This window comes from Neopelma chrysocephalum, unplaced genomic scaffold, assembly GCF_003984885.1.
Source record: "Neopelma chrysocephalum unplaced genomic scaffold, ASM398488v2 Primary Assembly neopelma1_26, whole genome shotgun sequence".
In the NCBI taxonomy this organism is placed as follows: domain Eukaryota; kingdom Metazoa; phylum Chordata; class Aves; order Passeriformes; family Pipridae; genus Neopelma; species Neopelma chrysocephalum.
In genome coordinates, this window is record NW_020897695.1 from 1,645,872 (window position 1) to 2,222,587 (window position 576,716).

The 576,716-nt window shown below is 38.5% G+C and overlaps 4 protein-coding genes and 1 long non-coding RNA gene across 18 annotated transcripts in view; 2 read left to right on the forward strand and 3 right to left on the reverse strand.

Annotated features, from left to right (window-relative positions):
• Nucleotides 1–33,180: 33,180 nt before the first annotated feature.
• On the reverse strand, nt 33,181–118,908 carry HIBADH (3-hydroxyisobutyrate dehydrogenase). Of its 2 annotated transcripts, none has more exons than XM_027675294.1 (8): nt 118,825–118,908; nt 110,450–110,610; nt 105,469–105,578; nt 102,835–102,956; nt 48,584–48,717; nt 47,921–47,997; nt 40,817–40,973; nt 33,181–34,171 (listed from the first exon to the last, which is right to left on the reverse strand). In XM_027675294.1, exons 1-8 carry the CDS (start codon nt 118,886–118,888, stop codon nt 34,013–34,015), a joined length of 984 nt encoding a protein of 327 aa, XP_027531095.1. In that variant the 5' UTR covers nt 118,889–118,908; the 3' UTR covers nt 33,181–34,012. The 2 variants fall into 2 exon arrangements, with proteins under 2 accessions (XP_027531095.1, XP_027531096.1); XM_027675295.1 differs by lacking the exon at nt 118,825–118,908 and adding an exon at nt 112,228–112,631.
• A 15,520-nt stretch (nt 118,909–134,428) lies between these two features.
• Nucleotides 134,429–186,566, forward strand: TAX1BP1 (Tax1 binding protein 1). Of its 6 annotated transcripts, none has more exons than XM_027675297.1 (18): nt 134,429–134,544; nt 137,754–137,937; nt 149,409–149,511; nt 150,546–150,733; nt 151,986–152,144; nt 163,011–163,159; nt 163,290–163,380; nt 164,655–164,840; nt 167,627–167,854; nt 169,510–169,656; nt 170,847–170,940; nt 172,265–172,383; nt 173,590–173,715; nt 175,533–175,604; nt 178,374–178,548; nt 178,833–178,981; nt 184,669–184,754; nt 185,411–186,566. In XM_027675297.1, the coding sequence occupies exons 2-18, from the start codon at nt 137,761–137,763 to the stop codon at nt 185,610–185,612; spliced, it is 2,451 nt and encodes an 816-aa protein (XP_027531098.1). In that variant the 5' UTR covers nt 134,429–134,544; nt 137,754–137,760; the 3' UTR covers nt 185,613–186,566. The 6 variants fall into 6 exon arrangements, with proteins under 6 accessions (XP_027531098.1, XP_027531097.1, XP_027531099.1 ...); XM_027675296.1 differs by lacking the exon at nt 134,429–134,544 and adding an exon at nt 134,748–134,881; XM_027675298.1 differs by lacking the exons at nt 134,429–134,544; nt 164,655–164,840 and adding an exon at nt 134,748–134,881.
• A 430-nt stretch (nt 186,567–186,996) lies between these two features.
• JAZF1 (JAZF zinc finger 1) lies at nt 186,997–376,557 on the reverse strand. The gene is made up of 5 exons (XM_027675302.1): nt 376,292–376,557; nt 273,556–273,628; nt 217,004–217,200; nt 195,963–196,132; nt 186,997–189,342 (listed from the first exon to the last, which is right to left on the reverse strand). Exons 1-5 carry the CDS (start codon nt 376,404–376,406, stop codon nt 189,166–189,168), a joined length of 732 nt encoding a protein of 243 aa, XP_027531103.1. The 5' UTR covers nt 376,407–376,557; the 3' UTR covers nt 186,997–189,165.
• A 71,559-nt stretch (nt 376,558–448,116) lies between these two features.
• The window catches only part of CREB5 (cAMP responsive element binding protein 5), a 256,578-nt gene continuing 127,978 nt past the window's right edge, over nt 448,117–576,716 (forward strand). Inside the window, exons 1-8 of one of the 8 annotated variants that reach the window (XM_027675303.1) lie at nt 448,132–448,195; nt 449,146–449,250; nt 449,394–449,448; nt 452,255–452,313; nt 490,805–490,876; nt 493,086–493,179; nt 501,603–501,724; nt 529,960–530,132. In XM_027675303.1, the coding sequence (XP_027531104.1) occupies nt 449,248–449,250; nt 449,394–449,448; nt 452,255–452,313; nt 490,805–490,876; nt 493,086–493,179; nt 501,603–501,724; nt 529,960–530,132 (578 nt within the window). In that variant the 5' untranslated portion in view covers nt 448,132–448,195; nt 449,146–449,247. Of the gene's footprint in view, nt 448,196–449,145; nt 449,251–449,393; nt 449,449–452,254; nt 452,314–476,183; nt 476,264–485,945; nt 485,950–490,804; nt 490,877–493,085; nt 493,180–501,602; nt 501,725–529,959; nt 530,133–576,716 lie in introns of those variants that run through there. The other 7 variants (XM_027675304.1, XM_027675305.1, XM_027675311.1 and 4 more) reach the window with 7 other exon arrangements.
• On the reverse strand, nt 535,406–541,680 carry LOC113963850. The gene is made up of 3 exons (XR_003532984.1): nt 541,439–541,680; nt 535,781–535,848; nt 535,406–535,621 (listed from the first exon to the last, which is right to left on the reverse strand). It is a non-coding gene; the product is annotated as an uncharacterized LOC113963850 (long non-coding RNA).

Sequence of the window (576,716 nt, forward strand, 5' to 3'; positions counted from 1 at the left end):
GAATGAAGTACTACAAATAGGTTGCCACCTCTGAAATGCAAAAATACCTGGTGAAGCTGGGGAAAAAATTGCTGCTACTGCAGCAGATTGGTCTGTACATGCAAAGCAACTCCAATGCCAACCAGTAATGTCTATAGTAAAGGCAGCCAAGCTGAATGGCAACCACCCAGAGGCCAATCACCTTCACAACAGGTCTGTGAGCTAGGAAAATATTTGCATACAAATTTTATGGAGGAAATTGAAATTAAGATTAAAGCCTTGATCTTATAAAAAGACTAGACCAAGCAGTGTTCTGCAGTGCCTACAGAGACAGGATCTGTCTGCAGAACACCACATAAGCACAGCGCTGTGCCAACATGGACAACAAGGCCACAAATGGCTTGGTGATCCATACCATGGCTAGAGGTAAACCCAGACCTGAGGCTCATCCCCCAACTAGAAGACCAGAGGTCCTCTCCCTGTAAAGGAACAAAACACCTCATTTCACATTTCCAATGTCCCAGTCCTATTGCATCTTTCTATTACCTTATTTGAGATAAATCCAAAAAAAAATACTAAAGTGATACTTCAAATTTCTGCCTTTGAGCAATATCCTACATTTCTGTAGCACCAAGGAAGCTACTGTTGAGTAGCGGTATCTTTCAGCTGTTTTGACAGGATCCCCTGGCCTTTGCCATGCCCTCAGCAGAGATACTTATGCCTGGTAAGCACTGCTTGCTCTGTCAAGGTCATTCCACAGCTTCAGAGACATGCTCTGCCTGAAATAAATTAATAACAGAGCACACCTATCAATATTTATTACAATTACTCAGGCAGAATATAAAACATAGGCTTCATCCATCAGCACTGAGCAGTCAGATCATTGCCATGACCCCAGGACCAAGCCCACAAAACCTTCACCCCCTTTAAATGGTGTCATGTCCTGTCAGAAGCAAGGGTTGGAGTTGCTCTTCTGCTTCTGCAAGGAAGATGGAGCCAGGTAAAGAGTTCAAGCACGAAGAGATCTGTAGAGAAAGGAGAGAGCTGCTAGGGCTCTAATTAGCCTTCCACTAAAATACTTCCCAATGCCAAAGAGGAAGTGTGTTTGTCTAGGATATTTATTTACCCTGTTAGGCAGAAATCTTCTGAAATTTTTCTATAACCCGCATGCCAGAGGATGTCTTTACGATGGTGCTTGTTCAAAACCATTCATTTCAGTAGCTAAGGGATCATATTATATCCTGTTGCTATTCAGCTTTAAAAAACAAATACAACTATGATTTTGTACCTGTGTGTGCACTCTTTAAAAGCCTTAGGATAAGAAAAACATTATTTTCTTTCTAGTTTATTGAATGATCAACAATTGTCATATTTTGCATCTGTCACTGGAAAAAAAAGTTTTTATGAATGTTTAAAAAGATACTTTAATGACAGGTTTTCTTCATTCCTTTACTAGTGCTGTTGTTTTCTTACTCCTACATTCACTTCAATCAAGCAGTGCAAGAGGAATGCCAGATCAGGCTTCCTGAAAACTAGCCTCAATTAAGCCAGGTGGCCTTTGATTGTTAACTATTGATTAGAAAGCAAAAGACAGATTTACAGCAAATCAGTCAATAACTGAGATTTTTTCTTTTTATTGGTAAAAGAGATCTCCTTTCTGCCTTTTTTTATTTTTGGTATTCCATTAAGATGCCTGTTTTTATGTCACCATGTATCAACAGAAATGCCTTTTTATTCTGTTCACAAATATGTCACTTAAGAAAGAACATAATGCTGCTGCTGATTTTCCTCATTATAGATAGGTTTGACTATATTAAGCACAATATTTATTGTATTTAGGTACATGATGGTGCTTGTTTTTTCCTTCCAGGGAGTTCACACTGTACCACACTATTTGTTTTCATTAGTGTGTTGAGGGTGAAGAGGTACATCGCTGCATAACCCCAGAGCCGGAGCAATCTCCACTCAGGAGCAGTGCTGTGGAAATGTTTTTCTCTCTGATATTTCTAACCTTACAAAGAGCACTATGAATCTTTGACCTGCCTTAAGCAACAGTGTGCCTAAGGAGTGGCGTGCATCCCAAACTCGATCAATATTTGTTTCAGGTATTTTAGTCCAGACAGGCAAGTTATCCGAGGTTGTGAATACCAGCAAACATAGGTTAGAGTTAGATTTAAGAAAGGGCAGTGGCAGCAAAGTGCAGCCCCAGTGGAAGTTTAGGCACCTCAGGAACAGCATCTGAACAGGGCCTTTCTGAATCTTACTTTTGGCCTGAATTCCTGTTTGAGTTGAAGTATGGATGTTGATACATCCACTAGCTGTCCTACTAATTACAGTTTAGCAGCAAAACCCCAGCCACTTCTGGCTTTAGAGGCCTTAAATATTTTAGGAAATCTGGCTCCATAATAACTGCACAAAGAAGCATCTTAGAGTGCATCACCAAAGCACAGGCAGCCGACATGGACAAGATTTTGTATTGTTCTTTCTCCCCATCTCCTTGCCTCTGACATCTTCACCAGGCTGCAGGAAACACAGTGAGCAGCTGAATGGTATTCAAACCTGAGAGATGAGTGCATGAAAGAAGGCTGGTCCTTGCATGGCCTGTAGTCTGAAAGCAGATACCAAATCAGGAAGGAAAACAGTTGGACCCTGTGAGGGTGACAGTTGAGTTTTTTACATGACTCTCCTTCAAGCACCAGTATAACCGAGTGAGCCTTGTCTTGGGCATGTCAAAGCATCAAGTGCAACCAACAGCTATTCCCTTTTGCTGCAGGGCACGTTTTCCTAACTGACAATGCAAAGTCAATGTACAACTGCAGTTTTCTTCAGGGCACATGGAACTGCAAACTCCTCTTTGACTTTCTCCCTTGGCAGTGATTGCATGTACGGATTCTAAAGATGTTGAAGGGCCGCAGGGAAATTAAGACAAAATCACTGCTGTACTACGTAAGAAATGTGGCAATAGAAAGGACGTGGTTAAATTCAAAGGTGTGTTCTGTTGTTCAGATCTGGGAACGTGGAATACAAGCCAGGTCTGGGCAGTGAATGTTAAAGCAGCAGTAAAATGGGCAACATTAAAAGTATAAAAGGACTATTATAAACTCCTGATTTAGACTTCTTAATAAAAACTGAAAGCTGGCATTGCTTCCAGTAAGAGCTACTGAAAGTGTGACTGTGTTAGTACAGGTGGGGCCAGGGAGAGGGAAAGGAAGAGAAAACAAAGCATCAGGAGAAAGTGTGCTTTTGGCATCTGATTTTGGTTTTCATTAACATAAAGTTTGTCATGCAGAAAGGGTAGCTGGATTGCTCTACTTTATATAGTGAAGGACAGCTTGAAGAATCCTCACAGAGAAAAAAGAGAAGGAACTCATCTTTTTAAAGTGCTCCAGTTTCCATCTTTGAATCCAGAGATTTCAGGCCCCAGACAACAACTAAGGCAAAAGTTAAACTAAGGAGAAGACAGAAGAATTTACTTTCTTCTTTTTGTCCTGGCCATAAGTGAGAGGCCATTTGAGGTCTCCTAAAGCTCTTTTACTGTGCATTGAGGCAAGCCAAATGACCTTGGACTGGTTATGGGCTAAAAAAAGCAAACTACTCTTAGTGCACAAGAAATCTGACTGATCCTCTGTAAGGTTCACCATCTATGCCTCTGTTGACTGCACAAGGGCCTTCATCAGCTATTCTTCCTCACTGAAGTCCCTCAGCTACATGCCAGACTCAGGTGCTGTGAACTTGGGGACACTGTGTGACAAAATGCGAACTTGGGATACTGTGAGTGGCTCTTGTCAGTACCACTTCCACCAGAGACAGCAACCTGTTCTCCATGTGTGCTAGATTTCTAGCAGTGTGTCACCAGTCAGAAACTCAGTGCTGAAGGCCTGACCCAACCCTGGACAGTTGCTAGAGACTTTATTATTAGCTTATGATTAAGAGAACTCTGTTCTGTTTGGTTTTTTCTCATACATCATATGTTGAATCAACTGATTAATTGTCCCCTGAAGAATTCTGCCTTCTTCCCATTACTCTTTCTCCTTTAACTCTTTAGCATAGCATCTAAAATAATCATGAACTAGAATTAAAATAGCTAAAAATGAAACAGCTGTTGACCCTGGTCATTCAACTGTTCCTTTCAATTTTAGTTACTCCTGTAAAAACTTCTAATGAGGGACACAGATTTTTATTATCTTAACTAATTCCAATTATTTTCTCAGTTGTGTTACGCAATTGCTACTATTGATTAAGTTAACGCAGCTCTTTTTATTCTTAGGAAAAAATAGTATAGATCTATTTGTGACAGACCAAAGCATCAGTTTTATTCTGGTGATCTCTAATTGACAGAAATCAGAGTAAAATAGACAAATCACTGAAAGACCATTTCCCACCAGTTTCGAGTTGCCAATGGTTTTAGATTGACCTAAGTCTGCAATAATGCAGGTGTGAATAAGGATCATTGTGTATAATTAATTTTTGCTTCCTCAGTGAACAATACAACATATTTGCCTGTATGAATGTCTGTATTTACAGGATAGGGTTTCATGAATGATTTGCCAGATCAGATTCAGAGAAATGCTGTGAAGAATAAGGTAGAGGGTATAGTGAGTACCTGCCCTCCCACACAGAATGTTCAGCATCTTGCAGGATTAATACCTTACTAAGGATTGTTATGATTCACATTTATAACAACCAGCTCACCCTAATAAAAAACAAGCTACATTTCAATCTTTGATCCAAACGTAAATTGGCTGGTGGTCAATTGAACAGAAATTATATCATTGTTCACTAAGCCAAACGCATCAAAAATATGTTGATGTATTTCTCAGTAGTAGTTTCTCAAAATCATTCTGCAGCTGTAATCAGAGAAGGCAACAGAGGCTTGTTTCTCTGGTGCCTTGTAGCTCTGTCCTTTGGGGTCCAAGACAAGGCAGCTGCGGTTGTACTCTGGTTCATGGAAGCTCTGGATCTGATGAAAGGAATCAGGCAACAATTTGCAAACTGTGGTTCCTGATGCTGCACTCCTAACTAGAGCAGGGTCTCCGGCCTCCTGTGCTGGGAGGAAAAGCCTGTTTTAGAGAGCTAGACAAAACCCCATTATTAACTGGAAGGTAGGCATGGACAAGAGTAGGAATTTCTGTAGAGTTAGACCCCTAGAGATTATAAAAGCATATTAAGATGTTATGGGACAAAACGCCCTGATAAATTCTTCAATTTTAATAGAAGAAATTATGGAAAGAGGTGGGGAATTGACATCAAGTGAGATACTAGTGCAGTAAATACAGTTAATTGCACTTCAGGAACACTTTTTAAAAGGCAGGAAAAGCAGCTGTTTGATCCTGTATTCATGAGTAATACATCTCTTACAGATCTGTTATTGTTTACTATGCATCAAGTTCTCAGTATTTATTTCCACTTCTATTTCCATTTTATTCCAGATAATTATAAATGGCTAATATTCCCACAAGTACAAAGCTATAATGATGTACTTTCATCTCCTTCTGAGGACTTCATGACATTTTAAGAATAAGAAAATATCCTCTAACCAAATCAACTATTTACTCCAGACCAAAAATATACTCACAACTGTAAAAGACTACTGAGTGTCTCCCATTCCAAAGGGTGTCTGAAGATCCCTGTCAAAGATCAAAGGATTGTGCAAAGGGCTGTGTGTATGTTGAAATCTGTGAGCACTTTATACACTCTGCTGGATAAGAAATGCTGTGAGCAAGGCTGTGAAAAATTAGAGTTTCTTTTGATTGTGTTAACCTGGTTTGTACCACCACAATCATTATTTTACCTTTGTTTTGAACTGAAATATCAAGGATTATAGATAGAAATATAATACTGGAGGACTGTTAAAATGGACAATTTTCCATAAGAGGCATCCATTTCCAGTGGCCTAGCAAAAGTTTGCGCTTGAGAATATGAGAAGGCATTTTCAGAGCCCTAACTGAAGTCCCCACTCAGAGTTTCACTGTTCCTCTGTCAACAAATAACCATGAAAACTGGTAAATATTTCTAGTACTAATCTTCCAGAATGATGACACCTTAGTAGTATTGTTGGCTAGTCCATTAAGTCACCTAATAGAGATTCAAAGTTCCAACTCTGCTGATGACTCATAGAAGTGTCAGTGTGATGCAGTGTGATGCAGTTTGTTTTCCCATATGCTTTCCTGAAAGCCCTAGGAAATTACTCTCACAACAGCATATTAAAAGGGCTTTATTAATATAGCAGAGTTAATCAGAATATAATCTAGGAAATGCCAGAAGTGCCACAACCAGCCGACTGTTACTCCTCTGAGGTGTTGCAGTCCCCACTAATAAAATATCACAACCAAAATTATAATAAAAAAGCAAACAGATTTTTTTGGGGTCAGTCATGCTGTGCTCACTTTGAAAATGACTGCATGGTAAGGTGAGATTTTAAAAGTTCCAAACAGAAGCAATTAAGTTGGTGAAAGAAAATATAGCTATTTGCAAATATGCCTTCTCCTCCTTCACTCTCCAGCACAAGAGTACTCCTAAGGGACCAGTTAATTCCTGCATGTGTATGTACTGTTCTTTAGGTCACAGTACAGCAGACTGAGACACAGAATTTCAAGCCAAAATTGTTTTGCAATTAAGAAAGTGTTGCAAGGTGAAGTTGTGAGGGGAAATAATAAAAAAGGAGGTCTTTAGTATCATAACTTTTTTTTTTTACTTTAATGGGTCTGAAACATATGTTTTAATCTAAGGTACATGCTTGAGAAATATAGTTTTGAATTAGGTCAGACTTAGATGTTTAAGAGAATTCATGAATGAGGGCAAAGCTATATATGTCGCACATTGTTTAATGTTTTGCTTTAAGAGTCTCTGGTTATCAAAGAATGTCTGATGCAAATCGTTGTTAGTGACATACATTAAGAATAACACCTGAGAAAACACAATGTTTTTTAAGTAGCCCACACTGCAAGCACCTTACAGCTAATGGAATCCCTGCCTTATGGCAAGGAATTACTTTCCAATAGGCCAGTGAGATATCAGCACAAATTAAGCCTTTTCCACTGTCGCAAAGAACACTTTCGATTGAACCAGGGTCTTCTGAGTCTTAGCCTAACCTTCATAGCCCTAAGCAATCGTAGGTAAACCCCTTCATGCTAACTAAAAATAGTCTAAATACATTTTAAATGGCAAGCTTTTGAGAATTGTATTCTCTCAACAACCAGCCATGGAATACAGAACAAAGCAGAGCCCAAGTGTTAATTGCTCCAACCCCATAATTAAATGCAGACATACTGTACTCTGACTGTGATTCTTGAAAGCATGCCCACTTGTGTTTTTTCAGTGCAATAAAAAAGAACACTGTCAATATTTTTTTTGAGTAAATGCAGTTAGCAATAGCTGATGTGACAATAGGTTATCAGCATAATTATGATCAGAAATGCCTTCATACATTAGTTACAAGCTAAAAAAAAAGAAAGCAGTAGTCAAGCCACTGCAAATGATTCTGCTTATTAACATCCAGTATGCTTTAGAAAGCAGTGAACGCGCATGTGTTTATGTTGTGGTTCTGTCTGGGAATGGCCCTGGGATCAGATTTAGTGCATGCCTGTCTGGATGAGCCCATGCACTTAGTTGGACAGATGCAAGCCTGTCTGGCCCAGAAGTCAAATGTTCACATAGGCACAGTACCAAGAGCACCCTCATGTGCGTTGCTTCTTTGCTAATATGTCTTCATAGGTCTGGACAGAAGGCCAACCCACACATATCCAAACCAAAGTGTTTGCAATTAGAGCCGGTGTTCTCTTCCTGCGCTCGTGTCCTGTGATCTGAGCTAGCGTGAACAGTTTTCACCCAACTGACAGCATGTAAGTCCTGTCATCCCTCTCCAAGTCTGACCTTCGCAGTTGGCTTTATTTAGGAACTAAATGAAAGTAGAATATTTATGATGTAGATGTGCCAAGATCAAGACTTTACTTCCCAATTAAATTCAAGTGGTTGGTTTAATAAACAAGAAATCCCTTCCAAAAAAATGAATCAATGCATTACATGCCTTCAGGGCTTGGACCTCCTAGGCTACTTTCTGCTTAATGTTTCATTGGCATCCTGCACGTTTTCTTTGTAAGTGAGCATCTAGGTCTGCAAGAAAAACCAAAGCTGAGATTTTGTATGATTACTTGTGGATGTTTAAGTCAAACACCAAATTTAATAGGCTGCAGATAAATATGGCCAGTAATTTTCATTTCCTTTAGAGAGTGGGCAGCATTAGGGCATTGCTCTCGTCACCACCTGTGCATCGGTGAGGTCCCCTCAAGTGGGTAGGAAGGCACGGGTGTTGTTGCTCTCACTGTGGGGGGTCACTCTGAGGAGGCCCTGGTCCCATGCTTGCACTTTGGAAGCGCACTGAACCAAAATACAGGTTACCTGAACCAAAATGCTCACGGTCCACCTCCTTCCCCCCCCCTCAACATCCCCTATCCTTTGGGCATTTACCATCTGTCTTCAGATTCCCATGCAGAGAGGGGTTAAAAGCATTGCTACACTTACATCCTATGCTCAGTGGACTTTGTACCACAATGGTTTCTTCTGTGCCCCAGCAGTACTGGCTGGTAATTTGAAAGGTGCTTTATGATCCCTGCAGAGTGAAATAAATTTGTAAGTGAGAGGTAAAGCCTTGCATCTGAATAGTGCTATAAAGCTGTTTAACTCCAGCAAGTTATACAGTCCTAAATAATATTCCCTTGGGGGTTGAGTGAATTCTTGTGGGAGAGGAGGAAGAGTACTGCCTTGGTACTCAAATATAATACAGCTAGTGAATTAATCAATGAACTTTTTCCTCCCATATCAGTACTGTACCCTACTGTTTCATTTGCATGCTGCCTTACATATTTCCTTAGAAATAAGACACTAAACTTGAGTAACCTGTGTTTGCTTTATAGAGTCTCTGACACAATCCAAACATCTTCCTGGAAAAAAATATAAATTGTTCCTTTCTAAATATGTCCTGTGGTTTCAAACAGAAAATATTATTCTGCTGAAGCTGTTAAATATGGTGCAATTGTTAAAAGTTAGTGGTATGCTCAACCAAGAGGCAATAGCATCCTTTGAACAGGTAAACCATCCCCGTAAACTGTCTCAGAGATCCTTATTAATAACAGTAAATAATTACTATTAGTTCTATATCCAAACTCTTTTAGGCTCATGGGAATGCAGAGAGAGAGAGCTGACTTCACCAATGAGAACTGCTGCTATTATTTTGGCAGCACTGAACCTAGATTTATGGTATTCCATTAAGAAGGAATGCCTTAACTCTACAACTGTCACCACTGCATTGATGTCAAAGGAAGTGTTCTGCCTGGTTTTGCTGACTTGATTGATGGAAAATAGTATATCAGTCTGGTTGCTCTCTCTCTGATGAGAAAGGCAAGTATCCTGGACCCCTGAAGCTATAGCAGAACCCCATATTTTTTTACTCTTGGCTAATTTTCCTGAATTCTTTGGCCCTGGCCAAAAATAATAGAGTTGACTTTTTTTACATTGCCCAGAGAGGAAGCAACGCAACAGGCAGAGCAATGAAGTTGAACCCTTTTCACCTTCCAGTCCAGTTCAATTTCAAGCTTCAACTTTGAACAAATGCTATCACCAAAAGTAGGCCAAACTTAAACAGTAAACTCAAAAAACAATGTGTTTGGAGATCACCACAGACTGAAACTCAGACAAAATCTATATTGCAGGATAAAGATTTCTTTCTGTGGGTCCACTCTCCCAGCAGACTGCAATAATATTGGCTTCATCTCTGGTGAATACTTAAAATAGCACGTATTCCTGTAGCACATTAAAAAGGCACTGATTTTTGCAGAGTGGGGAAGTTCTGCTCTTGCTCTTGAACAGACGGAGAATTGATACACAGGAAATGTCTAGTGAGTAAAATAACCAGGGACCATGATCTGACCCTGAGGCCAGGTAGCACAGCAGGGCTCAGCTCTACATACCACAGCCTCTTCTTTTCCCTTCCCTAACCCCTCAGACCCAGGGTATTTGAGTCTAAATTGCCTGATGGGAACGGATCCTGGCGCATGTGCTCCCCTGAAGTGTGTCTGTGTGTTGTTTGGAAGAAGGGCAATCAGCACAGCAGCCTGTGCTTGGGAGCGTGCTAGCAATTACAGGGCATGGGCAACTGCCAGCCTCTGCTGCAACCCTGCTCTTCCTGCCAGGGTAGGGACAGCAAAAGGAGTTGTGTGTCCTTTTATGGACTCTTAAAGGACTTGGCAGAAGACCAGCATTCAAGTCCATACATATGATCCCTGAAACTATCTTCTAAACTTATTGGCATTTCAGTTTTTAACAGCAAGCTGAACCAGATGGGTAACATTCTGCATTCTGTCTATGTCCTCAACTGCTACAGTTGTAATGACCCAAGATATCTGCCTTTCTGCTCTGAAAGACTTCAACCAGATCAGGGAGGGCACTACTGTCACTCAAGTCAGGAAAGTAATGTAAGGAGAAGGCAGGATCCACAATCAGGTAGATTAGATTTGCAAATGAGATGCCCACGTGTACACAAATACACACAGACACACACACACAGATATGAGCTATGTGAATGCACACATGTGCATGCACGGTCCAACAGACAGGGCCCAGTAAAAACTTTCAGAACCATCTAACATATATGTAGCAAACAGGTTCTGCAAAAACCAGTGCCAAGTGACATCCCCATAGTCACATTGTGGGGGGACTTCCCATGTCTGACCCTGCTCCCATCTGTAGAAGGCACTGTGTTTATGGTGCTGACCAAGGACTTGAAAAATCTGAATTCCTCAAAAACCAAAAGGACAGAATCACAGCTAAACTACATCCCATACATAAGAGATAGAGAAAAGAGTAAACCATATTTTTCTATTTTCACTTTGGGTCAAGAAGTAAATTCAAATTATGGAAGATAACATTTCATCACCATCTTGCCCATACACATTGACGGTTTTGATCCTATGGATGAAAAAAAAAAGAAATTTAAGATGCTTTCTGTTAGTTTTCTTCCTGTGTTATAATTAGAAATTGTCCCTGAAGACTTAAAACTAATGTTCTCTTTACAGAAATAATCTCTATTATTCATAATATTTTGGCGTGAAATTAGTCCTTCCACAAAGCCTTCCTATCTCATCTGGGAAAGATTAGTCTCCACTGTCTTCTTTCACTGCCCTCTTCTGTTACTCATCTGCTCATACTTCATCTCATCCAAAGCTTTTGCAAAAGCAAGGGGCTTAGACTGAATTCATTAATCAGCGTTTCTGGAGTTAAGATGTGGGGAAGTCTCACTCCTGCACATCCTCTCATCATTGCTGTGCTTATCATCATCTTAAATTGGTTTGTCAGCCAGCCACTCACCTCAGTTGATGTTTCTTGCTATGCCAGCATCACACTCCCTATAAAAAGTCATAAATTATGGCATGTAGCGAGATTCATATACCATTGAGCCAAAATAATCACTCTGAATTTTGTTGCTGACATTTCCCTCACAGCTTCTTGCACAAATGGGTGTTTCTAATTTAAGTTTTTACATTTTCTTTCCACCAATTTTCATTCAAGTCTCATACTTCTACTAAACGTGAGTTATGGAGCTAACTCAGTTCACTGAGTTATTTCACAAATTATTAACCCAGATTATTCCAGAAACCATAATATCTTAATTCTTTCTTCCAAAATGTATTTACATATTAGGTTTCTCTAAATTGGTCCCATGTAAGAATTGAGACTGCAGCAATCTGGTGGTGTTGCTCAAGGACTACTTGTATTCCCTGCATGGGAAATTCAATGTGAGCCATAAAGAAAAGATCGTGAACATAGCTGTGTACAGAACGGTTTGAAAACAGGTCTTCTCCACAATAGGGAGCAGATTTTTCTCTACATTTGCTTGATCATCATCTTGCCCTTTCTAATACACTTAGTCATCACTGTTTTAGAGTACCAGGCAATGTGATTCAGCAATCTTTGGGAAAAACATAGCACAGATGTGTTTGGCCAGTCTGCTGGCTAATTGATAATATATCAGCTGACAGTCTGCAGGGGCACTGGCTGCAGATGCCTCTTGTTGAGAGTTATGATTACTATTATGAGTGCATTAAGCTTCGAATTTTGTATTTTTGTAAAGAACTCTGATCAGCTGATGGATATTTAAATATTCTGAAATAAACATGCTAAACATATTCCTGACTATCAGATTTTATTATCAAAGTCTGCAGTTGGCACGAATTTGTTTTTAATATATTCATAGAAGGTATAGATGGAAAGAAGCAGCATAAGCTTTATTTGAAAATATATATATTTAATTGTTTGCATTAACTCTGCTAGGAAACTAGAAAGTCCTGTGCAGCAACCTAATACACACTCTCATCTTTCTGTTTGAATGCAGACTTTCAAATAACAATTGGCAGGACTAGCAGAACACAAAAAGCATCTGTGTCTCTGCTTCGGTTTCTATTGCCACGACAATTATCTGTATGAAACTGGTTCATTACGGTAATATGTGCTCCACCATAACAGACCTAGTTGGTTTGGTCTAGTCACTCTTCAGAGGATTTAGCTTTTTATTACATTGAATCAAAATGAAAGAAGCAATCTCAATGAATAGCTGACTCTTGAGCTAAAACATGTTTTAGCCATTCATTTTTCAACAAGCTTTCAAAACTGTATTGCATATTTTAGCTATCAAAAAAAAATACTATCAAGATGTGTTACTCATTTTAAACAAATGTTCCTATTGTAGTGTAAGATTTGCATATTTTTCTGGCTCTTACTCAGATGGATTCTTCATGGGGATCAAAGTGATAAAGTTCATTACATCAGAAAACTCGCTCATATCAACTTACAGTACTTCAATGAAAGCGAGTTTCCTTTGCTGGAACAGCTTAAAGTACATGCATATATTTTGATGTTCCTGACTGCAGTCTGGTGATGTTCTCAGCCCAAATACTCTCCTTGACTCCAGAGACACAGAAAAAGTCATGCAAATATTCCAAGGGTATGCCCTTTATATACAGGACACAATGTTGAAAGTTATAGCTTTAACAGAAATTGAAGTTAACACTCCACCAAGAGCTTGAATGTATCTTTCAGAAAGTTTTTTACTGTCTTCAGTAGGTTCATGATTTTGGCAGCAGGCAGACAAAGTTGCATATTGAATGAGCTATATAATTTTAGGTCTATTACTGGCAGCTTTTCCTACAGAATACTGTCCTACTGTTCAAAAAGTAACATTCCTTTACATCTCTTCACCCATTCAAGAAAATGAAAGTAAGATCAGGTAAAGAATATTTTAAACCAATTTTAATGGAAAAATGCAGATCCATCCATTGGAACATTTTATCAGAGGATGTCACATAAATATTACAAAGGTTTGAGGGATCCAGAATGGAATGGCTGGTCAGAGGGGATAGGGTAAGTTGTGAATACACAGAGTGAAATTCCCAAACATTTCGTGGGTTTGCCTCAGCTATTAAAATGCTGGATCTTCTGAGCAGGAATTTTTTTCTTTCCTTTAAAACTGGTTGAGCTTGAGGCCTCATTGCATCAGAAGGCAAAAGCAAATGACAAACACTGGGATTTTTTTCCAGAACAGAACTCTTGTTTTCCAGCAACTCCTACATAAGTGACTAAAACTGATGGCCCCACATCTTTTATTTGCATAAGCTTTCTGATTTCATGCCACATGAAATCACCCTGAGCTGATCCCCATAGCTTATGATTATTAGTCAACTGTGATTTCAAATAAATAAATATTCCTGCCAACATTTGCTTGTCACAAATGTAGACTGTGATACAGCTGTCTGAGTTACCCCCAAGTTAACTTTTTCCACCACTTTAATCTATGGAGGGAAATTTCTTTTGACATGCCTACCTGGACAGAGCCCCTTTTACAATTGCCAGTTAGAAAGTACTTCCATTCTGTCCCCAGACAGATCCCACAGTAAATGGAAGAGATGAGGCACAGACAGACTTGAGGCATGCAGACTGGTTCATGCCATGATTACAGATAATGCTGATCAGCTACTATATTGCCCAGACGAGAAACGCCAGCCTGTGTGACAGAAATGTGCTGACCTGTGCAAAGATAAGTTAAGTATTCAGCAAAATGGATTATTAAAGAGCTAGAAAATGATGGGTTGAAGGCACGTGTTTCCCTGAGTTCTCAAAGTGCTAACTGTGAGTATTTGTAAATGATGTGTGGATAGTTTAGGTTTAAGCCTAAGTGCTGCCCAAGTACCTGCACAGTTTTGCTTAGTAAGTGGGTCTTAAAAATGACCAGAAAGACTTGCAGAGTTATGCTAAACATGGAGCAGTAAACCTACAGGATATTGTATATCATTTTCCTCTCTCTCTCCTTCCAAAACTATTTCTATGTCTGGCGTTAGAAACAATTCCCAGAGAGAATACCAGGCCGTTCCTATCTTAGCACTAAGTCATATTCGAAAACTTAAATCCAATCCCTCTGCTCCCTTTTCTTTCACAAGCTGGGGAGAAGGATACTATTTCAAAATGAGGGAAAATATGATAATCTCAGGAAAACAGGTGATTTCATGAAATTTTCACGATGTTGAGATGAAATCTTGCTGGAGATCCTTATGGAATTTCACTGCCACTAAGCCAGAATCTGAATCTTAGGCAAGGTTCAGCCTCTCACTTGAAACCCAAACCTTGATTTAAAGCTGATCTTGACCCATATCTAGTCAAGAACTTGTGAGTTTACATATTAAAGAAGCCTTGAGCTGTTTTTTCCTTTTTAAAGCCGATGTGCTCCTGTTTGTAAAGTGAAGAAGAGAGTGTTTTCATTTTATGATTATAGTACCTTATATTTATATGGTATTTTTTTATCCCCAAAATTCTTAAGTGCTTTTGAAACCATACAGAAGGATTTCTTAATCCACTTCCAAAATACAACTCTTAATGCACTACCATAGAAGCTTAGTAGAGAATGTAGACCAGAAGTCTTTAGTGACCACAAACAGGACCTTGGTTTTACACAGCAGCTCCATCAGCAGTCTCTTGAACTCCAGACTGAATTGTCAGTTCAATTCCAACTGCAGACTGTCATCTCCTAAATCACAGACGCCACTCGCAGCAGCACCAACACATTCCTCAGAGCCCTTCTATTCAAGCCCTTGTCAGCCACAAATCCACTCCGACCCTTGAGATGCAATATGCCTATGCTGGAAAGCGTAAGAAGGGGTGGTAGAGAGGAGAAAAATATGAGAGAAAAGATACTTGCCACCAATCTACACTTTCTTCTTGCCAAAATACAATCCACCTGTCATGTCTAATTTTAGTTATCATCTTGTTTATAAAAACACCATAAAGGGACTTGCTTTAAACATAATACCACTGAGGCACAGAAGTCAAGCTATGAACACATAAAGTTTAATCAATAAATTACATTAATTCATTTATTGATCACATTATTTTAAAAATAATCATAATAGCCCCTCTGGTAATATAAAACATAAGCAAAAATACATTTCAAATGATACCTGAATTATCCCTCTCCCAAGAAATCATAGACTCATCCAATAACATTGGCAATTCACAAAGGCTGTCTATTTTTTAATGGAGTGCACCAGCAAAAATAAATTTCTGAATCGACCTGAATATTTTGAAGACAAATTATCTAAAAAACATTTTTGCATTGTTTTAAAACTCAGACTTAGGTCCTTAACTTTTTAAGTTACCAACCCTTTAAAATTATGCAGAGATGAAAAGCATTCATTGCAATATTTGTTTGGTTTATATATATGCAAGTCCAATAATGTAAGAGCAAAACATGAAACAAAAAATTGTTATAAGGGTAGATGAGGAGACCAGCAAACTAAATCAAAATACGTTTCAAAGGACAAGGCTTGCAGCTGCAAAAGCTGGAGGCTACCTAGCGAGTTGGGAAGTCTCATTTTTTGTATGTCCAACTAGATACACCTCTAGTTTTCACAAGAAGTCTTGAATTTGGCACTTTAAATTGCAAATGTTATTTGAATATTTTGTCTGGAAAGTGAAATTCAATGAAAGAAAGAATAAATTATTTTTGTGGATTGTATCTATGATAAGAAAGTAGCAGACAAAAGTGAGTATTTGTCGCAAGTTTGAAACTCAGCCATTTTCATTTTCCAAGTAGAAGGCCATAAGAATAGTACAGGATTTGGATCCACTTGCATGAATCTGGAAAGCTATGAGCACTATATCAGGCTAAGGCAGATGCAGAGCAGGAGCCCCAAGTGATAAGCAGCAGTAAGGCTGGAACACAAGAGCTAATAAATTGAGTCTCACTTAATTCCCTTCAACTTTTCCCGTAAAGTAATTTCTTAAGAGTTTAGCTTGGTCCAGAAAAATTAAGAATACAGCACTAAAGTAGGAAAAACAGTATCAAGTCAGCTTTTTCCTTAGTAAAATATGCAAAACCTTACTGTAGTATTAAGGTACGCAATCCAATTACTAAACTACGTAAAATTGAAATAATAAACATGTAGTTTGATTAGATGAGGATATAAAAGCTGCTGTAGTAAAATCAACATTTGAATGAATCAAGTTTATGAAAATTAAACTAGCAGAGCCTGCATATATTACTTAAGCATGCAAGCGTTACTAAAGCATTCAACATTTATAGGGAAAATAGTGGAAGTTTTGTTTTCATCTAGAATGGTATCACACATAGGCATGACCTCTGTCACCTCTTTAGTGCTAAATAAGTGAGCTTATCACGCTTAGTGGTAAATGACTTTTCATTAATTTTCATTGTTTACTATTTCCCATTAAAAAACCCCAAACTTTCAGGACATTATTCTTGGCACTGCAATGTATTAAAATAATCATAATTTTATGCATGCAAACAATGACCAGCATTTTTTTTGCTCACTCAGAAAGTGCAAAAGAAGGCCCACCGTGCCAGACTGCCTAATGCGTGCTGAACACAGAAATGTTGTTTCTGAGCTATGAATGCCTGTTTCTCTGACAGAATGTTTCTGTAAGTGAAGCTATTCAGGTTGCTGCCCTGGAGCTTTCTCAGTTTCCAGACTTCAGCCTCTATTTGTTGCAATAGAAAAAAGAAATGCAAAAATCAAAATTTCAGGTTAGTCTTTGTATTTCATCTGCAAAAATGCATTCAGAAAAATATCCATTTCGAATCCAAATGCACCAAAACAGATGGAGTGTGGATAATTTTCTCCCATGTGTTCACATTTCTATCACAAGATTGTTTCATACACACAAAAGTGAAGGGTCATATATTATGCAAATGGCAATAAGAAGAAATCCAGTATCAAGTCTGAGAACCCATCATGTGTTACAACACCTTGAGGGCCACTGTCAATTGCTAAAAGAAAAAAAGGGGGATGCTGCCTAGGGATGCATATCTGCTCTATTTATGGCCCTTCTGTTTCCTTTATTATCCCAAATTGACACATTTTCCTTGATCTCTTTCTCTTGCTCCAGAGATCCATTCAAAGGGTACTTTCCCAATGAGGAAGCAAAGCTTTAGGCCTTTTCTTTAGGCTTTTAGACTTGTTATCCTGAATTTAGGAACTGTAAGGCTAACTCACTCTACTTGGAGGGGAGATATCTGCTTATCTACTGACCACTTTAGTCTTTTTTTCAACCCTTCCCTGTGGCCCCTGGCAGCAGATTTGAGTCTCTTGTCTTCATATCAGAGAAGTCAGGCTATCTCCTCTCAACCCTGACAAGCATGCCCAATTGCTTGAGGGTTTAAAACAGTTAAAAGGGATGTGGGGTTTTTACTCCAGGTTGGTTTTTGGTGGTTTTTTTTCCTTCTTCTTAGTAGCTGCTATTAGCCTTACCCTCGTGTTTCAGTGAGTTTTTTCCCAGCAGGGAAACTGCCTGCTGCAGGGTGCTTTGTTGCTTTCATAAATCTCTAATTAGGTCCCTATCTGATTTAACAAGAAGTCAATCCTGTCCCCAGTCATCTTGAAAGCCTTACAAATCTCTGCTTTTTGAAGATCCCAGTGAGAAAACAGCCTTCTACCTATCCCACAACTAATCTTTTCTACTTGCTTTGAAGGCATTCCCTAATACCTCCTCCCTAAATAAAAATGGAGCAATTAAATAGGAAAACATTGTAACATGCATTTCCACGCTCAAAGGGCGTCTGTTGGGTTGTTAGGAATGGTTCCTGACTGAGGGCAAGGCCTTTTACTGGCAATACCAGGTATAATTAAAGTAGGTGCAACTCCACAATGCTTTGGCAATATCAATATATTATTTGAATTTCTGAACCTTTGGTTTTTTTGGGGGATTTTTGGTTGGTTTGTTTGTTTTTTAAAGGTTTGATTTACTTTAATATTATCTAACAACCACAATTCTAGGCTTGACAAAAGAGGGTCACCAGTGGAATTTGTTAATATTTTCTCCACCTAGATATTGGTCACTCCTTGTTTAACAGGTATAGGAGAAAAATGGAAGAAGCAGCTTTTTAATTGTTGGAAATCCAGTCTGGAAACAGACCAGTAGAGTACAAGCATTGATTGTGTGCCTGAGTTACACCTCTGGGCTTTTAAAAGGAAATGTAACATTTCCAGAGTCTGAAGAGTTTATTGCTGTACATGTAACACAAGTGGGATTAAGAACAAGCAGTTTCCCTGATAGCTAACACTGAAATAGTCACACTCATGTTACCCTCCTCCACAACTTACATGGCTACTTCTTTTGTGGCTTTTGACTCCAAAGGAAGCCAGTCTTAACCCAGTGGTTGCCTGGGAGACTCATCTTTCCCTGCAGCTTTCAGCTTAAGTGCCAAGGACCTGACAAGATTATGACTATGAAGTCATGCAAAGGACATTGCGAGAGATGCTGGGTGCCCTCCACTCATTGGATCAGGCCAGAAGAAAACTGGAAAAAATGTACAAAACAGTGAGAAAGCAGGAGAGCAGACTGGAGAAATTTCATGGCATGCTTTTCTTGTTGTCATACTCTTCAGTACACATCCATCAGTTATTCCTGTGTGTGACAGAAGGTAGAGCTATATGGTCAAATCTGATCTAATGCTCTTCTATTCTTACACAAGACTACAATTCAAAAAGAACTATTTCATAGGAATTGTTTCACTTCAATTATATGAGCAGACTTTAACACAGGAAATAAATCATGGCATTTATTTCTACGAGGTTTGAACTTCAAACTTGTACACATTTCTTCTCCAAGCAATTATACAAGCACTCTTCAGTCTGAACAGGAAGAAAGGAAGAACTGGAGACACAGTTGAGAATTAATAATTAATGTCACTAAGAACTTTAGTTCTTATTGAGAAGACAGACCCAGAAATAACTTCTACTGCTACGCCATAGTGGTAAGTGCCAAAATCCATCAGGAGTGCACCTGTATCCCACATTTAGCTATCACTGGGCATTAACACCATAAATCATTAGTACAAAAGCTAAAAAAGCCACCCCAAATCCTAAAGGACAAATGTATTGAACAGTAATTACTGCATCTTAGCAGGGCCAGAGCCTCTGTTTAATATTTAACGCAAAGCAGAAGACAAAACTCCAAAGGTGCTGTTACACAGCCTGCAGTGATCCTGACTGTAAAACCCAGTAGCTGGGTGACTGAGCTAGAATGTTAAAAGCATTCTCAAGGAAGAATTTGTCACTTTTCCTTGTGAACTGCTTGATATAAACTACTGTCACTGTCAGTAAACAGTACTTTCCTTTCCCTCACTTGAATTTTTCAGTGTCAAATGCTTGAAGGGAACTAGAGCTTGCATCTCTGCAGTACTAAAGGGCTGGCCAGTCTTGAACATGTTCTCCCATCATAGAACCATAGAATCAACTGGGTTGGAAAAGACCTCCGAGATCATCAAGTCCAACCCTTAACCTTAAATCATAACCAGGTCTGCTCTTCACCTCATCTTTGGAAAGCGAGCAGACTCACACTTCCTCAGCATTGCTCTTCAGGTACGTTTTCCACACACCAAGACTGTGTTTGTGCAGCAGGATGCCACTGGCATGGTTTCACAGGCAGGGTCAGGGAGAGAGGTACCTTTGGCCAATGTAGCAGTACGGGCAGAAGCTCCAGAATAGGTGATGTTCCAGCAGTAAAATTACACATCTGCTGGTGTAATCTGCCTGCAGCTGCTCAAAGCACACCTTTGCCTGTGGCAGTGCATGCATGTGATGAGTGTTTTCCAGGTTGTAGTACTTACCAGTATCACTAACATATGCCCTAGTACATTTGGCCAAAAAGCTCCTGGAACTTTATCTAGGATCACATCCAACTTTCTAATATGCGCATATCTCTAAATATCAAAGCTAGCCACTTTATCCTAAAAGTAACACTGGGACATCACCAGTGCTAAGGAAGAGCACTAGGATATTGATGTGCAAATGAGGAGACAGGCCAAAATCTCAGGTTAACTCTAATTTAAAAGCTACTTGGTAGAGAAATTGTCAGACACAGCAGGTCACTTCTTTGCAGCTTGAATTTGCATGTCAATACACAGCATTCTCTCTCCTTAAAGGTAGGTGGTCACTGAAGGGGGAACATAAGGTAGCGAGGGGCTCTTTGGAGAAGAGTCTTTGTGAGAATAGACTTAATTTTGGCGGGGTATGCAGTCTGGAAAACGCCTACATATTGAACATGTAGACTAACAATGGAATAGAAATGAGATTTGTCACCTGGCACTGTTTTGGAAGAGGATCAAGTCTACTGCAAAGGGCTTTCTCAAGTGCAAGTCATTCTTGTCATCTAAATCAGAAGAAACAAAGTATAAAAACAGCTCATCAACACACTAAAGGGTCAGGAATCCTATGGAAAAAACCTGTAGATGCATTCGAACACTACAGCAATACTGATGTCATGTGTGACAGCCATGAGCTATAAAGCAGGGGGTGGAGGAATACACCCATCTATGATCCCACATACAAAACTCTATGAATGAAGGAAAATAAGCAAATTATATTGGATCTCTTAAAACACTTGCATTTCACATTAAGACAATAAAAGAAAACAGTGACATTGCTGCTGCCTGGCTCTTACCTCCTGTTAGGTACATTGCATTATTTCCAAGCAATGACAAACAAAATTGAACATTTCTCCAAAGGCCACATCTATCACACTTTTTATTTTCTCATTTGAGTCAGTGTATTAGCATCTTGTTACTTTTTCTATTTTACCTGTTCGGTGAAGTAAGTCATTCCTTCTCTGGATAGAAACCAAATGTTATTTATAGAGTTGAGTGAATATTTCACAGCAAATAGCCTATCTAGTCAATTCAAATTTTCCTTCTGTTCATTATTTGTTTATGATCAGCTTGCTATTTGTTATCTCAAATTAGGGACAGTAGTTCAGCCTAGACCAATGGAAGATTTAGGCTGTCACATGCCAAGTCATCATACTTCATCATATTACAGCAAATGAAATTATTGACAGTTGAACGCTAAGTATATTCTTCTGTCCATTAGCAGCAAAGCTTTCAAATAGGACACCGCCACTACATTCAGGGTGGCCTGGCAAAATTTTCCTTTCACCTTGATTAAGACTTTCACAACTCACATGGTCACCCTGCAAAGGGAAACAGATGAAATTGCAGCACCCAGTAGAGTATCAGCCATAGTCTTTCTAAAGTCTTTCCCAGAGTAATAGGCATTAACTTCACAGTTAAAGGTACTGCACGCTAGGAAAAAGTTCTGACTTAGACCTCTATTTCCTGGCTCCTCTTTCAACAGCTAGTTTAGGCACTTGCACAGATCTTTCACCTAGAGCCTGGGTTTTTTTCTGGTTCTGGTTATTATAGCATGAATAGAACAAGAAAGTTCTATTCTAGAAAAGATAGTTTACTCTTTCATGAAGGCCTGGAGATTCATAGTTGCAAAGTGGTCCTTTTGCAGGCAGAATGCTACAGTGAAGCCACAGGTTTCTAACCTCACCACAGCATAGAGAAGCATGAAGACATTTCATTGTACACCAGTGTGCTTGGATGTCTGTAGGAAACACCTTGGTAGAGCATGCACAGAGAATCAGAGCCTCTGGGACAGGATCCCTGTCCCTCCCCAGAGAAGCTCTGCCCTTGGGAATTATGCTAATGTGTACTTCTGTACATGACAAAAAACATACTGAAAAGAATCCAACAAACGGCCATGAAGAAGGGACTGGAACATGTCTTCTGTGAGGAAAGGCTGAGCAAGCTGCGAGTGTTCAGCCTGGAGTGGGGATTGAACAAGGATCTTATGAATGTATATATGTATCTGAAGGGAGGGTGCAAAGAGGATGGAGCTTCTTGGCTCTTTTCGTTGGTGCTCAGTGACAGGACCAGAGGCCAGGGCACAAACTGAAACACAGAACGCTCTGTTTGAACATCAGGAAAACTTGTTTCTGCTGAAAACTGGCACAGGTTTCCCAGGAAGTGGAGCCTCTATCCTTGGAGATATTCAAAAGCCCTCTGGACATGGTCCTGGGCAACTGGCTGTAGATGGCTCTGACTGAGCAGGGGAGTTGGACCAGATGACCTGCAGAGGTCCCTTCCTACCTCAACCATCCTGGAATTCTGTGACGCTTCACATACCTGGAGCCACAGGGATGACAGATGGCTACTCAGCCTAGCACTGGCTGCAACTGTCAACAATGGGTTGTCCTTGTTTTCCACTTCATTTATGAAAACGTTAAATAGTCCATGTTCCTAATTGTGACCCCTTAATTCCTGACTACTAGCTATTTACTATTTGGCTACCTTTCATCAAATTTGTTGATATTAACTTTCAAGTCCAGACAATGTTCCCTGCTGCTCATTTTTGAGAGATTCTCTCATATATATAATATATAATTGTGATATAATATAATAAATGTAATATAAATCAGAAGTCAGCTTCACTCTTTGTATTCACTATTTCTTGCAAAATTATTTTGTTTAATGATACAATCTGATCTTTAAAAATGACCTGTTACTTGTTTTAACTTGAAGAGCCACATTTCAATTTGAATTGTGCCAAAAAAAAGTCCTGTTGTGCTGAAATAACTGGTAAAATCTCCATTGACTTCAGAAGCACTCAGATTTTTTTACTTGCATAAGGTAGAATTACATCCAAGTGGCACAACTCAAGTCAAGATGGAAATAAAGACATCTGCATGCATCAAAAACATGTGCTGCAGTTTTTCAGAAAAGCATAATACTTCTCAGGTCTGCCATACAGCACATCTGATGAACATGCCTAAGGCTATCATAATTTTTCCCACAGAGGTAAGGAAGTCCACGAGAAGCAGAATTACTTTCAATATCATATGCTTTTTTAGTAAATACTTTGGTAATATTTTTTTAGTACAGTACAATTTATTAGGCTTTATGGCAAGCAGTAAATTAATAAGACCTACGCACTGATTTTTTTTACTTTAAGTAGAAAGATCACAGCCCTCTCAATGTAACTCAGCAACTGTAAATTACTGTTAACAACTAGATGAGAGAGAAGGAAGTGGAAAAGTCACCTCCACATTGATGACAGTTTCCTATTCTTCCTTTGTGGCTTTTGGGAAGGAAAGCTTTCAAATAAAATAAATAAATAAAATAAAGAGGAGAATAATGTGTTAGAAACCCTCTATTTCTACCAGGGCTACCGAGGAGTTTGTAGCTCACCATCAAAGGAATTTGTTACCATGAGCAGGATTGTCAGCCACTATGTTGTTAAAATACATTTTTCATGAATGCAAATGTATTTCAAAATCTTTTAAAATCCAGGGTCGTAAAAACAATCCCTCACAGAGAAAAGTTTTAAAATCAAGTTAATATATCTTGTTTCCACAATAATAATCTCGTTGGCTCCATAAGAATACAAACCCTACTGTGTGTTGCCACTCCTATATCAGAAAAACAACTTTCTAGGCCAGTATCAGGATGCTTTCCAGAGTGAGCATTTACAAAATGCAGAATATGGTCACATACATGACACTTGACCAAACAGAAGACCCATATGGATCTCACTTTGGATGACATTAGGAGAATTCCTGCAGAAGTCCATGAATGTGCTTGGGTACAAAATCAATGTCATTAAGAAGAGGATACTGGAAGGCTAAGGGTTGCAATCTCACACTGATCTGGTGTGGCACAGGTAGTCCTCAAATGTTTAAATAAAAAACTTACGTTTACAGCACCAGTGAAAAATCAGATCTGCTGAAAGGACGTACAGAATCTGCTTACACTAGCAGCACAATAGGAGCAAATCTGGAAAACTGCATAGTTGGTTTTGAGGAGCCAGTGCCCGCATTGTACATGTTCTATATCTGGAGCTTTCCCCCGACCGGCTACAGTCTGTTCTCGTGCACAGAAGGCCCGTGAGCAAGTCAAAGTGCCTAAGACAGACCTGGAGCACCATCCTGCTCTTTTGCCTTATCTGAAGGAAAACCCACTCACACGCTCTGGGATCTCTCTGCAATGTGCATAGAAGTATGGCAAATGGGTATGGTCAGAAAATATGCCGTAAAGCAGGTTCCCACTCTGGACTACATCACTGGTTTAGGCACAGCCTTAGAGACTGGTATTGATGCAGCTGTTTTTGAAGGAGAGGTGAGAGGACATGTGATGCTAATTTAGGACATTTGATGCTAATTTAGTCAAAAAGCCAATTCAGGCAGCAGAAGTAAGATATAAGATGTGAAAACAAGAGTGAATGTGGTGACATAAAATGCAACCTCCTTAAAGACTTGAAGAGCGATTTGGGAATCGCTCTTCAAACTGACCGTACAGCCTGTATAACACCTCTGTGAGCATTAGGGGTTGCAAAGCTATAAGAAAAAAAAGTGCAGTTCAAATAGAGCATGAGAGTCATGGGAGACAAACCACACTACTTAACAAGAAAAAAGAAAGGGAAACTGTACCAATGGCTGAGGTAGCTTCATATGCTGCCTGTAGGGATGAGAGTGATGGCCCTAAGTGGATGGTGTTTTGGGACAGAGAAAGACACGCAAATTCAGGTGTGATGGAATAAACGAGGAGAAGACCACATGACAGAGTAGCTATGGAAGTAGCTGGGGGAGAGACACATTTTACAGACAGTGATCTGGAGGCAACAAAAGAGAAGTGTCAGGGAGAACTGAGAACCAGCAGCAAGAGCATCAACAGAAAGGTCAGGTTTATAAAGACTAAACTGAAGGTGCTTCTTTGTCCACCTTTGAGGTGACATGAAGCAGTATGAGCTGATGCAGGCACCCAAGAAGTGGCTGAAGGCACAATATGTTTCCAGAATGTTCAGAAAGATGCAGGTACTGCTGGATTTGCGGGACAGCTGATGTGGGAAGCCATGTGGGTCCCTGAGCCCACTGCTGTCCCTGGTTGGACACAGGTGGTTGACAGGAGTTGAAGGGAAGGAGGAAGCAGCTGTAGATCTCAGGGGTCAGGCACAACAACCAACAATGTCTCACCTTGGATCACAGCTTTGTCCCTTCTGGTTCCACTCTTTGCCTGCAGCCATCAGGGCATCAGAAAAGCAAGCTCTGCAGTGCTTTGCAATGAACGTCACATAGACATGGTCTAAAGTGGCTAGAGACAAAATAATTTTCTGCCAGCTATTTATATCCTTGAGCATAACATTTTATTATGGCTTTTTGGATAGCTACATATTTTACCAAGACCTTTAAAATAATTCCAAGAATTTGACACGCTGTTTTCCAAGAAGAGAGCAAAGAATTCCAAAAGGTGTTTTACATGCTGTGAAATTGCAGGTTCTTTCCTTTGTTCTAAATTTACTAGTAATTAATTTCCTCTAGCAATCCCATATTTGAATCTTGGCACTATAAAACTGAGGGGCTGAACACAAGCCTTCAAAGGCAGACGGCTGATGGGCTAATGCAGAGTACCCTGTAATAATTCAGATTTTAGTTTTTGAGGAAGTCTTTCAGTAATCTTATCATAGCCTACGTGAAAAACTAGCATCTGGCTGATTAAATAAATGATGAAAATCAAACTACAGGGAAGAATTTATAACTATATTTAGCTTTTCTGTGAAAATAATATACATTTTCCTCAGTTCAGCCTTTTACCCTGTGTTTTCAGGCACAAAGGCACTAACCTAAGTTTACTTTCCAAGCAAAAGGGAACACAAAGTGGAAATAGTGCAAGCACTGAAAAAACAGATTCATAACACTTTTCACTGTTAGTAGGGCAAGGCATACCTACACTATTTACTTTCCTATGTCTACCACCAGTATTCTGTTTTAAAACACACATACCTACATTATATCCTTATTTGTAGACCTGTCACCCCAAAGTTTGCAAGGTCATTAATACAGAAAGAATGTAGTCTATCATTTATAAGACATTTCCAGCTGTAGCAGGTTTGCACTGAAACTGCTCACAGTTGGTTTCAGGAGTTTTTCTCCCCTTTTTGACATATTTGTCTCCCCATCAAAAAAAGCAGTTTTGCTGCTTTCTGGATTCAAACTAAAGCAAACTGCTGGCCAGGCTGAAATCAGTTGAGAAGCAATGCACTTTAAAATGCAAAAGGCACTGAAGGTACTGTAGCTTTTCTATACTCTAGGGTGAATCTCACCATCTGCTGTGTTTGTGGCTGAGACTGACCTCACTTTGTATTAGACAAAAGTAATTGTGGGGATCAAAAGTAGTTTACACAGGGAAAAATGTTCGTGACAAATCTGCAGGCGGAACACAACGTCTGCATAAAAACCAGTAAGCATCTAGGAGGCATTTATTTTTATTCGAAGGTGATGAGTATTTTACAGCCCAGTGAAATCCTCTTCAGTGAACACTTCGGCTCTGGGATCCTTCTCCCACAGACTCAAGTGTCTGCTTCCCAACCCTCTCCCTCTTTATTCAGCCAAGGCTGAAAGCCACCAATGAGTGAAGTAACTGTTCTCCAAATTTACAAGTATGAGCTATTTTGCCAATTCCTGCAGTTGTGCACTGAAGAGGCTCAGCAAACACACCAACCTGCCAGTCACCAGCCTATTAACATCTATGCAGAGGAACAGTGCTGTTCCCAAATCGGAATCCTGCTCCTTCTCACGAAGCAATTTTCTACTGAGATTTCTAACTAAAAGGAACCCAGTAGCTTTCCTGCAAGTAAATAGCTCATTAAGGCTGGAAGTAGGGTTTGTGTGCAAAGACTGTCCTATGCAAATCGGAGCTGATGAGCACTTAACTAATCTGTTTACAGACCAGAGCTGCTGGGCAGGCCTCAGCGATTTTCTATCAAAGCGAAGAACCATTCTTTATGGGCATCTGGTTGTCCCTGAATTGGTAGTTTAAGCATATACCCGTGCTTCAAAGAAAGATCAAAGGATTTATTACTTCTAAATGAGTGCATTATTTCCACTTACTACTTTATTGTTTGCAATGTGTTATTAACAGCACCATGGTAGGGTTACCTTAAGACTCGGGTTTCTCATAGATTCCTGAATGTGATTTTAGATGTTATATGTAGCCTGTAGTATGCAGGCTGTTACACTGATGGAGAAGGAAGTAAAATACTAGCAAACAGATTAGAGCATCCATTTGTAGAAAACTGAATTAAAAAAAAAAATGCAACAAAGCAAACCAGCTATATTTTAATACAAATAAATGGCTGTTTTTAATTTTTACTGTAAATTTAAACAATGAGTGTGTTAAAATTACAGACAGGTCAATGGACAGAGCCAGTTTTTGGCTCCTCTTCATATGAAAAGAAACCCACATTGCTCCCTCTCTCAGAAAAAAAGCTGAGATACCACAGTCATGAAGTAGCACAACGATCAGTTCTCCTGTTACCCCATAAATGCCTGCCATCCCCATCCTTTTGGCTTACTGTTTATAGCTCCGTTTACTTATTAAGTCTGGAAGAAACAAGGGAGACACATTAATTATGTGCTTTCTGGCACTATTGGGAGCACATGGAGAGCAACTAAGACCTAACATCTTATTTGCAGGCACACTGAAGGCCTACAGTCAGCTAGGGCACAATACTGGAAAACGAATTTTTGGGAGGAAGTGCAGAAGTGAATTCCAAGCAGCCAGGGCCAAGGCAGACAAAGCTGCCAAAACTAGAGCCACAAGCGGCCCCAGGGAGAGTTTGGAGAGGCTGGTGTGATGTTTATTGCTCAGACAGCAGAGCTGGGTGGTGCGATGCGGGACAGGAACTGCATTCTGCCGGCTGTGACTTCAGTGGTAGTATCTAAAGATGTCTGCAGACTCAGTGTCTCCGTCTTTATCATGGTGCCGGAGGGAGCAGATTGCGGTTCCCTTATCTGTTTTACAAGGAACTACCTTTCCCTGATAGACCCACTAGGTCACACAGCACAAGATGTTGCTTACTTCTCTTTTATTAAACACGGACTCCGTTTGCATCCACATAACCTAACACAGTTATCTACCCAGGGACAAGCAGAGGAAAAAAAGTCACAGCAATGGGAGGTGGGGACAGGATCCAATGGCTTTCCAGTGAGACTAACGTGTTGGCATCAGGTCCTGTGACCTACCAATCTCCATTTGTTTAGTGGTGTTTTTCTCCCCATGTCCTGACAAGGACCAGAAATCGGCTATTTTTAAGCATGAACAACAAATGTAGCTCTAACACAGTCAGATACAGGAAAAAAACCCAAACAACTGACACACTGCAGATTCCTGGTGCCTTGCAATATATAGGTTCAAACAAGGTAGAGCTTGTATGAGAAGCTTTTAAGCAGAAATGGAGAGGAATCTAAGCATATCTTAACTCCCCGTGTCTGAAGCTCCGGCTTCAATCAGCAGAGAGTGACTGAACTCAGTCTTTTTTGTGGACTGCAGCTCGACTGCTGCCTGACACAACTACACAACACCAAGGGGACTTTCTCCTAGGCATCGTACAAACAGAGGAAGAAGCAACAGGTCACAGATTGCCAGGAGGATGCTGGAAAACAGGTTACAACATCAAATGCATTAGCCTACTAAATACTGGTCACTGAAAGCTTCCAGGCTCTTAAGCCACAGAATAACATGACTGGAAAGCAAAAATGACCCACTATTGCTAGCCACAAACCACACAGTTTAGGTACTGGAAACAGCCTGTGTTACACAGCACTGCTGCCCCAGTATTTACTCAGGAAAGCCTCTGGGACTCGATAGCTGCAGATACAAAAATGCACTAGCTTACAGCTGGCTCAGGTATGCCTGCAACCAGTGGCTACAGCTCAGTTAATGCTGTTAAATCAGTTGGAATAAAGGACTCAGAACAAAGTAGGCAGCTCAGAGAATTTAAGGAATATTCTTTAAGTTATTTCCCACATCCCTTTCTTCCCTACAGCTGCTGGTGCCCTAAGTTGCTTGCATAAATACAAGCTAATATTGTCATGCATCTCAAACTGGAAGACAGCAGCAACACTTGATTCTGGCCAAATAAAGCTTATGCATGACCACATTAAAGGCTACTACTTTTGTTCTACTTGTCTGCTTTCTCCTTTGAATTTCAACAAGACAAAAATACAATTAATTTCTTTTCTAAAAATACTATAAGGACTGAAATGTAGTATAACAATATTTGCATTTCTTTGCAGAGTAGCAGCATTTCAGGTACAGACAAATATCTTTTTATCAGTTGGATTTCAGTTGGTTTTGGCCAGTCCTCCAACTCTTTTTGAAATCAGTGAACTTCATAAAACATATGTTAGCACATTTATTATCTCCATTTACACCCTTTACTCTAACAAACCAAAGTCTGTCATCACTAATGGAGGCTCAGTAAAACTAAATGAAGAAACAGACTGAGTTATTTCTTACTTCAAATGAAAATCCAGACCTCATCTCAGGGTCAAGGTCAAAAGGAAGAGTTGGGTGTAAATGCAAAAAGAGCCAGACGGCTTTTAATTATACAGTAGTTGTTACGAGACATTTAGTACTTCAGAAAGGTTTATCCACCTGTTCCAATTTACCTTACAAGCCATGATGAATGCCAAAACCAAAAAAAAAAATTACTGCCATATGGATGCCTAGTTCATACATCTACTGAACGCACCAACCATATAAAAATACTCATTTTCTGTCTCCTTAAGAAAACTTTGTAATGGCTGCTATCATTCTTATTGAAAAAAATTTAATGTGTAATCGTGCTAGAAGACTGGAGAGGTTGTGACAAATCACAAACAGAAAGCAGCAAATCTCGAAACTACCAGCAACCTTTAAAGACCACACATCCATTATGTTGTTGCACAGAACAGCAAAGACATTCTTGCTATTGAAAGCTTGAGCTTTTCAGAAGCACCGTTTATTTTAATTTGTAGATGCTGAAGTAAACTTCTCCTACTCCTGAAATATAATTTTTCAGTTTTGCCAGAGTTGCAGTAAGAGTTCTAAGAACTTGATACTGAAGTCCATGAAGTCTACAAGTCCCTCAAACTTCAAAAGGGTCTTAGTAATCCTTAAGTCTAAAATACTGCAGAGAACCCTAGCTCCACATGTTGTGTCAGTGTACCAAGGAAACAAAGCAGAGGTTTCCAAACTGCTTCAAAGTTTCCACAACTTACCAGCCAGTCTTGTAAAGACAGATAATATTCTCAACTTTTCCTGAGAAAAGCTGGATTACATCTATTTTTATATGAGGGAGGAGAAGACTATGATGATGTAAAGACCAGTCAAAAGCAACAGGTCCAGACTGTGCCTGGATAGATTTTGTCTTATAAATCAAGCTGGTAGACTAAAAGCACAGACAGACATCTATTGCCTAAATACAGGAATCCTTGTACGATGGCAGCCCTTCTCTGCTTGCTTCAGGGGTGGCCCCAGTCTTTCAGTTCCATAAACCATTTGATAAAAGCTCCTTGTGGCAAAGAGCTGTAAGATTTAAACAGCTGAAAAGACAGGTAGTTCTGTTCTCAGGCAGGCAGGGACAGCAGCTATTTTTTACCCCTCAGCATCTCACTCCTCCAGTGTGGGATACGGCTGGGGTGGAGACTAGCAATATGAACCTTCAGCAGCTTGTGCTAGCTCCTTCCTCTCACAGCCACCACAACTTCTCATAATCCTAATGCCAGTAATGTGGTACAACCCCTGCCAGAGCATTGTGCTTGAGCTTCTCCACAGCTGCATCTTGGCCACATCTGCACTGTAATCACGTGGGCATTCAACACACACTGTGAAATCTTGGCAGTATTGTACTGAATGGTCAAATTCTCATTGACTAAAGCAGAGCCAGACTACCACGTATAATACTTTTACTTGGTCAGAATACCTCTCTTCCTCCTGAGGCTTGTAAGAGCCATAAATAAAGTTAAAGCAATATAGTACTCAGTGGTTTTAACAGAAGGCCTCCTCTGTTAAACGGCCACCAAAAATAGTTGCTTAAGACTGGTTATACCGAATCATAAATGACAGAAGGCTGCTGAGGATTTTTTTAAAAACACATCACTACTTTTATTGGTTGTCAATGTTTTCCTGTTAGTCAATAAATGCATTTGATATAGGTGAGTTTCCAAAGTAAGCATGATGGGAGGGCTGGTTTAACATTCAAACTAATTTAAAAAGAAGTCACCTCAAGTTTCCCTTTGGGATATTTACAAAATATGTTGTTAATTTGTTGCACCTAATTTGTGAGTATGCACTGAGAGGTAATTAGTGTGGAAATTCAATCAATTTTACCATCTTTCTGTTCAACTCAAAAAATTACAGTTTTCTGGCAGTGACAACAGTTTTAGTATTTGCTTAATTTCCATAGATCAGGAATATACCCCAAGCACAAGATACATTATAAACATATGCACACGCAGAATAGCCATAGATAGCGTGAATACCATCACCACTATATGTATACAGTCACACAATATTCCCCTGCAGAATTTTTAAAAAAAATATGTATTCTAATATAAATCATATTACTGGCTGCAGGTATTGGACATCATTGAAGTTTTCAAGGCACTTTCTATAGTAAGATTTATTTAAAAAGTTGTTTCTAACTTTGCCAAACTAACTGCCTGTTCTACAACTTTATATGCTGGCTGTCTGCCCTGAAGCTGGGGTTTTGGTTTTTTGCTTGTTTGTTTGTTTAATTTCAGTCAAAATCCTCCTCCAAGAAGGAGACCACAGAACACTTTCTTGGTTTGCCAAAATGGCAGTCTGGCAGCCTCTCCTCCAACTTGAGCACCCTATGCTCTGGAGTGAGAATTTAAAATTTGATGAGAGGTTTTGAGGAAGGAGAAATGAACCCCAGGAAGCCTAAGCTACAAGCCTCTGAGAGAACCATAAAAATAACAACGAGGTTTTCACATACTTAACAGAGACTTTATGATTTCAGAGGCTAAAAGTTTCGAAGACTGGGTCTCACTGAGCATATTCTCTTCCGTCATGACTCCCAACAATTGTATGTGCATATAATGTCTTCAGAAAACAAATGACTATGCTTCCTTTAAGCCCAGGGTTACAGGTAAACCCAGGGTTACCAGCAAACACTTTCACAGCAAATGCTGCTACAGGCTGGGGCGGACAGTAGAAAGAAGCATCTCTCAGCAGTCCAGATGATGCCAGCCAAATCGCAAAATCATATAAAGAGGCTACAAACTTAACCAGACACTCCTACAATTCCTTGGCTATAAACTTAACCAGGACACTCCTACAATTCCTTACCTCATCCACAATAAAACTTCTAAATGAACAAGGATCCCATTGGCAAAAACATCCTTCACTAGTTGACCCCAAATTTGTTACAAGCCTAGATCCATCCTTTGTGAGGCAGGAGTCCCATAGGAAAAAAAAAGTTGTAATGTGATCTTGTTACCAAAGGTAAAACCACACATCTTCAACTATGGTTCCATGTTTCTGTGTTTTCCAGCATCAGAGTGATTATGATGTTACTAAGTTGTTAAAATACAGTATCCAAGTTCTCTGACCATTCATAAAATTGAGCTAATTCATGTCCGCAATTTTGATAACCTAATGTGCCCATATAAAAGGATCCATCATACAATCAAAACAGGACTGTAAATGCATAATTGATCGTTACGCTTAGAGCCTAAATGTGTGTAGTTTTAGCAAAATCAACATGAGTACTTACAAAGCCAAGTGTGTACCTGTACTCTTGCAAAACCAAGGAAACAGTAAATGGTTAAGGTAATACATATGCAAATATATTACCATCTGCATTTCTTCAAGAGCTTTTGAAAAGCTTGGTTTTGCAAGATAAGCTGGCAACTTGTGGAAAACCAAGCAAATTAAAAAATAAGACCACTTAGTACAAATTTTGGTTACTACTGTGTGTACAAGACAGCATCAAAACAAAATGCAAATAATCATACAGTAAGTATTTACCAGTATAGATTTTATTTCTTTTCAAAATAATGGGGTTTGTTTAGATTTAAAATAAATCAGTAATTAACTAAAACAAATGTACACTTTGTTAGAACTTCTGGTAAGTGCCCATCTTGGGTTCTGAAAATGTGTGACAGAATACAAGAAAATATAAAGTTGGGTTAGCAAAATACAATAACGGAACTTTACAAGAGGGACACACATTCTATATTATTTTAACTAAGTCTATCAGTTAAACGTGCTGTAACAGCTTTCCACTTAGAACGAGTGCCTATAAACTTAATCTGCAACCTGAATCCCAGGACAAATTCACTTCTGATCAACCCAAGGCTAGTAGGTCCAAAGAAAAAAAAAATCCATACCAAGCTGTGTTTCTTCATTGAACAAATATTCCCTTTTTCCATAAAGTATTAATTTAAAATTTTAATAGATCACTATATATGATAAAATCACAATAAAACATTCTCTTATTATTCATGATTCAACTACCTTTGTAGCCATAATGTAAGTTATTTTATACGCAAACAGTTAAGTGTTTAATAAAAAAAATTCTTATTTACTGCATCTAGTGAAAAAAAAAAAATTGATGGTTCTTAAAAAAAAAAAGGACTTGCTGTTGGCTATTGCCAAACAATTCCTTCCTGTGACTTGCTTTTTTGAGAATTATGACGAAACTCTGGAGTTTGTTGCGATCTAGACAACCAAAGATGATTAGTCTGTATGGGAGCAGGATGCACAGTACTTGATTAAACCCACAAACTTCTCAAACGAGCTATAAGGATAAAAGAATGTGTTTTGTTATTGTGTCCATTTCCAAAGGACAGCTCACAAGGTTTCCTCCTCACGTAAAAACTGGAACACAGCTGAGAAGTCTTTCAGGGCATAGCCTTTGGCACACATCATCCTGTAGATCTGATGTGCCTGGGATCCCAAAGGAACTGGTGTCATCGAGTTAGTGGCAGAAATCTGGGCCAAGCCAAGATCCTGTGGGGAGGAAGAAGAGAGAGGAAGAATGGAAGGAAAGAAAAAGAGAAAAAGTCACAGGAGAAACAATAAATAGCCATGTACATATTATAGGTTATTTGGTTTCCAGTGTGACAAGAACTCTACTGCCAACAAATACAATACTCCAGCCTTAAAATTTCCATCCTGGAAGAAGTGAGTCTTGTTTAGTTTTTATTCTTTAAAACAGTAATTCAATGTTATTCAACAGAAAAACCTCAAGCTTTGCCAGGCAGACAACCACCTTAAGAACAGGAGGAATTTTAAGATTCTAGATCACTATCTAACCTGGTAGCAAGACTCAGACTCTTCCCCACTGTGTTAGGTCATCTCCAAAAAGAAAATCTCCCTGGCTATTCACTGAATCTTTCAGAACATAGGTTCTAATAGCATCATTTTCTTGTTTGGGCAAGAGGACTTCTTTATTTCTAGAAACTGGTTACGAGTCAAGCAGAAGGAATTTAAAAAACAAGAAAATTGAAGCCACTTAGCATACATACATTTAGCGTAATGTAACCAGTTAATAGAAAAATGAGAAGCATAGGCCCCTTTGTGAATATAAACGGTTTGGAGCCTTAACTGGAAGGGTCTTCATAGGAGAGATGATCCAGCCCTCTGATGATCTTCATCGCCCTCCTCTGCGCTCACTCCAGCAGGTCCCTTTTCCTTTTACGTTGGAGGCCCCAGAGCTGGATGCAGCACTCCAAGTGGGGTATCACAAGAGCAGATAGAGGGGGAGAATCACGTTCCTTGCCCTGCTGGCCATGCTGCTTTTGATGCATCCCAGGATGCGGATGAATTTCTGGGCTGCAAGTGCACATTGCCAGGTCACACTGAGCTTCTTGTCAACCAACACACCCAAGTCCTTCTCCTCAGGGCTGCTCTCAATCCATTCTCTGCCCAGCCTGTATTTATTTGTGCTTTGGGATTTCCCTGACCCGAGTGTAGCACCTTGCACTTGGCCTTGATGAACTTCATGAGGTTTGCACGGGCCCACCTCTCACACTTGTCAAAGTCTTTGAGTACCTCACCCTTCTCCAAATCCCAGACAACCAGGTCTCCTGTTTCCTTCTGGAGAGGACCTCCATTTTCCCTGGTCTTCTTTTTATCACCGATGTACCCACAGAAGCTTTTCTTGTTGCCCTTGAAGTATCTGGACAAATTTAATTCTATCAGGGTTTTAACTTTCCTAACCTCATGGCTGTTTGGACAATTTGTCTGTATTCCTCCCAGCCTACCTGTCCTTGCTTCCAACCTCTGTAGGTTTCCTTTTTGTGTTTGAATTTATCTAGAAGTTCCTTGTTCATATGCACAAGCCTCTTGATGGTTTTGCCTGACTTCCTCCTTGTTGGGATGCATTGCTCCTGAGCTTGGAGGAGGTGATCCTGGAATATCAACCTGCTCTCCTGCGCCCCTTTTCCCTCCAGGGCTTCATCCTGGTACTGTATCTTGCAGATCTTTAAAGAGGCCAAAGTTAACTCTCCTGAAGGTCAGGGTAGTGAGCTTGCTCCTTGCTGTCCTAAGGATCTTGAACTACACTGCTTCATGGTCACTGCAGCCAAGGCTGTGCTTGAGATTCCCATTCCCCACCAGTCCCTCCTTGTTGGTGTGAACAAGGTCCAGCATAACACCTTTATCAACAATGCATTCCAGGAACCTCCTGGAGTGCTTGTGCCCTTCTGTGTTGGCCCTCCAGTAGATATCAGTGTGGTTAAAATCCCTCATGAGGAACAGGGCTTGTGAACGTGAAACTGCTCTGATCTGTCTATATTGGTCTCATCTGCTCAGTCTTCCTGGTGAGGTGGCCTGTGGCAGATCCCCACTATAATGTCACCTGTCCCTGCCTTCCCTTTAATTTGACCCATAAGCTTTCAGAGAACTCCTCATCCATCCCCAGGAGGAGCTCCATGCACTCCAGCTGGTCAATGACATAGAGGGCAACATCCCCTCCTCATCTACCTGCTTGCCCTTCCTAAAGAGCCCATATCCTTCCACTTCAGCACTCCAGTCACAGGAGCCATCCCACCATGTCTCCATGATGCCAACAAGATCACAGCCCTGCAGGCACGCACACAGCATGTGCATAGAGTCATTTAAGTTGGGCCCTGATGAAGCCAATTTACTGGCTGCAATTCCTTTGTGTTGCTGCCTCCTGCTGACCCGCAATCCATCTCCAGGCTCTGGGCAGCTATTGCTGTCACTGGCATCAAACTGGTAGGAGTGGGATGGATGGAGGTTCCCCTCCTCCAGCAAGTTTAGTTTAAAGCCCTCTTCACCAGCTGCACAAGCCTGTAACTGAAGATGCTCTTCTCCTTCTCTGACAGATGTACCCCATCTTTGATACAGAAGAACTGAGAGACTGTAATACTGCTGAGAGCACCTCTGACTTCTCAGGAATGACTTACAAGACAGGTCTTTACTTTCTGTGTGTCTGGATTTGAATTAGCACAAGGAAATTCAAGATCTTACTCTACTCTCTAAATGTCACTTCGATCTGTAAATCGGCTCTATAAAGGTCATTCTGATACAAATCAGAATTATAGTTACTTTTCCTATTACCCTTGAATGACTTCAAGATCTAGGAAAATGGAAAAACATACATTTTAGATGACACAAGATCCAAAACAGTTTTCATCTGCATCAGGGCAGATCATTTCTTCTTGTCTAGCAACTGTTGAAAGACTGATGACCTGACAAATCTAGGAACAGTTACTTTAACTTCACTTAAAATAAGATATTCCATGACATATTCCTAGCTTCTTATAAATGCTCTTTGTGAAACCCGTCCCATATTATTCCTTTTATTCAAGAAAGCTTAAATCACGTAATGGAATATTAGAATGGCAAAATCATCTAACTCCAAACTAGGGAAGGGACATTCACAGAAATAATCCCTGAAAATTCTGAATAGATTTCTAGCATAAATAGAGTTTCATAAATGTCTTGGTTTTGGCCAATGACAGGGTTAATTTTTCACAGTAGCTGGGAGGGGGCAGAGCCTGGAGCCCTATGGGCATTGTCAAGACCCTAACATAACATGTTATTAAATACCATCTTACATCATTGTCAGGGGCAGGGGAAAGGCATTCTCTCTTCCTTCCAGGAAGAAAGGATGTTCCTTTCCGGAGGACAAGGAAAAGCTGGGGATGGAGGGTCTGTTCACCATTGCTTTTCACTGTCCCAGACTTGATGAGCGTTTTGCATGTAAATCACCCTCTCTTTGTACATGTTTTTTATTAGTTTCTTATCTCATTGCTGTTTCCAGTAAATTGTTCTTATCTCAACCTTTTGTGTCTCTCACCAGAGGAGAAGGGCAGTGGCTCGAGGGTTTTCTTTTCAGAGTGAGTACTAAATTGGGGACTACCACTCCTAAACCAATAAAAAGTAGGTCTGTTCACTTTAATAATGAAACTCTGGTTCCAAAATGGCTGAAACATTTAACAACATTTCAGCAGTTAAATGGACAAGGACTCCTGACTCTGAAGTGCTGGAAAGTTGTTTTGCTTTTTTAAACTCCATTCCCTATCTGGAAAAGTAAAAATGAGAGCACAGTTTATGCCTCCTCTCATATTCTTTGGAACTGACAACGTCTTCAGATGTCTCAGTGCACCGAATATTCTAACCACTTTTTCTCAGCTTGGAATAGGGAAACAGATTCTCTTTTGCAATCTGCTTCCAATGCTCACTTTGGAATTACCTGGTTCCTTACATTTGTTTTGCAGTTGATGTAAATGAAACTGCCATTTGGAATAAAGCTCAAAGGCTGTCTTGACATAACCCAAGAAGAATATGATATAAATTCAGCTCTTCAAAGTTGACATTTAATTAGCAACTGTGCTGTCAATGAAAGATGGAGCTTCTGGCCTGCAATGCCTTGGACACAAAGGTGGCGTGGGGAAATAAACTAGATCTTTTCAATGCAAAATCTTTAGAGCAGGTTTCATATCAAGTTGACTAAATTCTATGTTTCAATATCAAATTTTAAGACCAAGCAGCTTTTCAGAGGTCTCTGGAAAACTTTTCTGACCCAAATACTTAAAATAAGGATCCTCTGGGTTTGTTTGAGAGATCCATTGCTGATAAAATATTTTAAGAAAGCCTTTGACTTCTACCATATCTGATACGTGAGCACTAACTTGAGGTTTAGTAACTGTGTTTAGTGACTGTTACTGAGGCACTCCTAGATATTTTCAGGGTTTTCACTACCTCCTTCTCCTTTGAATATGTACTTTTCTACTCTTAAGTGGCAAAATCATGCTCTGCATTTCCCATAAAAAAATGCCCATCTCAAACAATTCACAAACTACATGATATGTCACATACCAGGATGAAATGGATAGCAGCAAAAGTCTTTCCATGAACCTAAGGAGCAGTGTCTTCAAAGAGGTCACCACTGCACCAAATAATAGCCTGAACACGATCAGCTGTCTTGGCTACTTACTCATTCAAGAAATCTTCCATCTATATAGAATAACATAGCATTGTTCAAGAGGCATGAGAGGAATTTAATGTCTTTCCTGCTTACTGAGGATTCAAGCCTAAAGAAGGCACTCACTCTTCAGGACTGTCAGGAGAGGCAGTCAGAAGAGGTGAACAGCAACTACAGACCTCTCCGAGGAACTCTCCTCTTGGTTATCACTGATACTTTATAACCAAAAGCTGGCAGTTTAAACAGGCACAAGCCAGGCTGCTATTCCTCCAACGAAAGTAATATCTTTCAGGGCAGCTTCCAGGAGAGATGCAGGTCCCCCTTAGAAGTAGACCAAAGGAAAAAAAAAACCTTTATAAAGAAACTTAAAATGGAGAGAAGGAAATACGTGCCCCTAACACATTTATGCTGTGAAGTTATTCTGGACAAGATTAAGAGGTATGAATTATGAGACAAGAGATTGCAGTATGAAACAGGGCATAACAGACAGAACAGATTCTGGAACCAGCACAAAAGATGAAAACAAGCTTTGAGGCAGGACCAAGATCAGGTTGCTTATCTCTAATCAATAGCTCTGGCAAACTCCAAACAATAACCTAAAACTTCTATAAATCAGTAATTTAAACACCAGCTTATTGTCCCCTATGTTCAATGGCATGAACATGATGTAAAAACTGCTGTTTTCCAATATTTTAACACATCTCTCAAAGAAATGAAAGTACCTGATCATTGGTCCATAAACGTAACATGTAGTGGGTCAGCCATTGAGGGTTTTGAGCCATGTAGCATTAGCAAAGTTTTTCGATGCTACCACATGCAAAACACTCTGGACCCACCCTGGACAGAATTTGTCTAATTTCATTGAATGTGCAAGTGCACCAATTGTCCTAAATCAACTGTGAAATGACAGGAACAGTATCGGTATGCAGGTATGATATATAGGAGCTCCAGCACTTCGGAGATTTGCATATCAGCATCTGAGTTTGTTCACCACCTTTCAGAATGTTGTTTTAGTTTTAAGAGCTAAATTTCCACTCTTTGTGGAACAGCTGAAAATGGACAGGATGCCTAACCAGCTGGGAGCACTCATAAACTGGTATGCCTAAAACCTAGCCTGTATGAACTAAAATACCTCCCTTAGATCAGTATCTCCACGAAACTGATATTCAGTGTGAAATTATTCTCTGCACTTACAATTCTTAGATGAGAGATCTCTTCCAGGGCTGATTTTATAATTTACCTCAGGCAATCATTGTGCTCAGTGCAGAAGTAGTTCCAGAGTCAGTTCTACAGCTCCTTCCTCCAACTGTGCGTCCTCATCAGTGGGGCGCAGAGCCCTGACTTCCTTGCCTACTTTCCTCTGGCCTCTAAGAGTTTTGCTTTCCTGACCACAGAGTGACTCAGAACAGTGCTTTTCCTGGAACAGCCAAGAGCATGGCAGTAAGTGGATTCTCCTGGGATGGGTAACAGCAGGTTTTCAACTTGTTCATGCTGAGAAGACCCTAACTGCCAGAACTCCCACTTCATGGAGAAGAATTACTTCTAGTAATTTAGATTACTAGGTTATTATTCATGAGAAGCACGGCTTCTGCCACTAAGACAATTCAGGAGGGCTCACGATGTAGATATCTGCAGAAGATCAACCTGTGGGGATGTGGGTTAAAATCTGTTTGCTTTCTGCATTCAAAATGGCCTTAGGCAGAAGGTCTAAGCAATTGGCTTAGCAAGGACAGGGATGCTAGAGAGCTTGCCCAATAGCACAGTTTAGATATCTAGAAGAAAGTGGGCCCAAAATCTGAGATGCTTATGCCACTATTAGCAACTAATTAAATCACCTGGATTCCCCAAATTCTCTCTTGAACTTAGGCTTCTATATTCTAGAGCAGTCACGCAAGAGGCACCTAAATGGCTTGCTGAATGCTCACCTTACACATAAGTCCACAGGGACTCCTTTTTTAAGGCAAAACTCAAAAAGACAGTGTATATAATCCCAATGAGTGGCTCAGCAATAACAGTGGCTAGAAAGAAGCTAGAGGTTAGGGAAAAGCTCCCTAAACAACTCATTAATTCAGAGCTACAGGAAGAGGCTGGGTTCCTCTACATATTATCCTGTAATAATAAATTTTCACTGAGAAGAATGTTTGCAAGAAGCCCAGAGAGAAGCAACTGCACATACTTCACATGCAAGTGTTATGTACCTTAGCCATGAGTGTTGTTCCAAAGCCACCTTGGTAATTATTAGCAGACGGTACTCCTTCCATCACTCCAGGAACAGGGTTGTACGTATCGCTTGACCAACAGCGACCTGAGCTCATATTTAGGATTTTGGCCAGCAGCTTTGGGTCAAGGCCTAATCTGTCAAAGGTCAAGGAAGAGAAGTGTTAATGTCAAAATGCACAAGACATGGGTGACTTGTTTTCAATCTTAGAACCCTACCATCATTCCTCTCCCTTTATTATAAGTCATGAAAAATGACAGAGTATTGATATTGGGGGCAGGGATGTTGTATCTTAAATTAAAGAGCATCAATCCACCATTTAACCAGCAGGTTTTCAGAGCTGTTTTCCTTTTGCACTAAGCAAATCCTCTTCACCTAGCAATTTTGAAAGTGCAGGAAAAATAAAGGTCCTCTGAGAACACTAGTTCCCTGGTATTTCAATTACTAAAAGGCATTCTCTATTCTGCTACCTACTAGGTCATATACTTATTCTTCATGTCAAAATTATACTCTCTAAACAAAACAAAAAATTTACAAGGAAGCGTGGCAACGTGAAAGTACTTGTATGATGCATTTATATGTGAATGCTAGTGCATTTCTGAAGTAAACAAGGTAACGCAAATGATTCTGCTCTAGTAACGTGAATAAAAATGCTACACTTTGCAAAAAATATTACTATTGTGTACATCTGTACATTTGCGGCTTTGCTATTATTAAATCTTCACTATATACTCTTGCTTATGAGGCAAGTCTGCATCTCAGTGTGACACGCTATCTATTTGCAAACATATACTATAGTTCTGGGTCAACTGCTGATAAGGTTACTGATCCTGATAAAACAAAGCTTGTCCAAGTAGAAACGTCATTTGTTCTACCACAGAGATGATGGCATAAACTGCTGCTCAGTGCAGACCCTGAAAATTCTTCAATATTATAGGAAATTAATCCTCTTATGAATTCACATTTATGCTGATAATAAATTGCAGGTGTAATTTTACATCAATTGCATTTATACCAAGGACGAGCAGCAGCAGTTTATCTGGCCCTGTACAAATGTTCAGCTACGCTCAGGACAAAAAAGAAAGCAAGGGCATTACGTCCAGTAACAACCCAAGATGAGAAAAGGTCATTTTAAAAGGCATATATCACAACCTTCTACAAAGGATTTTTTATAGAATTCAATGCTCTTTATATTTGCTCCTACACCACAGACTTCTGCAGATCTCCATAGCCTAACACTGCTTCTGGGCACTATATCACTCAAAGTTTTAATTTATCAATGAAAAAAGCTCATTACGGATGGAACGGTTGCTGAAATGCATGTCTATTTATTTCAGTAGGCATTTTGGATTTGAAAAACTACGTTTAAGACAGACATAGGGTGGCTCCTATTCCTATAATGGCGTGTGCCTCCTGCAATTCTGTCATCCTAATGCAAAGCAAGATCATTTTTTGTACCTCAGATAGCTTTTTAGCACTACTGCTGTGCACTCTTATTTATGATTTGCTGCAGCAACCCTTAGAACTCAATGGAAAGTCTCCTGCTGGCCTGAATGGGATCAAGCTTTATTCTCCTCCTGTTTTTTCAACCCTCTGACTCAACTGAATGCTTTCAGTGGCCATTTATTAAAAAAAAGTATTTTTCAGTACATGTTTTCACAATAAATTGTACTTTTATCTTGCATAATGCATCAAAGTCTTCCTCATCAAAGTCTTCATCAAAAGCCACTCCGAATAAGAGCTTGACTTGTAATAAAAAAACCCCTGCATTGTGGGAGCATTCAAAGCCTAAGCTTTCAAATATACAAAGGTTGCTTTTTTTTCCCCCAAAACAAATCTCTTGGCTTGTTTGTTTCCTTATCATTGTTATATCCAGATCAGTATTTTTAACAATATAGAGCCTATTTGTGCCATATCTAGCTGCAAGCAGAGGCCCCTAATTACAGCTGTGAGTATATTGCAAGACAGAAAGCTTATTATTTCAAAACACATATAACCCTCCCAAAGAATGCTTTTCTTACAGTGTTCCAACTATATCTCTGTGAAAGTATACTTTAAAAAACGTGTGTATTATACAGATATGTAAAATACTGTCTTGGACTAGATCTGGCATGTTTTTGCTCTCTGAAAAGAAAAAGGAAGATAGTTTGTATCCCTGCTTCTTCAAAATTCATTGCTCTTAAACACCATGCAGCTTCTCTTCAGGAGACTTGAACCTATTTTTTTTCTCCTTTTCAGCAAGTGTACCATTAATAAGAGCAAGTTAGAAGTGCTTTGCATTTCATCTTTCTGAAGATTCATCCACTGGTGCATATATAACTGACAGTTAAAATTAGACATATATTAAAATCAGTTACTGAAGAAGTCCTCTGTCTTCCACTGTGCCCAAAGCCTGTAATGGTCTGAAACCAGCTAGAATATACAGTAATTGTCATTCAGTGAGAGTCTATCCTAGAAAGTCATGCTTCAGTGGAGAAGACTGAGTTTCCATTTGAAATCAACAAATTAATCCAAGACAGGTATCTGAAAGGGCAAGTTTAATAGGAAGCAGCTACTGGGCTCTCAACCATGATAAAATGTTATTGCTGTTTCCCTGTAAATTGGCTGGGAACATACGATACTCTCTGCATAAGAGCTCCATTGCTGTTCAAGAGATATACTGCTCAAGCTATCAAAATGATGACAGTCTGCCAGTCCCCATAACAACTTGCCATTGGACATGGGAAGAGCTTGTGCATGTGTGTGTGAATTTACAATTACCAAAATGTTCTCCCTTATAAGCAGAAAAGAAGCCCATGTATTAACTGTACTTATAATAAAGCAAAAACAATTGCTTCCCTCAAATCAATGCTTCTTCAATAACATTCTTAATGAAGTGAACAGCAGAAACTCAGCAATGGACATACACACCAAAAAAAAAAAAAAAGGTTAAAATAGGATCCCCTCAGGCCACTGCTCAAAACTCAAGTTTTGCTGAGCTTTGACAAAACCAGATACTGAATACGTTCCTCCAAAAGTTCAGTCTGGAACAGATACAAAAACTGAAATAGTGTCTCACAAGAAAGACACATCCTGGTCTCATTTTAAGGTGTAGCAACTGAAGTAGTCAAACTGTTGAGAGTTTCCCATCTCAGAGTGCTTTCAATAAGTATTATACAAAGGTAGGACCCTTCTGCCACAGTTAAAAATTACTTGGTCACTGGCGTTTTAAACAAGGTAAGTGCTTTCCAGTGTCATTACTACACCCTCACAAGACTTAGCTGCAGCTCCATGCCAAAGATAGCAGAGCCACAGCTTCTTGGAGGAATTATTTTTCAAGGTACTCTTTCTAAAATTTGCAGTGCAGGTGTGTCCATGGCCAATCATTCCTCAGCCTGTAGAACATGCCCCTCTCTACCGTGCTAACTCTCATTTCTGCTCCTCTCTTGCATCCACAAGGGTGCTCACAGAAACCAGACTTAAAGACTATGTTTAAACTCAGCACAAGAAGAAAAAGTTCTTTTATCATCTTTTCACTTTATGTATCTGAAAAAGCAAGTGGGCACAAATCCATATATAGTAAAATTGCGTAGGAAGGAGTTGTGCAGCTTTTGGTATAAATCTGGGTGCCACTGTAGTCCCTCCTCAGAGAGATGATTTTCTCTACTGTTGGAAGTACAGAGTGATTTTGCAGTGAGGTTATTGCCATAGAGCCCTTACTGCTCTCCTGGTCCCTTATATCCCAACTATATTAGGCAATCTTGTCCTGTCTTGTGTCACCACATAAGCCCTTCTCTGAGACTTTGCAGCCAGTTTCTGAAGGAACCGCAAACTGCCTGTTAGGCAGCAACTTCCAACTGACCTAAAGACAAACCAGGTATCAGCAATATATAATTTCTGAGCTTTATTTTGCTGGTATGAAAAATTGTTTCACTGGAACTCAGGGCTCAGTAAAACAAAGCTACTGTCACTGAGATGATCAGCAAAATGAAAAAGACAAATAGTTTCTAACTGTGGATGGTAGCACTTAATGTTTTATTTCTTATTTGTGAAGCTTACATGTACTCTGTGTGTTGGTTTGACACAGTAAGTCAGTAAGTATTTTGCAATATGCACATTATCCATAAAACTGTATAGCAAAATCTACTCAAGATTTTTCCCCTGAAAAGTTGCACTAACATGCTAGAAAAGAAAATACAAATGACAATGCAAATTCATTTCCAGAATGTCTGCCATACCTTTTAACTGTTACTAGCAACATTCATAAAGCATCAGGAAAGTAATGGAAAAAACTAAACATAAGAAAACAAGCATTTTATTGGTCTTATTCTCTTATTCTAGATATAAGCAGAAGTCATCTTCTCCAGCATCTAAGGATGGGAATTTTTTAAAAAAGTATTTACGCATTCTAATCCAAATAGCTTCCAGTGAAAATGGGCATCTTCATTAGTAAATGAAGATGATGAGTAAATAAAGATGATGTTAGAGTAAAGTAGAAAAGCAAGTGGAATATAAACACAAAAATTACACAGCAATATTGCCCATTTTTCTGGGAGTTTATTGTGGGACTTTTTAACGTCAGGGGTTTTTCCCCCCCACCACATTCTATTTGTTACTTACGTTGAAGTTTGGAAAAATGCTATAATTTCAATTATAAAATAAATAATGTAATTTAAAAATCTGAAATTAATAAACCAGTCACTCTAACTACTTCAGATAATGAAAATTCAGACTGCATGGTTTATGAAAACATTACAGACGAAGTGGTTTATTAATAGAATTAACATCACATTGCTTTGAAGATTTAAGTTCAGAGTTGATGGAGGTGTTGTAATGACTTTCTAGTTATATCTACTTTAGAGAACAATATTTTGAATAATTATCCAAAGTCCCTAAAACTCAGTTTAAATGATGCAGCAGATATACACAATGAATAATATAAAGACATTTTATATTCTATCTAAAAGTTACGAGCATGTCTAAGTTCCACAATTCCTACTCTGAATTTTTAGATATTCAGTATCCTTTATCATTATTAGGTCAGAGCCAGACTTTCTTCACTAGATATGCATCAATTCAATAAATCAAGCTCAGCTTCTCACTCTCTCCAGACCAGGCAGCCACACTATCCTTTGAGCTTTAGACTTGAAAAAAAAAAATCATAAATTTACTACTATAGCAATACTTCTTATAATTAGAATGACAAGTGTTAACTTGTACATTAGAAATTTTGACACACCCAAAGTGGAAAGCTCTTATTCTAGATATAAGCAGAAGTCATCTTCTCCAGCATCCAAATCGCAGTAAATTAAAATCAATGCAAGGGTTCTAAATTACTTCATAAGGTTTTAAATTACTGCCTCTGTCTTAAGCCTCATGCAGTTTTGGACTAAATGAGATTCTGCTCTTTGTATAATTTTGATTACAATCTGCAGGTTTCTTCTACAATAAATACAGTTCCTTCTTGATAACCTTGATTGTAGGGTAGGGAGGTTTATATATTGTCACTGGACTTTTGCTTACAAATGCTGAATACAAATTCAGGCAAAATTTAAACTGGAAAAGGAAAAAATGAAAAATGAAAATCCTAAACACTTTCAAGCTACAGTGACTGCAGACATCAACTTGCTCTGCACAGGTTTACATGCCCAGAATATCTGTCTTCCAAACCTCTTGATTTTATTTTACCTTCAAATTTAACTCTAATCATTGCTACAAATGTAGATAAAACTATAACGAAAAATCAGTTGCATATGCTTTATTAAGTGAATCATGATTTAAAGCAGAACTTGATGAAAGCTTTCTGGATTACAATAGTTGTAAACAATGCTACTGGTTTTATTATGCCTCAATGCAGACATGCTTCAGTATTTTACAGACTCTCAATTTTAAAATGTAAATGGTACAGGATATTGATAAACCAATTAGCACTGATGCAAAGCAAATTCCTCTTTTATCTCAATTACAACATGACAACTTAATAGGTCAAGATAGTCTAACATCTGAGACAAGGGCAATTCAATAAAACAACTGCATCTTGATATGGTAATTAAGAGGAAATGTGAATCCATTACATTGTCTCGTGTACATGCACATATGTAGGTGTTCTTTTTATTTCTTTAAGCATTTGATACCCTGTTACTGTTTTTATAGTGTATCAAATCCACATGAACACAGCTGAGCCCAGTTGATAAGTATCTACAATATCTGTAGTTTTAACGGGCAAATTTTAAGGATGCAACTGCACAGAAAAATAATTCAAGGAAAACCCTTAAAAGATACACAATTGCAAACACAGGACTTCTTTGTCTATAAATTTGCAAATTATTCAGATCTGGCTAAAATAATTTAGGAAAGCTGCAAATACTTTGATACTGAACTGATATTTGCATGGACTCTATTGGAAAATAAAATCAAAAAGCCACAGCACAATAAAAAGGTTACAACTGGAAATTAAAAATAATTTTGCTTAAATATGCTGTGACAACTTAGATGTATCACATGCTAGAAAAGAAATGGTAATCTTAGCATTGACAAGAACGCAGAGGAGCATACTGCAGCTCTTTGACAAGCTAGGAGTTTTGGCAATTAGGACAAACTGCACTCAAAAAGTCGAAGAAAGGTAGATGTTCTGTTTTATGCTTTGATCTTAATTTGATACACATACTGTAGTACAAGTTTTGTTTTACAGTATATTTTGGAACAATTTAACAAAGTAAACAGAGCCAATGAGAGCCATATGGGAGTGTAATACTCTGAATAAACTGTACATTAGCTTAGAATACAAACAAAAACTTACCTCTGTATTATCTCTGCATGTTTATAATGCAAGACAAACATTATTGCACACGGCACTACAGCAGAACAAATAAATTCTTAACTTCAGATGCAGAATGCAACAGCCAATACAAGAAAATATTCCCATTCTGAAAACCCCTACTTTATTAAATAATCCCTCTAGCCTGTTATTAACTTTATAAGACAATTTCCTACAAAAGTTTATCTGTGCCATTTAATCATCATTGTCTCAGCAAAATCAACCATAATACATGAAAACTGTAAACACAGAAAAAATGCTTCAATCCAGTACAAAAATCAAACAAACCTGATTCCAAGATTCATAGCCTCAGCAGTGCCAATCATACTGATGGCCAAGAGCATGTTGTTGCAGATCTTTGCAGCCTGAAATTTTGTGAAACCATCAATTAGTTCATGCATTTTTGTAGACCTAACATGTAGGAATCATCTTTAACTAGGCTCAGGACAGTATGATCAAATATATTTTGGCAGCTCTCTTTTAGAGGTAGCACCAGTAAGCACAGATCTATGATAGTACAGTTAATGAAAACTGCTCTATGGCTCCTTCAGAGATTAAGAAGTACTTTTTTTCTTCGTACAGAAGGTCATAGAACAGTATACATAGTATACATAGAATGTAGGGGCTCTTTGTCCTTCAGAACATCCAGTAAATCTAGATTTAGATGAAACAAAATTAAAATATCCTCCTCTAAGTAGTATAATCTCAACAAGCCAATGTGGATAAACACCAATCAGACTTTGGTACTAAGCTATACAACATACTGGACAAAAGGACCATGAGGTTATTTTATAAACACATGGTTAGAGAGAAGTAAACCAGCAAACAAGTATGAAGTATGAGGATATAGTATAATGCATTTAGTCCTGAAATAAAAGAGTAGGTATCAGTAGAGAAAAAGCCAGAAAAAGGTAAGACTGAGATAACAATTAACCCTTCAGAAAGCATTACCTGCCCGGTTCCAACCTCTCCACAGTAAACCACATTAGAACCCATGCATGTCAGCAACTCTTTGGCAGCATTAAATTCTTGTTCCACTCCACCAACCATGAAAGTAAGGTTTCCAGCTCGAGCAGCTCCAACACCTGAATCAAGACAACATTGGATTTAATACCATTATTAAAAACCTCAAAAACTTAATAGTTTATCTTATCAGTAAGGGTCTGGTGATGCAATACTAACACTGCACTTATGATGAACATCTCAAATTCTGTGTAAAAGTAAGCCTATACTCTCAGTACTCAGAGGATCAGTGATCTTAATTCTCAAACATCTGATGGAGATAAAGCCACAATATCTTCCAGGCTCACTAGCGGATAAAGAAGTCACGAGACTTACATATAACTGGCAATGTCACTTTTTATAGTTTATATGAAGAAACAATCAACTCTTCCTGCAACTTTGCATTCCACAAAATTCATTGTATCTGAATTACTAAATAAAATTTCTTTTTTGTCAAACTATTCTTCACATATGATCATTGACAAACTATTACTCAAAGTAATAGTGCTTTTATCTCTGCTTTTATCACCCTTTCTAAACCTATGCTAATTTCTATCAATGCTTCCTGATTTTCACATAATTGAACAGCTAAAAGACATAGACATATAAAACCAAGTCTTCTGAATCTTTGCAGTTTGTTATGTTTCTATTCTGAAGCAAAATTCGTCTTGAGAAACTTTAAGTTAGTTTCCTATAAACACACATACAATGACATAAAGAACTATGAAAAGACAATGTAAAAATTATTCATACACATATGCACACAAACACACTATTCCCAGTTTTATTCTTGTAGTCTGTCCTGTCTTTACCACAGTTCAGTAAGCACACACCATAGTTCTTTGACTATACAGTTCCGATAAGCACAACTCCAGCAAATTTTTCATGTGATATTTATCAGCTCCATGAAATATTCTATTCCTTAAAAGAAGCCTAATTCTAATATGAATTACTCATACATCCTTAACCTCCTCATCCCTAGCATTTAATGAGTATAACAGCTAGAAAAATTTGGCCTAAACTGATGAACAAATCATCTTCCTCCCTAATTTTCACTTTGGCAAGAAGCATAGCCACTATAAATTTTCTGTGCTATGCATCAAACATGAACCTGTTGGGATGTACAGCTGCAGATAACAACCAACTTTCGAATTAAACATGTTCAGTTAGGTACAGTGCTCTGAAGTGCTGCAACACAGCTAAAGAAGTGGTCAGTTTTGGACTTTGTTTACAACATCAAGGACAGTTACACTGCAGTTCCTCACACTGAATAATCTGATGAATTTTTATTTGCTTTTCAATAAAAATTTCAATTGATTCACTGTCTCTGTACAACTGCTCTCTGTGACTATGTCTAAAAACACCCCTTTCGTTATCTGTCAACTGTTTATTTTCCCCATCCCGCCTTTCAGCATATGCCATCTTTTGAAATCACTGAAGAATTTCAGACAAATTTGGTAGATCAAGGTCTCAAAATGAGCAAATACCTACCAGTTATGCAAAAATAGGCAACAGGAAAGATGCTTCCAGTGATGAAGTACTTGCTCAACCTATATAAGAAGCTAGAATCACAGGACTTCTGGCGTTGGAAGGGACCTCTCAAGATCATGTAGTTCAACTCCCCTGCTCAAGGAGGGCCAGTTGAAGCATGTTGCCCAGGACTATGTCCAGTCTGCTTTTGAGTGTCTCCAAGGATGGAGACTCCACAGCTCCTGTAGGCAACCTTTTCCTGACTACTCTCTCAGCAAAAAAGTGTTTTCGTGTGTTTCAGATGGACTTTCTGTGTTTTAATTAATGACCATTGCCTCCTGTCCTATCAGTGTAGCTCCCTCTTCTTCAGTCTCTCCCATCAGCTTTTTATACACATTGATAAGAACCCCTCTGAGCCTATGCTTCAGGCTTAACAGTCTCAGCTCTCTCAGACTCTCCTCATATGAAAGATAGTCCAGAGTCTTTGTCATCTTCATGGGCCATAGCTGGACTCACTCCAGTAAATCTGTGTCTTTCTGCTGGTAAGTCCAGAACTGGAGCATCCAGAAGAACTCAGTCAGACCTATAGCTTTAAAAAAACAATCAATCTATATATAGAATACTGTCAAGGTACTGAAATATATACGGTGGAGAAGATCTTCCTGCCCAGGTTGAGAGACACCCTATTTGTAGCCAATCCTTAAACTCACGTGAACAAGTCCTTTCCAGGCAACTCACAGGAACTGGGCCAAGAGCAAAGCGCGGATTTAGAGCTAGCACAAACAGTTCATTGTTGTCTTCTTGGCTACCAGTTCACTGGTATGTACATGACCACAAGGATTGCTACATTAATAAACACAATGATTTTCATTCCATTCCTCTAGCTGTTTTTATTCAAACCACATAATGGCCTTTACCACTAATCCTGTGATCTGACCTGCAGCAAATTAAGTAGACAATTTAAGTCAAAGCTTACAAACAAAATCCAGTACTATCCATCATAGGTCAATAGCCTTGTATCTAGATTACAGACTGCTAAATAGCTTCAGAGATTCATTTATTAGAGCAAAATTAATGCTGACAATAGTTTTCAGCTGGTTAATCTTCTGACAGCTGCACTCTCTCACTTGTTCAAATACATTTCAAGAAGAAAAAATAAATCAGTTAGGTAGAAAAAAAAGAGCAATTTGTTGTATAATGCAGAAGGCTTGGAAAATTCTTGTTTTAAAAACAAAAACCTGTTTACTTCACGGTAAATTTTATCATCTACAGTTCTTGCCAACTATCAACTATTTCATCAGAATTAAAGGAGCAATGCAGCAAATTTATAACACTGGCAATTAAAAAAAGATTGGCATGCTGTCTAGGAGTACAAGAACTGTAACTTCATCTAAAAATAGAAATTAAAAAAATCATTATACAACAACGCACAGCTTTATTTCACAATCACAGATTCCATACCAACAACACAAGCCAGTAAAGTATTATCAGCTTTTAACACTAAAGAGAACAATGAAGATGCAGAGCAGCTAGTGCAATTAAAAAAGCTAATGATTATTTTTCCTATTTTGAGTTTTTTAAAGAAGTCTTACCACCTAACATGCTTTCTGCTGTTGAGGTCAAAAGTCCTTCAGAATCTAGCTGTTCCTTCTAAGATACAAAACCTCTCTTCAGATCCTCAGGGAATGATTTTCAGAGAAACTGTACCTGTGATTAGAATGCACTAAGATTTCTTCCTCCACTGCAAAGCAAGACTGATGGAGCCCATGGCTGCAGTCTTATACTTGCTTGGCTTCTCTAGGATGGTATCCCACACCTATGTGCAGAATCCTTTAAGGAGGTCACAGCAGCAGATCAACTGTAAGTCAGCTGGTCATAGAGCATCAGAGTTTGTCCCAAAGATATAAACTGACAGGAACAAGTTTGCCGATAAACATGATAACAGATCTAGCTACTAAGGGGGTATGCAAAAAAATTACTCTGGGAAAAAAAATATGGTGAGAAGTTATAGAGTAGCACTGCAATATGGCATATCCACTAGGAGATTGGTTTTCCACTTGAGTACTAGAAGGTTTTGGATGAAGATCTGAAAAATTAATTTCTTTTATCAGAAGGGGGATATAAAGAACTGCTTTTCAAAGCCTCTTGTCACATCTGTCTGCATTACTTGTGAGGCAAGTTCAATTCAGGTGCTTCTCACTTTGATTGCTAACGGATTGCTCAGTGAACCTGATGCAGACCAGTTCCTAAGTTCACAATTTTTGACAAAAATGGGAACAGAGACTTGGGAGCTCTCACATGACAACAGCAACTGGTCTCCGCTATCCTCAGACAGTCTGAAGATGACGTCAAGTTTTAACATCCAGACCAAGCAGCCTACTTTGGTAACACCCTGTCCTTCCATATTCACATCTCCATGCTTAATGCAACAGTCTTTAACATTGTTGGAAAACGTCTTGCAATTTGCCACTGATGCTTCCAGTTCCAAAAAAACACCCCCAAAAAGTCTTAGCTCTATAGCTATATCATTAACACTGCTTAGTTTCAATCAGTTTGCTTATTATTAAGAGTACAATTTTCTAGAAAAAAGATGTTAATATAAAAGTGTTATATGAAAGTATCTGCTTTTGCTTTCAGTTTTATTACATTTCTGTAAGAAGAGCAGAGGGTGGATGAGTTAAAAAGAAGTGATATTGTCAGGCTACGCACTACAGCACCACCACAGCAGAGATGCCGAAAACAGTTACGCTGCTGAGAACACAACACACCCAAGCAAATCCCTGTGCCAAAATATTTAAACCACTGTTGAGTTGCACCTGCAGATAAAAAAAATTTGTTGCTGACAAGGTTTGACACTGAAACGATGTGAATATAGCTGTTCAGAGACTCGAAGAGGACAAGCAGGAGATGAGGGCTATAACGGCAAGAAGCTTGGGCAAAAAATAATCTATTTTGTTATCTTTCTATTCAACATTTAGTCTACTGAGCAATTTTAACAACTAATTTTGTGATCTAAACTGGATAAAAAATAAACAAGAAAAGAATTGCTAGAGTTTTAATTCTCTCTCCTGTTTTTGCACCCGCAAGCATAAGAATTGAGGCTTTGCCTGTTACGCTTTGGGAAGTGCAAGGGAACACTGGTCTTTTATTCTGAGTTTTTTTGCAAAAATGCCGTTTAAGAGACTGCAGCTGCTTCAAACAAGCAGGTTCTTGTCATGTTTGCTCTCAGATAGGTTGAGCTTGAGAGCCTGCATCTGTGTACCTTGTGTGTGTGTGTATTTTTAAGGACTAAGCAGATTTTTTTAAATACCTGCCAGCTCACACCAAATACTTTGTCTTTTGCAACTCAAGAAAAGTTAAACAAAGATACACAAGGAGAGATTAACTGAAAAGGTGACTATTGTTTTGCTACATATATAAATCTAAAACCAATTAACAGGCATGTATAGGCAAAATCAGCTATAAATCCCCGCTGGAAATAAAAGCAGAATATTTAAAACTATACTATAAATTTAAAATCACTATAAATAATATACTATAAATTTAAAATGAAGAAACTAGTTATTTTATAAAACACAAATAGGGTATCAATTTTTTCTACTTGCTTCGTAGACAATGTCTGCCATCATCAATCTATTTCCAGGAAACAAGTAAATGGAATAGACTCAGAAAAAAACCCCACAGCACACCACCACTCCAACGGTTTGTGTTTTTCCCTATTATAAAAATCAGCATCAAACTAGACCTATGAAGCTATTCTCCTGCCATATAACTAAAACACAGTAAATCACTTAATTTGCTCAAAAGAACTTAAATGTTTTAACCAGCCTGCCATCAGTGGAGATAAAGAAGAGGGCCGATGGGACCGGGCTGCAATGTGAGCCGTCTTTAAAATGCAATTGTTCTAATCATTTTCTACAGATGCAGCCTCACAAGGGGCTGCTGTCACAGGGACCATTTACGACTTGTTATGGTGTCTCTATTGTTTACCGGGGACATTCGCTAAAAAGGCGACAGCTGGGACAGAAAGCTGCTCCTCAACGAACAATATAATCCCGTGAAAGTAATCAGCAAATTTAAGGGTGTTAATTAACTTTACACTTTATCATGTTCAATTAGTTGTCCTTTCTCGAAAAGATTGCCGTGCACAATCGGTTTAGAGCGTGCCATGTTTGATTTGTAAGTGATCACTGTTTCTGTTTCAAAGTCCATGTCAGATGTTCTCTTGGGTTTTGGTGACACAGATGAATGGCTCCGCACATGTTAGGGGGTGATCTGGTTTAACATAAACCAGCATAACATAACCCCTTGTTAATGTATCGCTGGCCTTTCCAAAGCAAGAACAGAAATGCCCACACCCGCGGACACACACATAAATGCACCAAACCCCTGCAGCAGCATGACAGTCAACGAGTCAAAGTTTTGTTTTTGCTGAAACGCAAAGACACAAATAAATGGGCAATTTTTCATCATTATATCTCAAAGCAAGACTTGTCTTTTAGGGGCACGCTTGGGATCATTTCTTCCCAGCAAGATCCCTAGTTCTGCTGCATTATGCACTAATGCACAAGCGCCTCCTTACATTTTACATAACGCACACTGCCTTTTCTAATGGCAGCTGAGCAAGCTGGGTAGATGCACAGAGTCCTTCTGTATATCAGATTCTGTGGTTTGTACTGCATTTATAATGCCAGGGATTCTAGAAGAAAGTTGAATTAATCTATCATTAAAATTTACCATTTTCCCTTTAATATACCGTTCCTATTTGCTAATGGGACAAGGCAAAGCTCATGATGAAGCGACAATATACTTGGAAGAGCCCCTTAACGGAAGTCATTGCTGTTTCTCTCTTCTGATAAATAGAGTTTTGCATCACCGTAGCTCATAAACTAGTGATGTTTGAGCAAAAATGGAAATGGAGGTTCAGGTCAGTGATTTGAAGATTTATACAACAAGCACTCAGTATTAATCCAGACAAAAGCACATTTAAGGAATTAGAAGCATTTCTTCTACAGCATAATCAAATGACACCATTTGTGAGATTATGGCTGTACAAAGAAAAAAGTCTAGTGGACTTTTATTCTGCAGCAACAGGCAAATTAAATACATATTATCATAATTATTTAAGCAATTACATTCTACATAAAAACAAACTGCAAAAAACCCACCGACAAAAAAAAACCAAAACAAAAATGCAAAGAAAGCTCAATGGAAAAGTTGTTAACTCTGAAAGCTAATAATGGATTAGGTTAAATATTTAAGAGGAAATTACAGACTATATCAGAAATAGCTGAAACCACAAAACAAAGCGGTAGAAAACACTAGTTTTCTGCTAGGAAGAAGATCTGCAGGGAGAAGGGAAGCGGTCGATAGATCCTTAAATTGGACGCAATAGCTGTTCTTCTATCCCAAGTTGGCAGCTGCTACATTTGCAGACCTAGTTCATTATTTACCCATAATGACCATCAAGCTCCAGTCAAAGTCAGATCACAACAACTGTCAGCAGCTCTTTTAATTAGCCTTGTTTGAATTCAGATAAATATCACAATGGCCCAGCTTCTGCTGAAAAAGCAACAGAAGATTGCAAGGAATAAGCTGCTCTGACTTCCTAACAAACAGTTTTGTGAAAAAGTCTGGAGAAATGAAGTTTTTTTATTTTTTTAATTGAGGAAGGGACGGTGATATGCATGTTTTCCCTCATATGATATTCATATTATGACCTACAATTCCGGTTTATGGGCAAATTTGTGCATCTCAAATGCCAACTCAAAGCATTACTCCACAATCTAAAAGGTAAACTTTAAGAGATGGTTTACAGGTATTAATTAAACCTCTAACCTCTGTGAAATCGTACATTTTGAAAAACTGAATCAGAATTAAGGAATGGACATATTAACAGGATTATCCTCTCTCCTAATTTATCTCCTTCTGTTTGTTTATCCTCAGGGAACATAATCTTCTGTTGCATCAAGCCACTCTCAATTCTCCTTGTGTCAGCAGCAGCATAATAATTCCCTCCTCCTCCTCCACCCCCTCTCCCACAAGCACTGGCAAGAATGAAGACGAGTGGATCAGACTGTTTGCATCAGCATTAATGCTCCATGCAGCTATTTTCCTATCAGTAGCAGAGATTGTAAGAAAGATGCAAGAGAGGTGCGCAATATGCTACCTGTTCTGGGCAGCCCAGCATGGGAGGGAGTAATTAAACAGATTTTGCCTCCTAGAATAATATGAAGACAGAAGATGCAGCCAGAGACTGCTTTAAGAGCCTTTCTTTAGCACTTCACTTGCTGTCACAGTTGGGTCCCTATTTTGCTAGGTGCTGTCCGAAGACAAAAGCCAGTACCAAACTCTCCAGTCTCCAGCCAATCTGAGAAGTGCTGCTGTACATGCAAGGATCCTCTGGGGCCTCAAAGAGAACATACTTAGGGATTTACATGAATCATAAGGATATGTGTTAGAGCAGCAGAGGATATCCCTTTTGGGAACAGAAAAAATTATGTAAACATCATCAGGAACTGAAGGTAGAAAGTAGTGTAGGGGAAGGATAAACTACTGATTAAACAAAATAGGGAAAATGGTCCCTTGATGTTTTAAAGGAGCTTTATGTTTTTAAAGGAGCCCTGAGTAGAATTGTATATGGATTAGTACTTGAACTTGGCCATGGATGGCAGAAAAAAAATCTTCAATTTCACTCAGATGTATTATATAAGGACACCAAAACATAGAAAAGAATATGCCCTCTCAATAAATCATGCAAAAACTGAGTAGAAGCTGTTGTTGAGGCAGTTTAATATGAGGGGAATGCATGAGGAAAATTTTATGAGATGGTATTAAGTAGCAACTGATGCCTCCACAGGATCAGCCAAAGAAAATAAGTTGCAAAAGGCAAAAACACACATAAGATAGTTTAACTTCTTCAACAGAAGCACAAGCTGAAAGGCCTGATGAAATTGTCCTGTCTGCAGCAGTTTTTTAAAAGCATTACATTTAATTCTAGTCATTATAATGACAAAGAGAAACATCAAAACACCTGAAAACTTAGCAAGTAAAAAGGTTATCAGCACAGCAATAAAAAAGGAAATAAAGTACGATGGATTAATTTATTTGCTTATTTTTATTACCCAAAATATTGTATCAAAACATTTAAAAAGCACCGCTCATGCCAGTCATCTTTCCCATTCTCTACCTTTAATCCACACTCCACCATAAAATCCCTAGATAACAGTAAAAGTCTTTAGGTGTTGCTGGAGTACCAGATTTAGCATATACGTGTGTATATATTTATATATATATATGTGCGTATATATATACACACACAGATATATGGTCTAAATACCTTTTGGGGCTGCAGGCCTATACTAAAATATTAAAACTTAACAACAATTGCAAGTATCTACACTTGTGAACAGCAAAACTACCTGCGCAGAGCTTAGCTCTGTTCAAAACAAGTATTTAATTTTTTTAACTGAACATTAGCAAGAAGGCTGGACAGCCAGTGAAGAAAAGGAGCAATACATTCCATATATGCATGATACCAAAATTTCAAAGCAGACTTCAGACAGTCCAAATGTGGAGCATGACTCTAAGCTGTCTGGTTAAAGAGGCTCTGAGCAAGGACAGCATCAAATACACCCAAAACATCAAATACAAGAGAAACAGAGAAAATGACCCATCATCTTCTTGCCCAGCAATACTGTTTGAACTCTTGTCTTTCAGGGGAAGTCCAAAAATTAAACACGACCATGCATGCACTTGCTCCTCTATGTGGGCCAGTGTTAACTCTCCGCAAAACTAGAATTCAGCAGAAACAATTCTCACCTTGACCAATGAGACTTCAAGTTCTAGAAATAAAACTTCATCCCAATCACATAGTGCAGATTCAAGAATAATTTTTGTCTGGTATTGGAAAGGTGAGAGAGCTGCAAATCTAACGTCATCCCAAACTCACTTTCTTCAAAAGCTTCCACTCTATGCAGAAGATTAGCAACCAGAAAATAGACTAGTACAGGACTATAGAAGAAAAAGCTCAAAGGGATGAACATTTATAATGTTAGAAAAAGAGAAGGTAAAATCCTAGAAGAGCTATTCTTACAGTTATAGTCTTAACATAGTTAGCTGTTCTAACTCAGATTCACAAACAATACCAAAATGAACAACATCAAGCCTCCAGAAGCTTAACGTTTGTGTGGAATACCAAAAGCCACAAACAGATCCAAGAGTCCACCTTGTCATCACAGCTTTTCACCTCATCAGTTTTGACTGAGCAACATACCTGCAAATGCATGACCAACAAAAACAGATGTGTGGCCAGTCTTGATGAGCTCTTAAATTACAAAACGCACTCAGCCATAAGCCACCACGTTTGCCGATTTTGCTAGTTGGACTTGAATGTCTCTATCTGGAGAGTATAAAATACTCGCACATTCTACCTTGACTCCACAGCAAAATGCAATGATCTTCACACAGCATTGTGGAATAGATATGTCAAAGCTGAAACTCTTTTATTATATCAGAAAAACAAGAACCTTTGAAGAAAAAACAAACCAGGGATATTTAATATTATTGTTTACATATTTCCCCAGTATTAGTACAATCGTAACAAGATATCAATCCCCTTTTAGAAAAATAAAATACTTTAAATACTTTAGTACTTTACAGTTTTCTTTACCATGTTATGCTCCTATAGGCCCCCAAAAGCTACAAAACATGGCACTAAGCCATGAATAATGAAGGCACTAAGCACATTACTAAAAAAGAAAATATATCGCAATTATATGTGATATGCATTTAAACTGCATCGCAACTGCATTGCTCAACAGGTATGGGTTCAAGTGTTCCTCTTAATAAAAGGTTTGCTTCTTAAAAAGTCAGCTGCAGAAGCAGGTAAATTCCTATTGATGCATTCATTAGTCCTTTCATGTCATATAAGAAAGTAAAAAGACAGTAAACACAGAAAAATAAAACAAAAAGCATTTAAATGGGGTGTATAACATAGCATACCTATTCCTAAGCTTTTCTGGTTTATCTAACATGTAGCAATGCCACACACCAATCCAATCAGTAGCAGCATATTTACATTCACAACATTTAAAAAATATCTAGTATCTAATAGCATGAATCTAACAAAATTTTCAAACAAAATAGACATTTATAGCCAGAAAGAAGTGTCAGGCAGGCAATTTTAAAAGAAATCAATCTTCAGTAATTTCTCCTAATTTTACCTGGTTTGGGTACAGTCTATGAAAGGACAACTGACAGAGCCTTACTAACTGAAATTGGGAAGAAATGCATAAAGAATAGGACTGCAGACGGCATTGAACATTTCTGAATGAACTTTTGAACCTTGTCTCTTCAAGATGGTGTGAGACCAAGAATTTTCTTGACATTCTGAACCATCATCGGAGTGCATTCCTTCAGATATGTCTGTCCTTTCTGCAAGCACTTCGGCATTGAATGTTGCCTCTGGATACAGTGAACAGCCCACACAGTCTTCTTTTTCAGCTTCTCCTTTAAAATATATGCTTATTTTAAAACATGTCTAACTCTGTATCTACAAAGTAATAAATCACTTTCTGCTGCCTAATTTCAGCATATTCACATTTAATTCTTAATGCTTTCAGGCACTGAAAGGCAAAGCAGTGTAATAATGCAAGATGACAACAACTGCTAGAAAAACAGTCTAAATTGGAAAAATACAGAGCTTCCATTTAAGGAATCCCTTTGTTATAAGGCCTTTCCCAGTTTTATTTCCTGTTTAGGAATACTCCACACATAATTCTATTATTACTTCTCTGTGAAACAGATAGTACATCTCTTTCAGAGAACTAGATTTAGCATTGCCCTCCAGCCTAAAATGCAATGTACTTTTCAGTGTTCTCAAGTGTACTTGATGCCACTTATACAATGCATTCAAACACTTGTAATTTAATTAAAAGTCATATTTCTTTATGTATGAACTAATTCTAAGTTTAATACGGAAATATTTTTAAAAGAGATGCTACTTTTATTATTACTTTTATTGTTTCAAGATAAGCCAATATGCAATCCTATGGTTTGAATTTACAAATCTTTACATGCTCCAAACCAAATTTCATGAAACAAAACACATTTTCATATTTAACTGTACTGAATGACAACTTAAGGAGAACCACTATAAAATTCGTGTACCTCTTTTTTCCCTGTGACCTGTAACTATTCCAACACTGCAACTTGGGCAATTTTCCACAAAATCAATTTAACCGTTTTTCTTTAATGTAAAGGTATCAGAAGTCAGTACTTCCCCTGGCTTTGCATTTAAAAAAACAAGAAAAGAGAAAGACCGCATTTTGCCTACGAACAGAATCAAGAGGGTAACAAAGTTAATTATTTCTCATAATCAGTAATTATGATTAGATAAGAGAGTCTTTGGTAATGAACTGCTCTAATGATGGAGGACCTCCATCCTAAGAAATATAATAGTACATTAACATAACTGTGTATGCAAAGTACATAGAACCACTGCCACAGTTAACTTGTCATTGAATGATTAAATAGGAATTCATAATTAGAAAAATCCACAGTGTAATTTATTGGCCTTCTCGACAGTTCTGGTTCATTAGAAGTTGATTACCAAACAGTGACCTCTAGCGGCCTACAGCTTTTTCATGTTATCCTGGTTCTCCCGGCAGTTTTACCAGCTATTTAGCCTTAAAAAAAAACACAACAGTTTGAGGAATTTAAACTGTTTCCCTTCATAATTCCCTTTTTAAAACTTCTCTTAAAATATAAAGCGTGCTAATTGCTTCAGAAAATGGTTTCCCTTTCTGTGACCATTTATATAAATGTATAAAAATGTACATCTACATGAAACTCCCCCAGCTTCTCAGTTTCAAAGTTAATACTGAGGTTTACACGGTTCTCATGCTAATTAATATTTATATACTGGTTATACATAACATCTTATGGAAAAAACATATAATATATTAAAATAAATAACTTTTCCAGTGTCAATGATGAAGACCTTGAGAAGCTCATACTTCAAGTCACCATTTGTACCCTAAGTTGAAGTGCCTCTAAGCATTGCCTTTAAACAAGTCACTTTTGTACTAAAAGAAATTACGCTGGCTCAAATGGAGGAGGCAGAGGACAGGGAGGGAGAAAACTCCCGGATTCTCTGATCCAGGTAGGAAGAAAAAAGCCCAACATTTCATAGTACTTGCTGGACACATGCCTTGCAATACTTTTGGCTCAAATTTAATTTAAAAGAAAGCAACTTAAAATTAAGTAAGATTTGCATGTAACCGCAAAATCTTTTAAGCATTAGAGAGTGGAATTTCCTGTCATTCGACTTAGTTAATCCACTGTTAGACTATTTAGACAGTGTTCTATTTTAAAACTTTCCATTATGATATACTTTTTCTTGCACTAGGACAGTGTCTAATTTTTTTTTAAAGTATGAATGTTTCTAACAGGAAGTAGCACATCTGAAACTAATATAGAAGCCTCTGAAACACAGCATTAAATAAAATCCATACTCAATGAATACAAGCAATTCAGATTTCAGTTGTTTTCATTTTACATCTTGCTGTTTTTTCAACACTAACATTGTAGAAATGATGCACATGTATTTTTCTTCATTTTTGTCTATCATGAAACTGGCTACAAAAATTACCCCCTCTTTTTTGGACAGAAGCTGGAAAATAAACCACATAGCTTTGTTTCATACATAAACAGATTTTTCAGAGTAAACTATTCCAGTTTCCCAAATGGGGAGACGTCCATCATCCTTGTATGCTGGAAACAGCTTTAACAATTGCTACAAACAGAGAACTGGATAGCTACAGGATAGAGATCTCCACCCTGATTTTCATGTGTGTGTGCAGATGTGTGTATGCACACACAGGATTCTAGCTGTTTGTGGCGATGATTTAATATAGTGACTGGATAATGAGCTGTGCTCCCTGCAGCAAGTGAATCACCATTTAATGCTATTATCAACAGTTCATGACCCACCGGCATGAAATGTCAACCTGATTAATCTGAACACTACTGACCTCAAAGAGGAAAAGCTACCCTATTGTCAGAATTTAATATATAATAAAACCATACACAGAATATAAATACCTGATCAAGCAAGGCTATTAACAGCAAATCTACTTTATTTTGCTCTATTGTTTCTTTTAAATTTGCTCGGGCACAAATTAAAAAGAAAAAAACCCCACTTTTTGTCTAGTCAAGCAGGAAGCAATCCATTAGGACCTATTATTTTGATGTACAGCGAAACATTTCAAAATGGCTGTCCAATACAAACCCCAAGTTGATACAAATAAGAAAAAAAATTAGCATATGCTAATGTAGGACTTGCTACTGTCAATTCATATAAAGAAATGATCAGAAATTTTTCTTGCTTTTCTAAGGTCAATGAGGCAATAAAAATACCAAGCTGTAAATAGGAAACAGCTTATATGAGTGATGCTGCACAGGCCATAGAAGAAAGCTACCTTAGCTTTGTAAGACGAATACACTTCAAGAAGATTAGAAACTTGTGCCAGTTACATTCATGAATATAACGGCAAACCCCTCACATTTTATTACATTTACAGTGAAGATTTTTTCTTTTGCAATTCAGTATCATGACAGATCCCTATTCAACAAATATTTTATAAATTTTTTCTATTCTCCATGGAGAATAAACCATGAAAACATGAAAAAAGACACCCTTTACCAGTCACAAAGAGGTTAGTACAATCTTGTTGTATCATCTCCATATCTTTGTTTCATTTAAAAGCTGGCTAGGAGCTTTATTAAAAGATGCAAAACTTTTCAGTCAGCTTTTCAGGATTCTCTACATCACAATATATAAATAACCCAGACTGAATTTGGTAGGACTACACAGCATTTATCTGTCAAGTTATATTATCTGACACAAGCATAGTAACTCCTATGGCGTATTGTTAAAACATAGTACAATTACTTTTAAAATGAAAACCATAGTGGTTTCACCCCTCACTTTTTATTGTTATCACCTAGTACTGAAAGGGCTAAGGGATTTTCAGGACAAAGGACTGGAAAATAACTGAGTGAAATCCCCAAAACTACCCACAAGTGAATGGAATGACCATGGGTGGGATGAGAATGAACACTCCAAGTATTGACTTATAACCACTTGCAGCCAAGGAAAGAGGAACATGTCAAAGTGCCTTGACTAAAACTTGGATAAAACATGAACCCTGATGTCTGAATTCCCAGTTCTGAGCTCTGCTGGAAATATAAAGAACGAATAAAGAATTCTGGACTGATAGGCAGGAAAGTAATTCATGCTGCCAGCACAGACACAAGTTTAAGCTTTGCTTTTCCATTCAGAAACCAAACAGTTCTTGTATGTCAACTGACTAATAAACATTGGCTTGCTTTGCAAAGGCTGTCCTATGTAGCTGGAAATACTGCTGGCTGCATTGTGCCCAAATGGGTAATGGTATCTGACAGCCGTTTATTTGAAATCTCTTCTGCATCTCTCCTCTGAACTTAGAAGGAAAGAGGGGTTTGCCATACAGTACAGCACAAAGTGTACACCTGTCTGCTAGGATGCCCAAAATGTTTTCTATTATCTGCAGCTAATGACCACCTTCAGAATCCTGGTGCTCTCTTACTCCATTGCAGACTAGCTCACCCAAGAGTCTTGCAGTTAGATTGCATCTTCTGCTCTGAAAAAGCTATGCAGCCCTCATTATTACCCAAGGCTGCTTTGCCTTTGAGATTCCTGACTGTACACTCATTCTGTGAGCCCTTTTAGAGAGCATGTTTGCCATACACATTTTTGGTCTGTTGAAGTAAACCCCATTTCACCACTTTTGTCTCCTGGAGAGGAAGAGGAACAAGGGAGTAGGGACTTGTTCTTCCCCTTTCCAAACAGCTCCTTGACACAACCGAAGTCCACCAATAGAGCAGGCCACTCAGACTAAGATAACAACTCTCCACAGTTCTGACTGTACTGAGTGGGTGCTACAAGTCACATTAACTGGCAGCTTCTGCATAAAACAGGGTGTCAAAGATACAACATGTATTAAATAATAGTTTAACCAGAATTCCCATGTTGGACAGATTCCAAAACCATCTCAGAAATATTTTGATGGTGGTGGTGGCTTATCACAAGAGTGGCAACATGGAAGACAGCACTGATGAACTTAAGAGAAGAAAGGGACCTGCCACTCTTGCCTAAAGGCAGGCAAATGACAACCAAACAAATAAAATTTTCCAAATCCTGCGTAGTTCAGTCCATTCTATTTACCTGCTATGTTGTTTTGTTTGGCTTTCACTCTTCCTCATTATAAGGAGCATGTAAGAGAACAAAACAACCAAAATATAACAGAAAGTTTTTACTTGCAACTCAAGTGCTGTAAATAAACTCAGTAAAATTGCAGGTATTAACTCGAGAGTGGAGGTGCATGTAGTAATCAAGCAAAGATATAACTATGGTTTACAAGGTGAAGAGGCAAGAATGGAGGACAGAACTGCATCCTGTCTAGGAATATCATTGAAAGAAAGGACTAAAAATTAAGCAGAAGCTACATGATTCATACACTGGAAAGAAAGAAGCAGTCATCATTGAGAGCAAACAATTTTCTCACCTTGAATCACATTTATATTGTATTTTCAAAATTTTCGATTTAGAAAAATCAGACTGCATTAGAAATGCACTGAGACATATGCACTGAAGAGATGTAATCATGGTTAATATTGAAGAAAGAAGACAGAGAATAGTCCAAACCCTGCCATTTTCAAGTATTCTCTAGAATATTTTGGCATGCATGTAATTGGTTCAATAGATTCAGACTGTTTTCCTCCTCACTCACAAAAAATAATGAGGAAGTAAGAATCTGGAATAAGGAAAGTAATTTGGCTTTCTACTGTGTTTATAGTTATCTATAAAATGCTCAGGATCATTCTGAAATGTTAGCAAAAGATAAAACAGTGGCTAGAATAATTTTTTAAAGTATGCTTTTAAAAGCTCTTAAGTGAAAAGAAAAAAATACATTTGCCTTCATAGGGAGATAACATTACAGTTTCAAATTAAATTTTTAAGTACCCAGGAATGTAGATGAAGAAAGAACAGCACCTGGTCGATATAAACACAGAAAATAAGGTTTTTAAGAGGTTATTCTGCAATCTTTCTGTGCTTACTCTTGTCTTACAGTATGTAATTAGGAAGCATGCTTTTTTTTTTTTTGCCCCAAAATCTAACCCAATCAGAGATTTGGGCTTTTATTCATAAGGAATTGTAGGAAAAAGGGGAAGAATAAGTGAACTACAGCAATTTATTTCAGAATACAGACTTAATTTCAATAAACACTCTCGAACACCGAAGGTTTCCTAATTTTTGTGTTGTGCCTCTTCTCTTAGATTTAAGGGGGGATCATGTACCTGAAGTATGTCTCTGGCTCTTGCTGTATCTGTTATTAATCAACATACTACAGTTCAGTGGGAACTTTAGTAAGAAAAATAGAGAAAAACAGTCAGCTCAGTACTCAATATAAACTTTTTTGGCTACATATCCAGACTCTCAGCAGGAAGTCAATCTGTGCTCTCTGTACTGAGAAACCTCAAAAAAGCAGCTTTAATGACACCTGCATCTCCCTTTTCCTGGAAAGCAGGTGAAAGAAGGAAGAGAGAAGACAGTTGTTTATTTAATTCTATGTAATTTTAAATAAGTAACTGCTCCAAATTTGAATTTAATATTCAAAATTACCAAGAAATTAAATGCCCAAACCAGCTACTGAGCAACTGGCATAAAAGTAAAGCCTCCACACCAGAAATTACTAAAACTGGCACAGACTATACACAGACAGTAATCAGATCTGCTAAACACAGCCTAACATTATACTCTTATCAGGGAAGGCAATCATACCTGCTACAACATTTGATAGACCAGCTCCTTAATCACTTTTGGCTAAACATATAAGGTGCACTTTGGCATTACAACAATTTATTTTGCTGTGTGTAGAGTACAGTTCTTCCTTGTCTCCGAGCAGCCACTATATATTGTATCAAGTACATCTCCTCACTCTCTTTGTGCAAAATACACACACACATATAAAAAGGAAAGGAAGGTGATCAGAATCACCTATAGGAAGCAAAAATAGATAATTTACTTTTAAAAAGACTGTTTTCCATCCTGTGTCAAGGGTTAGCTAGAATTCAACACAGGAAACAGTAAAATGATTATGTAAGCATCTAGAAATGTTGCCAAATTTCCCTTCTTGAGGTAGCTGTTCAATGTTTTGAATAGAGATTTACACTATTATGTCAGAAGAAACTTGTCTATCAATGGTCAATAATATTATATTTAAATTCATTAAAAAGAACTTTAAATGACAAGTTGATGTCCTAAAAAGGACACTTCTCGAATGAGATAAAAGTGCACTCAAAAGGTTTCTGCTTATTTAGCTTATGTCCTTTAAAGGGATTATTTACACATCAGACTTCAAATATCTGCCCACTCCAAAACAATACATGTAACAAAACCAAACAAAAATCAGGGAGGCAAGGGAAGACAGTTTTGTCGCGTATGTTCTCTACAAGCCGATTTTTTTAATCTGATGGACACAAACCAGTGATTCTCTCATTCATCACTGCTGTTTGAACAGAAATGCTTTGAGGTTCCCATTCTACCAGCCAAATCTTGTGAGTTTTACGTTGCAGCATCACAGGACTGAACAAAATTTATAACTTGTTATTTCAGTCTTCTTTGGTGAATACATATAAAAATTTATTAAAAGGTTTAATAGCATTATTCTACTTCTTTCAAAGTGGAACTTTCTGTACATTACTTATTACACGCTAAGCATTTATTACAGCCAATAAGAAAAAATACAAGTAAAAATGTCTAAAGACTATAAAACAATCAAAGTGGCCTTTATTTTGACAATTTCTCTTACTCATTTTACATTCATACAGAGTACTTTTCAAAGAAAGAACCCTTTCTGGACAGTGCCTGAGGTGGTATTAAAATGCTCTTGGTTAAAAAAACTAAATGTACCCATACCTCCAAACAGTGCAGTTTTTGTTCTTATTTTAACAGTCCATCTCTCCTTGAGACAAAAGGGAACTGACGCATCCTGTCACAGAACAAGATGGATTAAACAGATATATTACAATAGGACATTATACAGCTGATTCCAGACAGTGCCGTAGGGGCACCAGCCTGTTAAGCTGAGGGTGCAGTAGTTAAGGTGCAAATATGGTCTGCTTACAGAGAAATGGAATCGGGACCCAGCATTAAGTTCGTATGCTAGAGAAGACTTAAAGACTGGATGAATCGGATGCTTCATGAGGCTGTTTCACACTGCTTTCACCAATACACTGTGCACAAGAAAGCCCTTCTGGCTACCAAGCTACTCAGCTGGGTAGGACATCCCCTTTCATCAAAAAAAGACTTCAGCCTGACTGAAGCCTGGATGCAAAAGTCCAGGCAGGGAATCCCAGCTCCCCCGCAGAGATATGAACCATTAAATTAGAGGAGTCTGCGAGGACTAAGAGAATCTTCATATTACGAAGTGGGTAGGGAAGAGTCTACAGCCAGGTTCTCCTGACTTGAGAATGGTAACAGAGCATGACTACAGCAGAATTAGGCATGACTATTAAAGGTTTCCAAGCTTTCAGAAATCAAAGGTAGGGACTACATACAGGTTGTGATAAGGGTGATAAGTGACACGACTAATCGAGTGAGGAAGGCAGAAATCCGGAAGTAGAATTTAAAAAGAGAGTAGGTTATATTGGATATTAAGAGGAAATTCTTTACTGTGAGGGTGGTGAGGCACTGGAACAGGTTGCCCAGAGAAGTTGTGGCCTCCCTATCCCTGGAAATGTTCAAGGGTGGGTTGGATGGGGCTTTGAGCAACCTGATGCAGTGGAATATGTCCCCATGTCAGATGGCTTGGAACTAGATGATTTTTAAGGTCCTTTCCAACTCACACCATTCTGTAGTCCTGTAATTATTCTGTAATTGACTGATTGGGTTTACAAAGGCTGAATGCTACTTGCCAGAAAGAAAGGGAATACAGTAAGAAGGATGGGTCTAATGTTCAGTTTTGACATAAAATTTTTCAAAAAAAAAAAGTAAAAGTTAGGGCTCCTGATTTGGAACTAGACTAGTTGGAACTAGCAACTTAAAGGTTGCTCCCAATCCAAACCATTCTATGATTTGACAGAAGTCTATGGATGACTAACTGCAGGAACAACCCAGAAACTGATAATTGAAGAACAGCAGAAAACAGGTCTCTCCTCCAGCCTTCCCAAAATTAATACATTTGGTGAAGCAATAAGATCCTTAAGAAATTAGGATGGCTAGGATGCCATATCCAATAAAAATCTACTTTTAGTTCCTTGAGTTTGGGGGCGGGGTTTGCATATATCAAAAAAGGGGAATGTCCAAATCAGTAGCCTGTGTGTTACGACAGCAGGCACCTACTTGTTTTGACTATGTCACCTTGTAAACAGGGCAAAGTAACATCAATGAGGACAGAAAGAGTAAGTGGATGAGAGTATATAACTCCTGTTAGTGATTTTATTACTGTCTTGGGAGTGGAATAACCTGGATTTTCAACCTCTGGTGAACAGGAACTTTTCCCAGAAGTTCAGAAGGGCATACAGAATTTAAATTCAACAGCTTAATACTTAAGTGGCTGGGACTCAGAGATGTTAGGACCAAGCAACTTGGAACAAGAAGGCAATTGATCTAATGTTTCACATCATTTCTTAGAGGATAACAAAGGATGAGATTTCCAGCATTATATGTATTCTTTTCCTTCCTACACAGAATATTTATGCACGCTAATCAGATAACATAGTTGTTGCCTCCATTGTTACTAATGCTTTCCTTTACAGTGTATTTCCATAAACTGCTCCATGTAACAGAACCTGCTAAATCTAGAATACAGTAATATTAGTACCATTGGAAGGGACACAGGGAAAAAAGCTCTAGTATTTTCTCTTGTGAAAGTAATAAGCGCATAAAAATGTATTTCTGTCACTGACTGGGCATGTTGGTTATATGCAGAAATACTGGTATTGAAATTAAACTTGTAGAAACTAACATCAAGTAATACATTTCCAAACAAAATGCTGGAGAACAGGTTAGTCCTGTCCTTGTTAGAGGATGGCAAAAGCTTTCAGAAGGTTCGCTCTCAGCGGTAAAGCAGCAGCTATTTAAAAGAAGCAGGTTTCTGCCGCATCTTAACAACTCTCACTGGTGACTTGTTACATCTTACCACTGGTCCCTGCAGGTCCTGTACCCTGACAGGCAGAATGAAAAGATTCTCTAACGGGGCCACTGGCTGTCAGAAGCCACCAGCTGGCCTGCCAGGGCTTTGCAATTGCAGAGGCCAGCTGACAGTCTGGGTGTTGCTGACCATGCTGAGAAACGTGCCACCCAGCTGCTGTGTGGTCACGTCCATCTGGAGATCTCCAGCCAGACAAATCTCTGGGCCTGTCAGATCTCTTCAGCAAGCCTTGTTATGCAAATTCAATTACTCAAGTGTGCCCTATTACTGCTGCCTAACTGCTCCTAGAACCAATCTCACACTGACAGTCAGCTCACATTTTTACCCACCGAAAGTACCTCATTTATTCTTGCTCAACTATTCCCTTGTATCATTAAGGCAGAACAGACAGAGTCCATAGTACTGTAACCTCTCTGCAGTGGGTTACTATTCCTTGCAAAGAGCTTAGAGAGAAATTAATTTAAAAACATACAGTATCTAATCAAACATGAGTTAAAGCCACACTATCTACATACTTTACACTAGAAATGGGAATTATAAAACTTTGACAGAATGCTAGCTCATCTGACTAGTATTTTAAAAGGCAAACAAATAACCATGTAACAGAATATTCTAGAAAGCAGCAAATTCCATCTGAGGTATTTGCTTTAACACAGGGGTACAGGTTATGAAAAGCAAGATTTCTTATTTTAACTAGCACACTGGTATTTCAATTTCTTCAACTTGCGTGCCTGCTGCAGAAATAACCATATTTCTCTCATATTTATTTACTGAATTTAATTTAGATGTAGTCTGAGCTTTTAGACTGATGCAGAGATATGAAAGATTTTACTTAGAGAGCTCATCATGTAAGCACAAAATTGTAAAATAGAAAAGTCTTGTGAAGATTTAGGAAGGAAAAGTTAAGTATCATATTGTTGATTTGCTCAGTATATAAAGAAAACTTTCTGCTCAAAATATCATTGTGAAACTGCATGCCTTCATTCTGAAAAGTTATTCAAAGGCTGACATAAGAAATATTAGCAGATAAAACACTGTTAGCTAGAACAAACTAGTGTAAGCATCTGTATCTAGCATTTAAGACAAAATATTTGTGTTTCTCAAACTGAAATATTGTTAGTGAACAAGAATACCAGACAGGTTTTCTAAAACAAAAGAATGCAACTATAGTAACTACAAGGCTACTGCATGGTCCCTTAGCTAGATCAAAATTCAGTATGTTTTACAACCAATTAAGCTCTCAGGACAGATGATAACAAATCAAGCCAAGTTTCTCTAACCTTGTTCTCTTTCCCATCATAGGAATGAAGTTGCCTTTTTAAGTGTTGATTCATCTTTCCAATATCTTTTACGGTGAGTTTTGGTAAAGATAGAAGGACTGGGAGGAGATTTACTTCAAAAACCCCCAAAAGCTTTTCTCTTCCAAAGTAACTGCTAAACAAATTTACAAAAACATCAGTGTTGGAAGGCTGTGAGGAAAAATACTAATACTAATCCTAAGACTGTGAGTTGATTAATGCCTAGGAATCTATGCTTTTGTGAAGGAAGATGTGAGTCAAACTTTGGGAGAAACTGGAAAAATGGCACAGCACACCGTGCTGGCAGAACACTTGGCATAAGCAAGGGAGATGGGAAGAGACATTTGAGAGAGCGGCATTGTTGTGTTAAGTTTTGAAAGGGGAAGATATGTGATGGAGACTGAGATCAGAAACCAGGAAAACGATTCCAGGAACACATTTACAGCAGACTGCAAGAAATGAAGACTTAGGTGAAAGATAATAGCCTGGAGACAAAGGATCATGAGACGCCAAGGAGAAATTAAAATATGCTATTTGCCAAGGCCTGAGATAACTGAGTCACAGACTGTGATTATGTCGACAGTATGGGAAGATTCTCAAACAAATCTAAGGGAAACATCTTCAATATTTAGAACAGACCCAATTTATTGGAAAAAGAGGAACAAAAGTCAAATATGACAGTAAGACTGGAGTGTGAAAGAGAAAAGTACTGGTGATGAGGTAGAACATGGTTGACTAAAACTGTACAACAGCAAAACCACTATAAGATGGTAAAATGGTGGGAGGCAGATGGAAAGATGTTTATGTAAAACAGAGCATATGAAAAAGCAAGTAATATATATGCAAGTACATCAGAAAATGGATGTTGGAATTCTTAACAAAAATGTTACAAACAGAAGAAGTAAATTTGAAAGAGCCTCAAGTTTATTTCTCAATTTTTATAAAGGTACACAAATCCAATTAAGCAGGAAAAACTTAACAGCCTTACTGAAGGATCTTAACAAATGGTGTAAACAACCTCACAGAAGTCAGAAAGATAATCACTCCCAAATAAAATTATTTTTGTTGAATTGGGCAGGGGTAGACGGGAAGAAGAGCAAAAAAAAGTAGAATGAAAATGTACGCTATTGGCACATCTGGTTTTGATTTAGGAGCATGGCTTTTGAAGGAGTTTTAAGAGCCTCATTCCTAATGAAGCCAAAGATACTCTGGGTAAGTTCTGTTTCCTTGAAGCAGTCCTGAATTACACCTTCCAGACAAAATAATATGGGCAGTTCTGATGACACCACGCTTAACCTATTGGTATCTGGCAAACCCAAGTCAAATTTGCTACAAAATTTCTCAAACAATAATGCAAATATTATTGTCAGAGCCAGACTATTCTTCTCTATTTATGTGCCATTAACACTTATTTATTACAAATCAAGATACAACTATAGAAATGGAAGTTAAAGAAGAAATACTGCCCCATGTTCCACTGGCAAAAAAAACATGAACAGATAAATCCAAAGACAAGTATTTCAACAAAATGAAGAAAGTCTAATGACAGCTAACTCGGTGACTTGAGATATACTTTCAAGATGACAGGATTCCACCACTTGGTATTATCCAGTACTGAGCCACCCTAACTATATCGACTATGAATTTCACTTTCTATATTCCTTAGCTGCAGAATTGACAGCAAAGCTCCTAATAGTTCTTTTTCTTGATAAGAAAAAAGATATAACTACTTCCCACCAAGAAAATGAATAGAGACAGACATTGCAGAAATAGTTCCTTTTGTTGATTCAACTATCCCAATCTCTTGATCCCTTTCAGAAGTAAGAAGTGCACTCACTGCATAGGTATTTCTAGACCAAGCTATAAAAGCATTGTAGTTTTCCTTCAAAAATGCCAAAGAATCAGAAAGTCTGTTCATGCAATTCTCACAGCAAGTTTTATGCCTGTGTTATTCAGGATTCTGCACTGATGTTTTGTATGAAATATCAACTTTAAAGCTGACATGGTTCTCATTAAAACTGATTGAACAACTTAGTCTCCCCTACGCATATGCTCAAAAGTTCCAGAGGTAAGAGTTCTTTTTTTTCAATCTGAAATGCTGAAATCCTACATGAGAATAACATGAAAATTATTTATTCTTAACCTCTCTCATTTCTTTGGTGCCCGATGCAGTGATGTATGAAAATGTACGTGCCTCCTAGATTTTTGTTTAATTGTGTCTAATGAAGCTGTGGGTGTTCTTGGTAGATGTATATACTGACTTAATTCTTTAATCCTTCTGTGCTAAATGATAACTTAAATCAGTGCATTAATTTAATACTGCACTGCATTAGAAAAAATTGAGTGCTAGTTTTTAGCTTGTTGCCTTAGAATTTGGTTGAATGTCCCTTTACCATCATATCTCGAGAGAAGCCAAACAGGGTGCCAGTGTATAACTCCACTACTACCTACTTTCAGAGATTAATTTAAAAAAGGAAACTATTATTATTTTAATCCTTTTACTATGTTTCAAATTCCATTTCAAGAGTCTGAAAGTCTCCTCATTTTAGCTGCATCCTTATGAAAGCAGCACAACCAGATTACATTAGCCATAAAGCTGTGTGGCAAATCACTTATTTCTATACTGGATTTACATTTTAGTATATTTTTTCAAACCTGCTTCTCATAAACTCTAACATTTATTTGTTTTGTATGCTGATCCATATTAAACAGAAGCTCTCACTAATTAGCATACAAGGATATATAGTGAGTGGCTTGAAAAAACCCAAAATGTCTTAAGCGCATTCAGCTAATTCAAAATCAGGCAGCAACGAGGAATTAATCAAGTGCTTTTTCCTTAGTGAGCACCACTTTATATTTATCAACACTGAACTGTGTTTGACTCCATGTTATTAGATCACATATCTTAATTTGTTGCCTTACAATTAAATTGAATGTATTTTTGTCATCATATCCCAAAAAAAGCCAATGTATTGTGGTATCTTCTACTGTCAAGTGACCAAAATAATTATTAAGAATCAGTATAAGATACAACTTTTTTGTTCTTTTTTTTCAGATAATAAGTTCCCAATGTAGAGATGAAATTGTCAGGGTGGAAAGGAACCCTTACCACCCCTAATATTTCTAGATTTATAGAGTGGCGAGAGGTAGTGAAAGGTGCAGAACAGAAAGGCAGAAAAAGATAGCTGTAGTTTTCCTGTTCTGAAAGCAGAGACAGATCTCAGAGAGATTAAGAGAAGTAAATCACTCATTAGATCAGAATCGGTTCACTTAGGGCCACTGCCACTGATTAAAGGGCATTTTAAAGGGTTAAAAAGAGTAACCTTTATGTCTAGCAAGAGCTGCCAGAAAACATTTGGTCCTCTCTTTTTGTAGTAATTCACTTTGGCTACCCAGCCTTTTGCACAAGGTCACTTACTGATGGCAGCCAGGGTTTTTCCTGGGCTCACTGGAATACTGTTGAGAGAGGAGAGATCCTTTGCACTGAAGGTAGCTTCTGTGTGGTGTTGGGATCCTTTTAACATCAACTGTTTGGTATCTGCTGTACTCCTCTCACATTCCCAGCATCCACTATAACTCTTCTCAGAGACTGCTTTCATAATAGAATTATGTATACATAAATATAAAGACATCAAGTAAACCCAGAAGAAGATAACATATGTGTGGACCTGAAATCAATTCTTTCAGTATTTAATGTGATGCAAAAACCTAGCTTATCTGCTTTTACAAAATTTTATCCATTTCTACCAAAATACAAAAGAAGAAGATAAGAAAGAAGTAACATGTCTATTCCTTGCCTCAGCTCATTATGAGCAGAGTGCTGAATGTTTTCTGTGGTAACCATTCCTTTATGTATGTGAGATTAACAATGGAGCCTGTAAGGTCATTCTAGAGCAACTTTCAAGTTCTCTGAAAACTGAAGTGGTCAAGTCAGAAATATAATCAAAGCAGAAACAGAAGGATGTCTATGACAAGTGTTCACCTTGTAAAGACACTATGACAAGTAATTTATTCCAAAACAGATGGGAGCTGTTATTTCCATATACCAAGCTTCCATCCAACTTGCACTAAACCCCACAAATATTGTTAATCTGCAAGATTTTATCACATGTGATCCAAGCAAAAGAATAAATAATAAACACTTCTCAACCTTTCACAGACTTTGCCAAAAGATGAACTGTAGACTTGAGACTTTGAAAGGAAAAAAAAATAATTGCAGACATAGCAAGGACATGCCCTAACAGAGGTACCTATAAAGTGCTGGCAATGGACAAAACCAAATTTTACAATGGCTCCCTCCAAAAGACAGACAAATCTCTAATATGCAAAAGAATCAGAAGTTATTCCCTCCGTTATCATTAGGTGAACATCCACAGAAAGATTTTTTTCACATTTTTCTCCATAAAATTTGATATTTATATTTACCTTCCATTCCACCTACATAAAAAGAACATTACAAAAGACTAAAATGTACAAGAACATTTACTATGGGTGTATTTTGGCAAGTTGTTCTAGGGATACAGACTTTATTACAGTAATAAATATTTAATAAAAATGCACTCTACTGATGCAGATCTGCCTGATGAAATTCTGAACTTGACTTGCTTTAGTCCCAAATTTTTATTTGTATAATTTTGACACAACAATAATGCACCACTACTGCCACTTTATTACTTTGTAAAGGGAAGTCTGTGCAAGAAACACAAAAGTACACTCTGCACAAGGATTTTTCATTTATTTCAGCTCTGCCCTTTGATTTTACATTTAAATATTATCAAGACTTGGTAATAGAAACTTCATAATCATACTGAATTATTTTTCAGTTTTTAACCTTGTGCCATTGTCATATTTCTGTGATTTCTGCTTTGAACACATCTACAGCACAATCTGCACTTCACCTCAGACAAACAAGCCAGCTACAAAAGAAGTTAACTCACAAACTCTAACTGTACAGCCAGGGCAACATAAAGTTCCTGCTCCTTTTTACAGCTAACTCACATACTTATGTAGTAAACACAGTCTGACATGTAAGTACAAATTCAGACACTATCAGTAATGCAATCAACCCAAAATGCATTTAGTTCTCTTATGGAAATTGTAATTCTGATCAAGGTAGAAAAACAAAAGAACAGACATACAGGCACATGGGAGCATTATTGGGAGCAACAAGTTTGATTATTACCTTGATGAAAAATTACAAATGATAAGCCACCCAGTTGTGAGGCTGATGCCAATTATAAATATATTTTTCCAATTTAATTCATATTCTCTGGAACACAATTCCTGCAAACAGAGTCTCTGAGGTCTCATATGAAAAAAAATGTTTATGCTAACTAAACCTAAGAAATTTGGATTTAGCATTTACTTTTGTTGCTTGAGCAAAAATTACAAGTCACACTTTTCTCTGCAAGGTTGCTTTGGCCAAATAAGCTGTTACCTGAGATTTGTATTTCAATCCTTTATTGGGCATCATTAAGTAGGAAGATACAAGTGAAGTCACTATCATACTTCCCAGTCCTGATAAGCCATATCTTCCTTATAGCAAAGGAAACATTTAGTTTCTTCACTGATCCCAGCACCTGCTACTGATTTTTGATGAACTGTAGAAAAGAAGTTATAAGCCACAAAACCTGTAAGTTAGGAGACAAGCTTGGAAAAAAATCTGCAATATGAGGAATGAAAGATCTTGGTAAACTAGAGAGATGTCTTGAAGCAGATTTGCAAATAGGAGACTGGAAGTAGGAAAATACAAAGTTACAATGAGACCTAGGAGATCCAAGTTACAAATAGGAGATGCAAGGAGACCAAGGAGAGGGATTTATACAATAGGAAGTGTTTCTTGGATGTGAAACCCCTTTCCTTTGAAACACTTCACTAGAGGAAGGTAAGAGGATGCCATTTGGCCACCTGGTCAAGGCAAGGAAGAGTAGGGTAACAGAGGGCTATCATTAAAGAGGTCAAGAGACACGTACAATTAAACCATCAAAGTGACAGCTATATCACAGATAAGATAACATGGGGGGGGAGAAGGATGGTGGATCACAGAATTTAATCTTGTGGAATGACAGACAGGAACCTTCTAGTCATAATTTTCAGTCATTCTGGATAAAAAAAGCTTCCTTCTGGCCCCTTGCATGGCTTCTTTGCAATTTGCTTTGTCACATGTCACAAGCAGTTTTGCCTCTCTGGCTGCTTCTACTCCACTAGTAGGGTACAGACTACTGCATCAGTTTCCAAGCAAAATGAAATCCTACAGCAGGCTCAGCTTCAAACAGGAAGCACTGTATTAAATTTCTTGCTGCCTAACACACTCCCTTTTAAGGTTCTACTGAACACACAGACTGTGTGTGGGTCACAGGTTTGGGACAGCAGTACCACGCACCAAATCATGTGCCAGTCTCCTGCAATTCTCCCCAAACCTCTACTGCAATAGGCTCAACATAATGGTGGCCTGATGCAGCCCCTGTCACTAGAGCAGCCATATCCCCCTTTTGACCTGTCACTCTGTCGTCTTGTTTGTCTTGATCAACCCCCTGTCCCAGCTGTATTAGCCGAGGGATCTGTTCAGGGGAACAGCTGCTTTGGCCAGCCCCCCAAAGCCACACCAGATACTCCAACAATTGCAGCAAGCACGAGAGGACAATAATCATTAGAATAAACACTCTCCAGCACTCCTAGCAAGGACTGAGATGGAACTGGAAATGAATGTTTTATTAATTACTTATTTCCCTTCATTCCTGAAAGCAACATTCCAAATCTGCCCTCATATTTAATTAATTTCTTTCACGTTTAATGTCTGAAAGTTGATAGTGCTGGTCTTGGTGATAAGGTAGAGACACTGCCAAAAAAGGAACCCTCAGAAGTGTTTCCATAAACATCTTCCCAGCCACCAGAGTAGGGAGTAGATAAACTTTACCAAAGTCACCTTAGCTCTTACAATAAAACTGTATGAATTACATAAAGAAGGGCGCTTGTGCTCTAGGTGTTCTGGAAATACTGCTAAATCTCAGGTACCAGAACTGCAGGTGATGTCAGGTGGAATGAAGTGAAATATTCCTTAAGTCACGACATTCACCCAAGCAGTGCTTCTCCAGCAACAGTTCAAAACCTCTAAAGCAAAAGTTTTCCTTACTGGCAACTCCTTCAATAATCTCCATATCTATGCATAGCACTGACTATATTAAGATGAAGAGGCATATAGGCTCCTTCCTACAGATCTGCTGGAGAGATTATTTCCCACAAGAAGAAGCTGTACCGATGTCATCAAATCAGACATACTCTTTACATCAGAAGGCATGAAAAACTATTTCTACGTTCTGTACTTCAGCTCTGGAGTTGGAGAGGGCCCATAAATTTAATCCTTATCTCCTGCTACTTTTCAGCCTTTTCATTGAATAAGGCAGCATTAGCCATTTATATAAGATGTTAAATATCATTCTTTAAAACTCTCACTTTAACAGTGTTTATGACCTGTAGGAAAGCCAATGAGACAGCACATGCCAAAGCATCAGGAACACGTGAAGGGAATCACAGAACCACATTTTCTTTATATTTATTCTTGACAATAACCCACCTTTCTCAGAGTCAAAACGAGGTAAACAGAATCAGTGCTCAAATTAAACACAGCTGACTGCAAATAAATGCCACTAGCAACAAGTACTTATCTGAAGAACCTGCACTCCATGGCATGAGTGCAATAGAGGACAGTATCAGAGCTACCATGTCCTGCCAAATCTCTAGAAACAGAACGTATACACACAGTGTGTTGCCAGCCAGTCTGATGGGTTTTGGACACACTGTAATAACACAGACACAAATCAGGCCAGAATTCCCATATCACAGAAGTGAGATGGTGACAAAGAAAGAGCAAGGTCCATCAGAGCCACAGAAAAAAATCCCCACCACACAGCACAATGCAGAAACTCCAACCAACACCAAATACACTTGAAAATGATGTAGTAGTGCAAGATACTGTGAGCAACCATGCCTGTTCCTCTCCCTATAGTACCCCATTGCATTAGTTCCTCTTGACCTAAGATTTCACCGTTACAATTTTTTTCTAGAGATATTCCTAATTGAGGATTTTGCTATCCAAGAGACATTCCCTTCCATTGATAAATACACCCTCCAACAAATACCCTCTACCACTGACCAACAGTAGATATATGTATGCCTATTATGGTTACTGTATGGTAGTTATTCCAAGCATATGGATTTTAATCCAGTGAAAAAAAACTAAAGAAAAACAAACAAAGTCACCCACTAATTGCAATGCATTCCAAGCTAAAACAGATTGTGTGGTTCTCCCCACATATAAAAAAAAATAATCTCTTATAAATTAAATGAGCTTCAAATGAAGACCTTTATTGTATTTGCTGCTTTAAAAAGAAAGCAGAAGCAGCTCAATTACAGATGGACAGAGGAATTTTCTAACACTGAAATTTAGGCCTAAGGATTTACAGCTCTTACGCCTCATATATTGTTCATAGTCAGAAAAGGGCCTGACTATCTGATATGTAGCAAAATACATTGGTACTGCTGGTTGGAATGATAACACATTTCTGTGTGTGGCAGATAATGTTTCTGCTACGCACTTTTTAAGTCAGATTCTTAAAATCTTTTATCTCTAGTTCAGTCAGAAATTAACAGAACCTAATTTCTGAGACCCTATTAGGAGTGCTCCCACATAGCATTTTAAAAAAATACTATTTTTGTCCAACTTTCATTGATTACTCATGTGCTAGTTCATGAAAAAAAAAAGTCATTCCTTTGTTCACCCACTCCTAGAATACCATAAGGTCAAATATTCAATATCAATAGCCTATTTGCACTCTGGCAGACCTCCAGGCCACTGGTTTCATTTTATCTGGCCACTTAACATCTTCTAACACTTAAAAGCATCTTCAACACAAGTTATTTTGATTTCCACATGATATTGGCAGGAAGGCAAGAACTCTTCTTTTAAAGATCATGTATAATTATGTGAAAAGCACTACAGAACAACACAATTTGATCTAATTATACTTGCTGCCAGAGATCAAAAAAATATGTAGCAAACTAAATTTCTAGGAAGCGATAACAGAGCATATTTCTTAATATCTTCATGTTAAGGGGGTTACTGAAGTATCCCTCAACATATGTAAAAATGTGGTTACAGTGCCACAAATTCACTATGTGGGAAGTGTTGGTACTAATTACTGGTACAGAACCTTGACATTAGACATTGCAAAAACCAAGCATCAAATAGAGTAGCTCTTTGACAGCAAAGAGTTAATTATTAGGATTCCACTCTTAAGGAATTTCCAGGACTTATTAATGCTAGCACACAAAAATCCCTGATCAAAGAAGAATAGAAGCTTTTTGCCTTGTGATAAAATGACTGATCTCTAAGAAAAAGATTACATATGGTCAGGCAACAAAAGATCCACTTAACAAATGCTTTGTCATGGGTTTGCTATAGATGTTCTAATCATACCATCATTTTTCACTTTCACAGAAGCATCCAAGGATGTGATTGACTAAATACGTCAACAGTTCACTGAAGGCTGCAGAGTTAGAAAAAGAACTATATTGCTCATTTACTTTTCTTTGGCTTTGGCACTGTCTATCCAAATAGACAAGCCACCAAATTTGTGACTGAATCCATGCAGTGAAAACCAGATGCTCAAAGAAATTACAGGATCAGGTATCAATTTGTCCAAATTCTGGATGCCAAAAACAACTTGACATGGAAAGCCTATTTTCAAAACTACTTAGAAAATGAGAATCTTAGGTCCAGTGACATGTATCTTTGGATCACTGGCACTGTTTTAACATTTTAAGACCAATTCTGAGACTCTCAGAACTGTTATGTTTAAAATTCCTACAATGTGTCTAGATCATAGAGTTCATGAAACAAGACACAGAACTTTTAGATCTGTCACACCTCAAAATATCAGGACTGGCCAGAAAAGTATATCTATGAAGAGTTTTCATTCTTCCATGTGCTTCTTTTCCCTAGAATTTTGAGATATAACTCTGGCATCTGTATCTGACCTCTGCGTGCTGGCTTAAAAAACCTCTTTGCTGGGAAGGGAATTTGTCACTGAAGCAGGTTAACCAGACAAGGGTGGTGGAATCTCCATCCTTGAAGGTTTTCAAGACTTGGCATAAGAAAGCCACAGCCTACAGCATCCAATCTTGGCAACAGTCTTGCTTCAAGGGGAAGGCTGGACTAGATGACCTCCAGATGTCCCTATAAACCAGAGATTCTCTGAAAATGAGACACCAGGACAGTATGCTGGTATTTCCTTCCCAATGAGTGACAGAAACATACCTTTTAAATAGACCAGACTTCAGAACAGCCCAGAAGCAGTCTGGGATGTGCTAATGAATACTGCTTCCTAGATTTTCTAGTTTTGGGCAACACTTTCTCAGGTTGTTTGTGCCCATGGTTAAGCCCTAAGGAGACCACATTCTTCACCCAATATGTCTATAGTTTTTCCTGTTAGCCAAAGCAAGTTTAACATTAACAAAGCTATTCCTTTATGGCATAATACACTCATTCAGACAAACTCCTCCCACAAAAACAAGATGTAAAAGCCTCCCTTTCTTCATTTGGAGAGAGACATAAACCTTTGGCAATTTGCGTTCATCAGTACAGAATTCTCCAAGCCAGAGTCCATGTGCATACAGTCGCCTCTCTTCCCTGTGACCACCTTCCTGGTTCCAGTTAATAACTCTGGATCCATCTTACCTACAAAGAAGACACTTAAGCTTTTTCTTGGGCAGTCCACAGTCCAGCAGTGTCACACTCTTCCCCCCCAACACTCACTACAGCATTTTCTACTTAGACATTTTTCTTCAGAGCACACCTTTATAGGAGAGCTGCATGCTTCAGAGACTACATGAAGAAAACCACAGGAAGCAAATCAGCATTTTCAGCATACTGCTCTCATTTTTAGAAAAAACCTCTCCCATAAAAGTTGAGTACCTCCTGCTACTCAAGGAATTTTAGGAAAAAAATTTAGGCTAAGCTAAGAGTTCTAGGACAGTCCTATTTCTGCGTGCTTTTTGACTTCTGGCCTTTAGAGAATGTTACTCCTCCAGAACAATCTCCAACACCTTACTTGCCTGTCCTTTTTTACTGGGAAGCCTGTCCTTTTTTACCTTTCCATCCTCACTTTCTTTCACCATGCACATCCATGCCCCTAGTCATTCAAACTGGACTGTCAGAAGAAAACCACATTGTCATTCAGTATCTACAGCTTTCTCTCAATTGCTATCTTGTAGTTGCTTCCCACGCATAACCCTGGATAAAGTACTTCTCCTCTTTGGTATTCTTCTTGTAGATTACTCTTACTCTATTGATCTTCAAAGGATACAGGTTATTTTCATAATACAGGACACATACGTGTCACTCAAAAGAAAAATAAATTTAACAGATGAACAGACATATTCTACAGTGAGGTGAGAAAGCCCTGAAAAACGTAAGGAAGATTGTCATAGAACTAGATTTTATTAGTGGTTTCATCTAATTTAACAAATGCAAATGCTGGTTAATTTTTTTTCAAAACCTTCAAAATGATAACAAGTTTCCTATAGTCTACAGATAAAAATCTTTTTTTTTTTAAAATAGATTTTTATCTAAAATGTTATAAAACCTGACACGATTAAAGAAGGCAAAGTGTTGATAGTCCATTTAAAACCTAGCCATCTTAATTCAAAACACTGTGTGGAACTGACAAAGAATGTCAGTTTTGCAAAAAAATGGTAACAAATATTTTTCCACTGTCTTATATGATAATCTGAGTTTCCTACAATACTATACATTATAAATATAATAAACACATTATTAATATATAATTTCAAAGTTATCTCAGTCTTCTGAGGGCTTGTAGTGCTGCATTTTAACCATTAAATGATTTTACACAGATACAAAATTTGAGATCACAACATAATGAAGTTACTGAGAAACTGAAAATCTATTAATTCTCCCTTATATAAATTTTTTACAGTAGCAACAAAATTATTTCACTACATAATTACCAATGCAAAAGAAATAATTCAGCAAGAAGGTAAGGTGTATGCTAGCATGATTATTGTCATTTTATGGTTTCAATACATATTTCTGTGGGAGGCTGAATGCAGTAAACACATCAGAGAATATCTTATTACCCAATAATGCACACAGTCAGCTACCTCATTGGCATTATAAAATGGTTATTTTAGGTTCCTGTTGTTGTAAGGAAATTTTACACTTTTTGTTGTTCATTTTATTGGGCCATTTCTGATATGTAAGGTAGGGCACTGTAAGATAAGAGAAAAGAACATGGATATAAATGTGCACACACATGCTATTTAACGTCCTATCTACTAGCACCTAAAAAGTATATAGTCCATAGGTGAGAACTTTAAACAGTTTATGTACACTATTACTTACTTTAAACATTATTTCCGAAGTCACTAATAAAAGTCAAATTAGGAACAAGCAATGATATTCTTAAAATTTCAAGACTGAATGTTTTCAGCCTACTGGCTGTCACCTTATTTAGCAGGTGTTTTATTTTTAAGAAAACAAAAAAAAAGTTCCCGAAGTGTTTGTATCAGCCACATTTTTCACAAAACAGCAGAGGACAAAAACGCATGCTCTTCTAGGATGCATATTATTCCTCCATTAGAGGAAATCCTTTGTCTGTTGCTCTAAGAAGTTTGGGAGTTTTTTGTTTTTGGGGTTTTTTGGGCGTTTTTAAGGGGTTTTTAGGTTTTTTTTCTACAGAATAATAATCTGAAACAGACAACCAAACACACACATGAAAGTTGATGTCTGACACCTTCTTTTCCTTCATTCCTCGTCCAATGAAATGGGCCACAAGAAGACCATGAAAGAATTATGATTTTATATACCAGTTGTTCTTGGATAGTTTTTACTCCAATAGCAACGTTTCCGTCACTGTTCAACATTGCAACCACTTGTTTCACAAATGTTCTAGCCTACACTCCACTTCCTAACAGAACATCTTTTCTCATTAGTTACTTGGTATCCTGGCAGGGAGAAGTTCTGCAATCTCGTCACACTTTATCCAGTCAGGCACAGCCCTGAGCAAAGGTGCAAGTATAAGGACAGGAGAAAGACTTTTGAAATGAGTAACAGGACTGACCTTTGAAAAGTTCCTACACTTCTTGAAGACCCTGTTCCTAAGTGGTCTCAGTCCTGCTTCTTTATACTTTACAATCTCTTTACTTCTCTATTTTACACTCACTTTATGAAATTATAATTCTCTAACCCCAGAAAATGCTGAAACAATGGTCCAAGGCATCTACTTTAAAAACTTGTGGGTGTTTTCTACAGAAGCAGCTTAAATTTCTTCCTCTACATTTACTTCCAAGCAGGTATGATCTGGAGTATAAACCAGAGGTTAGAAGTTGTGCCATTAACTAGTGGTTTAAAAAAAAAAAGAAATAAAATAAAAACTTATTATTTCAGTAGTACATCTACTACAAATCTGACACTTTTTGGGAATACACAGACATTTTTTCCCCTTAAGAAATGGTCTTTCTGTACTTTTTGAAACTTCATGTAGGGTTAAAACAAAATATTACTAGGAACATCAACTTCAAAAAATCATAAGTGTAGCCACATCCTTTCTACACATGTAGACATATCTTAAAAAAAGCCAACTTTTGACAATAAAGTAGCTAAACATTTTTTAAATTTTCTATAGATCACTTGATGCATGTTTAAGCATTTCCATTTTTACTGACTGAAGCTAAAACCACTCACAAGCACAATGATGAAGATGAAAAAAATAAATGTCTATGTACGAAATAACTCTCGTAAAGTTTAAAGCAGTAAGTACACAAATACTATAAAATCCGGCCACTCTAAAATGACTGTAGCTGTAACCGATTACAGTAATTGAACACTCCCATTATACACTTCTATTGAATTTTCTATTTAAAAAGCTAAGTTTCTCAAAATGCTTTAAAAATGGGTAAAGCAATACACATTGCCATGGTTTTGACACAGTATGTACACACACACACACACATATGCATGCATTACTCTAGTCAAATGAAAAGTCAAAGAGAATTTTGTTTTCTGAATCATTCAAAGACATTTTATTACTTTTTTCTTATCCTTTCTTCCCTCACTCCCCAATTTTTATCTAGCTATCTCAAGCAATGCAGTGGATCTTAAACGGATACTCATTATTCTACTTTTTTTTCCTTTATCCAGACATTCTTGTTTTCCACTTCTGTGCTGCGAATCCCATAGCAGCTCTCAGCAGCAGTAGACAAAAAATCATAACTGTGTTATGGTGAAACAGGTCTAAAAGCAAACTGCTTCAACTTAGAGAGATTCCTTCCTCAGCAACCATTATTTTTAATGAGGCCAGTTCACTTTAGGAATCTTGGCAAAAACCAGTCATTTACTCTAGTCCTAGAGCAATGACTGCAAACTGGGCAAACATTAAGATTACATGCGATGTAAAATCTGCACGTGCATATCATTACACAAAAAAACCCCATGATGTGCTGGGAAAGAGGCCTGTCAAGCTATCATGTTTGTTAATGAAAAGAACAGTTTTATTCCAAACCAGTCTACTGTATCAGATTTGATACAACAAGTGTTAACTAAACATCATGCATAAAAGCTTTGATGAGAAAATCTAACACATTAAACTAAGAAACAGTTCAAGGACAGCAGGAGGCAATTCCAGAACACAGGCACAATCTATAAAGGCAAACTACCACAGCTTTTTGATGTTAAGTAAGTAGCAATATCAGTATACAACAAAGCTTAGAGGCAGACTTGTATCAAGTTTAAAAGTTTAATATCCAGGGTCAAAAGCCTCAATTACCTATTCTACTACTACTTTTCTTAGTGAAGAAATCAATGTTAAAGTACGATTTACTGAAAGCATTATCTAAATTATCACATGAGGGTTCTTATTTAGTACCTGAATTTTTAGTATCTCAGTAATGCTGCATCTGGGATACTCAAGACCACAGCAAAACATGTATGTTTGAACTTTGACGAGGTGGGAGGTCAGAGACACTTACTTTGAAAACATATACATTTCTTAAAATGGGTTATGCCCATTAAATGGCCTAAGAAAAAGGGCACCAGCTCAAGAGGAGCGGCACTTAGTAAAACTGGGGATAAATTACTGCAGTGGCACTTTAAATTCACGCCTTTCAGGAGAAAGCATAAAAGTACACATGTAAAAAATACAAAACTGGAGGCAAAAAATCCCCCTTTACTTCAACTAGATATTTATATATGTTTTTGACAATGTTGTATTATATTTGTAAAACAGGTTACATGATACATGTTAATAGCTATTTAATAATTTATTTAACTAGTGAGATACAATTTTCTAATTATTTTTCATGGGTATGTGCTTTCTATTGTCCATTTATAAAAGAGTATGGAGGGTAAGATTAAACTGGTAATTGTAAATGGAGGAAAGATATCTTTTTAAGGCAAAAGAGGGAAAAAAAATCAACTTCAGAATTGTACTTTTCCATCTTTATTTAGAATATAGCAACTTTGCACCGGATACAGAAAACCACATGGACTCCTCTATATATTCTTCTATGCCTGTCCACTCCACAGCTTTTAAGAAATTATTGTGACCTTAACTGTGGATGAATCTCAGCTACTTCATTAAATTGGAACCTAATTCTGTTGCTATCACCTTACCAAAGCAAAATCTGTTTTTCCAATACCCTGACATGACAACTTTTACACTTTTACCTTTGTTAAAAAATTATAGAATGAAATCACTCTAGTTTTTAGGAATATTAATCATCATTATAAGATATTCTAAGCCCTAATAGTTAGGGAAAACTAATGGGATGAGCGGAGGAAATGCTTTCTGTACAAATTTTTCTGAATTATAAATTGCCTATTTTGAGCAGGCTGGGCTGCAATGCCACCTGGTGGTTTAGAAAAAATAACAGGATACTACTTGAACAGTGCTTAATGGCTTGGAAAATATGCAATATTCTTTAAAAATGCCAAATATGGCAACAATGTTTAAGTTAATCATTTGCATTTCTTAGCTAACGAGTCGTTTTTCATTCTGTTCCTCCCAGTGCACAGTATTTTAAGTTTTAAAGTTGACATGTCAAGACCTAACTTCAACTGGAATTTTACAATTGTTTTCAATTGTAAGTTGAACTTGCCAATGAGTATATTACACTGTAAAGGGTCACACGCATACACACAGGGTCTAATTTGCACAATAAATACCTAACGTTGAATTTTTCCCCATTTGAGGAAAAATTAAATACAGCAGAAGCCTAAAAGAAGGGTTACTGAAATGCTTTGTAAAATTACACTGTATAATTAATTCCATAGTAAGAATGTTTTTATGGTGTGTGTTGGTGACCTTTTATTACCATCAAGTTCACAATGCTGGTGGGCTGCCTTTTAATCCCTCCGCAGACAAAGGCCCTAAATAAACACAGATCCCTTCCTGGGAAAAAGTCCTCTCTGGTTAAATGGTAAGGAAATGAGTAAATCATTAGTAATCTTTAAAGCCAAAGCTATAAACTCAAGTTACCTTAAGTTAAAATGAAAGTGTCCTGCAAGAGTTTCAAAGTTCTGTCACAGATAGAAATCTCCAGCTCTTGACTCCAGACTAGGCGCCAGCTGATAAACAAACAATTTAAGTCAAGAGCTGGAGAATTCCCAGCTTTTTCATTTAATGGCTTTGGCCAAGAGTATTTATTGCCTCCAGTTTTATTCTCACTTAGCTCTAAGAGGAAATTTAAACTCATCATTATCTTAAAGCCCCATATGGGCCACAGTCAGCTCACCTGATAGAGCTCCTTTTACTCTGCCTAAGTTCTACTCCCCACTAGAAGTGATGTAATAGTGTAAACTAATTAAATGTAGTTTTAGGCTGACTTTTTAATAGGCTAAATAAATTTTGTTCAATATGGTTTATATTCCCACTTGGGGCAGTAACAATTCCAAAAAGTTTAACTTTACAGTTTCCAATCTAAACTACTAGTAGTTTACTTCATAAAGGACAACTGAAACGAACAAACAAACCATCTTCAGAACAAGGGCAGCCAACTGTTAAAAGCAATTGCATTGAAAATTCTTTGCTACAAACTGATCCATTGGCACCAAAATGTACACAGAATTGTGAAAAAGTAGACTGTGTGGCAATTCCAATACTTCAAATGAAATGTTTCAGGAATGCAAGGACATACATGCAATTAAAATTTGATGTTTAGTACTTGTTCTGATTTTGGAATAAAAATAGGTAAAGCTATGGAGCTGGAAATTAAATATTAACTAAGCATCTGTGGAAAAGTCAAGGTGTTGAATGCTGTGAGCAAGTCCAGCATTGAAATATTTCATCCTAACTCAACAGGAAGATATCATCATCAGGTGGCCTCAGATGTCACCTTTCTCCTTCTTCTTTTCTAAATGTATATAGTAGGAGGAGGTTAGAGTTCTTTAAAACATATTCTAGTGCTCATTTCACCTCAGAGATTTTTAAATCCATCATGATTTAGATTTAGCATTTGTCACCTCATCTCAGGTATCTCCTTCTAATACAGCATATTTGTCCTGTATATTAATAGTTTAGAAACTTCTCACTTAAGAAATAAATTTCACAACTGTCAGAGATGGAGAACTATGCTTAGCAAGAAGTCTGACTACCATTCCTAAAGGGTTAATAGAACTCAAACTTGAAACCAGGACATTGCATTCCCCTCCTACCCAACCCCCTCCCCACAAAATACTTTCCTAACCTGACTTGGCTGAAAAAGCCAATTAATTGTTCCAGTGTCTGCCAAGACTTCTTATTCCTTTAAAAATGCAGATAGTGTTTGAGACAGCTGGCTACTCCAAACCCAGGTAACACCCCTAAATGTGGAAAGAATGAGGGAACATGAATTATGATTAGTATTTTAAATGGATTCATAATGAAACAGACAGACAGACACCTTAAACCTACTGTATTTCCAGCATTTATTATTTAAGAAGAGAAAACCTGTGTCTTAGATGTCTCTGCTGCTCCACTGAGTATATGGAAGCAGATTAATGTAAATAGCATTAAAATATGTGGAACTAGTTTTTCTGTCTTTGTTAGGAACTGACTGTACAGACACTACGATGTCATGCAAAACACACACACATGAAGCAGCCACCAAGTGACAGACAAGAACCTTTCTGAACCAGAGTCATTGCAATCCCTACAGAAACTAGTCATTTTAGGTCAAGTTAAGGTCATTGCAAAGCAGAGAAAAGACAACCTTATGACAGTTATATACCAAATATCAGGCTTAGCACCAAGCAAAAAATGGTATTTAAATCCTTATTTACATTTCTACATGAATAAGAGATTTAAAATATACTATAGTACTAGGGGAAGTAAGAAAAGAGTTCACAAAACTAATTCTGAAACATTTCCTCTCATTAAGAAGCTTATACTAAGAAATTGTTGCTGACTGAGCAGCAACGGAGCCAATTTAAAGAGGAAGAAGAAATTAAACATTTAAATATTAACTGTTAATAACTAAAGCACCGATCCATACAAAATTATGTTATTACAATAGAGTAAAATTATATAAGTTAGTCTCTTTTAATCTCATGCTTTAGGAGGGGCAGCAGTTACTCATATTTGTTGATAGCATTTTCATTATCATCAACTAAATACACCATATTTATTGTATGCCTTTCCTGTAACTTCAGATTTAAGCCACAGGTTACACTTTTTAAAATAATCTCCTATTTGAGTTAACAGGAACACCTGCTTGTAATATACTTTGTGTGCTTTTGAAAATCCTTCAATAGTGAACATGTACACTAGAACACATAAGTTGTGAGCCAACATTCACAATTTCAAAATACTGGGAAAATTTCAGAAGTTTTCACAAATACATGAAAATGAACACATAAAAAAGAAAAGCGAGAACTGGTTTTTTGGGAGCATGTTTACAACCTTCTGGCCATTTTTTAGTTTGTTTTCTTTTTAAGGAAAAGAAAAGAAAAATGTTGGAAGCCCATGTGCAACACTTACAAATAGGGCTTTCGTGCCTGACCTGTGACTTTTCTAGCTTATTTTTTCCCCTCCCAAAGCTTAATTTCCATGCAGTTTATACTTAAATACTTAAAAAGTATGGAGTTCTATCTCATCATAGTGAGTACTTATTCATAGTGACAATGACATTCGTTGGCTTTCATAAGAACTACCTGATTGGGGAGGCAAAGTAATGATGGGCTGCACAAATTAGCTCCGAAGTCATAAAGTATCTAAGTCATATTGCCCTCTGAAAACACATCCTCAGATTTGGAAGTTCAGATGCAATTGAAGCAAGACATGGAGGTGACCAAGCTCTTAAGTGTTGTCAGTACAGATGCATATTTTAATAACACTCGGCAAAGTTGCAGACAGTTCAGTGGTTTCAGTAACCTTCATGAGCATTAGAACAGTTAAAACTCTATGCTAAAGCCATGCACCAATAAAAGAAACACTCCTTTGCAACTGCAATCCACGCCAGGTACTTACAGACAAGTACCTTCCAGCTAATAAATTTTCTCCTGTTCTTTTTTCCCTCCAAAATCTTGTACGTTTTGTCAATGTGGTTAAATCTTGGTGCTAATAATGCCAAGGTCACAGGTTCATCGCCTGTATGGGCCATTCACTTAAGAGCTGGACTCGATGATCCTTGTGGGTCCCTTCCAACTCAGAATATTCTGTGATTGGAAATCCAGAGCAACAACTTGAATTTAGAAAATGTGTCTCATTTTATCAGCCAGCGTAGAAAATAAAGTGATAAAGATTCAAGAATGTTTACTCCCAGCTGTGACCTCCTGAGAACAGCAATATACCTTCTAGAGTGAATGAAGGGAGAAGAAAAATGGACATTACTTTTGGAAGGACTAAGAAGTGAGAGACAGAATTTAAAGTGAGTCAGCCATTGTTATGCTGAAGATACAGAAATTAAGCAGTAATGAAACATAACAATTTGCTAAGCCTAAATACTTAGTTATGCTTCAAGGTCATATTCACAGATGTGCTTTGAAAATAATCATAAAATATTTTAACTCAATATGATCCCATTTCTAAGAAAGGCAGAAAAAAGTATAAGTCATTGTGTTAAGTTATATTTCAACAGGGTTTAAATAATATATCAACAAAGTTAGCTGCTGAAAACAGCAAACAATAAAACCTTGAACTTAGGTGATACCAAATTAAAAAATCCTCTATGTTTAGCTGGAGATGAAGGATATTGCCAAATAAATAAAAGAATTAGCTTATAGTTGCATGAAAGGTCCAGCCAAATCATGCCCAGCTCTACACAATGCTTTGAAACTTTGGAGTTTGAAAGATAGTAGCTCAGTAGTATAAGACAGAGTGATTACCCCACAGACACTTAACAGACACCAAGGACAAACCTCTTCAACTTGCACTAAATTCCCATTGAATTAGATGAACTTAAGAAGATGCCTAAGTGTTATATGCTAAATTGGAGCTTTACAGATGTGCTGTATTAATGCACTTCTAATTATTTTCTTTGCCATGACTTGCATATAGCTGATATTTCTCGATCCTTAGCAAGAAAAGGATACCAGTGAAAATGCTATTAAAATGTTTTGATAGTGATGAACTAATCACTTCTTGTGACATTGTCTGTCTCTGTAAGCTTCTGTTTCCAGGGTCCAAAGCTGAAAATAGCAGATTTTAACAGATACTAAACTTCTAGTCTTCAGTGGTTTTAAATGTTAATGCCCACAAATTAAAAATAAACTAATAAAATTTAAAATGGGTTGTCCCTAAAACATTCAAGATTTGAAATGTCTGACCTATGAATTCATTAACACCTGGAATTAGGGGAGGAAAAAGCAAGATGGAGAAGACTTTCAAATACTTCAATGGGATCTAATGTCCTATAGTGGAAAAAGTTGTTGGTATATACTGCCATAACTAATTACACTCATGCTTCCCTTCTCCCTTTTACTAATAAAACAGAAGACAACATAGAACCAAACATTTTCATTATTTGTCTGTCCAATCAGTAATCGGCATGAACTACCTGAAAAAAAAAAAGATCCCAAAAGGATGAGTACACAAGAAGCTGCCAGACCACATACTCTCTCCCCACTTTGTTTTCCATTGAGTAGCTTTCTCTTGTAATTCAATAGCAGAGGAAAAAACTAACAAAAACTACTGTCCTTTACTGCTTCTTGCATAATGTGGTGAAAGGACTGACTCAGAAACTTGTTTTCTATTTTCAGCTGTATTATTTGGTCTAATAAAAGCTTCTAGCTCTCTGTACACCATTTCCCTTCTTTGTATTCTTAAGCCATGATGTAAAAGAACATTGGTACTGTGCTACTATGATTGGCACTGAAACATTATAGATTCCTATTATTTATGTTGCAAGACTTTAATTAGCATAATAATAGAGTACTAAGGCAAGAATTTATGACTAAAAAAAGCATTGAAAGTCCTCTGTGGGTCAGGAGCAAGGGAAAATGGCAACTCACACCACTTTTAGACTTGGAGAACTACTGCACCCAAGTAGTAATTTACACAAATCCCACAAGAAATGGTAGAACCATAGGAAATGCCACTTTTAACCACACAGGGTTACATTTGACTGATGAGTGCACTTGGCCTGTCTTTTTCCAATTAAGCTCCATCTGCTTCCTCAGTTGGACTGGTTGGCTTGAGGCCTCTCAACAGAACATCCATTGTACGTTACTTCATCCACTTCCCCCAAAAACCTTTCTCTGGCAGAAGCCAGGGGATGCTTCCTCAAAGCATGTCATTGGGCAGGGGCAGGCCAGATGGGTGGTGTGGGTGAGTGGGAGTGGATGTGGTAGTGGGAGTGGCATGTGAGCAGTGACAGCAACCTGAAAAAGCATGGGTTTACCAACTCCCAACATATCCAAGGAAGGGTTAAGTCCCTAAAAAATAAAATAAAAAGCACCATTTTTCTTGCATTATATAGTCTGACCAAAAACCTTCTGAAACCAAAATTAAATAGTGTGTTCCCTTCCACTCCCCAACACACACGCTCTAAAATAAATAATGGCCAAACTGATTTAAATGAAATTCTGTAGAAGAATTTGTGCTTGGATGAAAATGGCACATTTGAGCCTGAAGCAAAAGTAAAACCGCCAAGTTATAAACCTCTCAAAGGGAAGGTTTATAATGGAAATGCCAACAGACCCTTAACTATAGTGGAGCTGTTAGGTGCCAACATATAAATAATTCTAGTTTTTGCGGTCACTTACGATAAATTAGATACAGTGCAACTGGAAACAGTAGGGTTCTGATTCAGTAAACAGCAACAGCCAAGAGTACATGTTTGGATTTTCAGACAAGTATAGCATAGATTTGATGCTGGCTCTGAAATGGAGTCTATAAGGGACATTTGGACTTTTTAAAGTAGTAAGCAAGTCATATTCTGAATTCTTGAGGGCTTGTAAAATAAAAACCTCCTTAACAAGCTTAGCTGCCTACTGTTTCAATTTTCTAAGATTCCTTTACCCCAGTTACCAAAAAACCACTCAATTCAAGACTGGTGTAATTGTCTACTAAGGAAAACAAAATACTAAGTAAGTGCACATAGTCACATTTACTGTTAAGAATTGCTAAGCATATTAATACAGAGGGGAAAAAAGTGCCATTGACCAAACAGTAACAGATTAACCACCTTCTTCTTTAATAGGCGTGCCAGTTGTTGCACTGCTAATGCAAATACTTTCCTATAGTCCACTTGTTCTAGAACAGGAACGATGCATTTAGGTGATCAAATATGTTCATGTTGGCCCTGAGGAAAATTTGGAAGGAATTTACTGCATTGTTTCACAGCAGTTAGGCCCCATGCCTTAACACAATTTGTTGAGGCAGAGAGGGATGCTATTAGTGCTCTCTGCAGGAACTTCCATCTTGGACTGGGTGGGAGCCCTCAGAGGCAGCCAACATTCAGACTGAGGCTGCTAAGAGGATGCTCCATCTCAGGAAACTCTCCTGCTTGCCAAATTCACATCAGCTTCTTATTTAGTGCTTCTGCTACAAAACCTTACCACTGCCCCAGCATCACCCCACTAATGTAAATCCTAAGATGAGTATCTGCAGAAACAGGAAAGCTAGACACACTCCTAGTTTAGCTCTATTACGACAATGTTTCACATGTTGATAATCTACTGAAAATTCCTTTCTCAAACTGTCCTCCAACTTTTGAAAGAGAAAGGAAATCTCTATTCTCCCTGCATGTGCAACATAAAATGCCTTATTCAAGACAAAAAGCATCTAGCTGCCACCAAATACTGCTTTCAGACTACCAACAGTTGCAGCAATTCTAGCAAATAGTTTAATCAGAAAAATGTTGGACATCAAAAATTGACTAAGTTTGAAGAGCTAACTATGTATAGTCATATATCTCTACAGATTATCTGTTAGTTCCATAATGAAAATCCCCACTATTAAGCAAACTCAAGAAATCTGACACAAATGAAACACAAGTAGTATGATCCTCAGCCAAGGCTAAAAGTTAATGTGATTTTCTCTGTACTCCCCATGGCAAATATACTAAGAGCCATGAGCCACACATTCCCACCACACATTCTCAGAAAGCAATGGAAACACAGATTGAAAACAAAATGACAGCAAAAATGTGTCACTTCTGACTGTGTATGGTTAAACTATATAGTTACTGAGTAAGTAGGATCTTACACAGTTTGCAGCAATTCATATTAAATAAAGCAAATGGATAATAATTATGTGCCAGATTAGTATTTTTGTCAACTTGACTAAACTTCACATCAAAAAACCCCGTTAATTTACCAACAGTCAAACAACACACAGGATACCATCAAATCATTATGTGGATTTACTTAAAATATGTAAAGATTTTAATAAAGTGTTACACAGTGCTTCACAGTGCCCCCCACCCCTTCATTTTACTGCAAACAAATCTAACATTCTTCCACTACACAGAATAATTAAACCACAACTGCTCACAGAACAAGGAATACAAACTAAAGGTACGGCATTAGGGTGACATTTCCATGCATTACTCTGTTCCTGTCAAGTCACACTTTAATTCTTCTTATGAATAGATACAGGTTAAAGCTGTCGGAGGTCTAGGAAATTCCACACACTGTGTCCCAGCAAAACTACATCAACAAAAATGATAACCAAGTTTTAAGGGTTAAAACTGTAGGTCAAATACAGTGCAGTAAGTAAATTTTTTTTCCACTTCAGGTCCTATGTTGTGCTTGGCATCAAGAGAACTGTAGTTAAAAAGTGTTTCTTCAGCTCTGGAACTGCATGACTGTCCTCTGCATTTCCGTAGATGGAAGCGGTGAGCCAACAGAATTAAATACTGTTGAACAAACTGAAAGGTGAACATTTACAGTTTGTATGCTGACAGCTGAATTCTAAATGATTATCAAAAGGCAATACTGTTTCCTTTACCCTTTTATTTAATCATACAAACCATGTTTTTTTAAAAATGTGGTTGAAGGAGGAAGAATTAGGAAATCCTGGTATTTTTATGTGCTCCCTGTGGATTAACTAGGAGCCATTTTGCTAAGGACAAAAGCTCAAGCTACTGAAATGTCTCACCACGGGCAATACAACACTAAAAATATGGAGTAATTTTCAGGTATTTGTTTAAAGTGCAGAGGGAGTACTTCTGCTAGAAGTACTGCTAGAACATCCTCCCCATTTTCATTAGCACAACTTGAGACACTTGCCAAAACATAAGGATGTTCTCGACTACAAGATGCCATTCTACAATCCAGTGATCCAATCCAGTGACTTAGAATGGCTCCAGATCATAGGATAATATTGTCATAAACAAATCCCACTCTTGCCCAACTCATCATCATGACTTTAAAATGAAACAGAAGGAACTCAGAATATTAGCATGATCCAGATGGGAATCAATAGAAAATCAGCTTTCATTCCTACTGATCCTGGATTCAGCCATTTAAGGGATCCACAAGGTTAGCTGTCCCTGTCTGCAAAGTATACCCCATCTGAGCTTGGGGGTTTTTTTCTGTTTAGTCCTTTAGTTTAAGCATTTAAAGGACCTTCAAAGGAGTCTTCTTCAACACAGAGCAGTTTGCACAAGTGTGCACTTGAGATATGCCCTGAGGTTCAGATACATAGGATATTGTTTCTTCCCGTGGGTCTAAGTGTAAGACCTGCAGATCTCCCTTGCTGAATAAGAGACAAAATAAAAATCTAATTCTATGTTGGGCCACGTCTTCAGTGGCCCAGTCCATTTAAATATGCGTTGTGATTTAATCCCAGCCAGCAAGTAAGTACCATACAGCCACTCGCTCACTTACCCCTCACCTGCCCCCAGTGGGGTGCAGAGGAGAACCACAAAAAAAGGTAGAATCCATGCATTGATATAAGAATAGCAATGCAATAATATCACTAATAATAAATGGTGAAGAATAGGGAGACTATGAAAAGAGAGAGAGAAATAAAACCCAAAAAAGACAAGATTGCTCACCACCCACTGACCAATGTTCCTGAGCAGCAATCAGCCCCTCCCAAGCAATTCCTCCCAGTTTATATTCTGCACATGACATTATCTGCATTGGAATATCCCTTTGGCCAGTTCAGATCAGCTGTCCTGGCTATGCTTCCTCCCAGCTTGTTTTGCACCTCCTCGCTGGCAGAGCATGGGAAACTCAAAAGTCCTTGACTTGGAGTAAGCACGAGTTAGCAACAAATAAGCATATTATCATATGTTATCAACATTATTCTCATTCTAAATCAAAAAATCCCAGCACTGTACCAGCTACTAGGAACAAAATTAATGCCATCCCAGCTGAAACCAGGTAAGTCAGGTTTCTATGGCCTTCTTGGTTTCTTCTGAACAAGAGGAGTTCCACACACTGACTGAAAAAATCTTTTTGAGGCAACATTGAATTGCAAGTACAACTGCTTTGTATTACAATTCAGAGTAAGCTGCATTTTCTCCAGTGGCATCTCCACTGCTGGTGGGACTGTCCCCACACTGATAGTTGCTGTGCAAGCACAGTGTACTCCCAGTCCTACTCTGTGCAGAACCTTCCAGTTTGTAGTTCCTGCTGTGGTGTGTGTGGTGCTGGGCTCAACACTGACATGTGCACCATCCACATTTAGCATAGGATGGAATTAGGACTCAGAGTCAGGGGATTATTAAGGTCTGGTGCTCATCATCCCCACTGTCTCAAGCACAGGAGTCAAGCTAGGTTTTTTTGACTACGTGGAAAATACACACTTTGAACAAGAGACTCCGTTGAAAGAGCAAAAAAGAAAGAGAAAAAGAAGCCCATGAATGTTTAAAACCAAAATAAACTTTGTAGAAAGCTTTGAAGTCATCCCTTCATTCCAGAAACATTCCAAAACACCACCTGCAACTCCTTAACTTTAAACATCCTCTAGAAAAAGCAATCAAAATTTAAAAAATTAAATTAAATTAACTTTTATTCCCTAGCACTTACGACAGGCTGACATTTGAAGATCTTTCTTGCTCTGGATATCTCAGAACACTTGACAGGATGAGCTAGATACTAGCATTAAAGTAACCACAAGCAAACAGAGCAGTTATTAGGAATGTGGTAACAGCTCACGTACAGCTGTGGATATTAGAACTATTTTTACTGAGAGAAGGAATGTTGGCTTTAATTCTGCAGTTACTCTTTACTCTTTTTCAAAGAGTGCCACAGGGATTTCTAACTTCCATCTGGACAGTTTTCCTTTAACTGTTTTTGAACACCATGTGTGAGAACACAACAGAACTATAGACATTAGAAATGGAAAAGACCGATTAGATCATGTAGCCATCCTCCTGCCAGTTGTAGATTTTCCCCTACAGAATAGTTCCTAGCACTTTGCCCAGTACAGTTTAAAGCATGTCAAGATACTTGGCTTCAACCATCTCCTTTGGAAATTATTCCACAGTGTATGAAGAATGCCGTTAGGACATTTTTCCTGGTAGACGCAGCACACGTTTTTCTTTCCTTAATGATTTCCAGCCTATTATTCCTGGTTATATCCCATTGGGCCAGCCTGAATAACTCATCTTTACACCTTCGAATAAATGGAGACAGATATGTTTCTTTGCACATCGGTCATTATTTGGCCAGACTACACACAATTTTATTGCCAAAATATACAATATCCTTTAATAAAATCAGTTATTCCACCCTTTTAGTCATTGTAGGATAATTGTCTCCACTCTAGTGAACGTTTTTAGATAATACTCTCAACAAATCTGTTTATTCTTCCTTACCTTCTGCTACCTTTTGCATCTCTATAAAATAAAATAAAAGGCATAATAAACTTACAGAAGAAAAATAGCCTTGCAAAGTCAGCACATCAGTAAATGTACTGTCTAACTCTTCTGTAACAGCAGCTGCTGCCAACATTGTGATTTCTTTACAGGGTTTATACTTCCTCCTGCCCCAGTGTCAAAATACTCATTTTGCCTATGTGTAAGCTTTTCAAGATTTTCATTCCTTTCCATCTTCTCTCCAACAAAAGAGGTCTACTAAACCAGCCTTATTTTGACAAACGTAAGTATTGTTAAATAATTTAAATTGTAAGTTATTAGAAATCAGAAACTTTTTAAGTATCTCAGGTTTCAAAATATTTCTTCATCCTCATTTCAGCTTCCTTAAATCAGTTCACTCAATTTTTCCCTTCGTCATCATTACTTCTTGCATTACTTTTCCCTAATTTCAATTTCAGAACAACTCAGTAACATTTTTCATACTACCTTTAATATTAAGGTTGTACATTGTAATTTCTACCACCATGCCTACATCACAGACTTTGCAAAAAATTAATATGATCAGATGCACTCAGCAAAAAAATGTAAACAGAAAAATTAAGAAACATGTCAGGAAAGAAAAGATTATTCAAGACATGTAGTAACTGAGGAAGGGCAGAGAAAAAGTGCAGTGAAAGTGCTATACTCAGTACCAGAAGCATAGAGAACATTGTGGCCATTCTGAGTACACACATTCAGGATTTAAAAATAAAGCATAAAAGCGTAAAACCAGAAATAACAATGGAGCAAATATGGCTATGCCTTTAGCTCTTTTCCTCTCCAGCAAGAACACCTGCCACTGATAGAGGGATAGGTCAGAATTATTAGTTCTAAATTCATGAACCGGTTTCATCTTGATAGTGCATCAAACATTTTAACAGATCCAATCTCTGCATTACCAGGCCAAGAAGCCAAAACCAAACAAAACCTCTATACCACTGAATTCAGGAGATTCCTGATTTTATGCCTTCTGTTTATTAAAAAAGTACATAATGTCTCAAATTAGAGACATTGAGTCAACCCACCGACTCTTCTGCTCCCATGAAGTCATAAGATAACATTTCTCTAAAAGTGCACAAAGCTAAAGAAACAAAGCAGACACAATCTAGTGAAGCCAGTTAAAAAGTAGCTGTGCAAAGGCTCTCCAACAAAGACAGGTCTATTAAACCAGCTTATTCTGGCAAATATATTGATTATGCATCTTTATTACAACAGAATTTACAAGCTAAAAGATGCAACATTTGAACCACTCATTACTAATTTTTATTATTTAGTCTAGTCTTAAAACATCTTTCAAATCATCTTTGCAAGCATTAGTGTGCACAGACAGTGTCTTAACTCCTGTTTCCCTGGGAGAAGACACTACAGCAAGCCACCAATGTTTAAGTAAGAGAAACACATTCACAAATTATTCTGTTTGGTCTATTTAATCTCTGCTATCAGCCTGATCCTGCCATTAAAATAATGAAATATATGGCTCACTGAGAGAAAATCAAATTAAAGATCTCACAGTATTCTAATAATTCTTTTCCAATACAGGGAATAAGTCTTCATTTCACCCTTCAAGAATTCACATTATACTTTACATTACCAGTGAGCTGAAGTCTCAACTTGTTAGTGGTACTACTAATATTTTTTCCATCACTTAATCACTAACTGGATCTTACGGATGCAGCACTATAAGACGAAACAATTTGAAATGACAGCTGGAAGAGAAACTCCAACCTTTCCTAGCCACCTCCAATCCACAGTTCCTAAAAAAAAAAAATATTTTCTATTCTACTGTTTGTTACTGTGACTACAGTTCTCTGCATGGCAGCTGTTATTAACAATTAGTAGTCTGGTTTTTTTACTGATGACTATCTTGGCTAAGATATACAGTGAAGGGGAAGATCTCCCTAAGTTTCATTATCGGATCTTAAAGAGCCATCCTTACAAAAGAATTGAAAACATTTTCTTTGTACCTCCAAAAACAGAAAAGCAAATCAAGCTGTCATGTCTTTTTGTGACGTTAAAGCAGAATGCAGTACCATGTATTTTGAGCAGATATGGATCTGATATAATTGAGTCACTGGAAGGGGAAAGAAGTTGAAAAGGTAGTATCTGAGAACTAACAATGCTTACACTGAAGAAAGCATCACATCAGAAATAAAAAAAAAATGCACCCACTGTACTTCAGACAATGCATATTTTGTATACTGAGTTAAAGAAAGAGAACTACTATGGCAGCATTAGTAAAGCCATTAGTAAAGTTTGCTCTGGATTGCAAAGTGAGAATCTGTATCATACTTTTACTGAAATCAGTGGGAGAACAAACTTGACACAATTCTTGAAGGGTAAATTTAGATCCTGTACTTAGCCAGTAGTGTCTTGTGCCAACAGAAGTCAGTTTTAAATACATTTCTGTGATAATGTGTACTTTAAAAGCCTCTTATATATATAAAAATGCAGAATCCAATCTTCACCAAGAGATAAATTTACTCCTCTAGATCAAAAAAAAAGTATTAAACAAACGCAGATTTTGAAGGTGTTTCCTCATTAGTCACATGCTCACTAAGATGTCACAAATCAGGGCAGCACTGGGAACCAAGACACAACTTTCTCATGCGGACCTGCAAGAGATCCTAATCCCAGGGTAAAGCGATTGCTATCTCTAGACAGCATTAGCAGCATAATCTGCATGCAACTACTGGGATGAGAAGTATTTTCTAAAGTCAGTTAATACGAAATAATACTATAGTAACTTGGTGCATCAACTTCCACTTAATGGGTCCTGACTGTAAGCTGCAAGTAAATGCTGTAGGCCACGCAAGAAGAAAGTACAACTAGGCTGGCATGCAGGCCCATCTGAAAAAGATCAAGGGAAAGAATCTTTTAAGGGTTAAAGCTGCAAACAGGCAACTAAAATCTGGCCCTAATGCTATGCACAAAGATTCTTCGTTTGCAATGACAGGACAGGATTAAAATCACTGCTAGTTCTCACTAAGGTTTCTAGACCAAGAAATTTCCAAAATATTATTCAGTTTGTGAAATAACTTGTTCACAGCGCAGATGAATATTAAAATCCATCAGGCAACACCCAAATACCTAAAAACACAAGTGAAGTTGTGTGCCAATAACAGCTAGTAAACAGACAGATCTAAAGGGGACAGTTCAAACATGCTGCTTTCTCTTCCTCCTCACTGCCACAGAATAATGCCTGCCAATTTCTAGAGAGCCGAGCATACTTCTCCATTTAGTGTTTTGTCTGAAGGCCAACAATGCAGTCACAACATACGAAAATACCCCAAAGACTTGATGTGTTAGGTCTTGAAAGATGGAAATAACAAAGCATAACATTAAAGGTTTTTTCCAACCTTTAACTTCTCCACATTTCTTTGTACTCCTTGGCATTCACAAACATATTAAGTACTAGAAAGCTAAGTCTCGATTCTTTCCCTCTCCTTCAGAATATCACTCAATCTGTAACTGACACTAAACACCAAGTTATTTGTATTCAGATAACTAAAACCAAAAAAGTCATCTGTATTCATACTAGTCGGCTATATGTTATCATATTAACTCTGTCTTGGCCTTAACACTTTCTCAAGGAACAAACTCCCCCAAACAGCCAGAGTTGTTTAGGAATCAAACTTTTTTTCTTTGTAGTTATAGCATAGTCAGCCTTATAGCAAAAACTTACAGGTAAAAACAAATTACAGACATTTCTAAAAGATAAATAATTCCCTCAGGTAAACAACATATCTGGCAGAAAGGGACTGAGGAGAACCACACAGATAATGTCAGAATTGCCCAACTGAAAAGCAGAAGGGCATGCAGTTGTTTAAAAAAGGATCAGATAGATACATAATCCACCCACAACACACTTTTTCTGCTGTTTTTATTCCCAGGCTGACAAGTCATTTAACTTTATAAAACAGGACTAATATTTTGGCTGGGAAGCAAGAATCTTGTCTTCTCCATTATATTCTTTAGTATCGCCTACCTGGATCTTCCTACTTTCTGTTCACAATAGAATTTAGATGAAAATTTTGGCTTCTAGTACATAGTCAAATCCTGCCTTAGTTTTCAGTTGAAAATTAAAAAGGTGGCTAGTTATTGCTCCTCACCCACACTCATCAGAAAAATAAAGAATTCTCGCAATGCCAATTAGATTAATTTCTAGAGAGGATTGTAAAAACCCCAAGATTTTCCCCACGTAAATGGGGATGCGCTCACATTCTAATTCTAGGTCTTTTAGAGAAGAATTCAACAATAGTAACTATCACCTATGGTTTTGTTTTCAAAACATTGATTTTATGTTTCTGCTCTCCTCAGTCCATAAAATGAAAGACTTCCTGCTCTATATTATTTCTTATGAGAAATTAATTACTCAACAGCTAGCAACTTTCAAGAATAGACAAATACTACCCACATTCTTCAACTGTTATAAAACCAGATGAAAGCTGTTTTCTCTTGATCAAGAAATCCTATATTCCCCCCTTCATTCCCTCCTTTTTAATTAATGAAAAAGCAGGAAAACTGATTAATGACGACCAAACAGTTTTTCCATAACAGAAACAGATGGAGGCTGAAGAGATATGAATACCTGCAACTTTAAGAAAGAAGTTAAATTAAAAGGACCCCTGTACCATATCCTAAGAAAGCTCAGTTTCTCCAGGTCTAACACAAAAGCATACTCCTAAACCAAAAATATTCATAAAATAACATACATTTCTGTAATGTAACCAAACAACAACAAAAACCCCCGAATACTGTACATATAGCAAAGAAAAGCAACTTGTAGCAACAAAGGTACAAACTGGTGACCGAGATTGCAAACAAAGAGACAACATGTCCAATATGAGGTAAACCGTTAATGAAGACTTACCTCCAGAAACCGGGGCATCCATGAAAACAGCTCCCATTTTTTCAACAGCTTTGGCTAATTCTTTTGAAACTGCTGGGTCAATAGTACTGGAATCTATTAGCAATGAGCCTTTCTTCACTTTCCTAAAATAAAAATGATTTGTTGTTGCTGCTGTTGTTGTTATTATTAAATATTTGTTTTGCAGGACACCTGTAATTATTACCATGGCACTGGCTTTCCTCAGCATGATAAATTTATAGACACTTTGTGGTACCCAGAGAAACACAAAGTTTTAAACCCTATTGAGCGAGATCTGCTCAGTATTTATACTGCTGATTATGCATAGCACACAGTTTTGAATCACTCAAAGCCTAATAATATCGGAACAAAGAAGGATGTTCCTCCTAAACACTATTATAAAAAATTACACAAAAAGGGTGCACAAGGAAAACTTGCCATCATAAAAGTTTGAACAGTATATCATATACAGACCATCTAAGATGCATTCTAAGCAACTGACCTAAATGTTGATTCAGCCTAAAATTTAATATATAACAATACAATGTTCTTTTTATATATACAGTATCTTAAGTTCTTAGCAGAACAGTCTGATTTCATTCTTTTAATCATTGTTACTATTTATTCCACATAAAGATCATAACTAAGACCACAAAAACCTACAGAAGATTTGAAGTGAAGCATGGAGAAAAATCTTGTTTTCCCAATGATAGCTAGTAAATTTAGGCAGAAGAACTGTAGAACACAGGAAGTTGCATATGTGATTAAAAAAACCCCAAATTTTTAAATTAAAAAAAAAAAAAGAAATTTTTTAATGCCCTCCATAATAAAAAAGTTGAGGGTAGCTGTTTTATCCCTCTTTCCATTGAACTACACCATGATTTCAAGTCCACTTGACGAGCATTCACCATGAAATCAAACAACACAGTTTTTCAGTCATAAAAAGGTGGCCCATTTAAAGCTACACGACAGATGAAGAGCTTCACTGCACCTTGCGTAGTGCTGGCAGTACAGTGATTTTCACTTCATTGAACTACCTAGATTGCTGGAAATAGTCTCTCTATATACACATATAGTTGTGGACCCCACTGAAGCTCCAGACTCAAACAGTGCTCCATACATAAAACTTCTCCTTTTTCACGGTAGGTGTGACCTGCTGCACATAGTTTGAACACATGCAATGAAAACCAGAGTGCAGATAGAGTACTCCATTGCCTCCCCTTGTGCTCAGAAGAAGGAGCAGTGGAAGCTCCTTGGTAACACAGTGGGATGACTAAGTTAACCCTTAAACACCTCATGGTATCAATGTTTTCTTCAGTAAAGTTTAAAAAGCTTTAGAAAATTAAGAAAGTCAATTCAGTCAGCAAGGACCAGGTCTTGAGTGTCACTCAGAGAGACAACCACTACTGCCAAATTACACTTCCTTCTCTTAATACAGAGGCTGAGAAACTGCAGCAGCAGAGGACTGCTTTCCACAGCCTCTGTTCCCTGCAGGATTTTCCACATCTATGTACTTAAAAGATTAACTGGCTGTACTATGTCAGTAAATACTGCCAATTGTTCCGTCAAACCACTGTCATCCTGGATAGTTCTCCCACAGCTGTTTGCCTGGCTTTGTGGGACTGATCCAATCACCCATCTTCCCTGAAGGGTCTAAGGTATGGATACTTAGTTCTGCTCAGTCCTACTTTGTGAGAAATTAAACTACAGACCAGTCAGGGAAGGAAGCAACTATTATTCCTATATAGCAACAACAACAGAAATCCCTTTCCTCCACGTCATTTTCTTATCAATGCATCTTAATGTTGTACAATCAGTACCTAAAAAGACATCATCATTTTTTGGCAATCTACTGTACTTTTGTCTTCTGTATGTTTCTTCCTTTACATTATTAACCTTGATAGCTGTAAGATGCTACATGATCCTCAGAGGTATCCAGTAGCCTTAGTCAGCCTGCCAGGAGTAATGCACACATGGCCAGAACAGACTTTTAAATACTACTTATTTTTTGATTTGGCAAGTACAAAAACTCTGAGCGATAGATTTCTGCAAACTATGCATTTAAAGTTTAGTGGTAATCCCTTCACAAAAGTTAAAACCCACTGTTTCACATTAAACAAACTTGTTAGCTATTTTCTTGCGTAATAAACAGACAAGTAAGAGTAAAAATCAATATAAAGTCTTGTCAGCTTTCTACGTTAATATACCTTAATGCCATAAGACACAATGACATCTCTTCAGAACATTTAATTTATAGGATTTCAAGTAAAAGGAAAAATGAGCAAATAATTGTTGCCAGAAAATACTGTAGTTATACCTGTGTGTAGTACATTACATTAGGGCAAAAGAAACATGCAAGTGGAAAGGCAGATAACAGTCAGTTAAATTATGTCAAATGCACATAAATTATTATTCTACTGAAAATAAAATTAAGACTTCAGCCAAAAGCCAATCAGAACCAAGCACTGCATAAGAGAACTCATATAATTAGAAATATCAATATTGACAGAACTGAGAACATTGAATTAAGTGCCCTGAAGGCACAGCAAGAGTTACAGCAACAGGGATCATCTGACAAACAACATGATACAGCCTTAAGTAGGAGTGGGAATTCTCTAAACTACAAAAAATTCTTACTTTAGAATTCCATTTGCTCCTGTGTAAACTTCTCTCACATTGGGACTAGAAGGCAGCATGGTAATAATTCTGTCTGCTCGTTCTGCTACATCTGCTGGGGATTCTGTTACCTTTTAAAGGAAAAAAAAATATATAAGCTTACACTTCCTGAAACAGAGATGTCAGACATGTTTCTTGAATTTGTTTTTTAGTATTCACCGGTCACAACTTAGCTAGGTAAAAAATTAAAACACTAGAAAAATTGCTCTCCTAATGAAAATGTTAGTTAATTGTATCCAGTAATAGAAAAATAAAAAAAATAAAAATGAAAAGGATTTGCTATCATGAAAGTTCCTCCACATCTGCCAAGGGGGATGCTTGCATCCCATCAACCTATTCACAAATCTTCAATTCCTTAAAAACCACGCATCTATAGAAAATATTGCTCTACAATGTTTCTAAGGAGGAAAATATGAAGGATCACAAAAATCTCACTTTTTTCCTATCTTATATATGATATTGGAAGAGAGGAAGACTGAGGAAAAAAGAAAAAAATTATTTAATGTTGCTCTGAGGCTCACCTTAAAAAATAGATCAGATAAGCTAACCGCTGTTTCTCACAATATAACAGCTGGCATTTTTTTAAAAAGGAAAATTATCAGCTCAAGCATTCTTCACAAAAAAAGATCTGAACAATTTTCAAAATACAGTATTAGGTATTGGTTGTCAAATAAACATACCAAACTTTATATTACTTTTCCCAGATCACTTTCAGAGAAATATTGACAGCTAAAGCTGAGTTGCACTCAGAAAGCATTTACCACTATGACTTTTGTCCAGTACTGGTTTGAAGTAATTCTTTAAAAAATGCACTGTTAATACATTCATAGATAAGGGAAAACAACAACAAAAAATACAGCTAATTCTTTTATCTTTAGCCCACAAGGATCGAGTCTGATTTCAGTCATTCAGGTAGTTTTACAGAAAGGATTTAAGTTCTAGGCAGGAAGCAAGATGAGCAGAAAGTAGATTTTGTTTGTGAATAGGACTTCTAGTATTTATCTTCCAGCTATTGTTGCTGAATGATGAGAAGCAACTTTAGTATCTCAGTGATCTGTTCTGCTACATATGTTATATGCCTTGAGTTTTTAACTTTAAGAAATGTCTTAAAATTTTACATGAACTTCTTAGTATGAATAAATTAGAATTTCCATATCACATGACTCTAGCGATAAAGAAATTGCAGCTTGAACAGCTACCTGAAATTACAGAGACTTTCCATAGTGCGGACAAATCAACAAATCGTTGAGCCCATTTCACCATTCCCTATCTATTTATAACTACAGGTATTTGTTATAATTTTTGTTAGTTCTGACAGTAAAGATCCTAATGTAAATATATTCTCTTTTTATATACACTACATTCATAAGGTCTCAGAATCAAAGAAAGCACGTTATACACACATTTGTATGGAATGTTGAATAAGGACTTCTGGGATACAGCATGAGAAACTTCTTGATTTGTATTTATAAGTAAAAGAAGGGAAGACTGTATATAGTCACTGAACAAAGCTCCTGGGAAAAAAAAAGTACAGAAACTGGCATAGATGGGACTTAGGAACACCCAGATTTTGTTTTGAAAGACTAAGTTAATACTGTACAAAATATCTGGTATACCACATAGTTAAAAAAGGAAACGTGCTTTAGTCTAAAGAACAAAGGTTAGGAGGAATAAATGAGGCAATTATAAGAGCAAAGCTTTTCTATTTGATTAGTTAATTTTATGACTTGCCTCCCTGGAGACTGGAGTGCCTATCTCTTTATATAGGAGCATGACACCTTTGTGTTTAGTTTTGAGTATCTCTGGTTCAGTTCAGTCCCAATGTGTATTATTAGAGGAGGAGAGAGGCAGTGTGCAATTGGAACCCGAATTTATATATGTCTTCTTAGTTGAAACTATTATGTGTAGTATTCTTAGGGGTTTGCAAGTTATCAGCTGAAGACTCAGAGGCCCATTTGCATCTTTCAACCAGAAGTTGAAAAACATATCATATTGGGCACACAACTGAAAAACTACATCAGCTTCAAATTTCTACTTGGCTACACAGATAGAATATAGCTGGGTTTTGATTACAGTTTTAAACAGTTCTTAAGGAACACAGATACATAGACATGGTCAGTAGTCACCTACACAGAAATTAATTTATTCCATCCATGTCTTTCAAAATACTAACATGCCTTTTATATGAAGCAAATGAGATTAAAAACGCATACAGATTAGGACAGTACTTCCACAACCATACAAAGAAAAATCTTTCTGCTACCTTGAAGTAAGTAGCAAAACAAAGTGGGAATTAAAAGTGGGAATTGCCATTCTTAGCTTTTTGATACTGTTAACCAATATGAATTATATTTTCTGAGGAAATCTACCTACCTTGTTCAGTAAGCAGCATACAAAACTTTTATTTTATTTGGGACTTCCTGTCTCAGAAATAAATCTGAATGATTTGAAAGCTATCGCAAAGCATTAAGCATTCAAAATCATTAAGAATGTGCATAACTTTAAAAAATATACCAAATACTAATTGTTCATTACCAACACAGACCATACTGGCTCAGAGTAGCAGCCCACCGAGTTTCGTACATGTTCTGATACTTGTTTGCTTAGTTCAATCAAACTTTTTCAGTATGCAACTGGATAGGGGAAACTTTTCTTCATACTGGTCATTGGTTTTGCCCTTCAATATGTGCATCTGCTTATATTTGTTCCAAGCTGCTTCCCTATTTTTTATTTATTTTTGCAGTAAGTCAGGTAATAATTCTGTTTGCCTAAAATGCCATTATTACTGTACACTGAAGAAAGCTCTATTTTTATGATGCTTTATGCATCAGATGACTTCAGTAATCTTCTAAATCTGAGGTAAGATTCAAAGACATGTAAACTGAAGTAAAGTAACTGTGTGACACAGTTACTCCACTGTGTGAGAAAAAAATTGATAAGTATGATAAATATGACAAAGGGGAAAGACAGTAGGTAGAGTGTAGAGGCAGCCTACTTGCTCACAGTCTTGTTCAGTATTTTCCCTTGTTTGTAGCCTTCCAACTTTCTCCCAAGTTTCACCCCAAGTGGTTCCATATGCTCCAGCTCAGCCAGTTATCCTCTTACTATTCACCATTACTAGGAGGGTGGCTGGTTCCTGATATATACTACCTCCCAGTTCTTTAATTCAGAGGCTAAAGAAAGGGGAGTGACAGATTATGCAGATTAATGGTCCAACATCCCTCATCCTCCATATACCTTGGTAGCAGCACTGGCCTTAAACAATGGACATTTGACTAGATTTACTGTCTCTTGGGGTCATTTCACCTCTGTAACGCTCCTGATGATTTTACCCTACCAGCCAGACCAAAGAGAAAGCAGCCCTTAGAGCCTAATGTTCCTTCTACAGCAGTTTCTACAAGGCCCCACGGACCCACAAGTTTTCAACTCCTGAAAAAGTGTTGGGGTAGGATTTACACCTATAGATCAAGAAGAGAAAGCTACGTTCACGTATTTTCCTGAAGTGTGTTTTATTTGTATTTAAGCCTACCCATGTATTCTCTTAGTGATTTACAATCTTAAAACATACTTTTGACTTTATTTTTAAAAGCATTACAGTTCACCTTTATTATCACAGGTTAAGTCTTGCAGTGAATGCCAAGGATTCCATTACAAGGGCAAAAAGCTAGCAAAATGGGCAGCCATAGCAAAGAGATCCTACTGCAGAACACGAATTAAAAATACAATCAATTGTTCAAAACAGACTCCCATTTGCCCAGTCTCTTACTCAAAGACAGGTCTGTTTCATGCCTGAGGGTTTCAGCCGCTTTAACAAAATAAAAACAGGAGCTAGGAAAAAAAGCTGAAAAGCTTACTTTCCCACTTAAGGCCAAGATTCTGTAATTATTCAAGGGGAGCTGATATTAATTACTAACGGGTGCGCTTTATCATTTTATCTTTCATGAATCTTGATGTTACCTCATTATTTAAAACAGCTGCAATTAGCTCCAGCAGTTTAGACTTTCAAGGCACACAATTCCTCTATCTAGATATACCCACAATTTCCTTGCCACTGCTGGAAAATTCCCTCCTATCCTTTATACTGTTACATCAGAGTATTATTTTTGCATTGCACTCCTTACTTGAGTATGTTCTTTTGTTCCAGTGTTTTATGCACCTACCCATCTGCCCAAAACTGTCTAAATTGTTACAGCTTTGAAGTATGTCAAAACAATTCAAATGTGTTTCAGACACTTAGAAATGACCCAGCCACCTCAGAGACTGAATGGGGTTCTGGGAGTATTAACAGATCAACAAAAGAAATAGGACTAGCTGGAAAAGGGCCAAGATTTTTCAGGGTATATGGCAGGAAGGTAAACCTCCTTAATGTAATCAATTTCCTTCCCTCCTTTTTCCTTTCATTCCTTCCTCTTCTCTCACCGTATCCTTCCTCATCTCCAAGAGAATAAGCACTTAAATAATTAGATTTTTCCCCTGACCCTGAGGACTGCACCTTGAAGCAGCAGGAAAGCTCATATGTCCCTATAACCCTTACAGCTATGCCAGCAGGAACTTTTAACTAGGGTCATTTAACCTGAAAAGGTCAAAGTGGGAACCAGATGAAAAGCAGCCCACTGGCCATCTAGACCTGGGGGAGAAGAAAGCAGGAGAAAGGAGGAGGTGAAAGAACAGGCCATCAACTTACTCATAAAAGCGGGAGGGAAAAAAGAGCTAGAGAAGTTTGACAAAGTAGCAATTCTGGCTAACAACAGGAAAATTACTTGGGTTAGAATCATATCTTTGCTCCAACTGAAACCTTACAGATTCACATTGTATTCATTGTGCTGTTTTAGTTCTGACTGTGATCTTAATCAAGAAAACAAACGCAGATGATTTAGTTGCGTTGCATGCAATAACCATTCAACACAGTTATTGTTGGAATAAAGGAAGTTTATTACTATACCTGAGCGCCCAAGTCTTGAAATTCTTTGCAAGCTTCTGGGAACACATCATATGCAATAACTGGATATCCATGTTTTACCAGGTTTTTTGCCATTGGATTTCCCATGTTACCCAGCCCAACGAATCCAACTGGGGTTTTGGAAGCCATAGTCCTAGAACACACTGATTTCAAAAAAATAAAGATCATTGTATTTGTATTTTAGACTAATGTGTAACAATAATGTAATAAAAGCTACCACGAAATCTGTTTCCAATGATTTAAACAGCTTTATGCTTAAAAAAAAGTGGAAATGTGAAACCTATTCTACACAGTTTAAACCGTAAATTATAGTTCACATTGGCCCACAAATATCATCCCAGAATGATTTTTCTACATATCAAAGAAAATGATTGTAATTAGGAAAACGCGGGTGTTTCAAAAGACATAGTAATAAAGCTGAGCTCTGAGAAGAGCTCAAACACAGACTTAAAATACGCAGGATTCTCTGTATTTTATTAGGTGTCTAAATCCTAAACTAGACATGGAAAATCCAACTTTATATATATTTTACGGACTCTGTATTTGCAGCTTCACTTGCAGCCTTGGAATATAGCACCTGTTCTCTAGAAATGGATCGAGGCTGCCACTTTATTTCATGCAGTTCCTCACAGACAACTGGATTCTTCTGATCCTACCATCAGATACAAGCCACTAACCTAAAGACGAAAACCTCCATACTAAATCATAGCAAATCCTTTGAGCCATGTAATCACAATTTAAATACTGAAAATTAGAACAAAATATAGTATAAAAACAAAATCATGAAGTCTTTGCAGGAATAATCTCTATATTCTACTTATCATTCTACTTATCATCTACTTATCATAGTTCAGACAGAACTATGAAGCATAACCTACAATTTGTGGAAAGCACCACAGTTCCAGTGAGCCATCTTTTACAAGTAGTTAGTGAGTATCAAATGCTGGACAGTAGCAGCACTGGAGGCATTTGTCTACTGCAATCACTATCTCATTACTCTAAATCCAAAGGCAGCACAATTTGACAGTGACTAGATTTCTTTGCCAATTACATAAAATACTTTCTCCTTTATGACAAAGGAAAAAGCTATGCAGAATAAACACTGAAGTGTGGCAACTAAGCAGCTAGAAACAAGGCTAACTAACTACAGAATTACCGTAACTCTGAAGACCACATACAGAAAATGTGCCTAAGCTGGATTGAGACTCTAAGAGGTCTCAATGCTTAGCAAAGAATCCTCTCTAGGCCAATAACACTTGATTAATCATTTTAAAGTCTTTCTGACTTTAAGCTCCTTCTTAGCCAGCAATGGTCATGCTCTTTCATCTGCAGCACTATTCTAAAAGTGCCACATTTAATAAATCAGGTTCGTTGAGAGAATTTTGGTCTGAGGCAGTTTCCACAGATGCCTGCAGCAATTACGTAGCTAGAGAAGTAGCACTATTTAAAATAAATCTGCACTGGGAAAATGCTTAGTGAAAACTGAGATAAGTCAGGAAAAGAGCACATCACTTTTTGAAGAAGTGCTACATGTCAAATCTAGGGAACAAAGGCAAAAAGAGCCTAAAACAGCATCATCAGCCATAGTAACCATCTTGGAGTCTTCTCATTGTTTCTGAGACAGTCTTACCCAGTCTCTCACACTAATCTAAAACTGCACCTCTTGTTAGCCCACAGCATCCCACTTCCCAAGGAGGTTCAAGCTCTGGTTTTAAGCATCTTTCTTTCTCTAGCCCTTAATACCAGTGGATCTTATTTACCTTGACTTCAGCAAAGCTCTCAGAACAGCATCCTCTCGTATCCCAGCAGCCAAATGAGGAAAGTACGGATTTGACTGCAAGACTGCCTGAAGGAAGAAATACTGTCTGGACTGTTGGGCTTAAACAACAGTGATCAGCGGTTCAATGACTATCAACAACCAGCTACACATGATGTACCTCATGGGTCAATACTGGGGCTGTTTAAAAATGTCATCCATGATTGACAATAGGACATTAGCACCCTCAGCAACATCATGTGTGACACCAAACTGAGGGGGATGGCTGAAAAACTGCAGGGCAAGGCTACCATTCAGAAAGACTGGAGAAATGGGCCTCAAGCAGTTCAACAGAGACAAATACATGTCCTCTGCTTGGGGCAGGAGATGTCATTGCAGACTGAGGACTGGCTTAGACAGCTGGCAGCTCTGCAGAACCTGTGGAAATTGAGCATGAGTCAGTAGTGCATCCTCACAGGAAAAGGTTAATGACATTCTGCCCTCCATTAGCAAGAGCATACCCAAGAAGTCAAAGAAACTAGTGATTCCTCTCTAACAGCACAATACATAAGAGATGTGGTCAAATTGCAGACAATCCAGCAAACATCAAGTAACATGACTGACGAGCTGGAGAATACGGCCTATGAGCAGGAGCTGAGGGAACTGTCTTGGCTGAGCTTGGAGAAGCAAAGGCTAACTGCAGTTTTCTACCATCATGGAGTGGGAGGGAAGAAGAGTCACAGAGTAAATGAAGCCAGATTCTTCACAGATATGCACAACAACAGGACATGGGGCAATGGCCAAAAGTTGTAAGAAAGGAAATTCTGTTTAGAAATCAGAAAACCATCCCTCATGTGGAAAAAGGTTCTGTTCTGGAAGAAGGTAGTGTAGAGAAGCTGTGGAACTTCCATTCTTGAAGCAACCTCAGAATACCCTGAGCAATCTGATCTAGCTTTAAAGACAGCCTTGCTCTCAAACTTCGGTTTTCTTCATTTCTGTAAATTCCAAGTGACCTCACCAGAGGAATAAATCTGGCTACCAAATATAGTCTCATTGTTGTAGACTCTTCACTTTTATCCTGATCTCTTCTTTTCTCACACCACCTCATGGACATCTAACCATCACCTCAAACCAAACATCTTCAGATAATTTTTTTTTTTTTGTTACCAGTGCTGACACCAGCAGTGATGTCTGTCACTCACAGCCTAGAAGAGCCATCCACAATCTGCTTAAATCTCATTGATTCATTCCTTATCATACCTGAGATCTCAGCTACTTTACAACCTGGTCACCTGGTTCAACAGTCATAATCTTGCCTTGATCTTCATGGAAATGTTGGGAATTGAGAAAGACATTTTGCCCATGCCACTTTCTGTCACTCCTTCTCTGCATCCTGCCTGCCTTTTGTCTACCATGTCACATAAGACTGCTTTGCTTTGATGACTTTTCATGGCTATCATCACATCTAAATATTAAGACATCAACTGGTAATTGGACTGTAGTGACAGGCTTATTGCCAACATGCATTTCTATTATGTCTCTAAGGTAAATATCCATGAAATTAACGCATTCTTCTACTATAAGGCCTCCTTTAAAAATCATCATTTTGCAATATCCCCAGGCATGGCAACATCCCAGTTAGCCTGGGATATGAGGCAACATATCCTGACCGGTACTAATAGTTTTGTGTCATTGTATTCTATTATCTCCCCTTTTGTCTGTCTCTGTTGATTTTCTCGTCTTAGTTTCTGTTATAGGTTAACTACAATATATTAAAATCCACAGGAATTGGGAGAGAAGTAAATGTTAGAGAAGTAGTCCAATTTCCCAGTCAGTTTCTGACTTAGTTTCGTTTAACTCTTCACAGCCCAGTGTTAAATTAGCCACTTTAAAATGATACAATTTGATTAACAGCTTTGAAAAATCTCCAGATCGCCGGACACTCAACCACAGGAAAACTGCTTTAAAGCACTGATGAAATTAGCTCACAGACCTAACAGAGCTGATTTCAAGTACATTTGAATCAACTACCTTTAGAATCGTGGCATATTTTTTAATGACTACTTAAGACAGTGGGGCTCTGCCAAACACAGGATGTTTTAGAAGACAAGATTTTTCACATTTTCATATTAGATGAGCCTCCACAGGTGCTTACACAGAAAGTGATGTCCAGCTTGAATACCTAGATACTTTTCAGCATTTAATACATGGCACAAGCCCAGTTTTGAAATAATTGTATAATTCAAACATGTAAGGATTGATATTCTGCAAACCCGCATACACGTATCCTTAACTAATCCCATCAACTGCATAAGCATTTGCAGAAACTGTCCCTGTGGTATTGAGTCTATTTTACTTCAACCATAAAATCTACAATAACCTGCTGCAATCATATGGCTGGAAAAACGCCCAGTCCACATTTAAATTCTAACAGAGGGCAGAACATCAGAAGTAGGAGCAATAGAATCTACTTTTAAAACAATCACTGATACCATGTGCAACTAATTCTCCTTCACTGGGAACAGAATCAGCAATACAGGTTACTCTAAAGATCAAGTTAATTATGAGCAAAACCAGCTACAGCTACACTGAATACAAAGAATTTGGGCTTTTCCCAGGAGATTCTTCATTATTCTCTTGAGAGAATACGTGTTTGCAGAGCTCCATGCCTATGAAGACTTCATTGATGAGGAAGACCAATTATGACCCTCTCACCACAACTGGGGCATACAGACAATACAGATAAAAATGTTTTGCTTTGAAAAGTCAGCCTGTAATAAAAACACCTGATCTAATCTGCAATTTCAGAACTTTATTTTACCTTTATTTTTTAAATTAAAAATTATTTTAAATTATTATAAAATTATTTTTAAAAATCAGCAAGAGTTTATGAGTCTACAAACGTCTTTTCTTGAACAAAATAGAAGAGTTTAACTTCAGAAATGCACAGATTGCAATCCTCTCCTTAGAATACCTGGCCTGTCAATGACCTAAAACTTGTCTTTTCAAGATTCTACATAAAGATATTGAAAGCAATTTTATTTTTAACCTGAACTATGACAGTTACAAGTTTAGATAATTTCAGATGTTTACATTTCATTTTACACTATCTCCAAAGTAATGACTCTTACAGTTTCAAGAAAGAATTCCAGATCCAGTGGTACCCTGATTTCACTGCAAATACTAGACTGCACAAACACTATAATATGCAGTACTGAGGACATCTCTTTGTATTCAAACAAAAAGGAACTAATAGCCGGGTAGGACCACAGACAGCAGAGCTGGAAAAGGTCCAATATACTTGTACTCTCAGGGAAAGAAGAGTCTAACTGGCCAAGAATAGGACTGAGAAACAAGTAACTTTCAAAATGTAATTTCAACTACATTACTTAATTCTTGGCCTTATAAAATCTACTTTGAATCAGGTTCACTAAATGGCACAAGAGGTAACAGCCCACACTGTCCTGTCCCATAAGAATTACCTAATTAGAGCAGTTGCAGTTCATATTAATATTCCTGATCTCTCTGGATCAGTGAAACTTGACCTCTTTTCCAACCTAGTAGGTGAGATTTAACAGGATCAGGGGAAGATGCCCAGAGGAAGCTGAACTATAAAGTTGCTGGGGCTTTATGAGAAAGTACATATGAAGTCACTTGACAAGGAGAAGGAAACATGATGACAATATGAGCCACTAAATGAAAGATTTTCCCACTGATTCAGCATCTGAAGTTCTGGTACAAGCACAACAGAAAACACCACTGCTTTTCTGCTTCCTGCTTTGAAATAAAGGGTCAGAGAGAGCTTCTGTGTCTTGTGCAGACTTCTCTTGGAAACTCATAAAACCTCTACAGAACCAGATCCTGGAGGAAACTAGATAAAGAAATGTAGAAGTTAGAGAGGCCAGCTGCACATAGGTAGAATCTTTCTGCTCCTGGAAGCTTTGCCAATGGAATTTAAATTGCTCCGGGATCACTAGCTTTTAAAGGTTATGCAATGATTTTGAGAATTGCACTCTGCCAAAATAATAATTTAAGAAGATTACAATACTCTAAATTTGGCCAGATTTACATTGAAACATCCCACTTGCTTTTTCTTGTCTCTGTAAAGGTCTACTGATCAAAACCAGACATGATATCTTGTAACAGTCAGAGTCTTCTTACCTCATTTTTCTTATCTGTAGCTATACTTCACTAAATGTTTGCTAATACATTAAACAGAAAATGTTATAGTAAGTACTTTTCACCCAAAAAGAATATCGAGTGTACACTTGATCCCTTAATTAAGTAATGTGCTGGACTTTGGAGCAGCAGGTCTTTCTGTCATAATCCTTGCTTAGTAATGCATGTTCCTTTGCACCAGAGCATGAAGTCATTCAACAGTTCAAACACAGCTCCTGCATCAGCAAAAGTACTATTTGACTACTAACTGAATGGGTACCTACCACTCATCCAAAACTACTTGTCAGGACGTTTTTGTTCTCTAGCAGGGTACTGTCTTCTTTGATGAGCAGCTCCCTCAGCTGATGAATCTTCATTCACCAGAAAATCTTCCTTTCTCAGACACCATAATTTATTAACACCCTCTTCATCCCCCCTAGCAGTCCTCAGGAAGGGGATTCCACATCCGTCAAAAACATATTTTAAAGTAGGATCACAGAAACCCCCTCCATGAAGCACCTTCGTCAGAGTCTGCCAGGGGCAGATCACAAGACTGCATAGTCTCTATCCAACTTGCTAATACAAATACATATCCAAGATGCTCCTCTAAAATCTGCCCTCAGCTTTTTATTTTCCTCCTAGATAATTTGACAGTCTCTAGAACAAACATACAGAAGAAACAATCCATCATAGTCTACACCAGCTGCAAAGAGCCACTGACCAAGTAACCAAGGAACGTTCAACAAGAGAATGAAGACAGCCCACTCACTAACCAAGTTGCGGAGTGACAGCTCTCAGAGCTGGCAGAGTTCCTTCACTAGGAGGCATTTTCACTCAGAAGGACAGTTGATGAAATCACTACTCAAAAGACAACATTCAGACTAATTAAAATGAAAGAAAAGGATGGTAAACCTAATAAACGCATTAGAGATGGGAAAACCTTGACATATAACTAAGCAGTAGAGCTTAGCAGTAAAGAAGGCTTAATGCTTAGACCTTCATCCCATAAACACTTCTCAGAGTCAGGAGTACTTTCAGCATAGTCACTACTAAGTAAGTCAGATCTTAAACTCTGTGGGTGAAATTCTGTTCTATGGAAGTTTCTTGGGAGAGTCACAATTTCTCCTTAGACTTAGTCACAGTTTCTTTCTCAGGTCTTATGGCAAAGACAAACTGTATTTTTCAACTTTAAGGGCCAGTCTAGGGTTGCTTTTCACACCTGTGCTCACCATCAAGAAACAAGATCCCCACCATCTGCTCTACATTAAACATGACCATCGAAATATTGGCCAAGACAGTGTATTTCAAAGCTCTTACAGAAATATCTTACAGCTACCATGCACAGAAAGTTCAAAATACCTTGAAAGCTACTGCTTTCAATCGTGGTATCACAAAAGGCACTAAACGGGTGTCCTGTATTTAACTTTACCTGCACGTGACCAATATGCCTGTTGCACCTGAGCTATTACACCACAGCTGCAACCACAAAAAAAAATGCATTATTGTAAAAGAGACAGTGAAACAAAAATAGCACTGAAAGCTAATGCCAAAATTAAGCATGAAATGCTTTCCATTCATCACTTTAAATTGTTTAAAGTTATTTACTTAAAAGTAATTGAGTAATTCCTGAAACACTTTGTTAAGTGTCAATATTTCAGAACCATATACCATTTAAAAAAATCTATTTCTTCCACTTTGCTACTTGAAGCACCTTTATCCATGTGAGCCTGACATACAACAGCAACAGATAGCTATCAAAATGACACTGAAAAGACTACTGAAGGTTTATTTTTAATCATTTACTTTAGCAATTAAATTGCTTGGAAATAGTTGCATGATTTTCAGGATTCGGAAAAGGTCTAGGTTCAGTTCTGCAAATACAGTCTTCCTTCACTTGCACCAACAGGACATCTACAGTGTTTGCTCCTTCCACTGCCCATGAACCAACCACAGGTGAGGATCAGTGCCTGCGGAGCTGACACGGGAGGAAGTGCCGCTGGATTTACCTTCAGTTTAAGGAAACTACGCTTCGGATGCGATGACCGAGAGGGCTGAACAGCCCAAACCTAGGTAACAACAAACATGTCACTGGTGCCACAGGAAGCATTTGTGGGCTCTGATGATTTCCAGGCACGCTATTTTAAGCAAATGACTGAAAACATCTATTAAGTCAAGTCACTCCGAAGCTCCGGGGCGGCCCCAAGTAAGGCGGCAGCGGGAGCGTCCCGCGCCAGCCGTGACCCCCGGGGGGTCCCTCACCGAGGACGCCACACGGCTAGGCGGCTTGGGAGCTGCACCGGGCCCGCCGCGCTCGGAGGGCCCACGGCCGCCAAGGGCAGCGCAGCAGCTGCGCTCCCCGGCCGAGCACCGGGAGAGGCCCGGCCTTTCCCCGCCCGGCCGGCAGAGGAGACCGCTGGAGCCGAGAGTTGGGGCAGGTCCTTACCCATCACCCGGCGGTGCCAGCGCCACCAGCCCGCAGGTCGCCCGCGGACCACCGCCGCGGCCATGCTGCGCCCCTGCCCGAGCGACCTCCGGCCGCCACCGCCTGCCCCGCCGCCTCCACCGCCCGCGCGCCGCGAGCGGCAGCCGCCGCAGCCAACCACAGCCGCCCCTCTCCGGGGCCCAGCCAATGGAAACGCGAGGCGTCCTCCCCGCGGGCGGCCGGCCCCGCCCAGCGGCCCGTGACGGACGGGCCCAGAGCGCGGAGGGGGCGGGGCGGGGGCCGGGCCGGCGCGGGGTCAGCTCATTGGGGTGTTGGGACATCGGATCCTGCTGCCGGCGGCTCCCGCCGGGAAGGTGTTTTTTTTCTTACAGCTCTGCTTCTTGTCCGCGCCTGCCCGCTGTGCCTTCCTTTTCCTGCTTCACCGCCGGGAGGCACGTTTGGCTGACGGGGGAGAGGAACGGAGCGCCGGGTTTTTGGCAGAGACGGCTTCTGGTGCGAGACGGCGCCCTCGGGGCGAGGGAAAAAGCCGCCTTGCGCTGTTTTGCCGATTCAGGTGGCAAATAAGTTTTGGCACTTATTGGGCGTTGGAACTAGATGATCTTCAAGGTCCCCTTCCAACTCAGACCATTCTATGAGTCTATGACTGGCTTCGTCGTCGTGGTGGGTTTGCTCTGGCTGGGCGCTAGGCGCCCACTAAAGCTGCTCTGTCGCTGCCCCTCTCAGCTGGACAAGGGGGAGAAAATAGAAAGGTCGAGATAAGGACAGGGAGAGATCACTCAGCAATTGCCGTTTTGGGCAAAAGAGGCTCAACTTGGGGAAATTAATTTAATTTATTACTAATCACTTTAAAGTAGGGTAATGAGAAATAAAGTCTTAAAAACCTCCTCCCCACCGCTCCCTTCTTCCTGGGCTCAACTTCACTTCCGATTTCTCTACCTCCTCCTCCCTCAAAGCACAGGGGGCTGGGAAATGGGGGTTGTGTTCATCACACACTGTCTCTGTCGCTTCTTCCTCCTCCGGTGGAGGACTCCTCATGCTCTTCATCTGTTCCGCCATGGGGCCCCTGCCACGGGAGACAGTCCTGTATGAACTTCTCCAGTATGAGTCCTTCCCACGGGTTGCATATCTTCACAAACTACTGCAGTGTGGGTCCCATCCACAGGATACCATCCTTCAGGAACAGACTGTTCCAGTGCAGGTCCCTTGCAGGATCACAAGTCCTACCAGCAAACCTGCTCCAGCACAGGCTTCCCACGGCATCAGACTCCTTTGGGCACATCCACCTGCACCAGCATGAGGTCCTCCACGGGCCTGCAGGTGGATCTCTGCACCACTGTGGCCCTCCATGGGCTGCAGGGGAACAGCCTATCTCACCAGGGCCTTCACCACGGGCTGCAATGGGAATCTACTCAAAGATGCCACCCCTGTAGACCCCCACTACGAAAACTTTGCCATGCAAACCCAATACAATCGTGCCCACAGTGCAATTCCCAAAGGCCTAACACAGGGTTATCAACATCAATACGTGTTTGAACAAGGTAGCTAGAGATGTGCTGCTCACCCACAGTCTGACAGGGCTTGGAGACCTTGCTGGCAGTTCTGGGAGAGCTTCAGGTGCTTCAGGGGTGTGAGGGAGCAGATTAAGTCTGAGGGAGGGCAGGCTGGAGACAGGTGAATGCTACCTTCTCAAAGCAAGGCTTCACCTCCAGTCCTGAAATAGCCATGTTCATCTCTTTGGTACAAAATAGTTAATTTCTTTTCCTGACAGAAAAACTTGCCTTAGTTTGTTGTGCCAGGATGCTGGGTAGTCCCTCAGTCATTAGTTTACTCTTGTCAGGTCAGAGATTTTTTTGTAGCTGTTAAGTAGTATCATTTACAGACTTCTGGGAGAATGTAGTCATGAGGGACAGATCTCAGGTCTCAACAAAACATCTCTTCACTCAGTTATATGTTAGCACAGAAAGAATAGGCTCAATATATGAGCTTGGCTTTCCTATCAATACCATAATATATTTACCCATATAAAGTAATAGGTTATACAGTTAAATTAACTCAGCTCAACATAAAGGAATTTTGTGGGCAGTGAAGGCAGCTGTGATGATATAGTAGCTTTACTGTATCATATGCATGCTACTGCTCATACCTTCACCCAGTTGCTTCTTTTTCTCATTGCCTCTCAGATGATCACTGAGACAGAGTATGACTTGAGAAGAAAAAACAAGATCCCTGCAGTTAAAGAAATGGAAAGAGACACACAAAACCAGAAACCCTTTTATGTGCTAGCACTCTGCAAAACATCTGAAGCCTCAGAGGCTCATATATACCAATATTTTTGTAAGCTCACTCATCTCTTCCTCTGTACCATTGAAAAGTGCCAAGTGAATGAAGCTACTGAGCTATGTTTACCTTTCTCCTCAGTGGTGACAAGGTTGACAACCATCCTGAACCCGAATATTTTTTGTGATGGGAAGAGGTGTGACTCCTCATTGAGGCAGCTATGCTGGCAGAAATTTGTACTGAGGTATAGTCCAAATAAGGTCTTTGGAAGTCATTAAAACCTGAATTTTCCATGTAATCAGACAGAACTTTGAAAACATGGGGAGTTTTGCCTTCCAGCCTGATTCTTCACTGCCTTACATTTTCAGAGTTATTGACCCTTTACCAGTTTGTTCTAGATTCCTATCAAGTCTAAACTGAGTTAGAAAAGTGATTAATTTTATTTTTTGGTAGGGAGGGCATTAAGAGTAGCTAAGTGGATCAAGTGAAGAGTCTAATGCTATACTCAGTGTGGTTCTTGCATTCAGATTTTTAACTCTCAATAAGATTCACCTTTACCTTTATAGCTGCATGTAGACCTTTCTCATGTCTAAGGGTTTTATTTGTGTAGGTATTAATAAAGCATTCTTTGTTTAAAAGGTATATGAGGAGAATTTCACTTTGTACCAGCATAATAAAAATATGCTATAATCACTTCCAAACAAATTATGAGAAACTGTTAAAAAACTAGTAGACTTAACCTTATATTACTTTGCCAACGCACCTCTCAATAAACTCTATTGTTACAGACATGACCACTGTTTCCTTACTATAGTTTTTACATTGCTTTTGTACAGAACATGCTTTTGCAGACAAATAAAATTCCTGAGATTAGGAAGGAATCTCTGCTCACATCATTAACATTGATAGAACTGACATTAGTAGTTTAGTACCTCTAAGGTAGTGAGTATCAGAAGGAAGTTTTTGTGGGACTAGATGGTGCAGGACTACCATACTGCAGAGCATTTGCAGAAGGGAGGAAATTATATCAATAGTGTTTCCGTGTTTTTTATTTTCTCCAAAATGCCTTCTAAGCCTTAGTAGGCTTATAGTAAAGTTAGTGCCTTTTATTGAAAATAACTTTGCATTCATAGAAGTTTATCTCACTATAAATTAGGCCTTCCTAGTCAATTTTGGCTTGTGTGTTTATTTCTTTGCCAACCTAATCACATTCTTCCCACACAAAATGAAGAAAAAAAACTTTGTCAACTTCAAAATACATTTAAGTAAAAAGCCATGAAAGCTTTTACTTATATTAAAATCCAGGACAAAAATGTTGGTTATTTTTCCAACAAAGCAGCATGATCTCCTAACTCACACCTAATAGTGTGTTTCATAAAGATTTGTATTTGATGACTTCTGAAATTGTTAACTAGTTAAAATGCAAATAAACTATTATTTGTATAACTTGGTTCTACAAATCATTATTTTTTTCCTTGTGTTAAGAAGGATACATACATCATTTGAGTGCATAGAACCTGTACTTTTTAAACTAAAATGCTTTTAGGTAATGTGAATAAAGTCTAAAATTGTCTATAAACATAAATTTGTTAGATATTTTTATCTTGATGTGCCAAAAAAGCTTTCCAGAAATCAGTGATTACACTGCAAACATACCACAAAGGAGAACTGTTAACAAGTATGCCTTTGCCAGTGCTAGGAAGATTGCCAACATTTAATTGGCTTTAAAGTTTTGTTCTATCAATGGTGTATTGTATCTTAAAACCAATAATGCCAACCTTATGATTAAGGCATTAAATGGGATCTCAAAATATTGGACTGATTATGGCAGGGAGGAACTATTTTCTGAAGAAAAACTTGCTAGCCTACTTGTTCTAGTGTAGATAAAATTTGGTTTGTACAACACACCAAAAAGACAAGTATAAAAATTGTATATGATAATGACAAGTAGTAAACATATAACTGGTACATGTCTGTTTTCACTGGTAGATCTTACAGTACTTTGAAAAAATCCCAGTATAGATATCATTGTAAGAACTGGTCTTTTAGCTGCCAAACCCACTTAAGTCATTGTTGCTACCCAAACCTAGTTATACCTGGAGATCCCCCCACTCAGTCCAGTCAGTTGCCTTTTGACAGCTTCCTGTACTGGACCTGTGAAATGAGCAGGATTTTAAAAAAATCCCCACTGCATTTGTCCCAGCTGTTCATCCCCATCCTTGCATTACAATTTACGTCTCTCTTAGGTATGCTGATAGATAGGACTGTTGTTAACCCACATCCTTTAGCTCATCTGTTTTAGTGCTCCAACAAATGCTTGCACTGGCATACTGGTCCTCATGAAGGAGGGACTGACTGGGCCATGCTGGAATGAATGAGTGGGACAGAAAGTTCTTAAATCGGCTCCTAAAATACTGAGTATTAGTAATCTAAAACCATATTCTTGGTCATGGGAAAACTAATGAGGTTCCCAGTGTCACACAACATGCCAGTGACAGAAAAGGAAAATGCAACTTTCTTGACTCTCATTATCATATTACAATGTCATACTGATTACCTTTATTACCATGTTCATTGAGCCATTGCCCTGCTATTATTAACATATTGTTACCATGTCATCTTGCTTTGTAGACTGCTGCTGGCATATTTTTGCAGGATCTGAGAAATGTAGGGAAAAAGTACTTCTGCACTGCATAGTCCTGTATCCCTGTACCCCAGCTTGTTAGATCTTCAAAAACTTGTATATATTTACTTATATATTGTGCCAATGAATGCATAGTGATGTCATAAATCTAATCCTTTGTGTTTAAGTGACTGAGATTTATTTTCTTACCCTGTAAGAAGTATGTGTAAACCTTAGGTGTGCTCCATAATATTTGTGATGTAACATGGATATTAAAACACAAGAACTTGTCAGAGCATTTGTAATACATAAAGAATCTCCTATTAATGTACCACATCAATAGGTAGGTAGTTTTCTAATTGTTGGTATATTGTGCCCACTCAGTTCCAGGACATGTAAAGAAACATAAACAAACATTTAAATAAACAGAAAATAATGTAAAGAAGGCTATACTTTTCCTTCTTAGTGTTGAAAATATGGCCATCTTATTTTCATTTAAAGGTCTCACCTAAAAAGACAAAGCAAATAATTAAAAAAAAAAAACCACAACCCTACAAACACAGAACATTTACAGTATTTTTTGTCAATTTGCATTTGAGATTTAAGATATTTTTTCCCTTTATAAGGAACCTCTGAAAGCAAGGGAAACATATGGACTCTGCCAAATTATGCTAAGGGTATCTAGATTCACCTCAGAGCCTGCCTCTGACTTTAACTCCATTGACATAAGATAATTACATTTGATAAGAAGTTTTGTATTTTTAAAAAATTTTCTGTTACTTTAAAGAGATTTCCTTGTCAGGACATGGAGTTTTATAGTCTGGGTTAATAACTAACACAATTTCCACTGAATTTAGCAAGTGTTACAGGCATAGTACGCCTGTAAAATGGGACCCTCATTGCAGAGTGATATTTAAATTCAGCATTAACACTACTTAATGTAGCCAAAAGAAACTACAGTGGATGCAAGAGCACATTTGAGACTTGCATCAAAATGCATTGGCAGCCAAACCTACCATGTTCCATTCCTCCTTCTAACCTTTCATCTCGCATTTCTTGTGTTTACTTCTCTGCATTGGAGAGTTGTCATAATGTTTGTAAAATGCAATAAAAGCACAGTGGAGCTCCTCAGGAATCCCTGAGCTGCAAATACTTGGAGCTGGGAAAGCATTCCAGAGAAATATCCCTACATATTTCCTCTCTGACTGGTCACTGTCTGGAGACAGACTACTGGGCTAGAGGGACTTTTGAGTCCAACATAATGTAACATTCTTCATGCTTGTAAATATTGGAGTTGGTATTCTCAGGGCAGCGTTCATTTCTTAGCTGTGTGCATTTTGCTGGATAACTAACTGGAACACATAAGCAGCAATGCAAGTGGTTATTTTTGCCTACAGAAAAAACCCTTGTGTAACTGGACCTGCTTTATTTCTTGCTGTATCATATTATATATTCTGCAGCAGTATGTAATTTAGTAATCAACCTTGAGCTAAATATGTGCAATATTTGGAATATTGCATATGCCTAACGGGAAGCAAATTCCAGGCTTCTGTGGGAATGTAGTGCCCTGGGGGAATATAGAAGCTTTGTTTTGGTATGAAGACTTACTGTTTGTTTTGTCAGAATCATTTGTATACTGTAGTTTGGAAAGCAGTTGCATCTCACTGGGACATCAGATGAATGTTAGAATGGGCAGGTTATTGCAGGGTATCAGTGCATACTTATTTGTACTAATCGATACCAATTCAGTTCAGTACTAGAGTTTTTGCCCTCTTTTTAGCTCTGATAAATCCCATTAGGAAGTTTAGGCTAGACTGTGCTGTCTGGGTTTCTCAGAGGAGCTGGAAAGATTCAAGTACCCATCTTCTAAAAGAATTCAACAGTCCTCATCAGAATCCCATGCAAGTAGAATGAAATTGAGATATGTTATCTAGCTGAATTTCTGGAAAATACTATGGATTTTCCAAAGCCCCTGAAGAGATTTAACTCCAAGAACTTGTCCTTTTAAGCATTTTGCTAAATGGAATGTGTTGCAGTTCTGGTTATGAGCAACTTCAACCACTGCTATCTTTTATAAATAAGTAGGATATTTTATGTGGGTCACTGCATATAGGTTGTACCATGAACGATATAGAATTGTTTCATTTGGAGAGCTGACAAAAAAAATTAAAGTGTAAGTTACCTGTAGAGCATCCCGTAGCAATTTGGGCTTGGTTTCATTTTTGTGTTTTAGCTGCAAAAGATTCTTTTAATGAATTTAGAATCTAGCAATGTTTATTAAATAGCTTATTTTTATAAGCTTATTTCACATGACATAGAAATGTGATCAGGAGGATGATTTTGGTTCAGATTTAGATGAACAGCTTCTGTAAAAGCAGCGAAAGAAGGAAACAAATTCCAAAAGAAGTATTGCTACATATGATAGATATTTGGTATTAGTCATGTAATTTTATTTTTACTTCTACCTGCAATGCACTACATATAGAACATACTGGTTTATGTGGTAATTGCACAAAACGGTCACTCAACGCCCTTCTGCCAGTTATGGGGTACTGACATAGGAAAAAAAAGTGAATATGGTAGGGCAACAGGGAAAAACAATGTGGAAAAGCTACATGATATGTTGATCTTAAAACTAAGAAGTCCAAATAAGGATTAGGTAATTGTTTCCCAGGAAAAAAATGCATGCATATAAAACAGAAAAAAAGGGGTTTTTTCAACCAACATGTGTTTATCAGTCTAAAATCAATAACTTCACATTACTCTGATAAAATCCCAAACTAACCTCCTTATGACATAGAAAGAGGAAACCTGGAACTAACTCAGTCCTTGGTTTTCCCTGCATCAAAGTGTAAACCACATTGCTTCAGAAACATTTTCTTTGTGTGGCATGCTCCTGAGCAAAGTCTTGACTTTGCCAAATGAAAGGTGATCCCACTCCTATTGGCATTCTTAAGAGTTTGTTCCTGATTTTAGAGAAACCGACATAAGGTCCCCAGAGGAGCAAGGTGCATTCCTCATCACTGGCTTGCTGGAAGAATTAGTACCAGGAACCTACTGCAGATCAAGAGAGCAATTAACTAACTTTTGACAAAGTGACACTGTTACTAGAGTAATATAAATCAACAGAAAAGAACGAGCTTTTATTTTCTACACTTCTGCCCTACGGAAAATTTTAAATAAATACACTTCGTGTAACATTTAAGAGTTCTAAATACAAATCGCACATTTGGTTTAAGTCCAGCACTGTAATTTCACCATAGAGAATGCATGCCTATGGAATAACTTGTTTATTATTAACATTGTTTTAAATCTCTGTTGTATATTAATGCATTTCCCTACGGAATTTAAAAAGTAATGTGATTTTTGTTGTCTGAGCTCGGAGATAAATTAAGAGCTACCAGTATTAATCATTAGTACCACTGGTAATAATAAAAATAACAATACCAACACTAATAAGAAATGAATTTACTCTGGATATCTTGAATATAACAAAATATAACTGAAATGCAAATCTGGTCTGTTGTGCCTGCCTTTTGATATCTGATAAATTCCAGGAAAAGATGCACAAGAAAAAACATCACGACAAACTTTCAAAATCCAGAGTTGATTTAGCAAACCCAGTTTTCTGAGTCAGATTTCCTCATTGTTATTATTTCTGTAAAACTGACATAGCATGCCTGCTCATTTACACAAACTGATGCTTTTATTTACAAATAAGATGGAATAAAAAAAATTTCCATGACTGGTTTGTTTGAAAGAAAAGTACTTTTTGAATGTTTTGGGTTTTTTCCCCAGTAGTACATTATCTTCACTAAATATTAAATCGAACTTTGGTTTGTTACAATTAAAAATTAACATAAATGTATCATTATCACTAGACTAATATAATCCTATTATCATTTTATTAGATAAACAGTGACAATGTTGTGTTTGTAATAGCCTTTAGAGATACAATAAATCTAGTAGGGGAATGTCAGCCTGGTCCAAGACAGATTAAATGTAGAGAACTGGAATATGTTCCCAGTAAACAAACACTTTGAGGTCAGGAGGTCATACTTGCTCAGCTGTTCTTCATAAGCCCTATTGGAAATAACTTTCATACCATCACTGAATATGTTCCATGCTACCTAATAATACCAAAGTCTGAGTACAGTTGTGATATAAATGATTTCTAAGTGAAATATGGAGTGTAAAACGATCAAAACCCAACAGGAAAACCAATATGTAAATGGAAAATCAGGATGATGTTAGACATTCAATGAGTGCAATTCATAAGATTTTTTTCTCTTTTGTGGGAGAAAACTCATCCCACTTGAAAGCTTGTTCCCATTGACAAATGAGCTGATTTGGCCTCAGCAACCTTGTGATTAATGTGACAAAAATTAAGACTAACTGTATTTGAATTTGGAAAATGACTAGGAAGAATATTCAGTCAATGAACTCTGCCTTGCCAGTTGAGTAATTGCAGCAGAATGAGGACCACAAGTCAACAAAGGTCTGGGAAGGAGAGAGAACTACAGATTGAATTTGCTTTTGGCATCTCTCCTATCAGGCAGAAAAATGCCTGGATTCTGGGAATGCTAAAATAAAGATATCAATGTGTGGTTTATGATGGGTGAAGTTCTCAAAAACTATTAAGATAACTTGGTGTTTTTCAGACATACATCTATCAACCAGTTTTATGGAAAAGCTGCACTACTTCAAGGCTGTGTAAGTAACAGATACTGTTGACAAGCTCAGTCAGGCCTCAGTGGTAGCATCTAAGCAGACAGTTTCATAAAGCCTTACAAAGTCTTCTTCAGCACAGACACAGTATATTCAAAATATGCAGATATGCAGACCAAATGCTGCCTACTGACATATCCCAGCAAAGATAACAGAAATAAACACTGTAAAAACAGATTTTAACCATGGAGTTTGTGTACCAAACACTTATTACAGGCCTAACAGATCCTTTACCACATAGTGAACTAAAGCCATATGTCATGGATGTGACATTACTGTGTTTTCAAAAGACTAAGAATTGTTACCAATATTAATAATTTAAATTTTCTTTTGATTGAAAGATTCCAGTTCCAAAACACAACAACATGCAACCACACTTTGGACAACATTGCTAACTTGGCTACATTATAATATAAAATATTTATTAGCAAAAGGGAGAGCCACTTATTGAATATGTTTCTTTTTGTAGAAAGTTGTAGAAATGTAAGCACTGCAGTGTTCTGCCTTTACAAAAAAATTCCTTATACCAGGAAATTATTTTGGGAAATAAGAAAAGGTTTGAAAGCTGTGTGATAAAAATATATTTGCATTTCTAGATGGTGCTGAACAAATAAAACCAGAAAGACTACATTATTTTCTGTATGTAAATTTGCATAACAAATCCAACATATTTTTCTCTGTACAGTGTTAATAGACACAAAAGAATAACAAATCATCAGGGGGATGAATTAAAGATGAATTTTCATTTTAGCACTCTGCTTCCCAGTAATTGATTTGTATGTAATGTATGTAACAATATGGTCATTATTTTTTTCATAGAATTTAGAACTCATAATGTAGGAGGCAGTAGGAGAAGGTGAGAACCTAGACTCAAGATCTGTTGACCAAGAAGTTTCCTGTACAAAAAACACAAGAACTTTAGCATTAGTATGAGGACTCAGACATCTTTAAATTCTTTCAGAAAAATATATACCATTATGAGAAAATAGGAAAGCTGCCAAGCTTCTTGTAGATACAGTATACAGACACTTCTGTACTCTGTCAGTGGTGGCAGCCAGTGCTGGAGGGGGACCCAGAAGGGAATACAAGAAGCATGCTGTAGGCTGCTGTGGAAAGTGCCTTTCTACTTTCAGTCCCTCAAGGTTAACCGCTGTGCCCTGAGGTACAAGAATTTTCAAATCTCATTGCTTGTTTGTTTCCTGCCACATGCAGCTTTCCTGCCCCTGAAAACAAAATGTTGGCCATTTGGGAGCTTCCAATTGCTTTCAGATATCAAAGATAAAAGGCTGAGAAAAACAGTAAATCTCCTAAAGCATACCAAATGAAGATATTTACCTGTTCTATATCTGCTAAGATTTAAGTGACACCTACTCAGGGGTCATTTACATGCCGTTCTGTGTATACCAGTAAGAGGTACGCTAGAGGGAAAAAACCTTCTTGCAAACATCATAAATAAGAAATGAAACACTCCCCCAGACCTGGGTCTCCAGTGCACATATATTAATTACACACCAGAGGGTAAAGCCTTAGTATGTGCAAGCATTTAATTCATTATTTGCATTTATTAAAAACATTCCTTTTCACTTTAACAATACAGTAACCCAACAGTGAAATAACAGCAATTCAAATGTGGTCATTTACAGACATGCGGTTTCTTGTGCCCATTGTACAGTGCAGTGCTGCCAAGTCTCACACCTTAGGAGTAAGCTCCTGCTCTCTCCTCTGTCACACACGTGCATGCACACACATACAAAATTTACATGTCTGCTCTCACCTATACTCTTTTGGGAAAACCCACAAATTTCATCAATCTCACTCTACAGATTTAAAAATCCTGGCAGCTTTTGAATAGCTTTTCTTCATCAGCTGCAATTAACTGTTGGAAAAGAAATCCAAAATACACAGAGAGAAACTTTCTCCTTAATAGGAAATGTTAGCAATGGTATGGGATTTCTAATATGTTCCAAAGTTTTGCCACACCATCTTACTGGAAGGCCAAGTCTGCATGCCCTCTGATTAGATTTCCTTAAACGCTGGGCAATTCAGCGTTGTCAGCCATAACATAAAACATTATTTATAACTATTTAACTGTTTTAAGAGTATAGTTAATAGCTTTCTGTAACATGATCTTAAAGAAGTTGATTAAGTGTGCTTTACAACATGACCAGAAAGAGCTTCCGATTAGTGACATCAATATATATATTTTACATCTCACATGGCCCATACTTTCAAAGTTGGAAGTGTTGAAATAGGAGTCAAACCAAAATGAAATCAAATCATTAGAACTGAAGTGTTTCCTTACTACACTTCATCAATATCATCATGTCAGGCCAATAGGTTGAATATTCACAACATAAAGTACCTTTCTCTGGTAATAAACTCTAGAAATATATAATTTTTCTGTCAGTCATACAAAGCAAAGATAGGCCTCAGGAGGGGAATTCAGGGCTGGCTCCAAAACTCATCATAGGTTTGGTTCAGACTCTAACACAGAACATAAAAGGAAAAATTGTTAGGCTCTGGATCTGAGTAAAAGTTTGCATATATCCAATGTTAAACAGACAGGACAGGAACCCATTTATAATTTCAAGGCTCTAAATTACTAAAGGAGCTCACAGGTTTAGAACGATAGTGTAGTAATGAAAATAGTTAATGTTTTCCAAGCACCCAAGACTCTGTTCCCTGGGAGTCTGTAGTTGCCCTGCACTTCCTTAGGCAATTGTAGTTAATTGCTTACAGTTTTTATTCCTCATTCATCTCATGCCTGAAGAGGGACTAGTCTCATCCTGACAAAGTCTCAGTATAATTACAAAGCAGGGGAATTTTTATATCCCGGACTAAATGTCAAACTTCTTTGGGATCTAGTAATGTTCAAATGCAGTTACTGCATTCTCATACATTTTTACTTTATTTAATATTTCTATCAAAGCCACAATCATAATTTGCCATTGTATTTTTTTCCTCATATTTATGCACTTCAGAAATTAACATCCTATGAAGAGAGTTCTGCCAACTTTTTATTTCAAAATAAATACCCTGGTGAAATATATTTGACATGTATTCTTTGGGAATTGTACATATAGACACAAAAAAAGAGAGAACTGGGTTTTATTTTTCATCCTAAAGAAGAGAAGGCCTCAGGAAGACCCAACTGCTATCTACAACCAGCTAAGCAGAGGGTCTAAAAAAGATAGAACCGAACACTCTTCAGAGGTGCACAGTAAAAGAATAAGAGGCAAGAGAAAACTGGAACATGGGAAATTCCGATTTGATATAAAGAAACTTTTTTACAATTAGAGTTTGCAACCACTGAAAGAGGTCCTTTAGGTGACAGTGGAATGCCTCCATCCTTGGAGACGTTTAAAATGTGGCTGGGCAAGGCCCTGAGCAATGTGCTCCTTTGAGCTGCTCTGGACATCCCTTCCAACTGACATGGTTTTGATTATATGAAAAAATAAAGTATCATTAAAAAGATACTTGACATTCACCATTTTTCTTCTTTTTAAAATGCCCAAATATTTGCTAAACTTTGATACTACATGCTTAGAGTACAATTCTGGTACACATGAAAAGTGTACCATTTGTGGTAAAATACCAGTTTGAACAAAACCATTTTCCTGTTACTGAAATCAGTGGGGTTGGAAAGCTGAAAATCGAGCCAGAAGGAGATGGGATTATTGCCATCATACCCATAATAAGCTTTTCTAATGGAGTTTGTGTTAGCATTAGAGAATCTCACAAGGGTAAGGATTTGTTAGAAATGCTGATATCAAACTTTTTTTTTTTTGCTTTTAAATATTTTGAGGAGAATGTAGGGAAGGATAGAAAAATAATGTTTTGGGTTTTTTTTCCTACAAGTTTTCCAAAAGATTTATATCACATGGATGAATTTCATGAAATAGTAGCTGCTTAGAAAATCCAGACTTATTAAGGCACTCAACCATTAATTCTCAGAGCAACTGCAAGTTTCACCAGTTCCAGTCACATTTTTCCTGATTCAAATCTTTGTTTGCACAAGTACAAGCATATCGATTGTTATCCTGGGGTCACAGTGCACAACTTGTCCATTTGGGTCAAGTCCTTCATTTCTCAAAGAGGTGATAACAAAATGAGAAAAGGCGCTGCACTGTCTTTCTGTAAAATATCTATAAATTGTAGAGGGATAACATAGCATACAAACACATACATGAGAACACTTATTAAACAATTTATTTTAGTAAGAAATAATAATTTGAATAATTGAAGAAATATTTTTGTATTTTGTATATATTATAACTACTACATATATGTGGTTGAGATATAGAGTTTAAAAATACATTTTCATGAAAATTATGGATATAAGTACTAGAAAAGGTAAGATTATTCTTGATTTATTTGTTCTAATATTTACACTGTACGTGACAACCAGCATATGTAGTTTGTTTTTTCCATATGCATTAAGCAACAGAAATAATAACTCAATACTGAATTATAAGTGACCCATAACTACCTTTTTTGACCGAATGAACATTTTTTAAGTGAACATGGAAATACCTCAAGTTTCTTAAAAAATCTGGTATGGGGGAGAAGTCTTAAAAATCAGGAAACAGAGTTAGTTTGTTTGGGTTTTTTTATACCAGGCACTCACTGTAGAAACTTTGTTAGCTGCCAAAGAAAATATTTATTTCAAATTTCTCATCATATTCCCATAAACTTGCATTATAATGGCTTTAAATGAAAGCAAAACTACTTAGTCTCACCAACATTGATATTGCCCAGCTAGTGACTGTAAACCGTGAGTTCTTCCTAAGTCCCAGCCCACATGAGAACAGTGCCTTGTGATTCTTAGACAGCCCTTTATCATGTCATACAGAGCAAAGAGCAGTGAAGAGAAGAAATGGGGGGATGAGATAAGAAGAAATAGCTCTTCCTACCTCCTTAGAAATATTTATTGCTTTTCTGAACAACATATTGGTTTCATTTTCCACTACAAAAATTCATCTAGTCTTACAGGAGAGATTGCTATACATCCACTTCTTGTGTCTTCTAAAATGGTCAGTTAGTACTACACAGGAAAGTAATTGTTTTCCAGGGGAAAATTAATTATATGGATGATATAAGAGATTACTAATTGTGGCTACAAATCAAAGGATTACTTAGTAACCTGTGATATACCAGAAGACATAAGACTGTTTTCAGAAACAAGAAGTACAAGTACAATTAATAACCTCAATTACTTAAAAGAACAGTTTTGATGCTCCAGCTTAATTTCATTTCTGTTAGGACTGACCATGAAAAAACTGGTGAACCTGTCAAAAACCTTACTCAATAATTCTAATAATTAATCCTATAATAGAATATTAATTCTAGTAATAACACTGTTTCTCTCTACGTAACCCATTTGTTGAAAATACACACGAAAACATGTAAGAAAAGATAGCAACAAAAAGGTAAAGATGATCTTGGAGACGGTTTGTAGTGGCAACCAACACTGGGTGCACTGGGACAAGTCCCACATACCAGTGATGTTGGTTTTTATTCAGAACCGTGACTCTGGTAAGTGGTCTATGCGCTACTTTTGGACGAAAACTGAGTGAAGTCAGTGAAATAGTTGTGAGTGTAGTTGGAGGAGCCTTATTGCCCAAACCTTTTAAATCTAGACTGTTTTAAAACTATCAGATGTAATAAAAGGTAAAATTAATCCTGTCTAAACTTGTAGTAACTAAAGTGATTAAGGTGGTGGAGTCACTGTCCCTGGAGGCATTCAAGAAACAACTGGACGGGGCACTTAGTGCCACGGTCTAATTGACAAGGTAAGTAATCGGTCAAAGGCTGGACTCAATGATCTCAAGAGGTCTTGTCCAACTTAAACGATTCTGTGGTTCTGTGTTCTCTGAGTCGGTGTTATGAGTGATGTAATGTACTTTCATGGAGGTCCGCCAACGTACCCACGTAGAACCCTGCGTAAGCGTTTACGGTGGCTCTTATCTCACCCCTCCGTTGCCCTGGGAAGACCTGCAAAGGCTGGGAGATTAACAGAGGCTACTCACGAGGTGCGAGCACGCCCGTGTTTTAGAAGTGTGACGGAGGAGGAGATGACTTAATCGGGGCATGTGAGTGCGACAGAGGTGATGTTGTAATCATGGACATGCCGGGAGGGGACCTTGGGAGTGCTGTACGGAGGGAACAGCAGCACGACCCCGCACACCTGGGAACGCCGCCTTGCTCGGGCTCTCTCGCCCCCCGAGTGCGTGTGCCTTAGGGACAGGGGGAACAGTCAGAACAGGAGACAGCCGGAGGACCCTCCCGTCTCCAGCCGGATCTCCGCCGGATCCCGCCCCGCGCAGGCAGGGCCGGGCTGGAAGTGACGCGGGCGGGCGGGCGGGGCTGCGCGGTACTGATGGCGGAGGCCCCATGTTGATGTCCCCGGCGCTCTCCGCGTCTCTCTAGGTAAGGGCGCTCCGGGGCCAGGCTGGGGGGGAACGGGCAGGGCTGACACGCTCTTTCGTCCCTGTCTCCGGCAGCCCCCGGAGCGGGTGGGGCCGTGAGGCCGCGGTTCTGCGCCACCGGCCCCCGCCAGCTCTGCGGGCCGGCCGCGGTCGGGAGGGGAGCGGCGGGGCCGGGCTGCGGGAGGCGGCGGGGCTCCCCTTCCTGCGGGGAAGGCGAAGGCCCGGAGCAAAGGTGATCGAGGCGGGCAAGTGAGGCCGCGCCCGCCGCTGACGGAGCAATGGCGGGGAAGGGGCGGAAGGTGGCCGGGGCAGGTCGGGGCCGGGGGTCAGGTGCCCGGGACCGCGGCCGGAGGACTCCCGGGGAGGCTGACTGGGGCGGTGCGGCTCGTCCTGCTGCTGCTCCTCTTGCCCGACGAGCTTTTCCTCTTTTTGGCCGTTCTTTTCGCTGCGTAAAACCAAACGCGTCGCTCAGCCTCCCCGTAGGAAGCGCTTGTCATGTCGGTAATGAAGCCAGTGCGTAGCTCTCCCTCCTTCTCCTCCTCCTCTCCTGTTTCCTAACCGGTAGCAGTGAGTTAAGCAGGCAAGCAAGCACGCAGCATCGCCCTAAACTATTCTTGAACTGTAAGTAGATCTCAGCATCACCTAAGCTCTGGGGATTTTCCTGCTAGGCAACAGTAATCCCAGATGACTGTGCTGGTCTGCACAAGTTCAGATTTGTGAACAGTTCTGCTTTGGGCTTGGAAGCCAGCCTCCCTTTACTGGTTCCACTAAAGAACTTCCAGAGGTTCCAGTGCTACTCAGCAGTGGCAGCTGGCAACTGGTGTGCAGAAATGAGTATATTTTTTTCTTTTTTTTCCCCCCGGTAGTGTGTGCTTAGGCTAAACTATACAATCTTAAAAATAGATTTATTAAAAAAAATCAATTGTTTTTGTTATTAATGCTTTGCTAACCATTTTTGTGCTTATTCTGGCTGGTGAAAACTGAAGCACTATTTCATGTTAGTGTTATTTGGCTAATTTACTGAATTACTAAAAATGAATTAATTTGTTGCACTTGGAAATAAGTAAGGTTATTCTGCTTCTTTTAGAACGGTAGAAACTGCTGCTGCATACTGTTTATAGTTCGGAGTGGATTTGAGAGCTGTCTTGAATATAATACTCTGTTTTGAGATGTGTGGGAGCTTTCACAGTTTTCCTATGCTGTAAAATTTGCTACTCTCTTCTGGACTCTGAAGCTACCAACTGATAGGAATTACGTGTATCCTATTTTCTCTAGAAAACTGTCTTTTGATCTCTACTCAGTTTCTGACTTGTGTAAGTTCTTGTTTTTCCTTTGTATCTGTTCATCTTCACAAGCTTGGCATTTTATCTTATAACCTGTGTTGTGGAGTGTACAAAATTGTTTTTTATTTAACATCTGATACATTGAAATAATGTCATGGGTGCCTGTATGTACTTAATGTGTTCCACTAAATTGGGCAGTATTAAGCTTAAATATTGAGGGCTTACAACTGAAAACCCCCTCTATTTACTTTACTTTTTCCTTGTTTTGAATGATGAATATCTATTTACTTCAGAGCGCATTTTATTTCAGAAAACACAGGGTCTTTGCAACTTATTTTTTAATTGGTGAAATTGTAAAAGGCTCTAGGAAATACACACACAGCTTTTAATCTTTGAACTGCTTGAGACTTGCAGTGCCCTATCCCCTTTTGGTTTTGTTTTCCACATGTATCTTCAATGAAAGTAATATGTTGTGTCTCACACCTGGCAGTTACTTCTTTCAAAATGTGAATTTGCTTGGTCAGTATAAAATTACTTTTAACATCAATTGCAAGAATAGGATGGCTCGTCTTTCTAGAAATGTTAGATACATAAGGCCCAAATCCTCCTAATAGGAAATGTTTTGACAGAATTGTGATTGTACTTGGAAATCAGATGCTTGAAACTTCTCAGTTGCCCGTATTCTATTTGTGGCAGATATTGCCGAATCTGAGGAAAGGATGTTCTTGTTCTGCTGGTGAAGCATCTTGTGTTGCTGTAATTTGTAGCACTGTGTATCCTGAATGAGGTGGTGAATGGAAAGCATGATTAAAAGCTTTTGCAGTCCCAACTGGTTAGTGTTAATCCGTCAAACTGCATGCATACCTCAGTGTTCCTGCTATCAATGCAGTCCATTGTTTATGGAAATGAAGCCGAACGCGTGGAGCTGAGAGCGTATGTGTTACAGTGAGAATAGTAAAAGATGCTCATGGACTGCTGAACGGTGGCAGGAGAAGTCTTTTGAAGAAGAAGTAGGGAAAAAAGCCAACCCAAACAAACCCCTCCTGTTTAGATAAACTTTCTTGTCTTTAAAAAACATCTTAAAATGGAACTTTGATACTTCTACTGAGAGGGGAAGAAAAACTTCATATATAAAAATCCTGTGAAAAGCACCGAGCACTATGGATTCAGAGAAAAATTTAAAGCAGGGAAACTACAGAAGTTTTGTTTCTCCTTCTCTACCATGTGTAGAACCATTAAGAATCTCTCATTGAGTTAGAACTCTGCTTTGTTTTCCCACCACTGCTTTTATTTTCCACTTTTTGCCACTGTATCTGAGATAGAATACTGGGGGCATTCAGCTAAGCAGCGGTTTCTCTCCATCTTGATGTCATTGCTGAAATGACTACTCTTTTATTCTGAGAGGTGATTGTTTTGGAATGATGCTGAGTCAGTGCACTTTGGTGAATTTAGTCTATAGCTATCTGTTTTTGGAACAGGGGAACCAATTGTTAGGTCTTTCTGTCTTGTGTATTTCAACTAGATTAATTTTTGTAATTTAACTGATTTTTCCACTATGTTGAAGTAGCAACTTCTACAATTTCATTACAGATCAATCATGTCATCCTTTCAAGAAGTTCCGTCTTCAACTAACACTTTGCAGACTTCCAATTTTGCACATGTGATTTTTCAAAATGTGGCGAAAAGTTATCTTCCAAACACACATCTTGAATGTCACTACACTCTAACCCAGTTTATCCATCCTCATCAAAAAGATTGGGTTGGCATTTTCAAGGTAAGTGAAGCTTGTTCTATTGCTATTTTTCAAATGTTTGCCCACTCTGTTACTGGTTAAAAAAAATAAATCCCAACTACATAAAAGCTCTCTCATAAACTTTTAAGTTGAACATCACTTAAGTGGTGCGTTGATTAAGTGGTGTGTTAGAGAGTAAGTTTTGTAACAAAGATTAAACTGGAGCTCAAAACTGGAACTCAAAATGAGTATGCTTAAGATCAGCTGGAATAAAGGGAAGGTGTGATGTGGTGATGGTGTGCAGAATTAAATGGAGATGATTTGAGAAGAGGTGTGTGCTCACCGAGTGATATTGTGAAGAATATGAGACAGAGTTAGTGTGAAATGTGTGTGGAAAGAATGAAAACTAAGCTGGAGATATCCTGGTACACATCCCTGACTAATTGTTGTTGCTAGAGCAGGCTGAACGTTATAGATCACTAAACTTGTTCAAAACAGACTCTTGAAAAAGGCGGAGGGGTGAGGCCACCCCTCCAAAGGTATTTGGAGATATTTTTAAAGGTTAGTAAAGCTTCTCATTAGAAGAATGGGATTAAAAATTCATTAATTCTTATATCTACTTCTATTTAGGACCTTGATCTGTGTTTCTTTGTCAGTCTAGCTCCTAATAGATGATGTTTAAATTCTTTATTGTGTGGTTAATAGAAGTTTTGATTCAGCCTTTAAAGAAGTGATGCTTTGGCAGTGGAGAGGGCATAAAGGTGACAGACTAGTTTGATACTGGAGGACCTTTCCTGTAGAACTTTGTCCACTATTTAAGAATGTAAATGCTTGACTTCATTATAATCTACAGATTATCAATGCATTGTTGGTCTTTATTCAAGATAAATTACTCTTCTGCAATATAAAAGTACTGCACTCTATAGCAAAGCAGAAGCATTTTTAATGCTTTGTGCAGTGACTATAGTCACGAAGTTGTGCGAGGGAGGCATCAAGTTACAAGCAGGCACGTTTCTCTAGTGGGAAGGTTTTAAAAATATGTGTATATATATCTTGATTATTTGCAAATTTTTGCAGTTATTGTAACTGAGCACACCTGAGTATTTAGCTAATGGCACTAATGAAACTTCAAAAACAAGCTCTATCAAAACTTTAGAAGAGTGCTGTTCATATTACACATAAGCATCTTGAAATTATTTAAATGTAACTTTAGAAGTGAATGTAATGACTTCGTCTTTTGTTTTAAGTGAGGGGGTGTCATGGTTTGAGCAGGCCCAAAATCCAATTCTGATTCCTAGCCCCCCACCCACATCTCAACCCCATGTGAGATGGGTTTTCCAGACAAAAACACAAGACTCAATATGGGGGAAGGAATATATTACAAAGACTATACAAATAAATAAATACTATAATACACTGCATACAATCTTAACTCTATATCTATCTCTACCATGACAGTAATATTTACAATGGGCCAAATCTCTTCTCCCTCCAAATAAAAGTCCAGGAGAGAAGAAGAAGAAAAGACCCCTTCCAGTCTGTCAGCAGCAGGCTCTCTCTAGGCAGCAGGCTCTCTTTTTCTCTTCTAGGTAGCAGAAGCAGTTGCTGGCTCTCTGCCAGCACACACGAGGGGGTCTCCAAGCCCCTCGGCCCTCCGTCTTCAAACGGGGGTCTTTCCGTGGACTACGTAACCCCAGACAAGGTCGTTCCACCACGGTCATATCACGAAGCACGGGGGTCTTCGTGACAGTCTGGTATCTTCAGGGGAAATCAAGCCCCTGTGCAGAGCTCCCATGCTCTGCCTCAAAGATGGCTGCCAGCTTCTCTGAAGCTGGAGCAGGGGGGGCCAAGGTCACCCCCCACACACACACATTCCTTCGGCCGTCCTGGCTTATCTCTCAGGAGGCCATGAGCTTCCTAGCTCCTCTCAGCAGTGCATACTGCACTCCAAGACTCCTCTCAGTCCACCACCCCCTCCTCTTTCTCGGAGGGGTCTCTAGCGAGTTTGGGGGTTTTGGTTTATCCAGTTCTTACCCCGCGAAACTCTGTTCTTGCTGCTGGCTTGGTTCTCTTGTCCTGTTGCTGCTTTTCCTTCTCCTCAGACACCTCTGTGTCTGCCTTAGTTGCATACCGGCTTGTGTTGTTCCTTTTGGTCCTTATCAGTTGGCTCTTTGCCACTGCTCTTCGGACGCTGCTGTCTCCGCTGCTGCTCCGTCGCTGCTCCCAGCGTCTCCCACTTCTACTTACAGGGGAGAAAACTCCCCCAGTTCCTACCCGCAGGCACTCAGCCCAGCTTCAACACCATTCCGAGTCCCTGCAGCCCCCCAACCGGGGGCTGGGGGGGGCAAAGCCCCCTAAGGGGCCGGAGCCCCTTCTCCTCGTGGCCTCTACAACATGGCCACCTCTTCTTCTCACCACAAGAACCACTGCTTCTTTTCCGGTCTCCAGAGATATGTTTATATTTTGCAGGAGCACTGATTGGTCAAGCCCCAAGGGTCACCACCCCCTGGGGGTTACCACTTTCTTAGTTTCAGGGGGAAAACCTGGTTCAAACCACTACAGGGGGGCAATCAGACAGGACCCTGAAATTACTAAGTAGGAAAAATTAAAAAGAAGCATGAAACAGTTTTTTGGTGACTACATGTTTACAATGTACAGCTATCTGATTTCATCTTGACTGTGATGATAGCTTTCATAAACTGTTGAGGTATGAGTTTTTATTCTACTTTAACAGTGGCAGGTAATACAGCTTTGGCAGTCATTTGAGGAACATTTTGAACTGGCATAAGGTATTATCACTGCTGTCAGAAACATCTTTTACGCAGGGTGTCTTATTTCTTGTACTTCCTCTCCTTTACATGAAACAAGATCTTGTGTAATGAATCAAATCAGGGAATTGATTGAGGTTAAGACCAACGTTTTGTGACTGGATTTTTCAAGTGGAATTCCCCAACTGAATTTCCAGTTCACCTAGTTCTCATCAGCACAAGGGAAGGAAGCATTGTAAGATGGGAAAAGAATAAAAATGGCTTTCTTTTTGTGACTATGTCAGCTTATACAATGTATTATGGATATACTGACTTAGTATAGTTACAATACAGGGAGTTAAATGGAGCCAGCTGTCTGACTGTATCTGTTTCTAGAAATATGTATGTGTAATGTTTACAGTAAAATAAACTGTGAAAGTGTAGTTGTCTTGGGACAGATAATAGTCAGAAGTTGTACTATACTGTGATCTGAGTGTAAAAATGAGTGACTTCTAGAGAACTGATTGTTCATGGACAAATAACAAACCACCTGGAGGTGGCTTGAAAACTGATGAAAACGGGCAGGGGTTTTATAATTTACCTCTCTAAAACACGTATGAAGGATGAGAGGCATGTTTAGTGAAGTGATTCTGTGATTGAAAAAAGAAGGCAAAAGCAAATCTTGACTAATTATGAGAACAATAATTAATGACCCCACAAGGAAAGTGGGGCTTCTGTGAGAGAGCTCAAGATGTAGATTCACAGACTCTTCATGTAGAGGGAATAAAGTTCACCTTGTCTTTTTGAAGTGCATAAATTGCTTAGAAAACAAACCTATTTAAGCTTGTGTCACCTAACCTCTGCCTGAAATTGCACTGAAAGTAACTAGTGTCCTGATAGTGAATACTAGACAGAGGGAAAAGGCACCTAGTTTAAAATAAACAATAAAATCTCCCCCCCCCAAACAGTGGTGATTTCCGATTTGTACAGAAAATAAGTAAGGAATAAGGTTCTCCCTGCCCCCTGTGAACCTTGTGTTGTTTTTGGTTCTGATGTTGATTTTTGTTGAAGGGGACAGCTTCAATTGTATTCTGTCTTGATAGATAGATAAGAATTTTTTTGTTGAACTGAAAAAAATCTATAGGTACCTTTTTAGTGAATGGTTTTCATTTGCAAGTGCAAGTATGTTTCTTCAGCAATGATCACTTGATTGGTTATTTATATCCTTATATTATTGTTCCTGTTTTGCTAGTCCAGCTGTTAGCGCAGCTGCATCATGAAATGGATCAGCAGAGTGCTCTGTCAGGAAAATACAGCCCTTCCTCCATCAGCTTTTACCATCTTATTTCAAAACTGGTTTGGTTCTTTAGTTTGATTGCTGTGTGATGCAATGGGCAACTGTGCTGGCATCACTCTGATGGAAACATGAGGACTGGGAAGGTGTGTTGTAGATGGGTTATGGCTACTTTATTGGCATGGCTGCATCATGTAGAATGACAATTTAAGCTGCTTTTTCAAACTTTTCTTTGAATTATCTTCTGAAGAGCAGCCATGTTTTGCATGGCATCCATGTTTGCAACTTTTAAGTTGCAAAACTTAACAGATTCTACTAACTCCCCTGCATATGCTGTATATAAAATGTGATTTTTTTTCTTTTTGTTCCCGGTGTAAGTTGCTAAATGTTGAATTTCAGTAATGCTGAGCATAAGGCATTTTGTGGTGGTGGTCATGGGTTTAAAACTGTTCCCAAGAAAGTGTTCATAAACTGGAAGACTAATGTTGCATATTGGAGAATTATTTCAGATATACCCGTTTCCTTACAAACTAGATGTATCTAAATGAATACGCTAATTTTGGGATTGGACATCTGGCAAAAACTTGGAGATGTGGGAAGTTCTGAATATGCAGCTTTTATTATTTCTGTATATATTCATCCTTCTTTTTCTTACTTGTCCCCTATAGGAGGGGAATCAAAACTAGGTTTTGACTCAGTCTTCAAATCTGTTGTCTTTCATTGCACCTCTGATTTTTTTGCTTTTATGATGTTCTGGAGAGTTATCTGTAATCAAATGCGAGAAGATCTTGATCAGTTATGTCCTTACTTTTTACTGAGGGGGAAAAAGAAAAATGCTTTTTTTCAGAGGTCTAATTCAGAGGTTTAATAATTGGCATGCACATCCTGAGCCTGAGTCCCTGTTCATGTAGGGAAAACTAGAATTTGAGATCAACTTTCCTTCTACTGAGGGTTTCTATGCAGAAGAATCTGATGGTTCTGAGTGTGGAGTCAAAGGCAAGAAGACTTGCCATTCTCAATTGATTTAATAGGAGATCTGTACTCCCAGAGTGATCCAAGACCAGTATCCTCTCTTTGTCTCTGCTCATCTCTGATTAATTAAAATCTGGAGAGGTCTTGAGAGTCATCCAAATCTAAAAGAAAAAAATTAACTAATGTGTGCACTACATCTGGCAGCAAAAGTGGTCTGTCTGTAGGTAGTCCTAATTTCCGGCTAGGGAAGTCTACATATTGTGATATATTTCACAATAAAGGGAATAATCATATGGCTGAATGATATTTTTTGCATTATTAATGCATAATGTCCAGATTTGCAGAAGTGTTTGAAAAACCTGCTTGGTTGTTAGGAAGCAGTGCTTACCTCTGTCTAGAGCATATGTCTGCAAATAGAGCTGTCTGATGTTCGGTATATAAGAGAGGCAGGTTTTCTATCCATCTCAAAGGCACAAGGAAAGAATTCTGTGGGGACTATAAAGATATTGCATCAAAGGTGTAAGTGTTTGTGGGGTTGTATCATAATACTTTCTGCGTCTCTGAAGATGTAATTTTGCTGAGGCCAGCATGCTGGAATGACCTGTGGTATCAGCAGCAGGTAATCAGTCTTACATATCTTAAGCTAATGGTCTTTGGTCTTGCTGTGTCATTAATTAAGTATTCTATCAAAACTTTTGTATTCCTCAGTTCTAGCTGATACATTTTTCTAAGTAATCTACATTACCATTCCTCTAGGATGTTGACAAGTTGTAGACATGCTTTGGTGTTGACTGTCTCAGTGCACGCCTAGAGAAGAAAGGGAAATGTTTTATTTCTTACTGTCTATGTTTTTAATATCCATACCTTAAAAATTGTGATCTGATGTTCTGGTAACTTAACATATGGAAAAATTGAATAACCGGAATTGGGAAGATTTTAGTAACCTATTTGAACACAACGAGTGCCTGCTTGCTCTGAGAGAGGACTCAGTATTTAGTACATCGTACCTGAGCTACTGTTTGTGCATCAGCACAGTACCTGTGTCTACATACAACTTGGTTTCTCTCTTTTCAATGTCCTGATCTATAGCAGACCTCAGAATTCAATTGTCTGTGGTCAAAAACATTTGTAACAGTATTTGACTTTATATTTGATGTACACCTAAGGAATAGCTTGGTGTTTGTGTTTTATAAAGGCAATATGGATATGTCTTTGTATAGTACTCTGGGTTCTTTAGTCTCTTTTGGACTGCAAATAACGGTACAGCTTGTGTGAATCATTTCAATATCCTGATTCTGTTGTAGATTGATAACTAAAAAACCACAGCAATTACTTCCATATATTGAGATCACGTTATGAAGTGTAATACAACATCTGGATGTGTTACTGACCATATGCATATAGAAATACTATTTTTCTGGCACGGAATCGTCACTGAACAGCTGGCCATGATAGATACAAGAGTGTGCAGTGGACAGTATGTCCTGTTGTTAAAATAGTTGGGAATAGAATTATTGGAATTCAGAATGTTTTGAGAATTGCCATATTTGTGAACTAGAGTGATTCTGTTGGTTTCTGATTTACCTTCTTTGGAAGGACATGCAAATAATACTTAGCTTAAAAAAAAAAGATGTCAGTGGCAGCATATTTGCAGTTTCTATACTAGATGAAGAGAAAGATAATCTGGGTTTGTGTGATGTTACCTTTGACAAGAAATTCTGCCATTTTATTCCAAATGTCCTTAATTTTCTAAATATATTTGGTACAGTAGGTTTGTGTGCTCAGTCAGAAGGGGCATGACAAAGTAGGCAGTAGCTAGTAACAATTTTGAAGTAACAGACTGTGCTAATTTATTGTTCTCATGAGATGTGATAGTAAGGGAATAGTTCACTTAAACCCCACCCACCCTTTTTTAATACATTTTCATGCTTATCTCCTGAAGTAAACTGTAGCTTTTTTCTCTTTGATCTGCCATATCATTTCCTTGGACAGTCATTTACATATGTAGCAGGTTTTCTTTTAGAGAATTCATATTATTTCTATATTTATTTTGATTTATACCTAATAGAGAAAGTTGATCCTATGGTCTAGGCACGCGGTCAGTGTCATTTTGACACATTCCTCTGAACTAGGAGGTAGAAATACAACCAACAAGAGATGATCATAACTTAGGATCCTGATAGTACCTTGATATTGCAACAACTACCATATGTTTTCAACAGCCCAAGTTGAAAGATTGCCTGTATGTGTTTGTAACATTTAGCAGAGATGCCTTCTTGAGGTCTGGGAATAAGAGAACATCATAAGATTACAGGCTTTCACAAAGAGTCTAGAGTACTTTGCAGCCATCTTCTGCCCACGAATGTCTCAGCTTTAGGGCTCCTGTTGTATAATAAATTTTAATCTCAGTGTGAGTAGCGAGGTGATGTTTGAAGTGAGATCTTAAGTGTCTTGGTCTGAGGTAAGGGAAAGTTGCATGCATTATAAGGGGATCACAGACATACTAAAGACCTCTAGGGTTTAATTTTATTGTTTACTTATTTTGAAATGCCTGTGCCTGAATGTTGCTAAAATGTACTTAATACTTTAATAAGTATTTTTCCTCATGTCCAGGTTCTGAAATTTTTTTGTACAGTTTGATCCTTTCAGAACTGGCATCTAGATACCATTGTTTGCTGGTGATGCTTGTGTTCAAAAGTATATTGCATCAGTGAGGTGTCAGTGTTAACAGTTAACTCTCAGTAATTTTGCCTGGTATGAGCTTCACTGCCCCCAGATGTTTTAGCTTTCTCATCTGTTAGCTCAGAAGAGCTTGATTTTTGTACCTGCCTGTAGTGGATTGTTATATGCTACAGTAGCACAAGCACTACTGTGACTTTCAAGTAGTGTTACTTTAACTCAGGGTTATGGCCCAAAAGAGCCTGCTTGGAGAAATCACTTCCTTTGATAATGGGCCCAATGGCATTTTGCTTAGACACTTGTGTTATCTGTGGTTTGAGTCAAAATAACTGTTTCTTACTATGTGAAACATGTCAAGGCTTTTCACTTACTGTTGTCAGTAGCAATTATACTGTATAATGTACATCTAGAGCCTTATCTGTTGTCTGAAATTTTGCTTCTTTTGGAGTTAGCATATTGTCTTTTTGCAGTACTTTGGGTACTTTGCTAAATTACTTTCTCAGATATGTAATTTGCCTTCTGAATTACAAAAAAGGCATAATTTTTACTCTGATAAGCTTTGTGGTTGGGGTTGTGTGACCTTCCCCCCCACCCTTTTGCTTAATTGGGTTGTATTAGGTATTTAGAGTAAAGGCCCACTGATTATGCTGAAGTTGGTTCAGCTAAACAAGTGTTTCCTGGGTTTGGTGCTTTGTCCTGCTGATGTTGTATGGGTAGGTCAGGCACTGTTAATGCAGCAGAATGAACGCTGCTGTTCTTCCAACTGCATAGCAGCTTTCTGAGGTCAGGAAACAAAATGCCAAGTGAGCTTCCCTTGCAGTGGTCTTTTTTTAAAGCACTCTGTCTCGAGACTAAGTTAACTGACTTTACCAAGGCATTATAAAAGGAAAGAAATTTAACAAAATGCAAGAACAGAAAAGTGTTTATTTTCCATGTTAATCTGAAACTTAAGAAATTACAACAAAGTTTGAAATAACTTTTACACTGCAAACACTTCAGTTGCAAGGCAGAGCTTTCTTCTTAGAAAAGCTTACATTCTTTTTAAGAGGAATCAGAGGAGAGTTGGAGATAGAGTGAAATAAAATGGTTATTATTTTTCCTCAGTAATATATTTGGTAACTCATTGTTGCCATACAGACAGGCACTCTCTCCCCTGTCCCCACATTTATTTTCCTATGCAGCAAATTTTCTTCAAGCTATTTTGTTGAAAGTTACTGTGGGTGAAATGTAAATAGCGGAAAACTAATCCCACTGTGTGGCATTGCAGTAAGAAAGGGGCTTACATCTGTGGGGCAACATAGAAGAAGAAAAAACTTTCATGATGATTATATGGCTATTTGTTAGCATAAGGAAAACCTGTCTAGTGTGAGTATTATGGACAGTTGAGTTGTCCCTACTTGCCCAGCCAAATTGCAAAGTACTTGGTCCTGGACTCTTAACCTTTACCAGACTTCAGCTTTTCCACTGTGGCTGCAGTGTTGGTTTATATGACTGAAAAGTGTTTATTATTTCCTAAACTGAAATAAGCCTTTTTCCTAAAAAGTAGGAAATGGGAATATCATGAGTGGATTACTCTGTAATGGCCTGTTAAAGCTTTCCATTTTATGGAGGGAAAATTAAATAAAGTGAGGTTTCAGTTATACATTGTTTGTACATAATAGCCTAATCTGGATATGAAGCTTTTGTCGGATACATGATGTGTAGTCATGTTTTTGGTTTAAAAACATGGGTTTGAGAAGGTGAAAGTAGGATTTGGTTTCTGGATTATTAATCTGTTGGTTAACATCTGGAAGGAAAGCAAGAGTGTTGGCATTTATGCACAAGTTTCTAATTTAAAAATGTGTTTCAGAGTGGAGTTTGTGAGAACTAAATGTAGAGGAATGGAGAATATAAAAGAATGTGGTGAATGCTAGATCAGCAGATGCCTTATTTCCAATTCCAGTTATAAAATGGATTTTCTTCTTTCCGTTGGTTTAGGGAACTTATGTCATCTAAATCTTATGTCCTCTTTTGACTAAGAAATAAGAATGTTTGTGTTTTTTGAGTTTCTATCTCCGAGCAGAATGTTTTCAGAGTTTTCAATGAATTCCTTAAAAAGTAATGGTACCAGCACAGTCAATGGGATGACTGCTGTGCTGATCAGGTGAACACCATGATGAACTTGAGTTTATACTTCATAAGTCTTGCATGTAGTTTGACTGGTTATTCTCCTTTTTCTTCCTCTGAAATTCAGAAGGTTTTGTGTTGGAGTTCTTCTTTAATTTGCAATGTTTGTGTGCTTGAATGTGGATATTGTAATGTTTGCCATTGCCCATGCCAGGTTTTTAAGGACTAATGGACTTCTTGTACTCCACCTGGCTCAGAGAAAGTTTCCCAGTGTGTCCCATAGAAATTTCTTGTTTATTTAAGATTTCTGATGTTAAGAAAGTACTACTGTGCATTTGTTCCAGCTTTAGCACTTTGACTGGAACTTGGTTTCATTTTTGTAGTTGACTTTTTGTTGGCTGTATTGTGTTGGGGTTTTTTTTTTCCAGCTGGTGTGTGAAGTTAAGGTTTTAAAATTCTGTTTCACATTTTAATACATAACAATGGATTCTTCATTGCAAAATGGAACTGTTAACTTCACATGAGGCCTAAACAGGAATTAATTGTGGGTTTCCACATCTTAGCTCCTCCATGACAGTATATCCAGTTACTAATAAACTGTACCACACCTAGCTTTTGACAAGGGTTTTTGTTTTGGGGTTGGTTTTTTTTTTATTTTTTGGCAGTAGAATAAATCAGATATTCTTCTCCTTTACCATTATGCTGTTCTTAATATCCATTGCTTTACAGTAGTAGCTTTGGCTTTCCGTTTTACTTGCATGTATTTCAACCCTGTTGAAATATGCATCTTCAGAGGATAGAATCATAGAATAGCCTGGGTTGGAAGAGATGTTAAATATCTTGTAGTTCCAACCCCTTTGCCGAGGGCAGGAACACTGTCCACTACACCTGATTGCTCAGAGCTCCATCCAACTTGGCCTTGAATACTTCTTTACATGGACCATCCACAGGTTTTCTGGGCAACCTGTGCCAATGCCTCAACACTATACAGAATTGGACTCTTTTCATAAAAGTCTGAAAGCAGAGGTTTATTGAAGTTAGTGGGAAGACTGCACGGGCTTAGCTGAGTTAGGTTTTCATGCAAATTTGGTTTTTTCTTTGCAAACATGGCGTGTGTGTATGAGAGAATTAGCATCCCAGTGAGTTGCTGGTCTTTAGTATTGCAGAAGTTGTCCAAAAAAATGCTAGTGTGGCCCTGTCAATTTTGATCTTTCCAGTAGAAGAGAAAGCTGTTTTTTCTTTCCTCCTTTTTGTTTTCTGATGAGCTAGTTGGACTGTGGACACAAAATAGTCAGCATTGACAGAACTTACACTAAGAAATTCTCACTATAAAATTAAGAATTCATATTTTTGTATTTTTCATAAAGTAATGTGTATCTTTATAGAAAAAAATTAATATACCAAATAGTAATTTAATGTGTAGTGAAAACTGTCTGTTTTACTTTATATAGACCCTTTTATTGCCTTAGACCCATTTATTGCTTTAGGTAATAAGCTTAATAAAATTAATGCTAAATCTTTGACATGCTTGTTAAATATTCCTGATTTGTAAACATTGTTAAGTATCTTTTTATTGCACTTTGAAGCAGAAATATACATAATACAGTATGTTGTAAAGGCCAGACTGTGATACCTTAACTGTGCATAACTAATTCTTTTGCTTAATGTTTTATCCCTCTTTCTTTTTGTTGTTGTTGTGGTTTATTTTATTTTAGGTTGGTTGGAGTACTGCAAGAGATTATTACACATTTCTTTGGTCACCTATGCCAGATAATTATGTGGAAGGATCAACAGTTAACTGTGTGCTGACTTTTCAAGGTAAGTGTAAATCAGTATCTATCTGTATTTTCCAGCCTACGCAGCTTTTTAAATACTGATCTGTTCCTTTCAGTGCTGAGGGTTGTATAGCAGTTCTAATCTTTTACAAAGATAAATTGGAGGAGAATTTTCCACGTTTCACTGTGTGAAGTACAGTCTTATTTTAGATGTCAAGGAAATTGTAAGGAAAAGTAAGTGGCTTAGTATATTTTTTACATAGTAATGGCCAATATTCATGACTGATAGAGAAGCTCTGTTGGAAACTATTAAAATACAGATAGTGACTTTGTTTAATCATCAGCAGGTGTTTTTAATCTTGGCATTTTTTAATGCCTTGTGTCTTTACATTGTCTTTAGTCTCTGGACTTTAGACATCATTATCAATATTAAGTGATTCTTGGCAAAGAATAAATAATGGTTTGGTGAAGGGTCAGAGAAGTCAAAGAGTTGCAGAGGACATTTTACAGTGAGGAATTGATGGAAATACCTAAAACTTTTACGAAAAGAATAAAGAAAAAACAAATCTATAGTATAACTCAATTTTCAACACTGTGTGCAGATCGTATCCTCTCCCTCCCCTTTGCAATCTCAAAAAAGTAGAACAAATAAACAAGGAAGATCAAAATTAGGAAATAGCTTCTGTATAAAGGTGTGGAGTTACAAAGGTGAGAGCCACACTCTTCTCATTAAATGAAAAAAAGAGACAATAGCTGTGGATTGTGACCTGGGAGGTTTATGCCTGATGTTGGGAAGATCCCTTTTACCAAGAGCGAGTAGTGCAGCACTTGAACAGGAATCCCTGGTTTGGAAGGATGAGAATTCCACACTGTTGTTTAGACACAGCCATGGTAGTCTCAAACAGAGTGACTAAATAGGATGACTTTTCCTTTCTACTGTTTTGATGATTTATCTGTGCCTTACTGAGGTAATGAGCATGAAATCTGTAAGTCAAACATGATGTGGTAATCTGTTTACAGACAGAGACTTGTAAGTTTGTGTAGAATGTTTCTTCAAATATGAATTTATTTTGATAGGATATTATTTACCAAATGATGATGGAGAATTTTATCAGTTCTGTTACGTGACTTATAAAGGAGAAATCCGTGGAGCAAGCACACCTTTCCAGTTTCGTACCTCTTCTCCTGTTGAAGAATTGCTCACTATGGAAGATGAAGGAAATTCTGATATGTTAGTGGTGACCACAAAAGCTGGACTTCTTGAGGTTTGACTCAACAGTTCTTAAAATGTTATTTATTTTTTTAATATATACATACTAAGATATTAAAGAACAAACCAGAAGGAAAAGGCCTACATATGTACGGGTAGTGTATGTGTTTCTGGCTGGTTCTACAGTTTTGACTGGAGTTCAGAACATTTGCATGTTAAGTGAATCAAGATTTTAAACTGTATAGCACTAAGCAGGGACTGGGAAACCCTAAGAGTAGATACCGCCCGTCTCCAACATGTATACTCACCAACTAAGTGGAAGGGAGGGAAGATACCCTTTGTGTAAAATGGTACTTCTTGTAAGGAAAAAGAGTTACCAAACCAATACTTTTATTTGCACACAAGTTAAGAGCCCTGGAGACTAAGCTGAATAATTGCAGGTGCCTAAGTATATTAGAGTAGCTCTTGTTTTATTTAAAGCAGTTTTTGATGTGTCATGGTTTTTGCTAGAGGGATGTGGTTAGAGTTGTGTGCTTACATCTGGAGTCAAGGCGTTTCCATTTGCTTCTTGATGTTTGTAGGCTGAACTCCACTTAAACCCAAAAAATTAAACAAAATAAGAAACCCAAACCAACTTTTGTGTGACTTGCTTCTTGGAAAATTGCTCAGTACAGTTCCTTTACCTTGCCATGCATCTGAGCATGTACATGCATGTATTTGATTTACAGTTTTCAAAATTTAGGGATAAGAGAGTAGAGAGATACATCTAGCGTATTTTTGCTTTTCAGATATGTAGTCATAGTACTAAAATTAAAAATAATTTTTCAAATGTGTCTTATTATCTTGGCTTATAGAATTGTAGAATGGTTTGGGTTGGAAGGGACCTTTAAAGTTTGTGTAGTCCAACCCTGCTGCAGTGAGCAGGGACATCTTCAAGTAGATCAGATTGCTCAGATCCCCATCCAGTCTGACCTTGAACATTTCCAAGGATTAGCTCATCCAGGGGTAATTAGCTCGTCCACAGTTACTGTCTCTTGGGAACAGTAAAGGCATTTCATTTAAGGAGAGGAAACTTGAATATAAATCAAGACACTGCAAAGTGTGCTATCTAATGGTACTGTAGTACTCTTCAGTTAAAACAGTGAAACTTCAGAAATTGGAGAATAAGGGGAAAATTGTAAAACAACCTAGCCAGAGAACACACAATCTGTGCTTCTGCTCAGACACTGGAGTAATTCGTTATCCACTTATTTGATAAGAATGAAGGGGAAAAAAATTACCAAACCCCATTTTTTTTTTTTTTACAGTTTAAAATTGAAAAAATAATAAAAGAAAAAGAAGAGCTTTTAAAGGTAACTTCTGTTCTGGAAAAGGAAACAACACAACTCAGAGATCAAGTTGAACGACTGGAGAAAGAACTTAACCATGAAAAGCAGAGATGTGACCAACTGCAAACAGAGCAAAAGGTTAGTTGTTTAACTGATTGAAGCTGACTCATAATGTCTGTAATACTGCTCTTTCAAGAACCATTTAAACTGTGTGAAAATCAGCTATCAAGACCCCTCAGCAGTTAGATAGACATTTACACTAGAATAGGTCAGTTCCTATTAACCTCCTGCCACTATTCCTTTTATGTCGTAAAATGGTTAAAATATTTAAGGCTTATGGTACCAGGCTTGGTAAGATAATCGATGACAACTGTTACCAGATGTTTGACATTTAACTGTGGAATTCATAGTGGAAAGTAGTTGATAGTTTGAAGTTTGCTTACATTAATTTAAAATGGGGGAAGGCTTTTCAAGAAAACTTCACGTTAGGGAATAACTACATAGAACACAGAGTATTGAAAATGGTAAAAAATTTTGTTATGAAAAGCAAAGATTAGGACTTAACAGAGAATGCTACTGCCAGGGTATACAAAGAGTGAAAAGTAACTAGTGACTGACTTCTCTTAAAAGGTTTCACAAAGGTCTCAATATTTTCAAAGGGAAAAGAAGTACACACCTAAAAGTAATTTACAATGTTAATTAATAGTTAAAATGTAAATGTAGCCTAAAACAAAGCAAGCTTAATTTGGAATTCTGCATATGGTCAAGAAGAAATCTAATTCTGTAAAAACGCACCAAAACATTGGACCTAATCTATTTTTAGGTTGCTGCTTTTAAAAAAAACCAACTTTTAGAAGAAGATTAAAAACATGTGGAAGGGAGGTGGTGACATGGACAAATTTGAAGTAATGAAGCCTATATAATTTAGCTGTGGACAGCAGTTAATAGGCTATTTCTGAGTACTAGTGTGTACATGTCAACAGTCCTTTGTGATACACCTTTAATAGGAATCTATTGAGGGAAGTTAAAAATGTTGATGCTTTGTAGAATACTTTTAAATAGTAAGTGAAGTGGACTAGAATGTTGGGTAAGGAGGAAAAGAAAGGATAAGATCTTGTTTAAAAAAAAGTTTTTCCTATTAAAGAATCATTTGAATTTCAAATGCATGGGAGAACTAGCTTAAATCAATGAAACAAGAATTTAATGCTTATAAATATGCTTTTCATGGATTTGTAGATCATAAGTTTGGTGAATAAGTCTGAATGAGTTACACAGATACCTTTCATTGTCACTTGAGGCTCTCATTTAAAAAAACATTTGAAAGCAAACTGTCAGTTCTAACCCATGTTAGCTTTAAAATTCCATTTTGGAAAAATTTGTGAAATGGGATTTTGATAGCTGTCGAATAAAGATACAGTTAGACTGTATAGGAACAAAAATGTCTTTGTACTTTCTCACATTTTACTATGCATTTCTATAATCCAAAATAACTTTGCCTCTAAGACACCAGACCTTAGCAATTAAAATTTAATTTCAGGAATGTTTGGTTTTATTTTGTAGGGTTTTATTATTTATTTTTTGTTCTTTTTTTTGCCTTGTATTTTGATGGAGAGATGATGCATTGTGAAGAACTTCTCACTTGTATTTAGCTGAGCTATAAGTAGATGTCTGATCTAAGGCTGATGCTGCTCTTCGCCTGTCTAGAATACTATGGAAGCTTTCTAACTCATGCAATTTTTTGTCTCTAAGATTTGACATGGTCTTATTTTACATCTTTTAAGTTCTGTTCTCTGTTTTTCACTTGTTTAAAAAAGAATCATATCTGCTGGGTTGAAAAAGTTTTCATTTGTTTATATATATAAGCAGAATATAAATTGAGTGTTATTCCTGAAAATTAAACAAGAATCTACCAAATCAGGTACAGGAAGTCAGCATTTTATTTATCAGAAATTTTAATAAACAATGTGGCTTTTCAGTCTTAAAGATGACTTCTCTTCTTGCTTTCCTTGCTTCCCCACCCCAACACATGAAATATGACAGTGGGTTACAGGATTGTATAATCTATCTTTTCTGGGAACATGTACAGTGCATTAATGGATTCATTTAAAGACTCCTGAACAGCAGTTATGCAGCACTCAGTTGGATTACAGTACTTAGGTTTTATTTTCCTCGTGGGTTGTTTAAAAAATAAAACAACACCCAAACTCAAAACCCCAAACAAAAAAACTGTACAAAACACCTCCTCCACAACCAACCACCAAAACAAACCCTACACCACCACTCCCCCAACTCTCCCCTCTCCCCCAGCTAATCTAGTCAACTTCGTGTGATGTGAATAATTGTTATTGGCAATAAACCTAAACAATGCATTAACTTGGATATTTTTATATGACTACCTTTGAAGTGCTGACTAATCAGAATATTTTTGTATTTTGTGTAGTAGCAGAGTCTTCACAGGTGCTTAGTGTGAGCCAGGTTGTTATGGCTTGGCTTGTGGAGTTTTTTGCCTTTAAGTCTGAGAATGGTTGTTTTAACTAAGTAATTATTTTCTTCTTTTATTCCTGGTTCTCTTTTTTCACATAGATGTGGATTTTTATCTGTGTGCTAAACTTTTAATACATAAATAGATAAAAAGTGGAATTGATGAATTTAAAACTTGTATTTTTTAAAATGTTTAACTTAGGTAAAGGTTTTAACTATTTTGAATTCTGTTGAAAAAATCTTCCAATATCTTTTAGAGCCTATTAAACTAAAGAACAACAATTAATAAAACAAAATAACCCATATGAGAAAATGCCATTATTGTAAACGCTGAATGCAATTACCTTTGTAGTTTAAGGCAGATATAAGTAATAGAAATCTATTTCTGTTGAAAGTAAAGCTAAGCTACATTTAACACATGTAAAAACTCTTAACAACATACAATGTTTTTTTCTTTTTTGCAAGTACTTCCATCAGGAAGTTCACAGATATATTTCTGCTTGTGCAAAGAGCCCTCAAAAAACCCCCATGGTAGTACAAAGTACTGTATTTAAAAAGCAGTAATTTCATGTGTCAAGGAAGTGGATATGTCTGTACAGACATGCATTTGATTCTAATTGAGTGCAGAGCTCTTTATGCTGCTAATATATTGGCAACTACTATTTGCTTATTACCATTTGTATTGTGATACGGGGGCCCTGGAGTTATGAACCCCTTTATACATAACACTAGTTAATCTGCCTAATTTCTAAAACTCATGCTTAGTTTCCTCATAGCAAATAATTTGGTTAACTGAGCTCATGTCTTTTGATCAAGTACAGTGTTAAGCTACCTTATTTCTGTAATTGAATTGAACAGAATGTGAATGGTGTGGTTAACCTTACTGTGGTACAGTGTAATAAATAAAAGATAGATTAATGATGGAAAAGCTCAGAGTTCCTAATATGAAAATGTTTTGTTAAAACAGAGTTCTCCTAAAATCCCCTTTTCATTTTTATTCATATGCATTTAGACTACTTTCATCATTTTGGTATTAATTTTTATCAGTTCTTTGGTTTTAGAAATAGCTCAGTAGTAGTTTGGTTCATTGAGCCATGTCTGTAGAAGCATTGATTTCGTGATATAGGCAAGGATAGTTGTTGACAGAACAATGCCACAGCAATATCCCAATTAGTGCTTCCCTCCTACTCTTGATTAAGTGATCTTTCTTCCCCACCTAGTTACTCTCAGAATTTTGTGGAGTGGAACTGTTGTCTTCTTAATCTGCTTTTTACCTAGTTGGGATGTTTTGTAAGTCCTTCTGGAAAATATTAGGAAGAAACAAGCTGAAAGTAGATCAATCTTTTAAGAACATGGCATAATAAGCAATCTATTCAGGTGTGATACAACCAGTGCTCCATGAAGCTTGAATATTGGGCTCTATGCATGTTTTTAAGTAGTGAAAAGATTCCTCTGTTTTGAATTTTAAAGACAGTTCCTGTGTTTTGGCACTTCAGACTGCAATGGCCACAGTAAACTACAGATTTTGATTTGCTAAAGTACCCTTGTTGTTCAGGACGTAAATAATTGTTACCTTCTTAGTAGCCATATCACTTTCTACCAAAGGTAGGAGGAATAAGTGCATTCAAGACATAAAGAGATAATGTACTATTAGAGTTGTCGAAGCGTAGTTTTTAGTACATGTTATGGCACTGTGAGTCACTGCTTGTCCCTAAAGGCTTTTGGGTTTTTTTGATTTGGTTTATTTTTTTTTTGGTGTTTCATTGCATTGGAGTAAAAAAACCACCTGTATTTTTAATTTGTATTCAGCACATGAATGATTCTGCAGACATTGTTTTCTCATGTTGTCATTGCCAACATCACAGAAAAAAGTATACTTGCAGGACAGACAGCTCTGCATTAGTCAGTGTTTGTGCTCAGAGGGAATGTGCTCTCAGTCCCACTTCTTTAGTGTACCCTTATGGTTACTACCATTATGTTCTGGTAACCACCCCACCCTGCCGATACTTGAGATATTGTAGAACTTAGTACGAATTCAGTCTTTTTTTTTTTTTTTTTAGAATAATCTTTTTCTCTTATCCAATGACTGCTTAATGCAAAACAATCAGTTTAGAGAGGGGGTAAGTGGCCTTTTTTTCTCTTGCCCCCCAGTATGCACACTCTTTTTAGTCTTCTGAAAAGGGCTGCTGTATTTTCAGTTAGACAAAAACATAGTAGTCCTTTGCAGCAGTTTCCGTGCCAGTTTAACCCTTCCTGGACTTTTTACCCCCCAGATGACATTAAATTTGCTCTTACTGAGTGTGAAGATTTAACTTAATCTCTTACTACTCTGTGTGGGAATTCAAAGTAAATGTGAAATTATGGGAAATGTTTCAGGAATGTCACATCTTTTTCTTACAACCTTCTGTTAGTTTTTCAGAATTAAATCTTTTTTTACTATGATAGTGTTCCTTGATAGTATACTTTTATTTAAAAGCATGCTGTATATACAGCTTGCAGTATAACACTGTTAAAATAATTAGGTAACTGCTCCCTAGGATCATTTTGCTTAAGAAGATGACACATGATACGTGGTACCAGAACTGTTTCAGGTCGCTTTCAGTATTTCAACTTTTCCTTTGGTTTTCTTTTGTAAACTGGTACATATTCTATGTGTTAAATCACATTGGTATGCTGCTTTCACCTGACTATATTTTACTTTTTCAAAAATATAAGAAAACGAACTTAAAAATTTGAACAGAAACTTAGTGTGTTTTAATTTAGAAAACAATAACACAAATATTTCTAATCTGCATCTTAGACATTATGAATATAAAATTTACATACCTTTGTAAATAATCAGAATGCATGCATTTTTGGTCTTTGTGTTCCCATTCTTGTGTATATTTAAACTATGTGTAAGCTCTCCAGCAGCACTGCACTTGCCTACTGTCTTAAGATTTAATGTTACTGTGCTGAATGCGAGAAACGTGCAGTGCTCATTGTGTTGATCTTTCGCTGGTCACTCCTCTGATACTCTGCAGCCCTTCAATTTTGTGGACACAGGTTTTGTGCTTTTGTAGAGAGCAGAGCTTGCAAATGATGCTTTTAAAGTCATTGGTCTCCCTCTAGTGGGAAGAGAGTGCATCTGAACGAATTTCGTTAATGTGACAGTGGCGACAGTTTGTGTTCCTGTGGCAGTAGTTTGCATGTATGTTTAGCTTGAGTCAGAAGGAACAGATTTGCAGATTGCTTGCTCATTCTTTGGTCTTGAGAACATTTGAATAGACTTTCTGTTATGACACTGCCATAAATTGAGGCAGAAGTGAATTTACTGACTTGATAAACTTGTTCTTTCATGCTTTTTGTAGGTTTAGTTTACCATTTAACTTTTTAAAAGTGGGCTTATTCATCTGTCTGATGGAGAGTTTTAATAGGATGTGTCTAAATTCACATTCTGCTGGCAGGTTCTACCTGCACAGTAGCTTTATTCTTTCAAAAATTTTATTCAAGTATCAGGGATTCATTTAAATTGGCTTCTGATGCCATTTTATAAGGAGAGTTTCTCTGTTTAGACAGTGAAAAAATGCTGTTGTGCAGTGTGATATATCAGCAGTACAAGTGCCCAGTTCAGCCTGTGTGCATACAAATGAATCAAGGGTCTTTTTAGTGTCTCTTTAAACCAGGCTCTGTTCATACTGTTCATGTTTGCTGCATGTGAGAAAATGTGATGGTCAGGAAGATGTATTGTTTTAGCAAAAAACAAAAAATAAAAAACCAAAAAATCAAATAACAACAAACCACCCAAAAAGCAAACCTCCAAATAACAACCAAGAAACTGCCCTCCCCGCCCCCAAAAAACAAACCTCCCCCCAATTTCATGTAAATTAAGACACAAATTAAACACTCAGAATTGCTCAGGTTGGCACAGCAATTATAGCACCCCGGGGTACTATAAACATCGTATGAAGAGAAAACCCTGTTTTATGGTTGCAGTGGCTGTTCTATGTATGAATATTTCTTAAACTGGGCAATTGAAAATTATTTCACTGGATAATTAAGCAGATTCATTTGAGATATTCTACACTTCAGATTATATATTCATGAAAATGACTTTGCAAAATCAATAGCTTATAGTGAAATTATAACATTTTTAGAAATCAACATTCTGACATGTAAGTACATGCTGCAAAATCATAGTGTGTTTAAATGCTTCAGCTCTTTGTACATTTTCATGATGGTAATTGAATGACTGATGTGACTTAGATGAACTTTTACAGAGTTAGGCCTTTTGTAGTTTTGATCTGTTCAGCAACGTTAGTTGAAGAGTTAATGCAGTTGAAGTACCACCACTGTGATAACTTACGTTTTCAGAATAGAGTGACTTCAGTGCTTTTTAGAGCACTATTGCTATTGCAAATTGTAGTCACATGGGTAAAAGCTTAGTGTAATTGAGTTTGTTTGGAATTGGTTTGCTGTTTTACTTTACTGAAGGCTTAAATTTTGTTTTAGAAACAACTTTAGAACTTTGAGGCCCTGTGTTATGAGCACACTTGGATTTTGCAGTGGCTTCTGCAGATGATTCATCCTGCCTAAACTGCCTGTAGAATGTGAAGTATAATGATTCCTCTGACATTAAATTATATCCAGATAAATCAATCTAGCTGAAAGGTGCTGGTTTGTTGTTGTTTGTTTGTTTTGTTAGTTTTGTTTCTAAATAGATTGTATTGTATTAGTGATATGACCTCTTGAGTTTCAGAGCAGCATAGCTCATTTTTAACCTTTCATTCTTCATTATGGTGTATGCATTCTCTAAAAAGTGAAATAAAACGGCAGATACTAGCCAATAATGAAAGGGGAATGCTTTAGGTTTGGAATGACTTTGAAAAGGTGGGAAGGTGGGTAGGGAGTTTTACATGTTACGAAAAGGGAAGATGAAGCATAAAACCCCACGCTGCCTATTGCCATACTGCAAGATGTCGTGTCTGGAAATAGTCTTGCGTTGTATTTTTCAAGTATTTTATTCTGTTTGTTGGATCTCTCTCTGCCTTAAGTATGTTTGAAAAGTGCATTGTATGTGCTGATTTACAGGAAGGGTTCTCTGTACCATTTTGCTTCCACTAACCAGACTGTACTCTGAAATGCTTTACTGGTGTTGCAAAAATCCATTAGAAGTAAGAAATAAGTAAGGAAAGCATGTTGTTCTTCATTGTTGAACATATGGGTTTTTACTGTGGTTTTCTCTTGTAAAAATGAGAATCTAAAACTTCCTGGCTATTCCGTTCTCAAATAGAAGATTATTAGTCCTTTTGCAGCAGGAGTGTATTTATTAAATGGATTTTAAACATGTTTCAAGGAAGAGCCCAGGCATGATCTTTGCCTATCCTTTAGATAGAGCTTATAATAGCTTTATGAGGTTTTCTTTCTGTGTATTTATGATTAGGTAAGACAAAACTAAAGCAACTGATCTGTAATTTAGAGCTTTTTGATGTAAAAACTCTGTTCTTTCGGCAGCTGTTCGCAGTGCACTGTAAACAAATCAAGTTATTTATAATGGCAGCTCTTCCAGGGGAGGACAGTGTTTCATGGAATGATAATAAAATTATTTTTTAAAATAATGAGTCTTAAATCTTTTGCAATTTTAGAATAGCAGTAAAGATTTTGGAGCCCACATATTTCTTCTTGTTCCATATCTGAAGGTACATCAAGATTTTCAAAGTGGGATTTTGATTCTGGGGAAATTCACTTGAAAATTAAATTGAATTTTCTTTGTCTTGTTTTACTAGTGAGACTGCTAGTAGTTACAGGAATTTTTGTTTTGGTAGCTTTTTGTTTGGCAGCTGTAAAGCTGTCTTAAGTAATTTCTGGCTGCTTACTCTGACCCTTGTGGTGCAGTTTGCTTCTCCCCTCCACCCTTATGGCTGTTGCGACTCTAGGGAGGGGGGACAGGGGAAGCTGCATTTGTAACTGGGTTAAAAATAATTCAGAGTTAAAATAACCCTAAAATTGTGGGGTGTTTTTAAACCACTTCAGTAAAATGATTCATGCTCTTACTGTGCTTTTTTTCTTTTTTCCCTCTGTTAAGAAAGTGGAAGAAAATTTATAGTATTTGTAGATGTACCAGATAAATTGAGATAAATTAATTAAAACAATGATTACAGAAAGTAATTATATTTTTTGTAATAGAGGGTGCATGTTTAGTTGATGTGTTTATTATATTCTTTCCCTTTAGACAACTTCTAAACACAGTTGACTTTTACCTGTAAAATAGTCTAAGAGCACTCATTTTAAATTTTACAGGCTCTGAAACTGCTGTAACCGTGTATGGGACTAGGATCGCTGCATCTAAATTGAATTGCTAAGAATTCTGTAAAATAACAAGTCGTCTCTAAAAATTAATCCTTTTTTTTCTTTCAAAACTGTAGGCTTTACTTGTATCTAAACAAGTTTATTAGGTGAGAATCTGTTAAGTATGGAACTTTTACATTTTAGTACCATGTCCCTTTAGAATAACTAGCAAAACAGCATCAATTGTAATGTTGTTTGTGGAGTGAATTTTTTTCAGGCTATTAATTCCTTTTAATATATGTTACCTTTGGCAGCCTGTTTGAACTGTTTGTACAGTTTGTATATATAATGTATCAGATTAAATTCTTTTGAAGGCACTTGAGTTACAACAGTTACAGTTATACCAAAGTGATGTTTAGAGAAAACACAGATATGCATTGAAATAGACTTTTTACTATACTAGGCTTTCAAAACAGGGCAAGTAATTAGTCTCCACTGCACTAGGGGAGGACAAGCAGTTATAAAATGTGTTGTTGCTGCTGGTTATATAGCAAGTTTTACTTGGAATACTGACTTGAATTAAAATATCCTGCCCTCGTTACACCAAGTACGTGTATTTTTGGTTGCAGGAAACTGATAGCTCTTCAAAAATAAAGACCTTATGAAAATTGTGGGTCATCTTCTCTAATGCTGTTTCTTAGAAAAAAGAGGGTAAAACACGATCTCTTGAAATTCTTTATTATATTAAGGCCTAATAAAGCCATTTAGAATTTAAATAGTTGCAATATATTAATCCTTTTATATAACATATGTAACAAAAATAAAAGTCTACTTTACCTACGGGTTTAGTGTATAGGAAGTGATTGAGTCATCAGTTAAATTTTCCATTCCTCTCAATTCAACGCTCCATACCCTCCAAAAAAAATCATAATGCCCAAACTTCTGTTTGGTTCCTTGTAAAAGTGGGGCTTAATTGTACTTGTGAACAGCGTATTTTGACAATTAATGAGTAAAACCAGTCCTCATTATATTTTATTGTACTTAAAGCATTGTTAGTTAGCTTGGAATTTGGCCAGTAGGGGTTCTTCGTAAACTCTGGCTGATGTGTTTCTCTTGATTTAACAGTACAGTCTTGTTGTTTCATGGCATTGAGCTTTGTTTAAAAATGAATAGATGAAGTAGTGCTTTAATCTTACAAATGTACAGCAGAAAGACAACTTGTACCTTAGTATCTACACAAACACTTTAAGTTGTACTGTAGTCAGATATGTTGGTCAGTCTGTCTTGAACTCGCTTACAGTTTGATTTGTATCACTGTCATGGTTGATACTAAGCTGAGCTTTATTGAACTTTGGTATCAGGAATAGTGGCATATTATCTCAGTATGTGTGTTCTGCTTTAGTGTTATTAATTTATTTTCTCATGAAAATAGTATTATTTTGAAAATAATTATTTTCTGAGTTATTTAAGATGGCCTGGCTTTAAATGGCCATTCTGCTATGGTGGAGATGACAATTTAGCTGCCACTGCCATAGAACATTATGGACATGACCGTAATCAGATAATGAATGTGATACTAGAAGTGGCTTCCCATCTTGCATTTGTCAGTTTTCTGACAAAGGAATCTGTTTTGGGTGTTGTCATCATCCTCTGTCTCAGCTTCCAATATCCAAGGCATAAATCCCACAATGGTTGCATAAGGTTCCATGAGCTTTGTGAGACCTTCCACATGTTCCAGCTAGGAGAATGTAGTGTAGTGACCAGCTCTAAATAATTAATTCTTTTTCTCCCCCCCCTTTTTATATCTCCTTTTGCTTGCAATTGTTTTTACTGTGGCTTGCTTGAGTGGTGTAATTAGACAAATGCAAGCTCTCCTTCTTTTCAAGTAAAAGTGAGTACAAAGAGAAATAGAAGTTCTTTATACTTTCTAAGCTAGACTGTTTGTTTGTTTGTTTGCCAAAATGAGAGGCAAAAGATATGAAACGATTTTCTTTGTCCTGTACTCAGAAGTCTTTGGTAGTCTCTGTGTAACCAAACGCACCAAAACAAACTCCTTATTGACCCCTTATTAATATATATAAACTGTGCATAGCAATATTCAATATATATATTTATGTATACTTGAAATGGGCTTATCATACATTTTAAGGAAGAGAAGAAATCTAATGACCATATTTTGGCATTAATTCAAATAGCATGTTGTACTTCTGAAGAATCACATTCTCAAATGACATCTATTTGCAATTTTCTTAAAAGAATAATATTCAAGCATCAGAAGCTCTTAAAAGGGAAAACGATGATTTGAAGAAGAAGCATGATGAAGCTGCTTCAAAAGTTCTCCAGCTTGAAGAAGATATCATGACTGTTACTCAAAAAGCCATTGCAAAAGAAACTGAGTTAGACAGGTACTTAGTCTTTTTGTTCCTTATCTTCCTTATTTTACTTTTTTTTTTCAAAGGTGAACTAACAATTTTTAATACATGCATGGATTTTCTGTATTAATAGTTCTGTACCATTAATTTGTCAATGTTTTAGTCTGAAGGATAAACTGAAGAAAATGATGCTTGAAAAGGAGCAACTTGAATGTGTGTTAAAGACAGAAAAGGATGAAAAAGAACTTTATAAGGTAACGTTATTGCTTGTACCTGTATACATTGGAATGAAGTGGTTTGAAATAAAGGTAATAATGTTTTATGGAGAAAAAACCCTGAATTTGTTAAGGAAAAAAGGAAATGGGTAACTCCTGTGAACAGATCTTTTGATAATTACAGATGTTCTCATATAAAAATGAATGAGGAAACAGCATTTGAATTCATCCCATGACATAAAAAGGTCTCTTAAGAACGAGAATGGATCAGCAATTTGTTAAAGCACAGATATAGTAAAAAAAATTAATAATAGATCCTAGTGAGAAAATTATATACTAGTTATATTGTGCATCAGCCAGTAACTGGTCATCTTAACACACTTTTTTGTAAGTAAAATACTTCTTACTCATTTAAATTCTCTCTTCAGACTTTGTTTTCTAGATCTCTATTCTTGAATCTTGTGCATAATGCTGAGAAGCTTTAGTAGGTTCTGTATTGCATTTTTTTTACTAGCATAGCTGATTTCTTTTGCTGGTACTGAGAGAAACCCATATATAAAATACAATTTCTCCCTCCCCCCCAAAAAAATAATTATATGCTAAAATAATGAAATCTTTAGGTTTTATGAAACAAATCAAGTGTATTTAAAAGATTATTTCTGTTCATAGGAAAATGTCATTATGTGACAGGCAGTATTAGATACACAACAGAAGTCATAAAATCTCAAAACATGTTTTACAAGCTTGAAATCCCTTGGTAAATAAGCAACACAAATCTTCTAGTCTGAGTGGAAAACACTTGAGTGCAGCAGCTATCCATCTATCCTTTATTAGGCATAATAGGATATATTTGATGACATTTTTAAAACAGCTGTAAGAGTTGCTGAAAGTAGTTTGCTGTTTTTGGAAGTAAATACTGCTGATGTAGTCCTGTTTGCTTAGATAACTGTGGGCAGATACTACTAGAAGTTTAATTTCTCTTTAGTTTTCTTCAAGTCATTTCTCTTTTGCTTGTCCTTAGTCATTCAGCGTTTGTGAAGAAAGGAGTGAATTCTGAATAGCTTAATTTGATGTGGAGAGAAATTAGGGCTTTAACTTCTAGCTGTGGAGTAGAGCTGTTGTTAGATGATCATGCTGAAAGAATTCCTTCCAGAAAGCTTGGGCTGGAGGGCAGTGATATTACCAGATTTTTCTCTCTACCTGTTCTAATCCGCCTCAGAGATAAATTAGAATTTAGTGAGCACTTAAATGGACAGGTGAACAGTAGTTCTCATAACGTGGAAGAAGTTTGACATGTTTTAGCATCATTACAGATACACTTGAAGAATACAGAAATAGAAAACACCAAACTAGTAAAAGAAATCCAGACGTTTAAGAATTTGGATGCAAACAAAGAAAACATGATATCGTATTATAAAGAGGAGGTTGGCAGATTACAGCTATTGATAGCTGAAAAAGAAAATATGAAGAAAGCTTTTTTGCTCTCCTCATCAAACAAGGTAAGCATTACTAATATAATTGGCCTGATTTAAATAAACATATCTAAGGTTATATGTGCTTAACAAGAGAAAGGAAGAAGTTGAAGATATCACCAGGGTTTAGGCTAAAAGGTAGGAGGATTATGGTGTTCTCAGTAGATGCAAAAAATGAGCAAAAGACTGAATTCTGTTTCAGTTTTGCACCTTCTGAGCTTGTTGAGGTCTCTTACATGATGAACTTTGAGATTAACTATGTGTGAAAAAGTAATTTGTGAGCTCAGTAAAAGTGCATCAGTAAAAGTGGTGTGCTCCTGAGTTGCTTTTAGCTTCATGAAAAAGGAAGGGAGATTGAGGAAAAAAGTTCATAATGTAGCTGTCTTGTGACTGCAGAGAGTGATGGAGAAGAAAATAGGAGACATGGAAAGATGTGCTGAAGGACTTGTTAAGTGACTGTACTGTCAAACTACAATGATGTAAAGCCTAGAAGGATAGGATACCATATGAACAGACTAAATTGACTGAGAACTCAGCAGTGAGAGTGACAGTAGGATTTTGAAGGAAGGGGTCACCTACTACACTGTGTGGTAGCATTGTGGTAGCAAGCAGTGTGGTGTAACAGGAGAGTGAAATTCCTGACAGAGCCAATGCCAGCGGGCTTCAAGATGGACCCACCACTGGCCAAGGCTGAGCCTGTCCATGATGGTGGTAGCACCTCTGGGATAACAGGTTTAAGAAGGATGGGTGGTGGAGGGGGAAACTGTGTGAGAGCAATTGCAGCTGAAGAGAGGAGTGAGAACATGTGAGAGAAAAAACTCTGCAGATATCAGGGTTAGTGAAGGAGGGGAAATGGTTGTTCCAGATGTTGGAGCAAAGGTTCCCCTGCAGCCCATGGTGAAGACCCTGGTGAGTCAGGCTGTTCCCCTGAAGCCCAGGGAGGTTAATGGTGCAGCAGAGATCCACCTGCAGCCTATAGAGGACCCCATGCCAGAGAAGGTGGATGTGCCTGAAGGAGGCTGTGACCCTGTGGGAAGCCCACAATGGAGGAGGTTTGCTGTTGGGACCTATGACCCCGCAGGGAACCCATACTGGAGCAGTCTGTTCCTGAAGGACTTCACCCCGTGCATGGGACCCCACACTGGAATAGTTCGTGAAGAACTGCAGCCTGTGGGAAGGACTTGCATTGCAGAAGTTTTAGAGGAGTGTCTCCCTTGGAAAGGACCCTACACTGGAGCAGAGGAAGAGTGTGAGGAGTACCCTTCTGATGAGGAAGGAGTGGCAGAGGCAGTGTGGGATGAACTGACCGCAGCCTCCATCCCTCCTATGACGCTGAGGAGGGAGATAGAGAATTCAGGAGTGAAGTTGAGCCTGGGAAGAAGGAAAGGGTTGAGGGGAAGATGAGTTAAAATTTGGTTTCATTTCTCATTATTCTACTCTGATTTGCTTGGTAATACATTAAATTAATTTTTCCCCCAAGCTGAGTCTGTTTTGTCCATGACAGTAATTGCTTAGTGATCTTTCCCTGTCCTCGACTCCCAAGCCTTTTATTATATTCTCCCTCAGTCCAGCTGAGGAGGGGAAGGATATATCATCTTTGGTGAACGTCTGTCATCCACCCAGGGTAAACCCACAACAGAATAACCATTAGGTATTTTTTCCTGATGTACATCATCCTTTTCCACTTAATCCAAAAGGAATGCAGTTTCTGTGCCCTGAGATTGTTCTGTCCTCTGATCTACAGTGTGATAGGCAATAATGGAATTGACTGGGAGTTTTGCTTCACAAATGTGCTCTTGATCCAAACTAGAGAGTCAATTTAGACACAGCCTTCGAGGCCGGCATGGGAATATTAGATTATGCAAGCAGCTTTATCTTGTGTATCATGCCAATCAGTCTTCTCATAGAAAAGCAATTTGGATCTTGAAAGAATACAAATTGTGTTAAAGTAATATGAGTTATGAAGGTAAAATTTAAGTGGGAAAGTAGTGCTTTTGAGAATGGAAATAGCAAGACAATAAAAAGGACATGCTATCTTAAAAAATTAATAAATAGTGGACTAGAGATACCTGGATTTATGTCTAGACTGAAGAATGAGATGATTATGGCATCAGGAAGCCCAGAGGCTGAGAGTACCTTATATAGTAGCTTTTTTTTAATTATTTTTTTGTAATCCTGGCCTTCTCTGAGCAATGAGAGGCTGGTAGTTCAGCTTGGTCACATGGCTCTTGGGCTGCCCTGTGGAGCTGCAGCAGTGCTTAGTGCTGCATGCTGCAGCTTGCTCTTCATTACTTTTTGTTTTCTGTTCCTTCTGATAAGCTTGTTGTGCAAGATCTTGGGAAATGGAGTGGTGAGAAGAACATCCCAAAGCTGCTTTACAGTGTTGTGTGTCAACCAGTTGTAGGCATTTTAAAATCTCTTACTCTGTTGATACCTGCAGTGTGTTACTGTGGATGAACTTTGGTTTTGAACTGGAGTTCTACAGGGATAAGAAAAGATGTTCTGGAAAACAGAAGGACTATTTTTGGCATATATTTAAAGCTGAAAATCCAACAAAATTCCAGTATAGAGAAAATAACCACATTTTAAATTTGCCTTTATGTCGTAGTAAAATATGTTTGCACGTCATTGTTGGCAAAGAAGGCAAATGGGGAAAATGGTACTTGTGTACCGACTTCTTGATTTAGTGGTTTTACTAAAGCCACCAGGAAAACTTGTTTTTTCTTTCAAATGTTTCTAATCCCTATACCAACCTCTATTTAAGCTTTGAATTAAAAGATGATGAGTTCTCTTCCATCTCTTCTCTTTTCTAGGAGGATGCAAGTATTTTAAAAGAGCAGCTTCGGAAAGCTGAAGATCAGATTCAGGCTAGCAAACAAGAAGCTGTTCTACTGTCAAAAGAGCTGAGCGATGCAGTAAATGTGCGAGATAAGACGATGGCAGATCTTCACAGTGCACGTCTGGAAAATGAAAAATTTAGAAAGCAACTTGCAGAAGCTTTAGCTGAACTTAAAAAAATCACAACTTTGAAAAATGAACAGGTAAATTGTCAATATTAAGTACAGATGTTTATGTCTATTTATAAAACCTGTCAGACCTGGCTTTACTGATGTTGGGGAATAAAATAGGTTTCTGGGTGATAAGTACAAATAATCATCAAATTCTCTTTTGACATTCAAGATACTACCTTAAATCAAGTGCATGTTAGCTGATTTGAAATGTTGGTAAGAAAGGAGGTTTCTGATACTACTCACATTGACTTCTCCCCGCATTATTTTCACAGAATAATGCAGTATTTATCTGTGTTATTTTGAATCTTCTCTCTTTTTTAGTTCTGTTATGTGATCTGCAGTCCCATTAAAAATTAATTCAAGTAGAAAAATGGATTGGTAGAGAGGTTTGGGTTGTTTCATAATGTTTTTTCCTCATTGATGGATTCTCTTTAATTCTTATGAGTCCTTTCGATATTTGTGGTCAAAGTTAATTTGCTTTAGTATTTGTAAATAAAATAATGGCCAGTCTTCGCGAACGAAGATTTTGGGAAAGGTCTTTCACCTTTCCAGCCTGCGCAATGGATTTTTTAGGTGAGACACAGCATGCGCTGAACTGAGCCCACCCTTTAATCCTAAGGTTCATCTGCCGGGGCCAAGCAAGCTTGGACAATGGCAGTGAGGTCCTCAGGACGTAGGTTTGTTTAGAGTGACCTTCTCATAGATGGATGGCCTCACAGGGCTAACGAGCTCCATCTGCCCCGGGGACCAGGAATCGAACCTGGGTCGCAGCTGTGAGAGTGCCGCATCCTAACCACTAGTATGAAAATATTAAGGGAATGGAAACTGCCTTGACTTTCCTAGTCTTGGATAAAAACCTAGTGAGCTAATGTTTCATAATTTTGACCTAAGTGAACTTTCATACTGGATCTTCCATGACTGCAACTGTATTGGATTAATTTGCTACTAGGATTACTGTAATGATGTAACTGTTTGAAAAAATATATTGAGCTGAACAGTAATTAAAACAGTGCTGTAAGTATGAATTGAATAGTACAGCCCTCAAAAGAACTGTTATATTTGAAATATCAAAGAATTACATGGGTTTTTTTCCTAAGAATTTCAGATGTGTGCAATGTCTTTGAAATGCATCCTGAAGGAAGTAGCAGATCATCTGAATGACTCAAGTTAACAGAAAGTGTCTGAATATGGCATGTATCTAGTTGGCAAATGTGGTTTGCTTAGCTTGTCTTATCAGTGTTGTGGCTGAACGGAACCACTTCCAGCAGAAGTGTAGTGAGTGTGAGGGAATACAGTTGTGGTCTGTCCATTTGACAGCCATGTGACTGTACTTGTCTATAAGATAGCTAGAGCACTTTCTGGAAGATATCCAGACTTTTCCTATGCATTCAGATTTTTCACACACATTAATCAGCCCATAGAATAAGAATCTTCTTTACCTGCCTCTGGTATTATAGAAGTGCCTGTTTACTCCCTCAGTGTGTCCTGGTTGGAATGAAATTCAGCACAGATGCTGCCTCTCTGTGCTCTACTACTCTATTCCGTTCCTTCTCACAAGAAAGGAGGTATTTCTTCAGTACTTACATGGAGCAATATGCTTTCTTTAATTGAGAAAAGGCTTTTTGGGAAGTAGTGATACTTGAACAAAAGGGAGAACAGTTTCTGAATTTTTTTTTTTTTTTAAGGAAACTTCAAATGCAGTGGAGCAGGAACTGCGCAGAGAAGTTGAAGATCTGAAGCTTCGTCTGCAAATGGCTGCTGACCATTACAAGGAAAAATTCAAAGAATGTCAAAAACTTCAAAAACAAGTAAACAAGTTTACAGAACAGGCAGTAAGTACAACAAGAGAAATTGCACTTGCTTTTTTGGTAACATTTGAGCAACAGTTTCCTTCTGCAAAAACTAATCCTTTTAAAAGGGGGTTAAATATGTGGTAAGCAATGGCTCTTTAATTTAGCATATTCTTCCATAAACCTAAATTACTTCTGTGATTCTTTTTAGATAGTTGTCAAAACGAAGCATAGAATTTATAGTAGCTGGTGTGTGAAGAAACCTAATAGAGTTTGGATGAACCTATAAGCAGTACATTGTTCAGGGAAGAATTTTGAAATTGAAGCATAATTACTACCTCTCTCCAGTACCACCACAAAAAAAAACAACAAAAAAAACCAAACCCAAAAGTGAGGGAAAAGGGGAACTTGAAGGAGGATTTAAAAGTGAAGTAGGGTGAAAGTTTCCACAACATTGTTGTATTCCATATGTATTTTGTATTCTTATCTTTCTTCTAAGATTTGTTTCATAAGTAAATGAGCCTTTTGCAATGACGATGTGAGTCTTAGGCCACCTTAGTAACTGAATTTGTCAGCCAATTTCAAACTGATTTGAGAGCACATATCTTCAGTTGGAGAGGAGCTCAAGGGAAAAGGCCTGTGAGCAATGGCAAGATGTACAAATGTGAATTCTTAAGAATACCAAACTTAAGTATTTCTCTTATCCACAGAAAAAATGGCTAAGTTTTGATCCACAGATTGTTTAAAAAAGTCATCTTCTCATCCAGAAGGTCAATGGTGAATGAGAACATCTGTGGCTTTACCTTAAAAATCTTCCACATCTTTGGCAATGTTGTACTTCTTGTAGCAAACACCAGATTTCACTGCTTTCACACCAGAAGTCCAGCACTCACTCCTAATACAGACTCCATTTTTCTAATGGAATATTAGATATAAGTTGATGGATTTAAGTGTAACTGATTCTCTAGAAAATGAGATTTTTCTAGTAATTTGCTTAGAAATTACTGTTTCTAGGGAAGGAGTACTTTATCAAGTACTATGATAAAAATCATAGTCTGAGGCAATTTCAGTGTTAGTAGAATTAAATGTTTTTGCATTTTTATTACCTCTTGTTTTAGTGAGCAGTTCCATCTAGTCCAATTTTGGAGCAAATGGTACTGCAAGATATAACATTACTTTATGCATGGGCTTTCATTTAATTAAATACCAAACCAAAATTTCTTTTCACAAAGAAAATTGCAGGGCATCAACAGAAATCGACAGATACATCTAACATTGAGACAGTGACTGCCGTCGTTACAAACAAAAAATTGTCTGCATCTCCAGGTATCAACAGCTTAAATTTTGTCTGTTTTTATGAGCCTGAAAGTGTTGTCTATATGAACTAATCACTGATAGTATTTATAGTATAAAGTAGATGCACTTTTTCTGTTTGAGTTAAAGCAATAATTAGAAATGTGAAGATTGATCTAAAAATCTTATCTTTTATCAACTGGTAATGTTCATAAATAAGTTCATGTATCTTTTAAAAACAGGTCAGTTCTCTTTATTAATCTCAGTAGGACTGAACTCTTACATTTCTGCTCAATAGTTAACACAGATGGTTTTGCCAAGCTAATAATTCATTAAAAAAAATCCAAGGTTTCAGTTTGTGTACAATAGCACAATAATCTTGCAGTCATATTATCATAACTATCTACTGTAGCATTCTACTGTAAAATCTAATCCACTTGAAAGTTCTGATTATGTGATGGCAAGATCAAGTCTACCACCTGTTTTCATGTTTTATAGGCAGTAGTGGTTTATTAGAAAATGTTTAAGTTTATAATTTTTATGAACTATTAACTTACTACAAAAATAATCTTCTAATAGTTAGACATGTAATAGATTAAAACTAAAGAAGAAATCCTTCACTATGAGGGTGGTGAGGCATTGGAACAGGCTTCCCAGTGGAATTGCGGATGCCTCATTTCTGGGGTGTTAAAGGCCAGGTTGGATGGGGTTCTGAGCAACCTGGTCTAGTGGAAGATGTTCCTGCCCATGGTGGGATGTGGCTGGAACTAGATGATCTTTAAGGTCCTTTCCAACTGAAACTGTTCAAAGTTTTTATTATTCAGTTTGAATTGATAAATGCTAGTAAATGCTGAATAATTTTTTTTACATTACTTTATAATTCATAGATTCTTGCTGTTTGTAGAGGCTATAGGTTGTAATTTCTGTAATTTCCTGCTGTCTAAAGTAAATGCAGTAAAAGTGTTTCTTAAAACATACAATCCCAGCAAGCTCAGTTATAATATGGGATGAAGTGGTTTGCTGAGGCAGTTCATATTTTTATGTAAGAATAAAATATTAAGAATGATATCATAACATATTCTGCTGTTTATTATCTTTTTTGGGAAAGTAGATATATGTGTGTATTTATGTTCATCTCCAGTGTGTAGAACTGAACACAGACATGCCAGTAGGATTGCTGATCTTATGTAGCACTGGCCACGTTATGCGGATTGTCTCTGGTTAACCATTTGCTTGGATAACATGGGGCACTCTGTTCTTGATGCACTGTCAAATTTGGTCTGTCATCTCTCTTATACAAACTTTATTTATGGAACCAAAAATATCAGTATTCTTGTTTTTTCTTCAATGTTCACAGTTAGCCCCATTTCATCCGACATAGTTTCAGAATTCGCAGTAAAGGAACAAGTACGTGAAATGAATAAAGAAATTGCTGAGAGAGCAGAGAAGTATAAGAAATGCAAGCAAATGTTGGCAGTAAGTAAGCGGCTTCTTCAGAAAGCTGAACAAAATGTAGCTATAGGTGCTAAGTCTTAAAATCATAAAGCCTACCCAGCTGAGTTGCCTTCTTTGTTTGTGTGATACACTGTGATTATGGTAAAAATCTTAACAATAGAAAACACATTTTTATTAAGTCAGCTCTTGAATACCTGTGGTGTTAGAGAGTCGAGACAAGGACCCCTCAGGAAAACCCAGGTGCAGTAAAACAAATGAGCAAAACAAGCATGCTTAAGGTTGTGAATGGTTTATCTTCTTACATAAAGTGTAGTAAATAAACCAAATACAACATGTTGTTGTAAGCCAGCTGATGTTTGGAATAAGTATAGCAGGGTTGATCTGATATGCTGTCCAAGTGTAGTAATTCTCCATATCTGTCATGGCTTTTACAGTGATTTGACATCTGAGTGGGCTCAGTCATACATAAAGGGGTTTATGTACCGGACCAAAGTTGGCAACGGTAGTGCTGTAGCCACAATAGTAATACTCTTCAAAAGAATAATACTCTTCAAATATCAGTACCCATCAGTCTTAACTTGATTTTCATTTAACCAGTTTGGGTGTGTGTATGATGGAGTATTGCATCAGTGATGCTGGTGAAAAGTTGACAACAGTTTAAGAAATGCTTTCTGGGTGTTGTCTTGTCTCTTTTCATAGTTTCTTTTATTTATCACAATGATATGCTTCTATTGTAATAAGTTCTCCAAGAGGTCATAACTGTCCTGTAATTCTGCTCATAACCCTGTCTGTGGAGAGCCTGCATTGGCTTCTGCTGGCTATTTCTTCCATATTGATGTTTGAGGAAAGCTTTGCCTTTGACCTTCTGGATGAAAGATATTTAGGTTGTAGAAGTTGCTTGGGGAAAGGTTTTGTATTGAAGTGAGATACTTGAAAGAGTAATCATGAGTAGTAGTATTAGGGTTCAAAGAAACTTAAAACGATGAAGCTAAAGAGGAATATCAGCTTGTTGAAAAGTCAAGAAAAAAAAGCATATTTAACATCATTTATACAATATTCAGTGGTCCTGACCCCTTCCAAGTCTTGAGTCAGGCTTGATTTCTTGGAGAAGCCATTTTTAAATGGTCTCGTTCTAAAAGCGTAGTTAACATGGTGACCTTGTTGGGGGCGGGAGGGGAAATCTTTTAAAATTATAAATATTTAATGCCATGGTTTAAACTACTTTAGGAAGAGAAGATGAAATGCAGTGTTTATGCTGATGAACTGGCTAAACTGGAGCTGAAGTGGAAAGAACAAGTGAAAATCAATGAGGGTATAAAATTGCAGCTAGCAGCAATGGAGGATCAGTATAAAGTAAGTTACATATTTTGTTTATGGCAATGAATGGTTACCTATTCTTAACATGGTTGCTTATTTCTGATAGTTCAAGTAATGAAGAATTTTAATGGAGAAAGCACACTAATTATATTTTTGCTGTTAATAGAAACTCTGGTTTGCACTTATAGAAACAACACAGTCTTGTAATGCTTTTTTAAAAGTAAGAGAGATCTGCTAAGTATATTCCCAGATGGCTATCAGTTTTTTAATACTGTGGATTTAGACAAACCTCTAAATGACTTTAATCTTGTATTAAGAGAAAAAAGGGCAAGAGAGTTCTATTTTCCTGCTGCTTACTGTAATACTAACAGGAACGTTGATTGGTGTTTGTCTGAAATCTTCATATTGCATGTAGCACTGCCAGTGTAGTAATGTCTAATGCATTTTATATGAATTAACTAGAGAGACAGAAGATGAATGATACATTGTTTTTAAAAGCATCATGTGATTATTTAATTTGGAGGATCTCAGCTATAGTCTTGGTAGAGTAACACGTTCACCAGGAAGTCAAGCATAATGGGCAGCTTTAGCTTACAAGAGGCCTTAATCTTTGAGGTTATGTGATAGTAATGCTTATGTTGAATTAGCTTTTTTATGCTCATTCTCAGTGTAATGGTGATAGTGCTGTTGACAGGATAGTTGCACATTTTTGCCCATTGTGATGAGCAATGAACTGAACTGGGACTGCATTGGTTCTACTACGAACCCCTTTTTGTTAGAAATTACAGCACTTTCTGTTTATAAAATGCTGAATTACTCTACAGTTTGTTTCAGCACTTTGTAGGCCATCCTTTTCTGACACTGAAGCTCTAATTTCAATTTTATAAAATGCACAACTCTTTCCAATTTATTTTCTCTTTACTAATTAGCAATGATCAGTTGCAATGCATAATTCAGTGTGAAATAAGTTTAACTTCACAACAGCAGGCATAATAAATAATTAGTTCCAGAATTCTAAACGTTTTGACTGCAGTTAAAAACTTCTTATCATTCAGGGGAGTGCAGGTGGTGGAGTAAAAGTGAGTTTTTCTTCCCCAGGCAGAAGATTTTGCTCCCTTGACCTGAGCTAGGAGCGGGAATTTCAGAATTAAAAAAAATTTATATGTAATTATGCCAAGCATTGTGCACAGATGTTAGAAAAACGAGGGGAGGGGCAGTCTCCAAAGTAACTAGAAGACAAATAAAACAGCATTTTGTAGAGAAAGATTATTTAAATCATCATTTTGAAGCAAGGAAGAATTGTGTAATGTGTCAGTTTTACCTCCTCCCAGAGCACCCAATAGAGACACAAGGTAGATGTTTGTCAAAGAAATTTTGTTTCTTTGAGGTAGGAGGAGGTTTTGGTTCTCTCAGTTCTGTGGTGGGACGTAAGAGCTGGAGAGATGTGAATGAAATAAAACACTGAAATGCCAACAGATTTCTTGAGAAATAATGAGATGAGGCTTGCAAACCTTCAGCTGTTTCTGGGCAGTGGTATCCCTCCTGCCATTAGTGTCACTGATACTGATCCTCATTTTTAACATAGAATTTTATCATTCCACAACTGTTCTCTGAAATTGGCGAGAAAAGGCTGCTAATGTGCAGCTGTTTTCCAGCAGATAAACTTTGTGAGAATTGTTGGGTTTGATTTGCAGTAGAGGTGGATGTTGCATATAACTGTAGTAGACGAAACTATTTCCATCTAAAGATGAACTTAATCAGGGAACTTTGTTTTCACATTACAACATGGATTTACTAATAGTGAAAGAGTTTCTATCCACTAATACAGGAATTTTAAACTTCTTTTCATGTAGATTCAACTGGCAGAAAAAGAGAGACGAATAAAGGAACTGGCATCACAGTTGGAACTCTTTACCAGTGAGAAGGTATTGTCAGACATTCTGAAATATTAATGCTAATGTTGAAGTACCTCTAGGGTATTATGTAGCAATTAATGAAAGCTAAGTTTTACTGAAAAGTGAAATTATAAAATGTCTTTATTACAGTCAGATAGTATTGCGTGATACTGTGCAAAAATTAGAATTGTTCCTTAAAACTTTATTTTTATACGACTACTTTAAAATTCCAGTATGAACAGGTACTTAGTAAAACCAGGGATTTTCATACCAATAAACTGAAACTAAACTAATCTTTCAGATTAAGCTAGTTAAGTGTTTTGTAAAATTCTAGATTGTCAAGTAGTTGATATTTACTTTATCTTTTTTTTAACCAAGGGTGTAATTTTTAATAGATCTCTCATATTTTTCTAGTTCAAAAGAAAGCAAATTAAAATTTGAGTTTTGTTGAGTCTAGTTTAGCTGGAGGGAGTGATTTTAAACACCGCACATAAGAACAACAATGGTAATAATAATAATAATGTATGGAGCTTATAGAAGCTTGGAACTTTGTTTACCAAATTTATAGATATTTACATTACAAAGAAGAATCAAAGTGCCTTGCTAGGCTGGAACCACGATTTAAAAGGTTAAACACGTGATAGTAAACAGCTTTTCAATTTATGCTCCATTATCAGTGTTTGTTTATAAATGTCACCAAACATAGCTTGATCAAAATGTTCATTTGCTGTCTCTTCAAACCTGTAAAATTACTTTGTTTCTATTTTATTTACATACTTTGATAGACTTTGATTTTTTTTTTGATTTTTTTTTATTTTTTTTTAAATCAGTCTCTACCCTAGCTATCCAACTTCTGGCTAAGGCTATTTTGCAGCACCTATTTACAGTCACTTTGATCTACATTCTGTTTTAATTTTAATCTTAAAGTATTAGTGCCACCGCCTCTCATTTTAAACTGCTTCCATATTGCATAAGAAATTGGTTTTAAAAAGGAAAATCCTAATTTCATTGATAATTGTTTCTGCTTCGTATTGAGTAAAGATGAATTATTTAGATTTTGCATACTCACCAAAACTTTGAGACATAATCCTCGCTTTTCAACCCTCATGATTTTAATCATCTATGCATTTCAGTTTATAAATCTCAAGTACTGTTAGCATAACTTTATATAATATCTAAAGGAGGATGTTAGGCAGAAATTGCATTGTCCTATATTAGAAGGTTTTTTTAGAAAGAAAACAAATTCTGTGTTTATGGCAAGTGCTCCACAAAGAGCACTTCCTGTAAGCTGGCTTATCATTTGTAGATACCGTTTTTTTGCTGTTTGAAAATGGAGTTGAAGTTTTTTATGTCTGTTGCTGTTGGAGTTGAAGTTTTTTATGTCTGAAACCTGATAGTACTTATATAACAATAGGTGTATAATTTCCATCTTCATAGAATCATAGAATGGTTTGGGTTGGAAGAGTCCTTAAAGATCATTCAGTTCCAACCCCCTGCCATGAGCAGGGATGCCATCCGCTGCATGAAGTCTTCTTGCATTTGAGTAATGTTTTGTTTTCAGAGTGGTTATTGCAGAGTTGTTACTGATTTTTGCATTTTTCTGTTCAAGAGGTCGGTCTGAAGTTTACCTGTTTGCAAGAAGAAAACTATTGAGTTGTTCCTTTTAGTAACAGACTTTTTAGTTCTCGTGTAGTTGAATCAGTAATTGAAGCCTTGGTTTTAAGTTTCAATTTAAAGTCTTTTGTGGAAAAGATGCTCTTCAATCTGTGAGGGTTTTATTAACATTACATCAGTAAATATTAAACATGAACCAAGAAGAAAATGCTAGCCAGAAAGAACAAAATTACCGGAAATCATATCTCCCTTAACAGTCCCAATTTTTTAATTATTATTTCCATATTTAGATCTCGGAATTTTTTGCTTGGTTCTGAATTTCAATGGCATATTCCTTTTGATGTTCTTGGCATACTGCTCTCTATCCCTTAACCCATTTTGATGAATGGAAGGATGAGAAAGACTTTTGGATAAATTACAGCTGATCCACTGACCACACTTAAGTCACTTTAATTAGTGTCTTTTAATGTGGAGTTTTACTGGTTTATAAGTTATAAAATCCCTTTTATAGTTTGTAATTATTATCATATTTATGGTTAATATGCAAGAGTCTAGAATTTTAAGTGTATTAAGTTTTTGAAGAGTTCTGTTTGAGCATTTCTGAAAGAATATTGTCTTTCTGATACCATTGGTGTTGAATATCAGAAGGGATCCAGTGCAATGTACTTAGTAGTTCTATAAATGTCTGTCGCTCATGAATTCATATGGAATTATGTTAAGTATGTACATATATGTGCTCCACGTAGTAAAATGCTGCATTCTTGAGTGGTATGGTATGATATGAAGAAAAAGAATTATTTTATTTTTAATTGTAACTTTTAAAAACTTTTCCCACAGCACATTATCTCTAGTTGTTATTGTTAATCTACCCATTGTTTACTGATTTAGCTGAAATTTCTTCATTGTTAAAAGAATGCAGATACTTCTTGAAACTTGTGGCAGTTCTGTTTATGTAATTTGAATTAACTGATGACAAACTAAGAAAAAATAATATTTCTTCTAAAATATCTTCTTTGTATTTTCTTCATTGACCATTTTTGGTATGTATGGTATACTTGGCATTAGATCAAGATGAAAAGACAATAGGGAGGCTAGATTTAAAAAAAAAAAAACATATTTCATAACAATTTCAAATTTTGCTAGGACTCCATAGGTTAATTACATTTTAAACTTTGCATTATTTAGGAACTTGGCAGGACACTAGGAGATCAAGCTGGAAGGATGATGGAAGGACAGATTTCACAGCAGGCATTACATTTTCGCAACCCGTATTCAGAGGAAAATGGACCAGTTCCTGCCCTGCCAAGTCGACTACCAGTACTGCAGTATGGAAACCCTTATGCAATTCAGGAAAGAAGAGGTAAGTAAATTTCACACACCTCACCCCCAGTATAATTTCTCCCTCACTGTTTCTAAAGCAATGCCTCATTTAATGCAGGTTTAAGTACCAACAGTCTTTAGACTGTTTTACAGAGCCTTTAAGTGCCTTTATTTTACTGATGAGAATCAATAAGTTAAAGTTTTAAACACCTTTGGAAAAAGGTGATTTCTCTCCTGTTGTTTTATATTACCTAAACAAAAAATGTGTTTAACCCTTTTTAAAGGTAAGGTTGAACAAAGATGGCCTAATTAATTTTTCTTCAGATGGAGCAGATGGTGCTTTTAATCCTGATGAGATCCAAAGACCACCTGTTAGAACTGCCTTTTGGGAGCTAGAAGATGATGTAGTGTGTAGCCAGCCTTCACGCAATCTCAGTCGGCCTGATGGTTTAGAAGATCCTGAGGACAGCAATGCAAGTTACCTTTTTTTTATTTTATTTTCCTTGAGAAGTTTACTAATGAGTTGTCAAGAGTTTTGCATAGGTTTTCAGCATCTGATAAGCCTGATTTACTGTTATGTAAATCAAGAACCGATTTTTCTTTTACCTGAAAAATGTTTTAGGTGAATTTTGCTTGCTTTGAAGGAGAAAACTCTGCACATCTATTTATCATATTTATCATACTTGTTCCCGTAATCTCTTGAGTTACTGACAGCTTGTTTTGTTATTAGGACAGTAGCTTCTTAATCTTTTTAAGTACTGAAGTGGAAAAATACAAGTAATCTCAACTCATGATTTTTCTTGTGTGTGGTAGAATGAGAGCTCAAAACCTAGCCACATCTTACTCATTTTATGATATGAATGTAGGAACTAAATTGTAACAAAAATGTAAAGGATTCAGATACCAGTATTTTCAGTTAAATGCTGAGTGTAAATTGCTATCCTATTAGATACTGTATTCTAATGTATTAATCTTTTGTCTTCTGCAAATCTGCATTTATTAATTTCCATTTTGAATGCTTTTTGCTGTTGGACATGTATTTGGAAGAGCTAATTGACTGTTATCTAAAGCTGATGAAACTGAAAGTGATACATTTTCACAGGGTTTTTTTTAAGGCTTTGTATGTTTTAAGTGGAAACTGGTTAGCTTTTTTTAGTACAGTTAACTGTTATATATATTCTGGTATAAAAAATTGGCTTTTGTAATAAACTAGACTGTATGTCTTCATTTGAACAGGAACAGACCTATTACTCTTTCTTATTCCAAGTACTCTTGCACCTTCAAAAATATTAAACAAGAAATACTTTTCTGCAAAGTATTGTGCTCTTTGCAAGTACAGTGGTATCATGACCTGTTTCTCATTTAGTCTAGTTTGCCACATTTAATTGCTATTAACCTTTGCAGAAACCGATCAGTGTTCAGACAGGCATGATTTTAGCCCTGGTGCTCAGCACCTATAATGGAGAAAAATGTATTTCTCCCTCCTACCTTTTGCTCCCAATGTCCATTACTGTGAATAATTAGAGAAACTGTCAGAACTTTTGCAGCCTGTTCAAGATCTAGAATGTGAGCTTAATGCTGTTCCCCACCTTCACCTCACATTTTGCATATTTAATCTGATCATTCTTGACGTAGCTATTACATCTGACAAGCTCTTCTCTTCTTTAGTCATCTGCTGCAGTTTAATTAGCAGGGTGTTCTCTCTGATCTATGTGCTTTGCCCTCTTGCAAACCCAAGAGAAACAGTGCTAGAGTCTTGTGCTCATTTGCAGACACATCTTGGATTTTTGTAATGAGGTGGAATATAACAGGCTTAAATAAAGTTCAGCTTGAGAAAAGGTGCCTTTAAATCAAATAATTTGTGTCTTTTTTACTTGCAGTTGAGAATCAGTTGCTTTCTCCTTACCCAGATAGACTGTATGTGTAGTGTACAAATTTACCTGGAAATGAGAAGCTGCAGGAATCTTTCTAGGAAGACTTAGTAATATGCCAAAGATAAAACAGTTCTAAGACAGGATGTAAAGAAATAACCATGGAAAACTTCCACATATATAAGTGATTCATTATAAAGAAGAGTCTGTCATTTGTGCAGAAGAAACAGCAAATATAAAATAATAAATATGAAGAGGTTATAATTTATTGGAGTGTTTTTTAAAATAAGCTATTAAAGATGTAGTTCTCTGTATTTTCAACCAGCAGGATATAGAGCCTTTTGCTGGAGGAGGATTCCTTCCCATAAGAAAAGGATTAATAGGCTTGCTGCTTTGTTTAAAATACCACCATTGTATGGACTTCTGGTCCATCCTGATCTCCACATTCCTATTACTATGTGTAATATTAGCTTAAGAAATTAAGAGTGTCATAGTCACTTCCACCACCATGGCTGTTTTGGTAGTGGTTTACCTGTGATAATGAACATGTCTACTTTATTTATCTAAGATGACAGATCTTTTGAGCCACGAAGAGGTGGAAGTGACTACAATGCCCTTAATTTCATAAACTAATATAAGACAAGATGTGCAAATGCATCAGAATTTTTATGCTGTTGTGTTCCAATTTTGTTTCTCCCTAAACTTTGTTCCTTAGGAATGGGCACTTCCAAGTATTTGGTTGACATAAAAAACTCATCAGTTCTGTATGACTTGAAGACGTTCTGGAATCTGCATAGCTTTGGGTTTTGGAACTTCTAGGCCAATTAAACTGTGATTTCTGAGAGGGATAAGTTGGTCTGTGTTAATCATGCCAGATGAGCACGCACACAGCAGTGATTTTGTGTGGGATAGCTGACTTGCCGCACGTTCCTGCCGCATCTACTCGACACTAACTTTCCATTTGCTCATGCTCCCATAATTGACCAAAGTGTAATCATTTGGAGCAAAGAATTTCTAGCAGTACAGGAGAGATCCATAAACAAAACACACACACACATACATATATTTAATACTGAAGTGTGAGTTTTAGAAATGTAGTCCTGATTACAGTTGGCAGCAAGCCCAGAATAACTATCTTGAGACTATTAAACAATGTTGTTAGTCGGAGAGAATTTGTGGGGGATGGAGAGCGTAACCCCTGGCAACTGAGAACCAGGTCAGGATATTTTTTGAGATGACTCCAAAATGGCCTTTCTTCTAGCAAAAAAACCCCACTATGCATTATTAGCAATTGGCTGACGGTCAGATCAGGGGGGACATAAAAGGAGCAGCTGGTATCCAGGTACCTCTTGGGAGACCAGACTTCTTGCAGAGAGGTCAAGGGCCCTAAAGGAGTGAATTCGATTTTATTCCCACAGCAGAGCTGAATCCCAGAAAGAAAATGTTTGTGTCTTCTTCCCAGTGAACCTGCACTACATGTCAGTGGTGTGTCTGTTCATTTGTTGTTTAAGGTCTAAGATGGGCATCACATCTTTAGTGCTGCTTGTTAAAATGATCTGTAGAACTTGGGGATGGGGATTGTTCAAGTCTGTGGTTTTGAACTGTGTCACACAGCTTTTTAATTTCTGTTTGACAATCCTGAAACTGCTTACAATAGTAATTATGAAAGCAGTACTTGAGACAAAATCGGTTGGTTTCGGTAAAACTGGGCGAGTTGCATGTATTTCTGACAGCTAACGTCTGGCTTTCCCTTCTTCCTCTTTTAGTGGCAAACCCCCTCTTTTTTTACCATGCTTTAGTGTGTAATACCGTATTTATCTGTATGATTCATTTAATCAGTGGAATTCACTGTGGCAGTTTTTTAAAGAGTCAGAGGTACAGTCCAGTGATAATAGTGAAGTCGTGATGTTAAAGGCATCCTTTACAATTCATTAACTTAAATATCCAGACTTCTGAGTTCAGAAGGCCTGGCATTTATTATGCTACATAACTACAGTTCCAGCCTGCATGTATGTGGTATCAGTTGCTTTTCCTAAGGAGCTGAGGCGACATATCGACTGTGTTATATCACTGCAGGGCACTCTAGAGGTTTCAGACTAAGAATGTGCAGCCATGTCCCTGGTCATCAGTCTGGACTGCAAGAAAGATGGCCCTGGGTCTACACGAAGGACATATTGAACTGTTTCTTTCTCAAAATCTGTAGTATGGGCCTCCATCCATGTAACTTGGATGCCTGAACCATGGGGTCTCGAGTAAGCTGATGACTGTGCTTAAAATATACAGCAGAGGCAAAGCCATTGAGGCTTGGTATCCCAGCAATTGTTGTCAAACTTCTGTAAAGCAGCTTCAACTAACATTCTTATTTTGGCTTTTGAGCCTTCAGGGGATGATGGTTTGTTTTACCAGGGTAAACAGAGTGACCAGTGTTTAAGCGTCAGGTTGAAAAGCATATGTGACATCATTTATAAGAATATATTTATAAGAATAAATAATGGGTGGTTGGTTATCCTAGCTGGAGAAACTGGGCACTAAGTGACTGTGAACCAAGATGAGTAGGATCTGCCCTCCCTTTATATAGTTCTCCCTTTTACACAGAACACTTAAGTGTTTTGTCCATCTGAAATGACAGAAATAGACAGCTGTTGGAGTCCGATACAATGGGACCTTCTCTGTGTTTTCCAGAGGTTCCAATTTACCCCAGGGCAGTGTATGAAATTTTTTAGTTCTTGGTGACTGTATAGTGTTTACTGTTACTTGTAATTAGAATAGCTGGGAAATACTCTCAGACTAAGATAAAGTTCTCATTGTTCCTGTTTGACCATTCCTTGGTTACACAGTAATCTCTGTAACATGCACCGTGAGGTCAGCTAAATACAGAGACATTTACATTCTTCTGGTTTGGGTTAGGCATCACAGAAGGTTAAGAACTGATCTTTACAACTTGGCCAAGAGAAAAAGTACACTGAAGAGACAGACTTTCCATATCTTAACAGAGTAATATTGTCATTCTTATATGGTGCCCAGGTCAGAAGCTGCTATAAGGAACACACAGTATGATTTTTACAGTTAATTGAACTGGGTCATGAGAAAGCTGTAGCCTTAGGATATTCCAAACTTAAATGTTACTTTGATGTGCACTTGCCTTTTGTTGAAGCAAGTGCCTGCAGGGCAGCTGTGTAGGAGAGTGCAGGTGTGCTTGTGTAGAGGAAAACATCGTACTCTTTTTCAAATCAATTTCTTACAATGGAACAAGGAGTAATGTTATATTTGTATGTGGTAGGGTATCACACTTGCCAGAAGCTGAAAGAAATGACAAAAGATGTAAACAATTTTATCTTGGCAATTGACTAGCAGTAGGGAAAATGCCTTTAAAAAAGGGGGGAGGGTGTTTGTACTGGACAAGTAGATTAACTAGGACTTAATGTTAATTTGACCAGTGTTTGTAGTGTGGAACTCTGTTTTTGATGGAAGATGCACATTAATTTTCTTAGTTAAGTTGTGGTTTGCTTCAGTCTGGTATTCAGCAAATTTGTCATGTTTTTGCCACTATGTAAGCTGTAGCAAATTGTGGCACAACAGTACTTTAAATAGTTTTTCTTCCTTAATACATCCACCTGTCCATCCTATCCCTTTCATGACAAAAGGAACAATTAATATTTTAAAACTCATATGCTCTTTTCACTGCAGGTGCAAAGCAAGCAAGTTAGACTGTCTGTTGCTAGCAACTGTCAGAGCAGGCCCCACTGCCTGATTAATGGAAATGTTAAATGGTTGAAACTAAACAGGTGTTGTCAGGAGAAGAAAATTATTGAGGGAATTTTTCCATACTGCCCTGTTTACATTAACTCTTCATAAGGACAAAGTACGTTAGCTTAAAAATGAAATATGTTTGCATATGCATACTAGTTATCTGTATAAAACATACAGCACGTGTGCTGTTACATGTGGTCCTTTGCACATCCATTTTTGTGGGTCAGCTAAATAATTACTAACTCTTGCATTTAAGGTGTCTTCGAGATGAAAAGGAAAATTATCTAGGAGTTGGAGTTCCAAAAATCTTGGTTGAATGTACCTGTATTTCCACCTTGAAACGAGTTGTTTTTGTGCTGCTTTATCTAATTGCAGAATAGAGCCAAGATGCACAAAAGTAAAACTTGTGCTGCAGAGATTACAAAGTGAGGGTAAATGTCATCTGTATTTATGGTTGATAACAAAAATGCGCATGGAGGAGGAGAAAAAAAAGCTGGTTGTAGGGGTTGTTCTTTAAGATACTTTTCTTTTTTCAATAGGATGATGACAACACTGTACCTTCTGCTCCTGATCCTCCAAGTCTTCTCTTGCGTGAGCGTGGCACAGGTTTCTGCTTTGATTCCAGGTAGATGTTATCTTTTATTGGTCTTTAAGGGCATGGAGAGGTTTCTACAGAGCTGGATTTTTTTTTTTTTACTCAAGGGTAGGGGATGGAGGTGAAAAATTACGAAGTGTTTTCAGTGAATGTTTGGTTTACAATTAACTGGCAGAGAATATGCTGTGAGACTGGGCAGGCTGTTCGTGCTATACCTTACTTTGATGGAATTTGGACAATTTTTTCAGTAAATGAATGAGTAACTTTTGTTTTTTCTCCTCTCTTGCCAACCTAATTGTGAACCTAAGTTTAGAGCTTTTATAAAGTGTTATGTTTGCTAAGAGCAAGCATTTATGAGAGTGGCTTCCCATGAAACTGTTTGGCCATTAAGGCACTCAATAGATTTGTATTCAGTGGTAGCTGGAATTATGTCAAAATTATGTTGCTTTTAAAATGCCAGGTTATTTTGGAATTCCTGTGTAAAACCACTCTTAACTGTATTGAGTGCTTTCAGCAAAAACATTTAAATTAACTGTATGATACTTAGATACAAAGTTAGCTCAAATTTAAGTTGGTAGTAAAGCTCTTAATGTCCATGGCAACAGGATCCTAATTTTAGTTTTCAATAACAGATTAAATAACAGTTTCCTTTTTTCTTTTTTCTTTCTCTCCACCTCCTCCTGAAGTTTTGACGTGCACAAGAAATGCCCTCTCTGTGATGTGATGTTTCCACCGAACTACGATCAGAGCAAGTTTGAGGAGCACGTTGAGAGCCACTGGAAGGTGTGCCCCATGTGCAGTGAGCAGTTCCCACCCGACTATGACCAGCAAGGGTTTGAGAGGCACGTTCAGACACACTTTGATCAGAACGTATTAAATTTTGATTAAATACTTTGTTTTGCAGTGTAGCTTAAAAAACCACCACTTCTGAGTAGTCCACCTATGGAACAAAAACAGTGCAGCTTTCTGTTAACAGTGCAAACTTCTGATTAAAAGCTCATGTACTCTAATGGGAGTGGCAAGTCGTGGCTGTAAGCTGCTATAGGGTTATCTTCTCTCTCTGCCTAACATTGTACTAAAGAAACTCACAAACCTCCACCTTATTGTGTATGTAGCTATTTCTTCCTCTACTTAGTGGAATTTCTTCCCCTACTTAGTGGAATTTCTAAGGACACAGGAATGACAGCCTCAGAAAAAATGAGACCAGCTTCATGGTGCTCTTCAGCTACATGTAAAAAAGGTCACCAAAACACCTGTGGTTTCTCTTAACCTTGATAACTGAGGTACCATTAAAAATGTAATAAACAGGTGTTTCTCCTAGCAAATCCATGTAGTTTTTCTGAGTAACACTTAAATTGGAAAGTTACATTACTTACCCTATGAAAATAGAGTTTTCTAGTACACTTCCGAGATCTAGATGCATGTACTGTGAGATTCCAGGCTTGCAACAAAAGGAATGGCAAATACTTCAGTTTTACATATAGAATGTTTGCCTTAAGGGATAACACTAAATGAGGTATGTTATATTTTAAGGCAGTGTTTTTGAGTTGAACGAAACTGCTGTGCTTAAATGCCTAAAAGTAATTGTTTAAAAAAAATAATTGCCATTATGTTTCATTCAGTAGGCAATATTGTTCTGTTTTCACAACAGTGGATTGTGTTCCTTTTGGCTTAGGGCTTTTAAAAACCTTCTGTGTTTTAACTTTATGTATTTCTTTCCAATAAGTAAAAACATGTGTGTATATCTAAACATTTTATATTTACTTTAACTGTATTAAGTAAATTTGCTTTCCACTTGTTGTACAGTAGTCTTGTTACATTAAAAGCAGAATTATTCATGGAGTTAGTGGTCTTTTTTTTCCTGCTGCTCATTTTGAAATAAAACAGAGCGTAAACTTTACGTAGAGTAAATGGTGATTCAGCTTGTTATGCTCCTCACATCTATTTATGTTCTTTTTTTTGAGAGGGAGACTCAGGGATTAAGGCTGCAGGTCCCTCATGAACGTGGCAGCAGCTACTCATCAGTGCTCATGTGCCATTTGCAGTCTAAAGACTTTTGTAACTCTGAACTTCATGTTGATGATGGCCCAGGGTAAAGCAAGGAAGTACTGAAAGAGCATTTTGTCATTTTTTTTCTTACTGTAACTCAACAGCACATGAAAACAGAACAAGCTCTAAGAGTTTGATGATACCTAAGTAAAATAAACAAATGAAAGACTATACACAGCCCAAGAACTTAACTCTTTAGGATAGGAATGAGGAACGAACAGTCTTCTTAGGTCAGAGGCAGTTTATTTTAAATGTGATTTGATTTACATTTATAAGCAGCTTTCCTGACAGGAATTCTTTAAGTTGCCTTCAGTTCTAAAACAAACCTCTGTCACTTTCAAACTTAAAGTACTTTGTCCCCAACAAAACATATGAAAATATAATTTAAAGCACACTTTTCACAGACACAGTACAATACATTCACTATACACAGTATAACAAAATAGTCCCATCTTTACCTGTTTAATAATACTGTCACAATGAATAGGTAAATAGAAACTGGAATTTAATTTTTATAGTTGAAAGGAATTTACATGCAACAATGACGTTTTACAACTGTTTAGCTGTTGAACGAACTCGCCCAGCCTGTAGTTCTTGCACTAGGAGCAGAGCCAAAACATATTCGTTGGCCAGATCTGTTGCCAAAGCTGCAGAAGGTGGGAAGTGGCCTCCTGGGGCCTTGTGTGTACTAGTAACTCTCATGTCTGGATCATCCTTTAAAACCAGCTGACAGCACTGCTGTCACAGTCACCTCTCTGAGAGCTGAGAGGGATGTTTCACTTCATTTGGGCTGTTCTAAACGCTTATTCATTAGGATGATTCCTAAGGGTTTTAATGAGACTTTTACTCTGCTGGAGAATAGGTAATTGTCATCCTTACAAAGTTTTCCTTTAAAGCTCTGGAGAAAAAAATAGGGAAAGCTCATTCCTCCTTTATGTGAGCTTTCTTTTGCACTTAAAAGAACAGGAACTAAGCCAAGGCGATGACTGTGTTAACACGGAGAGTTCCTCCCTAACCCTTGCTGGGCAAAGAAGTGGTTCAGGCCAGGGCAGGTGGAAGGTGCCCACCTCTGCTCCTGGCCAGCTGAACTCCAGGAATAGCACTTGTGAGAGAAGAATGCTCAAGGCAGGATGGCAAGCAACAAATGTTCAGGTATGGTCCAGACATGAAGTGCTCTCATGTTGGCTTTTAAGTCAGTCTCTGACCACCTGCTGCAAGAAGCACTTAATCTTCAGTAAGGCTCATATGTCATATTTCAGCAAAATTAATTGTAAAGCTAAACAGACACATCCAAATGGAATGCGGTGACCTACAATGAGAAGCAAAAAATGCACAAAGAAAATCTCAAAAACACAATAAACGTGAGGGAGAGGCATTGGAACTCCCTTAGCACAACTAACGGACCTCCTTAAACCATGCGCAGAATTTTTCATTTTTATTTGCAACCACAGGCACATGCTCGTACAGTAGTTGCAAGAATTGGCAACACATAAAACATTAAATCTGTTGGCAATAGAGAACTACAAAGTGCTTCAAAACTTCATCTGAGATGAAGATAATTGTTTCTCACACACACATAAATTTGCACTTAAGTATTTCCAAGTGTCTTTTTAACAGATAGTTCAGGGGTAAATATTTAGTTGGACTGGGATATTGGTCCTCAAAAGTTTGATGGGCATGAACATAATGTGACGTCTTGTACAGAGGAAAAAAAAAATTGCTAACGCTAAAGTGATTGTTTACTATTTTGAATGGCAAGGTTTTCAGCATTTCAAGAGGGAGGAAAAAAAAAGATTTGCAAGATAATATAAAATACAGCAAGCACACCTTTTTATGTATGTTATTTAAGTATGAAAATATTTTTTAGCATATTATGTTAAACATTCTTTTTTATTTATATTTCCATTACCTAAAAGACTTGCTACTCCACTGATAACTCCATTATGTAAGGCATGTTAACTATAGTTTGACGAGGGCGGTACTGTTTTGGTTTTGCACACACATTGACAGATGCATCGAAAGTCTTCATCACGTTACAATCTTGAAAGGATGTCAGTGCCAAGCTCTCCTCCTCGCACTCCTGTTCAACACGTCAACTAAATACGCAATGTCCCCCTAGTTCTTTTTTTTTGTTTGTTTTGGAGAAAAATGTTCTGAAGAACCTACAGCTTTTTTAGCACCTTAAAGTAATGAAAATGGGTATGATGATAACATGTGCAAATGTACAAAATCATTAACTCTACAAAGATACATCATTCCAAAATTACAGAAAATTTTAAAGCATGCATTTAATTTTTTAAAGGGTTGCTGAATGCTTCCCCTGAAAAAGGTGGCTGTTCTCAAAATCAGCAACTGCTGGTGAGGATTTCTTGGCACATTTGTGACCAGCATGTTATTGCTGCATCTTCCTGATAATCTCAGCAGACACGGGGGGATGGAAATTGATTGTGTGGTGCCGCAGGCCCTGAGCTGTCTTGTAACTCTTTCCACAGCGACATTTGAATGGTTTGCGTACACGGATTTGTGTCCTGTGGCCATTCTTGGCGTGGTACTTTATACCATTCACATTCTGTGAGTGAGAAAGTAAAACATTAGTGGACAAGGTCTGAAAACGGCTTGGCTTCCAGTTAAAAACCAAAAATGGATCAGAGCTCTGGGCAAAAATACAGATTGCTAGAAGCTCCTCCTGGGTGTTACACATGCACTGTTCCCTCAAGGTACCAGGTGGGACAAGGAGGAGAATGATCTGTGTGGTTCTAATGTACAAAACTTACCTACCTGGATTACCCTTAGGTTAGCTGAGTTGGTTAGAGCATGGTGCTAATAACACCAAGGTTATGGCTTTGATTCTTGTATGGGCTATTCACTTAAGAATTAGATTGATGATCATTGTGAGTCCCTTCCAACTCAGAGTATTCTGTGAAATCCTGATTTTTATCTCCCAACGCACAGCACTTTTTGAAGAATACCATTTAGTGGGCTCACACATGGATGTTCTTTGCTTCCTGACATCTTTTTCATATAGCATTGACAAATCCTATTCAGAGGTTTGTTTACAAGCAAACAAAGAATTGGCATGAAGACTGAAGTCACACTTCTTCAAAAAGCTGAGGCTCCCCCCATGGTGGGTCTGTTCTATTTTGTGTCATTGTTTCTAGATATGTCTTTAGGCAGCAGCAAATTCTGATAGTTTACACATTGCCTCCAAAGAATTAACTGCAGGGAACGCTTAACTCCAAGAGTTACACAGGACACTTAGAAAATAATCCAGAGAAGCCGTCTTCAAAATAGCTATTGTTTGGGAATATTCCACAGCTAAAACTAGAGAACTGATCCCCACTTGAGCAAAACACAGCACCACAACATACACCCCATCACACAGAAAAGGGCAGGAAACAGGTCACACTTTTGCCAGATCAACCTAAAACCTTACTAAATATATATTGAAGTAATTCCCCTGTCTTCCTTTTCCCATATTTCTGGCAAAAATGGAAGAAGCTATTGTGATATCAACAGCTGTTGTGATACAGCTTTATATAGTATACTGGAGTCTCCCATCTGCTCCCACTAAGAGAGCTTGGATTTTTTGATTAAGGAAAGGAAAACTGTCTTTCATTGGAGTTTCTCTGAGGATGAAATCAAGATACCAAGACAACTTGTGACAAAAAGAGACAACTCCAAGGCTACACTGTGTCCTCGCTGAAGTTTTCAGATACATATCTCATAATTTTTTTAAAAAGTTATTAAAAAGAAAAAGCAAAACCAATTAACAGCTGGATATTAATTAATGCACTAAATTACATTTTAGGGATTTTTTCTTTGCTGAACTGTTGCCTGATGTTACACACAACAGAAAGTCCCCTTGGCTCTTTAAGCAACAAGTTCAGTTTTATTGATGCACAGCTTACAGTAAGTGGAAACCCCAGCTTGGAACTCACAGAAAAACAGTCTCAAATATCCAAGTTGGAAAAGGGGAATTATGATGCAAGACTGCAAGCAACTGCTCTGCCCAAAAATTTGTGCTCCTCTCCTCTCGAGCATCCAGGCACTGAATCCTCACTTAAAGTTGCAAATCCAGCCCCTGAATTGTCCTTTACACTCTTAAAACTTCTGAACAACTCCTGCCAGCTGTCTCCTGAGATGTGGGACCTGAGAACCTTCCATCTCCAACACAAACAAGACATAGGAATATGAGCCATCAGTGCAGGTTACATCTGGGTGCACAGCACTCAGAAGAGGCAGATAACTGTACCACCACAACTGCAAGAGCACATCAAAGCTAGACATCAGCCTTGAGAGCAGCAAAGTGAATTCTCGGCAAGTAATCTGAGATCCAGAGGCAGCTTTTAGATGGTTTTGTACACAGTTGCAACTTCCAGCACCCACTCAGCAATAGGACTGTTAGGGCGGGGGAGGGCAAGAAACGTCACTGGCTGACAAGAGGACTCTTAAAAGGCATCTGTCAACATCTGAGTACCCTTAAGGACCTGCACCTTCAAAAGAGGAGAAAATCTGGGGGTGACCTGCTAAACTTTTGCTACTGCAGTGAAGTTTTAAAAACAAAGCTGTCCTTAAGCCCTTTTACCCTATAATAACGCTATTTTCCTAACAAAAAGCTGTTTAGACTTTTAATTTTTCTGTGAAACCACTTTTAGATTCTTTTGAGTTACTATCAATTGCTACAGATGCCATAAATCTGCAATCACGAATATCCTTGCTGTTCCATCCCAATGGTGCTCTTCTGATACAGATTTTTTAATGATCCACTCAGCTCCTGTACACCACATGCTTTGATGAAGGGGGAAAAGTACTTTCAGGCAGAAAAATTTAAGGAAATGCTAAACCAGAAACCTACGTGGGATGAATTGGGCCATGGAAGGTTTGATAAACAGTCAACCATGCAGAGCATGAGGAGCTTGTACAACATGAAATTTGACCTGTACTCCTGTCTAAAAGGAAACTGTTGTTAGAGTTACAGTGGACTCTTCAGCACTTTTTCCACTGCTGCAATGTAAACACTTCGTTGTATGTCTGGGCTGAGTTTGTTGAGGTACAGCAAAGCCCACAGCCAAAGTCGTACATCACTTTTATTGCTCTGGTTACTCAGGTTGCTCACTATTTACTCTCACAAATGATTGAGGAAGAAGATGGCAGTAGAGAATGGCAATCTAAAATCCTAAACAGAAGGAAACAATTATTAACCTGGAACAAGATCAGGAGGCGATAGAGAATTTTAGAATGGCACTGCCTGGTTTGCACGAACACAGGGGCTCTTGCTGGGCAGGGCCCCTTGCATAGCAGGACTCACAAAGACACTGCACTGCAAAGAGCCTGCCACCCTCCTCAAGCAGGAAAAGAGACGGCAAAGGGATGGTTTTTTTTTGGAGATTTCTTGTTTCAGCCTTGGACATTCATATAATGTTTTTGTACTCCTGGCTCTTCGTCTTGAAGTTTTCTTTGTGGGTCCAGTTCCTCTGTTCAACGTGCAAACTCTGGTTTGCTCCTTTCTTTCAAGCAAATTCCCTTTTCCCCCCCCTCTTACTTCAATATTCTCCTTCCCTAAGCTCTGCTGAGTCTCACCACTCTTAGATGAGCCTTCCTGCGGATTTTCCCCACCTGACAGGCCTAGGACCCTCATCCCACTACCTCCAGACCGAGAAGCCCAATGCCTTGGCAGTCTTGAAAGGTACTACTTCTCCTCTCTCCCAAGGCCAAAAAGAAGTCATGCATATAAGCTACATTTTGTATGCACAGAAATCTATTATTTTTTTATTACTGTATTTGCACAAATTAGAAAAATTAGGACAAATACTCTGGGGTTTTCTCTATAGTAGTATATATGCATTATTTGTGGGGTTTGTTGTATCTATCTATTTTGTATCAAACTTCATTTGCTCTTTGGATGTTGCCTGAATAAGCTTATCTAAATCATATACACATTTTGAATATCCTTCTCTCGAGCTGGAGACCACTCAGGTGATATTGAATTAAAGGAAAACTAATTGCCACATTCATAAATCTCCATTTTAGTTCCTACAGGTGGTATTTTGCAAAGCACGATAACTACTCGATACCCGCACATTTCTGGAAAGAGCATCTAAATGTGGATGTAAATCCAAAATCTGGTGAGGGTGAACTCCACAGAAACAAGGATAACACCTTTGGGTTCCTTTGAATCATGCAGATGGTTTTCTAAAAATCAAATTTCAGGCAGCAAACACAAGTCACAGTAAGAAGAAAAAAAATCCATAAATACAAAACTATAAAATAATTATAATTTCTTCTCTAAGTCATAATTAAAGAAGAAAGCAAGCTTCAGAAATTAGTTCAGAGGCTTGTGTTTTAAGCATCTAGAAGTCAGTGTGCTCCAGGTTAATTTAGCTGTTTCTGACTATCCCACAAACAAATTTACGTATCGCTAAAAAAAAATCCTGTGTTTTTTTGTCTCCCCTCAGAATCTGTGGCTCCTCAAGAAAATCTGTGCCATAGTCTATAGAGAACCAACATGTATTATAAGTAAACAATTTTTAAAATAAAAATGAAGTTCCTGAAGAACAACTAAATGTTTGTGACTCTATTTGCACTGCCTATGGGAAAGTGCCAGGAGATAACTGCTGGGCAGGAGGCCAGCAGGGTCTTCTGATACACATCTGGGCTTGTGTATAAACATGTTCTTATTACAGTTTCCATTGTCCGCCCCAGCCCATTCCTTAGGAGTATTTGTTGTACTCATTCTTGTCTTATTTACCTTTCCATAATGACTTTTCAGGGCAGAGGCCATCTTTTATCCTCGTACATTGTTTGCAAAAAGGTGTCCCATCCCTACTGGGTCCTGTAAGAAGTACTCTAATACAAATAACATCTCTAAAAATACCACTTCTGCTCCTCAAACGTACGTCACCTAAGGCCAGACAAAAGAAAACTGTGTATTTCCTTTCCTCCTTGCTCCCTAAAGGAATGCATCCTTTCTCAGCCGTAAAGTGAGTCTGGCAATTACTGTATGTACATGTCCGTGTTCCTGTTTGGAGCACTATAATTGTTTTACTGTCTTGACTGTGATTATCCAGTACCCACCAGAAAATCCCAGTGCTTTGATCACAGGACTCCCTACCCAGGCTCTGCAAATAATTCATCTGAGGAGGGGGTTAAACAGAAGGAAGATAAAGAGGAAACAAGAAACACAGCTGACACGAATCAAAAAGGAAGGAAACAAAGATAAAAATGTAAAAAGAAAAAAAAATAAGCTGCAAAGAAAAAAGGGAGGAAACAGAGCCCACAGAAAAGAGAAATGAGGTGAGGCAGAGTTTAAGGAAATGTATTTTCCTATCAGGACTAAACAGAGGTGAGTCTCTCAGGAAAATACGGTACTTTTTATTTGCTGCTGCTCTCTGCCAGCCTCTGTAGGGGTCGTTAATTTGTTGCCTGTCCCACTGCTCTAACATTAATGGTGTACAAGACATCCCTTATAGACAGTCCTCACACATTTGAGATGAAGGTAGTGAGATAGCAGAAGCAGGCACAAACAGCTTGCTTATTTGGGCAATAAAAAGACAGAGGGCTGGCAGTCAAACAGAGAACAGACAGGATATAGCAAATTACAGGGTTCTCCTTCTAGTCTTTGCCATTAAGTGAATGTTTTCTGCAATGCATAGATGCCCTCTGGGCACAGCAACTTCTAACAATCACCATGGCTTGTTTGCTTCCTGAGCTAGGGATTTAAGCTTTTATACCATATGCTTCGTCTGGCACAGTTTCTACCGCACATAAGAACAGAACTGATCTTGAATAACGTGGATATATCTACTAAGCAATACTTGCAAATAATCTGAAAATATCTTTGCCTCTGCCCTGGCCCCGGAGATGGTGTTCAGTTTTTCCTATAACTGGAGAATAAACACTACATAGTTCAGGATAATCTCAACAAAAAGACTTCTATGTCACTAAGAAATGAGTACACTGCCTGTGTAAGTATTGTTAATATTAAGTGATCTGTACAGGAATCTGAGTCTTGTGATTTGCTGCTGTGGGAGCTGCCACCAGCCCAGAGCAGCTGCAGCATCACTGAAACACGTTTTCATCCACAACATGGTTTCATGCACAGTTTATTCATTCCTGTCATAACAGTTTAAGCTGAAATGCTATTGGTCCTCCTATGTTTCTATTTTATATTTCTCTTCTCTTTTAAGTCCCTACTTGTCAGTTATTTAAAGGAGAAGCCATAAAATAGAAATCGTATGAAACCGACCCGACCACTGCAGCTTTTTCTAGGGTATAAGTCAATTTTCCAGTAGTTCATGCAAAAACTTCAGAAAATTACTTAAAGAAAGTATGCTAATATGCTATTTCTGTTCCCAAATGTGAATGACTAGAGAATACCATACTGAAGTCCAAGCTGTTCAATACAATTTCATCTGCCTCTGCACTGATTAATGTGAAGCAACATTCCTGTCCCTCACAACATCACAACATGTTCTACATCAGCCAGCTCAATGTTCAAATTTAGAAATGTTTCACTTTCATAAAAAGATAAAATTTCTCTTGATGAAGAGTAATTAAAGAAGGGGTGGGGGGGTTTGGGGAATTGTTTCCCAGCATGTCACACAGAGCGATGCAAGCCCTGTACATGGGGTCATTAATGGCTGTACAGACAGGTCACAGGACAGAATGATGCCTGAATTTCTCCAAGACTCTGCCTTCCTGAGATGCATTCTGACTTGCAAGATGTTAACCACCACATCCTGCACATCATCTTTACCAGAAAATGTACCCTGGGCACATTCTCACTAAAGAAGAGAGTATCTCTAGCAGTTAAGCAGAAGGAATTCATTCGGCACAGATGAGCAAAAGCTTTTTATTTCGTGTCTCTGAAAGGGACCCAAGATTATTTTGCTTGTAGTACCTCCTGCATTCTGCAGTAAATTTGTCTAAATAATAGAAAGCTCATTAAAAGGTGTAAAGCAAAAGAGTCACTATATGTAATCTATCTTGACAGACAGGGATGCAAAAGGCACCGCTTGTAAAACTGACAACTTGGTTGTGCTTGAGAGGAAACCAGTGAATAAAATATTCTGCTAAAATACCACAAACATAATTGTGAAAAGTATTAAATGAGAAAGGTGCAAACTAATTTTAAAAGCCTCGTCCTGACTACACTATCAAGGAAGAAGGTAGGTCTGCACTACTACTTACCTTATATCTTTTTTTACATCCAGGAACAGGACAGGCAAAGGGTTTCTCATCCCCTCCATTCATGCACATTGAGCTAAGGATAGCTTCAGAGCTGATAGCACTTTCTGTAGTCCAGGACTCATCACTGTCTGATTCTTCATAGTCTACTTCCTCCTCATCATATTCACTACCTAGAAAAGCAGGATAGTCAGATAAAAAGAGAATAAATAAGAGCAGAGCAAGATAAGCCATTCTGCATTTATTACATCAGTTACAATGACTTGTAATTTCCCCACTTTTGTGTTTTCTGGAAGACAGTTATTTTAAATTTTATAACCCTATCTTTCTTGTAGTTATTTATTCCTTCATAAAGACATCAGTGGTTCTTTTTCTAATAACCAGGAGAGGCATTATTAATATATCTTCATAAACTGTTAACTGCATGGCACAGAAAGTTCAAAGGACTGATTTGAAAACGCAGTTTCATTGCTTCTCAAACACCAGGATCCTTCCAGCTTTCCCAGTGCCCGAACAGAAAATGTGCTCCCTCTTGCCCCCCCCAATTAAGGCTAATTTTAAGGCATTTCTTTATGCAATACAATACTGAAGAGTGTAATTCTACAGATCATAAACAGTGTAAAATAATATGTTGACAAGTCTTAATGCATTTACTAGCCCTTTGGAATTAATAAGAATTATAGCACGACATTAATAAGAATTATATTGTAGCAATTATAGTTGTGAAATTCATTCCCTCAGGTGTGGGGATAAATTGCATTGTGTGGCTGCCCTGAACAGACCGCATTATGTTCCAGATATGCTACCACAGCCATCTGAGCAGCTGGTGCTGAGTTTATTTATTATTTTTAATTGCAATAACTATTAATGAAATCCTCTGAAGAAGTTAAATGTGAAACAAGAGAAATTAGAAAAGCAGAATTCCAACTATAAAAATACAGTAAAAAAAAAAAGCAGGGGAGGGAAGAGCCAGCTGATTAAAAAGAAAATATATGCATAGAGAGAGAGAGAAAGGGAAAGCTGAGGGAAACTTCTGTGGTGTCAGCAGGAGGTGGTGCTGTGTTTCCCCTCCCCTTTCTTTTTTCCCTTTCCCAGCTCTGCTAAATTTTATCCTTTCTGCTGAAAGACAATTTGGCTCCGAGTGCTGGAACAGCTCCCGTTATTAAAGACAGTTATGTGACACTTCCATGGCTCTATTTGCTTCCCTCATATGCCCTTTCAGTGCACGCCTCTAAGCAGCTCTATGCACCGAGAAGAAGATGCAGACAGATGCCTCATGGCACTTTAAAAAAGAAACGTCCGGAATTCACAGGGAAAACCCGTGCTGCAACGCACTATGGGTTCTTCGGGGTTTTTTTGCTTCTGGTGAAACTAAATTCACACCCATTGTCTCAAACTTTTCCCTTCGGACTCCCCCTCCCCCAGTATTCCCAGTCAGACTCAGCACTGAGTAACAACACGTGTCAACTGGTAGCTGCAAGCACTCAGGGCTCCTGAGCTTTAGTCAGATACTGTAAGTTCGCTTACAGATGTCAGGCTGTCCACGTTTCTTTCCTGTGGTTCTCATCCATACAGGGTGGTGCGCAGATGAGGAAAGATGGATGGTTTCCCACCAGCAACAACTGTCGACATGAGCGCACGCATACACGCTCTGCAGCACATCTGGAAAACTCTGCCCTGCTGACTGCGACTCCTTATCCCACACCGAACGAGTGAAAGCCAAAGAAAGCATTATTGACCTCTTAAAATATTTCTGAACTCTAGGAACAGTTAACCTAAAATGAAGTTAAGAGTTGTTAGAGTTTAATTAACTAATAAAAAAATGGAGGCAAACCCACAACTCTGCTTCTACGATTTCCTGCCCTTGATTGTATCTTGATGGAAAAAATTCCTCAAGCTGTTCCTTTCAAACTTTTTAGCTCAGTGGGTTTTTTTAAGCAAATGCAACAGAAAACCCTATTGTAAATACACATATGCACTCCTAGAAGACAAAGTATACAATTCTAAACACTGATACCAAAAATTCCTGCCATTATAATCACCCCCCTTGTGAGCTCCCTCATGAAGGAGTGATCTCCTCCCAAATAGGATTCTGTCCTCCCAAAGAAAACATCATTTGAGACTGTTAGACATATTTTAAGGATACCATTCCTTTTAGCGATAATGAGGAGGCCACTTTTATAAAGCAACAATCTCTACAAAACTCAATATGCAATATGGTAAATAAGGGAAGAGATACACAGAACAGTAGGAAGAAGCAGCAATCAGTGCTGTTATGCATTTCCCTAGCTTTTCATGAAGGAATTAAAGGGCACCCTTTTAATTTTTCTAATAACTTTGTACAGTAAGACCCAATTCTGCAAGAACTTTTGCCTGTACTTCACTTGTAGGTAGACTCAGTGAAGGAGAGAGACAGAAAAGACCAAAATGTGTGTGTAAGCATCCATGAGATTAGACCACCCTTATGGTATTTTTTAAATAACTTACCTGAACAAAAATACAAGACTTGGTTGAGTATAGTCAAACCAGTTGTTTAAACAATATAAGCAAATGCTCCAGTCTTAAATTTTTAAATCCAGACATCATTATAGATTTTACATATATGATGAGCTTTTTCATAAAAATGACCATAAAAATATGTATTTCTTCTTGAACAAAACAGTAATACTAATAGTGCCATATTACTTCATGCAAAGCTGGAGCTGCAGTCTATCACTGCTTTTACCTAACAGTGGCCTATTGAACTCTATTGTTTCTACTCTCTTAAAAAAAAAAAAAAAAATCCCAAAATGTATTTAAAAGGGTCTTGGTATAAGGGAAATGCAAAAAAATTACTGCCTTGAAAAGAATTCATTACCAATAAAAATTTAACCTTAAAATAATTATGTTTTTTCAGTTGTCAAAGAAAAACAACACTGATTTATTCATGCTTTTAACTGATTCTGCCTCAGAATTTAATTTCCTTAGTTGTCAGTGTCTAAGAGCAGCAACTCATGTGGTGCCTTGCTGACTGCGCACAACACATCAGAGAGGGGAGAAATAAAACAAGAGGAAAAACAAAAAGCACAACACATAGATTGGTGCTGCCATTATAAACAGCCCCTAGATGAGGTATTTTAATTAAGTGGCGTAATGCTGAGGACGGTGGGTTTGCGAAGCCATTCCCACGCCGAGCAGGAGTCCCTGGCCCTGAGCTACACGTCAGGTGTACAAACTGCAACCCGAGCTGCCGGCTGCCCTGGCTCCTTTGGGCAGCTTTCCAGAGGACCAGCAGCGCGCCGACGGGGAAGTGCACAACAGCGCACTTTGATCAAGACAGAGCTTGCTTGCTTGCTTTTTTTTTCAAACTTGGTTGGTATTTCATAATTATATCTGTAAATATTTATTTTTAAAAGGAAAAAAAATAATTGCACACCTTTGCATCTTAACCTATTGCCTGTCCAGGGTGCAACAACTGCGTGACTTGAGCAAGTATTTGCAATAACTCTTAAGAGAGCTCCAAGAGAGTTGGCTCACTGATCTCCCTATGGATGCTGCCATGCACATGGAAAACAGGACGTTCTGCTGGGGCATGCTGCCCTTCTGGGGGACTGAGCAGGGCTGTTCCTGTAGCATGTGTGCTAATGACTTTACCATTCCTCATTGTGCTTGGAAGGCAGACTGATCATTCCCCCATCGGTACTCAAAGGAAAAATATCAGAATCAGGCTTCAGAAGTGTGAATGGCAAAAGAACCCTCCTCAGAACTCAACAACACACAGTTCTCTAAGGCAAAGCATCGAAATATCTGGCTGATAGAGAAGCATGTGCTTTCAGCAAGGCAATGTACAAATATACAATATTATTACTATAACTAAATACTAGTTCTACAATAGCAAGAAAACTGTCTTCTCAACCTCTCTTCTCTGGCAATGCTTTTTCTGAGGTTCCTTGCTAGCTCGTTCCTCTTCACCATAATATCCAGTTTAATCATCTGGCTTTCATTCAGAGACCCTACATAGTTCTACCTCAGCCTAACCTAAACCCACTGCTTCATTATCCAAATGACTATGTTAAATCTTAATACTGAGCCCACCCTCGCATGCAATATTCTCTCCGTCCTGGCCCACAAAGCCATTTCCCCACTCCTCACTCCAATGGCCTTGCCAAAAGACTCACTTCATCTGTGGTGCCCCCAGCAGACCAAAAAAATTAAACAAAACAAAGGCAAGGAAAGAATGCTAGTTTAGTTTGTTGGGGTTTTTCTTCTGGAATTTTCCATGCTGAGACAATGTCACAACCCTTTAAAGGGAGGTGGACTCCACTGGTGGAGATGGACTTGAGCTGCACACCACTAAGGCACAGCTTGCATAGAATGCCATACCGGAGCCAGGCAAGTTATTTCTCTTGTAATTTTCACGCTGCATTTAAACAACCCATCACAAATGAAAAAGCTGTCTGCATCACAGCAGTTTACTTGCCAAAAGTAAAGACATGCGTGAAAAGGGATTATGATTACTGCCTGCAGGATAAGAAGCCTTTGTAGTGTGATAAAAAGCAAAGTTGTGCTATAAAGACTTGGTCTACCTCTTCTTCCAGTCAGTTTTTGCTGTTGAAATCAGTGAGAACATCACTTAATCCTACAGCAAAAATCTCACCACTTGATGCCCACCTACTACTTTTTCTTTTTTCCAGTATATGAAGTCAGTAATTTAAATAGCTAAGAAATATTTTGCAGAGAGGTAATAATTTGACAGTCTGGAATAGACACCGTCCCAGCTACACTACTGAAAATCTGGGGCCTTATCTTTTATATTTCTGGGGTTTATTTGGAATTCACACGACTGTAGCCAAGATAACTTCTGCCTTTTGTGTTAGTGTATTCATTCCACCATGAGATTTACAGAGGATTTTTCCCTGAACTTTCAAAGAATCTTGGTTCTAGTAGGTGCACATCATTTGTAGTTATGTTGCTTTTCAAATCTGAAGACTTCTATACTGTGCCTTTAAATATAAAAAAGACAAAGCTGATTAAAACCAGCACAAGCTGTGTGTGCCGTTACAATGAGTAGGATCTATCTTGACCTCTGATCAAGAACATTATGAGTTCTTCCTTTCTCCTCCCATGAAGAAAAACAAACCCAAAACATTCTTGCCAATTATTTTGTGACGAGAATGCATACATTTAAGTATACAATGAATAACTATGAGCAAATAGCTTACTGCAGTGGGAACCAACATTGCTGGTGTCACTGAAAGTTCATGGTAATTCCAAGGATTTCTCATAAAAATTCAGCTTCACACTTTGTCCCGTTTGGGACTTGCAGTTTGCATTTCACAGAAACAGTTTTATGAGAGCAATTCTAATGTTAAGAACTTTGCATTCCCATATGCTGCGATAGTTTCCTTCATTAAAAAAGTGAATTATTAATATTATGTGAATTTTGGTCTAACACTAAAGCACATTTACGGATTTGTCGAACTTCTTCCCTCTGTGCGCACGGATGCACGCAGCCTCCTCCATACTCATAACCAGGGAGAGTGTTCCCACAGCTGATACTCATGCTGATCTTAAGATGTATCAAGTCATTCAAAATGAAATATTCTTCCTTTCTATAAAGCACAGGAAATAAATGCTAGGGGCAATGAAATACAAAATAGTTAAAAAATACGTGTCAAAGCCTCTATGCAAGTCTCTATCTAGAAGCTGCAGCAGGACTCTCCCAGCTGTGACCTGGTATGGGTGGCACAATGCACTGGCTCTGCAAACTCCAGCAGATTTCAGACACTGGATCCTCCAGACTAACCCAGGGTCTTTCTTTTGCTTGCTTGCTTGTTTTGGGGGCAGAAGAAGACTCAGAGGACAGAAAGTGGTTTTCAGCCTTTGTGAAAGGTCAATTCAGATTAATTTCCTGCATTTTCAAAAATACTTTTACCATTCATGTCCACAAAGATGATGCAGACATAGATGAAAACCCAGTGTAGTTTAAACAGAGCACTGTGCAGTGCTACAGACACTGGTATTTTAGACTGCAAGCACAGTTCCAGTGTTTGGATTAAGCACCTACATACACAGTGAGCACTAGGTTTATCATGGTGAACGCTGGAGCCTTTCTTCAGCCAGTGGGTGCATAAGCAGTTATGAGTTTTCTCTCTCATCCCAGTAAATATTTCCAAGCCTTGTTTCTGGGAGAGGAGAGGCAAATCTGTTCTCAAAGCCAATTGCATGCTTGGCAGCTTTGCCGTCACTCGAGGGAGCTGCTTGAGATGGTTATGGTTTGTCAAATGGGCACTTGCCAAGGCTGGCAGTGGCCTCCATCCCTCTGCATGATCACAAAAGAGCCATCAAAATAGCAATTACAACTTATTATTGTGTTGGCCCCATGCCAAGGGGGGGGCTGGCGCAGGGCATGTCCTGTTAGCCCCTGCCAGCCCCGTGCAGCGGGTCCCGCGGGTGTGTGGTCTGCGGCAGTCGCTGCTGGGCTGCTCTCACACACGCGCATGCCAGGAGCAGTCCCTCATCTTGCCTTCAGCTGTCACTGCTGCCAGCATCCTACTCTTCCTCATGACACTAGTCAGAGCAGGATTTGGCCAGAACAGTGTCTTCTGGAGAAACCACCCTTCCTTTCAGTCCTCTCCTAGCTCAGATCAAGTATCAAGTGCTAAATAACAAACTGTTTAGGACACATTGCTACTCAGAAGAACTCATTTTCAATTGTCTCTGGCTGAAGCAAGGCTCAGTTAGTGAACAAGCAATGAGAGAATTTAAAAAAATGTAACTTTAAAAAATGTGCATTATTTTTAGGCGCAAGATACTTAAAAGCACTAGAGAAAACAAGTTAGACAAAAAAATATTTTGTCTTGTTTGTTTGCATCATTTGAAGAGTAGCTTTCAGACCCTAGAGTTGGGTATACTGAAGGAGGGAACACTTAAGCAACTAAGAATATGGGTGGATATTTGTGATATGGGTGGATATTCTGGGTATTCCCCTTCTCTCATGGTCACCACAGAAATGACAACTGTAACTCACACAGTCATGATGACAGTCTGCAAAGATACTTCCCCCAGCTACTTTGGAGGGTGGTACCTCAAACAGGATGAAACCACACGTGGTTACACATCCAGACCATGGAGCACCTTAGTGTTTTAAATGAAATGGTAGACAGGTCAATTCCAACATTTCACATCACCTGCAGTTTTCATTTCAATGCTTAGTGTAAGCTCATGCTGAATTTTAAGTGACTGAAAATGTATTCCATTGCAAGGTTTGGATCCACTTTGGAAAGCATGCGAACACTTCTATAGGTAAAACGCAAACCTGAATATACTGTATTTTGGTATAGAATGACTTTGTCTGAGCTAGCCTATATGGGAAATCACCCTAAAATCCTGGAAGTAAAGCTAAAATGACAAAGGTACAAAATAAACATAAAGATTTCCATTTAAAGTACTGTTAGTATGATATTAGTGTCATATATTCCTATTCACTGTCAGGAAAATTGGGAACTATTTACACATGAGATCTGCTCTCCATTTTGGGCTACGAGAGAAACAGATCTAACAACACTCAGGTTGAAAAAAAATAGTCCTCCAGAGCCAATATTGGGGTTCGTGGAGCAGCTGGATTCTATCTGGCCTTAGGAGCTAATTGTGTGCCATTTTCTTGATATATCTGTATCTTGATACTGGTATATCAAAAAACAGTCTTTAAAACAGTAAATAACTTTAATACTGTCTTTAATACAGTCTTTAATACTGTAAATCCCAATCCAGAGATTATAAATCCACTAAAAGGAGCTTGCACACCTATATAAGCAGATATGTTACAACTTATTGAATATATAAATGTATGCGAATAAAACATACATGTAATAAGCTAAATAAGGAAAAAAAAACCCCACGTCCAATTATTTGTGGAACGGCAACTAATCACAAAAACATGCATGTAAAGAACCAATTCTGGAAAAAAACAGTCAACTGATACCACGGCATGTGTTTTGTAGAACAGGACTTTCTGAGAACGCTGCAGAGGTGCTAAAGCAAATTGTTATAATGTCACTGCACAATGTGCTGTTGAGGTTTTATGGTCACACTGCGCCAATAGTCTCGGGAAGTTATTTTGCATTCTTATATAAACTTTTTTTCCCAATCCTGTTTTCCACAAAAAAGGGCTTTCAATAATGTACAATCTTCTGTTTATACATAGTACAGAAAAAACATGATAAACCCATGAACACAATCTCTACTTTAAACATATTTTAAAACTAGATTTCTACAACTTCATGTAAACAAGAATAAGCTGTTAAACGCTCACCAAAAAGGACTGTAACCTTCCTGTAATTAAATAGCAGTGTTTTACATGGCACTTTTTAAAAATCATGAAAATAAAAAAAGTAAATAAATAAATCAATCCAGCAGACCCCTCCCAACTTGAGGCTTAACCTGCAAATTAATGTAACAGTAATAAAACCTATGCCAGCTGGAATCCTTTCTTTCTCTGGCTTTGGCACGAGCAGCAAGAGCAGGTATATATTTGAAGAAAAACAAAGTAGGACATTTTCCACCTTCAGTCACAGGATGTTAATTGAACTCTGGCAAATGTTTAAAGATACTCTCAAAATGTTGAAGAAAGAATTAAAACCAGTTGGGGCTGAGAAAAAGAAACAATCCATCCTTCCTTCCCCCCTCCACTCCCCCCAAACATCTGTTCCAAACTTATACTCCAAAAACCACAGCGAAGAACAGTCATAATTAATGTTATTTTGGCTTTTTAGTTGCTAAGCCTGCATTCTGAGGTTAGAAATATAAAAATACAAGTTCAGGGCACTATTACTGTACTTAAGGACTCTCCTGATGCATATAACAAACCAGCAGTTTTTCTTTTCTCTTCTTTATCCCTTTTTTCATTAAAAAAAATGGTATCAGGAAACAGTTTCATGTTGAAGATAAAGGATTACAATAAAAAGTACCAACAAAATGAACTACAGTTTATGAAGCTACGAAAATACATTTGAGACATGTTTTATAACATTGGGTTAAGCATGCTTTACAGCTGTACAAAAGCTATTCAGCCACTTACAATACAGATCATAAAACTGCTAATGCACACAGTCCTTACCCACCCCGACTGCCGTGTGTTTTGCCTTCACAAGCATGCAAATCCAGCAAGGATGCACTGAGCTGCGACCAGGCTCCAATCCAAGGAATTGCTATTACTGTGCAAGTAGCTGTGCTGATTTCAGCATCATCCAGCTATGTGGGGACTTCCAAGATGCTCCTGGGCTGGACCTTTGACCCTCATATGTGAAAGGGCTGCATCATGGCAAAGGGACAAGTTCAATGCAGGCTATCCATGGAGGACCAGGGTGTGGAAGAGCTGCAGAGACGCAAGGCACCTCAGCGTCTTTTCAGCAGCTTTGGGCTGAGGGAATTTCACGTTTATGAGGCACAAGAGAGTTACAAACCTCTGACCAGCAATGAGAGAGGCAATGGCAGATTCTCCACTCCAATGTACTGAAGGGAAGGAGGATTTAATCTGCATGAAAATATACTGGCTGCTTCTCTCTCCTTGCTTTTAAATGCTATGACCATCTAGATTTAAGAAACATCATCAGCATAATTTGAGAGCTAGCCCTAATACTCAGAATTACCAGTAAGGGCTAAAAAGCCTATTCATTACTGAGTGAAAATCAAGGCTTTTGTCATTCTAACTATGCACAAAATCTACAGGAAAGATCTGTTATGTTTTTTAATTAATCCTATTTTGTGTTTTTGAGCAAGAAATGCATTTTTAAACACCCGAAACTTAAAAAACACATTCAGCAGGGAGTCATGTCTCCTCTCTCATTTTTAAAGACAAAAATTCTGATAAAATAAAATGTGCACTGTGCCTGGTATGCTGTGACAAACTTTTCTTTGAGGCTATCACTGTTTCAATCAGGTCTACAAAATGTATGCTAGCAGGTGTGAGTTGTTTCAGATGATGTATCACTGGGCTGCAGTTGAAATCAAAGTACTTTTCAATCTGTTATTTTCCATTGCCCCTTGGCTTCTTGTATCCTTTGGCATAAGAGGCAGAAGTGCTCGGAAAATGCTGTGAATGGTGCTGCCTGACTATATATGGAAAAACCTTACAAGAGGGAGCCTCTGCCTGCATGGACAAAGCACCAATCTTCATCTTCAGCAAGAATTAGGGTGGTGTCTTCCACCTGCCAGGCCACAAATGCTAAAAAGACAAGAGGATCTGTGGTTTTAGGGGTCAGCAAATGTTTCATAGTCTTTAGCTCACACAAAAACTACAAACAACTTGGTTTTTCCTAGAATTTTACATAATTTTGATGATCATCTACTGGCTAACATCAACTCATAATAACACCATTTCTCCTGTGAAATAAACCTCTCTGGGTTTTAAGTCAATGAGTGTTAAATGGTATGTTAGTCCTTGCTTTTTATTACGTCTGATTTGCTTTGGCTACAATGCAAGGAAAACTCAAACATTTGCTTAAGTTTCATCATCTTCAGCACACTGAAGTGCTGCCTAAATGAGTGTGGTTTTTTTCCTGCTAGGCACTGAAAACATAACCACTTTCAGTGTGCAGACATACAGCACTGGTAGACATTCAGCAATTTTTTCAGTCATTGAGGCACTATGATGGTACAGATAAATTCTGTTTAATATTGCAGTGTAATATTATATATGTGGATATATATGTATATACATAGAAATATTTGTGTGCATATATTAAATACGCAATTATAAATAAATATATATTATAAATGAACAATTTAAATAAGCACCTGAAAGCTCCCTGTGGCCAACTACTGTTTCTATCTTTCAAAAAAACACTTGTGTTTTCAGTTAGCAATTTTCAAAATAATTAGAAGATTAACTACAAAGCTAAATAGTAAAAAAAAAAAAATCCACCAATTGGCTTTTGCAGTATAAACACACAAAAATGAATGCTGTCATTGTTACCAAGAACCACTGAAGTATACCTTTTTCAGTGTCACACTACTCCTGTGTTAAACCAGCTTTGCCATAAGCACAATGTGCTTTCTACAAAATATATATTTTTTACACATTTGGAGGAAGAAACATCTATGTATAATGGGGGCACTTCTACACCAAAAAAACCTCCTACCCTATCACAAATTAACACAGAGATAATCTTTACTTTTAAGCGTATTGTACATTTTTTGTTCTCGACCCTGTTAAAAACAGTTTGCCAGGTTAGACTACTACGATGGGGATTATAAAACATTTCCTGTGCTTGGAAGTACTTTAAATCTACAAGCCATGTTTCTATTGCTGCTTTGTAGCTCAAAACCCAAAACTAGTGATGATTTTATGAGTTGCTATAGTCTAGACAACTCAGCTACTTTTCAATTAAATTGTTCCTTAGGGAGAGTACTGTGAAAATTCCCATACAATTAATTACAGGTATGTGCAATTAAAATACAATTCTACAGCGCAGTAGCTTTACAATTGCTGGTGCAATTTATGTCTGTATCAAACAAGAATGCTCTGAAGGGGCTGGGAAGACGATGACCAACAAGCAGGAGATTACATATAAAACTACCTGTAGTGAGCAAGATGAGAGAAATAAAATATAATGTTAAATTTTTGATATGTCTTTTCCTCTGGCAAGATTAAGAATTCTACTAGAAAGCACAAAATCTGACAACTGAGTCAATCTTCCCAGAATATATTTTTATAGCAAACTGGGCTCAACATATTTTTACTGAATTTACAACAGAATTATAAGGCAAATGCACTCATAAAGCAGAAAAAGGAAGAAAACCAGAAAATGTGGAGAAAAACTATGAGAAGAATTGTGATTAAAAAAAAAGGTCTTCATATATTTCCCCTCACAGTACAGCCCTATTTTTCCCACCAGCTATTTTATATCAATCTTATTTTCCTCTATATACTTACAAACAGCCTTTTAACTTTGAAACCAATTTAAATTGCAAGAAGCACCACTTTCAAGTAATTTAATTTTGTGAATGTAGTATAGGCCTTTTTGTACTTATGTTGTAAGGTAGTTTGGGATGCAGTTAAAAAAAAAGACTAAGCAGGAGAGGTTATCATGGTATGTGTCTTTGTGAAAACCATAGAAAAGGTTAGTTCCAGGAGAATCTCCATAATTTTGCTTCATATTCACAAGTTACAGCCCTTGATCAGTGGGAATACCAAACCTGTGAAAAATTTGTTATGTTGGCTTGTCTAGCACAGCCCTGCAGAAGTACTCCAGGACCTGTACCCCAAAGCAACAGGTCTGAAAGAACTGTAGTCATGGACTTGGGGCCCTGTACTCCTTGCAAAGACTTAACCGGCAATACTCATTCATAGAGTCCATCCACACTGAAAGAGGTGGCATTTTGAGGGTCCTAAACCCACTGTAAAACAAACCAGGATCACTTCTGTAAGGCAAAGTGGCCTGGGGTTTGCAGAGTCCTTAAAGACTGCAGTTCTGCCTAGGAGACAAAAACCCCCCACGATGGCCTCCCTTGTAAGAGAAACAGCCATCATGCCTGGGACAACTCTCATCTATCTTTTAGCGTCCAGCCAAACTGCAGAGCAGGTACCCAGGTAATCACACAGCCAGATTTCAATAAATGTGCAGGTTTGACCAAGTTAACATTCTTGGTCTTCATGATAATTTCAAACTGTTTGATTTGGAGCTATAAGTTAGTAATTATTATTTGCCATGCAGTCACTTCCAAGATATAACACTGTTGCTGTGCCTGCAATATGGGATTATCTTTGCTCCACAGATCCTCCAAGCATAAATTTCAGTATGTTCTAGGATTGTAATTCTTTTTGTTTGGTTTACTCCCTGAGTAACCAGTATAATAAATACTTTTGCCTCTCTAAGGAACCCAGACAGTCACCTGACAGCAGATGACTGCTAGGAAAAAAAAAATAAGAGATCAATTTCTGAAGCACTTAGCCAAGCACAGCGTGGAGCACTTGAGCATTTTTCACTTTGGATTAAGAAAAAGATGAATATGTACAATGTTAAAGCCTGGCTCCCTAGAAGGGGAATGCGGCATCTAGCTCTGAAAAAACTCCATCTTTTAGCTGTTGCTGGGAACAAATCCCACCTGTTCTAAGAAAACCTCTATAGGAAATAATTGCATTTTTACTTATTATTTTTCATTGTTATTAGACACCTCTTACTATAGCTTTATTCCTTAAGGCAGAAACTAGAAACTACCACAGATTTCACTTATTATTCATGCTTAGTCACGACCTCAGCCAAAAGCTCATGTTAAAATCTCATACCATGTCTAAGCACACACATTTATTATAGTTAAGTCATATGTTTTGCACAATGTCATTCATTATTTTTTGAATTATTTTTTACAAGAACACCCATAAGGCTCTGTTAGAATAGTGCCTCAGACTGCTAAATGTTGGGCAAACATGTATTTATTAGTTAGTGCGCAGGATTAATATAGAGCCCCAGACCTGCAATTAGATGGAACCATTTTGGCTCCAATAAAGAAAGTTCTCTTCCATCGTCTGCACAGCAATGTGAAATCCTGGCACCAGTGAAGCCCCTCAGAGGGAACTTTTGTCACAGACCCCAATACAGTTTGCTCAAGATATTTTAACATAGATTTTATCGTACCTTGCAGGCCTGAAATATCCCATGCATTCAGACAAACTTTTATTATGCTGGAGAACACAATTTGGTCTTCATTTTGTGAGGTATGGTTTACTTATTTGCCCATACTGTTTATACAAGAGTGAGTCTATACATCTTATTTTTAATAAAAACATAGCATAAAAGTTCTTCAGTCTCTGAACAGGCAATTAAACAAATAGAAAGTTCTGAAAAAGTAATGAGATGGTTCCTCAGACATCTAAAAGTATATTTTTTCAAACTGCAGTAGAGCTTGGTTGATTCGTGCTTTTATTATGCCGGACATCCCGTAAGTCAAACATACAAAAATGTAGCACTCTTAGCCCACTTCTCAGCAACAATTCAACACAAGAGCCCTGGGATCTGATTTCATATTTCTACTTTTCATTATTTTTTCAATTACATCTGCATGATACCACACTAACATAAAGTGTAATAATTAAATTTAAGCATTGACAGCATGCTAACACAGGTGAAGAATTCTTGGAATGAATGGCTAAAGTTGGGCTTTTGTGACTAAATAAATTCTTGAGTTTGCAACTCTGCAAGTGCTGAATACTTCATTCCAGTCTGACAAAAGACTTGTTATGTGCCCAAAGTCGGGCAGCATTTATCTCCTCAGTATTAGGTGCTTAACATTAATCATATCCTTAAGTGCAGGTCACCTGAATTTGCAGCATGAGTTTCAAAATGCCATCAACGTGTATTTGTTTCCACTGCCTTGTCCTGCCAAGTCTAATTTCAAGCTCCTTTAAGATGTTAATCAAGGAATATTTTTCAGTGCTCTGTCCTTAAAAAGAGAAGCCCATCACAAAAGAGCAAGATCTCTCTAGCTGTAGCAATATTGACTAAATCTGCATTGCCCAAAGAAAAAGCTGTTGCAGATTATCAACTGAATAGTGGATTTAATGGTTCATAGTGTACTCTAATTCAACCTAACAGGCAGTTCAGAAATGCCACCTGCTGACAGAAGCCAAAGAGACTGATATAAATAGCAGTTCTGCTACAAATTCAATTATTTTGGCTACGTATGAATAGCATATCCAACAATAAAAAAAGTCTTGAGCACCTAACTTCTCCTCCTCTAAGTCCTCGATTAATTTGAGGGAGGAACACCCCTGTTCTTTTACATTTCTGCTGGCTACTTTAAACTCACAAAGTAGTTCAGCTTAGCAGATCTCTTTTTCTTACTGGATTCTGTTTAATGTGCTGCTATAGCACTCTGCACAACAGCTGTCTGTGCCATACGATTACTTCATTGTTGAAAGCCTAACATATGGAAACTGTACTGAAATGTTAGCTGCTTTGATACCTATGAAGAGGAATGAGCTTTTACATTACAACAACGCATTTTTTAAACAACTTGAAGTAAAAAAAATTAAACACACATTTAAATGTAAACCATATTAGTTTCCAGCATGCCTGTTACTCTATTCCAAGGCCCAGTTCCAAAGGCTGGTTACTATTGTGGTTTTGATTGCTATTACCAGCAAACAATGAGTGGTTTTCTTTCAGCTTTTGCATTCTTGGAAAAGAAAAGCGAGTAGATTCAAGAAGAGGCCCCTGGGATTCCTTCATGAGTTATCCATGAAAGCAAATGCTACACAGCAGAATTATAGGAATGATGTCTCATGTCATTGAGATAACAGTATATGAGATAACAAGGTTTATTGGGAAAACTCATTAACTGCCACACAGTGTGTTGCTTCTCAAAATCAAAGTTTCCATGACAGACAAGTCCTTAATGGACCAGAAGCAAGGTGGATCCTTACAGATTAATTTCTGAGTCCCAACTGCCTTTGGTAGGAGGAGAAAAGAGATCTTTTGTTGTAATATGGAGACTTTCTTCCCCTGTAAATTAGTCACCCATAGAGGGAACAACGAAGCTTTAAATTATTTCATCAGCAACAAGAACATTTGTTAACACAGAAGGAAGCTGTAATTTTTTGGTCACTGTTTTGCCAGTAGTTGCATTTGAATCCTGAACAAAATCCAGTTGAATCAGAGAAAAGATTAATAGTCTGAGTTGTAAAGATCTATTAATTTTATTGAGTAAAAGTTTATATATACGTCTTAGAAGATATTTAATCTTAGGAGATATTCCCTAATGATGTAAATGGGACATGATTCTCTTTAATTTAGTTACCTAAACCTAATCCAAACAAAAATATATTTAAAATTATTGCAAGTATTTAAGAACGCAGTCACACTAGGTACAAAATGTACTCTTAATTACACCAGGTTCTGAAAATAAGATGCTAGGGGAAGACTGATTTTGTTTTCTTTAGCTGAAAAATTATATTGAATTTTGCTTTCTGTCATGGAATCGCATATTATATAAAGTCATGTTTCACCACTAGTATGATTTAGTAGACAAAAATTGGCCCATTTCACATGGTATGTTCTAACTGACTGAAACAGTGCAACTTTATGATTACTGATGCAGCTACAAAATTATTCTGATTTCAGTTTAAGAATACACTGTATATCTAAAAAACTACTCAGTTACTATAAGTCTAAAAAAATCAGCGTTCAGACAGTATCCTCGGTAAATGTAAGGATTTCTGCATCAATAGTACTAACTTGAAAGCCTCAGTCATAGTTTTTTAAAGTTTTAAAACACTGTTGTACTGAATTTTTAAGCATATTTGATTAAAATATCACCATTTAGATCTTAGGTTTCTTAAAGGTTAGGGCCAATCCCACAAAGTATTATTTTACTCCAGATTAAAATTAATTATTACTTTCAAGTTTCACTAGAAAGAAAAAAAAAAAGACTGAAAAGTTAGGTATTTTTTGTGGTTAGAAAATGGGGTCACTTTTATAAATACTGAGATTGGACTAGTGGAAATTTCAAGGAAGTTCGCCATATTGATGAAAGGTAGAATCTTTCAAATGCAGTGAATCAAAATGACTGGACAAATATGACTCCCTAGAAAGGCATTTATCCTAATTAATAAGACAAACCAAGAGTTTTTCACCTACTTAAATGACAGCTGCAAATCAAAATGGGACTTGCCAATTCTTTCATGGGTTCAGCTATGACCACGCATGAAAACTTCACTCTTTCATCTCCTTCATAAGGGGAAGGAGACTGAGAGAACGGCCACAGCTGTTCCAGCCTAGCACAGCATCCTCAATGCTTCGTGCCAGGACTGGCTGCCATCCACTGCCCAACATGATCAGGCAGTAAGTAGTCTATAAACCTATTAAACCAGCATAAATGTTATAACTTGTAATCTATTTAAATCAAAAGTAAACAGGAAAGGATGTCTGAGATCCAGCTTCTTCAGAGTAAAATGTAATGCTATCTATGAGGTTTTCAAGTATTCTAGCTTTTTTTTGGGAGGTGGGCAAGACTTAGGGTTGAACCATTAAAAAGCCAGTTGGTGGTATTAAACTCTTACTTCAGGATTTATGGGAAGGCCAAAAATTCACTCCAGGCTGAAATTTACTATTCCAGGCCTGAAACAGTTAAAAACAAACAAACAAACAAACAAACAGAAAGAAAAGAGTAATAAATATAGAAGAAAAAAATCTCAAAACGGTTTCAGATGATTTTTGGCATTCCTTCAATGCAGAAGTGGCTTTATCTTTTAACTTATTTTTTTGTCTGAGTTTCATTACTATGAATTTTTCCAACTAAAATTGGGAACAGGTTATTTTAATAATAAATTACAAATAAGTTACTATCACTGTATCTTTTTTAAAGCTCTTCAATACAAAGAGATATCATGGTTTTCAAATGAATGTAAATGCTCTGACTTACACTCAAAAGCCAGGAAGTTAGGGGTGGAAATTTCATCTGTGAGCCACACAGATGTATGAAAACATTTTAAAAATTAACAGCATATGTTAAAGATGCAATGCCAGCCCCATTTTTATCCATAACTAGACTTCATTAGTTTTGTGGGTTTAAAATTGACATTTAAAAATAAAGGCAACATAAGTTTTTGTGACTTAATTGAGTGCTCCTTAAATAAAGAGATATTTCAATGTTTGCAGACTGTTAATGTCTTTCCAAAATAAGCTGTGTGCTGGTGCTACTTTGCTCTATTTCCCTATCACCCTAAGGAGCCTGTACTGCTGATGGAAGCCATTTCTTTTGCTAAATCCTGCCTGCGAACTCTAACAAGAGCATTTAAGCCCTACTAAACAAAGTCTCCTGGGAGACACTACTGTTAAAATAAAAACTGGAACAAACTTTTAAAGCGAACTTTCTGCAATCATTAGAGGATGCAGTTCTTAAGAAGAAGAGAAAACTTGTTATAGGAGAGGGAGCAAAAAACCAAATGTAAGCAGAGAGCATATGCCAGCCACCCTGAGGGAAGAAAGGGGAGGTATAGAAAATTAACTACTGCATTTCTACTTCCCACCAAAACCACAAACGGGCCATTTCGGGGGACTAACACATACAGAGTCTGAAGATAAATACACGTCTACCTTATTACCTGAGAAGAGCCTCATAGAGTACACTTCTTTGCTGAATACTTCCGCTTCTCCATGAATAAACTCATTTACAAAGAAGGAGGTACTATACGTGCACATGCGACATTTGCAGTATCAATGTGTGTCAGCTTGGAGGCTGCTCAGCTCTGTCTGAGAACGTGGCCCCTTAGTCTTTTGGCACAGATTTTTAGTGCAAAACTTAATAAACATTCTCTGCAGCCAAACCAACTTGAATTGTTTCTTATCAAATTTCACAAGCTAAGTGGGTTTGAGTCTGGTCAATACATACATGAGAGATCGTTATATGAAATTACGCTTTCCTGAAAAATTACAACAGTAGCTTAAAAGCACCAGGAAATGGCGAGATGTAGATGTAAGGACACGCACAAACGTGACTGGGATTCAGGCAGCTGCTGGCTTCACCCAAGGCAAGACTAACACACCTGGGAAAGCCAAGATGAGCAGCATACTGAAAGGGAGGACAGTACATGGAAAATGGGACTCGAAAGATGAGTGAAGTTTCCGCTTTTTACCTTGAACAAGAATGGCAAAAAGCCATATAGGACAGATACTCTCTGCTGATGAACATGCGTATTTTTATGCCACCTCGCTAGCCTGGAGGGCATGCTTCCTCTCTGGCATCTCAAGTGGCACCTTCTTGGCGTCACACCTTGTGCAGTAACAGTACTGACAGGCACACTGCTGAAGTTTGGTACCCTCACAAAGTATCGAACAACTGAGATGGGAGATAATAAAAATGAAATGGCCATTCTGAAAATTTCATGAACGAGTTGGGTCAAAGCAATCCCATTTTATTTTTGAAAAAGTATAGCTCTGAAGAAGGATGAGGACGACGACTATATTTGGACTAAAACAAATACAGAACATAACCCAGATGATGCATTTTCAGGCAACCTACGGAGAAACAGCCTCTTTGTTTTCTCAAGTTACCACAGCATACATGTTTACCTGCATTCAAAGACGAATTAACAAGTTTGCTCGGAGTACAAATCAAACAGGATTGCACGGAAGGAATACAGCAGTATTCTTCATTCTCACTGGATGCAGTGGAGGGTATGCCTGTAGGGCTTGAAAGTTGTGTAGGCACTGTGAGGCTGAAACGTAGGATGATTTACACACTCTAAATTGTTTCTCTGAAACAGATCTTGCCTAACTACTTTTGGTTGTATCACCTTGCTAGTCAACTGCCATATATACTTGCACTTGAGGGAAAAAGATTCCCATCAGGCAATAACAGACATGTGAGCTGCATATCTAAAATTAGTCTGCTGGCCCTCATGGGCTGTCTCTGCAGGCACTGCACCCACAGAAAGAGAAACTCAGTCCTGGCATGACTCTGAGCACCTCACCTACATAAGTTAGAACAAAATCCTATGACAAGTAAACAGTAGGAAAAATCCTGTAGTTATCAGAAAAATCTCAATGCTTACTTTAGGTCCAGAAAACTTTTAAGATGACAAAAATGGAAATTCTGGGCTGAGGTTGCCGAAATGCAACTCAGTTAATAGTTAATTAAAAAAAAAAAGTCTTAAAGAATATATGTGTTTTGCTACTAGGCTATTACAAACCCTAGCTTTGGAAAAGGGCTCCAACAGGGAACTTGGAACTGAGGGTGCAGAAAGTGGAAGCTCATTATTTATAACCTGGCAGGCAGGACTTTCAGAAACGCAGCCATAACAAGCTGATTCTCTTAACTACAGGTAAAACAACATTCAGAGTAACTTGAAAAGTTTTAAAAATATTTAATAATAAAAATATTTAAGTAGACAGATGCTGGCATTTTCTTTAGCATTTGATGGAACATGTTTCAAAGAGTACATCACTAGCCAATGTACCTGACAGAAGTTCAAAGTTATACTACCTGACCACATCATGAATCAGCCTTCTCAGAAGGAGCTGTACAAAAAGTAAACAAAAGAAAAAGAAACTCCTTGCCATCTGTAGTATGTCAAAAAAATTAATCAGTTTGTTGCAAATGGGAAATAATTAAGAAAATCTAAAATTTTCTGAATTACATTAGGACTTTATCATTTAACTTTTCTCAGTGTGCTTCCCTTTTTTGTAACCAGGGACATACTGAACAATCAGTTCATTTTGCAACGTCCAGACAGTACATCGCAAGGACTGCTACAACTTTTCCATTTAATCACTAATACTAAGACATGAAATAGCCTATACAAAAAACATGAGGCATAATAGTTTTCAAGGCAGTGATGCTCATGTGATTTCCTATTAAGGAGAATATATTGAGCCTACTTATTACAGAATAGAATAACCCTATCATATGCATTTAGCTTTTTAGAAGGAAATACTGGTATTTAATCTGAAGTGTACCTGAATTATCTGACAAGATCTCTACTTAATGTAAATCAGACTGACTCAGGCCAAGAGATCTGGTTGGGCAGAGTAAACAATTTTCAGTTTCAGGAATTTTATACCTGGGAAAATCAATGGAATATTTGTTTTTGAAAAAAACACAGATAATTTTTTTCATATATTTCTTTTCATGAACATAGTTTCCTAATGTAAGTCATGTCTATGTGATGACAGAAGCACTCACTTATCTATAAATTCAAATTTCTTCCAAAAAAAAAAGATACTACTTTTTTTTTAATCTTTAACTGGCACTTTACCATATGCAAAGCTCTCGTACTGATACATAAGAGGTCTTTTGTGCATTTGGTATTTCTGGTAAGGTTAGTTTTTTCATGTAATAATTTCAGTTGTGATTTTTAAAGTTCATGTCCTTCTCTGCTTTAGCAAAGAGCTTGGAAACAAATGCCCAAACACATTTTAGAGACTGCAAACCAAATGTAAATAAAATAGCCCACGGCTATCTTTAGCTGTTTTTGTTTCCAATCCTTCCCAATGTCTATTGTTCTCTAAATGCCATGTAGTAAACCTGCTAGTTTATCTGGGAGAAACCAAACAGTAGGTGCTCACCTGTAGGAGTACTACTGCGAAACGAAGAGGAAGGAGTGATTGGAGGGGTGACTGGAGGAGTAAGGCTTCCACTGCTGTGGCGAGGTGGAGTAGATACATTCCCACGGGACACTGTGCTTGACAAAGTCAAAGAGAGTTTCGGCTGAATCTTTTTCTTCAAAGATTCCTGCTCACGTCGGGCTGCATCAGTCATAAATCTAGAACAAGGACAATCATGAGGATGAGAGGTTTGAAACACTGCCCTCAAACAAGCTTTAAGTAAAGTATTTTTTGCCCTCAGTGACCCAATGGAGCTTCAAACTCAGCCATGACAAGTTCCTCTGCAACACACAAACCTGAAAAATATAAACTTCATCAATAGCTTTATTTCAGTGTTAAAGATCTGGGCAATCTCCTTCTGATTTCAATAGAACTTACATTAGATATTTGCTTCATGTGCGAACATACAAGTTTTTTCCAACCAGAGCTCAACATTACAAATAATAATATAATAACTGTACTCAATCGTTCACAATGACTACATTCAGTCATTCTGTGAAAAAGCAGCTAAGGAGCTATAACAGAGAAAAATGTTAGCAGCAAATGTATTGAATCTCAAAGTTAAAGAGACAGTAGGAACTACTTTGTGTAGATACATAATTTCCAACTTAAGGTAATCACAGTCTTTTGCTAAAGGTTTTAGACAATGTTGTCTGGCATAAAAGATGTCTAATTAACTTGCAATTTCTCAAACTGGGAGTTCCCAACTCTTGAAAACCAAGTGGGGTCTCTCTGTAGAGCTTTGGTACATGCTGCTGAAGGCCTAATGCAACTCAGAGTTCACCTCTGTGGGATGCTGAGAGGGAATCCCACCAGCATGATGAAGAGTGTGCACCAGTAGTGCAGTAATTCCAGCAGTGCAAATTTTTTTGCATGGGATATCTTATCTATAATAAAAAGAGCTTTTTTCACTTTTATTCTGGTTCCTGCCAAGCTGGTGGCACCTCAGGGAAAACATAGTTAATGAGGGTTAGAAAATGCTGGAGGGAGAGAGGAGGAAGCAACAGAGGAAATAAGAGAATAACAAGATCAGGGGAGTAGTCGGTGTTGCACGGTGAAGAGCAGGTACACCCTTGCAGGCACTGCAACCCATGGGCAACCAACATCAGAGCACAGGAAAAGTGACAAACAAGGGCGCAGCAGAGAGAAAGCCCTCCAACCTGACTCCAACCCCTGGACCTCCTGCCACCTCACTGAAGGGACTGAATGTGGCCTGCAGCCATAGCAGGGGAGGAGACGTGTCTAGAGTGAAGGTGAGCCTGGAAAGGGGAGAGAAGGTGGCTTTTTTCCCCCCTAAGTGTTTTAGTTCTTTTCTTTTGTTTCCCAGTAACCAATATCTGAATCAGTAATTAAATATTTATGCTAATTGGCAATAAATGAAGTTAATTTCCCCAGGTTAAGTCTGCTTTAACCATGGTACTGCATGGTAAGTGATTTCCTTTATTTCAGCCCATGAGTTTTCTTGCACCTGCTCCTTCTGTTTTCTTCCCCATCCTACTGCGGTTGGAGGTGTGGTGAGAAGCAGCTATGTGGGTGCTTGGCAGGGGCCAATGCATCAATCTACCAAATTTCTCTTTATGTGACAATTGTATTTGCTATGTGACCAAACTATCTGTTGTGTGACTTCACATTCCTTATCATATCACAAGCAACCACTGATGCACATCCAGAATCCAACAGAGGACCACCTTTAGCTCCCAAGGAAGAGCAGCAGACCCTGAGGAGAGTAAAGCAGAGGAAATGCTGCCATGCCAGTCATCTGGTTCACAGGTTATATCCTGACATTATATGAAGGCTCGGGCCACAGGCTGGCTGGACAAACTGATTCTGCAGACCACAGTACCACAACAACTGCACTGAACATGACCATCAGGTCACGCTGGGTCTCACAGCAATACATAATAACTGCCATAGCATCTGCAACATGGTGCTGTAGGACAGTCCAGTTTCTTCTCTGGGCCTAAACTAACAGTTTATATTAATATAATCACTATATTCATTCAGACTCCACAGAAACCCAACATTTTGTGACTGGCTTGCAACACAGGGGCTGACTGGGTGGGAGCTGGGTAGATTCTACTGGCTGAGTCCAATCCTGACTGCATTTAGGAAGAGATCTCTGAGAAAAAACAGCTCTGGTGAAACAGTAAGAAGTGCATAGGGAAGGGTAAGGGAGAAAGAAAAAAACGGGTGTTTAGGCATTTGTGCCAAATATGAAAGAAAATTTTGGCCTAGATATTGAAAAACCCAGCTGTTTTCCAAAAGAGATTTGTGTACTTTAACATAGCCTCAAAACACTGCGGCATAAACTTTTAGGCACCATTAGAGCAATAAAGATGTATCCTGTCCATCCATACCACGAAGGCATTAATAAGTGGATTTTTGCCATGATATGTTACATCAACACACAATCCACAGACATTAATAAACAGGTATGTGACATGACAGTTTATCTTCTTTGAACTGAGACAATAATACATCATGTCAAACCCGGATATGGCATTTTTATGAAGTTAATATTTTAAATGCAGATATCCATAGTAACAGTTGAGTGCTAAATTTCTCTTCTTCAAACAAGGCTGCAGATGATATTGTTGAAGCCGTCCTCAAATATAAGTCTAATCTCATCCAAGAAAAAAAACTAAGAGGATCTTAATAAAATGGGCATTCAGTACACATTTGCTTTCCTCTAACTAGGAAAAGTCTAATTCACTATTTTTGCAATTCGTAGCATGATGTATGCTTGCTTCTGGATGGGAAGCCTTATTCCTTAAGAAAATGTTATGGTAACATTATAAATTCTTGAAAACTTGGAAGATAACCTCAACTCTGAGATATTAAAAGCAGCAGCATGAAAGCTGCTCTTTAACAAACTCAGCCACAAATAACAATGTTAAAATAATATTGAGGTATAACCAGTCTGGTTGAAGTCCATAAAAATCAGGAAAATCTGAAATTATAGCTGAAACTTTTCCCTGTCCTCTTAACTCACTCACATTTGGACTAAGCATGTAAAGTATATTCCAAAATGTCATTTGTTGTCTACACTGTGAACCTGACAGAAATGGAAGGCAGTCTGTGGAAAGTTTAGTTTCTGATAACTCAAGTACAGAATTAACCTTTTCAGATCCAAATAGTCTCATACATGTTTGCTGAAGCACTGGCAGTGTTATGTTTTTGAAAAGAAAACTTGTCTAAATGGATTAATAGAAAACATTTTTCAGTATTTTAATTGAAATGCTGTATTATACATGTGTCTAACTATGGTGGTGTTCTTCAAAGTTTACAATATAAGCATTTTAATGATGGGTATAAAATAACATTTCCAACTAAGGCTTTAATTTTCATGTTGAAAAGTACATTATGGTTGCAACATCAAGTGCTCAGGAATGAAACATGCTGGAATTAAGGTTGAATACTGGTCTCTAAATTACATGACTGAATGCAATTTTCCCTGCCTCATTTAAATGCACAAGATGTCTGGGAAACAGAAAATGAACTGGAACTAACAAAGATTGCCGTAACAGCACTTAGGTTAAATCCCATCTCCTTGATAGTCTCTCTCACCATCCTCAGATTCATCTTCTTACTGAGCAAATTTACCTCTGCTATTTTCAAGTTATTCTTATCCACATAAACCTGCCCCTCCAGTTCTACCATTATGAAGATTTCAGTCACCTTCTCTGTTGCATAGGATCTTGTTTACACCTCAGAAGCCTCTCTCCCCAAAATCAATACACCACATAGATGCAGTGAAACAAGGAGAGTTATTCAGCTCCCAGACATTCACTGACCCTGTTTGGAAAAGCGTGGTGTTCGTGTGCTGTCTTGCCAATGGTTCATAACATCAGGGAGGAGTGAACTCTTTAGAAAGAGATCTCTTCTACAGCCTTTTTTATTTTCCTCACCTTTTCGCCTTCCTAATAATTCAACTCCCTGCTCCAAAATATGTATGTCCAGTGATTTTTGAATCAAATACTTGCAGCAAAATACAGTTTTCCCCCCCTCTTCTCATTCCCTGGAATGGTTCAAGTATTTTTATTGAAACTTTCCCAAGAAATTCAGCCTGAAGGAGACACCCAGCATGGAAAATTTCAGCCCAAACAGATGAATGTTGGCAACACAATAAGCAACTGAAACAGTCTTATAATGGAAAGTGTTGCACAACCTTTCATATAGGTGGCAATATAACACGAACAGCATTAGCTGTTGTTACCAATATAAAAAGTCACAAAAAAGCAGAGGCTATGTTCAAATTCAAAAAAGCCTTTTCAAATCAAACCTTTGCAATATTTCTGTCTTGTCACTCCCAAAAGCTTTGGAATCAAGAATGAACAGAAGCGGAACACACTCTCAGAAATTTCCTTGTGCTATTAGCAGGCACTGCTTCATGATCATGCCCCAATGTGACTTATATGATGATGTCAGAGTTAGTTTATGATGAAACATATGCTACACACAATTCTAAGAAAGTTTAAGAGCTCTGGACTCATACATCCAGACTGAAGGTAAGGGTTATAAAAATGAGTTGCAAATAAATTAAAAGGGAAAAAATACCCAGGTTGTGCTTCAGAATGTATATTCTTGATAATGCTCATCAGGGTGTGAGGTACCCTTTCCTCCTCTTTCTCACTGCTAAAGGTAGTTGATGCAGGAATTTAGCCCTTCTTGGAGCAGCTCTGCTTCTATGTCCATAGACATTTACGCTGACAGTGAAGAAGGTGCATCACAGCTACCTGGTTAGATTTGAATATTAATTTGCTACATATGATTTCTTCATGATCTAGTCTCTAAAACACATACCAATAGAGGATATGTCACAATCACAAGTCTACTGTTCTCCAGTTACTGCATACACAGAAAAGAGATGAGAGGGGGATTCTTTTCAACTTTCAAAACAAGCAGATTACACTACACAGAGTCTCAAGCCCAGGGTTGCTCCGCAACACTGGTCAGCTGCCAACAAGCTTAAAAAAATTTACAGCACCACCTAACAGTAACAAATATACCCTGCCTGTGCCTCACCACTGACAACTAGTACTAGCCCACAACAGGGTAAGATACCATAAGAGAATTAGTTCTGAACTTTTCTCATTATCACACAGATAATTACGAAAAAACACTGATAGTAAAATTTAGCTTATATTCATGTGTGCCTAAATTTGGCCAAGATATACTGGGAAAGCCCGTCACCTTTACCAGAACATGAGAACATGCTGAGCTTCCACCACTTGCATTTCAGCAGTTGACCAACACTTGGTCAACTTCAAGACTGATTGGAAAGAAGAGAAAAAAATATCCATGGTGCTTTATAACAGATTTATGCTGTCTTCTGGTAGTATTATAGTTAGATAAAAGGTAGTCAGACTTACTTGACAGACAGGGCACACGCTGGCTCAACTACATACTACATACTCAACTACATACATACATGAAAGCCACACATTAATTCTCCTGCTACTCTTTATACACGTCAGAGCAAGGTGCTTGTTGTATCCGCTTTACCCCTCAATCTTTTCCTACTTTTGCCTCAAGATGTTTATGCAACTCTTTGTCAGTGCTGTACCAAGAGAAATAAGGAGGTGGAGATGGTAATTTTAGCTCCCAGTCTTCCTCATCATATTGTTTAGGTTAAAAAAAAAGAAAGGCTAGGATAGAAAGCACTTCTAGTTGTACAGTCTTTTAAAACTTCAGGAAAACTACTTTGAAGAGGGATTAGGAGTATCCACTTCTCAAGGCATGACCCGATTTCATAGGACAGGACTCTGTGGACCTGTCAGTCTTGGACTGTCCTCCACACCTTTTGCTGCCTTTACAAGAAAAGAGAAATGAAAGCAGTTTGATTTAGCCAGTGCTAAAAGGAAAAGACAATTGTTAAATTGAACTGCTGTTGGGTTAAGGAAAAATCTGGTGAAATCTAAATGGTGGGAGTTCAGCGGTAGGCTGTCTTGTTTCCTGGAAAGGAGACTTTTGAACTTGAACAAAACTGGGCCAAACAAAACCAATCGATATCCCCAGTAATGCCTTGCCACACTATTTATGTGATAATGAGGAAAGAAATATATGAGCAAGTTTCGTACCATACATCAACTCAAATAATTTGATGAACACCCTTGAGCACTTTCACATACCATTCTTTGTAGTGTGGAGGAAACAGAAGTATTCTGCAGCTCTGTACAGTATTCTGCTAGCTTCACAGAAGCTAGCAAGAATTTTTTTTTTCCTTAGAGATCTTTTATTACAGTTTCAGCAAAACCCTAAAAAGAAACATCAGTGTGAAAAAGCCCCATTAAAACCATGCATAATCACACACATGCCTCCACACTATTTAGATTACTGAGTATTTGCATAGTGCTAATGCATACTCTCTTTTGATTGTCTTGCTTTTTTCCTGATTTCACAAAAACATAAAAAGTCAAGAAGAAACAGCACAAAATAATAATCCCCTCTCAATTATCCTCTCAAACCTGCATAGCGTTTCATGAGATGCACTAACCAGATCAAACAGATCATTAACGGGCATTTCCAAGTTTCTGAAAAGAACCCTTCCAGCCCAGTATTTATGGCAGAAACACACGCATTTAAGTAGGACTTCAACGTGCACATTCACTGAGATCAGGTCTTACAAAGGAATTCAGTGTTCATTCTCAGTTGTATTCAGACTCCTCTATTGAAAGCTTTCCGTATATTCTAAATAAGGAATATTTATGACAAACTGATGAGTATCTTAGAGAGACAGGACAGAATCAGATTTCTTTTTATTATTAGCCTTAGGGATAATTCGTTGCTGGTACAATTCTTTCATTTCCATTATTTAAACAGTTCTCTCAAGATGTAGAAATATTACTGCCACAAAATCAGCTATTGTGTAATACATATCTTCCTGAACATGTGCATCTTTAACAAATGTAGTAGAGATTATTAGGATGCACGTGTGCCTTAAAAAAAGTTAAATTACACTTCTGCCTCATCACTGAAAGAGTCTAACAACATGCAGTCACACTCATTGCTGTCAGTATACTCAAGGCTGCAACCTTAGGAAATCTGCTCAATACGACCAAGAGTTCAGTTGCCTGCTCTTCACACATTCTTAAAAGATACAACAAGACACAATAAAATATTCACTAAGAAGATATTCTGTGCTTCTAGCATGGAAAATTGATTCAGAAGATTGAGTAATTTCATATCTAAATGTAAGTGGAGCTAATGGACGGTGATATGGCAAGTAATCTATTACCACTCAAACAATAAAAATAAAGCAGCAATTACCTACCCATCCCAAAGCATATACTTGCCTACAGTAAAACTTTTTTAGTGTTTAGTTTCTGTTAATCAATACAAGTCTCTGCTAAAAGTAATGGAAAGAAATTTAGTATCTCTCTTGATTTCGGGACTATACAAAAAAGGTTAGTGTGAATTACATTTCATACTTATGTTAATATAAATACCAAACACTGGACATGAGCCCTAGCTTTCCATTTTATAATTATTTAATCTATTATATGTAATGTATTAAATGTTTTTTATACTTAATATATTAATGTTAATATTTTCTGTTTGGAAGGAGTTCTTTTTCTTCTGTGGGGTTTTTTTTTCTCCTTTACTCTGCGTTTTTTCCCTTCTCCTTTATTCTGCTTATACTTATTTTCCTGTACCTACTTTTCAAGTAATATTTAATTTAAAATTAAAAAATGCCAAACAAATAAGTGTTGTATGTTCACCCCACCATAAAAAATAGCTGTTTACTTAAAAATTAATATTCTGTTCTAAATCGTCCAAAGAAGGATTTTTTTTCGGTTTTTGTTTGTTTTTTAAGCAACATGGTACTTTTGCCTTTTCTTTCTTGAATTTGCGTAAGTAATGCAGCAAATGCAAAAGGGCTGCATTTTAGTTTATATTCTTTTTAAATTGACAGAAAAAATGCACACTGGATAGATAACATTAGAACAGCAACGTAATCAGGACAGATGCAGTCTTATTTTAGATATTTCATTCATAATGAAAATTCATTACTTATCCCCTTGACTGCTGACAGGGACTTAGGGAGAAGCCCACATCATCATTCTGACATTAAAACAAACAAATGACATTTCTGTGTTAAAAAGGAACAAAATTAGAGTTCACCAAAATCAACTTAGGAGAGCAACAGTAATTTCCAAAACATTAGAAACATATTGCTAGTTCTCTTCCTTTCCCCTCCCACTCCTTCCCCATTTTTTTCCACCCTATTTTGAAGTAATCAGTGGTTGCAGAAAGGAGCTATAACTTAGTTGCAGCTTCAAGATTCCATAATTTCCATACAGTGAGAGGCAACAGTTAAGCAAAAGAGATTACCTGAAGGAGGTAATTAGCAGGAAGGCAACCGCTGTTTGTCATGATACCGTCACCTCTGCTACAGATGCAGAAGAGTTTAAAAAGTCATGATAACCCTTGCAGGCACATCCGATGAAAATGCTTACTATGCTGCGTTCTGCCTTGACATCAACTTATTCCTTATCAAACTCATTCCAGAGTTTTGCCAGGAGCATTTGGATGATGTAAAATACTTGTAGACTTTCTTGCATTTGGGACAGATTTTTAAGATGCTGCAGCAAACTTGCCTTTAGCGTAACATATCAATTCTCACTTCAAAAATCCTCCTCCCTGCATTCACAAACAGGCTTATTAGGACATACATCAGCCTTGGCTTTGCTTATGGCCATTAATGAACGAACCAGTCATCGCCTGCTGTTAACAACAAATACTTCATGGATTATTACTTAATTAATCGTTGAATATAATGTCGTGAATCCTTACATTTCAGTTCATATCCTTGTTAATATACAGGAAAAATGTAATGTCACACAGCAGTAAAACATTACAGAGACCAAAATGAGAATCTTAGCAGACAAAAATAACATGAAATGGAGTATTTCAACATTTAAATATTTTTTAAATCACATAATTTAAAAATGTACACTGACAGTTTTTAAATCTGCATCACATATACAAAGCCCTAAAATTATTTTTCTTAGTATGAACAAACACTATCTCAGATGAAAGAGTACTGATGGCATCTTTTCAGTGATACTCTAAATTAACCTATCAGTTATTAAGTTTAAATATTTTAAATACTGTAATTTCACATTTTATGACTTACTAGACTACTCTAGACTTTCACAACAGTGAAGTGCAAAATTCTTGAAGGGAGAATAAAAATTTAACTTTTATTTTAGTGAGAGGAAAGTACAGGGGAGTTAAATTGTGTTTGCCTTCTTATTTGTAGAATAATTATAAATAATAATAATAAATTACCAATCTCTTCAGAGATGACGGAATTAATCTGCTCATGGACTAAAAATAAAGGGTCTGTATCTCCCAAATTTGACTCTAATCTCAAAATAGTTCCTATGTGAGACTAAGTACTGTACCAGCCCCACTCTGGCTCTCTGTACAGGCTCCAGTATTGTCAAATTGCCTAGTTCCAGTAGGATGTTTTACATTCATATGTGCTTAACCTAAAATACTGTATTTTTTTCCATTACTGGTCCACCCTCTTTCCTTGTTGAAGAGCTTATTGTAACTATTTATGTAAAAACAATTTCTTTCAGTCAGCCCGACATAGAAATAGATCTGTGCACACATGACACACACTTTTACTGTTGGACTTGGTTTCATTTTATTGATGCCTCGAGGACTTCTAACTTTAAGAACACAGAGCTAAAATGTCAGATATTTTATTCCGGTAATGTTCCGTTTACGTCCGGTATTCTTGTGTCATTTTGTGTCGAGTTCTTCTGAGAATTCAAGTCAACACCCAAAGACGGATTCATCACGCAAGCATTTAAAAATAGATATTATCAAAAAGCATTGCTTATTAACTCTGAGGATTTATAATATCAATCTGCATAAATAAGCCAATCTTCAGTTTTTTACACTGTATTAGTCAAATGCATTAACCGATACATTTTTCAGTCTTTCAGAAATGTATCACATACTGTCTGCACTGGCTCCTCCAGCAGCATCAATACAGTAAGCAATCCAGAATATCCATTCAACAAAAATATGACAAAAAGAAACTGTGGTAATAAGTTTCATAATAAATTAATTCTTAAAATCTTTCAAATACAAAGACACCAAAGTCATTTACAATGCATTCACTGTTTGATTTTATCTTTAAAGAAACATTAAATCTGTTTTGGAAAACACTAATGCAGAACATGATCCTCCAGATGAGAAAGAGCATTCAACTCAAAAGATGCTCTCCAAAGCTTAAAACCTAAGTGAAGATTTAGATGGAGAAGCATTTTTTAAAACCGATTTATAAATCTGCATTCAGAGGACTGGGTGGGGTGTAAAGCTTATAATGGAAAATTGCAGCAATCTTAACATTAGGAATGTGAAATGTCTGGTCTTAATAAACCAAGTTTTCAGGCATCATGAGTTGTTTGAGAGGACGATAGCAACTCACAAACAACTCTGCCCCACTAAATTGGCAAATTGAACATTCCCAGTCCTTCAGACTCTGCTGCAATGAGTCACACGTCCATAAAACATCTGATTCGAAAGATTCCCCCTAAAAGGCAAGAAAGTTCAGGTAAAGGTAGACAAGGAAAAGTAGAGAAGGAAGTAGATAACCATCGCATGTATGTTTGCTCTTTCATACAAATGGAATAATGAACTCTAGTTTCTGTAATTATGCGCTATTTTAAAAAAATGTACCTTTCTACGCTTTAAGCTGATTTGACTCACAAAGTTAACCATTCATTATGTAATCACTGTATGAGCAGTTTGGGGAGGGGGAAATACCTAAGAATCAAGAATAACTCCTGGGGTCCCATTATTCAGCTGTGAAGTATAAAAGCAGAACGTTGATTTGCATTTTGAAATTTTGAAATTTCGTTCCCGTTAGTCTCAGGGTGTGCTATTGCACCGACCCAGGCACGTATGGGGGACTGCAGTAAATCCCCCCGTTTTGCTCAGTCTAACAGGAAACCATTCCCTTGCATCCCTTGCTGGCAGCCACCCTCCCACCTCCAGCTCGGAGTGATCTGATGAAACCACTGAAACCCTGCTAGGATGCGGAAGAAAAGGACTGACATCTGAATAACTAACAATGCGCTGCCTCTCAGGCAGACAGCAGGGAAGTTCCTTCAGCCCTGTTTGATCTGCTTCACTGTCGTTATTGCAGAAAGCCGGTTTTTCATTAGGTAAGGGAAAATCCCCCAAAGTCATGATACAGCTTGCTAAGTGAGGTTACAAATGCACCCTAACACAATGACTGAAGAGAAAATAGATGGTGTAATACAGAAAGGCCTAAGAATTCCAAGTGGAAAAAGTATAAATGACTATTTTAATTAATTTCCTAATGTAAAACACAGCTGTAGTAATGTTGGCAAATATCACCTGCCTGTTTTAAGTTTGTTAAATGAAATCATGCTCTTTAATTGGCTCTTAATGTACAAAAAGTATGTTTTATTTACTTTTTATTACAATATCAGTATTTTAACTTTCAGTTTGCTTGTGCAAAAGCTTTATAAATTACTTGAATCACTTAAATCTGAATACTATAATCTGCAGTTACAATGTACCAGTTTGAGTTTCAACAATTAAATGCCTTTTTTGTGGACTCCCGCTGCTATGTGAACTAGCTGTAGGCTATTAAAATAATGAGTCCGGACTGAGTCATCTGATCTCAGCCTTGGTGCAAAGCCTGAGGAAAAGGACTTAGCCCACAATTCCTAGTCTGTTTACCAGACTAAGACCAGACTGTTGGAAGCGTTACCCCAGCGCTCCCTTCCCCCCGCACTTGGCCGGGGGAAACGCGGTGTCACAGAGCCCTCTGCAGGCTGCTGCTGCTGCCGCCTCGCTGCCCGCACCACCTCACAACCATCGTCCCGCCCCACTGCCCAACATCACCGCCCATCCGCACCACCTCACATCCATCGACCCATCCCACCGCCCCGCATCACCGCACATCCATTCTCCATCCCACTGCCCCGCATCACCTCACAGCCACCTGTTCTGCCGCACTGCCCCAAAACAAGCCGCCTACTTGCTTGCCCCTCCATTAAGCATGGCCTCTTCCAGAAGGGTCTGAAAACGTCTGTAGACCAAGGCAAGGCGGGAAAGTACGCATCATGGGGTGGTGGAAAGTCCGCACCAACAGCATCTGAGAATTCTGGATGCCCTGAAGATCTCGCTTTTTTGAAGTGTGGGTTTATGACGCCATATGATGAGAGGGAAGGGGCCTCAGTGGAGTAGACAGGTGTCCTCAGCTTGCATTCCACAAAAATACCACAGATTTGGTCACCTCAAGGATGCTTTAGATAATTCGGCCTCATGCAACTCCATAAATGTGAAACTCTCTGTCAGTGACAATAATGAGGAACAAAATCGAAAGTCTTTCCCTGCTTCACAGAATCAGAATCACAGAATGGGTGGGGTTGGAAGGGACTAGCAGGTCATCTGGTCCAACCTCCCTGCTCTAGCAGGGTCATCCTAGAGCACATAACACAGGATTGCCTCCAGACGGTTACTGAATATCTCCCATGAGGGAGACTCCAGAGCCTCTCTGGGCAATCTGTTCCAGTGCATGGTCACTGGCACAGTAAAGAAGTTCTTCCTCACGTTCAGGTGGAACTTCCTGTGCATTACTTTCTGCCTGTTGCCTCTTGTCCTAAAACCTTCACCTTCAGATACACCACCAGCAGCACCCGGCACAAAGGGAACAGCACAACTGTCTGACCTCTCACACCCTCCAGAGAAATTCAAAAGCACCATCATTCACTTTGTATTTTCATCAACACGAAATATGTCTTCCTACAATATCAGCATGTAAAATACAGAAACACACATGGCATGTGCACATGGTGCTGCCTAAAGCAATACCTATCTTAGCCTAAACTCCAGCTGGTATGCAGGGACTGCTATAATCTGTATTACTTTTAAGCTGGTTTGTGTGCCAAGACATATAATTTATATTCTTCTTTGATCTTTCTGCAGGTTTTGATGCTATATGAATAAATAAAAGTAAAATAATTAAATGGAGACCTTTCTCTAATGAATCTCTGCAGCTTTTTTGGTAATTTACTGAATTTATCATCATTTCCACTTACCACTCTCTGGAAAAGATTAGACCTTTTACACTTTCGTTCTTTACACTCCAATCACATTTATGTATATTATCAATGCATACTTGCATTTCTGCCTTGTTCTCCAACAACTTAGCTATGCTCAAGTGACATGCATATTCTCTGCATTACCAATGTCATTCCACCATTCCTTTTGATTTTGGGTCCTTCTGATCTCAGCCTTCTCTGTTTCACACCCCTGCTCCAGTTTAGATCTTCTGCCCTGATTAGTAATCCATGTCCTGAATTTAAGTAGCACTGTATTGTTGCTTGTAATTTGTTCATAAATATATATATACACATATATACATGGATACACATATACACTCTATTACATGCATACATATGAATTAAATATATGTCTGCATATTAAACATATATGTATATGTTTTTTCATTTTAACAGCCAAGTGAAATCACTGCTTTTGAGGGCCAAAAAAATTAAATAATGAAGTTTAAAAAATTTGTGGTCAAGATAATACGACTTTCGGAGAGCTCTTACTCATGCAGCACATCCCTAACAGGATTCAGCACACACACAATAGAATTATCAGTTTGTGTGATTCTGGATGGTTCTCTAAGCTGAGCCCTGCTGAAAGAATCTGTTTCGAGAAGTGGACTACGGCACTTACATAAAGACAGAAAATGTTCTAAACCCTATCCTGTAGTTTTAGACTTTTTAAATGTTGATCAAACTCTAGTGAAGTTTCCAAATACACCTTGAGAAATCTTAAAAGCTCAAAACCCAGAAAGAAAAGAGAAACTTAAATATTAATCAAGTTTTCATATAACCATAATAAAGTCTGATAATCTCTGACATGATTTTTGAATTTCTGAGGTTGTCATTATTAGTGAGGTACAATATCATGCATGCAAGACATTCACCTGCATCCCTTTCGGCTTCTGAAAAGGCTGCCAAACAGAGGGAATGTGGCAGAGAAATTTTGGAAACAGCCTCAAAACACCACTACCACTATTTCCATTCTTCAGTCAGTGCCTAAGCCGCCATGCCACAGTATCTTGCAACGCATATTTAAATTCCAGTTTTATTTCAACCACCTGTAAAAACCTAGTTTAAGAAAATGCTTTAAATGCAAATTCCTGCATCATCCTAAATCACACCAACAACCTCAGTGCAAAATTAGCCATGTTTAATAGCTGACCCCACCGACTACAGGGCCTTGAAACCTCTGGCTCTCTCAGCTCGCACAGTGGTTCCCATAAGCGTATGCTTAGTGGTTCCTTGATGGTCTACAAAATTATATTAAACAGCAGTTCATTAGAACCCTGAGGGTAAAATTTGGTGCATTATGGCCTAAGAATATAGTCAACAGAGTGTTGACTCTGGTCTGCAAAACTGCCACACTAGAGAACCACTGTCTGGGTTGAAAGGCACAGGGCCAAGGTTTGTTCCCACTTTTGCCGCGAGCATCAGATAGGAACCTATATGAGGGCATTTCTCAGCTGTTCATCTCACCCAAAGCCCTGACCTGGGTCAAGTGGCCCCTTGGCAAGAGGCAGTCCTCTCATGTCACCAATGCCACGTAGAAATAGAGCTAAAAGGCAGACAGTGAAATAACTTCTTATTGCTTCCTTGTCACAAAAATTTCACAAACCTTGCTTTACATATTAACATTTCTCTTTGGAAATGAGAACTTAAAAAAATATCTTTGGCATATTGATTTTCAGATTTAATTTCATTCACAGGGGCTAAAAATCTATTAAACCTTCCCACTCTCCTTCCCTCTCTGTCCACCTTCCAAGTCTGCTTTGGCATACTCCTACCACATAAACTACCTACCAAATACTGAGGGACTGAAGAGGTACGTGTCCCTTTCTAATTTCCCCAAAACCTATGTCAAGCACCAGAGGAGTCATTTTACAACCTACAGGCCTGGAAAACAACCTATGGACTGCTGTCAATATAAGGCAATGATAGCAACCCCTAATACTTTTTATCCATCAATCAACATCTGTGGTAAAAAGCTCAACACTTTCAGTATAGCACACTGACACAAAACATTTTGCTTCTTGCAAAACTTTAACCAAATAATTTAATTCTCAAAAATGTTTTAGCTGTTTCTAAGGCCAGCTCCCCAAAATGGATTTTTTTTCATTTCTGTTTATCAATCAAAAAAATTTTAAAGGTTGTGCTATTAATATGGTCAAAGTAGAGCTCAGATCATGGTTCAGAATGGATTTTCAAAAACTATTTTATATAGAAATTATGAAATACAGTGATATTAAATATTTCATAATTTTTCTTGGAGATTACTTCCTAGAAACTCTGAAAGATAGTTCTAATCAGTCTTTCACAGTGGAGGGGGACAAAGCAACATTTCAAGGGAAGAAGGATTTTTTTTTAATACCTGCAAATGCAAAAGCTGTGTGATGAACTGTCGTCTTCTTTTTATCCAAACTAACTTTATAAAACCCTTCTTCATTCATGGAAGCCAATTTTCACTTGAACTGCCACTTCTTTATAATAAACTCTCAGCAAGATTAAACAATATAGCAACAGTGCTTTGCACACAAATTTTACTCAAAAACTTTTAAAGCTACCGGGATTTTCTGGATCACTCAGATAGGCTTGCCCCTAGACACAGATTACTTTCTCTGAAGGGAAGAATTCTGAAATTGCCTTTATAGTATTTTCCTATGGGAGTTGCACGTAAACACTTACATACAATCAATTAAAATACTTAAACTCCTTTCCACTCCCGTAGTAACTCATGTCTATTGTGCTGCATAATTGAGAGGAAAGGGCAACAAAATCCTATATGCAGGATCCATACTTTTTTAAAAAGGGAAAGCTCATAAAGGTCTGAATTCTAAAAGGCAAAATATAAATTTAATAAAAAATATTAATTTTAATGACAACTATGAAAATAAGAGCAATAAAAGGTATTAATTTAAATGCAAATAAAGTCTTACAGTGATTTCCGTATTTGTCCAAAAGCCCTGTTTGTCCCTTAAAAACAAACAGATCCAGTCACTTTTCAATAGCTGTGGAGTAATTACTGCAAAGCTGTCAAACATTTGACTCTATTTTGATAACCCTAAATAAGACTTTCAGATTAAATGTTTCAGAATTAGTCTGGATATTGCTAAACATACTCCTGAGCTGGAGCATTTTTTACCCTAGTGGCATCAAAAGTCTAAAAACATGTAATATTTTCATTTGCTTTTGCTGCAAGTTATTGTAAAGCACTGATAAATAAATAAATAAATAAAATTGAGAAATGGATATTTGCAGGAAAAACTGTGACATTTAGCACCAAAAGTTCTCTCTCCCCAAGTTAACTCCTTTACCCTTAGGTAATAAACTTTACAGAGATACATCCTGGTCTGTTTGCAGGGGTGACATAGCAGCAAGTTGCTGGAGCTCCTCAGCACCATTTTTATCCTCATCTCCCACTGACACTAAGAGTAATTGAAAACACTTGCACGAGGTGCTCAGCAACTTGCAAAATCAAAACCAAACACCAGCAAGCTTCAGCACTGCTCAAATCCTGCAACACAGCAGTATGAAACAATCAGGGGCACCACAGCACTTGAGTGGGAGCCAAGGTAAGTGGAATAAGATGGGAGTGCTGCCACAGAAGGACTTGCTCCTGAGGGTATTCACAATTCTTGTCAGCAGCAACTCAAAACAGCGTAGGGCAACCTGATGGGACAAGAAGCTACAAAGATTAATCAAAATGTGCAGACTGGGAAGATTAGAGAAATTAGGAGGAGTTAAGGTCCTAAGTACAATAGTCCCATGATAACAGAAAAGGAGGGTTGGTTAAAACTCAACTACTACAATGGAAACTCAGTGTTAAGAAATAAATAATGACATCCTCATTCCAAACATCTAGCCCCTTATAACTGTTCCTAAATCATCAGGATTAGTAAGGCATTGCCCAAATCTCTAGCTAAAAACTACAGCATGTCCATGTATGCCTATGAACTCAGTCAGAAAACTCTCTAGACTGTGATCATTTGACTCTCCCAGTAACTTCCCAGTTGGAGGGGAGCATCACCCTGCCTCAGTCTGATCTGACACTGCACAACTGAAGAAACACTTTAGTATGCAACATGCCTCAGTGCACTGATTGCTAAGAGATTGGGAATCGCATAAAAGCTAGCACAGTTTATGGAGTTAAAGTCCCAGCAACATCTACAGACTGCTCCCTCATCCTTCACAGGGGTACTGCTGCTAACTCTTATGCACCAGGGCATAATTTCTACGACACCAGTTCTTTCCTCATTTAGAATATGGGAGAGGACAGGTGATCAGGATTAAGAGAAAATAAAATTCAAAAATTGTCAGCATAGCAGAGGAAAGCCACACCACAGTGTCACAATTTAATGGCAGAAACATGAACACAAAAAGCATAACATTTAAAGCAAACTTTGAGAGAAAATAATCAAAAGCTTTGAACACTAACTCTCCTGCCCCCCAAACCACAAAACTGATGTAGGAGTGGAGGAGGGAAGCCACTCACAGTAATAATGGCAGTAATGAGCAGACAAGAGCTAATGGAAGAAACAGAACAGTTCAATCAGCCATGACATCAGGCTATCAAAAACAATCTGGCTGTTATCACATTAAAAATCCATTCAAGTAAACAAAACAAAAATAGAGATCACAACAGAAAGCTCAAGACTCACTTTACCAATGGATTAATGACTATCATTAGCTGGGAATACTCTAAAAAAACAATCTAAGCAAGCTAAAACATTATTATCCATAATAATTGGTTCACTACTGAGAATGTCGTGTCTCTGCCAAAATCTAGTGCTAAACCAGATAGACATGTTCTGTTGATTTTCTTTCCAAGAGCTGATGCAGTGGTTGACTTGTCTTCTTAAGCCTTTGGCTATCACAGCAAATTAGAAATTGGAAATAACTCTTCATAATTTTTACCCATTAGAAAAAGGAGTCTTCCCCAGAGCTCACAGACACCACAACAGCCACAAAAGCTCTTAACTTTTCAAAGAATAAATGAATGATTGTTCAATGTGGATTATAAACATACATAAAGGCCCTTACTTTTAAATAAACAGAGGGATAACATTATCTAATGGATGGCAATTGGAAACATTCTGACTTCAAATTTAAAAAAAAATGATACCTAGTTAACAGTAAGGAAGATTTACCAAGTGAAATGAAGTTTTTCATTTGGCTTCAAACCAATATTGGATGTTTTTCTAGAATACATTCTCTACTTCAAAGTCACAGAGTTCAGGCTGTAACTCACTTCTGCCTACAACTCCTTTGCAGACGTGGTAAGAGCACTTCCTCGCCTGTGTTACATGTGAAATAAGTCAAGGTGGAACCATAAGGATCCATCCTGTCCTATCAAAAACTTCATAAACCTTGATACAGATGATTGATCAGGGACCTGTTCACAGAGCTGCTACTCCACGAGCAGGAAACCACGGCTGTGTGTTTGGGAAGAACTGCTTTCAATTAGCTACCGAGATCAAGTTAATCTTTCCAAGCCCCCACCAACTCATATCTATGCAATACACATTAACCTCCTAATCTACCTCTCCAGCCCACCGTACTTCACTCACCTAATCTGGCTGGTTTACTCCACTGCACCGATATTGTCTTTGATGCAGACAGAAGGGATTAATTTGGCTAGTCTGAACTATCTCCTTGAGAAGCACCTCTCCCCATTGATTAGAGGGAGGCAGTTCAGCCTTCCCCAGACAGTCTAATCCCTATTTTCTGTGAACAGCTTCTCAATATCAACTACCAGATAGTGATCAACAAGATACCACCAACAAAATTAGGAATCTTTCACATCATGGTTCATTTTACCCTCTGTGTTAGCGGTCCCTCCTCTACCCCGTTTTTATTACAAAATTCTGAGTCAATCTGCCAGGGAAATTACACAGCAAAGGCAAAGTAGGAAAAGGAAGCCTGAATTTCCCAAATAATTTTTCACGTAAAGTATACAGAAGACAAGCAGTGAGTGTCACAAGTCTACAGAATTAGCCTTTAAATTATGTGTTGCTGGAACACAGCTTATCCCATGAGGCCACAAGTAAAAACTACCTCCCTGCTATCAGGTACTTACACAACCGTACAAGACAAGGCCACATGTTTGCACTTCAGGCAAAATTCAGAGAGTTTCTTTTAGGACAGAAGATATACAGTAAGAATTTTGGTTCCAATATGCTAAATTGCAGACTATAAAAGGGGTATAACATCAATAATACTGTTGTCTTCACATGGGGGTTCTCTGTTGTCATCATAAGACTGCTGCCACTGTAAGAACTTAGTTTAACAATTAGGCAAAAGAGAAGTTTTTATGTATAAAACCTCGTCTTTTAAGAAACAAGAAGAATAGCTGCTTCTGTGGTGTTTTTTTTTTTTTTTAAATAGAAAACCTGGGGATAATAAAGACAATCAGCTCAAAGAACCATAAAGTTTTAGCTCCCTACATGTCCTATTCATTTCTACTTTGGGATACAGTGCTTTCAAATATTCTGCCTATTTCACTGCTGTTGTTCTCGGTTTTGCAATTTTTAGTCAAGGAAACAAACATCACTAAGAAACTAGTAACTACATGTGGGAATAAACAGCTGAATCAGAACATGCTTTTCTCATTCCTCTATCATCATTGTCCAGGAACTGACGAAAGCACCCACAATTGGTTTCTCTGTTGGGATAATCATGACTTCTGGGTCCATAAGATACTATCTCACTGTCTTCTATTAAAAATAAAAAAAATACATTAAATAATTAAAACCAGGACACGCAGGACTCTGATGAGAGAAGGGGTGTGGGGGAGGATTAAATTGAAATTTGGTATAAAGGTTAAGCTGAATCTGGGAAATTCTGAGTTTCTTCTCACATACACTAGTGAAACAGGGGCACACCTCTTACAGTGTGAAAGATGTAGGTGCAGAGAAACAAGCAACTAATCTCATCTTTGCTGGAGGAAACCTCTGTTGATATTTCAAACAAAACTAGTTTCTATTTTATTTACTTATAGATGACACTGCAATACAAGAATGCATCTAAATCTCTCTTCCTTACTCATTGAACTCAAGTAGGGAATGCTCTCCAACTGTGCTGTAGAAACACAGCGGAGGAAAGCAACAACACATTAAAATAAGCAACCCAATCAACCTCTGACATGATGTGCCCACTGTTTTGTTAGGTTTTTTTCAGTAATAACCCACTCATTTGGGTGTAGCTGCTAGTCCGACATACACATCTGTGTCCTTTTGTATTGCCTTCACCTGATGCATTTTCCTCATTTGTTTATACAGTTCTAGGTTTCCTCCGGCTCCTCAGCAGAGCACTTCTAACGCAGAAAACCACTGCTATTCACTTCTAAAAGCCAGGAAGACAAAGTCTACATAAAAAAACTCACTAACTTCAATGGCAACAAACTTACTGCCCAAATAACAAGCTCTTTTGGGAAAAATTCCCTGTCCTTCATGTCATGACTTGCATTGTACAAATAGTTTCTGCAGTGCTTAACATCGTGCATTTTATTGCAAGGTCATAACAGAATCTGAAAAGAATAACTTGATTTCTCTTTCCAATGCTAATGGGATTATTTATGTGTTTAACAGTTAAATAACTTTTCTTCAGGTCTTTCTGAAGTTTAAGGCTCTCTGTTTTCACTTAAGGAACAGTCTTCTGCCAATATTTTTTTGGTACATTTGCAACTGCTGGACAATGATGTGAAAATATAATTGCTAACGTGTCTAAAGTCTAGAATAAACACATGATTAATAATATTTTATTTAGGTTTAGTCATATTTTTCTTAACCTTTACAGAAATCTTGAATCATGGCATATTAATGAATTTTATTAGATTTCACAAGTTACAGAAGATGTCTTTTATCAAAGTAAGTTCAAATTTATTGCTGACAATCCTTTGCAATTTACACACTAATGAAAAATAAAACATAATTCTAACAGAGGCTGCTCTTAGTACATTTTAGCCTAATCCACTACAACAGATTTTATTTGGCTCTTAAGTATTAAGCTTTCCATCTAGACCTCTTGTTCTACTTTTACACTTTCAGGACTTGATTATTCTCATATGTTACAAATTGCATCTGGAGCTAGGCAACAGCATATCCATTTTCAGATCCCAAGTTCCTTCTCCACTTGTTCACATGGTCCTCCACTTACCAAAACTCAGGCCTAGGTAATTGGGTTCTCTAAACCAAAACTGATTTAAAAAAAAACCCAAACCCAAACCCATTTATCTTTAAAGATTTCCAGACTACTTCTAAGGAAAATAAGAAGAAACAGCTTTACATAAGAAATGTATAACCTGTCTTCTAAAATCTCTCACTTAGTGCATACAAGAAAGAAAGCACATAGGAAAGGTAAGATCACAGTGTCAGACTGTCTCTGTTCTCCCCATTTTCATCTCTCAAGAGCATCCTATAATCACATAACAGCCCCTCAGCTCTCAGGTAGTTTCTAAACAGCCTCTCTGCAATTTCAAAGGTAAATCGGAAAAAAGCCCCCATATTAAATCAAGCTACTTTTACACACTATAATAGTTTTCATGTTTTTCTGTTCTTTACCATCTTTATTATCGTCCAAGGCCCTGTGACAACTGTCATACTGCTTCGCAAATGAGACATGGTAAATGCTTGCAAAAAGTCACTAAAGAAGAGTTGGAAATAGGGTATAGGGTTCTGCATCCATTCTTACATTTTTTCACTTTTCCTTTCCAAAAGAGTATTGCAAAATTACATGCCCCTGTAAGCTATTCTTGCACTGTAACTCTATCTTTCCATAAGGCTAAATTGTGGAAATTTAAGATTTTACTAATGCCTCGCATCTGACAGACCTGCTATTTTTTCATAATGAAGCAGACAAAATAAATGACATTTTCAATGTCAGGTCACAAACTCAGTCCCTGCAGATGCAGGGCCATTGTAACTTGGGGCTGTTCTCTTGGAAAGCAACAGGCTACAAGAAATCTCCCTCAGGTAAGGATAGCATCCAGTATCTAGTGGTTGTCCCATCAGTAAATTTTGTGTTATCAGGAGTAGAAGACGAATGTCTGTACCATGACCAGGCATCTTGTATGGGTGTGGAAATACAGAATGAGTAACAGTAACCACAGTATGTGTATCTGCTTGTATAGTTTTAACACAATTCAGCTGTTATATTTAGGTTAGTGACACTAAAAACCACAGAGCACTTTTCCATTATGCGTTTGGGATTCTAAATATGATGAAGCTAAGTCTGCTTGCCTACATTTCAAAACTAATGCTGAATTAAATATGTTTATTGTTTCCAAAACGTCAGGCCCATTCTCAAGTATGCCCTGGATCCAGGTAAGAGATAGTGCCTGCAGACATTACTTACTTTTCCTGGACATTACCTATTTCAAACTAGTTCCATCTCAGTAAAAACTAATAGAAGCCTGTGTCCAACACCTCCTGGTAAGCCTATATGGATGTTCCAAGTGTCTCTTATCCAGCTCCCACATGCCCCTTGGCACTGTGGTTTACACAAGGTGCTCAGCTTCCTGGGCAGGGAATGTCTTTTAATATAGGCTTGTACTCCCAAGTCCAAATCTTAAAGGAGTGCACTAAAGGGACCCACTAAAAGAAAAGAGGAAGGGAAGGGGGAGGGAGGGAAGAAATAAGGGGGGGGAAAGACCCAGCATTATGTTATCAATATTAAGTGTCAGAAGTCAATGACACTACACTTACTGAATAATTATTGAAAAATAAATAATTTCAGTGACACAACATGTTATTTTAAGGGTTCTGAGAAGTCCTTAAAAATGTTATTGCTGATTATCCTTCTTTACCAGACCTCCCTGGACCCAGCCTCTGACTCTGCTGCTGTCCCTATGGGAGTGATGGTTTTGCAATCCCCCTGCCTGGCATAACTCCTCACTGCTGTCAGGCAAGGCGGATGGTTCCACCTTTCTTTCCATACCAACCTGCTTGTTCTCACCACTCTCTTCCCAGCAGAAGTGTTTGTGCACTTGTGGGCAAGCTGGAACATGGACCTGGTCCAAGTGAAAGCTAACCCAACCAAAACCACGTCAGATCCACAAAGACAGCACACAAAGGGAATAGGAAGCCTGAACAGGGAGAGGCAATCATCTCTTTCTCCAGCAGCACCGACCTATGCCAAACGAAAGTGATGACAACTTTAGAATGACTTGCCTCATCACAGACACTTTCCACATATTCCTCAAATAAATTTTTTTGCATGACAAATCTTTCCATTGCCTGTTCCCATATACTGATCCAGACATTGGGTTGGATGTACACCATGGGAGCAATTTCTGAGATACATTTGAGAAAAGGAAAGGACTTGAACTGTGCAAAAACCTAAAAGCTATTTGTCACCATGCCATTTCCCAATTGTGAGTCCACTACCAACCCAGGCTAAATTAAAAAGTTCTGTAAAGAACAGAACTAATGAAGCTGAATTTCCCAAGGACATGCAAACCACTTTCTTCAACTCCCTACTGCAATAAACACCAGCTTCTTCTGTGTCTTCTGCAATTCCCTCCTCTCGTCTTCATTGTCCTCTATGACCCACTTCCCTTGACATTTGGGCCCAGGTCCTCTTTCACAGTGTTTATAGTTGTTTCAGCCACAACTGTAACCTACACAATTGTAGACAAATGTCTAAATATTCATTGTAACCCATGGACTTTCAATAGCTACAGTGTTCTCTGAAAATGAGGCCCATGCAAAGGCATATAGATTGGGTCCTTCAAATTGCTAGTGTAAACTCCTAACTCCTGTTATTGAACCCCAAACTCCCACCCATCTCAGCCAGTAGCCCTGGGAAACCTTTTCAAGGATAGGCTGGGGTTTGCACTCAAGCCAGACCTTGGCTCTCATCCTGGCTGCATGTTGCAAATGGCACATATACAGCAGCAGGCAACGTCCAACCCAAAGCAGGGAGGGAAAAGTTTAAACCTGTGCAACTTCAGATGTAGAACTAGAGTGTGACCCACCTATAAGGCATGGGAGAGGTGATCCAGACATACCATGCCTTAATCCCCCACCATGTACTGCCTCTGTGATGGAGAAAATCAAATGGTCTACGCAGGATAGAGAAGTCCAAATGGAATCTCTCCTTGAAGAAGCTGACCTTGCGTAGCCTTGAGGCCAAGCAGACGTGTAGGATGACCGAGCGTCCACTGTCCCTCTTAGCAGGGCACACGTGCTCCTCCTCAAAAGTGTGGAGTTTACAGTTTGAGAATTTGGAGGCACCAGGGGACATAGAGAAGACTGTGGCTCAGCCACACCATACCTCACGCCACATCTACACATCATCATGGAGGACACTGTCCTTTTCTCTGCCTTGTTATGCCTTTCAGGTGCTTCTGAAGTGATATTAAATAACCAAACCCAGTAACTAACTTTAATGATGTATTCTTATTCACATGTAGGTATAGAATTCTTACACTCTGAGATAACAAAGTAATAGCCCCCCTCCAACTTTTATACCAAGTTGTTATTTAAAAAGATGTTTCCAGGGTAAAAAAAATTACTACATTACTGCTATATTTTAATGCTTACTATCTAACATGCAATTTCAAGGGCAAATTTTTTAATGGAGCACTTAGGATGCTTTTTTAGGAAGTCTGCGTCTTTGATGTTAAATTTATGACCAGTCATTGCTTGACAATTGTAATTAATATGCTGGGTGATTTTCTGACTTGCTCTTCCAAGAGACATTATTATTTGTAGTCTGTCAGTGTAACACATAAATTATGAGCCATGTTCACCTGTAATAGACTGAAATGGAACTTCAAAATTGACATTTATGAAGAAAAATGAAAAAGTCCTTTCCGCCATGAGAATGGGCATAGCACACAGTCTGCAGTAGACTCAGAACAGAAGAAAGTTCAAGTTATGTATATTGAAATACCTGCCTGCCAAAAATAATTACATGCTTAAAAATAGATTACTCTTTAGTTGCAAGATCTCATAAACTGGGCAATGTCATGCACGATCCAGGAGGAGTTTTACACACATCGTAATTTTTTTTGCCTACTGAACACTAGTCTGCAGTCATTTTTCAAGATAGTGATGCATATTAGTGCCTCAAGAAAGACCTCTTAAAGGAATGAAAAAAATTACCTTCCTGAAACACAACATGAACTATATAGAAAAGGTTTCCTCTTTTTCTAAAAAAAAAAATAAAAATTGTACAATTTGAAATTTCAAATCAGAATGAATCAAGACAAAATCAGAAGCTATTTAAACCACACACTCACCAACCATGTACCTCGATGATCTAGATTCAAAAAGCATTGTGTGGAAGAACATGCCCAAACATTTACTTGGTATTAATTTGCAAACCTGAAAGAGCCAAGTATTCTTTTAAAGCTGTTGACCATTATGTTTACAAAAAAAGGTATGTGCACATGCTAGAGAAATACATTTAGAAATCCTAAACATTCAAGGGTTTTTACTCAATAATGCAAGTAAATGGAGATTACACAATATGTACTTTGCCAGGTAATAAACAAAGAACTTTTAATAAAAGAAAAAAGGCATCAAAACAAACAAAAAAATTGAAATGCCTGAAGTGCCTGAGTAAGTGCCATGAATCTGTATTACTGGGAATGTCCAGGTATGCTAAGTATCCCCATATTCCACTAAGTATCCCCATATTCCACTAATTTCAAGTGAGAATCTACAGGAAGCAACTGCAGCTCTGAGCTTCCTCTGCAGAGCACCCCCCTAGTGAGGGAAATGTTCTGGACTCTGGGTGTCCCAAGCTCCAAAACACTTCACTGCAAGGGCAGATGAGAGAAACAGAAGCAACTAAGCTAAGCATATAGCATCAGGTCATAGGGAAAGGCATCCTTTGAAGCAAAGAGTGAATCCTGGTTTTCCACCCCAGTGAGCTCAGCATATGAGCTGTGAGGATCAGCAGGAGTTTTGCTCTTGAGCTGAAGTATAGATGTACTCAATCACTATATGCACCCTTAGGTGTAATGTAATAGTGTGGTGTATTAAATTTCTGAGAAAAAAAATCCTTAACATGGATTGGAGAAAACCTGCAGTTTTAGGCAGACCTGGGCAATTCAGAACATCTTGAACTTATACAAGTACTCAAATTGTGACACCTTAAGAAAGCTTAAACCAAAAACCTAAACTGAGAAGATCAAAGAGAAAACAAAACCAAATTTTGTCTTTTTCATACTTCAGCCTGAAATAAGTGAAAATACCAAAGTTTAGCTTAAGTTTTCCGCCAATTTTTTTGTTTGATCCCATAAGAAAACCTAACTTTAATACTTCCAAGTTCTGAACTAATCAGAACATTTGGACAATTTTAGTTTGGAAAATATGAAGCATACACAGTTCCAGGGATAACTGTACAGAGCTATTTTTGCTTTTGTTTTTCTTATGTGACCAACTTTGTCTCAGGCATTTATGTCCGAGTTTGGAGTAAGGGAGTCTGCATCTGTCACTGCTGTCCTGTCCTGTCTATACATTACTCTTACCCTCATTCCTCACATGCAACCCACAGAGCATAAGTACAAAGCAAAAATATCCACCCCGAAGCAAGTTCTGGGCTAACTGCAGACTGAACCCACAGCATCCCTCCTCTTAATTCCTGTATTGTGCTTTGCTAGCCCACAGTCTTGGGGTTACATTAGTTGTCCAGGTTTTAGAGTCTAAAATAGGAGCGACAAACCCCCTGAAGTTACAGATGCCAAAAGAATTACTCTAAATACAGGGGCAGTAAAAGTCTAACCAAACAGTCTCAGATTAACAAACATGTCTGTAGATTTACTACTACTGATAGCATTATTGGTACTGTAACTATGTAATTATTTTTCCCTGGTTTTAAAAGGTTTGGACTTTGAATTAGTATAGCCAATGCATTCAGCCTACAAAAACATGTCTGTCCAGACTGAGGATATTTTTTGCACACTTGTGGACAAGATGTTGGCTTCATTTTACAACCAACATCTTGTCCACATCAGGGGAGCGTTCTCACACAGACATGCATACCATGTGGGCTACCTGCTGAGTTTTGGCAAGCTTGGCAGGCTGCAGAACATAAAGGGTAGGCAGTTGTAGTGGAAAAAGCCTTCATGGGAATTTTTTTTTTTATGTTGTGAAAAAAAAAAAAAAGGAAAAAAAAGCAAACTGTTTCCCAATGAACCACACTGTGAGCTGGCATAAGGAAGATAAGGGCAGGAAATTGGATGTAAAACTAGTGCATAGGTCTCTTAACAGAGGAGGCACTCTGCAAGTTGCCAATGTGACATACACATTTCTTTTCTAAAATTCAGCCACTTTTTTCTTTTTAATTAGCCATATGGAAAGTTGAAAGACTTGTGAACTTACAGCATCAATCCCACATGTTGAGCTTAATTTCTGAGAGGTTTTACTCAATCTTGTGTCTTTAATTTACTTTTATACTCACATTTATACACCGTTAGACAAAATAACACACGTAGAGCAAGATATGCCTTTTGGTATGAGCATAGTTCAGTATTACTTAGTGCTAAAGTGTTTCAAATTAGGAAATGAAGTGCACCCTACAAGTGGTTATGTTTTAGTGTTCCACCCTGGTAAATTTTACAAATACTGGTGTAGCCAACTATTCTTAGTTTTCTAGTATGGTCTAGAAAGGAAAGCAGAATAAAAATTATTGAAGCGCTAAAAACAGCCACAGCTGAACGCAAAAAATGCAACAGCACCACCTAAGGTCCATCTAAGACAGTGCAAAAAGTCACAGAGGTGTTACAGATCCTTTATTCATATTTATACAGCTGTAACATGCATTATAAAATTGTAGCATGGCATTTCTTCATGCCTTGAGTGTTGGCTAACCAGTTCCTGATACCTATTTATTCACATTTGGATTTCCATGTAGTTCACAGTGTTGTATGAATCAAAGGTTCAACTGTAAAATACATTTATACCCCCCATTTTTCCACTCTAAAACTAAGTGATATTGTATTTCAAACACAACACAGGCAAGGGAATTTTTAAAGCATTTTAAACTATTGTGACAAATCATCCAGCCTAGTTGCCGCAGCAAAGTTTTGGAGTACACAAGTGCCCCCAGGTGCAGAATTTCTATTTTCTACAGTAACTGAAGTATCAAGGTCACTACAACTCCAAGTGAAGAACTTATTTCCAGTTTCCAGCCTCAGAATATTCATGAACAAATTTATAAACATTTGTTCTGCTAGCTATGTGATTCTTTACTTCGGATAGCTCCCTTCTCTGCTTGTTTACTCTTCATATAACATTTGTAAAAGCTAAGTTGTTCTCTCCTAGGCTTGGTTAGCCTCTAAAGATCTAACCTTCTCTGACATGTGACTTTATTCTCTTTGCTATACCTTGCTGCCCTACACCCCACCCCAAACAAGCCACAAAGCTCACTGCAACAGCACTGGTCTCACATTACCTCCACTGGAAGTAACTCTTCCAACACATCACATTTGGTCTTTTATGACTTGCACATTTACATCAGTCGCTATACTGTGGGACAACTGAACAGTGCTCAGTAATATGATTAAAGTTTGTTCCTAGTGAGGAAAAGGAGCATGCTTTTTATTTATTCTCCTATTATTTTACAAGAAATTAATTTGTCATAACATATGGTACTATATAAGTTTAAGACTTTGCCAATTAATCAGTGAGACTACTACAGAAGACAGACAAATGTTATCTCTTCCTCTGACCTTGTGTAAATTAATACAACATTACCAACCTTTCCAACAAACACCCATGAACATGATGTAACCACTTTCAGAGAGTTCTGCTAATGTAAGAGCTGTATTATTAATAGGGAATCACAGTGAAAAGGGAGGTTGATACTGCATCTTCTGCCAATATGAGTACAGGCAAAGTTATGCGTGTCACTCAGCTTGTCAGCTGTGGAACCTTATGTTGTCAGAAACAGCTCTTGCAGAGAAGACAGCTGTATGCAGAAAGCAAAGTCACTGAGGGCATTTCTCCACACCACTGCTGAGGAAGGCGCACTTAATGTACTGCCACCAGAGTGCCAGGCCACTGGTCACAGGCAACAGTTCTAGGAGCTGTTGGAGAGTGGGGTCCTTAAATGATGCCCAAGAGACAGGAGTTTGAATCAAGCAAGTCTGATCTATCATGCTTTCTTCATTGCCCAGGCACTCGGCGACCCTCTCTGCCTGCCCTCCTTTATCCCTACCTGACATATCCGCACCTAGGAAATAGCAGCCCAGAGGTTTTGCAGGGTGCAGAGCTGCCTGGCTTCTAGGGAGTGGCCTCCCTTCTTTTTCCGATTTTATTCCAGGCACAACTCCAGCCACTGTCCCTTGTAGTTAGACTGTGAAAGGAGCTATTTGAAACCAAATTCCTCAATAATGCCCTCTGAGCAGATGCGATTCCCAACCTGCCTGCAAACACAACTCTTTAACTGTGCAGAATTTAAGCTCACACCTTCCCAGGATTTATGTTATTAACACAAAATTAAAAATACATTAACAACGTTAATTGGAAAACTCTACCCCAGGCTTGGTCAGGGTACACTGCTGGGTCCATAAAAGCTGCATCTTATGTCAGTGGTCCTCAACACTTATTGTACGATGGCAAGAGCAACAAACTGTTTACATGCTGCGGTCATCACAGTGCTCTGCTCTCCCTGTTGGCCTCAATTCGAGCTTTAATATCCTGCACCTGAACATTAGTCTCATACATGGTGTGTTGTTCCCCCCAGCAAAAGGCTGAGTGTTACAGTAACACACACTTCTGCTCCAGGCTACTCAAGTGAAGTAGTAGGACAATTCATTACCCAGAAAATTAATGGTGTTGATAATAACAATAGGAATGTCTTCCTGGCAGTCATGCAAATAACACAAAAGGGTTAAATTGTTCATTCGTTATAATCAGGTATTTCAAAAGATTAAAGACTAAAGCTTTTATTAGGTATAGTGTAAGAGTCAGTGGCATAGAAGTTTGATTTCAAGTGCCTGCCATGAGAGAGACCTCCATGATAAAAGAGAGATTCGAGTGCTTAGTTCTTCACAAACAAGATACTTAATTATTGATGCACCTACCAAAATTAATAATTTACATGATTTCAAGGGGAAATGTTTTCTAACTCTGCCTTAGAGTTATTGATATCGAGGAATTTTTGCAATTCCTGATCCAAAAGCTGTGTTCTCACATAATATCTCCCTTGCTCTCTCCTATCACAAAAGCAGAGAATCTCTTGAAAAAACACAGTCACACATATCCATTTAGAATATAAACTATGCTCAAAGGTTACTAAAGACCTTTAATTAACTATTAAATTTAATTTATTTAATTAAAAATTATCTACTTACTTTCTGGAACTGAATATATTCCTAAGGTTTTATAACTTATTACTTTCAAAGTATCTTTTATCCACACTGCATTCTCTCAATTTTACTTGAGCAAATCTCTCAGTTATTAGTGCTCTCCTTAAGCAGATGATTACTAGAGTCCTGTCATTATAAAAAAAGTACCACAAGCTCTGTTTCCAGAACAAAAATAATGAGTTAACCACAAATGCTGCCAACAGAAAAGTGGAAACATCACCCGCTCTACTGAAATAGTCAATGCCACAAAGCAAATTAGAAAGGACTCTAAAATGCAAGGCTGCTAATCTCAAAACCCATTTTTTACAGCTGAGCAGAGCTGACAGTATTCAGTTGTAGATATTTCAGTAATAACTAACTACTTATTTAAAGTTCTTACAGAGACAAATAGTAAGTTAAGGTCTTATAGAAGAAAAGGACAGCAATATAATGAATAGCACATACAATCTGAACAGGGCTGGTCAAGGTCCTTTGTATTGCTAATGAGGTATGAGATGCCTTACTGAGAAACCTTATTCTGTAGGTAGTTACTGCATTTCAGTGTCTCTTGAAGTTTCTTTTTGAATACAACATACATCTATTAATTACTCATCTTTGCAGTAGCTTTTTTCCATATATATGTTCATAAATCCTACATTCTCATGATTCCTTAAGAAAATATAGATGAATATGAGAGTGTTGGATCCTAACATAGTGGTTTGTAAATGACTTTCAAAAACATTTTTTAAAGCTGCATATTTTTAAAAAATGAGTTTCTTTAATTAAATGAAAGTGCCATAAACTGTCCATGTGTGAATCAAAAACAAGAGCTGTGTTAAATTAAAAGTGCAGTATCTTACTAATGCTAACAAATTAGGTCTGCCTTCAGGATAGAGTATTGCTCTCTTTAACCTGTCAGATTAATATGGTGATGATAGGAATGGAACAGTCATGCTAAATCAGCTTTTCAAAATTAATATTTCTTTGCAATCAATTAGGAATAAAATTTAAAATTTAAACAGGTCCTGAGTAGAGACACTCCTGCACATTATTTTCTTTCATAAATAAACTCCTTTTACAGACACAATCTTTTTGCCAATATTACATGAAGTTATAATGGGAAGTATTGAAAAGAAACATTTAAGAAAATGTTTCTTAAGCACTATTTTGCCTACATTTTTTTGTTTTGCAAGGCCGCACTTAATCTTTATTCTTCCATAATCAGTATTTATTGTGTGACCCTGACAGCTTGCTACTGCTGTGATAAATTATCTGACTCAAGTCAGATTAAAAATGCAACCCTGAATCCTAATTATCTTGGCAGATCCTCTTAGTAATAGCATTTCTTGTCAATTCTGGAATCACAGCATGGGTGTCAATTGCAACAAACGGCCAGGCCCCTCTCTGAAGCAGGCTCCCCAGAACGCTTCCTTATCTGCCATATGTAAATCTCAGATGCTCTGTACCCTTGGTGACCTTTTATTAGCAAACTGACAAAATGATAAAGCTAGTCATGGCAAAACTCCCACTACTACACAATTATCCGCTGTGGTTCCAGTCCGTGGGCGATCAACAAGACATTGTTAATTGTGATGCATTTCATTGACTTCCCCTGCTAACAGACCCTACAGGTCAGCCAAACCGATAGGGTTAGGTGTTTATTTCACATTGGAAAGGGATAGCAATGATATTTTGACCCACAGGAGAGTTTCCATCCTTGGTTTTTCCTCTTCAGTATGAAGCCTGTCATTTGTTTTTAAAAAGACTCATGAAATAATTTATATATATTTTTAATACATATATATATATTTAATTTATCTTTAAAAAAAGTGTTGGGAAAGAATGGTCTGCTTCAAGAACTTACATAACTGAGGTATTCTTAAAGAATAGCATCAGACTGAAACCACAGAGAACTCCCTCTCACTGCCTCATCATACTGCAAACCTTAATCAGAACGGAAACCTTCAGGTAAGAACTGGATTCACACTCCAGGACACCCATCCTTGTCAACTTATTGAGGCAGACAAATAGAACACAGGTAAATACTAAAAGCATGAAAACCAAATAACCCTATCACCCCCAAAGACTATCTGATAAAATTAAGATTCTGCAAACTCCTGTCTGTGTATGCAGGTATTTTGTAAATAAATACAGTTCAATCTCAAGAACCATCCTGTAAATTCATGACATCTTGCAGTGCCTCCATTAAAATGTTATACACAAGTAAGTTTAACAAGTAAGGTAGAGAGAGAATCAAGCTGAAAATTGTTCAGCACAGCTCAATCCTCCTGCTCCCTCAGAGCTTTCCAGGGACCCCTACACCAGAATATCATCCAAGAAATTTACAACACACCCTGCTATGTTGCACTAGAGTTTTAAAATTGGGAAAATCTGCTCTGGTTCTGGTGCTAGTCACTCCATTCCAGCTACCTTCTGGTTGGCTTGAGTTGATAAAAGCATCAGGCTCTGCAGGACATAGTATGAGTCAAAACCCTGTCATTTAAGAAGCTGATGCATATTTGCTTTGTAATGCAGTTTTTTTCTGAAAGCACATCTTGGCTGCTAAAATTACTTAGGATTTTCTCAATTGCACGCAATGAGATATTTGGAGAGTGCACACAGAGCTAAAACTCCTGCAGTCTTGTTACCAACGATATGGCTGTTTAAACAGTATGAGAAAGAACTAAAGTATGACAATATGTTGCATTCTGAGAGATATTCTTATCTGCCTCTAACAACTGGCACTCCCATGTCATCAGATCCTGCAAAAGAGGTGTTGTGCACCACGGAGAAGAGAAAAATAAGAAGAGTAAAAAAAACTATTCAGTCCAATCAATTCACAGTATGTATTTGCTACTCTGAACTGAATAAAATTTGTATCTTCTTGAAGAAAATGAAAGATTGATGAATTATCTAAACTGATTTCAAAGTGAATGATAAAGGGGAAACTGTGATTTTTTTTTTACCCTAAACAGAAGTGAGAGAAAGAGAAAGCTTACAGGGCAGACAGGAAACTTATGAAACACATGAGAAAAAAAGATCCAAAAGGTGGCTACTGAGTACTTCAACCAAGATGTGGACTTCACAAAACCTTGGACACAAATAAAGCCTTTTGCTACATTTTTGTGCACAGCCATATTTGTAATGGTGATTGTGTCTCATCTCTGCAACTGTACTCAGTCTGGATTTTTCTTTCCTTGTTTAATTTTGAGCCTACAAACCACTTACAGTACCAGCAACTCCAGGATTAAAGACCATAATGGACTGACAACCAACATTCATATTCATGAAGCAAAACTAAAATACCGCCCAGCCTTGCCCATTATTTTATATTTAAGTTCCTCGTTCAGTTAAATGATTCCAAATGCTGTGAAACAAGTCTATATTACTATATATGAAAAACTTGTGAAGATTCTGTCAGTTTATAAATCAAGAAGATGGAACAGATTCAAATGTCTATATCAAGTTGCATAACATTCTTTAAATAATATATCCTCTGAAACAGTCCCATAGCAGAGAGAAATTTTTGGTTCAGACACAATGGTTGCAAGGAGTTTGCAATTCCAGCTGCAAATGAAATGAAATAACTCAAAAAATGTTTAAAAAAACCCCAAAACTTTTGAAAGAAGGTATTTCAGCATGGCATTGTTTCTTCTTTCATAAGTGGAACGAATCTAATTTTTGTGCCAATAGTATGTCAAATTAGTACAGCAAATATTGAAATCAAGTTTTTCACAAGTTGCACACGGCCTTATTTTCTTTCAGGCTGCACTTAACCTTTAGAGATCATCCTTTAAAAGTACTCCTGGTTTCCCCGTAAAGAAAATGTTCCTGATTGCTCTTTAATGGTTGTCTAATTGCTTCCTTTCCCGAACTACTAGTTGTTTGCTATAGCTTTCAGAGGCATGCAAGCACAACCACTTGAAACAGGTGAAGCTGAATACCAGCTGGGGGATTCACACCATTTTGCCTTCTGACTTAAACACAGAATTTCTCTTTGTTCTTTGGAAGCTGATCTAGTTACTGTAGTAATACTACTAAAATTCCATACTCTCCAGTATAGCTGACCTAAGAATATTAGATACTATAAAACCATCCAGTATGAAAGAAATATCAAAGTCACGTAACTATTAATTGATGTTACATCACTCTGGAGGCACAGCACCACAGTTCAGACTAAACATACTATGCTGTTCCCACTTGTGCTTACACACATTTCAAAGAAATAATGAAAATGCTTTTGATTCACATCCATACACAGCAAAGAGAAAAATTTGTGCAGCAAACTGTAGTTGCATCAATTAGAATACTTCTACCGTCAGGCTACACTCAAATAAGGTTTCAATTTGTACTCCCTTAAATATGAGATTACTGTAACCATGTTTGGCATCCAGAAGTGCAGATCTGTTCCGAAAATACCATGCTGTTCCCCTCGCTGCTTGATTTATTTTTCACATACAATATACTGCATACATCCAACATGGTTTGTATTCCACAAAATGCATCTCAGGCAACAAAATCTACAGTGTCGGCTCTGGAGGATGGGTTCTTCATTTAGACTTCAACCCTGTTAGCACAGCTCCACTGGCTCTCTAATACAGCATCTGTGCTTTTTCACGAGAAGCAGAGAAGGGAGGGGGATAAGGGAGGGGGATTCCTCAGCTGCAGAAGGGAAAACCAAAAGAGCCAGTACTGAAGGAAGGCAGTCCTTTCTGGTTTACTATTTCCTTTCCCCTCGGTAGCACAGCACATATATAAAAGTTTGCCTTTGACCCAACTCCTCCCATGCTGCTGTAAGACCACACACCCTTGCCTGTAGCCTGTGGATCTGTTGTATAGAATCACACTTCTGCCAAGGGATGGAGTGGCTACATACCAAAGGGGAAAAAAGAAGTTTTATAGCAAAATGCTGCATTTGTTAAGCTCACATGCCTGGGAGAACATATGGCTCTTAATCCTTTGTGTTTTTTTAAACTATTAGTGATATACTTATTAAAATACTTAGTGGTTGTATCTGTAATTGAGACAAATTTCACTGAAGACATAAGCTGATTAGGTTACTTGAGCTGCTCTTACAGCAAACTCTCAGAGGCACACTACCCAAAGAACATTCCTCATGTGAACCTGGGTTAGTCAGCAACCGAATATTTGGTGGCTAATACTTCTGGTGTTTAACAGCCATCCATCCATGACAGACAACTAGTCATCTACACCTGTCTGAGCTTCCTATTTTTTTGTTGTTTTGTTATTAAGTAAGTATAGCACTGATACTAGAGATCAGCAGCAAGTAGTGTCTTAGGAAACCTTACCTCCTGGTGACGGAAAGGAAGAATCTTAGCTCTGTGCAACAGGCAACATTTTTCTCCTTTCAAAGAAAACAACCAGAGCCCTACAGCAGCTATCTCCAGCTCTCACAATCTTTATGGCTGCTAAGTACAGGACATCATCTTGAGAATAACAGGAAGGCACTGAAATTCTCTCACTGACCACTTATAAAGCCACAGCTTTCCTTTCACCGTGTTCTGCTGTCGGCAGCATTTCCCTGGAGATCTGGAAAAAGCCACAGGTGGTGGAGTCCCTCTGCAACAGTGCCAGAACTTGGGTATTTTTAATAAATCTCTATCAAGCACTCTCACACAGTCCTAACCTTGGCTTTCACTAAAGGGTCACTGCAAATTCTTGTACCTGTGACAGAATAATCCTATCCTGAGATACAAGCTGTGGAACTGGATGAACAGCAGCTCTTCAGAAAAGTACCTGGTGATTCTGGTGGTTAAGGAGCAGGAAACGAGCGAGCAGTACATCACAGTAGCAATGAAGGTTAGTCACGGCCTGTGTCACATTTAGTACAATGACAGGCAGCAGGTTGAGCGAAGCCACTACACCCATCTACACAGCACTCATGAAGAGAGATCTGGAAAAGTATGTCCACTTCTGCAACCCCAAAAAAGAGGGAAAGCAATAGATGGGAGCCAGGTCAGCAGGGAAGCACTAAGATGGTCAAGGTTGGACCATGTTGAGCAAGTTGGTAGAAAAGCTGAGCAAGCTGCCTGATTTTCTCTCTCCTCAGAGGCATGTGCACATCAAAAGGGCAGAAGTCAATGGATAAAATTTCAATTCTATACAAAGAAAAAGGTTTCACAAGTGCACCTTGGCACTGCAAAAGGATGCCCAAGAAGACAAGATCCTTATCAACCTCATCCAACTTTGAGGTTAACCCTACTTGGGGCCAGAGGCTGAATGACAAAACCTCTTGGGATCCTTTCCAACCTAAATTATTCAGTATCTACAAGAGGGCAGATATGCAAACTTCCCTAGAGGAAAAATATTGTCTCAGCATCTCCCTTCCAATAACAACATTTATTTAGATTATTTCGATATTCAGTGATGGATCTTATCTTAAAACCAAGGTATTAAAACTCAAGGGCCTAAAATACAAATCTATGATTAAAGAATAGTCCTAGAAAAACTACTTTACAACCTCCACTCCACTGTATTCTTCATTTTATGTCAAGAGCCCCAGCTTCCTGCAAAGGTTTGTGCAATAGGATTACCCAGGTTCTATCAATTACTCTATCAAAACAGAGCTCCTCTTTGATGTTAAGTGATTTAAGATCCCCATATGGAAGGCAAAAAAAGTTTAGCCCCCTCTGCTACATGCAAAATGTTACCTAGTGAGAGACTAGTGTACATTATTTTTGCAGCACTGTACTCCTCCTCTGTGGTTTCACTATGAGACATTTTCATTCATTCCAATATAAAGCTAGTTTCAGAGTACTCGGAGTTGTAACACACAGACACATTAATCACCAGTCTAATACATGTCCTGTGTAGTAGCTTTATTATCTTTTCAAAGCAGAGCTGTAAAAACAGAGAAACTGTGATCTTTTATGCTATTCTTTAATAAAATTACTTTAAAATGCTATAAAAATGGTTTCAGGGTTTTTTTCCAGGCTACAGCTTAATGCAACTAACTCTTGTACATCCAAAACAGTAAAATCTGAATAAGTAGTTTTAAAAGTCCCCGTGGACTTGTAATCTAGCAAGAGTGAAGAACTCCAACCACTAGAGACATAAATGGGAAGGAATCCTGAGTTTCAAGTTACGTAACACGCCTGTTCTTTTGTCATTCTGACGGGGTACCGCCTTGCAAAGTATTCTCACTTCTGTGATAAATTTTAAATGTCTATTCCTGTATGCCAATATTTACATATTTAGGGGAAGGGTGGGCTGCGTTTTTTCCCCTTCTTCTTCAGGCTCAGTATCAGTCTATCTCCTCATCCACTTAAATCAGTGAATATTTTACACTTATCAAGACTGCATGTAATATAGCCTTAGTAGACCTGTGTCCTCTGTCAGGCAAGGTATGAAATGGACCAGCCACTGAGGGCAAGTCTCCTGTCCTCTATGAAGGCAAATAGTGGGAACTTGAACAGCAGAACACCTTGCACTTCACAGAGGGAATGTGCTTCCAGCAATACAGGTGCCTTCCCTCCCTCCTCCTTCTTCTGCAGCTGAATGAGGATACATCCACACATTTCCGGCTTTCAGAAATATAATTTTTCAAAGATAGGCCTAATGCTTCAACTCAGATTGGAACAAAGTGTTATAAAAATCTGTGTCAGTAATAAGAACAGAAACTGACATCAGGCTTCAAATATGGTCTGGTCATTACATGACACTGTTTGTCTTGGTCTCCTCCAGTGGTGACAATGCACACTGATTGAAGAGAAAATAGTATATTTGAGCTATGTGCAACTTTTACACCTACGCCTTGGGCAAGCTAGCACTTCTGGACAGAAATCTGCAACAACCGTACAATTCCCCTGGTGAGAGACAGTTGCAATCACTGCACGAACTGAAGTCAGGCTTGAAGAGAAAAGTTTTTCTAAATGAATAGAGATGATTCACTGGCTTAAACCCAGTACTATTGCAACAGACTTTTACCAATCCAGCAGGAAAACCACTCCTCAGCTCTGTATGAAACAACCACCCACTCACTCCATGTGTTGCAGGGTAGGGCTCTGGCCAGCACACTGGTGGGCTTTGTGTGGCCACTAACACAAAGCAGGAGATGCTTCTGCCGTTTTCTGAAGACTCTCAAGATCTCTCAGCTTTTTACCCCAGCGAAAACTAAAATTAGAACAGTGAATCACAGAATAAAACTTGCACCTCATCAAGTATAATTTCAAATCAATGGGTCTCTCTCAATATTCAGAAATTTCACTCTAAGCTCAAGAAGTTTCCTTCAGAAGGCTCAATAAGAAACGACAGGCATTTGTAGTACGTTTTGGTTTGGACTAAACCAGGGTCTGCATAAAAAACTGATGTAGGTGAAAAATATTTATAATCTTTCTCAGGGAAGACAAGGACACACATTACTCTAAAGCAGCTGTACCTCTGACAAGGCCCTTGGGCCTGAATTAACCACTTGGAAGTATTTTGAGACAGATGTAATCAGCACCCTACCATTGCCTGTGACTAAACACACCTAAATAGTGGCCAAATAGAGAGGCGACTGTTTTCTTAGGGTACCCCACTACACAAAACGAATGTTCCTCTGAAATCACCAATGAGCTAAGGCTGTTAGGCATTCTCTGGAAGGCAGCAGTTTTCATGTTATTACCAGTCATGAGGCAGATCCCCCTATCCCACTCCCTCTCTATTTCCCCTCTTCATTTTTTTCCCCTTTCCTTTTTATTTATTTATTTTTTTTTAGATCAGAGCTGTTCTGAACTTTCATAAATGAAAACCATTTATCAAAACAGGGACAAATTTTACCTCATACTTTATTGAACCTTTTAATTGGCAGGAAAAAGATGAATTTGTTCACTTTTATTTTTACATCTGGTAAAAAGTATGGAATTCAGGTATTCTGTGCCAAGTTTTGACAAGAAGTGATTTTTTCACATCCAAGTAATAGATGACTAGGGAAATGGAGTGGCTTAAAATGCAAATGTGGGGATATTATTGCTGTTATTGGGATATTTACAGGAATAGTGTGGCACTATTTTAGAACCAGTAATGTCTAATCTTTTAAAACTACTGTAACAAAAATAGAACTAGAATAAAACCAAGCATTAAAAAGTAAATTCCCATAATGTTTTAGTTTGTTTTGTCTGAAAATTTATTTGAAGTCTGGAAATGCCTGGTGCACATATTCAGTATTTTATAACTTAATTTGTTGAACAAGAATGGTAGTATTTTAACATGGTAAAACAATTTCACAATTAAAGCACTGCCTGCTTCATCAGTAGTAAAGAGCTCATGGAAAAATATCTAATCTTTATAGGGCAGAGATTCAAAATTTAACTGCTGAGAACAAATGAAAAGTCTAATTCTTTTTTTGCTGCTTTAGTGGTAGCATGTGGTGATAGCAAAGTATTAGCATAAGCCAGAACTTGCTCCCACTTTTCTTTCCAGGCATGTAACAAATATCTGATGGCTATGCAAATTTCACCCAAAGCAAAGTTGTCCCAGCTGGCAAGCCATACATTAAAAGGTAAATTACACAAAGTTGAGGCCATCTGGACTGAAATATTCTCCTGTCAATAGGATTTCAAGCTCTTATTCCACAGAATGAAGGGTAATATATTACGTATGGATAACGGTATTTGAGGTGTGGGCTTTTTACCAAGCACTATTTTAAAAATCCAGAAATTAAAGATAAGAATGTAATACAAACTATTTTGATATTTTCTTGGAATATAACTTTTGAAGCTTGCATAGCCTAATTTTATTTGTATTGTATACATACCATGCATTCAAGTTCATAAATGCCTAATTTCTGACAAATGGCAAGTTCAGAAAGCCAACAGATCCAACCTATTACATGAATGCCAAGCACAAAGAATTTGAAATTTGAAAAAGTCTCCCAGCATCTACGTATTCACAAAGCTGCCAGCACTGCATGTTTCTGTACAGGCTTTTACTGGAAAGCAGCCCTTGACAGAACACCTTGATAGTTTTGTTTCTTGTTTGGTTAAACCAGGCTACCAAAGCAGAAGACACATGTAGCAAAATGAACAGTTGATGGCAGATAAACTAACCAAACCTTTCTAAACCACAGCCGAATGGAGAAAATTTCTGCATTTAGTTCACATTAAATTGCCCATCTTGTCCAGTTGTGAAAAACTAATCTCTATGTTATGTATTATGGAATTTAAAGTAACATCTGTGTCATTGAAATTAAATTAACATACTTCTATTTGATTAGCTTATTAACTGTAATTCTCAATATGCTGTAGGAACAGACACCAACTAGAGAGATGCAGCTGACACCACCACCTGTCTGATATGAAGTACTTTTTATCATAGACATGGAGGGATCTGTCAGCAGTCAGCCAAAGCATCAGACAGATTACGAAGTGACACAGGGGCAGAAAAATGACTTGCCTCAGACCTCAAAGCAGATAATTGATGGGATGGGGAACAGAACCCGTGCATTTTGGCTCACAGCTTCATACCTTCACTAATGGCTTCCCAAAAAATCAAATGATGCAAGGAAAGCGCAGTTTGTAACTTGTGCTACATTTAACAGAGACAGTATTAGAGGAAAAATATGTTTCAGTATTTTACATGCTAGTGGGAATATTTATTATACTCATCCTCTAATTTCCATAGAAAACATTTCCCACTTCATGCCCACAAAGATCTGAAAATGTACATTCATCTTCATCTGGCTATTGTCAGTAATTTTCTCTTTAGTAACGCTGATTGAAACAGTCTTCAATAAAAGAGGTACAACAAAAGGGATTTCAAGCAATATACCTCCCTTTCTCCCCAGCTTACCTGGCAGTGTTTGAAAAATACCTGTTCTAGGTCTCAAAGATATAATGCATGATCAGGGTTAAAGAATGAATGTGGCCTTGTAGACTCCACTCTCCTTTCACTCTTTCCTACCTGGTGAGATGCTATGCTCCTCTTCACAGCAGTGAGTCTTTGATATCCTGTAACCACCTTTTAACCTACATCACATCTCTTAAATCACATAGCATCACACCAAATCAAATCTAAGTAATCAGCTCTGTCACTATTGTTTCAATGCACCGAGAACTAGAAATGTTCTGAAAAAAAACACCACAGAGGCACAGTCTGAGCTGCATCACTCACATTTTCACAGGAAACCAGGAGGGGAAAACGCCCCAGTACAAATACGCGGCAGGAGTTACAAGGCTAACGGCAGCCAGCTCTTACAACGTCGAACTGCTTTGGCTGAATTGCTCCTCAGGGACTACCTGGTTTTGTTCTCCTCAAAGCTGCATCACAGACATAGTAATGAAAACGCTGCTTTCTGTGAATGGTTGCTGGTTTTAGGCAAGTAAATGCTAATGTAATTATCAAGCCAAGTCTTCAGGATCTGTCACTTGAAAACTGGGGCTATACTTCAGATACCGTGGATTAGTTGTTGAAAGTCAGCAGAAAACTTTTGGCTACAAATGGAATCAGCACACAGACCCGTCTGAAGACCTACTGTTCAAGATCTCAGATAGTCATCCCTTTAGATACTGTTCTCTGTCATGGCTCCCATGGGATCCACAGTCCCAATTTCAGCTCCACAGACTTTGCTTGCCTTGTCTGCAACACACAGTATCACCAGTAAGACAGGTGCCCAAGAGACATAACTAGAAGATTTAATTTGTGAGGTTTCTTGGATATCTGGCTGATTGTTCTTATTATAAGTTCCTCCTAGAATTTTTTCTACCTTATGCTGTTCTTTATAACTCCCAGCCAGCACTATAGCAAGGCACTTAATTTCTCACAGATATTTAGTGAATTCTCCAAGGACAAACCAGTAGTTCTGGGAAGTACTGTGAGAAATGTTAGAGTGCCAAACACAAGGCTGTAGAGAGTTTTCCATTAGGTGATATGGACAGAAAACAAATTGCCTATGACCAGCAAAAATAATGGAAACCTGCTTTCTCCAAGCTCTTATGTGCCAAGGCTACTCCAGAGCTGCACTGCCAGATAGCATTTAGCACCTGAGTCCTTTCCCTCAGTGCCCAGAGCATTCACTTGGGTTTCTTCACCCAGCCAATGACTTATTAGATGAAGATTAGATTAATTTATCTAACTTTTCAGACCTCTACCCTACTGCTAAGCTTAGTAAAAAAATGGCCAGCAGGTTCCACAACTCTGAATGGCAGGAATGGTGGAATTTCAGAAACCAGGCTTCCTACATATCGTTTGGGAGATTGCTTTTTATTTATTATTGAATTTTCTTTTGCCAAATATATTTCCATATACTTTGGAACTAAATTCAAAGTTCAGCAGCTTCAAGTGCTAGCCAATTTGATTTCAACACTGATGTCAGAGAAATAAGAAAGGAACTGTTAGTTTGTGGCATTACAGCAGAAGAATGATACCAAGTCCTAGATAACTAAACATGCATCCATCAAAGTTCTCCTGTGACACAGTGCTCACAAGGGAGAGCTGCAAGCAACCATATCAGCAAGTATCTTCTGAGGATGAGGAAACAAAGCTTTCAAGTGACCCCCAGCAGCAAGATGATTTTATTTACCAGAGACAATTCAAAATAGAAAGCTTTCCTTTTATATCTACTCATCAGGATCCAGAAATAACCCTTCAATGAGAAATTACGTCAAAATGAGATACTGGTCCAAACTCATCACACTGAAGAACCCTTCCTGGACTCAGTTTTTGTATCCTATCTCTTGAATTCTCCTTTCTCGATATGTTTTAGTCATCTTATAACTCAGCTGATCCAGTTCTTCATTCCCCACAAATACTCATATCCCACAATTAAAATTTTCCCCTCATTTTTCCTAGACTAAAAGAAATTCTCCACAAAAACTCCCACATTTGTACCCACAAGGGGAAGCCATCCTCACTCTTGCTCATTGGCTGTTCCGTGTCCTCTCTTCTGTCAACAAAAAACCCGCCTTGTATGCACAGACCAATCCTGACACTTGTACTGTAGCCCAATAATGACCAAGTGGGAGTTTCTCAAGTGTGATGGGAGATCCTGCCTACATCTGCCTTTCCTCTTCGTGCTTTTGGGAACACAGAAGTCTCTTGCATTCTGTCTCATTCCTACTGGATGATACTGTCAAACCACTTAATACACTTGACTTTTTAAATCACTTGACATGGGTGTCAGTTTACTTTCATCGAAGTCTGAGCAAGCAATGACCAGCTTTTACTGAAGTCATCAGTAGTGTGAAGTGACTGAGGGCTGAAACCATATGAAACCAATACATTTCTTGTGGTTCTTTCAATGCACAGTAAGTGAGTGCAGATTGGTTGCAAATTCAACCCAGACTTACAAACCTCAGCAAATGTTCCTGTGAACTTGATCCAGCCTTCAGGTTTGTTTCATCCAGTTTCAGGTTTCATCATGAAAGTTTCACTGTGCCCTACATGCTGCCCCAATAAATGATGCCTCAAACAAAATGAGGACATCAGCAAAAATGAAGAACTCTTCAGATAGCAATGTTTTATTTTTATACCATATGTGAGAACATGCACTGACAAGCAGTATGCATACAATTACTGCTCTTGCAAATCAAAAATTGTTCATGGTAATGGACTTCTACTTTATTACAGTTTCTGCCAAGAAACTATTTTCAAGAAATGTGGATGGAATATCTCTGTGCCATAGTTCTTCTCTTTCCCCATTTATGTTCATAAAATTTACGAAGAAACTAAGCCGTTTCATCACAACACGTGCACAAATCCCCAGCATGCTTTTTAGACACTCAGGTTGTGAAATAATTAAGCCCAAACTTTACTGAAACAGTATTTTCTATCTGCATATAACATTGCTGAGGTAGCAATGGGAAAGGAAAAATAATGAGGAAACTGAACATCTTTTATGGATCACATGAATACAAAGCCAAAACGGACTTAATTGCTTAGCTCGTTGAACATATGACATCTTTTCCTCTATAGCTTTTACTACTGGCAATGTTTCCTCACTTCTCAATCATATTAAACCAATAATTAAAATAAAAAATTGCCTAGACTTACTATACCTTTGGGAAGGCATGTAGGTTGTTATTTTATATTGCATATCTTGTAAGCAAAATCTTTTTAAATTTTGTAGGCTGAAATAAAACCCAAAATCTGTGTTACATTCAGTTTTGGGAATGATTTAATCCCTGCACAAAAATATTGTTAAAGAAAAAATAAGCTTCATAATATTAATGGTCCATTCCGATGGCAAGATAGTCAACTCTGATATCTCACAAGCAACATGCTGCTGAGATGACTGAAATCAATCTCCATTTATGCACATGTGATTTGTAAAAGAAGTCAATTACAAACCATGACAGGTAGTTTCCTTGAGCAGATTCCAAGTCAGTGTACTATTCCAGTCAAGGGCCCTTACTGGACTGACTCTAAGTCTAAAGGAAAATCCACACTAACTGAAAGAGATGCCAGCTGGTTTCCAGTAGAGCAGCGGTGCTGTCTACAATCTCCAGCCTTGCTGGGCTGAGCTATACTATTCTAACTGAACCAGATGGGCAAAATCAAAACTACCAGTAACATTTCACAGGCCCTTAAAGCATATGATGCAAATGATCAATTATGTGTACAGGACCTTAGGTGCCAATAAGAATAAATGAGATTGCACTATATGGAGCATTAAAGAAAAATTAGCATTCTTTACCTATTGATTGTATGTTTCTTCTACCAGTACAAAGAAGAATATGTTAATTTCATAAACTGCACTACAGATTTCTGCAACCCCTTCTTCCAGCTTTCTACATCAAACTGTGAACAACAAGAAGACAGGGCAATCTCTGGGAGCATAATGACTAAGAACTGTACAAGAGAAACTATTAGAAAAAATTATAAAAAAAATTAAGGGAATATGTTTTACATGGAAAACTTAATGGGAACAGGAAAACTAAGTATTCCCCTGTGTGTTCTTGAAAGTCCCAACAAAATGTAATTTTTACTGTATATTTAGCAGATTATGAGAATTATATTAAGCAAGAGGTATTTTTCCATTATTAAAAATAGTAACACTCTTGGTTTTCTTTTTATTAAAGAGCTGCTATATAGCACTTGCAGGCACTTTGCTATGTAGCAAATTCAGGGCATTTCTACAATCTCAACGTAGGTAACAAATAGTATTTCTGTAGTTGGTCAGATCCCAAAGATCGCATTAAAAGTGTAAGCTCAAAGTTTTAGTACTGGAAATATTCAGAACAGGCTCATACATTCAACCTCTGTATTTAAAAAGTCAGCATCAGCCCTGATAATCCTTTGTATGGAGGACAGGAACTGTTCAGCTACCTCTTGCAAAAAGCATTGCCTGACTGACCTGGTTTAAACTGCTTAACAACTTTTGGTAAATACTGACATTTTAGAAATGGCATGTGAGCAAATGAAATAAGAAACAGCAGAAAAGGAAGTCACACATAAATGCATTGACTCACCTTGAACAGAGGGATGTTTGGGGTTGATTTTTTAACCCTTTACTAAGCATGTTTCACACTGGAAGTTACTGAAGTAAAGAAACTGCTTTCAACAAATACTCTAGTTTTGTTGAAATTACTTTACATTGTGTGTAGCAGCAGGGGAACTTACTACCACAAATTGTTGAGGAATGCACCACCACCACCGGAGGTATGGGTGAACTGGATGTTAAGAGGAATGGTCCTGCTATCCACATTACAAAAGCAAGTAATAAATTCAACCTACTTCCAGCTAAAGTGTTTTTGTGAAAAGTTACTGATTGAAGGCACATGGTCAATCCCAAACACTGATGGCAGCAAATGTGAAGTGTTACTTTGCAACTTTGGAACAACTCACCTTTTCTGCACCCCCATCTGGAGTCCCCCTTCATCAGCCTGTAAGGAGGTTTTAAGATTATACACCCTCCTCAAGGCCAATAAATTGCTAGCACAGCCCAGCCAGCGACAGAGACCGGCAGAAGAGCCCGTGGCCCTAAGAGGCTGGGGGCAGCAGGAAGAGCAGAGAAGGCAGCTACAAAATGTTAGTGATCCTTGAGCTTTCACTGTTACAAACAGTGCAGACCTTATTATGAGAGTTTCACTAGAAATATAGATTAACACACCTGACACATTAAGAAAGGCCAGGAAAACATTATATGGAGGAGAGGCTGGAAGGAAACAAAAAAAAAACCAGCAAAAGCCCCAGATTCAATAATCTCAGTCTAACACCATAAAAAAAAGTCATTCCCTGTAGCCTACTACAGCAGCAGATACCAAAGAAACAATGGTATGTTGAAAAAGAAAGGTCACACTATTAGAAGAGAGTTTAACATGAGCTGTCATGCAAATTTAAGATGATGAGATTAGGCTCACCGAAGTACCTCTTCATGTCGGTATAGATGGTACTGCCAAGGCTGCAGAGCATGTACCACAACCCACAACTACTTCCCTCTCTGTTGCAGCATCTTTCTCATACATTTCAAAAACTACTCTAATTAGAAATTACTATATATTAAACAGTCATGCAAGGCAAATCTACAACAATTCCTCTATAAATCAAGGACAAATCAGCACTGTCTACCCCTGTGGACCATATACACATATAGATAGAATTACTGCTGTAATTATTTCCATCTCTGCCTGGATCCTCATATACCACTTGGGGAAAAATCTGTGCCTGATTTAAAAAAATCAAACCCCCACAAACAAAACCTCTACAATAACAAGGAAAGAAAACCCTTACCAGTTCTCTGGAAAATTTGAACAAATAATCCAGTTTCTGCGAAAGTGTATTGCTTTAGGGAAACCAAGACTCAGAAAGTACTAAATCAGCTGGACTAATTGTACTATAACTGAGCCAAATTAATTAAAGCCTACCTTCAATAGCACTTGTTTGCTGAACCAAACAAGCTTTTTCACTGTTTCAGGCCACCTTAATGCAACATAGGTTGCTACACAATGTGTAATACGTAACATACACAACAACTATTGTTAAAGTGCATTGAATTAGACTTTAGACTTTCAGAGGCTAAAGGTAAGCAAGTGTCCACTGCTATTCACAAACCCATTCAACAGCTGTATATCAGAATTAGCCCATGTACGTGCACCAGTTACAGGGTTTTGCTTCTACTTCATCATGAAAATTCTCACTTCTACAGCCTTGTAAATTGTCTTCACTTTCTGAGGTGTGGACAAGAAGTTACAAAAAAATCCAAGGATGAGATCAGAGCAATCTATTCTCTGTTTTTACATTCACAAGAACATAAAAAAAGGAAGGTCCTTCCTTTTTTTGCCTTCACTGATGAAAAATTACTTTCTGATTACATGATGGCATACTATCTTGGCAAAATTAAGTAGATAAAAAAAAATTCACAGGTGGTGTGCCAGGGCTTCATCCTCTCAGCACTATTAGCACTTTGCAAGTTTATGAGAGCAGCTCCACAGGAAAATCAAAAGCCAAAGGCACCTTTTCTTCTTACTTCTGTTTTGATCGTATTGAAAGTTCCATTACTATATAATACCTGTGCACAATCAGGGCAGTCAAGCTTCACTAATTCCTTATGATAACATATATCCCCACTGCTCTCTTTCATGCTTAGGTTTCATGTCCACTAGTTGCTTTCAGCTGATGTCAGTTTTAACCTTCATTTTGTTCTGCATTTCCACAGCATGAAGACTAGTTGGGATTCCAGTGCACAACACAGGATCCTTTCAGCTCTGTATTAAAAGTGTTTAGAAACTCTTATAACCTGTCCTATTTCAGTCATAAACCTAGGAGAACCATTTCTGTGAGCATTTTGTTGATGGTCTGCAAAACTCCCTTGCTGGTCTGCTAAATGCACCCTTGGCCTCAACAGGAATATAAGGGAGAGCCAACTCCATCAAGCTCTCCACCTGGTCTCTATTTCTTGGGACACTGGAGTATTGCAGAGGAAGTGGTGGGACAAGGAATGCATCTTTGCAGGATATCAAACTTTCTCTCTGGCTCAAAATCAAATTGAGAGGTCAACCCAACCGCAAAAGTATTTAATGAAAATTAAGGCTGAGGCTAACACTTTGGAGTAGATTTTATGTAGCGGAAGATGACATCAATGTTCTTTCCTCATGAGCCAAGTTCTCCAGCACTAAGAACATTGTCTCATCTGCAGTTAATCTCTAGACTAGGTTACAGGCTGTCCTAAAGCATGACTTGGACAGCCTTGGGATTAACCTCCAAAATGCAGCCCTACTTCTAAATGTCTACAACAACAGACAAAGACAAACTTTGTTCTGCAACTCTATTTTGCTACGTGGCCTTTATGTTTATAGTTCCCATCCCTCATTAAATATTACTAGCAAGACTTTGCAAATGATATGTGAGAGCCCTTACCTGGAATTGTTATACGCAAAAATGAGAATGAAGGAGAAGGGAGGGAAACATCAAGTGCCCACAGACACTTCAGGAATTATTCCAGGATGTACTTTTTTACATTCTATTAAACAAGTGGAGTATTCATTACTGGAAGGAATCCAAGAATATGCAACATGCTAACATATCTAAAAGGTAATATAGGGAAAAAAAAGTAATACAATAATTTGTATTTTGAATTACTAAATTTATTTGAAAATTTCATTTGCAGTCTTTCTGTAGATCAATACTACGCATGCTGTTTTGCAGCAAATCTAAGTCGGCAACTTTACAATGAAATAGTCTTACTTTTTAAAAATCAGTAAAGTTAGAAAAAATAAGCAGAACTACATTTGTACACAAGATCAGTGATAAGTAAACTTTAGATTCATAAAAAGTTAGGCCACAGTCAATGAAAATTACCAGCACCTTGTCTGGACTGCCTTGGGATTCCAGGGATGGCAAGTCTGCCGACCTGCAAGTCATCACATGTAGCTGAGATCGTCACTACAAGCTTTTAGCAAAACAGTGGACAGCGAGAACCTTTCCTAAAAAGTTATCTACTCAGCCTGTAATTTTCTTCCATGTATGTTAATGTTTTGTTGCTGTTGTTGATTTAAAGCAAAAAAACCTTATCAGGTGAGGAGGTAACTAGCTGTACATGTTATCCATTTTTCTAAATGGTAAAGACAGGAAAAATAGCCCCCTCTTTCAGCCATTTTAACTCAGAAAAATAATGTACTTGAAAACTAATCACAAATGTAAGATTTTTCCTCATACTTCACTCAGAAATCTAAACATAATAGTTTCTACAAATTCTTATTTCTGCAGGGCATCTGAAACTGGCACATCAATGTGTTTTCCAAATAGCTCTGCAAATATGTTAATACCAGAGTCTAATAAGAATTAGGACTTTATTGTGCTATCATACACAGAAATACATACTGAGAGCCCTGTTAGACCACAGACTTGACAGCGAAATACCTGAAAACATTTTTTGTATAGCAAATACACAGTCCTTCTAAGAACAGTACTACTGCTTATGATCAAATTTAACCACAGAAATGAAATGCCTCCTTTACAAAGCAAGAGAAACTGAAGAATTTTTCCTTACCATTCCCAAAATGAAGTGACCTGTGCAAGAGACCTATGCTGGTCTCCAGAAAGCTGGGAATCAAAACAAGACTGGTCAAGACAAAAAATAGTGCCAGAAAGACAAGATGATTTTTTCATCAATTTTGGTATGCCACATGGACAAAAGATGAAGAAATACCAATAGAGACATGAATCCTGAAAATCTTAAGGATTTATACTGACAGCTCTAGTGTTTGCTAACTAAACTACACACACACAGATGTGCAAGGAACGATGCTGACTTGGCAATGCTTCTTTCCTTTGAAATTCATGAAATGGAAATTGTTCTGTCCCTGAGTCTTCCATATGAGCTTTACCAGAAGAAAGCTAATTCCCTCTCAATTAAAAACAAAACATCAACCCCACAACTAAAACACATTCTTTCAGTGTCCTACATGTTTTAATTCACCATGTAATTTTTATTTCAAGGCATGGCATTAAGGCTTTTCCCTAAAATGCCAATCTACTTTTTGATCTTTACTGCTGACATGAAATAAAAGAGCTGTACATTATATAAATCTTCAGCTTCACTTAGCTTGAAACTGATAAAAGGAGAAAGAGAAGACAAAGCTATCTGCATAAATCTTTCTCAACCAAAAGGCATTCCCCTTACCCTAACTATCATTCATTTCTGCACATCTTGTTTGAATTATCATCTGAAGTTTGTCTTGTTCCATCTCCAGAACAAGTCAAGTAGCAGAGCATAAAGATATGGCTACATGAATAAAAACACATGATCTACTTGGTCACCGCAAACTCAAGAATAAGTTTAGACAGAAAAATATTATCTGGTAACTGACATGTTACTTTGACCCCTTTCTTTCTGTATCCTGTCACATGCATTCAATCCAACAGCTACTGGAAGCATCGGCATGCAGCTTCAATGTCATGAGAACCAACAATCGGAGGGAATCACTACACTTTCACAAAGCTGTGATATTCAATTCATATAAGACAGTATCATGTTACAGGAAGGAAAAGTTAAATTTTAAGACAAAGGGCAAGAGCTGTGTTACTAGGCACTATAAAATGTAGCAAGTCTGAACAGGTGGCACAACAACAGTTTATCTAATTCACTGGCTCAGATGTTCCTATGCAGAAAAACTGATCTATAGTAGAATTCCTGAAATGGAAAAATCTTCCTTTTCTTTATCCTTCTGTTTCTGAATCATGATGTATTTTGAGATTAAAAATCAATCTTAAGGGGTTTTATATATTTATTTGCAGCATGTCTCAATCTATTATGTACCACTAATGATATAATTTAAAGTTGAAATCTCAGGCCTGAATTAATTACAAAGACTTGAAGTCTGATTTACTGCTTATCAGGTGAATGACGCACTGAACACTTGTTTTAGAAGAAGTTGCTCACTGTGTCAGAATTGTTTCATTTTGCATATGCCTTCTGCAAAAGTATTTATTATGAAAGCAAGCAAGGCAAAATAAACATAATTCTCTCCAGCCATATGACTTTGATTCCAAACTGTGCCCCAACAGCCTAACGATGACAGTATGAAGACATCAAGAGGCAAGGAGGAGAAATGTCAAGACAAGAAACTATGTCCTACTCCAAGTCAATCAACAGTCTTATGATTAAAACACTCCCAAAGAATCAGAGAGGAGAAAACTGAATCCTGGTCTTCCACTTATTCAAGCGACTTAACGTACATGCTCTTAGAAAAAAGGAAGCAACACAATTTGCACTGCTGCTGAGAAAATGTTCTACAGAGCATTTGGTGGCACATTCAGTTATTGGGTATGACCTCTGAGAGGCTAAGTCTTTCATTAGCTTCTTGTTTAACTGCTGATAGCTAACCCCAGGAAAATCTGTCAGAGCAGAACCACAGGAAAAGTACAATTTGTTGCAAAAGCTGTGAATGCTGCTAGGACAAGACACAGGGACAGTTTGCAGTGGTTAGAACTTTACATGCAATTAATTTCTTTCACAAATGCATATTGTCACAAAAATTATTGATTTTACTTCTAGTGGTATTGAAAAAGGAAGCAGAGTATGAAAATCTGCTTCTGAGAAGTCAATGACTTTGAAATGAAAGGGAAGTGAGGGCAGAAGCCTGAAGCCTAGAGGATTTATAATGGTAACAGTGAGGCAAAATCTTGCCAGTTAAAAATAAAATCTGGAGGGAGAAGCAAAAATGTTAGGACTGGTTCAGAGATGTGCAAGGATAGTCTTGGGCTATTTACCCAGGAATGTCATCCAGTTTTGATCACAGGCTTAATTTGTGCTCCTAGTTGTGCAGGAGAATAAACTTTATAGACATTCAACAGCCTTATTCAACAAATTCCCCACAGGCAACACCGAAAACGCTCATACCAGTGTGCTGCAACTGCTTGCAGGATCGATGCTTAAAACATATTTTATTATATAACCTTTCTTCTATGACCTCAATTATGAATAGAAAAACACTATTTAAAAGAACCTGGGATTAATTAGAAGTAATTAAAAAGTAAATAAAAGTAATTAAAAGTATTTTGGTAGATTTAAAAAAGTTTTAAGATCACAACAGCCTTTGTTTTCAACATTTCTCTAATATAGCCATTATGTGATTTGCAGTAGAAACAGTATATAATTAAGACTGCTTAGTTTCAGTTGTAGGTACATTCTACTTTCCTTTTTTTCCCCAACAGGATGAAAATTTTTTAAGCAAAGCAATTACTGTATCTAAGAAAAATGTATTTCATAGAAACTGTATTAAATACACAATTAATTGCTCTTTTTATGGTACACGCTTCCAATAATAGAAATTACTATGGCACTTCCCACCTTCCTTTTCCAAGGTGAAAGGAATTTACTCCAATAAATTATGTTTTCTTTCTATTTCTAGTAGTTACAATTTCAAAGTTGAAATATCTCTATTAAAACTTAATTGTAAAGAATTTTTCATTCGCTAAGTTTTGGAATAAAATCTTCTATATCTTGAACATTTTTTTAACATTACCTTTTCAGACAAAGGAATTATTTGTATGCCTCTGTTGCCTTCTCACTTGTGCTAACAATGTTTTGCCTTTTTTAAGAAAAACCAAACACTCCCACAACAGCTGGGAGTAACAGGTAACCAGCAGTATGCATATTAAACAAACTTGCAAATATGAGAATACTGACAAGTCTCTCTCCATTAGACTGCACAAGTCTAAAAGCCTTGACAGTATATGCTGCAACAGCAGGTAATACAGCAACCTTGAGAGCCATCGCCTCCAAAGACCAACTAACACACTTAGAGGCACAAACAACACTATGCAGGTTCCAATAAACACCAAGCAAAATTCATAGTCATGTTCATTAACTTAAAGCTATATATACTGCATCTAAGCAGCAGTATAAGCAATATTAATCATTGCAGCTAACCACTGTATTTCAATGCAAGACAAAATATAAAGGCATTTTGACCCATCTACAAAGGAAATACCTCTAGAGACTACTGGAGGATATTGGCAACTACTCCTGACAGATCACAGCCAGTGTCCCATTCTTGTAGTAGCACCATTGAACTCCTTGCAGACAAACCTCTCCTATATTTATGGGACGGAAACAGATTAACTGCATCTGCTTCAGCTGTAGTGTGTCTTTTATTGATTCCAATTCTAACTTCTAAGAAACCAAACCAAAAGTAAGCAGGGAACAGTCATCAATACTGGGGACTGCATTAAGACTACACTAAACTTTGTCTGAGAAAGGGATTTGTGGCAATTCAGTCAGTGTCTGATCCAAGTGTTTGATGTAGTGGTAACAAACCATTATGACCTATAATTTATATTTCGTCCACCAATTTTAAAAGGAACGTTATCTGTCTACATGAGGATCACACACTATGGAAGCTGCATCTGTGTGTAGTTACTGAAAGCTGTAATGGCAGTAAATCTCCAGTAGAGAAAGAGATGGAGCCTTATAGATTCAGACATTCACAATCCAAAGGGCATTTCAGAACTTCAGAGCACATACAGTATTGGCACAATAATATGCCTGAGAAAATAAACAAGGTAAAAGGGAAATAGAAACAAGAATATGTTCCAAGTTGTAAACAGAGACTCCTGTACCCTTCCTTCCCTACTATCTGTTTTACTGAGACTTTATCCTCCCAGCTATCAGCCAGGCAACCCAGATATATGTTAGCTTACAATAGCCACCATACAACAGGGCAACGGGCAGAGCATAAAGCACACTTAATCTTTCTATCACAATATATATTTAGTGTACATCTTATCATACAATTTTGAAAGTCCCTGAGAATCAGAAGTCCCTATTTTCCCAGGCTACATGAGACCGTATGGCCCACAGAGAACATACTGAATATACAAACCTGCAGAGGAAGATCGTTTTAAGGTCTGTAACTCACAGCAGGAACTGAGCTAAGTTCAGTTCCACTTGGAAGCCATAAAAGCTTGGGTTTAAAAAAAGTGCAGCAGTATCTGGTGTTTGATATCTAACAGTATGTAACATGTTTATGACATGTACTAAGCTACAAAATCTGAGTTCATAGCCTGGGACAACAAAGCAGAACTCAGCTCTGGCATATGTAGAGGGAAATAGAAAGGCATGTCTTGTAGTGTAATGGATATTGCTGCTCCCTCAAGAGCTTGAGTTGCATAGAGCAGGTGGTTCGATGAAAGATATCAGCACTTTGGAAAAAATTAAAATACAATTAAAAGAGCAATTAAATAGCAGCTGGTTTAAGAGTCAATTCAGATTGGGTTTTACTATACAAACAACACAACTCAGTTCTTCAGCATTATTTTTCAGAATTGACAGAGTAAGAAAGTTTGGACAAAATATGTAGTAACTAAAACTAAGTCACACAGAACTCAGTTTAAAGGGTAGTAAAATAATGAAATCTAGATGAGGTATCACTTTCAAACTACTTTAAAAGTATTCTGATTTCAAACTGGGCAGTCAAGTCCTATTGTCTTAAAACAAGTCAAGTCCCATGGTCAAGTCAGTGGTCTTAAAACAGCTTTCCTCTAATTTAAAAAACCCCAAACTTTCCCCTCCCTCACATAAAGTAAAATAACCACAGAAGCAAAAAGAGAACATGCCCTAGTATATGATGGAAAGAGGGAAACATACCAACGTGCACGACAGCATACCAAGCCTACATATTGGAAAAAAAAAGTTTAGTAGGTTAAATGAGATCAACAGAACTAAGTGCTAAAAATGGTCACGGTTAATTTCATAATATGCTTTAAAGGGTCGGACTGTCTCCAGGAAGAACAAGTAGGAAATAATGTCAACACTGGCTATTCTTAATCATCATAGTCTCATGTAGTGGAGAAAATTTTGTCATTTCACCAAGTGAACACCACTTCTTACTTTCATACCTTGAAGTGTGATTCCCTCACACAACCACCAATATTCTTTCTCTACAGTAAATGTTATACAAAGTCAAACTGTGGATTTGGTGTTTTAAAAAGTATGTCAGTTTTTGGTTTTGGTTTTTTTCCCCATTTTTAACACAAAGAACTAGAAAGAAAAATTTTGCATTTTGTATGACCCATGAGAGTTTGAATCAACTCAGTGCATCCTGAACTAAATTTTGGGTTAATATTCCAGGGTTATGAGTTTGTATCTCATCCTCTAGAGAGCAAAGATAAAAGCAAACTGCTGTTCCATGTATAAAACCCAATAATCCCATACAGAGTATTTTCCTAGAAGTGCATTTCCAAAATACAACTTTCAACCAATACTGGAACTTTCAATCACAGTACACCTGATAAAAAAACCCAGTATGATGTAAAAGAAGGCAAAATAATCCCAGAATAGCAGCATGTTGATTTACCTAGAACAGGAAAAAGGGTTTTAAATGAGGGATTATACTTCTTGTACAGTGTTCATTTAGGATTGAAGACAGCTTGGCAAACATACGGAAAAAGGGCACTGCAACTGCACAAAACCTTGGCATCTTTCCCTTCCAAGCAGCATGCTCCATGGGTCCCTCTCCTCCCAGAGAAAAAGTAATCTGAGCTACCTCCATAAATTCTTTGAAGCACTTAGGTGAGTAGGAAAATAAGGAGCAGCTTCTCAGCCTGCTCTTTGCCATAATACAGCCTGAGACCCAAGAAGCCCTTCCGATCCTCCGTGCTGGAGTACTCAGGAGGTTTCAGTACTGCCATCAGTCAATAACTGAAAAACCGAGGCTCTGTTACTTAGATAAATGCTTTAAAAAATGATTGAATTTCTTAATTGCTTTCAAGTTTTAGGTTATACAGGGCTGGTAAACAAGATTTTTAAAGATATATATACTATGGTTGAAAAATTCCTGAAGTACTGTGAAAAATAGGTAGATTTCACTTTTGTTTGAAAAAAAATTCTTTCTCCACTCACATGTGTGAAGTACAATAAAACAGAAAACTAAGCCAAGACCAATTTTCTTGTTTTGCACGAGATTTAGCTAAAACATAACAAGCTAAAACCTCATCCCCTAAGTATTTGAGCTATTCAGCTGAAGGGCTGCTTGTGCCCTATGCAAAATTGATTAAAAATTTAGTTAAATTTTAATTCAACTGTTTTTCCAAAACAGGTGTTATAATAGTGTCATATCACATGAAACAAAACAGAGTGCATCCATAAGCATGCCATTTTGGCATAACATATATACACATATTGTGCAAGCTGAGCTCAGTTATACCTGAAAAATAACCACACTTACCTGTTAATGTAACTTAGAGCAACATAGGTTGGCTGCTGAAGCTCTTGTTTCTCTAATACACGTGGGTCTGTATCTGGAATAAAAAAAATACATAGACTGAACTGAGCTTTTTGTATTTACATTGAAGTATATGGGACTGTATCCTGCAAAGTAACATAAGCAAAGACAAGAGATATAAAATAGGTCAGTCCAGTTTATCCATATAGACTACCCTTAGCACAGCTCAATCATTTGCTCATTCATTCATAAACACAGCATTGCATTACTTTATACAAGAATTTGAAACATCAACAGTGATGTAATTTCCAACTGTCACACAAGCTTTCACAACCCCCCTCACAAATATTAGTTTTCACTGCTTTCCATGATTTATAGTGTTAAAAGGATCAAGCTTGCTTCTTTTTTAATGTAGCTGTTTCTAAATATGGTTGACACATTTTGAGATGTTTCAAAAGCAATTAGATCTCTTCTGCTGGGTCTTGATACTTTTCTCTGAGTTTTGCTTTCTCCCTTCTCTACAGCTTATTTTCTGAAGCTCTCAATCAGAAAAGTCATACAAAAAATGCACTTGAAGCAAAATGCCTGCCAAGCAGAACACTGCCCACCAAAAGCCCCGAAGCAAATACATCCAAATTCCCTCGAGTGCTAACTTTCTCACTCAAATGAAAAAATATGGTTTCAATCACTGTTTTCATTGTTCTTTGCAGTTAAGCTGGGCTTTTCTCTAATAAAGAAGGAGTCTTGGTTTAAATTTCTGAAACCAAAGCCAAGGGAGCATGCCCATAGTTTAGGCAGTTTTTTTATACCAAAACCCAGGATTATATTGAGGTTTCAAATACAGCCTTGCCCTATATAGTAGATAGGCACCTTTAGGAGCTGAGCATAAACAGTCTTCAAAAGTTCCCAATGGAAAGTGTGCATCATGCCTGTGCAGATTACTGCATAGTCATTAACAAAATGTTTTATGCGTTACTTTAAAAGCAATTCTGGGTGTAACTTCTGCATTTTAACTATCAAGCATAAAAACTGCCTGTACTAAATGGTTCCCCACAGCAGCACTTCTGCTATCCATCTTTTATTTCTGAGAAGTATCCACTTTGTGTTTTTTGAGGGGGGGCGGGGAGTGGGAAGCAGGGTGGGGAGAGGAACTCCAAGCAAAACCTTTATTCTGGATTGTTCTTGCTTCCTCCTACAATTTCAAGCACTGCTAATGTTCAAAAACTCATTATCTTGATAGCCACATTAGTTTGACCTGATCAGTTGCTTTTAGTGGGTTTTGTGGGTTTTAAAATAAGATACAGTTATTTTGAAATCTGCCTCTGCTGCCCTGCCTTAAAGGAAGATTTTTAACTGAACTGAATGTGGACCGCGCTTGAGGGCTGGTGCATTTGTCATACCACTACTGAAGCAGATAATGCCTTAATTCAGGGAGAAGGGAATTCCCTGTCCACCTCTCAAAGCTCAGACTGATCCTAGTCATTTTTCATACATTTGCTCCCGCACAGCTCAGGCTGCAGGATTTGCTAACATGCCTTTATCAATATGTCCCTAAGGAGATAAATAACTCTAAGAAAGTTCAGAGAAGAGGAATAAAAGCACAAGTGCCAATCCAACCAGCAACCCCAAGTCTGTTATCCTTAAGAGGAGCAGATCTTGCTGCTGCCTGGTAAAATTCTTCAGTAATTGCCAACACATCATGCTCCATATTAAGCTAACCAAAGACAGCAAAGCATCAGCTGTCTTCCATGCTATCTTTATAATTCACTTCTCTGAGGAAGTTAGGTTCACACAACACACAAAGATCTTTTATTTGCTTTAAAACTCACCATCAGATAGCAGGTCAAGAACACAACTGCTGTCACGGTGAGCTCTCTTAGATTTACACCTTGGTGGTGCATGGCCTGCCATGAAACTGTCTTGATCCAGAATGTCTGCAGAGTGTTAATCCCAGCCAGGACTATCTGAGAACTGCCTCAACCTAAGTTTAGGCATCTGTGGCTAAATGACTACGTCTTTGCTAATCCAGTTCTTAAATGGGATTAACCTCCACCTATAAACAACAGTTTCTGTGACTGAAGGAGACAAAGTTGGAGCTGGTTTACATCAGAGTGCTGCACATTATCTGTGGGAGAGGACCAGGAAAAGCTCTAATGGAGAGCCGACCACCCTTCCGCTGCTCACCATAACACCATCTGAGCACGAAAATACAAAGACAAAAACCAAAAGCCCCATAACTTTTGTAGGAGTATGTTATCAAAGCACAGAGAAATTTGCCTGCTGGCACCTGGAGAAAGCAGACTCCTGTCTCATAGTAGGTGCTGCCTGACACATGAGAAATACACTGCACAGTTTCCATTCAATCTCTCTATCCCTCCTCCTGACACGTATCAGACTTCACATGTAATTCAAGTCAATTTTGTTGTATATCCCAATTCCACAAAATAATCCAGGATGTGGTAAAAAAATCTTGTATGAATTCAGCACTCAAAATGCTTGACATGTTTTTATTTCTCTTGTAACCAACTGCTGGGTTGTCAGTCATGAGAAGGCTACATTCACTTCTGTACTGTAGCAGGAACTACACATAACATTGTTGGATATTATTTATCTTCCTCAGCTATAATATATAAAAAAAAACATAGTAACTTGTGCCAGGGCCACCACATGGCCCTTAGAGAAGAGCAGAAAAGAGCAGAAACCAGGCCAGCTGTGTCACAGCTGACAGCAGCCATGGGACCCTGGCACAGCCCTTGCCCAGGTGGAGAGGCCACACCGGCAGCTCCACTGCATCCACCTAAAACCTGCACAGCCTTGCTATCCAGGGCACATGCACACTTGGCTCATTGCTGCCAGTTTTTTTCTCACTGTCTAAAAATGCCACCAGTCCATTCCTTCCTGCCTCCATTCCCTCTTCCTCTGCCTAGCCTCAGTCCATGCCTATCCTCTCTCCTGCCCCTTCCTAACCGCAATTTTTTCTACACATCCTGCCCTCCGTCGGTCTCTTCTGCTCTCATTATCCCAATATAAGAACAAGTTAAAAATCACATGGAGATGTCTATAACCACATGTTCACTTTCGTACCACAGGACTGAACATTGATGCAATTCATTCCCTGAACTGCCCTCTTCTCTTCAGACTCTGACTCCACCTGCCTCCCTACCCCCTTTATTGTATCTTACTTCCAATTTAGGCAGTCTTTGCTTACATTCCTGATGTCAGTTAGCACACTATTGAGCACAGAGTGAACAGACATTGTTAACAACTACAAAAAGTCCACAGCCATGCCAGGCTTGATTAAAAAAAAAGAAAAAAAAGACAGTAATTAGCATTTTATTAGCATTGTTTTCTTTCTTTTTTTTTTTTAAAGATAGCAAGTGAGGTTAAGTAGCAGTATTCCCTAATGCTGAACCTTCAAGCCTGGACTTCCAGCACTCTGCTTCTCTCATGCCTAAGCACATTTATATAGACACTAGCAATGTTTTCTAACACCATCCATGCTGCCCATAGCATGTCTTCGAACATGTGTTACCCCACTGACAGGATGTTATGCATCAGCCAACACTCTCAACTATCTGACTCCAGAACAAGGAGACAAAAATCTGTTGTCAATCTCACAAAATGGTCCTGTAAAATGTTAAATGTTTAGTCAATGTTTCTTCAAACTCACATAGACTGGTCAAAGTCAGCCCAAAATAGCCTAAATAGTTTCCAAACAGACACCTATAATGGATTAAACACTTGCAGATGACAAATCTTTTCTTGAAAGTATTTAAGCAGTAGAACCTAGGGCTGATCTGAGTTTCCTTTCTTATAAGAAAATTATCTACCACACATAAAATAACTACTACAGATCTTTAAGGGACTCGTTGATTAACACTACTTTAACTAGTTACCCTCGCTTCTTGAATTAACATGGGATATCAAAGACTTGGTACTTCACTGGTTTTGCAGTAACACTTTATATCTGGTAAAACAAAGTGCCACCCATTGTACATTACCTGCCTTCATTATTAATCTCTTTTTGTAAGCATTATGTTCCACTGATTTCATTCCACAGTGGGAAGAATTACTTCTGTAATGCTGTGGGGGCTTTTTTAGCTACATCCTCTTAATTTACTATGGTGTTAGATTTTGTAAACCCTCCTTTTTTTCTCTTTATCTTTAATGAAATATTATGAAAATAAAATTTTGATTTCATATGAACTACCACAGGGTTTTGTTCTGGGTCCCACCACCTCACTATTAAAAGACTAAAGTGCTGGTGCTAACATTCGTGAGAGAGACAGAGAGTTACTCAACTAATCATCTATAGGATTAGACCCCTCCAATTTCTCACATCCACAACCTGTTTCATACTGGACAACCAGACAAGTAGTATGAGTGTATAATTAAGGCTGAGAGACCATAACTTGCACTGTACCACCTTTGAACTGTTCACACAAAGCAAGGCATTTTCTGTGGAGCATGTTCTACGATTACTAAATCACCTCATTACACAGAAATAACTTGTAGCTTCAAAGCACTGCAAAATCCTAACCTGGTGAAGTATTTTAAAGAGGGTAAATAATAAAAAAGGCATACACATCCTGTGTAGGTACAATCTTCAATTATATAACTCTGTTCTACATAAATATTTCTGCACAAAAATACATGCCACATCTTCATTGTGTATAATGGAGCAACAAGTTTTTACCCTACCAGATACAACAAAGTTATCATAAGCAACTTCACTTTCATAAAAGCCCTGGTTTTAAATCACTTAGCAAAATCGCTTTTCACCTTACAAAGTGCCAGCAAATTTCAGTGGCATTATTTTACAACCTCGAGCTTTCTTCTTACAGAGATTAGGAAAGGTCACTACCACTAGAAAAGTAGTAAAGACAGTCTCAGAAGAAAAAATAATGACCTGAAGGAGGTAAAAATTATACTGTTCTTCAACATCTTGAAGTGGCTAGTGCCGCTTTTACCCCACTGTATCACCCCTTAACAGGCAGAGGTTGAAGTCAAGATTGACAAGAGTCAACGTGCCTAAAGAAGAACATATGAATCCCTGTTCAGTCACAAATGCAGTGACTGGATTGTCAAAATTTTTTGGTAGCTGTAATTCTCCAACAGATTTCACTAATGTTGTAGATACTACTTTTTGGGAGGAAGGGTTTAGAGGTGTCCATATCTTAAAAAGACTTAGGTTTGAAAAACACCTCTTCTATCAGCCATGCCAAACCTAAGCCAATAGTTATAACAAAAGCAAAAAGGCAAAACTCCCCTTGCCAACCCAAGGGTGTTACTTCCATTTCTGTTTATTCTCAAAAAGAGTAACGAAATGCCTCAAATATTATGGAAATAACAGCCCTGCAAAGACTTTTAAAAGTGCTAAAACTCATATTTGCAAGGACCAAGGACATTTAATATGACCTGTCTCACAAGTCACTTGGAGATGTTTATGATAATCTCACCTTTTTGTGCAAGATCACACTGGGGTAAACTGCCAACACAGAGGTCCCACAGTCTCACAACTGACTTTGCCAGAACATCCATACACACATTCTGCTTGCCCACCAGCAGGTTCACAGAGTGCCTGTCTTATATTTCACTTGGCCTTGAAACTGGCTGATATAAGTCAGCTCAGCTAGTTAATTAAAACCCACACTTCCCTTGAAACTAGCTTGCTTCACTAATGATGCCAAGGCAAATATTTCTGTTGGCTTCCTCAAAAGTCCACAATTGTTCTTATGTGGATGTAGCTTAAAAAGCCAGAAACAGATAAATTCAATGTTACTGGAAACCACTCCCCATCTGAAACCTCCATTACAAGGAAGCCATTATGAATTCCACAGTCTCAATTCCAAATGCAGCATTATTCAGGTTTTCTTATGAATAAAAAAAAAAATAATCACAGACAACTGTGATTTTATAGATATTAACACAGTACCCTATTTAGATCTTTAATAGAAAAAAAATTTCCTTCATCTCTAAAAAAGAGATGATGCTCTATACTTCAAAGACAGAACGCTGGAGAATAAATATCATGATTCTGCATGAGTTTTTAACCTATCTGACTTCAAGAACACCTTTAACATTTAAGCACAAGTTTAAGTTCTTTCCAAGATCAAGGTGTTAAATGCCACAGAGATGGACTTATCAAAATTGTGTGGAACAAATCAGACATCAAACTCTTTCACATTTCCAGATTAAGCTCCCACTAAATAGATAACTAAGAAAGCTACATTCAGGCAAGTACAAACAAGAAAACACTACATTTCAACTTTCACAATTTCAGTGACCACTAGAGGCTTCAGAGTATTTTTTAGTACAGAATTCTGCCTGTTTGGTCTATCCCAGAGTTGCAAAAATTTGTTAGTTAGCTGCAAACAGTTTATTTCCCCCATCAAATTGTGTGTAAGTACATGAAGCCATGAAGAAAGAAACCCTTAAAGACAGAGGTCATGTAAGTATTACAAGGAGGTCATGAAACTGCAAAAGTTTGGCCCGCTGGGAGACTCAGGTTGACAGTGCTGTACTGGCACCACTGCTGCTCAAACCGGGCCTGCGGACTTCCCATGCAGCAACTGACTGATTGCAATTGCTGCATTACAGCAAAAAAAATGTAGTCCTAAAACAAGGTAAAGCATCAGAGGTTGAAGTCCAAAAGCTGTGGACTTTTCCTAAAGCCTGCAAGAACAAAAAAGTTATCATTAATCTTAGTAACTGCCAATTACATATTACACATGTAGACAAGTGGTTAGCAAAAGGAAATGTCAAACAGAAGGTTTATTTAAATAAATGGAGGCTGCCTCAATAAGAAAAGCCAACAACTGTTCACTGGGAATGCACACACAGGCAGCTGGAAGGCAAAGAAAGTAGCTGCTGACTTAACACCCTGGTTTAGCACACACTAGTCTCTTCATGTAGGTGCACCTCCCAAGGAAGTGAGGCAGTCCTTATGGAAGTTCCCACAGAAAATGGTAATTTGTAAAAACTGCCTCTTCATCAGAAACACACCATGATCCCAGGGACACCATTCCAGCATTTTAGCTTCAGTGAGTGTTATGACTGCAGAACCTCTAAGATGCCATGAGAGGACATCACTGCAAAGGAACTGTATAAAAAAGGGGGTCACAGAAGTTCAAAAGCAGACCACTGAAAACTAAAGCAAAAAAACCTCCAAGAACACCACAACCAACAGCGGGCATTCACTGTCTTAGAGTAGCACATGTGAAACTCCATTTTATAACACAAACTCTGTGAGACAAGAACTCAGAGCTTTCTCGTACGAGAAAATAGTATCTTGCTGGGTGAGAAAATAATATATGGTATTTCAGATAACCTACACAGAACCAAATCTATGCTTTGGTCTTACAGTAATACGAAGAGTAGAACACTATTTTGGAGCAATTCTATTTCATCCTCGCTAGCTGCCACTATTTAATTCAGGCTGTGAACTTCTAGAAGTAATGGCCATGCCTCATTTTCCATTGTCCAGCCAAACAGGGTTCTGATTACAGCTTCACATGCACTAATTTAATGCACAGATATTAAAAGGATTTTTGGAACACAAGTGAGATGATACTTTGATATTTTCAATTTTTAATTTAAAAAACAGATAACCAAGTAAACATAAACACAAGGATTTTGAAACCTTCTGAAGAAGGTTTTTCTGAAGAGTGTTTTTCATTAAAAAAATATTGTGATATAATCATATGTAGGAAAAATGTATTTCAGATATGGACAACAGAAAAGAGAAAGAATGCATAGAGTGCAATCACAGATCCTCAATTTTTAAAATGTTCTAATTTCTGCAATTAAGTTAATTATTGCACACTAGTAAGTGATCACAGTGCTCCTCGGTTGCTGAAAGCAACCTTTGGATCTGTCATGCTGTCTTCAAATAGGCAATTAAAGTGAAAAATGAGAGTGTGCATAGCTTCCCAGTGCCATATATTATATATAAATAACAGATAAATAAGAACAGGACAGAAATTCTCAAACCAAACATTTGATCAACTTAGTCATGCCTTTATCTGTTTATTTGCTACTCTTGAAATCCTTATTACAGATAACCCACTGCCTTAAGAAGAATTTTCTCTTGCTAGAAATTAGGAGAATTTTCCAGTCCTTCATCCCCAAAATAATTTGCATTATTATTATTTGAAGTTGGGTAGTATCAAACACAAGGTAGTGGACAGATCCAAGCAATTGATCTGTTCCTCTATGAGGCAATCTAGCTGACCAGAACTTGCCCAAGGTTGCTTACTTGCTTTACATCAAGTACAGAATTTATTAAATTCTTTATTTAAAAGGTAATAAAAAAGGGGAGTAAAATACAGTCTTGAAGGTCATATGCAGCCTGTAAGGAACAACATCACAGCTCCCTTCCCATCCTTACAAGGTGTGTGAGCTCTCTGTGTACCATCCTGCATTCTCTTAGCTTTCCCGAAACCTGGGAAGCAGGTTTCCCTCTGGCAGGCAAGCACAACTAGCATCCTCTCTCAACAGAGAAATTCAAGCTGTGGCCTTTCCTCATCCCATTACAAGCAGTGCAGATTGGAGATACAGCCCAGTCCATGAGGGTTCCCTCAGACCTCTGACACACCTGAACAACAGGCTACCATCCACAGTCTGCAGTTGCCTCTGGCAGAAGGAATGGCACCTGATCAACCGATTTTTAAGTCATCTCCGATGCACCCTCTCCTCTGAAAACCCAAACAAAACTCCAGCAGCAACTACAAGGCAAAGAGCTGGGTAGGAGGGTATAACCGTAACTCTTTCAGGAAATAGTACTGTGCACTGTGATTGAAGACACCCAAGTAATCTCCTTGGTAGCTTATGTCTCAGCATAGACAAAGTAATGCTGTAAATCAGCTCCTTAATTTCTATTCAAACAGAACATAATTGCTGGTAACCGGCTGAAGAGCTACAAATGTCAAAAAGGTGTCTTCGTGATCTTTCAGATGTAATAAACTGCAGGCACACTTCATGTGCCAGGGTGCTTTTCCACTTATTATGCTAATTAGTTTTATTTGAAACATACAATTATTGCTGCAACTAAATGTAATCATTAATGCATCCATTCAATAGGTAAAATATTCATGAATCAAATCAACAGGAAATCAGCACAGTGCTGGAAAGGTCGCTTAGGGAAGAAAAAAAAAAGAAAGACTGCTGCTGCTTTATTTTATTTTAATTTTTAAATTGTGAGATGTATTAAATTTTTAAGTGCTTGAAATGTTAAGAACTTGCTTGCAATTTCTAAATGCAAATATAACATAATGAAGCTTGACATAGAGAAAAATTAGACTGCCATTTTCACAGAATTTCCCAACATTTAATTCAAGTGAAATAACTTCATGACATGCCACTGGAGAGTAAATAAAAGGTCCATTTGCACTTAACAGTCAAGCACACAGGGCATAAGATATATTATTAGTAATCTCTAAAACGATCCCATTTCAGTAATTGAGCAACCATTTTTATTCCTCACCACACTATGATGTCTCTTTTGTCTGAGAGGTTTGAAAATTCATGCACTGTGGAAAGGCAATAATTTTTAAGTTACCCAGATTGGGGAAGGTCCTTAGAATTATTAAAAAAAAATAATCATGATTTAAGGATATTATTCTATACTGAAACAAGAATAAAACCACCTTCATGACATGCAGTATTGGCCTCCGAAATGCACACACCTGCATGATGGTCTCTTTAATCACTTTTGTAGGCCCTGACTCTGCTCAGTACTCTCGGCACCGGCAGTAACACCACGGCTATGCTCGAAGAGCCCTCTAACTGGGACACAGCAGGAGCACATGGAAAGAACTTCTCTGCCTGACAGAGTTGTATTGCCTCCCCAGATGATTCCCGAGGCGAACAAAACCCCTCTGCCTGGCTGGCTGTGCCCCTCCGTTCCCAGAGGCAACCTAGTACAGGGTTGCCTATCCAAAGGGAAAGCGTTTGTCATTCCTTGCGCTGACAGACTGGAGAGCATGGAGGAAAAGGGCTGGAGGGTGCTTTCCAAAGCAGACCCAGTCCTGTATGCAGATTTTCTAGGTGTTCGGTCAAAAAGCTGTTTCCAAAGTTCACACATTTCTCCCCTCTCTAAGGTCATACCCATCGCACACATCCAGAAGCTGACAAAAAAAGAAAAATGAAGAGCATTCACCTTGCATTCAGCATTTTGCCAAAATTATGAGAAAATAAATTTTTAGAGTTGGTAATGGATTGATTAAGGGTTTAATTCTGTGGGTTTCTAGAAGAACCCAGATCTGGCCCAGGCAAGTCCATTGGGAGGTTTGGCCTTTTTTGGGCAAAACTTGGTGATTAGTAGTGGAAGAGCAATTTTTACATAAACCACAAGGCTCTGCTTTTTCATATCAAGCATGTGAGGTGAGTATATGCTTAAAGCCATATTCTAGGATAAACAGTTTTGCATAAAGCAATCAGTTATTTCAAAACAGCTAGTTTCCCTATTAAAAAAATTGAAAATTTATAGGTTTGTGTTTTGCCTTTTTATTAATATTACTCAAATACGCAAACCCTTGTTTTCATTTAGTTTTAATAATGAAAACCTGGCTAAACATTCCAAAATAAATAAAACCTAGTATTACTTTAAATAAAACTTCAAAATATATATCTTGACAGTTCCGATACTTGAGGGTTTTATTTCCTTAAGTAGTAATGATCTCCAGGAGTTAAAATAATATGATTATATCCCAACTCCATGACCAGCTAAACCACAACTGAACTGCAGTGGTACATATTTCATTTACAATGTCAGAAGATCTCCATTTCAGACTATCAACACAGCACTAAATTTTCAAGTGTCACTGGAAACAGGCCACTTTTAGTTTTGGTTGGAAACACTAAAACGAACAGCTACAGGCAGTGCAGCTAGTATTTCACCAGTTCAACCTCTTCATCTTTACCAGGAATGAAAAAGGAAAGCTTTTTACTCTCAGTTATTTATTGTGTCTTCACTCCTCTGCAAACAGTGGTTGAGGGATTTTTTGGTTTATTTTGAGGGAGGGTTGTATGAGAAGGAAACGACAATATTTTCCCGTGAGTCGCTAAAATTACTATAAGAAGCTCACCTTCTGGGCTACTACTTCGCACAGTCTTCTAAGAGACAGATGGGATTCCTAATCTTTACTTCCTGCTGACAGGAATAGGGAGTGCAGAAAACTAAGCAATTTCTTGTAAGGAAGAAGGAAATCGCATCATTGCCCTGCATTACTCAAGAGATGCTTCCTCCAGAAGATGGCAACCATGCCAGGTGGAGCAAGGATGGGAACCAGACGAATAAGAATGCCAGGTGCTCAGATAACCTTTATTTCCTGAAATGTCTTTTCCCAAAATTCATTTGGACATACTGTGCCTTACACAATTTTATTATTTTTTTATTATTAATTTGTCATTTCTGTCAGGTGCATAGCCCCTTGGGTGCTCTACGCCAGTGGTGATGAGAAAGTTGACAGGGAGATACAACATTAACAACAACTGTAACAAAAATAACAACAACCTATTCCTGTCATGGGATGCCAGAGCAGTCAGACCCAAGAGTCTCTGACGAAACTGGAGCATGACACCTGCCATGAAACATGGGGCACACAAACCTTTGGCTTCCCTGAAGAATGTGGCAGGTTTGATGGGTCACCCTCACAGAAGAGCTGTGCAGCAGCCTCAGACTTTATTGCCACTCAGTACCACTAAAACATCCCTGTTAGAACCTACAATATTATCCACTGCTTAAATACTGCGCCACTCCCCTGTAGCTATTTATTTCCAGTAATTTCTACAGAAAGGTACTGAGATGCTTTTTCTACTTCCTGTAGCTCTGATGTAGAGAAAACCCAAATCAGATTGTATTGAGTTAAGCCTCAATGCCTCTGAAAAACAAAATTTAAAGCAAGGGAAAAAAACCCCTAAAAGGTAAATGCTCAGTTTAAAATAGAAAATAAAAGCCTAAAAATACTGACATTAAGCAGAGATTTAAGGAAATAAATGAGTTTAATAATCAAAGATGTTTTAAGACTATGGTACGTTCTTACACATTCTGTTTTTATTATCCCAATCAAAAACATGCATCATTCAACAAAAAATAATGATTTCCCAGTGTGAACACATAGGCTATACAATAAGTCACTAATTCGTTTAAAATTCTAACACTATCTTTGCCCTCACATAGAAATTTAAAATAGAATTCTTAATCAACTAGACACACCAATTAATACAAAGTTAGCTTGCCATAATTAATAAAAAAGAAGTATTTACAATTAACAGGAAGGCTATTCACTAGAAAAGCTCCCAAAATATTACATGCCATTCTTTGGCTTCCACAGTTTTCCTGACATTCATGTAAGCTGAAGTGTCTGTACTTCCTTAAAGTCTCATGTAAAAGAAAGCAACAGAAAGGCACTGCACTTTTGGCAGGTGAAAGTGGTGCTCCAGGTTCACGCAAGTCAAGCTCAGGAAGGCTTCTGAGCAGAGAAAGCTCATTTTCTGCTCAGTAACACCTAAGAGGATCAAGCAATCTAATAAATGCATTGATATGTCAAAAATCAGTTTTAATTAAGTAAAGGGAAGGTAAGGTAAGATAAAAAACATGAAACAGAAAATTTCCTACAAGCAGGAAAATTTCTCCTTGCATTGAAATATGTACAGAAAAAAATTCTGTTCTTATTTTTGTACATGACCTTGAAATGTGTATTTCTGATGCAAGAGTGCAGACAAGCGAGGTCTCACTGCTAACTCAGTAGAACTTCAAAAGGTAGCACAGCCGTGGTACAAAACAGTGTTAAGTTTACTGCATTTACAAGTCTGTGGTCATTTGAAAAATGGATTATTCAGAATCTCCAGAACACCAACTATTTTGCTATTCTTATGTATTATAAATAATTAGAATCAAGAACTTAGACACAAGTAGGGAAGAGGACATTGTAAATTCAAGCAAGACTTTTCAGATAATGATACATAAACATCTACTGTATATACACACTTTTCCTGGTATCTCAAACAAAAGACGCACATTCCTCTAGGCAATCCAGCTGCTAATTTTACATTTAATTGCTGACAAAGAAAATTACATTCTAAAGTGATGGTATAGTACCTTTTAAATTCTACTATTGTTGCTACTAAACAGCAATTAACCATTAGAAGTTGATAGCATTATCCATTATTGCAGCAATAAATCTTAATATTATTTTTATTCTGTACTGTTCCTCCTCTGATCAACTCTCAATTATGAAACAAAAAGCACAGCAGACATTTATCAAAATTACTTGAGGAATATGATACAATGGAGACAGTAGATAAAGGTTGTGATGCTGAATTTGAGGGCAATTTAAACTGATGAATTTGTCTCAGTGTTTATTCAGCTATGTTGTTACTTACTCTGTTGGAGTTATTTTTAAAAACAATTTCATAAAATTCTTCAAAGAGCATTAAATAATTTGGTCCCAAAAGACTACCAGTCTATAGAGAAAGGCACTTTCACTTTAGAAACAATAGTTCTTTCACAAAACATATTTCAATAATCATCTTACAGATATAATTTAATATAAAATCAGAAAACTAATATCACCTTCCCAAGTATGTTACTATGCACAACAGCAGGTACCTTCCTATTTGTAGTCTGTTCCTCTTTTATCAAGAAATAGCATTAAAAGTTTAAGAAAACTCTTTAAAACATTTCCATCAAATGATTATTTAAAAAGGTATGGCCTAATAAAAACCTGTTCAGAGGAAGAGCTTGTTTGGTTAGCTGTTTCTAAACAAATTAATAAAAGAATCCAACTGGCAACAAAATCTTTCTCCAGGTTCAACAAACACCTGCAAATCAGCATCAGGACAATATAATGCATTCCTGCCAGGATATTTAAGTAAAGTTGCTTTGAACTCTTTTTATATTCAGGACTAACATGGTGTGTAAGTATTACAAGAGATTACAAGAGAAATTAAGATCACTAGTAAGAATGCTCCCCTCCTCCAAAGCATTTTCCCTGTCCCTTCAATAAGTCTTTTCTACTTGCTACTCCTGTCTCTAACTAATTACATCCACTAAAGCTAAGTGAAATATCTCCCTCTCCATACCGTTTGGATTTTAGCAGCGTCTAATATTCATTCCTTAGTGCACTGGCAGTGTGCTCACCTCTTGCTTTATACAGTAGTGTTGATTTGCAGTGAGAAGTAGAGAAATGCATAGTAACTCCTTCATAATTTATTCTAGCTCTAAAGCTTTCCACTGCAGTCAGTAGACTACCCAATAGCCTAGTCAAAAAGAAGACAAACATCATCTACGACAGAAAACTGTGGGGAAGGTGGCATGAATTAAAGAGTATGGAAATAAACACCTTAAACAAACCACCTCAGTGGGAGACTGAGATTGTCTGGCAATGAACTGCAGACAAGATGCCTAGAAAATCCCCATAACAAAGAAAAAGCTGCATATTGTCCAAGGGTTCCCACGTCAGCACCACCCCTGAAGCCAGAAACATTAATAACTTTTCTTTTGCTTTTCTTCTTTCTGGGAAGAAGAAGGGAGTTGAAATCAAAACAAACAAAGTACCTAAACAAGATTTCTTTCAGTGCTAGCTGAAATTTGTCTATGCCAAGCACTAACTGTCCGTTGCATCATCTCAGCAGCTAGGCTTGCCATTTGGATAAGGTAATTAGCCTTGCTTACATCTCTTCCTAATTAGATTTACCTTTCTCTTCTTTACATACTTGGAGAACACTTTACTAAATTTATTGTCAGTGAAATGTACCAGACTGACAGCTGTCAAAAATGCCCTCTATATTGCCCTGATAAGCAGAATTTCCCTATGAGCAGTCAAAATACAAGTTCTTCTATTGTTATATCACTGGGGTAAACACCAGCTTCCAAGCCTGAAAGTGCTGACATATAATTCCAATACAGGATGAGACCCAAGTACTCTGACAACCCATTGCAACCTGACTTCAATGGAAAGAAATCTGGTGGACTGTGGAAAGAAGGCACAGGAAGGGAACATGGTCTAACATCAATTAGTGTTAAATCATCAGTTGACTGGACAGGAGTGGATGACAGGAGGAGACTGCACTACAGTCATGTTGCAGCCTGAGGTAGTGTCTGCTGGAAATACAATAGTCCATTCTTCATGTCTATGCAATAAATGGCCTTCTCTCTGCAGCTACCAGTTAATATTATAAATCAGTATGTTTTGCAATATTAAAAGGCACTCCAGCTGCAAAGGAACCAAGATCATAAATTCTTTTCAGTGCATTTTTTAACAGCTTCAGACAGTAGCAAGGCTTTCCTGAGAACACTAGACAGCTGTAAAATAGCTGCTTCAAATTTAGGTTTTGATACAGGAGATGGAAAAGACCTATATGAACTATTTAATTAACAGATCAAACCACCAAGACCCATGAGGGAAAAAATCAGCTCTTAACAAAAGGTTTTAACTCTGTTTCTTGAACCTCTATGTGATGTTTTTGAATTAAGACAAAAATCCAAGTTGAAGAACATCTCCAGATCTCATCTCCCTCTTGCTATTAACATACGGCAAGTTAACAGTGGAGGTAGAGTTTGAGGTATTTGTCAAAAGGATGAGCACGCTAACTAGAGGTCTGGGGAACCCACACACTAGCTCTTCCTCTGACAGGCATGAGAAAAGTTATTGCTAATCAGTTTCTTTTCCCATATGAAATCAACGGCTCTTAATCTCCAGTTGAACACTTAATTTACCAAAAAGGAAATGAGACTATTTTTTCTACAACTCAACAGCAGCTGTAGTTCCTCCCATGTGTTGTGTTGCCTATGTAAATTACCCCTCTCTGTACAACAAGCAGACAGCAGGTTTGGAGTGGGAGAGGAAAGGAACGCTGTAGTATCTGCCATGTCTATTAAAGGAACTTCAGGGTTCTCTGGCTAACTATTCTCAATAGCTGCAATTATTGCTCAGCGGTTTCACTGAGACTTGGGCTCTGAATGTGAGATGAAGAGCATGTTATGAAATTTGAATGGATGCCATCAGCAAAAAATCCACAGCTAGTGTTAAACCCAGTTATGCGTGATGAACAAAAAAGGGAGCCTACTAGCTAGCACATTGTCTGGAATGGTGGACATGGAGACAGTAATACATTATGCCATGTCTCTGTAAGACAGGACCCCTAAGAAGTGAAGCAGATGTGAGAGTTTCATGGACTTTGTTGAACAGATTAGATGACAACATAGAATACTGAACACTGGAACAGGCTCCCTGGGGAAGTGGTCACAGCACCAAACCTGTTTGAGTTCAAGAAGCATTTGGACAATGCTCTCAGGCACCTGGTGTGATTCTCGAGGTGTCCTGGACAGGGCCAGGAGTTAGACTCAATGGTCCTGATGGGTACCTTCCAACTCAGCATATTCTTTGATTCTATCCTTTTCTACTTCTTACAGTAAGTCTGGACACAGTCCTGGTCTTCAGCACAACCAATACATTCCAGGTGTTGTTTTCTGTCCAGGTATAAAAGGATCAGCTTCTTTCCTCCAGTTTTAAAGCCAATATGAAGAAGAACTGTCATGAGGAAACTTGAAAAACATTGCACATTAGCCCACCAACGCTAATGGTAAAGCTTACCTTAAAGAAATTCATTAAGTACCAAAGTTAATTTTCATCCAAATTTTAAATAAGAGAGTGAATGTTCTGTACTGGCTAGGATCAAAGACCTCAAGGTCAATTTCCAGCTCAGTCACATACTGCTTAACAGTCCTGACAAACTAATTTCTTTGCTCTATTCACATTTATTTTTACTTTTTTGCTTCAACCCTTCTTCTTCTTGCTATGCATAAAATTATAGATGTAGCCTAAGATTCCTTAGCCTAAATTATATTTCCTGGCCCAACTAAGTATTTACAGACTGTGAGATGTGAGCATAACTGTACTTCAAAACCTTCCCATAAACACACTTTTTTCAGAGTTCCAATAAAAACAAGGTGTCATTTGCCTACATTATTACCAGCAGTATTAAGACAGTCATACTTTACAGTCATAGAATCATAGAATGGCTTGGGTTAGAAGGACATCCAGGTCCAATCCCCTCACCATGGGCTGGGATGCCACCCACTAGACCAGGTTGCTCAGGGCCCCATTCATCTGGCCTGGAACACTTCCAGGGATGGTGCAACCACAACTTCTCTAGGCAACCTGTTCTAGTGCCTCACTACCCTCTGAATAAAGAATTTCTTCCTAACATCTAATCTAAATCTCTCCTCTTTTTGTTTAAAACCGTTCCCCCTTGTCCTATCACTATCTGCCCATGTAAAAAGTCCCTCTTTTTTATAAGCCCCCTTTAAACACTGGAAGGCTGCAATAAGATCTCTCTGGAGCATTCTCTTCTCCAGGCTGAACTGTACCATTCAATTTTGCGTCAACTGCAAACTTGCTGAGGGTGTGCTTGATCCCACTGCCTATGCCACTGATATATTAAAGAGCACTGGTCCCAAGACAGAGCTCTGAGAGACAACACTTGTCACCAGCCTCCACCCTGACACAGAACCATTGATCACAACTCCCCATCAGTGCACCACTGTAAGTAAATGAACAAAGAACTCAGGCTGTAAGGTACAACACTGAGGAGAAAACACTACAGATTCTATCCTGTCAGTGTACATAACATTAGTCACTGCATGCATCCAAATATTCAATTATCCACAAGTGCCTGGAGCCTCTAAAGCAGAGTGATCAGTGTGGGTGGGGAGGATGACACCCAAAACCACCACTGCCACCCTGAAAATCAAAAAGAAGCACTCAGTTTGAGTTCACTGGCATGTTCCTGGCAAAACGTCTGCTAAAGGACTGCAGAGAATTTTATAGGCCTGGAGGAGACACTGAAGAAATACAAACAAATCAATGAATACCAGCAGTGAGAGATAAACAGTTTCAAATGCTTCACACAACTAGAATCACTTTGCAGCCAGATTCCTTGCCAAAATGAAAACTTGGAATGCTTCTGCCAGACTATTTCCAATTACAGTGTTTTATGGCAACGCAGGGGATACAGCACGCCTTGATGAGAAAAACCAGTGTATATATAGGCTCATCATCCTCGAGCAGAAAGCACTGAGGTAAGTACTAGTTGTTAGGGATACGTCTGCATAAGTAATGGGTGTTATTGCATCTAACCTTGAGGTTTCATTTATTTTGTATTGGAGGGTGTGTGTGTGTGTGTGTGTGTGTAGAGATTTATGGTTTATGTTATAAACTTTCATCTGCCACAAAATCCTGAAGTGTTCTTACACTGAATGAAAAAACACCTCCAAGCAATGACTTTAATGTAAATCTAGAGGAATCAAATATCTTCAGAGGTCTTTGAAAAATGCACTGCTGATTGTTCTTTTATTCAATTTGTGTATTGCTCAGCAGTTCTTTGATAAGCAATGAATATAAGCTGTTTCTCACTGAGTACACACAATTAAATGTGAATAGATTTCATGACAGAACAGATGCACAACTTGTTTGTGTGTTCCTTGCATCAACTGACCTCTTATGCTAACAGCTGTTTTCCTGATGACAATTGCTATAGTGGGGGAAAAAAACCCACCCAGCCATCTTTGATGACTTCACAGTTACCACATTAGACACACACAGGTTAGAAATACCATCATAGTCTATATGCTTTCCTTCGTATGCATAAAGATAGGAGGAAAGATTCTGAGGACCGGAAAAATCAACCATCAGATGAAGTGCTAAATCAGTTTTCGTATTATACCTAGTAATGTGAGATACACATCTGAAACCAGGCATGCAGCTTGGGGATTTTTTGTTTGGGTTGGGTTGTTTTTAAATCAGTTTTAATTTCAGTTAGAAAACACATAGTTACTAAGTGGAATTAGTTCCGTTGGTTAGAGCACGGTGCTAATAACACCAATGTTGTGGGTTTGATCCCCCTATGGGCCATCAACTTAAGACTTGGACTCAGTGATCTTTGTGGGTCCCTTTCAACTCAGAATATTCTGTCATTCTGTGTTCTAAGCCTTTCTGTTATGTAAATAGGAGAACTCCAGAAAAAGTTAGCTTACGCGTTTTGTATTTTTAAATGAAAAACACAGCTTTCTTTGTCCTATATAGGTAATAATGATGAAAATAATTTAGAGAGAGAGAGAGACTCCAGTTTGCCAGATCTGAAACTCAGTCAAGTGAAAAATCAGATTCCTAAATTTTTACCCCAGTGAAGCCAACTTCACAAGTTTGAGCTTTGTAGGCTCATGGCTTCCAGACTCTAAAGAGTCTTGCTAGATCAAAGACCATGACTTGAAAAGCACTGTATTAAATTAAAACTTTGGCCTGCTTCCTCGGACCTCTGCTCTCCTTTAAACCCAATCTTGAAACACTTTGCCTCCTCTCATTCTCTCCTCACCTGTCAGTAGTCCATAAAGGTAGTTTGTGCCTATATGCACGTTTTGGTCAGGGAAACAAGACAGAAAATCTTCAGGTCTCTCTTCCAAGAGACTCCAGCAGCCTATAAAAAGAGTGTCAAGGAAGTCATCTTCCAAACTCTTCAACAAACAGTCTTTGACACACTTAAAGAATTTTTAGAAACTTTTGCTTCTTTACAATCTCTTAACAAACATCTACTAGGTTAAAATAATGAACAATTTTCAGATATTGTAACCTTGCCAAATTTGAAGTTTTCATTTAAAAAGTCCTCTTTTAGAATTTTTAAATTTTAAAACTTGCTCCAAAACAGAGATATGGATCATCTGAATGAAATAGGTATCCTTTCTTTAACACTAGGAAAACACAGTTTTTCCTAATTTTCTCTGAAAATCACACGAAACTTTTATTAAAAATCACAAACTAAGAACATGTCCAAAAGCTGACATTGAACCCAGAAATGCCAGTCCAAATGGTTTAGACGTGGAAAGGATATAATTAAAAACATTTCTGAAATAGAAAATGGAGGTTCATTCAAAGGTCTTACCACTATTTCTTTACAGATATCAGGTAGATCAGTATTTTAAAACTTATCTGTTGAACAGGTATAGAAGAAGGAACTCATAAACAAACAGCCTTACTGAAAGAACAAGAGCATCTTGACAACAGGGACACAGAAAGAGATACTATCTAGCACAACCTTTCTTTCTTCTGCTCTTCCAAGTATTATTCCCTTTACTTTGAAACAACAGTGGGGAGAATAACCTTGCCAGGTAACTTTGTACCTTATCTATTTAATTGAAGTTGATCTCTGAATGGGAAAACTAAACACTTCCCAGTTCAAAATTTCCCAGCTTAGTTTGTATCAGCCTCTGGCACCATCAGCATTTATTTCTTGTTCTGTTTTTCCAAATTGCCTTTAACTTTTTGACTGCTCCCTGAGTTTGTTTTCTGTAAGACTCATTATTTCAGCTGCCTCCATACACACCCTCTGGCATATTCTTTGAAGCACAGAGCTGACAAATGGCATCAGTTCAGAGCAAAAGGACATCAAGTTCTTAAATGCACATATTTTCTGATCTCATCTGATGTTTACTTTGTCATCACAATCAGCTGCACTACATTTTCTGCAATACCAGAATTGGCTGGACTCTTTTTAAGATAAATCCTGCTGCTTTTAAAGCTTTACTGAGTTCCCAAATAATTTGCCACAGAATAGAATTTACCACTATCTATCTATATATAGGAAGATGACTGAAATGAAATCAATGAAAGAAAACATGGGGAAAAAAATAAAAATCAAACTTATATGGAAGTTATTTGAATAAGATATTTTGCTACATGAAGAGATTTAGCTAGGAACTATATCTGTAATCCCAAAATTATGGCACATTCTCCAGAAAAGCACTCAACTTCGATGTACCACTTACGTCAGCCAGTCAGCAATCAGCAGCAAAAAAGATTTTTGTTTTTGCAAAAATAATTGCTTCAGTTAATACAGAAAGCTTTTAACAGTTAGTTTAGTTGCATCTTTTAATAATTTATTTGTATATTTTGACCACTCAGACACACCCCCACAAAACCTTTAAAAACATATTTAAAATGTGTACATTCCGAAAACTAGCTCAAGAGCATCAAGAAATTTTAAGCTAGGGATGTCAGCCTACAGAAACAAACAGAACTCCTGGAAATACCAGTCCCAGAAGGCTGTTGCATTTTCCTGGTAGCAGTAAATTCTTTAACTCTCATCATGGTGAGTAACACAGAGTCCTCTCCCATGTTCTCAGCCATATCAGGCCAGGCCATAAGGAAATTTCCACTTCATCGGATAAGCAACAGCATTTCTTCCTCCCTGCCCCCAGCCACATCTCACAACTGCTTCTGGGAGAACTCCCAGTTTCAGGAATGCGTACATTCAGTGTGACTGCTGCAGTCTTGCTATGCCTGGAACTTCATGGACCCAATGAGCTACCGGCATTTGGCTCCAAGCTCAACCAGAAAATACTGCTGTACGTGAGAACTGCTATAACTCTTGTTTATTTTACCCTTTCTAATGTGTTCTCGGTCTCTCTCATTCTAGCCCCACCAACCTGCTTAAAACAGCTATGCAGCAATTTAACTTCAGAAGAAATCTGAAGACCACAAAAAATTATGTCCAATAACAAAATTCAGGTCTGTATTTAACCTGCCAAACAAACAGGTATTTTCACCACAACACAAGCCAGACATTTGAACTCTCAAGTACTGCCAGGACAGAGAGCAGCTCGCCTGTTCAGATGAGCAACCAGTCTTTTGAGAACTTAGAGATAAAACAGACAAAATGCTGGACAGGAACAAAAGGTACAGTAACAGTATACAATAGCTGGAGTCTAGGATAAGAACACAAACAGGAGGGGAGAATAATTTTGCAAAGCCAAGTTTAACTCATAAAAGTAAATAATTAGAAGCATAAGATTTTATCCTTCATTCCCTGTGACTTCTGAAAATCACAGAGTGCATCATACAAACTCAAAACTACAGAATTAATTATGGAAAAAACTGTTTGTACTTTCTCTTTCACCAGCTTAGAAAGAATGTAACGATGCAAATTTAATTCACAGTATGCTACAAACAGGAATAAATTTCTGTTTGTCACATGGAAAACTGTCTCCATCTTTGTTGCTGTTTCCTGCCTAGGATGTGAGAGAGTAAGTAATATTATTAAAATCAAAAATACTATTTACAAAACCATTTTCCAGGTAATTTAGACAGTTATTAAGATCGATTTGGTTTATATGGCGTAGCCTCTGGCATAAGCTTAGAAGAACAAATAGCTTGATCCTGCAACCTTTCTTCACACAGTTTAATCTTACTGCCTTTGAGGAATAACGTACATGATAAGAAGGCAAACAATGAAGGTCCTGAAATCAAATAACTAAGATTAACAGATACCAAAGTGAAAATAATGTTAAGAGAATGAGTCTCTCTGGTTAAGAACTAGGTGCAAATAGGACTCAAAATATTTGTTTTTAAAATTCTTGTAATGCATTACATTCCTCTTTTGGGCTGCTAGGCCACAACGACAGCACTGGCAGCAGAACACAGAAGATGAAGTTAGAGAATGCTCTTATCAGATGCTCCCACTCTCTGCAATAATCACAGCAGCAGTGGCAGACAGGCTACACTGTGAAATCAGGCACTGCCTTCCACTGCCTGTGAGCCAGGCAGCATGATAGCATGTTGCTAACACTGTAGTAAAAGTTCAACTCTTGAAATAGCTGCCACAGTAGAAAATAGGTAGACTGCACTGGGCCACAGCTACAGAAACAGAGCAGAGATTTTACTTTTCAAAATACTACTGCTGTCATGCAGAATGACTCTGGGGTCAGAACTCTCCAGCAAAGCAGTAAAAAATGAAAGCAATTAATTTGTCATTACTGAGTTTATCAGCCAGAATAAAATGAAGTGTGCAAAAACTGCACCCTATGAAGCCTCAGATAAATGGTAATTTGCTCTGTGAAAAGTTCATGAGGCAAAACCAAGACCTCTGATCCATAATACATCGTGGCTAAGAGAGGACAAGGGTGGCGGTGCCTCTGAAAACAAGCTTCCTTCTGAGTCAGAATTCAAAGTGTCAACTAAGATAAAAGTTAAACTTTTTATGTCTGCTTATGTTTGTGCTAAGTGAAAGGTGATGCAGATGAAAACTTGCAAGAAAATGGCAGCATGCCATTATTAAGGAACAGGAAACCAGCAGCCCAAAAATGAGTATATGCCCATCTTGTGAGCTCATCAGCTATCATGACCCTGATTTTTGCACGAAGTGTTAAGTTTTGTCCCACTTTCATACTTTCCACTAATTTTCCACTTCCTGTGTATTCAACAGAACCACTTCTTTGGAAGTGAGAAAGTCCATATATTCAACCCCTCCATGTTGTTCATGACCGCATGCCACAGCTGCCTAGCTGGCCTTACACCTTTCAGTACAGGATTATGACATCTTTCAGCAAAGCATTTTTGAGTTGAAATGGTTTGTCCCCAGGCTTTCAGTAGGGAACTGCAGGGTTTCATGAATCATTGCAAAGATGGAAATACCTGCTGTCAACAAACAATCAGATCGCAACTGTTTCACATAAAACCAGAGGACAGATGTATCCGGAATGGTCCCACTTTGCATTGCTTTACCAGTGGCTCAGAAAACAAACAGCTGTGGAAGTCACAAGACCACACACCCTAGATGAATAAAGTATTTTCACTATGATTGCTTACATGTTCTTTTTATAAAGTTCATTGCTGGAATTTTCACTATTATGGGCATTGATCTGATTTCCATTAGACATCTTGCCATGTATGCCCTGCTCCAGTCCATGTGACACAGGCCTGACATCCACATAGGCAAAATATGCCATATAAACAATAGCTCATTCCAGCTTGTTTCTATTCTTTAGGAAAATACTGCAAATAGGTCTGTTCCAGCAATCTCTGCTTGCACCAGACATTGTTTGAGAGGCTGGAGAGCACCAAAGCAGAGGCACTCCTCAGAGACTACTAGCAAGGATATCTCCATGGTGACAGTATGTTTTAGATGTGTTAAACACGATAACTGCATAGTATTTTAGAAGAAGGATGAAGATAAAGACGTCATCAAGATAGGGAGACAGCAATGAGGTATTTAAATTATTTTTATTACCTTTAAAAATACATACTAATTTGACACTGCTAAGAATCAATAGAATGCAACTGATGGAGCACCAGAAAAAAGGCACTTTCAGCTTTCATGGGACTAGAAAATGGAAAATAGTGATGATGTTTTGACAAGATAAGCACTTAGATACTTTGTTAATCAGCTTTTGAAACATGGATTTTAACATTTTGGAGCAAAAAAAATTGTTTTAATGAACACACCAATGAGAGATTAAGACTGTTCAAGCAAAGATTCATTTCTCTTTGTTACATTTCATAAAGTATATATGTGATAGAGACCTAGAGATGCTAGAGTATGTCCCAGAGGCAACTTCTTCAGTAAAACGTGTTTCAGGGAATAAGTGACAATATTCTGAGTTGTGTCAACAGAGAATGTCAGATCCTACTCTATGCAGATGGTAATTTCTTAGTGGATTTTGTTTCACACTTTTCCTCCTCCTTTCTTCACTTATATTCCTAGTATTTATTTTCTTTTACAATTCATAAGCTAAGGTCCCATGTAAGTTTCAAAACTGTATCCAAAACTCTGAATTCCAGTGTAATGGAAAAGATTATTAAGAAAAAAAGTTTCTCTGTAGTTCTTCCATAATTTGCAACCTTATATATATATATGTGTGGTAAGTTTTACACATGAAAAATTAACCCTTCTACAAAGTCATGTAGAGGTAATAGCACATGAAATAGTTTTCCTCTTTTATATGGGGTTTCTTTAAAGATACCTTAAATGCCTGACTTGGAGACTTTTGCAATGAACAAACACAACCAGTTTTACAAACACCATCTGCTCTCCTTCTTAGGAATGAGAAAACCTTTTAGGATGCTCAACAGACTTAATTTTTAAGAATCATGATGTAGAGATAACCCACCATCTGTACAAGATATTCTTAGGAGGAGACAATCTCTTCTAGACAGATTACAGAGAAATGCACATTATAAACCACACAGTTGTAATTTAATGGAAGTAGGAGCCACATCACAAACACAACACGATGCTTCTCCCTATGTGTATAAATGAATGGGTTTAATCTCTAAGAAAAGAATAAATAAATAAATACATTATATGGTGCCCAAGATTAAAATAATCTCCATTTGCAAAGTAGTACATTCTCAAACAAAGAGTTGTCATTTTCTTGCCAGCATTTCTTTCAAAAACCCTTCTCTACATCAGAGCTCAAGACTCCAGATGGAATCAGAGCAGACAATTGTTAAAAGGACACAAGGTAAGACAGGAGAAAGAGAAATCGAATTAGACATTAGCTGTACAAGCCACAGAAAGAGAACAACAAAACTACTGTCTCCAATCACAGATCCCTTTGTTCACTCCCCTATCCTCATCCACTAGGTTTACAACACTTCACATTTTCAGGTTGAGTTGTAACAGAATCAAGAGAAGTATTATGTTACTAAAGTAAATGTATACCTTTTATTCTGATGAATTACATGACACAGGGCAAAATACTACAAACATTTATTTCCCAGTGAAGATGTTACAGAAGTGAAGTTACGGCAAGGTCTTTGTTTCCAGTCTAAGTAATCCTGTACCTGTTACCACAACACACAAAAATTCTAGCAAAGCTATGCCTTAAAAAATGAACTCTCCCACAGCAATCTGTTTTGAAACACAAAAGTCAGCAAGTGCTTTATTATCAGCTTGGGATCATGCCTCAGGAGACTCATATAGTTATTAAGTCTCTCTTCAGGTGCCCAAGGAAGTTAGAAATTCAAATAGAGTTTCAAGAAGAACAAACACATACTCCAAACCTATTAAAACAATTTAGTGAGCACTAAATACAGTAATTCCCTGTTGCAATTATATTAATGATGGTGCAAGAAAACTTCACATCAAGAAGTCTCAGAAAAGTCTAATAGTAGTTAAATACATTGGAAGGCTACTAAAGGAGATCTGTATTTACTTTATTTAAACCAGCTGCATGAAAGTTCTGAAGGAATAAGATACAGTTATTACCATAAGTAAAGCTTCAAGTTGCTCAGATTCAATTTGTAGCCATTTTAAACTGAAACACTTGCACTCAAGATTCAAACAGACGATGTAATTATCACAGCTTAGTTTTGTTTATTTATTTAAAGTCATCCAACATTCCTGTGAAAGTTAACATTTTTGAAGGGAATATTTTCAAGTAAAACATGAATGTATTTTTCCTCAAGAGTAAAACAATCAGCACAGCAGGTTTTAATCAAGTGGTTTACATTCCCCTACCTGGAACTCTCCAACTATAAGTGTCAGAAATAATATCTCTTTTCAGATAGCAACAGGCTAAGAAATGCCAGTTGTAATTACAAACTTCATGAAGTTGACAAATGCATTCATAGCAACAACCACTCCTTACCCCATGAACTCTCATAAAACTGGGCTAAACCTAATGGATTCAGCTCTTCTGTAATCATACTCCTGCAGCTCTCAAGAGGTTATTTTGCAAATTCTTTTTTACAAAACTAATTAAACAGCATCAATCTAGCAAGTTATTGTAATCTACAGATTCTACAATAATTTGAATGAGGGAAGTGTAAATCAAAAAGTGGTAGCTCTAATATTGAATTAAGAAAGACTATAACCAGTAATCTCACTTCGCAGGCCTCCAGAAATTATATAGGAAGACCACCATGATTTGTTTCCAAGTTTTGTGTCAAATATGAGGAGCATAGTTGTATCCCTCAACAAAAGAATTTCATAGCACTTTATAATCACTAAGCACCCCCCCTCCCTCAGTGCTTCAGCGACCCCATTGCATATTCATTCATCATTACCTCTCAAAAAGCACATCCATAGCTACTTCTAGAGTGGTCGTTCTAGAATAAAATTTCTCTGACCTGAACTTGATCTTCTAAGCTGAGTTTTGGGTTAGACTGTTTTACATACACGAGGAAGAGCCAAACCAGTTTCCACTGGATTTGCTGTCTGTAACTTATACCTTCTGTCTGTCTCCACTCTTCCACAGTACCACCTCTACTGTCCTCACTCTTCCCTGACAGTGCAAATGACTGTACTCTAAATCCCACACATGCTAGCCTCGGCTTCCACACATATCCCAGGACATCACACTGCTTTAAATATGTGACCCCTATGCCTGTTACTGGCCAGGCATGGAGCCCTGCTTGAGGTCCATACACATCAACCAACTGCTAAATAGTAAGGAAATAAAAGGAAACTCCACAGGTCTCCCTGTCACTTACTCTGCCTAATCTACTCCAGCCCCAAAAGCTGCATAAAGTTTCTGGAAACTTATTATCATTGAGATTTTAACTCCAATGTGGAATCGTAGCATACACCTGCCAACACATTCAAAAGCTACTAGGAGATACAGTGGTATTTAAATTTTGCTCTTAGCAAACCTAAGAAAATAACTAGCTGCTGTAATCTTCCAGAAAGGACTGGGTAAGATTTACTGTAATCAAATGCATGCCTACATTTTATTAAAAGGAAAATAAAAATTGTTAAGCATGTTACTATCTCCACGGTGTATTAATTCCTCTAGCAATAAGCTTTGTAGAGAATGTAGAAGCAATGCTGACTTGATCCTGCCGTGGCTTCCCCTCTTCCATGACCTACTGCACCATAATTGTAAAGATAAAAGGAGCAACAAGCAAAACCTTAAAACCAGCAATAGCCTGCTCTGTCGGCCTCTACTTTCCTAAGCATCTTCGCAGCAGCATGACTGCCATCCTGGGAAGGGCTTTCCATATGTTTGCTGTACTGTGGAGGCCTCCATGGCTAGCAGTGTGCACATAGTACCGTTCCATTCCTTAGCATGGTGCAGATGCAGCAAGACCACTCTTCCTGTTTTAAAGGCAAACAGAACAGAATCTTCAGCTACACTAAAATTTAGAATTTGTTCCAACTACTATGTGTTTTCAGTCACTTTCTCTCGCTGTTGTCATACACCTGACTCACTTCCTTTAATTACAGAACAAATATCTAATGACAAAAATACTACTTGTTTCAAATCACTTCTAATAATTTTACCTTTTGGTGCCGGGATGTTAAACTGCTGATGAGGGACAAACACTCATGACATACATGCCAAAGTTACAAAGCTGCATATGATTCCTAACAGCCCTGGCATGCTTCCAGCTGTGTTAGGTTACAGAATAACATGGGAAACCACCAGACTGTTACTGAGACATCAAACACAGAGCAATTTTGAAATGGAACTAGGAAAAAGGTGGAAGATGAACACCTAGACTATGCCAAAGGTTACAAGGTATTTATGCTACAAGACATAGCAAGATTTCTCCATTTCACCTCTCTTCCTTCAGCTTTAGAAGTAATATACTAAGAAAATAAATAATCTCTTTTTCATAATCTTAAATAAATCACGAAAGCAGTGGGACAAGTGGGATCATGATTCAAGTTTTAAAATTCAGGTCTTGCCTATTCTATCAGACCACAGTGACCAAAAACTACTGAAACAATGAAATTGCAATATAAGGAAGCAGCAGAGTGAATTATAATTAAGTGCTGTTTCACAGCTTTCTTCTTCTTTCCAAATCTAACACCTAATCAACATTTTGGGAAAGCAATCTGTGTTAATGGTTCAAAAATTCAGATCCTGAGGTCAAGAACAAGATCTCGCAGTCAAGATTTGAGTCCCATAAAAGGCTTTCCATTAAGATTCCACCTAATATCATACCACCAGTACTATATGAGGCAGCAAAAGTAATTACATTTAAAATAAAATACCTGGAAGACTAACTATTCCACCTGCCTCTCAAGGCAAATTCCTTTATGTTCTTAATTAAGAACTTGAGGCAGAAGGCACTTAAAACTCTGTTCAATGATTCAAGATCTATGACATGTACTATAATTTTAAAACTGAAATTGAACCAAAGAGTTCATAAAATGAAGCATTCAGAACAAATCAGAGTTTCTTGCATCTTATGGTGGTTTGCTATATACTGATTTTGGCAATGTTGTCAATAACAAAGTGCTTATAAGAAGACTGTTGTAGAGAACCACTCTACTGCACAATACACACGAATGAACCCTTTATTATTTTACTTTGAAATTTGATTAAAACATTTAATTTTTATTATTTATTATATTTGTTCACAGGATTTTTCTAGTCAGAACTATTGATGAGTACTTTTTTGCCAGCACTGAAGTTTTAAGTTAGTTCATCAGAGATGTCTCAGCTCTTTCTAAAAAACTCATTCTCATAGTGTAAACCTTTATGGTTTTGGCTGCTGTCAAACAAAATCCAGCCTTACTGTCTAGATAAGTTTGTTTAGAACAAAGACTAATCGTTATTTCCATGTCTAGTCGATTAAATCTTTCTCCCGAGTCTGGAAACAACAATACGTAGAGAGTAAGGTCTCTTAGCTGAGGTGAAATGATCTTTTATAAATCATATCATGTAATCCTCATCACTACGTTCTCTCAGCAGAATGCAAAACAAAGACGTCAACATGAAAGAAAGTACAACAGTACAAGGAAGATAAGAAAAAGACCATCCAGTGAGACATGACTCGTGGAAATTAGAAGACTGTGGTTTGATCCTAATCTGCTCATTCTAAGCTGCTAGGACAAACTTCTTGCATTTGCCCTGCTTCAAAACAGTCATAAATATTAGCTATCCCGTTCAAAACGCTCTGAATTTATGACAATATGGACGGAGCAAGACCATATTATAGAAGAAACTGCTGTTACGAGCTAAATAGGTTGGTTCCACTTTGCTCAACTGTTGTCACTACTGGCTGTATCTTCAGAGCACAGTTTTTTCATATATAACATGCTCACATTTTCTCTCAGAAAAAGGGAGAACAACAGGACACAGCGGAGCTACTGAATAAAGAAAATGTGGGGAGCTGAGAGATCAAATAGAATTTCCTCATAATGCCGTCTAACCTGCTCTATGACAGATAGCAGGTTTGCTTTTTTCCTTTTAAACACAGATAAACCTGGAAATCATTCAACAGGAAATGCAATGCCAGTTTAAGCATTGGCAGCACTGGATCCTTATTTTCCCCTTTAGCCAAAGCTTTGGTTATTAATGCAATAAAAATACATTAACTCTGCATGTCACACTGCAGCAATTGGCACTGAAACGGTATTTTGCTACTGAAAAAAAAGCATTCTCTCTCAGCACTACTGAAGCTTTTTTACCAGTTTGCTCACACATCTCCAGCAATTTGGATACATTATTCTAAATAACTGTCAGAAGTTACTCTGTATAATGCATAAGAAAGTGGCTACCCCTTTAAGTAGTGGGATACAAACATTTGTAATGTGCAGCCTACTTCATCTATTTCTGCCTTTTTGTATTGGACTTTGCTACCAATGGTACTTACACTGAATAACCTGCATCAAAATGACCATCTTTACAGTCTGGTTTGTTCTCAGGCAGTACATAGAACTTCTTCAAAGAGAAGGTGGTGAGGATTTCATTTGTAGCGGCCACCCAAAAGACATTGCTCATTCTAGAGCTGTAAGAGCAGCCATGAGGAATATACAAACACAAAGCTCCAGGTCTTTTGGGAATGCCATAAGTAAAAGAATCCCCAATTCCTTTTTATCACAGGGGCTTTTCTTCCCCTTGGACATTCTGGAATACAATTAAGCTTATGACACTATCTTGTCCTTTCTCCTACAGTCTCTTCATCCAGAAAAACAGCATCACTCTCATTTATCTCCCCTCCATTCCCCCTTTTTTTTTTAATTTAAGATTAAAAATGCAACCTAAGAGAATGATATAACTGGTATTTCTACTCTAAATCGGGGTTGGTTGAAACCAGCCAAAGGTTGGAAGTGGAAGGAGAAAAAGAAAAGGAATGAGAAAGCATGTGATTTGCCTTTGTTCCTAAAAAACAGAAAACAAGAAAAACAAGATAACAGTCAGTTAATGTCATCCTGGCCGAAAGAGGGAGAGGAAAGGTTGGAACAGGCTTCTCAGAAGTACAGCAAGGAAGAACTAAGAGATGAGAAAGTTCTGTTCTTGTACAGTCATAAATTAGCTAAATCCAAATTAGTTCATGTTTTTCTAACTTCAAACTGTTGAGCTGCATCTTTCCAAGAGGGGAAGAGGGTCATCTTGTTCCCAGAGATGAGTTGCTGATGTTATCAACCTTCCGCGAGGAGGGCAAATCTGCACTAGTTACAACACCCCAGTTCAAGTGCTGAAACTTTCACATGATTTGCCTTACATGCCAGAAAGTCTGGGATTGAAAAATCGCATGAAGCAGATAGGGACAAAAAACCCAAAGGAATGTCATGCTTACCTATGTCACATCCTTTCAAAAAGGGCAGATCAACTTTAACTAAGGCAAATAAGCAAGAACATATAAAAAAGGACTTTTTTGACCACTGTTAGTGAAAATAACTAGACCAAACCGCTAGTTCTGGACTTCTACACCCAATTTCATCCTAGGGTCAACGTCAAGGTGGTTGTGACTACTCTGGGGGTTAAACCTAATTTACTCCGCTTTGTCTCCATTTCTGAGCATAGCTAAAGCTACCTTAACTTTATTACACACTACTATCACTGCACTGTAGCAAACTCCATTCCCCTTTCTCCATCACCTCTGCTGCCTTGTTTGTTCAGCAACAGCTTCATGGCAGAGTCAGGATATCTTGGGCTAAAAGTCATTTATCATCACAGGGTGAGCCTCTAACAGGGAACATGGGGTTTCTTTGCGCCTCAGTTTGTAGAGGGTACAGCTCCTACCACCAAGCACAGCACTAAGAAGATTCTAGGGTTAGAAGTACTGCAACTGGTGTTACATAAAGTGTTAGTCTAGGGCAAAATTCACAGTTGTTTGCTTTTGTCCAGGGAAAAATCACGAAATTTCCTTCACTGGGGACATTACATTTGGAAATCTGTGTTAGCCCAGTTTCAGTGTAGGTTTGCAAAACATTTTGAAATGTTTCTATCTATAGTGTAACCAGATTTTTATAACATTATTTTAATCAGAAAGCCATACTTCTGCATACTAATTTTTATTGCTAGTTTCACTTACATGCATAAAACAAAAATGCCACCAAAGCCCAATGAAAACATGTATGAAATTTCCCTACGAAGGTCATTGTGCAATGAAAAAGGTTATAAATGACACAGTCCATCAACATTTAAAGCCTGCAAATAAGAACAATTAAGATCAACTACAAAAGGGAAGTTAAACAAAAATCACAGGGAAAGGAATCACACCTTCAATTGATTTAAAAGGGCATTAGAAGCCCTGGCATATGATTTACTGGCAAAAACTAAACACTCTAGTGTGGGCTAGTTGTAAAGAAAAAATATTGTCATTTTTTCCCCAGTTTGAAGTCTAGTGTGCCGAATCTTAAGAAAGTACAGGTTCACCCAAAGTGCAAGCTTCTTTTGATGTTAAAGGAAAAAAAATAACCTCCTCCATATCTTCTATATTAAAAGTTCATTAATGAAAGGCTAAACATTTAATTCACTGGGATGGTTCTGGTTTTTGTCATTTTTGCATAGTTAACAAGATCATAATTCAAATAGGTCACACATTGTAAATATCCTCACGATATTGTTTTCCTTTCCTCTATAATTAGACCACCTTTTGTTACCAAGAATCCTATAAACTGTTTAACTGTGAATGGTTGTAAACTGCTCGTATTAAAAATTAGGCATCTCCTCCTCCCAACTTTGTACAATGAGAACTGCATCCAAAAAAACCCTCCAACTATGGCACATAAAATCAACATTACATCTCTGACACCTCTTTCTGTAGGGGTTTGACCCACATTACATCATCTGCACACTTTATACAGCTTCTGTCTTTTTCTCCATCCACACAAATTACTCTTGCCTAGACATCTACCAATAAAGGGAGACACAAGCTTACTGACAGCAGAACAGATTCAAGCAGCCCAGTTGAAAATCAAATTACTGAATCTTCACCAGAGCTGCAGAACAGACAGTGCAGCAGCTATTCTGGTGGTTTCTTGGAAGCAAACATAAAAGGTGCCTAAGTCCTGCTTGCTCGGGCCAGCACATAGCAGTAGCTGGGGAACCCAAGAGGAAAGACAAGGTTTCCCAAGAGCCAGAACATCTGAGTGTTGCTCTCCTCTTCATTCTGCTATTTTTTATTTTTTTTTTAATTAAGGTGCTTTCTGTAAACTCTAGCTAGACACAAAGGTAGCCCTTTAGGGAATTGTGGCCCCATTCCTGAACATACTGAGTCACTGCTGCCCCCTACAGGTATTTCCAAGCTTTTATTCAGTGTGTTTGCTTCCCTCATCTTGCCATCCTCTACCCCTTGAAATCAAACAGCAGTTAACAATATAAACTTGTTCTTTTGTATTACAAGTTAAATTGCATATTTATTGGAATAAGTAGAGTCACGAGATCTAGGCAGAATTATTTTAGCTTATGGATATTAAACCCCCATGAACTGCCAAGGTTCACTGTAGTCATTAGTAGGATTAATAGATCCTACTAATGAATTTTTGAACAGCTCCTTATGAAGTGTACAGTCCTCTTAAATACACAGATTTTATGTAAAGGATAGTTCGACCTGCTTAAAGCTGTCATAATCTGAATGGTTTTCTACAGTGTTAGTGGTTTGATCAATAGGATACAGCAACATGCTTGCAAAAATTCTCAGAAACCTGCCCTGCTTATTCTCAGCTAAATGGACCAGAATAGGGAATACACATACATAGTTTTAGGAAACATGGCACTGCCACATTATTGTTTTCCTACCTCATCTGAAATGAAAAGAGAAACAGGAAAAAAAAATTGTGGAAGAAATCTGTGTGGATGATCCCATCATTCACACACCTATTGAAGACTAAATTCTTTTCCTGCAGTTAAACATAGGTTTGGTGTTTTCTGTTTTAATTGTGATTTTGACAACAGCTGCTGTTTGACATACTCTGATGCTGTGAGTAACTGTTTTTCAACAGCACACAGTGAACTCCCACGCACTATTTACTGGTAATCTTAAAACCTCTCCATTTTTGCCCAAAAAAGGTGGATTTTGAATTGACAAAGTATAGCCAATATATTCCACAGAAAAATACACTATAAGAAGGAACTTCAGCTCTCTCAGATTTCAGGTCATTTGGTCAGACAAATGGATTTCCATAGCTCCCAGGAAAAGCTGCAGGTTGCAGTCTGCTTTTCTTTCTTCCTGGTGGCACTGTTAGTGCTACAGCTGAGGGAGCTATAAAGGAAGGTGAAGTCAGACAGAAGGGAGACAGATCTGAATTTCCATAATTAGGTGGGGAGGGGGGAAATCAACCAAAAACCACCGAAACCTGAAGGATTTAACTCAGATGAAACAGTAATAGTATTCAGAAGTAGAATGCAACAGAACAGAAAATAGTATTAATAGATCAAAAAGATGCTAAATCCTTGAAGGGATTAAAGTCTCAATTAAGTACTATAGAAACAGCATAAATTTTCAGTAAGTACATCTATGCTCTATTAATTTGCTCAGGACTTCACCGTAACAGAACACAGAGGAAAACGCCACAGAGATTTGCATTGCAGTTCACTGGCTGGTTCCCAGTACACTTCACTGAAGGAGTCAAGCAGCTCCCATGACCATTGGGGGTGCAAATACCAGACAACACATCCCCAGTGCTAACAAAGATATTTTAAGAAGGTGCCAGATGGTTGCCTTTCATAGGATCCCAAAACAACTGTGGAGCTCAGTCCAACATTCATTTGTAAACTTCAAAGAATATTTTTAAAGCATTTCTTTATCTAGCTAACAAAGTCTGAGAGGTTTCCCTTTTCCCTGTTCTTTACCATATTTCAGAGTTAACGGAAAAAAAAGAGGAAAAAAAAGCTCCTATAAAAATAAAATGGTATGTGATGCACTACCATCATTACAACAACTGAAAGAAGACTAAATCTCTCTATCACAAACTACTTTCCTCATAATAAAAACCTTGGTTTTCTCCTTTTAACCCCCATTAAAAGATCAGAGGGAATGCTGACACAAAAGATTTGGCAGGCACTCAAGAAAAAGTGGGTACCCCATCAGACATCTCTTGTTCTTAAACACTAGACATCAAGTAAAAAATGAATCTTGGCCTGATATCAGACCTAAATAGTAATCTATGGTAATTTAGCTGTTGATAAATGAAACATCCAACCTTTTTGCATTTCACCTTCAGTAGAAGTGAAAGGGAAGAGTAATTTAATATTGAAAAACAGCTTGCTAAACAGGTAATTTCTTTATTAGACTCCTTTAATCTTGTTCAGAGCACCAATTTCGTTTATGGATAAGGAACCTGTATTTCGATATAGTGATTTACATCAATGTCTAAATTAACATTATTTCCTTTCAATCTTGGTTCATATCTCATTTTCCAGTTACATAGTTTTGCCAGGGTTTTTTTCTTGGTACTATCGGTCTCCTCTTTCTTATAAAAGAGAAGTATATACTAATGATAAATATGATTCACCCTAGTCTGTCACAGACTATGAAACATTTTTTGTATAATCAGAAGAATCATCCTAACTAGAAGCTGGTAAATCACTTTTACCTTTGCTATAGTGCAAAGCTTAATACCAATTCTGTAAATCATGTCAACACCGAGAGAAGGCCAGCCTGCTAACATGATTAACAATGCTCACATATTACAAGCCCTGGAAATTTAAATTATTCCAAATTCACATTCAAGTTAGTTCCATCAAGCCTAGTGCTGTGCTCTTCATTTCTTCTGATATATACATAAAAAACCCACCCAAATCCCCAATCAAATAAAAAAAAGAAACCCCAATAAAACCAGGAACCATGAAGTTAAATAAAATCACCCACAGCTAAATAAAATCACTTCGGCCGTAGACAACAGTCCTATGAATGATTCCTTTGGTAGAATACCAACAATGCATTTCCTTAATGGTTTGGAAATCTAAGGTCTTAATTGATTCAAGAAGAGAATCTGTGACCATTCCCACAAAAGTAAAACATGCAGTCTTGAGCCTTTCCAAGCCATCACCACCATATAATCTGTGAACTTATAGTATCTGTGTATCTTACACCACTCCCTTCTCTCACTTGGAGATGTCTGCCTTCCATGCTCAGGTAGGTGTATGGGTAGCCATGCAGGAAATCTGACAAAAAAAGAATAATTTTTTTCCCAGCAGTAACTCCAAAGACAAATTGAACATATTATTTATATACAGAATTTAGCTGGTCAGACTTAATGCTGGAAGTCACTGCTGAACAAATATGATTGTATCCCATCCACAGGGAAGTCTCTAACTTACTAAAAACGTATGCAAATACAGATACCTTGAATTTACTACAATCCTGTAATAACCTTAAAAGGTTTGTTTGGCAGGTAATCCTAGAAAGACTTGTTTGTAATTTCCAGAAACATTATACTTTAATATAAAGTGGATTTTCCTCTTTCAGTACTGTAAAAAGTGTGGCCCATTTGACAATTATTACAACTCTAGTATTAACAATGGCAAAATACTAATCTGAACAAGGTTGCTGAATTTAAAAAGAAATCACTACATTGGTATAAACGTACCCCATTCTCACATGTGGGATTACCATACTGTGTGTAAGTGCTACCTTTGCAAGGCATGCACAGAATGGGAGTGTTTATTATGGACATTTTCAAGAGCACAACAGTAATTAAAATCCAAAGACTCAATAAAATCAACAGGAATTGACATCTAGCTACCATGTGTATCTCAAAAAACAGACAGCCATCACAATGTAAATTTGGGAATATAGTAACTTGAATTACCATCAATTTAATGGTAATTAAATTGATGGTAATTAATCATTAATTATAGTAACTTGAATTACCATCAATTTAATATAGCTTTAATTAGTTACCAATGTTGGCTGCCATAACTGAAATTTTTATTTCATGATGAAAGACAATTTTTTATATTTTGCACAGTCTTCATAAAAGATTGCTGGTACTGCAAATCAAAATGTACTAGAGATACTTTTAAAAAAATCTAAAAGATTAATCTATTTGAGATTCAAACACAGCTTTTTAGCAAGAATTTTTAACAAGCTTGGTTAAACAGAAATTTAGAAAAAAATAATCTTACAATAAATATTGGATGGAAATGCCTTAACAACTTAAATATATGGATCACAGAAAGGTATTTTTCTACCATAGCAGTTTAAAATCTTAGCATTTCTCTTAAGAATTTCACTTTCCATATACTAAAAAAACACAAGCAAACAAGAACTTAGAGAAATTTGTAGTGTAATTGCGTACTCTTGTTAATATATAATATACAGAAGGTCAAACAAAGGAGAAACTGAGGAGATAAGGACATAAGGATTGCAACAGAAGTTAAATGTATGTGTCTATAAACACACATTCCACATGAGGAAATAATAAGAACATTCCTTGAAACCAAAAGGCAACATATTTCATTATAGATTTTATTTAAGAAGTTAATAAAAAAACCCCAACAAAACAAACCAAAAAAACAACCAACCAGCATCTGAAGTTGGAGCAGCTGTAATAATATGGAAATGGCCAAACAGTTGTTGATGTAAAACATTGACTACTCAGTGTTGGACAATTACATATAGTGTAGGAATTTTACAGTTTCAATGGGGAAAATGGAGAGTTCACTAGTTTGAAGCATACTTTTCAGAATAAAATATTGTATAGAATCAGACATTCACTTTTCTTTAAATACAGAAAATAGCATGAGCAAAATATATAATATAAAGAGACTTAAGAGATCTAGTAAATGCCAGTACTCTGTTAAAAAATTGTTGATAATTTCAAAGAACAAAATCTTAAAAATTAAATAATTAGCATTTATTTAACATGGGATAACACATGGCATACCAGAAATACAAATTAAAAAAAATGTAATTTAAGTACTACATCTGAAAACATTGTCCTAGTATAGTCATGCTGACTTTAGCAGAAGAAGAAATTCACCCTTTGCATGTTAACTCTATTGAGTCAAAACAGACGGGCTATTCTAGTGGGGACTCTCCTATTGATGTCACAGCTCAGATTTTAAATTGTCTCTCTTCACTCTGACCAGTGTATCAATGCCTCAAAAGAGGCCCTTCAACTGTAGTGGAACAGAAGAAATAAATTACTTCTCAGTATATAAAAATCAGAATATTAGAAAAATATCAGAACATTATTTCTATTAAAATCCTTGGGTCATCTACCATACATGGAATAAAACCCAAACATGCGGAGTATCACTCTTATTATGTTCACAGTATGTTATTAACATATACTATGACTTCAAGGTAAATAAATTGACTCAATCTCTAATTCCATTTTTTCATTTTCAAATGCAGTGGAGACTTTATTTTGAAAGACTGCAAGAACAACTCTTAATTGGGAAATTCTAAGCAATATGGACATTGAGCAAACAGTCATGATGGGGTTATTGAAATAATAAAAAAACCTGGAAATAATTAGATTTTGCAATCCCTGCCCAAATTCAGAATATACAGATAGAATCAGTAAGTGTTATTAAGTTATACTATGAAAAGTAAGAAACTATGTTCTGTTTGCTAAATACCCAGAAGCACAACAGTGAAACATGTACTATGAAGGTATTTTCTTCGATTCCAGGCTTAATTTCCCCTCAAAGCATTACTAAGGGAGATTCCAACCAGCCAGCCCACAGGGTTTAGTTGAAAAATGACTAAAAGAGGTGCTCTACAAGGAGGGAATATGCTGCTTCTTGTGAGTGGTAGAATTATCACAAGACATGCACGCTTTATTTATTTTCGGCAAAACTTGCCTTAAATCACAAGTGTAGACATGTTTAATGCCTCCCTTCCTCCCGCTGTACTGCTGCATACTAGAAAGCTACAAAGGGTACCTAAGAAACTTTTAATGAGGTACTACTGTAATATGGGCATCCTCACCCTGCCCTACTGCAGATGTATTACTATACGCAGACTTCTAATGCTGTTAATTAACTAGAGTTGGAAGGTGGATGTTCTCAGGATTCATGTAAGCCCCATTCAGTGAACCCTAGTGCTTTTACCTCTTAAAACACACATCAGCTATTAAAGAGCGGCGTAAGATGTCTTAAAAGAACATCACAGCTCTCCTCACTCCAGCCCGTAACAGGGGATGGATTTGCTTGGTATTTCAAATATTACAGTTATCCATGCAATGACAGCATCCAGGAGAGAGCAGGAAAGGAGGGAATTTCCTTCTAGGACTAAGCACAGAAAGCTAGGAGCAGTTGCAAGGTATTCACAGACACAGTAAAAAAGAGGAGGAATTTGAACTACTTGGCAGTCTTTACCCATGAGAGAGCCAAAACAAGAGAATAAAAGCATTATTTCGCAAGGCTCAGGTACAAAAGAAGAAACCTGCAAGAACTCATTTTGTACCTACATTGTTAAACTCAAAAGTAAAATTTCAAGTAAATAAGTTACAGAGAAAAATCAGAAGTACTTAGGATAATAACAAACTACAGGTTTGAACATCAAGTATCTAATACAGAAAGAAATTATAATTGGTTTAGACCTATTACACAAGAAATTGTTACAATATTTCAAAAACGTGAAATCGAAATAGAAAAATCAGCCTAAAAATTACCGAGGTCTTAATATATCATTGTAGTTGTAAAGAGTATTAAAATAATGTGGTTAAATTACTAAGGTACTTGAATATGACCTCCTGACCATTCACCTGTGCTAATGGGAATGAAAAAAAACATGGGGGATAACTTAGAAACATTAATGCAAAAAAAGATTGCAAACGCTGCTAGATTTTTGGCTTTCAGGCGAACAGAATAATAAAAAATTCCCTCTTCTCAGGATAGCACAAGCAGAATTACACTACAAGTGGAAAGACAGTCATACTTAAAATAGTAATAGGATTAAGTTTGGGTGGTGTACCAAGTACCAGGCAGAGAATAAGCACATGTAGAGAATTAAAAATACAAAAATATCTTCACTAAATAATGCCAAGAAAAACAATTATTTGTGTGTCTTTTAGCTACTTAAAGTACATTTGTTTCTGGCTGGCTATAAAAAAAATATCCCTTTTGCTCTTCTATAAGCTAGCAGGAAAACAAAGAACACCTCCCCCACACACACACATACACAATTTATAAGTATAATTTTATACTATCTATCTAAAAATAATTATTTTTTTAAATCAAGGAAAATGCATCTGGAATTTCATCTATCCAAACAGTTTCTAAATACTCAGAAAAAAACCCTAAGCAACAGATTGCTGCCATTGCTTGTGTGTGAACAACCAAAACCAGATTTTACAGCTGCCTAACTAAGCTCCCTACAAATTCGGACAACAACTTTCTCTTAGTGGCACTTGTTAAATCTACATTTGATTTATTTTCAGTAAACAAGCACCTTCTTTTACATGGTTGTTATGTTACCCCAGCATTTACACTACCAAGCATTGTTGAGATACAAAATACCAAATATAAGGATGTTCGTAACAGAAGGATGGCCTTGAAATTCCATTAGCATGTTTTTGAAAACATTACCGGTCTCTGTGACAATTCATAAATATTACTATCACTATTAGTAGTAGTACTATCACTATTAGTGAACTACTATTAGTTCATAATTATCACTATCAACTCATGCACTCAGTGACTAAAATTTAGTCTTTAACATGGTGACTTTGTTGGGGGAAAAAAATCATAAACAGACTTATTTCTCAGCACTAATTAACAGTATTTTAAATTAAAATGGAACACAGTGAAATACCAAGATCTCCCATTCATCTTCTTCAGCTTTTTATGATCTTTTTGAGGCTTTTATGCAGAAAAACACTCTCCTCCCTTTCCCTTTAGACATAAACTAGACTGTCAAGCATAGCTACCTTGACCTATCTTTCTTCATGAAATTGTTTTTTGGGTTTTTTTGTTGTGGTTTGGTTTTTTTTCTGGTTAAGAGCAATTAATTTCTTCTGCACAAAGTAACTGGCACATTGATGCTTGTCAGATTAATTTTGGATCCATATTTTGGTTAAATAGGGCATCAATAATCACAGTGCTCATTTTGTCAGAGCTGAGTTAAGCCACAAGTTACCCATTTTCTCCATGCAAAACTTGACAAAAAAGAAAAAGGATCATATGTTTATTTCTCCCATTAGTCATCTTTCTCCAGTGGGTTCAAATGAACCTCCATTGTCTCCTCTTTCTCACAGCCCACTCAGCTTTTTTTTAAATCTTTGTAGTCAGTATACAGTTTAGAATAAAATGTTAAAATTTTTTGCTAACTACTTGTTCATGTGCATATATGAAGCCCACCCACATGTTAATATGATTGAATGACACCAGACTTAAAACTCAAGCAAAGTTTTAAATTTCTTTTTGGAGGGGTGAGTGTAAGTCAAGTTCTATTTTGGTTAGAGTGATTCTTAGAGGGAAATTCAATGGGAACTTCAGGTGTTTATCAGTGCAAGGAAAAAAAAATTTAAAAAAATCAGTCCAAGTGTAACACATTGTAAGATTCCCCCACCCGCATTATATCTAGTCAATCTAACCTCACCTTTGCCATCCTAAATCCCCCCACAATAGGATAGATGTTTCTAATTGTTTAGGGGGTGTAGTGCACATGTACTTTGTAGTGCTTTGCATGTTATTGAGATAAATCCAGCAATTTAAAGCTGCAGAATAGACTTTCCCTTCAAGGAATGGATTTCTGTTAAGTCCTTATCTGCATATAGATGTTTATTTATGATCTTATTACCTGTGAAATTGTGACCAGAGCTTTTCAAATATTCCTTAGGGTTTCAATTGTGAGAGTTAACAGGCAAGAACAAAAGCAGCATTTTAAATAGCCTGTGTCAAAATATTATGCCTACTATGAAATGCTCTCCAAGTGCCCCAATAGTAATCAGGAAAAGAATCTTCATTGGAGGTGCAAGACTGCATCCAGAGAAAAAGCAGCCCCTCGACCCCAAGTCTTTCACCCCACAGTCCCTGTCAAACAGCATGGCAGCTTACCCTGTGATAATATATGAACACGAAACTTCAAAGTAATGTCACAGCTTTGAAACTGTAGTTTAAGGGTAAAAGATGATTCCTTAGAAAGACTAATAGTTTTCAGTAGTATTACCAGGCAGAACAACAGGTTCAGGTACTGTAATACAAAGCTGGCAATGCTTTAAGCGCTAATCAGCCACAAAGTACTAAAACCAACTAACACCACACACAATTTAATATAAAATTCTAAGCAGTCTTACAATTTCACCTGAATAAATACACCTTCTTTAAAGAAGCAGAAACCACCATTGTATCTTTCTTCCTATTCTAAAGAGATCAAAATGGATGGATGAAACCACAGAAGAAGATGGTTATTCCAAAGCAGACAGAGTTAGCTGTACACATATTATCACTATTTAAATAGCAAAACAAAAAAAAAGCTACCACAGCTTATTTTTGCCTAAAAGAGACGTGATGCAGTGAAATAACAATAAAGCAGTTCAACAGGAGGTTGCTGTTTTAGCATGATACTGTATTCACCGAACAGAAGAAAACCCAAGCACCTAACGACCTATTTATCTTCCCAGGAGTATTGTTCAAATTAATATGTAAATAAATGTTTTTAAAATACAGATGTTGTGACAGCAAGTGTCCATCTTTTTAGTGAAGGTTTCACTATTTAAAATCATCAGAGAACTCTCTCCCACAGTAAAAGCTACCACTAAATACTGCACAAGTTATGACAGTACTTACTTCCTTTTCCTCTTTTAATTTCTTTTTCTGCTACCATGTATACCAGAAGTTCTCACAAAGGGCAAATCATATTTCACACCAATATGTGTGAAATCCCATACCAATGCTCTCCCACAAAAGCACATGTTCACACAGGTTTGTGAAAGATTTATACATATTTATCTCCATACAATCTATTTTTGGAGTTACACCAATGTGCATGCTTTCTATTGCCTTGAAGGTTATCTTTCCTTTAGAACTTCTTTGAAGTGTCATTATCACTTTAATGTATCTTGGCAAGCCTGCTACTTCTTGATATTTTGAAGTACCTTTGGAGTTTGAAGACCCTAAAGTTGAGAGACTTTTATAACATCTAACAAAGGAGCACATCTTTAATTAATGTCTATCTATCTTTTGGTAACTGGAGCAAACTTTGTTATGAATAATGTACTTTTCCACACTCTAATTTTTAAATTGGTTTCACAACAGTTTTCACAAAATGAATGTGTTAAACCTCTTGAGTGACATCTTTCAACACCACAGATCTCCCTAACATAAATATATTGACAATATCTCAATATATCTTTTTTGAACCCACGTACTGTATATATTTCTTCTAATATTATCACTGCTTATTCTAGCTTGACGTTTACTTTGAAACGCTCTGGTCTTCCAAACAGGAGACTGCTAGGCACTGACTGATGACATTTCAGTACCTTCCTGCAGAAACACTATTATTTGATATCATTACTTGATTTCCTCTTAAAATGCTAAAAAGAGCTGCCAAGAGAAAGAAACATTTTCCAGCAAGTCTTTGACCCATCTCAGCTATCAAACATTTTTTTCCACTGAGGCATCCGCTAAAATTATTCTAATTCCATCTGATTCTGCCCAATTAATGATAGTCCTGATCTTCCTCCAACATGGAATATGACAGGAAAGCAAAGAAAAAATATATTATCTCATGTTCTTGCTAACAGCTTCCCTACCGACTGAAGATGCTGGGTAAAAAGGAAAACATTATACACCTAAGCTTATCCAAATTTATGCTTTATTATTTTAATTGGTTGATTAACTGATCCTGGTCAGTGTTCCCTTGTTTTTGATCCCTGGCATTTTACACACAAAATAACCATCATGCCTTTGACATGAATATGGGTCTTTACTTGCAAGTATCAGCATGTCTTTCCCATTCAGATATCTACTACTACCTTCCCTGCTTCCTATCTCCTGTAACTCACAAGCTTCTCTGCCTGTCCCATAGTCAGGTTGCTTCTCTTTCAGTTCAAAGGAGCATTTTCCAGCTAAAAACGTCAGCTCTCACCGACTGGAGCACAATTCCACATGCTAATGCAAGATATGTGGTAAATGTACACTATATAAGACTTCTCTTATTTTGTTCAGAGAGGGAAGAAGATAAACATTTAAACTCTCTAATTGATAAGCCACACTGAACCACCTTTATGTTGCAATAGAAACTCTTCCTACCATAAAATTAGTACTTCCAGTCAGCTACGTGCACAAAAACATAGACACTTCCCTATGTTTTGAAGTCCACATTGGCCTTCAAGAGTCAGCATGACTGTGTCTTCATAAATACACGTGCATACACTTCACTTGAGGCTGGTGACCACACAAATGTTGCATGCAAGAATGTTACCATCAACCCAGAATTTAAAAGATTTCTTTAATATCTTTCTGAAAGTTAAACTGAAGCTACTCACCATAGAGTAGATCATGTAAAAGAAAAAAAACAACCAAAAAAACCCCCAAACCTTCAACCTGTAGATTATGAAGCATAATGACCACACATCTTTTTTTTTTTCTTAAGAGTAGCACCAAGGCAGCATTTTCTCATGGGAATGCGTGTACTATTTTAATTAACAGAGTAAGAACCACAACTTTCTCTTTTAAGTCTGCTACAAGTTATTGCTGCTGGATTTAGGATTTTGTTTTGTTTCTTAGCCTTGTACTGATCTTAGTTTTACTATGTATTAATTATTACTCACCTAATTTAATTCTCTTATTGGTTTACTACTAGTGAGAATATGTGCCTGGTCTTCTGAGCTATAGAACTTTATTTTGATAGCTGATAAATTACTCTTGCTGTATCCAACCAGCAAGCAGAAAGGCTTCTAGTGTGACCTCACATGATCATATTCTTATATCCTACTCTGCCTGTATTCTCTATCTCAGTGCTCCATATATACAGGCATACATAAAACAAAGAATATCATACTATCTCTTGACTAGGTAACAAATTCTCTGTGTGTAGAGAGAGAGATATATATGCACACTTATAGTACATTTGTGTGTTTTATATATATACATGTACACATGAACAGAAAAGGTACATAGATGTATTTGCACACATCTACACACGCATGAACATCTATTTAAAGGCAAATGACCTTCCTAAGATCCATGCTCTCAGGATACCATAAGAGAATTACAGGATTTCAGAGGGCATTTTAGGCATGAGGACATAAGCATTCCTGTGGCACAGGGAGCTGAACAAAGGGCATAATGAAAATTTGGAACCTTAGAAAATACAGTCTGAATATTTTATCTTTAGTGTTTCAATAACTTCCAGCTCTTGTAGAGGTATCATAAAACTGAACTTACAGTTCAAACATTTTGTAGGTATGCGTATAGAGGAAGGTCAATACATTAGATATTAGTTTCAGAGATACAGTAGGATTAAGGAGAAGGGCTTTGCCCTGCAAAATGTAAATCACTAGTGCTTGTACTTCTGCAGATGTTTAATTCAAGCTATCCAACATCAGGAGCACAGAATTACCAACCACTGTTGATGCACAAAGCATAAGGCACAATCAGATTTTCTGCTACTATAGATAAGGCAATGTTAAATGTAACATAAAGCTGTTCTCCATGTCCTCCATAAAATATAGCTCCTGCTTAGTCTGCATTAACTGCTGTCAAGTTCAGCTTGGGGATAAGAGAGGACAGCCAACAATTTCACATGCGTGCATGCACGTCAGATAGGAGCCACCCCTAATACTAGAGTAAAGCCCTGTACCAGCACTCATCATCTCCTGAATGATATTAGGCAAACAACTACCCTAAGCCATATATCACATTCAGCAAGGAAGGGACTTTCTGTTTTCCTATTTTAACTTGCTAAAAGGCACAGAGAGCTGCCATATCTGACACCCTCCTATGTTCTGTCACTCAGGAAAACATCCCACCTCTCCATCAGACAAGCAACAGTTTGGCAGCCACCTCTCTGCTACACAGCTCCTGCCGAGAGTGAGTTATGACAGCAAAATCTGAATATATTTCTCTGCAGAGCTTCAACACTGTATTTGCTTTGGAGTGCGGAAGAATTGATAATTTGACATGTCAAAGCCTCTTCTACCACTCTCCTACTTCCAAATATTTTTCCCTGCAATTCTTCTCCATTTTTTGTGCTTTTCTGCAATGCCAAATATTCTAATCCACAGTAACAGTACTTAGGGTTGATTAAAGTGTTTGCAAGTGATGACAAAAATACGCTCAAATGGCACACAGCTTCTAAGGACAGATCTGCAACAGAGAAGAAAAATAATTTATGAGCATAACCTGCTTTAAATTTGCAGTTGAATCATTACCTTCACCATCCCCAATGCATCAGGAAAACCAATAACTGTAATTTCAGATGGGACACAGCTCTTGCATATTAAAATACTCAGTAATTAATGGAGTGAAAGAAGCCAAGTCAAAGGCAGCAAGTAATTTTTTTCTTCCACAGAAATGGAAGAGATTTAATATTACCCTTGTCTATAATTCATCCAAGTCCTTACTTTAATATTTGTTTAAATTATACTAGTCTTAAAAAACCCCTGATTCCTACACCTTAAAAAAATAGTTGCTTTAAAGAGATTTAATGAACTTTTACTACATACTTTTTTTCCCCATTTTTTTAATGTGAGATTGATAGCACTTTTTCGATCTAGGCACTGTGCCTGTGGGCAGTGTGCTGGTTTCAACAATTTTCTAGCTACTAGAGCCCCCTCTTAGGCACTGTGCCAGAGAACATCTTATCTAGAAGAATTAAAAATGGGCTATTAACTTCACTTGTAGTCTTGCCCAAGCTAGGCCACAGTACTGGTTTTAAGACAGCCTGACACACAGTTCTTGCAAAGGACAGGCTCTCTGCAATGAAAAGAAAACAAGACATGCTTCATGAGCTCCAGTGAGGCTCAAAAGCTTCCCACAAACTGATCTCTCTTGGCAGAAGAAATTTTGACTGAGATGAAAATATGAATGAACACCAGAGGATCAGCATGGAGAGGAACACTGCTTGGGAAGCCCATTCTTTGATATTTAATACACCATTAATTCCTCTGGAATACCTCCCTGTGCTTAGAGCACTTCTCACCTCTCCATCACAACGGATGACAAAATAAGGCAACTGGTCACAGTATGTAATTCAGCCTTTTCAGAGTTAGGCAGTAAGTTCAGCTGTTTTATATATATATATATATATAATATATAATGTGTGTATTTTTATATATATATTTATAGATACGTATATATGTAAAAATTCCTGAAATGGGTGACAGTTGCTTAGAAATCACAATATACTTCCCTTTCCAGCTCATCATAACAAAGAATCAAGCCTTGGAAATGTCTTTATGCACTAAGTTCTGAACACAACCAAAGAATTTTTATACTAAGCAATCATAACTCATAATAAGACAATCATATATTTTTAAGTCACTAATTCTATGGATTTAACCAAAGATAGCAAAACACAATTTGGTCTATCAAATTCCACACAAACTACTTTGTAGTTCACTTTCTACTCCCTTTCCCATTTTCATCTGAAAACTGGGGAGGCATCAGAGAAAATAACTTACTTTTTTTGTTCTTTTAGGTAGACCTTGAAAGTCAGACCATGCAAAAGACCATCCTATCCGCCCCCAAACCCAATTGATGGGAAAAAAAATTTCCTAATATATAGGGTTTACCAAAAACTTTTCACTATCTACTTTTGTTATCTACTTTGCAACCTAGTGAGGCTCAAAACAAGTGAATCACAGCTTTACCAAGAAAGGAGAAGCAGGGAAATAAATGAAACATCCAGCTGAGGAGTATCCCTCAGGAAAGCATTAATTCCAGTGAAGTCAACCCTAACACTAAGCAATGGAGAAAGCAACAAGCAAACTTGAAAATCCTAATTAAACAAAGTGGAAAAAAAAATGATAAGCCTGCAAGTTTTCCAGCCCTTTACTTTTGGTATCAATGAATAACACACAGTATTGAATTAAGTAGAGCTAAGACTTCAGTAAAAATGGTACCTTATTGCATCACTGCCTGTTTTCTAGGATTTTTTCTACATAATTCATGTGTCCTGATCTGTACCGATGTTCTTCTTTCTCTCATCAGCCAAATCTGGAAAACCTAGTGATGAACCACTTACGAATTTACCTAATCTAGGGTTTATGTAAAGGCATGGGCACTTTTGACATTTAAAAATGCATTTTAAGCCTTAATTTGACAATAAATGCTTTGAAACACTGGTATTAACAATGCCATAAAGACAAGGCTAACAGATAAAATAACAGTGAGCTGGTAGGAGTATCTCTCCTAGTACAAAAGTACCCCAACAGCCCAACAAAAAAAATCCACCCTCACATAATGTGTGGGAATGACAGATCTGCTCTGACTAAAAAGACAAAGTTGACATGCCTAAAGTACATGTTTAGGATCCTAGACTTGGCTTAACTCAAACAGCTTTGATTGGATGGGGTCCCTCAACAGTATTAAAACTGCTCTAATTGCATTCTTCAAGCCAGCTGAAGGCTGACAGCTTCCGCTCTCCCATCGCTATCAGGGCACATCAAGGACTTCTGTTATGAGAGGAGCACCTGGTCCATATTTATTTCAATGGCCCAGAGCAAAAAGGGAAGGTGCTTAATGTTCAGCCACAATGGTGACATTTTTACGATACGTCCAAAGTTCAGAAACAAACAAATGAAGGATTTGAAAGGTGCATGAACAGAAATGGTGACAATAAAAATTCAACACTAATATATCAATTTTAAAATATATACCACCCATATACTTGAGGGCAAGACCAAAAGTTTGAAGCAGACTAAAGAAGAAATCTGTGTAGGTACCTTGGAAGGAAAAAAAAATAAATTCTCTCTAACTGTTTGAAAGAAATCCTGACCTTATACTGAAAATGACATATGTCATTCCATCCTATTTTAGATAACTACAAGTAGCACCACTCATTCCAGCCAAAAGCGGTGGCACATTTCACCTTTAGCAGACTAAAAAGTGATATGGACAGAACATTTTTCTAATTTTTATGTTAAATCATCTGGTTTATGCCTTTCCCCCTGCCTCACAGTTAAAAATCAAATTAATTGGAGGGATGGGGGGAGATGCACACAGGCTAATATTATAAAAATGTTCAGATAGTAGAGATGAATGAATAATTATTGAGAAATTTATCACAGTGTTAAAGAGGCTTTAATAATGTTTCTCAATTTCTTTGAAAAATGCCATTGCTATTTTTAATCAAACCTTTATGAACATGACACTCTTGTTCTACTCAAAATTAGGCCAACTATATTTCTGCAGCTACAACTAAACTAAAATTACAGTCATTATGTAAATTTATAGAAGATTTCTCATGTACAGAATGACTGAAGATTAGACAATTTTAGAAATTGAAATGCTGAAATTGCTTCACAAAAATCAAATGCATATCCACACAGTAAAGCAAAGATAACAGAAAACCTCACAACTATGCAATGACATCAATTAACTCTTTATAAATAGCAACATTTAGGAACAATTTTAAATGTGTGTTACAAAAACAGGAAACAGATTATTCCACATTAAGCAGTTCTGTGGTATATAAGATAAAGATCCAAATTCTATGCCTTGAAAATGTCTATTTAGGTATAAGAATATACCAAATAAGAGAAAGTAAATTCTTAAATCAGTATACTGGATTTTGTGCTGCAGTAGAAAGCATATATTCCCTCTTACTTGGCAATTACTTGGCTTACTTTCCAGTCAGTATGCATGGCTAGAATTGCTGCCAGAATTGCTGCCACAGATGAAGTTACTAACATGCCCACAAGTGGTATTTTTCTTTATTAAATAGACAAAAATGTAATTTAGTAACTGAGAGAATCTGCAGCACAATCTAAAGTACTAGAAAAAAGACCTCTTTCAAGACGGACTGAAATACCTAACTACACAGGCAAAACCCCACAATCTTTAAAAATTAATTCCAAGTAACTTATGGAATGGTTAATACTGAAATTTCTTGCAATCTTATGCAGCAACTCTGCCTTCTCATGCAATTTCTTCTCTATTCTGGACAGCAAATTAGAGAACAATGCCCAAGTACAGACTTTTCTGGATGGCGTCTGCTGATACTAATCATTAGTATTGTGCTTGATCAGCAGCATACTTCTCAGAAATACTTTCTTTCTGCTTGCTTCCTATTAACTGGGACAAGCTTCCTTAAGGTCTTTCTCAAGAACAGCCTGATTTTAAGAAATATCACATTTCCTTATTTTACTTACATAACATTTTTCAGATAGAAATTTTTAGTGCACTAACAAACGTTTTCTTCTCACTAAGCAAGCAATGTTTGTTATTAAAAAGCTGTCTGTAACAGCATTTAATAATCCTTAAAAATCAAAATTCCATCCACAATTTTCCCCAAATTCTCTAATGAAATAAATAGTTTTTAAAAGAAAAAAAAAATCTCATGAGGAAAGAGGTAAGACCTGTCAGAAGAAATACATGCATAGTGGAAGAAAGAGTTAACAAAATCTGCAGTACACCTCAAAATGAGCTATAAAAGTTCCATAATGAACCTTCTAGTTCTGAACTATCTCTCAGGCACATTCACTTATACTTCTTTATGTTGCCATCTCTCACTGCAAGTATAACAAGAGAGTTAAAATGTAATTTTACATGTAGGTATATCACCTCAAATTAGCAACATAAAATGACTGACATTTATTCTAAAGAAAGCCCTACTGGCTAGAGGTAAAACGCTGAACTAGCATCTGTCACTACTGCTAATTGAGGTAAGGTTGGGAACTATAAAGTACTATTAAAGGAGTAAAATAATACCAAATGGAAAAACTGAAAAGGTACACTACCCTTCTGACACTCTAAATTATTATCCTGACTAAAGTAGCTAGTATGTTTGACTCCTAAAAGTGCCACGGACAGTAATGTGCTTCAGAATTGCGAGGAACATTCTTACGGATGACAGAACCTGCTAAAACACATTAACAAATTCTTGCAATATAGTATCTGTATGTTCAATGTGTTTTTAATGAAGTATTCCATCTTCTGGATTTTTAAAAAGCATCAGTCTTTTTTAGAAAGTGCCACATTTTCACCTACAGCCTCAGCAGTTCCACCTGGTTCTCTTCAGCCTAAGCTTTGAGCAGATCTTTAGACCAAAAGCTACTTGCAAGGTTCTTGTCATCATCTTGTGAATGATGACAACAGGATAAATTCCAACACCGGACTGAAAAGTAAAACAATTCGATATAGAGGAATATTAATAAAATTTATCCAACTTTATCTTTTTTCCTTGTTTGGCATATCTACTCCTTTAATATCTACTCTACACAGTGTAGAGCTCTGCGTATTCATTTGAGAACACACAGCAAATTTTACTACGGCATCTAGAAGTCTTTAAATAAATTCAATTTATCAAACAGACTTTCCTTCTTCCTTTTTGAGGAAGAATAACAGGGGAAGAGAATCAAATTTGTTGATAGTCAGTGCTTTTAGAAAATTCAGAGATTTATGAAACACCAGTAGCCATGGTACAAAATAAAGGCAATATAGAAAATATTCAAAGATGAGAAGGACTATTTTTCATTTACTTCTGTGTGAATAAGTGTGATAGGTAAATTCATCAGCAGCTACCTGCACTTTCAGAAAAATGCTGCAATCTGAGGGTAACACAGTCACAATAGTATGTCTACTCTGCTTGAAAAACATTAGGCTGCATCAGGTTAAAAGCAAACATTTATGACCAGATCCTATGGGATTTATTTTTGTACAGCATGAGGAACAAAACAGAGAATACATTTCTGACTTGCTAAAAACTTTCATAATAGCACTGGTTACCAAAGAAAAAGTTCGTGCCTTCCCCTTCACCCCTGCACATAAACTGAAAAATTTCAACTAGTTTAACATTTGGACATACTAAAATGAAGCCAAATACAGCATACTTGAAGCTGAAAATAATTTCCAGGCTCAGCTATATGAAAACTATGTAGGTCATTCACGGAATCCTTAACCTCACAAAGTTCAATAAGAAATGCGAAGTCCTACACTTGGGGAAGAACAACTCTGTGGACCAATATGTGCTGGGGGTCACTCAGTTGGAATGTACCTTGGCAGGTAAAGACCTCCAGGTCCTGGTGGAGAAGTTCAACATGAGCCAGCAGTGTGCCCTTATGGCAAAGCAGGTCAGTGGTACCCTGGGCTGCAGCAGAATTGCCTGAACATCAGGAAACACTTTTTCATTGTGAGGGTGGACTGAGCACTGGCACAGATTGCCATGAGAGGTTGTGGAGTCTCCATCTTTGCAAATATTCAGAAGCCATCTGGACAAGGTTCTGGGCAGCCTGCTCCAGGTGACTATGCTTAAGAGCGAGGGAGCTGGACTAGATGACCTGCAGAGGTCCCTTCCAACCTTAACCATTCTGTGATTCTGTAAAAGAAGCTTCAAAATTTTTATGTGCGTTTTACAGTCACCAAAGAATTTTCCATATTCTAAATGATCTGAAAGTAAGTTTTTTTATGGGAGACTGCATGTATGTACATGTGCATATACATAAATACACAAACATCCCTACTCCTTTTAAAGAATGGACAATCAGTATTTAATTCTTTCACCACCTCAAGAACTCCACATCCTAAGACCTTGCAAAAAATATCTAGCTTGAAAAGTCATGGTGAGTCTACTACATATGAACAGTTTTTGAGAGGGGAAAAGGACACAGTTCTTCTTGAATTAAGAATGTCAGAATAGTCCATCAAGCTAATTAAGGTGTTACCTGCTGTAAAAACATCCCTGACTTCACAAAAAGAATAAAGAAAAGCTTTAAAAGCCACCAAAGTTCTTCTCTGTATTTTGTCAGCATTCAAGAGATATCCATACTTTGGAATTAACTGAAATGCACCAGTTAACTGGGGCATTAAAGCAACCTCTGCAGAGCTGGACAGTTTGTAAAGTTCATTAGCACCCAGATTACTTTCCTACAGAGTCTTTGAGCCCCTCACAATCATCTGAAAGATCATTAGATTCTGACATGCTGTTCTTATATATCTAAATGACCTTTCAGATACGATTTTCAGGTTCTCACTGTTAACATTGCATGCCAAATGTCATCAAAATTTTTTTGAAGTTAAGTGTCACCAGAAGACATTTTGATAGGCCATTTTGTTGCTAGATACAGCAACAGAATTATGCTATGCGGGGGGTGAGAGAGTGAAAGGGAGAAAAAGTGTCTGATCCCTAGTCAGGTACACCACTACTTCACAGCTGTTTGCATACACAGAGAAGCCTTATGGAGGAAGGAGAGGCCACTACTCCAAGTAGCTCAAGGCTCCTGGAATCCTTAATTACATGGGGCATTTTAAAGAGATCAAGGTAGCTGAAGAAAATAGGCAGCTGAAGAAAATAGCAGGTAGTTCCCCGGTCTTAAGTAACATCTAGGTTCCCAGGCAGGGTCAGCTTTTTTTAGTCCAAGCAGGGCCAGCTTTTCTCAGTCACCAGTTTCAACGAACGTGGACTGTTACACCATTTTCCCAGACCTCATGCACACTTTGGCATAAGATGATTGCATAATCTCATCTCTTCTGAGAAGGAGGTTCAGCTTACATCTCATTGAATGAGCAAAAAATTGGGGCATCCACCACACTGTGCACCAAGACAGCTCACAATGCCAGAACGAATATACTACTCCTTTCTGAAAGCCTGCTGTACCTCTAGGTGCAAAGAAAGCATACACACTGATGCTTTAAGAGGATTAGGGAAGAATGGAGGGAGGCTCAGGGGACCCATTTTTGTAGGAGAAGGGGAAAGATGCAACGTTTCATCTGTGGTAGTCTGAGTGTTCTTCTTTTGATTTGCTAGTCTTTCCCTTCCAAAGAACTTCATGCCAATAAATTGATTCAGTTCAAACAAACATCAGAAAAAGTCTGCCACATTTTCTGTGTCAATCTGTACAAGTGAAAACCATGAGAAACTGCATATGAATGAGTAAACAAGCATCAAAAGACAGGATCTCATGCAGCTTCAACTTCATGGGGACAGCCAAGAACAACTTTCAGTAAAAGGAGTTCCTAGTAACTTCCAGAAAACTGAACAATTTCTATTAATTACTCAGCAACTGAAAGAGTAGGAGACCTTGGGTCAGAACTGCTTTCTAATGCATGTCCCCTTTCCCTTTGAAACTGCCTTTTTTCCAGTATTATCTGATGTACCATGAGCACTTGGGACCATGGACTTACACGACAGGAGAAGAAAGTTTCCCCATCCTTAGGAGCACGGCTGTACATTCTTCAGCGACATCTGAGAACAGTTCATCTGACTATCACTAACATTACAGGAAGCTCACTGCACTGGAACAGTGTTAGAAAAACATGAAATTCCAGAGAAGTCAGACTTCTCAGACCCATACAATTCACATTGTTAATTTGTTATTAGACAAAGAGCTTACCAATGGAATTTTAACAACAGGTAAAGAACAATCATGACCAACCTGTGGGGAAAAACCACATAAAACAATCTGTTTTTTGTAAACAAACAAAACATAACATCATAGGCCTTGCGTGAAATTTCACATCACACACACCAAACACATGAACTAGACAGCAGGAGGGTGTGTGTGTGTCTGCTCTGCGTGCTACCTGTCAAAGCAGACCGCCTACAGCTTAGTCAGGAGGAGACTTTAAAAATATAGATGATAAAAGGAACTGAGAGGGTGGTACAAAGTAACTAGCTTCTCCAAATAAATACTCTCCACAGCTGTAAACTAGACTTTGAGTTCCTGGGGAAGCAGTAACAAATCCTCAGATTAAAAAAACCCACACCTACTTAATGAATGGATATGTGGGAGCAAAGAAAGGCTGACATTTCTATAGCAACAGAGTTAATGGTGTGTGGAAGTATTTAATTCCACGTTTTCAATTAAATTCTCTGGCTTTCACAGTTCATTTTTTTTCCCTTTTGTTACAATGCAAACTACTTAGGATATTTGTCAGGGTTTGGGAGTACACAGATTTGAGAACTCAAGCAATAATGTAAGTCAGCAAAACTAGCTTGACTTTATTCAATCTACAAGCTTTCCCCACCCAGAAAAGTTTACAGAAACATGAGCTGAACCTTGAAGTTTGTTCGATGCTCTTTCCCAGGCCTTTATAAAGCAAAAGTAATAAAACATTGTAGGCAAAGCATTCTAATCTTAGACACCATGTACAGTACTTATAACAACCACCCTATGGAAGTCTTGTTATTGCTGCCTATTAAAAAAAGAAATCTGAAAACCAGAAAGTTAAAGCCTTGCTGCTGTGGAGTAAAAGAATGGCCTTTTTATGGTGTGCTACTGCTGCCTTTAGGGGTAAATCCTGTTTAGAGCAAACCCTAGAAACAAAAAAAGCCCAGCATCACTGTTGTATTAAACAGATCCCTCTTTTTGTTGATTTTACGGCACACATAGAGCCAAAAACCTCCTTATCAGAACAAATGTTAAACTACTTACTTTGGAGCCAATTAAAAAGAATTGTTAGATGACTTTTAAATTAAGGCTTTCAAGATATCCAACCAGCCAAGTAAACTGTGAGAGCCGGATGCCCACCCTCAAAAGGTTTAGTGCTAGTGTCCCACCATCCACTCCCTCTTCTTTCATAAATAAAGTTATTTAAGATCCAGGTTCCTTCTTTGATATACACAAGATGCTTTTTGGGAGGATTGGTCTTTTTATTTGCAGATAGGGTGGGGGTAAAGGGAAGAGGAAGGGAGAGAGAGGAGAGAATTAAAGCTACACAGCTTCAATTCATATTGCAAAGAGAAAAACTGTAGACTCCTAAAAATCCTGCTTGTGCTAGAAATTATATGCCAAAGATCTAGTAGCAAACAAATTAGACAGGTAGTATCAGTAAATCAAATGAAGGTATCCATCTGAGATTAACTTGTACCTTTAAAACAAAAAGAAGCTTAGCTCAATTCTTTATCAAAAGTTGTGATGTTTCAAAGCAGCTGGACTTTTAGTAATGGAAAGAACCATTGTCTCAGGTTCATCTAGATTTTTTTTGTAAGGTACTTACAGAAATAAATTAATTCCTCCTCAGCTATATCTATTCTAAGATTCATAAAAATAATAGCTAGCCTGACATCTTACTTTTGTTTTAACCAGCAATGGGAAAGAACTGGGAAAAGAAGTAATGAAGTTTTCCTTCTCTTTTTCATTATTCTTTGAAAAGCAGTTACATCACAGTTAGAAAAGATTAATAAAACCTAAGACACATTAACTAATTAAATGGTAGTGAGCCAGTTTTACACTAGTTGTAAACACATCCCTATTGGGAAGATGTGTCACATATTAAGGTCCAATCATTATCTACTGTATCATCAGGCTGGAACACAGAAACATACGTTACACAGTGTTTTCAGTTTTCTTTGATATCCAAACACTAGCTTTGCCATGTGTAAAAGTAAGGAAAAAACCAAACAAAACCAAACCACAATGTGTATTAATGACTAAGAAAAACCATTTAAGAGCATTCAAAACTCTACTGTAATGTAAGAAAATTCACATCTTATACTGCTGTTTACCACCAACAGCGCAGAAACCACTCTAGGACTGTTCTACTGCATTAGACAAAAGAAACACAAAACACTGCTGAAGTAAAACCTCTAGCAGGTAATCAGAAAGTATTAGGAAAATATTGTGTTTTTACGATGACACATCAGAACATGTTTAAAATAAGCTTTAAACAATTAATCCTTAAAAAAAAAGATCACACGCAGGTCAGTGATATTTTGCTCAAATATTGGAGTTAACTTAGCCCAGGTGAAGATCACACCCAAATCCCTGTATTTAACTGAATATGTTTTTAATGCTTTTCCCCTTGACCTTCATGCTCCACTGCAGCAATTGAATTTTATCTATAAATTGGTGTTTAGTGTTGGTTTATGTTGTGGATAAAAACTTCAAGGTAATAATACTACAACTTTTTTTTTAAAAGTTACTGCACACATAACGTGTTTTACAAATATTTATGACAAAGTATATACATGTATGTATGTGCCTACATACAGACATTCACACAGAGCTTAACTTCCACTAGGGAGCAAAAGGTAGCACAACCCTTCATCTCAAAAGTGAAGCCATTTCTCAGCTACAGAAATAACATATACAGATGAAAAAATTAGCAAGTCTGGAGTTTTTGCCTTTGTTCAACTGATTTTTTTTAGTATATCTGCATTTTGAATGACCTGCTTACAGTCTAGAAGCCTATAGTATAAATTTCATCCCAGAGTGAATTTTTATGATGGAGTTATAAACCCCTAAAGAAACAGGGTTTACAATGGAAGTGCTGACATAACTAACTATAGCAGCACTGGCAGTGCCTCTGTAATCAAGGCACATTATATTTATGAGGTAGGTAAAAGTCTGTAACCATCAATCACTGGAATCATATTGACAGATTCTAAGTTTGAGGTCCCACAGAATTAACGTATTCAGTTTCTCACACCATCGATATGAAGGGGAAAATTTGCAGGCACTTTTATGGGCTCAGGCTTTGACATCTTTACAGAAATCAGTGAGGGGCTGTCTTGCTGAAACATTTCATTAAACTGCGGCTTCAGCATTTCTAGGTTTTGCATCAACCTTTCACAAAATGCTAGAGAAGTAGATTGTCCAGAAACCAAATGTGACCTTATTCACATAAGTACGCTTCATGAGCTGGTCATTACAAACATTAATTCTACGTATATCCACCAGGCATTTAAAATCAGGCCTAAGAATGATTAATCACCCAAAGAATATCCAACTCCTAAATTATAACTCAACATCCCTATATAAAGCAATCTAAAATGTCAGCACCTCTGTCTTTATGATATCACACCGTTCCAATAATTCTGTTTTACAAGTAAATTCCTATTACACATTAATAAGTGCTGTTGGTGGCTAAACTTCATGCCTTTGAGTAATGACCAGGTTGAAGGCAATTAGGCTGGCCAGGTGCAGCTGGGTTAGGCACTAATAAAAAGTTTTTAAATTTTACTATTTCCGTTTGGATTTTGGGGATGCATTCCAATCTGCCCAAATTAGGGAGGAAATTGTTTCCATGTTTTCAGCTGTTCCATGGTCTGACTATTACTGACCGATAACCTGCATAGATTTGATTTTTTACTTATAACACACACACTCATAGGACTCAATGTCTTTATTTTTCAACTTGTCAGAGCAGTACAATAGGAAAACTAAGAAACTATTATTATTAAAAGTTTGCAGAAAGAATTTTCAATTCAGTCACAAGGTTACCTGGGCTTGAGTGAAAGACTTGCCTGAAAACAAAAAATCTGAGTTGGTTTTCAAAGTCTTTATTTATATATAAATGCAGGAATAAGAACTGAAATTCAGCCATGTCATCCTCCATTCACCCAAATGGAGTCTGGAAAGTCCAGATTGTTGTGAATATGTTTTTCATAACATATTAAATTTTTTTTTTAATTACCAGAAAACATTTTTGTTTTTTTGTTTTGCCTTTTTTTTTTTTAAATCAGGTTGACTTAACACCATTTGTACTGATTTTAAAAGCTGTGTTTTTATTGAAATGTATGTAGAATGTGCAAAGTGCTGCTAGTGCTTGTGGTTTAGGTCACAGGAGGAAGGACTTCTGAAGTAACATCTCAGAAATCAGCGTGCAAGAGTCTTCTGCGTGTGTACACATGCACGCTTACATGCACTGTCCTGCCCTCTCGCTCTCACACATTTTCATGCATGAATTGTGCTCCAACTCAGCCTGAAGTTGAGCACAGAGAGCATCACACAGTCTGTCACCAGAGGCATCAGGAAACCTGCACACCTTCTTTTCACCAGATTTTTCTCAGAAGGCAATGCTATCACCAGGGACCTGAAAAACTTGGGGACAAAAGAGCTATCCTATTTTCCACAGAAAAGTCCTGAGGCCTTGTATAGCTCTGAGCTTCTCTACCACATTATAAAGTCATCTTCTCTCATGAGGCTTTACTTCTGGAAAATGGAAGCCAGGGACATAGATTTCTTTTACATTCTCATAGCAGCATTTGTTAATTTTCATTTTCTACTTGTAAACCATACAGAGATGCCACTTGATTCAAGGAAATCCCTGAGACACAATTTGCAGGTGACTGTGAGAATATTCTCCAGCAGGATCAACACTCCATTCCTATTGCCCAGAAAGGCATCCTCAGTGAAGCCTGTGCCAAAATGCTGTTTAACAGGGACCTTGGGTCTGACTGACTACAGCTACATCTGCATGAAAACTCACAGAAAAGCAGCCGTGCTGAGAACACATCACACCAGTGGGTGGGTGACTGTAGAGACAGATTTTTCTCCTTCCCAATGCCCCCAGTTCAGTGTAACAGACTCTATGATCAACAGATTTGTATTCTGAACTCTTTTTGAGTCCCAGTCAGAAATTCACCCTCAGCAACCTATGAAGGTCTGATGGCATTAACAGGAAGGCATCATTGGACAGAACTGAGATGCAACTAAGCTAAGCAATCTCTGCTTGTTCTCAAGCTTTTGCACAGATTGAGCCTAAGGGGGGAAAAAAATAATGGATTTTTGAAACCAGAACAAAAGCATAATTTTATGTGCCAATTAAAAAAAACCCATAACTCATTCTTAGGACTCTATAATCTGAAATGAAATATGGCATAAATGTACTTTTTTGATGGCATTGCTTTGCAGGCAAAATGGAGTAGCAGTGCAGCATGCAGATGGGACATAAAGGGAGCTCAAAGAAAATTACCTGCTTTGCTTCCCAGAAGTGAGTAGTGCCCTGAGGAGGGCAACATGAAGGCAACATATTTAAATATGCAGAAAACTGTTCTGAATCACATGCTTTGCTACAACTGCCTCGCCTTTCAAGGGATTAGCAAAGTACCACACGCACAGTCAAACTTCATCATAAAATGTAGTACAGCAGGATATTAAACCAAAGCCCACTAAAAAATGCCAAAGCCCTTGCTTCGTGAGTATCAACAGGAACAGGTTCTTAGTATCTCTAATATCTCAGAATTTTTCACTTTAAAGCATTGCCATCTAATTTAAAATGTTCTTAAATTAATCACGATGTTCAAGAAATGGATCATCTAATACTGATTACACAAGTAAAATGGGAACAATTATCACAATCTGAAAGAAACGAATCTATTTTTAAATAGGATCCTATTTTGAAATGATTATATTTGGTTTTCCAGTAAGTCAGTTTGACAACACAAGTGATAACACCTGTGACTCCCAAAACCCTCCCCCGTAACTCTGCACATTTTAAAACTCAGTTGCTTAGTCAGATTTGGTCAGTAAATTTCATGAAAATAAATCATGCTTAAAGTAATTTTTAAAAACCTATCAGCTTGAAGATAGTTTTCTCAATTACTTAAGTAAAACTCAAAATCAGTCACGTCATCTTAACATTACGGGAAGGAATATGGTCTCCAGTTATAAAGAGTCTCAAAGATGGTTAGAGAAAGCAAGATTACAGACAAACAAGCCGCACGTTTGCTCTGTTCATGAAAAAACTGGAGGCATTTTAAGGCTTTTCATATGGCATCACCCTAAGTGCCCAGCCTGCCTCTTCCTACCAGTCCTGTTTTTGTCAGGGACCTCAAGATGATATTTTTGAGGTGAAAAATAAAATTGATCTAAATAGAGTTGTTGGGTTTTTTTAAAAATTATTAAGTACAAATTATTGTTAGAAGCTCCACAATAATTGAAATTTGAGTAGCATCAGCATGTAAACCAAACTGCAATTTCCGAGAGAGTGTTAACATGTTTAAGGACCAGGGTAGCTAGCAGCATTTTAAAAGCTAATATATAATACCATAGTGTATAATAATATATAATTATTATAAAACGTATATAAAAATTTTAAAATACGTAATACACAGTAACAATAAAGGCTACCGAGACAGACCCGCAAGGAGCGGGAGGAGCCGCCAGTGCCCCGCCGGGAGCAGCGCGGCAGAGCCCGGCCATCCCCTGCCCTGCAGCGCCCTCTGCTGCTGCGCCTGCGGAAGTGGAGCCGCCCGGGGCTCCCGGCGGGAAAACCAAACACGGGTGTCAGGAACCCCTCGTACACAATCCGGCACCCCCTGTGCAATCACACGCGTACATATTCGAAGCAAACAGCGTGAACTGTGGGAAAAGCGCTAAATCGCACAAGGCGTGGCTGGAACGAAATCCCACAAGGACATATGAACCTGCAAAACAACTGGTTCCCTGAAAAAGGAGCGTCCAGCAAATTATTCCAGAATATAAAAATACGCAACCAGGGAAAGTCAGAATTATATTCCCACCTGTTCACAAAACTCCAGGTCCCATATTTCTTTCAGTTTTTGGAAGCTGCAAAGAATGCTAACACCCATAACCTTAACCACAGAAATTTAGGAATGCGTTATTTTAATGCCAGTCATGTTGTAATCACTCTCTCCCCCAACAAAAAAAATAAATAAGCAATAGAGACAGATGGATGCTTTCAACAGGATACTCTCACAAGGACAAGAGATGCTTTTGAAACAACACAAAATGACAATAAGAAACTGTGCTTGGCTACAAATTAAAATCATCAAAGCTCCTTCTCCTGAAGGCCCCTCAGAGTAGTTTGCAAAGATTTGATTAAGCAGTCCACATGCAGGGCGCTTCCCTCACCCGCACACCAGGGGTATTTCAGTTTGGTTTGTTTTGCCTTTTTACTCCACAGGCACATGCCACATCTCAAGGTAAAAATCCAGATGTGGCTCTGCAGCCTCAGGTGCCCATTTCACCACTTGAGCACTGCTGTGGACGAGGCTGCTTACACTCAACCAAACACCTCTATGCTGAAACTCAGAAGCAGCCAGCACTGGTGCTTCAGCTCCTAATTAGAGGGCAACGTGTTGGCTAGCAGGAGGATGCAGAGCTGTACAATTCCCAGATTGTACAGGCAATCTGCAGGCAAGATGAAGTCAGCCCCATCGCTCATGACAACACATCCAGACAGACAAAGTTTTGTCTCAGGACTGCTATTTGAAACCTCCTTCACCATCCTCAACAAAGAGGGAATGTCAGGAATATTTTGGGCCCCTCACTACAGGAAAGACCTTGAGATGCTGGTGTGTATCCAGAGAAGGGCAATGAAGCTGGTGAAGGGTCTGGAGCACAAGTCCTATGAGAAGTAACTGAGGGAAGTGGGGTTGTTTAGCCTGGAGAAGAGGAAGCTCAGGGGGGACCTGAGAAGAGGTTGCAGCGAGATTGGGGTCAGCCTCTTCTACCAAGTAACAAGTGACAGGACAAGAGGAAATGGCCTCAAGTTACTAGAGGAAGTTCAGACCAGATGGTAGTTTCTTCACCAAAAGCATTGTCAAGAATTGAAATAGACTGCCCAGGGAAGTGGTGGAGTCACCATCCCTAAAAGTATCTAGAAGACGTGCACATGTGGTTCTGAGAGACATGGTTTAGTGGTGGACTTGGTAGTGCTGGGTTAAGAGCTGGACTTTTCCAATCTAAATTATTCTATCAACATTCAAACCAAACATTTAAAAACCCAAATGGTCTAACACAGTCTTCTTCCTGTGTCTAACGTTTTCTGTAGCTATGTGGGAAGGTCATGTATTTTTTCAACATTACGCCAAGTTTGGCTACCAATGCTGGAGCAGAGATGTTAGATATTAATCATTAGATGGTTACAAATTACTTCAGAAGGCTAAGCTTGTTGCCATGAACAAGCATTTAAAGAATAGTATTTCTAGATATAGTTACACTAGAAGATTCTCAAACCACAAATTATATGCACTTGAAGCTGCAAGCAGTGGCAGGTGCAGGTATTCAAGGTTTTGGGAGTAATCAAACCGCTCAACCTGAATCAAAATCATTAAGTTAACTTTTAATATTAGTTCTCTTCCTATACTGGAAAAAACATACTTCCTTACCTTCCCTAAGCCATATGCATTTAGTGAAACATGAAACATATCTTTCAATTAATGCCACAAGTACTTCAATTCAATGCCTCATCCACTACAATGAACGATGTTCCAGTATTTTCAAGTAATGTTTCTTGCTCTTACACTAATTCTTTTCAGTTGTATTATTTCTTCAAAATTCCAGACAGCAAATACATGACAGAATCTTTGTAAAGCAAACAAAAAAACCGGTCGTGATGTCAGATGAATTGTAGTCACTGTATTTGTATTTTATAACTGTGAACGTCCAGGCAGTTCAGTAATAGTAGAAAAGTAACAGAAGAAAAAATTTAAAAATTTAAAAATAAGGAAAAGAGAAAAAAATGATGCCTTTCTCAAATGATAATTAAAGAACTGTAAAGAACACTGTTAGCTTTGGTGGGTTGCTGAAAAGAAGCATAAATAGGTAAAATATAAGAATACATCATATATATGACAAAGTGCACACATTTTAATCCATCAGGCACGAAAATGTGTTTTCAAGATGACACTTAGCAGAACTGAGAAAGAGTTCCCCTTCTGAGCAACGAGGCGCAACATCCAGCTCATTTGTAGGGGCCACCAACCCAGGCTAAGCAGAGCAATAGCCTGGAGAGGAAGGCCATGATCGAAGACACATGGTCATACTTCACTGAAACACATTATCCTGAAAGGCACAGGAAGAGATTTTTCTGTGTTTTCCTCAGAGAATAATAAATGTGGGAAAGAAGCCCTGCATAGTAATTCCTTTTCTTCTCTCCTGCAAAGCTGAGGCTATAAGCTACACATGAAGACAGTCCAACATTGCACATGAAGAAGAATATCTCAAAAGTAGGAGTTGCAAGCAGTGTTCCTAAACTTTTAACTAAATGAAACTAATGCTGTGATAATCACAACCATTAGAGAATGAATTGAATTAGAATAAATCTCAGTGAAAAATTGCAACTTAAAATATTGCAGCTGAGAACTGACACACAATTCTCCCTTGTTCAAGATGACTATCAGAAACACCAGCAAACACTTGGACTCCCAGCACAATCTATTCTTTCGCATCAGCATTTTCACATCCCACCTTTTATTCTAATCAAAGACATCACTGTTAAGGTATTTGGGGAAGAGTTTCACTTTTTTCCACAAAAAAACCCTGCAGGTAAGATGTTTCTCACTCTTAATTTTAAGTACATCACCTTACAATTCTTGGAAGAAGTCAGAGATAGCCAGATGGTTGTGCTGTAAATGTTTACCACCAGAGGTCTTTCCCTCTCTGTCCTCCAAGTTGCTGTAACTTTGCTAAGAGAATTAAGTGCAATGGAATGAGAGCAAAAATAAAACCAGCATTAGGTTTAATTTAAAATAATTTATTAGGGATAATGGCCAGTCTTCGCGAACGAAGATTTGGGGAAAGGTCTTTTACCTTTCCAGCCTGCGCAATGGATTTTTTAGGTGAGACACAGCCTGCGCTGAACTGAGCCCACCCTTTAATCCTAAGGTTCATGTGCCGGGGCCAAGCAAGCTTGGACAATGGCAGTGAGGTCCTCAGGACGTAGGTTTGTTTAGAGTGACCTTCTCATAGATGGATGGCCTTACAGGGCTAACGGGCTCCATCTGCCCGGGGGAACTGGCTGGATTCGAACCTGGGTTGCAGAGGTGAGAGTCCTGCATGCTAACCACTAGGCCACCAGGAGTCCCCAAAATAAAAATCAAAGAAAAAGCATGGCATGTGTCACTGACCCCAAGCACCTCATGGCTGCCACGTGAATGTGAGAGCTAGCCAGGTGTCACTACAGTTATGTGAGATGCAGGTGGACACGGCCAAGCAAAAACTGACCTTGCTAGTTGTGGTAGCGAGTCATGCAAAGGCAGAGGTGCCATCCTCAGCCATGCCTGAGAAGGTTCCAAGAGCACCCAGAGAACTTGCTGGATAGAAATCCTTTCCTCCATGGCACTGGTGGTTTTGATACCAAACAAGGATGGATTAAAATTGTGCTTGGCTACATTATCACACAATACTATTTACTTTCTGATTCCATTAGGTTTTGAAAAGGTACTAATTCACATCTAATGGTCCAAAATTCAGATGCACACTATTTCAACCCCAAAAACTCTAAAAGCTGCAGGGTAGTTCTTCCCGTCCCTGCAGAAAGGCAAAGTTTTGCTTTTGGAAATGAAGTTCTTCATAGACTAACTGGAAGCATACAGTGAGCACTTTAAAGTATGAACATGGTACAATTTTATCTAAGACAGTTTTTTTACACTGCTTAGGAGGAAAATTGAAATCTTTATTTCCACACACTGCCCTAAAGAGAAAACACATAAGTTGAAGAGACAGAGCACTGATTCTTCACCTGCTTTTAAACACGTTAACTACCTGCAGAGCTTCTCCTCCCTGAACAGGGAACTTCTTCTAAAATGACCTACCTGACCTTCCTGTTCTAAGCTATAAGAACAGGACTCCTTGTGCTATATGGCTTAAAAATTACATATTTCATTGAAATAAACTTGGAATTCACTGTGATCATACTGCAAAATATGTTGCTGAAAAAGGAAAAAGGAAAGGCTTTTCATTACATTAAACACTCCAACTGAAAACCAGTATTTCTTTTCTAGATGCAACTGTAAATTCGAGAGCTGGATCTACTGTTATTATAATAGGCCCATTAGCAGTTTATATGTATCTGCCAGACCCACTGCAGCTGAGCATCTACTTTGACAGCACTTAGAGCAAAATGATAGACAAAACTATCCCAATGAAGTCATAGAAAAATGGGAGGGGGTAATGGGGGAAGGGGATAAAGAGGTATTGTGGCAATTCAAATAAGCTTATTTCGTTTAAAATATCATGAGCCTTTCACAACACTTCATCATTATCAAAACAGTAGCAACTAATCATGTTTTGAATCTAGGAGGAGCAAAACTAAAAAAAAAAGATAAAAAGAAAAAAGAGAAACCCCACCACCTTTTAACTCTCCTAATCTTTCTTTTATTTTGCTACAAAGAACATGCCTGATAGCTGTTCACAGGATATTTTTTTTCTAATGAAGTTTAAAAGAAATCAGTAAAATTAAAAAAAAAATAAATCTTCAAATGGTAATAAGGCAAAACCTGAAACAGAAACAAATCTTCATACAAATCTCTTAACAAAATATCTGCTGGTCTTCTGGGACAAAGTTATTTGATATTTGTTTTCATTTTCTTTTTTAAAGAATGCATGTGAGTTCTTAAGGATTAACAATATTTAACAGTGACACAGAAACCAGTTTTACTAATTCCATTGGGGATGGGATTTTGAAGTTTCTTTTTTAAACAATGTGAGGACTAGCCAAGCCATTTCACATGACATCCATTAGTAGAAATAATTTAAAAAGACATTTATCCTAATTTAGCTGAAAAATAAATAGTCTTCAAGTATTTTCAAAAAGTTATGGGTACATGTCTGTCAGAAGCTATGGAAGAGAGCTGTGCCAGTGTAAAGAACATTTATTCCCCTGGCAGATCAAGGAGAAAGTTTATCACTTCCTTAATTTTCACAGCTACAATAAGATTTTGCCAAACAGACACATGGTTGCTCTTAACTAGGGATTTATAAACATGCACAAATTTTTAGACCATGTCTTCTTAAAGCTGACAAATACAGTAACAGTTCTGTTCAGTCTCTAATGCTGCACATGAAACACTCCAAAGCATTCATGATTTTGACACTGATATGAAGTGAGGAAGTAGGATTTCATTTGTATTAAGAGAGAAAACGTTCAGCACAGACAGGAGCACACAGGCCATAGAATGTCTGCCAATTCCTGTTCAAACCAGAACAGGAATGCCGCCACACTGTATCAGGGATTAAGCCTGAAGATAGGGAGCAGTGTGACCATCCCATGTGACCATACACAACTGAGAGCCTTCTGTATCAACATGCACAGGTATTGCCAAGACATGGTGTGGTAGAAACTCTGCTGAAAGCTATTTCATTTCAGAAATACTCTTCTCCAAAGTAGTATTCAGGAAATTTCTTTTGGAAACTCTCCAAACTGCTATAGATACAGTAGCTCAATTCATTGGAGTCATGGAAAGAATCAGTCTGCAGCAGCATCTCAGGCCTTTTTTCAATATTGGTTGATGAAACTTCTTTTCAATAAGTTAAAGAACACAGAAGTTTCAAAAAATCTCAAAGAAAACATTTAAAGAAGGGTAATTATGTAATTAACATATTAACCTGACACTGACAGTGACTAAAGCAGCATTCTATATGTAAAGATATAAAGAAAGAGAATACAATTAATACCAGTTACTATGGACTTATGAAAGAAGATCTAGTCTCTAACTACTGAATAGCTTTCTCATTGCTTTGACAAAGTTAAATTTCCTGTAAATGTCAGTAATGTTTAAGTCACAAATGAAACTCCACAGTAGGTTCTTCGGCTGACATCCAGGAATGTACAACAGGGAGGACAAAAGGAAAGTCAGTAACCCCTAAAAAGTATCCTCCAACAGCAAGCAGCCTTGGACTAAAGGTTGTAGACTGAAAGGAGCACATCTATTTGCTCTGGCAAGATAGAAGTGAAGATCTGATGGCACAGAGATTGTCCTAAGCTAGACATACCGAGCACTGCAGCAGCCAAAGTAAAGTCTTCCACAAGCAGTGCCAGAACGGCCTGCACAAGTCTGGCACAACCATCCAGCAGTTGCCTGTTGGATAAGTGTCTGAACACCAAATACAATCTTTTCCACACCCACAATTTGCATGCCCCATCCTCTTCACAAAGGGATGGGGATGGACTGCAGTTCTTTTTGGACAAGGAACCCTGAGACTGGACTAATTCCCTTCTACAAGCAATCAGAAAAGAGACAGAAAACCTGTGCCAAGGGGCTGACTACTCTGCCTGCTTCCTTGATTTGTCATAGTCATGCCCAGTACAGACATCCTATATAGCCAGGAGCTCCCATCCATCCCCAGGGCAGGACACAGCCACTGAGGGGCCTGTTCCACGCACCAGCACCGATGGAAAGGGAACAAAGCTCTTCCTGGGTAAGAAACGGAAACCATGTTATTTCTCTATCAAACAGAAGTAAGGTGCCAAACCCCACTTGCTTCACCCATGCTGCTATGAGCCTGCAATTCTTCATTCTCTCTCACATACACCTCCCTTTCCCCTCCAAAAAACTGCTTGTCATGAAATCTTAAATGTTCTCTTCTTCCCTAACATTTGGCAATGCTAGTTACTCATTTTACCACAGTATATATAAATTTTTTATTAGTTTAAAATTCAAATATTCACTTCACTAACTGAACAAACAGAAGAAGGGTTGCAAGTCTGAAATGGTTCTTGTAAGTGAGGAGTCATCACAAGCAGATGGGCTGCTGGCACTATCATTGCTACACTGGACCTTAGACATGAATTATGCAACTTTTAATAGTTTATGTTATGACGCAAGTTATTACTGACGTGTTTGCCGATGATACAAATCCTGAGATACAGAGAGAAACTGCAGAACATTGCCAATGTGAATCAGCATGAAAGAAACCAAAACTGGTCCGCGTGTCAGAAGTCACCTTTCAAACGCCTGCAACATTAACAACATGGTGGAGAGGGGAACATTTGTTTTAGAAAGACTAAGAAATCAAGGTGGATAGCTACTGGGTGGTGGGGTGGGAAGGTTGTAATATAAAAAAATCAACTTTTAATTCACAAGAGTTCAAATTCCTAATAAAGCATGATTTTAATATCAACAATAAACCAAGTATTAAGATGACTGTATATTAAAAACAATAAGCTCAAGATCAGAAGATCCATGCTTTCAGAAAAGTATTAGGGCAAAGAAATCATGCTATGCAAGATGCTCAGAGAGATCAATACAATTCTCCAGTCTGCAACAATGATTCTCTGGTCTGCAAACCAAATTTTTATGTCAATGTTCTGGTAGGTTTTTCAGAAATAAAAATTTAAAACTTGACACAGTCATTATATTAAGAGAAGAACAGACTGTTGGCTATAACTAGCCTCAGAATCCAAACATCAGTCACAGCTGTACACAGTTGCTTTTATCTGTGCCTCTGACCTGGGATTATCTACAGAAGCACACCAAACAGAGCTGAAGCTCCTCCTCCTCAAACACGCTATCAAGCCCAGGAAATTCTTACCCCACAACTGATTTCTCTGGATCATGGGGTCTGGCCTGGAAGAGCTGAGACTTCCCTGACGCAATAGGAATCCAAAACCAATAAATAAATGAATAAATAAAAAAGACTTTGCCATTTTAAAGCATGCCTGACAGACTAGGGAATCACACTGCATAGCACGATATTCCTTGTCAACCAGTTGCAATATGCAATGTTTTCTCTCAGTGTGAGATATCACCACAACAAAAAGTTAGAAGAACCCACATCACATAGGCATGAACCTCTTCCTCTCTCTAACCAGGCAAAACCCACCCAACCACACACACTTCTGAACTCTTCCCATGCCATCGATGACACATGAATGTCTGTACATGAGAAAGTAAGTACTTGATTCGGACTAAAATCCATTTCAAAGGTTTATCTTTCTGCTTATGCATTCCCAGACATACCCAGGCTCTCTGCACACTGTTTACACCTCTCTTTCTCTTCCCCAGAAGTCATCTCGCTCCCATGAATTTGGGAGAGAGTGAATTTAAAGCTTTAGACAGATTGTATGGCTTTTGCTTCTTGACACTCACATAAAGACATTCCAGTCTATCATTTGCTCAAAATAAGGCAGGGTTGTTTTTTTGGTTTCTTGTTTTTTTGGGTGGTTTTGTTTGTTTGTTTTTTTTTTTTTTTTTTTGTAATATGCTGAAAGCTTTGCTGATCTTCATTACAGACATGGTTTAGTGGTAGACTTGGCAGTGCCAACTTAACAGTTAGACTCAATGACCTTAAAGGTCTTTTTCAACCTGAATGATTCTATGTGGGGAAGAAAGATTGCTACATTGCTAGCAGCTCAGTCTTGCCACAGTAAAAAAACATAACCATTAAAAAGGAGAAATTCACCAGAGATGCACCTTTGCTTGTTCATTTTGACAGCTGTCATTTTTTACAGTATTCAACAGTGTAGACACTGAAGTTGGCAAGCTTTCTGATTTCCGTGCCAGGTTACACACAGGAAGAAAGGCCCAAAGCAGCATCTAACCCCTAGCAAAGTGTGAGGTCTAGCCAATATTTGTACTGAAGACTACTTCAAGCCAGAACTTAGCAAATCTGGAGTCTTTACACACACTACAACCACATCCAAAGGTCTTCTAGACGCTAACTCTTGCTGCAATGCTGTGTGAAGCATTTATCACCCACTTCTCTTGCCAACCCAGTAACAAACTTATCAAATATCTTCTGTAATCGTGCCTATACAAGAAACTCAGGAGGAGCAAGCTGTTCTCAAATCTTTAGCCAAAGACAAATTAAAAGAAAACAAGACATTAACTTGGCCTCTGAAACAAGGCTCCAAGTTAAGAACACTATTATTCTTGCCTGGACATACTGGATAAACTAATACCACCAAGGTCTGCTTTAAGAATCTCATTGTGGGATTAAAGCCAGGACACAGACTCCCACCAATACCCCTTTAAAGTTACATTACTGCCAGCTAAATTTATCATATCAACCATCAGTTCAGATAATCCAAATGAGCATCAATACCTAGATCAGAGCTTTCTTCAAAACTGTATGTGAATGTGTTTTTTATCAGTTGAATGACTATGGAATTCTAAGGGAATATATTTAAAATATCATGACTGACATAAAATAATCATTCAAATACAAGAGTAACATGCAAAGTGCAACACCAAGAACAATGTTGCTCTTTGTGCCAAATGAAGACTGATCTTGGAGAAGAGAAAGTGCTTTTTTGTCTGCATGAACTGAAAACGTTCCTGGTACCCACAGTCACGACACTTCTCACCCTGGGCTTCCAAGGAAATGCTCATTGGCAGCATTCCATCTGATGTACAAGATGTGGATGCCAAGTAAACATCCTCAGAGTAACTAAACTGAAACCTTTGACAGCTACACTTCAGCAGGAGCCTGGCACATGCCCGAATGCACAAGAAAATGCAGTCTGTGGGTGTACCTGGGTATTTTCGGTTAGCCCAAATGCAAAGCAAGGAGGTAAATAAGAAATGAGACACACCACTTCACTAAGAGAGAACAGAAATACTTAAAAAGACTATATGGTTCACAAAGTACGGACCTGAGAAAGGTTTGCTGCTTCAACACCAATGGTCATCAACAGTCACGTGAATATACCAATTTAGCTCTTTGGTAGTGGTGTTGATAAGGAACAGAGCTAAGCATGGAAAAGCTGAAACACAGGCAAGCATATTCCAGCTCCTTCAGTATGAAAAAATCTTCGCCTTAATCAGCAACTGTTTATGGTGATAAGGCTACTGAAAAACAAAGAAACTGTTTTCTACATAGGAAAAAACCTCAGAAGACACAGTTCAAAGAGGTGGAACACTGTAAAGGGCACAAAAGGAAGCAGAAATAAAGGAAAGCGAAGTCAGGTGTAATTCATGCTTACACACACAGCAGATTGCTCCCTCATTGCAATAGAGGCAGCTTTGCAATTTGTACCAAAATCCCAGATAGCTCCTTCCTTTGTAACCAGGCAAGAACAAGGAACAGCAGCTGGTAAGAAGGAGGGGGGAAAGGAAAAAAAAACAAAGGGAGAAACTTCTAACCCACACCTGGGGGAATCGAGCCTAAGAATCTTAATTGACTCAATTAAATCTGCAGAGAACAGAGTTACTGTAAATATTAGAACTACCTTAGAAAAAGGAAGGAAAAAACCCTCCAAGGCAAAACATTCTTTCATTCTATGATCTCCATTGTGCCATGCAATTCAGAAGACAGAGGTTTGCCCCAGGGCTATATTAAGGGTTATGCTTTGTGGTTTACAATTTTGATATGCCATTTCTGAGGTTTCTCAGGATATCTCACGAGAGACCAGGATTACGGAGTACGACGGAAACACTTGTTCTATTAGAGAAGTTCAAATCTGAAGAAGAATCCATTATAAAATATTGAACTGTCAATCCATCTGCCTATTTTTTCTGTAAAGTGGACATAGGAAAGCAGAGCCATTGCTTCTTTTTTAAAGCTATTAAACAGATTCACAACATATAGACCACATGATATTTTTTTCCTTAGGATGTTATCAGTTTATGTAACTAAAGAACTGGGGAGTGGTGGTGTCAGTTTTTATGGTGATACCATAGCTACATAAAACCTACAACAATGCTGGTACATGGCCTTCTGACCAAGTGTCCAAGAGAGAAAACCATAAAACCATGTCACAGCCACAGGAGACAGAAAGCAGCAAGGGACCCAGCAATCTCATTCTGCAGTGCATCCTCACACCATGTATAAGATAGGGAATTTTAACATTTCAGCTCCAAAAACATACACTAAAGCCATGACAGAGGATATGAATGCTCAAATATATATTGCAAATGTCAGCCCACTCAGCAACACAAGGAAAGACCTGAGTTTAAAGAAAGGTATTTAAGAGCCGTGTGTAGTTTATGAACTGTGCAGTGAAAGTTTAGCCTCAAAAAAAAAGTTATCTAAACCAGATGTTGCCTTTGCAACGTTCAATTTATGATAAATTGTTTTAATATTTATACCTCGCAGGCACTGCAATAAATCAGACAAAGGCAAAATATAACGAGCATTCCATAGTAAAGAAATTACACACCCCCACTCTGTGAGAGCCGTTTGTTTGGAAAGTAACGGGAATAAATCTCACATTCCCTTAACCGTGTTTCCCTTTACCTGCCGCCTCACGGACTACGAAAACAAAACTCGAAAAACAAATTATTACTAGCCACGGCTAAACGCTGGCTTACTTGCCTCCCGCCGGGCAGGCAGGATACGAAGTCCCGGCCTGGGGAGCAGAGCGGGAGCGGGAGCCTGCACCGGGCCGTCCGTCCGCTGCCCTCGGCTGCCACGCGGGGGCGCGCTCCGCCCGCGCCGCGCCTCCGCCCCGGGAAAGGGATGGGAAAGGGGAATAGAGGGAGGGTAAGCGACAGAGGTGGGCACGATAATCGCGACATGCGGTTTGAAAGGCGCGTTACTTCGCGATACGGCAAATTACTGAAGGGCCACGCGTGGATTTCTCTGCTGAGGATACTCAGTTGGGAGGAGCTTTTGCCCCCATTGAAGGCAGAGAGCCCTTGGCAATGAGAGGGCTGGGCAGTCACCCACTGTGTCAAGTTTAATAAGGGCAACTGTGTTTTGCTGTCAAGAGGCTTCGCCTCCATCCCCTTTCCTACCTCCCAAAAAAAGTTCAGATGCTGCCAACGAAGTGTCAAGTGGCAGCTTTGGCACCACGTGCTGTGGGGAGAGAATATAGCTATGGATCAGTACAGATTAAATAATTTAAACTGCAAAGATTTGCTGTAATGTATGTAAAAGATGTAAAATACTGGTTTCTCCCTGAAATATCTTGCTGATAGAGGGCAGGTATCCGAGCAGGAAGGCAGAGCCTTCACCTCCCCAGATTAAAGGGGACCTGCACTATTTCACATCTAGGAACAAAGGGTGCCACAACCGCACTGAAATATTGTTTCCAGCACAGCTGGACTCTGGGTAAGCAAGTTGGTAGCTTTTCATGCTATCCACTGGGTACAGAAGGTCAGAAAAAAAACAATAGTAAGTAACAAGAATGGAGAAAATAGCCTGAGAGAGCTTCAGATCCCACCAGTAATTTAAGAAGTTCCTCCCTTCTCAGTAGTGTCATCACAGCCTGGAGAGGGCCAAGCCAGCTCTGCTTTTCATTCACAGTGGACACCTCACACTTAGTTTACTGGGCATTTGCAAGAGGACCTACAGCCCAGGCAGTCAGGGAGTCACAGCAAGTAGTAGTGGGATCTCCTAGCTTTTAAATGTAGAGATTCTTTTGGTGTTGTTTTAACAGTTCTTTTTCTTTTAACATATTTCTACTGACAATATTCTACGATCATCTTAAAAAATAATTAAGGAATCCAGCCACAAACAGAACAACATCCCCATCACCTCCCCAAAAAAAGGGCTTACATGCTGTTGAAAGCCACACTGAAAAGCAGGGATTTGATGTTCTAGGTGCGATTTGCAGGGGCCTTTCTCAGTGACAACCCAAATGAGTGCAGAAAGATCAGAATAAAAGCAGCAATGAAGTCAGAGCACTGATGAATCCCCTGCAGTTCACTTCGCTCCAGTTCACTTGCACAGTTTTGCAACTCCTCTCATCATTCCTACTCTACACTAGTGGCAGCAACACTGATCCACCAGTTGGTTTTGTGTGTTACTGGATATTTGAATGAACCACAGCACTCATTTTGGCTCTATTCATATAAAAAAAATCCAAAATTGAAGTCTACATTCCATTTCTTTTCTGTGACATTAAGTCACTAAAGATTCCCCACCACGGGACAGTGTTATACTGACAAGCCTGTGCTACAGGCAACATTTGCTGCAGAGCAAGTCAGTTTAATACGTGAGCAACCCGACTGAGGAAGCAGAGGTACCACAGATGACATGTCCCCTTGATAATCTGCCAGTGCAATGGGGACTGGAGAGGGCACTGTGCTTCTGGCTGCTTTTTGGACTGCCACAAGTACAACCAACACCAACAAATCTGAGGTCCACTTGCAAAAATGGAAACATACAAGGCATGACAGCACTGCTAGAATGAGGTCAGAAAAAAATACCTCAGTCTAAATGTAAAATGTGTTCAAGTAAGTAATCCTTATGAAACCAAAGGTGTTTCTATACTACATTATTTGCTAGAGCAAGCAGGTAGTGTATTTTGTGCCAGGCCACCACCAGTTTGAAGAACACTGCAGTTTAGGAAATAAGAGATGACAAAGCTAGTTTCAAAGCCTGGCAACTCCTTGAGACTGGTATTTTGCTTTTGCATTTGGAACAAGCAGCAAAAGGCAGCCCCAGGTGCAGACACTGAGAGGTCTGAGGGATACATTTTAAGGCAAGAGGTGGAATACACTAAAATATTATCTCAGCCAATTTAGACAGCTACTCGTATTTGGATACCATCATAATGTCACATGAACTCAGTGTCCCTTTTTAGGAGGCTGGACCCACATGAGTTCCCAAGATCCCTTCCAATCTAAAGGACTGAGTGATCTTAATAACCTACGATGAACCAATGGGGACAGCTTAAAGGAGAGGCAGCAGACATACTTCCCCAACATCAAACAATAGGGCATACAGCCAATCCTTCAGGTTCCCAACCTCCTAAGTGCCTTAGGGTTTGCTGTCTCTTTTCAGGCATGGCATAGGTCAGGAAGCCATACCAGCTTAACAGATATTTTTCTTGCCTTCACAAGATTCTGAAGTTAGTTGCCAGAGGCAGCAAACAACCTAGGGAGCAAGATGTCATCCTGACTCTGAAACCTTGGACACAATCAGCCTTGAAAGGGCTAGAAGTGGTATCTGTGCCAAAGACTTGGAGGTTACAGAGGTCTGGCCCAGAGAAGGTGTAAAAACTTCAGTCACGAGAGAGGATGCAGAATAGCAAGCTCCACAATCAGCTTCCGGGGAGTACTCTTCTGGTAGACAACAAGCTTTAACGAGTGCTCTGGGGTGGATTTATTTCTCAGCTGAAGCAGAATTAATCCAGAAGTAAACACCATAAGTACACGTGGAGATACTTTGACAGGACTGTTATTCTCTTTAAGGCTTGAGGCCCAAGCTAGCTCTGCTTCACAGGGAGTTCATACACGTGGCACAGCTGGCAGTTTAGCAGATACTCTCTTTAAACATCTGAAAACCAGCCCAAGGAGAGAAGAGTTTATGCGGCTAGTTGAGGGCCAGAAAGTGATGGTGCCAACTCAGAAGATTCCTACATGTCTGAGATTAGGGTCTCCTACATATTCTCATACATAAGAACCATACATAAGACTCTAAAGTAAGGACTGTTTGCATTTTTCTGTTGGGCTGGAGATAGAAGGAGTCTGGACAACTGAGTAGTTGAAATTTCATTGACATTAGAGTTGTGCCAGCTCTAATGCAAACTATTTCAGTTTTCCTCTTTTTTCCAGTTCCTGCAGGAGGCACACAACACAAGTAGTTGGTTGTAGAGGGAAAAAAAACAACTTAATCATCATCACACTAACCAAGCATTAGAAAAGCGAGGCAGTATAGTCATGAGAAGATGTCAGACACAGTGCTGTGGTCCAGTTCATTTGCACAGCCAAGACCACAGGAGAAACATTAAACAGCCTTTGTTTCATAGCACAGTGGTATGCATCAAAATACAGAGAGCAGCTAGTCCAGAATCCAGAAGGATATATAGGAGACAAGCTGCTGGACTATGCCTACTCCTGCTTCTGCTCCTCAAGTGATCATCATTTACTGGACACCATATCAGGGCCTCCAGCCACAGAGTCATATAGCACAAGTCCCTCCCCTCAAACCCTGGACAGTAACTATTACATTTGTAGGGACACATTCTGTGAATTAGTTGTGGTTTGCCATTCATTCTCACACTTCATGTTTCTGCCATCCTTTTGCACATCAGGACGAACTGTAACCCAAGCGCATCAGCGAGGTAGGAGGGACAGAGAACTGTCCCTCTCCACCAATGCAGAGGTAGAGGAGGCAGCAGTCCTCTGCAAGCAAGAGCAGCCAGAGCTCCCAAAACAGCAGGTAATTGAAAAGGCTGCCTTTTCTGTTACATGGGTATGAAAGTACAATTCTGTCTCCCTTACACACACGCTATGGAGTGTTTCACCATTACAGTATGCCTTCCGACAGTCTCATACTGTCGGAATTGGTTATAAAAATCTGTTAAATAATCATTTTCATAGCGGGGTGCCCAAAATCACTCTCTTGGCAATACAGCAAGAGAATGACATAAATAATGATTTAGCAAGATCAAGTTCAGCAACCAGCTCAACCTCTTCATTCCTCTTATAAAAGAAGTTCAGATTATAATTAGAGCTCTTACAAGGGAACAAATATTATGATGTTGACTTAACAACATTATGTCATAACACACACACGTCTATGCATTAAAACATAAGTTGGCAGAATATACTTTTGAATGAAGCTGGAAAAACTAAGTTTTGAATAATTTCTTAGGGATCCAAAATCAAATACACATCAGTGTTTGAACACAGCAAACACACTGTGAACAGTCTTGCAACATTATGAAAAGAGGAAAGACTAAACAAAAACTCCTCTTTCTGTCCCCTCCTCTTCTCTCTCCCTTTTCAAGCCTGTTCTCAGTACTTACTAACAGATCATCAACCATTTTCAAAAACTTGTGCTGCCTTCTGAGGAAGAAGCTTCAGTGTCACAAGACAATCTCCACAGTAAAGTCCTCAATACTCTGTTCAGGTTTGCTCAGTTAGTTTTTTTCCTGGAGTCAGAGGCTCCAGAAAGCTGCTGAAGAACTGCATGTTCAAAGCAACAAACATGTGAAAATTAGGAGGCTGCAACTTAGCTGCCTGAGCTCCCTTTCCAAACACATTGCATCCCCAGAGGCAAATATTTATTTTTATTTTTTTTTAAGACATATAAAATGAGTTGTGAGAAAAAACTATTTTTTTAATCAGCATTTTCCAGTAAGGAATGCAACAGGTGACAAGAACTGAAGGAAACCTACATCTGCTCCACTGCGAGCGTAGGCCCTGCCTGATCAGATTTTATAATACATATTTTGCACATGCATGGATTACTCAGAATCTGAGGAATGCAGCCCATACCACTGGGAGACCATAAAAATATAAGGAATCTGTGGTCTTTCCTGCAGCATGGATCTGGAATGCCTGTACTGTTTCAGCAGCATTACAATAATAGTAGCCCCCAAACTGCTGTCAATATAACTAAAGCCAGTAGTCCTCCTACCCCAGCGAGAAAGCTGCGAGGTTTACACATCACGCTGAGACTTTAGGGTAGAAGCCCACCTGCCCGCTTCACTTGACCAAGAAGGTGGAAAGATAAGAATAACCACTGCTTTTGGAAGGGATTAAAAAGGGATAATATCAGGCTAGCCCTCTTCCTGGGTTTGCAGAAGTTTAGGTGCCCAGTGATGCTCTGAACTATTAATGTATGGGTAATAGCTGCTACCTCCCCTTGTCTAGAGAGTTCACCAGCCTATGACTGACTGCCTTGTGAAAACCTTTCGGGTACATGAAGTGAGAAAGACAGTGTATCTACAGCAAAATTGTATTCTAGCTGGTTCAGCAGGGTGGGAAGGCAATAGAGTCCCTATTTGGCCTTAAAAGGAGCTACGTTCCTTCAACTGCTTTGTAGCAAGTTTCAGGGGATAGCCACATTTATATGCACCACACAGATAATGCACTTGAAATGCTTTGGGACTGATATGAATAGGAACTATTCTTCCCTTTAATTAGCATTTTTGCCAGATGAACACTGCTGCGTAAATGCCAAGCTGTGGAGTCCTCCTACAAGTTCCAAGAGATACACAACTGACAGCCAGAGCTTATCCAAAATCGGAAGATTTCCTTTCGCAGCTACAATTACTTTTGCCCACTTTAATGAATATAGCACAATTATCAAAATGATCACCCAAGATAAGGGCAAAACCAGTGTACTACACAAACCCTGAGAAGCCACATATAGAACTCTGCTGAATTCTTGGGCAGCTGCATGATGTTCTTTGATAGGTGACTAACATTATAAACATCAACCACAAAAAAGGAAATGCATTAGTGTACTTCCAAAGAGATAGCTTATCACTAAAAGATCCAGAATTTATGAGGGTTTAAAAAGTCAAACAGCTGATCCTGCCTCTGATCACACACACCAAAAATTAGTCATGGATGACTGTCAGACTATTTACAAGCATATTTCTCCAAAACTTCACCTTAAGTTCTGATGAGTAGAAAGACTATAAATCTAGAAATATAGTAAAGATGTAAGTTATACTGTTTGAGTTTTGGTGTTCTTGTATTACCAGATGAATTGCCAATTAAATGGAAAGACAGTATGGATTAAGTAAAAAAAAAAATACAAAAACATTGGCTTGTTTCCTAGCAACAGCTCAGCTAAAATTACTTAACATTTCTACTCAATCAAATGTAAATTTGACTATGTTATCCCTTAAATGTTGATTATAACAGGCCTTTTCAAATGCAAATTCAGTGTGTAAAGTGAATGTAAACGTTGACAAAGCTGACACCAAAATCTCCTGATTAACATCATTTGCATGTACACAGCAACATTATTACAAACCTTCTAAAGACAGAAAGAAATGAAAATTGGATAGAGAATCACCTTCTGCATCATCTCGTTCTTTCCTGCTTTGTTTAAGAGCAAAACAGACAAAAATATAAAACCTTTTGGACTGCATGCAAAATTCCAACAGTTTAAAAGTGCAACACAATAAGCTGTACCTGAATGCTATTCCTTGTGTTGTTAGCAACTACAGTGGACTGAAAAACTCTATTTTATTTCTTAGTTGCAGAACTTGAGAATTATAGGGAATACATATAGCAAGGCAGACTGTAAAGATCATAACACATGTAGCCATTGGCAGCTTGTAAGTTTTCTTGCCTCTTTTAGGTGCAATTGTTGCACTGGAAAAACAACAGGAGGTAGTGGGGAAAATTAATAGACGTTACTCCCAAAGTCTAGAAGTTTGTTCTTTGTACAGTTTATCAACTCTGGGATCCAAACATCTTAGTCAGGTGTGTATTCATGCAGGGCCAGATTATTTTTGCCTAAAACATAGAAGAGCTTCAGAGGGGATGTTAACGCCTTTCTTCTCATTGCAGCATTTCACAATAAAGGCATTAAAGCACATTTTTTTACAATAACTCGTTGCTTTACTGCTAGTTACATCAGGCTGATTTACTGCTAGTTAACCAAAAGTCAATGGGAAGGTGAGAATAGATGCAATGTACCTTCAGCACAAAGCAAGGAGCCAGAGTTAACCTCTTAAAATGGAAGGATTTTCTAGTAGAAAACACCACTCTTCCTTCTTAATCATCTTAAGAAGGATGCTGGGCTCAAACACAAGATTTACATCTACAGACTTTAGACTTGTCTTTGGCAATAGGGTGAGATTTTATTTTCCATACTGATGCAGGCAGTTGCCTTGATAGCTCTCTGTCATAGGCATGTGCTAGTCCACCATATTTACATGATGAGAATTTATATGGAATCAGCTACATCAGTGCAAAATGGGCAATTTAGCATTCACTAGCCACCTTCCAATCTTTTATTGTGGTATGTTTTTAAAGAAAAGCAAAAGCACTTTCTTCCTCCACTGCACAGCTTCTAATAGAGTTATTACAGGCCTGTTGAGGATTATCTTTTCTACCCCAGATTAGAGTTGCTACTTGAAGTATTTTAGATAGGACATAATCCCCTCCCCTCTACAGCTCCAGGCTGCAAATTTTAGCCATGTCAGATCCTAAAAGCTGAAGAAGCTGAAGACTTTCTAAGAAATCAATGAGCACAAGAGATAAGTATTGGGAAAGCACAATCAGTACAATGTTTACATCTGTACTAAGCCCAAATCATACCTTTCTCAAAAAGCCAGTCCCATCTCAAATTTATGGTTCTGGGACAGAGCTGAAAGTGAGGTGGGAAGGGAGAGAAACCCAGGATGACACATGCAAGAATACTTCATCCTCCCATGCCAACTCCTGCCAGCTACCCCACTGCTTACAAACTTCTTTGTGACAGACAATAGCCAGAGTCCAGTTTCAAAGACAGAGCTCATGTCTGGAGACGCATCCTGATGACATACAAGCTGGTCTTCTCCAGCAAAGCCTAAAGAAGAAGTTCTAGACCTTACCTCACTGATCCTTCACTCTTACGGTGCACCACATTTGCTGCTCCATTCAAATCCAGCTTCTGGCAGGAGAAACAAGGACAGTAATGCAGACCTTTGTGAAAACCTTGAGAAACTCTATTTCGTTTTTTGTTTGGAAATTTTCCAGAGGCACTTTTAGTATAGTATATAGACACATAAATTAATATTGTTCTTTCCTTAATAATACATTTTTTTCAAGTGACTTTTACAGTCTGGTAGCAAAGGCCAGTTACACTGAGTTCCAAGAATCCACTGCACTAAAAAAGTAACTTTATATGACCATATGGAACTATAATTAAGCATACAGGAAAATACTCTAACAATCCCATTCTTACAAGCTATGATTTTAGTTGGAACCCTGAAAAAAAATAAATCTGAAATACCTACATCATTGACTGCATGATTTACCAGTAAATATACCACCAGTGTATGTGATATGGCAGCTGTGTGCTGAAAGATCATTATCCAACTGGACTCTCAGCTCAAGACCACGACATTTGAGGTTGGGAGCTTGTACCCATGACAGTGACTGAAAGAGCCGAAGCAGTAGTTGTTGAACCAGCAGGACATTTGCAGTTGGGCACTAAATTAGATGACTCTCATGCAGCATACAAGTTCCTGGAGAAAAGGCTCTTTTACATGAGAAACATTTGCTACAGAGCAAAACTATGTAAGCAAAACAAAGGCAAGACCCCAGTTATCCTATGCCATATGGACTATCACTGCCAGTAAAGTTCCAGAGACAAAGATTTTAAACAACTGAAACTTAAAAATCAGCTAAAATTGGTTGAATGCAGACAAAGAACCAACAACCAAGCTTTACTTCTGTACAGAGACCCTAATAGAAAGGAATAATCTCACAGAAATAGTGTCAAAGGAATTGTTTGGCCTTAGGTGAAGTGCTGTGGGGACTTCTAAAAATTGAGAGTACACCTATTCAAACTGCATGATGCACTAGGGTCCCCAGACTTGAGAAAAATTAAAATGTTTTAAAATAAACAGAGGCACAGTTTTTATAGAAAAAACCAAAACATTTATTCTGAATAAAACACACCTGAAGTCCATAGCTGTACATGTAACTACCTTTCATGTGTGCTTAGTGGCAGCATTCAATTCAGTATACTTCCAACAACAACAGATGTCAAAGTACAATAAAAAAGGGTTTCCTACCACTCATCACACCCTTAAAGATCACAGCAGGTGAAGTTAAATGTTCCTCCTTGAGTTTCGTATGCAGCAGAGAAGTGCAAAAAACATGGCAAGCTTGATGCTGAAATAGGAAAGAGGAAAACTATAAAAAGAAAGATGAGAAGAAGAACTAGTCCAGATTTAGACAGGATATTTGAATAACATTTGGAAACATTACAGAAAATTAGTTTTTAAACATTTGTATTCTTAACGGGAGGCCATATCAGCTCTTTCATCTTGTAGGCAAACCTCTCGAAATTTAAGAGAAGAAAAAAAGAAATAAATAAACCCCACACACCTCTGACTGCATGTGCTGCTCAAGAATGGTGACACAGAAGCATTGCCCTGCCTCATGATGGAGACGACCTCAGACAGTCACCATTCACGTTCTCAACAGAAGGTGGGAGTGTGTGGGGTTGGGAGGGGCAGAACTGCAAATAAATACAAGCAGTCCTCATGACAGTTTCAGACTCTACAAGGTGGCCTTAGGCCAGACCACAATATGGGTTTGATTCATGTAAAGAGAAACTACAGTATGACCATAGCCTGTGATTTCTGTCATAGCTTCTTTTATGAGCAGAAGATAAACTATCTGATTTAAGACTAAGTAGCTTCAGTAAACATCTTTCAATTAACCAACTACCACAGATACACTCCTTTCCAGCTACCCCATGTAAGAAAAGCAAATGCTTATCCTGCATTTATCTTACTGTGCATAAACATAAGCACACTACAAGAGTACAAGGATGAGGAAAATGACAGTCATTAATGGGCAAGCTGCTCAGCAGCACCCACTTTGATGCTTGGTGACTCGACAACTGAACTTAACACTACTTTCTGGGTGAAAAAGCAATCATTCAGGAATCACAGAATAGTTTGGGTTAGGAGGAACCTTAAAGATCATTTAGGTATCCCATCATAAGCAGGGAGACCTTCCACTAGGCCGGGTTGCTCAAAGCCCCATCCAAGCTTGCCTTGAACACTTCAGGGACGGGCCATCTTCAACTTCTCTGGGAAACCTGTTCCAGTGCCTCACCACCCACAGAGTAAAGAATTTCTCCCTAATATCTAATCTAAACTTATCATCTTTCAGTACGAAGCCATTATCCCTTGTCCAATCACTACATGCCCTGGTCAAAAGTCCCTCTCCAGCTTTCTTTTAGGACCCCTTTAGGTACTGGAAGTTGCTATAAGGTCCCCCTGGAGCCTTCTCTTCAGGTTGAACAATCCCAGCTTCTCTGAGCGTGTCTTCATGGTGCTCCAGTCCTCTCGTCATCTTTGTGGCCCTCCTCTGGACCCACTCCAGCAGGTCCACGACCTTCTTGTGTTGGGGACCTAAGAGCTGGATGGAGCACTCCAGGTGGAGTCTCACTAGAACAGTGTAGAGGGGCAGAATCACTTCCCTTGACCTGCTGGCCATGCTGCTTTTAATGCAGTCCAGGATGCAGTTGGCATTCCAGGCTGCAAGCACATTGTTGGGTCACGTTAAGCTTCTTGTCCACCCACAGTCCCCAAGTCCTCTGCAGGTTTGCTCTTAATCCATTCTCTGCCCAGACTGTCTATGTGCTTGGGATTGCCCTGACTCACCTGCAGGACTTTGCACTTGGCCTTGTTGAACTTCATGAGGTTTGCACAGGCCCACTTCTGAAACCTGTCAAGGTCGCTCTGGATGGCATCCCTTCCCTCCACATCCCTTCCCTGTGGTGCGTGTCGAGTGCACCACACAGCTTAGCGTGTTAAACAGCACCAGTCCCAACAGTCACTGGCCTTCATTTGGAAATTGAGCCATTGACCACAACTCTTTGAGTGTGACCCTCCAGCCAAATCCTTAGCCACTGAGTGGTCCATCCATCAAATCCATATCTCTCCAGTTTAGAGAAAAGGATGTCACAGTGTCAAATGCTTTGCACAAATCCAGGTAGACAATATCAGTTGCTCTTCCCTTATCCACCAGCGCTGTAACCCCATCATAGTAGGCCACCCTATTTGTCAGGCACAATTTGCCCTTAGTGAAGCCATGCTGGCTGTCACCAATCACCTCCTTATTTCCCGTGTGCCTTAGCACAGTTTCTAGGAGAATCTGTTCCATGATCTTGCCAGGCACTGAGATGAAACTGACTGGCCCTTAGTTCCTCGAGTTTTCCCTTTCTCCCTTTTTAAGGCAGTGAGAATTTTTTCCCTTTTCCAGTCTGTGAGAACTTCACTGGACTGCCATGCTTTCTCAAATACAGTGGCATTTTCTCAAGTCTTCCTTTTATCACTGATGTACCTACAGAAACTCTTCTTTTTGCCCTTGATGTATCTGGACAAATTTAATTCTACTGGGGCTTTAGCTTTCCTAACCTGGTCCCTGGCTGCTTAGGCAATTTCTCTGTATTCCTCCCAGCCTACCTGTCCTTGCTTCCACCCTCTGTAGACTTCCTTTTTGTGTTTGAGTTTGTCCAGGAGTTCCTTGTTCATCTATACAGACTTCCTGGTGTTTTTGCCTAACTTCCTCTTTGTTGGGATGCATCACAAACTTGGAGGAGGTGATACTTGAATACCAAACCAGCTCTCCTGGGCCCCTCATCCCCCCAGGGCTCTATCCCACAGCACTCTGCCAAGCAGATCCCTGAAGAGGCCAAAGTCTTCTTTCCTGAAGTCCAGCATAGTGAGCTTGCTGTGTGCTCTCCTCCCTGCCCTAAGGATCTCTAACTCTACCTTTCCATGATTGCTGCAGCCCAGGCTGCCCTTGAGCTTTACAATCCCCACCAGACCCTCCTTGTTGGCAAGAACAAGATCCAGCACTGGCTCCTGTATCAATTGGAGAAGGAAGTTATCATCAATGCATTCCAGGAACCTCCTGGAGTGCTTGTGCCCTTCTGTGGTGCCCCTCCAGCAGATATCAGTGTGGTTAAAGTCCTTTATGAGAAACAGGGCTTGTGAACGTGAAGCTGCTCTGATCTGTCCATATTGGTCTCATCTGCTCAGTCTTCCTGGTGAGATGGCCTGTGGCAGATCCCAACTATGATGTCACAGGTCCCTGCCCTCCTTTTAATCCTGACCCATAAGCTCTCAGTCAGCTCCTCATCCATCCCCAGGAGGAGCTCCACGCACTCCAGCTGGTCATTGACACAGAGGGCAACACCCCCTTCTCATCTTTCCTGCCTGTCCTTCCTAAAGAGCCTGCATTCTTCCACTCCAACATCCCAGTCATCTCCACAATGTCAGTAAGATCACAGCCCTGCGGGTTTTATTTCCCATGCTGTGTGCATTTGCATAGAGGCATTTAAGTTGGGCCCTGATGAAGCCAACTTACTGGCTGGAGTGGCTGCAATTCCTTTGTGCTGCTCTTCAGGAGCTCTCTTGCTGACCTGCAATCCATCTCTAGACCCTGGGCATCTCTTGCTGGCACTGGCATCCAACTGGTAGGAGTGGGACGGATGGAGGTTCCCCTCCCCCAGCAACTTTAAAGCCCTCTTCACATCTTTTAAGACAGCTCTGTTTTAAAGGAACTAGCTAATCTGTTCTTACTAGCAAATGTAATCCTTTACCCCAGCATCAAAGACTCCATTTAACACAGTTCTTGAAGTTTATAAAGAACAGAGAGGATACATGAGGCATGGAAATTAAAAACAAAATAGAAGAGAGGAAGCAGGTTTGCTAACTGCAGGAAATAGCACTTTTTCTACAATCTCAGTCTCACCATTACTAATGTTTTATTCATCAATTCCTTGTTGCAGTTTTTCTTCTTAGGCAAAGACAACCTGGCAGCACCACATTTTTGGTACTCCAAGTCAAATATAATCCCAGATCATTAGAAAAAAGAGATAATGTACTCCTCAGACTCTAGTAAGAGTCAGAAACAGCACCTTATTACCCATCGAGGGTGTCCATCTCTCTCACCCTCCTAGGTTTATCTTTGGCACTGCGTCCTGGACCAAGCACACACAATGGAAGCACAATCCCATCACTTCACAGAAGAAAAGACAGAGAGAGAGGGGGTTTACCTTTGCTGACCTCTAACTCACAGCCATTTTTGCACTCCTCTGAGAACCCATCATCTCTCTTGAAATCGTGCATCTCTGCCTTCAGCACTTTCTTGCCTACTTTGCCAGTCTCAGGAGTTTTACTCACTACATACAATTCTCTGCTGGTCCTCACAGTGCTGATGTGCTGTAAGTTCTCTGTCATACTCTTCATGTCCTTCAGGGTACAACTTTTTAATTTTTTTTTTCAAGCCAGGTTGAAGTACTCCTAATGCACATCTTACAGCAGCTTCCCGTTATCAATGTAAAAAAGTCAATGATTTATTGCCAAATTCATGGACCTACAAGTATGAACATATAAAAGAGTCATCAAGTCCTACTATAGTCAGATGATGCATAGTAAGGTTGTTCAATGTTTGCCAAATCAAAAGCTCTACCCACATAAACTTTAGAATAGGAAAATTAAAAAAGAAAGGAAAACATTAAAAAGAAAGAAATACAAAAATACAAAATTGAAAAGACAGCAAGAAATAAATAGAGCAACTAATAAAAATAATAAATCTTTAAAGCACTTAATAAACCTTGGATTCAGAAATGATCTCACAGACACTGCTCTGAAATTAAAGCTCACAGACACAACACAAAGCTTAGAAGTTAAAATAGGTGGCTGCTGGGATAAATATCTATGGCTCAGCTCACTTGCCCACATATTTGGCCCATTTAAGATTTTATTCTTCACAACCAAGGAGATAGTTATCAACCTGAGATAGCTATCAAAGCCTCAGCAGCATGATTTTTGTGATAGAGAAAAATAATGTCAAGAGTATAGTTATTGTAAGCATCTGTTAAAAAAAATAATAAAAAGGCCATCAGAAATAAAAGGTATTTAGCTACTCTCTCTAGAGTAAAACCCATTGTGAATTCTGTGATCTTGCCTCCTTGAAAGGGAAATTGCACTTTCAGTTTCCTACCCAAAACAAAACCAAAACATCTATTTATATGTAGACAAAGGAACTATATTTATGTATAGACTTATTTATGAGCCTAGGTCTTCTGATAGGCTCATGGGATCTTTGCAGCAGAGAAATTATTCATGTTTCATCCAAAAGTGTGAGGGATCATCCAGAAGTTTTGCTTTTGAGAGGGGCAAATTACCTTTTTATGTCCTCAGTGCACAAATCCTTCCTGCCCACACACCCACCTAGCATCTCGCAACAATTCCTTTAAGGAGGAGAAGATCCAGACCTTCCACCAGCCCAGGACTGGTTTTACCTCTCTGATTTGGTTCTCCTCCATGGTTTGCTAAGCCATCAAATCCTTGAACTTCTAAATGGAAATAACACATTGCCAAATACTAATCTTTATTATTGCAATCAACCAATTAAACTATAATTCTACCATTGTTATCCACCAACACTTTTCCTGCTTAAGTGCAAGGCATGTTTACATTATTACTGAGGAGCTCAAACATTTTCTTTCACAATAATGTATTCTCTTCCTTCACCCACCTAAACCAAGGTAAACGGTCATGAATCAGACCAATATCTAGAACAACATTTTCGCTTCTACAGTGATATGGACAGATGCAGAAAAGTCAAGAATTACTATCTTCACCAGTTTTAAGGTCGGTTGAAAGATTTTGCAAAAAAGGGAAAGGTGGCAGAGGAAAAAAACCAACTAAGCAAAAAAACCTTCCACATACCCAAATGTAACACCACCATGCAAAGCTGGCATTTTATTTCCTTTTCTTTTACAATATCACTGCTGAAGCTAAAAGTTTGAGATCTGTTACACCAAGTGAAATAGCCATGAAGGAGGAAATCAGATGGCAAAACAAGTAACACAAATCTTATAAAACCCCAGACCTATTAGCACTGTGTAGATAAAAGTAGTTTTGATTTTATTCCAATCTGCTTTGTAAAGGGCCTTTCCCTTACCCCACTAAACAGAATCTGCACCAGTAATGCTGGTTCACAGTTACACAGAGACAAAAACATGCAAATTCCACTTCTACACTGTATTTAATTAACAGATTCATCTCTTTTGTAGTCCATATATACATAAAAAAGCGTTGGTTACTGCTCAGAGACAATGCTTTATCTGTTCACCTGTAGTCAGCTAAAGCAGTGGGAAACAGCAAATAAAAATACAGGACTCCAAATCCAGGATCAACTAACTTTAAAGCTGGGTGCAGAAAAGAAATTATGGAAGTTGGACACAATACAGAAATCTCTATCTAGTGGTAAGGCATTGTTGTTTTTATAACTCATTTTTGGCACCTACCTTCTCTTCTTTGGGAACACTGTGTACGTGCTGAAAAGGAAAAGTTAATCCCGACACCTTGTATTCACAGATATCTATGGAGTGCAGTGCTGGTAACCCACACTCAGGAAACACAGAACACTGCTTCTATTTTCCTATAACCAGCTCAAAATAGTAGCACCGTTAAGCTGACACCAAAAGTATACATCACCAGGAAAAGATTGTATTTGAAAACCTTACTTCTCATCAGAAGACCTCTGGATATGCTGCTCCCTCAAAACTGGAACTGATAAAAATCAGCCAACCACATGCACACACTCACTCAGCATGAGAGTTGTAGATCACAAAACGTGTAAAAACTTGCTCCTTCTCAGGAAATGCCCACAATTGATCCTCAAATTCAAGCCCAAATGTTAAAATACCACAAAGTACCACTGTGCCATTTATCTAATTCTTTAAACTGCAAACATCAGTGCGATTATCTGAGCACTTGAACATGATTGACAAACATGCACTTAGCAGCATATCTCATTACTACCACATTTTTGTGGTAGGCAGACATACAGATGTTTCTCTGTTCTCCTCCAACCAAAATACCTGCTAAGTCTGCATCTTCCCAAGCCAGCCAGTGTGTTATTCAAGCCATTCTCATAAGGTCATATCATCATTACAATACATCCTAAGCAACAGAAATAAAATTCCATCCAAACAAGTTCCTACTGTATTAACAAGTCCATCAAATCACCAGAAATGCAATGTTCTTAAATATGTGCTCCAGCACAGAAACAGGTCTGTGCTCTCCTCTGTGCCATCTTGAGAAACAGCAGCCAAGAAGGGAGGATGAAGCTGCCTCTACTCAGATCTACCTCTTGCAACCATGTCTTCTCTTCCTCGGGTCATCAGGTGTGGAGAACAGCCAAGATCAGTTTAGTCTGTAAAAGTACTACAGATTAGTACCATCGATCAGTTTTGTTTAACTAAACCATATACTTCAACTTTAAAAAGCACCCAGAACCAAAATGAGACACCATGAATGACCATTCAGTTTCAGCACTTCCTAAATATCAACCGCCTGACAAAAGGATTTAATGCTAATTATGTGAAAACTAGGATATGTTGTCATCTCCCAAATCACTACTACTCCCCTCTCAAAGTAAAAAAACCTGTGTATCCACAGACAGTCAAAGTGTTACAAACAGAGCAATGTAACTGTTGCACTTTGCTGTGGGATGGACAGCTTCACAACCGGAGGCACCGAACAGGGCCTGTGTCACAGCATCAGCTGGTATCTCTTGCCCATATAATGGCTCTCCCTGAGATATCATACAGGCAAGCTTTGTTTCATGGAACTCACATGGATATATGCTCAATCAGAAGTATGTTCTGCCCAGGTGAACTCCTACTGCTTAAGGACATGATTACTCACTAGCTCTTTTGTTTGTAGGAATCCTCTTCCACATCCCACTGCACAGCCATGACACCACATCAACTAGTAGAGAGCAAGGAGATGGGAGGACTGTGAGACTTCAGCTTTATCTACCTAATAATCAACAACATTTGATACTCCACTGCAAGGACACCAGCAGAGAAAGCAGACCTCTTTTGCTGTGGTCTAAGATGCTTTGGGGTTCAAAATATATAACATATAACATGGAGTAGTGCAACTTGGTGCATTCTTTTCAAATGGGGGACAGGCAATTTGCTGTCTCAGATACTTGTGAAATAGAAGTCTGTCTTGGAAAGGAATCCAAATCAGGTTTGTATCTACCCAAATACAAGTGTGAAACCTTCTGGTAATGGTCTTCATGCTTACGTTCTGCTCTTCATAAAATGACAGGGGAAAAAAAACCACAAACCAAATCCAAACCAATAATCTTGCTTTCTTGAGTGCTTGTTATCAACCCTGCCTACTGGATTCTACAAATTGCCATCATGCAAGATGTTCAGTTGCTTAACTACAGAGGTTCAAAAGTAGAAATGGGCATCAATGGGCTCACAGTGAGGAAATGAGCAACAAGTCAGGAATGGAGATCCACAAAAACAGACTGCCTCCCAGATAAGCTATTATTAAGTCTATTCTACCAAGCCACCTACCCATGACAACAAGGTAGAAAGCAACCAAAGGTCACCCGGAAGGAAAGGTTTTTATTATCTTGAAAAGAGATCTGTTTTACTGTGGAACCACTAGAAAGAGAAAGGGGAAAAAAATAAAAATAAAGTAAAAAATCAGTTCTGTCACAATAGCAACAAACCAATGTTTGTTTAGGACGGATGGCCACTAGCCCAGCATTTAATGAATCCAAGGACTCCAAACAGGATGGCTTTAGAACTGACTTTAAGAGAAAGTCTACTGCATTCTTGGAAGAACAAGAAGAGGATATGTCATATATGAGAAGGAGATTGCTTACTTCTTCTCCAGGAGTGCTTCAGCTCACATAGTAACAATTGAGTGTTTTGAACTCAGCCCTTTGGATTGAACATTCAATTCTCAGTATCCTCACCAGCAAAGCTAAGCAGAAAAATTCAAATCTCAGATATGTAAAATTCGGCTTCAAAATGAAAATATGGAGGGGGGTTATCCACATCCAGATCATTAATGATACTCTTAAGGAGCACAATCTACATAAAATGAGTTAAAAATTAGTACCATGACAGGTCACCAGCAGAGGAGAGAAATTCAGAAGAGGTACTGAGGCAACTTGAAAAGGTAGCTACAATAACCAAGAGAAATGATCTGTTATGAGGAGGTGTTTGATTGTATGAACAAGAGAGGTTTTCAGGATAAATTAGATAAGGACTTCGCGGACAGTGAACTAAACATACTTATGACATCCATTAAGAGCTCTGAATCTCATCAAGTACATGCCTCAAGCAGACTGCCTGAATGAACCCAAGCATCCAACCCCTAAGTGAGTCAGGAGAGAGTGGCCTGTATACTTGCTCCAGAATTAGAGATGTGTTTGACTAGCAAGAAAAAACACTGTTTCTATTCTGTCCAGCTTATGAGACTCAAAAACCCCAACCAAGACCTCATTAAGAAAGCAGACTTCTTTGTTTTTCACAACCTCCTTTTCTTCCTTGCTTCAATTTCACATTTCTTGTTTCAATTTCACCTTTCTTCATCTTTACTCCTTGCTATACTCTGCTTCTTTGTTTTGTCAGAAAGGCACCTTCTCTACTGATATGGTTAATGTACTGACACAGAGGCCTGAACAACACAAGTACAGTATATCCTACTATTATGTCTGTGTTCAGTGTCCTGTTCCTAAGCCACACCTGCTCTACAGAGCACCAAAAATAAATTAGAACAACCAGCATTGACAAGAAAAGAAGACTTCCAGACTTTACAGGATGAAGCGGTTCAGTGGTTCCAGGACAGAAAAGCAGCAGCAGCAGCTGTGATAGAAAGCCTCCAATCAACCACTCATCTGTGGAGCAACAGGAGAAGAGAACAGAATGAACAGTCAGAAGGGTCAGCAGCAGGTGAGCACAGACACCGGATGGAGATTTCTAATTTTTTTTTTTTAGGCAGTAACAGAACAGAAGGCAATTTCTGATTTCCCTAAAAAGCCTAAACCAGGTACCCACCAACTCTATACGGAATGCATGTGTAACATCTTTCTTACTATGCAAAGGATAAACCACTTTGGGGCATCAAGAACCACAGTCTGTGGTCTGCATGCATGTGTAGCAGAATGCTTTGCTGAGCATAACTTCTTGTCAAAAGCTAAACACTACTGGAACAGAGTTTCCTCTATGGACAGTAACACGTAGTTATAGAATTTATATTCCCTTTCCTTCAACCACCAGTCAGGGCTTGGCAGATTAAACAAAAAGGTGGCAGGTGATGAGAGGGGTTGAATTTTCCTCATTTAGTAAGCAAAGCTAGGACAGAACAGAAGAAAGATGTAAAGGTCCAACTTTATTCCACAGGTCAACACAGATAAGAAAAAATTTTAATTTCACCCCCTGGTTTGTATGACGTTTTTTCATTCATGAAAGGATTACTAATCCCACACAAGTGTCTTCCCAAACTACAGATACTGGAAGGTTTGGGTGTTTATTTCATACCTCTGCAGTTTACTATCTAGGGTCAATTTGCCAAAACTGAACTAGTATGTGGGCTGTTCCTAACCTCCTCTCTTCAGTTCTCCCTTCTTATCCTAATGACCTGCAGCTCTGCAGGCTTCTGAAAGAAACCTTTACTTTGTCTTCAATTACAAATAATATTTTAAAATTACACAAGCAGAAAAATTAGCATGAATTATTGTTCCTAATTATTGATATAACAAGTAGAATGGCATACATTAACTGCAAAAAAAAAAAATTAAATTATTACATCACACAAGTTAACAAGACTTTCCAGAAAACCATATACTCAATTCCATGCCATGGTACTAGCCACACAACACCACTACAGATTATAAGCAAATACTAGCATGCTTTCAATGTTTATGCACACCTGCTACTACAGAACAAGCATTCCTTCATTTCCAGAATGCTTGGTGGTAGTAAGCAATCCTGTGGCTGGAACACTGTGCCATTAGCAAGAACAGAAAGGTTCATTAACTGTACACCCACCAGATTTCTGAGGTCAGTGGTATAACATAGAATTAGGGTGACAGTGCTACAGGAACTACACTTTCTATTTAAAAAAAGGAAGAAAGGAAAAAGTAAGGTTGCCATTGAGAAAAAAATGAAGGTATCAATTAACCCAGTGTATCTCCAGAACATTCATTCAGCTTATAAATCAATATTCATTTTCATTATATTTGTTTCAATATTTGAAATGCATTTGAGGCCATACTTACAGCTCAGGTATAGGAGGAACAGATATAGAATTTCTTGCCCATCTCTTTCAGATGACTTCTAACTCAGAGATATGAAAATTGTTGCAGAAGTAAAATTCATCAGGTAAAATCTACCCAAAGGCTTTTTTTTTCGTAATTTGATTAAAATCCAACTACTTAATATTAAAATACAAGAATGCAACCAAAAATATCCACAGAAAGTAACAGCAACAAATACCTTTTCCCCATCCTGTGCATCCCATTATTGTTGCATACCTGAACAAGCTCTTCGTATTTACCCTGGCTGTGGAAGCAGGTTGAGCAAGCCACTAAAACTCCCTGGCATATAACCATGTTCCAGCTCACAGTGTCCAACGCAGACTATCTCATCGCTCAGTCTGGTCTAAAGAGAGCCCAAGGTAACTGTCAGCAAAGACTGGGTATTTGCTTTGTTCTGATGGTAGGCTCCTCACAATTGTACAAGAAAATCTGTCAGCAAGAAAGGGGTTATTCTGGATAGATGAAACGAGAACAATACATAAGGTACAGGCAGCTAACTCTCTAGGTATCTCTCGTAGGGACAGGGACCAAAATCTGGAATCCCTGCCAAATACGGCTGCTGAAGATAAAGCGTGAGGACTGATATGGCTACAGTGTCAGCATTCCCATCTATATGACAGTATTTAGTCAATTTATGAGATTTTCTGAGGTAGAAGGAAAATACAGTTACTACCAATGGTAGGACTGTGTGGAAAGAGTCCTATAGCACAGCTAGAAAGTCCCTCTAAAGTACACCAAGCACTTACAATAAGCCTGGGAAAACGAAGACTCCCTAGCATAGTCTCTATATGAGTGGTTAACCGTTATTTTATGCATCTTACTTGAGATCTTAACAACTCTCACATCACCCAGTTAACACAGTACAACCATCAATGATATCTGTAAGGTAGCAGACACTCAACAGCAAGTCATAGAAGCTGCAATACTCTTCCAACAGATTGCTACAAAAACATGTAAACTTCCAGGGTTTCCCTAAAATTTTGTCACCAGATTTACTTGTATCAATGTCAATTTTTTGATTTGAAGACAAAGGAAGTAAGGGCAGACCTCAGTAAATTGGTATGCAGCTTTTACCTGCCAGCAGGTAAGCATCTGAAGTATTCATGAAGCCTTTAAATTAATTTTCAAGTCCCATCCACAGCACCAATACACACACACACACTGATGAAGATACACAGCAGAATTACACCAAAATAAATTACTGAAATAATTAAATAGTGTTGTTTTCTTCACTGAATATCCATAAGGGGTTGAGTTCACATTCATGTATCCATGGCAGTCTCATATAGCAGTGAAACTGGATCTCATGCATCTTAAATGCCTCTTTCTGGGTTATGGCTTCTATTGGGATAATTCTGAGAAAGTAAGACAGTGGCTACATTACACAGGGCTGAAGAAAGAGGTGATACTTTCCATCCATTTCTCCTTTCCACAGCACACTTGGGTATTTAGCAGTTCAAATTTTATTGACAGAATATTTACTATTGGTCAAAATATGTTGGGGAAAAAATTTTATTTCCATAAGAAACACAAACATTTGCAGCTTACTCAAGTTTGACAAAGTAGTCAGGGCAGGTATTTCAGAAGTGTCCAAATATTTTCTAAAACTAAAAAACTATTTTGTTGGAGCAGTTTCGGCAATGCCAATATTTCAAAATTAAACTACTTAGCTTTTCATAAAAAACTCTTAACAAATGAGATGGCCTTTATTAGCACACAGTGAAATCTTCCTCAAAATCAGAAGAAATGTTTCAAAATTCATCCAAAATTAAATTCTAATCTTTTTGGCCATAGGGAACCGAGTACCTCGGCTTCAAAATTCCATCCAATTCTTTCCCTTAAAATGATAAATTTCTTCTTCTGTGTCTACTACATCCTTTGTAAAACAAAGTCAATGCAGTCTTTAATGAATTATAGTATCTGAAGTGAAATTGCACAGTAGTAACGTACTCATCCTGTGCACTCATCAGAGACACAAAGAACACTACGGTGTCATTAGCATCTCTGGTGAAGAAATCCTTTTCTCTTGTTTATCAGGGCACAGTATAAAGAAGGAGCCTCGTAAGAATTCAGGGAACGCAAATATTAGTAGCAAAGAAAAACCATGAAACTACAAACTGGAATATTTCTTCTATTCTACAGCTCTAAATATTGGTCCAGCACCTCATAACTAAAGTATAATAAACCGCATGTACTTCCTCAAAGCATTTCCAAGTCTCAAGATAGAACTAGACATCGAAAAACAGGAATTGGTTGTTTAATTTTTATTGTGAAGTTATTCACTGAGACAGTCCTTTAAAAGCAAGGACTCTTTTTTGTTAAACACAGTTGATTATCAAATCAATTCTCTAATTGATGCCACTTCAAATTAACATGAAAAATATTTGTCTCTGCCTTTCTCAAAGTGTACACAGCAGCTATCTTCTTAGATGGTTATCATCCAAATTCTGAATTACTGGTGCTTGTTAGAGATAAATAAAATTAATTCACAGTGGAAAACAGCTTCTTTCGAGAAAAAGAATTAAAAATAAAGAAAAATAGCACTTTAAGGAGCAATGAAGTATACACTGGAAGCAGCAGGCCTCTACTGCTTGTTTCTTTTGCATTAAAGTATTCTGCAGCTTGACACAAAATATTTCTGATTACTTGCTTGTATTTGCATTATATTCTGTAAGAGGAAGGAATGTTGGGTAAGATTTTCTCACGTTGAACAGACGTTTCTTCATCTTCTAGCATCACCTCTTTCTCAAATTATTTTTTACTATACAATTATTATTTTTTATTATACAACATTACATTCCCCAAGTAATTATGAAGTGAAAAAATATAATTTGACTGGCAGCCACCTGATTGTTTTACAATTCTCATATGGACTACAGGTTGGCTATGAAAACATGCTCTGAAGGCCTGAAGAGGAGACATGATAACCACTATAAATTTGACCGTAAAGGTAAGTATGTGCTATGCAAGTGAAGTGTAATGCTACTGCTACAAGTTATCTAATGTTTCTTCAGGTTTTCATTTTCCGACTCTTGTGTAGATCTGCTGGCACACAAGAAGAGCAATACCTGCCACAGGTAGGGATATAGCCCTGCAACAAGCCTCATCCAAAGCCAATCCAGTGGGCAGAAAAAAAAAAGGAAAGATCCCTATTGGCTTTATGTGAGAACTTCAATCTTAAAAAAGAAAAATCAGTTTGCAGCATATTCACAGATGTTTGTTTTCAGCCCTTTCTTCGTAGAAAACATAGCACTCAAGCTTTACACAATTAAAACACCATGTCTTAGCCTCCATGTACTTGGTAACCTCAAAACAAGAACAAATTTCATGTCACAGGAGTATCAAAAATTATGGTTTAGTCAAAGCTTAATAGCAATTCCATTTTCCTCCATACAATTAATATATTCTAGAATTTGTTGCAAGTGTTGCATTTACATTTTATCACAATTTAAATTCAAACCCAAAGAGCAAAAGAAACCAGACTTGTAAGTACAAAATAATCAAAGACCCTGCTCTGCTCAAGATTATATGTGGGGAGGAAAAAGTTCTGATTAGAACTTTTAGTCAAAAAAGACTCTATTTGATAGAAAAGCCTTCCTGAAATAGAAGGGCCATCCTCCCCACACCAACCTTCAAAGCGAATAACCAACATCCTTGGAAAAGAGATCCTTCCACCTGACTGTGAAATGCATTTTCAATAAGTTACAAAAATTACAGCTGTAGAAGTACTGGGCTGAGGATGAACTTCAGATAAATGTATCCATAAATGTAGAAAGTTGTTTCTCAAGAACAATAATTAGCACTCTTGCTGAGGTAAATACACATAATTTTTCACTTATTTTGCGAGGACACACATTCATGCACATTACTGGCAACTGTGCACAGGTCTGTCCTCTGATATCCAGATGCTGATCAGAGCATTCCATGTACCTAGTTGCCACATCACTCCCAGTGTAAAAAGCCTCAGGTTAAGATCTACCACCTTTCAAAACAGCCAGTCTCCACTCCAAATGTTAAATTATGTATTGAGCAAATGCTAAGAGAGAGTTACACGACGGTAACCACTCAAATGACGTTCACACTCTTCCGAAGAGCTCGGCTTTAGCAAACAAAATCTGTCACACAGATTTAAGTTTTCCAGGCCTTCCATAACTGCTGGTGTGTAGCCTCTCATCCTCATCTTTAGCAACATACAATGATTGCATCTTCTTATGCTTGTTTTATAAAACATGCTGCGGGCTCCCATATAGAAGCTGTCATCTCTGTCATACTGCACTTTATTCAAGATACTGGTGGAAGTCTGGGTAACACAGGAGAGGGGAGAAAAGCACACATTTTAGAAATAGCAAATGCCATTTTTGCATGTGCTCACAGCCTGCTCGTAATTCAACACCTTTTACTATCCAAGTGAGGACACTGCACAACTGTTATTAGCATTTCTGAGAAAATATTGAAAGGGACAACTTTAAGCAATCTGCATGTATTCAGTCAATGGATTATTCAACTACTCAAGCTCTTTGCTGTGGAATCTGACCCCATGACTGCATAATATTAAATAAGAATTGAAGTCACTAAAGGCAGCAGATGTCAAAGCTACCATCAGACATGGAATTTCATAGCCTCTTTCCCCCTCCATATGACCTGAACTTTCCAGATGGGTAGTATTTTATATGCAAGATCTTAGTCTGTCTTCTGCAATTATTTTTTTTACGGAGGAAGTTTTATTTTTCCTGCTAATCCTACCACTTAGGAAAGTAGCTGCCTCTGCTCTCACAGCAAGTACTGTTATGTTGCAGGAACCATTCTAGTATTTGGGAATCACTTGAATTTGATTAAAAGCATCATAACTCCCAGTTCTGATGGCAATACTACACAAATACCCCCCTGAAAGCTATCCAACACCAGAACTTCTTATAAAGCTATGATGAAATGTTCAGTGACAGTCGATCATCTTAGTTCGTGCAATTGCTGTATAAGCAGAAGGTCTTTTTCTTCCCTTCAATTTGTTCTAGCATTTTCAGTGCAGTACAACTAACAAACTCTACTTACACTGAAGTAAGAGTGTCTTCAAATTTATCATTTATCTTTTGTATCTCTTCATATTCACTCTTCCACCTCTTCTAGCCCACCACCACCTGCTTGGACGCTCATTTCATCCACATCCATTTCCTCAATGCTTGATGAGTCTCAGGAAAAGCAAGACTGCTCACATCAGCCACAGAGCTACACAGGTGTGTATGGCACATCAGTGTCATACTCACGATGAACTAAGTGAACACATAGTGGTTCATACAAGCAACAACCTCATCTGACTTAAAAATATTTTACTATAAATACAAAGCAAAAATTAAAATAAATAAATAGATGTTGTCAAAAGTTGATGAAGAAATTCAGTTTAAATATTGGCTCTTCAACATCAGAGTAAACTTTGTATTAGCAACTAAGGAGCTACCTGACCTGCCACTCTAAAGGGTGCGGTTCAACTACAGACAGATGGAGGGAGAAACAAATTGGGGGGGGGGGGGAGGAGAAAGATTTGCCCCATTCCCCTCCACCCCCGAGAAAAAAAAAAAAACAACAAAAAACAACCCACACCAAAGTGTGTGACCCTCTGGACTTCCTGGACTTTTATGATGAGCTGAAAGTGCCCCAGAAGACTTAAATGTATTTTCAGAAACACTCTGTGGAACCAGAGGTGTTGGTCTTAACATTATAGCTGAAGACACCACAGGACAGCAGAAATACAATAAAATTTGCCATGTTGCCACAACTAATTAAGTATTCGGCAGTTTGGAATTGGTGGGTTTGGGGGTTTTTTTGCTCTTCTCTTGACAGTACTCAAGGGAATTGACTGGATTTGGTCTATTCCATTTGACAGTGTTGAATTTGCAAATTATAGTAAATTTGGCCTTTTGCTCACAGACTAGAGATATCAAAAAAGTCAACGAAACTACCTGCAAGGGATCAGAGCAGACAAAACCAATAGGCAGGGAGATGGCCATGCAAGGCAGACTAAAAGCCCCCCTTCTCAGCACACTTGCAGAGAAGGTAACACCACTTCAGGTTGCTTGAACAATGTGCTGGTAGAAAAAGTTGACAGAGAAGCATTTACATATCAGCAGTTTTATATCAATGTCCACTTCCAGCTGTGAGCCACAGAAAATGTGAATACACCACTTGGTAGTATTGCTACAGACTACAGAACATGGTCTCATTGCAGAGGATACCAGTAGGGCCTGCCATATGAAAGACCCCAGAGCAGTGCTCCTGAGCTAGTCCAGTTCTTCACAAGTCTTTAATCTATAAATGCAAAACCCAGAAAGCAGCTGATATGCTGATGGGCACGTAGCACCACCTCAGAGTTGATATATTTCATCCAGAAGCCACAACTCTCCCAGGATATATGCATTGATGCTTTTTCAAGTAACTGGTAATTTATCAGTTGGGCATAAGATGTAGGTGAAAAAACTCCACACCACTGTCAACATTCATTAGTATGAACTAAGAAAGCAACTGCAGAATCACTCAGAAACCAATCATATTCTGTCTCCAGAATGTCACAGCAGTGTTTCACAGAATGGATAAGGCTGGAAGAAACCACATTGGTCATCTGGTCCAACCTCCCTGCTCAAGCAGGGTCATCCTAGAGCACATGGTACAGGATTGCATACAGATGGTTCTTGAACACCTCCAGTGAGGGAGACTCCACAACCTCTCTGGACAATCTGCACAGTAAAGAAGTTCTTCCTCATGTTCAGGTGGAACTTCTTGTGCATAAGTTTCTGCCCATTGCCTCTTGTCCTATTTCCTTATACTAAGCTGAGCTTTATTTGCAAGGTTGATCAAAAAAAAAAATCCCTTGAAAAGGGTTCACTCTGACTTTTTCAGAAACACAGTACAGCTCTGAAAAACAACCACACTCCTACCAGTGCTCCACTGCTGATGTGAACGATTAACCCATCCCATGAAATGTAGCAAAGCAGCAGCACTGCAGCAGCCAGGCCAGCTAGAGCTCGTGCCATACACGCCTCCCCACACACAGCTGTTTGCAGCATCAAGTTTGTTATCTGCACTGTAACACCATCTGCCCAGCAATCACACACTTCAGTTTAAACTAATAATGGAATATAACTCAATCAAGTTTTCTTCATTCCTGCAGCACACACAGAATGCCCAAAGCAATCTATTTTTATGTGGCACGTTACTCTTTGCTCTATACGCCAAAAAATACAGTCAATTTTTAAAGCAACAAATTTCAGCGCCCATTTCTAGGCCTGTATGACAATAAAAACTGGATGCTGTTTGCATCATCTCACTGAGAAAGTAATTCCAACATAAGCTCCTATTCAGACATTTACTTCTTCATTTCCCAGTTGCCTTCAGAAAGGTTAGTCACCTTTTGGCTGAGCGCTTAGCTGGTGAGTTTTCATAGATTATCATCCTTCAGGCTGTGCCAGGAGTTCCTCACACACACCAAACCATAGACTTGAGCCATCATATACCAACTGGGATCCATACTCGGTGTCACTGTTTCAACTCCCTACTGATTTTTGTCACTGTTTGATACACGTAACATAACATTGTTGCATCTTGTATTCATTCTCAAGCAGGTCAAGTTCAACCGGTTGTCACGTGGAGGTGAAACATTAGAAATCAAGCAAAGCAACCTTTTGTCTTTCCTCACCAGTTTGTACTCAAATCAGCTGGATATGTGTAACAACGTATGTGCAAAGTCTCAGTTGTGTGTCCTGCAAGTCTTGGCAAATGATACACTCTATTAAATGTGCATGTGTGCAATCCGTAATACTTTAACTTTGAGATAAAGGAAAAAGTCATTAATACTGGCTATAGAATTAAATATAAAATTATAAAAAATTTACAGTATTTCAGCATAAAGCTCTCTTCTCTGCGGAGAAGTCTCAGATCGCTCACCGGGGATCAAGCAGCAATGCACAGACCGCATGGGCAGGACTGTATCTTTTCTAACACTCTGTGGGCTGTGGCACCAAAGGGCTGATAATCCCCTCGAGGGATGCACAAGAGGACTTATGAACTTTCATTTTGGCAAACTGTTTCCCCTAAGCTTTTCTGGTATAATGTGATGCATGGTATAGGAAAAGCTAAGAATCTGAGATTAAAAAAACCCCAACAATATTACAATGGTATGCCTGCACCATGTCAAGTCATAAATTACACAGTTTTACAGTATGTGGTTTTGCTACCTCATATAAGGCATCATGATAATTACGAGAACCACACCTTTCATCTCATTGACCTATAATCCTACATTAATGTAACGTTACACTCACAATTTCAGCTTGAGTGATTTTTTTCAGGTTTTCAGGCAGGCTCATTAAAACTTAATAAACTGAAGTGCATGCTAGCTTCATCGTTCTGTAGCAGCAATTTGTTTCCTCATACTTCTAGTGAAACACGTGAGTCTCTGGCCCTGGATACTTAAAACTTCTGTATTTTTCCCCCGGTTTTAAAACTTTGTCTGCTTCAAAGAACTAGTTCGGGTTTGTTTGACAGTTTAAGCCTTGTATTTTACTAGCAAAAAAAGAAAGTCGGGAAGATCCAGAGAGGAAGCAAGCAGCCCAGCAGCCAAGGCAGCACACCTGCCGAGGCCGGGGAGGGAAGGTGCGGAGCGGCGGCAGCGCCGTGTCCGGCTGGGGACGAGATGCTGTGCCGGCAGACCCTGCGCTCCAGCACGCCTGAGGCCCGGCCGGGTGCAGGCAGGCCGGTCCCGCCGAAGGGGGGAGAGGGAAAGTTGGCGCCCGCGGCCGGCCGGGAGCCGCGCCGCCCCCTCCTCCCCCGGGCACCGCCCGCGCTGCCGAGGGGCGGCCCCGCCGGCCCTGCGCACGCTCCCGCCCGCCGCCCATGAGGCGCCCGCGCCGGGAAGGCACTGACGAGTCATCGCCCCGCCGCGTCCCCGCCCCCGCGGCCCTGGCGGGACGGGAGGCCGAGGGGAGCGGGGGGCGGCGGCGGGAGTAGCCCGCAGGTGATGCTCCGGCGCGGCGCTGCCCGGCCCGCCCTCCGCGGCCTGGACTCTGCGGCTCAGGGCAGCGGGTCCCGCCCGGCGCAGCCACCTTCGCCTCCCGCCCGCCCGGCGCCGGGGGCTGCGCCGGCCCCGCCGCCGGGCGCTCCCTCCACGCCCACCGCGCCGCCGGCCCCGCGCTCCCGCACGCCGGTGCCTCCGCCGGGAGGCGCCTCCCGCGCTGCGGCGGCCGGAGCGCGACCCGTGCTCCCCGCCACACCTAGCAACAGCGCTGACAGGACGCAGTGGCGGCGGCGGGAGGAGGAGGAGGAGGAGGAGGAGGAGGAGGAAGCAGAATGGCTGCCGCGGCGGCGGCTCCCTCCCTCCCCGGAGCCCTGACAGCCAGCGCCGGGGCGGAAGCAGCAGGCGGCGTGCTGTGCCCGTCCTCCTCCCTCCTCCTCCACCGCCGCCTCCTCCTCCGGGCTCCTGCGCTCCCTCCTGCCAATGCAAACTAACTCCCCCTCGCCAGGGCCGGCGGGCTGCACGCCTCCCCCGCACCCACCCATGCCGCCGCGCCGCACGCCGCCGCCTCCCCAAGGAGCGCTCCACGTCGCCTGCAGGACCCGCTCCTGCCACTCCTCACCCACCGCCCGCCGACCTCCCTCCCCCGGCGGCCGCTGCCGCCGCGCCCCGGCTGCCGCTGCACCTTGTGCCCCCCACCCTGCCCCGCACCACCGCCGCACACGCGGCCCCCGCGCCCCCCGCCCGCCTTGCCCTGCCCTGCCCCGGCCGCGGCCCCGCGGGGACTTACCGATGTGGTTGTCCTCGATGTGCTCGATGAGCTCTGCCAGGGTTGGGAAGTGGAGCCCGCAGCCCCCGAACCTGCAGGCGTTGGAGAAGAAGGAGGCGGCGGCGATGCCTGTCATGGTGTTACATCGAGATCCCCCTGCGGTGCCTGCTCTGCCAGGGCCGGCGGCGGCAGGGCGGGGAGAGGCGGGGGCAAGGGGGGAACGGGACGGAGAGAGAGAGATGGGGAGCGAGAGAGAGAGGGAGGGTGGGGGTGGGGAGGAGGAGGTGGCGGCGGCAGCGGCAGCAGCAGCGTCGGGAGCGGCGGAGGGGAGGGACGGGCTGGGTGGGGGGAGATGAGGCAGCCGCAGCTGGGAGGAGGGACCAGCGCGGCTCTGTAACAGCTGTGCTGCCCCGGCGGCCGCCGCCGCCGCTGGCGGGAGGAGCAGGGCATCCGCGCCGCCCTCCGCCGCCGGGGGATACCCGCGCCGCCGCGTCCGGCACCGCGCGGGGCCGGGGGGGAGCAGAGATAACTTTCCCCTTCAGCCTCTCGCAGGCGGCGGCTGGACCGGGGGCTGCTCCTGCGAGGGGAGGGGAGGGGAGGGGAGGGGAGATGCTCCGGGGTAGGTGCTACGGCCGGGAAGGTGGCGCCCGCCCCAAGAGGCTCTCCCGGCCGCCGGGAGTTGGCTCCTAACGCCGTCGTCACCTCCACCGTCCCGGGGGGAAACAACCAGCCCTCGCCGAGGTCGCCAAACTGAAGGGCGGTCGCTCCTTCTCCGAGGTGGGCCGAGGCCGCCAGACCCAACCTTCACCTGCCCGGCGACGAGCCGGAGGCCCCGGGCACCTGCTCGGGGTACTGGGGTCTCCCCGCCGCCGGGTGGGCTGCGGCCCCCCTTCCTCTTGAGCTGCCGGTCACGGATCCCTGGGCCGGATCGTTCCCGCCTTCGCCGCCCGATGAGGCGGGTCAGGGATGTGAGGCTGCGGCCCTGGGTGGGGGGGGAAAGTTAAGCAAGAGTTGCATACACCTCGCTCCTACATCCTATTTTGTCTTTTTGTCTCCAGAAAGCTATTCAGCAGAGGCTGACTGATTAATTGATTTTAATGAAGGTCTCCCTAGGCTCAAATTCGCAGACAGCTTTATTTAAAATTAAAGGGAAAAAAAATTGCTCATCAGGAAGGCTCTCTCTTTTTCTCCCCCAATTCTGTTTTATAATAATCTTTTTTTCCCCATATTTATACAATTCTACACTGTTATTAATATTTTTGAGCAAAAGTATGGCAAAAAACCCCACCTCAGTATCTGCATGAGACTCTGAATTGGTCAGATAGAAGTGGTTCCACTGATCCCATTGACGGATAGGAGTCCCAGGCTGTTCTCATCCGTGGGAAATCAACTGTGTGCACAAGAACAAGCCTAGCTCTTGCCTGTCTTGTTACCTGTATTGCAGGTGGGGATGTTCCTAGCATTGCTGAGGGAGCCAAAGAACAACAAATCCTAAAAATGTAGTAGAATGGTTAGTGAATAGAAAGATGAGTATTTGCCCATTTGCTTAAAGCATGAAAAGTCTTGAAGCTAGTTCCTGGTGTCCTGTATATGAGAGAACCCGTTGTTTATGTTGAGAAAACAAGCTTTATCTTGCAGTTTATTTTAGTCGTTTTCTTACATGTTCACTTTAATATTTTTCTGATGTTTTGCCCTCATCCAATTGTATTTTTCTTGATGTATGAATCCACTCCTTCTGGTTTACATCAAAGAAAACAAAGCGAGCACAAAACCTACTTTCCAGAAAAATACCATGCGAAGAAGACTTCTCTTACTTCAACACCCAGAGCTGGAGTTTGTAAATGGCGTTTGCGTAGCCATGAGATGCTGAAACACAGAACTATAACAATATTGTAGATTTTACACTTCAAAAAGGAATGGTAATATGGACACATGATAGTCCGCAATATGTTTTCAAGGTTCACCACGACCTCCAGTTTAGAGGGTTGGGGAACTGCTGCTGTTAGGCATTTTGTGAAAATGTCTAATTCTTTTGAGTAATATAGAGGTGCATCTGTCATTCTGTTTCAAGCATAACTGCTTTGCAGGTTACTATTCCTCTAGTTTCTCCACGGCATTTCTGATGTTATCAAAGGAACTCGCTCACTGTGAGTTGACTCAGCAAAGGAGGAGTTGTTCCTACTTAAGACCGGAATTCTGGAAACTCATGCCACACAAGCTGCTGTCGTGAATAGTACCACAAAATCAGGTATGTGCAAGTGCCCATGTAATCAAGCCATAAAGCAACAAATAGTAAGTGTGGAAGAGGAGTAAAATGGTAAGATAGGCATCTTCCCTAATAAATTGCAATTTTAAGACTAATTTGTGGAGTCAAACATGTAGGCCTTCTTAAACCTATAGAGGTTTTATTAGTAAGCATGAATCTTCAACACCATTAGCAAAATAGGGACTGTAGATTTTACTTTTTTGTTTGATTACGAGTAGGAATCGTCATAATTCAAACAGAAAAGTTCTAAGGCAGGAAATCAAGCTTAATCAGAATGAATAATAAAGATAAGAATTTCATGTGGCTAATTTATGACGGTCAATAGATTTGTCAAGATCTTTGTCAAGATCTCTGTTATGAAACAAAACTGACATTGGGTTGTTATCAATAACTTTTAATAGCTATTAACAAAGAGCACTGCTCACCTACAAAGAAATGAAAGTAGGTTTGTAGCTGACAAGTAATAAACATTCATCGTTAACCACCTGCTAGTAATAGACAATGTAATGATTGCTTTTTGATGTGTGAACTTGTCCAGTTAGCTCAGGTCTCTTTTCATTAATTGTTTGCTAAATTCTCGGGATTTTTGAGAGCCTTTGAGCTAGGGAGAGAACTTAACTCTTGCAGCAGTCAAGAAGAGCTGAAAAGCCAGGAGTTATTGGTATCACATAGAGTAAGGATTCAGGTCAGTATCTTTTGATGAAGTTACACCTCCTACTCTATAGGGCCTGTTTTTGTACGTATTCAACTTTGATGGCTTTAGTTAGGATAGTTTTAGCACTTCTACTTTTTTTCCTATGATTTAAGAACTTGGAACACTCTCCCTGTTCTTCCATAGAATCAGGAGGGTTTTCTTCCCAGCATAGTTAAGAGATTTCTGCCCCTGGTTTTGGTGTCCAGGCTCATGACAGATGGGCAGATCCAGTAAAGAATGCCCCCAAATTAACTCTTCCCATGCCTGATTCATTGTTGTTGTCATGTTACTGTCTGTGTTACAGACAAAATACATTATGTTCTGATAATAAGTGGTGTTTGTAGAAAGATCACACACTCTTCCTCATGTACTTGTTCTTTTCTCTAGCATCTGGGAAATGGAGTAATTTTATCAAACTTCTTATCAGTATTTTAACCAATCCAATATATTTTGAAGTTCTTTATTATGAATAATCACAATGTGGCAAGTGTTGTTCCTCGGGGGTTGGTGTTGGGACCACCACTGTTTAACATCTTTGTTGGTAACATGGACAGTGGGATTGGGGCCCCTTCAGCAAGTTTGTCAATGACACGCTGGGGGAAAGGGATACCATCCAGAGGGACCCTGACAGGCTTGAGAGGTGACCCTGTGCAAACTCCATGAAGCTCAACAAGGCTAAGTGCAAGGTTCTTCATGTGGGTCAGTGAAATCCCAAGCACAAGTACAGGCCAGGGAGAGATTGGATTGTGAACAGCCCTGCAGAGGAGGACCTGAGGGTGTTGGTGGATGAGAAACCTGACATGACTTGGCAACGTGTGCTTGTGCCCCAGAAGGCCACCTGTATTTTGCGCTGCATCCTGGGTGGCCAGGAGGTCAAAGGAGGTGATTCTGCCCCTCTACTCTGCTCTTCTGAGACCTCACCAGAATACTGCGTCCACCTCTGGAGTCCCCAACATAAGAAGGATGTTGACCTGTTGGAGCAAGTGCAGAAGAGGTCCACAAAGTTGATCAGAGGACCGGAACTCCTCCCCTATAAATAAAGACGGTCTAAGAAGTGGAGCTGTTCAGCCTGGGCAAGAGAAGGCTCTGGGAACACCCTATAGCACCTTCCAGTGGCTAAAGTGGGGCCTATAAAAAGGCTGGAGAGGGAATTTTGGCCAGGGCATGTAGTGATAGGAGAAAGGGTGATGGCTTTAAACTGAAGAGGGTAGGTTTAGATTAGACATTGGAAGAAATTCTTTACTCTGTGGGTGGTGAGACACTGGCACAGGTCTCACAGAAAAGCTGTGGATGCCCCATCGCTGGAAGTGTTGAAGGCCAGGTTGGATGGGGCTTTGAGCAACCTGGTCTCAGGGAAGGTGTCCCAGCCTGTGACAGGAGGGTTGGAATTAGATGATCTTTAAGGTCCCTTCCAACCCAAACCATTCCATGATTCTATGAGCATTTTGTTATTCAAGCTTTACTAGGACAGAGAACTAGAGTATCCATGTGACAAACTACTGAAGTGCTCAGAAGTTGCCCTGTCATTTTGTTCTGTGGGAGAAATAAATGGGAATTAGGCCCAAGTGATTTGTCAAGCCACGGCTAATTGCTGAGTAGATCTATTTCAGAGGTGATAATAGCTCTGAAAGGATATCTGTAAAGGATACTTCATATAAATAGAACTGAGAAAGGGTTCAAATGGCTGATGGGCCCTGTTTTATTTGTTTTTGAAGAAGTTATTTTGAAGGCCCCTAACACTCTTAGTTTAACAATCATTTCATCTTAGGCAGACTGTCAGGCACAACTGAGGGCAGGACTGTAGGTGAGAAGGATGTGCTGCTGACAGCTGGTTACCTGTGTAGATTTCTAATTCATCTGATTACCTGCTTAAAAGTGCATATGTTAGGACTGAATCTTTTCTTCTTAACTTAATATATTTCTGCCTCATTTTAAGTCCATTTTGATAAAGTAAGAAACATGTTTAGAGTAATTTTATTCAGTTCTTCCTTAAACTGATGTTTTATGGTCTAGGATCCCTTATCTTCTTGGATAGTCTGGTTCTTAGACCCTTTTCAATGCCTTTTGACTGCTGGTCTTCCTAATAACTAATTTTTACTAATAACTCAGTAGTTAAACTGTGGTCATTAACTGCTATAACTGCAGGGCCTTATCTGTGGATAGGTTGCTACCAGCCACTCATACTGTTCTGGATTCCCAAAAGCCAATTTTTCTCTCTGGAAGGCTAGAGGTCTGAATTTGAAAAATTTGGTAGTTGCTACCCTTGGTAGCTTTGAGGGTGATAAGACTTTTATTGAAGACAACACCCCTCTGTCAAATACTGAGGAAAGGCCAATGCTTTCTTCAGTCTTATTTAAAACCCAGTTTAAATACTTGTTTTCAGCTGCATTTATAATAGTGGAGTATAATGGGAAGACTGTTATGACTCTTGCACAAGGACAACACAAATCTGTGAAACTTGTAAAAATGATAGTCTTTTAAAATTATATGTTCTGGTTTTTACACTAATGAAGTCATACTTGAAAATATCTACCTAAAGAAAAATAAATCAAGGGTAATCAGATATTACAAAGCAATGTTTGGCCTTATGTTCCCCTAAAAATGTTACTGATTCATTCTTCAATAACAATTTTAATAATTTAATTTCTGCTTGCCTCTGCATACTGGCCGTATCAGAAATGTCCCACAATTTGGGAAGATTTTATAACAGAGACATATCACTGCCACAGAGTAATTGTACAAGTAAAACATATTTATGCAATTTGTGTCACGAGAATCCAATTTTTAATTTATACTGCTGAATTAGTTTTCTCTTGGCAGTGCACTGTATAGCTTCAGGGTGCAATGGAAAAACAAAATGTTAAGCTGGGAAAATACTGTATTCCCCACTAGTTCCAGATGCCCCAAAACAATAGATAGAAATTCGGTTTAGTTGAACTTTCTGAAAGACTTCAAATTTTCAGGGGACAAAGCTTCAGATAAACAGGAGTTCAAAGCTACCTCTGTATTTCCAGTTACCTGTAGCCCAGAAAAAAGAAAATTTTCTTGTTTTGTTTTGACTACTTTAGGAAATTTGGAGCTAATGTGATGTAGCATACACCATTGTTATGGTGTTAGTCTGCCTCGGAATTATAAAATGCAAACTATTTCAGTGGTCTCTTGTAAGAACCCACAATTACATAGGTATTGAATACCTACTCTATTCTTACTATGGATTATAATGGAAGACTTTGCTAAAACCTTTTATGTCGTTTCACTCAGACAATCGGGGATAATTATCATGTACATTTTAAAATAACTGGCTGGAAAAATAACATAATTTTGTACGTTTGTCTCAGTGAAAGGCAAACTTGTTCTTTAATGAAGGTTAATGGTATAGAGTGAAATTTTCATTTTAACAGGTTTTGCAGCACCTTAAAAATACAGAAATCTGTAATTCTGAAATTTTTGCCTTTTCCACTTTTATTTCCTAAATTGAGTTCCCAGCTTGTAACCAGATTTCATGGCATCTGCTGACATAACAATTTGTGAAGTCAATTAAAAAAGGCAAATTCATTCCAAAGTATATTGAAATTATAGTATCATATTTACAAAAAAAAAAAAAAAGAAAAAGGTCCTAAAATTAGAATGAACACTTCCTAGTGTTCTTTGTTTGGAGTAGAAGTGCCATGACAAAATACAGATGTCAAACTGTCTTATCCCCTCACCCTGAAGATCATTTGGGATTCTGTAGTTACAGGGTGATTTAAAGTGAATATAAGGCAACTCTAACTTACATCAGTGATCAGGAATGCATAGACATGGGACCCAAGTCCCACATGGTTTCATATTGTCTCATGTCTTCCTTCCTATTCACCTATTCCTCTGCCCCAAATCAAAATTTACTTAGGAAAATCCGGGTCCTTCATTTCTGGATGTCCCAGTCATAGGGAGCTGTGTATCTTAGAGCCTGCAAATTCAGAACAGACTCTCTTCTGTTTAGCCTGAGAATTTCTCATTTAAAAAATTCTTCACTGAGCCAAGAATACCGGTGACAGGGAGAATTCTGCATTGAGGCATAGATGCCAGCAAAAATCCACTTGCTAAATCATATGTAGGGTCGGAGAATCCCCGGTGTCAAACAGGCAGTTACTCGGGGAATGTTCCCTGTTCTTAAAAGAAGTGCTTTTTTTCTCATTCTTAAGTTAGGTGAGGGAAAAGAAGGCTTTCAGATAAAGTTAACTTGCACCTCTGGGGATGGATTGCAGTCTCAAAGAAAACAAAATCAGGTAACTTTAACAGGAAGCTTAGCAATCATTGACTGTGGAGCATCTTATAATTGGAAAGTAGATCCAGACTTCAGAATAACCCTCATTTGCAAATGAAAGAAACCTCCACCTTAGTAAACTTCTCAAATGATCTTCTGTTGGGAATAAACTGTCAGAAGCTGAGATGCAAGAATATTGCAAATCAGTTGCTATCACCACTGAGGGTGGTATGTCTTATAAACATATGCTTATTGTGACAGCTTAAATCAGAGAGACAAATAACGTGCCTGTCATCATCACATGGATCATGAGGAGTGAATATGGCCACTGCAGTTCTGAAAAAAAACCAGGAGGACATCAACTACTGAAAATTTAGGTAGTTCTCTAGTAAGAGCTGAGGACCTCTGAGTGTTCTTTGCCCTTCGCTGAGCAGATTGCTACATGTAATTTACATGGAATCACCTGTTCAAATCCACAAATACGTTCTACCATTGGAAGCAGCTATTAAACAGGAATAAAAGAAGCAAAATCTCTGGAATATTAAAATTGAATATTAAAATTGTGCTGTTCAAAAAATCTGAAATGAAGAAACTTGCTAGTGAATAGTACGGTAACTAGAAAAAAAAAAGGAAGTGGTAGAAAATATGTGAACAGTTCTCTGTAAAAAACATGGGAAAGATGGTCAAGGATGAGGGTCTAACACTTTCACAAAGACAGTATGTGCTGTCTGCTGTCCATGCAAGGGATGCAATTCCATATCATACAAAATATGAATGTTCACTGAAGAAAAGTGCCAAGCAGACCCAAAGCCTCCATTGTTTCCTGCAGAAGAAAGCATAACTGGAAAGGCTTCAAGGACTCTTCTGATACCTTTCAATGTATATTACATCATAAATCTTACATTAAAAAAAAAAAGAAAGGAAAAAACATCAACATGATTTTACATTTATCCTTTCCCTCATCTGGATAACAATGCATAAGTGTTGGAATCTGTGAGATACATAATTACTTGAAACACACACTCATTTTGTGTATATTCTGACTTGCGTTCGCACACTGACTTCAGTGTGATTGTAGGTATTTAGCTCTTTGGAGAATTTTGTCTGTAAACAGCTGCAAAAGCTCCTGCTTTACATAAACAAAAAACTAGTCATCATATGCAGAAAGTCACAGGTCTCTTTCTAAATAAACAAACAAAAGCGCCTGTGCATAATGCAGTATTTGGAAACAAACTTGGACATTACTGACTCTTCAGAACATTTTCTGATTTAGATATTTCATATGAAACAAAAGAAGCTAACATGCTTCTACGTTAGATGCCAGGAACATCTTGTGAGGAAAGATGTGAAATAAAAGAGGATAGATTTGCGGTATTTTGATAAGGTATTATAAAGCACTGGTAGAATGCTGAAGTGTCTTACTTCTTATTTCCAGCTTTTATATCTGCATCCTGCAAATATTTCAACCTAAACAAATTATTGACTGTCCAGAACCAATTTTTTCAAACTACACTTTATAAAAGTAAAAAACCATGTTCCATGGAGATAGAGGTACTTTATCTTGCAGAAGAAGGAAGAAAATAAACAAAACCATATCCTAAGCCCTACTCATTTTCAGGTTCTTTACTACAAACTTTTAATGGAAATTCATCTTTGTAATAGTGTCCAGGTACCTACAGATAACAATCCTGATGTTTTCAGTTATTTTCCCACTTCTATGTTTGTACTGTAACTAGACCATGGCCAGTCCTCCCAAAAGTATCAAAGTATCATAGTGAAACAAGAATCCTTATCCCTGCTTTTCTCCTGACCGTGAACAAAACAGAACAGATTATTTCTAACAGCTCACTCACTTCTTTGTGCTCTTGTTTGGAGTTCGGATTACTTGTGCTTAATTCATTGTCTCTATGAATCCATCTTCCACTATATAATTTGAACACCCAAAATTGTACCAGAAAGAAAAATTTGGGGAGTTTAATAAGCAGAAAACTTGCTTAGCTTTTTTCTGAAAGAAGATCAGACATGCATGCATGTGATGATTTTTTCTGTTCTACATCTATTTTTAATACTTCATTTTATATAGTTTTGGGGTATACAGATGTACTAAAGAGTAGAATTAGAGGCTTCCTATGTGTTTAACAGATGTGCCTCCTTGTGATGACAGTAAAAATATATTCAAGCACTGGCAGATTCACACTTTGTCTTCAGTTGGTTTGAGTAGCACATTTCCAGCTTAGCCATAGCTTGAGAAGTTGCATTTTCACATTATGTTGTCTTGGAAGTACACAGAAATATAATCTCTTAAATTGTAAACCTGAAATGATTCTTTGATATACAAACGTAGAAAAAATATGATTTAATTTAGAACTCTTAGTAGGTAACAATAGTTTCTTTCCATCTCCTCATTGGATTAGTAGTCAGATGTTCCTGGTTAGTCTTTGTTTTGGTAATTCCTTTGAGCTTCATAACAATAATTTTTATATGCATAAATGAAAAGCTAGATTTTTAAACTTGGTGTATTAGGTGGATTAGAAGGTCTCTTTCTGCTGAAGTAAACTCTTACAGAGCCATAAAAGTTGTTGGAGCTTTCATTTGGGTTAGTATTTCAGAGAAAAGACTATATCAGACTATGGATTGTGGAACTCTGGCCATACCCCAACCTCCACACCACAGGTTTTCCACTGTGATTTAGGCCCTGATCATAGAAAGACGATGAATTCCTTTCCTTTGTCCCTTTACAAACCCCAGCTGAAGTCAAAGGTGTTCCCCACCTATGTGCATTTACATGAAGTTCACAGCTGGTTTACAGTGCCAGCATTTTCTGAGTACAGTTTCTCTGTCAGATCTGCAGTGTCAAACTTAACAAGATTGGCAGTGGGGAATTTATGATTCACTTTGTTTTGGTTTTGTTCTGATTTTCTTTTGTTTCTGCTGTCTGGGAAAGCAGGAGCCAAATCCTTTTTCCTCCCTCCTCTGGGATGTTGGTTTGTTTGATAAACATATTCGAAGGACTATTAGTACTCAGGCAATACCCTCGATTCTTCAGTGTGTGTCTTGTGCACCTTTGATGCTGCACAACAGCAATGATGATGGGTTGACTTGACTCTTGAGAGCATGATTTCCTTGGTGAAAAGCCCTGAGAAGGGTCTGCATGCTATATTCCCCCACCTCCCAGCAACATACTTAGGAGAGAAAAGAATGATCTCTGGTGGACCTCAGGAGGCTAGTGTAGGTGACAGTATTTCTCTAGCTGCTGTAAATGAGTTGTCTTAATAGGCCAGTACAAGTCGAACCCAGAAAGTAGCGCAGGTCTGCAAGAAATGCAGACAGTTTGGTCAAGTGGAAGAAATTGGCTTTTATTTTATTCACCATTGTTAAAGTTCCAGGGGAGAGGATTTGACATGGTACTGAGTTTTAAGGACCTTAGTGAACCTACAAACTATTTATCCCTGAAAATGACTGCTATAATTGATTTAAGCATGTTTCCAGACCCCCTCTTTGTTTTGAAAAGTAGACTTGTGCTTGTGCAGGCTATTTTCAGGTGAGAGGTCTATTTCATAGAAAGTTCCAGGCTAAGTCTATTTCTGGAGTCATCAGGCCAGACTTCTCATGCTTAAATTTATGCTCTCACCACAGTATCTGCATAATCATAGTCATCAGATTTAACTTCACTGGACAGGTTAAGTAAGTCCAGACCATCATTGCTCATCCAAATTGTTTGAATATCCTTCACTGCAAGGAAGCTGCCTCTTACTCTGTGGGTGATGCTGCTCAGTTCTGTCACAACTGTTCACTTGTTGGGGAGGAGTAGACTTACAAAGAGGTCACATCCTCATTACCAGCATTTTTCACTGGAATATTAGAAGTTTTGAAGAATTCCCTCTTATGTTTGAATCTTGTCTCCTTTTTACTTCTGGCAGTGTTTGGGAAGTGTTGGGTCCCACAGTGATGGTAGTTGTCAGTGCTTCTTTTAAGGACCATAAACTGTCAGCTTGATTTGAAGAAACATGCAATTTTCTTGTTGCCTAGTGATAATCTATTGTTAATTAATACTCAGTACTCTTCTTATTACCAGATGCTACCTAGTGTTTTTTCATTTCAGTTTTGAGTCTGTATGGGAAAAGGTAACATACTGTCTTTTGGCCACAGTGCTGCCTGACCCATGCAATTTTGTTTGTTGAGTGGTGGACAGAAGAGAAACACTGGCATCTCCTCCTGGAGGTGGATTAAGATCTCTGCTAATGGTATTAAGCCTTTCACTGCCTTTGATCACAAAATGATTTTGTCTCATTTGCTACTAAAAATGGGGGAGGTACCCTTGGGATGATAGCATTCTCACCTGGTTGAGCACTTCCACTGGCTAAAGATTGTCGCTTCATTGAGTTCCGTACAGTACCTGCTTGTTTTACCTCATTTAATACATATAAGTGGTCATTTGAGAGTTCATTAGTAGTGTCGTTTTTACCTCTTTTCCACACTGGGTGACCAAGCTGGCTCTATTAGTAGCAGGAGAAAGTGGTTGTGATGGATAAGGACCAGCAGTTGTGACTTAGTCAAGGCAAGAGCAAGCTGGTACAACAACTGGAAGAGATAATGATGGTTTCTGTCTTACTGATTTCAGGAGATTTGGACTACCCTGTTAGGCACCTAGCTGCTCATTCTTTCCTCTCTTGTCAGCAGGGATAGAAGTTGCCTGTTCAAGGATGGCAAGGCTGTACTTTTCTTTGGGTGATTAATCTCATTCCATCATAAGACATGAGCCCACATGACAGAGAATGCAGTACAAAGGGGAGAAGACAACTAGTACAAAGAAGATTGTGAAGATGCCGTAAACCAGAAGGACAGTGCAATTCTACAATCTGTTATACAAGCTGGTAATTTTATGTAGACTACTCTGCTGGAAAACTTAATCTCTAACAAATTTGAGCCACTGCAGAAAAAATCAGTTGTTCTCCTTATTAAGCAGCATCTCTTTCCCAGATACACTGTCAGTCTTCCTTATGGTTGGCATTGTCTGCCTCCTGGTTTCTGAAGTAATTTTAACTGTTGGTTGTGATCTGTATAACCACCAATGACCAGAGTTCTACTTAGCTGAGATATTTACTCCAGCTCCATGATCTACTAGTGCACCTGAGTCCACCTGAGGTGCCTGGCTTGAAAGCCATCATTTTTTTAGTGTTTGCAAATCTGTTAAAGCTTTTTTAACACAGGCACAGACAAAGGCCTTGTTTTTCCTTTGAACTCATTGGAAGTAGCACAAGGATTCACTGGCATGCCTAAATTTAAAGTAGGTTGAGACTGAATGGTCTAAGGAATGTGTTGTGACAAGCCAGTCTTCTGAGGGCCCTGGGCCATTGAATCTTCTTTCTTTGGCATGTAGAATGTATTATAGTCGCTTATTATATTTCAGGACTGCTTTTTTCCCTTGCTTGTAGAAACTGAGTGTTATTTGAGCAGGGATTTGAGGTTTGGCATTCTGGAAATTGTTCATTTAGTCAGGTTTCCTGTATTGCTTTTATACACACACATTCATATATATACAAATACATATATGAGTATACATATATATGTAAAAAAACATGCACATATACACATGCACACACATACATGTTTACATTATTTATGATAGGGTTCTGATAGTTCTGCTTATTTGTTAAGTGGAATGCCTGGGTTTTCTGGCAACGTGGTGTTCTAAGAATGAACCTGCCATTTAACCTAACAGGGAGAGGGGATCATAGTTCATCATTCTGGACTGCAGAACAGTGCCTTTTTCCATTTCACAGTGCTAACTGGAGAGTCAAGAAATAATCCTACTAGAAGGCTTCAATAATACCAGAGGCTAGGAGAACCTGAAAAAAAAAAGATGCAGTGTTTCTGTACAGCAAAAAGTTGAGGGGTAGGGTAGAACTTATAAAATGCCTAATTATTAACAAATGTGTAAAAATATTACAAGTGTATTTTGTTGTGTTATGTTTAACTGTTGCCTAATACAGATGAAACATTTTAGTCACTGTCTCTCTGAGAACCTATTATTTTCTTTTTTAATTAAAAAATTCCTTCAGCAAGACCTCAAACCCTTAAACAAGGAGCAAAAATAACTAAATCTCTGTAAACAGGAATTTAGTTCACCTACAGCTGAAGCTGTTCCTTTTCAATGCCATCTCAAACAAAAGAAAAACAATCAGGTTGCATGCTCATGAAGCAATTTGTTACAGCTCCACGACTTTAGTAGTGGGAAGAAGTGCTTCCTTGCAGATACTATTCTTCCTTCTCTGAAAATAAAATTGGGGGATAAGGGGGAATTTACCAGGCCTGATTTACTCAGAAATGCAACTGAGTTTCTTAAAATGAACTTTCTTGGGTTTAGCACCAGTTTTTTTGTTGATACTACTTTTTTTTCAGTAAACTACTTAAAGTTTATATAGTTAAAGATTTAAGATTATCTAAAAGTTTCCAACCAGGAATTTGTACTGACCTAAATACATTGTGGGTTGTTTTTTTTTTAAACCCATTTAACTCAGGCCAGTGCAACTTCTTTGTATAAACAATCTTTGTATAATCACTGAACAAGAACAGGCATTAATAAGTACCCAGGCAAGGTGGAATATCCCTTAGAAGTCTTTTCCTTCTAAAATGAATGGAGGCTAGATTACTAGTGTAATCAGAGAGAGAAAAAGGCATTAGAGAAGTAAAATAATGAACACATGTAGAAGCCAGAATTCTACCTGTAGCAAATATTTATAGTACTATCTAAATCACCTCTGCAAATACCTGCAATATTATTCTGGCACCATTTAAATTGCTGGGAGTGATGCATAGATGATAATCATAAGAACAAAGAGGTCTCTTCAAATAAAATCTTGAAACTGCATCAGGGGAGGTTTAGGTTGGATATTAGAAAAATGTTCTTCACCCAGAGAGTGATTGGACACTGGAACAGGCTACCTGGGGAAGTAATCACTCCACCAGGCCTGTCTGAGTTCAAGAAGCATGTGGACAATGCTCAGGCATCTGGTGTGATTCTTGGGGCTGTCCTGTGCAAGGCCAGGAGTTAGACTCAATGATCCTTGTGGGTCTCTTCCATCTCAGTATATTCTGTGATTCTATGAAAATCTGCTGAATCTTCTAGACTTTTTCAAAAAGGCAGTATTAAGAGGGTCCTGATACATTGCCAAGCTGAAGGATAATAAATAAATAAATAAATAAAAATAAAATAGTGACTTCCCCCCAAAATGCAACACCACTACCACCAACAAAAACCATTTCTAGTTTTATTCCACTATGAAAAATTTTTCAAAAATGTGGCCTGCTGTATTATATCCACCCCAAAGTGTTCTGCAGTTACAAAACTTTACAAAGACACTTCATTAGGTTTAGAAATTATTTGGTCTTTCTTTGATTAAAGCAGTTGACATAACACAAACTGAAATAAGCCCAGCCTGGAACAGAATAAGACTGTCCTCACCACCTTTTGCAAAAGGTAATTTCTATCACTTAAGGAAAGTGTTCCACCTCACAGTTTGGATAATAATTCTTGAAAGTATGTTAACCACAAAGTTGAAAGCAAGCTCTCTGGACAGACCTTGTCTGTAGAGACAAGGAGTCATCCTATCTTAGAAGAAAGCAAACTTCAGAAAGGGCCTCCTCTCTACAGGGGAATGCTCTGCTTTGTCACTGCCAGCCCACATTACTGAACATTGGTGGTTTTCTTGGTTTCGTTTGTTATGTGTGGTGACTGTATGAACATTCACTCTGTGTGTTCTGGAGTAATGGTGTGGTTAATGCTAATTTCTCGAGCACTTCATGGTTTTTTAAATAATTTGAGTGTTTTCAAAGTTTGGCACCTAGTTTCTGCCTTCGACAGGGAAAAGCCACTACAGTGTGTATGATTTTTTCCCCCAGAATTAAATGTGCCAGCAGTTTAAGAGCCACAAATATATACTTCTCTTTTTTCCCCCCTTATATACAATCAATTATTTAAATGAATATTAAATGTAATTAAATGCAATTTTGCAGTGAAAATAATTGAAGTAAAGAGGGTCTAAAAATGAAAGTCTAATCAAGACAATACTACTTTAGAATGCAAAGTATTTTTGTCTTTCCCCCCTCTCTCTCTCTTTGCTTATATACGTATGCATATGTAGTACGTGTATGGTATAGAATATGTAATAGCTTTTACTTTTTACTTGTGAGTTTTGGTCTCTCTGGTATAAGGATGCTGACATGCTGTAGTGGGTCCAGTGGAGGGCAACAAAGATGATCAGTGACTGCTGCCCATGATGAATAGGGAGAGACTTTAATCTGAAGAAGAAAAAGTTACGAGAGTATCTTACTCTCCCAACCCACTTAATGTGAGGGTGCAGAGAAGACAGAGCCAGACCCTTCTCAATGGTATACAGTGACAGGAAAAGTGAAACAGACTCAGATCAGATCACAGGAAATGTCAATTAGATATTAGGAAAATCTTTTTCACCACAAGGGTGTTCAAAATTTGGAATGGGTGCCCAGAGAGAGTGAACAATCTCCTTTCTTCTGAGAGGGCCTGCACTTGGCTGGACAAGGCTCCAAGAAACCTGCTCTTGGGTGGGTAGTGGGTAAGCAGAGACCCCTTCCAATGTCAATTATTCTGTGATTTTGTGGTTCTAATGACATGACATATTGCATGACATATGCATGACATATTGCTGTAAGCAAATTCTCAACCTGAATAATTAGACAGTTCTAACCACCTCTCTTCCTGAAAAGTTTTTTTAAAATCCCCAAAACTGAAAAAAAGATTGTGATTCTTCACTATACAGTAAAGCTGACACAGCAAAAATTGTGAGCAATAGTTGACAACGTACAGCATGGGGTTATTATTTTTAGAAGTCGGTTATTATTTTTAAAACTCCTGTTATGAGTCATATCTATTAAAATAACTTTTATCAGTCTGTTAGTGAGACAAGTGATGGCATCATTTAAGTTATCTGGGCAAGAGTACTTTCATGAAGGACCATGTTCCTTCAGAAAAATCTTTTTTTTCTTTCCAAAGGAAAAGCTGGCCTATGGAATTTTGAGATGTCTGTCAAAATAGTACGTTTAGTATACTTCACATTCCTTAAGTGTTGTTCATACTTGTAGTCCCTGGAAACCATGGAAGTTTGGGTTGCACTATGGCCTAAGAATATCAGTCTGGACATTTTGTAACCATAGATTCTTGCTTTTTATATTTTCATTGCAAGTACCAGTTTAAACTAGAATGCTGTTAGGTTTTGTATAGAAGATAAGACCATTTCTTGTGGCGTATGTATATTTGAATGGTCTTCTGTAATATGGAAACTGAACTACAAACGTATTGAGTAAGACCTTATTGATCTTCGATATTTGCCAAATGGCTGGGTTTCGTAGACCAGTACCTTTTACCTCCCTCATGTCTTCATCTAAGAATGACAATATAATTGAAGCAAAATTTGTAAGTTACTACATGTAAGTTATATAATTTTTTCAGAGTATTCAAGGCCCATGAGAGCTTTCAGCCTCTATTCTAGAATACATTCTAAATTCTTAGGGTCTTAATTTTTTACTTCACTTTGTTTTTTTGCTGGGGCTTAAATGTGGTTCCATGTCTGTGCCTGAGGTTTTGCAAATAACTGGTGATCCAGAATTTTTTCTGCAAACCGTTTTGTTGTTTTGTGGATTTGCAAGTAAACTGTATACAGCAAATTTAACCTTCACTTAAAAAGGTTGCACCTTTACTCTTGAAGAATATATTCCATTTTTGCTGCAAGATGGGTAAAAAGAGTAGATCAGAAAAATGGACTGGTGATATCTGTGCATGTGAGACAACTTCAACATATTCAATGTTGGAGGAGCAACAGCAGCTAATACAGGAACAGCCATTATTCAGTGGGTTTTTCAAGGACAGCAGGGGGTACTGCAAACTCAGGTTTGTCTGGGTGAATAAAAGTATATGACTCAGAGCAAAAAAACCCCTTCACTGTTACAGAGGACTGCTTTTCTGTGAGTTTAAGTACATCTTGAGAAGTGTAGGTAAAGCTATCAAATCCCTGGAAAATATTGGCCTCTATTTATTTACAGGACAGCAGTTGCACTAAACTCCCTATATTGGCTGCCTCGACAGCATGCCTGAACCTTCTATGGGAATAGTTTAATCTCTGCAGAACTTTGGCCTCTCTGCTGAATATGTCAGAGAGTTCAAAACTTTGTGTGTTAAGTCTCTTTTTTGGCTCCTTCAACTTTCATATCTCCTAGATAGAACAGAAAGCACCAAGTGAACAAAGTAGGCTTGTTGTTCTGGCTTGACTCAGATTAGTAAATTATACCTCACTTGCTGTACTTAACACATAACACCCACATGTAAATGCTAACTTTATTCCTTATGCATTGCTTTCTTGAAATATGAGTTTATTAGCTTGAACTTTTTATTTATGTTTACAAATCTACCTCCTGGATACATAACCAAGAACTTGTAAAATGCATCTGTTTTCTGTAAATGATTTGTACAATCAGGTGTCCCATTTTATTCTGAAAGGGATAGATTGCAAGTAAGTGTCATGAAATTACTTATAAAATAATAAAATTATATGTTCAACTAGATACTATATCCAGTATTCACTATATATACTGCTTTTTTTTTCAATATATGCCTCACTGTAACTTCAAAACAGAATGTTACATAAAAATAGAAATCTAAACAGAAAGTCTCCTTGGAAAACTTGCTAACCTAAGTACATTCAAACAGTATAATTACAGAATTAAATTTAATTTGTTTCTGTCTCTAACTCTGCTGGAATCTCCTTTATAATCATAGGAAAGCATAGCATCATCTTATTTTCCCCTTCATTCATGCCTCAAGAATATAAGCTGTCTGACATGAGAGATCATGCACTTCAATTCTAATTTTCTCTGTAATTCAAAACTTAATGTAAGTAATAATTCACAAACTTTTAAAAAAACATGCTGTGTTTTGTAGTTTGTTTTTTTTAAAATTACTGAAGATATTCTTTCGTAAATTATGTGATAGAAAAAGATAATTTTTAACATTCGGTAAGGTCGTTATAAATTGTTAGAAGTTATACTTTCAACCTGAGATAACTTAGTCTTCTGATAGTCACACAGTAATTTGCCATAGCTTTGCATGTTAAATATAAGATTAGATTCCTACAGGCAAAATACTTGACTTAACTCACAAGGGAATGAGAATTAAAATTCATGGATAATGAGGCAGAAGGTGGTGTGATCCATGACCACTACCTGAGGGCTTCTGTGTGTACATGGTAAGTTGCATGGAGCTCAAGAGATGTAGGTGGATAAGTGGTTGCACTGTAAATTGCCTAACAATGATTTTCTCAGCAGAATCTTGAATGGAGGCTTCCTCTGTACTAAGAAAACTCTCTGAGGTGGAAGGATTTTCTATGATCAGTGGGTTAAGGGATGCAATCAACACCCTAGAGCAAGATTTCTTCACCTCATGAATGAGTGACATCAAGAAGTCTTGAAGTCAGAGGTAATGCAGAATCACAGTGATTCGTTCTTATCTCACCTGTCCTTGGGAAAAAAGAAATCTCTAGATGTATCAGATATGAAAAAAGAAAGCAAATTATAGGAATAAAAGAAGTGATAGGAAATCAGCAATACTTCTTTTTTTCTTTTTCTTTGAAGATACTCTATGAATAGCTACCAGACTGCACAAAGTTAGACTAATTCTATCTATACCTGGAAGTATATTTTATATATATTTTTATGTAAGTATATCTAATTCTATTATCATCCCTAAAAGTGTTCAAGAAACAACTTGATGTGGCACTTAGTGCTGTGGTTTACTTGATATGGTGGTGTTTGGTCAAAGGTTGGACTCAATGATCTTAAACTTTTCCAACCCTAATGATTGTATACATAAGAATTTGGAGGAAATAGCTGCCCTGATTGCTTCAGAAGTGAGACAGTATCATGGGGTTAAGCCCAACCATCTACAGACTTTGTAGGCAAACCCCCTGACAACATACAAAGGAACTTTAAAGTGTTAAGCTTTCAAAACGAAGCTTGCCTCATTCACTGAATGTCAAAATTAAGGCTACAAGCATAAGTCAACCCTGAAGTACCACCCTTTTTAACCTGTGGTCTGTAAACTACTGATGGACTACAATGCTTATTCCTATACATACTGCAAAGCAACCAAAATCATCAAAACCAAACTTTGTGTTTAGTTATTTACCTAGATAAAGCAATCATGGAAGCAAAAGTTGGTCCCAGGATTTTTTCAAGAAGCCTAGGTAGATCTTTGACTGAAACATAGAAAAGCACCTTTATGATAATATTTCATGCAATATCTTTGTGGCGCAATTAGGGAAAGAAATAGATCTCCTGAAACCAATCCAATGCCTTAGAAAGAGTAGCTAACTGTTTGACCAATGCAATAATTGCATTACAGAAAAAATATTGTGTGATATCCTGTTTTCTGCTATATATTGAGGGTCAAAGTTAATTCTGACATTTTTAGTATTTATTACATAGGCAACTAAACTTAATTAACATTGTTTTGACTGCAGGAAAATTATGAACAACTTAGAGCAGAAATTTGAAACAGAGTATTAGAGTTGTGTATAAACTTGTTTGTCAGAGCTCTGTGGGAAAGAAAACAAAAGGTACCTGATGTAGCTGTTCAGTTAGTAAGCTACATTTATGACCCAACTGATATCTCATAACTTGGAATGAACCTAAATCTTAATTCATTTCTTGAACTAGATCATATACGATTGTGGTGGTTTAACCTTGGCTAGATGCCAGTTGCTCACTAAAGCCACTCAATCACTTCCCTCCTCAACTGGACAGGGGAGAGAAAATAAAATGAAAGGCTCATGGGTTGAGATAATGTCAGGGAGAGATCACCACCGATTAACATCACGGGCAAAACAAACTTGACTTGGGGAAATTAATTAAATTTATTACCAATCAGAATCAGAGTAGGATAATACAAGGAAAACATCTTAAAAACACCTTTCCTTCACCTCTTCCTCCTTCCCAGGCTTAACTTAACTTCTGATTCTCTACCTCTTCCCCAGCAGCGCAGGGAGACAGGGAATGGTGGTTACAGTCAGTTCATCACATATTTTTTCTGCTGCTGCTTCCTCATCCTAAGGGTGACGAGTCCTTCCCCCTGCTCCACTGTGGGGTCCCTCCCATGGGAGACAGTTCTTCATGAACTTCTCCGACGTGAGTCCTTCCCACACGCTACCTGCCTCTGTGTGGGCCTCTTCCATGGTGTGCTGTCCTTCAGGAATAGACTGCTCCAGCATGGGGTCCCTCCCAGGGGATGCAGTCCTTCAGGAACAGACTGCTGCAGTGTTGGCCCTGGTGAGGTTACAAGTTCAGCCCAGAAAATCTGCTGCAGTGTGGGGTTGTCTCTCCACAGGGCCACAGGTCCTGCCAAGAGCTTGCTCCAGCACAGAATTCCCATGGGGCCTTCTTTTGGGCATCCATTTGCTCCAGCATGGGTGTCCTATATGGGCTGCAGGTGGATCTTTGCTCCACCGTGGACTTCTGTGGGTGGCAGGGGGACAGCCTGACTCACCATGGTCTTCACTATGGGCTGAGGGGAATTTCCGCTGTGGTGCCCTGAGCACCTCTTTCCCCTCCTTCTTCATTGACCTTGGTGTCTGTGGAGTGTTTCTCTCACATATTCTCATTCCTCTCTTCTTTGGCTGCAACTACTTCTGCATAATATCTCTTTCCCCCTTCTTAAATATGTGTCAGCAAGGTATAAGGAAAAACATCCCCAGGAACTTTTGCTTTTGTTCTGCTAGCATCTAGACAAGCTCACTATCTCAGATTTCTTAGCACCTCCATTACCATAGAATATATACAATTATTTATCCTACCTTTTTTCATCAGTTCCATCGGATATACCACTGTGAAAGTCCCTTAAATTTCAGATCCTCTAGCATGGATCGTATTAGTGTGGAAATCAGCAGTCTTTGCTTTTCTATGTTGCCCCATGCACGTATTTCATATATTATCTGAGGAAGCTATCTCTGACATTATCCATTTAGTACTCTTGTCAGATATCCACTAGTAGCTAGGCTAACAAGCAGCTCTTTTAACAGAGATCATAAGATAGTTGTGGGCTAGTGAGTGGTGTGATCGTACTTACCCGGGCCAGATTGGAACAAACAGCTGAGAGCGGAAGTGTCTTCAGTCCCATCACCCATAACGTACAGACTTCATTCCATCAGTTGCTGTGTTTTTCCATGTGACACTAGGAATATATTGCATAAGCATCTTTTTATAAAGGACTAAGCTGCATATCATTTTGAAATTTTATGCGTCAAAGTCAACTCTTGATTAAGCCAGTATATATCTAATGAACTGAAAGCTCTTGATTTAAAACCTTACAAACAATGCAAGAATCCAGCCTTCTTCTACAGTGTTTGCAATCTCATTGCTAGATCTATACCTGTAACGGACACCACACATTTCTGATGAGGATACTTCCCGGTTTTATACTTGTTACAACACTTCCAAATAATTCATCTGCAGATCTTGATATTAACACAGTTGCTTCTATAAACAGTGCCATGATGAGGATATTTGTATATTTCAGAGCACGCGGTATTCACATTATCTCTGTAATATTGTGAACTGATGTCAAAGAAATGTGGGCTTTAATCTGACTAAACAAGTTTTTTTCCTAAATTGTTTTGTCTTTTGGAATCAGATGACTCTTAAGTCATCTGAAAACTCTTGTGAATTAAAGCAGAACTTGGACTGAAGCTGTAGAATAGGCATGCATTTCTTTTTTATTATATGCCTTTTAGATTAAAAAGGGAATAAATGTAAAAGTAAAAAACACAGTAGAGTGAATATTTAAAATAGGAACCTTTGAAGTTAGGTGTTTTACGGATTACTCAAATGCACTTACAATAACCTATATAGCAGATAGGAAATGGGGTTGGGACGTTTTTGTAATGTGCAGAGAACATAGCCATGTTTAATGACAGATGAACAGTCTGCATTTGCTAGAAGTGGCAGCTGATGGTTTTAGACTTTTCTATTCAAGGAAGCTGGAAATAGCTAAGCAGGCATCTAACCTGCATCTCAGGTTATAAACTGAGTCTATACTTTATTCTCCACATCATAGTACCACCCTGTTTGGCAACGTTGTTTGTATCCTCTTTAAGAAAGCTTCAGAATTGCCAGATTGCCTTAGCAGGAAAGTTGCAGGTACAGACCATTTCCACAAGTAATGCACTGGTGGGAACTGGCGAGATCCCAGCTGCTGCGCCCTAAAACTGAGTGTCCCCTAAAAAATTCAAGATCTGAAAAGGACGAATTCAGAGCTCAAGCACATTAAAGAAAGAGAAAAGATGCTACAAATCTCCTGTGTAGCAGTTGAATAGCTCTCCAGGAGTAAAGTAAATACAGGTGAACACCTCCCCACCAAAGTAAGGGAGCACTTTAACATGGACTTCAAGAAGACCATGGTGTTGTCCGTAAGTGAACAAAGTCTCTCTAAGCACGTGGGCCCAGCCGTGTATATCTTATTCCTGCATGTAATCCCTTTCCTAACTAGTCTCCTTCCAAATGGTTAAGTTCTTGTGATTTTCTCTGTGAATGAAGACTTGACTTCTGATTTCGTTGCTAGTGAGTATTTAAAAGTCTCTGTCACAATACCAAAGATTTGTCACTTTGCTTGCCAGTCCCTCCAGAGAGGCTAAAGCATGCGGGAGCAAAGGTGTATATGTCAGTCATTCCCATGGATAACTAGAGAAACTCCAAATCTTCATATCCATTGATATAACACTGCTCAGCTACTAAAAATGGCACAGCCTTTAAGTGGAAAAAGTAGAATTCCCTTCATGCTCCTAACTTGTCATCTTCTGCAAAAAAACTTGCTTCCCCAGATGAGGTTTCTCTTAAGAGACAGGACTTCTTCCCTTTTTTTCCTTCTGTGTTTAATCATCTCATCATCCATTATGTAGTCCATCTGCCCTCTTGTGGTTTCCTTTTTGATCTTTCCACTTTTACTTTGCATTTTTCAGAGACTTCTCGACTATTTTATATTTCCTGTTCTCTAAATGTGGGATGAGCTCACGAGTCAAGTTTCACCTCTCATTGTATTTTTCTAGTCTGAGTAATGCTGAAATCCATTTTTAGTCTTAGATAAGGCTGGGAATTAGTTGCAGCCCTGGGAAGACATCCAGTGTCATGAACAATATCGTCAGTTCTTTTAGGACTTTTCTCAGTTGCTCTGACACTCTGAGGGGAAAGTTCTTTCACATAATTCTCTGTTTTAAGTGTATTTTTAAGGTGCTTCTCAGATGACTCATCTCTTTTGGGGGGTGGCAAATGAATTTTGAAAGTGCAGTTCTGACAGCGGTGAAAATGTGAAATTAGAGAAAGATGCACAACAGATGCACAGCTGTGCTAACACTTTTTCTTGGAAATAGATCCTTTAACTAAGAAGTAGCCTGCACTGCCCTTGGCTTGATAAGCACTCTGCCCTATGGATTAACATTAATGATGTCTATAGGACTATTTGTTAAAAAATGGTTTTTCAGAGTGGCTTTGCATTCACCTTGGCAGATGAAGCTCTGTAGGGCAATAGGAGGAGGACTTCGTGGTGTGTGGTTGTATCATGTGATGCAAGGATGCTCATTGGTGATGAGAGGGAAGAAAACGCCTTCTTCCTCATTATCCTTTATTCTTCAAATGGAGTAATTACTAAATCTCGAATCCTGCCATCATTACAAAAGAATGTATTTAAGGAGAAAAGTGCTTCCCAGTGTATCACTACCTGGTGCTGAGCACCCCAGGTAGAAGAAAAAGAAATCAAGGATTTGATTCTTGGTTGTTTGCAGTTTTAAAATGCTTTTCAGATCTGTCCCCCCATATAGGCAGCTGAGATGTGTGTGGGAGGTGGCTGGCAGGACAGAGCCAGGGGTTATTCTGCAACTCTTCAGAAGTGACAAGGTCTCTCACTGGTTCTCTTCCAAATCCTGCATTGTACAAGCTTTTTGACAGACCTTCTACAGCTGGCTGATGTGTGTGCTAGAATTTGCTGAATGACGTACTAAGACTTACCTAATTTGACATTTATTTTCTTCTTATTTTGGTTTCCAGGAATTTTTTAGTTATCTACTTCTGAACCCCCTGTTTGACAAAAAAATCATGCACAATGCTATGAACCCCTCCCATTCTTTATGGCTCCTTTGAGACTCACAAAATGACCTTGTACCTCACTTAATGAGACCTGAGAAGTGTATGTGTGTGGGAAGTTCAGTACTGAAAATGCTAAGTGTTTGTCAAAAATTCCCAGGACAGAGTGTGGAAAGTGAGAGAAATAAGAATGGATGACTGTTATATTTTTATATTCCTTAGCTTGGAAAGAACAACTTAATATTATTGCTAAAAGTACCTTATACGCATTTCTAAGTCTATATGAGCCTTGAAAATTAAGGAAGCTGGAAGCTGCTTCCAGGAAGCCTAAGGGTATATCTGTATAGAGAGTTGCAGGCAGACGGAGGGTGCTCATCCCACACTAAGTTTACTGGCTGCAAGCCAGCTGTGAACAAGGACCAGGTACACCTATTTTAGCACAGTCCTCAGCTTCAGCTAACGTGTCATCTGCCTCTGGGACAACAGCCTCTTGCTCTTGTGTGGAGAAAGAATTTTTTCCTTTCAGAAGCTCCTCTTTTTGAGTTGCTTAAACTTAGTTTAACTTTAGTAAATCATAGGTGTCTGCTATCTGTGATTGTTTATTGTTCAGGATGAGGACTTGTACATTGAAATTCAGGAGAGGACATAGTTATTACACTTGTTTTTCCACAAAGCGAAAATAAACTTATGGCATCAGGGTGACGCACCCTTCTAAATCGAGCTCCTCTACTGTGAGCTATAAAGTGCAGCCAGTTGTATCTACAGACAGATGCTTGAATTGTGCAGGTGTAGGGAAAGAAATGTGCTGTCTGTGGAACAAGCTGTCTGTGGAATAAGCAAACCAAACCAAAGCAAAACCTTATCCTGCAGACTCTCAGAAGTTAATTGTTACCTTAAAGCTTAGTTGTTTCCATCAGAAGTTAGGGGTTGGAGGGGACCAAAATAAAGTAAGTTGGTTTTTTCAGTTTGTTCTGAAAGCCTGTGTGACTTCACTTTTTGAAGAAGTAGAAGATTTTTCTGTTCATTTTAAGTTAAAACTCCAGTTTCATGTCACAGATCTTGCCTCCAAAATATGACTTCTGTTGTTACTCTAATCTTTTTCTAATCTATACTTGACCAGAATATTAGAAGCCTGCAGAGGTTTCAGTATTCATAAGAATAAATTTGGTCAGCAAGAGTTACTTAATGCTACCCAAAAGTTACTGTAATAATTAGAAATCTGGGCTAAATTCTGTGACAAAGTAACTGGCACAGTTCAGTAACTTCTGTGAAAACTCACGAAGGGTTACTGCCATGAAAACCTATCCTGATTTTTTTTAAAAAAACAACAATCTTCATATGGCTTCTGTGAAATATAACACTTTTTTTTTCTAAATAAAAGTGAATTGTAGTAAAATTTAATTTGTCCTATGATTTAACAGTTAAATTTAGTGACTAAAATGTTAGCTTTCCTAAGTCATTGCAAAGGAGTAGCCTGGGATTCCAGGTGTAGGCTGTCTTTTTTCAAGAAATGCCTGAGGAAAAAAAAGAAGTAGGATAAGGCAGGGCAATTTATTGTTCTGTATTGTTCTTGGGACTGTGTATGAAAAATTAAAGGCTTTTGAACTGCTTATACTCTGCTTTGTTTTTCAACTGCAGTATTTCTGAGTTTATGTAGAAGTAATATTTACTCAGAAAATGCAAGCAGCAAATGGTTCTGTTGCGTTGCTTATTATATTCATATGATGCCACAAATATTATGGCATCATAATATCATAGTTCAAGACAGATTGAGTTATACTTCTGCTGCTTCTCTGAGTGCTGATAAAAAGAGTTGATGATGGTGATGTTCAGAAATAGCCATGTTCAGTTAATAAACACCAGTATCATTACTCTAGTGTCTAGTAATGAACTCTGTAAAAACTGACAGAGCACAGTCATAACATTATTACAGAATTAATATGATCTGTTAATGGCAAAAGTCTTGCTCTCGTAAGGCATATGTATAGTATCAAGAAGTCCTCTTTCTGAAGTCAGGCTACACCATTATACCTGGAATTCAGTTGATCTTGAGCTAAGAAAACCACAAACGGCCTAACAGCAGCAGTATCAATTCATTGGTACCACAACAAATGACAGACATGTCAGGACCCATCTCATTCTTATTATGCGTATCAAAGTGAAGTTAGAGTGATTTTAGAACAGCAATATTAAAACCAGGTAACTGTAGGCCAGTTTTCATGGACTTGCACAATTACGAGTATCAAAGGCTCTATCATCTGATAGTCTAAACTGGTATCTATGACTTTGGCAGGACTGCAACAGTATGCTTCAGAAGACCTTTAAATTTAGCTGGAATCTAATCTATGTCAAGTACTCTTCTTTAAACCTGATCATGTGAAGTTGTAAGCTAACCAAATATTGAAAACTCCTGTTGTTTTTAGGAGGAACTGGACTGTATCTGTGCTCATTTTCAGTAATGAGTACATATTTTTGTCATAAGAGACAGAGATTAAAAAATGGCTGATAGTAACAGGAGAGAGTATGAGCTATGTTCTGTGGGCTTTTTTTCTTATTGAGATTCAAAAGCACCTTGAAGAAAATTATCAAAAGACTTTTTGAGAGTTTTTTGTCATTTCTAATAGTATAAAAAATAGCTCTGATAGCTTAGAGGAGCCAAATTGTATATCTAGTGTAACAACCAGTTGAACCTTCTGCTTTGAATTCTGATTTGAATTCATCTTGTGCTGAGACTGATACAAATGTTACCATATATACCTGTTGTAAAAACAAAAGCATTCCCATATATCAACCTTTTCCCCTTCATTTCTTTGAGACATTTCCTAACTCTCAGCACTTCATGGAAGTTCATTCTTTCATCCCACCTCCTTGTAACGTTTTGGTTCTCCTAAATGACTCATTCCTTCCTCACTCCAAGAGTGAGGACAAAGCAAGACCTTCTAAACCCATGCTGGATGGGCCAATCAAGTTATTAGGATATTTAATATTTTCGGCTCAGCTCTGTGTACCTATTCAGAGGATCCTGGAACAATTCCAAAAGATCGGCAATGGAATGGTTAAATTATACTTAATCTGTTTTCAATAAGCTTTAGAACAAGTGGTATATAGAAACCAATTGTTTTCATCAAGGTAATTTTTAAATTTCACTATTTGAAGATGCCCAGGTATGTAACAGCAAACTTAGTGGAACTGCATTTCTGCAACCGCTTTCTTCACTACTGCTGTAGCGTTCTGGTTTCCCCCTTCTGTTCAGAGTTTTAAAAGGTTGGCAACAGGGCTTCTTGTGAATACATTAAAAATGTAGGTAACCATTCAAATGTTTTTATCAAATGTTCTAGTCCAGTAAGAGAGATATAACATCATCAGTGCTCAGTAAGTCATAGCTGTTATGGTGTTGCTTTTTTGTTCTCTTCAAGTGGTCAAAATATGAAAGAGAAGTATAAAAAAACATCCCCTTACACCCTAACTCATAGGTTAGGCTGCGTGCAGCCCCTTTGACTGTAACACTTATCATCCTAGTGACTTAACCCAGCAAAGCAGATCTTGTCTCTATAACGTTATCGAAATACATGGCCGGTGCTGTTGAAAGATCTGTGTCTCATCTACATAGGCAATATAACCTCTCGCACATTCCTTTTGCTTTTGAGGTCACCTGTGTTACAGGTTAATACAGCATTTGGTACATCAGGTTAACCTGACTAAGTTGATAGGACACAGATAATTCTAAAACCACCAAAGGTGGTTTAAGAGCAAACTAAAGGACAGCAGAGAGCACTAGCCTTGTAAATCCTAGAGCGTAGAGGTGTCCTTGAAAAAGCCGTCCTTGAGGGGAGCCTAGTTGCTAGCAGCTTCAACAGAGAAATTATACATGCAATGAGACTCATAAAACCACAGTTCTTTCATCAGTTTGAGGTCAGGTTGTGGCTAAAGTAAATTGAAAAAGAAGTGAGAGTTTCCCCTGTGTCATCCCAAGAGGAACAACTGGAAAGAAAGCCTTGCCTGCAGACGGAAGAGGAGGAGCACACATCTGTCTCATGCAAAGGAGTGAGAATGGCATTTTTTTTCTCTAAATAGTTTTAATTCTTGTAGTAAAACATAGTTGTATTGGCAGTGCAGCAAAACAAGTCTCTTTATGTGACTTATGCTTTTCTCTTCTGGCAACTGTAGTCTCAAGAACACCAGTCGAGGACTTTCTCCAGCTGCTACATTCACACAAAGAAGCAGTATAAATGAAAGTCTTATTGCTGCCAATCATCAGACCCTCTGAAGGAGCTTCTGTCCTCTCTGACTACTATGGTGCACAAACATTGATCACTATTGAGTATTGTATTTTTAATGTTCACCACTTTAAATGCCACAACTTTGAGTAGATGAAGACAAGTAGCATAATAACAACTGGACTAGCTACATCAAAAATTACCTTATTTTTATAAACATGCACACCTTCTGTATTTCACATTGTGCCACCGTCTCCAGTGGGGAAGGATGATACAGCTCTTTCACTTAGGCTGACTCCAAATTATTTTTCACATTCCTTAAGAAGATCTGACAGAGTTCCCACTCCTATGGATCTCCCTTGACTAGTCTTTGCCCAGTAGTAAAGTCAGTCAGCAAAAGGCCATCTCAGGACCAAAAACAGTGCTAAACAAGAAGAAAGGGCAACCTGAATGAAGGAGCCCAAGCTTACACAGCTGTTCACACCATGTATGTCTGTCTTACAGCCATTAGCTTCCTCCCTTGTCTTCTCCCAGGAATCCTGTGATATCTGAGAAGCCTAATCACTTCAGACAGGTTGCGCTGGGGAACATGTCAGAAATTCAGTGCTATTTAACTAAATCCCCACACTGATTTCTGAAACTTGCTCATATACGCTTTGGTGTGGCCAAACAGTAAACATGCCAGAATGGTGTTGCATACCTCTTTGAACAGCTTTTCCTCCACTGCGAGAGGTATGGCTGAACTTCCAAGATCACTCACAGATGCTGCATCAACACACAGCATTGTTTCATTATAAAAAGGGTCAGATTTTGAGGAATCCGCAAAACAGTGTAGAGGCTACAGAGGATCACATTTGAATGAAGATCTTGCTTCAGTGTGAGTCATTCAAATAGGAGGAGAGGAGACACTGTACTGACTCTCAGGTGAAGCAGCATAAGCTTCAAATCACTGCAACTGCATATCTAAACATTGAAATGCAGGTTGATATTCCAGACACAAGAGCATCATTGACCACCATTTGGAAACCACTGAAGGAAACTCTACCTGAAAAATCTTTGAGTTTATTATATTTATCTTTTGTCCTACATCACAGGCAGTTGATGTATCTACTCTCCCCTTTGACATGGGAATTTACAAGAAGTTAAAAAGGTGTGTGTGGTTCCTGGATGAATGCAAGTGTGATCTAAGACACTCAGCAGCACAATTATTTAAAGTTACTGCTTACTAAATCACTTTACCTTAACAATGTGTTTCTAGAAAAAGCAGACTGTAATGCTTTTTCACAGCTTTGCAAAATCAATACAGAGGTTTTAATTGTATGTATTTACTACCACTCATTTGAGTCGGACTATGCAATATGCCCAAAAGGTAATAACCTTCAAAACTAATCATGCAAATCTTCAGCGGCCTGTTCACAGTTTGTCATGCATCCAGCTGGAATTGGTGCTGCTTCAATAAAGTCAATCCATGGACTGGTCTTGAATATCAAATATAGCTGTAATTTTAAATGACCTAAGACCGCAACCTGAATTAATCTCAGTCCAACTATACCCTGTAAAAATGTCTGAAAGAAGATTTCTACAACAATTGGCAAAGTCCTTTATAATACAAATAATTGCTATGATTTATGTGCCTGTGGATGAAGAGAAGGCACAATACAACCTCTCTGCCTTCAGGTCCACTTGCTGCTCTCCCTGCTGTTCATGTGCACTTCCATCCAGAAACATGGACAGTAGTTTTCCTGGCCTTCACAGGTGTGCCCTAAATTGAATATGCCCCAGTGTCCCTGAAAGGACAAGTAAATACTCATCCTTAGTGAATTTTGCCATTCCTGCTGAACAGGAGAGCCTGTGTGAGGTGTATGGCCAGACCTGCTGGATCTGCTTGTTCTCTATGGTGGAAAAGCATCCCATCACTTTGGCATTGTGATAAGCAATGAGAGCAAAGAGGTGGAAGGTGTGAGGCATGCTTAGAGAATAATATTCACGAGGCACCATTTGCAGGCAAACAGCAGATTGTATGCAGCTCATTTAGATGGTAGATCAGAAGTAGCTCTAGAGAGAAGTTCAGATGCAGGGGCTTAATGCCCATCCTTGGAAAGTGATTTTGTAAAGGTGGTTGTAGACCTCTCTGCCAGAGTTCCCCAGACAAGAAGAGAAAGAATGAGATGGTTCTTGTCTCTGAGAGATTTTTTTATATATGTAACTGAAGATATCCATGTTGAATTCATTGAACTATGTGTTGAGTAGATGGTGTGTCTCCTGGTGAGTTAATGTAGAACTTTGACTAAAGTGCGACTGAAAAAGTAAAGCTTTGTTAGCAACTTACCTCAGTAGGATGGATATTATGAAGAAATTTTGATATCATAAAGAAAGTAACTGAAATTAAAGAACAGCAGATATCTTTAAAGAACTCATCTTAAATGTTTTAAGAAATCAAATGATTTAAGAAGAAATCTTATAGATGTGATTTAAAAATGAATTTTTTACTTTAGTAAAAATAAAGAAAGAAAAACAAAGAAAGAATTTGAATGTGCTAAAAACCAAAGATGGAAAGACTTGAAAGAAGTATTTTCATTCTTTATCAAAATTTAATCTATCTTTTAATCCTTTGGCCACCAGTGTGAAGCGCTGTGTGGTCTTCTGAATGTAAAATGCAAAATTCCTTCCCTTCACGTAGTTCTGCAGAATTGTAATGTGTTGTCCAACTATATTCATGTCTTACAAGCTGTCAGAATACTGATGGGATATACTGGCCCCCCACCCCGACTGGGAATAAAAGTGTTGCAACTAAATGGCTGTGCTTTAAATAGTTAAAGTTGGTAATATTTCTTCAAGACATCTCTTGCTGGCTATTGCTGAACTACCGTAGAACAACACTTCAGATAATGTATGTTTCCTGATCCAGCCCTGGTAGGGAATAAGCAGAGGGTGCACGAAAAGAGGATTGTCACTGAGTGGCACACCTCGTGATGTGCAGAAAAACACCTTTCTTGCCATCCTGGAGAGACATGATTTATCACCTGTTGTAGTTCAGCAGCTCTTCTGAAGAAAGTTGGCTATATTGGTGTCAGAAACTTGCAGCTGTTGTTTACTCAGGTGTTTCACAAAGCTAAAGGGTTAATCAGCAAGCTGACATGACATTTAATTTCTTTTAAAGGAATCTTATTTCTAAAAGCCATGCCTTTTTATGGAGTGTATTAGCTTAAAAAAATATATCTAGAAGCAACAATAAAGAGAACAAGTGCCCAAGCCCAGAACAATCACTGACAACTTGAGTTAATTTGCGTTGTTCTTCTCCTCCTCCCATTTCAATGCCACATAAATCCAGAGCCGGGTCTAATGTAGGACAAGGCACAAAAACTATATAGGCAATCAGATCTGTATTATATGCCTTTCTTGGCAGTAAAGCTGTTTCTGTCTTGAGCATTGAGGTGTTGAGGGAAGGGAAAGAGTTTGTCCTGCTGTTGAGTTCACGCACTTTCTACATCCCATAAACCACAGTCAGAGATAGTAGTGCAGTCTGAATATTACAGATATATGAATATTACAGATATATGAATGAACTTTTGTACCTGCAAAGGTTCTAGAGAGTAAGAGTAGACCTGCAAGCACTGAATTGGGACTCAAACATCTTTTGCTCAATGACCTTAGCTTTGCTGCAATCTTTTTATTTCCTATACTGGGCAAGCCACTGAGAATAGGTACATTTCTGTCTGGAGAGGTAACTGCAGCTTGGGTTTACTTATGTGGGCTAACTTTAAGCTAGCTCTGTCAGTTGTAACTGTTTGAGAATGGCATGTTGAACTTCAGTGCATGGCCATAATCCCTTTGGGTCTGTGAGTAGACATTCAGTAGGTAACATTTGTGATTTAAGTGTAGTACACCACAATAATTCAACCCAAGCATAAAACCCAGCAAGTGACTTTAAAGGTTTGACCTGGTGTAGGTTGCAATGTGAATAGTAGTTTAGGACTATGATGGATTTGATCAGTTTGTGCTGCAGTACCCAACTGTGTTAGGGAAACATAAATATTATTCTTGCCCAGGCTTTTGTCAGTCTTGTCTACTTCAATGGTGACTTCTTTGAGTAGGAAATGTTTTTTATGTCTATACAGCAAATATGGCTCGGATCTTCATTGTGATTTGGAATAGTTATTGATGTTATGGAGCCATCTTTTGTCTACGTCTGATAGTATGTTATTTCGTGAGTCTCTTGTATGAAGCTTTCCATGGGATGTGTTGCTGAACTTCCTTCTGCATGGAGGGAATCCAACCAAACAAAAACCATCCTCAGCTTTCTCAGGTTGTGTGCTTTTCTTCATTCTCCTCTCTTTTGTGAAGTTCTGAAGCAATGCTCTGGACTGTAGGGAGAAGCACTCAAATATCTATTTAATATGGCAAAGAATATTGCTCTATTTATATTTGTTTTTTCAGGAAAAATTAATAATTTGCGTTGCCTTGAAACCACATTCTGTGAGTAATGATCACTCTCTTCACTTCTTCACCTTTTGTAACAAAGCCCTTGTTTAATTATCAAGAGGTATCTGTATATAATCAAACAAGACCTACTGTTAACTGTCTGCTTTCTGTTTTGATCAGAAATCTGAACCAAAAATGTATGCTGTTCCAATAGGTCCTACTTATTTATCAGTTCAAATATTCTTTGTGTATATTAGTGTTGTCAACGGTGGTAGAAAAGAAAAACAATGTAGAAAATTTCCATTTCCAGTATTTATGAGATGAGGGATTCAAAAGTATTAGTGTCATAAATCACCTGAGACAAGTGAAATGTGTTATTCAGTATATTATGATGTTGTAACTTTGCCATTGGAAACAGTAGCCTAGCTAGGAACAGAAATCTGGGTGGGACACAGGTTATGGTAAATGGGCAATGACAAAAGGTCTGACTTTGTGACAGATCATTTGTGTTGCAAATGATTTAGTACAGACTCAAAGTTGGACGGGCTTGGGTCAAATTGAATGAGCTGCTGTCCACCCCTGGCTGCACCTTTTGTTGGAAGGATGGGTGAGCACAGACATTTAATAAAATGTTTCAGATGGAACTACTGTCCAAAGCAGCGGCAGTGGCAAATTCTCCAGGTATTCTACATTTTCAGCTTCATGAAACAGCTCACATCTAGGAATAGATTTAGGATGTGTGCAAGGATGCGGATATCCAAAGTCAGCATAGCTCTTTGTATCAGTGTCAGCCTACACTTGCTCATGGTAGTTTCTCCATGCATGTAATATGCTGGACATTCATTTTGCACAGAGATAGTCTTTGGTACTTACAGGATTTCCTTTTCCCAAGGATTTGTAAGGGATCTGTGAACCACCAATGCTTGGGCTGCAGAATAGTACAGGATAATGTATTGCAGGAAAGACAAAACAACATATTTTTTTTTGTTTCTGAGGATTTAGAAGAGCAAAATTAAGTTCAAGACTGGCCATCTATAGAGTTGTATAATTTTTTTTTGTTTGTTTTGTGCTATTACTTTCAACTATTATTAGCTCTGTAATATGATGTGCACTGACAAATTCAGTAACACCATCCTTGTAGTAATCCTTGGGCATAATGAAATAATGAACGTTTGTTACTGATCTCTACCCTGTTGTGCACCTACCTTGCTATTTATTCTCCATTTGAGAAATTCTCCAATTTATGAAATGTATGATCAAGGTATCCTGTTGCCAAGCCCCAGTTGAGTTCGTTTGACTGTCCTCATATGTACTACAAGACTACAGCAGGTGCAAGGTAACGCCTATTGAGAACTAAGCTAAATTACATTATGCTACACTGGCTGTGGAATAGGAGTGAGCATGAATTATTTCTTTTCTCATGCATTCAGGAAGATAAATGCTGCACTTCTCAACTACCTATGCCTAACTGTATAACATATCAATGTTAATCTATCTTTGAAGAATAAATCTATAGTCCACATACAGAAAGGTGGCATCAGGGTCACCTACTGATTCTGTAATATTTTTTCTGTGATGCATTGTGCAAGCTTAATGTTATTTTTTTAGTACAGAATATAGGTTTCTAATACCTAAACAGCACTGGTCAGCCATCTGCTGGAAAGAGGATGCAGCAAAAATCCAAACCTTCTACTCTTAACCCATCCTGAGCCTTTCACAGAAAGCAATGCTGGGACAGACTTTGAAAGGCGCTCATGTCCCATGCAGAGACAATATTGCTTCTCTGCATAGTTGGTCTGCTAAGGCATCTAACTAAGCAGCCCACCAAAAAATGCTCTATACTTTTAGGATGGAGTTTAGCCAAAGTCTGCATCCTTTTTAGTCATTAACTCGGTCACCTTTCGATATATGTCTGAAGTATTTAGTTTTTGCATGGCCAAACATTTTCAGGCTAAGCAAAACCCATACTCCTCTGTAGTATCTATGGATTGTCCAGGTATAACATTTCAAAGGTTTTCAAGATCCTCTCCTTATGTCTGAGAGGATATAAATAGTATTCTGTTTGATTAATACCACCAAAGGCATGTTGCAAATAGATTTACTCTGTTACTGGCTTTCTCCATTTCTTAATTTCAAGATGTTAGGCTTTCCAAAATAAATGTATCCTTTTTTTTTTTTAAGGAGGAGAAACTTCTTCCTGCTTCTTGATAGAGAGAAATTGTTTTAATTCAAATATTCATTTTAGTGGTGAGAAAGTAGTGAGTAAGTGAAGCTGTAGCTATGATGGACTAAGGATATAAGGCAGGTGAGACCATGTAGAGCAGCTCGTATAATACAAATACCACATTTCCCTGTTTTTTTTCCTTCTGTAGCATAATTAAAACCATTTTGGAAGCTGTTTCCAATTATGGCAGCTGCCATTGGACCATGTTCTTCTCTCTACCCACACCCCTCCCTGATCGCAGAGGAGACGAGTTGTCACTGAAGCAGCTCCACACACACCCACAAAACACTTCTGCTGCAGCCACCTTCACACAGCATGGGAGGAAACTTTCTCCAGCAGGTGAAGAATGGAACCTCTAGTTGTTACTGGGACTTGGAACCGAAAGGTTACTTAGGAGACAAGTGCTCTGGTTTCCCAAATGCAGGCTTAAAAGCCTGTAGGGTATATTTTCAAAGCAAGATTTTAGCCATGTGAATCATTAATGTCAATGGGAATCATGTTGTTAAAACTTTGTGCAGTGCTTTGAAAATGTATCCCTATATGTTAGTTTTCTTTTCTAGGCAAAATTATCAAAAACAGACCTTGTGGGCCTTTATTTTAAAGCTTTTTGGTATTATATACTAATAAATCAATGGTTTAGCAGGCTTGATCTGCTCTCATTCTGTCCTCCTCCATCTCTACTTTCCATTTAATCATTGACTTTGATTTTATGCAGAGTTATAGTAACATATAGTTTTTGCAGACATCGCCTGGAGGAAGACAACTGCAACATTTCAGGCACTGGATTGCAAATCGTGTGGAAAGCAATAATTGTGGTATAGAGGGATAATAATATTTGTTGCATAATTTCAAATATAAAGCAGAATCGGTAAGGAACAAAACATGTATTTAGATTTTTTTAAATTACTGTTTTAATTAGCAAATTGCAACACATTAACTCTTACTTATTAAAAAAAAGATTAATTTGTAGTATTCAGAATTACCTTTTCAGAATAACTCTGGGATCTGCTCATGACAAAACATCAGATGACAGGACTATGTGCTTAGCAAAAAACCAAACTAATATAATCAGATCTCTGGTTTCCCAGAAAGAATTACACTTCCTTTGACTCCGTTGAATACAGATAGAATTACCCTGAAATGCTTGTAAATTCTGAACTACAACAGAGGGATGATTTGTGCAGTAGTATTAGCTGTGGTTTGTATTTGGTCGCTGCTATGCTTTTGATCCTTCCTCCAGAAATCAGAGACATCTCCAATGTACAGTTTATTACTTGTGCAGCAAAAAGGTGCATCATTTCTATAAGCTCCAGAACTTTTCACCTGTAGATCAGCAGTCCATGTCTGTCTTGGGAACCACATCTAAATTTGAATTAATCTCTGGAATAACATGATTGCTGTCTGTACGGTGTATCATATGCTTCTGTAGTTTCGTTTCTCAGTTGACAGCTGTTCCATTCAGTAATTGGTCTTTTACAAGTCTCAGCAAAGACGGAAGACTAGAATTACACTCTTTTTCTCTTGAAAGTCAGTGCTATGGAACAGGTTTGGGTTAGTGTTAAGAAACCTTGCATGCTGCTGCTTTGTGATGGTACATGGTGACTGGTAGTCAGTCAGCAGGAATGTCTCTTAGATAATGTGAGTTGAAAATAACAGAGATCTGGCTTCATGATTGCAAAATAAGAGAATAAGAAACTGCCAGAATTCTCTAGCTACCTAGACAAAGGTAGATGAAGGAATTCCTAGAGAGCATAAAGTTCACCCATCCTCTTACCTGCTTAGTTTTATCTTCATTTTTCCTTTCTGTAAAGAAATCACATTTTTGTCCAGTCTGCTATGTCCTTTAGCTTTCTGACAATATTGATTGTTAGCTTATGTTATATCTTAACTTAAAAGAGTGGGATTATTTTATTCAATGATAATCCTCTGTAATGATGGTCTCCTATGTTCCAAGAGCTTAAACATGTTCCTTCTTATGACTTCACAGAACGTGGCATAGTGCCAGTGAAAAGTGCACATCTGGATTATAACACCAAATGTAAGATTGCCACAAGGGTTAGTTTGAGAGAGACAAGTTCCAGCACATTTTCCAGTAGTCACATTTCCTCCTTTTTTTGTTTATAACACTTTTTTTTCTCCCTTGGCCTGCAAAAGCTTTTTAATATGCTTCCCTCAAAGTGTTTGGGAAAGTCTACCTTCTGGACTCTCTTGCGTTGTCATATTGGTTTGGGGGAAGATAGAACTCTGTTCTAGACCCAATAGTCTGTAATCACCTGAAGTATAATACTTAGGAAAAAACCTGAGATAGAAAAGGTGGTTTGATTTGTTGTTTTGTCTGATGGCCAGCAGCAGTTATTTCAATGTAAACAGTAAAAATGAGAAATTGAGATCAAATACCTTGAGATTCAGTGTAGACAGCAATAGGAAAACTTGAAACTCAACTTCAGTTCAACAAAGAAGGGCTCTTATGCCTTTCTCCTGTCACTGTCTTGTTATTGGTAGGGAAATAATTTCTCCGTTTCCACAATAATTCTTCTCTAAAGAAGCTCAAAGCACTCTAGTAACATCTTTATGCTCTATAAATTCTTTATGCAGGTGGAAAAACTGGCACACAGAGAGGTATATGTTCTCTAATGCTTCCCTGAAATCCCACCTTGTCCTGGTGCCCTTGTTAGCATGGTGGTTATTGCCCTTTCTCTACTTGCAAGCTGTCCATTTTTTTCTCTGTAGAACACTGAAAGCTCCTACAGAGAGATTTTAAGTGTATTTTGGTTTGGATACCATGGTGATAAACATAATACAAAACTTCAGTGAGAGAAAGAGGGCTAAGTTTCTAAAAGTTAGGATGTGGGGTTTTTTTGTACAGTACCAACAAAAGAAATTTTAATAGATTTCTATACACAAGGGTGTAAAGTCTTTTCTAGACTAAGTTGATGTACTGTGAATCTCATTACAATCATTACTGATATAATTAAGTAATACTAATAAAACTCTTTCCACATCGAGAATGGGATAATTGTATTTCTATGATGATAAGGCTAGGTAGTTTCAATATATGCTTTTTGTAGAAACACGAAGAGGAAGCTCTACAAATGATAACAAGGTGTTTATTTTGTGACCGCAGATGTCATTTTAAATCATGAACCTTGTTTTCCAGTAGATTTTCATTCTTTCACCAGGTGGACATGTTGCCTCATTGCATCCTTTTCCAAAGATGTGTCAGTTTAGCCTCTAACACTCAAGGTAATGAAAAATCTGTGAATCTGTAGTGAAATCCTAGACAAGCCATGTTTTGTCTAATTAAGCCTAGTTAATAAAATCAACAAAATCCGTAGTTTCCCTCATCTTTCCATGGGTAATGGCCTGCTGCTTCTCATATACTCTTCCTGTGATATAACAGAGAAGTACGTAACTTCTGATGTATTTATTACTTATGTAACTTCAGATTATATTTAAGTTTGTCCTCCACTTTTCTATCTGTTGGGGGTAGGAAAACATCTTTTTTGTTTATCCTCTGAGTTTAAAGACTTCTTTCTTACTAATGTCTGAAAGCATGCTGACAACTCATTCTCTGATAATTGTATTGTTTTCCCTTAAATCTGAGTATGTTATAAACAAATTACTCCAAATAACGTATGACTGCGCTGATACAGAAATTGAATAAAAGTGCTGAGGACCACCACAGCTTGGTAAACCAAGTACTTACTGTATCATGCCTGCACAGGTACTTAACCTGCCCCAGGCTCCTCTTTTCAGCAAGTAGTTGGAGAGTGAGCACTGGGCCTGTGATCACTGTGTTGAACAGGAGATCTGTGCACTGGATCCATTACGTGGATTGCTTTGGAGGTTTCAGGATTATCTTAGAAGACCTGAATTGCTCATGTAGCTGCAGCAGTTTGAACTGGAGATGCCTGCTAGACTACAAGTTTGATCAAAAGCATGATTGAACCGGAGCAGCAGGTGGAAAGACTGACACAAAACTTTTCAGTGATAATCCATTAATTCTGTATTCTAACCTGTTACTGAAAGAATTGTAATAGGTGCTGAGTTAAGTCAACTTGTTTATAGAGAAAATAACCAAAAGGGAAAAGCAGCTCAAGATCAGTCACTCCCTTGGCAAATTCAGTTTAACCTCAATTAGTGGAAAACGTGGAAAAGCATGATGTGCTCCCACACCTTGAGGCTTTGCACCCCACAGACCCATGGGTCTGCCAAGGTCTGGCACTTTGCCTGGACTAATAAACTCTCTGACAAACGTGAGCACTGGGGATCTGTGTGCCGAGATACCCTTGTGGCTCATGTCTGGCAGAGTTTAATGAGTCAGGTTCAGCATCGTGTGAGAGCAGCTGCACTGCTGCTGGACGTGGTCCCAGAGCTGGCTTGAAGTTTCTCAGCAGCATAATGACTCAGTCTTGCAGTGGTGGGTGAGAAATTTTGGAGCAGGTAAAGGCGAATGGGGGAGGGAAGGGGCATTGGGAACAGTTATTAGGGCTTTCATAGTTCTGTTCATGGAGGTGCTACAAAATTTTGCATTATGATTTTGCTGAGGGAATGGACTGAGTGGAGTTAGCCATGTTTTGAGTGGATGAGTCCATTAGAAATGGATATGGGGGTTTACAAGAAGGTTTTTCTTTCCATCTCTACTTCTGGAACCCCCTTTTAGTTTTGTCTTATGAGCGTGGAGCCTCCTCCTCTTAGGTCCATCTTCTGCGAGGATCATGGACCTTCTCTTCTCCCTTCAGTGCAGTCACCTGCTCTGAACTATACAAAAGCAACCATTTCTCCTCTGATGTTGGAGGAAATCCAGGAAAGACACCAAGATGAAGTAAGTTTCGATTCTGAAGCCATTGTTGGGGGCTTGGAGAAGCCCTGGGAGGCCTGCTGGGCCACGGACTGCTGATCTTGGGTGGACATCCTGATCCAGCCTCAGCCCGTCACTATGTCCTGGGAGATGTCCCATGCTGGGGCTGGGGCTGCCCTCACTGTCTCACAGCTGCCCTGCTCCTGGCTGGGGTGGTGAGATGGGAGTCAACAAGCTGCAGTAACTTACCACTTCTGCTGCTTATTCTTATCCCTCTGTATCCACAAGGTAAATCAAGATTGTACGTCTTGCATTGGTTGAAAATATTTTTTAAATGACAACAAATCCATTTTAAAGCATTCCTAAATCAAGGTAGAAAATTTATGGAGCCAAATTCAGGATTATCTCAGATTTTGGTAGCTACAAAATTTACAATATTTCTAGACACTCATGAAATCAGCCGTGATTGTCTTATATTTTTTATTGAGTCATATTTTGTTTTTCTTTTACATTGCATAGAACTTTGTGTCTTTCCTCCCATATTTTGGTTCCTATGCAAGACTTCTTTCCTTCCCATAATCTTAATTTATTTCTGTTCACCTAGATTTCATGTGTATGTGTATACATTCTTCTGCAAATATTTTTGATTTGTATTTTTTAACAGCTTAGTCTGGTTATATCTTATTTTTTTTCTCTAAATAGTAAGTTAGGAAAATAAGTAAAGGTGGGGAACAACCATCCTAGCAAAAATGGTTTCAGTACTTGCTGAAAAAAGTTGCAAAGTAATCAGCGTTGTTGCAACAATTTGTTGAACAGGCTTCAGAGTCCTTGTAGCTGCAGAGAGCATGGTAAATGAAACTGAGCCCTTTGGGAAAGGTGAGCACAAGGTCAATGGGCTACGGAAATCCCAGTGTGACTTCACAAAGAATGGAGTTTAAGATGAAATGTCACTTCACCTGTAGATATTATATTAGTTTATGTTTTAAAATGTTTTTTACTTTTGTTGCTGTCTCCTTTGTTTCTTCTCACTTTCCTCTATTTCCTATTTCTTGTATTGTTTGCTCCTTTGCTCCATCCACTGTCTTTCTCCACCTTGGTCTCCTGGCTGATCAGTGCTAGAGATAATGGCCCACATGATGCTTGCTACAAATACGAAGGAGCATTGATTTTGTTATTAGTCACTAAGGTACAAATAGATTCCAGTTCTCATGAAGACAGTTTTCACACATCTGACTCACTGGGGCACAATGCTGGAAGTATTCGAAATAATGAAGGTTTTGGTCCAGTTGCTGTGTGAATTGAGCTCTATAATTGCATTTATTTTATTTTCAACTCCAGTTTTGATTTGTGTGCATGTGTGTGTGTGTTAATTTTACCAATCTGTTTTTGTTTCAGGTGCCTCTGAGTACTATTTTCACTAATGGCGTTATTGCATTTAAGTTCTTTCCCCATATTTCATGAAAACTACCAGCCAAAAGATCAAAAGCTTTTCTGTGCAAAACAGATTGTTTAAACAGCTGAAATACTTCTTACATGTGTCTGCTTCTACTGTAGATTTCTGTGAAGTACTAATATCACACATTTAGGCATCTGCCATCTTTGAAGTGATTTCTGAGTAATGAATGTGAACAAGTCAGCTCTTCAGATGGCAACTTTCCATAACTGTATTCAATTTTGGGAGTGCTGTTATTAGATACTGCTTCTTTTTCTGGTAAATTTTATTTCCAAATTTCATTTTCATTATGTTTCTTTTTATACCATCTCCATTATTTATCCCAGGGGAGAAACCAAGACAAGTACTTTTGAAATAAGAATAACACAGAAACTATATTTGTATTCTTTTAAAGCTGGAATTTATATCCTCTCTCACAAATCGTGGAAATTCATAACAATAGGCTTGTCTGAGTTCAAGATGAATGGAAAAACATTCCATCGACTTCAGAAAGTTTTGAATCGGGGCTTGTACTGTGTTCTTTGGAGTATCAGTGAAGCATTTGTGCTTTAAAATATTTCTCTACATTTTCTCTTCTTGCACTTTTCTTTCTATTTCCTTTCTAAATTTTTGGCTTCAGAAGGTTTCTGCAGGTGAATTGTATATGGAGAAAGTCCATTTATGCAGTTTTACATTTACTACCTTCTGTTTTTTTCACTGATTCTTGGAATATGTATGAAGTGAATTAATGTCTATATTATTTTTTTCCTAGATGTCTGTTATTTTCTTATGACAACTTTTAGTTAGTTTTTGCTTTGAAGCAGAGAACTCCAACATTTTCAATTTCTCTTTCTATATGATTTTTCCATGTCCTTTTTTGCTTCCTGTTCTGAATTCCATCTAATTTTGCAATACCTTTATTGAGATACCATTCATAGTACTGACTCATTTGCAAAAGAGCATGAACTCCATGAACTCCTGATATAAATAATGGCATCATTCATACAGCAACATTTCTCTCACCCTTTTTTTATGCCCTCTCACCTTTTGTTTCCTTTCTTGACCTTATCTGGGCATTGAAATGACTTAGCTGTCCAGGGCAATGTCTGGGTCCCTCTCTTTAAATAAAGCTGTCAATTTAGAACTCAGTAGTCTTTAGGGAATTATTTTTAAATCTATCTACCCACGGGTGGGGGCTGTTTTCCAAAATTCCTTGATTGTTCTTTTATTTACTGCTTAAGAGGCTTCATAAGAGTTTTAAAGTTTCTCACAATAATTAGTCAATAAACCTCCCGAACTGGTGGGAAGAACTGACTCCTGAGCAAGGAAGAATGTTTTATTCTCTGCAGGTTAAGAAGTTTTCTAATGATGTTATGTATGAGGCTGGTAGTGCTGTACTTAGCTCTAATTCAGTGTACTCCTCTCTCAGATGTTAAAATAAAGGTTGTGTTAGGTCAGCAAGAGCTCATTTTTTAAAGTTTGGTTGCAGTGGGGGAGAGGAAAAAGAAAAGACACCTGGATTTGCAGGTCTTCATATGTGTGCACATATCTCTAATTAAAATAGAACAAAAAAAAGTATTTTTAAATTTTTCTTTTCCAAGAGTATTGGGGAAACAAGTTCTGTCCTACTGAAATCACATTCCTGGAAGGAATTTCTATTCCCAATGCCTAATATAGGAGTACACACTAATTCCCTCTCATAAGGCAGGAATTTTGTCGTTAACACTTTTTTGGGGGGAAAAGAACAAGTTTCTTTGTCATGTATGTATTTGCTTACTCAGGTCCTCTAAGGATTAACAACCTTCCTCAGTACTAATGGCAAGACTTTGCTTGATACCACTAGCATTTGGTGATTCCCTTCAAATTTTTCAACATCATTATACACTTCTTGAAGGCAAAGCAATAGCAAATTGCCCAACCTTTTCAACAGCATAGGATCAAACTGGGCTGACAAAAAGTTCCTCCTATTTTAGGGACTAAATTCTCAGTGAAATCAGTTTAAATTTTCCCTGAAAGCACGTCAGTTATTTCAGAATTACACCAATATAACAGAGCAGGTTTTTGCTGCAGGTCTGAATTGTTGAACTGCAGGCTGATGTGTTATAATGCAATTATAATTGCATTATAATTGAAATTCCAAAAAATAATAACAAATGATTTACCACTTCTTTAACCAATAGATTTTGAGACACAGGGTTTTTTAAGAACAAAATAATTTCAAACTTCTTAGAAACTCACTTGTCTTATCTGGCAGAACAAAAATCTGTAGCATTTTATCTTGGATCTGCTATTAATGACTGATGTGTCAGCTTCATTTAAAGAGTAGGCTTGCCTGGCTTCTTATAACTTGGCCATATGTTTTGGAGGACATCTGCAAATCATTGAATGAATCAGAAAACACAAATCCACAACAATTCTACTCTCTTGAGTTGTGTTTGATACTTCCTGTTTTTACGGTTTCCTTGGTATCTAACACATAGACTACTAAACACCAGCTGCTCCCAGTGACTCAGATCAGCAGACTTAGATCAATTTATCTTGTCATGATTAACCAATTTCTATACTAGAAGGAGAATGTTACCATTTTTTGTAAGTAAAAACATTGAGCAAACATCCTCTATGTTTCCGTGCAGTACAAACCGCAGCCTTTGGTGTGTCCTGTATTGCAACTGCAAGTCCCTTTCTCCCCATTAACTCAAATCCTATGAAGGACGTGAGTTTTATTTGGAACCTAAGATATTGTCAATAATGGCTTGCAGTTGGAACACTGTGACTAAACTGGGCTACTTTTTTATTCTTTTTTGGAGTACTCATTTTCTTTCAATTAATTTTATATAAATATTTTATTTTATCGTCTGGAAAGAACAACAAAGGGGAAAAGATACAAATGAAACAGTTTCACCATGGTGAAACCTGTTTCTGTTTACAAAGTAAGACAACTTTCTTCTTCCTTAGTCTCTAAGTGGAGGGATTTCAACTTTGTAGACCTGCAAATGTATAATGAACATGGAGGCCCCTGTACAATTCCATTACTGATTTCCTTCAGAAGCTTTTGAAACTTCAGGGCTCTGTAGGTTATAAACAAGGAACACTTTTATGAAGCATCATATGTATGGGAGGAGGACTGATCGCTACATATGGATATATTAAGTATAATTCCAGATATATATATGCACATTTAGTTTATGTTAATAATTTTCTGCTGTAGCAGGTAAATTCCGAGTGCATCTTAAAATTTGAAAAAATTAGAAGTAGCAGCATGCATGCATGCTAAACCTGATCCTTCTTGATGCTTACACACACATTCATTGTTGAAATCCTTGATTTAGTTGGAATCACTCCATTTCTATGGCATAGTTCTAGTTAGCCTCATTCACACTTGTCTGAGAGAAAGGTGGCCAATTTACCCTGTTATATTTTAAAGTCCCCTAATAGCAATACAGACCAGTGCATGCTTTCCTATCTGTGTGTATTTGTCCAATGTCTCTTTCTTTCTAGGTGTTCCTATGGACTCTTTTATTTTATTATTTTTGTTGAGTATGCTTGGTATGTAATAATTCAATAATCAGATTAGATGAAAAAAAATCTAATCTTTCCTCAAACCAGCAATGTATTAGTGCCCACATCACTTCAAATACTAAATTTAAAACATGACCTTTCTATACAGCTCTATGATGAAACTTTTTTCTCATGTTGAAAGTTTTCATAGCCATTCTGCCTTTTTAAAATTATTATTATTATTTTAAAATTACTACTACCCAGAATGGGCATTTGCCCAAAATGCAAAGGTTTCAAAAAGTTGCAAAAAACACTAGATTATTCTGGAAATCCAGTCTGTAGAAGATCCTACTGAATTACGGTAATGTGTTAGCAGCACCAAAGCTTTCAAAGCCCACAGGTCATATCTGGGACACTTGCTTAATCCAAAATGCATGCCACAATTATAAACTAGGCCTTTATTCCACTGGGTGTTCATCTCCCAGGTAACAGGCTTGGCTTCCAGTGTGATGGAGGAACCTAGGTTCCTTTCTCTTCTCTATCCAAGGATAGAGATAGGTAGAGACTGGGTCACTGAGCAGCGATTTTCCTGCTTCCCAGTCATTATGACCATCCCACATGGGTATGACACAAGAAATCCTCTTTGCTTAGAAGCCTGTGATCTAGACTATTAATGTGTTATCTGATCAAAAGAAACTACTATTTAACCATCTATAGATGTCTTCAGAAAAAGTAGCCAAAATCAGCTGATTCTTAGTACATCTTATTTTTCATTGTAAAGACTGAGGAAGTTTTCTTAGCTCATATGTGGTCCCTGCTGTATAGCAAACATTATCTCAGTAGTTGTTAGCTTTTCCTCCACATCCTTCTTTTTCTTCTTTAGCCTTTTTTGTTTATTTAATTTTTTATTTTATTATAGTATTGTGTTAGGACTAAAACATACAGATGGTATAAGGAGAGAGTGTTTTCCAAAAATATTTTTTCTTTCTGTTCTTAGGTATCATTGCATTTCTTCCTGAACAGACGATCTCTCAGCCATCCATGGCTTTGTCTCCTGTTTTCTTCTCAGAGTGACACTTTCTGATACCACTCTCTGTAGGCAAACAGGTGAGTAATAAGTGATCGTTAAAATATTCATAATAAAGTAGTTGAGAGATTTCCTTTATTCCTCAGTTCTCCCCTTTTTCTTCTTTCCTTTATCTTCACGTAGAGGAAAGAAGAAAGCAGGGTTGGTTTTTAGGGAATTCCTGGTTCTTCATCCCTAGTTATGGTATCTGGTGCTGTCTTCAGATGACTTTTTAATGGAAAAATGTTTCCACAGGTTTAACAGGAGCTTTTTCAGGGTTTCTGTCAGGTCTTACAAAAGCTTTACCACTTAGTGAGGTCCCCTGACTACATTTAAGTTTATTTTTCTTGCATGTTTTGTGACAGGGCACATGCAGTCAGAGAGAGAACATATTAGTACAATTTTTTTGATAATACCCAGACATAATGAAAGGACTTCTAAAAATTTTTATTTCTAGTATACTGTTCCATTATTGGAATAATATACTTCTGTTGTTTTATTGTTCTTTATCCATTAAATCAGCACTACATTTGGACACTTCTTCAGTATTAGGGTTTTTGTTTTCCTATGACTGGTTAAAATGATCAATTGTATGAACATATGCCAACACAAATCTCCCTACACCTTTCAAAAGGCTGACAGTACAGATGTTGAAAAGTAGCTGAAGCAACCTTGTGTTCAAAGTATAAAATCAGGAAACCAGGAAGACATGTTCTGAATGCTGATAGCAGACCGGCTAGAGTGCCCAACAACCTTTTGGACTGTCCTTTCTAGTCCCTGCCCAACAGCAGCATGAGTTGCACATCAGCACTCCGTTCATGCTAATCCACTCAGAGGCTGATAATCCCAGCCACATGGGCATCCACAGTTTTGGTGATGTGCAGTAACTCTTTTATTGTGAATTGATCTGCAAATCCACCATCGCTCTAATTCTCGTCTAATCTGCAGTAATCTGTCAATTCTTGTTTGGCACATGGGGTCCTGTTTCTAGCCCATGAGAACTGACTCAGCAGGGCTGCTGTGCAGCTCTGATGATTTTGTCTGCTTTTCCCTCCTTTTTTTTTTTTAAATTATTTTTTTAGTCGCTTGCATCCCTATATTCTGAGAAAGGATATGCTCGGTCAACTACATGAGTCTGAAGAGATGTCAAACAGCTTCACCTGATTCCTTCTGCTTGAAAAAATATTTTTTCAAAAGATGCTCATGTTTTGTGAAGTCCTCTTCCCCCTTCAGGAAATTTCCCTGACTTCTCATAGTGAAAGATCTGTTAGTTGTTTCTTCTGTTTAATGAGGAAAGGACCAGAGCCAGCTCTTTCAGTTATTACAAAATATATATGTCCTTCCACAATAAAACAATTTCCAATGAAACACTGTCTGCTTACTTTGGAAGCAATATAGAGGTAGTATTGGACTTAATTATGTTATTTGTTTTGTAATATCTGTACCAAAATTAGGAAATTTAAAAGAAAGGAAGGGGAATATCTGAAAATTGCTTATGATTGTCTTGCTTTTTTTCTGTCAATTGTCTTCTGATATTTTCAAATCATCATCCTTCTGTATTTATAATCATGTTGTTAGATCTGAATCAGATAACTTCCAGTAAAAATTCCCAATGAAACAATACTTTTGATGGTTTACTCTCGTGAGTGCTACACTAAATTGCATCCTTCATGGGGAAAAAAAAGCAGCACAACACAAATGTGTTATGGTTGGTAGTTATTGAACATATTACTTTGTATGATATCAAACATACTACTTGGTTTACATCTGTGGTTTCTTAAGGGCCTTGCCACTAAAAATATTAATCAGTCTTGCCCTGGTACTATGATTTTTCAATAGCCAGAGACCAAAAGGCCGTAAAACAGACTCTCATGAGAGCAGCACTTTCACAGAAACATAAAGCAGTCATGTGTATGAGTACTTCATCCATATATATTAGGCATCTATTTACTTTTTTCACACATTATCTTATTGAAAAAAACAAGCCATCAACTTCTACTTTATGGTTATTTTTCTTGCTCTCATTTTTAAAGCACTTCAAAAGCTCATGGGGAAGCAAGACCTCTAAGAACTGAATATCAAGGCTTTTGAATATCAATACAGTCTTTTTGTACTTCGCTTTGCTGGATCATATTAATTCACTTCAGTTTTTGTTACATTATGATAGTCTTCAGGAATTTTTCTAAAATTAGTCCTGCAAGAAATATTTGATGTGAAATTGCTTAGATTTGAACAAGAAAAGTGGCTGCAAATCAGCACGTTTTGGACAATATTCTGCAAAGTCTGTGAAAAAAAGCTGTCAAAGCTGGGTATGAGTATCATTTTGCATTGTCTGGAAGTCTGGAAGCATTTATAAGTAGATTATATGGATGCATTTGACTTTGAGTGTTTGGGCAGGGAGTGGACATGTGAAAAAAATTGCAAGCCTCAAACTATATGTGATCCATTTCAGATCTAGCCTGCTCTCAGAAATGGTGGCTGAAGATTATTTGGTTTCTTTTCTCCATGGAAATACTGTCTTGGGTTTTTGTGATCTAATTGACAAACATAAGCAAAGAAGTGCTTTTTTTCTAGGTGGGGAATAGGGAATTCAATATTTCTAAGAGTCAGTCAAATAAGTGTGTAGGATCTATCTATCATGTAGCTGTAAGTCATTCTGCACTGGAAAATTCAAGACAGTGTTTTTTTGCTTTCTACTGTAATGTATCTACCATTGAAGCTCAAAAACAGGGAGGGAGGGAGGGAGGGAAGGAAAGAGAGAATTGACCTGGTCTTGACACAAATGAGTTAGAACAGATAAACTTCCCTCATTCGTGGACCTTCAGCATGAGGCATCTCTGTTGGGGATGGGTGAGAACAAGGAAACCTTGGGATAAGGCACAATATTGCAGTCTGAGACTTTGGAGATACCTATAAATTTTAGATTTTTTTTTCTAAAATAATCTTTCAGCCCTTTGGACTTGTATCTTATTCATACACATAGATAAGCATAAGTGAAGCTGTTCTGCAAAAAACTCATTGTGTCTTTAAGGCCAAATACTTCTTGCACTGTGAAGAAGTGGGACACGGAAGCAACATATCTTGGGATTCAGGGCAGAGGAAACTGTAGACAGCATTTAAAAAAAAATGACTTACGTAAAATCTGCCTTCCCTCCTGCTTCTGCTCCCTGGGTCTTCTCAAAGGAGCATATGACTTCTGTGAATGGACAGGTCACGCACTGAGTAATGTTTTGGCTCAGTATTTACAATAGAGGTAATGGATGCTGGTGAGGGAGCACACTGGGCGATCTGTGCCATCTGTTAAGATCTGCTATGGACTCGGTTGGAGATAGCTTGGTGTATTATCTTTCTATGAATCATCATTGCTCCTCTAACAGTGTGCAGAATTCAGTTCAGCATAGCTGATAATGCTTTGGGTACATGTTAGGTAAGAAACCTATTTTCTACAGCTCCTGCTCTGTGCTTCTACCTTATGAGTCTTATTTTTTAAATTAACTTCTACATTATTCTTCTCATCTGAGAGCTGCTGCTATGTTAACCTTCTAGAAGAGGCTCACAGCAGCACAGCACATTTGTAGCAGTTGAAGGAAAGGATCTGCAATGTAATGTTTTCTTGCTTTTTGTTCTAGTTTTACTTGTTTCTGAGCAAATAGAATAATTTTGAGTGACTTTTTCCCAAGTTTGAACATACCAGGGGTGAATTTGCCCTGAAGACAGAATGTAATATAACGGACAGAATGTGAATTATTAACTTGGAGGTTAATGAAATCTGAATGACCAGTGGAGTTTCTCCAAACACACTTTTTAAATATAAAAAGTGAGTTCTTGCTCTCTTTAATCAGATTATTGGCTAAGATTCAGGAATCATTTGGCAAAATTATGTAGCTTATTCAAGCGAGGTTTACATAATAGTTCATAATGGAGGAAAGCCTTGTATCATGCTCAACGTCAAAAATCACCACCAGCCTTCAGAATTCCAAACTAAAGATCCACAGAAACAGATATAGCAATGCCCAGAGAAATACCTTTATTCCCAAATAGCTCAGCTGTAATAAGCAGAGTTCACTGCTTTAAATAATATATTTTAACCCTCAGAAGACTAGGATTTTCATAAACAACATTCACCCGGTTTTGTCTTTATATGATTTAATTATTTTTCTAAGAAAGTTAGGGTTTAGATAGGTAAATAGTAATATATATTGATTTACAATTAAAGTTTATTTTTACGCGTCATCTATTATTTTTTTTTACTAACCAGCAAAGTGCTTGTTTTCACATATCAGTGGAAAGAGGACTTGCCTTTTAAAACTCATGGAAAATTCCTAAATGTTATTATGTTGTAAAATAGTAAATATCTCTTATTTATTGGAATACTTCTTATTATTCACTTTTGGGTAGAAATACCTTTGGATAGAGAGAGAAAATCAAATAACAGTGCAGAAAACCAGCTTTCTGGAAAAAAAATTCTAATCTGCCAAAGAAAGAACAAGTACATAGGATGTGCTGGATGCACAGAAAAAAATATGATACATTTAAAACCAATTTCTTTTAAAGACATTTTACCAGCGAATAATTGACTTAATATTTCTGGTCATTCAGGCTTTCAGAATTTTAGAACTAACATTTCCAAGCCCCTCAGACTTTTTATTCATAGCTTGGAAAAGAAAAACAAATTTCCCTACTACTCAAATCCAAATAAATTTCTCAATTTGAATGAACTGATTACTGACCTGTCAAAATTGAATAAATAGAAATGAGGAAGATGATCTCTCTGGAACTGTAAAAGAGCCTATATTGGTCATGAGTTTATCCCTTAACATATTGTGTGTCCATATTGTGTGTCCATATTGTGTGGGTAAGAAAAAGACTTCTCCAACTCAGTACTGTCAAAAAAACTCCTTCAGCAGTGAAAATGTATTTCTTTATTATGATTATTTTAAAAATTATTTTAAGAGTCTGAATTTAAAGGAGATAAGTACGTGACATTTACATATTAAGCAGTTACATTTTTAAAATAGGAGTACTAAATAAAAATATGGTTTGTATGACAGAAGTGCCTTTGCTTTTTTCTTCCAAAAATTTTGTTGACTTTGATAGTAAGCAAGTGTTCAGAAATTGTGACGGTGGACACAATTCCTACTAAAATTTTCAAACTGTGCATGAGGGTACACCCTGATTCTAGCAATGGGCAGGCAGAGCAGCCTTCAGTACTTTTGTATTAAAAGGAATTACCAGCTTGTGCATTAGGTGTCACTGCTGCCTAATCACTTGGGATGAAACCTTCTACATAATAAGCTAAGGCAATGCGTGGTGAGATATTCAGAGAGATGCTGTGGGTGAGCTGTGAATAGACCTTGTCCCTTCCCTCCTTTTCTCAAAGCTCCTCTGTGCAGGTCTCCCTCAGCTGGGATTTATTTATGTTAAACTAGTAATTTCCTTCAATTAACAGATCTGGACTAAGAGTATCTAAAGTGTGATGTTTGATAAAGCTTTGGAGAGACAGAGAGCCTCATCACCATGGCCTGTGAGGTCTGGGCAGAGCTGCACAACTCATCTGCAGTTTTATGCGAGAGGAAAAACCTCCTGACAAGTCAATGTAGAGGAGGCTTACATTTTGCAAGCAAATAAAACACAAATAAGTGATTAGAAGAACATTTGGTTTCAAAAGAAAAAGGACGTTTAAGGCCATTGAGTCAGACTGCAGAAAGAAACAGTTACATATAGGATAATATAGTACTAGAGGGGAAATATTTGCGTGTGGAACAGAGCAAGAAGGCTTTCTAGGTTTATCCATGATGTACTAAAGTGTTCTTAGGTGTTTTCTTTGCCTGTGGTAGTCTCATAACCCATGGTTTTGAAGCTGTTTGAGGTCATACTTTCTTACTTGTTTGAGAGTAAAAGTCAGAATCCAGGTTGCAGTTGGGGCTATAATTCCATTGCCTGATAATACAAATAAAAGCTACCTTAGTGCCAAAAGCATGTAATTACCTCCCCACAGTTCCTCCACAAATGTAGTTTCCCGACCTTATTCTGTTTCATTTATTACATGTATATCCATCAGGTGATCAAGTCTGCAATATTTTGCATTTCTACACAGCTCTTTAGCAGAGAAGGCTTTGGGAAATCTTCTTCCCAGCATCTGCTAATTAAGCAGTGGCTCTGACCTGGGTTCAGGTTGACAAATATAGAACACCAGCCTAAAATGTCTGCTTGGATATCTTTACAAAGTTAGTGGTGGAAGTGGCTTCTATAGGTATAAGTTCAGTGCACAGAAAATAAAAAACAACCTGTGGAATGTGTGTGTGTGTGTGTGTTTAAAAACAAAAGATTTTTAAAAATTTATTTCTTCATTCTGGCTAAGTCAAAAGATACGAAACTTTTTTTTTTTTTTGCGTGAAAGTATGGTTAAACCACACAAAATGACAAGAATAATACTTTCATTACTCTTTCAGTGCTAAAAATACAAAATACTAAAGGAAAAAGAGATTTGCCCAGGTTTTAGATAAGATCTGAACGCCATCCCACAAAATGAGTTGGGCGAATATCTCTCAGAAAGGTTAAAGTCACCAATTAGCTGTGAAAGTTTTATCCCATGGCTGAAGTGTGTTTTAAATCTGTGTAAACATGGCCCATGGATGTGGGGTCCTAGAGTAATGGTGCAGCTTGATTTCAGTTGGACAAGTCGATATGACAGCAATAGCAGCAATGTGCTATTTCGACACTTTGGAAGAGTTGTTGTCTGGCTGTGCTTGGGTTATGGATCCAGATGTCTGTGTCCAAAAACAACCAACCTGAGGGTAGCCCAGAAACATCTGAGAGGAGCACTCTGAGGAGGACAACAAAGCTGGTGACAGGGCTGGAAGGTATGTCCTGTGAGGGGTGACCACATTGCTCTCTACGGCTTCCTGAGGAGGGCGAGTGGGGAGCAAGATGCTGATCCCTTTTCCCTGGGATCCAGTGATAGAACACATGGGAATGGTTCAAAGCTGCACAGGGGAAGTTCAGACTGGACATTAGGAAACATTTCTTCATCAAGAGGGTGGTCAAACACTGGAACAGGCTTCCCAGAAAGGTGGTCTATGCCTCAAGCCTGGCAGTGTTTAACAGGCCTTTGGACAATGCCCTTAATAACCAGCTTTATCTTTTGGTCAGCCCTGAAGTGGTCAGGCAGGCGGATGATCACTGTAGGTCCCTTCTAACTGAACTGCTCTATTCTGTATCTAATGCTTCATGTTTCATGTAATTTAAGATGTCTACTTTCAGATGAGAGGAATTGTGCCCTAAAAGCACCTCTTTATTCCCAGTGAAAGTTAATGCCCTTTAAACGCAGATGTAGATATATATCAGAGTTGATGAGAGGAATCCCATACTTGGTAGTTTGAATCACTAGTTTTACCAATTATATAAACAGTAAGCTTCTATTTTAAAAATAATGATACTTAAACTTGTCCTGCTTTTTATTTTTTGTTTCTGTTTTTCCTATAAGGTCTCATTTTCACTGGTTAGAAAAGCAGTTTAAGTGAGTAAACACTTCAAGCTCAATTTGATGCTTGGTTGTAGGTTTGGGGTTTTTTTTCCAAAAAGAACATAATACATCAAGATATATTTATTTAAACAATTAAATGGTTTAATCTTTATCCAGATTCTCAATATTTATTTATATTTCCTCATATTAAGAAATGGCAAATTAAGCATTCTTTATTTACTGAATTTTAATTTTTACTGGGTATTTTATCAAGCTGCATTTAGATGGAAACTGTTAATGGTCAAAAGCCAACATTGTTAATTTTAGTAATTTGCTTTTCAGAAAGCATGGAGTAAAGAAGAAAGCTTATGAAATTACTGTTTTGAATGTAAAATTAATAAAGCTAATGACTATGTGAAAGAAATCATAATGATATCACAGACTAAGTCTGTGCACCACAGGCATGGTATCTAAGAGTTCTATAAAGTAAACTTTGTCCTCAGAAGAGTTTCTCAAAGTGCTCAGCCAGCTCAATACTCAGCTGCTTCTGTAGTAATCAATGAGGGATGAAGTCAATGCGAATTGCACCCTCTGAAACCTTCCTGTGTTCTCATGCCTTTGAAAAGTGGGTGCCTTTTCTCCAAGGTCCTGATTCTCTGATCCTGGTGAAGGACAAACTCTGTTTAATGATTTAAACGGGGAAATAAATTTTCTTGTTTTATTTTCCAATTGTCTAACACATTTCTAAGCAGTGCAAATGAAGAAAAGATTCTTCCTTCTCCTATGAGCTAACTAAATGCTCAGGGCAAATCCAGGCAAACATTTTTTTAATGTACAACAGTGTCTGAAAGTGCTTTCAGTCAGGAGAAATGTAAATATCAGAACTTGCTTAATTGCAAAGACTGAAAATAATGTAAATATTTAATGTAGTGCATGACTTTGCAACATATTTATAAGGTGAGCTGACCTCAAGAGTTTCCTTAACTACATATAAGAATAGCACCTTTTATCTCATTGGAGTTAAAGGAGAGCTCATTGATTCAGAATATTTCTAAAGTGTACATAAACAGTTTTCAGGTATTAAATCTTGGCCTTAATGTAGGGTGTTATAAAATCAAATGTAACTTTAAGCAGGCCTATTTTTTATAATAAAATTATGTTTAAATAAGAAAAAATATTAGCTGCTATAAAGTAGCAAATTTTATCCATCCTGTTAGAATTGTTTAAAAATGCATCAGTTTTTTGGCTTAAGTAAATTAAAATTTATCAGACTGGATGAGGCAGGTGCTGCCAATGGCCTGTGTCTTTCCATCTGAGGGACTAAAGGTGTTAGACAGTGAGTTTGGAGTGGGCTTTTCAAGCTTGGATTCTGACAGGCCTTAGACAGAGAGACCATTTATTACCCTGGCCAGGAAAACAAGTAAGCATTGTGGAAGCTGACAGACTGTCCATGAAAAGCAGAGACTATTTTCTTGACTCCAGGGTGGGCTCAGAAACCCATCTTCTCAGGAAGGAAGAGTTGACCAGGTTGGAAACAAAGCCACATCTTCATCTGAAGAATGAAGAAATGCCCTGTGAGAGTCCTGGTGGCTTGTGGAAGCAGATGGGTGCAGAGCCTACATGTGTGTGTTATTACTGTGACTGTGGCTTATCTCTTTTGCCTGTTCCCTCTGCCATCCAAACTCATCTTCATCACCTTCTCCTTCATCTGAAAGGAGCATTTTGGGCAGTGGGTGATGTAGCAGCAGCAGCAACAGCCAACATGCCAAGGTCCATGTGAAGTAGGGAGAAGAGGCATGTAGAGTGGAGAAGAGGATGTGTGGGTCATGGAGAAATCCACCATCAGCTCATATGTCCCTTACATAGCAAAACTAGCATTGGTAACACCCACCACAGCTTAGTCACACTTGTCCTTGTGAAGCTTTATTCACCTTTTACACTGCTAATGCAACAGCAGGTGAGTAAATGACCAAAAGGAAGCAACTCAAAATGAATAGTTCAACAACATCCCTGATCTCATCTGAGCTGCAGTATCAGTTGGGCCTTTTCTCTGGGGGACATATTCCCTTGGGAAAAAGCCAAGAAGATTGTTATGTTTGGAGAAAATACCATTTTTCTTTGCTGACATTCCTCTTTAAGAAAAAGGTGTTTCGAAGAAAAGTTAAACTCAGCATATTAAGCCTTCCTCAAATGGATGTGTCACTTTTATTGGAATTCTAATTAAACATGGACTCATAAAAGAGTATACCTTCCCAATTTAAATATAGCTAGCTCTCATGTCTGTATGATTCCAAAACTTATGACGACAGATTAATGACTAGACTGAAAGTCTGTCATAACCTGGTAGGATAAAGCTAATCCAAATTGACTATATGCCATGATTTTGTGACACAAATTTATTGAAAAGTACAAGAATAATTAAGTGGAAATATAATGGAGGGAGCGTTTTTCTGAGGTCTGGCACTGTGGGCAGAGCCTGCCACCTGATATGGTTGGTTAGAATAGCAGGTCTAGAGTAGTAACACATTTTTATGCTACTTTTTAAAGAAACCATGGCTCAAGTAGTCCATCACTAAAATTCCTTCTGAAAAAAATCATGACAGCTTTGGCAGTTTTAAAACAGAGGTGCTTTGTTTAACTGGGTGACACTAATTGCAGGTAAGAGCTCTATAAACACAGTTCTTTGTTCTCTGGAAGCTGGACAACATACAATAAAACTCTGGCATAACAAAAATGTCATCTATAAATAAACAGAAAATAACTGCACTTTAATTGAACATGGATAAGAAAATAAGTTAGGAGCACTTAAGCTTAACTTTGAGGCTTTGTTTTTTCTTTCAGCAATGCTATTGAAAAGGTCTTTGGAGTACCTCCATCTGGGTCTTTCGGTGGTGTTACTTATATACAGGCTGAGCTGCGCACTGAGCAAAGCTAGTCAACTTCCTAAACTCAAGGTCAGTGTTCTGGTGCAAATCACTGTGTCTGCTTAAGACTGGCTACAGGTACAGTGCAGGTGTTTGATCTAATGATGACCAATATTAGAGACAGCGGGGTCATGTCAGCATTATGTTCTGTCTGAGTCAATCCATCCTAGTAAGAGACTGAAGTCAGCTTACAATTGGTTTCAAGACAGAACTAGGATCCTCGCACAGGTCCTGTACCCCTTCATGCAGACATACCAGCTTAGTTAATTATACCTGGATTTGCCTGCCTTATGCCTTTCCATTGCACAGAGGTGATGTATGCTAAGAGATGTTGCTTTCTTAGGTTGAAGAAAGAGTGGTATCTATATTTGGTATCTCTATACCAATAGGTATCTATTGGTATAGAGAGATCAGACTATTAGGAACAGATTAGTTAATTGCAAGTATTATATAAACTACAGGTGAGATGCAGCTCCACCATCTCAGCTCATCATTTATCTCTGAAACCTACATGAAGCTCATCTATGCTGTGTATACAGACTTCTCATAGTTGGTGGAGGGAGTGGTGCTATTCCAGAGGATGAATTACCACAAGTAGTAGATGCCTATGCTGTGTTATATTGCTATTACAGAATAGTTTTTTAGTTACTTGAAAATGCCTCAAGTATCGTAGGTACAATATGCTTTGTCATTACTTTACACACTGTTTATGATATCTGGCCTTGATATATTTCAGATACTTTAGTACAAACAATATTTTAAGTATTGCCATATTGAGTATGAATGTAGAACCAAAGAAACAATCTAAAATGTAGAAGTGTTCTGGTTTGTGATTAGAAATACATGTTCTGTACAGGTGAAGTATGTTTGGAATGAGTGAAAGAAATGCATGCAGTAGTAGTCAGCATGGTAGATGCAGCTGTCCTGGCAAGTGCTGAGGTACTACAGCATGAGCACTTGTAGAGCAGGCTGCACTTTGCCTTCGAGGCCAATGTTTCATCACCCAAATGCAGAGTGAGGGAACAGGTATGCTGTTCCTGTTCATCCTTGAAAGCCTGAACTTAAACCATTTCTTACCACTTCTGCATAAGGGCTAACTCCAAGTCACTGTGAAACAACTCCCTCCCTCAGATCCACCTCTCATTTCACTGTGTTTTGGAAATCCATCTGCTGATAGCCATGATGGTGGTGAAGAAGCAGGCAGTGGTCTCCTTGGATGTGATGGGTTTTAGGAGTGTGAAGAATGGTGGCTGTGTTTATGGCTATGTTTATGGGATATTTGCAGTCTACCTCAGGGGCCAGTTTATTGAGGTTGGTTTTCGTGTGCCCTTTTATTCTAAACCCCATCCTATAGGCCAAACTATATTTTAATAACTTGGGACAACTTATTATAACTGTTCTTTTGTAAACAGCATGAACTCCAATGATCTGGATGTTTTCACAAATTGTATTGGCCACCAGTCACAAGTTCAGTAACAGCATCGTTGTGTGGCTGACACCTCTGTGAACAACTGTAGGAATTTGCTTTCCTTCAGCTTCTCCTTTCTGCTTGCACATCAAACCTGCTACCCCTTCTTGCCCTCCGCGTTGCCCCAAGCCCGGCGGAAGAGGGTCAGGGCAGCTGTCGGGCTTTAGATCTGCGGCGAGCGGCAGTGCGGGAGCGGCTGTCGGCCGGCAGCAGAGGGAGCTCTCCGATGGGGAATGGCCCGGGAGACAGGGCAGAGCCGAATGTGCTTTAGCTCAGCTTTTCTCCCGGCCTTTTAGAAACTAAACGAGCCCGAGCCCTGTGGCCAGCCCACCCCTACCGAGCTGACATATACAGCGCTAGGATCCTTTCTTTACCGAGAAGCAATATGGCCAATGATCCTAACAGTCCCCAAACTGGGATTATCAACATGACTTTAGCTCTTTGCCGGAGGTTGACACTGAAGCGCGTGCCACAAAAAGGCTGCCCAGAGATGGCATTTGTGTGGAAATATTGACTGTGGGATTTCAGTGTAAGAGCAGATGGGCCATAGGTAGTGTTAGCAACGGGGTGCGCATTGCAGCTTGTACATCTCGCACATTCTGAGCATGAGACGTAAGGTGAAAGGCCAAGAGGCTGTAATTACAGTTGCAGGAACACAATTGGAAGCCTGAATGCTTTCCTGGGGCCAGAAAATATGCTTGTATTATTGGGGATGAGGGAAGAATATAAAAAAAGGTATTAAATAAATTAATTTAAAAACCCAAGTGTATTCTGAGCGGATTTTCACGCTTTTGTAATTGCAGTACTTACTTACATCTCTCTTTTCAGCAAACAATTTACTAAGTTTTCAAATAATATTTGACTAATATTTAGTTTCTTCTAAACTACATACTACAGAGCAATAACAAAATTTTAGGATAACTTCTTAATAAAACAGAATCAAACAAGGTAGCTTAGTCTTAGAAAAGCTGAAGTAGCTGAAATACTGGGAGCTAAGTAGCTTGCAAAAAGAGTGGTAGTAAGAGTTTTGCAACATGGACATAAACATGAAGTTTTATGTGCCTTTCTTATATTACTGAGTAGTATATTTTAAAACTCTAGTTTTCCCTGGAGTCGTGAAGAACATTAAATATGTTGCCAAATGGAAATATGACTGTTTACTTTAAGTGTCACCTGTAAATTAAAAATGAAATAAAAAATCAAACTTAAAAGAGAAATTCATTAAATTGATATAAGCCCAAGTGCATAAGTGCAATATCTCACTCAAATGAAAAAGCATAGGGCAAGAGCTTTTCTGCTGGAGACTTTTTGGCCTCCCTATATAGTTTTTGTTCAGCATTTCTAAATGGTATAATATAAATACTTACAAGTTCTGGGCATTTTCAATTACTATTGTTAGACAGAAAACCAGCTCCAGTTTCTTCAAACCTTATTTCATTGAATGTGTCTGAGTCATAGGAAAAGTCATTCCATCATGTCTAGAAACTGTTTTTACTCAGAGCACTTGTCAGGAAAGAAAATAAACAAGTATTAGTTCCTGCCACCATTCATTTCAGAACAGTTACAACCAATATAATTAGGGCTAAGACTTTTTTTTTTTAAATAGGTCTGAATGAAAAGATATAAGATTATATATGTCAGTTGCTGAACATTTGGCATGAACAGCTTTTCCAACACTTGCTCTGGTTATTATAAGGTTTGAGTTCTAAATGACTGCATTCAGCAGCAAACCTGTCAGGTTGGAGAGCATTTCATTAAATGTTTGATCTAGAAATTTTTAATCAGTTCACAAATAAAACAAATTATTAAAGCACTACATCAGCTGTAGTATGTGTAATTGGGATGAACGGGTGATGTAACTGGTGGGGAACAGCACAAGCATTCTTGACAGAAGGCCTGGAGCTACAGAACTTGTTACCACTGGAGATGAAACAGAGCCTGAGCCTTAACCTGTATCTTGAAAATGGTAAGATGCACCTATTAAAGGCATTCCCAAATAACCTGGTGATAAATCACATACCTTGCAGAGAAGCATACGCCTTGGAGAAGCTGGGGAGGGATCACCTTTTAAAATACCCTGTGTTCGTAAAACAACACTGGGATGGAGCGTGTGCTGAAAGCACAGCAGATTTTATTTATAAAAGGAAAAATAAGAATTTTATATTCTTAAGCTTTTTGCCACAGTTCTCTGTCCTAGGTGAAGGCAAGTCTGTAAGATCTGCTTTAGGAAGTTATCTACTGAAAACTATTTTGTGATTTCAATACATTAATCAGGGGTAGTAATTGTAACTGTGCTGAAATCAATGGACCTATTATTACTTCTGTAGGAGGCTCTGATACAAGTAATATTAACATTTCAGTTTGAAAGCAGCAGTTCTTTTAGCTACTCTGGTTAGTGAAATTTCTGAAAGTGGGAGCAATAAGGTGTTGCAACTAGGCTAACAATTAAAAGGGGTGCTAATTTATACATAGAGATTAAAACCCAAGACCACGTAACAATCAGATACAGTGTTATTCTGCACCTCGAAGCAGAATGTTCAGGGTGGTTTTGTTTAACATTTATATCTAGACTAGAGATACAAAACTTGTAATTCTTAAGTTTTCTTTCCTTTCTTTGAAGAGTTTAATTCAGGAAAGATAATACAGAAGTGGAGAGTTACATTTTCTTTGGAACTCTGCAATAAAGCTAATGTTTCATGGCTGACAAGTCTGCCCTTTGTCACTCTGTCAGCAGAGACTGTTGCTGCAGGTTTGTGTGAAGTGAAGTCAGTGACTGAGGTGGGTCAGTGAGTATTCCCATCATCAAACTCAGGGGTGAAATCTTACCCCCATCCAAATCCTCAGAAATTTTACTACACTTTTCAGGGGAGATAGAACTTTGCTTTAAAACATTAGGTTTGGCAGCAACAAGGGATCCCAGCAATCTGCATGTCATAGGGGTTACATGCCAACCAAACACATGTTGGCTTTGTGTTGGGATGTCCATACAAACTTTTGAGTGTTTTCAACTTCAATCACAGATAGAGAAACTCGAGGTAGAGAAACTCGAGGTAAAGAAACTCGAGCCCTGTTTCTGATCCAGAACCTCACAAGTCTGAAACAGCAGGAAGAGAACTATGTCTTAAAATCGCAGGATCTGTCAAGGTTAAACACAATCCTTGTGACAAAAACTCAATGCAACAACCAGCCCTGGCTCTTGGTCTCTAGACACACATGCTAATGCTCATCACATGGGAAGGCACCAAAGAGAAATGAATGCAATTTTTGGTCAAAAATCTTTCAACTCCCAAATTTTGATTCTGTTACAGGTACTAGGCTTTGGTGGTGCCTCCCTGCAGGGTGAGGGACCTGGAGATGTTGGAGCACCAGTCTCCAAGGCAGGAATGGTGCTGAGGGGTTATTTTTAGGTGTCTTTGGCAAATATGTCTTTAGCACTCTGTAGGATAAGGGGATTAAGAGGTTTTATTAATTGATTTAAGATGAAAGCTGGTTTGGCCATGGTTCCCTAGGCCACAAGCAGCTCCACCTCTGTGGCTCCCAGCCCTGACAGAGGTGCTGTGTCTCCCTCCCACTGTGTCCTTCTGGACCACTGTGGGGACAGAAAATGGGACTAATATAATTTACCCTCACCTTCAGTCTTTATTCCTGCTGTACCTTTAAAACACAGTGTGTCTTTCTTTTTTTTTTATTGTAATTTTATTTTTTTTTAAATTTTATCCCTTACCTTTTGAACAGCAATTTATATCCTGTGTGCCTTATCTCAGGTAAGATAAAAATAGTGGCTTCACTCCATCAGTGTAATCAGTTGTATTCATATCTCTGATTGTAGACTTGGCTCAGAGTTTGCATTACCCCATACGGGCTGTGTCTGTGCAGGCACACTCTACAGATACTTTTAAAAACTACCAAATGTTTGAAAAAAAAAACCAACTACATGATGAGAGAGTAGTTTTTAAGAGATGTTTTAAAACAAAAAATTTAAATATATTTTCCTTAAGGTTACAAGTCTTTAAAACTTATCTCAAATTGAATGACTTAGACTACTTCGTCTCATTGCCACATTACTTTCTAAACACGCTCTGGCAAAGTACAAACCAGTGCTTATATACACTGGAAAAAGTTCCCATTAACAGAGTGAAAAATTGTTGTGTGTCTCTATATATGGTAAAAAAAATATAGAATTTGCTGCCTTTGAAGAAGGATGAATTCTGTACGGCCAGGTGTCTAATAATATCCCCATTAGCTCTGATCAGTTCATTTCTTCCCTGATACCCTGAAGACCTCCCCACATGGTTTGCCCGGCTATTTTCTGCTCCACTTGCAATGCCAATACGTCCAAAAGAAATTAAGCTCCTCAGGAAATGCTCAGCTCCCTGTTCCAAAATTACTCTTTCTCTTCTAGAGACACTTAACAGCAGCAGCTTTCTAGACAAACTTTCTTTCTGTGATTTCATTCCTGAGGCATTGAGAGCTTCGGCATTTATTTGTGCATATATTTTAGTAACTCACAACACTTCTTCACTATCTCTGATCATCTTACCTTGTGTGTCCTATATGTCCTCCCCAGTTGGCCAAAACTGGGATGCAAACACTGACTCAGCAATTCATAATAAAACTTGTATGAGAATCACTGAGTCTAGGATTTCAGAATGTCACTCTTTTTTTTTTCCCCTTGCATTTCCAGCAGGCTTTTTGCCATCTCTTAGGCTTTCCACAAACAAATTGATGCCTCAATCAGTCACAATTACATTCTTTTGTTCTACATTCCTGCACACAAATAAGCTGTTACATTTCTGTATTTTCCTAGGTATTTTTGCTAAAGAAAACCAGCTCCATTTCTGTCTGACCACTTAATTTCCATTCTAACCCTGTGATCTTTATAGTGTTGTTTATTTCATGCTACCTTGTGCTGAGTGTCATCGGATCTTCTGGAGAGAGTTGTGTCGTTTTTCTTTCCTGACATCAGCTATTTATCTTCGCTACTAAAACAATACTTGAAACCATTTACAAGTACACCTTCAGAAAAACAAGTTCTCCCTCCTTCCACGATGCACCTTTATTTCCTAAAGGCGTTTCTAGTCAACCTTGCTGTAGTTGAATGATTTTTAGTAGTGCCATTTGCTTAAAGGAGCTAAGTAATCCATCCTGTATATTTAAGAACATTCATCTTTTCTAGCAGCAGAGACTATGAAAAGCTGTTTTATTCTCCATTCTGATTATTCTTTAAGCTCGGATATGTCCACTCCAGCTATACAAGTGGGGACAATGGGTACTCTGTGCCTGGTTCATATGGCGGTTATTAAGGAAAAATTCCCTTGAATTTAAGTTGGGATTTCATTGAGCCAGAAGGATGAGATTTAATTTCTATACTTCTCTGTTATTTGCTCATATAGACCCCCCCCACACACCCATGCTTCCTTGTAATTTATTGATAGGTCTTTGTGAGACTTTTATGCTGACAAATATTCTGGAAATTTACTTTTATTGTTGCTCTTATAAATGAAACACATAATTTTCAAAAGAAGTAGTAAATTTATTGTTCCATTCTGCATCAGGAAAGTGTGAATTGCAACTTGTTTATTTACATAATATGTTATTCTGGTAGCTAGTGCTGCTATTAGTGAAGTTCAGCTATGTCTGAATAAGTGTCTTAGTTGTGACTTCGTGCACATGTAAGAAAAACCTCTCCTTGGAGATTTCACTGCATTTTACGTACCTTGTATTTTAGAAACCTTTTTTAATTTGCTTGTCTTGAATATTACATTGCAAATCTAACTGTTGCATAGAGTGTGTTGCTTGATACGTGAGGGGAGGGGAAGGAGAAGAGGAAATCAGGTTCATATGTGCTGTGTCTTTTGTCTTACTTCTCAATTTTCTGTCACTTTCATATGTCATTTCTTCTTTTTCATACTACTATGGTGAAGTTTGGAGACAAACTTAATGCACTGTAAAATAAATTAAATGCACTGTAAAATAAATTACTTGCAAATATTTATCTTGCATTATCATCTAAGATTAATGAATGTCTCCATTTTTAAAGTGAAGATATTTGCATGTTTCTCCTTTTCAACCAAAGAACAAAATGTGCAAAAAAACCTTGCATAATTAACAAGTGAATCATTGAGAAAGAGATAAAGTTAAAACTGATGTATTTTTTAATACCAAGTATTGAATATGCTTCAAAAATACAATCTGGAATTCACCTACATACATGTACAAGTTTTGTAAATGTTTTTCTAGGAGTAACTAGGAGAGACATTAATGCCTGAGTCTCCAAAATATTTGCAAGCTACTCCAAGTATTTTGCTGTAATTTTTTTCCAATGTAGTCACTTGTTGGACCCTGCTACATTTTAATAATTGATTACAGACGCGGGATGAAATGTTGGCCCCACTGAATCCATGGGAGTTTTCCTATTGACTTCAGTGAAGCCAGGATTTTACCCATGGGTTTACAGCAGCAGAACACAACCAACCTGGTTCTGTACTTCAGCTAAAATAAAACCCAGGACATATTCTCTGTTACAAGAATGACAGCAAAGCTGTAGCCTTTCTAGAAATGGTTTTGTGCGTCTATATGCTTTTGATTAAACAAATGTTTTTGCACCTGTTGGGGTAAAAGCAATAAAAAGTCAAACCGCTGTTGTTGTTTTGGTATGTGTATCTAATTTTATAATACATACTGCAGTAGTTCATCCTAAATTAAAAAATTGGAAGTTTACTTTTTTTTCCATACGCTAGTAATATAATCTCTAAGTCACATGTGAAAGTACCGTGTAATTTATATAGTCATGATGTCAGCAGTATATTATGTAAGTTCTTGGTGGCACATGAAGTTTAGTAGTGCCGACTGATTTTTGTTTTACTGAATGTGATTTTTAGTAATTTTCTTCTTGAAAAAAATATTTTTTAGCCCTTGAGTTGCTATGGTTTTATTTTTTCCTGATAGGGCTGCTCTTTACATGTGTCTAAACTAAATCACACTAAAAAGGCATTATTAACTTTCTTTACTGATATCTGTGTGAAATGCTGGCAGTGCTGCATGGCAGCAAACACTTTACTTCTCCTGCTGTAATATCACAATTACAAACTTCAGGAACTGCTGAAGTTATTCCTCGTCATCTCCTTCTCAGCTTTTCGGCTGGAAAATAAGGCAGAAATTTGACTCTCCCTGCACAAAGCCTATCTAAGCAGACTCTGCAGAGAACTCAAAGAGGGGTTATGAATCCACAAACAGTGGGGAGGCTCCATTACAACCCCTCTGCAGCCCTCACCTGTGAGATAAAAAATGAGACCCTGGCAGTTCACACTACAAAGTACCTGCAGATTCTCATGCAAAATACTTTCTCGCCTCTGTTTTGAGCAGCAAAACCCATGAAGTGAGTCAAAAGAAGGTGAGAATGAGCTATCTTTATAGCACAGAAGAATAACCTTTGTATCTCTGACGCTCATGACATCCCCAAGAAGAGAACCAGTAAGAGAGTGTTAAAAAAATTAAAATTAATTGCATCTAAAATATCTGTAAGATCTTTTTGCCACATGACCCCATGAATTTTATCCATAAATACAGATGTAATGTTGTTCCAGTCAATTCGTAATCAGAGATGTGACCAAATGAGACAAATTAGAATTTATAGAAGAATTTGTATTTTTTTTCTGCTTAAATATGGTTTCTAAATTAGATTCTCAGAAACATAAAAAGATGTCATATCTTTCACCTCTTTCTTCTTACTTCATTCTGTTCCTAAGAGTAAAAAAAACAACAACCCATCAACTAAAACCAGACCACAAAGGACAGTCAGAGACCAAAAATCTATATAAACCTCCATATGTGTCTAACTGGAGTTATACTACTCAATTATTGTTTATCAAGTCAGTTTTCCATCTTATGCACTAAACAATGATATTATAACTAGGAGAATTCCAAAAAACATAACACTGAAAATGGTAAAATGAATACAAAAGAAGACTTACAGGATCTCTATGGAGGAAAAATAATATGAATAATTTTGTTACCTCATCCCAAAACCTCATGAAATAATGGTGTCTGCCTGTGAAGGACTCAAACCATTCTTTGAATTGTTGTGAATGTAGAAGGAAATATAAAATCTCTCTTTGTGGTCTCCTGGAATAGAACACATGGCACTCAGATATGAGGAAGAGATCATTTAGGTATCAGGGATCAGAACCTGCTTGGAAAACCATTGGGTACCTGCTTGTTCACAAGAGTGGAGAGTTAAATGGCGTTGTGTAGCAGAGCTGAGAGAACATGTGTGCTTCACACAGGCGTCAAGAACAAACTTACACTGAGATTGGAAGGAGAGGAAGTTGGTCAAACACAGCGTGCTGCCTAAGCAGGGATCACTCATGAATAGAGCAAGAGAAATGATGAAAAAAAGAGGAGAGACAACCTCTGTCTTGTAGTTCTGGGCCTTGGGTGCATTCTGGCTGTTCTCACTAGGTTAAGGAGGCCAGCACACATGTTTCTGCATGAATTAGCTTCCATCTGGGTCTTATCTGTGGGAGGGGCTGTGCTTCTCCATTTTCCTGACTATTTTTTTCATATGGCTCAAGCACAACCCATGGCCTCTCTTAAGTTTACTAGGAGTAAGGGGAAATATGGAATAAAACTGATTTTGGGTAACTTAAGAGTGAAAAGTCATCATTTTAAGTATTACTTAAAGCTCAGTTAGATGTACCAAATCAACACATCTCAAATATTGGTTAAAAGCCTGCAGGTCTAGAGTGAGCCTCCTTCCACCAGCTAGCTCTGTTGCTTCTCAGTAGTACACATTGGTTTTGTCCTACAGACATTCAGCAATTTAGTTCAGACAGGGGAGTTTGGTGTTAAGTGACTTGATACTTCACAGGCGGCCTTCCAGGAAATGGAAAAAAATGGCAACGTTTCTGGGCTGTGGCTTCTGCAGCACAGATGAGGCAAAACACAGAGAGCTCCTGCTCATCCAACTTCAAGTCACTTTGCCTTTGCAGATAAATTCAGTCAAAGTGAACATAAATCCCCTATTAGATCCATTTTCAGTGCGCACATACTCTGTAGGAGTGCCAGAGTTTAGGACATCATTCAGAAATTGGAGAGAACTAAGATTTCAGTTTGCTGTTGTAAAAACTAGGAGGTAATGCTAGACATCTTTATTTCCAGAAAGCATAGAACTGTGGCAATTAGTACTGTTGTTGGACTAAGCATGCTCCCATGTAAATCCATGATGGACGGATACTATAGATGGATGTAGAAGCCTTCTCTTGCAAAACATTGTTTTACTTTGCAAAAAAGCTCTTACTGAGACCTGTGTCCCTTTATTTTATATCACCTGCTTAAGACACAAATGTCATTAAGAAAAGGTGAGACCGTCAGATGACTGGGTGAGGAGACGTACATAGAGCAAAGAAATGCAGATATGATTTGCTTGGTATCCCACAGGACTATTTCATATCCCTGTGATGGATCACACTTCCTTTCCTCTCCAGCCCATTTGAGAAATGATACAGTTGAACAGGAACATGACTTACCATTTATATTTCAGCTAATAGATGTGGTTTTTAAATGTTTAATACTATTTAGCTTCTGGTTAACTCTACTTATTCTCCAGTTTCTGTCTCAGCTTCAAGACTAATCTGGTACTTCCTAGTGAGCTCCTGAAACCGTGGAGAATACTTGGTTCTCTTTGCTCATATCTCGTTCAGTCTGTTACTAAAATAAGGAGAGATCTGAACAAAGATGTAATAATTAAGAAATTGAGTGTTTCATAAAAACACTAGAATTACATTGGTTCAGGATATCGCTGGGATTATTATACATTAAATAGCAAAATTTGTACCCCCTTTTAAAATGCATTTTACTACCACCACGGATTAAAGCGTATGTTAAGATCTAGAAATCAATTTTTCCCCTTACCATTTAATTTCTAAGGCTTCACTTCTGTGTGACTAGTATAGATCTTTGCTGAAGAGTAAAGAGTCCTGAATTACTTTTTTTAAAACTTTTTTTGTGGGTAGTTTCACATGATAAATGGGGAGATCTGAAGTTTTAGTAGCATGTAAGAAGGTGAATAAATTACTGTTCGATTAGACTAAGAGATATTGCTGAAAAGTACTTGTAACGAGATAATTGCAAGTGCCAAAGCTGAGAGTAACACTCAACATTGGCAGCAGCTTAGTTAAACATGTGGTAATGATGTTAGAGGAAGAATGGGTACGTAACATATTCAACTGTACCAGCAGTAATTATTAATTTTATGTGACAGCAATAGTGGCTTGCTGAGACTGATATTTGACATACAAAACTCCTATAATTATTTTAATATCTTTACTTCCCAATGATTTTAATGATATGACAAAGATTTTAGGTGTTTGCTGAAACAGCACTACTGTCGTTTGCTATCAGTCAAACAAAATGTCATTCTAACTCATTTCACTTCAAATGTCTGAGTAGTTTTCATACCGATTAAACTACTGCTGTCAAGAGTATGTTCTTTTTTTGGGGTTTTATACTTACAGAATAAAACTGACAAAGAAATATCTGAAAAACATTTTTTAGAATATGTAATACAGGAAAGTATTTAAGTAGGGATTTTGCCATCAGAAGAAAGCAGCTGTATAAAAGTTTAGGTATAAAAATAGAAAAGCAACATATGACTTTCTACCTTTCAATTAGTTTATGAAAAAACAGGTAGTGCCTCGTAGTTGATTGCTCAGTACTTTTCATTATAACTTTCTTCAATTGCCTAAAAACATTGCCAAGATTTGAACCATTCAGGATGGAGTTTTCCATGCCAGGTGCCTGCCCTAGGCAGGATTATTTTGAAAAGCTGCTTCCAAAATTCAATCATTCCAGAAGCAATATTCCAGAAAAAGGAAGTTTCCTTGCCTGACATTAACCCATAACTCACAAGTCAGTATTTGTTTGGTTTTTCTGTTAGGAACATATAGCGCTTTTGCAGCAGGAACCTGAAGTTCTGCAGAATGATCATTTTGCTGTTCGAGGAGGTGCCTTTTATTAGCCTCTAAGATTTGTTCGAATTTGTCCCCCAGATAGAGCATGTTCTCAAGTTACGGCTTGTCAGCTGAGCTGTGGTAACTGACTCTGCATACATTCCTCATTTGCCAAGTAGAATATGCTAATTCAAACCACCTTTATAGGAGTTCATATTAAAGAGTTGTTCTTCACAGTGACAGCACACAAGCAAACATCAGCTTAACCTGAAAGCAGCGACTTTGCAGGCAGAGGAGCTTCTCTTGTCCTATCATCATCCCACAGTTTAAATAAAGAAAAAACTTGGAAGTTATGTTTTCTCAATGTCTCTTCTCTGCTCAGTGTCCTCAGGCTGGAGGCATGGACACATTTTCTTCTCTGTGAACTGCTCAACCATCAGGCACTGAAATGAGCATAGAACAGAACAAAGCTGCATCTCATTGCTCCTTTTTACATCCCCATTCAGAGATCAGAGTGGTTGCCTTAGGACAGAAAGAAGGTTGGTAAAAGGCAAGAGAAAAATGGAAATAGAGAAGTAAAGAGCTGGAAGAGGGAGGAAAGCAACAGGATCTGAGGGTAGCAAGTGAAGCAGAAGTTGGGCATGGGGGAAAGCAATGATATGCGACACATATTGCAGCAGATTTCAACCTCAGAGGAACCACTGACACTATTCTATACTCATTTTACCCCCAGGACTACAGCTCATTTCAAGAGTCAAGAGTCTCCCCTTGGGACCTGAGACTCATTTCAGGAATCCAGAATCTCTTTGCTCTTCTGTCAATGAAAACCAAGGTAACCACCTATTGAAGCATTTGTCACCACCCTCCCAGGGGCAGGCACACACAAACTGCTGCCTCAAGCAGTCTCTTTAAGTAGTAGAGACTTGTCCAGACATGTACGTGGCAAGTAAAGTTACTGATCTGAATAAAGTGGCAGTTCTTTTCATCTTGATTTTAGGATTCTTCTTTTTTTTGTGCACAACACCCTGGACAGGGCAGAAGGATGTGCAGAATGTTCAATTCACGAGCTGTAAACAAAATGTATTAACCTACAGTGAACACCCAAAGGGGGGCCACTTGTTTTCTCACTATAGTCTGTGTACAAGTCACACAGGGTCTACAATATCATTCATATGAAAGCATCACCACTAAGCAGAAAAACTATAGCAAATACTTCACTTAGCATTTTATTTCCTTCTGTCGACTTTGACATAACTGAGTCTTACTACACAGGTAGCTGGGGGATTTGGGCCCTGTTATCCTTGACCAGCATCTGAATTCTCCATTGCCACTTATAGTTTGGTCTCATTGGGAAACCTGGAGAAAAAACCCTGCTGTGATCCTAGAAAACCCATCAATCAGCCACAGTCCCAGCTGCATCTCTGTGAGAAGTGTGAGAATATAAATTGTATGAGAAAATCTCAATGAGAGATGCAGAGCTGCTTCCCGCATTTAAATCTTTTTTTCATGGCCTTAAAAACTGCTGTGTTTGTGTACGCTAAAACCTTTCCTATGAGACAGAAGTAACTGCAATTATTAATTTAGTCATCTGTGTAGTTTATAATTTCAGGACATTTAGAGGTAAGGCACTTTGCACTCAGGATGCAGTTTCCAAGGATAATACCTGACAAAATGAAGGTTTACAGTGACAGCAGCATTGAGCTTTATCCTAAGTAGTTAAATGAGTTCAAAACCTATCATCAGTCACTGATAGGATCCGCTTCTCTATGCTTAAATCCTGCATAAAGTGCCAGTGAATTGTTAAAAGCTGAGGATGATTATTAGACAGCCTAATATAAGCCTGCAAAAGAATGGTATTATTGAGAGTAAAGTGCTGTATTATTGCCATTTGTAAAGTAGTTCCTGATTTTGGCAGTACATGTTCAATTACTCTCTCCTCTGTTAATGGAGGATATCAGATAAAAACCAAACCAAGCAACATGTTGCGGATTCTAAGACCCTTGGAACACTGAGGTTTCCTCATGAGATATCCCAGGCTTAGGTGCTAAAACACTGCATCAGAATTAAGTCATACCTCCTGGCATGAATCAGCTGCTAAATACAGTTAGTTATCACGTGTATCTTTGATACGAACACCTCCTGCATAATTGCAGTGTGGACAGCCAGGTACCAAAGGAGCCTCCAGACCCAGGTGCTAGAGGCACTGCTGAGGACCATTAGGCTGAGAGTAAGGGAGTATTCTTAAAACAAGAAAATCCAGAAAAGGAGGCACTGAAGAAGTTACAGAGTGGAATAATAACTTTGTCACCGGTAATCGTCCCAGACAACGACATAGGCACGCTGCCAAATAGATGCAGAATGTTTAAGCGCTGAAGAAGCAGTGAGACAAAGGTTCTATAATTTAAGATTCTTTATGACTGCGCTGCCCCAGCGCCCCTGGGTCCGCCCCGGCACCGAGCTCCGCCAGGCGGACACGCGTGGACCGAGCACACCTGAGCAGGTGGACAGCGGCGCACACCCGCAGGGCTGAAGCTTTGGAAAGAGCTTTCCCTCCTTCTCGGACACTGCGCTACTTATTAGAGATTTCCTAGATAAAAAAACAACCAAACAAAAAAGCCGAAAGAGTTCGGGGCAGCACGAGTCGAGTCCCGGCTGACCGCGGGCCTCTCCCGCGGCTGCCGCTCGGCGGAGGCTCAGCGCCTGTGGGAGCTCGGCACGGCCGGGGATCGGGATCCGGCTCCCCCTGGCTGCCCGCTGCCCCGCCCGGCTGCGCCCCTTCCTCCCCGGGTGTCGGTGCCAGACCCCGCGGCCGCGGCTGCCCGGGGGGCGGGACGCGGTTTCCAGGCTGACTCACGCCCGCCCCGCCCCGCGCCCGGCGGGGCGGGACCGCCCGAGGCCGCGCCCCCGCCCCGCGCTCCTGGTCGCCCCTCTCCCCCCCCCGCCCGGCACGGACCGCAATGATTTAGAAGTTCAGGAATCCCACGTGACGTCACGGAGGGTGATGTAATGCTTCTCTAAATAGAACGTATTGTAACCGTCCCTCAGTCCAACGTGGTTCCTCCGGCCGCGCTGCCGGTCCCGTCCCCGCCGCGCCGGGCGGTAAGTTCCTAAAAATACAGGGCTACCCCGGGAAGGCGCCCGGCGCGGCGCGCGGCGCACCCCGCAGTGCACTCCGCATGGAGCGGAGCGGAGCAGCAGTGCCGGGGTGCGCGGCTGGGGAAGGGGCAGCCTGCGGCTGCAGGGGATCTTCCCTCCGCCACCGCATCTGCTTCGGAGGCAGCAGCGCCAGTCCCCGCCGCGCCACTGCCGGCAGCGGGGATCCCGCCGCCCCCCCGTCCCCGCCGTGCTCGGGGAGAGGGGACGTGAGCGACCCCCGAGTCCCGCGGAGGGTCGGGCAGAGCAAGGCAGGGCGGCAGGGGACGGGAGCGCAGGGTCACCGAGCCGCGGGTTAGCCGGACTCCCCTCCCACACTTCGGGGAGTTTGGGAAGTCTGCGTGTTGCTTCCCGGGATGGGCTGGGGTGGGATGCGGCGGCTGCCGCGGGGCGCAGGCAACACCCCGCTGCGTGCTGCCCCGAGCGGAGCGGGCGGGTGGCAGCTCCCGTTGGAGGGGCCGCGGAGCCCCCGCGCCCGCGGCGGGATGGACGGCTGCGGGCGGCTCCAGCCCCCGCGTGTCCCGGCGGCACCCGGCGGTGACAGCTCGCGCGCTGCCCCGCCGTCCCCTTTCCCCGCAGCCCCCAAACTTCTAGACAAGTTTCGCGGTGGCGCCCGGGATCCCCAGAGGGCCGGGACCCGCCGTCGGTGGCCGCGGAGCGGTGCGCGGCCGCCTTCCCCGTGAGACATCCCGGGTGCCGGGCTGCTGCCGGCCCTTACGTCATGCTGCGGGCCGGTGCGGGGCTGATACTCCTTTTCTGATGCCGTCGGGTGCGGGGCAGGGGAGGAGTGCTAACAAGGTCCCCTCTCTGCAGTCTCGCTCACCCTTCTCAGCCCCTCTGCTCCACTCATCCCCCTCCCCAGCTTCGCGTCCCCTCGCCACTGTCCTCTCTTACAGGGGTCTCTCTTCCCCCAGCGAAGTTTTCAGGACGATAAGAGCTGCAGGAGTGTAAAGGGAATACTTGCTAAACTCTGCCTCCTCTATTATTTATGTCCAAGCATGGTGAGTGATCCCTCATCTCCAGGGCTCAATATTAGCTCTACAATCGGAAAGAAAGAGGTTGTTTCAGAGATGGGGGTAGGAATAAAGGAAAATGAAATGTCCATATGTTGTTTGGTTTTTGTTCTTTTTTTTTTTTAATCCAGAACGATGTGGGAAGTGACTTAAGCAGGAAGATTAGAAGATTTCCATATATTATCAGTAAGAAACAGTGCTTAGCTAGATGAAATTGAAGCTAGAAGAGAAGCGTAATAGTTACTGTGAAGCATCTTTTTTGGACTTTCCTTGAGAGTGTGCAGTTTTTGGAGGGATACTCACCCACTGGCGTGCACTAGGCTTTCCCTGTCTGGTCATTTGGACAAGCAGCAGTGTGTCAAGTAACAGTGGTGTCGGAAAACTTTCTTGTAAGACACTGTCATGCAGAGATAATCTAGAAACTGGACTAAAAGAAAATTGAGAGGTGGAAGGTGAGAGCCGAATGCAAAAACATAGCATAATTTGTGGGGATTTTGCTGAAGGAGTTATGCTTCCATAAATGTATGGTTTATTTTCAGTATAAAATTGTACAGTGGTGAAAATCCTTGCTCAGTAGTGTGTAACTTTCATGTAGTGAATGAGATTGTTGCTATCAAAAGCTCAAAATTCTTTATAAAAATGGCTAAAATCCTTATTTGTGACTCCTTAATCCTAAAGGGAGCTGTACAGGTCGCAAAGCACTAGGGAAAACTGTGATTAATGATCAGTGATTAGTGATAAGTGATTAGTGGTTTTATTCAAACTGTTACCTCTGACCAGAAGCACACATCAGAGGATTAACAGGCTCTTTAGATAAATGCTCATTAGTGGAAGGGGGAAAGCAAAGATAATAGGCATGCACACAGGGACAACTTTCTAGGAAAATCATTCCTGTCTCTGGCATAATAAGCTCTATTAGCAGAAAGGCTCTTTAATTTAAAAGTTGCTTTTATCTTGTAAATCAAAGATGGATGTAGAAGTTTGCTGCGCTATTATAGCCTAAATTTTCCCATATCCACTAGATGTGGATTATCTCGGTAGCGATATTTTATTAAAAAAACCCCTGCCACAATTGAATCTGTAAGAAACTGAACATTCCCAAGTGCTAAAGCCCTGCATCCCTGAGGCATCTGCTCCCAACAGGCAGAGCAGCTAACTAGATGGCGCAGTCCTGATCTCTGTGAGTATATACTCCTGGGTTATGAACTTAGCAAGTAGCAGCTTGCTAGGTGTCCTTCAACACTTACAACAAAGTTGATTCTGTGCTGGGTTGGAGGCTAGAAAGTGCTATGAGTTTGTAGTCACATTTTCCATGTCAGTTAATCTAGGGAGTTTAAGGCTATTGGAAAAATTAGTCTCATTTACTGAAAGAAATGGTGAGAGAAAGAAGAAGAGAATGAGAGAAGGGCAAATAGCTACAGCTTGGGACATAACTCTTGATTGAACTGTTTTTTACTGCTTAGATGAAGTACAGCTCTGATAGCCTTAATTAATGAAGTCTAAAAGCTCTCGGGAGTTTTTCCCCCATCTATCTCTGGCAAAGTGAGAGTTGTTTTTTTTTAAAAGTCACTTAAAAGAAAAAACAGTTGGTGTGGTGGTTGAATGAAACAACTTGGACTTGACTGTACCCTACAGATTTTGGTAAGAAGCCTGTTTTTATGATAACTAACCAGGGATTTCTCATTACGCTTTATCATGCATGTATTATGAAGAACTGGTATCTACTGCTGTCGATAGACTTGGGGATGTTTCCTCTGTCACGTTAGTTTACAGGGGATTTATTTTTGGTTTCATCTGCGGAGATCATCAAAGTTTCAAAACTTTAAATGAAACACTTGAGTGTAACAGGAAATAGAAATAATGAACTTATGGCATAAAAAGAAACTGCTGTAATCTCCTATTGTTACATCTTTAATTGGAGACTCTTAGGAATAGTCAGACTAGTGCTTAAAATCAAAAAGTTTTGTAATAGCATATAAAAAAGGCAATAAGCGTTGTTGCCAGTCTAGAATATTGGATGGCACTTTTCCAGGATTAAAATTGCAATAGTTTAAAACGTTTACACATTTAGAACAAGCAGAAACCTTTTCCCCTCACCAAAACACCCATTTATAGTTCAGCTTCAATTTATCAAACTCTAACTCTGCTAATTTAACCCGGTGAATGTCTTATTTAAAGAAAAGGTAGAAGTGAGATTGTATATGCCATTTCATTTATATCACCATTTACCAAAATGACTTACACAGATAAAGAGTAATAGGTGCTTTTTTAATTTGATGTTCACATCTTCACTTTGAGAATCTAAAATGTGCTGCAATCATTTACACATATCCTGTGCACTGCCTAGGAATCTCCTGTAAAAGACTGTTACAGTGAGAGCTAGAGTTCACTCTGGAGTTGATAAGAGAGAGGCAATCTCCCAATGCCTTCAGAAGGTAGCTTTTACGTACTAAATCTTTCAGCTCTGTGTGGGCAGAATCTCTGAGCTCAGTAAGTCTTGCAGGATGATTTGAAACTGGGTTATTAAGTTGTCTGCTCGTGGCTCCCTTTAAAAACCTGTCTCTGTGCCCTTAATCAAGGCACGAGGATCTTAAATATTGGAGGAGCTCTTGCAAGGTTGTTGTTGCTTTTAAAACAATTTATTTAATCAAGGACTTTACTCTTTTGTTATCCTGTGTCTCTAATTTCTGCTGTTAATTAACTTTCTGGATTTCCTATAAACCTGTTGCTTTGAGGACTTATACCTATGTTAATGTATTATTAGCTGTCTTTTGAGCTTAATTATAATTTCAGTGACTGTCTTTCTTATAAACTCTTTATTATGAGAAAACTATTTCTGAACAAGATTTTGCAATAGAAGAAGAGCAAAACTGTTTCTGCTTAAAACATTTTTTTAAATTATTCTTAAGGACCGTATGATTTATTATTGGAACAAACTGGTATTTTTTTCTCAAGGCCCACAAACACTGATTTTTCTTGTAACTCATTACAGGAATACTCTACTCATCAGACGCAGTCGCTGGAAACACAGATAGATGTATAAACCAACAGGTATTTCAATTCTTCTTCATAGGTCCAGATGATTCTTTTGCTTTGATGTGGTTTTGGTGATCACATACTAACCAAGTTAATGGTAGGCATATATAATTAAGCTAGCCTATTTGGCCTAATCTTAATTCATGTATTACTTCTCATTGATATGAATACATAGGAGTCCTGGTGGAAATATTTAAAATGCTTTGAGATTCTGTCAGTCATAAATACTGACTCCAGGACTGATCAGACAGCTTGGCAGGTCACTCTGCAGTATTTCAAAACGATTTTTGTTGATTTGCCCTCTCTCTGTGCTGCATGCTATTTAACCTCTGAAAAAAACCCCCTTATTTCTAAGTATATGATATATTCTGCTCTGCAATATATAATGCTCCAGATCTTTTAGGCCTCTAGCCCTAAAAAGGATTTTTAAGGCTTCTGCGTTTCTCCGCCTTGAGAAATGATCAAAGTTGATCATAAATTTAAAGCAACAGTTTGGAATAAGAACTATGAAAACATTTTTTCCTCTTACCAAAACTCATATTACTATGCTAATTTAAAATTCTTAAGGTGTAGTATTCTCTGACACAGACAAAACAGTTATCTCAGACAACATCTTATCATGCTCTATTTTAACAGTAGCGACATTATAGCAGTAAGTACAGAAAATAGCTTAACACGTAAAACCAAAATCCTGTTATGGAAATAAATTTTTTTTTTTTGGTTACACATACAATCAAATAAATCATTTAAATTGTCCCAGGTGTACATAACAAGCACAATATGACATACATAAAATAATTGTTTTGCTGATGCGATAAAAGGACTTGTTGAAGCAGATAAGCTGTTGTGTCTTTTTACATCCAAGGAACTGTTGTATTGGTTTGTGTATTGATTGTTTTGCTCTTATTACGGCTCATGGTGAAGGGACAATCCTGAAACTTTAAAATAATAGTTCCTCTACTATTTTTCACTAAGATGTTATTTTACTCTGTAATTAAAATTACCAAGAGTCAGCTTTTTTTTTTTCATTAGCCATTGCATGGGAAATGCAACTGTTATTTGCCCTTAGAGAGTTTGGAAAGGGTTGGTTGCACTGGTTTGTAAGTTTCTAGATTGTGATATCAAATGCTATTTCATAAACAAAAAGAGATTTTCTAAGGATTTCGCTGAAGGCTGTAGGATTTTTGAAGTAAAACATTGAAAGCTTACAACAATTTCCTTAGCTTAAAAGATGTTTTGCTTTTGGTTCTTGTTTCCATCTTATATTTTTTTGAGAGCTTGTTCAAGAAGTCAGTCTCACACACAACTTGAAACGCTGTCATCAGCAGTGTTTGTCTAGGTGTGCCATTTTAATAATCTCATCCTTTGAGCCAGCTCATGTCGCTGTCATGCCACCCTGCCACGTAAGGTGATTTGAAGGTGTGGGGTGCAGATCCACTTAACGGGTGATAAAAACGGCAATGTCTTTAGAAGAAGACAGAAGGAATGAGATTTGAAATTAATTGGGAAAAAGTACTACAAAGCCTCTATTACCTTTGCTAGCTGATTCTGCTTTTCTTTGGCTCTGAATGTTTTCATTGCTCTTACTAGGGTACTGAGACCTCTGTTAGCTCAGGAGCTAACGGACGTGGTTTGATCTCACCTGCATCTTTCTACCCCACATAAACTCTACAAATAACTTCTATTGCCTTTTTAACGTCTGCAGTGTTTTCTCAAACAGCTTGCTTTAGTCTCATCTCAATTTCTTTCCTTGTCTTTGGGTGCCACCACTCAATGAACATTTCAATGCAGTTGAAGTGCCAATCTCAGTATGTTTGTGTGTTTTAAAGTTTTTTGTCCAGGGATGTATTGAGTTTAAACTAGTCATCCTTAAATACACTGCCTAACTTTAATACAGAGAAATGTATTTAATTAGGCTGATTTTTCTCATTTAGAGGAAGCTGCCTTTTTGCCTATTTACTTCGTGGGCTTGTGCTTTCAGTTACTCTTTTATTGCATATAAAAGAGTGTTGTTCATCACCACCCTTTTCTTATCTGTTTGCAAGTACTGAGAAGTTAATTTGACTTCTCTGGGAAATTAACCTGGACCGGTGGCTTGTAGATTTAATATCTGATTTTTTTTCCTCCCAGCCAAATGGAAGGAATGCTAAATAATATGTGATGCTCAACTCAGGGGGCTCTGTAGCACAGTAAATGTAATCTGAGATTGGGTTTAGGATGCATTCTATGAAGTGGCTACAACAGTAAGCACTAAATTAAGATTTTACCGTATTGTACTCTCTCTCTTTTTTATTTTAATTGTCCTTTAAATCTTTCAGTTCTGGAGTGCTGAAAATACTACCTGCAGAGTAGTATTCTGCCTAAGTAAACACTCAAAGATATGGATGATGATATTAGTAGGTCACTTGGTCATGTATTGATGCTGCAAACCAACTGCCAGTAATTCTGTCATGGGTGAACTAGTTTACCATCGTTCACAGTCCAAATATACCTCTCACTTAACTTTTTAAAAAACTTTTATTCAACAGCAATAGTCCGTTGCTAGGTAAGGAGCTACAAATTACAAATGGCTTCAAGTTGTGCCAGGAGGGGTTTAGATTGGATATTAGGAAAAATTTCTTCATCAAAAGGGTTGTCAAGCATTGGAACAGGCTGCCCAGGAAAATGGTTGAGTCACCATCCCTGGAGGTAATTACAAGATGTGTAGATGTGGCAGTTGGGGACATGGTTTTGTAGTGGATTTGGCAGTGCTGGGTTAACGGCTGAACTTGATGATCTTAAGGGACTTTTCTAACCTAAACGATTCTATGATTCTGTAGTAGTAAATCATACCTCCACGGGTGCTACTCTGAATTAATTTTAGCCAGTTGGTTAAATCTGAGCTTGCTTTTGTTTCTGGTTAGGTCAGTGAATGAGTTTGTCACTAAATATTTTCAGGCACCCAGCAGGAACTCTAAAGGTGACCTGATCGCAAAAAGCCTGGAATTGTGCCTGTCCAGGAATGGCACTGTCTGTATTAGAAATTTGGGCTTGCCAGGACCTCACGTATAGGAAACTTCTCTTGGGATGATTGTAAAATACAACCTGAAGAAACTAAAAGTAGAGCAATGGAGTAGAAAAAAGATCACCAATTGCTCTCGTCAGAAATGTCTTTTATTACCTGTTGTTTAACTTAATTATTGAATGAATGATTTAGGTAGAAGAAATCTTTATTAAGGGTTTGTCGCAATTTCAGCCACCACATCAACTTCCTTTTTGTAACATAAAAAAAAAGCTCCTTTTGCTGGCCATGGTTGGAGGGAGAGTTGGCATTTGCATATTTTTTCCGAAGGTTGAAGAGATCGAGATCAACATCTGTAGAGACTTTGATTATTTTCTAGAGAGTGCACAAAATGATGGAAAAGAAGGGATTCTGTAGTTAAAAACAAGTTGAGGAATTTTTCTTCTTTTCTTACTTCTACATCTGTAAGGGTATCTGTGTAGCATTTAAAGGTTGTTTCATACCCATTATTAAATAGAGTCAGTGTAAGTTTCTTTTACTGGATGTGCAACGGAAAAGTATTTAAAAAAGATAGTGGGAGAAAAAAATGAATGATGTAAAACTTAAATCACTTTCTACAGTTCCCATACTGTTCTTTCATTCTTCAGTGCTAATAAAGCAGCTCATGGACTCAAGCTTGAAAATAGGTTAAATTGAAGTAATTGATGGTTTATCACAAAAAGTGAGAGAAAGCAGTAATTTAACTATTTTGATGAGAATCTTTTAAAGAGAAGTTTCTCTAAATAATTTTCTATGAAAGTAGAAAGCATCAAAAGAGCCATGGGTTTTATGACTGGGTAAGGAGAATTACATTCTTGTGGATTTAAAAAATATCGCAGTAGAGCCTAGTTCTCCACTCACCCCAATACAAATCTGGAGCAACTCTATTGAAATGTGGAGTTACCAACTGCAGTAACACTCATTGAGAAGAAAATTAGATTCACGGGGTCTATTCTGAATGTAGCCTATCAGTTGTGCGCTGTGCAAATCCCATTATTAAAGTAATAGCCTTACATGTCACATTAAGGACGGCTGTTTCCCCAAGATGAACACGTTTGTAGCTTTCCTCATCTTGTGGCTACTTTTTAAGGGGGCAGGGGGATATTGGGAATACTTATTTTCAGCTCAATTAATATTCCTTCCGTGCACTCTCCTTCCTCTCACGCGCTTTATGTGTGGGTGCGCAGTCTGCACTCTCCATCATCTATCTGTCTGTGTCTCTTTGGCTGTGACAGTCTCTACTCAGGCCTCAGGCTTGCATAACATAGATGAAAAGCCCACCAAGATTTTCAGTTAAACATGGCAGGATATAATTCTGCTCCTAAATATGATGTACATTTTCACTCTTAATGATGCAGCTGTGAATTGGAAGTAACACCTTAGACTTCAGTTATGATTTATTATTATGGAGTTTTTGGGTTTTCTTTTCAGTTTTGGAAAAAAAAAATAGATAGAGGGGGAAAGAAGTAGGGAGGCAGTGTAGCTCGGAAGTTTTAATAAATTGGAGTATTTGTTTGCAGCACTGGAAAGCAAGATCCAGGCCATTCCAGCATCTTGCACAGTTCCCAAGCTGACCTGAGAACGAGAACAAAGTCTTTGCGAAATGGGAAAGAATAGCATCAGTGCCTGAGCTACTCTGATTTTTTTTTTTAAATAGCAATCAACAGGGAATTTTGGGTGAAGAAAAACACTGTAAAGAGTGATAAATAGATAGTGTCCAGTGTACAACCCCCACTTTCCTCAGCCCTAATCATGTATGCTTGCTTCCAGTTTTCTTCATTTGGCCCAGGATATGTGAGGTCAGCTCTGTTACTTTTGAAATTGATATAAATCCATTGACTTCTCTGAAACTGTGTGGAGTGAGGGTATGGCCCACTGTTGTTTACTAATGGCACACAATGGGCAACTTCTGTGTATAATCTTTTATGAGAGGATAGAACAAATATTTTTAGGCCTTTATAACAACTCTGGTGTGCAAAGGTTCTCTGGACCCTTAACAATCCAGAGGTTAATTTAAAAAAAAAATGAAACAAACCCACAACTATTATTTCATTGCCAAACATTTTTAAAAAGCACTATTTATGTAGGCCCTATATAAGCACACATTGTTTTATGTTCCTTCTGCTGGCTTTGCGTTTGACTAAACCATTATTCTCAGAGTGCTGCTGTGCTGAGATCATCAGTGATGATGGTGTGAAAACAAACAAGTTTTAGCATGAGAAGTCACTATATAATTTGACAAGGAGGTTGTCAGCACCAAAACATCCACATTAATTTCATCTCTGGTCAAAGCAAAATAAAAATCAGATGGCTAGTGGGAAACAATACATTCTTAGGAGGAAGGGAAGGGGACTGGATCTAATTCTGCAAGGTGCTGTGTCAACCAAAAGGAGGACCCATCTCAATTCCCATTGAAGTCAATGGGCATTGAGGGCACTCAGGACTACTGGCATTGTGTCCTTTTTCTCCAAAGTTTAGTAAAACTGCTGACATGAAACTAAATTCCTTATTAATTCAAACTGCTAGCAAGTTCTTGGGAGAAAAGCTCTTTTTGTTAAAGGTTGAGATATGCTCCATCTCTTCAACAGAGAGCTAAAAAAGTATATATTCCAATTCTGTAGCCTTCAATGAGTCCTTCAACATGAAGAGTTCTGCATATACCTTAACGGTACAAAAATCCTGCTTCAGAGAAAAACATTTCTGGCCTCTGTTACGTTACACAAAATAGGGAGACAGCTTCCTATTTTGTTCTATTGAAAATGATCTTTAATATTACCAAGAATGATTTTGTATTCCCTAGTGTTAAATTAAAAAGCTTTGGTACTAATGAATGCAGCTACGTGTAGTCAAATAGGTGCTGTGAAAAATAAGTTGTCAGATATGTGAATGCTCCCCAACTTTTTTTTTTTGTTCCTCAATGAAAAATTATGGTGAGCTGTTTTTAACAGAAACAGTTAAAGTCAATGAATCCCAGATGAGTCAACCAACTTAATAATACCCTAAAATTTAGAGGTTCCAGATAGTTTATTTTACTGCTATACTGTGGCCTTACCTTTGAACCTCTTACTGCATTATCTAAGTTGACTGCAGCTTGCAGGATACACAAGGAAACACTCTGGAAAACATTGCTCCCTCTGTAGCGGTCAGAATGTTACATGTTTTATTTTCTCTCTCATGCTGTCTGATTCTATACAATTTTTCTTGCCAAAAAGTTCTTATTCCAAAATATTAAGACAGCCTATTTCTAGGCTGTCAGTCTTCCAGTTTTCATTTCAGAGTTTTGAGTCAGTGCAGTGTCAGCCAAAAGCTTTTCAACCGACTGAAAATTTTTAGGGACAGAATGAGCTTAGAAGAAATATTTTCAGCATTGTAATTAATTCTAAATTAATTTATAATGAGGACAGTAAGAGATAGGATGATGACTGTTTCATCAAGCTAGTCGTGAAAATAGATCGGATTTTCTTTTTAAATTTATATTTGCTATGTTGATTTCAAAGGTACTGAGGATGCCTTGCAAGGTAAGGGTCAGTTTGACATACTGTGTATGCAGAGCTCCTTGTTATATCTCTTCTTTTGAGGAAACAGCCTTCTTTGAACAGGGGAAGATGTGGCATTGGGAGTGTTGCTGAGCCCTGTGGCCACGTTGCATGGTGTGGCAGCCTGCAGTGCACGGCGGGTGTGACTGTGGCAGTGAGATCCATCTCACGCCTCTCCCCACTAGCAAAATTGCAGCCATCAGGGTTCAGGTGCTTTCAGAAATCCCAAGCAAGATTTAAAACAAGTGTCTCACTTGGCTCCACTGCTAGAAAATACTGGACAGTGAATTGCCCTTGTTTACATTTACAGAGATGTTAGTGCAGTGTAGCACCTGAAATGGGCAGGTATTGCATGGAGAACACATTTTGTAAAATATCAATTGTTTGTAGCCTCACATCACAGAATTTTAAGAGCAAAACCAAGTCTGCAATCTGGCAACCAGTCCTACATACTCTAGGACTTTTTTTTAGCCTTTTGTAATTCTGTGAATAGCACTTTCTGCACATACCCAGTACCTTCCTACTAATCATCCTCAAAATATATGCTAAAAAAGCATCATCTTTTTGGTGCCCACATTAAAATGCCAGTTATTTCTCCATTTAATGACCAAATCTGCTTGGAGCCACCTGTGCTCTCAAGTATGGTGTATGAGATGGCCTCAAAACTGGCAAGGTCCTGACAGAGCCTCCTGTCTCTTTCTAAGTCCCATAATTAGCACAGAGGGGATTTCCTTACCGTTGCATAGAGAAGACAGTTGGGCCACAGGCTTCTTCTCTTCACCTTTTCAATCCTGAGTTAAATCAATTAGCAGTTGCCAGGGGTAAGGTAGGTGCCCTGTGAGCAGCAGTTTTGGAGAGGAGTACACCTGGCCTGTGCAGCCACGCTAGTGACATTTTCTGAGGCAAAAATTGTTCACCAAAGACTTTGACACGAAGTACTTCACTGCAAAGCACGGAGGCCTGAAAGTGTTCACATTTTGTGAGTAGCTTCAGCCAAAATAAAAGGAGAGGAAAATATGTGAAAAAGTCAAAATACTCTCTTTCAACATTTTTTCAAAATGAGATACATCTCCTTTGAAGATTGATTTATATTAAGGAAGATATAGGGCACTACATCTTTCGGAGATTTTTATTTTTTTTTGTATTGAATAGTCTTTCAGGTTGATGCAAACACTTTTATGTTATCTGTTTTTATTTGTCTGCTCTTGGTTTGGGGGGCTTGGGTCTCTTTATCTTTCTTGTCTGAACAATATAATTTTGTTCATGTAAGACGGGGACAAGCTCCTGGAAAGAAAACCGTGTTGGTTGAAAACTTCAAATGGCTGGGTAGAGGCCTTTTGTTGGCCATACATCCCAAATATTTCCTAAGACTTGGTCTGATCTGTTTTGATCTGACTGGAACAGAGAAGATGATTGCCTTCCCCGGAGGGCAGTGCAAAATTGACTCAATCAACTGATGGGATCAGAAAAAAATTGGCTGAAAGAAACCATCTTTGTACAGGAACTTTGCTGAGAGTAAATTTAGTAGAGGCTGTCTTCTACTAAGAATGCTGTCAGAAATACCTTGGACTTTTTTTCCATGAAATAATTGCATAATTGTTAAATTCATAATTTAGAGAAAATGAAGAAATAGTCTCTTTTAGTTATGCTACTGGCTTAGGTTTTTAGGTTTTTTTAAAATTTATTTCTTCTTTACAGGAAATGTGGATATCTTAAATGGAAACATCTTATTGGGAATTATCTGATGGAAGTTCTGATAAAGGGCTAGATTAATTTAAATATTCAAGGATGGATTAGAAACAAGCTGAAGGAACAATTAATGTTTCCTAGGTACAGCTTTTTTTTTTTTTTTGGCTTTGAGCATATTAGTTTCTCATTTTTTATCATGAGACATAGTGGGTTTTGATGAGGAAGAAATTCTTGCTTATTCTAGTTTTGTGGAATTGCTTTTCTTAAATCATGTGTAGTATTTAATCTCCATGTGATGGCTCTTTAACTTGTCTTTTTAAGTGTGTGTTTTGGTGGCTTGATGGTATGTAGAACATTTCCTTCCTGTACTTCAGCATTTCTAACCAAAAATCTGAGTATGTTTGAAACCTTAGCTTATTCACACTTCCTAATCATAATCCCCTTGGTTTCCTTGTCAGCACCTTTGTGGTATTTCTCTGGACACCTCTATCTAATATCTCCAGAGGTTATTCTACAGAGTAACCTTTGACAAGATCTATTACTTACTACTTACCGCTTTTAACAAGGTGAAAAGAGGTCAGTCTCTGTAAAAAGCAGGCATTATTAGAAGACTGCTGTAGAGTCTCTTGGTGGCTTGTACATCTCTTCTGGCAACACTGAAAATCAGTTCAGCCACCTCCTCTACAGCACAAAGTAAATTACGTTTATGACTGGATATGACTCTATGTAGGTAACATACATCCTTGGGAAAGTGGTTACTACGTGCATAACAAAGCTCCAGGTTCTTTGTCAAGGTTGTAGCATACTGATGCACCCATTGGAATCTGTGAGTTTTTGCTGTCAGCTTCAAGGGTAACGGGATTTCAGGCTGTTAGTTTCTGTATGATCCATTTAACTGAATTTCATGGCCAATGCTAATGATGTTTGCTGCTGCAAGAGTTGAATTGGTAATTTGGTTACACCTCCTGTCAGAGTTCAGGATCTTCTAAATGAGAGCTGGTGTTGTCTGTTTCTTTAAACAAATTAAGATGCAAAATCTACCTCTTTCTGATTTGAAAGAACAGATTGCAAAATCTCACTTAGTCAAAAGAGTAACTACATGATCCTTTTGGCTGATGTACAAAATCTTAGAAATGAGACAAAACATATTTTCTCCCAGATTAATTAAAAAGATGAGAAATTGTTCAGGAGAGTTTAGACAGATCCCAGAAGTATTGAGAATACAATTTCAAATGAATGTCTAGTCAATTATCTGCATGCATCCTCTAAAACATGAATGAAAAATCTTTCCAGGGAGCTTTGAAATATCTTAGTCTGGGATTTTGCCAATGAAGGATGATGATATTTTTAGTCTGGTTCTATCAGTTACTTACCACAGTGTGTTCCTTCAAGGTTTCTGTACATGTAACTCTTACAAAAACTACTGGTATACCTTTCATATGCAAATAGCTGTAGTACAGGGAAAAACCCCCACTATCTGAGCTTAACAATAAACAATAAAGATTTTTCCTCTCAACCCCAGACACTGAAAACCAGGCTAACTTGTTGATAACATGGCTTTCACTTTCTGTCCAGAGTCTATCAATTAAGCACATGCAGCCAGTGCCTGAAATGCTTTGTCTTAGAGTAGAGTTTAAATTTGATTTACCTACTGGGAGCCCATTGCCACCATGACTACTGTACATGTATGGCCTGGGCAGCTGGGGTAGAGCTCTTTGCAAAAATTAGGCATAACAACTGTCTTGAGAATATTAAAAGGTATATAGGAAGAGCAGGTTATAAATGTGAAATGTATATTATTTTTGCTTCAAATAAGAAAATGAAAAATGAAGAGAAATAATGCTTTTTTCTTTGGTATGATCATATAGAGGTTAAAATATAAACTGCTAAGACAAAACAACTTTCTGCAAGATGAAAAAGAGATTTCCTTGGAGTGTTGTGGTTCCTGATGTTCTGCTTATTTCCTGTGTCAGCAACCTTCCAAAAATTAATTCACTAAGAATTTACCTGTAGGAGCGTTTGGCATATTTCTTTTTTCCAAACGCATTCTTTATTTTTCAGCACACAGACAAATCCTTTTTTTCTTTTTTTTTTTTTTGGTGGGGTGGTGGTAGTGGTGGTGTAATTTTGATTTTATTTTTAACTGCATCTTCCCCTTTGGTTCAAACTCTTTGTAGTTGGAGATTTAGTAATTTACCAAGCAAATTGGCCTTCACTTTAGGTGTTAACTTTAACCATGGGATACAGCTTTTAATTTTAAGGGCTCTGGTCTTGCTGAGATGAGCAAGTGTTTGCAAAATGTTTCTTTGAGACTGAACTCTAGAGAATGAGACCAAGAGGTTGTGAGGCAGCTGGATGCATCAACATGGCAGACCAGGAGAGGGATATACAAATCCTTACTAACAGAGAGATGGAAGAGCTGCCAGACAGTTTTCTGGTCTGTTTTTGGAGTGAGAAATGTAAAGATTACCTAGTGGAGACTTTGGAGGCAGGAGGTGGTGTAGGACCAGGATCAGACTAGCGAACAGTGGGTGAAATCTGCTTCTTTCCCAAAGCCTTCTGGTTTTGTGGAGGCTCTGAAAAAAGGCATAAAGTCATCATCCACAGGTGGAATCCATCCCTGCTAGAAACTGTTGAACTTTTGCAGTAAACCTAAGTCTTAACACAAATTTAGTGCTTTGTGCATTTTAAGTTCCAACCACCAAAGTAAGGTGCTGCCAGAATAGAAAGAAATTACTATCCTATTTTGTCTATGATATGTTAACTCACAGTTGATGAATGACATCTGATTTATATTCTGTCTGAAAAGCTTGTATATGTCCTTCTTTGTTTGTTTATTTTACTTTTCCCCCAGACCAGCCACAAAGGTGGAATTCCATGTACAATTGCCAAAAGAAAAAAAAAAGCAGAGCCTGTAGTGAGGGAGAAAAGAAAAAAAGGTGATGTCTCTTTCTCTTTATTCCCTTTTATGCTTTTATGCTTCCTTTTACTCATGATTTTCAAATATTATCAATGTTAGAAATGGTATGTGTCCCATTTTTGTTACATTAATGCTGTAAGGTGGATTTATATGGATTTTAGTTTTCTTCAGGCAAGACAACAGCCTCTGTGTGATGGGCAAGCTATCACTTAAAACCAAACTCCTGCTTATCAGTTCCCTGAACCAAGTGGTAGGTGGCACACAGCTTTGCTCCAGTCTCCAAATTTGGTGGCTGGGCAGTCTCTCTGCTGAACTACCAAACCCCTTATTAAGTGTAAAAGACTGTGAAGCTGTAAGTACAGAAACAGTAAGTAGTTGCAATGGAAGGTAAAGGCCAAAGAAGTTTAGAGGAGTTCAAAGAAAAGAAGGAAAAGACTCAATAAATCCTTGTGAGTGTGATGATTGAGAAGATGAACTCCCTTGACTGTTAGCTTTTGTTTGTGCATAACTTGGTTGGGAAGATTTAGACCAATTTAAGTGCATCTTAGATTTTCTGTAAGGTACCTGTGTGACAGTTAACTTTAAGCAGATCAAATCACAGCTACAGATTTGTTAACAGTGGAGAAACTCACAGCTCGCTCTCTCTCCTCCACATGTACCTATGACGAGTCCAAAAAACAGGCTTTCTTTCCAAAACGTTCGCTTTAATTTTAAGTTTTGCAAACTTGGAAATGGGAAGTCTGCTTGGCCTAGCTGGGTGCTTGCTTGTCTCCATGGGTACGGCTTTTTAAAGCAATTTTTGACGATGTGCTTGGTTTGAATTAGCTGGAGCAGAAACCTGGAACCTGAGGCTGAGGCTCTTCATCAAGAGTTTGGGGCTGTGTTAGCTTTTGCTACTCATGCGTCTCCTGATAAGGAGGATGTATCTCTCCTCCCTTCACTGGTACCTGCTGGATAAGGGGAAGGCACATCCCTTGCCCTGCCTTTTCCTGTAACTTTCTTGGTAAGCGGTCTTCCCTGGGCTCCCTACATGAGCACAAGCTGTGGCACATGTATCAGGGAATGCCCCCAACTCTAAGATCATCAAAATTGTGTCTAAACATGGTATGCTACAGTGTTTCTAACAGGAAAGATCAGCTTATGGTGCAGAAGAGGTGTTTGCAGATTTCTGGAGGTATTCAGTGGTGGTAGGACTTGTGGTGGGTGGGTGAATATTCCTTCTTCATAAGCTGGAGGATAGGATTTTCCTTTCTGGTAGACCATGCTCAAGTGATGAGCAGCTCTGTGCTCCTAGAGCAGCATATTCTGGTGGCCTCCTGTGCTCTGTTTCTTAAGGCTGCTGAAAAAAATTTGGAGGAAACAGCCCCAGGTGAATTGGAAGAAGGGTAGAAGTGTGGAAATGTGATATTTCCCAATCATGATGTTCTTAGCCCCTCCCGCATCTCCAGGATAAAGTTCATTTGCCATAAGATGAGGTAGGTTTTCTTATCATGAAAGAATACTCCAGAACAACTTTGGCTTTAATTTCAAAGCAAAGGGAAAATGAGAGTTCAGATCAATCAGGAAGTTGGTGAAGTTTTTTGTGTCAAAAGACAAGTTCTTTTTTGGCTGTAAACATTGTTACACAATTTACAATATAGTACTGTTGTTTATATTTCTAACTTTTTGCCCATTAGAACAAATTTACTTTCAAGATGATTAAATGCTTTTAATTTTTTAACATCCTCTTTACCTGGTTGTGTAGTGATTGTGATTTCTTATGGAATAAGTTATTCAGGTTAGGTGATTCTGCTGTGCCAGCTGGATGAAAGACCTTGCAGTAAATCGGTATGGTATTAAACAAGATTGCTGCTGTTTCTACTGTTGAGCTGGGACTCTGCTCTAAGACACTTGTAATTTCTGCATTTCCAAAGGCTTGGAAAAATACTCTCATGAAAAACTAAACATAGTGGGTAATGAAGGCTGAAATTGTTTATACTTATCACATCAATTGGAAAATGATCTTCACTCAGCAACTCTTCTACCAGCAAATTAAGACACCAAGTGAGTATGTTGGTGTTAGGGATTGGCTTCACTTTCTAGCAACTTCTAGCAGGCTCTTGTCCTGTATTGTGCCTCAAAACAATGAGTGCATCTTGTCTTCCTCTGTGTGAGGGCTTTTCTTCTCAGTTATATGGTTTGTGTAAAAAACCATTACTATGTATATGCTGTAATTTGTTGCAGTCTATCCAGCAGAAGTCCGAGTTTGTGGTCTGTGTTATCTGGACTTTTGACTGCAGGCTATGCACATCTGCCTGCACTTCAGTGGTGCCTCTTCACATCACTAAACATAGCTTTTGGTTACCTTTTACAGGCTTCTTTAGATAAAAGTTTGAAAACCTGGAGGAACTTTTTGCATAGTTTTCTAAATAGTCGGAGGGAAGAAAAATCAGAGCACTTCCAAGGAAAATACTAGAGGGCTTTGCCAAAATTGCGAGCGGGCGTTTTCCAGTGCTTAATGGTGTTGTAAGCCTCCCTCTCAGACGAATTGATGCTCAGCTGCGGTTGGCGTAGCGCGGCTCGGCATTAAACGCGAGTCGGATTCCCGGCGCCGGATTCCCAGGCCCTCTCCCTGCTCCCGCTCGCCAGCAGAGGCTGCTGCCAGCCCGCGCCTGGCGGCGGGAAGGGGCGGGGATCCACCGGCCCCGCCACGACTCCGCCCGGGCAGCGGCTCTGGCGGCGCCGTGCCCGCTCCCGGGCACCGGCAGTTCGTGGGGATGCATGGATAGATGGATGGATGGATGGGCTCACCCAGGGTGCCACGGGGTACACACGCAGTAACACGCGCAAAAGCTGACCCACGTCGCTTCAGAGGCAAATGTTTCCTGCTCACTGAACAAAACCCTGATGAAAAGGGGGTTTATAAAGAGAGCTGTTGAGTTCACGTTAAGAACTCGGGGCATTTTTCTGCTGTGTACATTTTCAATCCATTCTGTCTATTCTTTCTGCAGAGATGTTTGGTCTAAAGCAAGCTCTCATCTATCAGTTTGTTTCATGTGTTCGAGCATGCAGTAACCCAGGGGACTCGACATCAGACGGACATAAATCTCTCTGAAGAGCAGGGGAGCTACTCAGAGCACCGACTGTTTGCAAGATCGAGATTAAAAGCCAATGAATTGATGTGTTTCTACTATGGGGCAATAAAAACACTGTTTGCATTAACAGGGATCCCAGTATTTTTGTGCTAATATGCTACTCTTTAAAAAACTGAACATTGTAGGTGTCAGTGACTGTTCTGTATAGAGCTGGTTTTTTTTCCCCAGGAGTGCATGGAGTTTAATCAGCAAGATTTAGATCTTGGGCTTGTTCTCTCAGCATAGTTGTAAATCATTCCTAAATCTTAAGGAGAGGTTCCACAAATTCCACTGACTTTCAGTGTAAGACTTCCCATCCAACAACATTGATTTATTTAAGTATAGGTCTCATGCCTTTTGAGAACATATCATCTGCTTAAATTGCGTTTACTGTATGGAAGAAGCCAGCATTTTCCTGGTGAATTATAGAAAAATGATAGCCTGACTTACACTGTAAGTGACACCTGTTAGGAATAATTTGTTAATTGCAACTTTGAGGTTGATTCTTGTGTTCTTCAACTGAATAGGTTTAGTTAACATCACATACTAATTTACTGAATAGCTACTCAGTCTAATGCAAATCTAATAACATGTAATTACCTGCTGCAGTTACTCCACTCTGTTAGCAGGGTTCAGCTCTGGAGAAGAGGGAGGGAGAAATACATGGGATAGAGAGGAGGTCATATTCTCCACTGGTGTAAAGTTAGGTTATTCATTCATGTCAAGAGATTGCAGCTTGTAAATCTGCCACCCACTTGCTCAGTGTTGGAAGCCTTTCTCCGAAGTAGCTCTGGTGAGGTACAGTCTAGGCTTCCTGCAAAGAGGACTTGCTGGAATCAGCCTATAACTGGCGTTTGCATAACTGCTCTTCTGAAGCATGTAACATCTTCGTTTAAGTCTAATTACATTCCTAACAGCTGGCCCAGATTGAAAATTTTTCCTAGTGAGACAAAGGGAATTTAATATTTTTTGTGAAGTAATTCTTCATATCTTCTTTCTATGTCCTGTTTGAACATGGAATATGTATCTGACATTATAGCAGGCTATGTATATGCATGAATGTACTTTTGGTAATGTTATTTACTTAGCATACATGTAAAATTGTTAACTGTGAATGTGAGACTTCAAAGTGAAGCCGGGCACATGAATGAAAATTGAAGATACTGTGTTGTGTGCACAGTGCTCTCACTATTGTCAGCTGGAGCTGTAGGCGCTCAGTCAGTGAGAAGACATTTTAAGACCTATGTACTGCTGCAGGCCAGATTTCAGTCTATGAAAAGCTTTATGCAATTGTAGTGAGCCCTTTTATTGGTAATATTTATTTTCTTTGCACAGTATTTTTTCACGACATGTACTGCCATACACACCAGTAACACAGGCGCTGCACAGTGATACCTGCGGTTTAGTGCAAGACCTTTAAGTTATATTCTAGCAATGCACAAGAAAAGGTATAATTGGTCACTTTATTATAGGAAATAGATTTATTTACATACAGAAGTGTGTAAGTAAATGTATACCAATGAGTACGGCATGTACAGTACATACAGGGGAGTAATGATTCCAGTGTTTGTAATAGATTTCCCAGTTGCTAGAAGGTCTATGATGGTAATGCATTTGGCTACAACAAGGACAACTGTGAGAGAAAACCTTTTGTTTTATAACTCTCCCCTTTGGTACAAAACATACTACTGGGAAACTGGAGAGGGACTCCTGCTGAGAAGGGGCAGTGGCCACTACTGAGTATGTGGGTATTTCATGTATGATATTCTGCGTATTACATGAGTGGACAGCGTGTTGCTAAGAGAAACTACTTTTAGTGAGACGACTAATTAAAGGGGTACTGCAGCTTTGACTGTCACTAAGTCCAGGTGCATATAAAGCATATCCATGAGCTGTAGACCCTTGGGCTATCTCACAAGTGAGTTTGGGTTATTTTGTTTATCTGGGGGAGGCAGGGTTGTTGCTCACTTATGACTGGTGAGTGGGCTTGGGAGTGAAGTGCTGAGATTTCTCTAGTCTGTCTTAGCCACTAGATCCTTCTCAATTTGCCATCCTCTTTTATTTTTATTTTATTTTTGTTTTTAGTCTTCCTTTGCCTGTTTTTACTATCTGGACTTTGACTTCCAGGCTTCCCACCGCTTCCACTCCCTGTGCAAGGCTGGATTTTAACTGAGTACAAGCATTACATTACTGATGCATATCAAATCTGGAACGATGGTCAAACACTCTACCCACTTGTGTCTGGCTGTTTCTTGGGGGTCTTGGATTTCTTAGGATTTAGCACTGAGTCCCCATGTCCAAAGCAGGAAGTTGTATTGCTTTTCCATTTCAGCTTACCAGTTTTCAGTTACTTACTCTGCTGTGTTTAGGAATAGCTGAACTAGGTTCTTAAAGTCCTGAAATGGCGCTTCTTTAACATTTTCTACAGTGGCAGCAACACTAATACATGAGTCTCTCCTCATGTCTGGTCCAGTTTACAGCAGGCAAGGCTGGCGCCCTTTGTGCTTGTATTTGGTAGCCAATAGATGCGGTCGTGTGCCAGACCTACTTTTATCACCATAAACTAAGATGCCTCAGCTGGTGCTAATGGGTTTTGACCTCTTTGCTGTGCCTTTTTTCTCAGCAGTTTTGAATTGGTGTACATGCCCTGATTTATTTTTTTTTCTATTTTTTGCTAAGGTGGCTGATCTAGTCTTTGCTAGTTTCTACTGATACAGTGATTTTTTGCAGCATTACTGGATTCAGTAGCTCTCTGCATTTTAGCATGGGTTGTTTTGCTTGGCTGTACCTTGTTTTCTAGGTGTTCTTGTCTTTGCAACTTAACCTATGTGTTCAGCCAGAGCAGTGCATGACCCACAGTGACTATTCATTCTCAACATATTAGATGAAGGAGTTGTGGTGTTGTATTGCATTCAAATCAGTGTCTTGCTCTGCCCCGTTGCCCAGCGGGGGGTGGTATTCCTATGAGTCATCTACTATAAATGCCAAATGATAGCATCTTTTGCTTCATGATGTTCTTATTGGCAGGGTTGTGCATCACCAGCACTCGGTCACATTTCTCATGTCTAATATTGCTGCTCATCACAATTGCAGTGATCATGTTGCAGCTGGCTCCACAACCCAGCTGCAATCTAGCTAGTTGTTTGATCCAAGTGGCACAGTTGCAGATACAGCTGATAGTTTTGTATAGTGTTTGTGCACAGAAGTCTTTGCTAAAGTTACATGTCATATATTCTCCTCTTATAGCAAGTTTTTCTGTCCTCAGTCAATGCACCTACAACTATATGAACTACTCACTCCCTTCCCCAGGATTACTGTGGCATTATTATATAAAGCAGTTCTGTTTCCCACAGTTGTCCACAGTCTGTGTATTTTTTTTTCTTTCAGCCTTTCCTGATGCTTTCCAGATCCTATGCACAGGAGCAGGGTGCCAGCAATCTCAGTCTTTGTTCTGCCCTCTAAATTCTTCAAACGTGTCTCTATGTACTTAATCTTCGCTAGAACTTATCATTGTTTTGATCCTTTCCCTGTGTAATTCAGCTGCCTGTGTTGTTTGCAAATACTTACCCAGGGTTAAATTTGTTTTCTTCTATTGATAGTTCTACAAATGCTCTTGGCCTGAATAATGATTTTTGTCTGTCTGAACTTGAAGTGGATGGCTGCATTGTTAGTTCTCTAATGCAAGCATCTCTTTCTTCTTAATGTCTCATGGCATCAGGTTGAATTCTAAGTATCATTTTATTTGAGGTCGCAGAACTCACTGTACCTGATTTATTTTTTCCCCCAATATTTCCAGCATTTTAAACATAATCTTCTTATTCACTTTTTGTCTATTTTTTCCCTATACTCTTCACTGTTAGACTGGGGGAATGATGGAATTATGGGGTAAAGCTTTTAAATATTGGTACGAATTCAGATCCTTCTCCTAAGACTGTGCAATAGGTTTTGTTTGAAAATTAACTTTTTTGGTTAGTCTGAACTTCTTTGGAGGTCTGAATCCCTACATCTCTTGCAGCTATCCCACTAAGCTGATTGCTGCTGTGTTTTTGGGTACTGATTATTGATGCTAGAGGATTCTGTTCCTGAGGTGAAACTTTTAAAAACTAAAAGTTAGCCTGCTACTTTTGTAAATGCAAAATGCTACAATATGCCTCTTTAACTTTCTGAACTTTTGGGCAATTTTAGTAAAGTCAGTGGGAATTAACTGTTCTTCATCCCCTGGCATACAGGCACGTGGGGGTACCTGACATACTGGTACACGCTGGATGGCGTGGTGCAGGGATGTGGCAGTGATTTATCACAGGACAGTCTGGGTCTGCATGACCCATGGTGAACCATGGTGATGCAGACCTGTGTGTGACAGAGCTACTCAAGTGTCATTGGACTGTATTTCCTGGTGCTCTGAGTCCTATGGGGGTAAATTTGATATAGCACAAACTAGCCTGCATTGGTTTCATGATAACAGCTCAAGGAGGACAGCGGTGTTTGAACTACCAACCTGACCTCAGAGCCATGCCAGAGCCTCACAGGCTCCATGTAACACCAGGTACTGTGTTTCTCTGTCGGGAGCATAGTTAATCCACTGAATCTGGTTAAGCCACCCATAGATAATTGAGAGCTGAGAGTGCTGGTGTGTGCTGAAACTTAAGCACGCAATCGAGTGCTTTGATGAATCAGGGCACTAATGATTACCCAAGGGGCAAAGCAGTGGGGAACTGGAACCAGGATTCCTGGCACTTTGGTGGGAACATGGAGAAAACAAAGCAAGTAACCAGCTTAAGATCTGATTTGCAGAAGCAAGTATGCTAATCCTGCAAGTGCATAACTCAAGTAGTTAGCTTGGGAACACCAAAAAAACTAATACTACTCCTGAAAACTCCTCTTTTCTGCAAACTTGTGCTTCCTTAAATTTTTAACTTTGAAACCTGTCTCATTTTTAATATGTTCTTAACACAAATACTTCATGGTCCATCATCTCTTGTTTTAATTTGTTCTGATACTGATGTTTTCTCTCCTCTGAAGTCCCTTTGCTTGTGTACCCTGTGAATAGAATAGAGAAAATACCACATCTGTACCTTCTAATGTTAAAAGTTGCTGTGGTTTAACCCCAGCTGGCAACTGGCCCCACGTAACCCCTTGCAGCCCATCGATGGGAAAGGTAAAAGTAAGAAAGCTTGTGAATTGAGATAATGACAGTTTATGCACACACAAACAAAGCAAACCAAGTAATTAATTCACCACATCCCATGGGCAGGCAGGTGTTCAGCCATCCCCAGGAAAGAAGGGCTTCATCACGTGTAATGACTTGGGAAGACAAGCGCCATCACTCTGAATGTCCCCCTCCCCACTTCCATCTCCTTCCCCCAGTTTTATATGCTGAGCAGGATGCCATATGGAATGGAATATTCCTTGGGTCAGTTGGGGTCAGCTGTCCTGGCTGTGTCCCCTCTCAACCCCTTGTGTACCCCCAGCCCACTGACTGGTGGGGTGGTGTGAGAAGCAGAAAAGGCCTCGACTCTGTGTCAGCACTGCTCAGCAGTAACGAAGATATCCCTGTATTATCAGCAGTTTTTCAGAGCAAATCCAAAGCATAGCCCCATACCAGCTACTATGAAGAAAATTAACTCTAACCCAGCCAAAGCCAGCACAAAGTTTATTTATGCTAAACTCTTTGCAACTGAAAAGTGATTATTATTATTACAGCAGTATTTTACTGTGGATCTCCTCATTTTTGTTTAACTTTTCCAGATTATTTAAAAACTTTCATTTCTTCTACATTTGCCAAATCTTGAGACTTGTTCCAGATTCAGAGCCAATAACATTATCACTGTTAGTCAGAACTTGCTTGGAAAGGGGATTTCTTACATGTTGGCCTACACTTCATCATGGCATTGAACTTGGAAGGTCTTTGCTGCTTTTCTGAGCATAGTTTCAAACACATTCATGCCAAAGGAGAAAAAGTAATTGGCTAAAAACAAGTGATCGTAGTATCTTTTAAAAAAGTTATTATGTTGATTTTCCTTGAGGGACTTCCCTTTGGATTGTTCTGTAACTTAATTAAAAAAAAAAAGTCATCTTGGTTCAAAAGCCCTCTCACTGGTTATGGAGGAGTTGGTATTGCACTTATAATGAATTTAGGTTTGGGTGTTTTGGGGTTTTTTTGTGCACCAGAAGACAGTCAGTATTTTTTTTAATTAAAGACAAATGAGGAAAATGCAAATATTCCCTTGTACTGGAGAGATATATTTCCTGGGAGAAACCAGGCCAGGAATGGCTTTCAAACTTCTAAAACCTTTTTATGTGGTGTATAAGAGATTGCTGTCATCACCCAGATTCAGGAAATACCAGTGCTGGGCTTAAGGGGGACAAAGTAAACTTGACAATGGACTGAAAAAAAAATAAACAATTGACCAACCGTTTTTATAGCTTGTTTTTTCTCTTGCTTTAACAGTAACATTCACCTTCATTTACCAGAGTTCTGTGAAACATCTGTATCAAGCCTTAAACTTGCTTGACCTTAGTTTAGGTTCAAGGTTCAATATATTCCATGTGCATGGATGATTGTACAAATCCACAAGAGCTCTGCCTCTATGCAAACCTTTTTCCCTGTCCCAGATTTGGCCTCTTTCTCGCTAAATAAATCCGAGGACAACTTTCTCTCCCTGTCTTTCTTTCTCCAAAGATTGCTGCAGGGGTGCCCTTGAGGCTTGCAGGGTGTTACGGAGCTTAGGAATAGAGAGGAAAAGTTGCCTTAGAGGATGAGGTCAACCTGCTGTAACAACTGCCCTGGATGGAGTATTTTATAACTTGAAGAGTTGAATTTAAAGGCTTAATTTTGCTAAATCTTCTAAAACAAATGATTCAGCATTTGTATAGTTTTTAAATCTGTATTCTTCTCTCATTTGTAAAATAAGAAAAGGTCTCTACATGGCTCCGAGCAAGTCTCTGAGCTGAACAATTTCTCTCCTCCAGCTGCCTGGCTATATTTCTTCCCAAGGCTTCTGTGGGTTACTTTAAAATGGCATAACAAATAGCTGTCTGAATAGGATATAAAGTTTGCATCTTATAGAGGAACCTGGTGGCAGCCAAACCATGAGGCTTGAAACAGAAATTAAGTTTTGAATTTTTTGCAGCTTCCAGCATAAGTTATATTCATAAAGTTATCATTTAAATCTATTTAAAAGTAAGTTCTGTGAGCAATAGCATACAAGCTCAATCAATATCTAAAGGTGATATCTTTTACACCTATTATCTGAACACAGATGTAGTTTGGGGAAAGAAGTTTGAGAAAACATGACTTGTTTTCAGTGGCTTAGACACTCTTTATGCTGGATTGGTCCCGTAGCATGAGGTGCCGCACCTTGGTTGGGGTCCTGCATCATAGTGGTTTTCTACCTGAGGAAGGTCTGCACATACTCAGCTGGAGGGTTGTTCTGGTGTGATCAGGCAGGTCTCCATGCACAGGGTGTGCAGGGTGAAACACCCCTGGGATGGTGTGGGATATTTTCTCTTGCTAATTCCAGTCAGACCTGTGGCCAGGCAATGCTACTTGAATGGAAGTGAGGAGAATGGAGCCAGCCTTCTGCTTTGCTGGCAGCAAAACTCAATCTGGTTTCAAAAAAAGTGACCTATCTTGAACAGTTTCTGAACCTATCACTTTCTCTAATCAGTGCTTTAAGAACATGAATAGCATCCTTTAGACAGGCAGCCAGCATTATCCTAGCTCAGACAGCTGTGGCAACTTTCGTTGTGGAGGAATCGGTTTTTCTGACTACATGCAGGCATCTACATGGTCTCGAGCTAATCATCCAACCTTCCTTCACAGACAAAAATTGGCAGTTCTAGCTCATCATTCCTCTCTTCCCAGTAGAGGTGTCTATGTCAAGTTAACAGTGTTCATGTGCCTATTTCTCTCCATTGATTATGGAGGAAGTCTGGAATGATTGACTGAGATGGAGATGCTGGGGATGCTTAAAGTCAAATTGATTATGTGTGTGTCATAGAATATAAAAATCTCTCAGATGAGTGTAGATGGGCAGATTTCTGTCTGGAAGAGGTCTTTCCCCATCAGCAGAGTTTTGTGTGTTTTGTGTGTGGTTTAGTTAGCTCCACTGAAAGACATGGCTGATTAGCTCAAGGGCAACGTTGTGCTGGTATTACCTCCATGATTTGAGCTAGTTATCTCTGCCCAGCTCTGCATTGTGCTGTGTGAACAGACACATTCCCTCAGAATGAACTTGGGTATTTTGTGTGGCACAGCATTAGCCCAGAGAGCTAATGAGACCACAGTTAGAAGTTAGTTTGTGATTTTACATACCTGTAGGCATGTTGTTAAATTGAAGGCTTTGCTCTCCAGAGGGCAGGAGTTTTGTTGAAGCAGCACATAAGGCACCGGTATTTGTTTTTATCCCCAAGTGGAAAATGCCTCATTGCAGGCTGGCAGGAGACAGTTCTTCTCCTCTGATGACTTTGATGTCATGAGATGCAGACCTTATTTATCAACACACCTCTGGGAAACTATAGATCCCTCCTGCCCTTTCATCCCCACACAATCAGTTCAACTTTTGCCTTGAAGTAAATGAACTTTTAAAACAACTAGAGTTTATGGAAGAGGGTTCACGGAGCTGTGATAAAGCACTTCAGGCTGTAACTTACACTTGTTTCTGAGGCTTCAATTTTATTGCTTTAAAAAATTCTCATATGATCTCATTTTAGAATTGGGTACTTCAAAGGTTGTTCAATCCATGTTCCTTCGAGGCTGCCTATGCAGCCCTATAATTTTTTCCCATGTTCTGTTCTCTTTTTTTTTCCTTTCTCCTTTCATCCTTATTAACTGGAAAACACCAAAGGGATTTTCACACACCAAAATGAGTAGTCTTGCAATATTCTAGCCATGCTGCTTTAAAAGTTACTGTAAAATCACAGTCCATGGTGGATATGCATTTTCACGTTCGTGCTCTATCAGCGAGTGCCTGAACTAGTCTTTGCTACGCAGACTCACTTATGGTAGATCTGCAGGCAGAACTGGTCCAGTAAAGCCTTCCAAAAGGGATTTGATTTAAATCGGAAATAATTGTTTTACCAAATACTATTTATCACACAATTAAAGCCTTCCATCAAAAAGCACAAGCTATACAGACTTTGTGAAAAGGGATGAAGGCAAGAAAGTGTCTTTCCCAGCACGTGTGTAGTCTGATTTTCTTTGCTTCCTTCTCCCTACTTCCCAAATACAGAATCATATTCACTTGTGAAAAGGACTTGACCTCTCTTGAAATAGGAATCTTCACCACTATGAAGTTTGACTGTTTGAGTCCTGTGTTTTCTAACTGGAAGTTGTGATGGCCTCACTAATGTTGCTGCATCAACTCCTGTGAAATGGATTTTGTCATCAGTTATGACATGTGCATGAACAGAAGAGCTGATCTGGAACTGTAAAATTACCTAAAAACTGCATTGAGCACAAAACATAAAAAGTTCCATAATTCTTTTCCCCCCAAAATTCCCTGAATTCTGTGACACAAACACCCTCCCTGAAATATTTTTTCACTGTGGTTTCAGTTTCTTTTCCCTTTTCTTTTTTCATTAGGAAAATATGAGAATGGGAATGAGATTGCCAGAGAAAGCCATTAAGAAAAGAAGATAGCAAGAACTTTCTTGAAAAAATGAAGTACATTCCTTTAATTTCTTTTTAGTGTGAAGGACCAAAATGACTGGATTTTTTTTCTTTTCTTTTGCTCTGATACTTACTTGCTAAAGTGATTAATTTGCTTAATTGTACCTAAGACTGGACTCTATAAAGAAAAATGTAGAGTCTTCTTAAAGAGCTGAACACTGCTGCTGAAAACAAGACAGTCTGTGAATAGTTCTAACAAGTTATTGAAATAAAATAAGCTTTCAGTGTATTGATCTTTGCTCTTTTATGTTTGTTACAGCCTAGGTAACAATCAGTGAATTTTTTTCAGGTTAACTTCAAGTAGAAGGTGCAGTCTGTGTCTCCACATATGGTTTTTGTGGCACATATGTGATGTGACACCAGAAGAGATCCTTGTATTTTAGATTGGTTAGTTAGCCCAGATGTTCTTACATGAGTAGGGATATTTGGCTGCTTCTTTTCTCAACATTGCTTACATAAAGGAGATAACATCTTAGGCCTACAGCCCAGACAAGACAACACCAAAGGTGTTGGTGTAGTATCAGAGTGCCTCAGAGAAGGATCTAATTTTTTTAAAACACCATAACAACAAAAACTTCATAACACATTGTGTACGACAGGCAAATGCATCCTATGAAGTAACAGAAAAATGCATAAAATAAACTGTTATGTCGGTAAATGCAAAATGAATGGTCCAAGATCGGACCAAGGCAATACTTGAGACAGGAGAACACTAGGAAGAAGGAGGGAAGTGTAGCATAGGAGTTTGCTAAAGGAGCTAAATTGTAGTCCTTAGAAGGAGATTCATGACAGTCACATTTGTTCTTGATGCTCTCCAAACATTTTTTGTTCTTCAGAATTATGCAAAGAATCATATTATTTTGATGAACCAACCAAAATTCATGTTAAACATTTTCTTTGCCTGTTTTGATATGAGAAGATAATAGAACCTGTTTATAATTGCCTCTGACTTTCTTGAAAGAAAATCTAGCAGTATTAATATTCAAAAAACTATTTGTGGCATTGACAAATGCAAAAGCATTAGTCAGTATCTGTAGCTGTCCAGAAAAATAGCTCCCTCTGTGAAGAAAACTAAGCCTTACCTATAAAAATATTGGACACTATGTCACATGAAATTATGACAGCTAGAGTATACAGACGTAATGGCCTTCATAGTTAGCATATACTTGGAAGGGAGTATCCTGCAGTAATACAGCTTTCTGAGAATAACCCCTGACCCTCCTCAGGAGCATGATTGGAGGCAGACTGTACACTGGGAGGATCCATCATGTGCTTAGGATCAAAGTGTCTTTTGAAAAGTGCACTGCCGTTCCAGACACTGAGGCCTGGATTTGTAATCCCTTTATTGGAGGCAGTCACTGATACTACTAACCTGTGAAATCTGCCTTGCTGGAATTCTGCCACCTTAATTATGCCTTTATTTCCTGATTATATTACCTCTATAGCATAGGTACTGTGAAGTATAGATGGATCTGGCCAGTTGACAGAAGCCATTCGTAACATGTGCTGTACAGACACACAGATTAAGAATAGTGATTCTGAATGCTCTTTGGGTTTTTTGTGTAATGGATTATAGTACCTATATTATCAGGGAATGTGAGTGCTTACATCCAGATTACTTTCATAATAAGGCTATTTTGTTTGCTGTTCTGGTACAAATCTGAGTGGTCTTCTGTTCCTGCAAGGGAAGGAAAAGGAATTATGTATTCATATGCTTGCTAGACCTTCCAAGTAGCTTATATATTAAATTCTCTTTTTAGAAACTGAGGCAATTATATGTTAAGATAGTTTTTTAATTTTTGTTAATTCTATTTTAAGTTCTCATACAAAGTATTCATTAGTAATAACTCTGCACCCTAGTTCAAAATGAGATAAATTATATTAATTAAAAATGCAAAAAGCCAGATCAGTCTATGCAGTCCATTCCCAAAATAATTATCTTGTAGTTAATCAGTATATTGTAACTATAAATATATATGTATTTATTTCCTGGATTTACCACCAACTTTGCATGACTTGGGATAGATCATGTAAGCTAGAATTTTTTAGATGAAACTACAGATAAAATATACTTAAAGCTCATTTCAGTTAATTATGATTGTGAGCATCTTTCAGCTCCATCAGAAAGAACTAAAATCAGTTTTTAAATGTGTGTTCTTTAGCCTCTTGTCTATGTTTTGGCATAGAATTACATCTTCATGATACAGAGACTACTGAGAGAAGAATGAACAGAATAATGTGTATGTGTCTGACTTTTCCATAATTGCTTACTTTTTAAGATAAATATTCCCTAAAGGGATATGATTGGAAGAGGGTGTGTGCAGCAGGAGTTGAAAATGAAACCTTTTAAAGTATTTCTGATTGGACACATAAAAACTGGAGGTACTCAGTATCACCACTTGCTCTTGAAAATCTTAGCCAAGATTTTTTCATTTTTCCCAGAAGAGCTATGGCCAGGATGGCTGAGGCTTGAAAGCTGTGTATTTACATAAGCGCAAGTTACAAATCTGTGGTTTTTAGAGATGTTTGAATTTCACTGCTTTACACTCGCGTATGTTATAAGTTGCTGTGAGTTGTTCGCAGATTGTGAACGCACAGTCTACGGAGAATTACCCCTCACTTTGCCTCCTTCTTTTCAGGACAAGTAATTTTTTTTCATACATGTCAGTTTTTAATATTCTTGTTTGTAGTTATGGATTGATCACTGCCAGAAATTTGTGGCTATTCACTGGCTAGGAATTGCTTCATTTCGATGTACTGCCTCCTTAACGGAGGCAATAACCCATGAGCCAGAAAGGCTGATTTTTTTTAATGCGATTTAGAAGTCTTCTGATAAGAATTCTAGAGACGTTTATTGCTGAGGGGTACTTGCATCCGTTTAGGAGGGAAAAAAATGTCCCTTTGCACACTCCCACCTACCCCACATTCCTGTGCACACAGACATGTGCAGTCACTCCTGGAGTGCAGAACTCTCTCTCTGCTCCTGGAAGAGTTTTCCATAGTTTGCAGTGGCATTTGCCTAATGATAGATGCTGTTTCAATTGATTCTGGAAAGCAGACTCATCCCCCTGCCCAACCACTGGTAACTGTTTGCTTTGTGGTTGCTGTATTAGTCAAGAGCAGAGTGGCAGCCCATGTCAGATGTCCCCTGCTTGTCAAGTGGCAGTTGAGCGATGGCTGCATTTATGTCCCTTCTGCATCTCAAATCACTCATTCCTTGAGGTAGAGATTGAGGTCTGACTAGGCAGAAGTATACAGGCTGGACCTGTCTAGGTTTGTTAGCGAGCCCTGAATCCAACCATGGTCTGTGTTGGTTTGGGAGTGCTCCCAAGGCAGTAGCAGCTGAGCAACCTTGGGTGTGTGCCTTGGGCTGTACCTCCACTCACACAGCTCTCTCCAATGGAGACCACCAGAAAAGCTGCATGTCAGGCACCGTGGAGTCTGGGGGGCTCTGTGGGGGTTAGAACTAGAGGGGGCTCATGGGGTGTCAGGATAGAACTCATCCCACCTCCCCAACCAGGGAACAGGGCATTGGCACATCCCTGCCTACCCTGGAGCTCCTCTGAGATGCTGAACTGCTTTTTTGGGTGTAGAGAGGGAGGCAGACTTGTTTATCTCACATGCAGCAAATGTATTTGCAGGGGACTAAATGTATTAGTGCTGGCGACTGAAGAAGCACCTCTGACCCTCAGGAGTACCTCTGAGGCACTCTTGTTTTTGCCCAAGGAGAGGATAGGGATCACTGCTTTTGTGGTCAGAGCAAGCATATATTTGCAAAAAAGCCTTTGAAGACCTGTGTTGGATTCTCATCAAAGTTAGCCCCTCTCTTGGGTCCAGTCCTTCAAAGGTTGAGAAGCTTGACCCAAGGGTTATGGACACATCCAGGACAGACCGGGAAGCCAGAGCCAAGCTGGGGTGTTGGAGGGCAGGGAGAGCAGCACAAAATGCTTTGGATTTTTTGTTTTGTTTTGGATGTCTGCCAAGCAGTTTGTGGGACGTTCTGTTCTCCTTCCAAGTCAGGTACCTGAATTGCTGAGGCAGATGCTCCTCAGCCTTTTGGTCCAGTGCTAGCTAGAAGGAAGCGCTGCAGAGTACTCTGTGTTGTTGGCCTGTGCCATGGCAGGGAAGAAGGAGGCTGCCTGCCCTGGGCATTGCTTGCCTCTCCTGGTGTTTTTTGGTGCTAAGACTTGGTAGTGACTGATTTCAAAGCCCTGGGAATGGCTGTGCCTGCAGCAGGGCATTGTTTGTTAATAATACCTGCATGGGACATGTCCTGTGATTACTGATGTTGCTTCGGATACTCCAGGAGACTGAGTCTAAAATACCTGCCCTGTCTCCCAAAAAGACTTTAATTAACTACTGTGAATTCTTCTTCTAGTCTGTAGTTTTAACTGTTTTGATAAGCTGGAAGCCTCCTGTCTCACAAAAAATCTCCATAAGGAGCTGGTTGTAATATGCAAGTGGGCCACCACTTACGGGGACAACCTTTTTAGCAGAGCCTGTTGTGATAGGACAAGGCTTAATGGTTTTAATCTGAAGAAGGGTCAATCTACAGTAGGTATAAGGAAGAAGTTTTTTACAATGAGAGTGATAAAACACTGGAAAAAGTCACCCAGAGAGGTGGTGGATGCCCCATCCCTGGAAACATTCGGTACAGGGCTCTGAGCAACCTGAGCTAGTTGAAGATGTCCCTGCTCATTGCAGGGGTTTGGACTAGATGACCTTTAGAGATCCCTTCTGACTCAAACTATTCTGTGATTCTATAAAAATATATACTCTTGTTTTAATATCTGCAGCTTCTTTGAGCGTGTATTTTTTTTGAATTATTAGTTCAAGTGAATACTTTCTTACTTTATTTGCTTATTGCCCTTTTAAAGTCTAGTTGGGCTGCACTGTATTTATTCAATGCAATGGATGATTTGGAAACAACTTTTTAACCAAGTTTCAGAATTCAAAATCTCTTATTTTATGAAAGTATTTTAACGGTAAGATGGTTCCATCTTTGTATTCTTAAAAACATATAGATAAACCTGAATCCAAATGAAACTTACCCGAAATAGGTTGCTACACAGCTGTTAGTAAAACTAGTTATATGATGGTGAGAAACATGATAAGGTGTACGTATTGGAGGTTGCCGGTAGCTTCACACGTACAAAGTTTTAAGTGTTGCAAATCAGCCTGCCCTTGATTTGTCAGGGCTGAAAAGAATAGTATTTAGTTTTTAATGTCTAAGACTCTCTGGTGCTGAGTACTGCCTGAGGGGACATGTGGGCTGCCAGTGTTCTCAGCAGAGATTTGTCACCTCAGAGGATTTTATCTTAGAAGAGTGAACATTGAAGGTTTGATTCAGGACGTTTTTTTTTTTGGTCATTTTGCAGAGAGAAGTTCCCAACAAAAAAAAATGTCTTTAAAAATGGTAATTAAAAATTAGTGAAAGTTAATAATTAATGGCTTGTAGCTGATTTATTAATGCCCTCATTTTTCTATGTAATGAAAATTTTAAACTGTCTTGTATGTTAACTGCAAAGAAAAAAAAAGCAAAAAGTGAGATTGATCTTAATTTAAAATTACTTTAAACATGCAGAATTGCAGAGTTTTATCCATAAGATACTAAAGTTTGTTTGCAGAGTTCTGGTTTAGGGATTATTTTATATAATAACGAAAAGGAAAATTTGGGCTGGCAAAATTTTCAAAGCTTGTGTTAAAGCCCCTAACTGCTTCTGGTATGAAAGTCAGCTAAGCAGTCTTGTGTTGTTGTTTCCCCCAGGATATCTTTTATGCTTTCTTTTTTTTTTCTTCCTTCCCTTTGGAAATCCAAGTGTTTATTTGCATGCAAGGTAGGTGAATTCTTTTATCTATTTGTGTATCGTAAACCAAAGCAATTAGCATACTGCAGTTACAGTACACTTAAAAACCAAAACAATCTTTCAAACCCTTCAGTCAATATTATTCCTGGAGGGAAAACTCTTAATTAAATTGTATGCAAACGACAACAATAGGCAAAGTTGTTTGTTGTTTAATAATAACTGTTGGGGGGGGGGAGAGTGAAAAAGTAAGTGTAGCAGAGAGCTTCGCATGCCATTAACCCAAGGATAGAAATGAGGTCAGCCTTTGAAGGGACGGACAACACACTTATCTGCCAACATTGGAAAGTCCCAAAAGATTAGCTTATTTGCCAGATGTTACTGGGAGTTCATCATTGACACCCTCTGCTTCATGGGCTTCATCTCTCGCCACAGTTGCAGTTGCCTTTTCTGCCCTTTGCAGGCTTCCTCCAGTGCATAACGCTTGAATTTTTTCCTTGAAGTAGGTTGTTTTTTGTTCCACAGCAATAGGCATGATGAACCATCTTAACTTGTAAAGTTGATCTGAAGATTCTTTGTTTTTCTTTCATACACCCACAGTAATGCTCTTGGCATAGGAACCACTGACATGAAGCACAGTGAGTGCTGCAGCTCTGGGAACGGGGCTGTGATTGTGAAGGGGTTTGTAGAATACAGGTGACCCACCTCACTTAATACAGTACCCTTTTTGAGATGAGTGAATATTGGGGCAGACTTTGTGACAGGCTAAGCATTTTCTGTTCTTTTTTATCCCTTTGCCTGAAAAATAATTAGATACAATTTTAAGCAGACCATTCTTATATTATTAGCAACTTAGTAGGTAATCAAATATCACACTGAAGTGTTGTTAAGTGTGTAACCCAAAATAATTAGTAGTGAGGGAGAGTGGGTGCTATCAAGTCCATGTTAATAATGACTGTAAGAGACTGGAATGGTGTTCTCTGCATGTATCTTCTCCTTTAAATCTTTCAAGAATTTGGTAGTAAATATTGATTTCAGCTAATGGTGGCTTTAACTTCTTTGTGCTCATGCTGTACCCCAAGGGACTCTGTCCTGTAGAGGGAGAAGCCAAGACTTGCTCATAAAGAACAGAGCAAATATGTTTTTCCTTTAAAATGATAGATGTTAGTGGTTGTCTCTTGAAGCAAGATTTCTGCCACTTGTGTTATTGCAGTTGTTTTGCAGTTCCCCCATCTCCCTTTGAGCAGAACAATTTGTGAGATGGACAGTGACCTAAATAAGGACAGATATCACAATGTACATGCACCCAATCAAGGAAGTCTGAGTGTTGAAGCTTTTAAAATAATGGAGGGTCCTTTTGTAGCAGACAATTTAAAGCATTTGATCCTTTGAATCTTGCTTTAACATAGCCCATCATTTCCTTCCCTTCCTCCCTTTCTTTCCTTTCCTCCTTTTCTCTCTTTCCTCCCTTTCTTCTCTTTCTTCCCTTTCCTCCTTTTCTTCCCATTTCCTCCCTTCCCTTTCCTCCCTTCCCTCACTTCTTCCCATTCCTTCCTTTCCTTCTTCCCCTTTTCCCCCTTACTCCCCCTTTTTCCTCCTCTTCTCCCTCCTCTATTTCTCTCCATTATTCCTTCCTTCCCTCCCTTCCAAGACCGTCAAGTCTAATTTAGTCTCCTAACATGAGCACTTAAATTGAACGTCTGATGATAAAGGACAATGACAGTATTTGTTCATGTTGAGATAAACACAGCATTAGATGCTGTTTGACTACCCATAAACACGTGACATTCTTCCTAACGTTTGTCATGGTAGGTCCATAGACCCAGATACTGGGTTTGCTTTAATAGGTCTGGATTAGCTGTTGAATTTCCAGCACTGAAAATCAGAAAAACTGCGCATAGGGAAAATGGAGAAGTGCTACAGGAATGGTTTCTGTCTGCTGGTATGCAAAATGTTGTTTTTGAATAATGCCTTTCCTTTTCCTTACATTGTCACAGCTTGTGCTGCTGCTGCTGCATGTTCTGTTAAGCAAACCTCAGTGCTGTCAGTGAGGTTACAGTCTGGTCTCTCATGTCATTTTAGACTTGTAACCAGGGAGAGCAGGTATAAGGGCTATTCTGCAAATGCCATCAGTGGGGGACAGTTCCAGAGCTACAAACCTGGGCCGCATCCAGGTTAGGCTGGCCCTATTTGGCCAATCACAGAGTGCAAAATAACCACATTATTCTCAAAGTGTTTTTCCAGAGTTGAAGTAATAGCCATCTTGCCCTATAAAGATCTGAGTTCTCCTATAGAATATTTCTGTGCTGAGATAACTTTCGTGAACAGTTTTCAAAAGTGCTAGGTGTTGGTTTTTTGGGTTTTCTGTTCTCCTATGTTCATTTTTGTCTTCTGTGGCCTGTGCTTAATAACCCCATTGCCATTTCTGTAAAACACCAAATCCTTTTGCACTATAACAAGTAAATCCATGATGGGTCTCCTATAGTGAAATGGAGAGTCCAAGAAATGTAGTCATTTAGACTCATGCATTTCTTCTAGTCTTGAAATACAGCTCTATGCAGTGCAGAGGACAAATCGTGCCCTCTACCAAATACTTGCATGGGTCACATACAGTGTTGAACTCTCACAGTGCTGCTATGTGGAAAGGCAGTAGGTCATCCACTTTCTATTTTGAGTTTCTTTTGCAGAGGTATCCTTTTACTCCCTTCCTCTTCCTCAGCACGGTCCTCAATGTTTGCAGTCCTTACTTCTACTGTCTTTCTCTTTTCTATTTCCACTGACGGCTCCTTGCCCCCAGTCCCTTTGTGGTTCTTCCTCCCCTTACTTCCCCCACTCCTTAATTCTGAAGTTTTACAAACTTCATCCTTGTTCCATTTTGAAATTTCCTGTCTTTGCCCCTTACTTTTTTAGTAATGCCCAGTCAGCTCTGCTCTTTCTTGAGAAGAAAACAGCTCTGCATAAGCAGAAGAAAGCCAGAAGGCAGCTATTTGGCTTTCTTTGATAACAGAAGCAGTGAGGTTTAGCAGCCAAATACTGAGTTAGGGGATCAAAAACTCTTCTCCCTCAACTTATTTGAAGGTAAATGGATATACCTGTAAGAGAGAGATGGGACAAAACCTTAGGACTGCTGGGGAGCCTTCCCAGCACTGGATTCTGTCTCGGCAGGCAATAAGCAAAACAAGTGGCCATTTAAAAAGGAACTGGGGTGTTTGGCAGCACAAAGCAAGAATCCTTTTCTTACTGTTCTCAAACGATCCTGAAGCATGCCAGTGGCCAGCGACTTCACAGATGCCAGCCACAGGGAAAAGACTGAAGGAAGGCTGCTTGCTGTTGAGGCAATTCACACATCAACTACTTTTTGAGAGCCCTCAGCTCTGCCTAAAAATTTATGGGGCTCTCTTCTTTTAAAACAATTGAGTAAAGGCCCAAGCTAAGTGTTTTTCCACATATAAATGTCATAAATGCAATCACAAAAACTTCACTGGAGTACCAGTGAGGACTCAAGCCCCAGCTCAAATGTGCATCGTATTAAAGTCCTTCTTAGGGACTCCAGACATAAATTGCTTTCCAGCATCCAGAACCATTTGGAAATGCTTTAATCCTGAAACCAGGGGGTTTCTAATGGAAATGCTGACAGACCCCTCGTTGTAGCAGCTGAAGCAGGCAGGGCTGTGATAATGAGCCCTGTATGTGTGTATGTGGAAAGCGTGATGCGAGTTCGGAAAACAAGCACTTCCACTGAAAAGCCCATGCTGACGAAAAACACCATGCACCCTTTCAGCACAAGGGTACTTCAAATTGACTTTGCTCATGCAAGTATGTATTGCTCAACCATAGGCATTAACCCTGCGTGTATTACACTTCCAAAACCAACAAGTCGTAATAGCATTTCTAATAATACTCTAATTATCTATAAATAACGCTGTACTGAATAGCCTTGACTAGCAGTTTAAAATGCTGCATAAACTGATGGGGGTCTTTACTATTCACAAGTGGAGTTTAACCACGTCTCCTCTCACTTTTTAAACATTGTGCCCATGACCCTAAAAAACAGGTGATGCTTCATTTATTGCTCATGTCTCTGCATACTGCTGCTAACACCAGCAACTGTGTATTTTGTACTTGTATTTGGAAATCTCAGTGACCTTGGTTACACCAGGCTGAAGAAACCTGTCTTGCAAGCATGTGCCCAGGTGATTAATTTCAACAAACAGGTTACTTGTAAGAGTGTAATTACTCACTTGTGCAAATGGCAGGATGGGTGCATTGACCTGTATTAGACACATTGTAGTATACACCTCCCCATCAGTTCTTTTCCTCTGTTAATCAGAGGCCTGAAAACCCTGCAACATTTAGACAGCTTGAGGTTGAAGGCTGAAATGTCACTTTTAAAAGAGGGTTAAAAAGGTCACACAGCTGCAAATAATAATAGCCCAATGAAAATCAGATTCTTACTGCAGCCCACTTCAAGAATAACATTGAAACAGGAAACAAGCCTGCTTGATGTTTTTACCAGTATGGCAGTAAGACTACTGCTGAGTTTAAAAAGGAGGAGAGAGAGACAGAAAGGAGTGTGCTTTCTTGGTATTAGATGTTAGAACTGTTTTTCTGGTTCAGAAAGGATGATCCTGGGGCTCTACAAAATCTCCTCGAGGAGCCTGAGGACATGGGGTACTTCTCTCTGAATGCTGCTGAGAGGAGATGTAGTTTGTTGCTGTGTTCTGAGGGTGGTTTCGTTTCTTTTGTTTGCTTTTTATTTCTTTGTTATGTTCTTGCATTCCTTGCTGTGGGCTTCAGATTTATTAATTATAGTAAGAACTCTTTACAAGTATCTTATGCAAAAATCAAGGAATAGAAGAAAATCTTGGCTTTCTGCAGAACTTACTTGTTTCTCTTCCATGTGACGTGGCTTGGAGAAGTCTTTCTTTTGTGTTTTTGTTTCCTTCTTTTTCTAATCAGAATACCTTCACTTTTCCTGAGCAGAGTGATATTTCAGGATAATGGCAGGCTACAACAGCGTAGCAGATTTCCTTGCTTACACATTCTGCCAATAAGGCTCTTTACATGGTCACAATAGGGCAATAAATGCTGACAGATGTTGTTAACATGTCTATTAAAATTCAGCCCCCTTTTCTGCTGCATAATGCCTATTGTTAATAATATCAGAACTAATGCTGACATATCAATATTAGTGTTTGCTTGTATTTATAATCCTTTGTTTCTTCAAAGAGGTCACAAAGTTGCAATAAATTAAGCTATTGATAACAGACCAAAAAAATGCAGACCTGAGAAATTTTTTAACTTTACAGTTATGAATTTGTCTGATATTCTTCATGTGCATTAATTGCAGCAGTTATAGGTAGTACTACAAGAGTTCCATGAGTGTAACTTGAATTTTTAAGATCCCAAAGGTTAATAAGCACCCTAATTTAGATGGAAAAGCTGCTGTGATTTATTTTTATTAGGTGAAGTCGAAATGTTGCCATTGGTTGCGTTATTTCCTTCCTTCACCTGCACACAGTGTGGAAAAAGAAGATGTGGAATGTTTGGCCCAGCAACACACGTGAGACATGTGAAGAGAAGTGTATGCCAGAGGCTGTGTGCAGCTGTCTATACCCCGGGCTGAAGGATGGGAGATGCATGCCTGCATCTTGAAAAGGGTGCTGTGCAAGATGTGCTGTGCACAACCAGAACACCTCTGTTGCTGAAAGCCCCCACCCTGCTGCAAACCTGGGGTGAGACCCTGTGTTGCTTGTGCATCTGTAGGTCTTGCAGGGTTCAGCAGGATTGAGGCATGCAGAAGGTCCACACTCACAGCCCAGACATTCAGCTGCTTGTTTCTGGTCAACATTCGAGCATAAAGCTGGAATTGCTGCCACACAATAACCAAGCACCAGACACCCTTTCAAAAATTGTAGGCAGCAGACAGCTTCTTTCATTCATTTACTGTTGTAAGACAGTCAATAGTAGTGCAGTCTCAACTGTGGTGATAGCATCGCATGTGAACACAAATTCTGCATGGGGCAATTTGTCTTGAGGGCACTCACTGTTCTACCTGGTAACATGTAATATGGGTTAAGTTTTGCTAGACAGTAGTGCAGGTGATACAGCTATTCTGAATTATTACTTTTTTTAAGTTTAGTGTCTGCGAAGAATGATTCTCATGGGAACAAGCATTTGCTTGTACATTTGTGGAAACAGTTAGATGTTGAATCTAACACCTTTTCCAAGTACTGAGAATAAACACCAAGTTCATGTTTTCCTGGAGTTGATTTCCTGGAGTTCATGCTCATGCTCAGGATTCTAGTTCTAATCTAGTATATTATTTAGGTGCTTAGTCTGTGCTTATCTATCTAGATAACCTTGAGAATCATTTAATTTTTATCAGAGCATACACTGACAGATTCAGGTACTAAAGCTCAAGCTCAGGGTGAGGAGTCTTAGACTTGCAATATTCAATAAGAAAACAAACTCCAAATAATTCCTTGTAATGTTTTGAAATCCACTTGGACGCTTGGGACCAGAATTGTTACTGTCTTGTTTTCTTTAACTGAGTCTCATCTGTTGTTCTGCTATTGAAAATGCCGTTGTCATTGTCCCCTGAGGAGGGGAGAAGGGTAACAGAAACCTTTGGCAGTGCTTCAGTTACAGGAGTAATTGAGATATTAGATAAAGCCTTTCATTATTCACGCGTAGCTTTTCATTTTTTTCTTCTTTCTGTGAAAAGGTCTTTAGGAAAGACAACATCCTGGGGTTACATCCCATAAATAAAGGTATATTTAAAAATCAAACTTAGTTGGAGGTTTTGGTTTTGTTTTGGAGGGGGTTTGTTTGTCTAGTTTGTCTGCTGCTTGTTTCTTTCAGACAGGATAGCATAATTTAGAGTATTTTTATGGCTTCATCTCTGAAGAGCTTGTCTCTGCACAGTCTGGAACTGAAATAACTGAAATTAGAAGTAATTTGACACCTTTAGTTATTTTAGTGTATGAACATACTCTTTCATTTCTGATTATGAGTATCCTATTTCAGTTTAACATAGCTGTAAGTTAAATCAAAACAGGATATGAATAATCTTAAAGGAGTAAATTAGGTACAATTTTAGTTATTTCAGTTCTAGCCTTCTGTGCATACATGGTTAGTCCTGAGTTAGGGTCTTTCTTGACACCTGATTGTATGTGGTGCAGTAAATCACTTGGCTCAGGCCTGATGTTGGTAGAGATGCCCACATTGTGAAGATCAGTTGATGCTTATTATCACCTTTAGGGAGTAGTGTCCTTGTGAAAGTTAAAGGGCAAATAAAAGTAGAAATTCTTCACTTCTAGATGCTGCTTCTACGAGTCAGTGGAGTCAGATAAAAAGTGGGGTTTATTTATTTCACAAGTAGTAAAATATCCTGTCAGGCTAATGTTGTCCACCGGAATGAATTTTAATTAAAAAGAAAACGTTATCATCCAAAAGTTTTGTTTGGTTTTTGTTTGTTTGTTTTTTTCTTTGAGAACTTAGGGCAGTGAAAATAATTGCTGCAAGTAGAGGTCTGGCTGATGTTCAGGTTAATGATGTATTTATTGTTTGCAAGGGATGGGAGCAACTCTTCTGGAAATAGAGCTTTCTGTCAAGTGTAAGTGTCCTGATAATAGGAAACGATGAATTGTGTTTTTAAAAATTACAGTGGAGTAGTGTAACTTTAGCAGCTGTCCTTCTGCAGATTTTTGTAGTTTTGAAATCACAATCTGCTTCTCCATAAAGATATTTCTCTTTGGTTCATGAAAAAATTATACAAACACAACCTGGGTATTTTTCTAAGTGGGACTGTGGGGACGCTGAATTTTAAGGGATTTCAGATAATGTGAAAGCAGAAGTCACACGTAGTACTTTAAGGTGTGTCAGCCACTACATTCTAGCTGGTGATAACAGTTGCACCAAAAGGCTCAAAACATTTCCGAAATGAATGACTTAGTTATTTTACATCCTTGAATGTTACTAAAAAAATTATTAGTGTTTTTTTTCTGGTCAGGGACACTGCTCTTATATTGACCCAAATTCAGCTGTGTGTTCTGAGGGTGAATGTTTCATCCTTTGGTTTTATTCAAGACTCAGGAACTTTCTCCCAGGGTTTAGTTGAAGGTTACAGGACCGGAACTGCTATGGGGAAGTTCAGTTTTAGACAAAACTTCACTTCTCAAGCTCTTGAGGATCTAGCTGACCTTTTAAAGGATGGGGATGCACAATTACCTTGTGTGTATAGAGAGATGTATGTAATGTATTTAAGTTATTAATATCAGACAGTATGGATTCAGAACTTCAATAAGTGGGTTTTTTTTCTCAGAAGTAACGTAGATGTCTGGTTTTAATGTAGTTCAGCAGGAACTGAAGGAGGAAAGGTAAAAACCTTTAATTCAAGATATTTCTGAGCAGACACGGTCTTATCTAATAACAACACTGAACATATGCTATTTTCTGAGGCAGATTTCTGCTGTGAAAGCTGAACATTTTTTTCTTTCCTCAAAGTAAATATGTCCTCAGGAAGGTTAATAAGAACTTAGACTACAGGGAGACTGCTGAATATTAGCAAAATTAGTACTCTGAGGATGAAAACTTTGTTCTGGTCTGTTTGTGGAGTTTGAAATAAATGCATAAACCGTGACGACTGTATGTTGCATGCCTGTGTGAAGTTTAGAACTTATATATTCATAGGTTCCCTTTCTTTCCCCCTCCCCCTTTTAACATGTAGATTTATGAGGAATCAAAGATGAACTTGGAGCAGGAGAGGCCTTTTGTCTGCAGTGCCCCAGGCTGCTCACAGGTGAGTGGAGTCAGCGGTGATATTAATTGAGTCCTCAGCACTAGCTCTGGCTTGTATAATGCCTCCTGATATTTTAACACATGTCTAATAATAATATGTGTGTCAGGGTTTTGTTTGGTGTGCTTTTTATTTTTAAGTCCTTCTCCCCCTCAATTCCCTCCTTTCCCACAAGACATTATTACAAAATATTTCAAGCAAATATACAACAGCCAGTCAAAACTGAGTCAGTAAAAGTGCTTCTAAATCTGCTTCTGTGCCTTCTCTCATCCCCAAGCCTAATGTTTCAAGCCAGGTATTGCAAATTCCTTTAGTGACTAGCAAGAGAGAATACACTAGGCAGGGCACATTTGTCTGTCTTCTGCTTAGATGTATGATGGAATATATTATGCTTGTTATTGGATGTAGTAACCCTCCCGATTTTTTCTGGTTTAAATACTTAAATACACTGATATCTTATTAGCTGCTGCTTATTTATTTATTTATTTATTTTGAATCTTTAAGACATCTTTCTACTAAATATTTTCTACAGAAAATGCAGCCAGTAGATAATTTTTGCCCTGGGATGTACATTTGGGATTCCTGTCCTGTTGACTGGTGGTCTGCCCTGTGTCTCTGAGGGTATAATCCGACCTGTAACACTAGATGTCTAATAAGCTTAAAAAGCCTGAAGTGACAAGGATTTCAATTGGGATTTATGTGGTTTTTCGGTGATTTTGCAGTAGTGAGGGAAGTTCCCCTGAGTGCATCAATGAGGGAAGTTCCATGTGTGGCACTTTTGACCCTAATTTGGTTTAGTGACAAGAGTTTGTGAGTAAAATCTTCAGGCAAGAGCATCTTTTAGGCTTGTACCACAGGGTTCCCGTGTGCATCTATTTTAGTTGGTTTTTTTTGGCACTGTGGGGAGGCTGAATTTTAAGGGATTTCAGGTTATCTGTAAGCAGAAGTCACATGTAGTGCTTTAAGGTGGGTCAGCCACTACATTCTAGCTGGGATTTCTTTCTTTTTCTATTTTTTCCTCCAGAGAATTCATTGCCATTATTTATGCTGCTTTGTCTATGGGCTTAGAGAGATTTTCAGAAGGTGTAACATAAGGCAACTGTCAATACTATAGTCACAAGCAAAGTCACTTAGCCAAGAGTATATTGTGTTGAAAACTTTAGGTCCCTTTAACTCTGTCTTTTTTTCTTTTTTCTTTGGTCTCCTATGTACTTGTTGATTTAAAAAGCTGCTTTAAATTTTCTTTTTCCCCCCTCAAGCCTCGGTGATACAACTTTTGGCCTTTGCTTGTCCTGAAATAACCCTGTTAAAACTATTACAGTAGCAAAGATCTGTGTATGATCATTCTGATGAAGGAAACTTTACAGAACCAGTCTGCTCTTTGAGCCCAAGTGTACAAGTGCTTGAGCATTTATTCAAGCTTATCTCTTCTTCATCTTGTTAAAAAAAAACTATTTGTTGTAGAAGTCTGTTGTCGGACTAAAAACAAATTTAGCACACTGATTAGCTTCTTACAAAGAACATCCCTCCACCTTCTCTCCTTGACTAAGGAAAAGAATTTAATTTAGTGTCATAAAGGGTCATAATGAGTTGCTATAAAACTGAGCGCCATTGCTTTGCCACTTCAAATCAAGTTAAAGTATCAGACATTTCCAAAATTGAAACCACATTCTGCCTGAATACTTTTGGGTATTCAAAAGCTGGCTTATTTGATTATTTTTATTGCTGTTCATCAGATATAGGTTGCAGAAAGACACAAAGGCAGAAAAATCCAGTAGTGATTTAAGATTTGCCTTATTACTTAGCATTTGCCGTGGGCTAAGAGCAAACACAACAGCAGCTATCACAGATCCTCAGACACGTGGTGACTTGTGAGACTGTGGTAGCTGGAGACCCTTAGAATCCAGGTCTGCAGTTTTTTCAAGCAAATGCATGACACCTTATGGTTTTCCTTTCCAGAGAGCACGGCAGCAAATACGTTTCTAAATTGAATACCATTATTTGTTACTCATACGCACTTGCATTTTCAAATATTCTGTTTCCTGTGCCATGTGGACACATTTCTAGCTGGATAAATTCTTTCTCTCTCTCATTTTTGAAATTCTGTCCAATGCCAAAAGTTTATTAGAGAATTAAATTCTTCTTTTTTTTTTCTTTTTCTCTTTTTTTCTCTCTCTCTTTCTCTCTCTCTCTCTCTGTGTTTGCCTGACAGCGTTTTCCAACAGAGGATCATCTGATGATTCACAGGCACAAACATGAAATGACTTTGAAGTTTCCTTCAATAAAAACAGATAATATGTTATCAGGTAAGAAGACATGAATTCAAGAGTCAAGATAACTATTCAGATGATGTTGAAAGCATGACTCCTACCAGAAAGCTACTGGCAAATTGCCTCCAAGATTGGTTTTAAAAAGCCCCAGCTCCAGTTAAATAATAAGTAGAGATGGAATAAGCTAGAATGCATATCTTTGAACAAAAAGACATTTACCATTCTTATGTCTTCATATACGTTTGGCATGAGAGGGAAAGAAATTGTTGAACCTCAGCCATGCTGGCAGCTCTATCATTGATTCTCATGTCATCATGCCAGTGAAATATAGGCACTTAAGTGCATGTCACCTGGGAGCCCAGCAGTCAGTGTGTTAATGAAGTGAATTTTGCTGTTCCTATAAGACTGGCCATTTAAGCTGGACAGATTCACTTCAGCAACTGGAACAGGCCACACTGTACAAGCCACCTTTATGGTGACTCAAGAACTGTCCACTGTAAATAGCCATAACCAGAAAGGTAAACTGTTGGGTAGTATCCAGTACCCTTTCCCCCTGAAGGTAACCATCTCTCTCTGCACTGCCCCCATCATACACAGGGGTTTTTTGGTATTAGGTGCAATTACACCCTTTAGTTTCTTATGTAGTATTTTTCTTACACCATCTTTTCACACTCTTGTCTGTGTAACTACACACTGGTGACTTGCTGGCTTCAGTGAGTGCTGGGTAACATCAAGCTAGCCTTCGTTTTACCTCTTCTCTCCTCTCCTATTCCCTTTCCTATTGTTTATTCTATGGGCAATAGTAATGGATTATTTAGAATAATATCACTAGGATTTTTCAGGTTTCAAAGTAATTGCAGAAAAAACCTCTATGATGCAAATGTGTGTGTGGATGTTCACCAGCATTTGATATTTATCTTTTGCAATGGGGTTCTTCAACAAAAATTATGCCATTTTAGGTGCAAATATGTAATGATTAAAGGGTCTCCAGCAGACTAACTCTTTTCTGATAATCATAGTTAGGTAACAATGGTTTGCAAATATTTGATTTAGGATTTTTTTTTTGTTGGGACTTAGGCAGCAATGATAGTGAGACAGACTTTATCCCAAATAGAGTTTATTTTGCATTTACATTTGAAAATGCCATAGTGGACTAAGTTTAGAAAGAAACAGTACACAGCATGTTGAAGAGTAGGACTTGTAAAGTGCCTGCATGCCAGCTGTGCCTGCAGAATCCTGTGTTTGCAAGCACAAGTGAGAAAATGCTGCTTTTCTATTTTGCTATGTCCTTTGGCAGTGAAACTGTTCAAAGACATCTGTGCTGTGGGCACATTCACCCTGTGCAAGTGCTGGCTTTTGATAAAACTTTCTGTTAGGCAAGACTTTGGTTCGAGTGCAGTTTCTAAGAAGTCTATTCTGTCATCAGGAGTCCCCTGAGTAGAGTAGCTCCATTTGGGTTTGGTAACTTCTATGATTTAACTGTCCTGCTCCTTCCAATGGCTTGTATTCCCAGGCAAAATGACTGTCTTCCAGCACTACCACCAGTACTGGGCCCCCTAAACCTGCAGTTAGCCAACAGTATATACTAATGCAGAATTTTCTGGCCAGAAAGATTCCAAGATTGCCTCTAAGGGATGTATTCTTTGAGCTTCGTGTATGACAATGCTCTGTAGCAGTGAAAGAGTACACGTGTTCTCAAAGACTGTGGCCAATGTGCCTGACTGTAATGGCCTGACAACTTTGTGCTGCTGTGTATTGAATTCTCTTTTTGTATTTGTTTGCTGGATTTGTTTGGCATTTTGCAATCCTTACTCTGGAAGCATCATAGATCATCTACTCTCTTCAGGAAGACATTAAAAAATAGTTGTTTCATTACCCACCGAAACCCTGGGGAAATCTAAATACCTTAAAGTTTAAGATGTTTTATTCTTAGATTTCATAATGAAAAAATAATGATATATGGGAAGAAGAAACAGACTTTTCTCTTAAACATTTGTCTTCATGTCTTCCTTGTTTTTTGCATTTTTGCTTATTTGACCTTTTTTAAAATTTTTTCTGTCATCAGTAGGTTCAAAGAATTGCAGCGCCAATTGCCCTTTAATAAGCCAGGTGCAGTGTTAGTTTTTTTTTCTTTCCCCCTCTTTTTCCTAAGCTACCTGGAAGTCAGACTTTTTTGTTTTTTTTCCAGTATGTTGTATACTCTCTTTTAATTTGTTGTATTTAATTCATTCATTATTAGCAACTAGTCATGAGAAATAATGGCCTGTATGCTTTCAGTTAGACATTAGAATTATCTACCTTGTTTCAAGAGATAGCTTAATCCCCAGTCTGGGATCAGTATAATATCAGTAATATTTAATGCACACCGAACATGTTTTCTATAAAGTGTTACTTGAAGTAGGCACTTAAATTGAGGAGCTGTTGGTCTTGTACCAACATGACATTTTAGAAACTGAGAAAATATGGCTTGGGAAGAAGGAACTTGTTTTTTGTGTGAAATCTGTGTTGAGGTCTGAAGTATAAATTTCTAAGAGAGAGATAAAATTATGTTACGTGTAAAGTTATATGTTGTTATGTAGGTGGGGTCAGTGTTTAATAAACAATGTTTCATGACCTGATCAAAAGTGTTGGTTCTATCAGGTATGTCTGTCCAGGAGCTTCCTTGTTATCAACTAGCTCCACTATATTTTCTACTATTTTTCTTCATGCTGGTTTAAGAAGAACAAACTATATTAAATCTGGTGACTCTTGAACCAGTTCAGAAGCTCCAGATACGTACTTACACTAAACAGCTGTTCTGTTCTGCGACTGTGTAAATGGAAGGGATGTATGCTAGAGGCATTTCATTAAAATGCAAGTGATACTTTGTTGGACAACTTGACATTGCAATTCTTTTTAAAGAATCTTTTAAAATGAATGTTATTTGTTACTTTTTGTGTATGCATTTTATTTTTTTTGTTAGAAAATCTTGTTGTAAGTATGGATAGAGAGTCATTGATATTTTCCATTTCCATCTTTCCAGCCAAAAAAGGCTGTTTGAGATAACACAGAATATCTTGTGTAAGTTTTTCATGCTAGTCATCATTGCAGGCAACTTTGTAGTTAGATTGACTGAAATAGATGCCATCTCTTCATTTTTGTGCTAACTGAACATTGATTGCATTGCCTTGAAACTCTGTGGTTTCTTGTATGTCAAAGCTTTTGTGTTTAAACACCTAAATATTAATGTCTGTGGAATAGATTGTTCCCTCCAGGTAAGAACTAAAAGCCTTGTGGAACTGAACTTTGGGAGCTGGGGATTATCTACACAGAAACCCTTTTTCTTCTTCATTCTATTTACTGAAGTCCAATCCTCTAGAGTTTTGGTGTTGAAGCCTACTTTGGAGACAGAAGCAGTCTTCTCTAGATGAAAAAAGTGCATGTGCTAAAGGTAGTACAAATGTATTCCTTTTCCCAGATAATGCCTGTGTCAGTGAGGTAGCTTCTGTCCTCCTTGGTTGGCTTAATTTTTTTCTCCTTGTAGTTTACACAGACAGGTTTATCTAGGCATGAATTTTGTGGAGTGAAAAACTATTGGGTATAAGGACCAATACTATTGTTTGCTTTCTTGTTTGCTTCTGTGTCTCTTGCTTTACCAAATAATGAAATGATAAGTCTTCTAACATTCTACTGGTCAGGTTCGGAGTGACCAGAAGACTGTAAAAATTTGTTGTACCCAGTATGTGCACCCCCTTGGAAAGTCCAACCAGTGCTTTAAACAATACATTATTAAGCAGTAAAATTCTTCGTAGCCTTGATCTTAGTGGAGGCAGGTTCACCATTTATGCCCAGATGCACCTCTTCTTCCTCTCCAGTTTTGATCACCTGTTTGAGGTGTTATGATCTTGAGCTTCTCGGTACACTTAGGTAGGAACCTGCCAAATCAATGAAGAAACTTTTTTTAATTTCTCAGAACATTCCCCTGCCCTTGTGGCTGCTTGAAGGGCAGCACTTCAATTTTCCATGTTAGCCCTATTACTCTGACTTTGTTATTGTTGTATGAAAGTACAACACAGGCAAGTGTGTAACTTAAACAGAGCCCACAGCTGAACAAGCCGAATGCCTGTTATTACTGCACATCAGACTAAACATTTTTTTTTTTTTGAAAGAAAGATGAAGAATCAAGTTACACACTTGGGAGCTGTGCTGTTAGGTATCTTTTACTGAATTAGATTTTTTTTTTTTTTTTAATGAAATCTTGTTTCACATAACTGTTCTTTGGTTCTCCAGGGTTTTTAAAACTGGTATCATGCTTTAAAGTTTTCTTCTGTGTTTTGAGGGATGACACTCAAGAATTCAAGGTAGTTTTATAAAACACATTCTGGGTGAGTCAAGTAAACTTTCTATAGAGCAAGCTAATGTTGTGTTTCCTGAGCTGTTGTTTTGAAAACAATATATTGAGACTGTGTCCTTTCTGAGGTTATTATTTCAACTCCCACACCCTCAAAGAAACAACAACAAAGAAACCCCCATGCATTGCCAAACATTATGAGTACATAATGGAATCTTTTGAATTTACTGAAGACTTCAAATTCCTCATTGCCATACAGCATAAATTTTTTAACGAGTCTGGAAAATCAGGTGTCACTTCAGACATTGAGGGCAGATTTTCAAAATGGTCAGCAACCAAAATACACATGGTATGTCAGGTTCTTGTCAGAATCTGATTGCTGAGTGCTTCTGAAATCCTCTCCTGTAAGATACAGTAGATTAACTTGGGATCTGCACAGATGAGACCTTTTGGACTTGCTCTGGGGCTTATATATTGTCCATTTACATTTTTGAAGTTTATTTAAACTAAATGTTTCTTGCAGCCTTTCTGGTCATGTCATCAGAGAGGCTGATTATTCACCTCAGTAATAGGCTGAACAAAATATTTATTGCCTAGTCTGAAGCTTGACAATTTCTATGTTCAAGCTGGTGGTAAAGGTGAGATAGAAATAACTTCCTAAGTAATTATCAGATGAGAGGTTCACCTACAAAGTGAGAGTTGGCTACAGGTAGATGCCTCAAAGCACAGTAAACTAGTTCTGGAGGATGGAACTAATGAAGGATGGAAAGATTTTTACATGTCGACCAAAGGGACCGTGTTGAGATGGCTGATGAGTATAACAGGCAGATATCCAGGGTTAACCCAGATAAACCTGTATCCCAAGCATCCCAATTCAAAATACATCTTGGGACATTAAATTCCTGGGCTGTATGGGTACCAGTGTGCCTGCAGGACAGCTTCCTACATAATGTGTATCCTCAGCAGGAATTCTGAGTGGTGCTGGCTCTGTCTGAGTTTGGGTCCAGACGGGTCTGGCTTATCCAGTTGCTGAAGTACAACAAATTAAAGCCCCATTCTCAGTGAGCCTGCAATAGTTGTGCGCACTGGTGATAGCAACAAAAACTTTATTTGTACCAACAGGGAACAGTGAGGTCAGGCACAAGATGTTGGAACTATTAATACATTTTTAAGTGCTGAGAATGACAAATATTTTATTAATTCTGGGAGACCTGAATATGTAGCTTATGCCACGGTCTTCTTTGTGATACTATTCCCAGTTAAAACACAAAAGCTTGCCTAATTTAAGTAAAAGAAATACTGTGGTGTTGAGAATAATTTATTCTACTAGTTTGCCCACCTCCTAAAGGAAACCTGGTGTTTTGCAGAGGCAAAATGGTTGCTCCAGAGCAACACAAGACCACTGGATTTGGTAGACCTGAAGTCCTGAAACCAGTGAGTTCAGTGTTAGTGCAGTTTAACCATGTAAAGTCTCAACATTTTAAAGTCTGGATCTTTATCAGTTCTGATCCACACAAACAGATTTTGTGGACTCCTGATTTCTGTGAATGTTGAAGGATGAAGTACTTTAAGGTAGAAAGGCAGCTCTTGTTTTATATCTGACTGAGCTGGCTTCCAGAAGCTCTGTGGATGGAGTTTAGGCTGGGTGGTTAGTAGTGCTTCCGCCCCATTTGGGAGAAGAGAGGGGCTGTCTTTTTTAACAAAATCTTGGTGTGAATTCCTACCAGTCTGATTTGTGGATCATAGAACTACAGTAACCATATAGGGAGACTAAGGTAGTAAATTAAGATCACCATGTCAATATGTTGGTGGTGTAAATAGTGTCATTAATCTATCAGTTTTGATATTTTGAGATAATAAAGTAATAAACTGGAAAGTTCAACGGTAGGCAAAATTCGTTAATTTTGTGGTGCAGAAGATACACTTTCAGCATGTGCAAAGAAAAGCCACTGAGGCCTCTGTGAATTTAAGTCACATTCTTGCTCTGGGTTGCTTGTTTTTACTGTTAAAATGGATCTACTTCACTGAGATAACTTTTTTTGTCAGTCTACCATTCATTGAATAGATGCTGAACAGGTTGGGAACTTCAGCTGCACATATCTCCTCATCACCTTTTTATCCATTAAGTTGCCTTTGACCTGTTGTACTGATGCTTGATTTTTGGATTAGTTGCATACTTTGATGGAAAATAACAAAGACTACATTAGCATATTCTCTTCTGCCCTGCCCCTCAAATTCTGGGCTCAAGCAACTCTAAAAAAACCCAGGAGTTTTGATTCTAGTCGAAGTGATGCCATCAACTTCTTTATGAAATGGTAGTTTCTAATCTTGGCTATGAAATTGATACCTTCCTTATCTGATATGGACATACCACTTCTAACAATAAAACATTTCTTTTATTTACCTCACATTCAGATACTAACATGCCTTTTGTGTCCAAGCTTGTTTTTCATCAAAGCAGTTGGGTTGTTCACTAAAGTAACATTTAATCTTTTTTGGAAATAAATCTATTTCTCCTGCATTTTAGTGCACTTCATTTCCAATACAAACTCCAATCAAGGGTCAAAGACAACCCTGGTGTAAATCTACTGAGTTCAGTGTGGTTACCCTAGAGATTTATTTGACACTGCTTATTTAGGATATGGACCTATAAAGTGCTGAGTGTCCTCAGCTCTCATCACTGTCAGCACCTTGTCCACTCATTTCCTTATGCTGAGTTCTTGCAAGATTTTTGGATAGTCTTACGTTTCTGACTCTCGTAATACAGTAGTTAGCGGTGAAAACTAATAGATAAATATGTGTGCATTCCTAAACACTTGAGTTTTGTTTCCTTTAAGCTCATAAGTAGGACGCTCAAGCCAAAAGAAATAAAGCAGAATTTTAACATTAAGTACTTGCTTTTTGAGTTACATCAAGATCTTCCATCAGAAATGCAAATGAGTGTCTTCACCCTTAGATTACCTGAGAGGGTCAAATCTGGATGACCACACCTCATATAGATGGAAATTGGTTTCAGGTGTCTTTATAATGGAGGAGGGTGATCCTCCCCCTTAGTTTCCCAGTGAAAACTGCATTTCCTTTTGTATGCCTTTCTTTTGTGCTGCCTTTTGTTTAAGGGTTGCTGTGTATTTCTATACTGAACATGTAAGGTTCATTGTGTCAGGTAACTGCTATACGGGGGTAATATTATAACTTGACTCAGCTTATCTAGGTGCAAGAAAACCATTTTTTTTCTTCCAGAATTCATGAAGTGGGAAGCTCTTTTCTGAGGTCAGTATTGACCTAATCTGGAACAGGGTTTAGTATGACAGTTTTCATTCTTTAAGAAATGAGTTACAAACCATAAGGTAGTTGTGAATGACTATGCAGAAGGTGTCTGAAAACCTTGTTCCTTCTTCAGTCCCTCCTGTCTGTGGCATTAAAGAGAATCCTGTCCTTCATATTAATTCTGAGAGGGCAAAAAATTCCTACAGATGAAGGCATTAAGGATCATTTGACTACAAATTTCATGGTTTGTATGTATTATCAACACTTTTAGATATAAAACACAAAAGGACACTTCTTTGTGGCCAAAGTTTACGATCTCATAGTTTTTATAAGTGTCGATTCACTCCTCCTTCAAAAACTGTGGTAGAAGCAGAACTTCTCACTGTGGTTACCTTCATGTGTTTTGCTAAGTATGTGTATTTTTGAGGTGGTTTTCAAGCTGTTGAAGACATTAACTAGTGCGCATCAACAGCAGTTACCTGCCTACTGTGGTGCAAGTGTGCATTATGGCCTGCATTTTGCTTTGTTTTGCATGCAGCTATTTTTGGAAGTTTATAGACAGTTCTAATGATCATTTACACAGGTTAAGGATATGCACTTGTGTTAGGTGCCCTGTGAAAAGCTACCCTGTTGCCTTTCTGGTTGAATGATGCTGCGTGATTTCAGACACTGATGGCAAGCACTGGCTGTTTGCAGTGCACAGTGTTGAAATTCAGCACTATTGTGGTTTTTTTAATGATGGTGTGGTGGGGGGGGAAGGCAAGAAGTTTAGTTATAATTTCTCTTTTCTTGGAAAACTATATAGTTGTCTCCCTCTCCTTTTAATATTAAATACCAACAATAATTTCTTGTCATATCTCAGATCAGACTCCTACACCAACACGCTTTCTGAAGAATTGTGAGGAAGTGGGTCTCTTCAACGACATTGACTGCTCCCTAGAGCACGAGTTTAGGAAGGCACAAGAAGAAGAGAACAACAAAAGGGTGAGTGTGAGCACACCGAGCCCTTCCTCCCCTTCTGATTCCTTGAAAGGTTAAAGGAAATGTCCTTTAATCTGTGTGAACTCAGATTGAGCTCTACTACCTGGTAGTAACCTTTTGGTTAGAAACTAGGTGGCACTATACATTGTGACATGCTTTTTAAACTATTGAAGCAGTTGACAGAAATGAAACCACCAAACCAAAAAAAAAATCCCAGCATTAAATTTCCAAAAGTGTGTACCTATGTTTGCCAGGGTTTGATTCCAAGTCTCTGCTTTTAAGTAAACTCTAACACAAACCACACACCTCTTGAGGGAGAGGCTTGGGAAAATTATATCATATTTGAAGTGAGGATTTCAGACTTAAATACATTACAGGGAAATGTGGATTATGAAGGAGCATTTAGTTAAGAGCAAAATTTTTTTCTTTTCTTTTTTTTTTATTCTATTCCTCCACTATTTGATGGGCCCCTGGATTTATTTGTCATCGCTACCAGCTTTATCATGTTTCTGCATTTCTCATAAAGTATTCATGAGTGGGGAAATTTTGACTTCAAATACCTAGTAGATAATGTCTCCCATTTGCAATTAATGTTCTTTTGGTCCCAGTATTGCTAAATTTTGGTTGAATTATATAGGCCACTTTGTATGGGGTTAAGTGTACTTCTGTACCCAAAGGTTGTTAGAGTATTTTGGGGGATCCTAAAGCACTGTTAAAATTTTCAAGGAATTGTGAAAGAGATTAATGCACTACAGAAGCCAGCAATAAGTAATGCATGAAATTTTAACTTTTCTAATAATATCCAAAGTTCTGGTTGCTTGTGAGAACAAAAACATGAGCAGTGCAGGGCTTCCTACTGGAGCATATTGCACCCTGCAACCTTCCAACAATTAGCCTAATGCCTCCCCTTCACAATGTTCCCTTTTGTGGCTCTGTTTTCCCTTCTCCCATCTCAGCAACTCTTGGAAATTCTTGTGTAATGTGTCCCCTGTCATAGGAGTTCCCCAGTTATTGAACACTGTGTTACTTGGCTTAGTTCTCATAGTAATCTGTATTTGTCCAAATTGAACCTTAACTGGGACTAAAAGCAGGAAAATGTTGCCACGAAGCAGCTACAGTGCTTTAGCCAGAGGATGCTTCTCCTTTGCTTACCTCAGCATTAATTTGCCTTTCAGATTGTCTGTGCCTCCAATGACAAAGTGTTCCTCTATAGGTACACCCTCTTACAGCTGCTGTATCATCTCATTTGCTTTGAGTGTTGGTGATTGCTGTCCAATTCAAAATTCATCCCTGCAAGGTGTGTGTGTGCTGCTGGGGCTCATTAGGGATCTTGAGGTCTGCAAAGTAAAGGCCCAAGAGGGGCTTTTGTAGAAGAAAAGAGGTGTAAAGCTGCTTGCTGAGGTGCAGAACAGGAAAAGAGGCTTGTAGAAAGAAGATGTGAAGGGAATCTAGGGGTGTTTTGGTTTTGGTTTATAGGGAAAGAAGTCTAGGGATGGTTTATTTGTGGCTCATAAGGAAAGAGATTGGGACAGATAGAGGAGGAGAGAGGCTGTGTCTTGGTATGCTGAGCAAGGCAGAAGAGTGTCCATATATGAGAGAGTTCAAGTTTTGGTCAAGTATTGGGAAAATAGCCCAGACTAACCCTCACAGCTTTGTGTGTGGGACAAATATTAGGAAACAGCCTGTATTGAGATAAATAGGTCTAATTTTAGATTTAATTTAAAAAATAGTGGTTAAAGTGCTGCAGGCAGGAGTTGTAGCTAGAATCAAGAACGTTTCTGTACATTCCTACTTCTTTGAACATTAGAGGATTCCTAAGCAGTTCTTTCTACATGATGTTTATTTTGCAGGAGTAGGAGATGAAGTCTACAGAAGTGGACCTCTGTGCAGTTAGCCACAGATTGCAATGCTTGATGTTTCATTTTAGGGGTAGTTGCACAATCTGATTAAAACCTAGACAAGGGCATCAAATTACCTGATAATTCCAACTGTTTAGCGATCTCTGGGACTCTTATTCTGCCCTCCTCCTACCAACCCCTGCAGCTGCTGTTGCTGATGGTGAGGGAGCAAAAAATTGATGGTGGAGGTGGGAAAAAAACAAAAAAAAAAAAGAAAAAAGGAAGGGGTGGAAAAAGGAAAAAAAAAAGAAAGGAAAGAAAAGCAAAAGGGGGCACAAGTCCCACTAGCTGGCTAACCTGTCACACTTGCTCTGTGTTTCCAATTAGTCTGCTGTATGTTCATTCTTACATTACCGACTGACTGTCAGATAGGAATCTGAAGCGGGTCCCAGTAGGGCTTTACACAAATGCCAGAGACAAAGGCCAAGACAGAAGGGGACTCCTCGGGCTGCAGCTATCCCTAAGGAAATGCTTCTCACAGCCTGTCCCTGGAATATGAGCGCGATGTAGCATTGGCCTAATGGACCTGCTAACACATGGAGACTAAGGTTAACTGCATGGAAATCTTACTCACGACTCAGAAAAGTCTTCTGAAAATATTTTTGGTCATATTAATTTATCTGGATTCTGAAAGAAACAGCTTTGTTTATTTTAGTATATCACTGTGGCTTAGCACGCAGCTTGACTCTGAAATCTTGTAAGACAAAAACACTTTCATTTTTGGTTGGGCTTTTTTTCTCCTTGAGAGTCATAAAGTTCATTAGCTGCATTTTTTTTTTTTAAATCTTCTGAGTGAGAACCCATGGATAATCCATGAGAATTTGTTGTGATGAAGCTAGTTATGAAGACTGGTGACATTCCAAATTAGCTGTGAAGCGCTGAGTGCATGGTTTTAGGAACACCATGTGTGTTTTTGTAAAGGTAGTATTGAGGGGAAAGCACTTCCATTAATATCCCAGCTGCTTGTCCAGGAAGAAATCACTTGACATCTTTATGCCATAGGTGCTCATGTGTAAAGTGGTAGTAGTGTCTCTTTCTGCCTTCAGTACTTGATATGTCTTGTGATTGCAAGCTCATCTGTCAAGGACTATCTCTGAAAATATATCAGGATTAGCCTTTGCTTGGGGACTGAGTGGACTCAAGTAATAATAATGATGATTTCTCGGACCTGAACTGAACTGAGAAAAGCAAAGTTACAAATGGAAGTGAGATTGTCAGTTTTGTTTGGCTCCTCTGGCTCCTATACCACCCCATATTAGCTGTAAGTCTCTGCTTGAGAAAGGCCTGCTCCCTAAATGCAAGAGATGCTATAGGTCAGCTATAAGCATATTCATAAACATATGAGAAAGAGGCTTTTTGCATACTCTTGATGGCTCTCTTCCTGACATAAATGTCCTACCTGCCAAATTCACCACCAAAATTAGCACAAGTAAAAGCATACCTATAGTATATTTCTGCTTGCAGAAATGTAAATATTAAAGCTCTTAGGAGCTTGAGGCGGACATCAATTGACATCTTGGCCCCAGACAAAATTTGCAACCCAACTCAACAAGACAGGTAGTGCTGGCAGATCAGATGACTGTCTTAGCCTGCTAGCTGCCAAGGTTTATACTGCTTGGAACATTTAAGTATCCAAAGCATTTGTAATGGGTTATACTTGCAAACACGTGACCTTTGCTGCTACTGGACAAGCCCTGCTGTCACGTCTTGTTTTGAGCACTGAGTTGGAGCTGAGAGGATAATGTAAAAGATGGGAAGACTTAGGATCTGTTTCTGAATAACTAATTGGATCTGCTTCATTAAAATGCATCTAGCTTGACCTCTCTGCATGAAATAAGAAGGAGTGGAAATATGCTGAGAGTAGCAAGTCGAGTATTGCATCAAGTAGTATTTACAAATATTGAATATTTTCAACATGAAGGCGTTTTTACAATCATTCTGCTTATGCTAGAATTTGGATGCATCACTTCCTGAGGCTTATCCTGCAACTTTGAAATCTTCTAACCAGTGTTCAGTTCTACAAGTTAATATGTAAATTATGCAAATAAGGCAGGGAAACAGCTATTCTCAATTACAGCTTGGTTTTAATGTGGGTTGTTCAGTGTCAGTTCAGGAAGCTCATGGCTAACAAGTCCTCTATATGGCTTAATATTCCTGTTCTAAGTATACTATCCCGCTGCAGGCACCTCACTGCTAGAAAAGCATCAGCAAATTGAAGTAGTCCAGTAAAGAAAAAGAACAAAATCAAACACAGAGCCTTTGGTGGTTAAATAAGTTCAGTTTACAGAAGGATTAAAAAGCCTGAATATCCAGTTTAGTTGTGTTAAGCAAGGAGGACCTGTAACTGTAGTACCCTGTTGAACACCATAGTCCAATGTGTGTTTGAAAGATATAAACTTGGGTTGTACTTTCTAGGTTCTCGTTCTACCTTGTATATATTTATATGTTTCAGCATAAAAAAGAAGATAAAATGCACTTGCCTAACTTATACCATCTCACGATTTCGTGTTGAACTCAGTGACTCTATCACCTCCAGAAAAGAATTCTTGCAAGTTTTTTTTTTTTTAAAGGAAACTTCTAAAATGCAACAAGGAGATAAAAAGTAAATACCAAATCAGTGCCTTTAAATTCAATGGAATAGGAATGCCCAGTAAGCATTTCTTGTGTTGCACAAACTTGGTGGGTTTCACATACGAAGATGTAAGCATCCTCACACTGTAGCACTTTTTCGGGGTGATGCATTGAAGTACTAGAAAGATACACTATAATTCTGTATCAGAGTTTTTCTGAGGGTTATTTTGAGTTTTCATATGCATTCATTGCATTAGGTTATTGATCTGTTTTTCTGGGTTCATTTTTGTTTTGTAACACCCCCTTTTTCTTAATTAAAATAGCTTTTGCAGCATTCCTATGGAGAAGGTAAATGCTTTGTCTCTTATTTTCTAAGGAAAAACAGATTCCAGAGGATGTTGCTTTCCAAAGCTCCTTTTTAGTGTGACACTAAGCTCTTGAAGGAGTCACAGGCTCAGAGTGAGAGTTGCAGGGGATCTGGGTCCTCTCCACTGTTCAGCCAAGCAAGCAGCTTTCTGTCTCTTTTGGTTCCTAAATATCTTTAGTAGCATGACTCCAAAAGATTGATAGACACCCTCAAATGCATTTTGGTGCCTTGCTCTCACTGAAACAAAGCAGGAGTCAATCAGAGAGCTACCATAAAGGATCTGGGCTGAAGTGACATGCTGAAAATTGCACAGGAAGTCTGTGGCAGAGCCTCGGATTGATTCCATATCTCCTCGGTCTCAGCATAGGGCATCCCACAAACCATGTGTGTTAAAGATTTATCAGCTGTTGTTCAGTGTTGCCAAAGACAGGAAGAATGCTCTCCTCCTCTCTCCAGATGAGTAGGCTTGCTGAATTTTAACTGCTTTTCTTAACATACAGAGATTTCATGGTAGACGTGGTGGTACATTGTATTTTATATGGCAGCTCCACAGTTGGCCCTTCAGTTCCCTGGCTTTATGAGTCCTGTTTTGAGCGTGTATCCACCTCCAGGCACTTAGTTGCCACACTGAACTCTGTTACAAAAGAGACAGTTTCTGCATAAAGGTGCAGGAAAGCTGTCAAGACAAAACAGTCTTCCAGAAATATTCATATGAATAGGCTTTAACTTAGGTTCGTTGCTGCTGGTACAGCATCTTATCTTCTGACAGGCAGGTCTGTCTTATCTTCTGTAGAAATGAACTGTTTGAATGAATGTATGGACTTATATCCTCATACTGCAAGGGAAGACCTGAATGTTTTTCCAGGAGTAAGTGCCTATGTTGTGCAGAAAGGCAATTCTTGAGGGCGTACATTTTTGATTGAGTTAAACCTCCATAACCGTAATCCTTCCATGTTCTTCTGAACTCCAGCTGATGACTCATCCTGCAGAGCTCAGTCAGGACAGTCCACTTTCCTTCTGCTTCTTACTATCTCTGTCTGAAAGAAGTTGAGTCACCCTCTTGTAATGTTTGGGGATTTGTTGTGTTTTGTACATTTTGGTTACCCCAAAAAAGAGGCCTGCCTAATTTCATTCTGACGTTTCTTTCACAACAACATGGTGTAGTTGTGCCTTTTGCCTTGGTCCTTCTAGGAATGTTTTTAATGGCACAGCTCTTTTGTTACTAGTTCAGATTTCAGCAGGATGGACTGGATGGCACATGAAGAAGGGATAAACCTTCCCTGTTGTGGCATTTTTTGTAAGTCTATCTGTTAGGTAAAACCCCTAAATCTCAGCAGTCTCTTTAGAGTGTGCACTGTGCTATTAAACACGAGCTCTTTGCTCCCCAGAGTGGACTGCAGCCTATACGGTTGGGTGGGTAATAAGATACTGCGGATATATTTCAGAGCAAGGTGCACTTTTACTTTATTTATGAAGATAGACATGCTGGTCGAGGGCTTAATCACAGCTGATAAATCATTTTAAGAAAGCCTATTAGAACCATATGCTGATTCTTTGTATTAACATAGTGTATCTGTTTCTAGTCTAATAAGGCAAGGTCTCTTCCCCCTCCCTTGCCCCTGCCTCATGTGCGAATTATTTATCTGTTTAAGTGATATTGCTTGCTTGGGGGCATTTCCCTCTATAAGAGGTATCATTAATAAGGCAAGGTGAACAGAGGAAAGAGGGTTTTTTGCTCTCCAGAGTCAATGAAGCTGCATGTTCTCAGTCACCTTCATTGAGAGGGAATTGCAGAGCAAAGGTCCAAAAGCTGAGACAAGGGAATGAATTGGCTAAAGACTGGAACATCATGGCATGGCCTTCCCGGCAGCATAAGGTTGTTATTTTGGCCCAGGTGGTTACAATCCTGGAGCCCCAAGAACTGTGAGGGGTTGGGTGTGCTGACATTTCAGTTACCTCACCTTTCCCTCAGTCAGAGAGGCCTGCTGCAGGAACAGGTTCCATGGCCATCTAATGAGATCCATATTGGTGAAGTTATTCTGTGCCAAGTCGTATTTATCATTAATTGGTGAGTTCGCTTGCAGATCTTTCCTAGTATTTGCTGATTATATCCCTACACATTTTATTATCTTGCTAAAGTTCAAATGCTAATAATTTCTTGATTTAATGTTTGTTTATAACTCTGTCTACTGCCTAAATGGATGTAGTTAGAAATTTTCGGAACAGCAACAGCTCTTTTGCTGACTGGGTTTCTTTCACATTTTGCACATGGCAGTCAACTATTTATAAATCTCCATAGGGACTCCTAAACCTTTACAGTTGGGTTCCTCCCACAACCTCAGCCCCTTTTCTCCCTTGCTTCCCCAGGGCAAGTCTTGTTTTTTGGCATACAGACAATGATGGTGATTGTTAGGCAGAGAAAATGTCCACAAGCTATGAACCATGGGTAAGGATTTTTAATTTGAACCTCAACCAGGATAAACTGGAAGTCAGAGACATCCAGGAGAGTAAGGGTATTTTCACAATAAGGTAGAAGGAGATCCACATCTGAGTTGCTGGTGTTCTTTAGGCTTACAAAACGCGAAACCGAAACCCTGAAAACTCACTTTGCACCAGTTGTGTGCACACTGTAGCATGTCCCATTTTCAGTACTGTACAAAATTACTGTCTTTCTAAAAGCCCCCAAACTTAACTTTTAAATCTGACATACTTCAGAGTAACAAAAGGAGCAGTGGAGAGAAGAAAGGAGCCAGAACAACTGATCACATGTGATGGCAGTTAACAAAGCTACAACTGGATGTATAGCCTCATACATCTCTGGGGCAGTTTCATTGACTTTAATGGCATTTATATTTTTAACCTATTACAACTAGGCAAAGCTCTGAAGGAATAAAAACCTTTGCTCAGAGACTAGAAAAAAACAACTGTGGTCATAAAGTGATATGAAGTATCTGGGTAGTTGTTGATGTTCTGTTAATATGTAAAAATAGGGCATTTTAAAAGGCATACTAGGGAGGTAAAAAACCATACATTTTAACTGTTTCCTTATTCTGGTTTCTCTCTCACATGCTTCTTTATGGAAGTTGCCAAGTCCACTCTTATCAAATAAATATCAGCTTTTTTTCTTCCCTGATATGTGAGTAAACTGTGTGTGGCTCAGTCTGATCCCTGGGAAGGGAACAGACATCAGTTCGCCATGTGAATGTGCATGTCAAAGTGCAGCTCTACCAGCCAGTCTGGGGCTGGGTAGGGAGAGACATGGGGAGAATGAACTCAGTGTTACAAACCGTTTCTTTTGAATTTCTACAACCTATTAGTCACAGCAAGCTGCCCTTATTGATTTTGGTAAGAGAGGTCACTTTTAATCCTCTAAAGTGGAGAGAGCTACATGCACTCTCCATAGCATGACATTAAAATTGACACAGCTCTGCATCAGTTCTATGAAAAAGCCCTGAACCTAGATGGATTATTGCCTCGCCTTTCAGGGGATACAAGCTGCTAACCAGAGCATGCTAACCTAGATTAGGTGTAAAAGCTTTAAAAGACTTGATAAGGAAAGTACAGCCAAAAGAAGCTAGAAAATTTGTAAGCATGCTAAAAGAGCTGCCCCTGCATAAATAGGCCATTGTTCTTCAAAAACTATTTTCTCCATTTTTTAAAATTTAAAAGTCAACACAGAGGAGTTGAGATTACCATATAAAAGAACAAACAAAAGCTGACCTTACTCTATGATTATGAAGAAAGCTTTATTCTGGCTGTTAGCCCTTGCTAGTTTTGTTTATGTTCTTTAGAGAACTAAATCTTTGAATACAATTAGAATCGTCCGACTCAAATCTTAAGTGTGCCTCAAAATAAACAGCAGAGGTGAATTCTCAGCAGTTTTCTTTTCATCTTTGTTATCCTTGCCCTGGCCCGTTTTTCCTGCCTAATGATCCTTTGTGGCATACTTTTATTAAGAGAAATCTTCTTGATGGAAAAATAGGCTTAGTGGGGATAGGAAAGTCATTGTGAGCCTGGAGAAGTATTTTTTTTTCTTTCTTTGGAATTCCAGAAAATGACTAGTGCCCCTTTTAATTTTATGCTGGTTTTTATTTGGAAATTTGTTTTCTGAAGGTTTTAGTGACTTTTTTTTCTGTGAATCTCAGTAAATATTTACAATGTAGTGTTTAGGGAAATTTGTTGGCTTGTCACTTAAGCCTGGTGTTCTCCCTTTTTGTTAGTTGTAGTTTGGTCCGGTATTTCTTATTAAAGGCTAGAATTTCCCTTTCTAAATAAAAGACACCTGCAAAAGAAACTGTAGTAAAAAACCATTAAGGTACAAGGTTAATCTGTGTAGCCTGTAAGTGTAATGCACGTGACAAGGGAGGTGCCACAGCACCTTTCGGTAAATGCTAAAAGTGTTCTACAGCGGTTAGTTGAGTAGGTCTCTGATCTCCTTCTCAAGAGATTATTAAAGAATGTGTGTGTCTGTGTGGGCAACACGGTTTCACTTCTATATTAAGAGATATTTACTATTCCTCCCCATTCTCCTTACCTGACCGTGTGTGTGTGGGGTAGTGGTATTTTCCCTGTTTGTGGACTTAGCAAGGCCTAGGGAAATTCAAAGCAGGCACAGAAAGGGAGCTGTGACTTCATCACTGACACTAGGACATGATACCTAGAAGAAAAGGTGAAAGCTGCCTGATCTGCAGACTATCTGGGCTTCTATCTGGCAGCTTATTTTTGTCCCAACCCTACCTTTTCTTCTTCTATCAAGGAAGAAGGAAAAATAAGGTATGTTGCCAATCTCTCCTGCTTTGTGTTGGAAGAGTCCTCCTTGATGTCCTAGAGGGGACAGAAAGTAGGAAGACAGGAAAGTATGGGTTGAGGAAGGGGAGCAAGAAATGAAAGGAAGAAAAGTATCTTTGTCTTTTACTTACTTAAAGGACCTATTCCTACCCCAAGTCAGACTTGGTGGTAAAAACGGAAAGGAAAATTCACACAGAAGGGGAAAAGTAATATTACTTACACATGAATAAAGCTGAGGGAGGCTACCAGGCTTTTCAAGTGAGAGAAAGAGTGAAAAAACAGCACTCATGTTAGGCAGACATTAAAAGGAGAGTTCTTTGTTTTCTGAGAAGTGGGGTATTAAAATATTCCTGTGATGTACTTGTCAGCAGAATTGAAGGAGCAGAGATAGAGGAGTGTGAAAAATATAAGTTCCTTTTCTCCCCACCACACCAACCCACCTCCAACCCAAGGAAATGGAATCAGTTTCTCCACTTAATGTCAAATTGAGATGTCAAAGGATGTGGCTGTACAAGAGAAGAGGAGAAATGAAGATGCTCAGCTGATGTTGGGTATTAGAACAGTTTTCCCCTGAAAAAATGAAAAGGAGAATCAGTCTGGACACTGTTTTTTCTGCTTTCTTTATAGTCTTTTTAAAATATCCTTTCTCTCATCACACTGCTGTCTTACCTCTGAGATCTCTGTGCATGTCCCTTGGGATATATGCATCAGTGCAAGGCCAGGGTGTATAATGACAGTTACCATAGTTCTCCTATTTATGCTATTTTTTTTTCCAATACAGTAGACTCATGCAAGTGTAAATGCCAACATATATGTTTCAGGAAAACCAGGAAAACTATTACACGTATTACACCTCTGCACATAAGTTCTTATTTTGTGGCTTATTGTTTGGCTGCAATCTTTTTCAGGTGCACCTCTTGTATCCCAATTCCTTTTCTTTGCTTCATCCATCTCAGTCAGTTAAATGTGTATATAACTGATTTTTTGAAATGGGGCCAAAATCCATGTACTTCAATAGCTTTTAAACATATGGTTAACTTCAAGCATGTGTGCAGGGGTTTGCTGAAGAGAGATAGTTTGCTGAATCAGGACTTCCCAACACCAAGATTTTAAATCAATGCAAACAATCCTCTATTTAATGTATTTTAACTACTGCCTCCCATGGACTATAGGTGACTATTGTTACTCAAGCCCTGCAGGTGAAGAAAGTTGTAGTTGGATAAACAGAAACTTAAGGGGAAACACAATCTTTCTGATAACCTTCTGAGACAACTGGTTTTTTACTTCCTCCTAATAAATAGTTATGTTACATGAAAGGGAATAATGATTAGAATTTAATGTTATGATTAAAAAGTTATTTTTCTGGGGGAATAGAAAAGGTCTGCTACTAAAAAAAAAGGAATTTGTTATAGCTTTCTTGTTTTGTTTTGTTTTATTATGAGATTTCTGTACAAAATGTGGTACTGAGATGATAGTATATGTATTCCATTATTGACCCAATAAACATGAGTCAGCTCTCTGGTCTTTTGGATACATAAATCTGTGTGATTTTTTGAGAAAATACTTCGAAGAACAATACAAGTGTGTATATATGTAAAAAAAAACCGAAAAAGATCCAAATCAAACCAACTAAACAAAACCCTAAACCAACCCTGAAACAAACAAACCAATCCACCCAAAACCACCACCACCACCAACAAAAGGAAAAAAACCCTCACAACAAAAAATGCAGTTGCCTTTCTCGTTCACTTGCATTCTTCTCTGTGCAGGGATAAATGGGATAGGGCTGCCTGCCCTGTATTGTTTAAATTTTCTCCATTCTGAATCACAGGTAGGTTGAGGTGGAAAGTAGATTCCACAGAACAAATGCATCTGTCGGAAGGTGCAGGCAAGGGGAAAGAGTCAGTGAGGGAAGTGTTCCTTTCAAAATACTTCTTAATATGCTGTTCATGATGGAGCGCTCAAATTGCCTTCTTGATGACAGTCAGGGAAGAAAAAAACCATGTTTTACTATTGCAGTTGATCCACTTAATACAGTGTTTTAAAACAAAGTGCTCTTTTCTTGTTTTTATGTAAGGTGGTAAGATTAAAAATATAATTGGGCTTTCTCTTTCTTTTCTCACTACTTTTCAATATTCGTTTCCTCACATTCCATCTTCAAACCAGCTAATCTGTATCCCCTTCTTCTTGAATAGCATTATCCTGACAACGGAGCAGTGAAAAGAAATGAGACTGCAGGACTTCTAACAATGCCAGAGGGCCCCAGGAATAGGAATGCCCTGAAAAAATGTGCTTCCATCCAGCTGCCCTTCATATTGTTGTCTCTCTATCCAATTTACTAGAGAATTTCCCACTGGCTCCTGGCTCATTCCCAAATGAGAATGTAATCTTTTAAAGATTACACTGCATAATGGAGGGACAAGGAGCTCTTTATTAACTGGGATGGGGAGTCACTTGCTATTAGGCAAGGGAGAGGGATGGGATGTAGTAGTGTTTTGTGAGCTCTGCTTTCTGCCCCTTCTTGTCTCATCAGTGACAGGATGGCAGGTTGGGAGTGGGAAACCACTGCAGCTGCACTGTAGAAAAAGAAATAATTGAATGTAGCTTATGATTATGGCAATTACTTTTATAACATGAGGGATTATACCATAACTATTATATTGCCAACAAGATTAAATTACTAACCTAATACTACAAGATGTTTTCCAGGAGAATAAAAGAACCTCTGCTTGTTCCAGAGTTGATGCATTCAAAGTGTGAAAGAGCTGAGCAACTAAGGAACCTGGAGTGCTGGCTGTACAGACATTGTCTGGATCAGATCCCTGTCACTCCATGAGCTCTGATAGCTAGACACCCTCACTCTTTTTGGGGTGTAAAGCAATGTTGTACTCTGGTAATGGTAAATGCTCCTTCTCTCTCCTGTCAAGCAGATAAGCTTCTACCAACAATAGTTAATAAAGAGATAATCAGAAGCTAAAGTTGCAATGGAGAAATTATTAGAACTTCACCAAGGGACCAATTTTGCTCATGTAAACCCACTGAACTGATTGGAAAGCTTAAGCTTCAACATGTTTTCATATTGGGCTTTCTTTTTACTGCATCTTTTGAAAATATTGCTTAATAGAGTGGATAGCTGTATGCAGAATGAGGTAATCTTAGATCACCTCTAGTGTGAGGTCAGTTTTGCTGAAGTTTCTGGAGTCTGCAGTGTGATTTTTGATGGATTTTTTATATTTTTTCTCCTACATGCCTAGCAGAGTCAGAGATGAGAGTGTCATATCGCTACTATAGATATAGCCTCGTATAGGCAGTTCATGGTAGGAGTACAAGCTAAGCTAATTATGCAGGAAGAGCAGTTTCCTTTTGTTCATCAGCTGAAAAATGAGTAAAAAATTAAATTTTGGAGACTTCAGAAATATATAATGTGTTGATCATTGTGAGCAAATTAACTGGCTTCATGGGAAAGCTAGTTCTGGTTCTGAAGAGAAATGTAAGTAAACAATATAATTCTATAAATATTTTAATATTTTTTATATGCTATGTGCTAAATTGTATCTTGAGCAGTTGATTTAATTTTTGTTGTATGTACATTACAGTCCACTCACACCATTGTGCTTTATGAAAATACCTGTTATCACAGGTTCCTGGATGCGTTTGGAAAGGCTGGAGATATGCATTTGTAAGTCACCCTTTTCTTTTTCTAGTGAAGAACTGGAGTTATGGATATCAAATTGAAGTCAAACAGGAGCACATTACTGTTGTTTTTGTCAGGATTAGAAACCTATGAATGGCAGTTTATACCCGATTTTATTCTTCCTCCCCTTCCTTTCTTCTGAGTCTGTGAACAGAAAAAGAAGCAAATCTGATTTCACGGTGGATCTTTCTGTCCTGTAGGTTGCAGATCTGACCATTGCCACGTACAAACTGTTTGTCTCCATGTCACAGACTCTTGCCTTTCTGACCTTCCTATTCATTTGAGCTTGAAAGGGTCACCTTTGACAAAAGGTGCTCTCAGTTACTTTCTGGGATTGAGAGCGCTGGGCACTATTAAGAAAGTATTATTGGAAGTTGTGATGATAATTTCCTTGTGTTGTCTAACCAGGCTAACAAGATTATATCTCTATTTGAGCATCTTTTTGTCAGGTAAGAAAATATTTCCACTCCCTCCCTTGGCTTATATCACTTCAGACACAGACCCCATGTTCCCAGTGAAACATCATGTATTAATCTCCTCTGAGGACTTTTTAGTTTTTGTTCCTGGTAGATCAGTTCCTTGCTGGTAGAAACAGTTACACAAGCAATCTTCTTACGTCTTCTATGCCCAGGGCATCCTATTAAGCCTTTGGTTGCTGCTTGCTTTTAGAAAGAAGGTCAGTGTGGGTTTATTGCACATCTGCCGGTAGTTTGCAAAATGCAAGATCCTCATAGTGACCTATGTGCCCACCAGGCAAGTGTTACCTTTCACAGACTGCATGGAGGGAATCATAACCCATGGAAAGGGGCCCACCAGATGCCTGAGGGCCATACCTCAAGCTGTCAGAGGAGTTTCACAAGTTCTTGCTGTTCACTGGCTTCCCTGACCTCTTTGCATCGTATGCTTAAGCACTTTCTTAGAAGTCAGACTGTGGCTCAGGGCATTAACTCCAAGTGCAGTGCAACATGATCAGCTGGAAATTGTAAAGTCAGTGATACAGATTTGTGTAGACTTCCGTGTGTGCCCTCTCACTGTTAATAGGTTATAAAACACCAACATTTCAGTGTGACCAAGGCACAGGTGTAAAATTTTTCAAGTTAAATGAGAAGTACTGGAATACCAGCTAGAGATACTAGTATGTTCAGAAAGTCTTGGAGTCATGTTTTTGTGGTTTTGTTGATGCTAAAGCATAAATTAGTTCGAATATAGTTTTTTCTTTCCTTTCTACAAGGAAATAATTCCAGTGGAATTATTTTTACAGCCAATGGGAAACTTCTGTAAGACCTTGTCATAAGGCATATTTTTGCATTTTTCTTTTTTTCCTGCTGATCTGTAACTTCCCTTACTGCCATTAAAACACTTTGAAAACTTTCTGCCATTTTATGTCAGTTTCTATGTCAGTTGATGTTGAAATCAGTGTCAAAGCCACAGCCAGAACTTTTATTTACCAAAATATTTAGCTTCCAGTTTAACCTGACCTCAGACTGAGCACATCTGAATTAAAGCAGCCCAACAAATCAGCTACCTTTTATCTCCTCTGACATGCAACTGGCTGTGTGAATACTCTTAGCTTGCCCTAAATATTATGAAGGGAGGGAGAGAAGCATGTGAAGGTCAGTACTGTAGTTTACTTGATGGGCAGTAGTTTATTATAAACTGCTGTGACTCAATTGTTTTTGATACTCTGTTTATCATATCTCAACTGAAAGATGCTAGGGAAGCTTCTGATCTTTCCAGCAGTTAGAAGAGCCACATCTCATGAGCTTTTATTTTCATGAAGCAATATGGACTACAAACTGCTTGGATGAAGCATGCTGTTTGCTTTATGTCCATAGAAGACCAATGTTTTGATCTCACCTTCAAGTAATATTGTAGTGCACGCAACTCCTAAATTATGAGCCTTATTTTTACATTAAATCTTTTCAGCTGGATGATTTTTTTTTTGCTTTAAAACAATAGGTATTTTTGCAATACATAACATAGAAAACTATTGCAGATCCTTTTGATGATTTTGTTGCTTGATGTAGTGACATGGCACTAGCATCTAGCAAGCGAATACATTCCTGTGGTGTTTTCAAAAGCATAGGAGAAACCATATGTTTTCATAGGAAAACAGCTGTTACCAAGCATATGCTTTCTGAGACAGTGACAGTTATTAGAAGGGCAAAGTAGGACCACAGTCTGTCTTTTAAGTTGGATAAAGCTGGCAATAACTCTCACTTTGAATATACAGTGGCACTGCATGTAGATCTTGCCATGTAGAGTTGTAACTGGAAGGAGGGAGAGAAATTAAAATCCATAGTCTGCAGCTTGGAAGAGACAATATAAATCTCTGTCCTGCTTTGAGCTGTGAATGCCTCTGTAGGAGTTATAGTAACAGACAAATTAGCATAATGTAATTGGCTGGCAAGGTCAGCCCTTCTCCAGGAGCATTAGCAATGTTTACTGTAAGAAGAGACAGACCAAGTATTGTAGGGTCTGTCCTTTTTGTAGGAAGAATAACCATGTTGGACTACCTGCATCACAGACTTTACCATATCTTATTAAAATTCAGTCTATCATATTTCTGCCTTAAAGCAAATTATCTGAAAGAACAACAGAGAATATTCTCTGCTATCACGCAAATCTTTATTCATTTTTTTGCTTTGAACCTCATTGAGTTTGCTTTTTTTTCTTTCTCTCTTGAATAGCTTTTCTCTCGGTGCTAAACATACACATGCATCCCTGCCAACACCTAATAAATCTTGTTGGGAGAGTTAAAATTTCTGGTCTTATTATATATCTACTATGAGTAGTAAATCCAGACAAAGTTATCAGCTCTCGTTTGGATCTTTTGGAAGTGAAACTCTGGGCAAAATTCTGGGTCAACTCTAGCAATCCAGACTCACTGGATTCAGCTTTGCAAACCCTTTCACTGCTGTAGGCCAGCAATGTGAGATGATGTATTTTGAAGAAGACCTGGCATTGAGTCACAGAAAGCACTTTTTAGCCTTTGGTCTCAAATATGACAATTTGCACCAAGTATTTGAAATGAGTTCAAGCACTCAGTTATGAAATATTTGGGAAATGGCTTTCAGAGTATCATACAGGAATTGTATTGCCTTTTCCTATATACTAATCATCATGAGTGCCGAAGGTTATGCTATTTAGCAGCTATCTTCAGCTTAAATCTTTAAAATGCTGTTTGTGTCTGGGAGTTGCCACTGTAATTTTCCTAGAGAACTGGCAGAAAGGCTAAAACAGGCACAGAATCACCTTCAGATCACTATTTTACTGGAAAACCTATTACCTTATGCTTAGATAGCGTAGTAAAAACTTCCAATCAAGCTGTAAATTAGGTGGGTTTAAAATGAGCGGTGTTATTGTGTTTAAGGGTAATATCCTCTTCTTTAATGCTGATACCCCAGACCTAGCTGCTCTTGAGAACAGGATCATGGTGCTACTTGTGCCAGGCTGGTATTCCTGATCCTCTCCTCTGTCTTTCAACTTGCTTTGGTTGTAAATATCCCACTGACACCCACTTTGTAGGCAAAAGCTTCTGTGTGGAGGAGGGCACTCAGAATTAGCAGCTCTCCACATGCAGCTGAGTTGTTCCTCAAGAGTGCCTGCTTGCCCTGTTTTGTTCATGGCTTAGCTGAAACTCCTGCTTTCCATTGCCTGAGTTATGTTTTTCCTCCTTGAATCAAGTTATCTATCTGGCTGAGTCACACCATTAGAGGAAGACCAATTGTTTATTACTTAGGAGAAGGAGCATTGTGGCTCCTCAGATGGAGTGAGATTTCACCAAGACATTTCAGAAGCGTATGGTATTCTAAAGGCACGGTATGTAATTTCCCCAGGATGGCTCCACACCACATTTAATTAGTGTGACTGGAAGCGTGTACATCTGGATGATTGTCTGATAGCATTATCAAATAGCAGCTTGTTTGTTGTCCCGCAGTTTGTTTTCTCTCCACTTACTCCAGTTAGAAAAGCAGATGCCTTCTGAGTTGCCTTTACAACTGAGAATTCACCCTTTCCACAACCACCATATAACCTCAGTAAGATTTTTAGCCTGACTCTTCTGAAATGGCCCACAATTTTTAGTGCCCATATTTGGATGTACAGCCAGCAATGCATTAATTGGATCCAATTTTCTGCAGACGAGGAGCTCCCCTTCTCTGAACAATAGATCCTACAATGTTATCTGGACTTTCTGGGTTTGAGTATGCAGGTTTTTTTACTGATTTATATGTCCTTTTCTGCTCTCCTGTTTCTAGTCATCAAAGAACTGTTCTTTTGTCTTGCAATTCTACTAATTGTATTCATCATGTAACTATTTTCTGTATTGGTTAAAGTATCTTGGTTATGATTTCTTGTTGTTTCTGTGAGGTTGAAATGCATGCTACTCTAAAGTCCTGTGGAGTTCTCTTACCAAAAGATCCCTTCAGATCTGTCACTGCTGTGTTATATTGCTTTCTTAGGTGTACTGTGTTGTCTCTAAAAGCTATTCCCTTCTTGTCACTTCCAAGCACTCTGTATTTGTTGAAGATATTTGTCCTGCTTTACATGTAAGACAGAAGAATGTGAAGTAATTTGCTCAAAGTCATGCGGTAAATCTGTAGCAGAATGAGGAAAAGGGTGGCCGTGCAGTTCTCAGTGTACCTGATCTGCAGAACACTGTTGGAGTCCAAGGAGTTACATTTCTGATCTCTTCTGCTGTCCCAGTCCGGGGAAGTTGTATGTCTCAGCTCTACACCAGGTTGCTTACTTGTTCTTTTCCCCATTAACAGTAGCTCTTCTTCCATAGATCTCCAGCAAGCTGTGCTTTAAGACCAAAGGTGCATGCCTTTATCAATGGATGGTCAATTCTGTTTCTTGCAGAAGGATCACTATTGTTTTATTTTTCTTCCAAGAGTGTTTATTCTCGTTATTCTCCTAGTCTTGTTAGTGTTTTTTCCTGCCTGTCTGCCAATTGATGAAACCAAGGCAGAGATGGACAAGGGCAGCATGTTTCTGCTTAACCAGACTCCTTAACGAGCTTCAAGATTTCAGAGAACACTTTCTTGTAATACCTGTTTGTCTGTAGCCTTTGCTGTACTCACTCAAAATGAACTTTCCTCAGCTAGAAGTGTATTTAACTTTTTTGCTTTTTATATAGACAGTCTGTTTGCCTTTCTAAACCCTAACTTTTAAACTCGTATGGCTACAAAAGTTATTAATTTTTGTCTGAATGCTTCAAAATGATGTACTTTATTCTATTTAAGTTCTTTCAGTCCAAGATTAAACTAAACTAGCTCTGCTCTCCCAAAACATCAACCTAAAATCCATCGAAACTATTGTAGACGCTGCAGAACTGCATGCTTGCCTTTGTGATTACTTCCCAGGATGCCTGGTGAATTAACTTGATCCCGACTTGATGTTTCAGTGTTCCTTGTATTTTCCTTCCAGTTCACTTGACAACCCACTCCACTGGTTAGACCTATGATCTCTTGTGTGTAGCAAATGGTCTGTCTGGGTGCTTTTTGAGACCACCTTGGCCTTGACTCCTGGACCTTTCCCAGCCTTTTGTTTTAGTCTCCATGTAGTACCAGCCAGCCTGGCCCAACACAGCTGCCACAGTGGGTTGGGGTTAAAAGAATATTTAGGAGATGCATTTTATTACCAGAGTAGCAGCATTTCCACTTGACTTCTTAGCAGAAAAGTTAAACCTGCTGGTTTTCTGCTTGAAACTGCCTGAATGGAAAATCACTGGCTGTTTTGTTGCTACGATCCTTGCTCTCCTTTACCAACTGCTCTGTCTAAAAAGTGTTCTGGTCATTGAATGCAGTCAACAGCCACTGCTGTAACTCATGCATGATGCCAATAACTTATGCCAGGGAAATCAATGATGAGACTTTCAAAGCAGCTTTAAATAAAATATAACAAATTTAAATGCCAAAGTGCTGTCTCTGTGAATTTGCTATTAACAAATTATAAATGATTTGCATAGTGTTGAAAATGCTAGTGCCCTCAGTTAGCAGTATCAAAGGCTTGTTTAAAGCAATTCCTGGAGGATTGCCTCCCTCCCTTCCCCCCAGCTTTCTGTTTCACGATGGATAAAAACAAAACTCCTTACAATAAAGAAAGGAAAGCCAGGTTTTCAACTACCCTCTGACTGGCCTCCAGATCTGGCAGCTGCTTTTGGATGTCTAATTGCTTGTCCTGCAAAAGTTGACATGCACCTACTTTGAGAAGGTTCTTTGAGTACCCACTTTACGTTCACTCTGTCCGATTTACAGAAATGGAATGATAGTGCTGGAAAAAACTCAAGTAGAGCTTATAATTCTGTTTCTTAGAGCTTTCATTTATGCATGTATGTATTTATTTATTTATTTAAAGTTTCCCAGTTTTCTGAATTCATAGGTAAGTGTTAGATGCAGAGAAACAGTGCAGAATAATGGATAAGACACTGAACTGGGAGAAAAGAGCCCTTGCACTGAGTCCTGACATTTGGCTGAACAAACCACTTTCCCTCTTTCTTCTTTCCTCTTTCCTTATTTTGTCTCTGAACTCTAAGGCTTGTGGGCAAGCATAGTCCATCAATGTGTCTATACAGATTTGAGCACAATAAGGCCTTGATTTCAACTGAGGCCTTTAGGAATTACACCTAGTAAGTATCCCAGCAAATTTCTTTTCTTCCTTTCAAGTTTCTTACTAGCCATTCTCCATTTGAAATTCATGGCAAGCTCCCTTGTTTACAGCAATCTAATGGGACCATAATTCAGTTCCCAAGATAGCATTACAGATACAAGTCAGTTTTGCCTTAGACAAAGTTCTACGGAGAATGTATTTTCTTATAAACATGCTTTTTATAAAAGAGCTTGTTGTTTTGTGTTTATTGGTGTTCCATCTGCTCTAGAGAATACACTTGAGAAAAACTAGCTCCAGCATGGCATATAATGTTTCATTAGCAGGCATAACCTCGTTTATTTGCTTTTTAAAATCGTATTTAGAAAAGGAAATCAGTTTGCACCACTGACATACTGCCAGGTTCCTGTTTATGAATGTCACAATAGGCAACTTGGAAGAAACAAAATGGATAGTTTATAGCTTTTGCATAAAGAATGACAGCACTGGGTACATCCGCGCAGCCAGTTGTGCTCCCCCTATTTTTCAGCCTCCCAATTAGCAAGATATAGTGTGGTGTTAGCAGTGCAGAACACCCCGAGTGACCCAAACTGGGCTTTGCACACTTGGTGTTACTGATGGTTACTTGAACAGAAGAATCTCTTTGTGCTGTGTTGCTTTAATGGCTATCTTGGGCAAGTAATTGTGTATGAAACAAGCAACCCTGAAGAAAAATGGGACATATCTTTAGGAAACTTCAAGACATAAGCATGCAATCTGATGTCATCTTTTCCCATAGAGAAGCTATTTCCTTTCAAACTCTGGTGAAACCAGTCTTCCAAAATTTCCTTCTCCTTTAAAATATATTCCCTTATATAACTTTTTTTCGCTTTCTCTAGTAAATGGTTTATCACGGGTATGCCTGGTATACACCATATATTACTTACTGTGTATGTAAAGAAGGCTTCATATGTCAAAAACATTGTCTGGACAGACATGCTGAAAAGGGCATGAGGAGGGTAGCGGGGGAAGAAGGGAGGGAATCGTGAAAGACAAGGGTCATCTTTCAGTATTCACTTCTACTGGTAATTAGAGGGCACCACTGAATGACTGTAATTAGATCATGTCACAAATATTAAGATAAAAGACCAAAAATTCTAAGTATCCTGCATTTTGTTCATAATATCAGAGAAGTCAGAACATTTACTTAAACCGGTAGCCAATGTAGAGGATAGGCAGGGAGGCTTAACTTGCCTATTGAAGAAATTTATGTGCATTTTCCTGTGAAGGTGCAAGGAAGGGACTAGAGGAGGGGACTGTGCTCTCAGTGTGTCTGGCGTGGATGTGTGGGGGTGGTGGGAGGGTGGGGGGTAGAGGCCAAGCGGAGCATACCAGAGGTTGGCCTGCAGCACAAGCAGTGTCACAGAAATTTTGTGCAGGGCTGTCACCCTTCAGGCAGCAGCCTTAAGAGGATTAGTAGTGCTTAAATGGGCCCTCTGGACTTTGAGTTAAGGTGGTGACTGCTAGAGCCTTGAGATGGCTTACACCTGGCTTAGCACTTCATATGTCTGTCCTGTCTTGTGCCACGCTTCTTAGCAACACCACATAGTTTGCTGGAGATAAGCAGATGAGCTTTGCATCACTTAGTGTATCAGAGACTTTCTGATAACGTAGTAACAGCTATTGAAAGAAAACAGGATAAAGAGATTATTTATGAGGTTCTTTTTTTTGTTTGTTTGGTTTTTTGTGACTCTTCAGGAGCATCCTGCATGTCTATGTTTGAGAATGATTCATCCTAACATAAAACAACAAGGAAGTTTCCTTGCATGTTCCAGCATAGATATTTCAGATAAAATTTTGCGAAGCTCCAGCCAGCCCCAGTACACAAGTCTGATCTATTAATTAATGGTAATTGTTCACTAAGGCTCCAAAAGACTGAAGACATTTTGAAAAAGGGACAGGGGCTACTGAAGTTCATAGATACCTTTGGAAACGTTACCTTTTTTTGTCAAGACATTCTGGTCGTGGTGCTCTGAATCAGTCTTTGAGTGGCAGTTAAACTCTGGTCTGTGAATTGCTGGTGGTTGCAAAACTGTGGTAAGTCATCTGCGTCTGGTCTGTGGAACCATCTTGCCTTAATTACACAATTTATGATAAGAGTACAGAGTGCTCTGTGTGAAATTCAGAGGGTTGACAGAGGTCTGTGATCCAAAAAATTGGAAACCAGTGGCCGAGACTGATAAGTACAGATTCAAAGCTTTATGATTTCAGTGAGAGCAATGTTTCCCCTCTTTCCCCATCTGCCTATCATTACTTGTTATTTTTGAATAAGGAGTTTAATTTTTCTTTACATTTTTACCCCTAAGGAGATCAGGTTGACAACATTTGACTGAGTAGTGGTGCCTGGGGTTCAAGAAGTCAGATACACCCATACTGCTCCTGGCCTTTCAGTCTCCAGCATGGTGTGGATAGCTGGCTGGGTCCAGTTAAGGGGTAAACATTGGATGGTGCTTGGGGGCAGGGAAGAGTCCTTTCCCATTCTGGGAAATATCATGCCTGCTGTTTTTTGTAATGTGCCACTTTTATCAGGTAGCCATTAAGTGAGCATTTGCCTTTCTTTGAAATGTTTTGAGGAATAGATCCTTTGGCATCGGTTCTGTATTTTTATGTGTCAGCCTCATTCAGTGACTTCATACCTCTTGCTAAGTAGGGGAATTAAATGGATTTTAGCAGTCTTCAATAAGATCTTCCTAGTACTTTGTCCTTATGTTTAGTGTTACTACACAGCATTTTCCAGCAGTTCTTTTTTGTGTCCTTTTTTTTCTGCTTTAGTGCTTTTCCTCATTCAAGCTCTACAGATGTTACAGTTTAAAAAAAAAAGTGGAAAAGGTATTGCATTTCAGTCTCCACCAAGTTTACACTCTCCCATCTCTTGCATAATGGAACTTTTTTCTTTTTTTTTAAAACGTAAATCTTGATAATAGACTTTCTTTTTCCTGTAAACCTTCAATTGCATTAGTAATGCGATTCATTTTTTATCTCTGTTTTCTTCCCTAGTTCCTCTGCTCTGTTTGATAGCCTTGGGTGGACAGCAGGCTTACTTGAGTGCTTATTTAGTTTAGATTTAGTTTAGATTTTGCATGCTAGTTACAGATGAAACTGTTGTGATGGGCTGATGTTAGGGTGTTTTCCTTCCACATTGACCTGAATAATGAGAAAATAAATGAGTTGGTCCTGTTTCTGCGGAGACTTGCTAACTTTTGTTTTGAGATTATCTTTCTCTTCTGTCAGGAGAGAACTCATAGAGTCTTAATAATTTTCATGGAGATTGAATATAATTAAAATAATTTTGAAGCCTGCCATTATTTGCCACATTTAGTCTATAATTTTCCTTACAACAGTGTCTTCCAAGTTTTTAAGCCAGCAGGTTCTTTGGTTGTGTAAGCAGCATGTGCAATGGGTGAAATACACTCGTGTGTATTACATGTATTGTGAAGTTATGATCTCAATAATCAGATAAGATATTACTGTACACTTCTTGAAAGTCAATATGTAACTGCCATTTAAATGTGTATCATCTTAGAATATTTGTCCTTGTTAAAATATATTCACTGAGAGAACAGGCTATAAGAATTCTAAAATAGTGTTGTATATTTGATTTCTCTCTATAATTTTTTAAGTTGATGCCTTTTCTCTTGAACTACATGAAAAATATTTTAAGTTGTTGTGCAGGAAAATATAGTTAAATGACTCTTTGCAGAAAACAGAAAGAAGTGCAAAAAGTGCTTTTGTTTTTGTTAAAATTAATTACATTTTTATTTCATTTTTTTATGACAAATGCCTTCTGACTTTAGAATTTATGTAATAGTCTGTAAAATACCTTTATGTACAACTGCTTATAGGTGACAGATCTATTGATCTAAAAGTTTACACAAACCAATCTTGAATAGTCTGCAGTTTGTATAAAATTGGTGTTTGCAATTTTTACTAAACTTCACTGTTAAAAAAGGATAGTAGGAAAATAAAAAATGACTTTGGTTCAGAAACTAGTTCTTATAGTTTAAAACCACAAACAAGCTCTGTTTGAAGCTAATATTACAAGATGTCCTAAAGGATGTATCAGTTGTTTTCATCCTTTGACTTCAGTACATGGTGATGGGTCACACAGGTGGTGCTGTGTGACATGGATGGGTGTTTCTCTGGAAGAGCCAGAGTTTAGGGCAAATGGTGACTGTCTGGAGTCATGGGATGTATTTTCCCTGTGTCTGCGAATCTGTCATTTCTCTGCTGCCAAGAGGGTGTGTGTTCTTGTGGAGTGATGTGTAATCCTCTCCACCAGAACATGGAAGCATGACTTCAGAAGTTTTTAGCCTTTAGAAAAAAAAGTGTGTTGCCTATCCAAAGTTAAATGGTTGCACGTGGGAGAAAAATGCTCAAATGTTTTCTTCAAAGTCTGAAGCTAAAATGGAGAATAAAGTGTAACTGGGGAGAAGTTAAGCTGATGATGATCTGTTAGCTTTCCACTTGCAGCTGGAAAGGTTGAGAATAAGCACATTGATTTAAAAGTGGTTTGTGGATATGGCTTGTTGCTTTTTGGTTTATTTATTTGAATGTTAAATACTGATGGAGAGTACTGCAAGAGCACATGGGCGAGGAGAGCATTTCTATAAAAGCTCTTCAGTGTTATAATCCTAGTTTGTGCTTCAGTGGGAGTGACTGGGTACTTTAGTGAGGATGGAACTTAGTCCTAAAGGACATAAATTCTCTTAATATAGAGGATTGTAATTAAGATTCACTAAATTAATCTCTAGGAGCAGGGGATGACTTTTGTGTCTCTACAGCTCCTGACATAAGGGTGGCCTATTCCCTGTGTGAACACTTACATTCAGTTTAATAAAATAGATAATAATTATAAGCTCATATGCTGTCTTCCAGTGCTGAAGCAGAGTTGTGAAGATACTAGAGAAAACTCTGAGCATGTGTGTGTCTCAGAGTATTGATGGGTCTTGGGAATGTTAAAAGTAGAGGGAGAGCTCAGTCTGTGTTATTGCTCCTGTAGACGTTGAGCTGGAATGCTGGGAGCTCCCTACCTAGTATCAAATAATCTTAACCTTTGTCTTAAGAGCTGGAGGATAATGAAAAGGGGAATCAAATGAGATGTCATTTCTGGATCCCTGGTGGAAGAGCATGCAGAGCTCCTTAAAAGTAGAGCTGGAAGCAGCCTAATCAAGCAACGATTCAACTATAAAGTGGAGGTCTTTGTTTCAGCCAATGTTGCTGAATTTTTCCTGTTTCTGTAAGGGCCAAAAGTTGAGCCTTCAAGGAGCTCATTAATGTCCTATCCAGACCCATTCAGAACCAGATGCAGAGCTCAACACAGCAAGGCCATTTTGGGATTTCTGAAGACTGCCTGCATCACACACACAACAAGCCTAGTCTTGCTGTGCTGGTGATACAGAGTCGTTCTGCATGTCATGATGCGTACAGGGAGATCAGATAGGCTTAGTGTCAGATCTACTGTGCATTACCTTACTGCCATTTTTCAAAGCATAGGTATTGTCATTAAAGTATGAACTTGCTTGAACTTCTCTTTAAATTCACAGGCATCTCACCCATGTAAATTATTCTGAGATGGCCAAATCCTTTTCTTATGAATGTCAGAGTCATGCTGAGTTTGATGTTTTGTTGGGAAATCTCAGGCTTTTACTTGGAAGCATAAAGGTATAGTTTCTGCCTAACAACAGCGCTTGCATTACTGAGAAGAATAGATCTCTGCATTGACAGATTTTCGTTCTGCCTTTGCTTTCCATGCATCACTTATTTAGCCTACTTCCTGAAAACAGGCAGTTTATTGGGAATTGTTAACACTTTGAAACTGTGTTTCAAGTTTATGCATGTAAGCTAACAATTACAATGTCTTCTGGGCAAGCAAAATTTTCCATACCCATCATAATTCATACCGTTCGTACCTTAGAGAGCTCTGGAATTATAAGAGAAAATGGGAACAGAAGGAAAAGAAAATACCAAATCTAGGAACACAGTCATCAGATATTAAATCTTCAAGTTCTGCCCTGCCATGGTACAAAAAAGTCCAGTAAAAATTTGGGCAAATTCCAGAGAAAGGCTTTCTGAATCCTGGGCAGTTTCATGCCGATTCTCTGGCCTCGTGCAGGCAGCCCTCTTTGGAAGCAAGGCAGGGATGTGTGCTGGCAGTGGCAAAGGCACTGCAGAGCAAACTCATGGTGGTGACTGATGCTTTTCTTCTTTGCTGCTCCCATACAGATAAAGAGGTACAAGTACTGTGTGCCTCTCCTCGATTTAATATTTGCTCTGTTAAATATACTACTGAAAGCAAACAGGCAATACAGAAATAATTGGGAGCATTCAGAAACTGTGGAGGCATGTAAAGGAGAAATTAAATGAGGATGAACTTTGAAACAAGTAAATATCACATATGAATAGGTTTTAATTGAAGCACAGGTACCTAATATAAAAGAAGAAGCTTTAGGAAGTGATAGCATTAAAATATTTACTTGCACATGGATAGATATTAGACCTGCTTTTGCAAAATCTTGTAATGATCAAAAAAGTCAGTGCAAGTTTGAATTCCGAGATTTTTTATATATATATATATATATATATATATTTTAAACTGAGCAGGTTTTTCATCAGAAAACTGTAATCTGTTGGAGAAGTGACATTTAAATAGGAATGTGGTAGAAGAGGGAGAATTTGTTTTGGAAAAGTTTCCATATATCTAAGGTTATTGCCTGATAGTCATGACATACTACTGTGCTATGATAAATTAGGGTTAAGGTCCTTGGTCTGGCTTCCTCTTGCAATTCATGCTCCTTAAGTGAATACTTAAGAGAAAAAGGAGCTTCTAGACCTGATTCGTAATGTGTAAATTATTTACTGGAAGAAGAATTCAGAGCTGGGTCTTCTTCATTCTGGGTGAGTGGTCTAACCATGCGACTGTAGGCAGCACCTCTGCCTCTTTATGTGTTAATGAAGAGTGGAACAACTCCTGTAAAAGAAACAGAGATTCCTGTGTCCACACTATCCTGGAAATCACATGAAATATATACAACTGGGAGATAGGGGGGTGACAGATAATGCTTTTAATGTGGGTCCTCTAATTATTAGCTCTCCTTTCCCATGAGAAATATCATCTAAAGGGTTTATTCTTGGTTTGGTTCAGATTACAATCTTTCTTTTAGGTCTAGGATTCAACATGTTGTCTGCCTTTTCTGTCTTCCACATTTGATCGGAGCTCTGAATTTCCTTTCTCACCAACTTTATCTATTGTTTTTTTTGTGGGGGTTTAGAATGAAATATTACTTTGTTTTTTTAATCCTGAGTATTGCAGTGGTCAGGAAGATGCTTTGTCTGAGTCTTGGTGGCAGTGTGCATATAAAGGTGTTTTTTTTCCCTTCTCCTCAGCCTAGCATGAGGTGACAATGGAAAGTTTCTTTTCCTCTTGCTGCTAACAATCCGCATGTCGATGCCTGATAGGAAGAATAATGCTCTCAAGGATACCATACTTTTCATATGTATACACTGTGGGTTATCTCTGGCTCGAGAGTTTTATTTGTTTTTAAATGCGGGCCAAGTCAAACCCTGTGGTTTAGCAGCAGTGTGTATTGAATGTACAGCCATAACAGGAGAGAAGTCTTATTCCACGATTCCTTCCTTGGTAGTATCCTGGTCTCTTGTGGCTTGTTTGCTCAGTGGATATGAGATATCTGTGAACTTTTTTTTTGTAAGAACCTTTTAAGAGCTCTGAATTACCTGAAGCAAAGGTTATATATGTGAAAATACAGTGTTATTATTCTAACCCTCTGGGATATTATTGCTCTACAGAATATACGGAGGCTAATAGAAATGGCTGTTTCATGAGGTATGGGATACTGTTTGTTACTTTATAACTGTAAAACTTGATTTTCTTGTCAGTCTAAGCAGACCTAGTACACACTAAACAACTCATGCAGTAAATCAAGGTGTCCTGCACTCATATTGTGTTCAGTTAGGAGAATATGTGCTGAATATCCCCATTATAAATCACAAGACAGAATCACAGAAGAGTGATTAGTCAACTTGAGGGTATTTTTCTGTTTATATTGCCCTTGAAAGTAAATAGTTATTTTTCATTTCTTTATCATTGTAGGTTATAACAAGATTATTGACTTGGGATTTACCAGTAGCCAGTATCTTTTCATGTTGTTGATAGTTTCAGATTTCTAATTGTACTCCTGTAGAACAGAAAACCAAGATAAGACATTTATTTCTTTTCATTTTCTTCTACCATCTCCCATTTCCCTTCTTTTCATAGAATATCTCCATGCATAACACAGTTGGAGGAGCGATGGCAGGACCTGGATCTCACCAGCTGACAAACACAAGAATGCCAAACCATGACACCAGTGTTGTGATTCAACAAGCCATGCCATCTCCACAGTCCAGTTCTGTCATTACACAAGCACCTTCCACAAATCGACAGATTGGGTGAGTCCATTTCTGTTTTCTCATTTCTCCTGTTCTCTGGCTCCAGCAGCTGCATGTAGGTCCGGATGTTGTCTCGTGGTTCTTAAAGTTCAGCTGCAGGCAGGACCAGATGTTGTTCTTGTGGTTTTTGAGGTTACAGTGTTTGCACTTGACCCTGCCAGCATGCAGCAAGGACCCCTGCAACCTGTGTTGCAGACTATGAGGGAATGGCCAGGTTATTCCAGACCTGACACTATGGTTCAAAAAGGGTAGAATGCTATACTTGTTGGGAAGTCTGTATTCTCCATCCAGTTTTTTGGTTTTTTCTTCTTATGTTCAAGTTCATGTTGTTTCTCTAACTGCTCTGGAAAGAAAAAGTGTTTGTGAAGCTGATCCTTTCACTTCCTTCAATGGGAATTCGGGGTGCTCTGTGAGATTGGGCTATTTCCTGTGTACTCTGTTTAATTAAGGAATGCTAGAAGACAAAAAGACCATAAAAATAAATGGAGTTTGGCACAGTGATCTCTGTGAACAGTTGCTCAGTTTGTGATGATGGATCCATATTTATTACCATAAATTGACAGTATGGATGCTTATTGTATTGGTTTGAATGCCAACTGTGTGCTCATGTTTGGAGAACTGTGTGAACAAAACCATCCATGTTTTGTATACTTGGTTACTTCCAGCAAGCATGAGGTTCTTGTAAGTCACAATAACTTGTTTTTAATTCTACAGAAATTGCCCTGATGGCTTGAAGGTACAGTTTTTCATCACACAGCTCTGACAATTTGGGGGGTTTTATGCATGATAATGTATGGATAAAAAGATATATTAGTGGACTAAGAAAGAAGCAGCAGTCTAGATTCATTATCTGTCATTTGTAATTTGGTCACATCCATTATATGGTAGGTGCAAAAGCAGTTCCTGTCCCCAGTCGTTGTCTAAATAATTGATGATCAACTTGCAGCCTCTTCAGAGTAAAACTGAAAAGTGAAATTCTCGTATTGAAAACTCAAAATTCAGTAATTCTTGTGTTTTCTTTCAAGATTCTTGGTGGCTGGGGGAGGATGTAGGCCACAGGCTCTATATATTCCATGGTAGCAGGGATGACCCAGGGCACTGACCTCTCTGGAAGGGTTACCCAGCCATGCACAGAACATGGATTCCATCTGCTGCTCCAGTTTTTGCTCCTGGCCAAACTCCTCTATTTTCGTTTTTACTACTGTTTCAGGATTTGGTTCTTAATACATAAGTCTGATAGAATGGGCCAGGTAAACATATTTGATAGATGTGCCTTTGTATATGTTACATATTGACAAAACACAGTATTCACTGAGATTTTGTGTGCAATACAATTTGCCTATGAATCCAAGAAAGTGTTTGTCTTATATATGTCTTATTCTGTTCATGGACAGGGGGTTGGGAGAGAGGGAGGGAGGAAGAAACAGTTTCTTTTACAGTTTTAGAAAGAAAAACATTAACTAATGCCATTATTTGCGTTAAAGATGATTAAGCTCCTGTTCAAATTGTGACTTAATAGGTCTAGTGGTAATTATAATCCTAATTAAAAACATTAAAAAAACTCAAACAACTTTTAATACTCAGTGGTGAGGTGTTTTATGTGGGACTGTACTTGGCTTCCAAACAATTGTTTCCATATAATGAGAAAAAAACTGTGTGTGGTTTTGCAAGACCCTGTCAGTCAGGTTTTAAGTTTGTGTTGGTTTGGGGCCATGGTGATTAGAATCTCCAAAGTTAGAGGGGTTGAGGATAAAAAGGCCTTTTCCTAGTCAGTGGTGTGTCTCATTTGGGAAATTTTGTCATGATATATCTTAATTCTTCCCTGTGACTGAAACACAAACGTTTCCTAAGTCTGAGTCTAAAGCTACTTTATTGGGAGGCAACTGTCAAGCATTTTAGTCTCTGTGTGAGTTGGTGTGTGAATGAGACTTATGGTGTGACTCCCAGCATACTCTGTTCCCCATTCTTCCTTCTTCCTAGGAGGTTTTGTTTTTTGTTCATAGTGTGTCCTAGGAGATAATTGCTACATTTTCGACTTCATTTACTTGCCAAAGTGTTGAGCATCCTTGTTTGTCCTTTTTTTCTTCAGTCTTTTCTCTGTGGTGTCTGTTTTATTTATTCAAAGAGAATATCTTGTCATTTCCATTTATCTTCATCTTATCCTTCCAAATGTGCTAAGAATTATATCCAAGACTCATTCATGAGGAATACAGACTGGACAATGGTTTTGGTATTAGACAACTGAAGAAAAATCCAGATGGATTCAGAAAATATTTGAGTTCTTCAAAGTTTGGTTGTTTCGATTTGGCCTTACAAAGTTGAGATGGTTCAGCTGTTTAACAAGCCCAAATTCTGAAGTGCTCAAATCAGTGAGTTTTGGTTGGGTTCTCCTTTTTTAAAATCATCTGAAGCTACCCCAAAGGGCAGATGAGTCCTTACCATGAAGAATTGTGCCAGGGAATATGCTTTTTAATGAGCAATAAAACCCTCAGAGAGCAATTGGGTAAAACTCTCATTGAGTTCTGTAAGAACAGGATCAAGCCCTAAAGGTTATATAGAACCATCTTGTAGCAATATTCTGATTTTTATCACAACCACAAATATTTTAGTGTCAGACTATGGCCAAGCCACCTGCAAATGTTTATGATGGCCTTACTCCAATGAAAACAGGGAACAGCAATGAAAGTCTTCATTTAGCCCCTGTTCGTAGGCTGGGCTCTAGTAATAGAGAATGGGACCCACCTGTGCCCGCACACAGCTCGTTTCATGGTGAGAAGTGGGCGAGTTTATAGCAGCTGACATTCCCAAGGGATGTAAGTTTTCCCTACTTTCATCTCTCCTTTTTCACCTCCTTCTCCCTCCATCCCTCTCCCTCCTTCCCTCCATGCCTCTCTTTTTTCCTATCCCCTACTCTGGGGTCTTGCATATAAAATGTGATATTGACACTATGCATGGGAAAACATGGCAGAATGAGCGTTGTTGGGCAAGCCTTACTGGCACAGCATATATACACACATTGTTTCAGGTATTAAGCCTCAGATACTACTGATCAGGCATCCAGCCAGATTAATAAAAAAAAAAAGAAGAGCATGAAGGTTATTAACTTTAAAAATAAGACTGAGTGCAGTCTCACTTTCCTCTTATCATGTGTATTTTGCTGAGAACAAACAGCAACATTACCATTACAGCAAAATGGCAGCTCAGATAGTATTTATTTGGTAAGGCAGTCTCTAACCTCCTTGCCATCCCTCCTCCCTCCCCGCCAAGGCTTCAGCATGTGGGAGGAATGCTGTAACTAGTAACTACTTGTGCTGATGAAAAATCAGTTGAGGAACACTTAGCAGTGAAGGGTGTCTTTGGCTGATTAATAGCACATCATTTTGAGATAAGATACATGGAGGGAAAGCAGTAAGGCATATGGAGGAAGGGAAGAAAAAATGATATAATACATACATTTGTCATAGGTATAGAAAAGCAGATAAGCTGAATCAGCTTGAGATATGGGACTCTGAACTAAGCTGTACAATAGCAGTGCTTGTCTTCTTTTTTAAAGTAACTCCATTTTTCTGTGACTGAGTATACAGCAAAGTGTGAAAATTCTGGTCAGACAAATTGGTCACAACACAGTATGCTGGTTGCTTTATCTGGACATATCTTTTTCTAGGAAAGATGTGTTTTTCAGACTATCAAATACTGTAGGTAGCTGCAACCCAACAGCTCAGCATTCCTGGGGAAGGTAACCTCCTTTCAAACTAGTTTTTCAAGCTAGTATTGGACATAACTAGTAATTATTCCATCTTGAAGCTCACTGGTACAGCTCTGCAGCTCATGGGAGGATTGAGGGTTTTCACAGATGCAGCAAGTTGTTAACATTGTACTAAATGAAGAGAGAGAGAGAGTAAGTCCAGTTTCAGTGAACTCAGGCTCCAAAGTGAACATAGAGCACTAACAATGTGATGTAGATTATCTGTTTTTAGTGTTCTAGAGCATTTTTAATGAGATAAGGTGGTCTTCTGGCACAGCATCAGAAGGGGAAAATTTCAACCACATTTGGTGAAATGCAAGCAGGTAGGAGAAGGCAACAAAAGGGGTTTGGAGGATGCCTCTAGTGCCTTGATGTACCGAAGAAGCATGGTACTAGTGGAAGAACAGCCTTTCAGTCCCTACATGCAGCATTAATTTTAATAGCTAGGCACTGTCTTCCTGTCCCTCTCTCTTCTCTCTCATGATGCCATATGTCTCTCTGTGGTTCCAGTTTATCATCTTTTCATGGGGTTTAGTGCTTTTCAAACAGAGGGACGTGGGAAATGGAGTAGCCAGTCCCATTACAGTCCCCAGTCTGTAATGGGACTAACAGAGGTTTGGTGACACAGTGAAGAGCAGACTCATTGGGACTGGCCTTGGCGGTTTGGAAAATGAAAAAAAGCTTCTCAGTCTTAAACTCCTCAGTTTTAGTATGGGGCAGAAGGTTAGATCATCTCTGTGGCAAGCACAGAATTTTTACAATAGCGCAAGATATCTGAGACTGCAACTGCTGATTAAGTTCTCAGAGAATACTGCTATCATCCTTTATAGCTTGAGGAAACAGAAAAGACTCCTATAAGAGACAATCATGGGCAGAAACCCTTCCATAATGAAGCTACTTTTGGAAGGCACTTGGAATAGGCTGGTGACCGAGAAGGGTCTTTGTACGTACAAGAAAAAGTCTCTCTTTAAGCTCCTAGTAAGTTAGTGGAGTGTGTGGCATTGAAGAGGCCATGGAACGATGTCCATTAATTAAATTCAAGGACTAGTTCCCTTTCCAGGAAATCTGGGATAAAAGCCTCCGTTCCAACTTATGTATTTGAACTGAAGCACCACAGTGTGTTGCAAGATGAGAAGAAATGTTCAGTGAGAGATGAAGTATCAAATGACCACTCAGTCACTTGATCAAGTCCATTCCATAGTCTTGGTTGCGCAGGATGTAAGAACATCAGTTAGATCACTGGAAGGGGAGGAAGAGGGATTGGTGGGAAGAGAGAGCATCTGAGAGTGTCATTCTGTCAAAATTTTATTTTTTTCTGTCTTTGTACTCAAAGTTAGGCTTTAATTGCTGCTTAATATTCCTGCTTCTTTTTCTTCTGTTTATGCTAAGATATGTTTTCTGTAGTCCTTTCTACTACCTTGGCCAACCTTAACATGGAATTCCATCAAGCCACTTGTGCGCAGCCATGAGTCTCTGGGAAGCTCAGAATTACATAGGAATTCTCAGAAACAAGTTGTCTCATAGCTTACATTTAATAGAGAGGGTGATGAGGGAGAAAATGAGATGGATCCTTTCAAACTGTTCATCCCTTTTAGCAAGCTGCTGCCCAGGTCCACACATTGATCTGCAGATCGAACTGTGCTTCTCTGTCTTTGATGTTTAGAAGCTCTGTCTGCTCCCCAGCCTCCTCTGTTGTTTGCATCGGCATGCTCAGGAGCTGCTGACTCAATCTCTCCTGACATTGCTGAGTCAGGAAGAAAAAGAGCAAATGGCTCTAGTCTGTGTGTCAGGCACAGGGGTGATTGTTCACAACTTCTCTGTTCTATCCCCAGCCACATACTCCCATGCCTTCCAAAAACTCTTTCTTACTGTAAGGTCTAGTTTGGGGCTGGAAAGTACCGACCTATATCAAGGTGACTTTCAGGGGTCTGAAAGTAGGATCATTAGCTAGGTAATAAATAGCCTGTCAACCTGGAATAGAGAAAGCTTAGTGTGTTTCTTATCTGACTTAAGTCAACTGTTACCTGAAATTTATACGCTTGTTATACATGTTGGTTAAATTTATTAATGAACAGAGTATTTTATGCTTCATACTTTCTGCTTGACATAATTCCTAAGCTTGTTAGAAATGTTGCTTTGTCACAGCAAGAACACACACACAAAAAAGTATCACGGATATTGTGTGACCTACTGGCCACTGACTCTCATTAGGATTGTTGTCTTTCGTTAGGAAGGGAAACCAGCCCTCTCCTGATGGTTGTTTGAGGTAGGCAGCAAAACCACACTCAAGCCAATTCTCATGCAAGTTGTTTCTAAGAAATGGATCGTGATCCTTCTGTCCTGAAAAGCTTGTCCTACCCAAGAACTATAGGAAAGAAATGTCAGGATAGTGTACTGCACCCATAACTGTATCTGAACAGAAATACTGAACTCTCATAGGCATTGGTTGGCTCTCACATCAGAGAAAGTCATAAATAGGACTTAAAAGTGATATACAGAACCTGAAGAATCTAGCATTTACTCCTTAATATTAGTGGTTGATATCTCTTACATACCTCCCATATATATATATTCACATATATATAAAAAATACACACTGTATAAATCTTTAAAGGTGTAATCAAAATTTATAGGCAGGGCTTCTGCTTTATATGGCTTTTTGAACTAAAACAGATGTAAAATCATTTTTGGATGGAAGAGGATCTTGGAGTTGCAGTGGGTTTGATATGACAGATCAAGCTTTCCTAGACCAGAAAAAGCTCATTAGAGCTCTCTCTGCTTAGCCAAATCACATAGCTCTGTTCTTCATCATGGGTTTGCACTTAACATGCCCTGATGCATGATTCCAGTATGTGTTTTATCCAAGTGTCAGCCTGTTTGACAGGTAACTAAGCCACAGTAAAACTCTAACTCAAACAATATAGATTTAGGTTCTTGTAAGGCTTTATTTTTTATTTTCTTTTCATTTAAGAGCATAATTCACAGGTTCCAGAGAAATAGCAAGCTTTGGGATGCTCCCTTACACCATATCAATTCAGAGATGGGCTTAAAGGTTTCCTGGGCGTGGCACAATTGCTAAAATGAGTGAGTAAAAAGGAAAGACCTTTATGTGCAAACAACTCTAATAAAACTTTAGTTGCTCACTGAGAAGTTATGTTTGTACCTGTTTCAATAAGGGAATTGGCACTGATGTACTGAACAGACAACACATCAATTTTACATGATTTGTCTCGCCAGTGTTTTTTTTTGGATGGTTGGAAATTTTTTTTGTTTGTTGTTTTGTTTTGGTGTTTGTTTGTTGGTGGTTTTTGTTTTGGTTTGGTTTTTTTTTTTAAATCTGGTACCTGGCTGAAAACCAATTACCACAGTTCAGAGAAAAATGCCTGGGGGAAATTACAGACTATGTGTAAAGTATATGGATCCTATTTTAGCACCTGTAAAAGTAGGCCTCCTTATTAACTGATGAGTTGAGTTTTCAAAATCAGTGGTACAGTATAGTCCCATTTAAGGACTATATAGTTCTGTTTATACTTATGGACGGGTCAAATACACATTTGAAAAAAAAAAAGCAGTCTCAAAAAAACCCCAAAATACCGACAATTTAAATCAAGGGCATAGATAAATCTAAGATGACAATATAATGAAAAGTAGTTCTTTTAAAAAAATGAAATTAATCTTGATTTAGAAGGAAAAAATAATTTAAATAAATTTGTCATTTTAGAGACTTTCTAACAAAGTTTCACGTGGTAAATCATAAGTTTAAATTCTCTCAGCACTTTTCAGTAAAATATTGCTGAGTTGAACAAGGCACTGATGGCTAGACAGAACCTGCAGGTAGATTGAGAATGCAGGAAGAGTGTTCCTTGGAAGAAAGAACAAATTAGAGAATGTATTTTAGAAACATTTGCTGCTATGACCATCTGTATTCTGCCAACAGAGACGTTTATTCTGAACTCACATAAATGAAGTGGAATTTTGCCAGTAAAAAAAGGGGTTGTGTTACTCCAGTCATAGGATCCAGGTCCTAATTGGTTTATGAAATGAAAGGGGCAATCTTTGAGCTATTACCAGCTTCCTCTGCTGCAAGTGAAGTGAATCGCAGCTGTTCTGATAGGGTCCATAAAACTTGTCGAGGTAATAAAATGTTTGCAGTGAACACTTCTCAAAATGAGTGAAATCCAAATCCCTAGCTTATTTGACAGTATTGACAGAATTGAATGCACTTCCTGGGGAATTCTGAATATTATGTTACTTTTATCTAGTTCTCTAACTATATGAGCCAGGCTCACTATTGCTGTAAATGTGAGGGCTCAAAGTAATTTTCTTCTTTTTTAACCCTACAGATTGAAATGCAGTGTATACACATATACATATGTGATACAAGAAAAAGTTGTGTTTATTGTTCATTTTCTAACCTGTCTTGCTTGTGTCTCTATACTTTTCTGTTCCCTCATCTCTTGATCTTTTTTTTTGGTGAGATTAAAAAAAAAAAAAGGCATGGTTAGCATCAAATGATCCTACACAGACATACTTCTGATGCTGCTTTTGATCTTTGTAAGTCTTCTTCAAGCAACTGAGAATTTTCTAGACCTGGTTAGAAGTCAGATATGTTAATTCTAACTTCTTAGCAGAGCAGTTGTTCTGAACCATTTGTTCATTTCATGGTGGTTTTGAAAGTGATCCAATAGTCCCTAAAGATCTCTGACGTGGGTTCAAATCCAACCTGACATCTTTGGGATCATTGTATACATTGAGGAATTCACAATTTTCCTTGAAAACCATTTGGCGTTTGTTTAGAGCTATGTTGTTCTTCTCAGCATTCCCAGCATTAAGCATGTTTATTTAGGGCTTCTTTTTTTTGCCCTCTCCCCCCTCACTGCCCCCCCCTCATTATAGAAATGTCTGTGATTGCCCAAGCAAAGACAGGATGATTGCACCTTTGATAGTAAGATGACCTAAAAAGAATACAAATAGATATACATAATGAGAAGTTTCTTGGAGTAATGAATTGGATTTCCAGGTTGGTTAAAACTCAGCTGATTGGGCTTGCAGCTCACACTGCTGTGAGCATTCCCTTTCACACCTGCAGCTGGACATTTAGACAACATATCATTATATTAGTCCTTGTATGGTGGATGTTGCTTGTCATATCTTAGATAAGCTGTTGCCTCAGGTGTCTAGAGAGTGATCAGCCACTACAATTCAGCTGCAAGGTGCTGCCCTCTGACCCTTTAAGCACTTTGGAAGCAAGTGCTAGCTACAGTTGAATATTTGGCTTCCTTTTCTGACATGTGTTTTCTCATGCCATACGTCCCTGGCTTGGAACATGCAGTAGGGTTGTCCCAGGTATTGCATAGAAAGATGTGTAAGAGATATACAAATCTGAATAGTGATGCTCTCATGGAGCATCTGGGCAGAGCTGCATGCAGAAAGCTTTCCTGACGTGCTTATGGCTGAAGCTTGTGTTCTCAGTAAGTGTTTTTGAGCTGTTATTGGAAACTGTCCCTGGTGAGATGAACTGCTGACTTAATGTGTGTGAAGGAATCTCTCTTTGGATACGCTGGACTTCATTTATTCATTATTGATGTGAGTTGTTGATGTAGCTTTTTTGTGCAGCAGATGTAAATGAACATAAAGAAAGCGGGCAAAGGCAGTAGTAGTTTTTAAATATTCAAACAAGAAAGTCTTAAACTCAACAGGCTGGTATGGATGACTGATTCTGGTTGATATACAGCTACAACATTTGAAGACACAAACTGTCGCTGATAACCAAAGGAGATCAAATTTGAACAGATTTCATATTATTTCTCTCAATTTATACTTGTTTCAAGTGGTTTTGTTTGTCTGAGGTTACATGGCACAGGTAGTAAACTAAGTCCAGACTGAAGATATGTAGCCAATAGATTATATAACCAGAGCCTGTTAATACAGACACCAAATGGAAGAGTTGTGTGAAAATGTTACCTCTTTACAATTAATTGCCTTCTTAGTCTGTTTTAATTTCTTCTTTCTCTGCAGTCTGCTCCAGGCTCACAGAGGAAAAAGACCTAGAGTGTTGTTGAATTGTTTCTGATCTATAGGGAAGTAAAAGAGGAAGCAGAATAATATTTCTACTGTGAAGTAGCAAAGGAAGTCGGGATAAAGGAGTCAGTGAGTTCCCTTTGTGCCATACTAAATGGATGTGGAGAAAGATATGGATTCTGGGCTCCATGACAGGGAATAAAATCCATACTTGCTTCCAAATTTTCCCCTGGCCTCTATATAGTTCTGTTGTTCCAATAAGAAATTTGTGGCTCAGAGGATTTATTCAAAATCTATATAAAACATAATAGGCAAAGTTCATTCCAGAATCCATCAAGTTAAACTACATTTCTCTGTGGGGAAAGCTGGGGTCCCTTCCAGTCTGGTCTTTTTCTGTACACAGTCTAGTAGCATAGAGCTTTTTGTTGCATGTTAATGCAAATCAAGGGTTGTGGGGCCTTAAGTCCTATAAAGCAAATGCTAGAAACAATATTGGACTCAAGCAGAACCCATAAATGCAGAGGGAAGCAAAACCCTATATATAAAGGAAAACAGGGATTGAGAACAAAAGCACAAAACCACATTTCAAGCCTCAAGGGGAAAAAAAATCAATTTTTGTTTTGGAAGAAGCATCCTTGGAAATGTTCAATTTTCCTTATGACCAAGTTGGGAAGCTGTAAGCTGTGTCCTTGAAGAGGGTGTAAATGACTCCAAGACAAAAAAACTATTCTTTGTTACAATAAAACCCCGCCACTGAGGTATAAATTTCCTTCTTACTCCTCCTCCTTGCCCATTAGAAGAACAGGAAAATAGAGACGCCCCTGCCATGTTTACAGGCCCTGCCTTGTTATATGCATGATGGCAATACAGCTCTTAGCTCTCTGTCCAACACTGCTTATTGGAAAAACCTGGAAATAATTAAGGGACCTCATTTGTTATTGCTCATATATTCACCGGTGGAAATTATTTGGGAGGACAGTTCTACTGGTACAGAACAATGCTCAGTAATAGAACTGTAGAAAAAATGACAAAAACAACAGCTTTGGGGAATGGGATGTAAAATATTAGCCTAAAAATTTTGCTACATTGGCTTTGAAAGGGTTTGTGTGTGTGTGTGTGTCTTCCAGTAGGGAAAACAGAATGTAATTTGCCAGAACTAGATGACTTGTAATGTTTTTACTTATTACTGATTTACTTACTTGAATGAAACTTATGAATTACAGTGGAAGTTTCAGTTGAGTAATGTTCAGTATTGGGTTATGTTATTTTATTACTGAGTCTGCTGAGTGTTTCTTTCTATGGTATCTTCTTCCAAGAACTATGGGCACTGTGAATCTTTTTCATGTTACTTTTTCAAAATCAAGGCAGTGCATTGCAAAACCAAGAAAACCATCTAACCAGGCAAAGGGACTTTTTCAGCACACTGCTCCTTTTCTACCTACATTTCTCCTGAGCTGTCTGCTTAATTCTAGATCTGCTCCCACAAGCTGATACAGGTCTATGTTTACAAGTTGGGTCACAGGATATGAGGTGAGTGCACCTGTTGTACAGTGCCTTCCATGTTGATGCTGAGATATTGATGTGCTTTTCTGGGTGGGAAGCAGCAGTACTGCTGTTTCACTCGAGCAAGGCACATGGCACAACACAGTGCAACAGAGAGGAGGGTTGATGAGTGAATGATGAGTCATCAAGGGAACGCAGCATAGGAAAAAAGGAAAAATCAACAATCTGAAATCAACTTAAGATCAGTATCTGAAGATTTCAGACTTTGTTGGAATTTCTGTTCACAGTTCCTTCTCTGTTACTTGGTGTGTTGGATGCATTCTCTGTTGTGACATTTGCTGTGGCAGTGTGAGGCAAACATCTGTATGCATGCTCATGCAGGTTTTCTAGGAGACATGATCACTTATAGTTGCACTTAGGTGCTCTTGTTCCCTCCCATTCTCTCATCTTATAGAGTTGCAAGGGCAAAAATCTTTCAATATAAGTTGTGACTTTTCTACTCCCAGTTCAGTGGTGGCTCCAGGGTTCAAACTTGCAGCCTCAAAATGAACCAGGCTAAAGGGCCGTTACTGTCAAGAATAAAGCCATGTACTGTAACTGAGGGTAATCAGTTTGGATCACATTTGCAGATTCTTTGTATTAGCTTTATCAGGTCAGGCCATCAGAGAGCAGATAGACAGGTAAGACCAAAAGACCTCTGAACCCAATTAAAGTTGTACCACAAAGAAATCAAATTCATGTGGTTTACATTTTAGAAAGTTACATTTGGTGAGCTGTACTTACTTTTATTCTGTAATGTAATGCAGACCATGTGAACATTTGAAACGCTTTTAACAGTTAAACCAGCTCAAATAACACAGAACCAGAGCAGCAATAAAGAATGAATTAAGACTGATTGCAACTACAGCCAATTTTTTTTCCTCATAAAGAAATATAAATGACTGATATATTTAAAAACTACCATATATATAGTAATTTTGTCTTCAGCTTTTAGCTTGACAATAGCCATTCTCTTATCTTTTAAATAAATGTTTGATTTAAAAAGCAATCCTAAACCCTCAGTCTTTTATTTGCAGTGTTTCAGGGTGAGTTTGGATGTGCTGTGGAACTACTAATATTCCCAGTGATGCACATAGTTTGGGAATTGGTCATACAGCTCTGAGATAATCCTGAGGAGCTGACATTTAAAATACTTGCCACAATAAGAGCATGAGCATGAGAGGATAAGAAAATTTTGCAGTCCCCTTTCTTAAAACCAACAGATGTGTGTGCAGCTTTTCATTCACAAACACTCCTTGCTTGCTGACATTAGATAGGCCTTATGTGTGAAGCAAAAAAAGGTTTAACTGGTGCAGACTGCTATGTGTTCAGTTTTCCTATTTGCCAAACGAAAGAGTCTGAATCAAAGTCCTGAAGACTCCAGAAGGCTTGGCTGGAGGTGGACAGTGCCAAATGTGCCTGTGTCCTGTATCTAACTTCAGGAAAGTGATGTGGTTTACATACAAAGGGGAAAAAAGTGACTGGATTGCTTAGCACCAAAATCATTCAGTTGGATCAGTAATTTTTGGTCTGTAACAATGATGTTTTAGGACTCTAGGAGATCTTCCCAGCACTGGGGAAAGAGCTTAGGCCCACAGCTCTTGCCTATGTGTGACGTTCTCTCCTGAGGAAAGAACTTACTAGGACCCCAACCCTTTCCTGGTGTCTCCAAAACACTGAAATGCAAAGTTCTTGCCATTCTGCTTTCGGGCATAGAGCCACCTGGCTATCAGCAGCCAAGCCCATCTTCCTGGCTCTGGAGCACAACTGCTATCCTGAGTGGCGGATATAGCTGCTTTCCCTCAACAGCTGTCCTGATGTGCCAGTGTACAACAGTTTTCCTTACTGTTCCTTGTGTAGAGCAGGCTGCTCTCCTGTCTTTGTCCCCCATTTTCCCATAAGCTTTTTGGGCTGATATGGCAGAAAGGGCATTCAGGCATGGGGCTCTCAATTTGGCTTGATTGAAAGTTAAGGTGGTGTATCACCCACACTCGTTTGTGGCTGCTGTCCTTTCCATGGGCCACAGACAGAAATTCAGAAACTGTCCTCCTCTCCCTGGGGTGAGCACCTTGAAGGTCTACTCTGATGCTTACTCCTCAGAAGCAGACAAATAGAGAGGAAAGACCTATATGGATTTTTTTCCTTATTTTTTTTTCTTCTCTTAAATCTTAGTTAAAAATGTAGCAGATTGCTTGCTTTCTGTGAAGGATTCTTCCTTGTATCACCATTCCCAAGCAGTGGGTGATGTACTGCTCATGAAATGCAAGCTGTTTCAAAGTGTTAGTGCAGGAAACTGGGGCTACCATTGCTAATTCACAGAAGGGGTGGGACCGGAAGAAAATCTGCATCACCACCAATGCACAGGGACTGTTCTACTATATGTGGACCAAAACTGGTGGAGTAGAAGGGAACACACTCCCTGCTTTCTCTCACTTTTGCTATATATGGGGTTTGGCAGAGTAGTTCGAGATGCTTGCATGGAACTAGGAAAAGAGGGATATATCCTGGGAAGGTTAAATGGTTGCTACTTCTAACACTGCCCTCTCACTCAAAGATGAAGAAAACCAGAAGACTTTGTCAAGTTCTTTAGAGAACAGACATTGTAAATGGGGAAAACATTTTAAGTTCTGACTATAAGAACAACAGAACGTTCATGAAAGAATAGATAAAATCAAGCGGATGTTGGACAGAGAGCAATGCCAGACGTTGTTAAAGTGCTAGTCTTGTCCTAGGAGAGTTCACTTTGGTTTCTTGTTCACCACTGATTTCTTTATGAACTTTGGCAAATTTCTTGGCCTCTCTGAGAATCAGTTCACCAACTGTAAAATATGAAAAGAAATACTCCCTCACCTTGCAGAAGTATTACAAAGGATGTAGCTATTGCAGGAGCAGAAGGTAAATAGGTTCCTCTCATATAATGTCTTGAACATTTGATGTAATTAAACGTCAGAATTTTTCTCAATGTATAGTTCTTTGCCACAGAAATAGAGAAGAATTATAGTGTTATGTAATCATCTAAGATAAATTGCTATTAATTTCCTGGAAGCTAAAATAAACTGCTGAAGATGCTTTAAACAGAGTGAGAAAAATGAGAATGCTTATACTAGATTTTCTCCAGGCATTATGTTAATATAGTCCCCTCCTATGGCAGAAGGGTTGGACTGGATGATCTTTAAAGATCCCTTCCAGCCCAAATTATTCTATGGTTCTATGATTTGCTAAAAATAAATTGAAATAGAATTTAATTATCAGACATATTTAGTAAAAGCAACAGAATGCTAATTCACACAAAAAATATAACTAAAAGAAATTTTCTTTAACTTTTCAAAATCAAGGTAAAGCAAGAACTAATAAACATTAAGATCTGCTTCAAAGGTGTTCAACATATTCAAGTGTAGGAAGGTTTTTGGTTTCTTTCTCTTTTTTCTTTTTCAATTAAAATTTGAATTTTTCATTAATCTTGTACAAAAAAATCTGATTGAATCAGACATTCACAAATCCTGTAAACACCAGTTTTGCTTTTGAAAATGTATTATGCTCTGGTTATTTTTTCTTTTCTCATTCCAGTTAATTAATTCTGTTATAGTAGCCCTCAAAGACTCTAAACCAGACTCCATTATTTGCAAAATACTCAAAAAAAGAGTTTTATGTCAAGAGAAGTACAGGCCTGCAATCCCCTCGTCTTCCATCTCCCTACTACATGCTTTCTTCTATCTCTTTAGAAGGTATCCATTCATTCATCATCTTTTGTGTGTGTGTTTTCCTCATTTTCCGTAGACTGGGCTATGGAAACTGTCTTTGTGGCAGACAGACTCTGAGGAAGCTTTCCATCCTAATTCCTTTCCATTAATGAGAGTTATGAAGCACTGCCAGTGTGAATACTGCCTGTAAATAAGAAGTAAGTGAAAGCAATACACTTCCCTAACCCCTCTTCTTCCATGGGGTGAGTTGGACATATAACAGATAAAAGTGACACTATGACAACAAAGCTTGGAGACATATCCATGCAGACTATTTAAATGAGACAAAGCATTTTAGAAAGTAAGAGAATTATATTTCCCTGTACATCCAAAGGAACTCTTTCTGCTTCCTCCAAATGGGAAGAACCTGCTGATTTCCAGGAGTACCTCCATTGCCTCTAATGGACAGGACAACTGGAAAGGTGATTAGAAACTCTAGAAAAGCGCTGCATGTGCTCTCATGCCAACAAATGTGAGCTTCTCATTAGGGTATGAAAATAGCAAGCTAGAAGACTAGGAGAGAAGTCCATTATGCCATACCCTGAAAATATCCAGCTTTTATGAGCAGGGACACACCAAACACAAACACTGGACTGTTCAGCAGACCTTCAAAGCAAAAACCTTTCTAAAATAACTTCCACCTGGTGTGCTCCTAGGCTTTTAGAACAGATTGTTCCAAGAACACTTCATGTCTTGTTTTTTTCTAGGAAGCTATTAACAGCAGATGAAGAATTACACCCTCCAAACAATTAATGCAGCCTGGGGCCTAACCAGAAAAATCTTTATTTCCAAAAAGTCCTATTGACAGAACTGCTACAGCAACCTTTCAAAGCTGCACCCACATCCGATGACAACAACAATAAAATGCTGTGCTATTTTTCTTACCTCATAAAGTTGTCATCTCAGCACAGCTAAATATCTTAGTTGCCACCCAGCCTGTAAACATCCTCATGTGCGGAAGGTTATCAAATAGGTCATGGAGAAGCAGCTCTCACATTATCTAGAGTATTATCTAGAGCCCTCAGATTTCCTGGAGCCCTTTCAATCTGGTTTAAGACATGGTTAAGTTACAAAGACACAGCTATTTCTTGGCCATTGCTACTCTCTGATTTACTAGCTTCTGCTAATGGATAAAGACTAAGTGCTCAATCTAATCTGACCTTTCAGATGTACTGGCTGTCAGAGTGTGTTTGCAGCCACCCCTTCTATTTTAGTGGTGTCCCTCTAGGAAAGTATAGCAATCTAAGAAGGAGAACACATTCCCTTTGGGCTACCAGCTTTAGTTCTGTGCCCTTCACAACTTCTAGTGTTGAATGTGGTGTACTTGGCTGCTGCTTCTGGGAACAGGACCAAGCACTCCACTGTCCTAATCCCCTTGTAGCAAGCACCCTTTCAAAGATGTCCTGAGTTGGACAGGTAACGTTCTGTGCAGCATTTACACCAGTTTGATAACCTTCTTTAGTACCTATTTGACATGCCAGGCTCTAACCTGCTGGCTGCCGAGTCCTCCCTCCCCTGCTTTTGTCAATGCTACTAAAAAAAGGAGACTGCACTGTCCTCTTCTGCAAATTCACTTTTAGAGGTTCTGTAATCAAGTGTTGCTGACATTAAAATTGAGATTACATAAAATATGGATGCCTTGAAGTATTAAACAATGAAGTGTGTAGGAACACTATCTCTAAAGATCATCTTTAGCCATTTAAAGCAGTGTATTCCCAGATTCTGGGTCCCCTTGAAACCTTCTCTCTCTGCACAGCCAAGTGCTTGCACCTCATAGCAAATAATGGAAAAGAATCAAAGTAGCAGGATCTTGCCCAGTTCACATTTATTTAACCCTTTATCACTACTATATTCTTTTCACCTGACATCCTCCTTATGTCCAAAACAGATGCTGAGACTGCTGGAACCAGAGAGTTATCTTATTAATAGTTTCTGTGTTTATTGTCAGAGTGACTTGGTTACACTCTCCTCTCTGGGCCAGTAGGTCAAGGGATTCAAGTTCCCCACTGAGGCTTGGAATGAATCTCAGTGCTGACTGTGCACATTAGACTGGGAGAGGGAGAATATGCTGCACTGGTGCAGACCTTGAATTTCCAGTAAGACATTAAAGTGAGGTCTCTGCTGTCTTTTTCAAATACATTCCAGGTAGAAACTGCTGAACCACTTCTGCAGTAGGGAATTTGACTTTGGATTTGAATGTCACTCCTTTCACATGACGGGAAGATGTGAGTTTGTGTACCCCACACCACAAACCAGATGTGGCTAACTCACTATGTTGTCATCCAGCAGGGAAGTGTCCCCTTCCCTCACATCCCTTAGGAGGGATGGTGGGGAGGCAGAGAGTTAAGTGTCTGGGAGCAGGGCCTGTGCACTTGAGGTACAGGGGACTGACACACTCACTTTAGACTAGCAGTAAGTAACAGATTTATGTTGGAAGGAGGAAAAAAACATGAGTCCAAACTACTGTTCATAATATGACATGATGACTGAGTTCAAAAAGGTGAAAGGGAGAGAAAAAAAGCTGAGGAAGATGTTTTCTTTGGACTTTCCTTGGAATTGTCCCTTTTTCTTCCCTAAGTGGAAACTTCAGGAGTTCATCTCAACCTTTCACCCACTAGTCCTCTGCACTGGGAGAAAGCAGCAGAGGGGGTAAGAATGGAAAAGTGCTTGTGCTCAAGTGTTTCCAAATGTTTCACAGACACAGGCATTTACTGGTTCTCACCCTCCACCCTATCACCACTCCCTCCATATAAAATCAGAGACTGAGTTCCAGCATCCAGGCAAGAAGGAAGCTTTCCTCTCCTTTTGTAGAAACCTGCATGTCCCAATGCAATGCTTATAATTCACTAGGACTCAGCTAGGACAACTTGCCAAAAGGCAATGTCAGGTAGCTGCTGAAAGAAATGCTGTTCAAAGATATCCCAGAGAGTCAGGTCATTTGGTGTGAAAACCAGGCAATAGCTCTTTCTGTGCTCATGGATATAGTGAACTTCAGCTAGACTGAAATGAAGGATTAGCAAAATTATTCTCCCACCATACCCCCTGCCTTCAATACAAACCCAGCAGTTACTTTCCACTCCACTCTGTGTGTAAAACAAGGCTGAAATACGATATTTAAATTATTCCCAAGGATGCATTTGCTGAAAAGGAAGTCATGAGCCAGACCCTCCCTTGTGCTTATTCTTTGTCAGAGTCTTGAATTTTGGATCATTATAAGGAGGGAGAGAACACACTAATTCCTAACACCACTAGTATTTCAATGAGCGCTGCTATCAATCATTTAGGTTCTCACTCTTTCTTATTATATTTGGATAAGTAAAATTGCCAATAGTGCAACAAAATCAGCCAAAGTCAGCCCACAGAAAAAAAAAACAACAATAGAATTGAATGAAGTCCATTGTCTATTTCTGTACAGAACAGAAATAGTAAACCAGAATGAGCATATGAGAAGAGCTCATGCCTAGATGGGATACAGAGGTTATAAATACAGGCTGCCACATGGCAGTACCGCTTTGTTCTTAGCTACTTGAATGGCTGGTTGGGTTGCCTGGTCATTTAAATGCTCTGGATCTGAATCTGGCTTCACTGCTGATATTCTGTCTGCTTTATACGGACACTGTGAATAGCTGTCTGTTGATATAGTAGTGCAAGCATGGGACAGACTTTAGAAACTTTCACTCATGTCATTATTTTCAGAAAGAAAATAACTGCTGCAAATTGCATTACAAAACATGCTTTTTTTTCTTTCAAATTAAATCTGTTGCTGTTCCTAGTATTGCCAATAATGGGAACAATATTAGAATAGCTTGTACATTTCCATATGCAAGATCTCAAAAAAACCCCTTTTTTTTTTGAGAATGTAGGGGTTCTAGAAAGACACCAGAACTGGGTGTCCAAACTAGGATACTTCTTGTCACGGCATTGCTCGCAAGTGATTTCCTCATACATCTTGCAATTTGGCATTAATTTAGTGAAGCACCAGCTTCCACATTTCTGCAAATGTAGATGTTTATCTCCCATTTTCAAGACATTTCAAATCCTTACAACTGGAGATAAATCTCAAAAACATGAGTCAACAAGTCTAAGAAGAAGGAAAAAAATGTTTACTTCTTTTTTAATCTTTCTGTCTCTAATCAGGAGTAAGGCACAGACATTAATAAAGTTGATAATAAAGTAGGTGTTCCTTCCATTTGACATCTGGTTTTTCATCCTGTGGAGGCATGTTGAGACATGCTTTCAAGTGATGCTTTCAAAGTTTTCTCTGTGTCCATGAGGGCTAGTAATGTAAGTTTTCTTTTTAAATGGAGCATTAAAGTCTTCCAGAGCCCATATTTGAAGAAAAGAAGAACACAGTGATATTCATGGCAATAATGCTGACACTTGAACTGAAGTGTTAATAATGGAAGGCCAGAGAGGGTCTCTTATTATCTTGGCAGTACTCAATTACCTCTTTTCTCAAGATCTGTCTTGATACCGTCCAGTATCAAGGCTACTTTCCAGCTCTACTTGTGTAGCTTTTCACATCTTTTTCTTAAGTGCTAGAACCAAGGGAACTATTATACATGAATGATAGAGAAAAATATATCGAATGGTTTGACCTAACTCTGAGATTTCATGATGCCGTTCTACAGTTTTGGTGTGGACCTTCCAGTCAAGTTTCTGGGTCGCTTTCCTGGTGGTGGCAGCCATCTCCACTTGGTGAGCTATGCCCAGCAAAGGGCTGGTGCCTGGACGTCTATTTTCACCAGAAATTACTTACATGTGAAGAAAATAACGGGGATTTTTTCTTGTGTTACAAATGTGTGTATGTATTTTCTTTGTATTCAATAGTGGTAAGTTGCAGTTGCAGGGAGAGTGAAGAGTAAATGATATGAACTACTGTCAAAGTCTTTGTCATATTCCTGGAATTTTGTCCAATGCCTGTGTTGGCATGAAAGGTAGATCGCATTGGAATGGTGTGCTTGCTTTTTGTTGTTGCTGTTGCCTACCCCAGCTAAGGAGCTTTCCACCCACAGATGGCAGAATAGAAAAGATGGTGACCCTGCTTTAATATCTGCTCTTTCAAATAAAAAGGAAAAAAAATCCAGTAAATAATTGTTGCACTGGTGCAGAGATTGCTGGAGCGCTGCAGCTGAGCACAGCCTGGCCCTTTGGGCAGGGAGGGATGAGTCTAACTGACATGCTGGCACTGGCACACTACTGAGGGACCTGTGTCCAACCTCTCTTGGCTAGGAAAGTCATCAGGCCTTTGGGGATGGGTGGGAGGGAGGGAGGAACAACCTGCTTCCACCTCTCAGCTTTGCAAGTCTTGAAAAGCGAAGTCCTGTGTGTGTGGCATAAAGTAAAAAAAAATAGCTAGAACAGAAATTAATACTTCTTTTTTAATGAATGTATGTGTCAATGTGAATGTATGTGGAGAGTTTGGAGAATAACTAATATAGATCCAATAAATATCTCACTGTTTTGAAATGATTTAGAAATCACCTTCTTGAACTGATACTTAGACCCAGTGAAGCTATTGGAAAAACTTCTATTGATTTCAGTGTCACTAAAACTTCACTGTTACACACTACACCCTTTTTGGGGAGCAATCCACCATAATCAAATCTACCAAGACTCTCCATTTTTGTGAGAACTGAGTACTGGCATCTGCATTTGAAAGACGGTGCACCTAGAAAGATGATTTTGTGCTGAATAAATTAATTTTTCTTTGTCAGGTTGGTTTAGTAGAATTGCCACAATATTGTTTTTTAAACCAATCTCTTTCTGGTCTTTTCTACAGAATGTGCTCTGTGAAACACAAAATAACACAGGACACAGGATTTTCTGGGCTCTGTCACTCTTTGAGAGAATTGTTTATCAGTTCTGACACAGGGGGATAGATATTTTGTTATATTTCTTCATCTTGTCCTGGACAGATTTCCCTGAACCTCCTCTGCTTTTCTTCTTCATTCACGCTTGCCCTTCCTCTCTATCTGGAATCAGGATGTGGATTTCTTCTGAGCGTATTTAATGTCCTTTTTTTCCTTTATTTTGTTTTTGTTGCTTCTTAAAAGGTTGATAAGTTTGAAAGTTAGGGGAGATGAAAGTATGTGAATTAAACAATGTTACCCCAAGCAGGATAAAGCTAAACTATTGATTTAAACTTTGGAAAATGGAAGATGAATTCTAGAAAATTTATTAAACGGTGGCTTTGATAAATGCTGACAGATTTGGGAACAAATTAAAAATGTATTTTAAAGAACCAAAGTTCCTCTAAAGAACTGCTTTTTAACTGTGGCTGAGTTTGCCACAGCAGACTTCTTCCTCTCAAATCATACTTCAGATGTACTTTTTCCCTTTCCCAAAGCCTGAGTCAAGGACTGACGTGTGTGGTGCCCATTGTGTCATCAGGACCTATGTCTGAAGATTGAGACAAAACCAGTACAACACTTCATTTCCCACTGTTCACCATCACTGCCCACTTAACACTGTTTCTCTAACCATAACCACGACTACTATTTTGCCTTGAAATCTTTAAATGGACTCATTGGTTTTGTTTTGTGTCTGGCCTGTCAAAATCTTGGTGAAGATTTCAAAAGAATTTTATTGTGGGATGAAACTTGTCAGGAAAGAGGAGCAAGACTGAATATGGTGTAAGACTTAAATCAGAACTATTTTTGAGGCTGTTCCAAATTTGTGTTTCATGGGGGCTTTTTCTCTTTCCCAGAACTAGGTCCATGTCCAGGTCTGATGCAGCTGAAAATGGCTGTTTTAAGTTTCAGGACATCCACCAGTACACTGTAAATAGTCAGGGATGTGCAAACGTCACATGTTCTACTGGTTTTGCAGCACTACTTACCTGCTTGCAGTGAAGCCAAGCTGAAATAACTTAGTGCCTCAAAGCTGTATTGCACAGTTTTGCAAGAACTTACGCTGTACAAATGTACGTGTCAGTAGTCTTACTGCCTGAGGTTACTGAGAACACTGAGTTGAAGGATATTCTTGAGAAGTTTGATAATGCTTTAAAGAAGTTTTTTAATTTCACTGAAAAATGATTATATTCCTAAATAACTTCTGAAAATGAATTTACTTATGTTTACTGAGCCATAACACTAATCCTGCATTCACCTAATTTGATGTTCATGTAGTCACATCTACTTCCATATGAGCAAACTTAATGCAATTGAAATCACTGTGACTATAGAACTGAATTTAAATCAGTCGGCCGCTTAACTGCTGTCCTTATAAGCAGGGTATCTGCATTAAAGATGAAGAAAGAAAAACCTTCCACCTCCTGTTGCAAGGGCCCTCCCCTAACATGTCAGTGGGACTGGTACCTAAGTGTTCATGATGACAGCCAGCTGCTGCAGAGCACACTGCCTTGTGCTGGCAGTGCTTTCCTCCCTCTCTACTGCCCTTACTTTTGTGATAGCTCAGGCAGGCTATCACTGTGCAGCAAACCTTATCTTGCTCTATCAGTGCCAGCTCCATAGTGCTCTCTGACCTTTTCCAGTCCTGATGTTTCTGAGATGACAGCAGCTTAAGGCTGGCTTGTGCCAAGCTTTTTTTTTTTGTCCTGTGATGATGGACAAAACATGATGTAGCTCGGCCTCACGCTGTGCTCCTCTGATTTGCACAGTGAATGACACCGAGCTTGTCAGAGGTCTAAGAGTGTTGAACTGATTTGTAAATAATGGGAACAGTTATTAATAGCCATTAAATACTTTCTTTCCTGCAGTTCTATCATCATTGTTTTTTCCTTTTTTCTCTCAAAAAAGAGAAAACTCCAGAAACTGGTAAACAAACAGTAAAACTGCAGATTTCTGCAACATCACATTGGTCAAATTAAAACCCAGTACTTGAATTTAACTGTCTTTAAGGGCTTGGATACCAGATGCAGTATTTCAGTTTATGACAACTACTGAATTTCTTTTAAACAGAACCTGCCGCTTGTCAGGACCCCAACTGGGGAGCATCAGCGGTGGTTTAGTCTCCTAAAGCCAGCTATTTCTGTTGTGCCATGCCCCACTGTACACATCAGCCTCAAGACACAGTCACCGTGTGGCCCAGCCTTCTGCTGAGGCGTTAAAACTCATGGGGTGGAACAGGGGTGCGGGATTGGGTGCCATTTGTTGGTGGTCATGGGCAGAGTGGGGCAGACTGTCAGGAGGATGCTGTTGCCAGTTGCAGAGGAGCTCCGTCATACAGCAGGAATCTCTGCCCTGGGTGACGGACAGTGCTGATTAGAAAAAGGCTAAATGTCAACATTGTTCTGAACTGGAAATTGGCAATTTTCCAAGAGCAGTTTAGACACGAGACTTTGGAGATTTTCTCCTCCCAGGCTGCTCTTTCTCCTCCTCCTCCTTCCTCCACTAACTGCTGTAACTCATTCTGTCAAGTACTGAGTGCTGTCCCTTCAGACCTTCAGATAAATCCTTTACAGCAACAATTTTAAAAGCTGCCATAGTGTCTCTTTCTATCTGTCTGTTTTTCCTTCTTGCCTTCCTCCTTACTATTTTATACTGTGGCAATGGTACGATAGTGCTGTGTGGAAGGTGGGGGTGGCACAAAGCGGAGGGGTGAAAGCCATGTTTTGACACGTGTGGCTTTCCATTTTTGCAGAGGTTGTTAGCACTCTGCTTAGTGACCAAAAGTTGATTACAAACGCCATGTAGCAGTGATGCTTTGCCAAAACACTTGGAGAGGAGACCTGTGTTTATGCTCCCCTCGTCTGATTAATTTTAAAATACATTATTACCAAAAAGATTTAAAGAAAAATTTATTGCTTGCAAAGAGGGACCCAAATCCCCAGGGCAGAATAAATAAAATAAAAACAGAGAAGTGCATTTATAGTCCTACTGAAAATAGGAGTGCAGTCTTAAAAAGGTTTTCTTAAAATGAAAAATGAATGACTAAGCTGCCAACTGCTACTAATCTAAAAATTAGTGCTTTTGATAGTGATGGCTGTGGTGCTAACTCTTCATTAGCAAGGGTATTTAGTTGTAGAATAAAAATGCTTTATAGAACACTTGCTCCCCCATGGTTTAGAAATTAGCCTGTATATGGAATAAGTGAGCAAAGATGGAATGTATTTTCCGTTGCCCTAGTTATTCCTATGCATGTCTGTGTGCTGGTGTGCTTTTGCATGTGTGTGTGCATGCACTAATAGCTCTGTGGTGATGATGGAGATGATCAAGATGATACAGAATGGAAATACTGTCTGATTTTCTGGAGTAAGCCTTTTAAGACTCCCTTTAGATGGGAAAGGCAATGATTTCTGGAAAGCAGGATTGCCAACAGGCTGCACTTAAGATCCTCAGATGGTATTTACTGCAGAACCGTACATTACTGTGATGTGTTTGAATCCAGAAATAATTTTTCCCACAAGGGAGAAAACACCTTGTCATAAAATATAGTGTATTTTACTTGTTTATTCAGTGTTATGTTTTTCTAATAAATTGTGGACTTAACCTTGTTTTAATTTGTGTTAGTGGAAGATTTGCACTTGAATTCAATCTAGTAAGATCAACTGTATCTAATACTGATTCTCAGTGTGAGATTTGCCTTACAAAGCTTATATTGACATTTCTGAATGTCAGAAGCTGCAGCTGTTCCTCAAGCCATCAACAGCAATTTGAGTCCCAGCAGAAAACCTGTACAACCTTTTTCTCCTACATTAGTTCATGTTTTTTCAACCTGTATCATACTTTGTGTGAGGACTATATCTCCCACCCTCCAGTGGTCTCTGGGCAGGAGAAGCAGAGACATTAAGGTAGGAATATACTGGAGTTTTCCTCCAACTCTGGCAGAGAAGCAACCTGCACTGGTGGGGGCAAGAGCCAGAGAACTACATGGGCAGAACTTTCAATTAAGCTGTCAGATCTGTTTTTTAAGTGGCTGGCAATGGGGAAATGAGGCGTTCAAACTGATTGGAATCTTGCTTATACTCCAGGAAATGGATCTATTTTCTTCTTACTGTGGTCTACTAAAGGGAGTATTGTTTTCTGCTCTTTCCTCGAGAAAGATTTAGGAGAAATCCCATTTTTCTATATTGTTTTTTGAGCTGTCCTCTCAGCAGGTGAAGTCCTTCCCTGTACCACTCCATGCTTAACCTCATCACCTTTTTGTCAACTGGTAACAGTGTTGAACCAATAAATGGTTTGTGCCCTGGGGCAATGTCTTAATGCTATTGATAACAACCCTTTAAGCAAAATTTATATTTTTTTCAATTGAAAGTCCTGATAGCAATTAAGAAAACCTCTCCTTAGGAACTACAGTGGCGAAAAGCCTTGGAAACAACAGAAGGACGTCTCTTGGAGAGACTATGTACAGTATCATGTCAGCACCACTTGCTGATTTCAGTTATTCCACCTCAGCGTAATACTGGACGTCCTTGGCAGAGTGGCAGCACAAGCTTTATTCATTGAAACCCTTCCCGGCACTGTGGCCATGAGAACACCCCGAGTATTTTAAGTTAGCTACTTGGGTCCTATTCTTAACTTTTCATCTCATCAGATACTTTTCCTATTAGAACTCGAGATCCTTCCCTCTAAGGTAATGATGATGTACATTAAGTATCCATGATCAAGTCCTAGCTTGTGTGTTTCTAATGTGTTATGACTGTTTTCTGTGCAATAGCTGTGCTCCAGCCTTGCTGGGCCATGTGACATAATGGCGTTTTTAATTTCCTCCTTCCAGTACGATTGTCTGTTCACATGTAGGAAATTAACTTGTTTTTCATGTTAATTGATGGCATGACCTGTTTCAGCAATTCACCATCTCAAAGGTATGTCTGAGATCTCCAAATGACTCACTGACATAAATGCAGATGAGCTAAAGCCACTTGTGTTACAGAAGGGCTGAAAGCCAAAGCAGAGTAGCTTGATATCTGAGATAGCCTTTTAGCCTGTAGGACTGTGAGCCCATGGCCTGCTTTGTTAATGACCACCTTGAAGTCTAGTGGCAAATGGTAGGTTGTAAGAGGCAGCCTGCAGAAGCAGTCATGTTAAATTCATGGCCTCTAGCTCACTTGATCAATTGCAAGCTGGTAGACGTTTATTTAAAATTTATACCACATGAATGTCTGAGGTAATAGGTGAATACTGTAAAGGGTTTATTTAAAAGAATATTTGACCAGTAGGGTCCTTGGAGATCAAATATTTCATTTTCAAGGGTGTTCTGTGTATTTGAAGAGGAGGAGGGTGAAGTAAAGAGGGATTTGGATAATGCAAAATACCACAGAAAGCAAGATTTTCCAAGGAAAACACCAGGAAGCTTGGTATGAGCATTTAATGTATGCTGAAGTTTTTAAAAGGAAACATTAATGGTGAAACATGCCCTCAAAGGACAAGCCAGCAATAAATTTTGTGTCACAAAATTACCTGTCAGTGAGATTATGTTTAAATAACGTAGAATTGTTCCTGCTTCTTGAGGGGTTGGAAGAAACTTCATGGGAGAGTGTTCAAAGTATTCAGAATTATGTGCACAAATCCCATTAACAATAATGGGATTTGTGTGTTCAACCCTGCTCAAATGGCATTGAAAAATGTGGCTGTTGGTTGTTCTTCCCCAAAGCACAGACATAGCAAGGGAGCAATGAAATCCAAAATATTTTCTCTCAAGATTTTTTTTTATTACCTACCAGACACAGAGTATCTGAGTAGCAGCCCGTGTGTACTGCATCATGATTAAAGCCTACAGGCAATTCTCCGTTTCCCTGAGCCAGGGGTGGGGTGGGAAATAACAGCAACAGCAAAAAATCCCACCAAACAGATTTGATATGTCAGCATTCCCATTATCTGTGTGAGTTGGGAACATTATTACATAAAAATTCAGCAGAACCATGAGCATTTTGAATGAGTGGACTCCAGTAAAAGGGGTTCAGTGTGTTTTGGTTTTTTCCTCTAATATCCTTACTTAAAAAAATCAGGGTCAGTGTTTTGATGTATTGTAGATGAGATTGAGTTCTTATAAACTAGAGAATAGCATAAGGCAGAGAATACTCCAAAGGCGGAAGGCAGAGGAAGAAAGGGGAAAAATACAACTAAGTCTTGAATATGACTGAACATGTTGCCATGGGATTTGATCTTATCCTATTTACAAGAGAAAACTTATGACTCATGGGTTCTAAATGATCGAGTCATTACTCATTTATGGAGTAAAAAAAATGGATACCTTTTATGGGATTTTTATAAATACCGATTACTTCCCCATATTTGTGAATACTGAGCAAAGACATGCTGCAGTCATAAGCCTCTCTGTATGCATGGCTTCTGTGCAGACTTTTTGAGAAGTAGTTAGTGTTAACCAATTGTTTCACTTTTCAAGCTCTATTCTCCATGGTGTTCTGCTCATTGCCCGTGCTGAGTTGTAACCCTTCTTTCACAAAATCAGCAAGGGAAAGCAAGATAGATTTTACCAAAATCCAGATAGATGATACCTAAAGATCCTGTAGTGCAGTTCAGGAAATATATGTAAAAGATGTATTTTTTTAACTATTTCCTTTCCACCTAAGCCTGGGAGGGCTCTGCAGGATTCCAGCAGTGCTGGTTGCCAGTGGTCTGTTGTGATGATTATGATGCTGCTTACCATGTACTTTTGCCTAGTCAAGACTTTTCAGCTGTGCCTGAGGAGCAAAAAAGACACTAACCTGGCCATGCACCCTTTCTGGATACTCTCGACTTGTAGTGTGGCTCTCTGGTCCAGCTTTAGTGCTGTTTTCTTCTGCTGGTATAATTCCTTTTTGAACTCTGTATTTTTTCCCCAGGAGGGACCCATGCTCTTATCAAGGTGCATCTGAAGTGTTAACCTTTTGTGCTGCTAACCTTCCTATACAGGTTTAAAGAAGTGCATGTAACCGTTAATAGGAAAGAGATTAGAATCTGATTTGGTGAGAGAGAAATCTGTTTAAGAGGTTGTATAATGTAGACTGTCACAGAAAAACTAATCTTTTATGAAATTTTGATGTATGACAGCTGGGTAGATATGTTAGGAGGACAGATTTTTCAGGGGGAGAAATTGTGTTTTTTAATTTCATTGTTTGATGCACAGCCTGTGTATTAACATTCTCCTTGGGTGGGCAGTAATTTTATAATGGCCCACAACTGGCTTCTGACTGAGTTCGAATCAAGAGTGTTCTGGATCCTAGAGATCAAGCCCAACTGTAAACTTTGCATTTGAAGTTATGCATGTTTTCCTGAGGGAGCTTGTGTGAAGAGGAGAGGATGTGGGAGCAGTGAATGCTACATTCAAATCTTGGGTTACAATCTACCTATAATATCTTTCCAGTTGTGTTTGTGTATCCATTTTCTTCATATCTATGAAAGTATCTCTCTCTAAAAATTCGACAGACATTCTACAGAGAATTCATACATGTGAATTCTTGAAGCAGCTGGCTGTAGTATTGAGATACGTTTCCAGGACTTTACTTTATTCTCTGGAGAAATGAAACAATTGGAAGAGATGCATAAAATCAGTATGTTTGTACAACAAAGACATCCCATAGATGTAGACATCGGAAACCCCTTGTTCACATTCATTCCTGCTACCATCTTGTTGTATAGAGATGCACAGGGTTTATTTTTAGGTGGATTGACACTGGATACCAGAAGAAAGTGTAATCTACTTTTTGTTAATTCTGTTTCTGTGCCAAACTATCTAAGCGTTTGTGGGAGATTATGGCTTTTAGTATATCAGGCAATAAAATCAAGTATTTGACTGGGTGTGATTCTACCTGGCCTATGACATCCTAAGTGTTATAATACATTCACACATTTTAGTGATTGCTCCAAGTCCTACAACCAGTCAAGGAGAGCTACATGCTGCCCTTGACACAGTGAAACTGTCCCAGCTAAAAATGAAAATTAGACATTCATATTTTCCCTTCTTTTCTATATATATACACCTGTACTATTGAATTGCAATCTGTAGGGAATCCTTTGAAGAAAACGGAAATTACTACTTTTGGGGAATGATGTACAAAAGACAATACATTCGTAGAGAAAGAGAGGATACTTGCATCCTGTCTTGAATAGAAGACATAGAAAACATTCACATGGACTTTACTAGGATTTTCCACTCAGGCACCTGTCAACATTGCATTCTCTTCTATGGGAATATCTATTACCAGCTCTGTGGTTTCTGTTGCACTTGGTCAGAAAATGGCCACTACTCAGCTAGAGCTTGTTGTGCTTAACTCTTCTAGCACTTACATGGTGTACTGTCAGTCCTGCTAATAGTTGCTTGTTGAAGGTGTCATCCTATTCTGTTGCTGTGACAGGTCTGACCCATTTATCTTATGTCACCAGAGTGGTGGCACATCACTGTCGTGAACACAGGAGTCTTGGAGAACTGCAGATTCTGAGTTAACAGTTAGGTGACAGAAGCCTGTGGGCTGGCTTTTGGAGACAATGTGGAAATCTGTTGCAATGTAGGAGCTCAAGGGGCCCACCCTGTGCATGGAGAAGGTGTGAGATGTGGGTTGTCTCCAGCAGTGTGACTTGGAGATGACATCCAAAATCCATTTGAACTCTAGGGGTTTTATCAGGACAGAAAATATTGAGGGAACCCCTTGTTTGCTGTTGGCAGAACATCAGTGTATCTGTGTCACCTGTAGACCAGAGATGCTCAGAAGTTGGTCCTTAGAAAATGCTTTTTAGTTCTAGTATTCTTTTATTTGCACTACCCAGTGCTCAAAGACCGTTTTTGTAAGTTAAACATTAAAACTTCACACATGCTTTAACTTGAGAATGTTGAGAGAATTCTGGATGTATTGTTCCTGTGAGGAAAGCCAATAAACTATTATCCAAATCCTTCTTCTGCTTTGGTGTCAGACAAGGAGATCAGCCCAACTGCTGGACTTATCTGGCATGTATTGGATGTCAGATGTGAACAAAATCTTAGTGCTAGCTACCACAGTCATATCTCATATTTGCTCTCAACAAGTTAGATCAGGAAAGCTGTTGGTTTTTTTTTTAATCATTCTGCTCTGTGCAAGAGAACTAATATCAATTGCATTCTGGATAGCTGTTGGATGCCACAGCTGTAACAACAAAAAGTAAAATTTTCTTTTTAACATCATACTTCAAAAGTTAAATTAAAAATTCTCTTGCAAAAATAGCTCTCTAATAAATAGAGTTTGCATCAATAAATGTACCAAGGAAGGGCAATCTGCACCTGATATAATAAAAATATTTCTCACAAAACTTCTGTTCAAAGAAATGGAACATTTAGTTGTGATTGGTGACTTCTGTACAGAATTTTAGGAGTCATCTATGGGATGGAATTTCTGTTATATTAATGTCCCATGTACAGCATTTTGGCTTCATAAAAGGTACTTAAATATATAGGAAAATCTGGTCTATAGAATATTTTGTGCTTTGGGAAGAATTATTTATTAAATTCTACAGGTTGCCACACTTTTCAGGTCCCTTTCTGTAGAACTTAAAAGTTTAATAATTGTTAGTGTAAATATGGTAGGCATCTGTGGCTTTAATTCTCAACAAAGCATGCAACACTTCCTGTTTTATAATTGCACTTAAGCTCAGGCTAAATTTATGCTTACAACAGCACAAAAAGATGTTGAATTATCCTGAACACACTTGGCAGCATTCAAACTATATAAAACCAAAATCCTGCTGGCCTGTTGGACAGAGGTGATTCTTCTGGCAAATTTCTTTTGGGTTGTAAATACCGTGTAGTGAAATCACTGCCTGATTGAGAACTGCATTGGAGAGGAAGGTATCTGACCTTGTGCCAAATTTGTATTTTAAGCTGGTTTTTGTTTTCTCTCTCTCTTTTGGTCCCCCATTGTGGCTTTTTAAATACATGTATATAGCTTTTCAACTACAGACAACAATATTATAACACCCTGGACTTAAATCTACAGGTCATATATGTGAACAACTGGTGATGTTGCATGAAGTTGTCAATACTCTTATTCATTGAGAAATTAGATTTTTTTCTTATAAGTGAACACACCATTACATCATTTTTAAGATACTAACATATTAACTACTGTGACACAGTCTGCTCTGAACAAACTGCACATGTTCCATGTTACACGATCTGAAAAATATCTGTGTGGAGCTGGATTTTGAAAGTACACATGATTCCACAAACTGAACCTGATGATCTAGCACATTTTAATCAAGAGGCATTCCAATGATCACTCTTTTCTGGTGTACCATGGTGTCTCCTGTTACAGAAATAAATACCATATCATGATAAACAAAGATACATTTTTCATTTTTGTAGAAACAAGACGTGCTTTGATAAAAGAAATGACTTACCAAGTGTCACAAGATTTCATTTCCGTCTATTAACCTGAAAAAACTAAAGAACTATTGCCTCTTGATAATGGTGTAAGTGGTAAAATGGAAGTGCCTGATTTCTGCTCCTTATACAAGAATGATGCCACAAGAAAGGTGTAAAAAGGTGTGAACTTCTGCAAGCATGAACCAGGTTATACATATTCTGCTAATTTTTTCATGTGCTTGAAATCCTGCTTGCACACATTACTGCCCACTTTGAACAGGGATTACTTAAGGAGAGGGAAATCTTTCACAGTCTAACAGCCAGGAAACAAAATAAAGGATGATGAGGAGCTGTAGGCTGGTGTCAGAATTGGAGAGATTACCCCCAGTGTGTCTCCCACGGCTCCTGCCTCATATGTGCACCTCTGTGCTTGTTATGTCACAATTCCTGCCACTGCATCACTTCTGTTTATCCCTTTATCTTCAGCTCTAACTAAATTTGAAGAACTTTCAATTTATTAGTTATTACTCTTATTTTTTATTATTGTTTTAGTTTTCTACTCTTGCTGCATTTTCATCACAGAAGGGCAAGACATTTCTCAGAGGTGCTGATTTTCCTCCCCTCGCTGAAGGATTTCTCTGTCCTTCTTCCCTCTCCTATAGGTCCCCAGATTATTATACTGAGAAAACTTATCTGTTCTATCTACCAGCTATAGCCTTTAGGTCAGGGTATGGTTTACTTCATAGCCTAAAATTGGCTCTTACTCCTTATCTGACTCACTGTTTTACAGTACAGTCAGTACAGTATAGATCAGTTTATTTTTAGACTCTCAAAGAAACAGATTTTATGGGGATCATTTGTTTCTGATCAAGAGATGGTTCCAAACTGAAATATGCTGCTGGAGGGAATATCCTTTCAACTTGACCCTTAATATAAGGACTCTCTGACAGTTGTTTCATGCCATTTGTATGTCTGTTTCACCCTTCTGCAAACTTTTTGTGATGAGTTTAAGGAAAAAATGGGCAAATGTAGACACTCCATGTCCTGTGAGGCATTTGAGTTATTGCTGCTTTTCTTCCTAAATACGAGGTAATTTCTTTGGGCATGAAAGGTTTTGCTCCTATCTGTTCTATAAATTTTCTTTTTTAAGAGTGGAAGTGGGTGTGGGGGGAAAGAATTTAAATCAAACTCCACATTGCCATACAGTTGTCACTTAGTGTTTAGAAGTTTTGAAGATGGTTTTCTTTGTTTTTTACCTCAAAAATGGAAGGGTTGGGAGCACTGTGGTGCACTTTGTGCTCAGCCCTAGCTGGTAGAAGTGGTTAATTAATTTTTTTAATGTAAATTACCTGACATTTCTTGTTTTATTGGAAGAAGAGTAAAAACTGCAGAGAGTTTCTATTGACATATCATCACTGCCACCTAGCATGTTCCTCTTAATATTCTTTCTTTTTTTTTTTTTCATTTTTGAAGAACTTAACACTGAAAATATATTAGCATGCATGACAAAGTAACAATATACTGTTAGTGTAAGAAAGGAGGGAGTCCCTGGACATACCTACTGCAGATCTCTAACATTCAGCCAAGCCCCATCCAGATGCTGATACGTGATTGAATGTTTTTGTCTGTTGAATCCCAGACAAGCAATGAAAATATCATGCTGTGCAGTAGATCCACTGGGGAGAAAACACATGTACACATCTAATTAAAAAACCCCATTCCTAACTGTGAGTACAACTCTGTGATGCTCTCTCTATTTTAGCTGAGGGTGTCATGCTGTTGAAGGGTGTGAGGAATGCTATAACAGTATTTAGTAGGATTGTTCTTCTGGAAGGCACCTGCTTGCTTCTGTTGTTATCCTATGCTGTGTTACTAACAACGAGAGTTACTACAAAAGTAAAATGTAAAGATAAGTTCTTGTATCCCTGCAGTGTATCTAATTATTATTCTCACAAGTTAATGTTAGATTTAAAATGTTATTCTCAATATGCTAAGAGGATAATAGTGAGACAATCCAATTTTACCTCTTCTTGTGGAAACTGTTGCTTCAGCCTTAACCCATGAACACTTTTTTAATACCAGGGAGACACTCAAGGATAAACAGCCTGAACTTGCTGTAAATGGTAAATAATTTGTAATTTTTTTAATAGGAATGACAAAAGGCAACAATTTGTTGTTCCTTTTTTTCAAGGAAGAAATAGAAAGGGAAGGAAAATAAGGAAACAAAACCAGAAATGCCTTTTTCTCATGAACAGAATTGCAGAGACAGTCTGATAAAGATGACTTTTGAAAGCAATTGTTTTCCTTAGAAGAGAAGGGGAACAAAACACCTACAATAAGTTTGCTTACAGATTTTTCTTTAGTTATGCAAAGGAGAGCACATATGGATTTGCATTCTTGTATCCTAGCCTTTTGCAATCCCTCTGACTCTTGCAGAGACTATTCCCTTGTATTTGTCTTGGTATTAAGCACCTGAATGACCAGATTGAGGACCTGCTGGGATCTGTCACTTGATGACAAGCAGTCAGTGAGGTGAGAATGAAGCACTCGGGCATCACACAACACGTGCTCCACAGATAACCCAGAAGGAATTTTGGCTAAATTAGGGTTGTCCTTAGGCTATCCCTATAGCTTACTCCCTATGCTCTTTTCAGCTAATTGTAAGAGATAATGCTCTCTGCAGGCTTTTAGTTTTTTTGTGTATCCCCACAAGAGAATCTAATTAATGCCTATTATAGCATTGCCTCTGTGAGAAGTCATTTAAATGAGGCTATCAATCTGCTGTCCAGCTGTTACTGATCCAAGTGGAATTTGAATTGACAGCAGAGCCTGAGAGGAGCTGTTTTATCTCTTTACCAGATTCTGATGCATCACTTTAAAAGTGTGCATGGCAAGACATAGGGTTCCCAAATCTGTATTTAGGGACCTGACTTCCAAAGGAGGTAAACACCTGCATCTGTCATTGAGTTGTACTGAAATTGCAGATGATGCCTCTGCAGACCAGGCTTGCTAAAATTCTGGAAACAGAATTTCCAATGTGTGCTCTGTGGGCAACTACGTCCAGGGATCCTTCTTGATCACCATTGCTTCTCATACACACCAGCAGTGCTACCACAACCACCTCCTTCCCTCCGCACAAATAAAAATGGGAACTGAGATCCTTCAACAAGCAATTCAGCTTCCCCTTCAGATGACTAAAGCTTCCTTGATGCAATGCCACTCATACAGTAGTAACCACCTTCCTTCCTGCCCACACTTCATCATGTCCTCCTGTCACATACTATACTAATTTTTGAGTTATAGGGAAAATCACGGAGGTTTAAAGGAGGTCAAGGCTATAAGCCAGCAACATTAGTAAATTTAACTCTAAACAGGGGCAATGAAAGGAGATGCACTAGGATGTGAGAAGTAACCAAAGTAAGCTCTTTGAAGTTTGAAACAAGGTAGTGCATTTACAAGGTTGCCTGTATTTTTGGCTGTAGGCAGAGGGAGATGGGAGTGGAGGAGGGGGAAGGCCATGAATTCTTTAAAGGTTTTGTTCTTTCCTAGACTGTGGTACTTTTTAAAGACCAAAATTCAGTTACCAACCATGCACTAGCACTTCAAGCATATGACATTTATCTTTGTGCTTTACAGTGATCCATTTGGTAAAATTTGTGATCCTTTTCTGTCTGTGATGTACTTCTAGAGTACCGCTAATAAGCTTTGGGACTTGTTAGGAAAAAAGTCCTTTAACATCTTCAAACTGTGGACAGCTTTTGAGGTGGGGTTGATGGTTGAGTCTTGTTACTCTGGCTGTGATCTAAAGCCTATTGAAGTGAATGGGAGTCTTTCCACTTTGACAGGCTTTATATCTGTATCGCTCCCTGTAAGCGAAGCTAAGTCTAAACCATTTAATATTTGGAAGTAGATAGCAACAGAGCTTACACTTCCTGGCTTTGGAGTTTCCTTTATGTTGTCTTCAGGTCAAAACTTGTCTTCAAATTCTGTCTCTGCAATGTTTATTCTCACAAAAGGAGTTGAAGGTCTTTGTTCCTCTAGAAGTCCCTAGATGACTAGATTGAACAAACAGAGCAGTAGTGTTTTCACTGTTTTCCATCATCTACTAAAGAGCAGGACCTTCTCCCTTCCCCAGTGTTTCCATTTCCTCTACCTCCAGTCTTTGCAGATTGTGTAACAAATGCTGAATATTTCCTGAAGTTGACTAATGACAGGACATTGGTGTCTGCAGCTGAGCAGTCTGGTTAGTGCTGGGTTGAATTCTTGACTGAAAGGAGGTGCTACAACTGTGTTTATAGAGTCATACTGTCATATCTCAGCCCCAGTATGCTTCTGCCTTTTTCATACCTTTAAGGTATTGTATCAGCCCAGTCTAAGCTGTGGCAAACATACTTTGATTTACTTTTGATTTTATTGCAGTATTATTATTGCCTCAACAAAACAAAGGCTATTATAGGCCAAACTGAGGCACAGTGTTTATATGTCTTTTTTTTTTTTCTTTCACATGCTTTACACAGTAATGGTCATTAATGATTGGGGAAATACATTATTTGAAATGAATGGCTATGTTGGGTTTGTGCAGGTTTGGGCAGCGGGGGCAGTGAAAGGGGTGGCTTCTGTGAGAAGCTACTAGAAGCTTCCCTTGTGTCAGAGCCAATGCCAGCTGGGTCCAAGATGGACCCACCTCTGGCCAAGTCTGAGCCCATCAGTGATGGTGGTAGCATCTCTGGGATAACAGATTTAAGATACAAAAAAATGTTATTGCTCAGAGACAATTGTGTCCAGAGATGATAGGAGTGAGAATATGTGAGAGAAACAACTCTGCAGGCACCAAGGTCAGTGAAGAAGGAGATGGAGAGGGTGCTCTAGCTTCCAGAGCAGAGATTCCCCTGCAGCCTGTGGTGAAGACCCTGGTGAGGCCTGCAGCTCATGGAGGTTCATGGTGGGAGCAGATATCCACCTGCAACCCAAGGAGGACCCCATGTCAGAGCAGGTGGATGCCTGAAGAAGGCTCTGACCCTGTGGGAAGGCCATATTGGAACAGGCTCCTGGCAGAAACTGCAGACCCATGGAAAGAGAAGCCCACACTGGAGGAGGTTTGCTGGTAGGACTTGTGACCCTGTGGAGGATCCATACTCAGTCTGTTCCTGAGGATGGCACCCCATGGAAGGGACCCACACTGGAGCAGTTTGTGAAGAACTGCAGCCTGTGGGAAGGACTCAGACAGAGAAGTTCATGGAGGTCTGTCTCCTATGGGAAAACTGACCACAATCCTCATTCCCCATTCTCCTGTGCTGTTGGAGGAGGGGAGGTAGAGAAACTGGGAATAAAGTTGAGCCCTGGAGGAAGGGAGTTGTTTTAAGATTTGGTTTTATTTCTCATTATCCTACTCTGATTTGATTGGCAATAAATCAGATTATTTTTTCCACAAGTTGAGTCTGTTTTGCCTGTGATGGTAACTGGTGAGTGATCTCTCCCTGTCCTTATCTTGACTCATGAGCCTTTTGTTATATCTCCTCTCCCCTGTACTCTCCTGAGGAGGCGAGTGACACAGCAGCTTTGGTGGGCACTTGGCATTCGGCCAAGGTCAACGCAGCACAATGGCCTTTAAAATTAAGAGGAAGAGATCTTCCACAGGTGGAAATTAGTTTGGGTTTGGTTTACACAAAGTTAGGTTATGCATCCCCAAAATTGTGAATGTTTAGAACTAGGTTTCTTAGGTCCCCCAGCTATCTTTTATACTGAGAGTGTAACTGCTAAGAAGGAAAGGAATTTAATGAATTTTATTTTATAGCTTAGGCTTTTCCTAGACTGTTCTCTCCTCTTGTCTGGGGGATTTCTTTCTCATTATGTCACTAAAACTTCAATTGCTCCATTTCTTTGTGCTGACTGAGATGCATAGATCTGTCTTTCTGTATGTATCAAATTATATGATCTTCTATGAGAAAAAAGTCAAATATCCATGTGTCCCTTTGTCTGATTAGTAATGGCATTGATGTGAGCAGAGTCCAGTGGCAAAGAAAAACAGACTTACAGATTATTTTCTTAGCTGATATGCTAGAAGAGTCTCTTCAAAGCTAGACAAAGATCAGCAACCAAAAGCAGTGGGCAACAGAAAAATGTAAGCACCTAAACAAGGAGGGTGGGAAGAAGGGATAGAAATGGGTTGTGTAGTGATATGAAGGTTAAGAGAAATAAGGAGTTACTCCCATGTTGCAGCAAAGTTCATGGATCTTTGATTTAGAATCAGATTGTTCCCTTGTGTGTGAATCTAATGGATAGAATCTACACCTAAATACCTGCTGGGAAATATACCTGTGAAAAAAATCTTAAAATGAGTGGGCTCAACTCCTGGCACACTACAAAAAGCTATTTCTTCAACACATATGCTTATTTTGGCAACATTGGCTTATTCTTGATGTAAATTGAATTTTAGCCTTGTTTGGTAAACGAAAGTAGTAGATGTATTTGAATTTTACATAAGTTGAGAAAGATTAAAGTTTTCTAAATTTGGGATACACATAAAACCCCCTTGTAACTACTTCCTGAGCATGGTTTTACTTGCTATAACCATTTGTCCTTTTTGAAATTGAATAATATCTTTGCTTTTATAGAAATATTTATATGTTCACTATAACAAAACTAGGAAAAATGGACAGTTCAGAAAAAAAACCACACGCCATAATGCCCAAAATCCTTTTCTTCCTTTTCTCCATCTTTTCCACTACTGTTACTAATTTTTTCCTTTGCTATGTTCTGATTGTCCAGTGTAGAGACTTTCAAATGAAAATTAACAGATGCTCTTCCACACAATCTGACTGCTCCTGAGGGGAGCTTGTTCCCACCAGACATTTTACAACATCTGTTTGAAGCTAACTTCACGTTCCTTCTGTTCCATCTCAAATTGGAAGCCCTGATGAGAAGAGATGAGAAGGTACATGTACTGAGGCAAGGCTTTGATCCGCGATGCCACACACTGACTGACATTTCCCCTCTACACTGAAACATGCTGCTCTCAGATATATGGTAATAAACAGGACTGTTCATCTGGCTAACAGAAATGATGTAGAGATAGCAGGAAAAAAAAATCACCTTTGTTAGCAGAAAATTTTTTTTAAATCTAAAACACGGAAATGTATTACCTTGTTTATACAGTCTGTTTATTTTTTGTGTGTGTTTTATTCACCTACAACATGAAATTTTGTGAATCTATTGATATGTGGCACACTTACACAGGCTTACTGGAGTTTGTAGGCAGAGCTTCAGGATTTTTCCCTATATCCAATTTTATCTCTTCTAACTTATGCTTCTATAGTATGGAAATACATTTTCTTCATTAGAGCAATGCAAACCTTTCTGTTCATATTAAACTTTGTCATCCCAACAATTGTGCCTTTCTGTTCTCAATTAAAACTAGTTGCCTTTGAAATGATACCGTTCAATACTGTCTCTTTAAAAAAATAGGGAAACAAACATACACATTTTTCAGAGCGGGAAGGATATTGCAAAATTGTTTCACAATTGTTCAATACATCTAAAAATATAACACTGCAGAAACAAAGAAATTATTTAATTTCAGGACAATAATACTAGCAGATCTGAAGTTAACTGAAAACTTTTCCACTGGTACTGATGAACAGAGTGTTCTAGAGCTCTCTTTCTTTACTTATGTTACCTTTTGAATGCTGAGCTGTGAGCATAAAGAAATTTTCTACAGCATTTAAAAAACTTTGATCTATAGCCTGAATGCCACAGAAAAATAGTGAAAAACTTAATTTGTTCTGGGCATTTTAACTAAAGGTGTTGAAGGAACGTAAAAGCTTACATACTTTGAAAATGAATAGTAATTTTTCCAAAAATTCTCTACGCCCAATAATCATGTCATCTTTCATTCTGTTCTGGCTCCACAAGCTGTTCAACTCCTAGTCCTCTGAGATAGGAATTTAGGAATAAATTGAGTCATCTTTCAAAGTAGTAGTGCTGACCGAGTAATAATCTTAATACTATTTCAGTGATCCTTCATGAGATTCTATACCAAGAATATGTCTCCTGTTTGGATTTGGCTTGTAATGCTTGAGATGTGATGGCCACACTCTGCAGGACAAGGAAAAGAAATTGAGTGAAGAAAAGAGCAAGAGTGTTGTTTTGTCAGAGTTCAAGAGCAAGCTCCTGGGAGACTATTAAATGCCAAAACCAGCTCAGACCTCTTGTCTTTTTAAAATGCTTTGGAAGGGAAATGACCAGAGATTTTTCCTTTCTTGCTGAACTTTGAACTAGCTCCCTGGGGTATAATGGGGGATTTTCAGTAAACATGAAGAAAATATTCAGGTATTGCTATGGTCTGTTCTAGTCCTTCTTCTAACAAGTAATTTTCCTGACTTATTATCTACTTCACTGTATTGTGTTAGTGTCTGCTGGAAACAGGGCTTGGTCAATGACATAGCATGCCTGTGAGAATACATTCCAGACTCGGTATTTGAACTATTTTTAGTTGAAAAATCTCTTTTCAATTGTGTCCCAAAAGGTCTGAACATATCTTCAAGGGTTCCCAGTTGCTTATATACTATATTACGTATACTTACCTACTATATTGCATGCATCATGTAACCGTGATTGACTATCTACTTGAAGATCATCACATGGTCTCACTATGATAGACACTGAGAGATACAGGAAATTCTGTGAACTCTCTTACATTGTTCTTCCACAAACTAAGTAGATTGGCCCAGTGATCATGAGATCAGTAGTTCAAAATCAGTAAACCAGGCAGGGGAAGTTGCTCCCAGATGTCAGAACCGGCTACGAGAGTTTCTAATATTTTAGGTTTTTTGGATTTGCTTGAAGGTGGTTTTTGAAAGTACAAAGAACCTTAGCTGAAGTATCTGACAGGATGAGGCTCAAGTGAGTTTCCTCATCTTCTTCCAGATCTTTTCTGAATTACAGAGGGAAAGTGTTTTATCTTGAGATTCAGCCTTCAAATCCACAGCTTTTTCCCTTCCTAGATGGTTGGCTTCAAGAAAGATTGGAGGTTTAGGCAGTCTGGTCATGTCACTTCAGATTCATGGTGGTAGGTCTAGCAGCAGTGACATGGATGAATGACTTCAATAAAGAAGTACAGTGGAATAGCATCTTCCACAAACCTATTTGTACCATATGTTATGCCCCCAAATGCTGCTTTAGTAGTACCCCCAACCTTGGGGCCTTCTGTTTGTTATTAGTAACATTTGCTTTCAGTTCCTCACTACTTTTGGGGGGGGAGGGAGGGTGATGGTGATTGTGGTGTGGTGTGTGGGGGGAGAACATAGAATGTCTGAAAACAATAACTCTTACTCTTGTTCATTGACATAAACCGGCTGTCAGTTCCTTGTGGGACCCAGGCTGATAAAAAACAGTGAAAAACTATTTTATTTGCAATGTAAGGAATTTTAGCCTGTGGAGATTTTTAGTTCAACACCAGTAAAGGTAGGGACAGCAACCAGTGAGGCTGTTAAAGGTTACATTCTCTCCTGCCCTCTCTTTTTTCCCAGTCCCCTGAGTCATAATTAAAACTCCAGAAAGTGAGAAGTTGTTACTAATGCTAACATACAATTTGGCACAACAGAATCGTGCATTTACTGACTTGTGTTTTTTATTTAATTTCATTTTTTATAGGTCAAGCTGAAATTTTACTATTTGGTTTACAAAGGGCTTTTTCTGAATCTGAAACTTTTAATTTGATTTGACAGTTTCCCAGGTATAACAATTATGGAAACAACCACCTCGTTCAGCAACCTGACAATAATGATCTCCTAATGGAACAATTAGTTACTTTAATCAGATGTCTTTAGTGCTCTCAAGTTGAAAATGCTGGAGATGGCCTCTTGTGCTTTCTACTGCTTAGGATTTCTCCCAAGAGATTAGCTGGACACAGAGGCAAACTAACTACCCTTCATATCTTTTTGAGAGCTGTTCAGATTTGAAGGAGCAGTTTCATAATAATGATATTTACATACCATCTTTCCCAGGACTGAAACATTATACAAGGTTACTTAGAAGACCTCTACTCAGTCAAGACTTAGTGAATTTGGTGGGTAAAATCTGAGAAAGAGTTTGGAATTTTGTAATGCTGTTTTCAGCCGTTTCCTTGATGCTCAGAAATGTTTTGTCACTCATTTTTAAGAAAGACTCTCTGTCAACACAAGACTCCTTTGAGTACCTGTTGGAGAGGTTTATTTACAAGTCTTTATATCCAGTCATGTCTTAAGGTAGCTTAGGAAGGCTTAGGAGGCCATTCCTCAGCAGAAGGTGATTATATTTCTAAGACAAACTGAGGTGAAAGTGTGTTGCTCAGCCCTGAGACTCATCTATGAGGTTATACTTCCTGTGTACAAATATCACTGAGGCAATTTAAACTGATCAGTGAGATCCTTGGAAGATCTCAGAGTGAAGGAGAAAACATTATTGGCACCTGTTGGATCGCCATTGCCATTTCTTAAAATATATAGCACCTTTTAAGGTCATCTATTAAACTACTGGCCACTCCGACCTTGAAATCTGCTGTGAATTCACCCCAAGGTAACATGAATTAGTAGAGTAAAAAAAAAGCATCCTTCCTTCTGCAGATAAATTTCAGTGCTTAATAGCCACTTGTGTTGTCTTTTTTGCCTTTCTTGTCTACGACATAAGTGCCTTCAGGCATACTGTTCATAATAGGTCCCAATTTTTCTTGCATACTGAGACCACAAAGTTTAGATCAGCCATTCCCTGTTTTTGGTTTGGCATTGCTGCGCAAGACATGGATAATTGCAGGGGAAGAGTTTTCCATGGGCTTACTTACTTACTACAAGACCCCTTGGCTGTGCAAGAACCCAAGTATGTAGGTGAAAAAAATAACAGCATCTCCTGAAATGTAGCTATAATCCTTGGAGAGTACTTCAGCTGCCACCCTCATCCTCACATTGATTCTTAATGCTGCCATCTCTCCAATATGACACCAGAAATGTGAATTGAGGAGAAAGCTTGCCTTGTTTTTATTCAAAGAATACTACCAGAGGGTTAAGTCTTCTCCACAGATTGTAAGAAATCAAAGACTATTAGATCAAGCTGCTTTCAGAAAACAAGATGTTGCAAATTGTGAAATCAAAGAGTACTTCCCTTCTAGTTGTCCAGATAGCATACCAAAGTGTGTCTGTTGCCATATTTAATAGGGTAAAACTGAAATTTTGCATGAAATTATAAGACAGAAGCCTAAATATGAGTGGTTTTTATTAGCTTACCTACTAAGAAGTGAAAAGAGAGTAGAATTACTTGATAAATTTACCTGTGCTGCTGCTACTCGGGGTGCTATTTTGTAGTGCTTATTCTATACATATATCCATTCATCCAATTTTAATAAGAGTGAAACTCAGACCAGGATACCAATTTCCAGATGCATTTTTGCTATCCTGGGGAATGTTTATTTTCATTTTGAATCAAAGTGAACTTTACTATCACAGAATATTTTAAAATAAAACAAAAAATCTCAAATGATGTATTGACACAGTACACTTGTTTCTAAAACCTCAGAAGAAGCCAAATAAATATTCATATTGAGTAAACAGATTATTTGCTTTTTAAGTATTTTAACTTCTGGTACTGCTCCTAGTTTGATCTCTGGCTTCTTGATTATTGAATCCCAAGGGTAGGGTCAGAGAGCCAGATGTTGTCTCTCTAGGTTTAGGTCAGGAGTTGGGAATGCTTCTTTCATGTCTTCATGGTTTGTGACCTGTAGACACCACCATAATATAAGTAATAATAAACACACTGATGTGCACCTGGTGGAACTCCTCTGAAGCCAGTGGGATTATGTTAGTATAAGGTAAAAATTAGGCTTATTATTTGCCTTAGAGCATCCTACACTTCTGTGTATCTGTAAAAACTATGAACAATTACTCTCTGAGTAGTAAATACAGCTATGGTGCAACTGTATGAAGTTTTTCCTCTTTTTCTGTGTCAACAATATTTAAATGTGCACTGTCATGGAGGGTTATTAGTGCATCCCTAATACTACTGAACACCTTATTCTGTAATGCAGCAGCATTATAAATGGCAGTCTGTAGTGCCCTTTACAGCAGTATATCCCAAGCTCCTAGGACTGTTCGTCTACATGCCATGATGGGAGATGGCACTTGGATTGACATTTCAACACCTTTCTTGCCCATACAGCAAAGCTCCAGCATTGCCAGCTGACACTTTCTTTTCACACTGGAATTCAGTAGTTATAACTCAGTCTGCATGTCTCAACTTCTATATTTAAGCACTGCTAATCCTCAGTTAAGGGCCAACCTTTCATCTGGCCTTACAAGGGTGCGTGGTGGTGAGGGAGGTGTAAGGAGCTTTCCTGGACCTTGTACAGTCGTCCTTGAGAGCCAGGCACAATTGCTACCTTAAAAGTGGGGACAAACAAGATCCTCTTGCCATCCTTGAATGCAGAGATGGCAGCAGCTGCAGGAGCTGTGCCCCATCATGTCCCATATGTGCCAGAGGAAGAATGTTCCCCCTCTTAAAAGTGCTCCACAAATGGCAATGTAAATCTAGACATCTCTTCTATTGGAAGTGTTGTCTGAAGAGTGTAGCTGGTCTTTGAGGTGGTCGGATATGTTTTTTTTCTTAAACTGTGAAGGTCCTCACTTTGTGTGTTTTCCCTCAGGTTCACAGAATCATAGAACGGTTTGGGTTAGAAGGGACCTTAATGATCACATAGTTCCCCTGCCAAGGACCAGGGACACCTTTCACTAGACCAGGTTGCTCAAAGCCCCATCCAATCTGGCCTTGAACACTTATGGAGATGGGCCACCCACAACTTCTCTGGGCAACATGTTCCAGTGCCTTACCACCCTAACGGTAAAGAATTTCTTCCTAATGCCAAATCTAAACCTACTCTCTTCCAGTCTAAAGCCATCACCTCTTCTCTTATCAGGGTTAACAGTTGTCGGTTCACTCAAGGAAATCAGTGCTGTAGTCTGTGCAGACCTATCCTTGCATTTGTTGCATGTTTTCCTAAACAACAGGAAAGTAGAGATAATAGCATGGAAGTCATGGTGCAGGCTGAGCAAGCAGCCTGTGTGCTGCTGAAAGGAGTAAGGAAACTGTCTGCTGCCTGTCAGAGTGATATTTTTTCTGCTGGAAAACTCTGTTGGGAAGGAGTCAGGGCACCAAAATGGGGACACTTCAACAAACAAATAATTGTTTGCTTGAGAGGACCCTACTCTTGTTTTTCTTCTGTGTAGTTTTGCAATCCATCTCCTCCAGCAGCTCAATGAGGATGTGGAAGATGACTTTCCTGCCACAGACTCCTCTGACTGCCCAGCTGCTGTTACATCCAAACAGACGATGGAGACTGGAGAGTTTGTTTTATTGTCTTTTGAAATAGCTGGCTTACTGAAGCAAGGAAGAATCAAGCCTGCTCTCTTGTTTCTTCTGGGAATGTTGAAGACTCTGTAGATAGGAAATTATGTTATGCTTTCCAAAGAAAAGAGGGTTAGTACATGCTATTGTTTCCTGGTGAAGGCTCCTGTTTGTTAAGTGGCCAGCAAAAATCTAACTGCTAAAACTTGAAGAAGGCATGATTTCAGTGTGCTTTTACAATCAAAGTAGCTGAGAATGGTATGTGTTCTTATTTTTATTCACCTTCTGTTTACTTGATATCCTTTTTAGTCAGATGTTGAAATCTGTTTCCTGTGATGTCTTAAGTAGCCCATCCAGGTCTGGAGCAGTGGTTTTTTTTAGCAGGGCTAATTAGCCTTTGGCTAATAGCACTTGGAAAAAGGATAGTGGTTTGGAGGACATGCATAAAGAAAATCTAATCAGTAGTCATATCAAAGGATGTCAGCCAAGCTGGTCTTTGCAGGAGGTATAGCGGCTATAAGACATCACACTTACCTTCCTGAAGACGCTCAGAGAACCTCCAAGCCTATAGGTTTAAAAGCTTTAATCCATTAACATTAACCTTTGGGGACAAAGTAAAACACATTCAATTAACTTTTTCTTTCAAGTTAGAATTTGCAATTAAAGGTTTTTTCATCCAGGCAAAAGATGAACCCACTTTCCATCTTGCTTCTGGATCCCTGATATCTTTTAAGACCAACTGTGAAAGTCTATCACAATACAAACTCATCTGCCATGTGTTAAATACAAAACCTAAAACAAAGGGGCTATACATCCTGTGCAAGTTAAATAAGTTTATTTTCCAATAGATATCTTTCTACCAATGCCAAGAAAATATCTTGAGACACACCAATTTTTCCATTACTCACTTGCACTAATATTTAGCTGGATGGTAAAGGTTGTGGTACTTGTTGTGCTCTTCTATTGACATTTTTTTGTTTTATTTACTAACTTCAGTTATGAGATTTCCTCGAGTATAAACTGGTATGAAATCGTCCAAGTTTGGACCTGAATGAAATGTACTCCTTAGTATCTGCCTCAAATCTGATTCAGTACTGAGTAGCATGCAGTGTTCTGAAAGCTCTGAGTATTGAGACTTCATCTTTTAATTTTTAACAGTAGAAATGAGAAAAGGAAATAATTGGCACTCTGTGTATGAAGACGCTACTAACAATTTCTTGTCATTTATTATTTTATCTTATTGTTAGGGAAACAAAAGATACTAGACATTTTGTTTTCATGAAATTATAAAGGCAGTTAAAGTTTATGAATGAAGAAACACATTTTGCACTAATACCACAGCATTTATATTTCATTTTATGATTTTTTTTTTATTTCACTTCTGAGAGTACCTCTACTAAATCCAGGGAACAGTAGGAAACCCACCCAGTGGCTAATTTAACCTATAAAAATTGTCTTTCATCAAGTGAAAAAAAAGTAGCCTGCTGACTATTTTATATATCTCATTTCTTTTTCCAAGATTGTTCATTCATCTCTTGTGAAACTTCGATTTTGGTTTGGGGTTTTGTTTGTTTTTCTCCATTTGTTTTATAATGTATTTCTACTGCTAATCTAAGATGGAAAAAAAGATAAAATTTGTGTATGTGCTTAGTAAATCAATGGACAAATATGCAAAAAAGATAAACTATATCTACAGATGCAGAATCTGTAGAAAAAGGAAGGAAAAAGGCCAACTTTTTAGTGTTAAAATGAAGTAAGACAAAATCAGATTGGGGGTGGGATTCATGAAGCAAAGCATTCTAAAATGAAGGCATGCAAATATTTAACTCTATTTTTATATGGTTGGTCTCAATGTTTATATAGTGAGCCTATATTGATATGCCTGCTTATCTAGGTAAGACATCTGTATATGGCTCATTTCTCCTATTACCAGTT

Coding starts and splice junctions, on each gene's coding strand:
- TAX1BP1 (XM_027675297.1), top strand. CDS start 137,761: ATGTCATCCTTTCAAGAAGTTCCGTCTTCAACTAACACTTTGCAGACT. Junction 163,160..163,289: donor AAAGAAACTGAGTTAGACAG/GTACTTAGTCTT, acceptor TCAATGTTTTAG/TCTGAAGGATAAACTGAAGA. Junction 167,855..169,509: donor CAACTTTGAAAAATGAACAG/GTAAATTGTCAA, acceptor TTTTTTTTTAAG/GAAACTTCAAATGCAGTGGA.
- HIBADH (XM_027675294.1), bottom strand. CDS start 118,888: ATGGCCGCGGCGGTGGTCCGCGGGCGACCTGCGGGCTGGTGGCGCTGG. Junction 102,957..105,468: donor GGAGCAAATGGAATTCTAAA/GTAAGAATTTTT, acceptor TTTTTATTTTAG/GAAAGTGAAGAAAGGCTCAT. Junction 34,172..40,816: donor GAACAACACTCATGGCTAAG/GTACATAACACT, acceptor TCCTCCCCACAG/GATCTTGGCTTGGCCCAGAT.
- JAZF1 (XM_027675302.1), bottom strand. CDS start 376,406: ATGACAGGCATCGCCGCCGCCTCCTTCTTCTCCAACGCCTGCAGGTTC. Junction 196,133..217,003: donor TCGCAGTAGTACTCCTACAG/GTGAGCACCTAC, acceptor CTGCTTTTCTAG/GTAGTGAATATGATGAGGAG. Junction 189,343..195,962: donor GATGTAAAAAAAGATATAAG/GTAAGTAGTAGT, acceptor TCTCACTCACAG/AATGTGAATGGTATAAAGTA.